We start from the raw sequence: 576,716 nt of genomic DNA on the forward strand, positions 1-576,716 counted from the left end.
CACCCAGCATAGGCATCGTACATAAGAAACAGAATGATCTCCCCCCCCCCACCCCCCACCCCATTTAGCCCCCTTCTCTCCCTTCATTCCATGTCCTTCATTCGAATTTCACATGTCGTTTGGATGTCACCCTATTGTGCCATATGATGTTTTCACCCTACTTTTAAGAGATTAAATTTTTTACTGTGTCCTTGCCTTGTGGTGGTACACTGAATGAATGAATGAATGATCGTTTTAAGGCCATTTTTCCCTGCTATAGCGGGGGTTAGCCTTGCGGGCCCCTGACGATCATGGTTCCCTGTTTGAGGCAATGTTTTTATGGCCGGATGCCCTTCCTGACGCCAACCCTTGGTCACGCTCTTCGATGCGCAGGGATACGTTGTACCTATTCTAAATCTGTGTGGATACCTTGTGGTGGTACACTGGTGTTTATTTATTTGATGTGAACGTTTTATTCATGTATTTTTATTATTTAGAGTTTTGGTGCTTAGTGCTGGAAATACGTTTAACAGTGAGCATCTGCCGTTGTGATGTTTATAATTTTTTAGATCTGCACATTCAAACAAAGCTGGGCAGTCGATGACAGCTGAGATCGATTGCTGCAGAGAACTCTCCCTTGGCATCCACAAGCCAAAATATCCATTTCATTATTATTATTATTTTCAGATGGAGTGATGTGGGTGTTTGAAGAGAGGGTGTAAGGAATGGAGGAGCTGGGTTGGATGACGAATTATCACCATCTCTACGGATGACGTGTCCCTTTATTTCCTTCCACTGACTAAGCCTTGTGTAGGAGCTTAGCCACATTGACCATTTTGAAGTCCTGCAACGCAACGGTCTACACGTGTCCCTGTGCGCCCACATATGATTTAACACATCGCCACACCCCAACACCCCTGCCATGCATTTTGCATGTAGCATCGCAAGGTGTGCATTGTAATCAACATGTAAACCAACTCGTTCACATGTTCAATGTACTTGCAACCATTGATATACATTTGTTGCAAAAAATATTGTCAGGATAGCTTTTAATACCTTAAAAAAAAGTGCTGACGTAATGTATAAAAATGAAACTTGTCTTTAAGGCAGTTGGGAGAGGGTGCCGGTCAAACTCTGTCGACACGGTATGTCACCCAGGGGTTCATCAAGTGCATAACCTGCAGGACCAAAATGATCACAAACACCGAGGATAGCTCATCAATAACGTTCCTTGTGTGCTCGTGTTGCAGCTGTCATAGTCGGCTTGCATTTTGTAAAAAAATAAATATATAAATAGATACTCGCAAGGCATTACTTTGTTGAAATGCAATTTATTTTGAATTTTCTGGTCAATGATTGCATACAGTTTTTATTGTTCCTTTTATAGCTGCTGGCTGTTTTTGTAAGACCTTTTTGGACTTCCTATTGATTTTTGTCTTTTGTGTACATTTTGAGCCTTTTGAAACTCTCCTTCCCCCTTCCCCACCCCCTCCCACGCCCCCTCCCATCCTATTTGTGCTGATCCTTTGGACTCGGAATGATGTCTGGCTTTCGCTGAACTGAACCTTCCTTTTTCATAGTGATTGCAGTTCATTGCATCTTCTCGGTACTCTTATTTTGAGTGTTGCTCTTCCTGGAAACCTTGGTGGGTTGTGAAATGTTTGAATCCCTCTGCTGGGACTTTGCCATGAAAGGTTCTGCGTGGCTGTTGTTATTATTACTCCGAGGCTTCCACACCCCCGCCACCCCACCTCCGACTCCCCCTTCCTTTTCTTTCTTTCTCTCTTCATGCTTAGTTACATCAACCTTGCGTCTTTATTGTCATTGTTTATTTCACAAGAGCCACTACGCCATCGAACGACAACACTTTAGTGTTCCTTTATACCTCTCTCCCCAGTTTATGTCGTGTTTACCTTGATTAGGCAGATGAGAAGCAGGCCTTTCTTTCTGCCCTTCTGTTTTTCAGATGCTGCATTTTAAGTGGCTGTCCTCATGGTGTCCTTGCCTTCCTATTACATCCGGTCACTAAACTTACAGTTGTCTTTCTGGTCAGAATATTCAGAAGGTTTTATTTAATGTTTTGCTACTCATTTCCAAACAGGCACCACCTTCCACCCCTCCTCACCCCCCACCCATCCCTTTCCGGTTGCCTCTGGAAGGACAATCGTCGATAGTCAGATTTCTCAATAGAAAGACCCGAGGCTGTGTTATTAGGTGATTCCTAATACATTGGGCTGGTATTTTCAAGCGTTTACGTTTGTTTAACTTCGTTGTTCGTGGTGAGGCATTTGCGTGTTCCCATCATGAGATATGAAAACATTTTTCAAATAGAATGTGTTTGTTTACTTCTTGCCTTTGGAGAGGGATTTCCTACTAGTGGGGCGGCTTAGCCCAAATATTCAAAAGAATTGTGCATTTTGTGATACAAGCACCAAATTTGGCACAAATGTACATTAATATGTTGCGAACATTTTCAGATATTGGGCCACTTGAAATTCCGTAATTTGTTTTTTTCAAATTTCGTAATTTCAAATTTTTCGGGTGACACCGTCACAATTTCGGTCTTCGAGGCCGGCCGATAGGCAAAGTGTGACCGGAAGGGACAAGGTTCTCCTGACCACGTGGCCCTCGATCTGGGAAGCGAGAGGCGTTCCATTAGTGGACGCGCCCCTCACGCCCGACTTTTGGGCGGCCCCGGCAGGCCGTTTGTTTTGACGTTCCGTGACAGGCCCCGCACCCCCACCTCCGGGCCGCCCGGAAGCTTGTGCTGAGTACATCATACCTGAACAACTCAGTGAGGCAGAACACAGCAGTGCACACCAGGGTGACCCCTTCAGTGCATAAACCAATTAACCTGTCCACTGCAGGGCATATAGAAATGAAGTTATTTTCTGCATATAATAATAATATAAGTTCAGTTCTATATAACAATTTCTGTTATCACCACTACCACTACAACTACCACTACTACAAGCTTTGTCTGGAATTTTGTGGACTAACAGACAAACAGACATACAGACAAGCTGGGATCAAAACATTACCTCCTTCCACCATTGAGTGTAGAGGTAAACATCATGGAAATTATATCATGCCCTAGATTTAATTCATGCTTACCCGTGTATTTGCTTCACTGGTTCACAAGGTCTTTTGCATACATGTAATTCAGACTCTCGTCTTCATTGCTGACCACACAATGTTTGCAACATATTAATGTACATTTGTGCCAAATTTGGTGCTTGTATCACAAAATGCACAATTCTTTTGAATATTTGGGCTAAGCCGCCCCACTATATCGGCCGGCCTCGAAGACCGAAATTGTGACGGTGTCACCCGAAAAATTTGAAATTACGAAATTTGAAAAAATTTGAAAATAAAAAATTACGGAATTTCAAGTGGCCCAATATCTGAAAATGTTCGCAACATATTAATGTACATTTGTGCCAAATTTGGTGCTTGTATCACAAAATGCACAACAGGTTTGCTATGCTGCTACACTATACATCAATGTTTTGTGATTCTCATTTTGTTTTGACTCCTCTATTCTGTTCTTTGTATGAACACAGCAATCTTGTTTGGCACACGGAAAATGCTGTACAAGCTTCTCGTGATGAGATATTTTTCTTTGTGCAAAGATGTATGTATTACTGTGGTCTTGTTTTGTGTTTTTTTTTGTCACGGCAGTTTGTATCTGGACAAGTGGCTGACTGATCTAGGAAAACAGGTGTCACTTTTATTTATATTTAGAAGCTCTTGGATCTATTGCTTCTTGGGATGAATTTTAAGGTGAAAGTAATAGAGGGAAGATGACAAAGATGAGATCATTAATGGAGTTTCACATGCATGCTGGAATCTTGCTAGACTTTGACTGTGATATTTCACTCAAATGGTAGATGAATTTTATTTCCTTATTATGGCAACTCTACACATTAGGGATGCAAAAATTGTGGAATTTTGAACCCTCCCTTCCCATCCATCTTGACACGAGTTGTTGGTCATTTTGGTTGTACTGTATATAAATTACTGTACTTTATTCCATATATCTCTCTCTCTCTCTCTCTCTCTCTCTCTCTCTCTCTCTCTGTCTCTCTCTCTCTCTGTCTCTGTCTCTGTCTCTGTCTCTGTCTCTGTCTATATATGTATATATATATATATATATATATATATATATATATATATATATATATATATATATATATATATATATATACACATACACACATACATACACATACACATACACATACACATACAGTATATATATATGTTGTTGCGGATCTCCCGAAGCCCGTTTCACGTTACAAAGGGGGGATTAAACCTCTTTTTTCCCTTGGGTCTTCGTGTCCACGAGGCCGAATCGCCACTTCCGCAGCAAGCATGAAAAAGGGTATCGGGTCGACGCCGCACGTACCTTTAACCCACGCTGCCACGAAAGTAGGGACCGGACCTCGCACGAGCCACGCATAATCGAGTACGCCCGAGCGGTGTGCGTATCACGTGACTCGTGCCGTTACTTTTATGGAACCAGATTCGAGCGGTTCTATTCGTACCATGCGAGGCCAATTAATGGAAGGGACGGGAACGGTCAAATCAGAGGAAGAACACAATTTATTTACACAATGTACAGGATTCGGATAAAGGAAAGGGGACACAGAGCAGAAGCTTAACAGTTTAACTTATCCCCAGACAAAGGGCCCACTCACGCACACGTGGAGAAGAAGAAGAGACGTTCGCGCGCCAAACGCGCTTTGCCGTCGGTCGCTCCGGGGCAGCTCGCCCGGCGTGGCCCTTTGGCGGTCATGGCACGTATGCAGGAGAAGGCAGGCAGGAGGAGATCGCGCATCTGTGGCCCGGAACGGGTCGTCTTCTCGAACGCGTGATTAATACAGTGCAGGGCACGGGGCACGGGGCAAGTTCGTGTACAATGACGATAACCGGCAATTGTCCAGGGGCTGGGCGATTCTCTCTCTCTCTCTCTCGCACTCCAGCTCAACCCAACTCAACTCAGAACTCCAACTGAACTCAACTGACTCACGATACTCCCCGGCTCTAACTCGACTCCGATCCCGACTCCAACTTAAACTGAGGCGGGGGGCTCGGAGCAGGGTTTTTATGGCCCCGCCCCGGCCTTACTCGAATGTTCCAAGCCCCACCTCTCGTCACCGTGGTAAGCCACTCCCCTCGTGCCCTGATTGGCGGCTTGTTGCTTACCGGCCACTCCCCCTGCAGCGCTTCCCTTCGGCCTTGCCAGACTGGTTGAAGGCCTACCACGTGGCATTTCCAGCCCAAAAAACCGCCCTACTCACGGGCCTGCTCAACGCAAAACTAACACAGGAAAGGACCATGCTTGCATTCACTAAGAAATAACTGAACTATCGCGAGGCTACATGTTGTGGTGCGTCTACCTACGAGGGGGATTATCCTTTATTCCAAAACCACAACAATATATATACATATATGTATATATTGTTACGGCACGGTGGCTCTGGTGTTACCACGAGGGGGTTCCTCGGACCTGCCTCCGGACCAGAGTCCACCGGGCATGGATAATTGGGTCTAACAGGGTCCCCTTGGATTTATGTCGCGTTACCTGTTGGCCACCCAATGACCTTGGCCAAGGACTGTGCCCTCAGCATTCACCCATCTTCCAACTAATATTACTACTACAGCTGAGAAAACCGTGAGTGAATGCTGGCTAAACACAACCAATCTGAAACAGTGGGGCAGAACACTCGGCTATCCACTACGCACACACTGTCGGATCAATGGAAGAAAGGACCCTGACATGTTCACCACAGCAGCTATTGTCAAGCTGTGTTCTGGGGTTTATGCTTGCCATGCTGGGCATGGCTTCCAGGTCAGTACAGTGCGTGCAGTTTTTCCCCATTGGTGCACGTTTGAAGGGCGCGGTTCCCACAATGCAGCTTGTGGAGACTTCCATTGCCACTGAGTGAGCTTTCAACAAATCCCTCGCTCCAACCCCTTGTGCGCCCAGCAGTGAAGGGAAGCCCCCATCCCTCTCCTCGAGTGCAAATGTTCCTCTACACAGTATTTGGCATCCCTGAAAGATCCGGCCTTCATGCTACTTGCATTTGACATGTTTGAAAAAGTGTTCCAGGTGACGAATGTAGTGGTGCAAGAAGGTCAGACAGCTGATCCGAAGGATTATTGCTAATAAGGTTAATTGTTACCAATCGGAGATTCGGTTGCCAGTGCATGTTTGGACAGAGACTAACTATCAACAATGAAAGAGTGATGGGTTGAATGAACAAATGGACTGCAGGTGAGAATGAATCGGTCGTGTGGTTAATCAGAGGGATTGTGAGAGAAGAATAGATGGATTGAAAGCACAAACCTGATGTAGATTTGACATTTGAATCAACTTTGTCAAACCGAATCTGAGAGAGAGATTGCCGGAACGGACGGAGGACCGCGCGTCGAAGCGCCCCAACAATGGTGCCAGTTAATCGCCATGGTGCGCAACAATGGCGCCAGCACACCGAGCCATGCAGCAGGCAGCCAAACGTCCCCCACCCCCCACTCGATCCCAGAGAGAGAGAGAGAGAGAGAGAGAGAGAGAGAGAGAGAAATAAAGAGAAATAAAGAGAAATAAAGAGAAATAAAGAGAAATAAAGAGAAATAAAGAGAGAGAAAAAGAGAATCCCCCTTTTCCCTCGCTGACGTCACCTTCGACCAATCCCGATGCCCCATCACATAGTTCCATGGTTATGACCAATTGTTCCCTTCGGGGCGGAGCCTCACGGCCTGCTTTGATGCCCATTGGCGAAGCTCGTGGTGGAGCCTGCCAGTATGATCTTTCGAGGTGGAGCCTAGTCGTCCTTCGGGAATGTTCGGGGTTTGTCCGCATGACGGTGTTGTGGCTGAATGGAGCACTCGCGGTTCTTGTTGTTGTAATGGCGGCCCTTTTTTGATGAAATAAAACCATAGGGAAAATCACAGGGGCAATTACACACTGGGGAGATTAACCTTATAGACTTACCTAATTAGCATACCTCCACCCCTCGCATGGAGACACGTATACGATTTTATTCCATACAGATTCTCTACTTAGTACATCAAGGCAGGTTTCCTCTTCGTGTCACACGGTCCATGCTAAACTAAACATTCCGAACCTTCCAAAGGGATTTCATCCCTACCCCATAAACGTAACAGTATACATGGATGCGCTCCCCCTGGAGGTACCATGATCCAAAACTAACAGCAATGCATGTTCCCTTCTAAAACCTGATCTTTTCTCACCCTGTTAATCCTTCCCAACCCCACATTTCCAAGTTTCCAGTTTTACCTTGCACTTCTGTGATTGGGAATTACAGCTGTATCCGTCTTGTACATCCCGTGTCCTACCCTAGCAGTCATCTTTCCCTACATCCCTCATTTCTCCCAGTCTCCCTCTATTTTGTCCCTCAACCTCACTGTTGGTGTGAGCATTTGAGGTATATGTTGCAGCTCCTCCATGAGCCTCGACTTTGTTTACAGTAAATAGAAAAAAGAAGCTTTTCACTCGGAGTTCAAAATGAACCATGCACCTCGTTTGATGCAACAGGACCTTCAGAACACATATGGGATCAATTAATATATTGGTTTGTTCATGATGAAATGCGAATGCGAATGGTTCGGTGGATGTGTGGAGTATCGTTGAGAGAGAGGAAGACAAATGATGAATTGCGAAAGATGATGGGAATAGAGCCTGTGATGGATGCTGTGAAGAGAAACAGGTTGAGATGGTTTGGTCATGTGTTGAGGAAGGATGAAAGTGACTGGTTGAGAAGAATGATGGAAATGAATGTAGAAGGAAGTAGAGAACGGGGAAGACCGAGAAAGATTTGGCTAAAGATGGTCGAAGAAGAAATGCGGGCAAGGGGGTTAACAAGGGGAGATGCAGAAAATAGGGCAAAATGGAGAAGATTGTCATGGGACCTGCAAGGCTAACCCCCGCTCTAGCAGGGAAAATGGCCTTAAAATGCCTGTTGTTGCTGTTGTTCATGATGAACAAGTTTCAAATCACAAGGAAGTTATGGCCATTTGAGACAAAAACATTGAGAGTTGTAATTTGTTGACCTCTTATTCTTCACGACTATTGCTTCTCCGTGGCTCAGTAAGTTATCATCAACCGAAAATTATATACCAAGCAGTATCACGGCATTTCAAACAAGTGTAGGCCTTTTGTTTTTTTTCCCCTTTCCAACAACTGCACTGGTAATCAAAGCCACTGAATAAATGATACCCTAACAGAGCTTTGTACACATCCGAACTGAGCTGAACCAATTGCAGAAAAATGTATGTCTTTAACGCTGCTGTGTCCCCGCTCCTGAATATTATGGTTGTTTCTACGTCCTTACTCATTTCTATCGCTACAACTGCCACATCAGTATCCGTAGACATGAGAACAACTGTGGTACACCATGATGTGCAGCATGTGATGCATGCGGCTGTCGACTGCCTCGTGATTACAAAACAGCTCTTGTGCTGGTGTCAAAGTGATAGCACTCCTACCCTCCAGTCACATACATTAAACATCTGTTCAATTATAATTGAACAATATCAATCCATGGCCATGGCTCCAGCCTCTTGCCATGTTTCCCTCTTAAAACTCGAACTACTTTGTGACTTTTTGTAGTCTGTCTCTCCGTCTGTCTCTCCGTCTGTCTCTCTGTCTGTCTATCTGCTCTGTCTGTCTGCTCCTGTGTCCGTCTCTCATTATTTGTACGTTACGCTACCTCTTCCTAAACAGTTGGGCAGAAATTCACCAAACTTGGTAGTTATGATCACCACATGGCAAGAAGGTGCAAGAGCAGTGCCGTTTTTGGCCCAACACCCTGGGTGGTGGGGTCAAATACCAAAAGGTGCAATTACGGGCACATCTTAAAACATTTATAAATGAAACTTTGTATGTGCAATCAATATTGGGGGATGCATTAAATATGTAACGATTTCTTGGATTTGACCCACGGTTCATGCCCCAAGGGGTTTGGACTTAGGGCCACAGGGGTCGAAACAGAAAATGTTTTTTTAACTCAAAATTTGATATGAGGTCATTCCTGGTGGAACTATTTGCCATCTTTCAACTTTGCTTTGGGTGTAAGCATTTGGACTTGCGATGGCGTGCCATCAACTTCGCTCTAGTTATGTTTATTCAGCTTTTGGAAGGTTTTCATCTTCAATATTGGGAGTGTTTCATTGATAAGTCCTGTTCTCTCCTGTTCTGTCAAGACTCTCATTAGCAAATTCCTTCAGGGCAGCCTCACCTTTGACATAAGCCTGCATCAGATCATCAGCAATATAATTTGTGGGCATTCTCCCAGATGCCAGATGACAAAGTTTATCGTCTTCCTGTAATGGATTTACCCAGTTACTGACATGTCTGAACACACTGAACTGCACTTTCATAATTACCTCCACCACTGAAGGTGGGTGGAGGTTATGTTTTCACCCATGTCGGTCTGTCTGAGCAGGATATCTCAAAAGGTTGTGGACGAATTTGGACAAAATTTGGTGTACAGCTTAGGTGTGTGACGAGGCCAAATTGATTAGATGTTGGTGAAGATCCAGATACGGATCTGGATACTATACTTTTTTGGGTGGGAAGTGATTCCTGCTCTACTTTTTTGGGTGGTGTTTTTTTGTTGGGTTGGGTAGAATGAATTGGGTGATGCTACACCACCCTGAAGGCAAAGACACAGTTTAGACCATCTGCTGCAGCTCGAGCAGTATCTGCAGTAATGCCATTTGAAGTGAGGGCTGAGATGGAAGGGGGGATAGGGTTATGCTGTGACACAGACTTGACAAGGTGTCACCTTGACTCGAAGAAAGGCGACTGGTTGGAGAGTTCGACCTTGATGTGTAAGGTTATGCTTTCTGCCTTGCCTCAGGATGGGTATTTTCTAATTGAATATGTTATCTGCAAAATGATTTCTAATTTTCTAATTACAATCAGGCTATTAATGAAAATAATTGGGCCCATGGCACCAGCCTTCAGTGGTAGAGGGGTTATGGAAATATTCATAAACAGAATTTTCTGCTTGGAGGAAATTGGCCAGCCAGCAACGAAGACAACTTTGAATACCACAGGCAGAGAGCTTGACCAGCATATCTGAGTGCCAGACTATTGTCAAAGGCACAGGATGTGTTCTATAGGCGCATCCCTGGCATTCTATTTCTAATTAAGGGCCTCCATTCCTTGTGTGAGGTGAAGCATCAAGTCCAGGGTTGAGAGACCAGGGCAGAAACAAGTGATTCATGATTTGTCAATTGGAGAAAAGCGAAAAATTATTTTGCCAGTGATTATGGAATCTATTTATTTGGCTATTATAGGAAGCAGGCTGACCATTGAGTTCTGGAGTAAAGGTCAATTAACCTACCGTAAATTGAGTATAAAACCACCTTTAGAGGCCATTTTTCCCTGCAAAGCGGGGGTTGGCCTTTTTCGGGAACCGTGGTTGTTGTTGTTTTTTGGTCCCCTTTTTGAAGCAATGTTTTACGGCCGGATGCCCTTCCTGACGCCAACCCTTTTTACCGCCTTTAACGACAAACAGGGAATTACCAGTGAACTGGTACTCAATTAGCCGACGTCGGAAGGATGACAGGCTGAGTCAACCCCCCTGGCGTTAATTCAGCGATTGACCAGGATTCGAACCCAGGATCCTAGGATCCTAAGCCGGCACCCTAGCCGCTAGCCCAACACCAGGCTTCTACCATAAATTGAGTGCTGAATGATTATTACCTGCTCTTCTCTAAAGAAATAGCTTCCCATGGCACCTACCAGATTTACTTGCAATAACAACTTGACTTTTGTTGATAATCAATGGATTTGATTAAGAATATCGTGACGGTTCTGCAAAAACCTCATTCCCCAGGCAATGGTATACAACATACAGGTTCCCGAGTTAGTTATTTCCTTATTAAATGTTGGGGCAGCCCTCCCTTCTGTGTAGTAGGTTTCATGGGGCAATGTGTTGTGTGGGATTAGCTTGAGTTTTCCTCTCTTTATCTTTCTGGCCTGGGCGCTGTCCTCCTTAATTCACAGTGAAAGACGAACGATGGAGCAAAGCAGCGGAAGCCGAGCTCATTTGCATATCACACCAAAAACTCGTTTGAATCGTCGTGCCAATTCCCAACGGTCACCACTACTCTAAGCAACCACATCAACTACCATTAACCACTATCAACATACCAATCTTCTCCACACCACCATACCACAACTACCTTCCTCTACAACAAGAAACAGCAACCCACATTGCACTTTTATAAACCACCACGCTCAATCAACCCCACTCGATTCCGAATGCTTAACCACTATCCCACAGATTCAAGACATTCACCACACAACTGCTGCAAACGCCCTGCCTTTACCTTCAAAAGTGCCAGCAGCAGCTGCATGGTAAGAGGGCGATACTGGCGTTGACGCTTCTTGTACAACCATCTTCACGTCCCTCTGATGGGATCTGCAAAGTTGCACTAACTTACCCACAACTTCCTACAAACAGCCACAACACTTTGCTTGCCAGCCATACCATTTTGGTTCCTAGCACATGTTTACACCACAAACACACAGCAAAATACGTCCGCCCCATGTAAGTGAGGAGCTCAGGGCCGTGGCCAAATTCGCAAATCACTGAGGACAAATACGAGCATTGCAAACTCGCAGCAAGGATGACATCAGAAAGAGGCTCGGCTGGGCCAAAGAGTGCACCGGAACAGGGCCAAATGGGGTAGCACAGGAACCTTGCCCTGAGCAGCCATGCCTGGAAGGGGTGGGGTGTGAACCCAGACCCTCACCTAGCCCTTCCCCTCTCCATACAGATAAAAGGTAGTCATCAGCCAGCGGTTAGTAGGCCTATGGTTCATGGATCCGAGTGTACAAGTCAGTCGGTCTGGGTCTGGTCTACGGTTCACAATTCTGGTTGGTTGCAGTGACATCCTGTTGGGGTTCAACCAAGGAGTCTACAAGTCTGGTGGAGAGCAGAGTTCCAGACAGGGAGGTGGACGAGCTGACGAGGGTGCTGGACCTAAACAGGAGCCTGGAGCAGACGAGCGGATCAGCGATTACCCAGTCCATGACTAAAAGAGCTCACCCAGTTATATTCCCATTTACCCATTCCCTAGTGCAGGGAAGTGAAGGCCACGATGGTCGTCTCACAGTGAGATAGAGGAGGGACCAACCTCGATCTTTCTCTCGCTTTCTCTCTCTCTCGCTTTCTCTCTCTCGCTTTCTCTCTCTCTCGCTCTCGCTCTCACTCTCTGCCCCCCCCCCCCTCTCTCTCTCTCTTTCTCTCTCATAAACTCTGCTGGTGTGATTCTGAATTTTTGCCAATGTATGTTCGTAAGATTTTACACAGTGGGATAACTAGACGGGTTAACTCTGCACTGTCTATTTTGCTTTGTAAATATCGCAGCATACCCGGATTGTTTGTTTCATCCTTTACCACACAAATACTGTCTTTTGCCCTGTACTGCTGTACTACCTTATGAATAAACCCTGATTGTTAAATGGCCCGCATAATTTTCCTCCCTCCCCTATAAATAATTATTTCCGATGTGCCTGTGTATGCCATTTCTCTCATTGGTATAATTAAACCGTGAACAATTAGTCGACCAAATCTCCAAGGGTCCTTGCTACGCCAAAACCACTAGTACGGGCTACGCCATCGGGCTATGGTTATACAAGATGCTTCGGTTCCGACAAATTGACTCTAGTGTATATCTGGTGTGCACTGGTAGTTCCACTCGGCTGCATCTCATTAAAACCTCGTGCACATCGAGGGCGCTAAACCTGGTTATGGAGCCACGTCATCCTCAGGTAAACATTAATTAGACTGAGGACCCTTGGAGATTTGGTCGACTGATTGGCGTTCACGGTTGATTTGCAACCCGCCGGATCACGGAGCTATCTGTGCTCGATGGCCTCTGGTTTGGTAGTCCAGGAGAAACTGAGGCTCGCCCTCTTAGTGGACCCCAAAACCCCGGTCCGTAACCATACGTTTACCCCTGTCCAAAATAGGGTGCGACTTAAGTTTTGAGCATTATCTGTTTGTCAGAACAAAATGACCAAATGCAGTTGGAGGCAAACTTTGATTAGTGTCCGTCAAAAGTTGTAGGGTTCATAGGATGTGTCAAGATCAATGATCATTGCTCAATTGTAAGTGAATGGGATGTTTAATAATGCTGGGCACAGGTCAAAGAATGAAAGGATGATTCAAAGGACAAGGGTTTAAGAACAAATGGGGTTGTCAGTTTGTAAAGGGGCAAAGAGGTCACTAATCATCATAGGGAGGACATGTTCTTGCAAAATCATTCAGGCATGAATGTCAGAACTTGTACAATGAAAGTAATTTCAAATATTTTGAGGCAGTTTTGGACTAAACAATAATTTTGTTTGTATACTCATTTCAAATCTCCAACCATAAAATTAATCCATTAATCAGTTTTGTGGCATTTTTAGGTAATGCGTGTGCAGTAAGAAATATCGTTTTAAAATCAGTATTTTTATTAATATTGTTATAATTATTGATATTACATTAATGAACAGGATTAAATAATTAAATTGATATATGTGGAAAAATTACACGACCAGACCAGGAATCGAACCCACCGGGTTCGTTTCCTAGTCTGGGCATGTAATTTTCCCACATATATCAATTCAATTATTGATATGCATATTAATAGTTAATTAAATGAAAGTTTTGTTGACATCGCCGACGAGACATGTTAGGCATATTGCTGAACCAAACACTTTCCTAATTATTTGTATTTAATGGTAATTGTATGTATTTTTTCCAAGTTTCCAGCCAGCTGTATGAGAGTCAGCCGAGGTTAAGTCACTTGTCACTACTCTATAAAATGATCTTTGTATTTGTAATGCCAATAGTTTGAATCCACAAGTTGTTGCTGTTCCTGTTGTTGTTGTTGTTGCTGCTGGCCCACCAGCTTATCTGCAGTGCATTTTCTCTTTTCAAAATAATTGTCTGAAGTTGTTCAGACAAAATTCAATTGCCAGTTGACATGAAATGGCCCTCAAAAGACTTTTGTATTTGGTGATGTATAAGGGCACTTAAGCAATATAGTTGGGTTATTAATAGTGACTATGAAACTCAAAGAAACATTCAAACATTTTGAGCTCACGAACAGCCATGATCTTTCTTGGGAAAAACACATATCTAATTTTGGCTTCCGAAGTCAGTCGTCAACTGGGAATCCTCCTTCATCCAAAGTCTTTTCTTGGCACATCTGAACTTTTCACTACCTTCAAGGCCTTCATACGCAGCTTGATGGAATACTGCTCTCCTCTCTGGGCTCATGCCTCACACCTTGCTCAGCTTGATGCCGTGGAGACCAAGGCCTTCCAAAATCATTTGAATCCCCCGCCATGAAGCTGAGTCTCTGTGCCCATCACCTTGTCATTACAGGCAGGTCAGTGGTCTCTGTATTATACCACCTTTTTTCTGGTCTTGTACCCTCTGCTCATTCCATGCTTTGTCCGCCATCCCCCTCACTCCCCCCCCCCCCCCCCCCGACTGCCAGGTTTCTGCAGTGTGCATACGGTCTGCCTGCAACACACGCTCTGGTGAAACTCCAGAATCACTGCTCACCTCCACTCATTTGTTCTTCTTATTCCAGACATCTGTTCACCACCATCTCAGGTCATCCCCCATTCACAATTTTTATCTTATCTCGCCCCATTAACCCTCCACAAGCCCACCTCTTTCCAAGTTTTCAGTTTTTAGCTCACCTGGAATGAAGTTCCGGGGAGCTTATGCGATGGCGCGTCATCCGTCAGTCTGTTTGTCAGTCCGTCCATCCGTCCGTCCGTAAACACTTGCAACTTCTTCTCCGAAACCGCTGATGGGATTGTCACCAAACTTGGCACAAATTATATTTATGTTGTGGCTAATGTTTTCATGGCATTAGAAAAATCGGTGTCTAAGGGGGTCTACCAGGGGGCAAAGTGGATCCATGTTTGACCCCTAAAAATAGGAATTTGCTTTCTTCTCTGAAACCACACACACTATTTTGATGAAACTTGACCACAACCTTCATCACCCTTGATTTACCGACCAAAGTTTGTTCACGGCACTAAGAAAATCGAAGTCTGAGGGGGCCAACGGGGGTCAAAGTGGATCCAGGTTTGACCCCCCAAAATAGATATTTGCTTTCTTCTCTGAAACTACACATGCAATTTCCATGAAACTTGACCACAACTTCCATCACCCAGGCTGTACCAAAGTTTGTTCACTGCATTAAGAAATCTGCCTCTTTGGGGGCGTACGGGGGGGGGGGGGGGGGGTTGGGGGGTTGCCTCCCAAAATAGGTATTTACTTTCTTCTCAGAAGCTTCACATGCAATTCTGATTAAACTTAACCACAACCTGCATCACCCGTTATGTACCAAAGTTTGTTCATGGAATTAAAAGAAATCGGCCCCTGAGGGGTCTGCTGGGGGGCGGGGGGTGGGGGGTTCCCCCCAAAATAGGTATTTGCTTTTTTCTCAGAAACGACACACACAATTACAATGAAACTTGACCACAACCTTCACCACCCATGATCTAGGTCTAAGGTCTAAGGTAGTCTATGAGGGAGTGGGGAGGTTGCCCCTCAAAATAGTTTTTTGTTTGTATGTTTGTTTGGTTAAAGTCTTATGATTATTGTAGTATGATTGTACATGCTGCCCTGTCTTCTAGCAACCATTTAAATTGGTTAAAATGCCGTGATACGGTTTAAAATACCTTTCATCAGTGTAGTATACTGCTTTATTCTACCAGGTGAGTATAATGTCAAAATACATGTCAAAAAAGACGTAAAACTGAGGAAGCTTCAGAATACGTAATCGAACTAAGGAATCAATGTGTTTGTAAAACTGTATTCTCGACCAGCAAGCAAGTTTGTACACTGTCTTTTTTTGGGAATGTTTGTGCTCATAGTAGCTTTTTACAACTTGATGATTTCCCATAAAAAATTGGTGCAATGCCCTGGGGCTCATCTGGTAAACCAGGTAACCATTGGTCGGTGTGATGACGCACAAAATATGTAACAGAGAAGAAAGTAAATACCTATTTTGGGTGGCAAACCCACGATTTATTCAATGCTGTGAACAAACTTTGGTACATCACGGATGAAGAAGGTTGTGGTCAAGTTTCATCAAAATTGTGTGTGTAGTTCCTGAGAAGAAAGTAAATACCTGTTTCCGCCCCCTTCCTCCCCTCCCCCACCCACTTCCCAGTACACCTCCGTAGACTGCGATTGTTTTTAATGATGTGAACAAACTTTGGGGCATCACGGATGAAGAAGGTTGTGGACAAGTTTCATCAAAATCGTGTGTGTAGTTTGAGGAAAAGCAAATAACTATTTTGTGGTGGGTCAAACCTGGGACCCCCTTCACCCCCAGTAGACCCCCTTATAACTCAGTTTTTTTTTAAAGCCGTGAACAAACTTGAGTTGCAACATACCAAATATCATTTTAGCCAGGTTTGGTTACAATCCCATCAGCAGTTTTGGAGAAGAAATTCCATAAGCTCCCTGGAACTATGTTCCATGTGAGCTAAAAATGAGCAATCGGTGTCAAAGGAAGTATATATGCCGTTGCATTATCGGAAGAAGATCATTACTGAGAAGGTGGAGATCCTTGTGTTATACTTCCACATTATATGATATTTCCTGTAATATGACTAGTATGTCAATTGATCCCAAATACCTTCAAGACATGCGGCCGAAGAAACCGGGGTTCAAACCCTCGCTTCTCACACACCTTATTGAGTGCTGAGCAGATTTGCACGGTGTGGAAAGCGGCGTTACCTGACGCGATTTACGGACCTGATTCAAGCCAGTTTTTAAAAGCAAGTCTATCAAAAAATCTGAAAAAAAATTCAAGCCATCTTATTGCATGATGAAGAAAATGATTTACCAAAACTTATGAGCCTTGTGTTTTATGCATTCATAACTCATGAAATTTGATTTGTGTGCTACAGCTAACGAGAATTCGAGAGGGAATATACAACTTGTATCCCAACGATGATCCACTAAAATCGGAGCTGCAGAGTGGGAAGTTTACTATTTTGGTGAGTTATTTCCTCGCCCATTACTTCCACCACATTATCAAAACTTGACCATTTAATTTAATTTCTTTCACCAAAATTCTTGTGCAATACTATATTTTGTTGATGGATATATATATATATATATAACTGTAAGAAATAGTAGACACTCCAAAGTACGAGCAGGGCGTCTCATTTGTATTGAATAAATAATCGTTAGATTAAATAAGACGCGGACGTAGCTTCAGGACGTCGATCTTTAATTGTCGACAAGCTTTCGACCAACAAAGGTCTTCTTCTGAGTCTACAAAAACAGCAGGCATGTATATCAGTCAAGTATGTATAGTGATATGTGTGTGAGCTGTGTGATGTGTGTAGAAAATGCATACAGAAGGAAGAGCCACGCCAAAGTTCACTCACCGGCCCCAAGTTCAACGGAAGTGACCGTTTGCGTTACAGTTCCGGTGCACGTGCATATACAAATATAGAGATATACATACATAAACACACAAGCATATATTCATATCCCATTTATATTCATATAATATATTTATATATTTATATAAATGACATATAAAGGTAGAATGAATGAATGAATGAATGAATGAATGAATGATGAATGAATGAATGAATGAATGGGTTACGGTTAACAATTTGATTGGGTTGATGTAGGAACATGCTTTAGTCATCAAAATTTATGCCATGAGGGACTTTTGTCCGAAGTTTGTGTATCCAAAAGGACTCACGTTTCAGAATCGTGGTGTGTGATCGATTTGTGATTGATTCAATGGCAGAGATTTGAATGTCATTTATAGAGTGATCCGGTTGATTAAAGTGTATCGTGTAAGGTAGAGATTTGCCCTGACTGGTGTGGAAGTTATTGATTTCTGACCGGGTGTTATTAAATCGTGTGTAGAGTGTATTTTCAGTTTTTCCAACATATTGTTTGGTGCACTTTTGGCAAGTGATTAGGTATATGACCCATGTAGATTTGCAGTTCATATAGGAGGTGATGGGGAATTTTTGTCCAGTGCTAGAACTACAGAATATGTTTCCTTCTAGTAAATGCTTGTGAATAATACATTTGTTTGCTGTGCATTTATAGAAGCCAGGGATCCTAGTTTCTTTGTTGTGGGGCTGTGGGTGCTTTGCTTTTACCAAGAGGTCCCTGAGTGGCCGACCACGTCGAAATGATGTTAGTGGAGGTTGAGGAAATGTGGTGCCGAGTGTTTCTGATTGATGGAGGAGAGGAAGGGCCTTATTCAGAATACTTGGCAATTGGGATGAGGTAGCAGAGTAGGTGGTTACCAGTGGGACACGGGTAGTTGCAGGTTTGGGTTTGTAAGTCAGAAGGTCTGCTCTCGGTATGTGTTTTGCTCGGGTTATTGCTTCTTTCACAGAGTGAGGGTCATAGTTTCTTGCAATGAAGTGTGTTTCTAATTGGCAGAGAGAAGTTTCTTCTGCCATTTTTGTTGAGCAAATGCGTCTTACTCTGAGTGCTTGACTGTATGGTATGCTTGCAATTGTATGTTTAGGATGAGATGAAGAAGGGAGAAGGTAAGAGTGAGTGTCTGTTGGTTTGGTGTATAGTTCTGTTTCGAGTCTGTTATTTTGAAGCGTGAGTGATGTGTCTAGAAAGTGAACTTCGGACTGTGAGCTGTCGAATGTAAACTTGATGGTCGGATGAATCAAATTTAATTCATTTTGGAATTGTGCGAGACTACGGGGGGATTTTGACCAGATGAACTGGATGTCATCAATATAACGTACCCAGGATTTTTCCAAGATTCCGTGATGAGGTCGTGCATTGATCTTGGCCTCTATCATTCCCATGAAGATGTTAGCGTACGATGTTGCAACAGGGGTACCCATAGCGGTATCTTGAGTTTGAATGTAATGTCGTCCGTTGAATTGGAAATTATTCAGTTTGAGTGTCAGTTCTAATAGGCGCATAAGGTCTTGAGTAGGTGGCATTGGGACTTGTCGTGTATCGAGGGCTTTGCGGCATGCAGACAGGCCTTCTGAATGTGGAATATTAGTGTAGAGGGATGTAACATCTGCTGTGACTAAAATGGTTTGGGAGTTGAAAGGTGAGTATATTCTGTTCAATCCTTGGATGTGGGTCAGAAAACTGGTTGTGTCCTTGAGGTATGAGGAGAGCTTCAACACGAGAGGACGTAAATGACAGTCAACAAATTTTGATATGAGAACAGTTGGACATGTGCAGCCAGATACGATTGGTCTACCTGGATTGTTTACCTTGTGTATTTTAGTTTACCTTCACAATCTCCAAAATAATGAAAAGATAGTCATAAAGCCAGCAGATAAAGGTACTGGCATTGTCATTATGTCGGCTACCGATTACGTTGCAGAAGGTAATCGTCAACTACATAGTGATACTTACAAAGAGCTCCCATCCGACCCTACCCTTTTACATCTTGAAGAGGTTAAAAAGGTAGTAGATTCTATTCGGGTGGATAAAACCATCAAATCTCGCTTGGTTCCGAAAGATCCTCATTGCCCTAACCTTTATTTTCTTCCTAAAATACACAAGGTAAACAATCCAGGTAGACCAATCGTATCTGGCTGCACATGTCCAACTGTTCTCATATCAAAATTTGTTGACTGTCATTTACGTCCTCTCGTGTTGAAGCTCTCCTCATACCTCAAGGACACAACCAGTTTTCTGACCCACATCCAAGGATTGAACAGAATATACTCACCTTTCAACTCCCAAACCATTTTAGTCACAGCAGATGTTACATCCCTCTACACTAATATTCCACATTCAGAAGGCCTGTCTGCATGCCGCAAAGCCCTCGATACACGACAAGTCCCAATGCCACCTTCTCAAGACCTTATGCGCCTATTAGAACTGACACTCAAACTGAATAATTTCCAATTCAACGGACGACATTACATTCAAACTCAAGGTACCGCTATGGGTACCCCTGTTGCACCATCGTACGCTAACATCTTCATGGGAATGATAGAGGCCAAGATCAATGCACAACCTCATCACGGAATCTTGAAAAAATCCTGGGTACGTTATATTGATGACATCCAGTTCATCTGGTCAAAATCCCCCCGTAGTCTCGCACAATTCCAAAATGAATTAAATTTGATTCATCCGACCATCAGGTTTACATTCGACAGCTCACAGTCCGAAGTTCACTTTCTAGACACATCACTCACGCTTCAAAATAACAGACTCGAAACAGAACTATACACCAAACCAACAGACACTCACTCTTACCTTCTCCCTTCTTCATCTCATCCTAAACATACAATTGCAAGCATACCATACAGTCAAGCACTCAGAGTAAGACGCATTTGCTCAACAAAAATGGCAGAAGAAACTTCTCTCTGCCAATTAGAAACACACTTCATTGCAAGAAACTATGACCCTCACTCTGTGAAAGAAGCAATAACCCGAGCAAAACACATACCGAGAGCAGACCTTCTGACTTACAAACCCAAACCTGCAACTAACCATGTCCCACTGGTAACCACCTACTCTGCTACCTCATCCCAATTGCCAAGTATTCTGAATAAGGCCCTTCCTCTCCTCCATCAATCAGAAACACTCGGCACCACATTTCCTCAACCTCCACTAACATCATTTCGACGTGGTCGGACACTCAGGGATCTCTTGGTAAAAGCAAAGCACCCACAGCCCCACAACAAAGAAACTAGGATCCCTGGCTTCTATAAATGCACAGCAAACAAATGTATTATTCACAAGCATTTACTAGAAGGAAACATATTCTGTAGTTCTAGCACTGGACAAAAATTCCCCATCACCTCCTATATGAACTGCAAATCTACATGGGTCATATACCTAATCACTTGCCAAAAGTGCACCAAACAATATGTTGGAAAAACTGAAAATACACTCTACACACGATTTAATAACACCCGGTCAGAAATCAATAACTTCCACACCAGTCAGGGCAAATCTCTACCTTACACGATACACTTTAATCAACCGGATCACTCTATAAATGACATTCAAATCTCTGCCATTGAATCAATCACAAATCGATCACACACCACGATTCTGAAACGTGAGTCCTTTTGGATACACAAACTTCGGACAAAAGTCCCTCATGGCATAAATTTTGATGACTAAAGCATGTTCCTACATCAACCCAATCAAATTGTTAACCGTAACCCATTCATTCATTCATTCATTCATCATTCATTCATTCATTCATTCTACCTTTATATGTCATTTATATAAATATATAAATATATTATATGAATATAAATGGGATATGAATATATGCTTGTGTGTTTATGTATGTATATCTCTATATTTGTATATGCACGTGCACCGGAACTGTAACGCAAACGGTCACTTCCGTTGAACTTGGGGCCGGTGAGTGAACTTTGGCGTGGCTCTTCCTTCTGTATGCATTTTCTACAGACATCACACATCTCACACACATATCACTCTACATACTTGACTGATATACATGCCTGCTGTTTTTGTAGACTCAAAAGAAGACCTTTGTTGGTCGAAAGCTTGTCGACAATTAAAGATCGACGTCCTGAAGCTACGTCCGCGTCTTATTTAATCTAACAATTATATATATATATATGTATATATATATATATAATGTGTCACATGAAAAAGTAAGTACACCCCATGTAAAGTTTTGACTTTTTCAACGTATTTCAACATACAGCTATTTGATCTTCATTTCAACAATATTGATAGATAAAGGTGATATAATAAAACAAATATCATGAAACATTTACATTTTGTAGTCCATTGTATAATTTAAATAAACATAAATGCAAATTTCGCATGTGGAAAAAGTAAGTACACCCTTGGCTCTAATAGGTGGTATTGCCCCCTTTGGCAGAAACAACCTCAAGTAGGCGTTTCTTATAACTGTCTACCAGTCTCTGACATCGACTGGGAGAAATTTTTGCCCACTCCTCCATGCAGAATTCTTTCAGCTGTGTGATGTTTGAGTGGTTTCTTGCATGCACAGCTCGTTTCAAATCCCACCCATCTCGATGGGATTTAGATCCGGGCTTTGACTTGGCCATTCCAGAACCCTCCATTTCTTTCTTTTCAGCCATTCCGTAGTGGATTTACTGGTATGTTTAGGATCATTGTCATGTTGCAAGGTCCACCATCGGTTGAGCTTCAACTTTCCGACAGATGGCCTCACATTATCCTCAAGCACCCTCTGGTACAATGAATAATTCATAGTGGATTCTATGATGGTGAGCTGCCCAGGCCCTGATGCAGCAAAGCTGCCCCAAACCATAATATTTCCACCACCATGCTTTACAGTTGGTATCAGTTTCTTGTGGTCAAATGCTGTCTTTTGTTTTTGCCAAACATGTCTTCTGGTACTGTGGCCAAATAGCTCTATCTTTGACTCATCTGTCCAGAGCACATTGTTCCAGAAGTGCTGGTCTTTGCCTAGGTGTTCATTGGCAAACTTTAGTCTTGCTCTGATGTTTTTTCTGGACAGCAAAGGTTTCCTCCTGGCACACCTCCCATGTAGATCAAATTTGTGCAGCCTCTTTCTAATGGTAGAATCATGCACTTTGACATCAACAGTGGCAAGAGCTACCTGTAGGTCCCGTGATGACATTCTGGGGTTCTTCGAGACTTCTTTCAGCATCTTACGGTCTGCTCTCGGGCTGAACTTGCTGGGTCGGCCTGGCCTGAACAAGTTGGCAGTTGTTTGGAATCTTCTCCACTTGTAGATGATCTTCCGGACAGTCGAATGATTGATTTCAAATTGTTTGGAGATCTTTTTAAATCCCTTCCCAGACTCGTAGGCATCTATAACCTTCTTTCTGAAGGCCTCAGAGAGCTCTTTTGATCTCGGCATGGTGACGCCGCACACTTCAACAACAAAGAGCAAACCAAACGAAATGTCTGAGGTTTAAATAATACAGGTTCCTCCAAGATCCTCTCTAACGATGTTCTCATCATTTGCACCTGAGCTGGTGCACCTGATTCTAATTTTAGGTATTTGAAGTAGTGATAAATGTAGGGGTGTACTTACTTTTTCCACATGCGAAATTTGCATTTATGTTTGTTTAAATTATTCGATGGACTACAAGATGTAAATGTTTCATGATATTTGTTATATTATATCACCTTTATCTATCAATATTGTTGAAATGAAGATCAAATAGCTCTATGTTGAAATATGTTGAAAAAGTCAAAACTTTACATGGGGTGTACTTACTTTTTCACGTGACTGCATATATACGTAGTGTGTTCAAAAAGTATCCGACCTTTATTTTTCGTGCGTAAAAAAAAAGAAGCTCGGGAGGCATTGATTGGTGCACGTATGTAGGCGATCCTAATGCGCACGCGTGAATTTTTTCCCACCTGCAGAAGCTGTCATTCGACGGCAGACCGCCGATGAGTGAGGACATGTAAGTGAGCACCGTCGGATTTTCGTTTTTGACAAAATGACGGAAAAACTTGAACAACGCTACTGCATCAAATTTTGTGTAAAGCTTGGCGATTCCCAAGTGGAAACGATCCGCAAGATTCAACACCGTTCATTCCATTATGAAGGAGGATTTGGGCTTCAGGAGAATCTCAGCGAAGTTCGTACCAAAGCTGCTAACGATTGAGCAGAAGCAACTCCGTTTGGAGATCGCACAGGACATGCTGGAGACTGTGAACAGCGATCCCAGCTTCGTCAACACAGTGATCACTGGCGATGAGTCCTGGGTTTATGGGTACGACCCAGAAACCAAGTTGCAGTTTTGATGCAAGTTTGATGAAACACAAAATTTGATGCAGTGGCGTTGTTCAAGTTTTTCCGTCATTTTGTCAAAAACGAAAATCCGACGGCGCTCACTTACATGTCCTCACTCATCGGCGGTCTGCCGTCGAATGACAGCTTCTGCAGGTGGGAAAAAATTCACGCGTGTGCATTAGGATCGCCTACATACGTGCACCAATCAACGCCTCCCTAGCTTCTTTTTTTTTACGCACGAAAAATAAATGTCGGATACTTTTTGAACACAGTAGTATTGTTGCGGATCTGCCGCCGGCCTTCTTCCCTTACCAAGGGGGGATTAATCCCCTTGTCTTTACTGACCTGGCGTGACGCGGGACCTATTACGTCCCTTCCGGACAGCGCTAAATAGGGTTTCAGGACCAAATTCGCTGTTACCTAAGTACTAGCGCTGCCCTGGAAGCGAGGAAATAAGCCCCGCACGAACCACGTGTGTTGATGATACGCCGAGCGGTTTGCGTACACGTGATCCGCGCTATTATTACTTACTAGACCCAATTGGAGCGATCTTATTCGTACCACGCTTAGCCATTGGAGAAATCACAAAGGCGATCGAATTGGAAAGGAAAGGAAGAACAAAGATGTTTAATTAAGATTGCACGTATTTACAGCCAGGACGAAGAGACACAGGGATGATGTTCTCCAGCGCGTCCAGGGATGGCTCTCGTGCAGCTCTCTCCGGTCCCCGGCACGTCCCGTGGAAATGGAGGCAGGAGAAGGCAGGAGCTCGTAGCGTGTCGCCTGAACAATCGGGTTATCTCGGGGCGCACGGTCGAGGGCGGACTTTGGCGCGACTGGCGGTTATTCACTCGCGGTTATGGCTGTGTTCACTCGCGTGGCCGAAATGCGCTATCTGCGTTACCGGCACGGCTGGCTGCGCCCGCGTACATGTACGGTTCAAAGTTCAACAACGGCGAGTGATGCAAATTTTCTGGCACAGTCCTCTCGCGCCACTGGTGCAAGTCCTCCTTTACAGCGCACTTATCCTCTGCAAGTCCTGCTTGTAAGTCCTCTGCCACTGCCGTGTGCACGCAAGTCCTTTCGAGGGCTTTTCGTATGGGCTTATATAGACCCGCCACGCGAACCTTCTGGAACTCACCAGACTCTCTTCACCACGCCCTCTCATGCCATTCCGCTCGAGCTCTGATTGGCTGGTGGCTCTTACCGTCATCGCCTCTGCCGCTCCCGACCTCAACGCCGCCCCCACCTTTTTAGGCCTACCTCGTGTTACTCGACTAGTGGTCAGCCAAATGGGGCGCGGGATGGATTGCGCCCATAGAGGTAGAATGGAGGTTGGAGCAAAATGAATGTAGGTCCTACTCTCCTGTCTTTACACAACGCAGGTACTAAGAGGGGAAATGGCCTATTCTTACACATACTAAGACATAACTACACTACAAATGGGCCTATATGTTGCTCGTGTGACTAACTATGGGGGGCAAACCTTTAACCTTTAATGACTTCAATGTGCCAATCTCAAAACCACAGCAATATATATATATATATATATATATATATATATATATATATATATATATATATATAAATAAAATAACTTTCACGAACTGTCAGTCCATTGTCATAAGCCTGGTGTTGACTTCGTGGTTAGGGTGCTGGCTTGGGATCCTAGGATCCTGGGTTTGAATCCCGGTCGATCGCTGAATTAATGCCAGGGGGGTTGACTCAGCCTGTCATCCTTCCGAGGTCGGCAAATTGAGTACCAGTTCACTGGTAATTCCCTGTGTGTCACAAGAGGCGACTAACAGGGTTGGCGGCAGGAAGGGCATCCGGCCATAAAACATTGCTTCAAAAAGGGGACAACGGTGCCCGAAAAAGGCCAACCCCCGCCTTGCGGGGAAAAATGGCCTATAAAGGTGGTTGTTTTTTTTGTTTTTGAACTGTCTCCATTGATGTGTTGGATCTGTGAACTTTGGTTTGAATGTACCTGTTTGACTGCCAGAGTGGAAGAGATGCGACGGGAGCAGCTGTGGCCTTATTCACGGCTCGTCTGCACGACCCGAGTGCAGCAACACACACTACAGTGCTGCAGGCTGTGCTGTACCAGTTGGACTGTGCAATTGAGAGGTAAAGTACATGGACAATGTAAATGTGTGCCCAGGCACCAGATATAAAATGGGAAAGAATGCTGAGTTAATGTGACAGGACAAGAGAGTGTCCTTGCAAATGATTATTTTTGTGAGTTCTAGAAAAAAAGACTTGTAGCTTTAAAAAAAAAAAATTATGTTAATTTTTTTGTTGTTGATGTATATCTTTTTATTTATGGAGTGATGAAACTACTTTGGAAAATAAATTTCTGTCCGCCAAAAAACATTGGGCTGGTATGACAGTCTGGAGGTATGCACAGTCCCTTCTGAGCTGCCTTGCCTGGGTTTGAATATCGACACAGTTCTAGTCATCCAGGTGTTTCACATCCAGACAGAGGAATAGATCAAAGTGTGTGCTATCCCTCGGATGGACGTTAAAATGGACGTTGCATCTGCTAGCATTAGTTGGAGACGTTAATGATTGCACGTCGTCCTTCACGAAGAGTAGGCGAGCGATAGCCACAACCCTGAACAAATTCCAAATTCCTGCATGGTGTTGAATGTACTGTGTCAGAGTGGCGATGTGTCTAGCATTGTTACCTAAGCCAAAGAAACTGCTTTGGAAGAACTGACATGGTTCACAGGAATAAGAATAAGAAGAAGCATTCTCTTGCCCTTCACTAGCCCATCCCCTGCACAGTGGGAGATGGTGTTTTGTAATTGTGTGTGTGTGTGTGTGTGTGTGTACGTGCACGCGCGCGCACGATATTTTGTCGTCCATTTGTCATTATCCTTTTAAAAGGGAGAGGAGATTTAAATTTGGCAGAGATGTAGCGTATGTGACAAGGACGAAATGATTAGATTTTGATGAAGATCCGGATTCGGATCTGGCTCGTATAATTTTTCAAGTGATTCTTCACCATTGGGAGATAGGGCCAAACGATACATAGCAGGATATCTCAAAAAGTTGTGGACGGATGATTTTGATTAAATGTGATTCTGTATTGTGATTTTCTGGTCTACTCTGGGATACAAAAAGTAAACTGTTCACCTGGCGGAGGTATGCTCTCCACTGAGTGCCGTTCTAGTTCTCTTCTGTTATTGTGCTTGTGTGCTCCCTCCTCTCTCCCCCTCTTGTCTCTCACTCCCTTTATTACATGTTTTATGTGTCCGTTTATGAATTTTTTTTTTTAATCGATATAGAAAAGTGAGATTTAGTTCCACATTTTTTTCTGAATGGAAATTGTTTTTTGATTCCTCCTTTTTTTCCCTTCTTTTTTCGGGGCCTCCTTGTTATTTCCACCTAGCCGAGAGACGCAACGCAATGGTCTGGTTTTCATCTATGACATGACAGACTCCACGTACCACAACTTCGATTATGAATTGTGTGTCAAGATGTTGAGCTTGCTGAAGGTAAGCCTCTTTGGATTTGTTGGTACTCATAGGAGGATGTTATTGTTAAAGATCTCGTCTTTCTTTTTGTAAAAGAGTACGCCATTGGTGTGTTGGAATCCCATATAATATAGAAATTTCTGCCTTAATAAGCAGAGGCACTTATTATTATTCCTTCGTATGTGGAACAAGGCTGTGGTGTACCATCATTGGCTGAGGGCATGGATGTGCTGCTGATGCAATTCCCTCTGTTGGTTAAGGCAGGAATTTGGAATTTGTTCAGGGTGCTGGTGACAGCTCGCCTACTCTTTGCAATGGACACGATAAGGTCTTTAACATCCACCAACTCATGCCAGCAGACGGGCCACCCATTTCACATCCCTCCTAGGGGGACAGCATACACATTGGTGATTCACCCTGCCTGCGAAACACCCGGATGACAGTTTATAGCTGGGCCTGGATTAAAACCCAGGCTAGACAACTTGGAGGCAAATGTGCATGCATTTAGGCCATCCTCTCAGTCCTTTGCAGGAGCACTGCATCAATACCACAGCCATGCCTCAATAACAATACAATCAGCAGGTTGAATTCGAAATTAAATCTTGCCAATTCGTAATTTTATTGTTGAGCTTGCGCTGAAGGTAAGCCCTGGAGGACACGGGGGGGGGCGGGGGGGGGGGTTGGGGGGGGGAAACATTCGGAGCTTTATTATATTATGCAGAATACAAATGAATATCTTTGTCAAAAGGTCAGCTACACCTAAAATCATAAATTTTCATGCAATTGACCTGAAAGGTTAAGAATTTGCATATCGGGTCACCGGATTGGTTCACCAATCAAAAGCTAGAGGCCGATTTTTCTTTTTTAGATGAAATGGTCAAAGTTTAAGGTTTCATAAAATCGTCAATTTTTTTTTTTTAAATTTTTTTTTTAGCTGTTTTTGTCATGCTTAGCAAATGGAAGAAGAAGAAGAAGAAGAAGAAGACGTCTGAATACAAAGAAGATGTGGACGGGCTTTGCATTTTCAGATGCTTTCTAGTTGGATTTTAGTTGTTTCCAATTTTGATGCTCATGAAGAAACTGGTAAATGCATTGCATCCAAGATAGGACAGGCCTCCAGCAGACCATGATGGTTAGAGACTGACCCACTCTGAGAATTGCTGAGCAGGGAGGTTCCTGTTCACTATTTACCTTCCTCATGTAGTCACAGTTGTGAAGTAGAATCATCCATTTGTTACATGCTGAAGTGGGATTATCAATCTTTTCTGTAATCGATGACAAAGAATGGTTAATTATATATCTAAGTTTCCATTTCTAATGTTGATTTATTTATGATGATTGTTGAGAGAAAAGTTCCAGTGCCCACTGTTTCTGCTGATATGCTGTTTGTGGTTTTATTTTCATGATAAATGTTGTCATCATGGTGAAGCTAACCATGATGAAAAGAATAACTACCCCTCTGCCGACATTAGTTGTTGGACGTTAAATATCCCACAGTGTCCTACGTTTTCCCACAGCCTGGTGTTGGTTTAGCGGTTAGGGTGCCGGCGTGGGATCCTAGGATCCTGGGTTCGAATCCTGGTCGATCGCTGAATTATATTTCTTTTTTTTTATTTTTAAGAAATTTGCAAAACTTTCTAAAATCCTGTTTTCTCTTTGTCGTTATGGGGTATTGAGTGTAGATTGATGAGGGAAAAAATGAATTTAAACGATTTCAGCATTTGCCCTGATGAAGCCCCAACAAGAGCGAAACTAGGTCGGTAACTGTGAGTTTTGCATGTACTTGTGACAGTATCTGAATTTATAATCCATAATGACGCACTGCTAGATGGCTCCCCTGGAGCTTTGCAGGCAAGGCGGATATGCATGGCGATGACGCCATGACGTTCGCTCATTAGGTTGGAGAACCAGATTACAGATACCATATATATATATATATCCACACACACACACACACACACAGTATACATCTTTGTAATTGAGATAAGTGCAGTCAAGCATTTTCTGGGAAGGAGGAGGCATTAGTCATAAATACAAATGGTGAGATGTAAGGAAACTCGCAGCTCTAATCTATCTATAATTCCAGTAATCTCTGTGTGTGTGTCTGTCTGTGTGTTTGTCTGTGACCGCTGTTTCTCGACAACCACGGGTCCGATATACTTTTAACTTGCCAGGTATATTGCTGGGGACCCGAGGATGTGCCTTTTCAAGGTTTCATATTAATCGGACAATTACTTACCGAGCGATGTCCAAAAAACGATTCAACCAATCAGAGAGCAGCGAACTAGCGCGTGTGCCGAACGTGGCGGACACACTCTGCCTCGGATGGCACATTTGAGAGCGTATTCATTTATTTCACGTTTGCAAACTATGTTGGCGCTATGTTGGCGTTAAACGATGTTTTAAAACTAATAAAAACGAATTTGCGATTCATTCGCTTTCCTGCGCGTTTGTGTACGCGATGGCGATTTCTTTACCAAACTCCGGAAGCCGTTCGCTTTGGACCGAACCATTTCATGTAAATAGAGGGGGGGGTTCTGTGGTCGTTGCGAATGGACCAAACCATTCATGTAAATAGAGGGGGGGGATTGTCACTGTACTCGCAAGCCGTTCGCCGTTCGCTTTGGCGTTGCGAATGGACCAAACCATTTCATGTAAATAGAGGGGGGGGATATAATTTTAGATAGATATATAGTACGGGCATATATATAGTACGGGCATGCCCTAGTATAATCCAAAGACAATGAGCAAGAGGGAAAGAGGTGGGCTGAAGGTTAGGAGAGCATGTGGGCTGAGCTGTGCCGGTTAAAGCGGTGTATAATCCTATCACCAGACAATTTTAGCGTCTATTTCTCACCGTCGAGGGCTGGCCACACACCGGTGAATCAACCATTTGGATGATGGCAGAGACGATGAAGGAACTTTGCCTTTTTGTTTCCTTCATGTTGGTTGGATCTGCTGTATGCCGCATGCTGGATACATTTGACTGAGTGTTGGACCTCTTCATGCTGGGCAGGTTGCGTCGTCGTTTCTTTGTTTGTTGTGAATGTTAAGATTGTAAAGTTTGCTGGGCATTTGGAGCTTTGTCTGCATTTCCCTACTGCCTCATTACCGATGCTGATCTAGGTAGCAGCACAAAATTAATTGGATGACCTCTTGTCCTCAGGAACGCTATGCAGGTCATTTAAATAATGTATTCTATAGTCTTGTAGTGATTTAGTAGACTTTGATTAATCTTCTTTCACCCTTTAGCTCTATATGATTCCTTTATCTTTGCAACCTTTGTGTTACACCTTCTTTTGGATCACCTCCTTTCTCATGTTAGTTAGAATCCTCTTTTGATGACTTTTTGTTTCTTCGCCTTCATTTTCTGCTTACTGTAGTTGAAGCCCATCTGTGAATGTCGTGAAACCCCCATGCCTAAAATTAACCGAGACATTTTTTTCCTGGCCTCCTCTTTGAGGCCCTTGCCCTGTGGTGTGTGTGACCAACTGTGCGGATGTATCACTGTTACCCAGCTGACCGGCCACAATCTCTAGGCACACCCTCCCTAGCCATAGAGGCTTTTAAAGCCACACTCAACTGGCACCCCTCAGGGCAGCACACACATGTAACCATCTTCCCCAATTCCATTTGCTTGTTGTCCTTGCTGGATGCTGCTTCTCATTGTATCTCCATTGCAGAAGTGCATATTCTTTCCTGTAATATGGTGTTAGATTCTTGGTGAGTGATTCCTGTGGCTTCTCATTTGTTCAGCTGACTATGATGCAGCTCTAGTTCCCATACGTTTGCTCAAGTTTTGATTGAAACATTCGGTGCTGTGCAATATTTGGGATGCAGGAAGAAGTATATACAGCACATGCTCCAATTTTAGCCACCTACAGTTACTCAGAATTTGACTTGTCACCTTGGGATACCTTTTGTCAGTGAAGCGCTGTGTTCCGTGTGATTTGAATGTCTGTGGTTGTGCACGTTAAGGGATTGTATCATATGACCAAAGTCTCCTGCTTTGAAGGCCTAGTGCTGCCACAGTTTGTTCCTAGCACTAGCAGGCATAGCTCGGTTTCTTTTGTCTAAATGGGGGGGTTTTTTTTCCTGCAGGGCGCCTTCCCAGCTCGGCTTAAACGTGTACTGATCGTGTCCTCCCCGCTGTGGTTCCGAGCTACATTCACCGTCCTGCGCCTATTTGTGCGTGAGAAGCTCAGAGACAGGGTGAGTTGGAAAATCACTATTTTGCTGCGAGTTCTGATTGTAAGCCAGAACGTTGGAGGGGAAGGAAGAGAAAGGAGAACCTTTGCTCCTCCACCTGCATCACTTTAATGTAATGAGGATTTCTAAAGCAGAAGCTTTTACACCCCCAAAGTCTATTTTTAATTTTGCCAAGTTCCTTGTTAATAACTTTTCAACCGAAGTTTCCCAGCTAGTGGCCAAATACGAGCAGTCGGTAATCAAAAATGAGTTTGGACTGGCAGTTTCATACAAAAAATCAATTGCCTTTGCAATTTTGTGTGCTGTATGCTAAAAAGTAGATTGTGTGCCCAACACTTGATATTTAATTTATGTTTGCAGAGATGAAAGCGTGTCTCGTCCATGTACATTTTGCAGACTTGCTTTACTTGTACAGGAATGCCATCTTGGCTAATAGAAACACCAGCTGGTTCTACTAACAACAGGATTAAATGATGGTTTGTTGTACGAAGCCAAAATGCAACAAAAAGGTAGATTGTGTTCATGCAATACATTTGTGGGACAGAATAGTATATATATATTTTTGATTTTTGGAAACCTCCCACATTGTACATCGTATAGGGTGGCATAGTTAAAATACTGCTACCATTGAAAATGTAAATTGTATTCAAATCTATAATCTTGTCAAGGTAAGGATGTGGTTAGGTTTTACGTATATCTCATCGTACAAAAACTACAAAACATTCTTGAATCCTGGTGAGGAATCTGGTTTTAAAACTTTTCTGCTGTCAAGAACAATATCGTACAAACCCCTTTTGTTTGTTTCAAGCTTCCTTTGCCTGCTGTTTCATACAAATATTTTTTTAACTGTATGATGCTGTTTTTGGCAAAGTCTATTTCCATATGCAGCTGTGGGCATTTCTGTGACAGATGGCAGCTGGGTCACAAGGCCTGTTGTTAAGGCAATGGAAGCTAGTTAGTTGATTTTGTGTGTCTGTGTCTGTGTTTGTCTGTCTGTCCTGGTCTGGCATGTTTTTGTGGAGTTCCTCTGGAGCTTTCTGATGTGGATGGAGTGTGATACCCCAAAATTATCATCATGACCTACTGAGTGGATTAGGCTAATTAACTACAAATAATCCAGAAGAATTCCCATGTTTTAAACACACACCATGTCAAGGTGTGTAGGGCAGCTTAATAGGTTTTTCCACAGTATGACATCCTCAGTACAAAATAATTTTAAAAATAATGATAACTTTGTAACAAAGCATATATTAATTTATACGAATAATATTGACAACAATAATAATAGTAGCATCATTTGGCAGTAAACGGACCCACTAGTTTTGCAAACGATGAAGAAGAGAATATTTTTTTGCAAGTGTTGGAGGAAGTGTAATATATTGTGGAGATGTTTCTTTTGCCACTGTCCATTAAGGTATCCACACTGCGCCTGGGTGAACTTTCTCCTCTTGTACCTTGCGATACACTTCCTATTCACCTGGGCGGTTCCCGCCCTCTTGATCACCGAGCGTGGCTTGGAAGGTGCCTCGACTCGCCACGGGCCTCCTCCATGGATGATATCCTCTTTCTGCCGTCGGTTCCAGCTCCTCATACTCGTTTCACTGGAAACGGTCCACCCATAACATCTGTCGCTCTCTCCTCTACTTCATCTTCACCGTCATCACCGCAGCCCACATCCTTACTGTGTGATGGTTCCATCCACAATGGGGAGAGTCGTGGGATTATACCCACCGAGTTGATGGAGCTGCTGATCACGATCCGCCGGCGAGGTCTCCATAAAGAGTATGAGGACATGCAGCGGGAGGCACCTGCAGGGACATTCAACTGCTCAAAGTGAGTTTGTGCTGAAAACAGAACATGGGGCCATTTCTATGTCGTTTGTTGCAACGTGTTATTCTGGTTTGTACAGAGTCAAAGCCAGGCAGCAAATTGATGCAAAGGCATTGTAGGTAGCAAGATGCTGGAAGTAAGTTGTTTCATGTTCTGTGATTGGCCAATACTCTTCTCAAACTCTATGCCAGGGCGATTTTTATTCCCAATGCTGTACTGCCCATTTCCAAGCACAAACTGAACAAGAGCGAAGGCGATGGTGTACCATCGCAAATCCCCATGCTTCCCATCCAAATAAAAGTTTAAAGATGGCAAAAAGTTCCACCAATAATGACCCAATATTGAATTTTGAGTTCAAAAAAAGTTTTCAAGGTTTTGACCTCTGTCACACCCGATGGCATGAACCAGATTCAAATCCCAAAAATATTTTATGCGTCCCCCAATGTTGATTGCATATACAGTGCATTCAGAAAGTATTCAGACCCCTTCACTTTTTTCACATTTTGTTATGTTGCAGCCTGATGCTGAAATCGTTTAAATTCATTTTTTCCCTCATCAATCTACACTCAATACCCCATAATGACAAAGAGAAAACAGGATTTTAGAATGTTTTGCAAATTTATTAAAAAGAAAAAACTGAAATATCACATTGACATAAGTATTCATACCCTTTGCTATGACACTTGAAATTTAGCTCAGGGGCCTCCCATTTCTCTTGATCATCTTTGAGATGTTTCTACACCTTGATTGGAGTCAACCTGTAGTAAATTCAATTGATTGGACATGATTTGGAAAGGCACACACCTGTCTATATAAGGTCTCACAGCTGACAATGCATATCAGAGCAAAAACCAAGCCATGAGGTCGAAGGAACTGCCTGCAGAGCTCAGAGACAGGATTGTATCGAGGCACAGATCTGGGGAAGCCTGCAAAAAAAATTCTGCAACATTGAAGGTTCCCAAGAGCACAGTGGCCTCCATAATTCTTAAATGGAAGACGTTTGGAACAACCAGGACTCTTCCTAGAGCTGGCTGCCCGGCCAAACTGAGCAATCGGGGGAGAAGGCCTTGGTAAGAGAGGTGACCAAGAACCTGATGGTCACTCTGGCTGAGCTCCAGAGATCCTGTGTGGAGATGGGAGAAACTTCCAGAAGGACAACCATCACTGCAACACTCCACCGATCCGGGCTTATGGCAGAGTGGCCATACAGGGGGGAGGGGAGGAGAGGGGGGGAGGGGAGAAGAGGGAGGAGGGGAAGGGGAAGGGGGGGGGGAAAGGGGGAAAGGAAGGGGTAGGGGGGAAAGGGAGGGGTAGGGGAGGGGGAGGGGAGGGGGGAAGGGGAGAGGGTAGGGTGGAGGGGGAAGGGAGGAGGGGGAGGGGAGGGGGGAAGGGGAGAGGGTAGGGTGGAGGGGGAAGGGAGGAGGGGGAAGGGGAGGGGAAGGGGGAGGGGGGAAATGGAGGGGGAGGGGAAGGGGGAGGGTGGAAATGGAGGGGGAGGGGAAGGGGGAGGGGGGAAATGGAGGGGGAGGGGAAGGGGGAGGGTGGAAATGGAGGGGGAGGGGGAGGGAGGGGGAGGAGGGAAGCGGAGGGGAGGGATATAGATGGTTACTGGCAATTGATCACATCCACAAATGATGTAATCCACACAATTTATGTACTTTACATAACGTTAATAGGAATACATGGCCGTGTAGATGGGAAATACAGTTTGTTTGAAATAAATCACAAATATCAGATGAAAGTTTTTAAAATTTAGAACTATTCTCACTCAGAGTTAAACATCACCGCAATATTACGCGGTTGCTTCAACGTTTTCGGTGAATTATATGTCATCATTGTGAGATTTTTGGGGATTTTTTTTTTTAATGAGATTTTTATATTAAAAAAAACGGCAAAAAAGCATCAGAACAGCTGTGAAAAAGCATCAAAACAGCAGTGAACAAGCATCAGAACAGCAGTGAAAAAGCATCAAAACAGCAATGTAAAAGCATCAAAACAGCAGTAAAAAGCATCAAAACAGCAACAATTGTCCGGTGATTTTTCAATCACCGCAGCTAAATGTGTCGGAGTAATTAACTATTTTCCTTTGTGTGGTTTTTTTTATACACATAAATACATAAAATCACATAAAATACACATAAAAATCAGATCAGAATCAGAATCAGAATCGATATTCTCACAATCATCACAACACACCAGACATGTAAAAATTTCGGTTGCTCACCTGGTTGAGGGTGGGTAGAGCCAATGAGGTGGTATACCTGGCTTTGCACCTTGAATGTAGGCATGAATCCTTGCTCAGTGACGACGCGATCTGCTCCAAACGAAGTCATTTGGAACGAAGAGTTGTAATTACGGATTTCCTTCAGGAAGTGTCTGGATTGAGTCGTAGTTGATTGAAGTAGTCCTTTCAAAGGTTCCGGTGGAGATTGGAGAGAAGGCAAAAGGACATTGCCTCCCCTGCAACACATTCCTGGTGTTTCTCCCTTCCGTTTCAAGGCATGGCAAAACTGACAGGTGAACGACATGGAGCCAATATCAACGTTTGAGGAGTAGTCAGTGTTCGGATTGTAACTGAATGCAGCCTTCTCCCATGCAATGGCCGGCTGCCGTCTGCCTGATGGTTGCCAGTTGTTGAGTCGTTTTTGGCGCTGTTCTTCTGTCTCCTGCTGTCTGGCCCTCGCTACACTTTGTTGATTGGCATTTAGACGTGCCTCTGTCTCATCTTCTGTCTCTCGCTGTCTGGCCCTCGCCACACGTTGTTGATTAGCGTTCAGACGTGCCTCTGTCTCATCTTCTGTCTCTCGCTGTCTGGCCCTCGCCAGACGTTGTTGATTGGCGTTTAGACGTGCCTCTGTCTCATCTTCTGTCTCTCGCTGTCTGTCCCTCGCCAGACGTTGTTGATTGGCGTTTAGACGTGCCTCTGTCTCATCTTCTGTCTCTCGCTGTCTGGCCCTCGCCAGACGTTGTTGATTGGCGTTTAGACGTGCCGTTCTCTCATCTTCTGTCTCTTGCTGTCTGAATCTAGAGACACGTTCTTGATTGGCTTGTCGATGGTGAAAAGTATCTTCATCGGTTTCATGGAGTCTCCGATCAGCGATTTTCCTTGCCCAGGAGGTTGAACGCGACAAATTTCTTTTCTTCGGTGCCATTGCCTTTATCACAGTCAGTCTTCCAGTCACTCACTCGTAGACAAATTCAATTTTTTTTCACTTTTACGTTTACACGTGGTAATGAAGATTGCAACTTCTGCAATCAAACAAACGACGCAAACGCAAGATTGCAACTCTGCGTCGTGTCGTGGGCGTGGCCAACGTGGCCTCATGCTCCCAGGTGATTGGCTAACTCAAGCTCGAGCGAGCCATAATGCGCTGCTTTATGGCAAAAAATATGGATCTAAAGATGAAAGAAAAAAAAACCTAGGTGGTGTGAATGGCAATGGTCATTCGATATATTTTCACTTTTACGTTTTGGCTAACTCGCTCGCGAACCTGACGAAGATCCTGAGAGAGGATCGCTACGCTACGCTACGTTATGCTAACGCTACATTAGCTACGCTACGTTACACTACGTTCGCTACATTATGGCTAAAAATATGGATCTAAAGATGAAAGAAAAAAATACCTATGTGGTGTGAATGGCAATGTTCCTCGCTGAAATGTGAAAAAACGCAATCGTTTTTCGCTCTGAATTACGTGCAAACGCGTAACTGTGAGATTATGGCGGCAAGGATGGAACATCACGTGATCAATCAGCGCTCTGCCACCGGCTCAGATTCCGTGTATAATATTCCTCGCTGAAATGCGCTGAGGTAGAAATATGGATCTCGTCAAATATTTTTGGGTAGGCCATGTTCTTCCCAGGCTCAATGGCCATGTCTATGCCAAATATCAAGCACGTGAGCCTCTCCGTTTAGGAGTCTATCGGTAACATTACACACACACACACACACACACACACACACACACACACACACACACACACACACACACACACACACACACACACACACACACAAACTGTGTTTTATATATATAGATTTTACTCCAGGGGGTCCCAGGATTAGCCACCCAAAATTTTGTTGCGATCGGTTCAGCCGTTTTTGCGGGAGCTGGGAACAGACAGACGGACAGATGGACGGACAGACAGACAGACAGACATTTTGTGAATTATATTAAGATTCATATATTAATTAGTTTTTACCTGGTAGTGGAGTCCTGCCCCTAAAATCGTGATGTTCATTCATGATGTCACCTGTGTGATGTAATCGAGGGAAAGGTTTCTCAGCACGCAATGATAACTGCCTGACCAAGAATCTTCTGATAGTCAAAATCATTATTAAAAACTACCAGCAGCAACAAAAATTCCCTCGATGACGTAGCCAGTCACATGAGCAATCAAATCGCCGTTTTTTGGGTGGCGGGGGCCAATCGAGTGATATTTATTCAAAAAAAAGGACGATTAAGTGTTAAGTGAAGCAATATCTATTAATTAAACCAAACATGATTTTCTGTGTCTGTGGCCCTTTAAGTCATCCTCCTCTCACCATCTATTTGTATGTAATAAATAGATTTCCCCTGGCAAGACAAATAAATTTTCTTTTTGATAAAATTTTTTTGTTGACTGCTTTAAGATGTGTGCTTGTGTACTGAGACTTGATTATACAGATAGCTGTTTGCAAACTTTTTGTCTGAGATCATTTTCTTTAATTAATCCTGAATTCATCAGGATCAATTAATCAGGGGCAAAAAATATCTCTCCAATCTACACATTGTCTCGTTTTGTATTCCAGGCTACCGTACAACTTTGCCAAGAACCGTTACACAGACGTGCTGTGTCTCGATCATTCCCGTGTCAGGTTATCCTGCATTGATGATGATGATGTAAGGAACTTATTTGCATATTTTGGCTGTTTTACATTACAATTTCCATGTTCTCTCCAACCCTACACCCCCTCCCCCGCAACCCCACCCCACCACTTCCCCTCCCTATACAAGATTGAGGCTTACAAAAGAAGCCAGGTGACCGAGGATAAATTGTAAAGAACATACAGTGGGGCAGTGCAGCAACAGGTGGGGCCCTACCTAACCTAACTTGTACGAATAACTATATTTTGTAGCACTGAGGTTGCACCATCAAAATAGCAAAAGGGATGATGGCTTTGACAGTAACATAGTCAGAGGGGGAACAGGAGAGTTTGAATGAAAGGTTAGTCATTACCATGTCCAGAAGGGAGGGCCTATCAGTTGCAGAAATCCAACCTGGATCTGGCACGGTGTCTGTTGAAATAACCAGTCTGTCTTGATCGAACAAACGCCAACAGTGCAAAAAGATAAATGGTCTTCGTAGCATCAGGGTGGCACAGAGTTGAAGTTGGGTATAACTCCTGCCTCCTCCTTCCCCCACCCCCACTGTTTAACAAACTTGTTATGCATTCACCCTTTGATTACATCTACACCATTGGAGTTCCTTCCCCACACAAACCCAATTCTTCCCCCCTTCCCTTTTTATTTCTCGTCCAAATAGCATAGTGATTACATCAATGCGAGTTTCATGGATGGATACAAGCAGCAGAATGCCTATATAGCTGCACAAGGTATGACTCTTTTGTTGTGTTTCTGCCTATACTCTAATATTGTAAAGAGAAAATTGTTGATTAAACATCTGGTATTGAAGAAGTATCTTTCAAAACTTTTTTTTCTCATGAGGAAACCTATTCTTTGCATTTGAGCACATTTTATACTTAAATATTGTCTCGTGGACGGTAGGCAACCTCCCATGACAGGATGTAACCACACCGATTAGGCTGAGGCATTGAAGTTAGCTGAACTATCACTGTTTTTTCGCAAGCCAACGTTGAGCAGATATCGCCAGTTTGTGATCCAGCGGGGCCTGTCACTGCGCCGGTTAAAAAGCACGATTACAAATTTCATCTTCCAAGAATCCCAAATGAACCTGAACATTGTGAAATAAAATGGTGGCAACGCGAGGCAAGCTGTTCCTTAAAAAGTAAATAATTTATTGCATAAGACATGGTATGAACACAAATCGCAGTCACAGAAAAACACAAGACATCCACCTATTTCCCTCATAATTGACATGCACGAGTAAAACTTTGCTTAAACTGAAATTCATCTTCACTATAATCGGTGCTTTCATAATCATCTTCAGTATAATCATCTTCATCAATAAAACTACTTTCATAACTATCGTTAGAAGACAAACTCTCACGATCATAACTGTCTTGTGAAGACAAAGTCTCACTACCACTATAATGCAGAGTCTACCATTAGAAAGTCGACCATAAGAAAGAGGCTGCACAAATTTGATCTACATGGGAGGTGTGCCAGGAGGAAACCTTTGCTGTCCAGAAAGAACATCAGGGCAAGACTAAAGTTTGCCAATGAACACCTAGACAAAGACAAGCATTTCTGGAACAATGTGCTCTGGACAGATGAGTCGAAGGTAGAGCTATTTGGCCACAGTACCAGAAGACATGTTTGGCGAAAACCAAAGACAGCATTTGACCACAATAACGTGACACCAACTGTAAAGCATGGTGGTGGAAATATTATGGTTTGGGGCAGCTTTGCTGCATCAGGGCCTGGGCAGCTCACCATCATATAATCCACTATGAATTCTTCATTGTACCAGAGGGTGCTTGAGGATAATGTGAGGCCATCTGTCGGAAAGTTGAAGCTCAATCGAAGGTGGACCTTGCAACATGACAATGACCCTAAACATATCACTAAATCCACCAAGGAATGGCTGAAAAGAAAGAAATGGAGGGTTCTGGAATGGCCAAGTCAAAGCCCGGATCTAAATCCCATCGAGATGTTGTGGGGGGATTTGAAACGAGCTGTGCATGCAAGAAACCCCTCAAACATCGCACAGCTGAAATAATTCTGCATGGTGGAGTGGGCAAAAATTTCTCCCAGTCGATGTCAGAGACTGGTAGACAGTTGTAAGAAATGCCTACTTGAGGTTGTTTCTGCCAAAGGGGGCAATACCACGTATTAGAGCCAAGGGTGTACTTACTTTTTCCACATGCGAAATTTGCATTTGATTATTTAAGTTATACAATGGACTACAAAATGTAAATGTTTCATGATATTTGTTATATTATATCACCTTTATCTATCAATATTGTTGAAATGAAGATCAAATAGCTGTATGTTGAAATATGTTGAAAAATTCAAAACTTTACATGGGGTGTACTTACTTTTTCATGTGACTGTATATATATATATGAGCAGATATATATATATATATATATATATATATATATATATATATATATATATATATATATATATATATATATATATATATATATATATATATATATATATATATACTGTATGTATGTGAGTAACACTTTTGTTTTGTAGTCGTTCTGTTTTTTTTTTCTTTTCTTTTTGCTCATCCTATAGTTGATCAAAGCAGACCTATAGTTGTAAAGTTGTCATCTCAAACAGACTGGTCCTCTTCTTTTACCCTCCTATAAGGTCCCATGCCTCAGACATTTGATGACTTCTGGCGAATGGTGTGGGAACAACATGTTCTAATTGTTGTGATGACAACACGGTGAGTTATCTGCACGTTTGCCATCAATGGTACTCCGTCGTTTCAATTACTTCCCTTCCCTCCCCACCCACCCCCACAACACGAGCCTCGAGCTTAGTTATTGTTGGAGAAATTTGACTAAAATATCAGACAGCAAATGTTTATAGAAATGGTGCTGCAAGTTTGGCATTCCAACAGCAATGTTGATTGATGAATAGATGGACTTGTGATGAAAGGTCGAATTGCATTTGTAAATTGCTATCCATAAGGGACAATATATATATATATGTATATATATATATATATATATATATATATATTGTTACGGACCGCGGATAAGATGTTGTTTGCCGAGCGGATGGCACCGCGGCCGAACAGTTACCCCGACTAACCCGATTCCCGAACGTTGGCCGGATCGCGCCACAGATATTCAATATGGAAAAGACAAAAGCGACACGGATGTGAAGAAGAAGAAGAAGAAGACAAAAATAGGGAATACAAATATAATTTATTTACTATTTACACGCTCAAAGTAACCAAGGAGAAGGAAGGATAATAAAATAATTTACAGAAGAATCAGAGAGACAGTGCAACGCTAGCTTATACAAACTTAATTAACCCAGGGACAAGACACACAGAACAAACTCACGTACACAAAAGGATGGAAAGGCAGGAGGTGGATGGCTGGAGGGAGAGGAAGGTCCAACGGGTCCTGCAGCACGATCGGCGTGTTTCGCAGCCGCCGCTCCTTCGCGGCCCTGCTCAAAACCGCCGTCCAGGCCCCAAGCGGCTCTTGTTGCTGCTGTGGCTGCTGCTCCTGCTGCGGCTGTGTGGACGTCGCGTGCTCTTTTTAGGACTCGTCTCTCTCGTCTTGTCAAAGCTCATCTGGTCCAACCCCTCAACTCAACAACTCTCTTGCACGTCTCCCTGTCCAACCACTCTTTCTCTCTTGGTCCAACCACTCAACTCAACAACTCTCTTGCACGTCTCCCTGTCCAACCACTCTTTCTCTCTTGGTCCAACAACTCCTCGGCTCTTGCGCGCGCGCTTTTTATAGCACCTCCGGCGATCAAGCCGCCGGCCTTCAGGACACGCCCATCGGTGTGCTCACCTCGGCCCTGGTTGGTCGCATGACCCTCTGGCTCCGCCCTTGATGACGACGGGCGGGTACGCCCTTCTTCCCCGACCCAAGCACATGTTCAATGGTGGTTTTGGAGGGGATGTAATTGGCAATTGAGGCTTGGCAATGACGAAAGGGGAAATGGAGGTTTTGGGAATGGGAATGAAGAATGAAGGGAATCTATCTTATTTCACTTGGTGCAATGGAGTGTCATCTTAATGGAAGACAAGGCCTTACCCTAATACACATAATAAAGATATAACTATTGAACAGGGGTATCTATGATTGGCTGACGTGATTGTTTATGACCTAATTATGGGACGCCCTTTGACCTTTATACATAACTGGAGTAAGGAGGGTCCAGAATAAAACAATAATAATAAAAAACACAATAAAAAAAACACAATCCTCATATCCATAACACTGCACCCTCCTCCTCTTAGGCACGTCCCGGGCCTATAACTTTAACTTAGTGTGACACGTAGGTGTAGTTCCCTCTACTTTTAACCTGACCCTGAGTGCGACAGTTTTAAAACATAAATAAATATGTCCCGCTGCTCCATTGCACCCTGCCTAACAGATTCACGCCCACAGCTAACCGAATTGCGGAATGGTCTTCAAACAATACACTGACGGTGGGGAGCATTATTTACAATGGCTCTGCTTTTATTTACAAAACTAACCCAGGACCTGTGATTGTTCTTTTGGGGGGGGAGAGACAGTCTGCTCTGCATCAATGCACCATGAAAGCACCCATAAACGCACTAAAACACCCTCAAGCACCAATCGGTGCACAGTCATTACTGTTCATCAATAAAAAATAACAACAACAACCCCTAACCCTGCAGGTGGTCTCTTGCTCTTCGGCTCCCTCTGCTGGCTATTTGCTATTTTCCTGACGTGGTCATCTTCTTTGCTGGCGGCCTATTTGCACTATTAAAATGCACCCAACGTGTCCATTTTTATTTATTTATGGCCCACAGGGCCGACTAGTGTGGTTCACCTGTGGGGCATCGGTGCCCTGTGGCCAAGGTCCGCCAGCAAGATCTCGGGCCTTCATGGCCGGTTCCAGCATAGGGGCCATGCCCCAACCCATGGGGTCCATAAGTGGTGCTCAGCCACAGACATGTGGTCCATAATGTGGTGCATCGATGCAGACAGCTGTGGTTGCGAGAGGTTCGGGCGCACAATGGCCGACTCACGCACGCTCCCCTCGGCGCCCAGGGGCGCACAGGTCCTCATGTGGGAGACAAAGGGGGGAAAGACAGATGAGCGAGGGGTAAGGTCACAAGGGTACACATCAATAAGGCAATGCAAGGCGAAGTGCGTACGGAGAGCGAAGTGAGAAAGCTCGTCCCTACCGTACGTCACCCCCCCTGTCACCTACACTACCCTTGCCCTTACCCCATATGTACAACAATCTACACATTTACAAATCCGTCGCTACCGTCACATCTTCCCCCTATACCAAATTCGTCTTCACTCCCTCTATCCAAAATTTGCCATCACCCAATTCATCATCAATCCTCATAAGGAGGGAGAGATGGAACAACAGCACAATGTCACACCCACGTCATGATGCGTCTCACAATCCAAACATCTGCACAATAAAAATAATCAAAACAACCTGGCATGGTGTGGAGGTACGTCACCTCAGGTGAGTGGATGCAGATGGTGTGAGGAGATCCTTCATCCTATCTACCTTCTAAATGACTTTAATACACTTTACACTACCCGGGGTCTTTCCCTGCCAAACCATTGGCAATCTTACTCTATGTGGTTTTAAAAACCAATTCCCATTGACCAAACTGTGGTGCTTCTCAATTTGGGGTCTCACTCCCCCGATTCATCTCCCGGTGCCCTTGCACAATTTCAGGACTGGGGCGTGTAGCTCTCCCAGCAGGTCTACCCACCTGCACACCTCCACCACTGTAGTTGCCACCCGAGCTTACCTAGATCCTCACCCTAACCTATCTAACTGGGGAAGGCCCCTCCTGGCTCTGTCACCCCTTGGTGCCCTCTGGCACTGGGCTACCCGGGTCCGTCCTCCGGATCCTCGGGCCCCATCCACAACAACTCTACCGGCTCCCAGGGCCCACCTGCGGCCTCACCTGGCCGACATCCTCACCGTGGTGGAGTGCCCAAACCAACTACACACACTAACAGGCCACACGCCCAGCCATTTCCACAACACTAATGCACCCATCCAAACACCATTCTTTCACCTCGCACCACAGATGCCAATATCCAACCACAATTTACCTGTACCCTCTACCTAACACTTAAACTACCCTCCCCGGGTATCCGTGATGGGGGTCCATCCTTCCCCCATTCACACCTTCGCACCATCCACTCCACTCCATAGTTTCCACCATACTCACTCCACGACCATCCATTCCAATACTCCATCTATCCCACACTCCATGTATTTCACACAACCATTCTCCATTCACCTGCAGTTGCACACCTGTGCAATCATACCTGGTGCCACCTGCACCCTCCTTCCTTCCTGGACCATTTGGTCAGCACAATACACATCACCATCACTCACTCAAACACTGCTCCATACACCTGTTCAGTTGCACACCTGTGCAATCACACCTGTTCACCATACACACGGCATCATCTAATCTACCTTGTGCCCTGCTAACTTAGTGCTCCCCGTCTTCCCTTTAAACTAAGCACATACCACGTCATTATCATCCACTCTAATCTGCCTGCGTCCCCACTACCGGTATCATTGTCACTAACTAATCTTAACGTTACCTATTGTCATCTTCTCTAGATCCCTACACATTATCCAAACCCTCCCGGGCTAGTTTTCACTGCCCACCCCCTAAGTCTAGTGCTCCTTTGCCCCCCGCTGTGAGAGATGGCAGAGTTGCCATCCCATCACATCGGGTATCTCTCACTATAAATTTTGCTCGTCCAAATTCAACAAATCAAAAATTTGCCAATCCTCTGCCATCCTTTGCCAATCATCAAATTTTGTTTTTCTAATTTCGGGGCCAAAACACTATCCTCGTCATCAGTCTACTCACTAGTGCCTCTCGGTGCGCCAATTCGTTTCCAAAGCTCGGCTTCGTACAGCCGAGCAATGAATGCGGGTTCTTTGGTGCCAGCGGCTGGATGCGTCCGGCACTCGGTGCAGGGAAGGAGGTTTACCTGGGCCGAGATCCCACGCACCACCTCGGCACGGAGCCATCCAATGGCCCGATCTCGACCTGCCGGAACGCCTCAACAAAAAGGGGTCGCCATGACGACCCTTCCTATCGGGCTGCCCGTTCCGCCTAGTGGAGCACGGACGCGGCCGTTCCGAGCGAGGCCCAGCGTGGATCGCGTACGGCAGTTCTTTCGAAACCGCCGTGGTTCGGATCCCCGCTGGTCCTCGCGGCACGCGAAACCCGGCACGCACCGAGGGCCCGCTTCGGCTAAACGTCGTTCTAGCCGCTAACCCGGTTACCGTCGATGCTTCACCTGCATGCTCACACGCATACGCTACCCCTTTCATCCTCACCGAGCTCGGTGCTCCAATGCCGCCCGTACACCCCGCGTACTTCGTTATTGCACTCGTTCTTTCGCTCACAGACTTGGTCACACACCTGACCACCGCACACCTTTGTACACACTCGTCGTTCGCACACCTCACCAACACACCTCTTCGCGCCCCCTCCTCGGTCACCTCCTCTGTGACAACCACAGGTGTGCTCTCACTTGCACACCCAACCACGTGCCTCACGACCAATTCCAGTGTGCATTCCCATACGCGTTCTACCAATCCAGGTTTGCATTCTTTCATTCCAGGTGTACATCCTCGCTCACCTGCCACAACCAACTCCCGCTCCGTGTCACTCTCACTACTCTCACCTCCACTCTCGGTCGCACATTCACCCTTACTCTCGACAGCGCACTCTTTCCTCATGCACCCGTCCGTTACACACCTTTCTCGCGCACACTCTCGCGCACACTCTCCCGTTACACCCTCTGTAACACTCACCACAGGCGTGCATTCTCCCTCACTCTTGACCGCACTCTTTCCCCATGCACCTGTCCATTACACACCTTTCTCATGAATCCTCTTGCGCACACTCTCCCGTTACTTCTTCTGTAACACTCACCACAGGTGTGCACTCTCTCGTTACATCCTCTGTAACACTCCCCATCCCGCGCTTCCATGTGCCCCCTCGCACACGCGCTACGACCAACTCACTCTCGACAGCACACTCACTCCTTGGCGCGCACTTTTCCTCACACACCCCAGAGTCGGACATTCTCGCACACCTCCTCTTTCGCACACCGTACCTGTCGCACACTTCACCAACGGCCTCTCACGAACACCCGGGTCCAAAGCAACCCCCAAGCCGACTGAAGCTCCCCTCACATCATATACCTTTCCACATATATCGCCACTCACCTTGGCACCTCGTCTCCGCGCCTCCTTCGCCACCTGCAAACTCTTTATTTGGTTAGCAAGCACACCATCATGATTCGAGCACAGACCTTGTACCAATTCCATTACTTCCTCCTTTATCTCTTTCTCAGTTTCCCTCCGTCTCTTCTTAATTTCACTCACCCCCTCTTCCACCTCCTCTAATTTTTCCTTTACCTCCTTCATTTCCCGGTGCGCCCCCTCTATCTCTTCCTCTAATGCCACCTTAACCGTTTCTATGTGCGTCCTCACCTCTCGGTCCTTCGTCTCCATTACTTCTGTCACCTCTTCCAACTTCTTCGTCAGCCCCTCATGTACCATCTGACATTCCTTCTGTGTCGCTATTAATTCATTTTTAATGTCTTTTTGTGTCGCTTTTAACCCCCCGATTATTGCAGTGTTCTTTTCCACTTGGTCCACGAGTTCCTTTTGTCCCACTGTCAGCTGTTCTACTCCCCTCGTCAGACCCTCTATTCCCCCCTGTAACCTAGCCGTATTATTCCTCACCTCTTTCTCCATACGCTTTTCACCTCGCTTTACCTCCTCGCGTACCCCCGAGACCTCCTCGCTTACACCTCGTCGTATCTCCTCCTTCATCTCCTTAGTAGATGCCATCCTCATCTGTCCCAATTCATCCCTCTGAGCATCCAATTTACCTTCTAACCCGATTTTCACCTCCTCTATCTGGTTCCCCATCCGTTTGATTTCCCGGGCGGATTGCTCCCCTACTTCCCGCAATTTGCCTTCCATCCTATCTTCTAGCCCCCTTCACCCATTTTCCCCCCCTCTATCTGATTCTCCTGGGCAGCCATTCTATTTTCCACCCCCGTTAACCCATTTTTCACCCCTTTTATCCCATTGTCTAACCCCTCAAATTTATTGTCTAACCCCTCACATTTCTTGTCTATCCCCTCACCGGTACCCCTCGCTTCGTCCCTCATTGCCCCCATACTGTTTTCAAACCTCCAATTTGGTCTCCCAATCGCTCAATTTGGCTCCCCATACTCATCTGTACAGCTGCCTGTAGCTGCGCAATGAGGGCCTGCATGTCAATCCCTCCCTCTTGTGCGGCGGGCGCGGCCGCCGTAGCCATGTGCGAGGCGCCATTTTGCGCGCCCGTAACCTCGTGCGCGAGAGCGCCATCTTGCGCGCCTGAAACCTTCTCAACCACCTCATTGCTCTCCTCTATTTCGTCCCTCTGATCCTGGGTTACTCCTAACCCCTCCTAGTTCCCCCACCGGCATCCAATCGCCTTGACTAGCCATGGCGCGATTTCAAAATTCGGGTTTTGTAAAACAAAACAAATTTCGGCAGCTCGTAATTTTGAGCGCGTTAAGCGCGCTTCGGGTCCGATCCCACTCCTGACACCAATTGTTACGGACCGCGGATAAGATGTTGTTTGCCGAGCGGATGGCACCGCGGCCGAACAGTTACCCCGACTAACCCGATTCCCGAACGTTGGTCGGATCGCGCCACAGATATTCAATATGGAAAAGACAAAAGCGACACGGATGTGAAGAAGAAGAAGAAGACAAAGATAGGGAATACGAATATAATTTATTTACTATTTACATGCTCAAAGTAACCAAGGAGAAGGAAGGATAATAAAATAATTTACAGAAGAATCAGAGACACAGTGCAACGCTAGCTTATACAAACTTAATTAACCCAGGGACAAGACACACAGAACAAACTCACGTACACAAAAGGATGGAAAGGCAGGAGGTGGATGGCTGGAGGGAGAGGAAGGTCCAATGGGTCCTGCAGCACGATCGGCGCGTTTCGCAGCCGCCGCTCCTTCGCGGCCCTGCTCAAAACCGCCGTCCAGGCCCCAAGCGGCTGTTGTTGCTGCTGTGGCTGCTGCTCCTGCTGCGGCTGTGTGGACGTCGCGTGCTCTTTTTAGGACTCGTCTCTCTCGTCTTGTCAAAGCTCATCTGGTCCAACCCCTCAACTCAACAACTCTCTTGCACGTCTCCCTGTCCAACCACTCTTTCTCTTTTGGTCCAACAACTCCTCGGCTCTTGCGCGCGCGGTTTTTATAGCGCCTCCGGTGATCAAGCCGCCGGCCTTCAGGACAAGCCCATCGGTGTGCTCACCTCGGCCCTGGTTGGGCGCGCGACCCTCTGGCTCTGCCCTTGATGACGACGGGCGGGTACGCCCTTCTTCCCCGACCCGAGCACATGTTCAATGGTGGTTTTGGAGGGGATGTAATTGGCAATTGAGGCTTGGCAATGACGAAAGGGGAAATGGAGGTTTTGGGAATGGGAATGAAGAATGAAGGGAATCTATCTTATTTCACTTGGTGCAATGGAGTGTCATCTTAATGGAAGACAAGGCCTTACCCTAATACACATAATAAAGATATAACTATTGAACAGGGGTATCTATGATTGGCTGACGTGATTGTTTATGACCTAATTATGGGATGCCCTTTGACCTTTATACATAACTGGAGTAAGGAGGGTCCAGAATAAAACAATAATAATAAAAAACACAATAAAAAAAACACAATCCTCATATCCATAACAATATATATATATATATATATATATATATATATATATATATATATATATATATATATATATAAATATATATATATATATATAATATATATATATATATATATATGTATATATATATATGTATATATATATACAGACTTGGCATTTAATATGGAATATTTTTTTTGTGGGGGTGAACTTACTTTTCAAGTTGACTTAGAACCAAAAATTCATTGGAATTATGTTGAAATAATTCTAGATTTTGTTAATGTGACCTCTAAAAGAAACAAAAACCACATTTGATATTTTGAAGCAAATAAATTGATCCTTGAAAGTGATGTAAACTGATATCGAACTCAATTCACGGACAGTACTGTGTTAAACTTCTGTACGTTTTCCAGAAGTATTTCTTTATTTTGCACTTTAGCCAATTTTTTTTTAAACAAAAGTTAAATTACAACTGGGATTACGGACAGTAAAATTACAGTTCAGTACGTCGTGTAACCCCCACGAGCATTCAGGAGAGCACGTACACATCGAGGCATGCTGTTCACGAGATTTGCCAAGGTTTGGACAGGAATCGCTTGCCATGCAGTGACAATACCCTGGTGCAATTCACGCACAGAGGCAGGCTGCTGATCCAAGTTGTCGATTTGACGCGTTAATTCTGCCCACAAGTTCTCTATCGGATTCATATCCGGGGACATGGCAGGCCACTCCATATGCTCTACACCACGGTCAGCAAGAAAGTGTTGGATCATGCGAGCACAATGAGGCCGTGCATTGTCATCTTGGAAGACAAAGTTTCCTCGAAAGGCTACACGAGCAAATGGAAGCAATGCTTCTTCCAGAATGGCCCTGTACTTGAACTGGTTCAGGTTTCCATTCAGAACAACCAGGTCAGTTTTGCCCCCTGCATGAAAAGCAGCCCAAACGGTCTCCCCACCACCTCCAGCTTGGACTCTTGGCACTATACAATCTTCGTTGTAGGCTTCATGCACTTGGCTGCGCACTCGGACATGGCCATCTTGACGATAGACCAGAAATCTAGACTCGTCACTGAAGGTCACGTGATTCCAGTGTCCTGGCTGCCATTGACTGTGCTCTCTGGCCCACTGCAATCGGCGCTGGCGGTGTTGTCTGGTCAGGTGTGGCTTTCTCAGGGGACGCCTGGCACGATAGCCTGCTTGAACCAGTCGTTGGTTGACTAGCCTTCTGGATACAGGCACATTTGTTAGTTGCTGCCACTCAGCCCTAGGCCTATTAGCTGACTTGGTGCAGCCATTGCGATCTAACCGGTGCAGCTGGCGATCATCCCCCCTTGTGGTTCTGCGGGGACGTCCTGGCCTCGATATTGGAGGAGGGACACCCCTCTGAGCATTTCGTTTCGGGATCTTTGACACCTGACCTTGAGTGATGCCATACTGCCGAGCAATAGCACACTGTTTCATGCTGGAATTTCGTAAAGCCACCACTCCATGACAAACAGCATTGTCGAGTTGACGGACCATCTCCAGAGGAAGCGGCAATAACTTTTGTAGACTTGCATCAGTTGTTTTCCACTAATACAGAACGCAACAACCCTCATATACCCGATTGTGAAGCCAATCGTCAAATGTACCTGTCCGTACATTTTGTCACGCCACCTATGATATAATCCTGTTATTGACTTCTTACTGTGACGGACAATCAGTGACATGGTTCTTTTAACAAAGAAATCACTGAAGCGTAAAAGAAACTCACCAGATTGATATTCTGCGTTCAGAAAGGACACCCAAGTCAAGAAAAAAAAAAAGATTCCATATTAAATGCCAAGTCTGTATATATATACATATATATATAGATATAGATATATATCTCAATAGATAGATATATATATATATATATATATATATATATATATATATATAGATATATATATCTCAATATATATATATATATATATATATATATATATATATACATATATACATATATATATAGATATATATCTCAAATATGACTAGGTGACACCTTTTGCCTTTCGATTAAACTTGGCAGCAGCTGGTAGGTTTCAGCCCACATGTCAGCAATGATAAACTGAATAATCTATGCCTGTAATTGATGTACATTTGGGTGTCATGATTATTACCTCCACCACCGAAGGTCGACGGATGGTTATGCATTCATCCCTGTCTGTATGTCTATTTCTTTGTGAACATGATGTCTCAAAAAGTTGTGGACAGATTCGGCCGAATTTTGGTGGAGACAAGGACGAAATGACGTAAGTACACTCCATGTAAAGTTTGGGTGTATGACAAGGACGAAATGATTAGATTTTGGTGAAGATCCAGATCCGGATCCGATTTATAAAAAAATTTAAAGAATTGATTCTTCAACTTCGAGAGATGGGGCTAAAAACGATACACTGTATAGCACAATATCTCCAATAGTTGTGGAAGGATTCGGGCAAAATTTGGTCGACAGGTTGGGTGTGTCATAAGAAAGAATCGATTCGATTTTGGTGAAGATCTGGATTTGAGTTTTATTTTATTTTTTAAGTGATTCTTCAGCATTGAGAGATGGGGACAAAAACGATATGTAGCATGATACTTCAAAGGGATGTGGACAAGTTATGACAGAACATGGTGATTGAGTTGGTTCAGTGATGAGAACAAGCCAATTAGATTTTGGTTCAGGTTCGGATCCAGATGCGGTCTATCGGTGGGATACAAAATATAAACTGTTCACCCTAGCGGAGGTATGCGCTCTACCGAGTGTTGTTCTGGTTTCGGTACATAGTTGCGTATTTCATTGTCACATTGCTCCATGTACCATCACAGGTTAAAGAGTGATTTTGTTAGTCTGAGCTGCCATTTGTGTGCTCTGACAGTGTTGTGGAACGAGGAAGAGTTAAGTGCGGCCAGTACTGGCCTTTGGATTCCGGTTCCAGCCAAAACTTCGGTCTCTTTCGCATCGAAAACCAGCATATGGAGAAGTTTCCTGACTACAACGTTACGGCACTAGTACTCTACAACAATCGTGTAAGACTCTTTTCCTCCACCCATTTCAAAGGGCAGTCAAAAGGTTTCCCTCCAACCATAAAGCAATGGTCCTTCCCAGCATTGGTACAGATGTTCGTCCTTTTTTATATGTATCTTCCATCCAATGTCACCTGTTTTCCTCATTAGCGGTTAAATAGCCTGATGTCATTGAAATAGGTAAATTTTTTGACGATGAAACCTTTTATTTTAATAAGGGAAGAACTTTTGAAATGCTTGTCATACATATACCCTTGTGTGATTTCCGTGTCCGCAGGCCATGGTTTTCACTTTTGTTGCAATCGTAATTCTTCCCCAGCCCCCGTCTTTCCCCAATGCTTGTCGTTCTTCTCATTAGTGTTTTAAGTATGCCAACATTGGAATCATTATTTTTATGCCTCCGCCAACAAATTCGCCAGAGGCATTATGTTTTCGGGTTGTTCGTCCGTCCGTCCGTGATTTTGTTACTGCGATAACTTGAGAATGGCTGAAGGGATCTTAGTCTTACTTGGTGGAAATATGTATGAGGTAAAGATGAACTGATTCGATTTTGGGGTCACGAGGTCAAAGGCCAATGGTTAGAGGTCACGTTAGGTAAAAATCTTGTTGCGGCGATAACTTGTGAACCAGTGATGGGATTTTTACCAAAGTTGGTACAAATGTGTAGAATGATGCAAGGATGAACTGCTTCGATTTTGGGGCCAAAAGATCAAAGATCAGAGGTTATGTTAAGTTACAATTATTTCGTTACCATGATAACATAAGAACGGCTGAAAGGATCTTAGTCAAACTTGGTACAGGTATGTATATTGAGGTAATGATGAACTGATTAGATTTTGGGGTCACAAGGTCAATGGTCAGATGTCATGTTGGATAAAAATCCTGTTACCACTATAACTTGTGAACCAGTGATTGGATTCTGCCCAAAGTTCATACAAGTATGCTTTATGATGCAAAGATTAACTTTTTTGATTTTGGGGTCAATAGATTAAAGGTCAAAGTCTGTAATAGGTCTAACTTGAGAACGGCTGAAGTTATCAAATTCAAACTTGATACAGGTATGTATCGTGATGTAAAGATTAACTGATTCGATTTTGCGGTCAATAAGTCAAAGGTAAAATGTCATGCCCCATCAAGTAAAAATTCTATTACCAAGCTAACTTGTGAACCAGTCATGGGATTTTCACCAAACTTGGTATAATTATATATTATGATGCAAAGATAAACTGATTCGATGTTGGGGTCAATAGGTCAAAGGTCACGTCAAGTTAAGTTACAATTATTTCGTTGTCGCGATAACTTAAGAACGGCTGAGGGTATCTTAGTCAAACTTGGTGCAGGTATGTATAATAACCTACAGATGAACTGATTCGATTTTGGGGTCGTGAGGTCAAAGGTCAGATGTCATGCTAGATAAAAATCCTGTTACCACTATAACTTGTGATCCAGCGATGGAATTCTGACCAAAGTTGATGCAAGTATGTATAATGATGCAAGGATGAACGTCTTTGATTTTAGGGTCGAGGTCAAAGTCTGCAATAGGTCTATAAATTGAGAACGGCTGAAGGGATCTAATTTAAACTTGGTACAGGTATGTACAATTATGTAAAGATGAAATTATTTGATTTTGGGGTCAATTCATAACTCAATCCTCTCCAGCCAACAGACACCTTTCCAATCCTATTTTTCACCATACTCCTTCAACTTTCTCCTTCGTCCTCTGATCCACTTTCACCGAACCTTCAAAAAAAAAACATTAACGAAGAATTTAATAAGTAGGCCTCTCCTCCCGAACCAACACATTTGCTTATACACTTCCCTGTTCCTTTCTTCTCTGCTCTCCTGGCTGTCAATCTCCTATTCTTCTGTGCCTGCTTCTGAACCTGTGCTGGAATCATTAAACCCCCTTAGGAATCCTTCATGCCATCATTTAGGGAATTTCCCCAGATCGTTTTCACGCTTTAGTTTTAAAATGTTTAAACTTTCCCCTGAAGTGTTGTATTCTGTTGTATATTATAACACACTTTTCTTCTTCTTCTTTAAAAGGTTGCTTTCGATTTGCTCACCAAATCTCTTAATTTCAAATAAAAATTCAATCTCTTGCATTTCCTCCTTCCTACATTCCCTAAACTCACCTGCATTCCACCCTTCCCCCAACGTTTTCAAACGGATCTCTGACTCGAAAATCACAAGTAACTCATTTTGCAATAAATGTTCATTTTCCATCAATCGTCCAATACGTTCGCAAATCCAAAATCACTGGCACGGTCTTCAAGCAGCCATGAATCATCTGGACTGGTCTCCCATCTCTCCTGCCTCTAACATCAACTCATCCAGGGAATTCTTCCAAAGTAAATTGCTCTCTCCAATGCACAGATTTATCCCATCTCGTCTTCAGTTGTCATACCCTTACTCCCATCCATGGTACACGGAATCTTGTGGTGGGGGCTATTGCCCTGAAACAACTTGCCTTCGCCTCCTGGAAGGCAAATTCAACGGAAGGCAATCTCATTTCCTTTCACAAAGCCCGGAACAAGTGTGTGTCCACCCTCAGGAGATCCAGGAAACAATATCTCACCACTCTCAAGACTGAACTCTCAAACCTGTCTCCCTCTTCCAAATCTTGGTGGCATCTGGTCAAATCTGTTTCTGGTGTTTGTTCCCCCTCCATCCCCTCCCTTACCTCAAATGGCTACACAGCTGACTCTGCACGTGAAAAAGCTGAATGCCTCAACTCTGTGTTTGCCTCAAAATCTTGTGTCGCAAACCCATCTCTCTCTGTATACACCGTACCCAGTCATACCCAGCTGCTCCTGGACTATGTGTCCTCTCCTGACAAGGTTGAGAAGTTTCTGTCAATCCTTGACTCTGATTCTGCAACTGGACCAGACGGCATCAGCCCACGGGTCGTAAAATCCTGCTCTGCCGCTCTTTCACACCCTCTCTCTGTTCTCTTCACCCTCTCTTTTACTCAAGATCATCTGCCATCAGCTTGGAAATCAGCCAACATTACCGCTTTACACAAAAAATGTGCAAAAACAGATCCTTGCAACTACAGACCAATCAGCCTGCTCCCAATTATTAGCAAAGTCATGGAATCCATCATTGCTTCGGATATCAAATCCTTCCTCTTATCCAATGGCTTGATCTCTGATCATCAATTTGGTTTCAGACCAGGTCACACTTCTCTGGACATCCTGCTTCTGCTGTCTCAGCAATGGATGGAGGTCCTCAATGTCAAACAGGAAATTAGAGCTGTCTCCCTTGACATATGGCGTGCCTTAGATATGGTCTGGCACCCCGCTCTGCTCATCAAACTCTCCTCCTATGGTATCCATGGAAATCTCCACGCATGGCTTGCGGACTTCCTCTCTGGCCGTAGTCAACGTGTGGCCCTGAATGGGTTTCTGTCATCTCCCCTTCCTGTTCAGGCTGGAGTTCCCCAAGGAAGTGTTCTGGGCCCTGTGCTCTTTCTGGTCTTCATCAATGATCTCTCTGACTCTCTGGAAAATCCTCTCTATCTCTTTGCTGATGACTCCACTCTCTGCCGCTCCGTACCTCATCCCTCAGAACGGCAGTCTTCAACTTCCTCACTCTCTGCAGACCTGGACAAAACCACAGACTGGTCAAACAAGTGGAACATGTCTTTCAATCCTGACAAATCTCACACTCTCACTATGTCTCTCCGAAAAGACCAACTGGACAACCCTCCCATCTACTTTCTCAACAATCCTCTCCAAGAAGTTCTGTCACTCAAGCTTTTGGGTCTCACTATCTGCCATGATCTTTCCTTGGAAAACCACATTTCCAAGCTGGCCTCCAAAGCCAGTCGTCGACTGGGCATCCTCCATCATGCGAAGTCCTTCCTTGGTACACCTGAGCTCCTCACCACATACAAGGCTTTCATCCACAGCTCAATAGAATACTATTCTTCCCTCTGGGCTGGTGCTCCTGCCTCACACCTAGCTCGGCTTCACGCTGTTGATACCAAAGCTTTCAGAATCATTGGAATCTCCCGCGATGAAGCTAACTCCGAGGGCCTTTCACTCACTCACCGCAGGCAGGTTGGTGGTCTTTCTGTCTTCTACCGACTCCTCCCCGGCCTAGCTCCCCCAGCTCTGTCTGTGCTCTGTCCCCCAAATATTCTTACTGGTCGCACAAGATCTGCCAGCAACCCTCTTCTGGTGAAACTGCCAAAATCAAGACTCTCTGCTCACCTTCACTCTTTCATTCCTCTTTTCTCCTGCCTCTGGAACAAACTCCCTCACTCTTCCTGGAAGTCCAACAGTGTCAATGTGTTTTGTACCTCTCCCACCCCCCCCCCCCAACCCCCGTTCCCGTTCCCCCACCCCCAAGCCAAGCCCTCTCCCTTCCACAGATCTCCCGATGTCCCTGTTCTCTACTGTTGTACTTGTGTGCTTACCTCTCTCTCCCCATCTTGTCTCCCGCTCCCTTCATCATATATTTTATGCGTCAGTTTGTTTTTATGTGATTCATGTTAGCTCTTACACGAGCCTCGATCTTGTACACAAAAAAAGAAAAGTGAAAAATAGGGCCAAAGATCAGAGGTCATGTTAAGATACAATTACTTCGTTACCGCGATAACTTAAGAATGACTGAAGGGATCTTAATCAAACTTGGTGCAGGTATGTATAATGAGGTAAAAATGAACTGATTATATTTTGGGGTCACGAGGTCAAAGGCCAATTGTCAGAGGTCATGTTAATTAAAATTTATGTTGCCATGCCAACTTGTGAACAAGTGATGGGATTTTGAGCAAATTTGGTGTACGTATCTTACTATAATTCACCAAATGTTCGTCCGTCTGTCCGCCCGTTCGAAGGTACCGCAAAAACGACTGAACCGATCGCAACGATATTCTGGGTGGGTAATCCTGGGATCTCCTGGAGTAAAATAGGGTATATTGTTTTTCCAATTTCAGCTTTGGCCTCCAGCATTTTCAGGTTTGGACTCCCGCATAACGTTATTTTCCTGGGTGCCGCACAAACGGCTTCACCGATCGCTGCATGGCTGCACCGATCGGACTCGGTGACCTCGGACAAGACCTTTTATAAGGTCATGGGTTGAATCCCTGATTGAGGGAATGCCAACCCCCTTCCCGCCATCACAGTCGTCTCTCCAACTCACAACCCCACAAGATATGTGGAAAGGACGACCCAAAACAAATTATATTCTTTTTGATTCGTATATAAACATCATTAACCCTTTGAGTACGGGATTTTTTTTGATAAAAATACCCCGGTACGGGATTAATTTGGCATTTTGGTACGGGAATGCAACCACGTACTGGCAATCTATTTATAGGTATAGTCGATGACGTGTAGTAACGTCATCCGTACGCAAAACTTTTTCGCGGGTTGCGGCACTGGACGTCATCCGTACTCAAAGGGTTGAATGAATGAATGAATGATCGTTTTAAGGCCATTTTCCCCGCTAGAGCGGGGGTTAGCCTTGCGGGCCCCATGACAATCATGGTTCCCTGTTTGAGGCAATGTTTTTATGGCCGGATGCCCTTCCTGACGCCAACCCTTGGTCACCTCTTACGATGCGCAGGGATACGGTGTACCTATTCTAAGCTGGGGTACACACCTTTCAAAATCAAAGGGTTAAAGGGTTAAAAAGGGTTAAAGGGTTAAAGGTTTTGAACTCAAAGGGTTAAAAGTAAATAATGACCTCGGCCAAAGTTCAAATGACGTGGGTTTAATCTCTACATGAGAGAAATCCACATAGCTATTTGGGTGGTGTATAAGCTAACAGATCGCTGTCTCCATCGATCTTGCCGAGGCCGTAACACCTATCGGCTCAAAATCCTTTTAACTGTTGACTTGGTAGTTTTTACAATGAAGGAAACGTTAACAATGTTGTTAAAAGTTTATTTTGTGATTAATTTGTGATTGGAGTTATGTTGTTTGGAATGCAAAAAGAGATATTGAGTTCAAGTAAATGACGGTATGCCGTGATGGTTTCTACTTTCTAAACGTGAACTTCACGGATCGCCATATGCAGATTCGCCACAGACCCACGATTGATGTTTCTATACGTGAACGTACCCGTTTGTTTGCGAACGGGTAAGTTTTTCATGGAAGTCCTTCACAAACTTGCTGCACGTCTGACGTGCGACTGAGGGTGCTACAGGAATGTGGAATTTATTAGTTTCATGCTTTAGCATTTACCGTATCTGCATTGCCTGTTTGCTTCTGGCCTCCCACCCGTGCGTAGCACAGGTATCTCACTAGTATATATGATGTAAAGATGAACTGATTAGATTATGGCATCAAGAGGTCAAAGGTCAGAGGTCATGTCAGGTAAAAATGTGATAACTTGAAAACAGCTGAAAGGATTTAAATCAAACTTGGTACAAGTGTTATAATAATGTAATAATGTGGGCGGAGGCACATTGGTCGATGTCGTGACGTCGAAGAGTATTGTTCTAGTTCAAATAAATAATGGTGGCATCAGATTCCTCATGCCAGAGAACATATAATAGGACATTTTAATCGTGTTTACCCCTTTTCTCGTTGCAAAGATGTGAATATAAGTTGATTTTTTGCGATTCTGTGGCGACCATCTTGGATTTTCTGACTTTTCTCATTTGCCCCAAGGGTGAAGTCCACACCCACCTGGATATCATGAAGACACATCCTATAGATGAATAAACAATTTTAAAAATTATCCGACAAAAATGGGTTACCTTCTTTGGCTGCCCGACCATATTATCCTTTAATGTGTTGCTATTTCGGTCGATAAGCATTTTTGCCTGAATTTTATTGAACATCCTGGACAAACATAGCGACATCTCTTATAGATTTGAGATCTATACAAAGTTGGCAAGCAGCATATCGATGTTTATAAGGATAGCACAAATAGTTTTGATGCTGCAGCTGCTGCCGAATGCCTCCAAAATAATGTTTTTATTGGCCTTGTTAGGGTTAGGGTTAGCCAGTATCTCGTACCTCTGAAGCTGAAATATAAGAAGTTGTGTTTAAACTTTGGTCAGATGGGGGACCATAATTGGTCAATTTCACAAGGACCGCTCCGTATCTTTGCACAGACGGGAGAGATGCGTGAGGTGGCACACTTTCAGTATGTGAGCTGGCCCGATTTTGGTGTTCCACGCACTGCTGCTGGTGTGCTCGCCTTCTTGGGTCACGTTCGACAAAACCAGGCCGCTGCTGTGGCGGCAATGGGATCGGTGTGGCACGGGCATCCGAAAGGACCACCCATTGTCGTACATTGCAGTGCTGGGATCGGAAGGTCTGGTGAGTCCAGGATATGTAGCCTTTATTACCAGCATACTGTCCCATTTCTCACCGAACACACTACAAAAGGTGTATATACAAGTCGTTGGATATGCCAAAGCCAGATGTCAAGATGCTGGGAATAGCAGAACAAAACATTCGGACTCTAAGGTGTCACTTTCAAAGCCTGAAGAGATTGGTGGTGTACTCTTATGCCCTGTTGGTCTCAATGGGATGGGAAGCCTGGAAGGGTATGGGCTACAAAAGCCTCTATAAGCATGACATAGTTGAGAGGATAGGTGGTATAAGCTTCAAGATCTGCCATACAAAATGGACAGACTACTAATTGACAAAATAGGTTGTCCTGAAGTACACTCTACAGTGACTTCTCATATCTACTTTGAGTCGTCACGAACCATGACCACACCACTTACCCTTCCCATTCCTTTTCAGAAGTGCATAATCTAAGGAATTTTGTGAAGTAACACAAAAAGAAGAATGTTATTTTCAAAAATTATAACCTGTATAATGGGAGTATGCCCATGTTCAGTCCCTTCAGAAAGTATTCACAACCCTTCACTTTGTTCACATTTTGTTGTGTTACAGCCTGAATTTAAAATGGATTAAATTGAGATTTTTTTGTCACTGATCTACACATAATGTGTCACTGATCCCCATAATGTCAAAGTGGAATTTCATTTTAAAGAAATTTTTACAAAATAATTAAAAATGAAATCCAGAAATATCTAATTTACATACCTATTCAAACCCCTGAGTCAGTACTTCATAGAAGCACCTTCGGCAGCAGTTACAGCTTTGTGTCTTCTTGGGGATGTCTGTATAAACTTTTCACATCTGGATTTAAGGAGTTTCTCCCATTTGTCCTTGCAGATTTGTGCAAGCTCTGTCAAGTTAGATGGAGAGCATCAGTGAACAGCAATCTTCAAGTCTTTCCACAGATTCTCAATGGGATTCAAGTCTGGGCTTTGGCTGGACCACTCAAGGACTTTCACATTCTTGTTCTGAAGCCATTTCAGTGTTGCTTTGGCTGTATGCTTGGGGTCATTGTCCTGTTGGAACGTAAATCTTCACTGCAGTCTAAGGTCTTTTTCACTCTGAAGCAGGTTCTCCTCAAGGATTTGCCTGTATTTTGCTCGATTCATTGCTCCCTCTATCCTTACAAGTCTTCCAGTCCCTGCTGCTGAAAAACATCCCCATAGCATGATGCTGCCACCACCATGCTTCACGGTGGGGATGGTGTTAGGTGGGCGATGAACTTTACTCAGTTTTCGCCAGACATAGCGCTTTGCAATCAGGCCAAAGAGTTCCATTTTTGTCTCATCAGATCACAGAATCTTTTGCCTCATGCTCTCAGAGTCTTTCATGTGCCTTTTTGCAAACTCCAGACATGCTGTCATGTGCCTTTTTCTCGGGAGTGGCTTCCATCTGGCCACTTCTTCCATAAAGCCTAGATTTGTGAAGTGCTGTAGAGACTGTTGTCCTTCCGACAGGTTCTCCCATCTCAGCCAAGGAACACTAGTTCTGTCAGAGTGGTCATTGGGTTCTTGGTCACCTCCCTGACCAAGGTCCTTCTTGCCTGATTGGTTAGTCTGGTTGGATGGCCAGCTCGAGGAAGAGTCTGGGTCATTCCATATTTTTCCATTTCCTCATGATGGAGCTCATTGTGCTCTTGGGAACTTTCAACACTCTAGAAATTGTTTTATATCCTTCCCCAAATATATGGCTCCTCACAATTCTATCTCAGAGTTCTACGGACAGTTCCTTGGAATTCATGGTAGAGTTTCTGCTCTGATGTGCACTGTCAACTGGGAGACCTTGTATAGAAAGGTGTGTTTCTTTCTAAGTCATGTCCAAGCAATTGAATTGGCCACAGGTGTACTCCAGTCAAGTTGGTGACACGCAGCTCTCGTCCTCATGGATGGTGTTGCTTGTGTGGAATCAGCTGTGGTACAAGTCTCGTGCTTCCCAAACCCAGGTCCGGGTTATATCCACGTTTCCATTGCACACTGTTGAAGCTTTGTATCATGTATTTGATTCATGCTCTGCATTTCTGGCCACATCGACAACAGTTTGCATCATCTTCGGTCTGTCTGATATCGGGTTCATTCCTGGGAACTGAGGACTGTTGTTGTCAGCACTGTTGTGAGTTCCTTGCATGCTGAGAAGAAGGCATCCACGTTATCACATCTTTGTGATCGAATCTTGCTTTGCCATTTGAAGACAAGACCGCACGTGTCGGTTCCGAGAACATCTGGTCACACCAATTCTCACATCGAGAGAGAAACATTACTGCAGCTTTCGAGTTTTAGCCCATGCTGTATCAGTAGTGTAAGATGGCAGAGGATTCACAGACAAAGGCTTGACGGGCCCACGACATGAACACTCGTGTTGTGGTCCCAAATTGTGGTGTTACAATAAACGTTGCGGTTGTTGATCTTCGTACAAAACTATCGTCCCTAAATTGTTTTCATTTGCTTCTTATCTCCAGGCACATTCTGCACACTGGACATATGTCTGGCACGCCTGGCTGACTGCGGCACAGTGGATATTCACGGTACAGTCCGTGGAATGCGTTCGCAGCGAGCTTTCAGCATCCAAACAGCTGATCAGTATTGCTTCTGCCATACAGCACTACTAGAGCATGCCCAGCAGCAAGGCCTTCTCAGTGCACAGAACTGGAGTCCACCCGACCTTGATTCTGAAAGCGACTGAGAAAATGCAAGCATGGCCAAGCGTCCTTACTTTTGTTCCTGCTTTGTTCATTTTTTTATTTATTTTTTTTAACTTCTTTGGTATATCTTTTCCTAATCAGCTGATGCTGTAACCCTTTCCATACCACATGATGGTGGCACTTCTCTTTCGCGACACTCTAACGATTCATCTTGACAATTTTATGCCCAAATTCAGTTTTCTCCAGATTTTGTTCCTTCATGTTGGTACAACGAACAATTATTTTTTTGCTCTCGTTCTCAATCACTTCCGGTACATTATGTCCATCCGTTCTCATCTTTCTAAATGCCTCCTTGTTTGTAGCCGATTTGTTTTTCTGGAGTTATTGCTGGTAAACTATAATTTTCTTTCAATGACATAACCATCAGAGAATTGTTCTTTCTATTGTTACTTGTAGTATCATCATCATCATCATCATCATCATCCTACTCCACTTGAGTTCACAAACCTGCGTACGCACTTGCTTTATATTTCCGTCAATGCCGTTCTTCCTCTTTTGAGATGTTGCAACTAAAATTCTTCTCATCTTCTGCACTCTTTAGGAAAATTACAAAAACATAACTTATACACTTAGTGCCGCTTTGCCTTTGCATTGACCAGATGTATCGGTCATCACAGTCTGAGAGGTTAACAGGAATTGCAGGCAACTATTATGGAAACCTAATTGTATGAAATTAAGGTTATCGGTTTTTTTTTCGAACGAAACTACAATGCGTTTTCCTCTCTCTGTCTCCACCCTTTTGTTGTTGCCCCTCCCCATGTGGTACCTCTTATTTCACGGATCTCTACCTCCCAATCGACACGGCACCGTACGGTTTCCATCCTCTGCGTAATGGGCTGATCATGTGCACGGTGCAAGTTGTGCAGCAGCTTCATTCGTTTTTTTTCCCCCAACGTAGTTGCGGAGAAACAATTGCAGGCATTTGGGATAGACATGGGTTTGGTGGAGAGATCGAGCACAGTACCTCTATTTCGTTCGCCGGCCACACTTGGCGGTCGATTTGAAATTTGGATAAAAGTTTCAGGTTCTTGGGCCATTGGAAGTGCATAATGCAAATGTTTTGCAGTCGAGTTTGGGGAACGGACAATCCATTATATTAACGCATCTGGATTTGGCGAAAGGAACTTTCTCTTCCTAACGGTTGAACAATAAATTATTTTTGGCATCAAACTTAACTGCTTAATCCATATAATCAGACTTTTATCTATTGCTTGTTATTGTGATAACCCATGGCTCTGCTGATTTACATAACCGTTATTGTATAGGAAAGAATAAGTATAATTAAACTTTTTTTATCTTTGTTATTACACCAGAGCAATTACTGTGGCCTTATACGAGCTGTTTCTAAAGGATCTTGGTTCATACTTGAAGTTTTGAGAATTTTTTTTTTAAATATATGTCTAGTTAGTTCAACGTGTGGATTACACTTTGACCTTTTACCTTACACATGTCTTTTTTATTCTTATTTTGTGGTGTCAGTGTTGCGGTCCAACGCTGTTTAAACTCGTTTCATCGAACAAGACAATTTTACCCTTCGTAGTCATTAACGAGCTTGATGTTGGCAGGCATAGGGGTTGATTCTTTGCACCAGAGGTTTTTGCTGTGACAATTTAAAATATTTAAGTGGTGAACGTTCGAGTTCGTTAATTTTATTTTATTTTTTTCGAACTGACTTCATAGCTGCTTTCATAGGCCAACAATCTATAGGACAAGTTACCCTTTGTGTACCATAAGGTCTTCTGCCTTCTCTACCCCCATCCACAACCATGATCAAAGCCTTTATTGTCGGAAGCATTTGTTTTTATTTTTTTTGAAGGGGGTTGGTTTGGTGTTTGAACGGATGGAGAATTGAAGTCAGTTGTTTACGCTGTATCTTTGGAATCCAAAGGAGCTAATTTTCAAGGCTTAGGAAACAATTTGCCTCAAAATCTAAATTTAAATCTTGCGAATAAAGGCAGCACCTCTTGATGGGCTGGAGGTCTCAGCTTTAACTCGTCAGTAATCCCCTCCAGGTTTCCTTTCTTTTATTTGGCTTCAACTGTTATCATGTATCGTTTTGTGTGCAGCAATTGCCACTGACATGTATCTGGTTTCCATAAGAGTACAAAGTAATTATGGTTGTACCCTCTGAGTACAGGTCATAGGAGACGTCATTATTGTCGAAGATTGTTCACACTTGTCTGAATTTAATCTAATATCAATAACAGACAGTAGAAATAGTCAGGGACCAGTCTCATTGCTCAGTTTGATTGTCACCTTGTTTGAGAAGTGTTCATGATGTTCCAATGAGGAATAATAATCTGCAGCCAAAGTTGGTATATCCGTCAGCAATGGTTTCAACTAGCCTCGCCATCAAGTGAACCCTGTTTAGTGATGTCATGAGAGAGTAACGCCAACCATGGCCATTAAAACAATGACCATTGCAATTTGTTGCGCCTGGCATTCTATGGAATATGACAGAAGAAGAGCTGCACAAAACCTTTGATCATTGTGCCCAATGTAGAGCATCGCCTGGTGTGCTGCAATGAATGGCTATCCTGGGACCTTAAATGGGTGTATCGGGTTTTGTGTAGTGAGCACTCCAGGTAAACTTTATTCAAGTCCAATGGTAAGATCTGTGTAATGTGATGGAAGAACCAAGGATGAATTTGGAAGATGATGCTTCCCATCCGAAACTCGAGAGTGCAGCACGATACTAGAATATGTCGCAAACCCTTGTTGTTGTTGGGCCTGGCACTTAAGAAAAAGTCTTTACAATGAACCACCATTCATACAAGACCCATTACTTGCAATTTGAGCAGCCAAAAGCTCACGTAGTAGGCATCACTATTTTTGAGCATAGTTGAGTAGATGAACAAACCCTACTCCTCCCTCCAAAAAACCCAAGTATCCTCAGCAGGTTGGAGTGAAGACACTCTTGGTTGGTTGGAGCAGGTTGGAGTGAAGTGAAGACATAGGTTTGATGACACTCGGTCTGATTAAACTAGTCTATGCACTTTATGAGGAATGCTGGAGAATCGCACTTCCAACCTATCAAAACTTGTAGTGTATACTGGCACTCTTTGCTATACGAACTCGATGCATTCCATGAAGGAAGTGTGTACAGCGAAAGAGCTTTTCCCATACACAGTTTTATAAATCGAAGATGCGTTCCTGGGAGGCTGATGTTTGGACATCTCACGCAACCAAACCAAACCCAACTAAATAGAAAAAAACAATAGAAAGCATCTGGAAATGCAAATCCCGTCCACATCTGCTTTGTAATTAGACTTCTTCTTCTTCTTCCGTATACGAAACATGGCAAAAACGCCAAAAAAAAAAATACATCAAAATTCGTGATTCTATGCAACCTTGACCTTTGACCTCTTGATCTAAAAACAATCGGCTTCGAACTTTTGATTGGTGAACCAATTCAGTGACCCAATAAGCAAATCTTAAATTTTATGATTTGATGTGATGCTGACCTTTGACCTTTTGTTCTAAAAAAACCAAAAACATTAGCTTCTATCTTTTGATTAGTGAACCAATCAGTGACCCAGTATGCAAATTCTTAAAATTTCTGGTCAATTGGATGAAAGTTGACGATTTTATGTATTGCTGACCTTTGACCTTTTAACCAAATTATTAATTTGTCTTTGACCAATTTAAAACAAACTTTGGTGCATCACGAGTGATGAAGGTTGTGGTCAAGTTTCATTGAAATTGTGTGTGTAGTCTCAGAGAAGAGAGCAAATACCTATTTTTGGGGGGTCAACCTCTCGTGCATCACCTCAGACCCTGATTTATTTAATGTCGTGAACAAAATTGGTACATCACGTGTGATGGAGGTTGTGGTCAAGTTTCATCAAAAACATCAAAAGTTTCGTTGAAATTGTGTGTAGTTTTGGAAAAGAGAAAATAGCTATCTTGGGTGGGTCAAAAAAAACCCCCGGATACACCCATTAATGAGCGCAGATTTCGATGCGGGCAATACACCTTTGTTAGGCACCAGATATGAAGCTTGTCGCCAGGTTTCATCAAAATCCTTTGGTTGGTTCAAGCAATAATGACTGAAGTGTTTACGGGCTCACTCAAAGTCCAGATGAGCTAAAAATATAACAACCCATTTAGTGGATGTTACTTTGCATTGCAATAGTACTGTATTATATTCATACACTTCACTTTACAATGGAATAATCCCCTTATGTTCTCACCGTCGCAGCACATGCGCTGCCCCTTTAGACATGGTGGGTGAGGCGAGTAGAAAATCCGTATCAGCGAAAACACTTGTGTTACAGAGTCCTCTCCAATCTCCTGGTCTCGGTAACCTCCGAACCCCGAGAGGAACCCCGGCAGAAAAATATCTTAAAAGACAGAATCTCGCTCTCCAGTCGATATCCAAAGCGTGTACAGTGGGCAAGGGTGCTCTTCCCGCCAAACGGTACAACGGCGCCCTCCAGAGGCACACCTTCACCGCTCCCTCAGAAAACCGCAACGTAATTGGAGACGAAGCGGTTTCACCCACTCATCCCCGACAGACGGTAGTATGTTGGGGGTGAAGATGACACGAAGCAAACGTTCACAGGTGTCCATAGCACGGGGTTCAAAATGGCCGACGGCTCTGGCTTGAGCCGATGCGACGAGGCAAGGATTCGTCGGAATCTCAGCGCCCCAAATCTGTCTACGCAGATTTCTCCACTCCAGCGAATATTCTTATCGCCGGATGTCCCTTCCAGGAACTCAAAATCCCCTCGCGGCTGTCGGTAAACCTGGCTCGTTCTCGAGCGCTGACGTCACCATCCTCCCCGACTTTGCGTGTGCTGCTTCTTCCTCTTCGCCTCATTGTCTTCTCCTCCGGTTTCCTGTTTCACTTACAGTTATCCTTTTTAACTTTTGATAACCATTTGTGAATAATAAACCTTGTGAAACTAATAATAACGCATAATATCAGAGACACGTCCAGTGAGTGAAAAACACAAAAACGGAAGTTACGAATCCGTAACACTTCCCCCCCTCAAGAAAGAAAGTTTGAACATAGTGAAAACTTTCTTTGTAGGCAAAACTCTTTACACAAACCAAAGTAAGCTCACCCCCAAATCATCAATTCCTGTGAGCAACAACAATCCATAGTTCCCAAAAATAAAGCAACAAAATTTTACACAACCCACAGAGATTTCCAAAGTTAATTCACTCTGGACAAAGCATCAGCAACGACATTGTCCCTGCCCTTTACGTGCTCAATTTCCAAGTTGAACTCCTTCAAAGCCAAACTCCATCTCATCACCCTCTGATGTTTTTTTTTTTTACTTTTAGTTTTTCTTGAATGAAGGTTAAGGGGTTGATCAAATATCCAAAGTCAAGCCAAGCCCATCGATAGCACCTTTTCCCGGGAGGCCGAGCTGAATATCCACTACATGGACGCCTTTAGGAACGTGGAGTTCACGGTTAGTCCGTGTAGGAAAGTTCACTACATGGACGCCTTTAGGAACGGTTAATCCGTGTAGGAATCTTGTCTCGGCTGCTCCGCAGCATTCAGTGCTTCCATTCTTTCTAACTTTCCTAATAATCACGGTTTGACCACTTGTCACTGTAGCCACGTGAATAACGGTCTCCTTCTCGGCCACTACTCTGATAATCCTTCCTTCGGGAGCTGCCGTAACTCCGGGAGCCTCCATAATAATATCGATTGCAGCCACCACCAACACTACTCCTCCATTGTCCTCTTCTGTAGCCCCCACGACACCTATGAAATGTCTTCCCTACTGTTATGGTCCGACCCTCCAAATCCTTGCCATTCCAATTCTTCTCTGCCTCTTTGGCGTCCTTTGTGCTTGCAAACGTGACAAAGCCGAACCCTCTTGACTTTTGCGTTTCCCTGTCTTTTACCAACCGCACTTCCAAAAGCGGTCCATATTTGTTGAAGACAGAGGTCAGAACTTCTTCCTTTGTTTTGAAGTTCAGGCCCCCTACAAATAACTTGCTACCTTTGTCGCCATCCCTAACTGGTGTGGTGGTATTTTCCCTGCTGGGCTTTTTAACAACCATCGGGTTACCATAAACTTGACCACCGGCCAAATCATTCCCGATAACAACAGATACTCCCTCTACAGGAAGAGTGGTTTGTAAACCTATGGTGACCGGTCCTGACACCACATCGGACTCCAACTGGATGGCATGAAGTGGAGCTCTAACACAGTCACCAATCCCCTGTAAACGAACACTATCACCAGTTGCTGTCTCCTCTGACAATGGCAAGATGCCTTCAAGCATTAAAGATTGATGTGCTCCGGTGTCCCTCAATACCCTAACAGGTTTCCGGGTAGTCGGGTCTCCATCCAGTGACACCAACTCCTCTGAAATAAATGGTTGGTAACTCTTTTGATGGCGATTTCTCACATTGGCCATTGCATTCGGAGTCGTACTAGTCGAACTCCGCTCCTGATTTTCCTTTCCCAGAGCATAACAGTTGGACATCAAGTGTCCAGGTTTATGGCAAAAAGCGCAAGTAGGCCCGGAGGAGAACCCCGTGGTCTGCCAAGGCATGGGGGCGGCGGTCTGCCTCGAGCCCCCCGGACGATAGGTCTGTCTTGGAACCGCAGTCTTCTGATTTCTAGAAGGCGTGGTATCAGAGTGGTCCTCATTTTCATCTCGAGGCCGCCTCCCTGAATCTTCGTTCTCCGCACCAGATGTATCATAACTCTCCGTGCGAACTCTAGGTGGGAAGCTAGGTTTATGGAACCTCATCCTGTGTGTTAAGGCATAGTCATCCGCCATGGTTGCTGCCTCATACAACTTTGGTACTTTCCTTTCCTCCAGCTGTACTTTAATGTCCTCGTGGACGCACTGTTGGAATTCCTCCACCAGGATCAATTGTCGCAATAGTTCGAAGTCTTTCCCAACTCCTCTTGAATCACACCACCGATCAAACACGGTTTCTTTCATTCTGGCGAACTCCACATGGGTCTCATTCTCCCTCTTCCTGGCGTTCCGGAATTTTTGCCGGTAAGCTTCAGGGACCAATTAATAGGCCTTTAGAATGGTTTTCTTCACTACCTCATAATCTGCACATTGCTCAATCGGTAAAGCCGAATAAATATCTTGAGCTTTACCCACCAGAACACTTTGTACTAATATGGTCCAGGACTCCGCCGGCCATTTTAGCATTTGAGCCACTTTCTCAAAGTGTAAAAAAAACTTGGCTACCTCCTTTTCATTGAAGGGTGGAACCAGCCTCACATGTCTGCCAACATCCCATGTGTTTTGACTAGTTGTCAAACCAGTCAGCATGGGTGGTACCTCTCCCCCGTTCTCTCATGAACTCCAGCTCCTTGACTTTAATTTCCTGCTGACGCGCCAATTCACGGTCCTTTAACTCCCTTTCAGCTCTTCTCTCCCCTGCTTCGAGTTCTCTTGCAGCTCTCCTTTCCTCTGCTTTTTTGTCTTCTAACCTTTCCTGGCTCTTCAATTGCATCTCTGTTTTTTGGAGCTCCACACTTTCTTGTTCTTCTGGTAACCAATCCAAGGCTCCCTCTCTCCATGTTCCTTGTTCCACCATAGATTCTATCACCACTGTTTGCATCTCTGTTTTCTTCATTTTAGCTCGGACCTCCAAGCTAAAATGTTTGCCCAATATCAAGAGTTCCGATTTTAGTAACGCTCGGAACTGTGCCTCACTCGGGGTCGCTGTAAACCTCTCTGCTTCAAACTCCGTGGTGGCTATCCGTTAACACCTGTTAACCTTCACACAAGAAATTTCCCCCCCAAAAAAAAAAATTTTTTTGGTTTTTTTTGAAAGATTTGGGAATGTTGAACAAATTCCAAAATTGGAAAATTTGGGAATGCTAGGGAATTCTATCCCGGACGATATTTAAGGAATTTTATATCCCGGACGAAGACCCAATTTCGAGCCCACGAGTTTCAATTGGACGAGCCCCCAATTTCTGTTACGGAGTCCTCTACAATCTCCTGGTCTCAGTAACCTCCGAACCCCGAGAGGAACCCTGGCAGAAAAATATCTTACCCTGTGTTGAAAATCAATAGTGAAACCACACCAATGATTATAAATGAACAAACTAGTATAATAAGGCACACACAGGTAATACGGTACAGCAAATGGCCATTAAGAGTGCACTCTATATCTTATATAAAGTCAAGTGACTCACTGCTCTGCTAGCAAATGAACGGACACTCAATGTCTCTATGACTTTTCCCAAGGCGAATGGGATTCGCTCCAGCGGTCGATGGAATGAAATCCGGTCGAAGCCCGAATCTCGCTCTCCAGTCGATATCCGAAGCGTGTACAGTGGGCAAGGGTGCTCTTCCCGCTGAACGGTACAACGGCGCCCTCCAGAGGCGCACCTTCACCGCTCCCTCAGCAAACCGCAACGTAATTGGAGACGAAGCGGTTTCACCCACTCATCCCTGACAGGGTAGTATGTTGGGGGTGAAGATGACACGAAGCAAACGTTCACAGGTGTCCGAAGCACGGGGTTCAAAATGGCCGACGGCTCTGGCTTGAGCCGATGCGACGAGGCAAGGATTCGTCGGAATCTCAGCGCCCCAAATCTGTCTACGCAGATTTCTCCACTCCAGCGAATATTCTTATCGCCGGATGTCCCTTCCAGGAACTCAAAATCCCCTCGCGGCTGTCGGTAAACCTGGCTCGTTCTCGAGCGCTGACGTCACCGTCCTCCCTGACTTTGTGCGCGCTGCTTCTTCCTCTTCACCTCATTGTCTTCTCCTTCGGTTTCCTGTTTCCGGTCGAAGCCCGAATCTCGCTTTTTCGGTCGAAGCCCAAAGCCCGAATCAGTTATCCTTTTTAACTTTTGATAACCGTTCGTGAATAATAAACCTTGTGAAACTAATAATAATGCATAATATCAGAGACACGTCCAGTGGGTGAAAACCACAATAACGGAAGTTACGAATCCGTAACACTTGGCGTATAGTGAAAAGTGTTCGTTACTTCATTCATTGCGAATCAGCGAAAGGTGCATTAACCGGGAGTTCGTATATTGAGGAGTGCCTGTATTAGTGTTAAGGGTCAACGCTGTAATGGGGCAAAATAATCATCGTGTCACTCGAGCTGAAGCATTTTCAATACAAGATTTGGGCTCGTGGAAGAGCAAGATGACAGTGTAAAAGGGCAATGGTGGGGCCACTGTTGGACAAGAAGAGCAAGGGAAAAGAGGTGGGGAGGCATGTGTCTTGGAGTAGCTGGGCAGCACTGATAGAGTTGAGGGAGCTTGACTGTAGAAGAAGAGGTTAAAAAAAAAATGGAGGTCACCAACTTGTCTACGTGGAGAGAAACAAGCCTTGTTCCTTTGCCTTTGTCATGAGAGATATCAATAATGTTGAGAACTTTAGATTCCACAGAATGTAGGAGACAGGTGTGATGCTCGGCCGACTGCCCATAGGGAAGAGCACTACTACATTGAGCTATGAATAAAGGCCTTATGGGATGTGAGTAGTGACTCATGTTTCCCAGTTTTGGCTGACATTGGAGGCCATCTTTGCCATATAATTTCATTACATGGTCAGCCCAGAATGAGTTCTGGCTGATTGTGACAGAACCTCTTGCAATCGCTGACCATGGAAACCCATTGGTGTTTTCATTTGAAGATCCTTGCAGAAAGATCCGGTGTGACTGTTGTGTTTGCCAATATGGAAGGATGCTCCAGGTAGCAGACCAAAATCGAATCGTTCCCAGATCAGCAGAGAGTGACTAAGCTGCCTTGTGTCTGTCAGTGGTATGTGGCACGGTACGACACAATGGCGTCATTTGCACAAAGAAAGTGTTTTCCAGAGTATCACAACGGTTGTTAATGTCAAAGAAGAACAAGAAAGATAAATAAAATATTGCAGACCCTCGCCAGGATGTGTTTTCAGTGGTTTTTAAGGCTTTTGTGTTAAAACAAATATGGCGGCCGAACCACGTGACCGATGACGTCATCATTTTTTTTTTTTTCTCCACTAATTTATCCCTAAATTATGCTGAAGAAATTTCATCTTGATTGGATGAAGTTTTGTTCTTGCCGAATTATGAAGTCATAATGGAGGCACTTATGATAACATCATCATTAACATATGTTATTCCACATGGAGAGTTCTTTACAATGAGCCATGTCTCAATTTTTTCTATTCAGCACTTTCGGAGATGTAGTGGTGCAAAGTTTTTCGGTTTTTCCAAGACGGCGGCCGAACCACGTGACCGATGACGTCATAAAAAATTTCTCCCCCTATTTATGCCTACATGACGCTTAAGAAATTTCATCTTGATCGGATGAAGTTTTGTACTTGTCGAATTATGACATCATAATGGAGGCACCTATGACATCATCATTAACATATTTTATTCCCCATGGGGAGTTCTTTACAATGAGCCATGTCTCAATTTTTTCTATTCAGCACTTTCGGAGATATAGAGGTGCAAAGTTTTTTGGTTTTTCCAAGATGGCGGCCGAACCACGTGATCTATGACGTCATACTTGCCATTAAAAAAATTCTTCAGGTGGAGTTGCACCTATGGTGAAAATTTCCTGTCAATCGGACCAATGGTTGCAGAGAAAATCCTATTTATTCTGTGCGGACAGACATACAGACAGACAGACAAATGGACCACAAGACTTCATAGCCCAAAACGCTTCCACTGGGAGAGGAAAGTAGAGGGTTCCATGGATAGCCATGCATTGCCTACGTGAGTGCAGCAAGTTGTGAAGGAGGTCATGTACGCCGGCTGCGGGCAAAGAGCAGAGGGTACAATGTCAAACTGTCAAATGCTGTCATTCAAAAGGCAGGAGGCAGAAGCAAGAGTCAGAAGAGCAAGGCCAAGCTTGTAAAAAAATGAGAGACTACCAACTTACTGCTAGTGGGAGAGTGACAGTCCTTCAAACTGTACATCTTGCCTTGAGATTGCAATGGTGCGGAAGGCCTTGTTTTATTGGCCAGGCCGTGCAGGGATTGTTGTGTTTGGACACGCGCTAACCCTCCATCCTGGTCTGATCACATTTTTGTAAACCCAGTTTTGCAGTGTATTCAAACATCTTGTCTGAGTGTGAGCGAGGATTTGTTGAGTGTGTGGAGTTGCAGAGGACAATGTGCGAGTCACGTGTTACTCGGCTCTTCTATTCAGCTGGGAGCAGAGGGAGTGAAGGAAAAAGGAAGTGTTTGAGGAGGTGAAAGGAAAAAAAGAGTTATGACAAAAATTTCTGAGAGTGTTATGGAACGCATCAGCAATAGGAAGAAACCAGGGGGGGGGGTAATTTAGCACCCCCCCCCCCCGGGCTATTCCGTGTTAAGGAGATGCGTGGAACATGGAGCTGTCGAGTGTCAATAAAAGCATTCAGAGAAACTAGCATAAGGAAAGTCATGTCGTTGCCGTTCGTATGCAGCACGTGGCTGTGGGTTGGCATCAGTTATCGCAGGGGCACAGCGGTGCCTTTGCAGTGCCCCCTATAGGTTGGAGCTGGATTTGGCCAGGGTGATGCTTTTTTGGCCATTTGGCCAAATTTGGATATTTGGCCATTTGGCCAGGCCAGTGGATTTGGCCAGGGTTATTTTTTTGGCCGTTTGGCCAAATTTGGATATTTGGCCAGACCAGTGGATTTGGCCAGGGTTATTTTTGGCCATTTGGCCACATTTGGATATTTGGCCAGGCCAGTGGATTTTGCCAGGGTGCTTTTTTTGGCCATTTGGCCAAATTTGGATATTTGCCCAGGGTGCTGGTGATACCTCGCCCATTATTCGCGAAGAGCAACAGAACAGAGTAATTAAAGTGATGAAAGTACGGAGCGTGGCTTATACGGATAAGAAGCAAGAGGAACAGAAAGAAATGTTTACATAAAATGCAGAAAATACAATTACCCAGTGCTACCAGCAACAACAAAACGAAAGGACGATACATTTCCCGACTGTATCCTCATGTTTGGTGGTAGATGACGTTCAGAGCAGCACAACGTGCGTTCTCCGCCTTCTTGGATGTGAAAGGCAGCACGAGGGAGGTCGGTGGGCAAGGTGGGAATATAGCGGGATGCTTGGGTATACGACATTGTGAGATGATGTTGTCCCGTTGCTTTTGGTAGGATAGTGGATTTTGTTGTTTTTGGTAAAATAAATAAATAAATAAATAAATAAACTCAGCCCGACCAATGTCCACAGAATTTTTTTTTATTTTAATTATTATAAGCAAGTTGTAATTTCTGTTTGTTAGAAAATGTGGCATTTCTTTTTTGCATTGCACGTGGACCCCGTGAGGATAAGGGACTTTGTCATGTCAGAGCGTTTTGGCATCTCTTTACCCACGTGACGTGAATGATTACCAGAGTGAACCTTTATGGTATTGGTACCTTTAATATTAAAATAAGAAACCCCAACACTCATTTGGAGGAAAAGATGAAGAGTAAGCTCCGCGAAACACCATTTTTCTCGACAGCATATGTTACTGCCAAAGGAAACTGCGCACACACTGAGGTAATGAAGCAGTCGCTCATCGCCTGCTTGCGCATGCGCGTGAGGACTCGAGGACTCAATTTGCCGAGTTGCTCCCTCAATGTGGGATTGTTGCTGCTGGGGGGCACCGGCTTAGCGCGGTGCGAGTGCAGTTTTGGTGTGAGAGGACATTTTGCGACTCCTTAATGCCGTCATTTCATGCGAGCGAGTACTTGTCCAGGTTCCGTTTTACTCTGCTTGGGAATTGTTTGGTGGCTTCACAGGTGGAATCCTCGGTATATTGATGGAGATGTACTGTGAGCGTATCGGACAGGCTCTTGTCATCTGCGTTGTCATCCCAGTGGTTTTTCGGATTTTCTGGGTCCAACCACATGTGGTCACATCCTTTTGTGTATCCAGTGTAACCATGACACGTTTTACCCAAAAGGCAGTTATTTTGGTGTTTGTATTTTTGGTGTTTGTGAGTATTTTCCTGTAATTTTGCTGAAATAGGGATCAGAGCTGTTGCTGGGGTTTGACCAGCAACCGATGAACACACCCGGGTCCGTTTGGTGCTTCGTCTCACTCCCGCAGGTGCATACAAGTATCTGAGAATGAGATTGGCACCGATTCTTATTTCGTTTTGCAAATCCAGACCAGTCTAAGTATTTTCTACCTATAGAGCAAGATTGTGTTGGGTTTTCAGGCGAGGATGTCACTGGTGTGTCACACAATGTCCCTGAATAGCACTTTTTCTTTCTAGTTTCATTGCAGACTGTTTGCGTGTAATCCTTTCCAATGGACCTTTCACCAATGCAAGCCTTTTAACTCTGCCCCCCCTCCCCCCTCTCTGCTATGGCTGTTAACTCCACTTTACTGCTGAACTCTTCTCCTCACTGTTCCCCACTCATCCCTTATCTATGACTCTTCCCCAGAAGTTGCTGTTGTGCTTATTTTTTTATATATTTCCCCCTCTATCAGCATTTAAAAGGAGATGTTGGAGTATTTTATCAGAATGATGCCTGGCTATTTGGCAGCATGTATGGATGGGGTATTGGGCGGGGGTGAGGGGTCGTGTTCTGCAATGTTATCATGCATGTGCAGCTGCATCCCACTCTTCAGAAGTCCAAAGTTCTGGGATGTCTTGCACTACTCGTAGCTAAATGGGAGAAATAGTGCACTTTTTTTTAAAGTGCTCATGAGTACAAGGGTAGGGATGGGATGTTGAGGTCTTGTTCGATTTTTGGTACGATATGCATTCTGTCGCCACGTTCATTTTTCAGCCAAACGACCAATAGCCTTTATGTAACTCGTCAGTCTGATACTTACATTTGATTGCACCAAATTAACTAGAGCCAGTGTCAAAACAAAGCAAAAATGGTCTTTACTCCGGCAGGTTTCAGAAACTGTATATGAAGTGCACATAGGAGGAAAATGGTACTTGTAGGATATAATAGACCGATTTGTTTGTATTTTGGCCAAATCTACTTGTGGACGTTGGCCTAAAGGGTTGTTTAGTGGGGTTGATGCGGTTATGAGCAATTCTGTTGGTTATTGTTAGTTTGTTCTTTTTTAGTTTGTAACAAAAAAGTGCGTTTCCCTGCGATGGAGCACTTTCACAAATAAATCCTACCCAAAGTAATGAGTTTGTCCACAATGTGGGTTTTGTATAAAGTTTGTTCAGAGGGTGCCGTTTGTACTTCCGGTATCTGCACATAACACAGACATGTTATAATTGTGTAAAATAAACTATTTAAAAAGGTGGGCAAACATCTTTTTCCGTGCAAAGCATATTTATTGCTTCGTAACCTAATAAAACATGTATGTCGGCTTTGTGACGTTGCCCTTTTTTTGTATGACTCATTTCTATAATGCTTGATGAAGAAGAAGAAAAGTAAAACTAACTGGGGGACTACTTACGATCAGATGCTGTAATGGTGAGTGCGTCCACTCCGAGTCTGGGAGGTCAACGGTTCAATTCCAACCCCGGCTGAACCAATCCAACTCCTTGTTTTGATACCCGGCATATTAAAAGGATAGAGCATGGACAAAAAGCCATATGTTGGCAACCATTGCACAGACTTGGCCAGCTGCATCATGAAGGGTCTTTGAATGGCTGAATTAGCAGATATATTTGTGTTTTTAAACTAAAAGCACCTACTCCCTACGAAGCTGTCATGGCGTCTTGTTATTATTTGGGTGGTGTATAGGCAACAGACCGCTGCTGCCTCGATTGCTCCCGAAAATAAAATGAACCCGGGTTATGTGTCTGAGGTGAAAACATTCTGTTGATCTGCATCTATTTATATTGTTGTTGTTTTTTTTTCTATTGCTTACGCACATTTTTTTCAAACACGCGCAGTGTTCAAAACCGTTAATGCAAAACTCAAAACCACCAACTCCATTTACAAAAGCTAGTTAGACATGTCAAACTCCAAATGTATGTCCCGTTTTATTGAGCTGTCTTTCAAAAGAACACCAACTTGCATCAAAGCAAAACCCTTTAAATTTTAATGAAACGTCATTCATTTAATAATCCAAACAAGATGAAGTCGTCATCATGACTAAATAACTAAAGCAAACAGGATATCCTTCTGTCGAAACACTTGTAGTATAATGATGGAAAAATAGATTTTACGTTGATGTACTTTGGACAGAAATACAAAGAAAATGAAAATACGGTTCTCTGTGCGGAATACTTGGATATTTGGCTGAACCATCAACCCCACTTCGCTCATGGTTAAACCTCTTCATCACGTGGTCAACTATTGCTGCCCTTATTACCTGGATGGTGGTTGTTTTCACACCTGCCTGTCTGTTTGTTTGTCTGTGAACAAAATATCTCAAAGTTGTGGACGAGTTATGACAAAAGAAGGTGGTTCAGTTGGGTAGGTGACAAGCACAAGCCGATTCGATTTTGGTCCAGGTCCAAATACAGATCCGGCTTTTCATTGGGATACAAAACAAACGGGTCAACCTGGTGGAGGTATGCGCTCTACCGAGTGCGATTCTAGTTTCATTAGAAACAACAGACAGCCTAGATCACTGCATGCTCTTGACCCCCGCCTCCACCTCGACCCTGACAATGCCCATCAATTGTTATTACACGTTATCATGAAACGGCAAGCACCACTCCAAACGCACACAACCACGACCATGACCACCACAACGTCCTCTCTGCTGAACTACCTGCTCCATGTTTTCACATACTGCTGCTCTTGTTCGGCACAATCAGCCTTCAAAACAGTGCTGGGGTAATTATCAATTTACCTTCAACCTGGTTTACACGTAGGTAAAGCAATTAATTGATAATTATCAATAATGAGCCGTGTGCGTTTCTAAAATAAATACGAATTTGGAGTTTTGTTGAATGGACAATAAGATGTGAAATATGCTTTTAACTTAAGGATTGTAATGTTATAAATTGAAAAGGAGACTTAAAATGTCATTTTTGATGTAAACTAATGAAACTGTATTGTCGTGTTCATCAGGATTAAAATCCTCCAAGGAAACAGATAGTCGAACAGCTTACACTCCGAGGCGTTCAGTCAAAAATGACGGTGTTCTTTACATGCGAGGGAAAGTAGAATGACGAACTTACCTTCCCGGGTCCCACCAGACGTCTTCGAACCTGCAATAATCAACGCAAACCGACACGGATTCAAAATGTACAAAAATACCGGCTTTATTGAAGAAATACCGGTAACAAAAGAATGTACGATAAAAATAAGATTCCTAAATGGGATGTCCCCACACACTCGTATACAACACAAATGGAAATATAAAAGAACAAAAGTAAAAATGTGTGTGTGTTTGGGCACTTAGCTCTGAGCGTCTCCTGAACCCCGTAGGCAATTGTCCAGGCCCCGAGCGCGCAAGAGCGCTATAAAATGTTCACGTGGTCATCAAGACTGCTCTCACGCGAGAGCACAACTGCAACTGCACAGCACCAATGTTCCAACGCAAGCGATAGTAGACCTCGACAGTTGCTATCAAAGTCCCGAAGCAGAGAGCTTATCGGCGACCATTCACCTCTGGTCCACAAGCCGAGAGAAAGTGAAGAGAGCTCGTGAACTTTGACCGTTCGTTGTGAAATCCCGAAGCAGAGAGAGCTTATCGGCAACCGTTCACCACCAAATCCCGAAAGCGAGAGAAAGCCAAGAGAGAAAATGTCGGTGACGCCGTTCTTTAAGAAATCCCGAAGCAGAGAGCTTATCGGCGACCGTTCACCACCAAATCCAGAAAGCGAGAGAAAGCCAAGAGAGAAAATGTCAGTGACACCGTTCTTTATGAAATCCCGAAGCAGAGAGAGAAAATGTCGAGAACACTATTTGTTATTTTTTGTTTTTGTTTGTCCCGAAGCAGAGAGAGAAAATGTCGGCCCTCCAACTCCTTTGTACTCGAGGCTCTGACGACATCCGCCGCTGCCCGTGCCTGCTCCTATCAGCCAGTCCCTCTCTTCGTTGCTCAACAAATCTCACTAATCACTGCTCTCTGGGGCGTGGCCTCCCGGCCCTGCCTGCTTGACGTTATCACACATCGGTGGTATCATTGGTGGTTGAATGTCCTGCTTCCGGTTAGTTTTTATTGGTGTCGTTTAATGCACTATTTCCTGGCTTTGTGTGTGTGCATTGTCATAAGGAACAGAGGAAAAATAACAGAGGCCATATACATACAAGGGATTTACCATTAATCCCTAACTAATTAACATAACCCCACCTCTCTCATGGGGGCATTTATACATGCTTACACGACATCCGGTCTAAACGAATTTCCTACTTATGATACATGGGGTTTCTTCTTCATCATCGTAACATACGGAGCATGGTATACTATACAATTATACCTGGACTAAGGTAATCATTGCCTACCCCCCACAAACGTAACAGTATTAATAGTTTTGCAAAACTTGCATGTTTGAGTCATAGTAATATATGGTGTCTTAAGAGTTTTGAAAAACATGCTAATGTTTTCAAAAGATGTGCATAAGCAACAGGAAGATACTGTAAAAGGGTGTGTGTGTGTGTGTGTGTGTGTGTGTGTTGTGTGGTGTGGTGTGGTGTGTGGTGTGCGCACGCGTGTCGGTGTCCATTGTTCTCGGAGATGGCCAAACGGAATTTTCAACATCCCAGTACGAGAAAACTCATGGAAACATTAACCAAGGGCAATCATTAACAATGAGGATGTCATGCTCACGTACGACCTGATAATTCCATCGAGTGTGAACAGAGAAAACAAAGCATTGCGTCCGGACTTTGTACTCAGGATTAAAAAGGAAAAGACAGCATTGTTGATTGAGATATCAGTACTTTGCGATTTTGGCCTAAACAACGCATAAATCAAGAAAATGACCAAATACCAGTAGCTCAAAAATGAGGTCAAAAGATCTTGGAAGCTGAAAAGCATCGAAATTGTACCAGTGATAATTGGAGCAACAGGAATGATAAAGAAAAACCTCACTGAGATTTAAAAAAATCATCCCCGGGAATATTACCACAAGCAAACTACAGTTGGAGGCAATCTGGGGTTCGGTGATGATACTGAAAAGAGCCCTTGGAACAAAACAGTGAGAACAACAAAATTTCACAACTTAGCCCATGAATCGCAATCCTTCACCGAAGCGGGGGTGGATACTTTGACAACTGGGAGGACTCCGTTGCACCTTCTAAAATCTAAATTATGGAGATAACCAACGACACACACACACATATATACATACACAAAAAGCACACACACACACACACGCACACATATACATACACAAATAACACACAATACATACACAATACAATACGGTTTAGGCTTCATGCCTCACCTTCAGGCCGCTTCAGACAAATTAGCCTCGGTTTCTTTTTACAGTTGTATCGTCTTCGTAATAATAATAACGTTAATCTATCTATAATTCCAGTAATCTCTGTGTGTTTGTTTGTTTGTACGTTTGTTTGTCTGTGACCGCTGTTTCTCGACAACCACGGGTCCGATATACTTTAAACTTGCCAGGTATATTGCTGGGGACCCGAGGATGTGCCTTTTCAAGGTTTCATATTAATCGGACAATTACTTACCGAGCTATGTCCAAAAAACGATTCAACCAATCAGAGAGCAGCGAGCTATCGCGTGTGCCGAACGTGGCGGACACACTCTGCCTCGGATGGCACATTTGAGAGCGTATTCATTTATTTCCCGTCGGCAAACTATGTTGGCGCTATGTTGGCGTTAAACGATGTTTTAAAACTAATTAAAACCCCGGGGGGATTGTCACTGTACTCGCAAGCCGTTCGCCGTTCGCTTTGGCGTTGCGAATGGACCAAAACATTTCATGCACCAAACCATTTCATGTAAAGCGTTCGCCGTTCGCTTTGGCGCTGCGAATGGACCAAAACATTTCATGGACCAAACCATTTCATGTAAATAGAGGGGGGGATATAATTTTAGATATAGATATAGTACGGGCATGCCCTAGTAATAATAATATTCAAAGTACACCGCCCCCATGCCAAATAAAAAAATAACACATACAGTAAGCGGCAATTCCGCCGTGAAGCGCTTAAATATAGTATTGGGAAGGAGAAGTGTACATACTGTTGTGGTTTTGGAATAAAGGTTAATTCCCCCTCGTTGGTCGACGCACCACAACATGAAGCCTCGCGATAGTTCAGTTATTTCTTAGTGAATGTAAGCGTAGTCCTTTCCTGTGTTTAGTTTTGCGTTGAATAGGCCAATGAGCTTAGGTGTTCTTTTGGTGCTGAAATGCCACGTGGCATGCCTGAACAAGTCTACCGAGGCCGAAGGGAGGCGCTGCAGGAGTGGCCGGTAAGAACGAGCCGCCAATCAGGGCTCGAGGGGAGTGGCTAAACCACGACGACCAGAGGCGGGGTTTGGAACATTCGAGTGAGACTTTGGGGCGGGGCCATAAAACCCTGCTCCGAACCCCCCCCCCCCACCTCAGACGAGAGTTGAGATGAGTTGAGTCCTCAGTTGGCAGTTGAGATGAGAGCCGGAGAGTATCGTGAGTTTTAATTGCTGAGTTAGTTCCCTGTGAGATGAGTTCAAGCCCCTGTGAGAGTGATTGGAGTTGGGTTGAGCTTGAGCACACACGAGAACGCACCGCCGAACAAGGGCGTTGAATTGCGGTGAACGAGATTGTACACAAACTTTCCCCGTGCCCTGCGCTGTATTAATCGGCGCTCGAGAGGACGACCCGTGCCGGGCCACAGACGCACGACTTCCTCCTGCCTGCCTTCGCCTGCATACGTGCCGCGAACATCGGAGAGCTGCGCCGGAGCGACCGACGGCGAAGCGCGCTTGGCGCGTGAACTTCTTCTCTTCTTTTCCCCGTGTGAGTGAGTGGGGCCTGTCTCTGGGGATAAGTTAACATTGTTAAGTGCCTGCTCTGTGCCCCCTTTCCTTCATTCTGAATCGTTGTACAGTGTAAGTAAATCGTGTTCTAGAACGTGACCGTTCTCGTCCCTTCCATCCATTGGCTTCACATGGTACGAATAGAACCGATCGAATCGGGTTCCATAAAAGTAACAGCACGAGTCACATGATACGCATACCGCTCGGGCGTACTCGATTATGCGTGGCTTGTGCGAGGTTCGGTCCCCGCTTTCGTGGCAGCGTGGGTTAAAGGTACGTGCGAAGTTGTCCCGATACCCTTTTTCATGCTTGCTCCGGAAGTGGCGATTCGGCCTCGCGGACCCGAAGATCCAGGGGGGAAAAAGGGGTTTAACCCCCCCTTTGTAACGGGAACGGGCTTCGGGAGATCCGCAACAATACATTACATGGCCAAAAGTATGTGGATACCCAAACATCACACCCGTATGTGCTCATCGAACATCTCATTCCAAAATCATGGGCATTAATATGGAGATGGTCCCTCCTTTGCTGCTATAACAACCTCCACTCTTCTGGGAAGGCTTTCCACTAGATGTTGGAACATTGCTGCGGGGATTTGCTTCCATTTAGCCACAAGAGCATTAGTGACGTCGGGCACTGATGTTGGGTGATTAGGCTTGGCTCACAGTCGGTGTTCCAATTCATCCCAAAGGTGTTCGATGGGGTTGAGGTCAGGGCTCTGTGCAGACCAGTCAAGTTCTTCCACACCGATCTCGACAAACCATTTCTATATAGACTTCGCTTTGTGCATGGGGACATTGTCATGCTGAAACAGGAAAGGGCCTTCCCTAAACTGTTGCCACAATGTTGGAAGCACACAATCCTCTAATCTAGATTGTCATTGTATGCTGTAGCGTTAAGATTTCTCTTCACTGGAACTAAGGGGCCGAGACCGAACCATGAAAAACAGCCCCAAACCATTATCCCTCCTCCACCAAACTTTACAGTTGACACTATACATTCAGGCAGGTGGCGTTATCCTGGCATCGGCCAAACCCAGATTAGTCCGTCAGACTGCCAGATGGTGAAGCATGATTCATCACTCCAGAGAACGCATTTCCACTGTTCCAGAGTCTAATGGTGGCGAGCTTTACACCACTCCAGCTGACACTTAGCATTGCGCATGGTGATCTTAGGCTTGTGTGCGGCTGCCCGGCCGTGGAAGCCCATTTCAGGAAGCTCCTGACGAACAGTTGTTGTGCTGCCGTTGCTTCTAGAGGGAGTTTGGAACTCGGTAGTGAGTGTTGCAACTGAGGACAGACAATTTTTACGTGCTTTAGCACTCTGCGGTCCCGTTGTATGAGCTTGTGTGGTCTACCACTTTGTGGGTGAGCTGTTGTTGCTCCCAGACGTTTCCACTTCACAATAACAGCACTTACAGTTGACCGGGGCAGCTCTAGCCGGGCCAAAATTTGAAGAACTGACTTGTTGGAAAGGTGGCTTTGTTTGAAAGGCCCTTGTTTGAAAGGTGAACGGCCCATTACGACGGTGCCACGTTGAAAGTCACTGAGCTATTCAGTACGGCCCATTCTGCTGCCAATGTTTGTCTATGGAGATTGCATGGCTGTGTGTTTGATTATATATACGTCCGTAATGGGTGTGGCTGAAATAGCCGAATCCACAAATTATAAGGCCTGTCGCATACTTTTGGCCATGTAGTCTATTTTAAACCAACTTCAATAATTGCTAGGAGATAAGGCAGCATGGAGAATCATACCAATGTGATCATAAGACTTTAAACAAACAAACAAAAAAACTAGATGGTATTCATAGAATACTGTTATGTTTTTGAGCTATGGATGAAATACCTTAATGAAGTTCAGAATGTGTAGATTAGTATGCTCCGAGTGTCGTGAAAAAGAATAACCCACCTTGATGTAAATGAAGTTAGGCCGACTGTCCGGGTAAGAGCGTTTGTGTCTCCACACGGAGGAGTGGAATTGTGTTATTTAGGTAGGGCTTATGGTTAATAATTCCTCTGTGTGCAATTGGCCTGTGATTTTGCCCTTCGTTTTTATATTCATCAAAAGGCCATGCCACGAATGCTCCATTCACCCACAAAACCGGCAGGGCAAGCAAAAACCCCACAGCTGCCCGCTCAGACTAAACCCCGCCCCTCCTACAACAGACATCACGCGAACCTTCTTGATGAAGGACTAGGCTCCGCCTCGATGACGCGTGTAAAAGGAAACCATGCCCCGAGCTTTGTGAGTGGTTGAGGAACGATGGGGTGATTCAATCGCACTCGGCGATTGATGTGACGTCAGGCAGCTCGGGCTGAAAAGGATAAGGACGTTTCCGCCTGAATTGCTCAATTTTTGTTCTGGTTTTGGTCGGGGCGATCTCTCTTGCCTGGTCGCTTGCTCTTCGTGCGGGGTGCGCCTAAGAGACAGTTGGAGCTCGGTGCAGCCGAACGAGAAGGACCAAGAGAGCAGCTCTTGCCTGTTTGCCTCGCACCGGTGGCGGGTGGCTGGCTGTGGACGCGACTTCGCGCCAACTCGTGTTTTCCCGCGCAGGGACGCGGACCTGTGAACCATACCAAACTCTCGAGAACGGCGCTAAGTGGCTGCACAACACTGAACATTTATTTTGCCCTTGTTTCTTATCTGAGTGTGTGGAGGGACCCTCATTTACAACTTTTAGTTTACCTCACCCTCCCTGTTACTTTGCATTATTTAAATAAACCCCGTATTGATTGCATTTCTTTGTCGTTCCTGTCTTGTTTGTTTATTCGTTTGTGGGGAGAGGAATAAACCTCTGTCGCGGCCACCCGTTCAGGTAAGGCCTCGGGTCCTCCCCTGCATGCACCAAAGAGTTAATCCTGCCAGGTTCGGCTTTTACGCCTCGGAGTAAAGCTCGTTTTGTCCATCCGTCACCCTGAGGTGTTCTCTACAGGGTCGACACGACAATACTTAACCCTGCACAGTCAACTTTGTGCGAGCCAACTCTTCTGTTTTTTAAAGGTTGTTTTTTTTGATCCTATATGGCTGCCACACCATGTGAGTAATGACATAAGTTTATAATCTCTAATGTAATTGTTGAGTTGATCATGCTCAATAAATTTCAAACTGATCAGACCAAGCATTGTCCCTGTCAAATTATGACGTCATAATTACGGCACCAATGACGTCTTCGTTGTTAACAATACCTATTCTCTATGCAGAGTTCTTTACAATGAGCCACGTTTCAATTTTTTGCATGGAGCAGTTTCTGAGACATGGAGGTGCAACGTTTTTCATTTTTTGCAAAGATGGCACCTGTACCATGCGACCTATGACGTCATAATTACCATTAAAATATTCTACAAGAGGAGGTGCTTCCATGGTGAAAATTTCGTGCCAATCGGACCAAGAATTGCAGAGAAAAAAAATACTGATCGAATTAAGCGTTATACTTGTTGAATTATGACATCATCATTAACATATCTTATTCCCCATTGGGAATACTTGACAATGAGCCATGTTTCAATTTTTTCCATGGAGCGGTTTTGGATAGAGGTGCAACGTTTTTCAATGTTTCCAAGATGGCGCCTGTACCATGTGACTTATGACGTCATAATTATCATTTAAAAAATTTATACAGGAGGAAGTGCTCCTATAGTACAAATTCCGTGTCCATCGGACTAACAGTTGAAGAAGAGGAAAACCAACATGTCATAATGAAGGCACCGATGACATCATCAACATATCTTATTCCCCATGGGGAGTACTTGACAATGAGCCATGTTTCATTTTTTTTCCATCGAGCAGTTTGTGAGATATAGAGGTGTAACGTTTTTCCAAGATGGCGTCCGTACCACGTGACCTATGACATCATAATTATAAATAGAAAAATATTCAGGGGGAGGCACTCCTATGGTAAAATTTCGTGTCAATCGGACCAAAGGTTGCCAAGAAAATTAATTTTAAATATATAGTCGCACGTACGCACCCAAATGCCTAATCCTGCTTTTCGCTTCGCGCGACGAGCGCAGGGCAAGTACCTATTTTAGAGGGCAGCCCCCCCTTCCTCTCACCCACCCCCAACAACCACAACCCTCCTCCCACACACCCCCAACCCCCTTCCCCACAGCCACTCAGGGTTCAAATTTATAAACTTTGTGTGTTGGGGGGGAGAGGTAACAGTCTATGTGGCCATGGCCTCACGTGGGGATGTTGTGGTCCCGGGGGGGGGGGGGGGGGGGGGGGAGGGTCTAAATTTTTGATGTAAATGTGTACCGTGTAGCACCACCTAGTGGTGGTGGTAGCAGAGGGTATTACAATTTCCTTTTTCACCTGGGCAACACTAAAGTTAAAGCACTCTTCGCATGGGTAAATTAACCAGAGGGAGCTGGGGATATCACATGAGGGAAATATTTCCAGCAACAAGGGACGTGCGGCTGGGGTGAGGGGTGGGAGGTGGAATTGGGGTGACGGGTGGGAGGATGGGTTGGGGTGAGGTGGGTGAGAGCAAGGGGTTGTGGTGAGGTGGGTGGGGGTAACGTTGGGGTGAGTGGTGGGAGATAGAGGGGTTGTGATGAGGGGGGGCGGAGGGGGGGAGGTGAGGTTGGGGTGAAGAGGGATGGTGGATGGGGGGGGGGGGAGTTGGGGTGAGGAGGCGGGGGGGGAGGTTGGGGTGAGGGGGGGATTGGTGCGAGGAGGGGGAGATTGGTGCAAGGAGGGGGGGGGGGAGTGGTGCGAGGGGGAGTTGGGGTGAGGGGTGGTAGGTGTCGTTGGGTAAGGAGGCGGGAGGGGGGGGGGTTGGTGTGAGGACTGAGTGGGAGAGTAGTGATGAACGGGTGGTGGGAGAGCATGTCATTTCTATGAATACCATCTACTTGTACATGTTTTAAAATAACGCTTTTCCTTGCTACGAAACGTCATAATTACCTAAAGAAAAACCAAAAGGTGGTTCCTTGCTACGAAGTCATATCTTCCAGTGTCCTTGAATATTTCGAATAAAATAACTCCAACCCATCATTTTTACACAAGTTGTTATATAATGAGCAATCCTATCACCATTCACCTAAAAAAAAAGCTAAATTACAAGGTCTGCATGGTCAAAAAGTTTACCTTGTTTCTTACCCAGGCTCTGCCCCCAGCACATACCCACCCATCTTGCCTATCCATATTCCATTGCTAGCACATGAGATGCCCACCTTAAAGTCCCTCTACTGGATGAACCACTCATCGATGCAAAACACAAGGGTGATGATTTATAGGTGGGTCTGGAATCAAACCCAGATGACAGTTCAAAGGCTAGTACACTCCACGAGCTATCTTGTCCACCTTTGTATACTTACTCGAGGCTCGTATAAGAGCTACCACATACAACATATAATAAAGGGAGTGGGAGACAAGAAGCAGAGCAACAGTAGGGAACAGGGACATCAGGAGATCTGTGGAAGAGAGAGGGCTGTGGGGCCGGGTACACAGGATAAACAAGATGTACATTACAGGGGATTTCAGGAATGAAAACAGGGAATTTGAAGGAGGTGGGTTTGGGGTGGATTAACGGGGGTAGAAAATATTAAGGTTTTGGATGAGGGAAGATATCAGATGGTCGTGAACAGGTGTTCTGAAGACTTGGAGGGAGGAGTGGAATTGAAGAGATTGAGGGAGTTTGTTCAAGAGGAATGAAAGAGTGAAGGTGAGGAGAGTCTTGATTTTGGTAGTTTCACCAGAAGAGAGTTACTGGCAGACCTTGGGAGGGTTGTCCAGTCGGTCTTTTCGGAGAGACATAGTAAGAGTGTGAGGTTTGTCAGGATTGAAAGACATGTTCCACTTGTTCGACCAGTCTGTGGTTTTGTCCAAGTCTTCAGAGAGTGAGCAGGATGCAGACTGCCGATCTGAGGGATGAGGTATGGAGCGGCAGAGAGTGGAGACATCAGCAAAGAGATAGAGAGGATTTTCCAAAGAGTCGGAGAGATCATTGATGAAGACCAGAAAAAGCACAGGGCCCAGAACACTGCCTTGGGGAACTCCAGCCTGAACAGGAACAGTTCTCCAAGCAGAACAGCAACTTGTTCACTCCCCAAGTTGCAGTGCTGTCTTGACACCACAATGCGTTAGCGACCGAAGTGAGCCCTTCAGGTTGAAACTAGACTCCACATCCGATCCAACGAATACCAATTTAAACCCCTCCATTAAATTTCACAATTTTAAGAACAAGTTCACATGCCAGCTATTCACAGCATTATCCCCCCCTGTAGTACAGCGGATAAGCTCTCATATTTTAACAAATTGTGCATTTTTTGAGAAAAGCATGAAATTTCTAGCATAGTTAGTATATACCATAAGGTTTATTTTCAGATGTGGAGGGAAGTCAGATTTGACCTGAGGACCGTGAGAGGTCAAATCCAAAATGGCCGCCAGTCCACCGGATCTAATGTTCAAACGCACTTATAGGTGTCATTTCCAACTAAATTGGGGATGCCCATTCATTTGGTGATACTTTTGAGATCGCCAGAACTCAAGGACATGCATTTAGGTCACGGTAAAGGTCAAATTACGTTAAATATCTATTTTTATGATACTGCAGTTGGAACTGCTATTGGAAAAAGTTCATTTGAACTTTTAAAACTATTTTTTTCAGGTACAGGGATAGGTACAGAACACCCAAAGACCAGAAATGATGAAAAAAAAAGTGTTTACACTGCAAGGAATGATGCAATTACCTCTGAAAAAATAACTGTAGTTAACCAAGTATGTCCAACAAAGCTTACATTAAATCATGTGCAATGATGAAAATTGGTAATGATCAAAATCTAACAGTCTCCAGAACAGAAGCACAGTGCAGTGCACTCGAATGCAGCTTTGGCACACTTGCAGCGTCCAGTGCACCCTTTCTTGCAGCCACAGTCGATCAATTCATGGCACGATTTTGATGCTTCAGGAAGAGTGGTCCAAAGAGGCTGCCACCCAGTTGTCTCCTTTGTCCAGCCCCAGTCAGTTGGGTCTGGCATCTCTGGATCCATGACCAATGCCTGGTTACAACAGTTGGTCTGGTAGCAAGTGCGCTTGATGTGCTGCTTGAGTGTTGCCTGGGTTGGAGGAATGTTCTCTAGAGTTCTACACTTCTGTGTGAAGAGCTGTTTCCTGGCATCATTCACTTCCGTGCTCTCACTGGTTCTATCGTACATCAGCACCACAAATCACTCCAGCAGTAATATTGAGCCTTCACTGACCTCACTTGGCATGCCTAGGAGTTCATTAAAGCATCATTCACCTCTGGGCATCCCCAGTTTAGTTGGAACTGACACCTATAATGTTTTTCTACACTATTTGGTTCCAAAATTAAGCGCGTTTGAACATTAGACTCGGTGGACTGGTGGCCATTTTGGATTTGACCTCTCACGGTTCTCAGAGGTCAAATCTGACTTCCCTCCACATCTGAAAATAAACCTTATGGTATGCACTAACTATGTTAAAAATTTCATGCTTTTCTCATAAAATGCACAATTTTTGTGTTTATCTGCTGCACTACTGCTCCATAATCAGAAATTCAATGTTTTTTATTTATTTAATTAAAAACTTCAAAAATGATGAGTTGCTCAGGGTGAGCATTAAAGGTCCATCTATTTCCTTTGGTACCAAATGTGGCAGGATTTCACCTTTAGTTCTTTTGTACTCTACTTCCCAAATTTATGTCACTCTCTCCACTCTGTTGGCTTAGCGGTTAGGGTGCCGGCTTGGGATCCTAGGATCCTGGGTTCGAATCCCGGTCGATTGCTGAATTAACGCCAGGGGGGTTGACTCAGCCTGTCATCCTTCCGAGGTCGGCAAATTGAGTACCAGCTTGCTGGGATGAATGATCCCGGTGTGTACCCCGGTTTAGAATAGGTACACCGTATCCCTGCGCATCGTAAGAGGCGACCAAGGGTTGGCGTCAGGAAGGGCATCCAGCCATAAAAACATTGCCTCAAACAGGGAACCATGATCGTCATGGGGCCCGCAAGGCTAACCCCCGCTCTCGTGGGGAAAATGGCCTTAAAAACGATCATTCATTCATATTCATTCTCTCCACTCCCTTACCCTTCTTGCTCAATCCTGTCATCATCATCCTCCCTTCTCTCCATTTACCCCTGAACCTGCTGGGGCGTACATCCTAAACAGATTCTCTTCTGTAAGCAGTGAAATTTTATGATTTTTTTTAAACCGGATTAATTCGTACATTTGTGCTGTAGAACAACATTCAATGAGAAAACGTCTCAATTTCAGAATCCATTGGCCCAATAACTTTTATTCATAATCCAGTGAGTATACAGCAAACCTGCTTTCAAACGATGATGAAAAGGAATGGAAATGGGTCTTTCTTACTTCCATGCCTGTTCAACAGGCAAATGTGTGCCTTTTGCAACGCTGCAAGAAACGTGTGCAGCACATGATCACTAAATACCCCCTTGGTGATCAAGACCGAATGAAGCCCCCCAAAACAAAACCCCTCCACCACTCACAATCCTACCTCTACCTACCGCCCAGGCCCGGTGGTTCGGATTACGACTTCGCAAGCGGCATGCAGCAAGTTACCCTATGTGCATTTTTTTCAGGTTTGGCCACCTGAGATATAACTGTAATGGGAAAACAAAGGAGAGAGAAGGGTAATGAGATTCGAATTGAGGGTTAAAGCAATTTTTCAATTCAGAATCATGTATTTTGCTTCTAAACTAGGGAATGCAAAGCAAGGTGTGTACCTGCACATGTAATCCACAAACTAATGCGGATGGCAAAAGCGATGGGACGGCAGCGCACACACTGCCATTCGCTTACTCTCAAAATACCGATCTGATCTTGTCAAAGAAAGTTGTTTCATGGGAGGTAGAAAGGAATAGATGTTGCATTTGCCTAATGATTCATGTCGTTGCAAACTATGGGCATCCTAACCAGCCCGGAGCTTGTCCAATGAAACAAGTAACATGAACGCAATGCTTTAATCGCGGTGGTGCAGATTCAAAGTTAAGTGGTAGCATAAACAATTCAGTGGTGTACTTGCTGAAATATCGACCCTTCATGCCCTCAGAAAATATACCACCAGCACATTTTTAAAGTGTGATTTTGGCAAAATAGATTAAAATAACATTTCGAAGCCAGATTAGAATTGGACAACAACCACAAAGTCACTGCTCTGTCGCTTATCACCACAAAATGTAAACTCACCAAGTGTTAAAAAAAAGAAAAGATTATTGGTATGTCGGAAACAAAAATGACGTTAAAAAAAATCACAAGGGGAATGCAATAGAATTTAACCGAGAGTTATCACACGTATCACAAAGGTCATGAAATCACGTAAGAGCATACAGGTGTGCGAAGACGGGCAGTGATGCAAAAGCAGCGATGACAGCTACGACTAGCCAGGTAAAACCAGAACCATATACTCCACCCTGCCAGATGCAAGAAAGACGATCAAGTGTAAATGCCTTAATCTACACCAGTCCACATCCATCTCTTATACATCCACACAGGTAATGGGAAAGTTAAAAATTCTTACCAGCAAACATAATCTGTTCAATCTATTTTGATATACAGTAGTATAATATATATATATTTATTTATTTATTTTTTAAGCTGGGAATTGGTTTCTGATCGAGAAAAGAGGGAGTGTGTGCTGACCGAACGGCATCCATTAGCTTATGAATGCTGAAGTGAGTTGATGCACGAGTTCATATTCTGACTCCACAGCTGCACGTGTGAGGTCCACTATGCCGATCATTAGGCTCAAGTGCAGCCTGAGGAAGATCGTGATCGTACCTGCGACGCAAGACTTGGGTGGAAAAAAATAAAACTAAACAAAGAAAGAGAGAAAAGGAGGCCTACGTCACAGTGGAAACAGCTTCTTCCTCATTTTTATCCACAATTTTTTTTTTTAATCCACGGAATAGCCATCAGCATCTTAACCAAGGAGCCAAGATAGCTAAGGAGGAGTGCACCAAGGGCGTGTGAAGAATAACGGGAAGGGGGACACTAAAGGAGGGGGCCGGGGGAGGGTGGGAAGATATGCAAAACATTAGAAATGGAATAGATAAAACTCAAGATCTGTAACAGAAGACATAGAGAAAAAGGATTAAGCAATTAAATGACAGGGTGGTTCAGGGAAGAAGAAGAAGAAATTAAGAAGACTCCTTATGCTGTAATACGTACTCTAAGTAAATAAATTAGACTTTCTTGCAAGATAAAGGGGCAGCTTCTATAGTCTTGTTCTTGTAACCAAGCATTGCAATGTAATTAACAAAAAAATGAAAAAATCCCACAACCAAAAAAGAAGAAAATATTAAAAAATAAATTGAACGCTGTACAGAAACTCCATTTGCCCATGTGACTTGCATTCCCCTCGATGAAGCATTTGAATCGCCACACAACGGAAGGATTTCGAACATAATTGTGAGGTCTTCTCTCGAATATGCAAGAAGCACGAAGTGCTGTCAAAATGCAGGGGTCGAAGGGGAGGTGGGGGAGAGGGGTAAAAGCACTTTTGGCTCGTTGCAAGAAGCTCCGCCAAATGATGATCCCTTGCAATTTTAGGTCGTACTTCCACCAGAGGATGTCTTCGAATATGGCACAAATAGTCACGGCGACAATCAACTGGCGGCCGTGAATACACAAAGCAATCCTTACAAACCCAACGTCCTGCCTGTGGTAAATGCTCCCATGCACCTAATCGGGCGGTGTGTAGCTTCACCACCGTCATTTATGGAAAAGGGCCCATGAGGAAGAAATCCTCGGCACCGGGAGGTAAAAAGTAAAAAGGGCAGCGACAAGTAAAAGCATCGTAAAGGGCGGTGATTGTAGTGAAGCTGGGAGTTCAAGAACCAAGATTATGATTGGTTTTAGAATGGTGAACTGTGGGTTTCAATCAGGACTGCGTTTCTTAAGGGATACGGAAGGGGAAGAGGCGTTTCAACAATAATGAGAAGAAGTCATTCAATTACAGTACCTTCAACTCTAACGTCCAGTGAATGAGGTTCCATCTCATCAACCACTTGATAAACCAATGCGCACCAGTTTCTTCCCATTCATACCTTCCCCCTCCCAGCCCCAAATCTGTCCCAAAACAGAAACAAATATCTTCAGCTCAATCATTCCCCCCACAACCACTCTGCATACATCCTAATCTGAATCACAACCATTTCTCAAAATATCCAGATGTACAAGCATCCTGCCCACCAGTTTCTGTTTTTCCTACGCGCTAGCTACTTGGTGAAGGCCACCATGACAGCCCACAGCATCTCGCAGGCTCCTGACCGTGTGGTCTCCACCTCGGCATCCAAGTCGAGCAAACCACGCAGGCGTTTATTTGCGAGCTCGTACTGCTCGTCGATGAGCGGAGCGAGTGCGTTCTCGAGCACGTCGGAGGCGTGCGCCAGCAAGAGCAAAGCGAGGGTGCGGCGTTCTAGGCGGCTGGCATCGCCGGCCCAGCGGTCCAGCAGCGAGTCTTGCACGCGCCGCACCAAGCGTGGCTTCACGGTGCCGCTGCCGAGCGGATGAGTCGTCATGTCAAACAACAGGAAGTTCTGCTTCTCTGTTGTGAGCACGCCCTTCTCGACAAGACTCTTGGCTAGGCGCTCACGTACATTGCGCAACTGATAATGGAGCTTGAGCGGGTTCCATGTCTCACCTGAGAGATAAAATTGGGGCAAAGTGAATTACTGCAAACAAAGGTGAAAATGGACATCAATGATAAAAGTAGAAAAATAAAATAAAATGCAAAAATGTTTTTGAAATTATAAAAACAAAAAAAGGACAAGTTTGGGAAAAATAGCCAACATACTCATCAAGGACAAGTAATGAGATTCAATAGGACAGGAGGCCCAGAAACAGCAACACCAATACAGAATCATGTCAAAGTGACACCAACAACACTGATATGTCGTCATCATCATCATCATCATCATCATTTTATATGCAGTCTGTGGCTGCTGGTTACATCATTGCTGGAAGTACGGCTGTGCCGCTGATGCAGTGCCCCTGTTACCAGTAAGCTGGTGCTCATTTTGCCGACCTTGCAAGGATGCCAGGCTGAGTCAACCCATCTGCAATGAACTGACTGGAAATTTATAATGCCAAAGCATCCAACGCATCACTATCCCTTCTGACAAAGAGGAAATCAAACCAATAGAAATAGAAGGTCACAAAAACTTAACAGTCATCTTAAACCATGAAATCATGTGTGTGTGGGGAGGGGGCGGGGGGAGGTGGTGAGGGGTGGGGAAAGGTGGTGGGGAGGTAGTACCTCTCGCTGTGTAATTTAAAAAACCTCAGCACTGGGGAAAATGGTGACAAGAATACTGTACAGTGCTGTAAAGGATGGGGACCCTCTCCCACCCAGAGGTGGCGCTATACGATATACATTTACATCGAGAATTTTCATGCTGATCCTTTGTAGCAAGTCTGGATGTGTAATCAGCCAAGAACTGCAGGCAGAGTAGCACGACGTACGCACGCACGTACACACACACACACACACACACACACACACACACACACACACACACACACACACACACACACACACACACACACACACACACACACACACACACACACACACACACACACACACACACACACACATTTAATAGTAAGGATGCCATGGTAACTGCTTTAATGGGTTTCCGTTGCAATAGTGAAAGCAACACTTTTAAGTTTTAATGCTAAGTGAAGTTTATTGCGGGTTTTAATCTGCAGTTTAACTCACTTTGCTTCTGCATTAAAAAAAAATCCTGTTTAGTTTTCCTTATCGTATTTGTCCTCAGGAGCGGATTTGAAAAACAATAAAAACTGGAAAGCATCTGAAAATGCAAAGCCCATCCACTTTGTATTCAGACTTCCTCTTCTATATACCAAAAATGATTTTTAAAAAGCTCGAAAAAATTGACGATTTTAGGCGATCTTGACATTACGACCTAAAAAGCAATATGCTTCAGTGACCCAATATGCAAACCCTGCTCAAATTTCAAGTCATTCGGATGAAAATTGACGATTTTAAGCAAGCTTGACTTTTGACCTTTTGATCTTAAAAAACCAAAAAAACAAAAAAAAACTAGAACGACACTCCGACGTCACGACATCAACCGATATGCCTACGCCCACATTATTACATCATTATACATACCTGTACCAAGTTTGAATTGGATCACTTCAGCCGTTCTCAAGTTATAGACCTATTAGGACCTCTTGTTCCATTGACCATTGACCTTGATTGATCCTTGACCATTGACCTCTTGTCCCAAATTTTAATCAGGTAATCTTTACATCATTATACATACCTGTACCAAGTTTGAATTCGATCACTTCACCCGTTCTCAAGTTATAGACCTATTACAGACTTTGACTTTTGACCTCATGACCCCAAAATCTAATCGGTTCATCTTTACCTCTTTATACATACATGCACCACCAATTTACCTCATAAAATATAAAACACACACACACACACAATCCTGCTGAGTGGGGGATGGTATAGATATAATGTAGAATTTGATGCGTCATTCAATGGATGCGTCAATTTGATGCGTCAAATTGAGTACCAGTTCACTGGTAATTCCCTGTTTGTCATAAAAGGCGACAAAAAGGGTTGGCGGCAGGAAGGGCATCCGGCCGTAAAACATTGCTTCAAAAAGGGGACCGAAAAACAACAACAACCATGGTCCCCGAAAAAGGCCAACCCCCGCTTTGCGGGGGAAAATGGCCTCTAAAGGTGGTTTTTTTTTTTTTTCAATGGATATGCCTCCGCCCATGTTACATGTCAACCCACTGTTATGTTTGATCTCAATTTAAGGTCGCATGAAAAATTAAAGGTCTCTTGACAGAGATCACGAGAGAAAAAAATGACAGACAAGCAGAAGAGAGAACATCAGATGCTTCTAACTCGGGTTATGGTCTGCGAAAAGGTTTTTCAAAGGGTACATGACCTTTGACCTGTTCAATCTAAAACTGAACCAGTTAAACTTTATTACAGTCACAGTTATGCCAAGTTTGGTCAAAATCCCTTCAGCGGTTCACAAGTTATGAGTGTGATGGAAATCTGCTACTTTCAGTTATTAAAGGTCATATTGACCTTTGATCCCCAAATCTTAACATCATAGTATACCTTTCTACCAAGTTTGTTAAAAAAAAAAAAAAAAAAAATCACTTCCGCGGTTCCCAAAACCACACACGGACTGACAGACAACCCAAAAACATAATGCCTCTGGTGCCTTCAGCACCAAAGGTATAAAAATATGCAACAAAAGCATCATCTATCTATAATTCCACTAATCTCTGTCTGTGTGTGTGTGTGTATGCGACCGCTGTTTCTCGACAACTACCGGTCCGATATACTTGAAACTTGCCAGGTATATTGCTGGGGACCCGAGGATGTGCCTTTTCAAGGTTTGAAATTAATCGGACAAGTAGTTACCGAGTTATGGCGATTTAGCCGTTCGCTTTGGCGTTGCGAATGGACCAAACCATTTCATGTAAATAGAGGGGGGGGGGGGGGGGTTCTGTGGTCGTTGCGAATGGACCAAACCATTTCATGTAAATAGAGGGGGGGGGGGGGATTGTCACCGTACTCGCAAGCCGTTCGCCGTTCGCTTTGGCGTTGCGAATGGACCAAACCATTTCATGGACCAAACCATTTCATGTAAATAGAGGGGGGGGGGATTGTCACCGTACTCGCACCCACGTACCCACGTACGGGCATTGCACCCACGTACGGGCATGCCCTAGTCAGTACTAAAGCATGATCTGGAAAGATATTTATATTTCATATCGTCACGTGATGGGGGCACAATTGAACCACGCCCCTATTATATGGGGAAAGCCACACCCGATCAGAGGACCATTTATCATCCTAGATTACTGCAATTATAAATACTAGGGCATGCCCGTACAAAATTATATCCCCCCCCTCTATTTACATGAAATGGTTTGGTCCATTCGTAAAGCCAAAGCGGACGGCTTGCGAGTACGGTGACAATCCCCCCCCTCTATTTACATGAAATGGTTTGGTCCAAAGCGAACGGCTTGCGAGTACGATGACAATCCCCCCCCCCCCCCTCTATTTACATGGAATGGTTTGGTCCAAAGCGAACGGCTTGCGAGTACGGTGACAATCCCCCCCCTCTATTTACATGAAATGGTTTGGTCCAAAGCGAACGGCTTGCGGAGTTTGGTAAAGAAATCGCCATAGCTCGGTAACTACTTGTCCGATTAATTTAAAACCTTGAAAAGGCACATCCTCGGGTCCCCAGCAATATACCTGGCAAGTTTCAAGTATATCGGACCGGTAGTTGTCGAGAAACAGCGGTCGCATACACACACACAGACACACACACACACACACACACACACAGAGATTACTGGAATTATAGATAGATATTATAGAGCAAATAAAATAAACAATTAATTACCGAGGAATTAAAATTAATTAACCAGGACAAAAAAATAAAAAATAAACAAATAGCACGAAAAACAATTTCTCACCTCCACCTCTACTTTAAAGCGCATGGCTATCTGAGGGATCCAGCAGACTCACTCAAGATATACAGTCAAACACGACATTCTCAATGCTCACTTTTGCATCGACAGGAAGTATCCGATGCAAATACATTTTGTTCTTGCTCGTTTTTTCATGTTTATGTCTCAATGTAGTTGAAGACTGGCCTTGTTTTTTGTTTTTGTTCAAATAACTAAAAAATAACTACACAGACCAAAACTGGAATTTCAAGTCTAATTCCATGTTTATGACAAAGTACTGACACTTGTTTATTTTATTTATTGATTTTTTGCCTGAAATATACCCAGCATGCACAAAATAAATGATTTGAAGGGACAATGAAAAAAGGGATAAAGAAAGAACAACCACTGAGGCAAAACAAGCCATGAAGTACCCCTTCCACTCAACTTCACAGAAGTACCCCATCCACTCAACTTCACAGAAGTACCCCATCCACTCAACTTCACAGAAGTACCCCATCCACTCAACTTCACAGAAGTACCCCATCCACTCAACTTCACAGAAGTACCCCATCCACTCAACTTCATTCAATGACGAGCAAACATTTTAAAAGCATCTGCCATTTTTAACATTAGAAATGCCAGCAGGATGGCCGAGATGTGCAATACGCATACTCGCTTCTAAGCTGGCGAGCCTGGGTTTGAATCCCGACCGAGCTATTAACTGCCATCCTGGTGTTTCACGGGAGGGCGATTCATCGATGCGTGTGCAGTCTCTGGACGTTAAACCGGGTACCAAGTCTTCCGGCATTAGTTGGTGGAAGTTAAAGATCCCACGGCGTCCTTCACGAAGAGTAGGCGAGCTATCGCCGGCACCCTGAACAAATTCCAAATTCCTGCCTTAACCTACAGAGAGAGAGCACTGCATGAGCGGCACACCCGTGCCCTTAGCTAATGACGTTATTCCGCAGCCTTGTGCTACATGTGGAAAAAAAAAAAGACAATTAGAAAATTCGTTGTTATTATTGTTACCGATGTGGTCATTGATGTTCAGTCAAATTCCCAAGTTCTCAAAACTATTTTCTTAACAGCCTACTTGTTAAACAACAAAGCTACAGTTTGAAGCAGTCTTTTAAACTCGTTCTTGGAAAAACACGAGACCGACTCAAACATTAATTGGAAGGATTGATCATCTACTCTTTTTATAAATGCGACCATTGCTTCCAAGGTTCACACATGTAGGTAAGACCAACAGCTGGACTACATTGTGGGAAAAAAGAAACGACCGGTACAAGTTAGTTAAAACATCACCCATAATGCACAGCGTATATTGGAGAAGATTGGTGTTTCTGGTGTTAAATGCAAACAGTGGGCATATAATGGGGTGGTTAGGGATAAGCAGGGGTGGGAGGAGTGGGGGGAATCAAATAGCAACTAAATATTAATTAAAATATTAAACAAGTACAGATACATTCAAAGTACACCACCCCCATGCCAAATAATTAAATATCCTACAGCGCAGCATCGCCGGGGCATCTCTGGCGCCCGGCAAAACCGCAGTGCAGCTCATAGAGACTGCGTTGGGAGGGAAAGGTGTACGCTAATTGATTGATTAATTGCATAATTAAAATCAATAAAAGATTATCACAAAATATTTTCTTAATCAATTGGCTAATAGCATCACTAAACCACTCGTGCTTCATCCGAAGATGTATCTTTTAGAAATTCAATTTAAAAAGTCATTAATAAAAAATTAAATAAGAAATGTATTCATCAATGAATAATTAATCGATTAAATGATTAATCAATAAATCAAAAATATTCTTTATAGCCACATCACTTGGTCACTGTCATGTCCAAATATTAGCTTCCCAGCTCAAAAGGTGCCTGAGATATTGCCCAAATGAGAAAGAAAATAAATAAATAATAATCATAAAAAAATTAAATAGTTAATCAATTGGCTAATAGAATACATAAACCACCACAATTTCATCCGAATCTGGGACTTAAAAAAATTAATTAATCAAGTCATTCATCAAATAATTAAATAATTACTCGATTAATTAATTAATCAATAAATCAAAAATACCCTTTACAGCCAGATCACTTGGTCATTGTCATGTCCAAATATTAGCTTCCTAGGTCAAAAGGTGCCTGAGATATTGCCCAGATGAGAAATAAAATAAACAAATAATTAATAATGAAAATAAATAAATAATAATCATAAAAATAAAAAAAATTAATCAATTCACTAACATAACACATAAACCACCACCATTTCAGCAGAATCTGTAACTTAAAAAAAACAAACATTTTAGTCATTAATCGAATCATTAAATAATTAATTGATTAATTGATTAATCAATAAATCAAAAATAGCCTTTGCAGCCAAATCACTTGGTCATTGGCATGTCCAAATATCAGCTTCCTAACTCAAAAGGTGCCTGAGTTAATGGTCAGAAGAGAAAGTAAATGTATAAGTACTTAATTAATCGCTAATAATTAAATAACTCATCAATTAATTGATTAATCAAAAAAACAAAAAATACCGTTTTTGACAAAGGACTTGTTCACTAGAAGAAAAGAAGAACCACCTTTAGAGGCCATTTTTCCCCACAGAGCAGGGGTTGGCCTTTTTGGGGGACCATGGTCCCCTTTTTTGAAGCAATGTTTTACAGCCAGATGCCCTTCCTGCCGCCAACCCTATTAGTCGCCTATTGCGACACACAGGGAATTACCAGTGAACTGGTACTCAATTTGCCGACCTCAGAAGGATGACAGGCTGAGTCAACCCCCCTGGCATTAATTCAGCGATCGACCGGGATTCGAACCCAGGATCCTAGAATCCCAATCCGGCACCCTAACCGCTAAGCCAACACCAGGCTTGTGCCGAAATTTGTGCTCACTAATGTGCCGAAATTTCAGCTTCCTAGCTCAAAGGATGGCTGAGATATCGCCTGGACAAACAAACAAACAAGAAAGAAAACAAGAAAATAACCAGAGTGAAAACTGAGTACTCCCTTTCAGCGTGCGTCATTGCCGAGCCCCCTTCGGTGCCCGGCAATGACGTTATGCAGCGCCTGGAGATGGCATAGGAAAGGTGCGGTGTACAATAACTAAATATTAACTATTAACAAACATTAAATCAAATATATTGGCAGCTGCCACCAGCCCTAGCTTTCTCACCACTCAGCAACTCCACCCAGGTTTGCACTGGCTCCGGTGGTTGCGTCTCCTTAACGTGCTTCAAAGCTTCATCGAGCAGCACATCACCGGTTGGAGCGTCAGACTTGCACACAACCTGCAATCCATCACACATAGGACAAAATGGCGACACCAACTGTTGGTCATTTTGAGAGATTTATAAAAAAACAGGCAACTGATCCAATATCTTACAATCAGTGATAAACGATTGATAAATGTACTCATCAAATTAGATATGGCTGGAAAATACGAATGGCAAAGGCAGCCCACAGATTTTGTGTATTACAAAATAAATGAATAAACATCACTCCAAAATGCCAGCACCTTGCGGGAAAGCAGGTTCTTACGTCGCATCCCACAGGGCTCTAGGGTAATGCGACCGCGCAATGCCAGCTCGACGAGCATGCAGCCACGGAGCCCGGAAGAGATGCAGTCGTTCCAGAAGGAGGTGTAACCCTAAAAAGAACATTTAAAAAAACAAATTGTAAGTCGATAAACATTACGAGGTGTAGAGGGGCCACAAGCTGAACACAATAAAGACGATGTCATTAGAGAGGCCCAGGCAATCACCAATTTTTATTTTAAACAGGAATGACAGAGAAAAAGGTTTGAGAAATTTCTTGCACACCTGCCAGTCAAGAAAACGACTTGTTGGGCAGTCGGTCACCGTCAACAAAGCGTAAATAGAGCTCAGGAAACTTTTCACACCATCTAGGCCATAGACGTGAGCAGACCTTTGCTTTCTTATGCATCGCGCAGCTTTTGTTTGAACGGCACACCGGGGTGTGTGGATTGTCTCCGTGCATTTACATTATGGAATAAATGTCTGTCCCATTAATCAAATATAATGGCTATCCCATTAATCCAATATAATGTCCCAAATAATGGCTGTCCCATTAATCCAATAAAATGTCCCAAATAATGGCTGGCCCATTAATCCAATATAATGTCCCAAATAATGGCTGCCCCAATAATCCAATGTAATGTCCCAAGTAATGGCTGTCCCATTAATCCAATGTAATGTCCCAAATAATGGCTATCGCATTAATCCAATATAATGTCCCAAATAATGGCTGTCCCATTAATCCAATATAATGTCACAAAATAATGGCTATCCCATTAATCCAATGTAATGTCCCAAATAATGGCTGTCTCATTAATCCAATGTAATGTCCCAAATAATGGCTATCCCATTAATCCAATATAATGTCCCAAATAATGGCTGCCCCAATAATCCAATGTAATGTCCCAAGTAATGGCTGTCCCATTAATCCAATATAATGTCCCAAATAATGGCTGTCCCATTAATCCAATATAATGTCCCAAATAATGGCTGCCCCATTAATCCAATGTAATGTCCCAAGTAATGGCTGTCCCATTAATCCAATGTAATGTCCCAAATAATGGCTATCCCATTAATCCAATATAATGTCCCAAATAATGGCTGTCCCATTAATCCAATATAATGTCACAAAATAATGGCTATCCCATTAATCCAATGTAATGTCCCAAATAATGGCTGTCCCATTAATCCAGTGTAATGTCCCAAATAATGGCTGTCCCATTAATCCAATGTAATGTCCCAAATAATGGCTGTCCCATTAACCCAATATAATGTCCCAAATAATGGCAGTCCCATTAATCCAATATAATGTCACAAAATAATGGCTGTCCCATTAATCCAATGTAATGTCCCAAATAATGGCTATCCCATTAATCCAATTTGATGTCCCAAATAATGGCTATCCCATTAATCCAATATAATGTCCCAAATAATGGCTGTCCCATTAATCCAATAAAATGTCCCAAATAATGGCTGGCCCATTAATCCAATATAATGTCCCAAATAATGGCTGTCACATTAATCCAATGTAATGTCCCAAATAATGGCTGTCCGATTAATCCAATGTAATGTCCCAAATAATGGCTGTCCCATTAATCCAATATAATGTCCCAAATAATGGCTGTCCCATTAATCCAATTTCATGTCCCAAATAATGGCTAGGCTGTCACATTAATCCAATATAATGTCCAAAATAATGGCTATCCCATGAATCCAATATAATTTCACAAATAATGGCTGGCCCATTAATCCAATATAATGTCCCAAATAATGGCTGTCACATTAATCCAATGTAATGTCCCGAATAATGGCTGTCCGATTAATCCAATGTAATGTCCCAAATAATGGCTGTCCCATTAATCCAATATGAATGATCGTTTTTAAGGCCATTTTCCCCGCTAGAGTGGGGGTTAGCCTTGCGGGCCCCATGACAATCATGGTTCCCTGTTTGAGGCAATGTTTTTATGGCCGGATGCCCTTCCTGACGCCAACCCTTAGTCGCCTCTTACGATGCGCAGGGATACGGTGTACCTATTCTAAACCGGAGTACACACCGGGATCATTCATCCCAGCAAGCTGGTACTCAATTTGCCGACCTCGGAAGGATGACAGGCTGAGTCAACACCCCTGGCGTTAATTCAGCGATCGACCGGGATTCGAACCCAGGATCCCAAGCCGGCACCCTAACCGCTAATCCAACACCAGGCATCCATGAATCCAATATAATGTCCCAAATAATGGCTGTCCCATTAATCCAATATAATGTCCCAAATAATGGCTGTCCCATTCATCCAATATAATGTCCCAAATAATGGCTGTCACATTAATAATGGCTGTGTGTGTCTGTGTCTGTGCCTGTGTCTGTGCCTGTGTCTGTGCGCGCGTGTGTGCAAGGGGAGGATGCAAGTCGGGGCGAGGGGAGGGGAGGACGCAGGTCGGGGAGAGGGGAGGGGAGGACGCAGGTCGGGGAGAGGGGAGGGGAGGACGCAGGTCGGGGAGAGCGAGGGGACGTCGCGGGTCGGGGAGAAGAGAGGACGTGGGTCGGGGAGAGGGGAGGACGCGGGTCGGGGAGAGGGGAGGACACAGGTGGGGGAGAGGGGAGAAAGCAGGTGGGGGAGAGGGGAGAAAGCAGGTGGGGGAGAGGGGAGAAAGCAGGTGGGGGAGAAGGGAGGACAGGTCGGGGAGAGGGGAGGGGAGGACGCAGGTCGGGGAGAGGGGAGGGGAGGACGCAGGTCGGGGAGAGGGGAGGGGAGGACGCAGGTCGGGGAGAGGGGAGGGGAGGGGAGGACGCAGGTCGGGGAGAGGGGAGGGGAGGACGCAGGTCGGGGAGAGGGGCGGGGAGGACGCAGGTCGGGGAGAGGGGAGGGGAGGACGCAGGTCGGGGAGAGGGGAGGGGAGGACGCAGGTCGGGGAGAGGGGAGGGGAGGACGCAGGTCGGGGAGAGGGGAGGGGAGGACGCAGGTCGGGGAGAGGGGAGTGGAGGACGCAGGTCGGGGAGAGGGGAGGGGAGGACGCAGGTCGGGGAGAGGGGAGGGGAGGACGCAGGTCGGGGAGAGGGGAGGGGAGGACGCAGGTCGGGGAGAGGGGAGGGGAGGACGCAGGTCGGGGAGAGGGGAGGGGAGGACGCAGGTCGGGGAGAGGGGAGGGGAGGCCGCAGGTCGGGGAGAGGGGAGGGGAGGACGCAGGTCGGGGAGAGGGGAGGGGAGGCCGCAGGTCGGGGAGAGGGGAGGGGAGGACGCAGGTCGGGGAGAGGGGAGGGGAGGACGCAGGTCGGGGAGAGCGAGGGGACGTCGCGGGTCGGGGAGAAGAGAGGACGTGGGTCGGGGAGAGGGGAGGACGCGGGTCGGGGAGAGGGGAGGACACAGGTGGGGGAGAGGGGAGAAAGCAGGTGGGGGAGAAGGGAGGACAGGTCGGGGAGAGGGGAGGGGAGGACGCAGGTCGGGGAGAGGGGAGGGGAGGACGCAGGTCGGGGAGAGGGGAGGGGAGGACGCAGGTCGGGGAGAGGGGAGGGGAGGGGAGGACGCAGGTCGGGGAGAGGGGAGGGGAGGACGCAGGTCGGGGAGAGGGGCGGGGAGGACGCAGGTCGGGGAGAGGGGAGGGGAGGACGCAGGTCGGGGAGAGGGGAGGGGAGGACGCAGGTCGGGGAGAGGGGAGGGGAGGATGCAGGTCGGGGAGAGGGGAGGGGAGGACGCAGGTCGGGGAGAGGGGAGGGGAGGACGCAGGTCGGGGAGAGGGGAGTGGAGGACGCAGGTCGGGGAGAGGGGAGGGGAGGACGCAGGTCGGGGAGAGGGGAGGGGAGGACGCAGGTCGGGGAGAGGGGAGGGGAGGACGCAGGTCGGGGAGAGGGGAGGGGAGGACGCAGGTCGGGGAGAGGGGAGGGGAGGACGCAGGTCGGGGAGAGGGGAGGGGAGGCCGCAGGTCGGGGAGAGGGGAGGGGAGGACGCAGGTCGGGGAGAGGGGAGGGGAGGCCGCAGGTCGGGGAGAGGGGAGGGGAGGACGCAGGTCGGGGAGAGGGGAGGGGAGGACGCAGGTCGGGGAGAGGGGAGGGGACGACGCATGGAGGGGAGAGGGGAGGGGAGGATGCGGGTTGGGGAGAGGGGAGGAAGTGGGTTGGGGAGAGGGGAGGAAGTGGGTCAGGGAGAGGGGAGGACGCAGGTCGGGGAGAGGGGAGGCGAGGACGCAGGTCGGGGAGAGGGGAGGGGAGGACGCATGGAGGGGAGAGGGGAGGGGAGGACGCAGGTCGGGGAGAGGGGAGGGGAGGACGCAGGTCGGGGAGAGGGGAGGGGAGGACGCGGGTCGGGGAGAGGGGAGGAGAGGCCGCGGGTTGGGGAGAGGGGAGGATGCGGGGTTGGGGAGAGGGGAGGAAGCGGATCAGGGAGAGGGGAGGAAGCGGATCAGGGAGAGGGGAGGACGCAGGTCGGGGAGAGGGGAGGGGAGGACACAGGTGGGGGAGAGGGGAGAAAGCAGGTGGGGGAGAAGGGAGGACAGGTCGGGGAGAGGGGAGGGGAGGACGCAGGTCGGGGAGAGGGGAGGGGAGGACGCAGGTCGGGAAGAGGGGAGGGGAGGACGCAGGTCGGGGAGAGGGGAGGGGAGGACGCAGGTCAGGGAGAGGGGAGGGGAGGACGCAGGTCAGGGAGAGGGGAGGGGAGGACGCAGGTCGGGGAGAGGGGAGGGGAGGACGCAGGTCGGGGAGAGGGGAGGGGAGGACGCAGGTGGGGGAGAGGGGAGTGGAGGACGCAGGTCGGGGAGAGGGGAGGGGAGGACGCAGGTCGGGGAGAGGGGAGGGGAGGACGCAGGTCGGGGAGAGGGGAGGGGAGGCCGCAGGTCGGGGAGAGGGGAGGGGAGGACGCAGGTCGGGGAGAGGGGAGGGGAGGACGCAGGTCGGGGAGAGGGGAGGGGAGGACGCAGGTCGGGGAGAGGGGAGGGGACGACGCATGGAGGGGAGAGGGGAGGGGACGACGCATGGAGGGGAGAGGGGAGGGGAGGACGCAGGTCGGGGAGAGGGGAGGGGAGGACGCAGGTCGGGGAGAGGGGAGGACGCGGGTCGGGGAGAGGGGAGGAGAGGCCGCGGGTTGGGGAGAGGGGAGGATGCGAGTTGGGGAGAGGGGAGGAAGTCGGTCAGGGAGAGGGGAGGAAGTCGGTCAGGGAGAGGGGAGGAAGTGGGTCAGGGAGAGGGGAGGACGCAGGTCGGGGAGAGGGGAGGACGCATGGAGGGGAGAGGGGAGGGGAGGACGCAGGTCGGGGAGAGGGGAGGGGAGGACGCAGGTCGGGGAGAGGGGAGGACGGAGGTCGGGGAGAGGGGAGGACGGAGGTCGGGGAGAGGGGAGGATACAGGTGTTGACATCGGTACAACACACAAGTATTACAACTATTTTCTCAAATTACGATTCTTGCATCTTTATTACGTCACGGATGCACCGACCAAGGTTCAACCTGTGGTGCACCTGACAGTTTTACCTTCTCCCGCATAAACATAGACATAAGAATAGAAACCCATAGAGAAGAGAAGCACCGACATCACTCAAAGTCAAAGGTTCAAATCGAACGAGTTTACAATTGCAGGTGCAACCCGCGTAGACATTTACACTTAAACCCGAGCTGTCCCGCGGACCAGACTCAGACTCAGCCACGTCACGTACCTCCCGATCTTTGAGGCCGAGCAGTAACACTTCCTCCATGAGCGTTAACCGGGTTTCTTTGGAGTCTTCTCTGTCATCTTCCTCCCCAGGACTGTCTCGCCGCTCGGTGTTTGCCGACTCGACCGTTCGGCGCTGAATCAATGTCGATGTCGAATCGTGCTGGGTAATGCTCATGGTGTCCCACGGTCGGTGTCCCACGGTCTCTGTACCACGTACAACCAACCCCCTATACTTCTCCCCTCCTCCCTCCGGTTCTTTTACCCCTCGTCACACCTCGTTACCAAAGAACACGCACCAAGGAATAACCGAACAACTCTACACTCACGTACACGGTACAGGACTCGATCTTTCGGACAGTTAAACACCTGACCAGCGATAAGGACGCGAATTCCCCTCAAACCCCCGACACACCGCGGCCTGTCTTCGGGGAACACTCGGTCCTCGGAGGAAGGAAAACCGATCGGGCGGACACGACTTTCTGTCGCTGGAACCCCACGTTTCCTTGGAAGAAGACGACAAAGGGCCGAAGATGTATGGAAGTGAATTTACAGCCGCAAATGATGAACGCTGCGGAGATCACTTTACCAACAACATGGCGGCCGCGATGTGGCAGCAACGCCAGGTTGAGTAATCGAGCGTCGAACGCATGGCGATCGATGAAGAAGATTTGGCTGTCGATTACTATTGCCTTAATGCATGAGTAGTCGAGTGTCGAACGCATGGCGATCGATGAAGAAGATTCGGCTGTCGATTACTATTGCCTTAATGCATGAGTAGTCGAGTGTCGAACGCATGTCGATCGATGAAACAGAGGATCGGCTATCGATTACTATTACCTTATTGAATGCACGAATGTGGACGAACCCAGGCACATTGAAGGTGTTTTAGATATTAGATTACAGACTACAGTAGTCGTTCATTTCAAAGCCGTGAACATCTCAATCTCTCAATATCGTAATTAAGAGACAGGTAAAAGGTCATTCAGGCCATTTTGTCCGTCATAAGCAGCTTAGTTTATTCAAACTGCGGAGAAATACATCGTACTTATTCTTCTTCTTCATTGGAAATAACTAGGGCATGCCCGTACTATATCTATATCTAAAATTATATCCCCCCCCTCTATTTACATGAAATGGTTTGGTCCAAAGCGAACGGCTTGCGAGTGGTGACAATCCCCCCCCTCTATTTACATGCAATGGTTTGGTCCAAAGCGAACGGCTTCCGGAGTTTGGTAAAGAAATCGCCATCGCGTGCACAAACGCGCAGGAAAGCGAATGAATCGCAAATTCGTTTTTATTAGTTGTAAAACATAGTTTAACGCCAACATAGTTTGCAAACGTGAAATAAATGAATACGCTCTCAAATGTGCCATCCGAGGCAGAGTGTGCCCGCCACGTTCGGCACACGCGATCGTTCGCTGCTCTCTGATTGGTTGAATCGTTTTTTGGACATAGCTCGGTAAGTAATTGTCCGATTAATATGAAACCTTGAAAAGGCACATCCTCGGGTCCCCAGCAATATACCTGGCAAGTTAAAAGTATATCGGACCCGTGGTTGTCGAGAAACAGCGGTCACAGACAAACGTACAGACGTACAGACAGACAGACAGAGATTACTGGAATTATAGATAGACTAGGGCATTGCCCGTACTATATCTATATCTAAAATTATATCCCCCCCCTCTATTTACATGCAATGGTTTGGTCCAAAGCGAACGGCTTGCGAGTGGTGACAATCCCCCCCCTCTATTTACATGCAATGGTTTGGTCCAAAGCGAACGGCTTCCGGAGTTTGGTAAAGAAATCGCCATCGCGTGCACAAACGCGCAGGAAAGCGAATGAATCGCAAATTCGTTTTTATTAGTTTTAAAACATAGTTTAACGCCAACATAGTTTGCAAACGTGAAATAAATGAATACGCTCTCAAATGTGCCATCCGAGGCAGAGTGTGTCCGCCACGTTCGGCACACGCGCTAGTTCGCTGCTCTCTGATTGGTTGAATCGTTTTTTGGACATAGCTCGGTAAGTAATTGTCCGATTAATATGAAACCTTGAAAAGGCACATCCTCGGGTCCCCAGCAATATACCTGGCAAGTTAAAAGTATATCGGACCCGTGGTTGTCGAGAAACAGCGGTCACAGACAAACAAACGTACAGACGTACAGACAGAGATTACTGGAATTATAGATAGATGTACACTCACTGAGTGATGATGTGGATGGACTCCATTGAACATTGGATGTGATGAGGTCGATCGATAAGCCAGGCCACCCTCACGTTTGTGAATTCCAAAGAGGGAGACATCTGTCCTGATGTATAATTATGTATTTTTTCCTTACACATAGAACGCGAGGAGAGGGCATACATTTATACATTTATTACGTACGCACGGATGTTCAGGAAATGGGGGCTGTGTCTGATGCACACCGAAATGGACCGGAAAGTGCAGAGTCCAAGAGTACTCTGCTAGCGATATTAAATATATAAAAGGCAGTGTGTGTGTATGTGCATGTGTTTGTGTGTGTTATTATGATAGGTAATTAAATATAAATGTTCCTTAGTTGGTGTAGGGAAGTGTTTTAGGCACCCACCAAAAATAGAAAAATATTTTTTGGCCCCCATAAAAGATAATCCAGGTACCCGTGCTTTAGTTAAATAATAACAGAATTAATACGGTAACAACCCCTCCACCTCTATCCCAACCCTCCCCCATCCCAACCCCTCCACTCATCCCAACCCTCCCCATCCCAACCCCTCCACTCATCCCACCCCTCTCCCCATCCCAACCCCTCCACCTTTATCCCAACCCCTCCACTCATCCCAACCCTCCCCCTATCCCAACCCCTCCACCTTTATCCCAACCCCTCCACACATCCCAACCCTCCCCCCATCGCAACCCCTCCACTCATCCCACCCCTCTCCCCATCCCAACCCCTCCACCTTTATCCCAACCCCTCCACTCATCCCAACCCTCCCCATCCCAACCCCTCCACCTCTATCCCAACCCTCCCCCATCCCAACCCCTCCACTCATCCCAACCCTCCCCCATCCCAACCCCTCCACTCATCCCAACCCTCCCCATCCCAACCCCTCCACCTCTATCCCAACCCCTCCACCTCTATCCCAACCCTCCCCCATCCCAACCCCTCCACTCATCCCAACCCTCCCCATCCCAACCCCTCCACCTCTATCCCAACCCTCCCCCATCCCAACCCCTCCACTCATCCCACTCTTCTCCCCATCCCAACCCCTCCACTCATCCCACTCCTCTCCCCATCCCAACCCCTCCACCTCTATCCCAACCCTCCCCCATCCCAACCCCTCCACTCATCCCACTCCTCTCCCCATCCCAACCCCTCCACCTCTACCCCAACCCTCCCCCATCCCAACCCCTCCACTCATCCCAACCCTCCCCATCCCAACCCCTCCACTCATCCCACCCCTCTCCCCATCCCAACCCCTCCACCTTTATCCCAACCCCTCCACTCATCCCAACCCTCCCCCTATCCCAACCCCTCCACCTTTATCCCAACCCCTCCACACATCCCAACCCTCCCCCCATCGCAACCCCTCCACTCATCCCACCCCTCTCCCCATCCCAACCCCTCCACCTTTATCCCAACCCCTCCACTCATCCCAACCCTCCCCCTATCCCAACCCCTCCACCTTTATCCCAACCCCTCCACTCATCCCAACCCTCCCCCCATCGCAACCCCTCCACCTTTATCCCAACTCCTCCACTCATCCCAACCCTCCCCCTATCGCAACCCCTCCACATTTATCCCAACCCCTCCACTCATCCCAACCCTCCCCCTATCGCAACCCCTCCACTCATCCCAACCCTCCCCCTATCCCAACCCCTCCACCTTTATCCCAACCCCTCCACTCATCCCAACCCTCCCCCCATCGCAACCCCTCCACCTTTATCCCAACCCCTCCACTCATCCCAACCCTCCCCCTATCGCAACCCCTCCACCTTTATCCCAACCCCTCCACCTTTATCCCAACCCCTCCACCTTTATCCCAACCCCTCCACCTTTATCCCAACCCCTCCACTCATCCCAACCCTCCCCCCATCGCAACCCCTCCACCTTTATCCCAACCCCTCCACTCATCCCAACCCTCCCCCTATCGCAACCCCTCCACCTTTATCCCAACCCCTCCACCTTTATCCCAACCCCTCCACCTTTATCCCAACCCCTCCACTCATCCCAACCCTCCCCCATCGCAACCCCTCCACCTTTATCCCAACCCCTCCACTCATCCCAACCCTCCCCCTATCGCAACCCCTCCACCTTTATCCCAACCCCTCCACTCATCCCAACCCTCCCCATCCCAACCCCTCCACCTCTATCCCAACCCTCCCCCATCCCAACCCCTCCACTCATCCCACTCTTCTCCCCATCCCAACCCCTCCACTCATCCCACTCCTCTCCCCATCCCAACCCCTCCACCTCTATCCCAACCCTCCCCCATCCCAACCCCTCCACTCATCCCACTCCTCTCCCCATCCCAACCCCTCCACCTCTACCCCAACCCTCCCCCATCCCAACCCCTCCACTCATCCCAACCCTCCCCATCCCAACCCCTCCACTCATCCCACCCCTCTCCCCATCCCAACCCCTCCACCTTTATCCCAACCCCTCCACTCATCCCAACCCTCCCCCTATCCCAACCCCTCCACCTTTATCCCAACCCCTCCACACATCCCAACCCTCCCCCCATCGCAACCCCTCCACTCATCCCACCCCTCTCCCCATCCCAACCCCTCCACCTTTATCCCAACCCCTCCACTCATCCCAACCCTCCCCCTATCCCAACCCCTCCACCTTTATCCCAACCCCTCCACTCATCCCAACCCTCCCCCCATCGCAACCCCTCCACCTTTATCCCAACTCCTCCACTCATCCCAACCCTCCCCCTATCGCAACCCCTCCACATTTATCCCAACCCCTCCACTCATCCCAACCCTCCCCCTATCGCAACCCCTCCACTCATCCCAACCCTCCCCCTATCGCAAACCCTCGACCTTTATCCCAACCCCTCCACTCATCCCAACCCTCCCCCTATCGCAACCCCTCCACCTTTATCCCAACCCCTCCACTCATCCCAACTCCTCCACTCATCCCAACCCTCCCCCCATCCCAACCGCTCCACCTTTATCCCAACCCCTCCACTCATCCCAACCCTCCCCCCATCGCAACCCTCCCCCCATCGCAACCCTTCCACTCATCGCAACCCATCCACATATATCACAACCCTCTGCCCATCCCAACCTATCCACCTCTATCCCAATCCTCTGCCCATCCCAACCTATCCACCTCCATCCCAATCCTCTGCCCATCCCAACTCCTCCACCTCTATCCCAACCCTCTACCCATCCCAACCCTTCCACCCATCCCAACCCCTCCACCTCTATCCCAACCCTCCCCCATCCCAACTGCTCCCCCAATCCCAATCCCAACCCCTCCACCTTTCCCCAAACCCTCCACTCATCCCAACCCTCCCCCCATCCCATCCCCTCCACCTCCATCCCAACCCTCACCCATCCCAACTCCTCCACCTTTTCCCAACCCCTCCACTCATCCCAACCCTTCCACCCATCCCAACCCCTCCACCTCTATTCCAACCGCTTTACATCGCAATCAACACCCAACTACCCAATACCTTTACATCGCAATCACTTCACCAATGTGTATCCGGACTGTCACCACAAAATCTGTTTTCACGAGTTTCAGGATACCCGTCGTTGCATCATTCCATGTCACGTGTCCTGCATTGATCCTCATGATGAAATACTCGTGCATTGCTCTGCCATCGTATTAAAAAACGCGGCATTAAATAAAATCGGGGTCTAAGGAGGTTCACTGGGGGTCAAAGTGGATTCAGGTTTGACCCCCCAAAATAGGTATTTTTTTTGTTTGATTGTTTAAAGTCTTATGATTATGTTAGTATGATTCTACATGCTGCCCTGTCTTCTCGCAACCATTTAAATTGGTTTAAAATACCCTTATTCCGTGCAGTGTACTGTTTATTCTACCAAGTACCAGGTGAGCGCCAGGGGTATTGCTCCTATGTTTTTTATTTTGGATTTAAGAAAAATCGCTCTGTAGTGCCTGAGCCTTTGTAGTTGCATTTCCATGCAAAAAGTAAGCATCGCGCCAAAGCCATTCGGAACTGGACTTGGTGGGGTAATGGTTGGAGCGTCTTTCCCGATTCTGGGAGGATCGGCGGTTCAAACCCCAGGTGTCATGCCAAGGACTTTAAATAAGGTACGTGTTGCTTCCTTGCTTGACACTTGGCATTTAAAAGGACAAGAGCAGAGACAATCCCCATAGGTTGGCATCCATGACGAGGACGAAATTCCTTCTGAGGAAGTGCCCCGCTGAGTGCGGTGAGAAAACCGGCGCCATAGTTGTGACATCTCTGGCACCCAGAGTGCTCCGGAAAGTGACGTCGCTTAGCCCAAGCTCAATGGCTGTTTGTCTCATCTAGCTAACATGTCATGTGCTGTACCTCGTTTATTCGTGTGTGTGTGTGTGTGTGTGTGTGTGTGTGTGTGTGTGTGTGTGTGTGTGTGTGTGTGTGTGTGTGTGTGTGTGTGTGTGTGTGTGTGTGTGTGTGTGTGTGTGTGTGTGTGTGTTGTTACGGATTCGTCACTTCCGTTGTTGTGGTTCTCATCCACTGTAAACATTTTTGGTTGCATGTACTATTATTGTTATCGTTTAAGTGAAATGGAGATCTGTTTTCAAAAGGTAAAATAAATTAATGTTTTAAAAGAAACCGAAAACCGGAAGAAGAGGCAGAAGAAGAAAAGAGGAAAAGGAGGCGGAGCCAGTGAGGTGGACAAGGAGCCGGGCTGCTTTGAGGTTTTGAGCAAACGCTGGCGAACGAGGGTCACGAGTGAACTTTGGGGTTTCCTGGGAAAGGGATTCCTGCGACAGAGTTGTTATCGCTGTGACAGATAAACCTGTGTGACAGGTTTTGCGGTTGATTCCGAAGAGAATCATTGGAATGCCGTTACGTCTCGAGAACGGACCGTTGGCCATTTTACCTCGTGCCTGATTTCGCATCGCTCCAGGCTTTTCACCTCGCTTCAACCATTTCACCGCATCCAGACGTAACCTGGTGTGTGTGTGTGTAACGTGGATTTTGAGTGTGAATTTGCGGTTCGTCGATTGGAAGCCGTAGAACGTCCATACCCGAAGGTGTGATTTCCCAGTCACCTCTTGAGGATACCTTTGCCTATCTTTGGCAGTGTGACTGTCAACCGAACGGGATTCTGGTCTCGATACGATGTAGTTCTGACGATCACTGAAGCGTGGATCGATTTTGGCTTGATGCCGGGATAGAGACATTGGGAATGTTATTTTCGCTCACTTGGAGCACAGTGAGTTATATTGTACGAAGCTGATGGTACCATCATAGGAATGATACATTGGTTGTATAATTGATTAATATTGTTATTGTACTGTTATTCTTGTGTGACCTTAATACAATACTTGTTTGTTGGTAACAATTGGTGTGGTTTCACCATTGATCTTTGACACACAGAATAACACATCTTTCTGCCGTGACTCCTCTCGAGGCTCGGAGGTACACTGTGACCGGGGTTTGGGGAGGAGCACGTAACACTCGTAACAGTGTGTGTGGGTGTGTGTGTGTGTGTGTGTGTGTGTGTGTGTGTGTGTGTGTGTGTGTGTGTGTGTGTATGCACATGCTCCACTACGAGCCTTAGATCCTGTAATTATACCAACAACAACAAAACTAACATATTGAGCAAGTGATTTTGCTCATTTGATCATCATTTTTCAGTTTCCATCCAAGAGAGGATGGTAACTGATATATCATTGTATGGTGATCTAGACAATTATTATATTCGCATGAGAACTTGAAAGAGATAAATAACATGAAACATGTTATTCACACTGAAATACTGTTAGGTGTTATGTGGAAAGAGGGGGTTTCATAGCTAAACTGTGGTATGTCGAGTATGATCCGTGTGTTTCAAGTAGCTGTTAGATTTTATGAAACAGAGACCTGTCAGAGTAAGTCGTCTGTCCCATGTTACGCTGAGAATGCAGTGTATGTAATTTATGGACAGGATAGACATTCATTTTCTTTCAGTGGTGGAGGAGGAGGGAGGGCGGGGGTTGAAGAGTTGTGGTGGTTAGGGTGTTGAGGAGTTGTGATGAGGCATGGGATGAGGAGGGGTTTGAAGGCTTGGAGTGGAGGGTGGGTTGAAGCTTAAGGTTTGGGAGGGAAATGTGGAGGACTTTGGGTTGGGCGATGGAGGTTGAGGACTCGGGGTTTGGGAATAAGCAATTTCTGGGATTAATCAATGTTTTCTTATTAAGCAATTACTGAATGAATTATTATTCAATTACTGAATATTAAGCAACATCGTCCCATCTTTTGCCTTCCCATGCGCGAGCAACCTCCAATCTCGGCTTTATTTGAACAATCGTTGGGACATTATAACTTGTTAAACGGCTAATTCTGAATGCAGTAAATTCAAACAATGCTTCGGTCATTCACAGAGATCTTTAGTACCTCCGGCGCATAACGTTGCATTAGCTGGACCTCTAATGTGAGAATATTACAGAAATATCTATTTAATATCATTCAAGGAATGCTGAATTTCTTCTTGAGGAAATGGAATCTTAATGGTGTACGGTATGAAGTTTTAAACCCCAGTGCTTGATGGGACTTAGCCCCCTTGGACCGTAAAGCTGCCCACTTCTGGCTAGAATAACAGCATCATTCATTTGGGTTCTCCACCTTAGGATTTATTATCCCTGTACGCCCCCGAGACGTATCATCACCAGGCCCCTAGCCCTTAATCTGGTATTGCTGGCTGACATTTTGAATGAGTTATATGGGTTTCAAAGAAGGAGCAGATAAGCTAGCCAATATTGAGTCACATAAATCAAAGCATGACATATGAGAGCATGAACCAAGATCGAGTAGTCCTCTGATTTGGATAATAATGTGTAGATGAAAGTTCAAATAGATTTGCTGATTTTAGCAATGTGTGGAATATGGAAACCCAGGGAGCCAATAATGCTGGACTAACTCCAGCTAGACACCCTGCCCGTCGAACCGACAGTTGACCGGGTTTGGTCAGGCATTTGACCTCTGAGAAGGAGTTGCATCCCTTGTGACACCTTGAATATTGATTTGAACAAGTACAGATACATTCAAAGTACACCGCCCTCATGCCAAATAAATAAATATCGCCCAGCGTGGCATTGCCGGGGTGCCTTCGGCGCCCAGCAATACCGCCGTGCAGCTCATAGAGACTCTATTGGGTGGGAGAGGTGTACAATAAATAATTGATTGATTAATTGCATAATTAAAATCAATAAATAATCATCATAAAATATTTTCTTCAACAATACTAATAGCATAACTAAACCACCAGTGCTTCATCCGAAGCTGTAACTTTTTGAAACTTAATTAAATAAGGCATTAATCGGGAAAAAAATTAATTGATTAATGAATAAATAATTAATCGATTAATTGATTAATCAATAAATCAAAAGTATCATTTATAACTACATCACTTGGTCACTGTTGTGTCCAAATATTAGCTTCCTAGGTCAAAAGGTGCCTGAGATATTGCCCAGTTGAGAAAGAAAATAAATAAATGATTAATAATGAAAATAAATAAATAATAATCATAAAATAATTAAATAATCAATGAATTGGCGAAATAGAATACCTACACCACCACCGTTTCATCCGAATCTGTAACTTAATTTTTTTAATTAAGTCAATACTTAAATAATTAATTGATTAATTGATTAATCAATAAATCAAAAATAGCCTTTACAGCCAAATCACTTGGTCATTGACATGTCCAAATATCAGCTTCCTAGCTCAAAAGGTGCCTGAGATATTGCCCAGAAGAGAAAGGAAATAAATAAGTATTTAATTAATCGATAATAATTAAATAACTAATCAATTAATTGATTAATCGATCAATCAAAAATAGCCTTTACAGCTAAATCACTTGGTCATTGGCATGTCCAAATATCAGCTTCCTAACTCAAAAGGTGCCTGAGATATTGCCCAGAAGAGAAAGAAAATAAATAAATGATTAATAATGAAAATAAATCAATAATAATCATAGATAATTAAATAATTAATCAATTGGTTAATAGAATACATAAGCCACCAGCATTTCATCCGAATCTGTATCTCAAAAAAAAAAAGTAATGAAGTCATTAATCGAATAATTAAATAATTAATCGATTAATTGATTAATCAATAAATCAAAAATAGCCTTTACAGCCAAATGACTTGGTCATCGTTGTGTCCAAATATCAGGTTCCTAACTCAAAAGGTGCCTGAGATAATGCCCAGAAGAGAAAGGAAATATATAAGTACTTAATTAATCGATAAACTTTTGGGTCATCTGGGTTTTTTGGGTCCTTGGGGACTCTTGGTTCTTTTGGGTCCTTGGGGACTTTTGCATCATCAAAGACTTTTTGGGTCCTTGGGGACTTTTGCGTTATCAAGGACTTTTTGGGTCCTTGGGGACTTTTGGGTCTTTTGAGTCATTAAGGACTTTTGGGTCATCTGGGTTTTTTGGGTCCTCAGGGACTCTTGGGTATTTTTGGTTCTTGGGGAGTTTGGGGTCTTTTGGGTCCTCGGGGACTTTTGGGTCATCAAGGCCTTTTTGGGTCCTTGGGGAGTTTTGGGTCATCTGGGTCTTTTGGGTCATCAAGGAATTTTGGGTCATCTGGGTGTTTTGGGTCCTTGGGGGTCTTTTGGGTCCTTGGCGTATTTTGGGTCTCAAGTGTTAAAGGGTCTTCCTAGGTCTAAGGGGTCTCAGCAGTCTAAAGGGTTAAAAGGTACATTTGAATATTACGTAATTAATTAATGGACGTACGTAATAAATAGATATAAAAGTATTCTTCACACACACACACACACACACACACACACACACACACACACACACACACACACACACAACTCATCCATTTATAATATACTAGGGCATGCCCGTACGTGGGTGCAATGCCCGTACGTGGGTACGTGGGTACGTGGGTGCGAGTACGGTGACAATCCCCCCCCCCCTCTATTTACATAAAATGTTTTGGTCCATTCGCAACGCCAAAGCGAACGGCGAACGCTTTACATGAAATGGTTTGGTTCATGAAATGTTTTGGTCCATTCGCAACGCCAAAGCGAACGGCGAACGGCTTGCGAGTACAGTGACAATCCCCCCCCTCTATTTACATGAAATGGTTTTAATTAGTTTTAAAACATAGTTTAACGCCAACATAGCGGCAACATAGTTTGCCAACGTGAAATAAATGAATACGCTCTCAAATGTGCCGTCCGAGGCAGAGTCTGTTCGCCACGTTCGGCACACGTGATAGCTCGCTGCTCTCTGATTGGTTGAATCGTTTTTTGGACATAGCTCGGTAACTACTTGTCCGATTAATATGAAACCTTGAAAAGGCACATCCTCGGGTCCCCAGCAATATACCTGGCAAGTTTAAAGTATATCGGACCCGTGGTTGTCGAGAAACAGCGGTCACAGACATACAAACATACAAACATACAAACATACACACAGAGATTACTGGAATTATAGATAGACTAGGGCATGCCCGTACGTGGGTGCAATGCCCGTACGTGGGTACGTGGGTACGTGGGTGCGAGTACGGTGACAATCCCCCCCCCCCCTCTATTTACATGAAATGGTTTGGTCCATGAAATGGTTTGGTCCATTCGCAACGCCAAAGCGAACGGCGAACGGCTTGCGAGTACGGTGACAATCCCCCCCCTCTATTTACATGAAATGGTTTGGTCCATTCGCAACGACCACAGAACCCCCCCCTCTATTTACATGAAATGGTTTGGTCCATTCGCAACGCCAAAGCGAACGGCGAACGGCTAAATCGCCATAGCTCGGTAACTACTTGTCCGATTAATTTCAAACCTTGAAAAGGCACATCCTCGGGTCCCCAGCAATATACCTGGCAAGTTTAAAGTATATCGGACCGGTAGTTGTCGAGAAACAGCGGTCGCATACAAACATACAAACATACAAACACACACACAGAGATTAGTGGAATTATAGATAGATGAACTGTGCATTTTATGTACACCGTAGCGTTGTCTCTTGTAGCTTAAGTTGAACTTGATGTATCTGAATAAGTATGTACAATTAGAATGTGAGCACCACACAAAACACATCCCAGGAAGGGTCTGCCATCTCTGATTGCTCTTTCTCGTTTCCTGGTTGTGGAATTGCCGGCACTTTTACCGCTTGTGTCCCACAATCGCATGTCATACCCCATCCCTACCTGCAATGTTTCTACCCCCCATTAACCCTACCTCACTCAACCCTCTTCCTTGCTGGTTACTGTGTTTCCTCCTCTGCCATCTTTCGTTGTTGGTTCGTTCCCTCATTGTATACAACCATGATACTACTATCGTTTCATTGTCCTTTGCCCCTTTTATCAACTTGCTTTTTCATGAGCCTCGATTTTTTTTTTTTTTTGGTATGCCTAAAACTAAACCCGTGTGGGGTTTATGAAAGATTATTTTTGAGATGAGGAAGAAAAAAAAAATCAGGTTCCTTTTATCGACAAAGAACGATGGTTAGAGACCAGAAAGGTGTTTTTTAATGAGATAAGGTACAGGTAGTCAATTCTTTGCTCAAGCTATGAATGGAATATGGCCAACATGTCCTGGTCAAAAAGCTTGGACAGTATATATGCATATACGCATTGTGTAGGAACCAAGGGATCCTCAATGTACATACTCAAGGTCTGTGCAGAAAGTAGGACAGGCAGCTTTAACATCCTAAGCAAAGGAATACATGATTACGTGCTGTGCGTCCCTGCTGGAATCGGAAATGGACACGAACCCAGAGAGCACACAAAGATTTTGTGATAGGATGATGAGTCCATTATGAAAGTGTATACAGTACTGTTAAAAAATAATTAAAGATTTGTATAGATAGTAGACAGTACAGTCCTCCAAAGACACTTGCGTTTGGGCCTTCACCGAGCCTCGGACAGCGTCCAACGACAGCAGTGAGTTTGTCCTAATATTCCCAGAGATTTTTTAAAAAAGATTTGTTGAAATTTTTTTTTTTTACCATTCCAATTGCTCTAATTAATCACGGGTACAATTTAGGCACTTTCCAGCTTCCAGAATCTTTTCACTTCATTTTTGAGATCTTGGTATTTCGTCATTTTCTTGATTTCTTCGTTGTTTAGGCCAAAATCGCTGGGGACTGACACCTCAATTAGCAGTCTTTTTTTTTTTTTTTTTCTTTTTTTTAACCTCAGTACTATATCCGGTCCTCAGAAAACTTGGATATGTTTGTTTGTGTGTCCGTGTGTGTGTCCGCATCTATTTTAATTTTCTTTAAAAATGGTTTTCACTGCAACCGCTTGTCCGATCGATGCAAAACTTTAAACATAGGAGGGACTCCCCATGGAGAATATTTTATTGCTAACTGATGTCATAGGTCACATGGTATGGCAGCCATATTGGATTAAAATAAAAATAATTGGATATCATTTTCTCCGAAACCACTTAACCAAAAAAAATTAAACTTGGCATATGCCATCGACTCCCCATGGGCTATATCGGGTGATAACGATGACTTCATCAGTGAAATGGCATTCCAGTTATGATTGGTTGAGCTGAAATATTTTTTTCCTTAAAATCTGAAACGTCATATATCTGATCGATGAGCTGATGCGAGTGAAGAATTAAATTTATGACTTTCATAACCCATGGCAATAAGCGATGTGGCATAATATGTTTGGGTGCATGGATGATATGGGTACGAGGGTCATAATAGCAGCATATTCGGTTAACAATGCCATTTTTGTTCAGAATGAAGTGCAGCGTGAGACTTCTGGGACTTAACTTCATCGGAGCGATGTTCGCTGGGCCATAGTTTTTGACGTTGGTCCAACGTAAGTGCTGACGTTGCTCCGACGTTGGCCCAACGGTGTTGTGTTATCTGGGTTTGCACTCTACGAGCGCCGCTCTAGTTATACATGAAAATACATCAACAAGAAATGCAGTGAGCAGACGAAAGCCAGGCCGATCGATCAAACAAACTGCACATTTGTCACATCCTTCAACCGTACAACAAATTCACCTTCAATGGAGATCCGACATCACGATGTTCACATTGATTCGGACAATAACCTCGCGTTATGAGCACAATTGTGAATTTTACATAGAGGCAAAACGATGCCTCAGAACTAGCAGTATTAAAGGGAAAATGTTTTGCATGTACTGTGTAACCAGCAGTGTCATGGCGTCATACAATTTTGGATGGAGAGATTTCTACTCGAAAGTTATAACAACAGTGTGATTGCAGCAAGTACATGATGGAGGCAGTCATGGACGTGCTTCACTCCATCGGAGAGTTAGCAATGACACGTTAAATATAGGAAGAGGAAGGGAAGAAACTTCTACGTGATGTTCCTGGTTATGGGCACGTGCCTTGATGTGAACAGATAGGCTCGCCTTCCACGCGATAATCCAGATCGTGGGTACTACAAACACACGCACATACATTACAGGATATTTTACTTGAGTCTTGTCCTGTGTACAGAACAAATGTAAATGCCAAATAACCACAATGCATATATAGTGCTTGTTTAAAAGGTTGTTGTAGAAAATAAAATCTACTCGTATTGTACGCATATACAACTAGAACAGAACTCGGTAGAAAAGCATACCTCCGCCAGGCTGAACAGTTTAAGGTTTGTATCCCACTGATAGGCCGGATCTGGATCTCGACCTGAACCAAAATCTAATCGGCTCGTTCTTATCAACTACCCAAGTCATGCACCAAGTTTGGTCATAATCCGTCCACAACTTTTTGAAATATCATGCTTGAGTAACCCTTAACCTGTTACCAGTAACCAGTAACCTGTTATGATTTATGGGAGCGAGACATGGGTAATGAACGTAGAGCAGCAACGAAGGCTGGAAAGGGTGGAAATGCGAATGGTTCGGTGGATGTGCGGAGTATCGTTGAGAGAGAGGAAGACAAATGATGAATTGCGAAAGATGATGGGAATATTGCCTGTGATTGATGCTGTGAAGAGGAACAGGTTGAGATGGTTTGGTCATGTGTTGAGGAAGGATGAAAGTGACTGGTTGAGAAGAGTGATGGAAATGAATGTAGAAGGAAGTAGAGGACGGGGAAGACCGAGAAAGACTTGGCTAAAGATGGTGGAAGAAGAAATGCGGGCAAGGAGGTTAACGAGGAGAGATGCAGAAAATAGGGCAAAATGGAGAAGATTGTCATGGGGACCGCAAGGCTAACCCCCGCTCTAGCAGGGAAAATGGCCTTAAAATGCATGTTGTGTTGTTGTTGTAGTAACCCTAACGCTATCGTTTTAGGCCCTATTTCTCAATTATTGTGAAGAATCACTAATAAAACTAGAACGACACTCAGTAGAGAGCATACCTCCGCCTGGTGAACAGTTTACCTTTTGTATCTCAGAGTAGACCAGAACATCACAATACAGAATCACATTTAATCAAAATCAATCACAGGAATCACCAGGTCCAGTCTTTCATACCCTGATCTACACCTCGTTTTTGCCCATATCACTCAATGGTGAAGAATCACTTAAAAATGATACGAGCTGAATCGGATCCGGATCTTCACAACAATCGAATCGAATCGAATCGTCCTTGTCATACACACAACCTGTCCAACAAGTTTTGTCCAAATCTGTCCATAACATTTTGAGATGTCCCGCTATGTATCGTTTTTGGCCCCATCTCCCAATGGTGACGAATCACTTAAAAATTCTAGTAGCCGGATCCGAATCCGGATCTTCACCAAAGTCGAATCATTTCGTCCTTGTCACATACGCTACACCTCTGCCAAATTTCGTCTGAATCCGTCCACAACTTTTTGAGATATTCTGTTCACAAACGGACAAACGGACAAACAGACAGACTGGGGTGAAAACATAACCTCCATCCACCTTTGGTGGCGGAGGTAATAAAATAAAAATTATCATATCCGGATCGTCACCAACATCGTGTCAATTCATCCTTGTCACAGACCCAACCTGTCCACCATGTTTCGTCCTAATCCTTCCATAGGTTTTTGGGATATCGTGCTGTGCCCTATATCATTTTGGCATTATCTATCAATGGTGAAGAATCACTTCATAAAATTCTCGTGTTCAGATTGGGATCCTGATCTTCACCAAAATCTGATTATTTCGTCCTTGCCACACACAAAAGCTGTCCACCAAGTTTCATCCAAATCAGTCCATATCCTCCTCACAGACAGACAGGCAGATAGTTGTAAAGACATAACGTCCGTCCACTTCCGATGGCGGAGGTAAAATAGATGTACTAAGCTGTATTTTATGTCTGACTCGAGAGTTGTTTAATGTGCTCACTGTGACGTGACGTCACAGGTCCATAAACTGATGTGGGACAAATGCTTACAGAAACTCGTAAGCTGTATTATTGCCTAAGTAATTTTAACTGTTTTAACTAATTTGGGTGCTGGCCCAATGACTGTCAAAGTACCCTGCAGTTAAGGTAATGGAGAATCAATGGAAATTCAACCAGACATCATTAGTAATGTAAACCTGGCATTGGCTTAACGGTTAAGATGGCTGCCTTAAGATCTTAGGGTCCTGAGTTTGAGCCCCTATCTAACTCCAGGTGAGTTGACTCAGTCTACCATCCTTCCGAGGTTGGCAATTGGCATAAATGAGTACCAGCTAGCTGGTAAGGGGGAGCTGTATCAGCGGCACAGCCCAGCCATGTTTCCAGAAAATGATGCAACAAGGAACCAAGGGCTGCATAGAAACAACAACTGGTAACAATGTGAGATTCGTTTGCGAACAACTTTGTAAATGACGAATGAATTTGTTCCTTCACTGCTGCAACCGAGTAGAGGAGTCTCTTATTGTGATGGGGACCTCTCATGGTGTTGTGGTTGTGTGCTTCCCCTTGTCTCCCCATCTTGTCTTCCGCTCCCTCTTTTTGTATGTTTTGTTTGTCTGGTTGATTTGTTTGTGGAATAAATGTTAGCTCTTTCACGAGCCTCGATTCAGTATACAAAAAAAAAAAAAAAATCTAAAAATAATTTTAATGAAGAGTCTCCAAAACTGGTCTTCAAAAAAAAAACTCTTCAAAATAAATAAAATAAGATAGGGCCTACCACAGTACCACCCAGTAGGCCGAAATGTGTTCGCGGATTTGCCTACTCCCCTCTAGGTGGCATTAGGCTGTTTAAGGTCCTTCCCTGCTGCTTTGGCGGGTTGCCCATGGGTCTCGGACAATGGTTGGCAACCCAAATAACAAGAAGAGCATTTTTTTCAAATTCGGTCCAAAACACAATATCTTGAGAGCCGCAATGCACGTAAACACTATTCAATAATTGAATAACAGGCCAAAGACACACACATTGATTTATAATGCAATACATGTTTATCGAGTTGCTATCATTGAAAGGAGCCATTACATTTTCTTTAGTATATTGAGTCAGCTCAACCCATATTTTAGTGCGATTTCTACTGTAGTTTATTTGGAGAGTCGTTCGATGTTTGGACCGTGTGCTGTCGTTTTCATTTTCAAGCAAGACTGTAAACTCGCCTTGTTCAATTGGTTTATCAATGTGCTTTTTATGAAATTCATACTTGCAAAACATATGCTCGCACAGGTAAGTAGATCTGAAGATGGACAGAATGCCAAGTGCGTCTCTTCAGGTTACTGCAGGTGTCCAGTAAGTATTTCCAAACTTCAACACTGTTTGGTCTTGTTTTTTAATGATCATGCCTTTCAGTCCACCTGTGTTGAAATGCCAGGGTAAACAGTCCTGGCCAAAAACATTGGCACCCTTGCACTTTTTTCAAACAATGCACCATTTCTTCCAGAAAATTGTTGAAATTAAAAAAATATTTTGGTATCCACACATGTATTTCTTTTGTTTACATTGGAACAAAATATAAAAAGCTGAAAAAATTACGAAATCTTCGATTATTTCACACAGAAATCCTAAAATGGCCCTGACTATTATTGGCACCTTTTAGAAGTTGTTAGAAATATTTAGATTTCAAGCAGGTGATTCTCCTTTACTTTGGAATTGAACTCACCATAGGTGAGTTGCAGGTGCCTGCAATATAAAAATCACTCATTCAACAAGTTTGAATAGAGAAAGGAGTCATTTTGCTGTTTTGTGTCACTGTGTGTATCGCAATGAGCATGGAGAAAATAAAGAAAACCAGAGAAATGTCTGCGGAGGTCAGAAACAAAATTGTAGCCAAGCATAGACAATGTAAAGGCTACAAGTCCATCTCCAGAGACCTTGATGTTCCTATATCCACCGTACGCAATGTTATCAGGAAGTTTAAGGCCCATGGCACTGTAGCCAACCTCCCTGGACTTGGCCGCAAGAGAAAACTTGATCGAAGCTTGCAGCAAAGGATTGCTCAAATGGTGGAGAAAGCACCTCGATCAACTGCCAAACAGATTCAAGCTGACCTTCAGACACAAGGTACGACAGTTTCATCTTGCACCATCCGTCGTCAACTCGATGAAAGGGGGTTCTATGGTCGGAGCCCACTGCTGAGAGAGAGATATATAAGAAAGCTCGACTGGAGTTTCCCAAAACACACCTGAACAAGCCAAAATCGTTCTGCGAAAATGTGCTGTGGACAGATGAGGCCTAATTAGAGCTTTTTGGTAGAGCACATCATCTCCATGATTAAAGAAAACAAAATGAAGCCTCAAAGAAAAGAACACCTTCCCTACCGTCAAACATGGAGGAGGTTCAATGATGATTTGGGGTTGCTGTGCTGCCTCTAACACTGGCTACCTTTAATGTATGCATGGTGTCATGAAATCAGGAGATTACCATGGCATTTTGGAGCACAATGTTCAACCCAGTGTCAAAAGCTGGGTCCCCGTACATACACACACAAAAATACACACACATACACACACAAAAATACACACACATACACACACAGACATACATACACACAGACACACACACATACATACACACAGACACACACATACATACACACAGACACACACATACATACACAGATGTATACATACACAGACACACACACACACACATACATACAAACACAGACACATACACAGTCACACACATACATACACACAGATACACACACACATACATACACACAGATACACACACATACATACACACAGATACACACACATACATACACTCAGATACACACACATATATACATACACACAGATACACATACACACAGATACACACACACACATATACATACATACACACAGATACACATACACACAGATACACACACGTACATATACACAGATACACCCACATACATACACACAGATACACACACACATACATACACACAGATACACATACATATATATATACATACACACAGATACACATACACACACACATACATACACACAGATACACACACATACATACACACAGATACACACACATACATACATGTATACACATATATACACATATGTATATATGTGTACACATATACACATATACATATATACACACACATATTAGGGCTGGTGCTCCTGCCTCACACCTAGCTTGTCTTCACGCTGTTGAAACCAAAGCATTCAGAATCATTGGAATCTCCCGCGATGAAGCTAACTCCAAGGGCCTCTCACTCAATCACCGCAGGCAGGTTGGTGGTCTTTCCGTCTTCTACCGACTCCTCTCTGGCCTTGCCCCCCCAGCTCTCTCTGGGCTCTGTCCCGCAAATATTCCTACAGGTCTCACAAGATCTGCCTGCAACCCTTTTATGGTTAAACTGCCAAAATCAAGACTCTCTGCTCACCTTCACTCCTTCATTCCTCTTTTCTCCCGCCTCTGGAACAAACTCCCTCACTCTCTTCAATCCCACTCCACCCTCCAGGTCTTTAAAACAGCTGTTCACCACCATCTCTTATCCTCCCCCATCCAAAACGTTGATCTTTTCTACCCCCGCTAATTTCACCCCAATTCCACTTTTTTGAAATACCAACTTCTGTCCTGGAAGTCCTTGGTGTCCTTGTGTTTTATACTGCTCCCACCCCCTCCCCCCCCTTCCCACGCCTCCTCCCCCCCCTTCCCACGCCTCCTCCCCCCCAAGCCCTCTCCCTTCCACACATCTCCCTGCTCTCAAATGTTGTGTTTGTGTGCTTCCCCTTATCTCCCCATCTTGTCTTCCGCTCCCTCTTTTTATATATTTTGTTTGTCTGGTTGATTTGTTTGTGAAGTAAATGTTAGCTCTTTCACGAGCCTCGATTCAGTATCCAAAAAAAAAAAAAAAAATACATACACAGTGACACAGATACACATACGCACAGATACACACACACACACACATACATACACACAGATACACACACACACACACACACACACACACACACACACACACACACACACACACACACACACACACACACACACACACACACACATACATACACACAGATACACACACACACACACACACATACATACACACAGATACACACACACACATACATACACACAGATACACACACATATATATATATATATACATACACACAGATACACATACACACAGATACACACACACATTTGCCGTTTTTTGAACTACTGTGAGAATCACATTCCAAATCCTTTTTGAATGTCCCTCATAACTGGCAAGTTATAAAGCTTCCATATCGAAATCCTTGTATTGTTGCGCTGTCGGCAGTCTATGATACGAAAACCAATCCTCCTATCGGCACAATTGCCACAACAAAATAGGCAAAAATTCACCATTTTAACTCCTATTTTAACAAATGTAAATACAATGATACTGTGGCGGACACAAAAGCCCACTGGCGTGGTGACATCATTCCACGCACCAAGTGGGCGGTGGCCACGTCCGAGGGGTAGGCGTGGCCTCATGATATACACCGGGCGCCCAGCCCGGAGCGGTACAGTGTTACAGTGTAGTCTTACAATAAAGACGTTTATATGTTACCGCTTGTCCGCTTCCTCCTTGCTCACAAGCAGCGCGCGTAACGCCGCGCTTTACTGGTGACCCTCGACGTTGGATCTGCCGTAGCGATCCTTCCGAACACGACGCCATTGCAATGGCCAACGACAAGTCAATGGCGATTAAACTTCCCGAATTTTGGGAGGCCCAGGCCGAGGTCTGGTTCGTTCAAGCCGAAGCCCAATTTCAGCTTCGGCGCCTCACCAACGACGACCTGCGCTACTGCCATGTCGTCGCCTCCCTCGGGCCCGGCACGGCCGCTCGAGTTGTGTCCGTCCTTCGCCACCCACCGGACGGCCACAAGTACGAGGCACTCAAGCGGCTACTCCTAGCCACGTTCAGCCTCACGGACGACGCACGGGCTGACCGCCTCCTGGATCTCCCCGAGCTCGGTGAGACGTGCCCGTCGGTCCGAATGGACCATATGCTGTCACTGTTGGGCGACGAAGCCCCCGGTTCGCTATTCCGGGCGCTTTTCCGTCGCCAACTTCCAGCGCAGGTTCGCCTCGCGTTGGCCGGGACCGGGCTAACGGAACCCCGAGCATTGGCGGCCGAGGCGGACAAGTACTTCGCCGCTTCGGACACGCGGGCGAGCGTTGGCGTGGCCGTCACGGCCTTCGACGCTGCTGTTCCACAGCATCATCTTCTACAGCACGCTGAGTTTCAGCAGCATGCTGATACGCACCTCGTGAACGCCGCCACGCCCCGCCCACCGCCGCGGCGAAAACCGCCACCGCGGGGAAACCCGTCGACTCCACCGGCCTGGCGGAGCCAGCCGCGCTCCTCCAGCTCCACCACCTGGTGCTGGTTCCACGCCAAGTTCGGCCACGAAGCTCGGCGGTGTCATCCGCCGTGCTCCTTCAACGGGTCGGGAAACGCCCGGGCCGGCGCTCAATTGTGGCGATGAGCGCCGGCCGTTCGAGCAGCCTGCTGTTCATAACGGACACCTTCTCCGGGCGCCGTTACCTGTGCGACACGGGAGCACAGGTGAGTGTCATTCCCGCCGGCACGTCAGACAAGCACGCCGCGGGTGGGGGCCCCGCGCTGCTTGCCGCGAACGGGACGCCCATCCGTACGTACGGAAAACGCTGCCTCTCTCTGCGGTTTGGAGGGCAGGTTTTCCGATGGACGTTCGTCACCGCCGACGTGCCCATGGCACTGCTTGGCGCGGACTTCCTGTGCGCTAATGGGCTCCTGGTCGACGTCAAGCGCAGACGGCTTGTCCAGGCCGAGACGTTCAGCTCGCTCGCATGTGCGTTGCCCAGCTCAACGAGCGGCTTGCCAAGCGGCTTGCCGAACGATTCGGTTCCGGCCACGTTGGTCTGTACGCTTCCGGCAGCGGACGCATTCACCCGCCTCCTCGCCGGCTTCCCGGCCCTCACGCGGCCAACCTTCTCGACGGGGGCCGTCAAGCACGGGGTGGCCCATCACATCCCCACCGTCGGGCCACCGGTCTACGCCCGGGCACGCCGCCTCGAGCCGACGAAGCTGGCGGTGGCAAAAGCGGAGTTCGCTACCCTGGAGCGACTCGGCATCGTTCGGCGCTCAGAGAGCGCTTGGGCGTCGCCGCTGCACATCGTGCCGAAGCCCGGCGGGGGATGGCGACCGTGCGGGGACTATCGCCGTCTCAATGACGCCACGACTCCCGACCGCTACCCCATCCCCCACATTCAGGACTTTTCCGCCCGTTTGGCGGGCAGGTCCTTCTTCTCGAAGGTGGACCTCATACGCGGCTACCATCAGGTCCCCGTCAGGCCGGAGGACGTCCCGAAGACGGCGGTCATCACGCCATTCGGACTCTTCGAGTTCCTGCGCATGCCCTTCGGTCTGAAGAATGCGGCTCAGGCGTTCCAGCGACTGATGGACAGCGTCCTGCGCGACTTGGATTTTGTCTACGTCTACCTGGACGATATCCTCGTCGCCAGCGCGTCCCGCGAAGAGCACCTACGCCACCTCCGCACGCTCTTCGAACGCCTGGGCCAGCATGGCCTGATTGTGAACCCCGCAAAGTGCCGGTTCGGCGCCGCCACAATCGATTTTCTGGGGCACCGTGTCACCAGGCACGGAGCCGTCCCCCTGCCGGCCAAGGTGGAGGCGGTGAAGGGGTTTCCGCGCCCCCGCACGATCAGAGGGCTGCAGGAGTTCCTGGGCATGGTGAACTTTTACCATCGGTTCCTGCCCCGTATCGCCCAGCTCCTGCGCCCCCTGCACGAAGCTCTCCGAGGTAAGCCGGGCAAAGGCGACGTTACCTGGACCGAGCAGATGGACACGGCGTTCACGGGCGCGAAGCTCGCCTTGGCTAACGCCACCATGCTCGCGCACCCGGCGCCCGATGCACCGATCGCCCTCACCACCGATGCCGCGGACTACGCGGTGGGCGCGGTGCACGAGCAATGGGTACGTGGAGCTTGGCAACCGCTGGCGTTCTTTAGCCGGCAGCTTCGCCCGCCCGAACGCCGTTACAGTACCTTCGACCGCGAGTTGCTCGGACTTCACTTGGCGGTCAGGCACTTCCGCCATCTGCTCGAGGGCCGGGCGTTCACTGCCTTCGTCGACCACAAGCCGCTGATCTTCGCGATGGGCAAGGTCACCGAACCGTGGTCGGCCCGGCAGCAGCGTCACCTCTCGGCCGTGTCCGAGTACACGACGGACATCCAGCACGTCGCGGGGAAGGACAACCCGGTGGCGGATTGCCTTTCCCGGGCCGTCGCCCACGCAGTCCACCTCGGCATCGACTATGCCCGGATGGCAGCGGACCAGGCCGCTGACCCCGACGTCCAGGCCTTGCGGACTGCCGTCACGGGCCTCCGCGTCACCGAGGTGCCGTTCGACGGCGTGGGTGCGGCCCTCTTGTGCGACGTCTCCCTCGGGCGTCCTCGCCCCATTGTGCCCGCGGGCTGGCAGCGCCAGGTGTTTGACGCCATCCACGGCCTGTCCCACCCGGGCGCGAGGGCCTCCCAAAGGCTGATCGCCGACAAGTTCGTCTGGCATGGCCTCCGGAAGGCCGTCCGCGGCTGGGCCAGGACATGCCTCGCGTGCCAGCGCGCCAAGGTGCACCGGCACACCCAGGCCCCGTTGGCCCCGTTCACGGTGCCGGAACGCCGGTTTGACCACGTCCACGTGGACCTGGTGGGACCTCTGCCCCCCTCGCGGGGTTTCACCCACGTCCTCACCATGGTGGACCGCACCACCCGGTGGCCGGAGGCCGTGCCCTTGGCGTCGACAACGGCGGCCGATGTCGCACAGGCTTTCATCGCCACCTGGGTCGCCCGGTTCGGCGCCCCCTCAGACATCTCATCCGACCGCGGCCCCCAGTTCACCTCGGAGCTCTGGGGGGCGGTTGCGCAGGGGCTCGGGGTCCGGCTGCACCGAACCACGGCCTACCACCCCCAGGCTAACGGCCTGTGTGAGCGATTTCACCGCTCATTGAAGGCCGCGCTCCGGGCCACCCACCCTGGGTCGACAGGCTCCCCTGGGTCCTGCTGGGCCTCCGGACGGCGCCCAAGGAGGACCTGCGCGCATCCGCGGCGGAGTTGGTCTTCGGGCAACCGCTGCGGGTGCCGGGCGAGTTCCTCCCCGACTCCACGGCACCATGGTCCGCGGCACAGCAGCGCTCCGCTCTGCAAGAGACCGCCCAGAGGTTCGCCCCGGTGCCAACGGCATGCCACGGGCACCCACCGACGCACGTCGCCCCGGAGCTTCGCACGGCGGAGTACGTCTTCGTCCGCCACGATGCCCATCGGACACCACTGCGGCCCCCGTACGACGGGCCTTTCCGCGTGCTGGAGACCGGGGCGAAGCACTTCACCCTGGACATCGGCGGTACTCCTGACCGCGTTTCGGTAGACCGCCTCAAGCCGGCCCACCTCGATGTGGACCATCCACCGCCAGTGGCCCGACCCCCACGTCGGGGCCGCCCTCCTGCGGGCGGACCCCCGGCACCGCCCAGCCCCGCCGCCACGCCGCCCCCCGGTCCTGCACCCATCCCAGGAGCAGCCAGGGGCATCCCACCTGGCATCCCTGCACCCCGGACGCCGCCGATCGCCAGGGGGCGCTTCGGCCGGGTCATTCGTCTGCCCCGCAAACTGGCCCTCCAGGTGCGCGGGAATTCTGGGGGGGCGTGTGTGGCGGACACAAAAGCCCACTGGCGTGGTGACATCATTCCACGCACCAAGTGGGCGGTGGCCACGTCCGAGGGGTAGGCGTGGCCTCATGATATACACCGGGCACCCAGCCCGGAGCGGTACAGTGTTACAGTGTAGTCTTACAATAAAGACGTTTATATGTTACCGCTTGTCCGCTTCCTCCTTGCTCACAAGCAGCGCGCGTAACGCCGCGCTTTAATACAATCTACGTGTAAATGTTTCATTTTGTTTGCTTGTAATTCAAGATGGCGGACAGCAAATGTGGTGACGTCGCATGCACATTCACCCTCGACTGAAGGGGAAGTTATCAAAACACCATGTCGTTTGTTATTTAGATACAAGTCGTTCATTATGGGATTCTCGCTTACGTGCCAGTGAGGATCAAGGCGTCGCTAGCTTTTTAGAATGGGGGGTTCAAATTCTAAACGGAGGCTGCACAACAGGTTGAAGGGGTAATATTGTTGACAAGATGGCGGAAATAATCGCGTAATGGAGAGCAGACTATGCTTGAAACACAATATGTAAGTCTTGCTCGCATAATTCGCTGTTAATCGGATGTATTTCCCTATTAATCACTGCCAAAGTTCTCAAATATTATTATTTTAAACTTTCACAACATTCACAAGGATTTTTCTGAAAATTCATTTACAATGAGAAAAAAGGAGATTTTATCGATCAGGCTTGGGCACCACACATAACTCTTTAAAGGACCGCATGCAGCTCCAGAGCCGCACATAACTCCTTAAAGGGCCACATGCAGCTCCAGAGCCACACATAACTCCTTAAAGGGCTGCATGCGGCTCCGGAGCTGCACATAACTCCAGGCCGCCTGCAGCTCCAGAGCCGCACATAACTCCTTTGAAGGGCCACATGTGGCTCCGGAGCTGCACATAACTCCTTAAAGGGCCGCATGCAGCTTCTGAGCAGCACAAAACTCCTTAAAGGGCCACATGCGGCTCTGGAGCTGCACATAACTCCAGGCCGCGTGCAGCTCCGGAGCCGCACATAACTCCTTAAAGGGCTGCATGCATCTCCGGAGCCGCACATAACTCCTTAAAGAACTGCATGTGGTTCTGGAGCTGCACATAACTCCTTAAAGGGCCGCATGCGGCTCCGGAGCCACACATGACTCCTTAAAAGGCCGCATGTGGCTCCGGAGCTGCACATGACTTCTTAAAGGGCCGCATGCAACTCCGGAGCTGCACATAATTCCTCAAAGGGCCGCATGCGGTTCTGGAGCCACACAACTCCTTAAAAGGCCGCATGCAGCTCTGGAGCCACACATAACTCCTCAAAGGGCCGCATGCGACTCCGGAGCCGCACATAACTCCTTAAAGGGCCGCAATCAGCTCCAGAGCCGCACATAACTCCTTGAAGGGCCGCATGCGGCTCCGGACCGGCAGGTTGCCGACCACCAGCCTTGGCAGTGCTTGAATGCTGGATTTATGGTTTTGTATGCAGTATGCACAAAACTACATCTACATTATTTTCCATCCATCATAAAACCCTCCTACCCTCCATTCCAGATTGGGATGGATGTTCTCCATCTAGGGCACCTTTTTCAGAAGCAGCCCCAGTAGTTCTTTGGGTAGCAGCAGTGGCTGCTTGAAACGTTGTAGCGTTTTTGAATAATCTTTGCCGAGGACCACGGCTTTTTGTTCAGGAGCAGATTTTTTCCCCATGATATGACCTAAGGAAAGAGGACATGCATGGAAGTGAAAGTTGTCGTTATAATATATGACATTACAAGATGAGTGTAGAATGTTATATTTAAGCACACGAATTTTAACATTCATTCATCGAGTAAAAAGGTGTAAAAAAAATTTGTAAAAAATGATTGACCACCTAAGATTTGGAAATGTTGCATGTTTACGCAAATCGATATTTTAACAAAAGTGACCAAAGGGACAACAAAGGGTTAAACATGTATGGGATTGTTTGTTATCATCATCATAATAAAATATGCAATTTGGTGTCTGCCTGTCTATCTGACCACAATACATTCGGTCATTACGTATCCAATCTCAACCAAACTTGACAGGACTAAGGCTTTCTTAAGCCAGCATCTTCAGCCATTTAAACTGAAGTTAAACTATGGAACGATGGAGGTTGTAGCGACTTAATTTGCCCCCTCCCCAAGGGGGTTTTTCATCTTGGGTGAAATCCGTGTGAAGGTGTATGTATATCCGTGTTAAGATAGCTAACCATGGCATTTTTCCAAAGCAGCGTCTAATAACAAAAGTAACAAGAAAGAGCAGAGATCGCAAACCCTCGCCAGGATGTATTTTCAGTGGTTTTTAAAACTTTTGTGTCACAACAAATATGGCGGCCGAACTACGTGACCGATGACGTCATCATTATTATTTTTTCTAAACTAATTTATTTCTAGATTATGCTCAAGAAACTTCATCTGGATCGGATGAAGTTTTGTACTTGTCGAATTATGACGTCATAATGGAGGCACCTATGACATCATCATTAACATATTTTATTCCCCATGGAGAGTTCTTTACAATGAGCCATGTCTCAATTTTTTTCTATTCAGCGCTTTCGGAGATATGGAGGTGCAAATTTTTTCGGTTTTTCTAAGATGTCGGCCGAATCACGTGACCTATGACGTCATAATTATCATTCGAACATTCTACAGGTGGAGTTGCACCTATGGTGAAAATTTTCTGTCAATCGGACCAACGATTGCAGAGAAAATCATATTTATTCTGTGCGGACAAACAAACAAACAGACAAACAGACAAACAGACAGACAAACGGACAGACAAACGGACTCAAATGCAATACCCTCTCCTCAGGCGAGGGTAACTAGAATGGTAATCGGTGGAGAGCATAACTACGTCAGATTGAACAGTTTATGTTTTGTATCCCACTAATAGGCCAGATCTGGATTCGGACCTGAACCAAAATCGAATCGGCTTGTTCTTGTCACCTAACCGACTCATCCACCTAGTTTTGTCATAACGCGTCCATAACTTTTTGAAACATCATGCTCTATATCGGTTTTGGCCCAATCTCTCAACAGTGAAGAATTACTTAAATATTTTATGAAATTCTATTACCCAGATCCGTATTCGAATGTTCACTAGAATCGAATCGATTTGTCCTTGTCGCCCACACGACCTGTCCACCAGGTTTCGTCCGAATCCGTCCATAACATTTTAAAATATTGTTTGAAATATCGTGCCAACGAGATGGAAGATGAGACAGGTCAAATGATCGGGTGAAAAGGTCAGAGAGAGGTTGTTGGCAGCAGAGTAGATTTTTAGGACACGTGAGCTGATGCCGTCTGGTCCTGTAGCAAAGCCAGAGTTGAGGTTTGACAGAAGGTTCTCCACCTTCTCAAATGCAAAACACAGAGTCCAGGAGCCATTGGCTATGACAGGGAACAGTAAGTGCAGAGAGTGAGGTGTTGGGGACACAAAATTCGGAAGCAAACACAGAGTAAGGCATTCAGCCTCCTCACGAGCGGAGTCGGCTGTGGTGCCATTTGAAGAGAGGGAAGGGTTGGAAGGCCTTGGATGTTTGAGGTCCATAAAGTGAGGAACGGGTGGAGGCATTGGGAGAGTGCAGGACAGGTAGGAGGCTTGGAGGGTGAGGGATGGTGGGGAGGAGGCTGGAGGGGAAGATGGGATGGGCAGAACAGTGTGGGGTGATGGGAAGGGGTGGGATGGGGGAATATTGTAGAGAGCAGCACGGGGAAGAAGATGGGAGGGGGCTGGATGAGAAGCAAGCTGAGAGCAAAGGACAAGAGAGAATCCAAGAGGGGGAATGACGAGGTGGATCTGAGAGGGGGATAATATTGAGGGGTTGGGTTTGAGAAAAAGCTTTGAGGAGTGGGGTGAGGGGAGGTTGGAGAGGGTGGTGTGAGGAGGGAAGCTAAGAGCGGGTGGTGTGAGGGCGAAGCTAAGAGAGGGTGCTGTGAGGACGAAGCTAGGAGAGGGTGCTGTGAGGACGAAGCTAAGAGAGGGTGGTGTGAGGACGAAGCTAAGAGAGGGTGGTGTGAGGACGAAGCTAAGAGAGGGTGGTTTGAGGAGGGAAGCTAGGAGAGGGTGCTGTGAGGACGAAGCTAAGAGAGGGTGGTGTGAGGGCGAAGCTAAGAGAGGGTGGTGTGAGGGCGAAGCTAAGAGAGGGTGGTGTGAGGGCGAAGCTAAGAGAGGGTGGTGTGAGGGAGAAGCTAAGAGAGGGTGGTTTGAGGAGGGAAGCTAGGAGAGGATGCTGTGAGGGCGAAGCTAAGAGAGGATGGTTTGAGGAGGGAAGCTAGGAGAGGATTTTGTGAGGGCGAAGGTAAAAGAGGGTGGTGTGAGGGCGAAGCTAAGAGAGGATGGTGTGAGGGCGAAGCTAAGAGAGGATGGTGTGAGGGCGAAGGTAAAAGAGGGTGGTGTGAGAAGGGAAGCTAGGAGAGGATGGTGTGAGGGGGGAAGCTAGGAGAGGGTGCTGTAAGAGCGAAGCTAAGAGAGGATGGTTTGAGGGGGGAAGCTAGGAGAGGGTGATGTGAGGGGGGAAGCTAGGAGAGGGTGCTGTAAGAGCGAAGCTAAGAGAGGATGGTTTGAGGGGGGAAGCTAGGAGAGGATGGTGTGAGGGGGGAAGCTAGGAGAGGGTGCTGTAAGAGCGAAGCTAAGAGAGGATGGTTTGAGGGGGGAAGCTAGGAGAGGGTGGTGTGAGTGGGGAAGCTAGGAGAGGGTGCTGTAAGAGCGAAGCTAAGAGAGGATGGTTTGAGGGGGGAAGCTAGGAGAGGGTGGTGTGAGGTGGGACAAGTGTATTAGGGATGGGGTTGGAAGGATGCTGGCTTGTAGAAGATGTGGGATAGGGTACTGACAAGGAGGGGTTTGACACCATAATAGGAAGTGAAGCGGATTTGATTGTTGTGTGCAGACAACCTCTGCAAAATGGACTTCTCTAAGACATGCATATTTAACATTTTGAGTTAAAGATCATGGGATGGGTGAAATATCTCTTTTAAAGTTTGTACCCTGGGGCTTTCATCCCAACATGAATTCCATCGTGACGGAATCACCATGTGCACTCTAATTTTGAACATATAAGGTAATTATCTTGAATGCTAAGAAGAGCAGAGAGAATTCAATTTTATGTATTGAACCAGAACTGTCACATGGCTACAGACGAGTACTACTCTCAGTGAGGCAGACCAGGTAATGCGACGGAATCACACGTGGGTGACGATTTTCATGGAATTCATCCCAAGTGTATTATATATCCATCCATTATGGCTTTGGTGGAAGTTCTCCATTTGTTGGTGACCACTTACTTCTTTATTGCCTGTTTGACTTGTTCTTCTCTTCGTTTTGTTTCTTAGTCTGTGAATGTTTTCTGTTTGGTTATTGTTGCATTCATTGAGTTTAGTGTCCATTTTGGTTCTTTTCACTAGTTTTTCTTCTTTTTTTTCAATTAACTTGTTCTGGGGTTATTTTTCTCCTGTCTTTAGCTACTTGTCGCCTGGCTTTATTTGTTACCCGGCAGTTCGCTTTGCTGACGGATTTAATCAAAAGACAACATGTTGTACTTCACAAACATTCTAATCTATTCACTCTATCATTTGCCCGATGCCATCTTCCATCTTGGAAGTCAGCTGACATCACCTTCATCCACCATCCTTGCTGCTTGTACATGGTGTGAGGGAAAATCACATCCGCTACACTGTGAAGCTCAGTGTTGGATGCTTTGGCTTTGAACCTCCACTTAAATTAGTAAAATGGAACATTTTTAAAATTTCGAATTATTCTCACGCTGATTTCAACATCACTGTAATGTATAATATTTACAAGATGTTTTAACTTTTTTATATGTAAGACTAGCCGAAAGCACCCGGCGTTGCCCGGGTTATTTTTGAATGAATTTACTACTATAATTCAGCTTTTACTCGTGGCCGTAGAAGATTGACTACTATAATTCAGCTCAGCTTTTAATTGCGAAATGGGCCCAGCCTGGCCGAAGCGGCCTCGACCAGCCTCGCCACCTAGCCTATAACCTTCCCGGGGCCCATCCCGACATTTTCTGTTCTTTTGAATGAATTTACTACCATAATTCAGCTTTTACTCACGGCCGTACAAGATTGACTACTATAATTCAGCTCAGCTTTTAATTGTGAAATGGGCCCAGCCCGGCCGAAGCGGCCTCGACCGGCCTCCCCACCGAGCCTATAACCTTCCCAGGGCCCGGCCCGACATTTTCGGTTCTTTTTGAATGAATTTACTACTATAATTCAGGTTTTACTCGCGGCCGTAGAAGATTGACTACTATAATTCAGCTCAGCTTTTAATTGCGAAATGGGCCCGGCCCGGCCGAGGTGGGCCTCGACCGGTCTCGCCACCTAGCCTATAACCTTCCCGGGGCCTGTCCCGACATTTTTTGTATTAGAGGTTTCCTCCTATCTTTCACCGTTCCGGAGATTAGCGCGTGCAGACAAACAAACAAAAACGTTCTTTTATAATATAGAGAGAAGAGAGAAGAGAGGAGAAGATGATTTGTAATACCGACTACCACCGGGTGGCGCTATACGATACACATTTACTTAGAGAGTATTTGGGTCTTACACCGACACTGAGCCCCCTTCCCCAGATATGCTACCCAGACAGAAACCATTCAAACCATACTTGGGTTTCCCTTCGGCAACCTAATTTACATCAACAATTTGGACAGTGGGGTTAAGAATTTGCCTTATAAATTTGCAAATGCCACAATGTTTAGAGGTAAGGTGGATAGCAGAGAGGGTGGTGATGAGATTCAGGAAAGTTGAGATACTTTAATAGATTGGGCAATAGCACATGTCCTTGAACATAAAGTAATGTAAGGTGATAGGGATGGGTAAGAATAATGAATATAGGGAAATCTTGGAGCGTGTGGCACAGGAGAAGCATCTGCACGTGGTTATTGACATCTGCACAAGCGGTTAGCAGACATCCCCGTGCCAAACAGCTATTGGTACGGGAAAGCAAACAAGATTTTAAGTTGTATTCGTAGGGGGATTAAATTATAAGATACAGCAGGTTGTTTTAACACTGTATAGGAATTTGGTGAGGCATCATCTGCAACATTGTGGACAACAAAGGACAACCATCACTGCAACACTCCACCGATCTGGGCTTTATGGCAGAGTGGCCAGACGGAAGCCTCTCCTCAGTGAAAGACACATGAAAGCCCACTTGGAGTTTGCAAAAAAGCATCTGCAGGACTCTCAGACTGTGAGAAGCAAGATTCTGTGGGCTTTCATGTGTCTTTCAGTGAGGAGAGGCTTCCGTCTGGCCACTCTGCCATAAAGCCCAGATCGGTGGAATGTTGCAGTGATGGTTGTCCTTCTGGAAGTTTCTCCCATCTCCACACAGGATCTCTGGAGCTCAGGCAGAGTGACCATCGGGTTCTTGGTCACCTCTCTTACCAAGGCCCTTCTCCCCCGATTGCTCAGTTTGGCCGGGCGGCCAGCTCTCGGAAGAGTCCTTGGTTGTTCCAAACTTCTTCCATTTAAGAATTATGGAGGCCTCTGTGCTCTTGGGAAGCTTCAATGCAGCAGAATTTTTTTTTGTAGGCTTCCCCAGATCTGTGCCTCGACACAATCCTGTCTCTGAGCTCTGCAGGCAGTTCCTTCGACCTCATGGCTTGGTTTTTGCTCTGATATGCATTGTCAGCTGTGAGACCTTATATAGACAGGTGTGTGCCTTTCCAAACCATGTCCAATCAATTGAATTTACCACAGGTGGGCTCCAATCAAGGTGTAGAAACATCTCAAAGATGATCAAGAGAAATTGGAGGCACCTGAGCTAAATTTCAAGTATCATAGCAAAGGGTATGAATACTTATGTCAATGTGATATTTCAGTTTTTTATTTTTAGTAAATTTGCAAAACTTTCTAAAATCCTGTTTTCTCTTTGTCATTATGGGGTATTGAGTGGAGATTGATGAGGGAAAAAAGGAATTTAAATGATTTCAGCATAAGGCTGCAACATAACAAAATGTGAAAAAAGTGAAGGGGGTCTGAATACTTTCTGAATGCACTGTATTAAGTTCTGAATCAAAAACAAATGTTCTGTAATATTAACAGTGAAATAAAGAATTGTGAAGACGAAATACTTTTGTCAATTCCAACTTATTTTTAGAGAAAATTGTGAGTTATTTGAAAAAGGTGCAAGGGTGCCAATATTTTTGGCTCGGATTGTAGGAGATGACTACTGTGTGTGAGGTGAGGTGGAGTTGAAAGAGGGAGGAGGGGGGAGAGTGGTTGTGGAGGGGGAGGGCTGGGTGTTAAGTGGAGGTAATGGGAGGAATTTGACAGCGATGTTTTAGATAATTAAGGGTGTGGACAATATCGATGCAGTGGAGTTTGTTTTGGCAGAGTGGACAGTGATAGGACCAGAGGCCATAGCTTGTGGGTAGCAAGGCAAAGAAGATGTGATTTAGGACATTATGGCAAGGAGTCTTTCAGTCTGGCAGTGGTTAATTCATGGAATGCTGTACCAGGAAAAGGAGTGGCAGCAGAGGGAGTGGATAGTATTAAATGAGATTTGGATAGGTACCTAGATGCATTGGAGATAGAAGGATGTGTGGATATTGGCATGTGTCGGTCGCGAACGATACATGGGGTTGGTTAGTGCATGCATGATGGTCCAAATGGCCTCCTCCCATGCCAAATTTCCTTGTGTGTGAATATATGAATATATACCGGTACATTTTCACTTTTAGAGTACGAGTACACCCGTTCCCTACAGAAGCAGGAGGAAGGGTCATTCCTCTCGGGGAAAAGAGGGGGGAAGGGGTATATAGATTACTGTACATCTATGGTCGGACCTCAATAACATCTGGGGTGTGTTTATTTACCAAGTTTCTTGTGGAGAGCTCGCCAACTGGTTTAAGCATTCGAGCAAGCACTCCATTCAAAATCGCTTATGAGGAACGGCTGGCTCGGCAAGCACAAGATAGCTCTTTGGTAAATGAATATTCCCCGAATTTTCTCCCGTTCAGTTTTGTGTTAAACACAAGTAGCGACTGTTTCAAAAGGCTGCCACGAAAAACGCCACTTTAGCAGCAGAAAGGGTCATGTTATTAACCCTTGTGAGGTATATAGATTACAGTAGATCTTCACTCAGTTCTATAGGATCTTCTTCACTAAAATTTGCCTCACAGATGTCAGATTCCTCCAAATTTCTTTCAGTTTAGTGTTAAACAGCATTGGTGACTGTTTCAAAAGGTAATCATATGTGTTTGTGGTTTATAATATTTTTACTTCTGGTAGGGGGGTGATGATGATGTCGAGTCTCCTCGGGCAATGAAACGCCACATGAACTCCCATGAAAACGCCATGATAAGGTATTTCCATTAACACATTATCACACACATTATCATACATTTCCATTATCACATTAACACGGTGTTTGTTCAAGGAGGAAACACTCCCTTGGGGAGGTGGGACATTATTAGTGTTAATATTTTTTTTGTAATAACATTAATATTGTTGCGCCTCTCCCGAAGCCCGTCGACGTACAGAGGGGGGGTTGAACCCCTTTTCCCCCTCGGGTCTTCGTGTCCACAAAGCCGAGTCGCCACTCCCGCAGCGAGCGTGGAAAAGGGTATCGGGTCGACTCCACACGTACCTTTGGTACCCACGCTGCCACGAAAACGGGGACCAGACCTTGCACAAGCCACGCTAATCAAGTACGCCGAGCGTTTTGCGTATCACGTGACTCGTGCCCTTACTTTTATTGAACCTGATTCGAGCGGTTTTATTCGTGCGATGCTAGGCCAATAGATGGAACTGACGGGGACGATCAAATAGAAGGAAGAACAGGTTTATTTATAATGTTCAAGGCGAGAGACACAGAGCAGGCTTAATCAACCTTAACTTAATCCCAGACAAAGGGCCCACTCACTCACGCGGGAAAAGGAGGAAGAACAGGTTCGCGCGCCAGACGCGCCTTGACGCCGGTCGCTCCCGGACAGCTTGCCCGGCGTGGCCCTCTGGTGTTCACGGCACGTGTGCTGGGAGCGCAGGCAAGGAGATCGCACGTCTGTGGGCCGGAATGGGTCGTCTTCAACACAGCGCGATTAATACAGGCAGCAGCAGAGCGCAGGGCACAGGGAGGAGTTCGTGTACAGAGGGCTATAACAAGCAACTCAATCCACTCGTGGCTACAATGTCTCTTTTGATCTCTGACTCAAACACCACGACTTTTAGGGCGCACTCCCCTTTTACCACCATGTCTCTCCCAGCTCTGTCTGACACTCCGACTCTCACAGCTCTCTCTCGCTCTGACCCTGACTCACAACGCTCTCTGATACTCCGACTGAGGCGGGGGGCCCGGGGCAGGGTTTTATGGCCCCGCCTCAGAGTCTTACCCGAATGTTCCAAGCCCCTCTTCTCGTTGCCGTTGTGAGCCACTCCCCTCGAGCTCCGATTGGCTGCTCGCTGCTTACCGGCCACTCCCCCTGCAGCTCCTCCCTTCGGCCTTGCCAGACTTGTTCCAGGCCGAGCACATAGCATTCCAGCCCAAAGAACACCTAACTCACTGGCCTGCTCAACACAAAGGACCACAGGAAAGGAGACTACGCTTACATTTAAAAAGAAATAACTGAACTACAGCGAGGCTACATGTTGTGGTGCAACTACCTATGAGGGGGGGGGGGGGGCATCCTTTATTCACAAAACCGCAACACTACACCCCTCTCTCACCAGACTCGTCCCGAGTCGACCCCAACAAAGGAACGACTGGTAGAGCCTGGCATGCAAACTTAATCATTACTTTTAAATGTGACACATTGGTGCAATCCCTCTAGCATTTACTCTGACCTATGTGTGCGACATTTTTAACACTAGATATGTCCCCCCTATTGCGTTGAGCAGCTACTCTAACAGATTCACACCCACAACTACCCGAGTATTTCCGGAATTTCAAACTAAACACATAGCCGGTGGGTACATTCTTATATTTACAAGCACAGAACTTACTTTATTTACAATTCTATGACCCAGGACCTGTACTTTAGGAAGGAATTGGAGGGGAAAGAAACAAAACACTCATATGGCACTTGCTGCTTGCATCTTGCATCTTGCTTCTTCTGTGTGCGGCTAACAAAACCGGCTGGCCCTGACCGGCATACAGGCCATTTGAAGCATCAGGGCCATCTCTGCTTACACATCTTCTTCATACCTGGCACACGATAGTAAATAATGCTTTTTATTGGCCAGCAGGGCCACTCTCACATGGTCCAACTGAGTGGCATCAGTGCCACTCAAACAAGTGGTCCGAAGGTGCAAGATGATTTTGCAGCAAGATGCTGCACAGCAGAGGTGCAAGGCCACAAGGCTTGTTGTCCAAGAGAGAGAGAGAGAGAGAGAGAGATAGGAGTACTGCACTTGCAGTAACCTGCGAGTAATAGGTTTGAGTAAGGTTGGGTTACTGGGAGTAGAAAAGATTATAAGAAGAAATGGGACATGACATTCGATGGTGCATAGCTTACTTTTGAAGCCCTGGAGGGAAGAATGCAATTGACCAATCTCTGCAATGCAGCTCTGTAAATGGTAGTAAAGAGTGGAGGCTTGGGAGGGTCGGAGGGCAGTGAGTGAGACTGGTGGAGAGGGGAGGGTCACAGGTCAGAGAGGAGCGAGTGGTACCGGTGGAGAAAGAAAACACAAAATGCCGCCGACCTGTGTGCGATGTAAGGAAGATGTCAATAAAGTTGATCTTTAGATTCCACAAATCCAGCAAAGACAGATGTGATGCTGGAGTCCCAGCCCATAGAGGAGAGCAGTACGCTGTTGAGCTCCGGACGAAGGCCTTGCAGCCTGTAAGTCGTTATGTTTTTTCAAGTGCAGTACTTTTTGGGAGTAATTCTGATTTTTTTTTACGCCTCCATTGACGAAGTTGCCAGAGGCATTATGTTTTCGGGTTGTTCATCCGGCTGTCCTTGCATCCGTCAGATAGGTTTTCGTTACCGCAATAACTTAAGAACGACTGAAGGGATCTAAGTCAAAATTGGTACAAGTATGTATAAAGATGGAAAGAGGAAGTGATTAGATTATGGGGTCAAGAGGGCAAAGGTCAAAGGGCAGAGGACTGTACTGCGCTAACTTGTGAACCAGTGATGGGATTTTGACCAAACTTGCGATAAGCATATATTATGATGCAAAGATGAAATGATTAGATTTTGGCATCAAAGGTCACAGGTCAGAGGTCATGTCAGATAAATATGCGATACTTGAGAACAGCTGAAGGGATTTAAATCAAAGTTTGTACAAATATGTATAATGATGTAATAACTTGAGCAGAGGCATATCGGGAAAGAGTGACATTCTAGTTTTTGAATACTTCATGTTGCACAAGTCTCTATGGGTTCTGGTTCTTCTTGACATCCTCATACAGCATGTCTTAGCTCATCAAAGTTCCGTCCCTGTTTGTATGCAAATTGTTCTTTGAGGATGTCATCATCATCCGTCCAGGCTTTATTCTGTCGAAGCTAGTAATACTCCTTCCTTGGGGGTCCATACATGGAGGATGACACAACTTATTTATCCTGTCTGTAATTGGTCTCGGGTTTATTCTCTGGTCTGTGGTCCTTTTCTGGGCTCCTTATCAATGGTGGGTCAAAGATTGAGATTCTGACCTTTGGACAGAAAGTTCCTTTATTCCTGAAAGTTGCTTGACACCTGAAAGTTCTCTAATCCCCACCATATTGACCCATCGTGTGAGGATAAACGTTAAAGAGAGAAACTTGACTTTGTGCTCTCACATCTTTGGTCTTATGCTGCAACAGAGCATCTGCAATCACAGTCTATGTTACCACAGTACCCCTCCTTCTGGTGGAAGCCTCTGCATTTGACTCAACATTTGATGTTGGCTCAAATTGGCACATTATTTTGGCACAGTCCCTCCAGAAACAAATACCTTGACCTTTTGGACCCAATTGTTAGGATATGCATTCGTTATGCCACCCTGGGGCTGATGGTCAACTTTGTCTGTGCCAGAATGGATATTTTGTGAGAGCTTCATGCTTTGAGGTATTCTGCTGCTCAGTCAGGTGCTTTAAATCCACCATCAAGACAAATTTGACGCTCGTACTCGTTCTTAATAGGATGAGTTAAATAAAACTGAGTTCAAAAGCTGCTTGCGTAGCTCCCTGGTTGTAGAGTGCATGGGTATGTCCAAACATGGGTTGGTGATATCCTCTTTTTTGTTTGTATACATAGTCAAGGTTTGTGGAAGAGCTAGTACTAATACCCTGAATTGATTAGGAAGCAACATGATAAAAGGAACAGTAGATAGAGGGGGGGGGGGGGGGGGGGGGGAAACTCCAATGGCAGAGTTAAAGGCCAAGATAGAGGCAGACTTGGACAAACAATGGGTGTGGGGAGGAATGGGGGGCATGAGAGGATGCATGGGGTGGACAAGATGGATGCACATGGAAACTCTCAGGAGGGACAACTGGAAATTTGGAAGGAGGAGAGATTGGGTGGGGTGGGTGGTGGGTGAAGGGGTTAACGAGGGTAGAAAAGACGATGGTTTTGCATTTGGGGACGATCTGAGATGGTGGTGAACATTTGTCTTGAAGACCTTGAGCGGAGAATGAGATTGAAGAGGATGTGGAAGTTGGTTCCACTGGTTGGGGAAAAGATGAACAAATGAGAGGATGTGAGCAGTGATCTTGGATCTAGATAATTTCACCAGAAGGAGGTTGATGGTGGACCGTGTGTGTGGTGCAGAATCCTTGAGAGAACAAAGCACGGAAAGAGCAGAGGGTGCAAGAGCAGAAAGGAGGTGGAAGAAGACAGAGACCACCCACCTGCCTGCGATGGGAAAGTGATAGACTCATCGACTCAGCTTCAGCACGGGAGATTCCAATGATCTTGAAGGCCTTGGTTTCCATGGCGTCAAGCTGAGCAAGATGTCAGATAGGGGAGCCATCCCAGAGGGGAGAGCATTACTCCATCAAACTGTGGATGAAGGCCTTGTAGGTGAATTGGAGTTCAAGTGTGCAAGGAAGGACTTTGGATGACGGAGGATAATACGTGCACAAAAACTTCGACTTGATCATATCACCACCTCTAATATTTTATACCAGCTTGTGCTCTAACAGTGATTTTGGATTACATTCTGTTGTTGATTACTGTTTTGACATAATTCTTTCTCTCAAAATATTCTTGACATTTCACAGATTGTCTGGCAGTAGTTAGGACAATTTTTCAGCTCATTGACAGCAAGATTGTGGTTGTATCTCTCACAGCTCACCTATAGAATATCAGAAACTGCTGACACCAGGAATATGACTTCTAATCCAGGTAAATCCTCAATCAAGTATCCCTCTGAAAGGATAAACCAGGATACTCATATTTACTTTGTGTATTGTCGCATCAGAGGGTCCGCTAACTCAGGCCGTCTGAGTTGGAGGTCTAATACCTCCGCGAATGGCCAAACAATATTGCACAGTTTTTTTTAAATCTACCTGTGGAACTAATTTCCACATTCTCTTTAATCTCATTTTTCCCTCCAAGTCTTCCAGCCAGGTGTTCACCACCATCTCAGATCCCAGTTAACCACCATCCCCCATTCAAAACCATTATTATTTTCCACCTCACACCCCCTCCCTCTCAAGAAGTCCAATTACTTCCAAATTTCCATTTTTTTTTTCCTGCGAGTGTGCTTCTGCATCCATCTTTTCCACCCTGTGCGTCCTCCCCTAACCCTCATTTCTCCCCATATCCCTCATTCTCCAAGTTTCCCCATATTTTGTCCTTCAACCCTGTTGTTGGTGTTTCCTCCTCTCCTGTATCACAACGCTCCTTGGATAGACGTTAAGTTGAGGGCCCTATCTGGCATTCTCTGGTGCATGTTAAAATCCCACGATGAGTTTTGCCAAGATTCCGTGAATTATTGCCACACCTGAGGCAAATTTCAAATTCCTCTCACCTTCAGTTGAGCGTCGGGCATGGCCAGCCAGTTAGGGGTAGTCGTAAGAGTTGGGCTTCAGCTAATAACGGACTACTTGGTCGAGGCATATCTGTGAATAGAACCCTTGGCCTTCGCCAATTTGTTTGTTGTTTACCTTGTTTAATGTTCAAGGAATTAGTTGATAAGTGTAAGAAAATGAAGGGAAAATATAAGAAAATAATATTGAAGGCCCAGAAACTTAAGCCTACCAGTAACAGCATATCCTCCCTTCTGGACCTGAAAATGACAAAATTTCTAGCCAATGTGTCTCATTCCTCCTCCGTTCCTCTTGCCTCCTCTGACCATGTTCTTGTTGAAAGGCCATATCTCTCTAGATATTGTTGAGAGTGATGTCAATGCTGGAGTATCTGGCTGGTTATATAGGCCAACTGGCAGGGACTGCAATCTCTCTGACTCTCTGATGGACCACACTCTTCACAAAACAGCTTCCTGAGCAAGGAACTTGAATACCTGTGGTATCCTGGAATTTGGATAGTTGGAGCAGGAATTTGGATTTGTCTATGGTGCCGACGATAGCTCGTCTACTCTTCAGGAAGGACACCATGAGGTCTTTAACGTCCACCAACAACTTTAACGTCCACCGACAGACGGGACGCCAAGCTTAACGTCCATCTGAGGGAGGGCACACTGGGTCAGGATTCAAACCCAGGCTAGACAGCTTAGAGGCGAGTGTGCGTACTCTTAGTCCACCTTTCCAGCCCCGGGGACTCCAATCTACTCTCACAAAAGGACTGGCCTTACATCTTCACTGCATTGAGTATTTTATTCCATCTGGAAATATTTTCACAAAGCCCTCTCTCTTTCAAGAATCGGTTGTCCCATGCCACTTATGGGTATCGTATCCATCCTCTTGGCCCTGGAACACTGAATCTTGTGGTGAGACTGTTGCAGTGAAGCAGATTGCTTTCACAACATGGGAATGTTAACCCAATTGAGAAAATTTTAGGTAATTCTGCAACGCTCGTACCAAGTGTTGGTCCATTCGTGAGCAAGCCAGAAAACATCATCTTGCAAATTTCAAAGCTGAGATCTCCCAACCATTCTCATTCGTCAAAGTCCTGGTGATGTTTGTCAAGCTCCTCTTTGGTGTGTGTGCTCCTCTTGAAACCCTTCCTCACCTCAAACGGTGCAGACATTGGTCGAGACAGGACAGAATGTCTGGTGGCATCCTCAAATGATATCATCGCTGCTGTTTATTCAAACATCGCTGCTGTTTTTCCTTTAACCAAACAGACTGATCTCGACCCATCATTTTGGATTCTTTCTTAGTCACTCAACTTTGGATATGCTGTAGTTTCTCTCTCAACAATGTTTGTCGTCCATAAGTCGCAAACAAAGATTGGCCCATCCACTTCGACTTATCTTGGGCATTCGACACAGTCTTGCAACTTGCTGTGCTCACCAAGCTTGCTGCGGGTGGCCTTGATAACTGGCTTTCTGACTTCCTCTACTTGTGCAGTTAATACGTCACTATCAATGGAATCCTTTCCCCGACCCACACAATGGAGGCGGAAGTGCGACGACGCAGTATCATGGGCCCAGTATTGTACCTTACATGCATAAATGACTTCATGAATACTCCATAAAAAGTCCTCTTCCTCTAAGTAGTTGACTCCCCACATTTTGCCTTGTACTAGCCCTCCCCAACTACATACTGGTTTGAAAAATAGAACATGGCTTTTCACTTTAGAAAATGACATATTATCACCCATTTGCTCTGGAGGGGTCGCCAAATGAACCGACCTATCTATTTCCATGGGTGAAATTGACAGGATGTTGACTGGGGTATGCCAACTGCCATGGGATGCAAGAATCTGACGTTTCAGACCATCCACTCGTATTTTGCTTCGGGCGCGCGTGCATTGCTCGTCCCACAGGATTACATTTTGTATCCATCTGAGAATGAATGACATCAATGTTTCCATTGTGCTGTTCCTCTAATGGAGGCGCATGCTCCCTGGATCCCTTGCTCGTCACACCCTAATCTGTATTTTGGTATTCCTATTAAAAGTCATCAACAGCAGACTTTGGAATTGAATGTAAACATTGTTTTTACGACTTATTTTGATTCGGCAAAATTAACAAATTGTATTCATTAATTTTTTTGGTAAACAACAAGTGTGGCGGAGATAGTCCAATGTCTGTAAAACAGTTGTCCCAAAAGTATTTACATTTTGCCTGTGTCCCGCCATTTTTTGCCCACTTTGTATGTTAAGGATGCTGGACCAGCCACACCCCATGATTTCACTGCATGCAATTCCAATTCTCCCAAAAACAAACCAACCAATCGAAAGTAAAGATGTTTTGGAAATCGAAAGAGTTGGATATCCAGTAGAAGTTGAATATTACCGATGGATTTGATATACAAGAGCTCCTTCCATGTCTAAAAACCATCACATTCTAAATTTTCTTCAATTCTATACATTTCTCTGGTCTTCTCTGCAAACATGTCCCCCTTATGCATTCCCTTGTGAACATTTCCCCGGATCTCGACGAATCTCTTACCGACCGTCCACTGCAGCACCTCCTGACCGCGTGCTTTGTTTGGTGAACGTGGCAAAGGTGGTGGTTGAGCTGGATTTTGGGAAGAGCTCGTGTTGAGCAGGACGAGAAAAGGTACAAGGAAGAGCAGAAACAGAGCAGACGTCGGGCACGCTCCGGGCCGTGATCCCCACATTCCGGCACAATGTCAAGGCTCCGCAGCAATGGCTTACCACCGGGATTGGTCATCTTTTATAGGCGGTATCATTCCAACCTTCCATTCTCCACGCCTATCATGCTCTTTCCCTTGAACCCACCCAGACTCAGAAAATTTACTCAATTCCTCACCCCTGCAGTTCCCTGTCCATGTCTCCACGGCTGGTACGTCGCTTCTATCCATCTTTTCCACTGTGAACGTGAAGTACCGGACTGAACATCATTCATCCGGCTGAACATTCCCATTACATTTTCCCCACTTGTTTTAGTGCAACTCACTTTTGATCACGGTTCTATTGAAACCGTAAATTTTCTAGAAGATGGAGGCTATCTGCAGGAAATATGAGCTCCATACAGGCGTAAGCTTCAGTTCATTTTGTGAGATATTTGGGTTTTTGAAGTCGCCGTCCCCAAACTGACCTTAGAAAACCTTAACAGGGAGAGTTGGAACTACAGGAATATTCCGTATAACCACTTTCATGTTTTTAAGGAAAATATCATTCATTCATTCGTTCATGGAAAACACCAGGCCCTCACTCTTGGTGTTGCTTTAACGGTTAAAATGGCTGGATTAAGATCTTCTGGTCTTGAGTGTCAGCCCTGTTGTGCCAATAAATACACCAGGTGGGTTGACTCAGCCTGTTATCCTTCCGAGGTTTGGGAAATGAGCACCGGCTTACTGGAAACAAGGGGGCACTGCATCAGCCGCGCTCCAAGAAATGATGCAACCAGCAGGCACAGGATGCATACGAATATTTATCACCAGGCTTGGTTGCATCTCCTCTGTGAGCATGGTAAACTGCTGATTCAGTGTCCCTTGTGAGTTGGTTGCATATCCTCTGTGAGCATGGTAAACTGCTGATTCAGTGTCCCTTGTGAGTTGGTTGCATATCCTCTGTGAGCATGGTAAACTGCTGATTCAGTGTCCCTTGTGAGTTGGTTGCATATCCTCTGTGAGCATGGTAAACTGCTGATTCAGTGTCCCTTGTGAGTTGGTTGCATCTCCTCTGTGAGCATGGTAAACTGCTGATTCAGTGTTCCCTTGTTAGTTGGTTGTATCTCCTCTGTGAGCATGGTAAACTGCTGATTCAGTGTCCCTTGTGGGTTGGTTGCATATCCTCTGTGAGCATGGTAAACTGCAGATTCAGTGTCCCTTGTGAGTTGGTTGCATCTCCTCTGTGAGCATGGTAAACTGTTCATTCAGTGTCCCTTGTGGGTTGGTTGCATATCCTCTGTGAGCATGGTAAACTGCTGATTCAGTGTCCCTTGTGAGTTGGTTGCATCTCCTCTGTGAGCATGGTAAACTGTTCATTCAGTGTCCCTTGTGAGTTGGTTGCATCTCATCTGTGAGCATGGTAAACTGCTGATTCAGTGTCTTGTGAGTTGGTTGCATCTCATCTGTGAGCATGGTAAACTGCTGATTCAGTGTCCCTTGTGAGTTGGTTGCATCTCATCTGTGAGCATGGTAAACTGCTGATTCAGTGTCCCTTGTGGGTTGGTTGCATCTCCTCTGTGAGCATGGTAAAGTGCTGATTCAGTGTCCCTTGTGAGTTTGTTGCATCTCATCTGTGAGCATGGTAAACTGCTGATTCAGTGTCCCTTGTGAGTTGGTTACATCTCCTCTGTGAGCATGGTAAACTGCTGATTCAGTGTCCCTTGTGAGTTGGTTGCATCTCCTCTGTGAGCACTGAGCATGGTAAACTGCTGATTCAGTGTCCCTTGTGGGTTGGTTGCATCTCCTCTGTGAGCATGGTAAACTGCTGATTCAGTGTGTCTTGTGAGTTGGTTGCATCTCCTCTGTGAGCATGGTAAAGTGCTGATTCAGTGTCCCTTGTGAGTTTGTTGCATCTCCTCAGTAAGCATGGTAAACTGCTGATTCAGTGTCCCTTGTGGGATGGTTGCATCTCCTCTGTGAGCATGGTAAAGTGCTGATTCAGTGCCCCTTGTGAGTTGGTTGCATCTCCTCTGTGAGCATGGTAAACTGCTGATTCAGTGTGTCTTGTGAGTTGGTTGCATCTCCTCTGTGAGCATGGTAAAGTGCTGATTCAGTGTCCCTTGTGAGTTTTTTGCATCTCCTCTGTAAGCATGGTAAACTGCTGATTCAGTGTCCCTTGTGAGTTGGTTACATCTCCTCTGTGAGCATGGTAAACTGCTGATTCAGTGTCCCTTGTGAGTTGGTTGCATCTCCTCTGTGAGCATGGTAAAGTGCTGATTCAGTGTCCCTTTTGAGTTGGTTACATCTCCTCTGTGAGCATGGTAAACTGCTGATTCAGTGTCCCTTGTGAGTTGGTTGCATCTCCTCTGTGAGCATGGTAAACTGCTGATTCAGTGTCCCTTGTGAGTTGGTTGCATCTCCTCTGTGAGCATGGTGAACTTCTGATTCAGTGTCCCTTGTGAGTTGGTTGCATCTCCTCTGTGAGCATGGTAAACTGCTGAATCAGTGTCCCTTGTGAGTTGGTTGCATCTCCTCTGTGAGCATGGTAAAGTGCTGATTCAGTGTCCCTTTTGAGTTGGTTACATCTCCTCTGTGAGCATGGTAAACTGCTGATTCAGTGTCCCTTGTGAGTTGGTTGCATCTCCTCTGTGAGCATGGTAAACTGCTGATTCAGTGTCCCTTGTGAGTTGGTTGCATCTCCTCTGTGAGCATGGTGAACTTCTGATTCAGTGTCCCTTGTGAGTTGGTTGCATCTCCTCTGTGAGCATGGTAAACTGCTGAATCAGTGTCCCTTGTGAGTTGGTTGCATCTTCTCTGTGGGCATGGTAAATTGCTGATTCAGTGTCCCTTGTGAGTTGGTTGCATCTCCTCTGTGAGCATGGTGAACTTCTGATTCATTGTCCCTTGTGAGTTGGTTGCATCTCCTCTGTGAGCATCGGAAACTGCTGATTCAGTGTCCCTTGTGGGTTGGATGCATCTCCTCTGTGAGCATGGTAAACTGCTGAATCAGTGTCCCTTGTGAGTTGGTTGCATCTCCTCTGTGGGCATGGTAAACTGCTGATTCAGTGTCCCTTGTGAGTTGGTTGCATCTCCTCTGTGAGCATGGTAAACTGCTGAATCAGTGTCCCTTGTGAGTTGGTTGCATCTCCTCTGTGGGCATGGTAAACTGCTGAATCAGTGTCCCTTGTGAGTTGGTTGCATATCCTCTGTGAGCATGGTAAAGTGCTGATTCAGTGTCCCTTGTGGGTTGGTTGCATCTCCTCTGTGAGCATGGTAAACTGCTTATTCAGTGTCCCTTGTGAGTTGGTTGCATCTCCTCTGTGGGCATGGTAAATTGCTGATTCAGTGTCCCTTGTGAGTTGGTTGCATCTCCTCTGTGAGCATGGTGAACTTCTGATTCATTGTCCCTTGTGAGTTGGTTGCATCTCCTCTGTGAGCATCGGAACTGCTGATTCAGTGTCCCTTGTGAGTTGGTTGCATCTCTGAGCATGGTAAACTGCTGATTCATTGTCCCTTGTGAGTTGGTTGCATCTCCTCTGTGAGCATGGTAAACTGCTGATTCAGTGTCCCTTGTGAATTGGTTGCATCTCCTCTGTGAGCATGGTAAACTGCTGATTCAGTGTCCCTTGTGAGTTGGTTGCATCTCCTCTGTGAGCATGGTAAACTGCTGATTCAGTGTCCCTTGTGAATTGGTTGCATCTGCTCTGTGAGCATGGTAAACTGCTGATTCAGTGTCCCTTGTGAGTTGGTTGCATCTACTCTGTGAGCATGGTAAACTGCTGATTCAGTGTCCCTTGTGGGTTGGTTGCATCTCCTCTGTGAACATTGTTAACTGCTGATTCAGTGTCCCTTGTGAGTTGGTTGCATCTCCTCTGTGAGCATGGTAAACTGCTGATTCAGTGTCCCTTGTGAGTTGGTTGCATCTCCTATGTGAGCATGGTAAACTGCTGATTCAGTGTCCCTTGTGGGTTGGTTGCATCTCCTCTGTGAGCATGGTAAACTGCTGACTCAGTGTCCCTTGTGAGTTGGTTGCATCTCCTCTGTGAGCATGGTAAACTGCTGATTCAGTGTCCCTTGTGAGTTGGTTGCATCTCCTCTGTGAGCATGGTAAACTGCTGATTCAGTGTCCCTTGTGAGTTGGTTGCATCTCCTCTGTGAGCATGGTAAACTGCTGATTCAGTGTCCCTTGTGAGTTGGTTGCATCTCCTCTGTGAGCATGGTAAACTGCTGATTCAGTGTCCCTTGTGGGTTGGTTGCATCTCCTCTGTGAGCATGGTTAACTGCTGATTCAGTGTCCCTTGTGAGTTGGTTGCATCTACTCTGTGAGCATGGTAAACTGCTGATTCAGTGTCCCTTGTGAGTTGGTTGCATCTCCTCTGTGAGCATGGTAAACTGCTTATTCAGTGTCCCTTGTGGGTTGGTTGCATCTCCTCTGTGAGCATGGTAAACTGCTGATTCAGTGTCCCTTGTGGGTTGGTTGCATATCCTCTGTGAGCATGGTAAACTGCTGATTCAGTGTCCCTTGTGGGTTGGTTGCATCTCCTCTGTGAGCATGGTAAACTGCTGATTCAGTGTCCCTTGTGGGTTGGTTGCATATCCTCTGTGAGCATGGTAAACTGCTGATTCAGTGTCCCTTGTGGGTTGGTTGCATCTCCTCTGTGAGCATGGTAAACTGCTGATTCAGTGTCCCTTGTGGGTTGGTTGCATCTCCTCTGTGAGCATGGTAAACTGCTGATTCAGTGTCCCTTGTGGGTTGGTTGCATCTCCTCTGTGAGCATGGTAAACTGCTGATTCAGTGTCCCTTGTGGGTTGGTTGCATCTCCTCTGTGAGCATGGTAAACTGCTGATTCAGTGTCCCTTGTGGGTTGGTTGCATATCCTCTGTGAGCATGGTAAACTGCTGATTCAGTGTCCCTTGTGGGTTGGTTGCATCTCCTCTGTGAGCATGGTAAACTGCTGATTCAGTGTCCCTTGTGGGTTGGTTGCATCTCCTCTGTGAGCATGGTAAACTGCTGAATCAGTGTCCCTTGTGGGTTTGTGCAGGAGCTTTGCCAGCGTCTTGGCCACAATCAATAGCCTTACGTACTCATTGCGAAAGAGACAGAGTTGCCAACTCCACCGCTTTAGGCGGTAGTTTCCGCTTTTTCCAGATCACAACAGCTCTGTTCGCTTCGCTCCATGGCACCACAAATCCTACCAATCGTACCGCTTTCTCTTCGCTCAATGTTGGCAACTATAGAGAGAGACAGTGTAATCTTTAATTTTCTGAGAAACCACTGATGGCAGACTTGATGTCCTTCTAGCTTATACTTCTATCTGAGCGATGGTGCATTCATTGATGGTCAACACACAATGCCTGCAAAACACCACGATGACAGTCGATAGTCAGACCGGTCATCAAATCCACACGAGGCATCTGTACCATTTGAACTATCCTCCCAGTGCATAATTTACCCTGTACATTATGTAGGCCTGTGTCCATTATGTAGGCCTGTGTACATTATGTAGGCCTGCGTACATTATGTAGGCCTGTGTACATTATGTAGGCCTGCGTACATTATGTAGGCCTGTGTACATTATGTAGGCCTGTGTACATTATGTAGGCCTGTGTACATTATGTAGGCCTGCGTACATTATGTAGGCCTGCGTACATTATGTAGGCCTGCGTACATTATGTAGGCTTGCGTACATTATGTAGGCCTGCGTACATTATGTAGGCCTGCGTACATTATGTAGGTTTGTGTACATTATGTAGGCCTGCGTACATTATGTAGGCCTGCGTACATTATGTAGGCCTGCGTACATTATGTAGGCCTGCGTACATTATGTAGGCCTGTGTACATTATGTAGGCCTGTATACATTATGTAGACTTGTGTACATTATGTAGGCCTATGCTATGTGCAAGAGGAAGAGGTATTACATTGTCAGTTCATTCTGTGGTTTTATCAGGCCATGCATTGGACGATTCAGCACGGCTCGGCAAAAGACCGAGATGCTTGTGCAAAGAAGTCAATATTTAATTTTCTCAATTATAATAATCGTTCAACTTTTGTGCAATGAATATATGATTAACTAGAGAGTTCACAGAACACATTACTCCACCAAGTCCTGAGAAACAAGGACATGGTTGGAGTCTGAGAGCAGCGAAAAGATTGGTCTTGATGACGTATAAATGCCGTAATATTTTGTCCAAGTACTGCTAAACAGAAGGGTATTGAAAGTGTCAAAAAGACGAGTTGTGTTCTACAGAGTGGCGACAAAGTCCCGATGCACGCAGTTAGAATTTAGTTAGAATTTTTATCTGTATGCTCCCTACCATTCTCCACACAAATCGGAATTTTTCTTCATGTTCTTCTGGACATCTTCTTCCATGTTGAGGGTTGGAGGTCATAAAAGCAGCCCCTGACAGCTGTTTTGAGGTCTTCAACTGTTGTTAGGCAGAGATGAGAAATTTCCTCTTTCACAATGCCCCAAAGCGAGTTGTGACATGTTGTTAAGTATGGACTTCGAGGAGGCCATACTATCTCAGATCCACGTCCAATCCATCAGCCACTGAATTTGTCGTCGAGATATTCTCCAACTGCGAGAGCATAATGTGCTGGTACACCATCTTGTTGCAGGATAGCAGGTGCCTTGAGACCTCTCTCACGTAGTTGTGAAACAAATCACGTCTGAAGCATGTTCAAATAAGCAGTGTGATTGACACTTGTATCAGAAAAATATGGCCCTATCAAGTGATCTTCTGAAATTGCTGCTCACATCATGACATGAAAAGGATGCTGGTCAATTTCCTCATAAAAATAAGGATTTTCTTTGCACCAAAAATAAACATTCCTGGATCGATTTCTGAGGTAAATATCACACTCATCCTAAAAAAATACGCTTCATTTGATTTAATGGTGGAAAATCGCTGCAAAAGAGCCTTGCAAGCGACCCCACGAGTGGCCAAATCAGTCTCTATCCAGGCTCATTAACACATCCAGGCTTAAATGGCTTCAATCCCAGATCTTTTTTCATTATTTTTTGGACTGTTGAGCATGGAATGCCTAACTCAGATCTTTTTGTCAAGATGATTTCATGGGTGATCTCGAGCAGGACGCTTCAATAATGCCCGCATGGTGTCAAGGACACTCATTATTGAAAAAGCGTTCTCCCATGCCCGCATCGTGTCGTGCGTCGCAGTTGGCTTATCGAACCTCTACGAAAATCTCTTATGTCTTCAAAACTTGCTCCTCCTCGCGCGCGCGTGGTCGTGAACCCAAACACAAGTAATCAGTCTCTCTTCTATCGTGTACTCACTGGTGAAGCTGTACCTGGAAAACAAATAAAACTAGAACTGCACTCAGTAGAGAGCATACCTCCGCCTGGTTGGCCATATCACTCAATGGTGAAGAATCACTTTAAAAATTCTACTATCTGAATCCGGAACCGGATTTTCACTAAAATTAAATGGAATCGTCCTTGTCAGACACCCAACCGGTCCACCAAGATTCGTCCAAATCCGTCCACAACTTTTTGAGATATCCTGAGATATTTTGAGATATTTGAGATATCCTTTTTGAGATTTTGAGATTTGAGATATCGTTTTTGGCCCTATCTCCCAATGGTGAAGAATCACTTAAAAATTCTACTAGCCGGATCCGAATCCGGATCTTCACCAAAATCTAATCATTTCATACTTGTCACATATGCTACATCACTGCCAAATTTCTTTGAAATCCGTCCACAACCTTTTGAGATATTTTGTTCACAAACAAACAGACAAACGGACAGATGGGGTGAAAACATCCACCTTTGGTTGCGGAGGGAACACATAAGTAACAGAGGACACTCTATTATGCATATGGACTTTGTGGCCAGTCTCTACAGTGTTCAAGTACGGTACATAATTCAGTTGAAATAACATAAACTTTTAAAGGCTGTAGAAAAATAAAATTTTGGGAAGTTTACCACCGTTGATGCAGCATCTTTTACACCACCTAATCTAACACGTTACATTACCTCTTCGTGCCAGTTGTTTGTATCTTTTATGACATCCTTAAAAATTAACTTTCCTGTTTGGAATAATTTTCAATTTGCTTTGACTGCCAGGCATTCAGACAGAGTAAAAAAATCGCACCTGTGTCTCGAGAAAGTGGTTCAGTTTGGCATTTTTTATATGAAATAGTTAAAGCCTAGGAATGAACAAAACCCTTTAGAATCACCCTTTATAATTCCCCTTTCTAATTACCCTTTAGAATTACCCTTTATAATTACCCTTTAGAATTACCCTTCAGAATGATGCTTTAGAATTAACCTTTAGAATTACCCTTTATAATTACCCTTTATTATTACCATGTAGAATTGCACTTTATAATTAACCTTGGGAATTAACCTTTAGAATTACCTTTTAGATTTACCCCTTATAATTACCCTTTAGAATTACCTTTTAGAATCACTCTTCAGAATGATGCTTTAGAATTACCCTTTATAATTACCCTTTTACAATTATGCTTTGGAATCCCCTTTTAGAACCCATTATAATCACCCTTTAGAATTACTGTTTAGAATTACCTCTTATAACCCATTATAATTACCCTCTAGAATTACTCTTTAGAATTACGCTTTAGAACCCTTTAGAATTAAACACGGTGGGTTAGAAAGGTTCTTCTTCTTCATTTTTGAAGGACAGACAGACATAGACAAATATTGAAGTGGCTTCACCGTTTAAAAATGATATCACTCTTCTCTGCATGTGCGATCGGGACAAATTCAGAGTTAAATGTCAGGTTCGTTTTCTGCTTCATGTTCCGATTCGTGTTCAAAATCACTTTGTTCTTCGATCATAAACTGACGTTTGTGGATGGATGGACGGACAGACATCCAGACAGACATAAGTGAACCAATTGCTTAACCCCGCTTTTTGCTTCGCATGTGTGGGTAATAATTATACATGCCATTCCTACATGCGTGTGCGTGCATGTGGTGATAAAAAAAAAAAAAAATTGCTTTTGAAAAATATTCGCAGCCAAAATCTTTCATTGTAGTGGTAGCCTATCCAAAAACTCCCCAATGATGTCCATGTGTGAAGTCAGTGGGGGGAGAATGTGATAGAAAAGGACAAACATCCATGCTGAGTTTTGGTGATGCAGGACCATCCTTCTTGCTTGGGCCAGTGGATGTACAATTTGACTTCCCACCGTGTTTATGGGCAGGTAGGATGGCCTGGATGTCCGCACACTCACCTCTAAGCTGTGTAGCCGAGGTTTGAATTCCGACGCAGCTATAAACAGTCAACAATGGCCAAATTACAAATTCCTGCCCTGACTTTCTCAGTCGGAGTAGGGATCCGAACAGGATTGTATCCGGTTAACTGCTTTGGTAACAACACTCTGCAGAGTTCATAGTACATGATGACGACGATTATACTCGTATATGCATTAGTAATAAAAAGTCCGTCAAAAATGACGGTTTGGAACAGTATTCGATGGTACAGCCTCGTGAGCGTGCCAAAGTCTGAAGCCTCGGCCTTATACGTCCAGTCCAGGTGTGCTTATATCTTCTTTATTTATTATACGTCATGCAATGTAAATGAACACTCGTTTTACTGTCTGTGCGAGTTGCACATCACGTGCTGTGAATTTCACCTCCTTGCGCCTTGTATTTATTGTTATTTAAAAAAACGCTTCTGTACACCACCGTAGAGGCTCGGTTTGCAAGCCACCGTCTACAGTTCCAATGTAAGAGACGTAATTACTCTTCTTTTGGAAAACGTTTTTCGAGTTTGTTTTATCCTCAAAAATAGACCAAAGTGAACACACATTTTTTGTGTTAACAGATTGGCCTGTAAAACCCGACTCAAACCTTCAAAACATGAAGAGGGACAGACATCTGTAGAAACACAGGAACTGACATTGCGTTTTATATGCAATTGAATATCCCTTGAGTGACGTGGCATTGTCACGTGGCATTACCCGAACCAACCTCTCAGTGACCATCCGGCACAACTCTGACCTACAAACGAAACATGACTAATTCTATCCGTGCCGTCCCTGTATGTAAGCTTATTGAAAATGTTTCCAAGGCAAAAAGGGAAAACATTGAAATAATCGTAAAGATGAACAGATATGTGTCATGATGGACAAGCCCGCCGAGCGCTGCATCCCCCGGGAAAGCGGCTGCCAGATCGCGCCGATCCGTGGACACAAAGTGGACGTCATTGGTCTGATGTCCGATCGTTGTCTCCACCGGCTATGGACGCCAAATTGAGGAAATTGCTTCTGGATTTCCAGCGGCTTGATCTCTTATCTGTGGCATCGATGTCTCATCTGGAACTCGAAACACACGCACAGAGTCTCGCACATTCCGGTGAGTGCCGCGTCAATCAGCCATGAATGATTTGAGGCAGTCCGTGAGCCGTGCATGGTAAACAAGTGCCCTTCTCTCTCGGTGATTACCATATGTTACGGTGAAAAGACTGATACCTAGCTGATGTACTAACATGGAAAAGAAGGCAAAGGAATTGGCTGGAAACTGTATTGTTTTTCATTTGATGCATTTGGTATATTATATATATACATATATATATATATATATATATATATATATATATATATATATATATATATATATATATATATATATATATATATTGTTGCGGATATGGGATTTACATCCATCCATATCCGCTTGTAAATATTCCCCTCTTTCCTCAATACTCCCCAACTCTCCCCAATCCCTCAATCCCTAGTCCCACTTTCTGTAACCAACACTCTGGAGACCCGACCTCCCCCTATTTCCCCCCATTAAATGTCGCATCCAGGTCCACCGCATCTCACGTAGACAACTATAGGACATCTTGCTAGTTATTCTTAGTCTATGTCAGTTAAGGATTCGTTTCCATTAATTCTGACCCTTCGTTGCACCAGAATGTGATTGTATGGCACCGTTAGGAAGTTTAGGACCTCCCAATACCTCCCCGTAGCTCTTCCTCACGGTTCAGCAACAACAACAACAACAACAACAGCAACGGCGGTGGCGTGCACAGGGAGTGCGCGTCCTCACTCCGGCTTGGTTGGTAGGGGGTGTTGGGAGGGCATGAGGCCTTCCCAACGAGCCGCCATCGAACATGTGCTCGACGGGGTTACCAAATAGGGGCTCCCTGTCAGCTCCTCGTCAAGGGCGGAGCCCGGTAACCCCCGCACCCAATGGAAGCGGCGGACCGGCCCCAGGGGGGCGGAGCCAACCAGCCGAGGGCGCGTCACTCCCCGCTGAGCATGCGCAGGAAGAGGGAGGTGACGTCAGATGCGCGCGGAGCTTGGAGCAAGCAAGACGTACCCTCCGAGCGCTGTGAGGCCTCCCCGCATCTCTGGACTGGACTGTGCTTTATCCTGTCCCCGAGCCAAGGTGCACCTTGTGCTATCGACTACCTGTCCCTTCCTGCCATCAATCCCTGTGTAAGTCAGCCTTGTTCCGTTTGTCTGTGATCTGTCTGGGCTAAGATAAGATTGTATCTAAGTGCCTATCTCTTCTGTGTCTTTACCTCACTACCGTGTAATCTACCCCCTTTTCTCCACCACTGTAATTATACCCTCCTCCGGAGGTCTTGAGAACTGTACCCCTTGCGTCGTTTCATCTATCCCAGTCGTTGTGTCCTTTCCATCATTGATTTAGCATAGCGCGATTTGGTCAACGTCTGGGTGGAATCGGGGTCTAGTCGGGGAATAACTGTTCGGTCGCGGTCATACCAACCGCTCGGTCAAAAATAACATCCAAACCGCGTCCGTAACAATATATATATATAAACAGTCGTGGCCAAAAATATTGGCACCCTTGCACCTTTTTCAAATAACTCACAATTTTCTCTAAAAATAAGTTTGAATTGACGAAAGTATGTGGTCTCCACAATTCTTTATTTCACTGTTAATATTACAGAACCTTCGTTTTTGATTCAGAACTTAATATATCCTTTTAAATCAGAAAATAAAAAGAAATGGTATTGACAAAATTATTGACACCCGAGACTTAATATTTCGTAGCACAGACTTTGGACAAAATAACTGCAGTCAAGAGCTTCCTATAGCCATGATTGAGCTTCCTCCACCTCTCTGCTGGCAGTTTGGCCCACTCTTCTTGTGCAAACTGCTCCAGTTCTCCCAGATTTGAAGGGTGCCTTCTCCCAACTGGTGTTTTCAGATCTCCCCACAGGTGTTCAATGGGATTTCGATCTGGACTCATTGCTGGCCACTTCAGAACAGTCCAGCGTTTTGTCTTAAACCATTCCTGGGTGCTTTTTGAAGTGTGTTTGGGGTCATTGTCCTGCTGCAAAACCCATTGGGTTGAACATTGCACTCCAAAATGCCTTGGTAATCTCCTGATTTCATGATGCCATGCACACATTCAAGGCACCCAATGCCAGAGGCAGCATAGCAACCCCAAAACATCACTGAACCTCCTCCATGTTTGACTGTAGGGAAGGTGTTCTTTTCTTTGAAGGCTTCATTTTGTTTTCTGTAAACATAGAGATGATGTGCTTTACAAAAAAGCTCTAATTTGGTCTCATCTGTCCACAGGACATTCTCCCAGAAGGATTTTGGCTTGTTCAGGTTTATTTTAGCAAACTTCAGTCGCTTTTTTAGCAGTGGGGTCCTCCTTGGTCTCCTACCATAGAACCCCCTTTCATTGAGTTGGCGACGAATGGTGCAGGTTGAAACTGCCGTACCTTGTGTCTGAAAGTGAGCTTGAATCTGTCTGGCAGTTGATCAAGGTGCTTTCTCCACCATTCGAACAATCCTTCGCTGCATTCTTCGATCATGTTTTCTCTTGCGGCCACATCCAGGGAGGTTGGCTACAGTGCCATCCATGGGACTTAAACTTCCTGATAACATTGCGTATGGTGGACACAGGAACATCAAGGTCTCTGGAGATGGACTTGTAGCCTTGAGATTGTCCATGCTTGGCTACAATCTTGTGTGTGATCTCCTCGGACAATTCTCTGGTTTTCATTATTTTCTCCATGCTCATTGCGGTACACACAGTGACACAAAACAGCAGAATGACTCCTTTTTTCTGCTCAAACTGGTTGAAAGACTGCTTTTTAAATATTGTATGCACCTGCAACTCACCACAGGTGGGTTCAATTCCAAAGTAAAGGAGAATCACCTGCTTGAAATCTAATTATTACTAACAACTTCTAAAAGGTGCCAATGATATTGTCTGGGCCATTTTAGGATTTCTGTTTGGATGGATTTCGGTTTGGGGATGCCGCCAGCGCATTAATGAACACCAGAAGGCCTTTGAGTGTAATCACCCAGAAAGATCTGCTATAGCCAAGCATGGAATAAGGGTGGGCCATGTTCCTCTATGGTACAATGCGAATGTGCTGGTGCCATCCCCAAACCGTGCCAGGAGGCGAATACTGGAGGCATGGCACACTGGCCAAACGAGGGCACTGTTGACAGAGGAGCCTGTGGCGTTACCACAGGCATATGGACCTCTCATGCATAAATACACCAGAGGGATACCGATGCTGGGAGGAGGACAAGGACAAAGTGGGACATAACAGACACAGGCAACAAGGATAACAAAACACAATACACCGCTCAACCACGCACAAAACACTTGCAACACAAGCCGATCACGGGTCAATGGTCACGAGGTCTCGCAACTCAGCTTTGTGATTGGTTGATAGAATAGGCCCACGCCTTCCCCCAGGTATATCTGGGAGGAGGTAAACAAGGGAATTTCTCTTGATAAAGGCTAGTGGAGGCCCAGCGCATGCTGCATTGCTTGCCCCAACGGTGAGGTTTTAAGACAAAGCTATAGGTTGGAGAACGATAAAATGGATGTAGTTTGTGTGTGTATATATATATTCAGTGGAACCTTGACTTACGAGTTTAATTCGTTCTGTGACCGAGCTCGTAACTCAAATTGCTCGTTTCTCAAATCAAATTTCCCCATTAAAATGCATTGAAATGCTATTAATCCGTTCCAGCCCGCCAAAAAACCACACCAATTTTTTTTGTTACGTGTTTTTAAATAAGAAAAATGTACTTTATAAATAACAAATAATGTATAAACAAGCACGACCTCGTATATACTGTACATAATAAAAGACAATGTAAAGAAATAAACTGGTTTTATTAAGTGTATTTACCTTGAAGATCAGACGAAGATGCTGGCGGAGGTGGAGGGGATAACTTTTGCCTTTTTCGCCACACTTTCCTCGCTTTCACTTGCAGGGCGTTTCAAGAAAAACCTGTCCAACGAGGTTTGTTTCTTCCTCCCTTTCAAAATGTTTCGAAAATGAGTGAGGCAAGTGTCGTTACACAGCGCCAACGCACGACCTGTTGCAACTTTTTCAGGGTGTTTCTTTTCAATAAACTCTGAAATTTTCTCCCACATTCCCAACATTTCCTTAATCTCACTTGTAGCGATAACCACCTCCGCCTCTGGCTCCTCCGCGTTAATTTCCTGCAAAACCTCCGTCTTGCTAAGTTAAGACGCCCATGGTTAAAACTAAGAAATTTTCCAAAATAACCAAAATGCGAAAACAAAAATGCAGCGCTATACGGCAGAGATACTGTACTTGCACGGCAAGATAACCACGTGACCAGAACCCACCTGGTGGCGTAAACTCAAAATAACCAACATGCGAAAACAAAAATGCAGCGCTATACGGCAGAGATACTGTACTTGCACGGCAAGATAACCACGTGACCAGAACCCACCTGGTGGCGTAAACTCAAAATAACCAACATGCGAAAACAAAAATGCAGCGCTATACGACAGAGATACTGTACTTGCACGGCAAGATAACCACGTGACCAGAACCCACCTGGTGGCGTAAACTCAAAATAACCAACATGCGAAAACAAAAATGCAGCGCTATACGACAGAGATACTGTACTTGCACGGCAAGATAACCACGTGACCAGAACCCACCTGGTGGCGTAAACTCAAAATAACCAACATGCGAAAACAAAAATGCAGCGCTATACGACAGAGATACTGTACTTGCACGGCAAGATAACCACGTGACCAGAACCCACCTGGTGGCGTAAACTCAAAATAACCAACATGCGAAAACAAAAATGCAGCGCTATACGACAGAGATACTGTACTTGCACGGCAAGATAACCACGTGACCGGGTGGCGAAAGCTCGTTGGTGCACTCGTAAGTCAAGGTTCCACTGTATATATATATATATATATATATATATATATATATATATATATATATATATATATTGTTACGGACACGGTTTTTGGATGTTATTTTACCGAGCGGTGGTGTATTTAACCGCGTCCGAACAGTTACTCCCCGATTAGAACCCGATTCCAACCGAACGTTGACTAATCGCGCTACAGATATTCAATTGGGAAACCTCTAAAGCGACCGAAAGAGAAGAAGAGAGAAGAAAGACAGAGTTTGGAGGAAGAACAGATTTATTATACACACACAAGCAATATTTTAGAGCGACCAATATTATTTACAGCAATAGATGGAAAAGAGCAGGCACACAGTGCATTGTTAACTTATTCTATTTCATTTACTTAATCCCCAAGACAAACGAGTAGGACAGGACGTTCACACTCACACGGTGGATATTGCAGGCAGGTAATGGCTCGAGGTTGATTGCTTGAGAGGAAGGCAAGGTCGGAGGCAGCAGCTTTCAACCCCTCGCGGTTTTGGCGGGAAAACCTCCGTCGCGTATCCGCGGCCGTCACGCGCTGGCTCGGCACACCTGCTCCTCTTCCTGGGGTGGAGCCGTCTCCCTCCGTTCAGCGCGTCTCTCCAACGACAGGGGATATTGCAGGCAGGTAGGTAGGGCTTGCGGTGGATTGCGCTCCTCTTCCAGGTCATCCCCCAGCGTATCTCTCAAGGCCTCTCCTTCAAGCAGTTCCTTACATTCGCTTTTATCACCTCCGGCGGAATTAAGCCGCCGGCTCCGAGGGCACGCCTACCGGGTCACTCACCGCGGTGTTGATTGGCCGTTAGGGCCGGTTCACTCCTGCCCTCTTCTGACGAGGTGGAGACACGCCTTTCTTCTCCAACCTTACCTCGTGGCCAATGGTGGTTGAAGAGAAAAACCGACCAAAATGCGGAAGGCAAATGGAAGGGAGGTTTTGGGGAAATTGGAAGGGCCTACGCTTATTTTGTTTGATACAATGCAAAGTCAATCTAGTGGAAAACACATACTTAGCCTACATGGAATAAGGAAATACACTATTTAAAAGATATATCGTGACCTGCGTGTATGTTCTATGAAATTAATTAGGAGGACGGCTGCGACCATTATTTACATTACCAGGATGTTACCATACCAAAACCATACTCTTCACATCCGTTACCCTTCCTCCAAAATTGTTACACTCCTCAAAACCCGTTACACTTCTCAAAATCGTTACACTGCACCCTCCTTTCTTCAGGCACGTCCTCGGGCCTACTAGACTTAACTGAGTGTGACATGTAGGTGTAATTCCCTCTACAATTAACCTGACCCTGAGTGTGACAATTTTAAAACACAAATAAGTATGTCCCCCTATTGCATTGCATCCTGTCTAACAGACTCAAGCCCACAGCTAACCGAATTACGGAATTATTCTGAAACTATACATTTACGGTGGGGAGCATTATTTACAATGACGTGATTTCTTATTTACAACGCAACCCAGGACCTGTGTGTTTTTTTTTTTTTTTAGGGAACAAGAGAAAGAAATTCCTGTTGGGAGGGAGGAGACAGCACGCATTGCATCGATGCACCAGTACCAATACCACCAAAGCACCCAAAAGCACCCAAACACCACAAAGCACCCAAAAGCACCATCCGGTGCGGTCACCATGGTTCATAATAAACACAACAAAACAACTGGTGGTGGTCTTCTCTTTCTCTGCTGGGCCGATGTTCTTCCCGACGTCTTCAGGCTTCATGCGGCCTAGTTGGACATAATAAAAAGCACAACTTGTGTCCATTTTTATTTAGGGCCTCAGGGGCCAACTAAGGGTGGTCCACCTCTTTGGCATAGGTGCCACCTTACCGAGGTCCGCAAGCAAGATTCCCTGGCCACTATGGCCGGTTTCCAACAGAGGTGCCCTGCCCCAGAACCTGGGGTCCATCAAGTGGTACTTGGCCGCAGAACAGCGGTCCATAAAGTGGTACATCAACGCAATGCATGCTGGTTCTGGGAATCTCGGGCGCACAATGGCCACCTCACGCACGCTCCCATCGGCACCCAATGGCGCACAGGTCATGTGGGAGACAAAAGAAAGACAATTGAGCGAGGGGTAAGGTCACAAGGGTACACGTCAATAAGGCAATGCAAGGTGAAATGCGTACGGAGGCCGAAGTGAGAAAGCTCGTCCCTACCGTACGTCACCCCCCTGTCACCTACCCTACCCTTGTTCCCACCCCATATGTACAAAAATCTACACATTTACAAATTCGTCACTACTGTCACGTCTTCCCCATATTTCCCCTATACCAAATTCGTCTCCACAATCCCTTTACTTCAAAATTTGCCATCACCAAATTCATCATCAATCCTCATAAGGAGGCAGAGATGGAACATCAAAGCACAATGTCACACCCACGTCATGATGCGTCTCACAATCCAAACATTTGCATCATAAAAAATAATCAAAACATGGCATGGTGTGGAGTACCTGTCACCTCAGGTGAGTGGATGCAGATGGTGCGAGGAGATCCTTCATCCTAACTATCCTCTAAATGACTTTAACACACTTTACACTACCCGGGGTCTTTCCCTGCCAATCCATTGGCCAACTTACACTATGGGTTCTAATAACCAATTCCCATTGGCCAAACTGTGGTGCTCCTCAATTTTGGGGTCTCACTCCCCCGATTCATCTCCCGGTGCTCTAGCACAATTTCTGGGCTGCGACGTGTACCTCTCCCAACAGGTCTACCCACCTGCACACCTCCACCACTGTAGTTGCCACCCGAGCTTACCTGCTCCTCTCCCTAACCTAACTAACTGGGGAAGACCCCTCTTGGATCTGTCACCCCACTGGTGCCCTCTGGCACTGGGCTACCCGGGTCCGTCCTCCGGATCCTCGGGCCCCATCCACAACAACTACTACCGGCTCCCAGAGCCCACCTGCGGCCTCACCTGGCCGACATCCTCACAGTGGTGGAGTGCCCAAACCAACTACACACACTAACAGGCTACACGCCCAGCCATTTCCACAACACTAATGCACCCATCCAAAGACCATTCTTCCACTCGCACCACAGATGCCAATATCCAACCACAATTTACCTATACCCTCTACCTAACACTTACACTACCCGCCCCGGGTATCCGTGATGGGGGTCCACTCTTCCCCCATTCACACCTTCGCACCATCCACTCCACTCCACAATTTCCACCATTCTCACTCCACGACCATCCATTCCACTACTCCATACCATTTATTCCATACACCTGTCTTTCATTCACCTGTCGTTGCACACCTGTGCAATCATACCTGGTGCCACCTGCACCCTCCTTTCTTCCTGGACCATTTGGTCAGCACAACACGCAATCACCACTACTCCCTCATACACTGCTCCACACACCTGTTCAGTTGCACACCTGTGCAATCACACCTGTTCCATTCTCACCTGTTCAATCCTCACACACACGGCATCATCTCAGCTAACTACTCCCCTCTGAAACTTGCGCTTCCCAGTCGTCCCTTTAAACTATTGCGCTCCCTCGTCATTATCATCCATACTAATCTACCTGCGTCCCCACTACAGGTATCAGTCACTAACTAAACTTAACGTTACCTAATGTCAATCTCTTCTAGATCCCTATCATTATCCAAGCCCTCCCTGGCTCGGTTGTCATAGCCACCCCATAAGCTATTGCTCCTTTGCCCCCACCTGTGAGGGATGGTGGATTTGCCATCCCACCACATCGGGGGTCTCTCACTACCAATTTCGCTCGTCCAAATCCAACAATTCAAAAATTTTCCATTTACCGCCAATTCTATTCACTTTTCTAAATTTCGTTTTAAATCACTATCACTATCACCATCACCCGTCTACTTATTACATCCTCTCGGTGCGCCAATTCACATCTACAGCCCGGCTTCGTACAGCCGAGCACTGAACGCGGATTCTTTTGTGCTGGCGGCTGGATGCGTCCCGCATTCGGGGCCGGGGCGGGGGCTTACCCGGGCCGAGATCCCACGCATCACCTCGGCGTGGAGCCATCCAATGTCCCGATCTCGACCTGCCGGCACGTCTCAACAAAACGTGGTCGCCATAGCGACCCTTCCTATCCAGCCGCCCGCTCCGCCTAGTGGAGCCCGGCCGCGGCCGTTCAAAGCGAGGCCCAGCGTGGATCGCGCACGGCGGTTCTTTCGAAACCGCCGTGGTTCGGATCCCCGCTGGTTCTCGCGGCACGCGAAGCCCGGCACGCACCGAGGGCCCTAGTCGGCTATAAGTCGTTCTAACCTTTAACCCAGTTATCGTCGACGCTTCACCTGGATTCCTACAAGCATACGCTACCCCTTTCTTGCTCATACATGCAGCTGTTCCCATTCTCCTCGTACCTTTCCTGACACACCTCGGTACACCCATTCCACTCACAGCCTTGGTCACACACCTGACCACCGAACACTTTGGCACACATTCGTTGCTCGCACACCTCACCAATACACCGCTTCGCGCCCCCTCCTCGGTCACCTCCTCTGTGACAATCACAGGTGTGCCCTCATTCGCACACCCAACCACGTGCCTCACCACCAACTCCAGCGTGCATTCCCACTCACGCTCTACCATTCCAGGTGTGCATCCTTCCATCCCAGGTGTACATCCTCGCTCCCCTGTCACAACCAACTCACTCTCCTTGTCACTCTCAATACTCTCACCTACATTCTTGACAGCGCACTCGCCCTTACTTTCGACGGCACACTCTTTCCTCATGCACCCGTCCGTTACACACCTTTCTCGCGCACACCCTCCCGTTACATCCTCTGTAACACTCACCACAGGCGTACACTTCCTCGTTACATCCTCTGTAACACTCACCACAGGTGTACACTCTCTCGTTACTTCCTCCGTAACACTCACCACAGGTGTACACTCTTTCGTTACTTCCTCCGTAACACTCACCACAGGTGTACACTCTTTCGTTACTTCCTCCGTAACACTCACCACACCGCGCTTCCATGTACCCCCTCGCACACGCGCTCCGACCGGCTCACTCCTGACGGCACACTCACTCCTCGGCGTGCACTTTTTCCTCACACACCCCATGGTCGGACATTCTCGCACACCTCTTTTTTCGCACACCTGACCTGTCACACACTTCACCAACGGCCTTTCACGAACACCCGGATCCAAACCAATCCCCAAGCCGACTGAAGCTTTCCTCACATCATATACATTGCCACTCACCTCCGTACTTCGTCTCCGCCCCTCCTTTGCCACCTGCAAACTCTTTATTTGGTTAGTGAGCATCACATCATGATTTGAACACAGACCTTGTACATAATCCATTTCTCCCTGCAATTCCCGGGCTACCTCCGTCATCTCTTCAATTTTAATTATTCCCGCTACTGCTTTTTCTTTATTAACCTCGGCGACCGCTGGCTTTTCTAAACCCCGTGTCGCGATTTCTACCCCCGTCATTGTACCCGTGCTTTCCTCCGCTTCGCTCAACCAGCGCTTTTCGACCCGCTTTACCTCGTCGTGCACCGATGTGCCTCTCCCGCCTCCCATGCCATCTACGAACTCCCCCATTTTTTTTATGCTGTCGTTTATTTGCTCCCGATATCCCTCCGGGTTGTCCTTTGCTTCCCTCCTCATTTTTTTCATGTCGATTCCCTGGGTAGCCATCATTGCATCCAATCCCCTACTGTCGCCCTTCATAGATGCCATGAAATGCGTCATAAATAGGCAAAAGTCCATTGGCACTGCGGGCTCGACTGCCGCGACTAAATTTGGTGCCGCAACAACCATGTGCGCGAGGACGCCATCTTGTGCACCTGACACCCCCTCAACCGCCTCCTCATTGCTCTCCTCCTCCCTTTCTTCCACATACATTTCCCCTGGTTCCTGGGTTACCCCTAACCCGTCTATCTCCCCCACCGACATCCGATCGCCTTGATTGTCCATGGCGCGATCTCAAAATTCGGGTTTTATAAAACAACACAATTTCGGCAGCTCGTAATTTTGACCAAAAATTTTTTTTAAAATTTGGGCCTAACAAATTTAGTCCCAGGTTCGAATCCAACTCCTCGACACCAATTGTTACGGACACGGTTTTTGGATGTTATTTTACCGAGCGGTGGTGTATTTAACCGCGTCCGAACAGTTACTCCCCGATTAGAACCCGATTCCAACCGAACGTTGACTAATCGCGCTACAGATATTCAATTGGGAAACCTCTAAAGCGACCGAAAGAGAAGAAGAGAGAAGAAAGACAGAGTTTGGAGGAAGAACAGATTTATTATACACACACAAGCAATATTTTAGAGCGACCAATATTATTTACAGCAATAGATGGAAAAGAGCAGGCACACAGTGCATTGTTAACTTATTCTATTTCATTTACTTAATCCCCAAGACAAACGAGTAGGACAGGACGTTCACACTCACACGGTGGATATTGCAGGCAGGTAATGGCTCGAGGTTGATTGCTTGAGAGGAAGGCAAGGTCGGAGGCAGCAGCTTTCAACCCCTCGCGGTTTTGGCGGGAAAACCTCCGTCGCGTATCCGCGGCCGTCACGCGCTGGCTCGGCACACCTGCTCCTCTTCCTGGGGTGGAGCCGTCTCCCTCCGTTCAGCGCGTCTCTCCAACGACAGGGGATATTGCAGGCAGGTAGGTAGGGCTTGCGGTGGATTGCGCTCCTCTTCCAGGTCATCCCCCAGCGTATCTCTCAAGGCCTCTCCTTCAAGCAGTTCCTTACATTCGCTTTTATCACCTCCGGCGGAATTAAGCCGCCGGCTCCGAGGGCACGCCTACCGGGTCACTCACCGCGGTGTTGATTGGCCGTTAGGGCCGGTTCACTCCTGCCCTCTTCTGACGAGGTGGAGACACGCCTTTCTTCTCCAACCTTACCTCGTGGCCAATGGTGGTTGAAGAGAAAAACCGACCAAAATGCGGAAGGCAAATGGAAGGGAGGTTTTGGGGAAATTGGAAGGGCCTACGCTTATTTTGTTTGATACAATGCAAAGTCAATCTAGTGGAAAACACATACTTAGCCTACATGGAATAAGGAAATACACTATTTAAAAGATATATCGTGACCTGCGTGTATGTTCTATGAAATTAATTAGGAGGACGGCTGCGACCATTATTTACATTACCAGGATGTTACCATACCAAAACCATACTCTTCACATCCGTTACCCTTCCTCCAAAATTGTTACACTCCTCAAAACCCGTTACACTTCTCAAAATCGTTACAATATATATATATATATATATATATATATATTGTTGCGGATCTTCGAAGCCCATTCCCGTTACAAAGGGGAGATGAAGCCCCTTTTTCTCTCTGGGTCTTCGAAACCGCGAGACCGAGTCGCCACTTCCAGGCAAACGTGGAAAAGGGCTTCGGGACAATTTCACACGTACCTTGAGTACCCATGCCGCAGCAGAAGCGGGGATCGAGTCTTGCACGAACCACGCGTAATTGCGTATGCCTGAGCGGATGGCGTACCACGTGACTCGTGCTGTTATCCTCCTATAGAACCCGACTAGAGCGATCTAATTCGTACCATGCCAGACCAATGATGGAAGAGACAAAACGGTCGAATCAGAAGAAATAACATTTATTTACACTATTTACAGGAATTTGAAGGGACACAGGGCAGAACTTAAACAGTCTTATACTTATACCCAGACAATGGGCCCACTTACACACACAGGGAGATGGAGGAAGAATGTTCACGTGCCGAACGCGGCTGCTTCGGTCGCTCCAGGAACAGCTCACCCGGCGTGGCCCTCTGGCAGTCACAGCACGTATCCCGGCGAAGGCAGGCAGGAGGGAAAATCCTCGCGGCGCGTAACAGGCAAAGGCAGGCAGGAGGAAATATCGCCCATCTGTGGCCCGGCGCGGGTCTCTCTTTACAGCACGCGATTAATACTGTGCAGGGCACGGGGAGCAGGGCAAGTTCGTGTACAACGGAGTTATTCAGTTCGTACGATATGACTCGACACAACGCAATCTCACGCGCGTTCTCAACTCCGAACTCCAACTGCACTCCAACTGATCTCAAAACCCCGAACTGACTCAACTCTCACCTTCTCTCATCTCAACCGAGTTGGGGGGCTCTGAGCAGGGTTATATAGCCCCGCCCCAGCCAGACTCGAATGTTTCAAACCCCGCATTTTGCCGCAGTGGTAAGTCACTCCCCTCGAGCCCTGATTGGCAGCTCGCGCTTACCGATGGCTCCTCCTCCGCCTTCCTTCGGCCTTGGTCGACTTGTTCAGGCCTGCAGCGTGGTATATCGGCGCCAATGCCAACCCAAAGCACCATAAGGACACCTAATTTTCATTATCCTACTCAACGCAAAACTAACACAGGAAAGGACTATGCTTACATTTACAAAGAAATAACTGAGCTTAAGTGAGGCTACATGTTGTAGTGTAACTAACTAGGAGGGGAAATTAACCTTTATTACAAAACTGCAACAATATATATATATATATATATTGTTGCGGGTTCGGGGTTCGGCACTCCCGTTACCATGGGGCGGGGGTTAATCCCCTTGTCTTTTAAGCTGGCCGTCCCCCGATCCTGGAAACTATAGCGCTCCTCTGCGGTCGAGACTGGCCGTGGCCAGGGTGATTGGTCAATGGAGGTCCCAAATACCTGAGTACCAATCTCTCAGCAAAGCAGGGAGATAATTCCCGCTCGGACCACGGACAAGATGGAATTTGCTGAGCGGTTAGCAATCCGAAGCCCGAGCCATTAACAAAAGGACTAACCCGATCCTGAGCGGTTGGCCAAATCGTGCCGCGGGTACCCAATGGACAGAAAAGACTAAGACGATCGAATGAAAGAAGAAACCAAAGTGTAAAGGAAGAACACAGGAATTTATTAACAACAATAATTAAAGAGGAAACGAAAGGAAGAATGTACAAGGGAAGAAGAAGAAGCAGAACACAGTGCAGTCTTAAACAGTCTTAATTATCACGCCCCAGGACGACACAAACAGACTTACACGTAGGGGTAATGATGGCAGGGAAGGAAGGTCCAAGCAGATGGACAGCGTGGGCCCTGGCTCCGATCCACGCTCCACCCCGGTTCACGCTCCGGTTCCAATCCACGCTCCAGTTCCACGGCGAAACCCGGCAGGCAGCGCTGTTTGTGTCTTGTTGGAACGCGAGCGGACCTTATTTGTCAGGGTTCATATATCGGGGAAGGTATTCGGCTTTCTCCCTCTCTCTCTCAACATGCATGAAGGGCTGAAGTTCAACAGAAGTCCCCGGGGAAGCTTTACGCGCAGCTCCAGCCAGAAGTCCGTGGCGAGAAGCAGTCCAACAAGTAGTCCGTCAAAGGGCTCTGCGTGGGCGCTTATATCGTGCGCTTTGAGATCAAGCCGCGTATCCTCGCTCTCCACGCACCGGTGAGCTCACCTCAGCATTGGTTGGTTCGCGAGGGCTCACCGGCTCTGCTCCTAACAGGGCCACGCCTCGTTCTGAGCACTCCGCCCCCTTCTTCTCTGGCTTGACCGCGTGCGTAATGGCGTTTGGAGCTAGGCAGCGAACGCTGCTGGCAAGCAAAGGCGCGTAACCACAATTTGGAGAGAGTCAAGCCGCAAAATGAATGGGATTGAAGGACCTATCTTATATAATTAATGCAACGCAGATTCAAACTATTGGAAACAGAGCCTTACCTAAAACACATACTAATGAAATAACTCGAGTTCCTATGGTGCCCTACGTGTTGTATATGGACTAATTAGGGTGCGACCTTTAACCTTTAGAAGATGGGAATATTTACAGGGAATTATTTACCATGGATTATTATTTACAAGTGCCGGTTCTAAAAACCGTAACAATATATATATATATATATATATTGCTGCGGTTTTGAGATTGGCACATTGAGGTCATTAAAGGTTAAAGGTTTGCCCCCCATAGTTAGTCACACGAGCAACATAAAGGCCCATTTGTAGTATAGTTATGTCTTAGTATGTGTAAGAACAGGCCATTTCCCCTCTTAGTGCCTGCGTTGTGTAAAGACAGGAAAATAGGCTTTACTTGCCACCGATTTCCCAGCCACCCTAGCCTCGATCCAGTTTGTTAAGAATTGGCTGCCCACTAGTCGAGTAACACGAGGTAGGCCTGAGGAGGAGCTCGGGGTGGGGGCGGCGTTGAGATCGGAGCGGCAGAGGCGATGGCGGTAAGAGCCACCAGCCAATCAGGGCTCTAGCGGCATGGCGTGAGAGGGCATGGTGAGGAATGTCTGGTGAGTTCGAGAAGGTTCGCGGGGCGTGCCTATATAACGCGCTGCGCAAAGCCCTCGAAAGGACTTGCCAATTGTTACGGTATCGGGCGACGGCACTCCCCTTACCGAGGGGGGGGGGGGGGGGGGTTAATCCCTTCGTCTTTTCAAGCTGGCCGTCTCCATTCCTGGACCCACCCCGCTCCTCTGTGGGATAGGATTGGCCAAGGTGATTGGTCAAGGGATTCCCAGACACCTCCGCCAACCCCTCCACAAAGCAGGTGGATGGCCCCACTCCAATCCCGGACAAGATGGTATTTTGCTGAGCGGCTTAGCAGTCCGGAATCCGAGCCGTTAGCAATAGACTAAACCCGATTGCAAAGCGGTTCGGCCAAAATTGCGCCACAGGTACTCAATGGGGAAAACACGAAGGTGATCGGACGAGAATGAAAGCCAAAGTAGTACGGAGAAACAGGTATTTATTACTAATTATTTACACAACCCAAAGAAGAGAAACGAACGTAATTTACAGAAAAAGACAGTGCAATTCTTAAACAGGCTTACTTATACCCAGGGACAAACAAACAGGACAAACGCACGTACACTAATGGGGGTTCTCAGGCAGGAATGGCGGGAAGGATGAGAAGGGCAGACGGTCCAAAGAGCAGGCAGCAGGGAGGTCCGGGGATCACGGCACGACATCGAGGTCCGCGTGCACGCACTTGTTCTTGTTCAGCCACGAAAAACCCGGTCGTCAGTGCTGGTTGGTATCGCGAGCAGGGCGTGCCGATTCTCATTCGCCGCAGGACGTTTGCGCCAAGCAAATGAATGAACGATCCTCTCAACTTGTGCTCCTTGCTCATGCGTCTCTCTCCCTCTCCCTCTCGTAACTTGCTCAAGCGCCTCCCTCCACAGAACTCGTCGCTTTCCTCCTCTCTCTCTCCCAATTCCTCCCTGGGGTCCTGGGTTGCCTCCAAACCCTCTTCTTCTACCCCCACCAGCATCCGATCACCTTGATCATCCATGGCACGATTTAATTTGGATGTTAAATAAGAAATTTCGGCGGCTCGTAATTTTGAGTGCGTTAAGCACACTTCGGGTCAAATCCCACTCCCGGACACCAATTGTTACGGAATCGGGCGACGGCACTCCCCTTACCGAGGGGGGTGGGGGGGATACCAGTGGCGTGATAGGACTTAAGGGGGTTTGCTCGTTGTGAAATGACTCGCACACCAAGACTCGCAGAGGAGAGAGAAAGGATTCGGACTCGCAAGATAAGCGCGTTGTTTGGAGAACTTGCGGAGGATACGCGCGTTGTTTAAGGACTTGCGCAGAGAGAGAGAAGAAGAGGCATTGAACTGTGCCAAGTACGTGGGTCGTGGGCGCAGCCAGACGCGCTGGTAACACTTATTGCGCTTTCCAGCCATGCGAGTAAGCGCGGCTATAGCCACAAGTGAATAACCGCCAGCCGCGTCGAAGTCCGCTCCCTACCAATTTGCCCCATGATAACTCGCTCCGTTTAGACGACACGTGGAGAGCTCATACCTTCACCTACTCCAAAGGACGTGCCGGGGACCGGAGAGAGAGCTGCATGGAAGCCATCCCTGGACGCGCTGGTGAACATCAACCCGCTCATCAGCAACCCCCGTGTGAGTGTGTGTGTGAGACGGGCCCATGTCCTTGGGTATTAAGTAAGACTGTATAAGGCTGCTCTGTGTCCCCTTTTTCTTGAATCATTGTGTATAGTGTAAATAAACCTGTTCTTCCTTTCCAATTCGATCGCCTTTGTGATTTCGCCATTGACTAAGCGTGGTACGAATGAAAATCGCTTGAATCGGGTTCCACCATCATAATAGCGCGAATCACGTGTACGCAACCGCTTGGCGTCTCACCAACACACATGGTTCGTGCGGGGCTTATTGCCTCGCTTCCAGGGCAGCACGAGTATTTAGGTAATAGCGAATTTGGTCCTAATACCCTATTTCGTGCTGTCCGGAAGGGATGTCATAGGTCTCGGGTCCCGCCAGGTCAGTCAAAGACAAGGGGACTAATCCCCCCCTTGGTAAGGGGAGAAGGCCGGCGGCAGATCCGCAACAATTGGTGTCAGGAGTTGGGATAGGACCCGAAGTGCGCTTAACGCACTCCAAATTACGAGCGGCCGAAATTTAATTATTAACATCTAAATTAAATTCGTGCCATGGCTAGCCAAAGCGGTCGAATGCCGGTGGGGGTAGAAGATGAGGTATTTGAGGAAGAGGAATAAATGACCCAGGACCGAGAGGGACAGTTGGTAATGGAGGAAGCCGAAGAGGGAGCGGCAGCAGAGGTAGCGGGCGAAGAAAATGGCGGCGCCTCACACGTGGCGGCGGAAGCCGAGCCCGCGGCGCCAATGAATATGGACCTATTTATGGCACAAATGTGGGCTTATATGATAAAGTCAGATCATAAGATGGATGCTCAAAGTAACCAATTGAAGGAAATGGGGGGCCAATTGAAGGAAATGGGGGACAAATCCACCCGGGAATTGGAGGAGGCGAAAAATGAATTGGGAATTAAAATGGGTGGCCAATTGAAAGAAATGGGGGGCCAATTGAAGGAAATGGGGGACAAATAAACCAGGGACATAAAAAAATGGGTGATCAATTGGAAGAGGTGAAAAAGGGGCTGGGGAGCAAAATGGACACCCGAAAGAACGAATTGAAAAAAATGAGGGTGGCGCCGAAAAAGGAAATAAAAGAGGCAGGGAAGGACATAAGACGCAAGTTGAGCGAAGAGGTCGCAAAGGGACGCGACGAGGTAACGCGATGTGAGGAACGCGTGGAAAGCGAGCTTGGGCAGAACGCAGCCAAGTTGACCGAGGGGGTAGAAATCACGACTCGGGGTATGGGGAAGCCGACGGCCGCCCAATTGGAAAAAGAAATTTTATTGGCGCCAGCGATCGTCGAGCTAGATAAAGAAAATGAAATGTGTATAGTTGAAATTGGGGTTGAAGAGACGGGAGAAAAAGTAAATGTATCGTGGGAGGAAGAAATGGAATATGTGCAAAGTCCGTGTTCACATTGTGATGCCGTGCTTGCTAATCCCAATAAAGGTTTGCAGGTGCTGGCGAGGAGGGTCCTTAAGGTGAGTAGGAGCATGTATGGCATGAAAATGTTTGGCACGAAAACATTTTTGGCGCGCTTGGGATCGCGACGCAACGTAACCCGGCGCTCGTGGAAGGTCCGTGGTGCGATGTGTGAAAGCGAATGGCGCGCGAAGCGTGAGTGTATAATGGAGTGTATGTGGGAAGAGTGTGAAACCGAGTGTGAAACAGAGTGTGCGATGGCCGAGTGTGCGAAAATGCACACGGGAGCGTGTTGTAGGGAGTGTGCGGGAGTGCACACCAGAGCACGTGATTGGGTGTGCAACAGGAGAGTGCACACCCATGGGTAAGTGTGCGCTGATTGGGTGTGTACCGGGAGAGTGCACACCCATGGTTGTTACCGAGTGTGTAACAGAGTGCGTGAGTAGTATGAGTGCACCAGGGTGTGCATGAGAGTGTGTGATAATGGAGTGTGCGAATGGCGTGAGTGCGCCTGAGTGGTGTGCAACTGAGTGTGCAAGGAAAGAGAATGCACGAGAGCGTGCGGTAACCAAATGCAGGGAGTGTATGGGGTTGCCTCGGTGTGCGAGAGAGGAGTGGGTCGCGTGTGGGTGTGAGAATGCGACTTAGGCATCGACCCATACCGGGGGGTTAGCGCGTAGTGCGACGGATAACTGACGCGAGCCCTCGGTGCGTGGTGTGCTTGGCGTGCAGTGGGGATCGGCGGGGATCGTTGCCTCTGTGGCGTGCACGATTCGTGCCGGGCCCCGCCCTGTATGGTTGGTGCTGCGCCTTGGCAGGAAAGGCGATCGGCACGGTTCGAGGGGTGTGGGGTGGGGGGTAGGAGAGGTCGGAGCTTCGCCCCCTGGCGGGCGCAGTGCTCCGACCATGGGAGGCTGGGCCATCGTGCCGGAGACCGAAAGGCTCCGCGCAGGGATGGCGCCTGGAACCTTGGCCCAACAAAACCTCCTACCCTGAATCGAAAATGCCGGACGGACCCAACCAACAGGAGACCAACCACCCGCATGCATTGCTCGGCTTTTCGAAGCCGAGCTGTGACGAAAATGTATTGCCACACGGAGAGGCTCATAGTTAGTGGACGAATAGCCATAACGTTGGCGAATGGTAGCTTTACCATTCATTTGGGGCACATGAGCAGTAGATTATGGGGTGGCAGTGTAAGCTAGCCGAGGGTGGGCTAGGTTAATTGTTAGGGACTTAGTAAATGACAGTAGAGGACATGAGAGTTAAGTAGCGACATTGGTACAGGTAGAGGGGACGTAGAGAGATTAGTTGGATGAAAATGACGAGGGAAGTGCTTAGTGTAAGGGAAGACGGGAAAGCATGAGTATTAGGGGGAGAAGTAGTTAGTTAGATGATGCTGTGTGTGTGTAGTAGTGTGGAGAAATTCTGTGTGTGGATGAGCTTGAGCAAATGAGGAATTGAATGGGAATCACTGTGTGTGTGGAGCTTGAGATTGAGGCGCAAATGAGGAATTGGTCGGGGATAACCGGAGGTTCAGGGGAGGACAACCATGAGTGGTGTATTGAGGAAAAGTGGAATTGTGTTGAGTGAATTGACTTGCATGGTGTGCAAGTGGGAAAAAGGAATGTGAGCACAAGAGGTGTGCAAGAGAACTTGGTGTGGAATAAATGGTGTGGAATGAGTGGTGTGGAATGCTTGGTGGGAGTAAATGGTGTGGAATGCATGGTGCGAAGGAGTGAATGGGGGGAGAAGGACCCCTTCACGAATACCCGGGGAGGGTAGTTTAAAGTCAGGTAGAGGGCTTAGGTAAATTGTTTGGATATTGACACCTATGGTGCAGGAAGTAGCCAGAAGTGCTTGGATGGGTGCATGAGTCAGTGAATGGCTGGGCGTGTGGGCTTTGTTGGTGCGTATGGTTATTGGGGCACTCCGCCACTGGTAGTCTGTCGGCCAGGTGAGGCCGCAGGTAGGCTCTGGGAGTCAGTCAGAGTAGTGTTCAGTGGGGCCCGAGGATCCAAGAGAAGGACCCGTGTAGCCCAATGCCAGAGAGGGCATCAGAGGGGTGAGAGAGCCAGGAGGGGCCTTCCCCGATTTAGGGTAGTCGCAAGGAGCCAGGTAACCTCGGGTGGCGACTTCAGTGGCGGAGGTTCGCAGGTAGGTAGACCTGCTAGTGGAGCCACACGACCCAGCCCCAAAATTGTGCAAAGGCACAGTAGAAAAAATTGGGGAGTGAGACCCAAATTCGTAGGGCACCACAGGGTGGGGCAATGGGAATTGGTTTTTAGAACCACATAGTGTAACTGTGGCCAATTGAATTGGCAGGGCAAGACCCCGGGTAGTGTAACTGAGTTAATGTTATTAGTGTATCGTTAGGATGAGGAATCTCTTCGCACCATCCACATCCAGTCATCCACTCACCAAGGAGATGGAACTCCACACCGGGTTTTGTAAACTGATGAGTAAGTGAGACGCATCATGACGTGGAAGTGTGACATTGTGTGTAATTCCATCTCTTCCTTCTTGGGAGGGATTGGAAGACGAATTTGGTTTAGAGGGGGATATGGGAGACAGGACATAGTGACGGATTTGTAAATTGTAAATACAGGGAAGGGCAAGGGTAGTGTAGGCTGACATGGGGGGGGGGGGGGGGTACGAACGGTTAGGGACGAGCTTGCTCTGCTCGCTCTCCCGCGCCCCTCATGTTGCATTGCCTCGTATTGATGTGTACCATTGCGTCCTTTCCTTTGCTAACTGTGCTTTGTCTCTCCTCCCCTCCCATGGGCCCATTTTGGAGGGGAAGTGTGCAGGAACACTGAACTGTGCAGCTGCAACTGGCTACACCTGTGCGGCACCCCTGCTGCATTTTGCTGCACCACAATACACCTTATGGACCACACGTTCTGTGGCCTTGCCTTTTTGCTGAGCAATTTGCTGCAAACTTACCTTGCACCTGCGGAGCACTGGTTTTAAGTGGCGTCGATGTCACGCAGTCGGACCACATGAGATTGGCCCTGCTGGCAATAAAAACTGACACGGTTTGTACATTGTATTCTGGTGTGCCAGGAAAGAAGACCTTTACGTTTTTTATTATTGCACACCGAAGATGAAGCAGGAAGCAAGAAGGTGCAGCCAAGCAGCAAATATGACATTTGAAATGTGACCTTTTTGTGAAATGTGTATTGGTGTATTGGTGCATTGTTTTTTTCTCCCCTCCAAACTTCGTTCAAAAAGAACAGGTCCTGGGTTATAGAAATGTAAATAATTAGGTTGTGGTTGTAAATAAGATGCTACCCACCGGCTTTGTGTTTAGTTTCAAAACAATTCCGCAATTCGGTTAGTTGTGGGTGTGAGTCGGTTAGAGTTAGTCACACAACGCAGTAGGTGGGACATATCTAGTGTTGTAAAACTGTCACATACAGGGAGTTAGATTAAGTGTTAGAGGGGAACCACATCTAAATGTCACACGTAATTTAAAAACTAGTCCCAAACCTTTCTCAAAACCGGTCGTTCTCACTTGTGTGGGTTCGACTCGGGGGCGAGTCTGGCAAGGGAGGGGGGCAGTGCTGCAGTTTTGAGATTGGCACATTGAGGTCATTAAAGGTTAAAGGTTTGCCCCCCATAGTTAGTCACACGAGCAACATAAAGGCCCATTTGTAGTATAGTTATGTCTTAGTATGTGTAAGAATAGGCCATTTCCCCTCTTAGTGCCTGCGTTGTGTAAAGACAGGAAAATAGGCTATACTTGCCACCGATTTCCCAGCCACCCTAGCCTCGATCCAGTTTGTTAAGCATTGGCTGCCCACTAGTCGAGTAACATGAGGTAGGCCCGAGAAGGAGGAGCTCGGGGTGGGGGCGGCATTGAGATCGGAGAGGCAGAGGCGATGATGGTAAGAGCCACCAGCCAATCAGGGCTCTAGCGGCATGGCGTGAGAGGGCGTGGTGAGGCGCGTCTGGTGAGTTCGAGAAGGTTCGCGGGGCGTGCCTATATAACAAGCTGCGCAAAGTCCTCGAAAGGACTTGACTTGCACCAGTGGCGCGATAAGACTTGAGGGGGTTTGCTCGTTGTGAAAGGACTCGCACGCCAGGACTCGCAGAGGAGAGAGAAAGGATTCGGACTCGCAAGATAAGCGCGTTGTTTGGCGAACTTGCGGAGGATACGCGTGTTGTTTAAGGACTTGCGCAGAGAGAGAGAAGAAGAGGCGTTTAACTGTGCCAAGTACGCGGGCGCAGCCAGATGCACCGGTAACGCTTATTGCGCTTTCCAGCCACGCGAGTAAGCGCGGCTATAGCCGCAAGTGAATAACCGCCAGCCGCGTCGAAGTCCGCTCCCTACCAATTCGCCCCGTGATAATTCGCTCCGTTTAGACGACACGCGGAGAGCTCCTGCCTTCACCTACTCCAAGGGACGTGCCGGGGACCGGAGAGAGAGCTGCACGGAAGCCATCCCTGGACGCGCTGGTGAACATCAACCCACTCATCAGCAACCCCCGTGTGAGTGTGTGTGTGAGACCGGCCCGTGTCCTTGGGTATTAAGTAAGACTGTATAAGGCTGCTCGGTGTCCCCTTTTTCTTGAATCATTGTGTATAGTGTAAATAAACCTGTTCTTCCTTTCCAATTTGATCGCCTTTGTGATTTCGCCATTGACTAAGCGTGGTACGAATGAAAATCGCTTGAATCGGGTTCCACCATCATAATAGCGTGAATCACGTGTACGCAACCGCTCGGCATCTCAACAACACACGTGGTTCGTGTGGGGCTTATTTCCTCGCTTACAGGGCAGCGTGAGTATTTAGGTAATAGCGAATTTGGTCCTAATACCCTATTTCGTGCTGTCCGGAAGGGACGTCATAGGTCCCGGGTCCCGCCAGGCCAGTCAAAGACGAGGGGACTAATCCCCCCCTTGGTAAGAGGAGAAGGCCAGCGGCAGGTCCGCAACAATGTGTATATATATATATATATATATATATATATATATATATATATATATATATATGTTTTCAGGTGGTAAACTACAGGGCGAGTTATAAGTCTCAAGACACGGTTTTAGCTGCTTGTACCGGTACAAGATTTGCTTGTACCATGTATTTATTGCTTTCTTTTTTTCAGATAATACAAAATACATTAAACCAAGATTGCAGACACCAGTGCAATTACAGTGGAAGAAGGCTGGTAGCAGTGGTGTGGTACCACGAGAGGAGAAACACAAACAAGACGACAAAACAGGGGCAAGAAGACTGAGGAGCGTTTTGGAAAACCTGCACCGTCAAAATCAAATCTTCATTTTTGGGGAGAAAGGAATTTCAGACTGGAAGTGTACTCGATAACAAGAGCAGCGGACGACCAAAAATTCATGATTTTGTAATTCAAAACATTAAAACATCCGTTCTCCGATCTCTGGAAAAATCATTACAAAAACGTTCTGCAGAGTTGGGTGTTTCGTATTCGTCATTATGTCGCTCAATGAAAGATCTTCACATGAAAGCATGCAAAGTATAAACCAACTGTCATTGTGAATTGTCATATGCAGATCATGAAAAGAGGTCGACAGCTCGTGACAGATTGCTGCAGCACTCCGATTCAATCCCTAAAACATCAAAGGTTAAGCTTAGTAATGAGTGTGACGTTTACCTCAGTCAATTGCCACGCAATGTTTACTTTTTGGAGTGATGCAAATCCATATTATGTTGAAGAAGTGCAAGAACATCCACTATATTGTCGCGCGATTGCCCCTTGGTTAAGGCCAGAGGATCGCGGATGGACTCGAGCTTTAATGGAGGCGTTTATCCAATCGATGGCGGATCATACACGAGACGGAATGAACAATGCCACTTACCTTCACGATCCGATGTCTTCAACCTGAGGGAAATAATTCAAACCGAAACGAATGTGAAATGTACAGGGGAAAATAATGAAAGGATTTATTTAATAAATATCGGGACAGGGAAACGCGATGATAAAACTAAACCCCCTATTGAGCGCTCTTACACACACACTTTGAATAAACACGATGGGAGAACGAATCAAAGGAACCATTGTTTGCGCGTCCGTGCTTATCTGTCTGGATGTGCAGCGTCCGTCGTCCAACGTGGCTCCAGTTGGCGCGAAGAAAGACCTCGATGCACCCGCAATTGCTCGCTGCTCGGCCCACGTCCGCCGGTGCGCGGCAGGCCTCGCATCCCCGTGCGAAGCGAGCGAGCGGGCGTGCAACCTGCCTCCGCAGCCGTGCGATGTCCTCCTTGGGTTTGGCACGGCCCTCCGATGCACCCAACGTTCGTGGCGAGCGAGTTGCAGATGACGGGACCAAACGAGCAGGGCGAGGGCGGAAGGAAGGTCTGGGAAGGCAGAAGCCAAAGCGAGAAGAAAGGTCGAGACGGAGGTCCGGGCAGGATGGATCCAGGGACGAGAAGGGAAAATGTTGGCACACACACGTTCATCACCAAAGTCCAGACCGAAGTGACAAAATGTCCGCCGCTCTAAGTCTCTTGTTCGGCATGCTCTGACGTCAGCCGGGCATCTTCTCGAATCTTCCGATATACTCCCACCAGTCGTGCGACCCGCCCACCAAACCCTCGGTGTCCATTCATCGCGTGGTGGGCGTGGCCCCAGCCTGCCTTGTACGATGTTCCATCGCCATGGTGGCGTACCGCGCAGCCGCTTGGGATTTATTCTTCCAGTCAGTCTTATTGTGGCGGAGGGGAATTAATTCATGTGGTGCACTAATTGGCCTATCTAATGTATAAGAGTGCATTCCCATAAGGGACACCGGGATGTTCACAGAGGGAACGACACACAATGGAGTTAGCATATTCCCTAATTCTAGTTACCAAGCCCCGCCCCCTCATGGCGGGAACACAGATACGCAGCTTACTCCGACATTCGGGCTACAGGTCCTCTACTTATTTACATTGAGGTGGTTCTAGCTACCCATGACAGACGAAGCATGCTACCTACACAGATCTACCTAGATCTAGATATTCCCTTACCCAAAAATTCATAACAATATGTTATGGTTTGGGCAGCGTTATCTGCCCAGCACCTCATTGGTCCATACTTGCTTGATGCGTCGGTCAACCAGCAGTCATATCTGCATATGTTGGAGGATGACCTCACACCTGAACTTGAACAACGTGGACTAGCCAATGAGATTTATTTCCAGCAGGATGGGGCACGAAATTTGCGAAATCAAAATTTTTCCCAAACGTTGGATTCACAGGTCTTAGCCAACACTTCTGTGGCCACCGCTCAGTCGTGACCTGACCGCTTGTGACAATGCTCTGTGAGGTTACCTGTACATCAAAACGAAGGTTGCAGAACATCGCATGGCATCTGTTGATGAACTGAAACACGTTCAGGAAGCATTTGGCACCACAACACGTGGTATTTTGTGTCAGTTTTCACACCACACGTGGAAAAAATTATCTTTTGCTGTGACAACAGCGGACATCATACAGATGCATTCGATGTCTAAGGAGGTATGTATTATAATTATTATTGTATTACTGTAATATGTTATGACAGATTAGCCATTGGATTAATAAATAAATTATTTTATGATTATTATTTGCAAAATCGAAGGTTTTTCAAGTATATTGGTTGGTTGCGTTTGTGGTTCTGTCTGTCTGTCTGTCTGTCTGTCTGTCTGTCACCGGCCTACAGGTCACAATTCTAAACCGATCGTCACGAAACTTCACCAAGTTGTACAGGTCGTCCCAATTGAGAAGCCTATTGTTTTGGGGGTCAAAAGGTCAAGAGGTCAACATAGGCCAAAGGTCACCAACTTTGCCAAATTTCTAAAATCCTCAATTTTCATCCGATTGACTTGAAATTTGAAGAGGACTTGCATATCTGTTCATTGAATTCAACCACCAAGTATTTTTGAGGTCAACATAGGCCAAATTTCTAAAATCCTCAATTTTCATCCAATTGACTTGAAATTTGAAGAGGACTTGCATATATGGTCACTGAATTCAACCACCAGCCATTTTTGAGGTAAACATAGGCCCAAAGGTCAACATAGGCCAAGTTTTTAAAATCCTCAATTTTCATCCGATTTACTTGAAAATTGAGCAGCATTTGCACATTGTCACTAAATAGGGAAACTAACTATTTTTGAGGTCAAAGGTCAACTCAAGGTCAACCTTCCAAAATCATTTTTTTATCTGAAAAATCGTCACTTTTAAAAATCGTCACAACACAGGACGCCACTATTGACCCGAGCTTTGATCAAGATTGTCAATTTTAATCTTGCTGAAATGGACAATTTGCTGTATCAATGGAATTTTTTTTCTTGGGGGGTGGGGGGGGGCGGATTTTGCAAGTATCATGCTCTGCATGACGTCTTCTTGTTTATTTCTTTCTTTTCATTATCAATCACTTACTTATTTTCTTTCTCATCTGGACTATATCTCAGGCACCTTTTGAGTTAGGAAGCTGATATATTCAGACACAACAATGACCAAGTGATTTGGCTGTAAAATGTATTTTTGATTTATTGATTAATCAATTAATTTTTATTAAATGATTAATCGATTAAAGAAATTAATTATTTTACGATTATTATTTATTTACTTTAATTACGCCATTAATCAATCAATTATTGTACCCCTCTCCCTCCCAATACCGCCTCTATGTGTTGCACGGGGGCATCGGAGCATCACCGGTTGCCACGGTCGCCCCGGCGATGCCACGCGCTGGAGGATATGTTATTATTTATTTGGCATGGGGGCGGTGTACTTTGAATGTATCTGTACTTGTTATTACTTCTGTTGTTATATTATTGTGTATTACTGTTATTACTGTAATATGTGGTTACTCCTGGGGCTTATGGTTCACCCTGTACATGGAACATTGTTTAAACTGGATAGTGTGGACGTTATCTAAGTTGGTAATCAGGATTTTCTTATAAACTATGCCACAGCTTCCACAGCCACTACTTGTCCTGGTAGATTGTTCCACATACTAACCACTTTATGCATAGTATTACATTTGTCATCTTTCCTTATCGTCATCCTTTAAACTTGTCGCATTCATCGATTACTGTATTCCAAACAGCTCGCTCAGCTCAGACCTAAAAGCTTCTCCTCGTTAAAGGAGACATTTTAAAGTGGTAATGAAGAATCGTTGGACCCATAATAATTCAGACTAAACTCTAATAACAAAGTGAGGGATCATAAGAATCAACCACAATGAGCAGCCTAACATCACATGCTGGAGTTGCTCTTCATTGCAGGAGATGGCATGAACTCCTGGGTGCATGAATTGGTTTTGCAGTGCAGAAACAGCAACCACTGAAATATCAAGTTATATAACCTGCTGTCAAGGGATCAAGGGAGAGAAGACCAGTTGCCACCCACAGCTTAAGCAGGATTTTTTTTGAATTTGTTCAGGATGCATTGTTAACTTGGCTACTCTTTGTGAAAGACACCAAGGGATCTTTAACATACACCAACAAACGGTGCTGGCAGATGGGTCTTCTGGCTGAACATGCACCTCCGAGCGACGGCACAAACACATACATTGATGCATCTCCGAGCCTACAAAACGGTAGGGTAAAAGTTTAAAGCTGGGCTGAGATTCAAACCCAGGTTAGATATCACAGAGGTGAGTGTGTGTACTTGTAAGAGTAAAGGCTATCCTAGTAGCCCAATAATAACCTTGAGAGAGGAGGTTAACAGTGTTTGAATTAAACTAGTCACCTGGTGTAGCAAATGCTCATGAAGGCCAATAAACGTAGCATAAAGAACCAGAGCACTACTCGGAAGGATTGATCGATACAGGTTGGTAAAACAAAGTTGTACCTGAGATAGTATTGCCACTTATCACATATCCCAAGGGAAAGTGAAGGCAACAAACTTCGGCCATATGTTTTAAAAAAGTTGAAACAATTAAGCACGGTAATGTTTTTTGGATCAGTTTATAAATAATTTGTTTTTTTTTGTGTACCTGTTAATACCTTAACCGAGATGGTTGATATTTTTTCCAGGTCTGAAGACAGCTGTTCACCACCGTCTCAGATCGTCCCCCATCCAAAACCATGATCTTTTCTACCCTTGTTACCCACCCCCGTGTCACCCCACCACCATCCCAATCCCTCCTCCTTCCAAATTTCCAGTTTTTCCCTCCAGAGAGTTTCCTCTGTATCCATCTTGTCCACCCCATGCATCCTCTCCTGCCCCCCATTCCTCCCTGTCTTGGTCTTCGGCTCTGCTGTTGGTGTCTTCCCCCCTCTCTACTGTTCCTTTTGTCCTGATCCGTTCAGTGTACTAGTTCTAGCTTTTCCACAGACCTCAAGTATGTATACAAAAAAACAACTACAACATAATTTAGTTTGAGTATAAAATGATTAAATTAAATTTCGAGTTTGATCATCTTAGCGTTCTTTTTGGCGTTCAGCTGCCGTTCAAATAATCAGCTAGAGAAAGTATCGTCCCTATTCTCATGTAGCAAACCGTCATTTGTGAAACATGTGATGAAATCGTCATCCAAGTTATGACACTGATGTTGTTCACCTCATGGCCGCTACGCGACCCTTTCGCGGTTCCTATATATATCAGCGCGGACAGGAGATGTAGATCCATCACCGCAATGTAACTCTAGAGCTCCTCTGGGCTTCCATAGAAAGGTAACGATTCTGCTATATGTATCATAAGCTCTTTTATAGTCATACCACCTGTCCGCACCTGTATTCACCTGTATGTAATATTAATACAATGTTTATTGGTTTCTCTCTAGATGCTGTTGAGAACGAATTTCGATTAAACCTACCTTATGGGTTGATGTTGTATCTTGATTCCACAACACTTAATCGAAATTCCTCTCCTGACATCGCTCCTGCAATGCTCGCCTCGGAGAAGAATGCCCAGCGGAGGACCCGTCGAGCTGGCGCCAGCTACAGAGCTCCGACTACTCTCGCCACCGGTCTGCCTCAAAAGGGCCGGGTGCGATGGGGACCTCGCAAGCCTTTTGCGGGACCGCGTCGTCAAAACGCAAACTGCTCTCCTGAGGCCCGAAAGCCGGAGCAGGCATGACGGACTCCGGCACGGCGCCTGCTGAAGGAGGCCACTGGGAAATGACCTGGGCCGCAACCCTGTCGGAACAACGGACCCGCTTGGAGCCGAAGGTACGAATCTCGCCTCGGTTGCTCGAAACGCTAACGGCTCCGTCCGAGAGAATCATCCTAGATTTGCGTGCCTCGGCCCGAGATGAGCTTCCCACGCGAGTGATCATGACTCCCATGTCGGCCATGCCTCCACACGGCCGGCACACTCCGACCACTCGCTACTCGGTGGCCCATCTCCTCCGCGTGAATCGCGCACTGCCGCGCGAATCGCGCACTGCTCGTCGGAATCACGCCTTCACGACCGGCTCACTCCGACCACTCGCTACTCGGTGGCCCATCTCCTCCGAGCGAATCGCGCACTGCTCGTCGGAATCACGCCGTCACGACCGGCTCACTCCGACCACTCGTTACTCGGTGGAATCACCTCCTCCACGCGAATCGTCGTGCACTGCACCCATCGCGTGCTAATACTCTGGGCGGCCCACGATTCCATTCTGATTCCGATCACCTCCTCGCCACGAAGCCGCACGTTGCTCCCTTCGCGGGCCCTACTCGGCGAGGCCGGCGATTCCTATCGCTGCTCGCCGGAATCACCTCCTACGCACGAATCGTGCGCGCTGCACCCATCGCGGGCCCTCTCTGCGTCGCCGGCGATTCCTATCGCTGCTCGTCGGAACCCCTCTTACGCGCGAATCACGCGCCGCACCGTCGCTGGATGGAATCCCTACTATGCACGACGCGCCAGTTGCGCGCGCCGCATCTTCGCTGGATGGACCCCTTTGCATGCGATTCCTCTCGCAGGCCCTACTCTGTGAGGCCGGCGATTCTGATCGCGGCCGTCGAAATCCCACCTACATGTGGCTACTCCACGGGGCCGGCGAACTCCGCTGCCCGGAATCGCCTCAATGGAGGCTCGCTTGGGCCCATGCGAGGACTCGTCGCAGCACGGATGAGTTTCTATGGACGTCGAGCGGGACCTTCATAGCCTTTCACGACACTCGGGCTTATGCTTATGATGGTTGATCGTATACCTGGCTACCATGTGTATTCTATAAGTTGATCGTTCTTCTTCGTCCTTTGTTTTACCTGATTTGTTGTTCCCGATCTTCAAACGGCGTATTCGTTAAACACCTGCGACCATTGTACACCGACTGCTTTCATTCCTTTTTCACACCCCGCGTTTCACCCAATTTATTTAATTTGATAAACTGTTGGATTGAGTTAATGTGGTGTTGGTGTAGAGCAGGCTTGACGGACCAAATGGCCTCCTCTTCATCCTTCATGCTCAATGCACCTCACATGAGATGCTACTTCAGGGCGTTATATGTATTCGATCCTCTGACCCGAACACGAGACGCTACTTCGGGGAGTGATATGGATTCGCTCCTTAGACCCGACAGCAAAACAAACGAGACGCTACTTCAGGTCGTGCAGTCTATCGCTGCCAAGCATGCTCGCCATCTCGACTTGGCGTGCTCGCCCCTCGACTCGTCGGGCTCACCCACACTGGATCAACAGGCCGAGCTCAACTTTCGGTTTCCCTCGTACGCGGTGCGCCCTAGATATTACTTTCACCGTCGGCCGGGTTGTTTCGGAGTGCTACTTTACTCCGTCTGGGGATACCGCTCAGCTAGAACTTGCCGTCAAACCCGCCCGACCTAATTGATGACGTCATCGACTATATCATGCGTTCGCTTTACAGCGTCATTCACGCGTTCGCTTTACAGCGTCATTAACGTAATTGCGTGCTTCCCGCGATCTCATCGGGGATTCGTTTACCTTTCCATGTACCTTGGTAACTACGCACCAAATGTCCTTTACGTAAACGACGTAAACAACGTAACGCGGCGCTACCTCAGGGTCGCGCACCAGCGCCGTTTAGGGAGTACACGGTGACCTCGTGAAATGGTGACATTGAGCGTCGCGCCCGACTCCCTTGTCACCTGCGCATGTAACGGGGGCACCGTACTGCCTGCTCGCCCTTGACTCTGGGCTCGTTGTTATCGGACAGAGCTCTTGGCTCGTACATTTCGAGACTGCGAGACGCCTCGTCTGATTCCATTTTCCCTCTGCCCCAGACTGACTGTGACTCAGCCTGACCCAGAATGTGAAGGTCGTCTGTCTTCGGTATGCAGCGCGCTGCAGCAACCTCGGTGGGGGGGGGGGGGGGGGGGGGGAATCGGGAGCCTTAACAGATGTTTCGTCTACCTCGATAATCTTGCGGTTTGTGGATATGTCCAAGGGATATGACCATGATGCTAATCTGCAGCGCTTCCTTGAGGTCGCGCTGGTATGTCCAAGGGATATGACCATGATGCTAATCTGCCGCGTTCCTCACTTAACTATGCACGAGGTTACGTGCACATACTCCCTACGCACGATGGATAGATTTTCTGGGGTACACCGTGACCCATGGCTCTGTCGCTCCGGGTAAGGAGCGTCTGCGACCTTTTCTCGACATGGCCCCTGCGACCTTTTCTCGACATGGCCCCTCCCTGTGATCGGGCCACCTTGCCCCTTGTGGGGGCCCGGGAGGTTATTGTTGCTCGCCCGGGTGCCGTCCGGTATAGCGACTCCCACCTCGCCCCTTGTGGGGGGGGGGCCCAGGATGGCGTCCATGGATGCCTTTGTGTCTTTGAGCGAGTCTTTGAGTCCATGGATGGTCGATCCGAGCCATTCCATGAAGGTGTTGAATGGATGGATTGGTCGGACATCCATGGATGGACAGTCCATCCGGGGCGATGGCTGTCTTTGGGTCTCTGTGCCATTGCGTCCGTGGATGGTCGATCCATCCGCGGTCCGGCTGGAACCCGTGCCATGCAACGATGGCGTTAAATGGATGGATCGGTCGGACATCCGGGGATGGCCAATCCATCCGGGACATCTAGCATGACAATCATCTCGACATCTAGACCATCCATCCGGGACGACGCTGGGACAAACATGGTTTGTCCAGCCGGGACTCTCTCGGTCTGCCGATCTTCTCCGATCCTCCGCGCGCGCTGTACAGCTGGACAAGCTTGCCATATGCATCCCGGAGGTCCTGCGCGCTTCGCTGGAGAGGCGCGTTTCGGTCGTTTTGTGCGTCGTCGTAATCAGCCATGCCGGACGTCCAGGCAGCCTTCAGAGGCCGCTCGTGTCTCGTGCGATCGCTGCCAATGGTGGATTCGCGTGCCGCAACATGAGCTTGTAATGCGTATGTACCCTTGGGAGCCAAGGCAGGTACAGACCTACTGTAATGGTCTTACTGTAGTGGCCTCCTGTCATGTAATCTTACTTACTGTTATGGCTTACTGGTTTACACATCTTCCACATCGACACATCTGCCTGAAATGCGTTGCATTGCGACGGATGGACAGTCGCTCTTCGTCAAGGCACACCTTATGTAATGTGTTGCATATCGCAAAGGTACACCTTATCCATCTAGCTACTGTGCCGACTACCTCACTGTTCAACGAGGTACAACTTATCTAATCAGACTACCCCACTGGAAGACTACTGCTACCCACGGGCTCATCGTCTTCTCCCTGGGATGAACACTGCTTGCTCGGTTCGATATCTTCTTGATTGGGACTTCCTCCTCGATACATCTATAGCTGGGGATTGATTGCTAACCAGGCTAACAGGCTGAAATGCAGTAACCCTGCCATCGGGATTGATGGCCCCTTGGACGTTCGACCGGCAGTGACATCTTTCCAATGTATTTCGTTCTTTGCATTCCTATGTATCCCTCTGTATGTGTCTGCTGTTCTTCCCCGCCTAGTTAGGATCTAAGCGCGGGGAGAATGTGATGAAATCGTCATCCAAGTTATGACACTGATGTTGTTCACCTCATGGCCGCTACGCGACCCTTTCGCGGTTCCTATATATATCAGCGCGGACAGGAGATGTAGATCCATCACCGCAATGTAACTCTAGAGCTCCTCTGGGCTTCCATAGAAAGGTAACGATTCTGCTATATGTATCATAAGCTCTTTTATAGTCATACCACCTGTCCGCACCTGTATTCACCTGTATGTAATATTAATACAATGTTTATTGGTTTCTCTCTAGATGCTGTTGAGAACGAATTTCGATTAAACCTACCTTATGGGTTGATGTTGTATCTTGATTCCACAACAAAACATATCAGCCATGACGTTACAATTGAAGCTCAAGTCGGTATTTAAATAATATACCATCATACTCAGAGGACCAACTAAGTATTGGTACAAACATCATTTATTCCCAAATTCAGTTGCTTGTGCTGCAACCCGAGCAAGTCTGTTTTCTCATCTTAATGCAATATTGCTTTTCATTCATTCATGATGCTGTTCCAAACTACCTACTTGTCACATCAGTACCAATCTCTCATGCCTTTACATCTCAACTGTCTCGTCTCTCGTTTTGTTCATGTCGGCTGAAACTTCGTTTAAATGTCATGATAAATTTGATAATTACAAATCTGCTAAAGGTGAGTGCAAGGCCTTGTTACAACAATGCAGCATAATAAGTACTTTCCCCCTCTCTACCAAAACAAGGTTCATTATAGAGGTTAAAATGATAGGTGGGTAACGTATTTGCTATTACGACTTCCTCCAAATAAGTTGCATCTCTTTCACAATAACATGTGAAAAGATCGTTTCAAAAACAATAAGTTTCATCGAAATTGGTATTGGAGGAATCAACTCCAAACGACATTTCTGAAACAAAGTTACACCACACAAAAATACGCGAATTCTCCAGATGTATGGATGAACCTTGTGGAATCAAAAACGGCTCGGCCAATCTCCACCACATTTTGCATACGTTCTTGGGTTAGGCCTAGTCAGGACATGGGAAAAAAATAAATCCGCCCATGCCCCTCACAAAAAGTCACAAATGCACAAGTAAGCAAATCGAATTAGAGTTGAATCAAACGACTTTGGCTTTTGCATTTAAACAAATCATTTACGGGAAAAACAGGACTGCAACATCGAGCTCCTTCCAAAAACATTTGGTGTACATTGAACTGGCATGACTCGGTACATTATAAAATGACTCGGTACTTTGTTTCTTTTTACCATGAGACTCTCGCATAATACACTTCCGGTACGCAATATAAATCCCACCATATCTGATCACCCTTTCCACGTACACAAACCGTTTAAGATAAGTCGTTGCATAATAGCAGACTATTACATGCTGCCTGGTAATGAGGGTCGAGGGGAAAAAATGGGAAGAGAGGAAAAAACCAAAAAGGAAATAAATCGAAATAAAACAAAAATTTTGAGTAAGAGTGAAAATATTAAAGGGAAATTGCCGATAAATCACGAGCCATAAGCAGACGCCTTTTCAGGAGCCATGCGTGAGATATTGTGTCACTTCCTACTTTAGTCAACAGATGTAAAGGATGTGGGTATAATCTGAGGGGAGTCGTCTATGGAGCTCGGCGAAGCCCCGGCGTAGTCAGGGTCGGGAGTCCGGCGAAGCTCCGGCGTAGTCAGGGTCGGGAGTCCGGCGAAGCCCCGGTGTAGTCAGGGTCGGGAGCCCGAACAGCAAAACAGCGGTGGACGGCAGAACCCTCTTTGGCGCAGCATTGATGGATATTGTCCTTCACCTGTGTCTCATGGTCGCAAAATATTATCAATGCATTGATCCACTAGGGGTAGATGGGGAGAAGAGAAGAGAACATGTTATGAAAGATTGAATAAGAAAAGTCATTTTTATTGAAGCAACTTAAAGCCCAGTCTTTATTATATGCTTTGCCAGGAAGAAAACCCAAATCCACACTCTGTCAACCTAACCTTTCTTCATGTATGATGGCTGGGGACATTGACATTCAGCTTCATGAAAGCCCCACTACTACTCCCCAATATGCCCTCTCCACCCCTTCTTCCTAGTCTAATATGTACAAGACAATAATTGATATTAGATATGTTAATACTGAAATGTCTTTTGTTGTGGAAACGATTCTTAAGGATTAAGGAATCCTTCGTATAACGGTTCTTAAGTACTGTATTTAGATAGTTAATGGTATGGTACTCCATGAATAGATATGCGTTGTGAATGTAATAGATAGTGTCCGCCCCTCATGTTTCTTTTTCAGACCCATATTCCCATCTCGTTCCGTGTGTTCTTTCTTTTTTTTTGTATCCCCGTAGGCACGAGAACTCCTCTCGGGTCAAGCGAGTCGCAACCTGCCTCAAACCGGTTCCCGGGATAGCATTTCGTTTTGGGGAAAGATCTTTCACAGCATGGTTACGCCTCTTGATAATGCCACCAATCCGATCACAGCATAGTTCCGCCCATAGGCAGCCAATCGGCCGGCAGCACTCATGAAAATATACGGATCAGAACAAGTACACACCAACACAGGACGCCATCAATTGGGCTGAGGTGCCTATGCAAACTTGCGGACCCAGGAGAAGAGGAGGGTCTGGTATGGACATGGAGGAGAGCAACATGACAGCCTTTCCATCTTGGTGCACTGGGGGACATGGTGTAAACTTCATGGCTGTTGGTAGCATCAAACCAAAGAACAGAGTGCCCCTGGGTACCATCCACCACAGAGCCGCAACCTTTGTGACATGCCGGGCTCTCCAGACCCTGTCACACTAGGTCAGTGGAGGCGTCTGCTCATTACCACAATTGTCTCCATATCTCTGAGTAAATGCGGGCCTCAGCTATCTCGCTAAGTTGACTGCACACACATGATCCATTCCGTGGTCGCGAGTGTCATGTAGCAGCAATTTGGGGAATCTTTGCTGCTTGCATATATGTGCAATGTTATTTTCCAATTCATGTATAAACCTGACTTCATCTCCAGATCATCCTGCTTGCTCACCTCTCACGTGATTGCCACGGCAAGGCACTCGTCCAGTGCAGGACTTCAAACCACACGGTAACACCATATTCGGACGCGGGATCCGATGGCAAGTCTCTGTGGCGGGGGACTTATGAGGTCGCTCAGTGACTCACTGGATTCAGACCTGGGCAACCGGGTCAGACCAAGTGACCTTACAATATTTTGGAAATGTTAATTTATATGGCAACAACTCGGCTATGAGAATCAAACTTGTCCACCCCATGCCTGCATTTTTAGGATCCTGTTTTTGTCTGTTGTATCATGATCTGTTTACTATACTAGCTCTTCCACAAGCCTAGACTATGTATACAAAAAAATAATATGAACATCAGCCATAAACGTACGTAATTTTTCACAAACAAGTCCTGTCTAGAAAATTGTAACTTCTGTTAATTAAATAATTTGCAAAATGTGAATGCGTCTCTTGCTACAATCACAAGTCCCACGTGTCTTTTCGTATACTCTCGTATTTACCGGTTTGGGTGATATGGTACATTGCACAAGGTGTAGCAGTACTCCCCACCTCCTTCTTCTTCCTCCTCTCTCTCAACTTACCTCAAATTTCATCTAATCCACCCTTCAACATCTTAAAATCTCCAAGAAACCACATAATAGTTTCTCCCATTTCTACACCTGCTGACTTCATGACCTCTTTCATCTGCAACTCCTTTAACTCCCTGCTGTGGTACATCCATGCACTCTTGTCCTGTTTACCATTTGTCCCACTGTTTGCTGAACCTTTACTCTCTGTTTTGCTCTTTTTCCACGAGCCTCCTCGTCCTCCTTCTCATCCTCCTCAATTTATAAGGGATGAGGTCCAATGGTACCAAGCTTCTGCCCTGCATTGATCACGATACTCCTCCACTTCCCTCTGTCCTCAGCCAACTCTCTCCACTCTCCAACCACCCCCACCTTACTGATGTGAGCCTCAATACATGTATTAAAATGAAAAAAGGGGGAAAAAAAAAAGAAGTATATAAAAAAAAACTTCTTTGGAAACCCTGTTAACGAATGTGTTACACACCCACGGATAATTGGCTCCCATTTGTAAGGACTAATTGCCTCGGTGCGTTTATCAGCTGTTTTTCAAGTTTGCTTGGCGATTATACTGCTCATCACTTTCTACAACAACTGCTGACTTTTAACAAATCAGAATGCCAAACAGGTGAGAGTCAGAATGGCCATTCCACAGTTACAGACAACAAAACATAGTAATCAAACCTGGCAATTCAATTTGTTTGCAAAATGTTGCCTGTTACAGCCTCGGATTAATTTCACTTCATCCTACCATGGGGAAATCTGTCAGAAAACAAAGTAAAGAGTGCAAAGTGTTAGCAGCTATGAAAATAAACATTCCATGAGGTTGGATTCTTGATCGTAATTCCAAGCAATCATTTATATGATGTGTTCAATTAACTAAGTTGTTCATTGACATTCGTCCAAAGCAGCAGCATGTCGAATGCATGGACAGGGGTTCATCACAATTCCAACAATAATACAGCAAGTCCTCGTTTATCGCAAAGGTTCCATTCCCGAAAACGCTTGTGATGTGCGAAATTGCGATATGTGAAACATATTTTCCCATAAGAAACCATGTAATAGGAGAGGATTGTGGGGGCGCGGGGGGCAGAGGTTCGTTCCTGGCTGGGAATTTTGGGAGAACTTGCAGATTGTATGTAAGTACCAAAAAATAAATCACTTCATCACCCTCTTCCTGGGTTTGTGGTGACTGTTGGTGGAACAGTGCGGCTGGTGCTAAGAGAATGCATGGATGGTGAGATGAACGGCTTTTTTCTTCTTGGCTGCACGCAGTTCCTTGTAACAACGAAGGGCATCACTGACAGCGCGACTAAAATTGGTGCTCCTTTCAAGATTGATCCTCGTTTACAAATCATATGTCCAACGAACTCGAAACTCGGTTGCAGTGGTCACTTTCATTGGTAATTAAGGAAAGACCCGGTTAGGGTTAATTGGTTGCGGAATTAAATGCCACACATCAACACCGTGCCACATGTCTCCGGCTTCGCTCGGCCTAATTCGAGACGAGGCATGTGGTGCTAATTAGTATAGCGCTTGGCCGATTAAGTGGCCTCAACCACACGGACAATTGGACACGTAATACGATTGGGGGTCTTCAACTCGGTTGACCATTATGGTCGCATTGAGGTGATTTGGCGGACTCGTACTCTGGAACAACTGGAATGAATCGCGCAACTACAACAATAGTCATGCCAGACGCTCTCTATTAACACGGGCAGTCTGCTTCGGGATCTTTCATCCCACGGATGGCCGAACGGTTTCGAATTACAAATGCATTCAATTATTATACTCTTTAATTTAAAACTTAGAATTAATGTTTAAAAATAAAAAAATACAATTTTTTGTTTGTTTTTAATTCCCCAAGGTCGTCCAAATTAACCAAAATTGATGTCACAGGCACAGGAGGCAGATGGACGGAAGACATTGTCTTAAACTTTTAAAAGGTTTATTTATAATGAATATGGAGAAAAATATGGATGAGGAGAGCAGTTCGGAACAAACCATGCGGATCAACAGACACAGAGGGAGAAGGGAATATTCAAACTTGTATACAAGGATGACAAATAAATAAAACCTAATCTGCACTGGGTGCAACAGATCACACGTGTACAAACACTAAAAATGCAAGCGAGGACTTTACTTTGGCACAATGTGTAGGGTGGAAGGCAATCATGCAGCTTGTTATGGAAGCCAGTGACAAAATGAGCCAGCAACAAAGTGAGCCAATGTGGAAGTGAGCCCAAAGATGAGAAAAGCCAGCCATGATTAGGACCTCGGGGTGTGCACTCTGACCCAGCCCTCATGACACACTGTCTTTTCCACATGAATCATCCTGGTCTGCCCTTTCTCTTGCCCGCCTTCCCCTTTATCCTTCTGGCCTCTTCACACTCTAGTCCTTTTCTGACCCTCTGGGTGGAGTCCTCTTCCATGTCTTCCTGCCCATGGGGCAGCCCCAATAAAAATAAATCCATTGCCTGCTTCCGGGCCCTACAGCGCATTACGCTGCTGTGCCTGGCACACACTGGCCAGACAGATCATAATGGCCTTCATTAAGTGGGTGACAAGTGTACCTTTTTGTGATGGGAAGTTCTCACCTGACCCCACCCATGTTCAAGAGGAGTTTAGGCATACAATATTACCCTGACTATCCTGTCTATAAATTGCACATGCTGCCTCGATGTCACATGTAACAAAATGACTTACTCTGACAGGTCCCTGTTACATGGCAATATAACCGACTCGAATCACACGGACCATACTACAATTACCACAGTCTAACTCCAGATCCCTCCTCCCCACCTTCCACGTAACAATAAATTTTGAGTTATAAATATATTGTTGTCGCTTAAGGAAATAATAAATAAATAAAAAGCACTGCCATGTTTGAGTATTTTGAGTTGCTTGTTTGTAGAACTTTTTGAATGGCCCTCGTGACGTCACATATTTGACGTTCACATCTTAAAATATGACTGTTCCTGGCAGAGAAAAGAGTTTGTGAATGGTAAGTTGCAATTTAATTTAGACCTCAGACTTGTATTGGAGTAGATGGAAGCTATCTTGGACAGATCACAAATAAAGTACGCGTGTTGAACCGTGCGGCGCATATGCTGTTTGGCTGAGGGACGAGGGGTGGTCGAACTTCGCTGTTTTCCTCATGCCGAGAAAAAATGGATTAGTTAGAACTTTGGTATATGAGGGTTCGACTCTCATACACCATAGTTAGTTACAGTTCTAATTACAGTAGTCTGCATAGAACAACTATGGTAAGGGGATGCTATTTTTTCCTGGGTGTGCTGTAATATTGTTTATGCTATTTGCTTTATCTATAGTTCGTAATGCTAACATCACTTCTTCAGACGTATGCTGTGTTCCAGCGCATTCATCCCAATTTGATTGTTATGCTCTCGTACTGTTTATTATTAGTCCCCTACCGGTGTACACCGGAGGGGACTATAGGTTTGCACGCCGTCCCTCCGTCAGTCCGTCAGTCCGTCAGTCAGTCAGTCCGTCAGTCCGTCAGTCCGTCAGTCCGTCCGTCACGCAAAGAACAGTTTTCCGGACTTATTTTCTAAACGCTTTTTTGCTAATGATTTCAAACTTGGCACATGGTTTCCTCATGATAAGTTACAGATCAAGTTCGAACTTCACGACGTTTCGATCATTTTTGACAAAGTTATGGCACTTTGAACTTTGGTAATTCTGATAATTCTGAGGATCCTTAACTCAGTGCCATTTTAAGTTTTAATTTCCTTTAAAAACCAATTTCTCTGCAACAATAGGACCGATTCAGATCAAATTTTCACCATAGGAGGGACTCGGTGTGTAGAATATTTTAATGGAAATTATGACGTCACAGGTCACGTGGTTCGGCCGCCATATTGTTTTTCGTGAAAACACGAAAACCCCTTTTTCTCTGCAACGGCTGAACAGATCGAGGCCAAACTTTGCAGGCAGAATCGCATACCCATGACGAACAAAAAAGTCAACGGGCATGACGTCATGCGTCACATGGTTTCAGAGTTATAACGTTTTAAAGCATGAACCTTTAAAACCGAGCTCCTCCCTCATTTGTGATCCAATCAAGGGGAAACTTCACAGATCTGTTCTGCATATCAGTCTACTAAAATGACCTTTTGGAATTTGCGATAGGGCACGTGGTTTGGCAGATATCGTTAATTAAACGAAAATATTTTTTTTTTAAATGGATATCTTGTATATTCTAGAGTTCTCCTCAAGCCGCACCGCGCGCCATCAGCCTCGTCTCGCGAACGTCAACAGCGCGACACAGCGCGCGCTTTCCGGAGGGGCGGAGCCAAGCCGAGCAACATATATATACACATCGATCATTGATCGTGAACCGGAAAATATAATAAATTACTGATATTTAGCGACTCGAAAGGTTCTTTATCAACAACTACTAAAATGTCCTTTTGGAATTTGCGATAGGGCACGTGGTTTGGCAGGTATCGTTAATTAAACGAAAAAAAAAAAAAAAAATGGATATCTCTTGAATCGCCAGTACCTCAGACCGTGAGTTGGTAATAATTTATATAATTCACACAGTGCAATACGTGCAGCCTGCTGCACGGAGCGACCTTGCAGGCTTGTCAACGAGGTGAGGCGTGCCACACATGTGTCTCAGCATACCTCAGATCAAGTTCGAAAACCAGCATCAACCGTGCATAAATTTGCATATTCGATCATTTTTGACAAAGTTATGGCACTTTGTTTATTCTAGAGTTCTCCTCAAGCCGCAACGCGCGCCCTCAGCCTCGTCTCGCGAACGTCAAAAGCGCGACACAGCGCGCTCTTTCAGGAGGGGCGGAGCCAAGCCGAGCAACATATATATACACATCGATCATTGATCTTGAAAAACAACGTATTTTCTCGTGCTTCTGCTGACCTGTCTGCGAGGTGTATAAATCGAAGTCCCGAGTGCGAATCACAGGTGAGCCCGTCCTGAGGTCATTAGTGACTGGGAACGATTCAGAACCTGTCGGTAAATAACCCTTGGTAATTTCCCCAACAGTTTTCTGGACTATAATTTGGAGTGCGGTAAGTCAAAGCTGTTAATATTCCTTGTGTACAATATGCTGTAATCGTGGACTGTTCTTTAAAATGCTTTCCTAGAATAAGCATCAAGTCAAAAACGTTTTCACTGAATTTTGTTTCCATTGACACAATTCTTCATATCAGGCAAGAATACATTGAATTCACATAGTTTACCAATAAATCAACAATACATCTAGGGAGGTTGGAGTGTCACTTTACCATATGCTTCTGTGCGTATAATCTGCGTGAATACTTCTTTAAATATGTATCTGATACTCTGCCCTCTTAGCAGTATACACAGTACGCGTCAGAAGTAACCTAGCTTCCACGGTCCGCGGATAACCTGGTCAGGATAACCCGGTCAGGATAACCCGGTCAGGATAACCTGGTCAGGATAACCCGGTCTCGCATCATCCGCGCCCACATTTAACCGTGCATAAATTTGCATATTTAATGAGGTTCGTCTGTCACACTTTGGTTTCGTGCGATAACTCCACCAAACATTGGCTGATTTCAACAAAATTTTGTACACACGTGTGTCTCAGCATAACTCAGATCAAGTTTGAAAACCAGCATCAACCGTGCATAAATTTGCATATTTAATTAGATCCGTCTGTTCGTCTGTCACAGTTTGGTTTCCGTACGATAACTGCACCAAACATTGGCTGATTTCAACAAAATTTTGTACACACGTGTCTCAGCATAACGCAGATCAAGTTTGAAAACCAGTATCAACCGTGCATAAATTTGCATATTCGATCATTTTTGACAAAGTTATGGCACTTTGAACTTTGGTAGGGGACGTATTGCAGCGCAATACTCAGAATGCTTGTTCTCTTCGCTTCTCTCACTTAAAAACGAACTAATCAATCATTCTTTCTACATATATGCTTAATGCTTATGCTTTGTTACTGTTCAGGAAAGTGAAAATTTATAAACTACCGGTAATTCAATTTGAGACAAAAACATTGTAATCCAATAATGATTTAGCTATTCCATTCCATTTAATGTTTTTAAAATAGTGATGCTATAATTGAAAAATATTGCATGGTATTGTTCCAAAGGCTGCATAAGTTATAATGGACACATAATGCATTAATTCACTGGAACGGCACTCGGTAGAGCACATACCTCTACCAGGCTGAACAGTTTACGTTTTGTATCCCACTGATAGACCAGATCTGGATCCAGACCTGAACCAAAATTTAATCAGCTTGTTTCGGTCACCTACCCAACTAATCTATCACCTTTCATCCGAATCCATCCACAACTTTTTGACATATCATGCTAAATATAGTTTTTGGCCCAATCTCCAAAAGTTTATCATATCCGAATGTGGGTCTTCACCAAAATGTAATCATTTTGTCCTCGTCACACACCCCACCTGTCCACCAAATTTCGGCCAAATCTGGTCACAACGTTTTTGAGATATCCTGTTCACAAGCAAACAAACAAACAACCAAACAAACAGAGACAGACAACGTTGAAAACACAACCTCCGCCCACCTTTGGTGGCGGAGGTAAAAATACAGTACGAGTAAATACCCATATCCTCTGGAAACCCAGAATGTATGAAAATGTTTGTGGAGATTGGCACAGCCATTCAGGCGAAAATCCGAAGTTGGAGGGTTTGGAAGAGAGGGGGTTGTGCAGAGTATTCAAAGTCTGCTCCCTGCTCTGGAGGCCATCTTAGATATATGCTCGGCTCAGGAAAGGTTATAGCAGATTGTTAGTCCACAGAGTTCCAAAGGCTGCACCCCTGCAAGAGATTGATTGCAAAAAATGAACTATGAGGTGAACCACATTTTCTTTCTGTAGAGACCAGGTGCGTAGGCCTTTGAAGCATTTGGGGACATACATTTGGAAGTAAGTGTGTGGGACTTCCAGGTGATCTTCCAGCTTAATGTTTTCTTCAAATCAGCGATCACGAATAGGACTGCAACCTGCCTCTCATTGCTGCGAGAGATTTTTCGAGCAAAGAATTGTCATATGCAAAGTGATACACAATGTTTTCCAAAGAGGTGATCAGTCATTGATGCCAACCAGGAACAGGCCTGGTCCCAGGACTTTGCCATGAAGAACTCCAGTCTCTACGGAAAGGGTCGTTTCCTAAATAAATTAAATACATTTGATTTGGGTAGGTCCAATGTGAGAGAAATGTTTCAAACCTCTGGCACTCAGACACCATTCCAGGTTGAAGGTCAATCAGATCTTTGCCTCATGAGATCTTGATTACAACTGAGTTTCAATATGCGCTGCACATCTTTATAAAGCACATGATGTTTAGCAGTGTGCGAAAAAAAATTAAAAATACCTGCCCATTTGTGAGGGTTCATTTCAACTTTGGGTGTGCTATCCTAACACTTTTGGTAACATAGTGCACAACCACAAGTGATGGCAAGTACTCTCACAAAGTGAAGGTATTATCATTTAGAGTTCCTGCTATGGATCCCTCCGCAGCCATTCTTACAGCATCTGTTGCACAGTTCAGCCGTTGCGATTCATCTTGAGAGCAACATCCAGAAAATGCAGCATTCAAGGAGCGCAGCATCTCCACTTTGCGACGGAGAAACCCAAACGCGGAGTTGGGAAGCACAAATCCACGGTCCAATGGGGGGCGGTCCGTATTGCAAATGGCTGCAATATTCATCTCATTCGGCTTCCCGGGTGGGAAGGGAGGCTGGACTGTCATGAGGAAGAGGGAAACGTTCACTTTTAATGCTTTTTACAACATCCTGCTACTGCAATGTATTTTTTCAACCAAAAGTCACTCTGCTCTTTTCTAAGCTCCGAAGGATTGGGTGCCGTATCATTTCCCAAACTTCTTCCATTATTGAGGAATGTTATGAGGAGGGATGGAAAGGAAGATCTGACAATTAGAAAAATATGTGGCATAGTCAGGCAGAATAATATGTAATTATTTTGTTCGGAGCATATAGTTGTCTCCTTTAGGGGGCATTTTTAAAATGCAGATAAAACTTAAAAATCAACATCTCCGGTTTTAATGAAGTTTGGACGTGGGTCGTGTACAAAACCTATTTATTATTGCACATCTACAAGCATACAAATGTAGGGTTTGGAGCACATCAGAAAATCTTCTGCAATGTAACTGGTATTCAACAAAGGAAAGCAAAGTAGATGAGAAACAAAGTAAAAAATAAAGATGGAAGAAAAGAAAAGGCAATGAAAACCAAACGAAACAAAATGAAGTAAAAGGATCAAGATAAACAAGAAAATGAAGAGGGACTAGAACGGCATTCTTCGACGTCACAACGTCGACTGATTTGCCTCCGCCCACATTATTACATCATTATAATACTTGTATCAAGTTTGATTTAAATCCCTTCAGCTGTTCAAAAGTTCACATTTTTACCTGACATGACCTCTGACCTTTAGCCTTTGACCTCAGGACCCCCAAAATCTAATCAGTTAATCTTTAAATCGTTATACATATCTGTACCAAGTTTGAATTAGAATCCTTTTAGCTATTCTCAAGTTATAGACCTATTAGAAACTTTGACCTTTAACCTTTGACGTCTTGAGCCCAAAATCGAATCAGTTAAACTTTACATCATTATACATACCTGTACCAAGTTTGAATTAGATCACTTCAGCCGTTCTCAAATTTTAGATGTATTATAGATTTGACCTTTGACCCCAAAATCTAATAAGTTAATGTTTAAATCATTATACCTATCTGCACTAAGTTTGAATTGGATCACTTCAGCCGTTCTCAAGTTATAGACCGATTACAGTTTTGACCTTTGACCACAAAATCTAATCACTTATTCTTTACATCATTATACATACCTGTACTAAATTTGAATTAGATCACTTCAGCCGTTCTCAAGTTATATACCTATTACAGACTTTGACCTTTTTACCTCTTGACCCCAAAATCGAATCAGTTAATCTTTACATCATTCTACATAAGTGTACAAAATTGTCAGAATCCCATCACTAGTTCACAATTTATCGCGGTAACAGTATTTTTACCTAACATGACCTCTGACTTTTGGCCTTTGACCTCAAAATCGAATCAGTTCATCTTTACCTCATTATACATACTTGCATCAAGTTTGACTAGGATCACTTTAGCCATCTCAAGTAATCGCAGTAATGAAAAAACTATCATGGACGGACGGACGGACAACCCAAAAACATAATGCCTCCGGCGACTTTGTCGCCGGAGGCATAAAAAGCGGGAAACTAGGGATTCCTCGAGCACATTCTTGGGGAAAATGCCAGGGGCATAGAAAAGGCCACTTCATATGGTATGTGCCATGTGGTAAATTATAGAAAACAAGGGACATTCAAAAAATCTCGTGTGCATGCTGGACTACCCTGGTGTTCTTAGGAGGAACCAAGGAATGAAAGAAAAGTTAATATAAGGGGGCGCCCTACATCTGGCAAATAAAATACATTTACTTCTTCGTGCAAGTGTATGAATCAAATTGGTGCCGCTTTATATGAACTTTTCTAGAGCATTACTTGGTTCCTCCTAAGAACACAAGGGTAGACCAACATACACACAAGATTTTTTGAATGTCCCTTCTTTTTCTGAATGATTTTCAATTTTGTCTGACTGCCGGGCAGGCAGAGAGACAACCAATTATTACGATTGGAACAAATCCAGGGCCAACGTAATGCTAAACTACAGGTTTGTTTTCTGATTTGTGGTCCGATTAGTGTTCAAAATATAACATTCAATTGAAAATAAAATTTTCCTTGATCATAAAATGCCGTTTGTGGACAGACAAAGAGAGTGAACCAATTGCTTAATAATAATAATAATACATTTATTTTATATAGCGCTTTTCAAGAAGCCCAAAGACGCTTTGACAGAGTACAAAAAACAAGTGCAAAAAGACAAAAATCAATAGGTAAATAATCAAAGCAAAAGGAAGGAGAAGGAGAAGAGATAGTCAGGGGTTAAATGCTGTGGGTTAAATGTTGAATGCAGTGTTGAACAGGTGGGTTTTGAGTGATGTTTTGAATGTGGTGAGTGAGGAGGAGTCTCTGATGGTGTGAGGTAGTGAGTTCCAGAGGGTGGGAGCAGCGATGGAGAAGGCCCTGTCCCCCCAGGATCTGAATTTGGTCCGGATGGGGGGGGGGGGGGGGGGGAGGGGGGGTCAGGAGGTTGGTACCAGCAGAGCGGAGGTTGCGGGCGGGAGTGTGTCTGGAGAGGAGGTCACCCAGGTAGGATGGGGCCAGGTTATGGAGGGCTTTGTAAGTCAAGAGGAGGATTTTGTACTGGATTCTCTGGGGGATGGGGAGCCAGTGAAGCTTGTAAAGGACGGGGGTGATGTGGTCACGGGTCCGGGAATGGGTGAGTAGACGGGCAGCGGAGTTCTGAATGTATTGGAGTTTATTGGTGATTATTGAGGGTGAACCATAGAGGAGGCTGTTGCAGTAGTCCAGACGGGAGGTGATGAAGGCGTGGATGAGGGTTTCTGCAGCCGTGGAGGAGAGGGATGGACGGAGACGGGCGATGTTTTTCAGGTGAAAGAAGGCCGTCTTTGTGATGTGTTTAGTGTATTTGTCGAAGGAGAGGGTTTGGTCAAAGATGATGCCAAGATTCCGGATGTGAGGGGAGGTGGATACTGGGAAACCGTCGATGCTTAACCAAGCTTTTTGCTTCACGCATGCAGGGTAATAAATAATAATCATAAACTCAGTATATTCACCTTTTATGGTGCGGGGTTCGAGGCCGCACGATTCGGAATCAGGTTTCAATGCACTGGGCTTCTCGTTCATTTGGAGCTGCTCCAATAACCATTTTGGCACCGAGGGTTTCACCGGCTTCTGCACTGCAAAGCCGAGATTTCAACGAAAGAGGCAGCAAATATGTGGTTTAAAGATTTTCCTTAAGTAGAAAGATTACAGATAACTTCGGTTCATCAAACAGCAATTTCCTTTTTAGTGATCTGAGGCTCATACATAAATCATTTGCAGTACAAAAGCATTAGTAGATATGAGTGTACTTGTACAATGGCGAAACACATTTGGCATACAGGATTCCAACTTGGATTCCCTAATGAGCTAAATGGGAACGCTAACAGGCCAACTCATAAACAAAAAAAAGAAAGAAAAAGACAACTGTCAGTTTACTCTCTCTCTCATCGCACCACTGATGATGTATTTTCAGGGAGATGTATGAACTAATCCACTGTCTTTGCAACAGCGGCAGTAAGCTGGCTTTCATATTTATCTCAACAGCCGAGGAGTACAGCACTATACTATATCAGTAAGCTGATATAGTGTTGTACAGCACATGACTTTGCCAATGAATAGTCTTCAGCTCTCGAGCACTTGAACGGAAAAGTTGGGTTGCTGCGCTGGACATCAGCAAAGCCTTTCACATAGTCTGGTACAAAGGGATCCGAGTGAAGCTCCCAATGTATTCAGCTTCAGCTCATGTCCTGCTTTTCCAGCTTCCTCACTGGGAGATCCATCTCGACCTATGTTGATGGTGCCCTCTCTGACCACCCTCCCTCCTCTCTCACCCCTCCCCCATGAATACTGATGTCCCCATCAAGGTTCTGTCATCTCAACATGCCTCCTTTTCATCAGTGACCTCCTCACAGATACTATAAACCCCATACATTTATTTTCTGACGAGACCACCCTTCACTCCACCAGTTATAAATCCCAATTCACCTCCTTCCAGTCCCTTGCTGCCAATTGCTTCTCAACTGTTGTCTCCATCAGTCGTGATCTCAATCTTATCCTCCAACAAGGCTCCGCCAATCTTGTCTCGTTCCATCAATCCAAGACTCAAACCCCCATAGCCAGAAAGATAAACACAACCACCCCTCCTCTTCTCTTCTCATCTCGAGCAGTCCTCCTCTATTATGCTCGCTGCCACAATCTCCAGAAATTTGTCCCAATAGACCTACATCATCATTCGGTATCACCAAATCTGCCTCCACAAAACTTGGTTTCCTCTTTGGAGCTCACAAATACGTCCAACTCAACAGCTTTTCACCCTTGATAATCCCACGCAGAGTGGTGATGGAATACTGCTTCCATTTCTGGGGCAACCCTCCTCCATCGGTCATTGAGATTCTGGATCGTGTCCAAGCCACGGATGTCTGACTGATAAATGATCCTATTTTGTTGAGCCATCTCCAACCGTTGGCCTATTGCCAGGCAGTCTCTTCCCTATGCCTCTTCTCCTATCAGTTAGTGTTTTGTCAAACTATTTGTTTATCTCCCTCCGTTTCACTCTGGTCATAACACCCGTCCAGCTTCTACTCGTCACTTTTTATATGTTGTTCTACCTTTCCTCCATACCAATTGTCATGTGCCCTCCTCCTTCTTCTCCCCCTCCTCTGCACTGCCTCTCTGCAACAACCTCTCCAGCCTTGTATTTTTGACTTCTATCAACTTGCAACAGTTCAAATCACAAATCAATACAGGACTTTCAAAATGACGTATTTCCGCTCGGCTTTTTAGCGTGCATGCACAGAAACCCTTAGTAACGAAGTAAATTGGAGTAGCCTCGACATCTTTCATGCCTCACAATGCGGATTATAGAATGAAGCGACTTAAATGAATTAATAAACTTTAAAAGAAGCCAAAAGTACTTGAAAGCATACCTGCAAGAAAGGGGGTGCCTCAGCACAACAAAAGTTCGATAAATGCCTGATCAACTCGTCCAAAGAGTTTATATCTTGCAGTCTGTATTGAAAAACCTCAGAGTGATGTGCGTCCATGAAAGGCTGAAGATGGTATGTTCTAACCAAACCTTTGTGCTTCTTAATGGGGTCGCATGATTCCCCTCGGTTAAGACCGGGAAATCATGAATGGCAATTTGAGCGTTAATTAAGGCGTTATTCAAAAGTGGATTTCACTCTTTATGCGCGGGAGGAAGAAAGGGAAGAAGAAGAAGTGGCAGCTTTTACCTGTCGGTCCCGCGCGCAGTCTTCAACTCTGCAAATTAATAAACTCAACAAACACGATTTAATGTACCAAAATAAACACGGCTTTATTGCCGGACCCCGAGAACAATGAATGCGACTGTTACTAAACCCCCTAATGAGCGCTCCTTCACACAAACTTAGAACACGGACAAATGGGGAGATAATAAAAGAAACACGTCGGGTGTGGTGTTTGTGCTGGCTTAGCTCTGTCTGGCTGCAGTGTCAGGGATCGTCAGGGATCGTCAGGCTCCGAGCGCAGTCGCCCGACACGGCTCCAGTTGGCTGGAACAAGGCCCCGACGCATCCCCGTTCACTAGGCCTTGACGAGGCCTCTCACACCCTCGTTCACACGCTGCTAGACCCGCATACGCTGCAAAGCGGCAAGCCTCGCTCCTGCTTCTCCATGCTGCAGTGGCAAGTCGCGCTGGTACGCCCATCGCTCACACTGAGAACCAACTATTCGTGCTCACGCAACCATCTCTCCACCAAAGTCCAAAGGTAAGACAATCCAGCGGAACGTAAGGGAAGTCTAGGGCAGGTAGAAGGTCCAAGCGCCAGCGAGCAGTCCAAACCGAAAGAACAAAAGGGGGGCGTCGATGCTGACAGAGCCAAAATGCGACCGCTCATTTTGGGATCCAGAACGAGAAAGGTCGAGAGGGGACGTCGATGCTGACTGAGCCAAAATGCGACCGCTCGCTATGTTGTCCAGAATCAGAAGGGTCAAAATGCCGGCTCGCGAGCCGTTCCATCCTCGCCATCTCACGTCACCGGCCCTCCCTTGACCACTCCTTCGCAAGGAGGGTGTGGCATCAGCCTGCCTGAGCAATGTTTGTCTTCAAGTCGGGTTAATGCGTGGGCACTTCCTGTCTGTTCTTCAGGTCAGTTTTATTGTTATTGTGGCCAGGGGGATTTAAGTAGTGTTTGTGTGATGTAACGAATGGGCCTAACTAATGTCGATGGTGCATTGCCATACGGGACAAATGGAATGATCACAGGTTTGACACACCGGGGAATTAGCATAATCCCTATTCTATCTAACACAACGATCATCCTTGTATGATCACAAAGATACACTTAATCTGAACAAACCGCCTAAACAGAACTTATTACGTGGGGTTCCCGAGCACAACAGCCGGAGCATAATACCTTTGCAGATCTACCTGAATCTATATACATCACTACCCCAACATTCATAACAATACCGATGGGAAGGTCATATCTGGGGCTTGTCGATGCACAGGGTGAACTTAAAATGATCTCCAAAAGGACTGTCTGGCAAACCCCCCATCCACTTTCTTAACAATCCTCTTGAGGAAGTTCAATCATTCAAAATCCTGTGTCCCACCATCAATCAGCATGATCTTTCTTTGGAAAATCACATTTCAACATTGGCCTTCAAAGCCAGGCCGACTGTGCATCCTCTGTCATACAAAGTCCTTCCTTGGTAGACCTGAACTCCTATCCACCTGCAAGGCCTTTATCTCCAGCTTGATGGAGTACTGCTCTACCCTCTGGGCTGGCGCCCCTGCCTCACATCTTACTCAGCTTGACGCCCGTGATAACGCTGAATCTATGGGTCTATCAAATTACCATCGGACAGGTCGGTGGTCTCTCTGTATTTGACTGTCTCCTTTCTGGTTTTCACTCTCTGTTCTTCCTGTGCTTTGTCTTCTCCCTCCTCCCCAATGCAGCTACTGCAAGGCACACACGGTCTGCCATCAACCCCCTTCTGATGAGATTACCAAAATTCAAGATCATTCTCATCTCCACTCATTCGTTACTCTTCTTTCCCACCTGTGGAATCACTTTCACACTTTCTTCCTTCTCATTCTTCCTTCCAGGTCTTCAAGACAGTTGTTCACCATCTCAGATCGTCCCCAAACCAAACCCATGATTTTTCCTCTTCCCTCGTTAACCCCACCTTTACCCACACTCTTCCTTCCTCCATCCAATTTTTCAGTTTACCCTCCTGAGAGTTTCTTTCTGTATCCATTTGGTCAACCCCATGCATCCTCTTCCCCCCCCCCCCCACCCCCACCCCCATATCCATTGGTTGTCCAAGTCTGCCTCTATCTTGTCCTTCAACTATTTTTTTTATTGCCGTGAACAAACTTGGTACATCACGGGCGATGAAGGCTGTGTTCCAGTTTCATCGGAATTGTGTGTGTAGTTTCAGAGGAAAAGCAAATACCTATTTTGAGGGGCAGGGGAGGGGGGTCATGTCTGGATCCACTTTGACCCAGATTTCTTTCATGCCGTGAACAAACTTTAGTTGCAACATGCCAAATATCATTTGTGCCAAGTATGCTCACAATCCCATAAGCACTACGTTCTACATTCCAGGTGAGCTAAAACGTTCAAGGTGAGCTAAAAAGTTCCAGGTGAGAACTACGTTCCAGGTGAGCTAAAAAAGAAAAGAATATACAGAAGAGAAGAAGAAGAAGAAAAGGACTGCGTCATGACCCCACATCAATTGAAGCTATCAATTTATTTACCCTTTCCTCGAATTCACTTAATCCAACAACATCCATATCTGGTGCAATTAACTCACGTCTCCCATTTGATCTTTCGGCAAACAATTTCGCTTGGATACCGGCACACAATGGCCTAATTGAGATACACCACGTCGTCCTTCACGTCACCACCTAAATGCAGACAAGACAGCCGGCTTTCCGTCCCTATTTGAAGTGTGGCGTGCTCCGAGATGCAGCACTCCTTAATTAATGTCAGTTTTACTCAGACTCGATCACACACAGGTGCAAATGAAGTCAGCCGTGGGGTGAAGGGGGGAGCAAGCTCCCAAACGAGCCTTACCCCTCCATCATGAGCCGAACATGAAAATACAAACTAGAAGGGCAGTCAGTAGAGAGCATACCTCCACCTGGTTGGCCATATCACTCAATGGTGAAGAATCACTTAAAAATTCTACGATCTGGATCCGGATCTTCACCAAAATTGAATCGAATCATCCTCGTCAGACACACAACCTGTCGAACAAGTTTCGTCCAGATCCGTCCACAACGTTTTGAGATATCCCACAATGTGTCGTTTTTGGCCCTATCTCCCAATGGTGAAGAATCACTTAAAAATCAAATAACCCTCATATCCGAATCCACATTCAGATCTTCACCAAAATCGAATATATTTGTCCTTGTCAGACAGACAACCGGTCCACCATGTTACGTCCAAATCCGTCCACAGCTTTTTGAGATGTCCCGCTATTTATCGTTTTTGGCCCTATCTCCCAATGGTGAAAAATCACTTAAAACATTCTAGTAGCCGGATCCGAATCCTCACCTTCACCAAAATCTAATCATTTCGTCCTTGTCACATACGCTACATCTCTGCCAAATTTCGTCCGAATCCGTCCACAACTTTTTGAGATATTTTGTTCACAAATGGACAGGGGTGAAAACAACCTCCATCGTCCTTTGGTGACGGAGGCAACCAAGCTTGACGGGAGTTTTCTTGTGTTAAAAATCCGGTTTAAACACCATTGGTGCCATCACGATCACGTGGCCATTACTCGCAGATGATCAGGAACCGGGCCATACCTGCGACTCAGGTATTTAGCCTTATGGTACACACAGGTGTTGTTTACATCATTCCCTAAACGTGGCAATCGGTGGACCACTATATTAAACGACAGGATCACGCCAATTACAGCGAAAGGACCAAGTGGGCACGGAGCTCTCCGAACATGGACATCACCCACCAATGTCGTCTTGGGCATGAACGCAGAGAAGACCCACGAGTATCAAGGCAGCAGCGATCGCCATCTCGGCTCGATCGACACGATCTTTGGGTGTTTTCGGGTGTGGACGCGGCTATGTGGCGCTGGCCACGCCCACCCACACAATCCTCATCGACACCTCCCTTCCCCACTGGCTGAACGAGGATTCCAGTCATAAAATGGGCGTGGTCATAATAAAGGTCATTGCTTGGCAACGAGTCTTCTCAAAACAGGTTAATGTACCTGTACTGTAATGTACACTATACAGGACGAAAGAAAGGAGGAGAAAACGATGAGGGATACATATAATAGGCGGTGTAATGCAGGTGCGCTCGGCGGTGTAATGCAGGTGCGCACGGCGGTGTAATGCAGGTGCGCTCGGCGATGTAATTGTAATGCAGGTGCGCTAGATTTTAGTTCACATTCGAATCCAGATCTGACCTATCAGTGGGATACAAAACCATGTCTGTTCGACCTGGCGGAGGTGTGCTCTCTGCCGAGTGTCGTTCTAGTTTTTGATCTTCTGACTCCTGTCCAATTAAATGCCATTCAATCCGTCCTTGACTGGTACATCAGCTAGTGCAAATACAGGTAATGCTCACCTCCAGGCTCCAGTTTACATACCTGGAAACGCCTATGAACAATGTAATTGTTTTTATCTTTTGATTTACGGGCCGTAGATACAAGATACCTGCATGACGTTTAATGGCGGTGTGGTTGACAGAATGGCCGAGTAAGTCTAAGCTGTCTCGTCTGGGTTCTAAATTCGAATCCCGACCCAGATATAAACTGTCATCTCGGTGTTTCACAAACGGTGATTATATCAATGTGTGCGGTCTCTCGGATAGACGTTAAAAGAGCCTCGACATGAATTGGGAAACTCAGAGATCTCACGGTGAGTTATCGCCGGCACAATGGACAAACGACAAACACCTGCTCTCACTACTGCAGCGACAGGGAGGGCAAACCAGGCAGTACAACACGGGGAGGACAAACCAGGCAGTACAACACGGGGAGGACAAACCAGGCAGTACAACACGGGGAGGACAAACCAGGCAGTACAACACGGGGAGGACAAACCAGGCAGTACAACACGGGGAGGGCAAACCAGGCAGTACAACACGGGGAGGGCAAACCAGGCAGTACAACACGGGGAGGACAAACCAGGCAGTACAACACGGGGAGGACAAACCAGGCAGTATAACACGGGGAGGGCAAACCAGGCAGTACAACACGGGAAGGACAAACCAGGCAGTACAACACGGGGAGGACAAACCAGGCAGTATAACACGGGGAGGGCAAACCAGGCAGTACAACACGGGAAGGACAAACCAGGCAGTACAACACGGGGAGGACAAACCAGGCAGTACAACACGGGGAGGACAAACCAGGCAGTACAACACGGGGAGGACAAACCAGGCAGTACAACACGGGGAGGGCAAACCAGGCAGTACAACACGGGGAGGGCAAACCAGGCAGTATAACACGGGGAGGGCAAACCAGGCAGTATAACACGGGGAGGACAAACCAGGCAGTACAACACGGGGAGGGCAAACCAGGCAGTATAACACGGGGAGGGCAAACCAGGCAGTACAACACGGGAAGGACAAACCAGGCAGTACAACACGGGGAGGACAAACCAGGCAGTACAACACAGGGAGGACAAACCAGGCAGTACAACACGGGGAGGACAAACCAGGCAGTACAACACGGGGAGGACAAACCAGGCAGTACAACACGGGGAGGACAAACCAGGCAGTACAACACGGGGAGGACAAACCAGGCAGTACAACACGGGGAGGACAAACCGGGCAGTACAACACGGGGAGGACAAACCGGGCAGTACAACACGGGGAGGACAAACCAGGCAGTACAACACGGGGAGGACAAACCAGGCAGTACAACACGGGGAGGGCAAACCAGGCAGTACAACACGGGGAGGGCAAACCAGGCAGTACAACACGGGGATGGCAAACCAGGCAGTATAACACGGGGAGGGCAAACCAGGCAGTATAACACGGGGATGGCAAACCAGGCAGTATAACACGGGGAGGGCAAACCAGGCAGTATAACACGGGGAGGGCAAACCAGGCAGTATAACACGGGGAGGACAAACCAGGCAGTATACACGGGGAGGGCAAACCAGGCAGTATAACACAGGGATGGCAAACCAGGCAGTATAACACGGGGATGGCAAACCAGGCAGTACAACACGGGGAGGGCAAACCAGGCAGTACAACACGGGGATGGCAAACCAGGCAGTACAACACGGGGATGGCAAACCAGGCAGTACAACACGGGGAGGACAAACCAGGCAGTACAACACGGGGAGGGCAAACCAGGCAGTATAACACGGGGATGGCAAACCAGGCAGTATAACACGGGGATGGCAAACCAGGCAGTATAACACGGGGATGGCAAACCAGGCAGTATAACACGGGGATGGCAAACCAGGCAGTACAACACGGGGAGGGCAAACCAGGCAGTATAACACGGGGATGGCAAACCAGGCAGTATAACACGGGGATGGCAAACCAGGCAGTACAACACGGGGATGGCAAACCAGGCAGTGTAACACGGGGAGGGCAAACCAGGCAGTACAACACGGGGATGGCAAACCAGGCAGTACAACACGGGGATGGCAAACCAGGCAGTACAACACGGGGAGGACAAACCAGGCAGTATAACACAGGGATGGCAAACCAGGCAGTATAACACGGGGATGGCCAACCAGGCAGTACAACACGGTGAGGGCAAACCAGGCAGTATAACACGGGGATGGCAAACCAGGCAGTATAACATGGGGATGGCAAACCAGGCAGTATAACACAGGGATGGCAAACCAGGCAGTATAACACAGGGAGGGCAAACCAGACAGTATAACACAGGGATGGTGGGTGGAGCAGCCCTTTGCTGACCCTTTATTCGATCTTGCTGCAGGTACAATACTGCAGCCTCAAACTGACGGGTTTTGCTGCCTGAAAATATGCTCACGGCCTTGCGAGCAGAAGAAAGTACATACATTACAGATAACAAAGGGCAGAACAGTAAAAAAAAACAAAAAACAAGGCCATGAGGGATGGTAATTTTAGCCACACACGAGGGTAACTTGGACTCTCCATCTATTACATGAGACGCATATCTAATATCACATTTAATTACTTTACACTTATTCTAAAACAAGTGTTAAAGAAATAACTAAGCATTTAGTTAACCTCTTGGAGTCATTCACCCAACGACACAGAGTCTCAATAAATTGAAGTTCCCGTGAAGGGATTTTTTTTTTTTTTTTTTTTTTTTTTTTTGTATACAATATCGAGGCTCGTGAAAGAGCGAACATTAATCACATGAACACACAGAAAGACAAACCGACACATAAAACATATAACATAGGGAGCGGTAGACAAGATGGGGAGAGAGGGGGAAGGACACAAACACAACATTTGAGAGCAGGGACCGAGAGACATGGAGACATCGAGAGATCTGAGAGAGGGCGAGGGCTTTGGGGGGGGGGGGGGGGGGGCGTGGGAAGGGGGCAGTGGGAGAGGTATAAAACATATGGACACTGCCAGGACTTCCAGGAAAGAAGTTGGAATTTCAAACAAGGTGGATCTGGGGTGAATTAGCGGGGGTAGAAAAGATCAAGGTTTTGGATGGGGGAAGATAAGAGATGGTGGTGAACAGCTGTTTTAAAGACCTGGAGGGAGGAGTGGGATTGAAGGGAGTGAGGGAGTTTGTTCCAGAGGCGGGAGAAAAGAGGAATGAAAGAGTGAAGGTGAGCGGAGAGCCGAGATTTCGGCAGTTTAACCATCAGAGGGTTGCTGGCAGATCTTGTGCGACCTGTAGGAATATTTGGGGGACAGAGCACAGAGAGAGCTGGGGGTGCAAGGCCGGAGAGGAGTCGGTAGAAGACAGAAAGACCACCTACCTGCCTGCGGTGAGATATTAGCTCACTGTGTAATTACCCTGTGCTCGAAAAGCGAAAAGTGGGGTTAAGCATTCATTTGCGTAGTGTGCTGTGTCTGCATTTTAAAAATTCATTTTCTCCGCAGGCGTAGGTCCGATTGACATGAAATTTTCACCATGGGAGGGCCTCCTCCCCTAGAATATTTTAAAACGTTACACCTCTATATCTCTGAAACCACTCCATGGAAAAAATTGAGACCTGGCCACTCTGCCATAAAGCCCAGATCGGTGGAGTGTTGCAGTGATGGTTGTCCTTCTGGAAGTTTCTCCCATCTGCACACAGGATCTCTGGAGCTCAGCCAGTGACCATCGGGTTCTTGGTGACCTCTATTACCAAGGCCCTTCTCCCCCGATTGCTCAGTTTGGCCGGGCGGCCAGCTCCAGGAAGAGTCCTGGTTGTTCCAAACTTTTTCCATTTAAGAATTATGGAGGCCACTGTGCTCTTGGCAACCTTCAATGCAGCAGAATATTTTTTGTAGGCTTCCCCAGATCTGTGCCTCGACACAATCCTGTCTGAGCTCTGCAGGCAGTTCCTTCGACCTCATGGCTTGGTTTTTGCTCTGATATGCATTGTCAGCTGTGAGACCTTATATAGACAGGTGTGTGTGCCTTTCCAAATCATGTCCAATCAATTGAATTTAGCACAGGTGGACTCAAATCAAGGTGTAGAAACATCTCAAAGATGATCAAGAGAAATGGGAGGCACCTGAGCTAAATTTCAAGTGTCATAGCAAAGGGTATGAATACTTATATCGATGTGATATTTCAGTTTTTTCTTTTTAATAAATTTGCAAAACTGTCTAAAATCCTGTTTTGTCTTTGTCATTATGGGGTATTGAGTGAAGATTGATGAGGGAAAAAATGAATTTAAACGATTTCAGCATAAGGCCATAACATAACAAAATGTGAAAAAAGTGAAGGGGTCTGAATACTTTCTGAATGCACTGTAGATCGACAGTACGTGGTTGCATTCCCGTACCAAAATGCCAAATTAATCCCGTACCGGGGGTATTTTTATAAAAAAAAAAATCCCGTACTCAAAGGGTTAATGGAGTCTGGCTCCCCTCTGTACTGGCTCCCGTACCTCACATCTTCCTCAGGTCGACAGTGTGGAAACCAAGGCCTTCAATATTATTGGAATACCCCATGATGAAGCTGAGTCTATTATGGTCCTATCACTTCACCATCACAGACAGATAAGTGGTCTCTATCTTCTACCACTTCCTCTCTGGTCTTGCACCTTCTCCTCTTTCCCCAGATCCACTTTTTTTTGAAATACCAACTTCTTTCTTTTCTGGAAGTTCTAGCAGTGTCCCTGTGTTTTATACCTCTCCCACCCCCACACCCCCACCGCACCCACCTTCCTTCCTTCCCATGCCTCCTCCCCCCAAGCCCTCTCCCTCCAACAGATCTTCCGTTGTCCCTGTTCTCTGCTGTTGTACTTGTGTGCTTCCCTCTCTCTCCCCATCTTGTCTCCCGCTCCCTTTATTGTATGTTTTGTTTGTCCGTTTTTTTCTTTTGTGATTGATATTAGCTCTTACATGAGCTTCGATCTTGTATTCAAAAAAAGGAAGAAAAAAAATAAATAAATAAAAGAAGCTCTTCCACAACCTTCAACTATCAAAAAAGGAAGAAGAAAAAAAGGTGTTCATTAAATATCCAATAATAAATCAATAAAGCTACAAATTATGGCAATGTTTCTGACATAATGGGGAGCATAGATGATACGGGTATATGGGCCATAATAGTAACATGTTCAGTTAACGATGGTATGTTTGTTCAGAATGAGCACGCGAGACAAGACTATGTGTTATACGAATACTAGTTATGAATTTTGGGGTAGAGTGATATATAGATCAGGTAGATCTGTGTACGTATCATGCTCTGACTGTCGTGAAGAAGAACAACAATTTCGATGCACATAAGTAGAGGACCCGTTTAGCCCGGATGTCGGATTAAGCTCGTATATTTGTGGTCATACAAGGATGGCCTTGTGTTAACTAGAGCAGGGATTATGTTAATTCCCCGGTTCGTGAGACCTTGTGATTTATCCTTCGTCCCGTATGGCAACGCACTTGACACGTAGAGCAGGGAAGGCCCATTAGCACCACGCATATTAATTAAACCCCCCCCCCACAATAAAACTCACCAGAAGTGCAGGCAGGAAGCGCACACATGGCTATAAAACATCGCACAGGCAGGCCGGGAGCCACACCCAGGAGGACTCGTTATCGGGCAGGAGTCGACCAATGAAAGGCCAGAGTAAGGAAGGACTTGTGATTGGCCAGGGGCGAAGCAAGAAGCAGCTTGCTGATTGGTAGAAGGAAGCGACGGACTGATTGGCCGATGGCATGAGGAGGAGAGCGCGAAGTGCTCGGCCAATGGTGAAGGACTGACATGGGAAGAACATTCTAGAGGTTGAGAGGCGATGGACTGATTGGACAGGAGGATCGATGACGTCAGACCACGGGTGATAAAATAACTCGCTGGCCGACATTTTCTTCTTCCTCGTGCGACGCTCTTCACTCCTCCTCTAGGTACCTTCCTGACGCTGTCCTCTGCCCTCGGCTCATGTTCCTCGTTCCGGCCCTCACGAGAAACGATACCAGGACAGCGGGCTCCAGGCAGCAATCGAAGACGCCACCGGGGGATGTGCAGAGTTTTGCAGGCGGACACGACTCGCGACTTGCCACTGCGGCGTGACGAGCCCTGGTGTGAACGCTGCAGCGCGAACGGGCGCAGCGAGGCCTAGTTCCTGCCAACGCGCGCGTTTTGGCACGCGCACGCTGGCCGGACCCATTCGCAGACCCTGGCGAGACCCTCAAGCTGATCAGAGCTAAGTGCATGATAAAATCACACCTCTTTATTTTCATTCCCGTTCTGCCATCCCCTTGTCTGTGTCTGGTTCTGTGCGTAGGAGCGCTCATTAGGGGGTTTTAGTAACCGGCGCATTTTCTTGTCGCGGCATCCGTTGTAAATAAATCCTTTCGTTATTTTCCCTGTATATAATAAATCCGTTTTGCGTGCGAGTTCATTTCCTGCAGGATCGGAGCTGCCACGTGGGACCGACAAGTAAAAGCTTTCAGCTTCTTCTTCTTTTCTCTTCCTCCCACGTTTGTATAGCGAGTCCGCATTTGATAGTCGCCTCAGAGTTAAAGCTCGCTTTCGCTATTCGTGATTTCCCGGTCTTAACCAAGGGGAAGTCACGCGACACTACTAATTAACCACATGGAACCCCAATTCCCCACACTTGTTCTTGTCCCACTGTGGCCTTGTGTTTGAAAGTCCTGTCGTCTGGGATTTGAATGTGAATGAACTGTGGAGAAAAAAAAATGCAACCAACTGCATTCAAAGCAACCCAAATTATTTACAGGATGGAGTCATTTTCTTCCAAACAGAGGGCCTCTGCACCAGTGGGACATCACATCTTTGCTGCAGAAGTGGGATTGCGAGGTACTTCCATACCCTCCTTTTTACCTGACTTGTCACCCTTCAATCGATTATTTCCTATATCCGAAGATGAAGGAATCATTGTGAGGATATTGGTGCAAGACTGCAGACAGACCCCCTCCTGGTTAGGCTTCCAAAATTCAGGTCAACTGCACACCTCAACTCTTCTATTCCTCACTTCTCCCATCTAAGGAACAACCTTCCAGAGGACATTCTTTTCCACTCTGCCATCAATGGCTTGAAACCAAGCAGTGCACAGTCACCTCCGATACTCACCCATGATCTTTATTAACCCCATAAATCCTTCCTAATCCACTTTGTGGGATCTGAGTATTAGCAATTACCAGGCTATACTATATCTTGCTTGCCAACTCCTGGGGAAAGGGGAATGAACTTGTGTGAAACAGCTGAAACGGTTTTCATTACTACAACGTATTTAACGGCACCAATTATTGTCAGGCTGGCAGGATAGCCTGGGTTTGAATTTTGGCAAGATACAAATTATCATCCTGGTGTTTCACAGGCAAGGTGAGGCATCAGTGTGTGCCATTCCTCGGATATGCGTCAAAATGGGCGTCCCGTCGGCTGCTAGTACATGGTGGACGTTAAAGATCCCACAGAGTCCTTCGAAAAGAGTCGGCGAGCTATTGCCAGCATCGTTGCCAAATTCGAAATTCCTGCACACTCGGTTGAGTATCCCGCATTGTAGTGGTGTATCCATGAATACAACCCGAATCAAGAAACTCTTCCGACTGAACCAAGGGGTGTTTATTTGTTATTTCCAGAAAATACAGTACCCTGCATGAATGGCTGAACAGAATATAGAGCATGGTAAAAGGAATCATCCCCACCCCTTCTTGTGGAGTTGGGTGGGAAATGTTTTTTTATGCACAAGCCATCTGGCCAGGCCTAAAGGGGGTGGGATGTTGTAAGTTAGCCAGGGTACCAGGCATAAATCACCTACTCTCTGTGAGACACCATGGGGATCTTTGTTCGCCAACCTCCTGCTTCACATCTTTCCAAAAGTCAGCATACACAATGCATTACGCTGCATATGAAACACCAGTGACTGTTGCAAGTTGGATGACACAAACAGACTATACAGAGGATTTCAGCCCTAACCTTCAAACCTTCCACGATGCTGCCCACATGGGATTGAAGATCTCGTGGCAGAAAACCAATGTGCAGAATCTCAGAGTTAAGCACCAGAACCCCCCATTGGGGTCGAACACTGCAGGGAGAATGAAGTTAATCTACTTAGACTGCAAGCAGAATTCAAATGGTCAGAGCAAACCAGTCGTCCTTAGAGGTTGCATGTTGGGGCGTGGTACAGTCCTGGAGATCCAATGGAGTATCCCAGGTAAAGGTGTGACCATGATTACGATGGTCACCAACTGCCCCACTCGGTCTGATCCGATTGAAAGAATGGCCTACTTGAGCAAGATTTCGTTCTTGGTTTCTCCAGTGCAATGTATCAAAATGCTGGGTGTCAGGCAACAACAGGTGTGGGCATCGGGAAGCATCTACCATGGCATGCTCAGATTCTCAGCTCGGCCATTTTTGGTAATAGCACATCTTCAAACAAATCCCATCACACTTTTCATTCACAAACTTGGCTTTGGGTGGTTGCAGCTCAGCTATAAACCGTCATCCTGGTATTTCGCAGGCAATGTGTGTGATGTCCCTCGGATGGATGTTAAACCAGGCTTCTTGTCGGCCGGCATTAGTTGGTGGATGCTAAAGATCCCTGGATGGTGTCCTTCGCAAAGAGAAGGTGAGTCATCGCCAGCACCCTGAACATATTTCAAATTGCTGCCCTGAGTGACTGCTGGGAAGGCATCTTCATGCAGCATCTGCATTCCAGCTCTAATGCTATGACAAACTTCCAAACATGAGGAACTAAAACTATACCGATAGCTAAACAAAAGAACATTGATAGGTTCTAAGTGTAGAAAGTTGTTTATTTTATAATTGTTGTTGCTTGTGATGCTGCTACATATTTTGAAAATACGAATCTTCTTCGCCGGCCACATATATTTCCACGTTATTGTGGGATTGGCCAAGGAAGGTTGGCCGAAGTCTTTCACAAACCAGCTGGCCAAGCCTGATGTTCGACTTAGGTTAGGACAGGAATTTGTAATTTGTTCATGGTGCTGGCCATAGCTTGCCTACTCTTCACGAAGGACACCGTGGGATCTTTAACGTCCAGAAACTAATGCTGGCAGAAGGGTCGCCTGTTTAACGTCCATCCGAGGGATGGCACACACGATGAATCACCCTGCCTGTGAAACACCAGAATGACCGTTTATAGCTGGACCGAGATATTTGAAAATAGGAATACAAAGGCCGAGTATTAGTAAACACCTTTGGCTATTCCACACTTATTACAAAGGAAACCATACAATATTGATGCTGAAAAAGTAAGTATTCAGAAATCTCAAAAGGATGTTTTCAGGACTGGAGTTCAATTAACATAACTTAACTAAGCCATCTTAGACCTTTTTTATTATTACTATTTTTCACTGACTGCATAAGGTGACTCTTACTGAAGATTGCTCCTCACTCTCGCCAATCCACACTGGGCAAGGATGGCAAGCATACCAAACACTCCTGATCACGAGTTGAGGGAGGACTTCTTCCTGCAGACTGGTTTAGGTGTTCTATGGTTTTTTTATGCAGAACCTAATAAAGATTCTATTTTTTGGTTAAGCTCAGTCACCTGCCAAATAATGCAAAGAAAGAACAAGTACAATTTAAATTTGCAACTTTAAACAAAAAGATGGAATTTGGAACACAGAAATGCTTAGTGGTGTACAGTAATGTCATACAGGCGAGTAACGGGGAATTTACTATTTTGCAGCAGCAGAAGAGCTGAAACTGGGGGAAAAAAAAATGGTCAGAAGACGATGTAAAAACTGGAATGTGTTACATTATATTTGGTTCTCCAATCAAAGTATAGACTTCATGATAGTGGGATGGCAAGTTGAAATCACATGAACGGTCATGATTTGTCCTTCATTTCCCATTGTGTCCTTGTGATTAAATATAAAGTATAAAAATGTCTCCTTATACATCTGTCAAATATATACATGCTCCTCCATGAGCCTTAGGTCAATGTATGAAACTGCTATCATACTTTAGTATTGACTATCTGCAGGGAATCCCTGCTCCTCCCTAAACAGCTAAACAATCCATATACAAACACCTACACATATACGAGTATAATGATACATGTTAAAGGGCTAATAAAATTCAAACCCCGCAAGCTGCTCAAATAATGCAAGAAAAGACTGACCACTCACATGTTGATGTGGACCAAGCACATGGAAAGTAGACGAGTGCGTTCCAAGTTTTTTATTGCCTGCCAAAGAGAATTTTCCATTTGTGCAAAAGGCCAGAACCATGTCGGTATTCCACTTTGGCCAGTGGATTTTTGGCTGCCTCTTCAGCAAAAAGCATGTAGAACTGGTTTGAAACGGCTTTGCTGGGTTCATAAAAATAATTAAAAACAAAAAGACCTGCCTGGAACCTGGCCGAAGTAAATGATGGGTGCAGAGCAGCGCTGTAAACAGGAAATCCACACTAACACACATTGCTCCAAAACCCAGTCTCTATTTTCTTTTGCTCCCATGTGGTTTGACAAATGTCGGTTTGGGGTGACAAATCAGGGGATGGGGTTAGCAGTTTCTATGCTCAGAAAGAGAGAGAAAAAAGAAAACTGCCATCGCAGAGTAATTAAATTATTATAGGGCAGCATGACGGCAAGAAAGCAAGAATCATGGAAAATAATTAACAGTCACAAACAGACTGACATGACAAGAGAACAAAGCAGTACTCTCAGCAAAGTAAAAATGCCTCTTGCACAACAACTGTTAAATATCACTGGGTATCTGATAAAGAAACTCGATTTTCTTTTTAACAATAGCCCCTCCTAGATGACAAGTTATTACTTGGAGCTTGTCCAGAGAACGCGTTGTGAGAATAGCACGAGAATGAAATTAAAGCTTGCATTTTGCTTCATTGATAAACACAGATTAGGATTAGCTTATCCAATTCCTCAACAGGACATTCATTGGTGCAAAGATTTCCTGGACAGATGCAGGCACTTTAACCGAAGTGGCCCTTTAGACTATGACAGTAGCATGACAAACTGAGAATGCATGTTCTTCCAAATGGATCTGAAAATATGCCTCTTAAGAATAGAGGCTGGTAAATGCACGGTAAAAAGTTTAGTACTATAAAGCTTTACTGAGCTCAGAGCATCCATCACTCCACCAAGCTCCAGCTCACGTGGCTCCATGACGAATAAAGGGCAGGGGCATGGCTGTGTGTGTTTCTCTGCATCTCCCCTTTCCAACCTCCCACTCCCTGTCTCTTTCTCTCCGCACACGTATGCCAAATCATTCTCTGTGGATAAGTACGAAGAGTCCCAAACAAGCAAGAAGAGCGTACTGCAAACACAGGGGACAAGATCAACAGTCAAAATGCAACCATGACGGGCAGACACGTAGACATTCATTGCAAGTCCAAATTCCATTTGCATGGTCAGGATAAATGAAGGAAACCGGTCATGGACAGTGTAAAGGTTTACAGAAGGTGAGCATTACGTTAATTTCCTCTCCCAGTTTGAATAAGTCAGAAAACAATTTTGGAACATTTCCTTGTAAACGCACTCTTTCTGGAAAAAGAGAAGCTCTAACATTGTCTCACTGTAAAGCGAGTTTCTTACGTTCATTTAACCTAATTGGCTAACCACTCCAACTCTACTGAACGATGAGCTATAACAACAAAAATTGAACAAAGATTGCATTACTTCACGTTGCAGATTACACACAATTACAACTTACCTTGAATTTTGGGTAATCATTCATTAAAATGGTCACCATGCCGATGTAAGGTACAAACCTGCAATTCAGGAGTGAAAAGTGGGAGGGAAATATTGAAAAGTTACAATTATAGCATTACGTTGGTGAAATAAAGCTATGGAGCTGAAATGTTACAGGGAAGCCTCAATCTACATCTGCAAAATGTATGCTTTTCACATCAGAAAAATAAAATTTTGGAAATGAGCTTTATTCTACTTTGAGAAACTTTTACAACTCCCTCTTCCTCCAATTCATAGCAGTCAAACAATCCACCAAATGGATAAAACTGGATTTCTCAAGAAGCACTTTATAAATGCCAGTTGGAACAGGCCAATAAAGACAAGAAGAGCAGAATGCAGGCCTCATCATGTTAGCATTACTGTTGTCCACAAAGTATTAGTGCTATTTTAGACAACCAAGAGACAAAGCTGTTTCAACATGTTTTGGAAAGGTCTAGACAAGGTCGTTTTCTCTTTGTTTGCACGTCCACCTGCCCTCAAATGGAAGGGGAATACAGCACAATATTTGCAGTGTAAATAATCGATGGAATGTAATGATCTTTGACTCCTTTTGACCAAGAGTTTGTCTTTTTGGACTGTTCTTACTTTTAGATGAGAAAAACGTCGATGAAGATGAGGCTCAGATTATTATATAGCAAGATAGCATTTCCATCCATGGTAAAAGCTGAACCTTTGAGACCAGCAGTAGAATGTACAGGTCTGGATAGTAAGGGGCCAGGTTGGCGAGGATGTGTAAACCACAAATGACCAGTATTGATCACCCTTCAAATTTTCAAATAAGCTACAAGGATATCCTTGTACAGGTGAATATCAGGCAACTAACTACATACAGGCTTTTCTACATTTCCTGCTTTTGTATTGTTCGATTCCAAATTAATGGATATGCAGTGCCCTCAAAGTATTCACACCCCTTGACATTTTTCACATTTTGTTGTGTTACAGCATGAATTTCAAATGGATTGAGATTTCTTGCCACTGATCTACACATAATAACCCATAATGTAAAAGTGGAATTTTTCTTTTTCGAAAATTTTGAAGAATAATTAACAACTGAAAAGCTGAAATGTCTGGAGTCAATAAGTATTCAACCCCTTTGCTATAAAACTCCACATTGAGCTAAGGTGCATCCAATTTCCTTTGATCATTCTCGAGGTCTACAACTGATTGGAGTCCACCTGTGGCCAATTCAATTGAATGGACACGATTTAGAAAAACACACCTTTCAATGTAACGTCCTACAGTTGACAGTGCATGTCAGCGCACAAACTCTACCATGAAGTCCAAGGAAATGTCCAAAGAACTCCCAGATATAATTGTGAGGAGGCACAGATCTGGGTAAGGGAATAAAACAATTTATAGTGTTGAAAGTTCCCAAGAGCACAGTGAGCTCAATCATTACGAAATAGAAAGATTAATGGAACTGCCCAGACTCTTCCTAGAGCTGGTCGTCCAACCAAATTGAGCAACAAGGCAAGAAGGACATTGGTCAGGGAAATAACCAATAACCCAATGACCACTCTGACAGAACTACAGAGTTCCTTGGCTGAGATGGGAGAACATGCAGGAAGGACAGCAGTCTCTGCAGCAAGTCAAAAATCTAGGCATTATGAGAGAGTGGCCAGATGGAAGCCACTCCTGAGAAAAATGCACATGACAGCACACCTGGAGTTTGCAAGAAGGCATGTGAAAGCCTCAGAGAATGAAGCAAAATATTCTGTGGTCTGATGATAAAAATTGAACTCTTTGGCCTGAATGGAAAGCGCTACATCTGGCAGAAACAGAACACAGCTCATCACCTGTCCAACACAATCCCTACCGTGAAGTATGGTGGTGGAAGCATTATACTATGGGGATGCTTTTCAGCAGCAGAGACTGGGAGATTGGTACGGATAGGGGGAACAATGAATGGAGCTAAATACCGGCAAATATTTGAGGAAACCCTGCTTCAGACTGCAAAAGGCCTTAGACGACGGCGAAGATTTACATTTCAACAGGACAATGACCCCAATCATACAGCCAAAGCAACATTGCAATGGCTTCACAACAAGAATGTGAAGAGTCCTTTAGTGGCCCAGCTAAAGCCCAGCCGTGAATTCCATTGAGAATCTGTGGAAAGACTTGAAGGTTGCTGTTCACTGATGCTCCCCATCCAACTTGACAGAGCTTGAGCAAATATGCAAGGGAGAATGGGAGAAACTCCCCAAATCCAGATGTGCAAAGCTGATACGGACATACCCAATAAGACTCGAAGTTTTAATCGCTGCCATAGGTGCTTCTACCAAGTTTTGACTTAGGGGGTTGAATATTTTTAATTAAATATTTCTGTATTTCATTTTTAATTACTTTGTAAAATTTTCTTAAAAAAAAAAAAATCCACTTTGACATTACAGGGCACATTACGTGTTCATCAGTGACAAAATAAATCTCAATTTTATACATTTTAAATTCAGATTGCAACATAAAATGTGAAAAAGTCAAGGGGTGTATATACAGTCATGTGAAAAAGTAAGTACACCCTGTGTAAAGTTTTGACTTTTTCAACATATTTCAACATACAGCTATTTGATCTTCATTTCAACAATATTGATAGATAAAGGTGATATAATATAACAAATATCATGAAACATTTACATTTTGTAGTCCATTGTATAATTTAAATAAACATAAATGCAAATTTCGCATGTGGAAAAAGTAAGTACACCCCTAAATTTATCACTACTTCAAATACATAAAATTAGAATCAGGTGCACCAGCTCAGGTGCAAATGATGATAACATCGTTAGAGAGGATCTTGGAGGAACCTGTCTTATTTAAACCTCAGACATTTAGTTTGGTTTGCTCTTTGTTGTTGAAGTGTGTGGCGTCACCATGCCAAGATCAAAAGAGCTATCTGAGGCCTTCGGAAAGAAGGTTATAGATGCCTACGAGTCTGGGAAGGGATTTAAAAAGATCTCCAAACAATTTGAAATCAATAATTCGACTGTCCGGAAGATCACCTACAAGTGGAGAAGATTCCAAACAACTGGCAACTTGTTCAGGCCGGGCCGCCCCAGCAAGTTCAGCTCGAGAGCAGACGGCAAGATGCTGAAAGAAGTCTCTAAGAACCCCAGAATGTCATCACGGTACCTACAGGTAGCTGTGGCCACTGTTGATGTCAAAGTGCATGAGTCTACCATTAGAAAGAGGCTGCACAAATTTGATCTACATGGGAGGTGTGCCAGGAGGAAACCTTTGCTGTCCAGAAAGAACATCAGGGCAAGACTAAAGTTTGCCAATGAACACCTAGGCAAAGACCAGCACCTCTGGAACAATGTGCTCTGAACAGATGAGTCCAAAGGTAGAGCTATTTGGCCACAGTACCAGAAGGCATGTTTGGCAAAAACCAAAGACAGCATTTGACCACAAGAAGCTGATACCAACTGTAAAGCATGGTGGTGGAAATATTATGGTTTGGGGCAGCTTTGCTGCATCAGGGCCTGGGCAGCTCGCCATCATAGAATCCATGATGAATTCTTCATTGTACCAGAGGGTGCTTGAGGATAATGTGAGGCCATCTGTCGGAAAGTTGAAGCTCAACCGAAGGTGGACCTTGCAACATGACAATGCCCTAAACATACCAGTAAATCCACCAAGGAATGGCTGAAAATAAAGAAATGGAGGGTTCTGGAATGGGCAAGTCAAAGCCCGGATCTAAATCCCATCGAGATGTTGTGGGGGGATTTGAAACGAGCTGTGCATGCAAGAAACCCCTCAAACATTGCACAGCTGAAATAATTATGCATGGAGGAGAGGGCAAAAATTTCTCCCAGGCGATGTCAGAGACTGGTAGACAGTTATAAGAAACGCCTACTTGAGGTTGTTTCTGCCAAAGGGAGCAATACCACCTATTAGAGCCAAGGGTGTACTTACTTTTCATTGGTCATTGGTCATTCCTTATCAAATGTTTCATTGGAGTGCTTGTTTGAGTGCTTAAGTCACTTACCAAGCTGCTTGGTAATGGCTGCCTTCTTCTCTGAGCCCCCAAGGTTAATCGTGACAAAACTTTAAAGGATCACAATTTTTACCACTATGCACCTTAATCGGGGTTTTACAACAGTCATTTTCCACAATTCATAACTTATAAACACACTAGTCTCACAGGGAAAGGACGTGAGTCCAGAGTGAGGAGTAGAATGGCAGGAGTCAGACAAAGGGGTGGGAAGAGGCATGGGAAGGGGTGATGTGGGACTTCTGTGAGTCTAGAGGGAGGGGGAAGGCAGAGGCAGGGGAACGTGTGGGATGAGGGAGGGTAAGGGCATGGGGTACAAATCCTGAGGGAGGGAGTGGGAGGAGGGAAGTGAAGGAGAAGGAGTCTGGAAGAAGGGGGAATGGGTGGGAGTCTATATATACATATGGGTGGGTGGACTTCCGCTTCCGGTCCGGTATGAAGAGGACGCAGGCGTCACATGCTCGCCGCTTCTTCGACCGGGCCACTGTCAGTTGCTTGCTTTTTTGGTGGTCGAGCGGATTTTTTTGGCCATTGAGTCTGCCCTCTGCACAGCCCCGGCTCTGCTCCCTGCTTCGCCTGCCGGGCTCCTTCGCCTGCTCGCTGTTTCCTCGGGCACGCTCTCGTGGGTTGTGACCATCGCAGCGGTTTGGTGGCGGTTTCCCACCGTGATCTAGATTTGTAGCGGCGGCGGTCGATTGCCGCTGCATTTGCCGCTTTGCTGTGATCAACCTTGGCCTCGTGATCGTCTCTTTGCTCGTGCCTGCCCTCTGCTTGGTCCCGGCTCTGCTCCTGGCTTCACCTACCTGGCTCCTTCGTTTCCTCGGGCCCGCTCCTGTGGGTTGGGACCATTGTTTCACCTCCTCAACCTTGGCCTCGTCTAGTCTCTCCGCTCCTGCCGGGCATGGCTCTGCGGTACTCCGCCGCAAGGCTCCTTCTGCTCAATACCCGCTCCACCCCATGCATCTCTGCCATCAAATCAAATGGACTCCTCCGACGACCCAGGTACATTCACCGTGGCTCCGGTCGTAAGTTTGTATATTTGCAATCAGGTCACTCCATCCCCGTCCTCTGGTCGGCTCAGCGCACTCCCACTCATCGTCCCAGCGCACCTGGTCACAGCAACGCACACGATCGCACCTCCTGCCTACGAACCCTGGCTAAATCACCTGAATTCATCCCTGCTGTTCAAAACAACATCAAGCTCACCCTGTTCAACACCCGGTCCCTCAACAACAAATGCCTCATCCTGAACGAATACATCCTGGATAACAAACTGGACTTTCTCTGTCTCACCAAAACCTGGCAACAACCTCTGGACTACAACACACTCAACCTCACCACACCCAATGGATATTCCTACGTCAATGAACCACGCTCGGGGGGCCGAGGTTGTGGAATTGCCGTTATCCACCGTCAAGACATCAGGACCAGCCTCATCCCCATCGCCTCATCCTCATCATTTGAACACCTGGCTTTTAAACTCTCTGGTCGCACGCAGTCAGTCATGGCTGTCGTCTACCGCCCTCCCAAACCACACCCATCATTCCTGTCTGACTTCTCCTACTTTCTGACCCAGCTATGTTCCCTCTCCCCCTCAATCCTCCTCCTTGGTGATTTCAATATCCACATGGACTCCACTGACTTCACAATAACCACTGACTTCACTGATTTACTCACCTGCTTTAACCTCACTCAACATGTCAACTTTCCTACCCATATCCGTGGTCACATTTTGGACCTTGTCTGCTCCACTGGATTAAATTTGCACCATCTCTCTGGCTCTGACCTCACCCTCTCTGACCACTTAGCTATCACTATGACCATCAACATCCCCACCCCAACACCAAGACATTATCGCACTATCACCTTCCGTCAGCTAAACGCTCTTTCACCGACCTCATTCTCATCCACCCTCTCTGAAAAAATGTCCACTTCTCCCTTCGTTGACCTCCACACCCCTTCCGACCTCACTGACTACAAAACCACACTCTCTCCTCCTGCCTTGACCAGCTTGCACCTGTAAAAACCAAAACAGTTTCTTTCACACATTCTGCTCCCTGGTTTACCCCCGAACTCCACCTGATGAAAACTCGTGGTCGCCAACTTGAAAGACTCCGCAATAAAACAGGCCTCACAGTTCACTACCAAGCGTACAAGGACCACCTACAACACTACAAAGATGCCCTCTCCCGCGCCTGCTCCGCCTACTACTCTCAAATTATCCACTCTGGCTCCGGAAACCCAAAAGCACTCTTCTCGACAATAAACAAACTCCTCCGCCCCCTGAACACCACCACCCAGTCATTCCAAGTAGACAACTGCATCTCCTTCCTCTCTTTCTTCCAACACAAAATTGACAACATCTACAACAGCTTGACCACCGCCACACCCGCTCCCCCTCCAACCACCTGCCCCCCCCCTTGTCCTGCCATCCCCTGTCTTGGTTCTCCCCAATCTCCCCTACTGACCTCTCTGAACTCCTCATAGGAATGAAAACTGCCACCTGCACTCTTGACCCCATCCCCTCCAGCTTTGTCAAGGCCTCCCTCCCTGCTCTCTCTCCATTTATCATTGCAACAATAAACTCCTTCCTGTCTACAGGCATCATCCCACCTTCCCTCAAAATTGCTGCTGTTACCCCCATTCTAGAAAAACCTGGTCTAAACCCTGACACCCTAAACAACTTCAGACCCATCTCCAACCTACCCTTTCTGTCAAAAGTTTTGGAAAGCGCTGTAGCCACTCAACTCAAACATCACCTCTCTGCCAATAACCTGTATGAAACATTCCAATCCGGGTTCCGCTCCAACCACAGTACTGAAACTGCTCTCCTCAAAATCACCAACGACCTTCTCCTCTCCTCCGACGCTGGCAACCTCAACATTCTCGTCCTCCTCGACCTCAGCGCTGCCTTTGACACCATCGATCACACCATCCTCCTCAGCCGACTTGAATCCACCTTTAACGTTACCGGCACTGCCCTCTCTTGGATTAAATCATACCTCTCTGACAGACGCCAGTTCATCTCCATCAATAACTGCAAATCCCCCACTGCTCCCCTCCCCCAAGGTGTCCCACAAGGTGTCCCCCAAGGTGTCCCCAAAGGTTCAGTTCTTGGCCCCCTCCTCTTCATCCTTTACCTGTCCCCCCTCGGTCACTTGATCCGCCGTCATGGTCTCCAATTCCACTGCTTCGCCGATGACATCCAGCTTTTCATCTCCACCAAGTCCGTCTACACCGACACCCACTCTATCCTGACAAACTGCATCACTGAAATAAAATCCTGGCTTCAAATCAACTTCCTCAAGCTTAACTGTGATAATTCTGAAATAATCATCATTGGCCTAAAAACGCTCACAAAATCCACCCATAACTTCGCCCTCAACATCGACGGTATCCCAGTATCCACCTCCCCTCACATCCGGAATCTTGGCGTCATCTTTGACCAAACCCTCTCCTTCGACAAATACACTAAACAGATCACAAAGTCAGCCTTCTTTCACCTGAAAAACATTGCCCGTCTCCGCTCATCCCTCTCCTCCACGGCTGCAGAAACCCTCATCCACGCCTTCATCACCTCCCATCTGGACTACTGCAATAGCCTCCTCTATGGTTCACCCTCAAAAATCACCAATAAACTCCAATACATTCAGAACTCCGCTGCCCGTCTACTCACCCATTCCCGGACCCGTGACCACATCACCCCCGTCCTTTACAAGCTTCACTGGCTCCCCATCCCCCAGAGAATCCAGTACAAAATCCTCCTCTTGACATACAAAGCCCTCCATAACCTGGCCCCATCCTACCTGGCTGACCTCATCTCCAGACACACTCCCACAAGCAACCTCCGCTCTGCTGGTACCAACCTCCTGACCCCCTCCATCCGGACCAAATTCAGATCCTGGGGGGACAGGGCCTTCTCCATCGCTGCTCCCACCCTCTGGAACTCACTACCTCACACCATCAGAGACTCCTCCTCACTCACCACATTCAAAACATCACGAAAGACCCACCTGTTCAACACTGCATTCAACATTCAACCCACAGCATTTAACCCCTGACTATCTCTTCTCCTTCTCCCTCCTTTTGCTTTAAATATTTCCCTATTGATTCTTGTCTTTTTGCAATTGCGGTTTCCATGTATTGTTATGCATTATGTTTTCCACTCTGTCAAAGCGCCTTTGGGCTACTTGAAAAGCGCTATACAAAATAAATGAATTATTATAATATATATATATATATATATATATATATATATATATATATATATATATATATATATATATATATATATATATATATATATATATATATACACACACTGTATATACATACATACATACATATATATTTGTTTTTTTTAACGTATATATGAGAAATGATTTGGGAGGCATTTTCCCCCTCTTCATTCACTTAGAAATTTATGTAGAGAAAAAAATTCCTTTTCGCTGATATTCCACTTTGAAACGAACCAATCCAAGCAACCAGACACATTTACATCTAAACCTCTATCTTGTATATTATGATCAAACCAGTTAACTGACTAATTTAACAATCATGTGGATCACCCACCAGGCTCCATTCTTCACTCGAGTAGGATACTGACAGACCAAAATAATGTGCAACTTTGGCAATTAAAATTTACTGAGCTTGTACATATGAGCAAAAACGAAATTTTTCACTTGTTGGCTGCCTATTCCTGCACATACCCCCGCGCTCTGCCAACCACATCCTTCTGCTCCAGCCAGTTCTGCCCAGGCTTGTACAGGCCACGGTCATCCACAGAGTTGTTGTCACCTTTGGTCAAAAACTTCACCATCCCAGTCTCTCTATAGGAGGGGACGCGGGATTGGCGGGGGGGGGGGGGGGGTGTGGGGGGTGAAGTGGTGAAGCAAAGTGCAAGCAAAGTATTATTTTCACAACAGGGGGCACAGCAACCAACATGAAACATAATGGTGTAATGGCACTTAAGCAAGTCGAATATATAAACAAATACAAATGAAAGAAAAGGAAAAACCTAGTGTGGTGTTCGGATCTTTTTACTTTTCGTGTATCTTGATGACTCGATGAACAATAGGGATTTCACGACCTTCCACCTTGAACACGACAATTTCACCGACTCGCACTGGCTCATCATGGTAATTTGTGAGGAAGAGCAAGTCTCCTCGATGAAATGCAGGCTCCATGCTACCACTGAGCAAAAGTTTAAAAAACAATAAAAAGTGACAGAAAAGAAAACAGAACAGCAGTGAAAGTAAAAATGACAGTGTGAGCTTGCGCATATTGTATTGGACTGAAGAGGGCAAGACAAGTCTCACTCAACTTATTGTGTTAACAAGATGGAGGGGAGTGGGACCCAAATATACAAAAAGGGGGGGCAAAAATGAACAAGGAAAACAAACAAATAAAAAAATTAAAAACACCCGCATTAATAACAAACCTCAAGACAACTACGATGGGACTCTCACTTCCAGTGAAGACCATGAGGCCTTTCCATATCATCAATGCTGATGATACGATCATCCCAAAGTTTAAAACTTGGTAGTAGAGCTGGAGAAGGGGCACAAAAATACATGGTATCATGAGATTGGGGTTCAGATAAAAGTTTGGTGTATTTTGTGTCTTGAGGGTGATAAGGAGCATCTTTTAGGCTTTTGGGTGATGGATGGTGGGGGAAGAAGGAAGGAGGGAAAGACACCAAGTTACCTATTAAATGAATATACAACCCTTTCCTTTGATGAAGTTGAAAGGGAATGTGAGCGCAGTACCTCTTTGAGGCAGTGAGCGCAGTACCTTTTTAGCCCCTTACGTAAAGTGGCTGTATGCCTTGTCTGGGGCGATAGCCGTTATAAAAAATAAAAAATAAAAAAAAAAAAAAAATATTATATATATATATATATAATATATATACTGAAACGCAAAAGAAACTTACCACCTTTGAAACCTTTAAATATCAACAATAACACTGCGTGTAGTAAATGTGTGAACTTATTTGTGGACAATAGTGTCCTCGCTGTCAGACAAAACGGTCACGGATGGTCACTTGAACCTTCAATGGTCACTTCATAGCACAGCTGTTGAACAGCCGTTTTGACTGTCAGTGATTAGCCAAGGGGTACGGGATGATTTTAATGAGCTGCACGTGATGTCTTGATATTGGCTTTAAAAAGGCCAGTGCAAAATGGGCATTTTGACCGAAAAATTTGACCATTTTGACCAACTTCAAAAAGACCGAAAACACAAAAGAAACTTACCACCTTTGAAACCTTTAAATATCAACAATAACACTGCGTATAGTAAATGTGTGAACATATTTGTGGACAATAGTGTCCTCACTGTCAGACAAAACGGTCACGGATAGTCACTTGAACCTTCAATGGTCACTTCATAGCACAGCTGTTGAACAGCCATTTTGACTGTCAGTGATTAGCCAAGGGGTACGGGATGATTTTAATGAGCTGCACGTGATGTCTTGATATTGGCTTTAAAAAGGCCAGTGCAAAATGGGCATTTTGGCCGAAAAATTTGACCATTTTGACCATTTTGACCAACTTCAAAAAGACCGAAAACGCAAAAGAAATTTACCACTTGTTTGAAATGTAATAAAATTGTAACAGTTCAAAATAAAACAAACCAACAATTGCTAATTGAAACATTGGCATTTTATTGATGACATGTCAAGTTTTTGACCAAGATACACCATCTCATCAGTTTGTTCTACAGTACAGAACAGCACAGGGTGCAATGTCAGTCCCCTTTCAATAGCGTGTATGGCCACCATTGTTTTGGATACAGGCAGTGCATCGTCGGCGTATACTGCCTACCAGTCTTTGGATGGATTGCTGCTGGATTCTGTCCCACTCAGTCCTCATGTCTGAAGCAGCTCTGCCCGTGTCCTGGCCCTGCCAACTACGCGTCTCCCAAGCTCATCCCACAGGTGTTCTATGGGATTCAGGTCAGGGGAGAGCGCAGGCCACTGCATGGTGTTGATGTTCTCGCCTTGGAGAAATGCAGTGGTAAAGCGAGCAGCATGGGGACGAGCGTTGTCATGCTGAAAGGTTCTCAGTTCTGGGTGGTCTAGCAGGAATGGCAGCAGATGAGGTCGCAGGATGTTATCCACATACCGCTGGGCGTTAAGATTCCCATCCACAACCACCAGTGGCGTCCTGTACCGGCCTGATATGGCTGCCCACACCATCACACTTGGGCCACCCCACCTGTTGGCTTGACGCACGCAACAATCGGCATATCGCTCGCCAGTTCTTCTCCAGACACACTCACGCCCATCAGGACTGTCCACACAGAACCTTGACTCATCGCTGAAAGCGACCTCGTTCCACTGCGCCAAGGTCCACCGCTGATGCTGCTGGCACCATCTCTGACGGTTGCGGCGATGGGCAACCGTCATCACGGGGCCTCTGTATGGTCTTCTGGCAGACCATAGTCATGCAGTCGTCTTCGTGCAGTATCATTGGAGATCCGTGGGTTTGCACGCCCCGGAGTTTCTGCCGCAGTGCGGGATGCTGGACGGAATCGATCCCGCAGGTGACTTCAGACCATCTGCCTGTCCTGCCTTGCAGTGGTGACTCTTGGCCTCCCTGATCGAGGTCTGTCATCTGCAGAGTTGTGGAGGGTGTCTCTGTCCACCAGGGCCGATATCGTCTGGTGTGAACAGCCAAGGCGACGTGCCACCTCACGGTAGCTCAGTCCACCTTGCAGCATGCCCAGGGCACGCTGCCGTTGATCCCTTGACAATCGTGGCATGTTGATTGAAATGCCCATTTTGCACTGGCCTTTTTAAAGCCAATATCAAGACATCACGTGCAGCTCATTAAAATCATCCCGTACCCCTTGGCTAATCACCGACAGTCAAAACGGCTGTTCAACAGCTGTGCTATGAAGTGACCATTGAAGGTTCAAGTGACCATCCGTGACCGTTTTGTCTGACAGTGAGGACACTATTGTCCACAAATAAGTTCACACATTTACTACACGCAGTGTTATTGTTGATATTTAAAGGTTTCAAAGGTGGTAAGTTTCTTTTGCGTTTCAGTATATATATATATATATATATATATATATATATATATATATATATATATATACATATACATATATATATATATATATATATATATACATATACATATATATATATACATATACACATATACATATATATATATACATATACGTATATATATATATACACAAAGAATTAAGTTAAGCACCCCCCCCGTTTTTTTACAACCTCGCACATTACAAGTTTGTTGTCGTCAAAACAGTGTAATATACCCATGATATTGCTATATTTTCTGGAGAAGTGATATTATGGTCACATAAAAACATAACAATCATGCCGTTTTCAATATTTTATTCTGAATAATTTAAGGTGAAATTTTTTGGGAATTTTAGGCATATTTTCACCTCAATTTAAGTATGGAGCTATAGGTCCATCACGGACAGTGTGGATGACGTTTATGTTTTCTAACGTACAGTCATTGTTCTGAGAAGACCTCTAGCGATCTTTGCGTCAATAACGTGTGTAGGACCCACGTGATCGGATCACTGACTCAACCAATCACTTTTTTTCACTTTGATCACTCAATTTCATCAATGGATAATTGCTAATGTCATACCAATCATTATTTGATCTCACATACCTTAGAATATATGCCAATGTATACATATACACAAAGAATATATATTAGGGGGTGCTTACCTTAATTCGTTGTGTAGGGGTGCTTAACTTAATTCTTTGTGTATATATATACATATATATATATATACATATATATATATATATATATACATATATATATATACATATACATATATATATATATATATACATATACATATATATATATACATATATATATATACATATACATATATATATATATATATACATATATATATATACATATACATATATACATATACATACATATATAAACATATACATATACATATATACATATACATACATATATATATATGTATATATATATATATATATATATATATGTATATATATATATATATATATATATATATATATATATATATATATATATATATATATATATATATATACAGTCACGTGAAAAAATAAGTACACCCCATGTAAAGTTTTGACTTTTTCAACATATTTCAACATACAGCTATTTGATCTTCATTTCAACAATATTGATAGATAAGGGTGATATAATGTAACAAATATCATGAAACATTTACATTTTGGAGGCCATTGCATGATTTAAATAAACATAAATGCAAATTTCGCATGTGGAAAAAGTAAGTACACCCTTGGCTCTAATAGGTGGTATTGCCCCCTTTGGCAGAGACAACCTCAAGTAGGCGTTTCTTATAACTGTCTACCAGTCTCTGACATCGACTGGGAGAAATTTTTGCCCACTCCTCTGTGCAGAATTATTTCAGCTGTGCGGTTTGAGGGGTTTCTTCCATGCACAACCCGTTTCAAATCCCCCCACAACATCTCGATGGGATTTAGATCCAGGCTTTGACTTGCCCATTCCAGAACCCTCCATTTCTTTATTTTCAGCCATTCCTTGGTGGATTTACTGGTATGTTTAGGGGCATTGTGATGTTGCAAGGTCCACCTTCGGTTGAGTTTCAACGTTCCGACAGATGGCCTCACATTGTCCTCAAGCACCCTCTGGTACAATGAAGAATTCATAGTGGATTCGATGATGGTGAGCTGCCCAGGCCCTGATGCAGTAAAGCTGCCCCAAACCATAATATTTCCACCACCATGCTTTACAGTTGGTATCAGGTTAAAATAAAATAAATAACCACCTTTAGAGGCCATTTTTCCCCGCAAGCGGGGGTTGGCCTTTTTCGGGGACCGTGGTCGTTGTTGTTTTTTGGTCCCCTTTTTGAAGCAATGTTTTACGGCCGGATGCCCTTCCTGACGCCAACCCTTTTTGTCGCCTTTTTACGACAAACAGGGAATTACCAGTGAACTGGTACTCAATTTGCCGACCTCGGAAGGATGACAGGCCGAGTCAACCCCCTGGCGTTAATTCAGCGATTGACCGGGATTCGAACCCAGGATCCTAGGATCCTAAGCCCTCACCCTAGCCACTTGCCCAACACAAGGAAGTTGGTATCAGGTTCTTGTGGTCAAATGCTGTCTTTGGTTTTCGCCAAACATGTCTTCTGGTACTGTGGCCAAATAGCTCTACCTTTGACTCATCTGTCCAGAGCACATTGGTCCAGAAGTGCTGGTCTTTGCCTCGGTGTTCATTGGCAAACTTTAGTCTTGCCCTGATGTTCTTTCTGGACAGCAAAGATTTCCTCCTGGCACACCTCCCATGTAGATCAAATTTGTGCAGCCTCTTTCTAATGGTAGACTCGTGCACTTTGACATCAACAGTGGCAAGAGCTACCTGTATGTCCCGTGATGACATTCTGGGGTTCTTAGAGACTTCTTTCAGCATCTTGCGGTCTGCTCTCGGGCTGAACTTGCTGGGGCAGCCTGGCCTGAACAAGATGGCAGTTGTTTGGAATCTTCTCCACTTGTAGATGATCTTCCGGACAGTCGAATAATTGATTTCAAATTGTTTGGAAATCTTTTCAAATCCTTTCCCAGACTCGTAGGCATCTATAACCTTCTTTCTGAAGGCCTCAGAGAGCTCTTTTGATCTAGGCATGGTGATGCCGCACACTTCAACAACAAAGAGCAAACCAAACTAAATGTCTGAGGTTTAAACAAGCATTCTGAGTATTGCGCTGCAATACATGTCCCCTAGCAAAGTTCAAAGTGCCATAACTTTGTCAAAAATGATCAAATATGCAAATTTATGCATGGTTGATGCTGGTTTTCAAACTTGATCTGAGGTATGCTGAGACACGTGTCACGCCTCGCCTCGTTGGTAAGCCCGCAATGTCGCTCCGTGGAGTGGCCTGCACGTATTGTACTGTGTGAATTATATAAATTATTACCAACTCACGGTCTGAGGTACTAGCGATTCAAGAGATATCCATTTTTTAAACATTTCCGTTTAATTAACGATATCTGCCAAACCACGTGCCCTATCGCAAATTCCAAAAGGACATTTTAGTAGACTGACATGCTGAACAGATTTGTGAAGTTTCCCCTCGATTGGATCAAAAATGAGGGAGGGGCTCGGTTTTAAAGGTTCATGCTTTAAAATGTCATAACTCTGAAACCATCAGTAATTTATTATATTTTCCGGTTCACGTTCAATGATCGATGTGTATATATATATATTGTTACGGATCTCAATGTCGGCCTTTTCCCCTTACCAAGGGGGGTTGATCCCCTTGCCTGTCACTGACCGACGTGAGTCCTCAAAGTTACAACGTCCTTCCCGGACCGACGGTAGGTAGGGTTTGTTAGGCCTCGGGGTTCGCTACTTACCTAATTACTACCGCCAGCCGGGAACGAGGGAATATCTTCTGCTCGAACCACGGTTTTAGATGGACTAGTTGCCGAGCGGTTTTAGCAACCCGAAGTTCGAGCCATTAACAATTACTAACCCGATTATGAGCGTTGGCCAAAATCGTGCCACAGGTGTTCAATCAGGTAAAAAGGCAAAGACGATCGGGCGAGAATGAAGAAGCCAAAGGTAGGAAAGAACAGATATTTATTAACTACTATACAAAAACCAATCAAAGAAGAAGAAAACGAAAGTAATGTACAGTGAAGATAGAAGACACAGTGCAAGTCTTAAAACAAGCTTACTTAAACCCCAGGGACAAGACAAACAAGACAAACTCACGTACACGAATGGGGAATTGAAGGTAGGATTGGCTGGAGGGAGAAGAAGGGTCCGTGCAGGCTGGCAGGCTGGAGGTGAGCGGCCGCCGACTCCCCCGCACTCTGGTTCACGCACAGGTTTGCTCGCAACAGCGCGTCAGGGCTTCTCGCGGCTGGTTGAAGTGGGGCTGGTTGAAGCAGCGCCTCTCTCAGGCCTCGTACGTCCTCCGAAGCTCTCGTGACTTGCGCAACACTCACAGCACTCGCAGAACTTGTTCACACGCCTCCCGCCACAGAACTCTTTTGTCCAGCGCACCTCCCTCAAAAACTCTCTCTGTGGGGGCTTCTTGCAACGGGTTATATATGGCCACACCTTGGAACCTTCGCGAACCTACTCGATGTTTCTCACCACGCCCTCTCAAGCCACACCCACTGAGCCTTGGTTGGTCGGCAAGGGCTGGCTGATTCCACCTTTGATGACGAGGTGCGGGCCACGCCTGTAATGTAGCTCCTCCCCCCTTCTTCTCCGAGATGACCTCGTGTTCAATGGAGGCGAATGCTGCTGGCAATGTAGGCAAACGCTGCTGGCAGTGAAGTTTTGGGGCAATTGAAAAGGGGATCTATCATATTTGATTTGGTGCAACGTAAGATCGACTAGTGGGAACATGGCGTTATAATGGAACACATAATAATGAAATAACTATTGAGGGATCCTATGGTTGGCTACGTGGTGCGATGGACTAACTAATGTGTGATTATTTCATTTAACAGCCAATTAAGGGGAAATGTACACAGGGGTTATTTATAAGGGAATTTAATACTAAATTTCATGTGAAGGTTCTAAAAAACTGCAACAATACGTTGCTCGGCTTGGCTCCGTCCCTCCCGAAAGCGCACGCTGTGTCGTGCTGTTGACGTTCGCGAGACGAGGCTGAGAACGTGCAGTGCGGCTTGAGAACTCGAGAATAAACAAGATATCTTTAAAAAAAAAAAAAAAAAATCGTTTAATTAACGATATCTGCCAAACCACGTGCCCTATCGCAAATTCCAAAAGGACATTTTAGTGCTGAACAGATCTGTGAAGTTTCCCCTCGATTGGATCAAAAATGAGGGAGGAGCTCGGTTTTAAAGGTTCATGCTTAAAAACGTCATAACTCTGAAACCATGTGACGCATGACGTCATGCTCATTGACTTTTTTTGTTTGTCATGGGTATGCGTTTCTGCCTGCAAAGTTTGGTCTTGATCTGTTCAGCCGTTGCAGAGAAAAAGGAGTTTTCGTGTTTTCACGAAAACCAATATGGCGGCCGAACCACGTGACCTATGACGTCATAATTACCATTAAAATATTCTACAGACCGAGTCCATCATATGGTGAAAATTTGATCTCAATCGGTCCTATTATTGCAGAGAAATTGGTTTTTAAAGGAAATTAAAACTTAAAATGGCACTGAGTTAAGGATCATCAGAATTATCAGAATTACCAAAGTTCAAAGTGCCACAACTTTGTTAAAAATGATCGAAACGTCGTGAAGTTCGAACTTGACCTGTACCTTATCATGAGGAACCCATGTGCGAAGTTTGAAATCATTAGCATTAAGCGTTTAGAAAAAAAGTCTGGAAAACTGTTCTTTGCGTGACGGACTGACGGACGGAGGGACGGCGTGCAAACCTATAGTCCCCTCCGGTGTACACCGGTAGGAGACTAATAAGACAGGTTCCTCCAAGATCCTCTCTGTCGATGTTATAATCATTTGCACCTGAGCTGGTGCACCTGATTCTAATTTTAGGTATTTGAAGTAGTGATAAATGTCGGGGTGTACTTACTTTTTCCACATGCGAAATTTGCATTTATGTTTATTTAAATTATACAATGGACTACAAAATGTAAATGTTTCATGATATTTGTTATATTATATCACCTTTATCTATCAATATTGTTGAAATGAAGATCAAATAGCTGTATGTTGAAATATGTTGAAAAAGTCAAAACTTTACATGGGGTGTACTTACTTTTTCACGTGACTGTATATATACTGAAACGCAAAAGAAACTTACCACTTGTTTGAAATGTAATAAAATTGTAACAGTTCAAAATAAAACAAACCAACAATTGCTAATTGAAACATTGCCATTTTATTGATGACATGTCACGTTTTTGACCAAGATACACCATCTCATCAGTTTGTTCTACAGTACAGAAGAGCACAGGGTGCAATGTCAGTCCCCTTTCAATAGCGTGTGTGGCCACCATTGTTTTGGATACAGGCAGTGCATCGTCGGCGTATACTGCCTACCAGTCTTTGGATGGATTGCTGCTGGATTCTGTCCCACTCAGTCCTCAATGTCTGAAGCAGCTCTGCCCGTGTCCTGGCCCTGCCAACTACGCGTCTCCCAAGCTCATCCCACAGGTGCTCTATGGGATTCAGGTCAGGGGAGAGTGCAGGCCACTGCATGGTGTTGATGTTCTCGCCTTGGAGAAATGCAGTGGTAAAGCGAGCAGCATGGGGACGAGCGTTGTCATGCTGAAAGGTTCTCAGTTCTGGGTGGTCTAGCAGGAATGGCAGCAGATGAGGTCGCAGGATGTTATCCACATACCGCTGGGCGTTAGGATTCCCATCCACAACCACCAGTGGCGTCCTGTACCGGCCTGATATGGCGGCCGACACCATCACACTTGGGCCACCCCACCTGTTGGCTTGACGCACACAACAATCGGCATATCGCTCAGCAGTTCTTCTCCAGACACGCTCACGCCCATCAGGACTGTCCACACAGAACCTTGACTCATCGCTGAAAGCGACCTCGTTCCACTGCGCCAAGGTCCACCGCTGATGCTGCTGGCACCATCTCTGTCGATTGCGGCGATGGGCAGCCGTCATCACAGGGCCTCTGTATGGTCTTCTGGCAGTCAGACCATAGTCATGCAGTCGTCTTCGTGCAGTATCATTGGAGATCCGTGGGTTTGCACGCCCCGGAGTTTCTGCCGCAGTGCGGGATGCTGGACGGAATCGATCCCGCAGATGACTTCGGACCATCTGCCTGTCCTGCCTTGCAGTGGTGACTCTTGGCCTCCCCGATCGAGGTCTGTCATCTGCAGAGTTGTGGAGGGTGTCTCTGTCCACCAGGGCCGATATCGTCTGGTGTGAACAGCCAAGGCGACATGCCACCTCACGGTAGCTCAGTCCGCCTTGCAGCATGCCCAGGGCACGCTGCCGTTGATCCCTTGACAATCGTGGCATGTTGATTGAAATGCCCATTTTGCACTGGCCTTTTTAAAGCCAATATCAAGACATCACGTGCAGCTCATTAAAATCATCCCGTACCCCTTGGCTAATCACTGACAGTCAAAACGGCTGTTCAACAGCTGTGCTATGAAGTGACCATTGAAGGTTCAAGTGACCATCCGTGACCGTTTTGTCTGACAGTGAGGACACTATTGTCCACAAATAAGTTCACACATTTACTGCATGCAGTGTTATTGTTGATATTTAAAGGTTTCAAAGGTGGTAAGTTTCTTTTGCGTTTCAGTATATATATACCACGAAAACCCATCATGCAGGCATAAACCATCCCCACCCACCCATGGACCCCCCTCATTGTTGGTATTTTTTGTTTAAGGAAGACGATTGGCTTACAGAGACAAGTGCAAACCCTGGGCCAACCAAAGAGGCTATTTCATGGTAATTAAAAATGAACTTTTATTTTGGATCTAAAATAAAATGAAATTATAACACAAGGACTGTGATGGCAGGATGTTTAAAATAATGCAATTTAAACTCAACGTCTATCTTCATAAATTGATGCATAATGCCACATCATCCTTCAAGCTTAAACTCAGAGCAGGCAACTACATCTGGGATCAAGACGCACTTAGGGGACCATGCAATAACAAAGCAAAACACTGCGGTTCGTTTTTGATAAATAAAAAAAACCATGACACTCGTGGCAGAAGAGCGAGCTAACCCTTTGGAATTGTTCACAGTATTTGTGTTTGCAAGCATTTTAAATGAAACTAATTGTGCACATTAATGTTCTTAGACTTTAAAATTTTTCCCTTATGAATCACTAATCTCCATGAAACGATCCACCCTTTTCCCATTGAAACAATGCCCCGACATTCGCTAATTTGCGGCAGTTTTCAAGAACATATCCCCAGCGAATGTCGGGGTTTTACTGTACAATAAAACCCCGACATTCGCGATTCATACTATGTGACCTGCTTACTACATTTGTGGCCCTGTGCTTCACATATTTGTGTTTTTTCTCGAGCGCAAAAACACCCCCCACCGGCTGCGTGCAGAACAGTTCTAAAAGCATCTTCCATAAAAGCAGCTGCATTCACACATAAACCATCCCCACAAATTTTAACCAAAAATTGCCGAGAGATATTTTTAGTTCTTATTTTAGAAGTTATGTGTACTGACACTTTAAAGAAGTTTATTTGAAATGTTTAATTTTTTTTAAATGTCATTTTATAATGCTGTAATGAAAAGAGTAATTTCGGTTTTCGCCAGAGAAATGGGTGTAATGTAATGCCCTTATACACCACCCAGAAGACATTTTTTCCAAGGACTTTTCCATTTGAGCTGTATTGTTTATACGGTGGTCACAATAAAATATTTCATTCTTTAGACGTAGTCACAATAAAAAGTTGTAATTCTTTGGTACTCTGCCCCTGAGGAGAGTGGCAGAGCTTCGTTTACGTGTTGCCACTTACACATGGTAACATTCACGTTGCGTTTGGAACTGCCATTTCCAAAATGAATCAAAGAATGAGGGAACAGAACGAGACGGCAAATGAACATCAACACAGACTTGCACGGCAAGCAGCAAGAACAAGATTTAGGCGGAGAGATGGAGATTGAAAGACTTGTTCTGACCGTCTCTTTTGCCACCGTGCGGCATCTAATGCTTGTTCAAGTTCTTGGGTTTCTAGATTTTCAAACGTTTCCATTGAAAGAAGAATATGACGATGTAGTGTGCGGATATACATAGAAACACCCCTGGGACCCGAATCAATAACAGTCACTAATGCATAGACGGAAATCTTGCGCAATTGTGGCGCCACTTTATTAATAAACACTAAACATGATAAATATGTATTATCAAAGAATACTGGAATTTTTACTTTTTTAATACATCATCGAGGCTCGTGGAAGAGCAAGAACACAGACCAGACAATGGTGTTCACAGGAGCAACAAAAGTCGACACAAAAAATAGAATTTTAACCCAAAAGGATTGCTACTGGTGTCCCTCGGCGGTGTAAAATAAAATCAGACATACAATAATTACCTTTAAGACTGAAAAAATGATTTTTGGAGCCAGTCCACCTCATGTCCCATGGAGCCCATTGTTTAATTATATCGGGTTGGGGGATAAATCGCCCTTTCCGAAACTTGTTCCGATTTCTCTCCAGATTTCGACACAATTATCTAGGCCGGGAGTTCAGACTGTCAAATATTGAATTAGATTTTGAATACAAGCTTTTAATGGGCCTATGGCGGGCCTATGCAATACATTATTAAATTTTGCCAGGAGTCAATGACATTGCACCTAGCCTCACACAGCCAATCAGCCTAAACTGCGAACAGATGAACGGACAGCAATCTCTGTCTTAGATACATAGATTGTTTGTTTTGTTCTGGGGCCACAAGATAAATTATACTCCATTTTTGCATACATTGCTAAAAGTAAACTGTGTGTGTGTGTGTGTGTGTGTGTGTGTGTGTGTGTGTGTGTGTGTGTGTGTGTGTGTGTGTGTGTGTGTGTGTGTGTGTGTGTGTGTGTATATATATATATACACATGGCAGATGCTAAAATATACTAACAGTAAATGTTACAAACCCGACACCTCTCATCCACAGATATTTCTCGTAAGTCCGATTTGCATTCAGGAACAGAACAATTATGATTAACCATTTTAAATAACCACTCTATCATCTAAATGCTGAAAGTTATGATTAAAAGTTGACATGAATCAGATTTTGCGCTCGCAATGGCAGGTTAAAAGTGCCCGGCGAGGAGAACCAAATCAGTGTAAACACAAACAAAAACACACACACACACACACACACACACACACACACACACACACACACACACACACACACACACACACACACACACACACACACACACACACACACACACACACACACACACACACACACACACACACACACACACACAATTAACTTTGTGCTTGAATCATCCAGCCTTATAAACCATTACACATCAGACTAAAACTTAAAACAAATTCAGAGTACTGCAGAGCATACTCGAATCTGTGCACACAGCTCACAATATCAATGGCCTGATTAGATGTGACACGACCTGCTTCCAGGCAAAACATAAATAACCGTGGTATTTATTGCAGATCCAGACCATGTTTCAGAATGATAGGTCATATCTGTCTATTTGGACATTGCAAAACGTAAGTACATGCCAAAAGCAATGACAATAACAGGGAATAAATAAATAAATAAGTAAACCTTTGGGCTGTCCGTATCGATAGCACAGATAACAGTAAGACCATGAAGGGAGGGGTCGGGGACAAATGTCAAATGTTGCCCGAGAGGCAATTGGAATGTGTTTTTCGACATTTCAACCCAACCTTGAAGATATTTGGAGAAGATTAACCATAAAAAAACAAATAAAACATCATAATGCCCAGTAGCATGGAAATGTAGTAAAGGTTTATCGTTTATGTCAATAAAAAGTGGCAGCTTAAGACAATCATCTCATGGGAAGTTATCTTGCATCACAAATAGATGGTTTATGTGTACAGTGTTTTCGCCACACAAGCAATAACAGCAGGACTTCCTGAAATCATAATATGCTTTTCATACACTGTCTGCTTTCATGCATGAAAAAAACTGGATTAAAAGCTGTTTATGCAAATAAGTGTGAAATCAATAAACAAACAAATAATTAAATAAACAAGCAGGAAAACTGCTTTGCAATACACGTTTCCTACCGGTCCCAATGAATGTTATTATTCCAAGCAAAAAGGGCACAACTCCGTGAAAAATTGGCGGAACACCCTGAAACTCAAACTTGTTCTGTAAGTTGTCATAATAAAGCCATGTACCAGATTTCAGTTGACTATGTTAAAAGGTATGGGTTTGTTAAAGGGAGTTTGAGCCCCTGGCGTTCCGTTAAATAACACTAAGTGGGTTGACTCAGCCTGTCATCTTTCCGAGGTTGGCAAAACGAGTACCAGCTTACTGGTAATAGGGGGGCACTGCATCAGCAGCACAGCCGCACACCCAGAAAGATGATGCAACCAGCTGTCACAGGCAGCATATAAAACAACAACCATTATGAGGACTCAACAACACAAAATTGTATAAACTGTTTTCAGACCACTTAAAATGTGTTTTAACACAAAAAACAAAAAAAACAAAAAACAACCAATTTCAACCAAACAAAACAAAAAAATTGGAACGTGGATTCACGAATGTGGATTCAATCAACAAAAATTTCTTGCAATTCACCACCAATACGTAAAAGCAAAGAACCTTTACAGCACGAAATAGAAAACCAGAACATAAAATTCCGATTTTTAAAGCAATAAATACACCAAGGGCTGCAGGATAGCTGAGAGGTACTGTACAATTGCCTCAGAGCCCTCCAGCCCAGTTTCCCATCGCGACCCAAGTATAAACCTTCGTCCTGGTAGTTCGCAGGGCAATTCATTTGTGTGTATACTCATGCCTCGGATGGACATTTTAAACTGGATGTCCCGTCTGTTCGTAGTCAGATCCTGACATTCACAGATTTGCTATACGTGGACCCCACATATTCACAGTTGATAATTTGTGCAACCTGCTTCGTCATTCGCGGCCCTGTAATTCGCGCATTCGTGGTTTTTCATGGGCGTATTCACGGTTTTTCTGACCTGCTTCGACACAGGGTCGCAAGGTAGTGCCTTTTGGTGTGGCACTTTGATTATGGTCTTTATATCAATGACATAAACATATATATATATACTGGATGTCCCAAGCATTTGCGACCCTGTGCTTCACACACTCGCAGTATTTCTTGGGAATAGTTGTGTTTTTTCACAGGATTTTTTATTTTTCCTTATGAATCATGAACCGCAGGGTACCGATCCCCCCCCCTTTTCCCATTGAAACAATGCCCCGACGTTCACAACATCTTCCAGGAATGTATCCCCCAGCGAATGTTGGGGTCCACCAGTGTATGTCAAAGATCTCATGGTGTCCTTTGTGAAGAGTAGGTGAGGAGGTCCTTCGCCAATTCCTGCACACTCGGTCAAGTATACTGCCTTGGAAAGGTGACCCATCCGGCATTGCAAGGCTGAGCCAAGAAACTGCTTTGGTAGCGGATGCGCTGTATGGAGCATGGTACATGATGATTTTCCATACATCAAGGCTTGCACCAAATTGCCAACATAAATAAAATTAATCGATTTATCAGGATTCCTATCAGGATATCAGCTGCCATGTTTGTATCAGGAGAGTCAATGAAACTAAACAAAGAGAATGTAACGAAATGCGATTCAATTTTCTTGTTGTTAAGCAGTTTCTTCGCAAGGGTTATACTGGGTGGTTTGTCATTACCTTCGCGGCAGAAGTTAGGGCAATAATTTGTAATTTGTTCAGGGTGCCGGCGATAGCTCGCCTACTCTTCACGAAGATCCGGCGATAGCTCTGGGATCTTTAATGCCCGCCAACTAATACTGGCAGACAGGACGCGCCCAGTTTACTATCCATCCCAGGTATGGCACACACAGATGCCTTGCCCTGCCTGCGAAACACAAGGATGCCAGTTTAATCAAACGGGAGAACAAATACAGCATTGGAGTCATCAGAAGGAACACAAATTATAAGTAAAGAGCAAACAGTGAGGAATCCGAATATCAGAAGAAGGAACACAAATAAGTAAAGAGCAAACAGTGAGGAATCCGAATATCAGAAGAAGGAACCCGAATAAGTAAAGAGCAAACATGGAGGAATCCGAATATCAGAAGAAGGAACCTGAATAAGTAAAGAGCAAACATGGAGGAATCCGAATATCAGAAGAAGGAACCCGAATAAGTAAAGAGCAAACATGGAGGAATCCGAATATCAGAAGAAGGAACCTGAATAAGTAAAGAGCAAACATGGAGGAATCCGAATATCAGAAGAAGGAACCCGAATAAGTAAAGAGCAAACATGGAGGAATCCGAATATCAGAAGAAGGAACCCAAATAAGTAAAGAACAAACATGGAGGAATCCGAATATCAGAAGAAGGAACCCGAATAAGTAAAGAGCAAACATGGAGGAATCCGAATATCAGAAGAAGGAACCCAAATAAGTAAAGAGCAAACATGGAAGAATCCGAATATCAGAAGAAGGAACCCGAATAAGTAAAGAGCAAACATTGAGGAATCCGAATATCAGAAGAAGGAACCCGAATAAGTAAAGAGCAAACATGGAGGAATCCGAATATCAGAAGAAGGAACCCAAATAAGTAAAGAGCAAACAGTGAGGAATCCGAATATCAGAAGAAGGAACCCGAATAAGTAAAGAGCAAACATGGAGGAATCCGAATATCAGAAGAAGGAACCCAAATAAGTAAAGAGCAAACATGGAGGAATCCGAATATCAGAAGAAGGAACCCGAATAAGTAAAGAGCAAACATGGAGGAATCCGAATATCAGAAGAAGGAACCCAAATAAGTAAAGAGCAAACAGTGAGGAATCCGAATATCAGAAGAAGGAACCCGAATAAGTAAAGAGAAAACATGGAGGAATCCGAATATCAGAAGAAGGAACCCGAATAAGTAAAGAGCAAACATGGAGGAATCCAAATATCAGAAGAAGGAACCCGAATAAGTAAAGTAGGATATTCAAACCCAGACGAGACAGCTTAGAGGTGAGTGTGCATACCACAAGGCTATCTCGCCCAGTGTGTATGTATATTGTATTGTTGCGGATATGAGGATTGCATTTTTTTGATTGTGTGTATTGTTGTGGTAAATTGTTGTGTAACCTTGGTTGAATATGGCCCCTCCTGCCTCCAGAGTTGTGTAAAGGTAAAAAGGGCGTCCCGGTAGTTATTCCATGAAACACCACATTGCAGGACCCGATAAAACCCTTGTTCAGTAGCTTATATCTTATTATGTGTTTTAGAGTAAGGCCTTGTCTTCCATTAGAATAATACTCCATTGCACCGAATCAATTAAGAATAGCTCCCCTTCAATACTTCCATTTCCCAGCCAAACTCTCCATCTGCGGGTAAAGCAGTTCACAAGCGTGGGGTGCACGCCCTCTCATTTCGCTGCTATAGTGAATATGTGCTCCGTGCTCTGTTTGAACAGGAGGGGCGGGGTCGCCCGGGAGAGGCAAGCCCAGGGCGCGCCACGAAGGGCGGGGCTGTTCAGCCCCATGCCCAAATAAGGAAACAAGCCCAATGGCTCGCCACGAGGGGCGTGCCGTCGGCGCCATGCCCAAATAAGGAGACAAGCCCGTGGGATTACCATACAAGGTCACGAAACAGAGCACGGGGGAGGAGGGCGGTACCGAAACCGAAGGGGGCGTGTCAGTCCCGCGCTGGAGAGAAGTGAGAGGAAGGGAATACGAGCTGAGCTGCGTGGAGAGGTACACGAAAAAGAAAGGGTCCAAGAGAAAGCAGAGGAACTTTTACGAACGAGTTGCAAAGAGATACGGCAGATGAGTCCAGCCCCGTTTCAACCAGCCGCGTGAAGCCCTGACGGGGCAGCGAGTGACCCTGCTGGCATGCGCTGTAAAGCTGAATACCAGGAGCTGCCGGCGTGCGCTGTAAAGCGGAATACAAGGAGCTGCCGGCTCCCCGCTTCCCGCCCGGAGTGGACCTGCTCGCTGTGCCCTGTGATCCCACCTGCTCATCCTTTCCAGCCATTCCTGCCTGCAAGTTCCCCATTTGCGTACGTGAGTTTGTTTTGTTCGTGCTGTCCTGGGTAGTAACTAAGTCTGTATAAGCTAGTAATTTTCACTGTGTTACCTGCTTTTTCATGTCCGCTGTAAATACCCGTGACTGCTCTTTTTGCTTATGTGTGTGGAAATAATAAACCCCATTACTCTTCTGTACGTCTTCTTCTTCCTCTTTGCATTCGTCGTCTTAGTCTTTTCCCCATTGAATATCTGTGGCGCGATACGGCCAACGTCTGAGTGAATCGGGTTTAGTCGGGGAACAACTGTTCGGTCGCGGAGCCTTCGCTCGGCAAACAACATCCTTAACCGCGTACCGTAACAGTATATACAATTATATAAAAGAACAGGATCGTAACAATTAATGTACTTGTGTGGGAAAATTACGCGCCCGGACTTGGGATCGAAACCAGGTCCTCTGAGTGAACACAAACACACACACGATCAAAAACACACACACGATCAAAAACACACACACGATCAAAAACACACACACGATCAAAAACACACACACGATCAAAAACACACACACGATCAAAAACACACACACGATCAAAAACACACACACGATCAAAAACACACACACGATCAAAAACACACACACGATCAAAAACACACACACACGATCAAAAACACACACACGATCAAAAACACACACACGATCAAAAACACACACACGATCAAAAACACACACACGATCAAAAACACACACACGATCAAAAACACACACACACACACACACACACACACACACACACACACACACACACACACACACACACACACACACACACACACACACACACACACACACACACACACACACACACACACACACACACACACACACACACACACACACACGTTCCACCAGGCTGTTGTAAGGGAATTAGTTTCAAATTGAGTATGGAACATTTAAGGAGTTTGACAGGAATGTCTTGACAGCATAATGGCAGGTACCCATGGACATTCCATGTTATGTAAAATGTGACCGAGTCCTCAACCCCTTTCTTCTTCAAGTCTGCATCCCTCCCCACACTTCAAACTCCAAATTCATCCCCTTCTCTTTCCAGATTGAGGACTTTAAGAAGAAATGGGTCGAGGACTTGCAGTCACATTTCACATGACATGAAATTTCCACGGGTCCCTGCCATTATTCTGTCAAAAGACATTTCCATCAAACTCCTGAAATATTCCACACTATTGAAAACAAAATTTCCCTCAACAGCCCTGTGGAAACAGGTTATATGCTTGTATGTTTTTTCTGTATATATGTATACGTCATCGATATAAAGACCATAATCAAAGTGCCACACCAAAAGGCAGTACCTATGAACTATAAACTGTGGAACACATGGTTAACACTGACGTGTGTGTATACACACACACACACACACACACACACACACACACACACACACACACACACACACACACACACACACACACACACACACACACACACACACACACACACACACACACACACACACACACACACACACACACACACACACACACACACACACACACACACGAAAAGTAGCTGCAAGAGAGTTAGCCACAATCCCTTCATTACATTTGCTCCATATCTCTACCTTAGTCATGCTTGAAGGTGATGAAAACCGCTCTTTCATGTCCAAATAATGGAACATCTGAAGCTGCCTGCAACTTCAGGAAACCAGCCGAATGTTTGCTCTAATCAAGAGCCTAGGATGCACGACTCAAGCAGGAAAAACTGCGTCGCTCCAAGCCCAAACACCAAAGGCAACGTGGCAATAATTGGCATCAATTGGAAGCGGGGGTGGGGGAGGGGGAAGTAGGGAATTGGAAACATGAATACCCTTGGTACAACCTGAGCCACATGTGTTGCAAGTATGATCAAGATCAAAGTTCATAAGGAATGAGTCAAAGTGTCCCCCAAACCCAGAAAAGGTAAACCAAAGGACCTATAATGTTTTCACCCAGGGCCTTTCACTCTCCCAGTTGAAATCTAATGTTTAGATATCTACTTATTTATGAATTTCAGCATGCGGTTTTCACAAGCTCCCTTTCATGAACATTGATGAATTTAATAAAAATAAAACCTTCAAAGTACGATGTTTAAGAAACCTTGTAAACATTGCCAAGGAGAGTGTTCGCTTCACGGAGAGAGAGAGAGTGTTCGCTTCACGGAGAGAGAGAGAGTGTTCGCTTCACGGAGAGAGAGAGAGTGTTCGCTTCACGGAGAGAGAGAGAGTGTTCGCTTCACGGAGAGAGAGAGAGTGTTCGCTTCACGGAGAGAGAGAGAGTGTTCGCTTCACGGAGAGAGAGAGAGTGTTCGCTTCACGGAGAGAGAGAGAGTGTTCGCTTCACGGAGAGAGAGAGAGTGAGAGAGTGAGAGAGTGAGAGAGTGAGAGAGTGAGAGAGTGAGAGAGTGAGAGAGTGAGAGAGAGAGAGAGAGAGAGAGAGAGAGAGAGAGAGAGAGTGAGAGAGTGAGAGAGTGAGAGAGTGAGAGAGTGAGAGAGTGAGAGAGTGAGAGAGTGAGAGAGTGAGAGAGTGAGAGAGTGAGAGAGTGAGAGAGTGAGAGAGTGAGAGAGTGAGAGAGTGAGAGAGTGAGAGAGTGAGAGAGTGAGAGAGTGAGAGAGAGAGAGAGAGAGAGAGAGAGAGAGAGAGAGAGAGAGAGAGAGAGAGAGAGAGTGAGAGAGTGAGAGAGTGAGAGAGTGAGAGAGTGAGAGAGTGAGAGAGTGAGAGAGTGAGAGAGTGAGAGAGTGAGAGAGTGAGAGAGTGAGAGAGTGAGAGAGTGAGAGAGTGAGAGAGTGAGAGAGTGAGAGAGTGAGAGAGTGAGAGAGTGAGAGAGTGAGAGAGTGAGAGAGTGAGAGAGTGAGAGAGAGAGAGAGAGAGAGAGAGAGAGAGAGAGAGAGAGAGAGAGAGAGAGAGAGAGAGAGAGAGAGAGAGAGAGCAGAACAATTGTGGGAGGGGATGGGGTGGATTTCAGGATTTAGGGAGGGAGGGAATTTGTAAAATCAAACTAACAATTATGATAAAGATACGATTGTGCATATGATATTATATATCCCACCTGAAGTTTATTTGAGAGTGAACGTTTTAAAGGGATCTTCCAAAACGAAGACATAAGACGACAAGCAGTGCATGCGCGGTATCCCCATATACTTTGCCATAAAAAGAAAGTAAAATTATGGGCAATTACTCATCACCAGGGAAGCATCTCGAGGTTGGAGAAATGCGCACAACTGTGCCCGAACCTATGCAGGTTACCCGAGTGTTTACCTTGCAAAGCCCTCCCCCAATCCACCCTCTCACCCTAAGAAAGTAAAAAGTTCAAATCCCATGTTCTTTGTTTATGCAATTGCAATATACGTTTCATGCAAATGGTGCATGAGCAATTCCCCAAAGAAAAGTCAGTGAAAAATAAAATGAAAATACAACAGCACTCGGTAGAGAGCACATCTCCGCCAGGCAGAACAGTTTACGTTTTGTGCTCCACTGATAGGCTGAATCTACATTTGGACCTTAACTAAAATCCAATTGGCTTGTTCTCATCACCGAACCAACTCAACCACCCAGTTTTGTCATAATCTGTCCAGAACCTTTTGAGATATCATTCTACAAATCGTTTTTGCCCCCATCTCTCAATGGTGACGATTCACTTTTAAAATTCTAGTACTGTATCTGGATCAGATCTTCAACAATATCAAATCAATACGTCCTTGCCACACACCCAACCTGTCTACCAAGTTTCATCCAAATCCATCCATAAAATTTCAAGGTGTCCTGCTCACAGACAAACACACAGACAGTAGTATAAACATAACGTCAACTCACCTTCGATGGCAGAGGGAATACACAACACCACAAACAGACAAAAACAGCTAAAGTATCACCTAAAAAGAGAGTTTAAGGCTTGTGACAGAAATAAAGGTTCAACAATTCGGGTTACCTAGAACATAACTTGTGTTGATCACTGAAGGAGAAGAGCTTTGCAAAAAAAAAAAAAAAAAATCTGAGTACGGTACTTTGTCATGTAAAGATACAATTGTGCTTTTTAGTTCAATTTTTTTTTTAATCTCTGCTTTCACTTCACAAAAAAACAAAAATGCTTTGGTGCTTCCACCTGCTGGATCCTCAAGACATTTTCCGACGGACCTAATCTGTTGTAGTGAACAAGTAAAAGTTGAGCTGCTCTTCCTGCTACAATGTCTCTCCTCTGGTTTGACATTTTTATGCTGAAGACACTTTCTTTTTTGTATATCAAGTCAATGCTCATACAAGAGCTAACATATAATAAAGGGAGCGGGAGACAAGAGGGGTAAGAGAGAGGGCTGGGGCAGGGTACACGGGATAAACAAGATGGACAACTATAGGGACCTTCAGGAAAGAAAACAGGGAATTTGAAGGAACTGGGTTTGGGGTAGATTAACGGGGGTAGAAAATATCATGGTTTTTGGATGGGGAAGATATGAGATGGTGGTGGACAGTTGTTGTGAAGACCTGGAGGTAAGAGTGAGATTGAAGAGAGTGTGGGAGTTTGTTCCAGAGGTGGGACAAAAGAGGATGAAGGAGTGAAGGTGAGCAGAGAGTCATGATTTTGCCAGTTTCACCAGAAGAGGGTTGCTGGCTGATCTTGTGCGTCCTGCAGAAATATTTGGGGGACAGAGCACAGACGGAGCAGGGGTGCAAAGAGTCAGGAGAAGATAGAAAGACCGCCAACCTGCCTGCGGTGAGAGAAAGGCCCTCAGATTCAGCTTCATCGCGGGAGATTCCAATGAGTATAAAAGCCTTGGTTTCTACAGCGTGACGCTGAGCTAGGTGTGATGCGGGAACACCAGCCCAGAGAGGAGAGCAGTATTCCATCAAGCTGCGAATGAAAGCTTTGTAAGTGGTGAGAAGCTGAGTAGTGCCAAGAAAGGACTTCACACGACGGAGGATGCCTAGTCGGTGACTGGCTTTGGAGGCAGCTTCGCAATATGGCTTTCCCAGGAAAGATCATGGCAGATAGTGTGACCTAAAAGCTTGATTGACAGAACTTCTTCGAGAGGATTGTTGATAAAGTAGATGGGAGGGTTTTCCAGACAGTATTTTCAGAGACTGTGAGATTTGTCAGGATTGAAGGACATGTTCTACTTGTTTGACCAGTTTGTGATTTTATCCAGGTCTGCAGAGAGTGAAGAGGCTGCTGCCTGCCGATATGAGGGTTGAGATATGGAGCGGCAGAGAGTGGAGTCATCAGGAAAAAGATAGACGATTTTCCAGAGATCGGAGAGATCATTAATGAAGACCAGAAAAAGCACAGGGCCCAGAACACTGCCTTGGGAAACTCCAGCCTGAACAGGAAGAGGAGATGAGAGAATTCCATTGAGAGCCACACATTGACTGCGACATGCATGGAGATTTCCATGGATACCATAACAGGAGAGTTTGGTGAGGTGGGCGGGATGCCAGATTGCATCGGAGGTATGAGATATGTGAAGGGAGACGGCTCTAATTTTCTGTCTGGTGTTGATGACCTCCTTCCATTGTTGAGACAGCAGAAGCAGCATGTCCAGAGCAGAGTGGTCTGGTCTGAATTCAAATTGATGATCACTTTTAGTTATACATCAAAACAAGCTTTGCTAGTTCCTCAGCCAAATTAATAATCTCGACCATTTCAGTTCACCACGTATGCCTGGAGGTCATTTCCTGCTCAGCTTCCTTTGATATGCTCACAAGAAGAAGCAAGGAACTGAACAATGACAAGAAGGGGTCGTCGAGCATTGGATTCCAGTTTTAATTTCAAGAGTATGTTGAGACATCTGTACAAGGGGTCAAAAAATATAGGTGCTTCTGTACTATCTTAGCCTCTCTGAACAAATTATTCGATACAAACGGCCTCTCTGAATAACAAGGTATGATCATATCACTAATCTACCAACAAGGTCGCTGTGACCAATGAAGTACTTTTTTATATACATGATCGAGGCTCATAGAATAGCTAGAGCAGAATGGAAGAAAACAAAATGAAGAGGGTGACACACCAACAGCAGAGTACAAGTGAGAGTGAGATCAAGGGAAGGGAGAGAAGGATACTTCGGTGTGAATAAGCTGCACACTAGCGGAATGAAACACAGGAAGAAGCGGAAGGGGAAGGTGGTAATGAAACAGAAAAGGAACAAATAAACGAACCGACAAGAAACGAAAAAAGGTGAGAGAAGCGGGGTGAGGGGAACCCAATAACCTGGAAGAAAGGAGTGCTTGAGAATGGGGTCGTTTAGGGTAGAAGAGATCACGAGTTTGGACGAATAGGAAGCCCATCTCGATGTATTTAAGGATGAAAACTGTGAGCTTAAGGGTTGTTTATGTGTTCTTCACACAGGGGGGAGGGGGGGGGAGGGTTAAGACATGCTAATTAACTCTAGGGTTTAAAATTAATCTCCCCAGTATGTGATTGCCTCCTGTGATTTCCGCTATGTTCTTACAATTATAACAAGCCGGCCATAAAATCCCACGTCGTTAACCAACAACTGCCGGCATAAATGCTGACAGAAACCTGAACATTCCCGATCGGGATAAACCCCGCCCCACCACCGCCGACAGGATCCGAACATTATGATCGACAAATAAACCCCACCCCTCCAAGGAATCGTAATATACAATTAACCCTGCCCCACCAACCAACTAAGGGAAAAGGCCCCGCCGAGTCGAGGCGGAGAATCAGTGGACGGTCAAGAAGGCTGTGAGCCCCCGCCCCCGAAGTGCATGATTGGTCGGGGTAACATGATCGAGAGACTTCGAGAACGGAGGAGGAAGAATCTCTCTCTCTCTTGTGCTGGCTTCGTGGCGGGCGGTCGCTCGTGTCGTGTGCTTGTGGGGAGAACTGTTCGGAGCTCAGAGAACCTTGCGGCGTTGGAGCCAGGGGTGTTGTTTGACGGTGGTGTTTTTGGGGGAGCTGGAGCCACATCACGTTTTCGGAGGGAGTGGAGAGCGAAGCAGGATCGGCCGCACAAATTGCCTCACGTTCATGGCGCAGTGAAGAGGTAATGTGCGCCATCTTGTGTGTTTCCCATGCGGGCGGCTTCGGCCACCTTGTGCTGCCGACACCACATTCAACAATCTCGTTGAGCAAGCTGAGTGGCTGGCCGATATAAAAAGAACAATTTTATTTTCATTATCTTTTGCGTGTGGACTGTGGAGGTACCTCGATTAGGCTTTAGTTTCCCTCACCATTCATTTTATTGCCGTGCTTCAAGTGATTAAATTCATTATTGTGCATTTAACTTGTTGTGTTGTTTATTCGTTGTGTGGGTTTCGGGGATAAAACCCGTGAGCTCCATGCAGGTAAGCACTTTGGTTCTGTCCCGCACGCATGCCAAAAAGTGCCGCCAATTTTCGGATTGATCGTCTCAGAGTAAAAACCGTTACGGCCTTCCATCATCCAGCGGTGTTAATCGCTGGTGACAGGTCAATATAATGCACAGCAGAATCAGGAAACCGGCCATGGCCCGATGGCCTACTTTGAAAAGGACCATGGGTTTCTTCAACAGCACGGAATGGAGACACTGTCGTTTATTATACGAGTAGCATATCAGGCCTTGGGATTACATGAACTTGGGCACATTACGCACAAGCGTAGTGACCGAGGATGAGGGACAAGTAGAGAGGGATCCCTCTTACAAACATTTCCACTCAAAATTCTTTTTTTTGGCAACAAGGACAGTTTTTTTTTTTTTTTACATATTAGTTACCAGTGCAATCAATTTGGGGATGTTAATTGGGCACATCTATTTTGGGCACTGTGTTAGTCACTGTAGCCAGCATGTAATCAAAAGGCTGACATGCACAGACAGTCTCTGGCAAACCATGATCAGAGTTCTTCCAATAGCGGAGTAAAGACAAGGAAGAATTGGAAGGGCTATTGCAAGCTTCTGGAAACTTTGCAAGTCTCAGGAAAATGACCATGTCGGATTGTCAGCTCATTAATGACCATCAGGGTGATGCAATCTGCCTGTTGAGTTTGGTCTTGTCCACATATTGCACACAGATATACAGACAGATAGACAAACAGAAGAGAACCAATTGGTTAACTCCACCTTTTGCTTCGCATGCGTGGAGTAATAAAATGGTACCCATGAAAAAAAGAGCACTGCCCAAAAACTCCATTAATTGAATTGGACACGTCATGTAACAGGCAGGCATCAGAGATAAGCAAGGAAAGCACCGAATCATTTTTTATTTTCTTTGTTTAAGTCATATTTTTCTTTGTTTAACTATACACTTCTTTAAAAAGCCAATGGTTCTTACAAATGCTGGATGAGTGTCGACTGTAGAGGAACACAGCAGCAATGATAAGGTGGGTCTCAATCCTGTGCTTCAGCCACCCAACTATGGATGTGTTTGAATGGCAAACACGTGATAAACTTTGGCTTTAGCAAAAAAAAATTGGTTAAAGTTTTTTTTCTTTTCCATACCATTATGTACCCTGGTGTTGGGCTAGCCTGGTGTTGGGCTAGCGGCTAGGGTGCCAGCTTATGATCCAAGGATCCTGGGTTCGAATCCCGGTCGATCGCTGAATTAATGCCAGGGGGGTTGACTCAGCCTGTCATCCTTCCGAGGTCGGCTAATTGAGTACCAGTTCACTGGTAATTCCCTGCTTGTCGTAAAAAGGCAACAAAAAGGGTTGGCGGCAGGAAGGGCATCCGGCCGTAAAACATTGCTTCAAAAAGGGGACAAAAAACAACAACAACCACGGTCCCCGAAAAAGGCCAACCCCCGCTTTGCGGGGAAAAATGGCCTCTAAAGGTGGTTTTTTATTTATGGACCAATTGTAGATGGCGCAGGCATCGTTTCGCGGAGAAGGTCGATCGATTTGCGTCAGGAGGGGAGGGAGAAATGGTAAGGATTTTCTGTCGGAAATATCGATCGAGTTGGCAGGAATTTGGAAAGGTGTTCGAGGGTGCCGGCGATAGCTCGCCTCCTCTCCCCGAAGGACTTCTTGGGATATTTAACGTTCAGCAACTAAAACTGGTTAAAAAAAAAATCCTGTTTATCATCGCCGCCCGCCCCATAAAAGTCGTCTGCCCCTAAAAAAAAATTTTGCTCGCGAAGTCAGTAAAATCCGTTCCCGCTCAGTGGAACAGGTTCGAATTTTGTATGTGCTCGCGTACTGTCTGAGCCAAGTTACATGTGCTCCAACTTCGCCGATCTGCAGGAGACCAATGAGGCAAACGTCTTCAATATTGTCTATGCCAAAGCCAATCTCACATGCAACGATGCGACAGAGAAGCCATACTACACGACTGGCTATGAAGATGTGTGCTATTTGTGTGGCTGTGTTGAGGAGCCGAGTACCACAGATGAGTCATATCCTATATGCAGTACCTGCAGTAAGAGTCGTACTGCCGAGAAGAGGCCCACTCGGAAGTTCAAGAAGTAGTTGGTATTTTGAAGGAGAAGCCAAATATCATCGGCAAACGGGAGGGCCTTACGTGATAATTATTGCTGTGGATTTATAGTCAAAAATTAAACGAGCGCTACACTACATGTAGTGGTAGGTGATGATAGATACATGAATAAACGGCAACCAACATTCTCTTGGTGTTGAACTCTACTCAACATGTATGAGTGCTATAATAGCAGTAGCTGCTGATTGATAGGTGTATAAACGCGAATGTGGAACTCTAGTCAGTAGCTGCTGATAGATACATCTATGAGTGCTATAATAGCAGTAGCTGCTGATAGATAGATACATCTATGAGTGCTATAATAGCAGTAGCTGCTGATATATAGATACATCTATGAGTGCTATAATAGCAGTAGCTGCTGATAGATAGATACATCTATGAGTGCTATAATAGCAGTAGCTGCTGATATATAGATACATCTATGAGTGCTATAATAGCAGTAGCTGCTGATAGATAGATACATCGATGAGTGCTATAATAGCAGTAGCTGCTCAGATACATCGATGAGTGCTATAATAGCAGTAGCTGCTGATAGATAGATACATCGATGAGTGCTATAATAGCAGTAGCTGCTCATAGATAGATACATCGATGAGTGCTATCATAGCAGTAGCTACTGATAGATAGATACATCGATGAGTGCTATAATAGCAGTAGCTGCTGATAGATAGATACATCGATGAGTGCTATAATAGCAGTAGCTGCTGATAGATATATACATCGATGAGTGCTATAATAGCAGTAGCTGCTGATAGATAGATACATCGATGAGTGCTATAATAGCAGTAGCTGCTGATAGATAGATACATCGATGAGTGCTATAATAGCAGTAGCTGCTGATAGATAGATACATCGATGAGTGCTATAATAGCAGTAGCTGCTGATAGATAGATCGATGAGTGCTATAATAGCAGTAGCTGCTGATAGATAGATAGATACATCGATGAGTGCTATAATAGCAGTAGCTGCTGATAGATAGATAGATACATCGATGAGTGCTATAATAGCAGTAGCTGCTGATAGATAGATAGATACATCGATGAGTGCTATAATAGCAGTAGCTGCTGATAGATAGATACATCGATGAGTGCTATAATAGCAGTAGCTGCTGATAGATAGATACATCTATGAGTGCTATAATAGCAGGAGCTGCTCATAGATAGATACATCTATGAGTGCTATAATAGCAGGAGCTGCTCATAGATAGATACATCTATGAGTGCTATAATAGCAGGAGCTGCTCATAGATAGATACATCTATGAGTGCTATAATAGCAGGAGCTGCTGATAGATAGATACATCTATGAGTGCTATAATAGCAGGAGCTGCTCATAGATAGATACATCTATGAGTGCTATAATAGCAGGAGCTGCTGATAGATAGATACATCTATGAGTGCTATAATAGCAGTAGCTGCTGATAGATAGATACATCTATGAGTGCTATAATAGCAGGAGCTGCTGATAGATAGATACATCTACGAGTGCTATAATAGCAGGAGCTGCTCATAGATAGATACATCGATGAGTGCTATAATAGCAGTAGCTGCTCATAGATAGATACATTGATGAGTGCTATAATAGCAGTAGCTGCTGATAGATAGATACATCTATGAGTGCTATAATAGCAGTAGCTGCTGATAGATAGATACATCTATGAGTGCTATAATAGCAGTAGCTGCTCATAGATAGATACATCGATGAGTGCTATAATAGCAGTAGCTGCTGATAGATAGATACATCGATGAGTGCTATAATAGCAGTAGCTGCTGATATATAGATACATCTATGAGTGCTATCATAGCAGTAGCTGCTGATAGATAGATACATCTATGAGTGCTATAATAGCAGTAGCTGCTGATAGATAGATACATCTATGAGTGCTATAATAGCAGGAGCTGCTGATAGATAGATACATCTATGAGTGCTATAATAGCAGGAGCTGCTCATAGATAGATACATCGATGAGTGCTATAATAGCAGTAGCTGCTCATAGATAGATACATTGATGAGTGCTATAATAGCAGTAGCTGCTGATAGATAGATACATCTATGAGTGCTATAATAGCAGTAGCTGCTGATAGATAGATACATCTATGAGTGCTATAATAGCAGTAGCTGCTCATAGATAGATACATCGATGAGTGCTATAATAGCAGTAGCTGCTGATAGATAGATACATCTATGAGTGCTATAATAGCAGTAGCTGCTGATAGATAGATACATCGATGAGTGCTATAATAGCAGTAGCTGCTGATAGATAGATAGATACATCGATGAGTGCTATAATAGCAGTAGCTGCTGATAGATAGATACATCTATGAGTGCTATAATAGCAGTAGCTGCTGATAGATAGATACATCTATGAGTGCTATAATAGCAGTAGCTGCTCATAGATAGATACATCGATGAGTGCTATAATAGCAGTAGCTGCTGATAGATAGATACATCGATGAGTGCTATAATAGCAGTAGCTGCTGATAGATAGATACATCTATGAGTGCTATAATAGCAGTAGCTGCTGATAGATAGATACATCGATGAGTGCTATAATAGCAGTAGCTGCTGATAGATAGATAGATACATCGATGAGTGCTATAATAGCAGTAGCTGCTGATAGATAGATACATCGATGAGTGCTATAATAGCAGGAGCTGCTCATAGATAGATACATCTATGAGTGCTATAATAGCAGTAGCTGCTGATAGATAGATACATCGATGAGTGCTATAATAGCAGTAGCTGCTGATAGATAGATACATCAATGAGTGCTATAATAGCAGTAGCTGCTCATAGATAGATACATCGATGAGTGCTATAATAGCAGTAGCTGCTGATAGATAGATACATCGATGAGTGCTACAATAGCAGTAGCTGCTGATAGATAGATACATCGATGAATGCTATAATAGCAGTAGCTGCTGATAGATAGATACATCGATGAGTGCTATAATAGCAGTAGCTGCTCATAGATAGATACATCGATGAGTGCTATAATAGCAGTAGCTGCTGATAGATAGATACATCGATGAGTGCTATAATAGCAGTAGCTGCTGATAGATAGATACATCAATGAGTGCTATAATAGCAGTAGCTGCTCATAGATAGATACATCGATGAGTGCTATAATAGCAGTAGCTGCTGATAGATAGATACATCGATGAGTGCTACAATAGCAGTAGCTGCTGATAGATAGATACATCGATGAATGCTATAATAGCAGTAGCTGCTGATAGATAGATACATCGATGAGTGCTATAATAGCAGTAGCTGCTCATAGATAGATACATCGATGAGTGCTATAATAGCAGTAGCTGCTGATAGATAGATACATCGATGAGTGCTACAATAGCAGTAGCTGCTGATAGATAGATACATCGATGAATGCTATAATAGCAGTAGCTGCTGATAGATAGATACATCGATGAGTGCTATAATAGCAGTAGCTGCTCATAGATAGATACATCGATGAGTGCTATAATAGCAGTAGCTGCTGATAGATAGATACATCGATGAGTGCTATAATAGCAGTAGCTGCTCATAGATAGATACATCGATGAGTGCTATAATAGCAGTAGCTGCTGATAGATAGATACATCGATGAGTGCTATAATAGCAGTAGCTGCTGATATATAGATACATCTATGAGTGCTATCATAGCAGTAGCTGCTGATAGATAGATACATCTATGAGTGCTATAATAGCAGTAGCTGCTGATAGATAGATACATCTATGAGTGCTATAATAGCAGGAGCTGCTGATAGATACATCTATGAGTGCTATAATAGCAGGAGCTGCTCATAGATAGATACATCGATGAGTGCTATAATAGCAGTAGCTGCTCATAGATAGATACATTGATGAGTGCTATAATAGCAGTAGCTGCTGATAGATAGATACATCTATGAGTGCTATAATAGCAGTAGCTGCTGATAGATAGATACATCTATGAGTGCTATAATAGCAGTAGCTGCTGATAGATAGATACATCGATGAGTGCTATAATAGCAGTAGCTGCTCATAGATAGATACATCTATGAGTGCTATAATAGCAGTAGCTGCTCATAGATAGATACATGTATGAGTGCTATAATAGCAGTAGCTGCTGATAGATAGATACATCGATGAGTGCTATAATAGCAGTAGCTGCTGATAGATAGATGTATAAACGCGAATCAGACATTCTTTTGATGTGGTTTATGTCCTCTTCCATGTCTGCCAAACTGCTCAATATGCATGTACCGGTACCATGAAGTGATATTTCGTGGCGAGGAATTCTAGTCAAATATGTATGAATGTGATGGCAATAGCTGCTGATAGATACATGTATGGCAACCGGACATTATTCTTAAAAGCCGAAGTTTTGGTCTACCATTGTTATATGTATCAGCAAATATTAAAAGTAAACAGAACTCAATGCGACATAGGTTTCTTTATTTGAATCGTATCCGTGCGTACTTACGAAGGTTTACTAGTTTAGAAATCATAACATGATTCATCATGTATGTCCGATCAAGTGTATTTAAGAAAAAAAACATATTGTGCGTTGAATAATCCATTAAAATTTCACTCTGAAAAAAAACAACAACAAAAAAACCCCCTCCCTACCCACGTTTTTGAAAAAAAGTGATAAACAGGAAAAAAAATTTAACCAGCCTAATGTTGGCAGACGGGACGCCCAGGTTAACGTCCATCGGAGGGACGGTGTACACTGTGATACCTTCGACCGACAGTTTGTAGTTGTGTTGGGATTCAAACCGAGATTTGACAGCTCCAAGCTTCCACCGCAGGTTTTTACTCCACAAATTCAAAATGTATATTATTTAAACAGGACACAACCCCCACCCGTACCCCTGGTATTCCCCCAAAATGCCGTCTAATCGCTCTGCACGAGGTACACGTGGCACATCTCCTCAACCTCGCCGACAAACCGCAACACGGATCTGTATATTAAGCGCCACGTGACAGTACAGGAGGAATTGAACATTAAAACGAGCAGCATCTGACTGATGTATAAACTGCCGTTAACAACCTCGTATTGCGGTCCGCAATTAATGACCAAGCGAAGATGGCCGCCCTCGCAGGGTCCCTTGGATTCGTGGTTGAATTGAGCCCTTTCTACTGTGTTTACACTCGTCCCTCACCTGACGCTTGTTCATCCGGCGGACATCGTCGAGCAGATCGAAGCTCAACATCGCGGATTGTCACGGTGGTGGAACTAGCCCACCAACTCCGGCTAGGCCGCACGAAGACCCCGCAAGGCTGTCCAGCACATTGCCTACCGGATATATAATGTACAATATAACAACAACAACAACAACAACAATAACAACCGTCAATGCATTATTGTTGTTTTCTGGGAAAATGGTAGAAGCAAGAAGACAAGTTTAAAATGGCGTTGGATAGATACTTTGGATACGTTGGGAATGGTTTATGTGATCTGTAGTTGTGCATGCTGTAGACGTCGTTTCTTTTTCGCAATATTACATCATTAAATGTATTCTTCTTCTTATTATTATTTTGCGTTTAAATGTCGTTTTCAGAGCCGCTAGGCTCTATATACTCTCTATACATATATATATATCTGAAAATCATAGAAAAAAACATGGATGGCCCGATCTCCATCAAATTTTGCATACCTGTTGGTAGGACCCCCTGATCGCTGACTGATTAGATGATCGCGCGCGTGGGGTGAAGCCATTTTACGCCATCTTGAAGCTCCCATAAAAACATGCATTGCATTCCAGATCGTGGGCCGACATGCAAAACGTTGTCTAGTTTTTCGCTTTTGTGACCCACCTCTGGTATCTACCTGAATTTTTGCCTGAACGAAGTTTAATTTTTACTTACTGAAGGAAGTTTAGTTTAAGTTTAATTCAACAAAAGTTTTCAGCGACTTCATATTTGCCACTACAGCGTTATTAAGATCGAGTATTCTAGTTGGGGATCCTGCCGTTTTTGACTCGTACCACTGACCCTGTCTAGAATCTCATTCCAGAAGGCTGAATACACACACACACACACACACACACACACACACACACACACACACATATATATATATATATACGTATATATATTGTTGCGGATATGGGATTTGGCCTCCATCCATATCCGCTTGTAAATATTCCCCTATTTCCCCAATACTTCCCAACTATCCCCAATCCCCCATTCCCTAGTCCCATTTTCTGTAAACAACACTCTGTAGAACCGACCTTCCCCTATTTCCCCCATTAAATGTCGCACCCAGGTTCACCGCATCTCACGTAGACAACTATAGGACATCTTGCTAGTTATTCTTAGTCTATGTCAGTTAAGGACTCGTTTCCATTAATTCTGACTCTTCGTTGCACCAGAATGTGATTGTATGGCACCGTTAGAAAGTTTAGGACCTCCCAATACCTCCCCGCAGCTCTTCCTCATGGTACAACAACAACAACAACAACAACAGCGGCGGCGGCGCGGGGAGTGTGCGTCCTCACTCCGGCTTGGTTAGCCGCCATTGAACATGTGCTCCGACGGGGTTACCACGCAGGGGCTCGCTGTCAGCTCCTCGTCAAGGGCGGAGCCCGGTAACCCCCCGCACCCAATGGAGGCGGCGGACCGATTCCATCTGGGGCGGAGCTAACGAGCCGAGGGCGTGTCACTCCCCGCTGGACATGCGCAGGAAGAGGGAGGTGACGTGAGATGCGCCCCCAGCTTGGAGAGAGAAGTCGCCACCTCCGAGCGCTGAAATACCTCCCCGCATCTCTGGACCGGACCGTGCTGTATCCTGTCCCTGAGCCAAGGTGCACCTTGAGCTATCGACTGCCTGTCCTTCCCCGCCATCAATCCCTGTGTAAGTCAGTCTTGTCCCGTTTGTCTGTGGTCTGTCGGGGATAGATAAGACTGTGTCTAAGTGCCCATCTTGCTGTGCTTTATCTCTTACCGTGTAATCTACCCGTTTCTGCATCACCAATCATATCCTCCTCCGGAGGTCTTGAGAACTGTACCCCTTGTGTCGTTGCATTAATCCCAGCCGTTGTGTCCTTTCCTTCATTGATTTAGCATAGCGCGATTTGGCCAACGTTCGAGTGGAATCGGGCGGGATAGGGTTCTAATCGGGGAGTACCTGTGCGGACGTGGTAATACCAAACCGCTCGGTAAACTAACATCTAAAACCGCGTCTGTAACAATTGGTGTCGAGGAGTGACATCGGACCCGAAGCGCTCAAAGCGCTCAAAATTACAAGTGACCGAAATTTGATTGTGTTTTACAAAAATAAAAACCCGAATTTTGAAAGTCGCGCTATGGCAGATCAAGACGGCTGGGTTCCGGTAGAGGAGAGTGAGGCAGGGTCGATCCAGGACCAAATTGAGGGACAAGAGGAGAGCGAAGCAGTGAGGGTGGCAGGTTCGCAAAATAGCGTCCTCGCGCACGAGGTTACGGTCGCGCAAAATGGCGCCTTGCACATGGCCACGGCGACCGCGCCCGCGACCGTAGTAGCGCCACCGGTGGATTTGAACCTTTTTTATGCAAATGAAGGCCCTTATGGACAGGAATAGCGAAGAAATGGAAAGCAGAATGATGGGGGTAATGGGGAACCGGATGGATGCTCAGAGTGAGCAAATGAGGGCTGATAGTGAGCGATTGGGGGGCGGAATGGGGGGCAAAATGGGAGAAATGGGGGAACGGTTAGAACAAAGGATGGGGGCCCAGATCGGAGGGTTAGGGAGTAGAATAGAGGGATTAGACAATAGATTAGGGGAAATACAGGAGGGGTTAATGGGGGTAGAAAACAGAATGGCCGTTCAGGAGAATCAAATGGAAGGGATGAAAAAGGGGTTAGAGGGGTTAGAAAACAGTATGGAAGGCAAATTGAGGGACATGAGGGACCAAGCGGAAAGGGAAGTTAAACAAATGGGGCAGCAGATAGAGGGGGTCAGAATGGGGGTAGAAACTAGATTGGATGCTCACAGGGAGGAAATGGAGCAGATGAGGGTGGCATCTGGGCAGGAGATGCAAGTGATGGGAGAAGAGATCAGAAGAGGTGTGAGTGAGGAGGTCGGAGGAGTGCGCGAGGAGGTGAGGCACTGTAAGGAGCACATGGAGAAGGAGGTGAGAAAGGGGACTGTAAAGTTACAAGGTGGTATAGAGGAGTTGACGCTGGGAGTAGAACAGCTGACGGAGGGACAACAAGGACTAACGGAGCAGGTTCAAAGGAACACTGCGGTATTAGGAGGGTTAAAAGCGACACAGAAAGAACTGAAAGATGACTTGATAGCGACGAAGAGGGAATGTCAGATGGTACGTGAGGGACTGACAACGAGGTTGGACGAGGTGACAGAGGTAATGGAGACGAAGGACCGGCAGGTGAGGACGCACATGGAAACGGTCAAGGTAGCCTTGGAGGACGAGCTTGAGGAGACGTACCGGGAAATAAAAGAGGTGAAGCAGAAATTAGAAGAAGTGGAAGAAGGGGTGAGCGAAATTAAGAAGCGACGGAGAGGGGATAAGAAAGAGATAAAAGAGGAGATAAAAGAATTGGTCCAAAGTCTGTGTTCGGATCGTGATGATGTGCTCATTAACCGGATGAGGGATTCGCAGGTGATGGAGGAGAAGCGAAGAGGAAGAGGACCCGGTGTAAGTGGTGACCAATATGGTCGTGCGTATGATGCGCCAGGTGATTTAATGAGCTTGGGGGTCGAGATGGACCCGGGTGTTCGTGAGAGGCCGTTGGTGAAGTGTGCGACAGGTCTGGTGTGCGAAAAAGGAGGTGTGCGAGAAAGTCCGACTCTGGGGTGTGTGAGGAAAAAGTGCACGCCGAGGAGTGAGTGTGCCGTCAAGAGTGAGTTGGTCGAAGCGCGTGTGCGAGGGAGCACATGGAAGCGCGTAGTGAGGAGTGTTACAGAGGATGTAACGGGAGAGTGTGCGCGAGAAAGGTGTGTAACGGACAGGTGCATGGGGAAAGAGTGCGCTGTCAAAAGTAAGGAAGAGTGTACACCTGTGGTGAGTGTTACAGAGAGTGTAACGGGAGAGTGTGCGCGAGAAAGGTGTGTAACGGACGGGTGCATGAGGAAAGAGTGTGCTGTCGAGAGTAAGGGTGAGTGCGCTGTCAAGAGTGGAGGTGAGAGTAGTAAGAGTGACACGGAGCGTGAGTTGGTTGTGACAGGTGAGAAAGGATGTACACCTGGAATGGAAGGATGCACACCTGGAATGGTAGAGCGTGTGTGGGAATGCACGCTGGAATTGGTCGTGAGGCACGTAGTTGGGTGTGCGAGTGAGGGCACACCTGTGATTGTCACAGAGGAGGTGACCGAGGAAGGGGCGCAAAGAGGTGTGTTGGTGAGGTGTGCGACCAACGAATGTGTGCCAAAGTGTTCGGTGGTCAGGTGTGTGACCAAGGCTGGGAGTGGAATGAGTGTACTTGGGTGTGTTAGAGAAGGTACGACGAGGAGCATGGAAACGGCTGGATGTATGAGCACGAAAGGGGTAGCGTATGCTTGTAAGCATCCAGGTGAGGCATCGACGGTAACCGGGTTAGAGGTTAGGTCGACTTTTAGCCGAAGCGGGCCCTCGGTGCGTGCCGGGCTTCGCGTGCCGCGAGAACCAGCGGGGATCCGAGCCACGGCGGGTTCGAAAGGACCGCCGTGCGCGATCCATGCTGGGCCTCGCGTGGAACGGCCACGTCCGGGCTCCACTAGGCGGAGCGGGCAGCCCGATAGGAAGGGTCGTCATGGCGACCACTTTCTATTGAGACGTGCCGGCAGGTCGAGATCGGGACATTGGATGGCTCCACGCCGAGGTGGTGCGTGGGATCTCGGGCCGGGTAAGCCCCCGTCCCTGCCCCGAATGCGGGACGTATCCAGCCGCTGGCACCAAACAACCCGCATTCATTGCTCGGCTTTACGATGCCGGGCTTTGGACAGGAATTGGCGCACCGAGAGGCATTAGTGAGTAGACTGTGTGATGAGGTTAGTGTTTTGGACCCAAAATTAGAAGAAAAAAAACAAAATTTGATGATTGGCAAAGGATTGGCAGTAATGATTGGCAGATGATGAGTAGTGATTGGCAAAATTTTGATTTGGTGAAATTTGATGTGCAAAATTGGTAGTGGGAGATGCCCGATGTGGTGGGATGGCAACTCTGTCATCCCTCACAAACGTGGGGCAAATGCGCTATAGTTTATGGGGTGTATGGCAGTGAAAACTAGCCCGGGTGGGTTAGGATATGGTGTGTAGGGATCTAGCGAAGATGACATTAGGTGACGTTAAGGTTAGTTAGTGACAAGGATACCTGTAGTGGGGACGCAGGTAGATTAGTGTGGATGATAATGACGAGGGAGCGCAATAGTTTAAAGGGACGACTGGGAAGCGCAAGTTTCAGAGGGGAGTAGTTAGATGAGATGATGCCGTGTGTGTGAGGATTGAACAGGTGTGATTGCACAGGTGTGCAACTGAACAGGTGTGTGGAGCAGTGTATGAGTAGTGAGTGTTGTGGATCAGCGCGAATGCGCTTGGGGAGAGAAGGGTGCAGGTGGCACCAGGTGTGAGAGCACAGGTGTGCAAGTACAGGTGTGTGGAATACATGGAGTAAGTGGTACGGAGTGGTGTGCATGGTGCGAAGGTGTGAATGGGGGAAGAGTGGACCCCCATCACGGATACCCGGGGCGGGTAGAGTAAGTGTTAGGTAGAGGGTACAGGTAAATTGTGGTTGGATATTGGCATCTGTGGTGCGGGTGAAAGAATGGTCTTTGGATGGGTGCATTAGTGTTGTGGAAATGGCTGGGCGTGTAGCCTGTTAGTGTGTGTAGTTGGTTTGGGCACTCCACCACTGTGAGGATATCGGCCAGGTGAGGCCGCAGGTGGGCTCTGGGAGCCGTTAGTGTCAGTGGGTGCCTGAGGATCCCGGGTGTGGATCGGGCAGCCCGTGCCAGAGAGGGCACTGAGGGGGTGAGAGTGCGAGAGGGCCTTCCCCAGTTAGTTAGGTTAGGGTGAGGAGCAGGTAAGCTCGGGTGGCAACTATAGTGGTGGAGGTGTGCAGGTGGGTAGACCTGCTGGGAGAGCTACACGTCACAGCCCAGAAATTGTGCAAGGGCACCGGGAGATGAATCGGGGGAGTGGGACCACAAATTGAGAGGCACCACAGTTTGGCCAATGGGAATTGGTTTTTAGAACCCATAGTGTAAGTTGGCCAATGGATTGGCAGGGAAAGACCCCGGGTAATGTAAAGTTGTTAAAGTCATTTAGGAAATAGTTAGGATTGATGAACCTGTCGCACCATACGCAGCCACTTACCTGAGGTAATGATGATGACTCCACACCTGTGTTCCTTTGTTCTGTGTTGCAGGAAATAAGAATTGCTGTTGGATTTGTGAGACGCATCACGACGTGGATGAGACATTGGGGTGATTCCATCTCTCCCTCCTCAGGAGGGACTGATGATGAATTGGTGATGGCAAATTTTGATGTTGAGTTGGAGATGGCAAATTTTGATGAGAGTTGGAAATGGCAAATTTGATTGGTTAGGAGGGAGAGAAGACGAATTTGGTTTATGGGAGGAACGGGGAAGACAGTAGGGACGTTTGTTGATGTGTAAAGTAGATGTTTATGGGTAGTGTTGTGTTTTGTGGATACAGTAAGGGGTAAGGGAGGGGCAATGTAGGTTACCTGGTGGGGGGGGGGGGGGCGTACGGTAGGAACGTACCTGTCTCACCTGGTTCCCATGTGCCCCCAGTGTGCATTACCTTGTATTGCGTGCACTTTTGCGCCCTTACCACCTTACTCACTTGCTTCTTTTTGTCTCCCACCTCTGAGGATCTGGCTTTGGGGCAGAGAGAGAGGAGAGAGAGGTGCTGGCTCTGCAGTTGTGGGCCTGCACTTTCGCTGCTTGCTGCCTGGATCGATACACCATATGGACCGCAATTTTGTGGCCGCCCACCATGGACCGCAGTTCTTTTGCGGGCAAGCACCACCCGTTGATGGACCTATGGGTCAACGTGGCACCTATGCCATACAGGTGAACCACTTATAGTTGGCCCCCCTGACGGCCACAATTTAGAAATGGACGCCGTTGGCGCCTTTCTTTATTTTTGAAAGAAGCCAGAAGGCCAAGTGCTCCATGAAGGCAAGACCAGCGGCAGAACATTGGCCGGCTGCGACACCACCGGTGATTATTGAACACTTTATTGGTGCACCGGATGGTGCTGACTGTACATGATGGGGTGGTGCTTTTGGTGCTTGGATGGGGTGCTCTGCACATTATTAAAGGCCGTAGGGACACAGAGCACTCGTGGGTTGGTGTATCGATGCTGGCATGCGTGCTCTCTCTATGCATAACATCTGCATGTGTTCCTCAAAGAACAGGTCCTGGATCGTAGTGTAAATATCAGTGTAGTCTTGTATAAATTATGCTCCCTACCAGCTGTATGTTTAGTTTGAGGATTCTTTCCGCGATTCGGTTATCCTGTGGGTGTGGTTCTGTGAGGAGAAGGGTGCAACGTCGCAGGGGGACATATTTACTCATTTGTGAACATCTGTAAAACTGTCGCACTCAGGGTTGAGTTAATAGTAGAGGGAACTACATCTGAGTGCCACACTAACGTAGGTAAAAATTTATCGGGTCGCGACGCCCCGAGGTAGAGAAGGGTGCAATGTTGCGGATATGGGATTTGGCCTCCATCCATATCCGCTTGTAAATATTCCCCTATTTCCCCAATACTTCCCAACTATCCCCAATCCCCCATTCCCTAGTCCCATTTTCTGTCAACAACACTCTGTAGAACCGACCTTCCCCTATTTCCCCCATTAAATGTCGCACCCAGGTTCACCGCATCTCACGTAGACAACTATAGGACATCTTGCTAGTTATTCTTAGTCTATGTCAGTTAAGGACTCGTTTCCATTAATTCTGACTCTTCGTTGCACCAGAATGTGATTGTATGGCACCGTTAGAAAGTTTAGGACCTCCCAATACCTCCCCGCAGCTCTTCCTCATGGTACAACAACAACAACAACAACAACAGCGGCGGCGGCGCGGGGAGTGTGCGTCCTCACTCCGGCTTGGTTAGCCGCCATTGAACATGTGCTCCGACGGGGTTACCACGCAGGGGCTCGCTGTCAGCTCCTCGTCAAGGGCGGAGCCCGGTAACCCCCCGCACCCAATGGAGGCGGCGGACCGATTCCATCTGGGGCGGAGCTAACGAGCCGAGGGCGTGTCACTCCCCGCTGGACATGCGCAGGAAGAGGGAGGTGACGTGAGATGCGCCCCCAGCTTGGAGAGAGAAGTCGCCACCTCCGAGCACTGAAATACCTCCCCGCATCTCTGGACCGGACCGTGCTGTATCCTGTCCCTGAGCCAAGGTGCACCTTGAGCTATCGACTGCCTGTCCTTCCCCGCCATCAATCCCTGTGTAAGTCAGTCTTGTCCCGTTTGTCTGTGGTCTGTCGGGGATAGATAAGACTGTGTCTAAGTGCCCATCTTGCTGTGCTTTACCTCTTACCGTGTAATCTATCCGTTTCTGCATCACCAATTATATCCTCCTCCGGAGGTCTTGAGAACTGTACCCCTTGTGTCGTTGCATTAATCCCAGCCGTTGTGTCCTTTCCTTCATTGATTTAGCATAGCGCGATTTGGCCAACGTTCGAGTGGAATCGGGTGGGATAGGGTTCTAATCGGGGAGTACCTGTGCGGACGCGGTAATACCAAACCGCTCGGTAAACTAACATCTAAAACCGCGTCTGTAACAATATATATATATATATATATATATATATATATATATATATATATATATATATATATATATATATACATACACACACACAGACACACACACACGTTACCAGCTTAAGCATGCGCTCATATGAGCCATTTACTTCGTGACGTAGGGGTGAACGGGGCACCTTGAACAGGTATTTTCAACATTTGAGCATTTCAACACCTGAAATGGCAAATAAATCAAACTTAAGTTAAATTCTGGCAGAGGCAACATTTTACCATCACAGTAAATTTTGATTAAAAAAAAAAGAATCCGAAGTGGTTCAACGTGCCCCGTGTGCGGAGTATCTTGAACCCCACAAGGGGGTAGGTTGAACCATGCCCTGGGATCGCCAATGAAGTAAATAAAAAGACAATAATTTAAGGTAATTACAAGCTTTTAATGAACTCTAAAGAGTGTAACATTTTGAAATGTGACATATCTTTGACTCCAAACTCATTATTGTCACCTGTCATGGTGCATCAATCCGTCATGGTGTATCAAGATGGCTGAGCAAGAGGTGCAAAGATTGTCACCATCCAAACCTTCTTTAATACGCATGTCGCAAGATTGATTATATGCTTCTTGACAGTTATACTTGTGAATATCTACACGTATTTTAGCTTTAACACAGCAAAACAACACATATTACACAAGAAACCTTATTCGTGCAAAAAAGTCCTGTTTTCTTAATAGAAGCGTTATTGACACAGCGCTGAAAGTTTCTTGTGTAATATGTGTTGTTTTGCTGTGTAAAAGCTAAAATACGTTTTTTGTGTAAATGCCAAATACATCTTGTTTCTGCAGTAAAAATAGTGATGACATGGCCGGTGAGGGGGGATGGAATGTGTGCTACAGAGTCTTGTGGGTGGCATTTGTTTTTATATTGTGGTTATGTGTTTTTATGTGGTCGTGGAGAATGGAAACTGAAAATGAGTGGTGATTATTGTGTTGGAAATGGAAATATGTGTTCGTTAAATGTGAATGGGATTTCACATGAAGCAGGCCATGGCAACTCTTGCAACACCTTTTGAACCATCTCTGGAAATGTGTTGAGAATTGAATGGCAGCGGGGGAGGAAATGTGTTTTGGGATCTGGTGGGTGGCGAAGGCGTGTGTGTGCCCGCAGGTACAGATCAAGCTCTGAGGAGCGATGCCTGCGGCCCCCCTCTGCCGCAATTACCCCTGGCAGCCAGTGGTATCTGGAAATTGGAGCTCGTCGGTGGAGGGTCTGTTTGGGCGCCCTGGGGTAAGAGAGGCTCCCGGCGACCCGTGTAGCTGCGCTGAAGCAGGAGGCCACGGAGCCAGGTGCGTGGAGACCCCCACCGGCGGGGTAACGGCAGAAAGGGCTGTTTGACTGTCACAGGGCCAAGAGGTAAAGGGGGGGGGGGGGGGCAATTAATTTGTAAGTCAAGTGACTTGTTTTTGGACTGCGGGCACCACAGCCTGAAGCACCCCACCATCTTGATTGTGCGGTACCTGCCCGCTGCCTAGTAGATATGAACGCACACACGAATATGACATCTATGCCATGGTCCTGCAGGTCGGGGGGGGGGGGGGGGCGGGGTGAAATAAGTGCTTGGTAATGATTTTGTGTTTAAGGATTTTTGAAATGTGTATGAGTGGAAATACACATGAAAGCCCGCTTGGAGTTTCCAAAAAAAAACCTAAAGGACTCTCAGACTGTGAGAAACACGTTTCTGTGGGCTTTCATGTGTCTTTCAGTGAGGAGAGGCTTCCGTCTGGCCACTCTGCCATAAAGACCAGATCGGTGGAGTGTTGCAGTGATGGTTGTCCTTCTGGAAGTTTCTTCCATCTCCACACAGGATCTCTGGAGCTCAGCCAGAGTGACCATCGGGTTCTTGGTCACCTCCCTTACCAAGGCCCTTCTCCCCCGATTGCTCAGTTTGGTCGGGGGCCAGCTCCAGAAAGAGTCCTGGTTGTTCCAAACTTCTTCCATTTAAGAATTATGGAGGCCACTGTTCTCTTGGGAACCTTCAATGCAGCAGAATTTTTTTTGTATCCTTCCCCAGATCTGTGCCTCGACACAATCCTGTCTCTGGGATCTGCAGGCAGTTCCTTTGACCTCATGGCTTTGTTTTTGCTCTGATATGCATTGTCAGCTGTGAGACCTTATATAGACAGGTGTGTTCCTTTCCAAATCATGTCCAATCAATTGAATTTACCACAGGTGGACTCCAATCAAGGTGTAGAAACATCTCAAAGATGATCTCAAAGATGATCAAGAGAAATGGGAGGCACCTGAGCTAAATTTCAAGTGTCATAGCAAAGGGTCTGAATACTTATGTAAATGTGATATTTCAGTTTTTTATTTTTAATAAATTTGCAAAACTTTCTAAAATCCTGTTTTCTCTTTGCCATTATGGGGTATTGGGTGTAGATTGACGAGGGAAAAAATGAATTTAAACGAATTCAGCATAAGGCTGCGACATAACAATGTGTTTGTTAGGGTCTGAATGTGTTTGTTTCACATAACAAAATGTGAAAAAGTGAAGGGGTCTGAATACTTTCTGAATGCACTGTACATCTTGTTTCTGCACTAAAAATAGTGACTTGCAACAAACAACGTGCACAACACAATTTTGTGCCAAAAATGCTTCTATTAAGCAAATGATATTGTTTTTTTGCACGGATAAGGTTTCTTGTGTATTATGTGTTGTTTTGCCGTGTACGAGCTAAATACACACTGTAATGAAATTGTACCTAAGTTGAACCCAGGTGTTATGCTCACTCCAACCACTGAGAGGCGTCTATAAGAACTCGGACGGCCATCGCTCCGGATCATTCCTGTGACATATAATCTGTGTGACAGCGTAGACTCGAATGGTGCGTATATTTAGATGATCCATTGATCCAGGCTTGCTTGCACTGATTGTCAATTGCTGGACTTCTCCTTGATTATATAATCCTGATATATTGCATGATTGTATTTTTACAGGTGTTGCCAGAGATCGAATTTGAATTAAACCTATCATTGGGACAATGTTGTGGATTTGACTTTTTACAACACACACTATTGGGTGAAATACACACTATTCTGCCCAAGACCAGTGCCTTGCAACAAAAAACGTGCACAACACGATTTTGTGTAAAAAAAAAACGCTTCTATTAAGAAAACGAGACTTTTTTGCACCAATAAGGTTTTTTGTGTACTATGTGTTGTTTTGCTGTGTACAAGCAAAATACACACTATTTTATGAAACGCACATGTTTCTGCACAAGAACAGTGATTTTCAATAGAAAACGTGCACAAGCAACACTTCTATTAAGCAAATATGACTATTTTTGCATGATTAAGGTTCCAAGTGTAATGTGTGTTGGCTGTGTTCAATCAAATACGCACTATTTGATGAAACATACGTTTCTGCACTACACATCATGTAAACTAGAACGGGCACTCGGTAGAGCGCATACCTTCGCCGCAGCTATGGTAAAAATACGATTTTGACCTTTTCGTGACCTTGACCTTGACCTTTGACCCGATTGCTCCCAAAATCTAATCAAATGTGTCCCGTATAATAACCAATCATCCCACCAAATTTCATGCAATTCGGTTGAATACTTTTTGAGTTATGCGAATAACATACACACACACACACAGACATACAAATAAATACACAGCGATCAAAACATAACCTTCCGCTTTTGCGAAGGTAAAAATGATTTGTAACAAAAAGCCTGTGCATCAAGTTTTGTGTCCCAAACGTTTCTTTTAATCCCGCTGCTGACCACCACCTCGTGGTCTTTCCCATCTCCACTTGTGAACTTTACTGCACCTGCTGAGAGCCTCTTACCACCCTTTTCCTGCAATTCCTCTCTTTGAGCCGTGGTTCATCATTTTGTTGTTTCACTGTTTTCCCTTTGGCCCATTTTTATGTTAAATTGCTCCCGGTTGTTTTGCTTTTCCTCAAGTCTTGATGCCAGTGTAAAGTTTTTAAAAAAAGAATTGATCACAAACTTCACCACCACTTGGTATACTTTGTGGTTGACATATTTGGCTTGATCAGCTGGAAATCAGCTGGTTACTTTCTTTGTATCTTTAAATAGCTTATTTGCAAATATTAAGATTGCTACTGTCTCCAAATGAGCCGGTCATTATCAATATTGGTTCAATGTTCTATGGAAAGCTACTGCTCTGAAAAACCTCCCAGAGTTGCCTTGATGTTCCCAATGCCTCAGTTGTCACCAACACAATTATAATGTTGCACTGTCAACAATGACCTTGCTTAGTTGACAAGTTATTTATACTGTTCTTCTTTGTCAGTTTGACATAACGCTGTTTCTGAAATCCTCATAAGCAGTGACAATCATCCATTGTCATTGCGGATGACACAATGCAAAAGATAGCTCTTACCTCTCGGCACATCTCGCAGAGCTCACAAAGCGGTGTACCAGTCGTTATGTTTCAAGATCAGGGAAAGAGACGTGGGTGAGTCAAAACTCGTTTGTGACCTTTTGGCTGCATTGGGTAAACGGCACTGTTTGAAAAGTTATGAAATAATATCTTATTGTGCTACACGGTTGCATTTCCTGGTTAAATAGGTAAGGGCGAAGTATCCCTAGTGATAAAGAATTATTTAGTTTAGCTTTTTTGGTTTCACCCTTTCCTTCCTAACGACTCAAGCTGAATTTCTGAAGCCTTATTTGGATTTTTAAATTAATGTGCTGTGGATAAAACAAAAGCATTACAGGCCAAATGGCCAAATCCTTGTGTCTAAATTTCTTCGTATTTCTGTACAATTATGTATCACAGTAAAATACAATGGATGCATTTTTCTAAACTAATAATATGTACATAATAGACCTCAGATAAATATTTTTTTGAAATGGAAATCGCCCCAAACAACGCATAAAGCCACTCTAGCTAGGTAAGGTGCTAAGCGAAGGTTAGAAAAATATAAGGATAAGGGAAAACAAAATAAATAAATAAAGAAAAACTAACTAGAAAACATCCAAGACACAGGAAGTAGCAGAAGTCAGGTAAAATGTGATTAAACCTCAAACATGTAGGAAGTAGGATTTGACATTCCTCTTGAAGCTGAGTAGATCATAGAATAATGGGAAGCACATTACAGGTCGTAAATTCCACCGCAAGACAGCACGAGGGATAAAACTATCTGCATAGCCTTTCATTCTGCACTTTGGATCAGCTATAGTGTATGGGTATGCAGAAATTCCAAACCGAGTCTTGCGTCCAAACACTCGTACGGGAGGAACCAAGTTAGAAAGTTCAACAGAACATTTGCCATGAAAATATCTGTAGAACAAACCAAGAGTGGCAACTGACCTATGGTGAGAGAGCTGTTGAAGAGTTGAACCCATCGCCGCACCAACCAGGTTGACTATGCGTTTCTGGAGCCTATCAAGTAAAGATAAGTGGCAGGCCGATGCTCCAGCCCAAATATGGCAATAGTACTCCATGAGGGAACGTATAGTTCTCTTATGCAGGTACAAAACAGCATCAAGAGGTAAATACCTGTGCACTCGGTAAAGACAACCAACTCGCTTGGAAGCACTCTTAGCGATACCAGAAATGTACTGATCCCAACGGAGGTTAGAAGAGATGTCCAGACCAAGAAGCAGAAGTTCAGATGATTCTGTTAAGGTTGAAGACCCCATGTGCACAGAAGAGAAATACCTGTTTCTAGAGCGAGATATGGACAACAATTTAGTTTTCTTTGCATTGAATGTTACCAGCTCGTCATTCCCCCACTTCAACACATTCTCTAAATCAATGTCCAGTGAAACTCCAACCTCATTACGAGTGGCGTTGAGTGAATCAGCAGATGTGCAGTAAAGTGAGGAGTCATCAGCATACTTGACTAGCTGAGACAAAACATTATCAGGAAGATCATTGATATAAACAAGGAACAGAGAGAGCTGTTATATGCTAAAAGATAAAAGTAGATAACAAAATAAAGATCCTTCAAGGTTGAAATTGTCTAAAAAGGACAATGTCGAAAATAGGTTTAATCAATGTCATTCACTGATTATTTATGTCCAGCCACAGAATTGAATATATCCTAGCAGGTAATGTAACTGCAAACTACATACAATCATAATGCATGAAATCCTTAGTTTCTTCAACCTTACAGCAATGCTTCATCTTTCACTTAATTGACATTTTTTGCCATTCAGTGACATTTGATGGTCTCTTAATTCATGTAACCGAGCTGTAACTACTAATCACACGTTCAGGCTGTGAGGAATGCTGGTAGAAAGATTTATTGTACACCGCTCCTTTCCTATTCCATCTCCAGGTGCTGCATGACGTCATTGCCGGGCACCGAAAGGGGCCCGGCAATGACGCACGCTGAAAGGGAGTATTCAGTTTTCACTCCGGTTGTTTGTTTGTTTTCCTGTTCGTTTGTCCGGGCGATATCTCAGCCATCCTTTGAGCTGGGAAGCTGAAATTTCGGCACAATAGTGAGCAAGTACTTTGGCAAAAACAGTATTTTTTGTTTTTTGATTAATCAATTAATTGTACTTGTTAATTTTGATTGTACAATTAATTGATTAATAACTTAATTATTATCCATTAAGTACTTATTGATTTCCTTTCTCATCTGGGCAATATCTCAGGCACCTTTTGAGCTAAGAAGCTGATTTTTGGACATGACAATGGCCAAGTGATTAGGCTAAAAAGGGTATTTTTGATTTATTGATTAAACAATTGATCAATTAATTGTTTAATTATTCCATTAATGACTTCATAAAAAAATTTAAGTTACAGATTCGGATGAAACAGTGATGGTTTAGCTATTCTATTAGCCAACTGATTAATAATTTTATTATTTTACCATTATTATTAATTTATTTTCATTACTAATTACTTATTTATAATTTCCTTTATCATCTGGGCAATATATCAGGCACCTTTTGAGCTAGGAAGCTGATATATGGACACGACAGTGACCAAGGGATGTGGCTATAAATGATATTTTTGATTTATTGATGAATCTTTTTATCGTTTATTATGTATTGATTAATCAATTAATTTTATTTTTGATTTATGAATTTTTTCATTAATTTTCAAAAAGTTACAGCTTTGGATGAAACATTGTTGGTCGAGGTATGCTATGAGCCAATTGATTAAGAAATTATTTTACGATTATTGTTTATTGATTTTAATTACGTAATTAATCAATAAATTATTGTACACCTCTCCCTCCCAATACCATCTCTATGTGCTGCACGGCTGTATTGCCGGGCGCTGAAGGTACGCTGGTGGCAATACTATGCTGGAGGATATTAATTTTTTGGCATGGGGATGGTGTACTTTGAATGTATCTGTACTTGTACAATACTTATTTAGCACATCACTTTGTGCTTCCTTGAAGACTTCTGGCAGTGGTCTATGCCCTTGACCGAGAGGGTCTTTAATATATCTAAGGGGTCTGAAAGGGGTCGAAAAGGGGTCTAAAGGGTTGAAGGAGTCTAAATGATTGAAGATCTGAAGCGGTCTCAAGGGAAAATAAAGTGTCTAGAAAGGGTTTATATTGATCGAAAGGTCTGAAAGGTACATTCCAATAGCACATAATTAATAGACGTAATTAATAGATTATGTCACGGTGAAATAATATGTAATTACCTTGTGCTCGCGCAGCGAAAAGCAGGGTTAGGCATTGGGGTAGGCATTCGGTTACGTACATGTGCCAAATGTGTGCCGTACGTGCGTGTCTGCATTTTAAAAATTCATTTTCTCGGCAACCGTTGGTCCGATTGACATGATATTGTACCGTAGGAGCGCCTCTGCCTGTAGATTTTTTGCTGATAATTATGACGTCATAGATCACGTGGTACGAACGCCATCTTTGAAAAACGTTACACCTCTATATCTCCCAAACCGCTTAATGGAAATATTGAAACATGGCTCATTGTCAAGTACACCCCATGGGGAAGAAGATATGTTAATGATGACGTCATAGGTGCCTCCATTATGACGTCATAATTCGACAAGTACAATGCTTGATCTGATCAGTATGAAAAAAAAACATTTCCTCTGTAACTGTTAGTCCGATGAACACTAAATTTTCAGAATATGTGCGGCTCCTCCTGTAGAATTTTTCAATGATAATTATGACGTCATAGGTCACGTGGTACAGACGCCATCTTGGGGAAAAAATCGAAAAAAGTTGCACCTCTATATCTCCGAAACCGTTCCATGGAAAAAATTGAAACATGGCGCATTGTCAAGTACTCCCCTTTGGGAATAAGATATGTTAATGATGATAAGATATGTGCATAGATCACTGCTTTCGTTATGACGTCATAATTCGACAAGTACAACACTTATCCAATTATTTTGAATTTTTTGTCTCAGCAACTGTTGGTCTGATAGGCACGAATTTTCACCACAGGAGCGCCTCCTCCAGTAGAATATTGTAATGCTAACCATGACGTCATAGGTCATGTGGTATGGGCGCCATCTTGGAAAAACCGAAAAAAGTTTCACCTCTATATGATCCACCACGCGGTATATGTGACACAAATAATTTTCCTATCACGCGAACCCGGGTTACACTCCCCCTAAAATAGATTAATTAATTATGTAAAATGATAAAAAATCACGGGGCAACCCGGGTTACCGCGTGGTGGATCATATCTCCAAAACCGCTGCATAGAAAAAATTGAAACATGGCTCATTGTAAAGAACTCCACATGGGGAATAGGTTTTGTTAATGATGACTTCATTGTTGCCATAATTATGACGTCATAATTCGATGGACAATGCTTAGTCTGATCAGGATGAAATGTATCGAGCGTGATCTATGCAACAATTATATTAGAGAATATAAATTCATGATGTCATCGCTCACGTGGTCTGGCAGCCATATTGGATCAAAGAAAAAAAAATGTTCAAAAACAGAAGAGTTGGCTCGCAACAAGTTGACTGCGCAGGGTAAGTATTCTATGAATACCATCTAGTTGATAGATGTAATCACGGTGCAAGTCAGTTCAAACAATACTTAATTAATGAATGTACGCACATCGGTTGACCGAGGCTTCACATGCCCCTCTCCTCCCCCAAGACCGATTTTCGGTTTTATATTGATATGAAGTCGATCGGATGAAAATTGCCAGTGTATGTGACCTTGACCTTTGACCTATTGACCTCAGACAATACGATTCTAGCTTGTGACTACGTCTACCAGGTGGTTAGATTTCATGAAGATCAGAGTAAAATTGCAACCTGCTGGCGATTGACATACAGACAGGCAGACAAACAAACAGACAGACAGAATAACAGACCATACCAACCAATATACTTGTCGATTCTGTAAGTAATAAAGATACAACACAGGCAAAATGAGCTTCTTCCTTTGTCAGTGTATTTTAAATGCCAGTACAAATCAGGAGATGAGAATGACATCATAAAAGAGAATGATTATTATTTTAAGAACAACATCGCTTTATTTCAAATTTGAGAAATATAACTTTAAAACAATTAGAACACTTCACATCATATGTAAGTTTAAAGCAATGAAAACACATCACATTGGTTAGGAATAAAGATTACTATAACATGCAATGAAAGTCAGAAATGTTTGAGTTCAACGGTATTTGGCATAAAGTCAAATGATTCCACCACTCTGATATTATCAGCGTTTTGTCACAAAACAGGAAGTGCCGATGTTCCCTAAAGCTCTACATTCGGCCTCAGTTTTCCCAAAACCTTGTAAAAGTCCTTCTTTGGTATATTTTTGTTTGTCTGGCAGAAACAACTTTGTTAGTTTTGCGGCTTCCAAGGAAATTAAATTTTAAAAAATCTGAAAAGATAATTAGTTTGCAATTTGTACCTTGTGATTAATATTTGTATGTACCGTACTCTATAAATAAGTCAAGAAGAAACAGGGTGTTTATAAATCCTTGTGCAACTGAAAACTTTAATAACTTTGGATGTACACGTGATAGATAGAAGAAGAAGCAACAAGCCAGTTATAAATGGCATATGAAAGCATAATTCATAACGTTTTTAAATACGCTTCAAAATTCCAATTCCAATTACTAGGATTCAAAATAACCACCATATTTCATTCAATCGGATCTTCCAACTTGTTACATTCTTCAGCTACTGCTGAGTGATTTCATGATTACCCTCGCCAGAGGAGAGGGTATTGCATTTGAGTCCGTTTGTCTGTCTGTCTGTTTGTCTGTTTGTCCGCACAGAATAAATATGATTTTCTCTGCAACCGATTGACAACTGGTCCGATTGACAGGAAATTTTCACCAAAGGTTTCGCATTCCTTTAGAATTTTTAGTGATAATTATGACGTCATAGGTCACGTGGTATGGGCGCCATCTTGGAAAAGCTAAAAAAAATTGCACCTCCATATCTCGGAAAGTGCTGCATAGAAAAAAATTGAGACATGGCTCATTGTAAATAACTCTCGATGGGGAATAACATGTGTTAATGATGTTGTCATAGGTGGCCTCTGTTGTGACATCATAATTCGACAAGTACAAAACTTCATCCGATCAAGATGAATTTTCTTGAGCATCATCGAGAGATAAATTGGTGGAGAAAAAGATCGACAAGATCGAAAAGATCGAAAAAGATCATAATTCGACAAGTACAAAACTTCATCCGATCAAGATGAATTTTCTTGAGCATCATCTAGAGATAAATTGGTGGAGAAAAAGAAATTGATGACGTCATCGGTCATGTGGTTCGGCCGCCATATTTGTTTTAACACAAAAGCCTTAAAAACCACTAAGAACACCTCCTGGCGAAGGTCTGCAATTTCTGATTGCTCTTTCTTGTTATAATTTGTGACCTGAGAATGAACATCATCCAAAGAATGTAGTTTTTATAAGTAAACAACAGTTTTAACATAGAGATGGCCAAGCAATTGGTCCATGACTGCCAAATCCACTTGTCTGGGAAGAGGTCATTCAAGAACTGCCACAACTACACAAGCAGAGTGACAGAGAGCACCATTTTGGTGAAAGAGGTGCTTTCTGAAGGATTTAATCATCCTAGTTCAGGAACAAATAAATTCTGCGACGTTACAAAGTAACGTTTGCCATTGACTGTTGCTATACAACTTTATGAATCACACTTTCATATGGCGTTTAGTATTTGCCTGTGCATACTTTGTTGGATGTTCATGAGAACATTCAAATAAAACATCAACACTGTACACAAAAGACACCAATACCCACAACATTGTCTACCAAGAAGTCCTGACATAAATACATCATGGAAAAGAATGCCTTATAGTCCGCTTCTTTTCCAGAAGGCTTCAATCTGTCTTCATACACCTTCATTGAAGGCATCACACTGTATATGATGTGTTCGTTGACCATTTGCTGACATCAGTTGTCATATCAGTTTGCTGACATCAGTACAAGTTGGGTCACCCAATCGAGATCAGGATGGGGTTATTTCAACTGCAGTAAAGCATCAACTCCAACTTATAACTGGCCATGTGTGAGGCAGATATTGTGATGTACACTGGATGAATGTTCAGACACAGTCCAAGCTTCACCCCTCTGTCGGCCGAGACGGTGATGTGACACCACCTAAGCCAACGTTAGATGAGGGGCTGGCATGAGCCACATTAAATACGACACTCACTCTCTGAAAGCGCAGTTATTTCATATTTTTACATACATTTTATAGTCTAGAAAGTTTTTATTGTAAGGATGACTTTCCGCATGTGAAAGGAATGTGGCACAATTTTTTTTGGGGGAATTCACCGATGAAATATATTGTTGCGGATCGCGGACAGATGTTATATTGACCGAGCGGTGGTGTATTACCGCGTCCGAACAGTTACTCCCCGATTAGAACCCGATCCCGCCCGATTCCACTCGAACGTTGACCAAATCGCGCTATGCTAAATCAATGAAGGAAAGGACACAACGGCTGGGATAAATGAAACGACACAAGGGGTACAGTTCTCAAGACCTCCGGAGGAGGATATAATTGGTGATGCAGAAAAGGGGTAGATTACAGGGTAAGAGGTAAAGCACAGAAAAGATGGGCACTTAGACACAGTCTTATCTATCCCCGACAGACCACAGACAAACGGGACAAGACTGACTTACACGGGGATTGATGGCAGGGAAGGACAGGCAGTCGATAGCACAAGGTGCACCTTGGCTCAGGGGCAGAATCAAACGCGGTCCGGTCCAGAGATGCGGGGAGGTATTGCAGCGCTCGGAGGTGGCGTCTTCTCTCTCCAAGCTGAGGGCGCATCTGACGTCACCTCCCTCTTCCTGCGCATGCTCAGCGGGGAGTGACACGCCCTCGGCTCGTTGGCTCCGCCCCAGATGGAATCGGTCCGCCGCTTCTATTGGGTGCGGGGGGTTACCGGGCTCCGCCCTTGACGAGGAGCTGGCAGCGAGCCCCTGCGTGGTAACCCCGTCGGAGCACATGTTCAATGGCGGCTAACCAAGCCGGAGTGAGGACGCACACTCCCCGCGCCGCCGCCGCTGTTGTTGTTGTTGTTGTTGTACCATGAGGAAGAGCTGCGGGGAGGTATTGGGAGGTCCTAAACTTTCTAACGGTGCCATACAATCACATTCTGGTGCAACGAAGAGTCAGAATTAATGGAAACGAGTCCTTAACTGACATAGACTAAGAATAACTAGCAAGATGTCCTATAGTTGTCTACGTGAGATGCGGTGGACCTGGATGCGACATTTAATGGGGGAAATAGGGGAAGGTCGGGTCTACAGAGTGTTGTTTACAGAAAATGGGACTAGGGAATGGGGGATTGGGGATAGTTGGGAAGTATTGGGGAAATAGGGGAATATTTACAAGCGGATATGGATGGAGGCCAATCTCATATCCGCAACATTGCACCCTTCTCTACCTCGGGGCGTCCCGACCCGATAAATTTTTACTTACTTTAGTGTGGCACTCAGATGTAGTTCCCTCTACTATTAACTCAACCCTGAGTGCGACAGTTTTACAGATGTTCACAAATGAGTAAATATGTCCCCCTGCGACGTTGCACCCTTCTCCTCACAGAAACACACCCACAGGATAACCGAATCGCGGAAAGAATCCTCAAACTAAACATACAGCCGGTAGGGAGCATTATTTACACAAGACTGATATTTACACTACGATCCAGGACCTGTTCTTTGAGGAACACATGCAGATGTTATGCATAGAGAGAGCACGCATGCCAGCATCGATACACCAACCCACGAGTGCCCTGTGGCCCTACGGCCTTTAATAATATGCAGAGCACCCCATCCAAGCACCAAAAGCACCACCCCATACATACAGTCAGCACCATCCGGTGCACCAATAAAGTGTTCATAGTCACCGGTGGTGTCGCAGCCGGCCGATGTTCTGCCGCTGGTCTTGCCTTCTTGAAGCACTTGGCCTTCTGGCTTCTTTAAAAATAAAGAAAGGCGCCAACCGCGTCCATTTCTAAATTGTGGCCGTCAGGGGGGCCAACTATAAGTGGTTCACCTGTATGGCATAGGTGCCACGTTGACCCAGAGGTCCATCAATGGGTGGTGCTTGCCCGCAAAAGAACTGCGGTCCATGGTGGGCGGCCACAAAAATTGCGGTCCATATGGTGTATCGATCCAGGCAGCAAGCAGCGAAAGTACAGGCCCACAACTGCAGAGCCAGCACCTCTCTCTCCTCTCTCTCTGCCCCAAAGCCAGATCCTCGGAGGTGGGAGACAAAAGAAAACAAGTGAGTAAGGTGGTAAGGGCGCAAAAGTGCATGCAATGTAAGGTAATGCACACTGGGGGCACATGGGAACCAGGTGAGACAGGTACGTTCCTACCGTATGCCCCCCCCCCCACCAGGTAACTACATTGCCCCTCCCTTACCCCTTACTGTACCCACAAAACACAACACTACCCATAAACATCTACTTTACACATCAACAAACGTCCCTACTGTCTTCCCCGTTCCTCCCATAAACCAAATTCGTCTTCTCTCCCTCCTAACCAATCAAATTTGCCATTTCCAACTCGACATCAAAATTTGCCATCACCAATTCATCATCAGTCCCTCCTAAGGAGGGAGAGATGGAATCACCCCAATGTCTCATCCACGTCGTGATGCGTCTCACAAATCCACACAGCAATTCTCCTTTCCTGCACACAGAACAAAGAAACACAGGTGTGGAGTCATCATCATCACCTCAGGTAAGTGGCTGCGTATGGTGCGACAGGTTCATCAATCCTAACTATTTCCTAAATGACTTTAACAACTTTACATTACCCAGGGTCTTTCCCTGCCAATCCATTGGCCAACTTACACTATGGGTTCTAAAAACCAATTCCCATTGACCAAACTGTGGTGCTTCTCAATTTGGGGTCCCACTCCCCCGATTCATCTCCCGGTGCCCTCGCACAATTTCTGGGCTGCGACGTGTAGCTCTCCCAGCAGGTCTACTCACCTGCACACCTCCACCACTGTAGTTGCCACCCGAGCTTACCTAGCTCCTCACCCTAACCTAACTAACTGGGGACAGCCCCTCCTGGCTCTGTCACCCCTTGGTGCCCTCTGGCACTGGGCTACCCGGGTCCATCCTCCGGATCCTCGGGCCCCATCCACAACAACTACTACCGGCTCCCAGAGCCCACCTGCGGCCTCACCTGGCCGACATCCTCACAGTGGTGGAGTGCCCAAACCAACTACACACACTAACAGGCTACACGCCCAGCCATTTCCACAACACTAATGCACCCATCCAAATACCATTCTGTCACCCGCACCACAGATGCCAATATCCAACCACAATTTACCTATACCCTCTACCTAACACTTACACTACCCGCCCCGGGTACTCGTGAAAGGGGTCCACTCTTCCCCCATCCACACCTTCGCACCATGCACACCACTCCGTACCACTTACTCCAACTCTCTCCACACCACTCATTCCAATACTCCCTGTATTCCACACACCTGTACTTGCACACCTGTGCTCTCATACTTGGTGCCGCCTGCACCCTTCACTCCCCCAAGCGCATTCGCGCTGATCCACAACACTCACTACTCATACACTGCTCCACACACCTGTCCAGTTCTCACACAGCATCATCTCATCTAACTACTCCCCTCTGAAACTTGCGCTTCCCAGTCGTCCCTTTAAACTATTGCGCTCCCTCGTCATTATCAAACACTAAGCTACTACGTCCCCACTACAGGTATCAGTCACTATCTAAACCTTAACGTTACCTAATGTCATTCTCTAGATCCCTAACAATATAACCTAACCCACCCGGGCTAGTTTTCACTGCCATACACCGACTGCCATACACCATACACCGACTACCGAGTGACTGTATTTGCATATTTGATGGTAAAATGGACTACCGAGTGACTGTATTTGCATATTTGATGGTAAAATGGACAGGTCCTTCTCCATCGCTGCTCCCACCCTCTGGAACTCACTACCTCGCACCATCAGAGACTCCTCCTCACTCACCACATTCAAAACATCACTAAAGACCCACCTGTTCAACACTGCATTCAACATTCAACCCACAGCATTTAACCCCTGACTGTCTCTTCTCCTTCTCCCTCATTTTGCTTTAAATATTTCCCTATTGATTCTTGTCTTTTTGCAATTGTTGTTTTCATGTATTGTTATGCATTATGTTTGCCACTCTGTCAAAGCGCCTTTGGGCTTCTGGAAAAGCGCTATACAAAATAAATGAATTATTATTATTAATTATTATACACCCCATAATCTATAGCGCATTTGCCCCCCCTCTGTGAGGGATGACCGAGTTGCCATCCCACCACATCGGGCATCTCCCACTACCAATTTTGCACATCAAATTTCAACAAATCAAAAATTTGCCAATCACTACCCATCATCTGCCAATCATTATTGCCAATCCTTTGCCAATCATCAAATTTTGTTTTTCTAATTTCGGGGCCAAAACACTATCCTCGTCATTACAGTCTACTTACTAATGCCTCTCGGTGCGCCAATTCACTTCTAACGCTCGGCTTCGTACAGCCAAGCCATGAATGCGGGTTGTTTGGTGCCAGCGGCTGGATACGTCCCGCATTCGGTGCAGGGAAGGAGGTTTACCCGGGCCGAGGTCCCACGCACCATCTCGGCACGGAGCCATCCCATGGCCCGATCTCGACCTGCCGGAATGCCTCAACAAAAGTGGTCGCCATGACGACCCTTCCTATCGGGCTGCCCGCTCCGCTTAATGGAGCACGGACGCGGCCGTTCAAAGCGCGGCCTGGCGTGGATCGCGTACGGCGGTTCTTTCGAAACCGCCGTGGTTCGGATCCCCGCTGGTCCTCGCGGCACGCGAAGCTGCCCGACGCGCACCGAGGGCCTGATTCGGCTATAAGTCGCTCTAACCGCTAACCCGGTTACCGTTGATGCTTCACCTGCATGCTTACATGCATACGCTACCCCTTTCTTGCTCATACATCCAGCCGTTTCCATGCTCCTCGTCGTACCTTCTCTAACACACCCAGGTACCCTCATTCCACTCCCAGCCTTGGTCACACACCTGACCACCGAACACTTTGGCACACATTCGTTGGTCGCACACCTCACCAACACACCTCTTCGCGCCCCTTCCTCGGTCACCTCCTCTGTGACAATCACAGGTGTGCTTTCACTCGCACACCCAACCACGTGCCTCACGACCAACTCGAGTGTGCATTCCCACACACGCTCTACCATTCCAGGTGTGCTTCCTTTCTCACCTGTCACAACCAACTCACGCTCCGTGTCACTCTTACTACTCTCACCTCCACTCTTGACAGCGCACTCACCCTTACTCTCGACAGCGCACTCTTTCCTCATGCACCCGTCCATTACACACCTTTCTCACGCACACTCTTGCGCACACTCTCCCGTCACACCCTCTGTAACACTCACCACAGGCGTGCATCCTCCCTTTACACCCTCCGTAACACTCCTCACTACGCTCTTCCATGTGCTCCCTCGCACACGCGCTACGACCGACTCACTCTCGACAGCACACTCACTGGTCGGCGCGCACTTTTTCCTCACACACCCCATGGTCGGACATTCTCGCACACCTCGTTTTTCACACACCAGACCTGTCGCACACTTCACCAACGGCCTCTCACGAACACCCGGGTCCATCTCGACCCCCAAGCTCATTAAATCACCTGGCGCATCATACGCACGACCATATTGGTCACCACTTACACCGGGTCCTCTTTCTCTTCGCTTCTCCTCCATCACCTGCGAATCCCTCATCCGGTTAATGAGCACATCATCACGATCCGAACACAGACTTTGGACCAATTCTTTTACTTCCTCCTTTATCTCCTTCTTATCCTCTCTCCGTCGCTTCTTAATTTCGCTCACCCCTTCTTCCACTTCTTCTAATTTCTGCTTCACCTCCTTCATCTCCTCGTGCGCCCCCTTAAGTTCTTCCTCTAACTCCACCTTATTTTTTTCTATGTGCTCCCGCACCTCCCGCTCTTTAACCTCCATCACCTCTACCACCTTGTTCATTTTCCTCGTCAGGTCCTCATGTACCGTCTGACACTGTTTTTTAATTACCCCTACATCCTTTTTCATCTCCTTCTGTGTCGATTTTAAACCCTCTATTACCGCTGTGTTCTTCTTTACCTGGTCCCCCAACTCCTTTTGTCCCACTGTCAGTTGTTCTACTCCCAGCGTCAACTCCTCTATACCACCCTGCAATTTTACAGTCCCCTTTCTCACCTCCTTCTCCATGCGCTCCTTACAGTGCCTCACCTCCTCGCGCACTCCTCCGACCTCCTCACTCACACCTCTTCTGATCTCTTCTCCCATCACTTGCATCTCCTGCCCAGATGCCACCCTCATCTGCTCCATTTCCTCCCTGTGAGCATCCAATTTAGTTTCTACCCCCATTCTGACCCCCTCTATCTGCTGCCCCATTTTTTAACTTCCCTTTCCGCTTGGTCCCTCATGTCCCTCAATTTGCCTTCCATACTGTTTTCTAACCCCTCTAACCCCTTTTGCATCCCTTCCATTTGATTCTCTTGAGCGGCCATTCTGTTTTCTACCCCCATTAACCCATTCTTTACCTCTTTTATCCCATTGTCTAACCCCTCACCGGTACCCCTCGCTTCGTCCCTCATTACCCCCATTTGGCCCTCCAATCGCTCACCCTGAGCATCCATCCGGTTCCCCATTACCCCCATTCGGTTTCCCATTACCCCCAATTGCTCACTCTGCAGTTTGAGGGACGCCTGCATTTGCGCCATAAATTGCTCCATGAGGGCCTGCATTTGGGCCATCCCTCCCACTTGTGCAGCGGGTGCAGCCGCCGTAGCTATGTGTGAGGCGCCATTTTGCGCGCCCGCAACCTCGTGCGCGAGGACGCCATTTTGCGAACCTGCCGCCCTCACTGCTTCGCTCTCCTCATGTCCCTCATGTCCCTCAATTTGGTCCTGGATCGACCCTGCCTCACTCTCCTCTACCGGAACCCAGCCGTCTTGATCCGCCATAGCGCGACTTTCAAAATTCGGGTTTTTTTTTTTTTTGTAAAACAAAATCAAATTTCCCGTTAATAATTTCGAGCGCGTGAAGCGCGCTTCGGGTCCGATCTCACTCCTCGACACCAAATGTTGCGGATCGCGGACAGATGTTATATTGACCGAGCGGTGGTGTATTACCGCGTCCGAACAGTTACTCCCCGATTAGAACCCGATCCCGCCCGATTCCACTCGAACGTTGACCAAATCGCGCTATGCTAAATCAATGAAGGAAAGGACACAACGGCTGGGATAAATGAAACGACACAAGGGGTACAGTTCTCAAGACCTCCGGAGGAGGATATAATTGGTGATGCAGAAAAGGGGTAGATTACAGGGTAAGAGGTAAAGCACAGAAAAGATGGGCACTTAGACACAGTCTTATCTATCCCCGACAGACCACAGACAAACGGGACAAGACTGACTTACACGGGGATTGATGGCAGGGAAGGACAGGCAGTCGATAGCACAAGGTGCACCTTGGCTCAGGGGCAGAATCAAACGCGGTCCGGTCCAGAGATGCGGGGAGGTATTGCAGCGCTCGGAGGTGGCGTCTTCTCTCTCCAAGCTGAGGGCACATCTGACGTCACCTCCCTCTTCCTGCGCATGCTCAGCGGGGAGTGACACGCCCTCGGCTCGTTGGCTCCGCCCCAGATGGAATCGGTCCGCCGCTTCTATTGGGTGCGGGGGGTTACCGGGCTCCGCCCTTGACGAGGAGCTGACAGCGAGCCCCTGCGTGGTAACCCCGTCGGAGCACATGTTCAATGGCGGCTAACCAAGCCGGAGTGAGGACGCACACTCCCCGCGCCGCCGCCGCTGTTGTTGTTGTTGTTGTTGTACCAGGAGGAAGAGCTGCGGGGAGGTATTGGGAGGTCCTAAACTTTCTAACGGTGCCATACAATCACATTCTGGTGCAAAGAAGAGTCAGAATTAATGGAAACGAGTCCCTAACTGACATAGACTAAGAATAACTAGCAAGATGTCCTATAGTTGTCTACGTGAGATGCGGTGGACCTGGATGCGACATTTAATGGGGGAAATAGGGGAAGGTCGGGTCTACAGAGTGTTATTTACAGAAAATGGGACTAGGGAATGGGGGATTGGGGATAGTTGGGAAGTATTGGGGAAATAGGGGAATATTTACAAGCGGATATGGATGGAGGCCAATCTCATATCCGCAACAATATATATACAGTCACTTGAAAAAGTAAGTACACCCCATGTAAAGTTTTGACTTTTTCAACATATTTCAACATACAGCTATTTGATCTTCATTTCAACAATATTGATAGATAAAGGTGATATAACATAACAAATATCATGAAACATTTACATTTTGTAGTCCATTGTATAATTTAAATAAACATAAATGCAAATTTCGCATGTGGAAAAAGTAAGTACACCCCTACGGCCTACATTTATCACTACTTCAAATACCTAAAATTAGAATCAGGTGCACCAGCTCAGGTGCAAATGATTAGAACATCGTTAGAGAATATCTTGGAGGAACCTGTCTTATTTAAACCTCAGACATTTAGTTTGGTTTGCTCTTTGTTGTTGAAGTGTGCGGCGTCACCATGCCGAGATCAAAAGAGCTCTCTGAGGCCTTCAGAAAGAAGGTTATAGATGCCTACGAGTCTGGGAAGGGATTTAAAAAGATCTCCAAACAATTTGAAATCAATCATTTGACTGTCCGGAAGATCATCTGCAAGTGGAGAAGTTTCCAAACAACTGCCAACTTGTTCAGGCCAGGCCGCCCCAGCAAGTGCAGCCCAAGAGCAGACCGCAAGATGCTGAAAGAAGTCTCGAAGAACCCCAGAATGTCAACACGGGACCGACAGGTAGCTCTTGCCACTGTTGATGTCAAAGTGCACGAGTCTACCATGAGAAAAAGGGTGCACCAATTTGATCTGCATGGGAGGTGTGCCAGGAGGAAACCTTTGCTGTCCAGAAAGAACATCAGGGCAAGACTAAAGTTTGCCAATGAACACCTAGGCAAAGACCAGCACTTCTGGAACAATGCGTTCTGGACAGATGAGTCAAAGGTAGAGCTATTTGGCCACAGTCCCAGAAGACATGTTTGGCGAAAACCAAAGACAGCATTTGACCACAAGAACCTGATACCAACTGTAAAGCATGGTGGTGGAAATATTATGGTTTGGGGCAGCTTTGCTGCATCGGGGCCTGGGCAGCTCACCATCATAGAATCCGCTATGAATTCTTCATTGTACCAGAGGGTGCTTGAGAATAATGTGAGGCCATCTGTCGGAAAGTTGAAGCTCAACCGAAAGTGGACCTTGCAACATGACAATGACCCTAAGCATACCAGTAAATTCACCAAGGACTGGCTGAAAAGAAAGAAATGGAGGGTTCTGGAATGGCCAAGTCAAAGCCCGGATCTAAATCCCATCGAGATGTTGTGGGGGGATTTGAAACGAGCTGTGCATGCAAGAAACCCCTCAAACTTCGCACAGCTGAAAGAATTCTGCAGGGAGGAGTGGACAAAAATTTCTCAGAGTCGATATCAGAAACTGGTAGACAGTTTTAAGAAATGCCTACTTGAGGTTGTTTCTGCCAAAGGGGGCAATACCACCTAATAGAGCCAAGGGTGTACTTACTTTTTCCACATGCGAAATTTGCATTTATGTTTATTTAAATTATACAATGGACTACAAAATGTAAATGTTTCATGATATTTGTTATATTATATCACCTTTATCTATCAATATTGTTGAAATGAAGATCAAATAGCTGTATGTTGAAATATGTTGAAAAAGTCAAAACTTTACATGGGGTGTACTTACTTTTTCACGTGACTGTATATACACACACACGATGGCCAGTCCAGAAATAACCTTAAAATAGCGATATCAATTCGAGAATGTAATGTGTGTAGTTGTAGACGACATATGTCATCTCAATGGGTAAGAGTCGTGTTTTTCCTGTTTTAGATCTGGCAACATTGAGCGTATGACATCAGTGGAGCATTTCCAACATGGCGGCTCCCTTAGAAGCATGCACCAGGGAGAAGCAATGTTCTGTCATCCGTTTCTTGGAAAGTGAGGGTGTGAATCCCAGTAAAATCCATTGCAGAATGAAGATGCAATGTGGTGACGCATGTTTATCGCTGCAGCAGGTGTACGACTGGGACTGGAAGTTTAAAAGTGGAGTGTCCAGTGTGGCAGACGCTGCTCGTTCGGGTCGGCCTCACACAGCCGACACACTAGAAATGGTTGCAGGAGTTGAGCGCATGCTAAGGGAAAACCGCCGCATTACGTTGGATGAAGTGGTCTCCGAATTGAACATTAGCCATGGTTCAGCACACCACATCATTCACAACAGGCTGGGGTTCCGTAAAGTGTCTGCAAGGTGGGTGCCTCAAGCCTCATGCCTCAACAACTCACACCCGAAATGAAAGAACGGCGAGTGGACGCATGTGAAGAACTTCTGCGACGTTATGAAACAGAAGGCAACGCTTTCTTACAGCGCATAGTGACTTGGGATGAAAACAGAGTCCACTACTTTCAGCCAGAAACGAAGAGGGGAAGGAAAGAGTGGCGCCATTAATCTTCACCGAAGCCCAAAAATTCTGCACACAACCGTCCGCTGGAAAAGTGATCCTGACGCTCTTCTGGGATAGTAGAGGCCCACTTGTGGAGAATTACATGCCCAGAGGGACCACAGTCACCAGTGCATCATACTGCGACCTCCTTAAAAATCATCTGAAACCAGCAATCAGATCAAAACGTCGTGGACTACTCACTACCGGTGTTTTGCTGCAGCATGACAATGCTCGGCCCCATACTGTCAGTGCTACGAGGATCGATACAATCGAGGACGTGCATTTTGAGTGTCTTCCTCATCCACCCTACTCGCCAGAACTCACCCCTTCAGATTACCACATCTTTTGGCCAATGAAAGAGGTGCTTGGTGGAACCATTTTCCGATCTGACGAAGAGGTCCAAGAGGCGGTGCACGAATAGCTACACAAGCAGCCAAAAGATTTCTTTTTCTAGACCAATCTAGAGGAATCCAGGTCATTGGAAAAATGTATTGAACGCAATGGAGATTATGTTGAAAAATAAGTTGTTACACACGTGCATGCAATAAACAAGTTGTGAAAAATATTTTATGGTTACGTATTGACTGCCCCTCGTATCTATCTATCTATCTATCTATCTATATATATATATATATATATATATATATATATTCTTTTTTTCTCTTTTTTTTTCACGGGCAGAGCCTCTGGATAACTCCGTGATGATGGTGTGTCTACAAGACCACGGATGCAATCTGTAACTCTCAGCTCTGGCCAGATCTTCCTGCGCTAGGTCGTTTTACCATACCGGCGAGTTACACGAGGTAAATGAGGACCATCCCGGTGGTTACATAACGGTCCTTAGTTATTCGGATGAGCGAAACCAAGGTTTCGCACCTGGGATAACTGCACCTGGGATTTAACTTCGATAACAAATCCAAACTGGTCAAACTCCTCAGCTTGTGTCGCCATCCAAACAGACAGAATAAGTCAAGATACGGTTTCTTAAAGAAATGGCCTTTATTGCCTCTAACAACAATGCAAGTACAGTCAAACCTGTATAGAAAGACTGCTCAAGAGAGACGGAAAAAGTGGCCTTTATAGACAGGTGGTCTTTCTGTTCAGGGTTGTGGCCGCCATCTTGGCCACCATTTTTTTGCAGTCGAGCGATGATGTTCAGCACAAGTACCCAAATGTATACAGTAAACAAATCTGCCTTTGTGACCTTTGTTACCTCCTCGACCGAAGGTGGACGGAGGTTCTATGTTTTCACCCCTGTCTGTCTGTCTTTCTATTAACAGGATATCTCAAAAAGTTGTGGATGGATTCAGACGAAATTTGGCGGAGAGGATGTGTGTGTGTAACAAGAACGAATTGCTTATATTTTGGTGAAGCTGCAGATCTGGATTCGATAATTTTTAAAGTGATTTCTCACGATTGAGTGTATGGATAAAAAAGAAATATAACACAAATAAAAAATCTCCAAAATTTATGGACTGATTTGGACGAAACTTGGTGGACAGGTTGTGTGTATAACAAGGCTAATTGATTCGATTTTAGTGAAGATTCAGATGTGGATATGAGGAGTTTTTCAATTTTATTTGAGTCTTCACCATTGAGAGATATGGCCAACAAGCGTTAGGCTGAGGTCCCCCGTCGGTGAAGTGATTGATGTGAGTTGACAAAGTGGAAGACGCAAGGTGGCCATCTTGGATTTTGACGTGGCGACCCAATTTTCAATAGCGTTCTTCCTTATGCGTAGATACACCCACACACCAGATTAGAAGTGAGTAGTTCGTTTATTTTTCAAGATATTCCGCTCACAAGGTTCAACGCACGCACGCACGCACACACGCACGCACGGACGCACACACGGACGGAGGGGAAAACCATAGTCCTCCTTTCGCTCCGCGGTGCGACGGGGGACAAAAACGATATATAGCAGGATATCTCAAAAAGTTAAGGATGGATTTGGACGAAACTTGGTGGATGAGTTGGGTATGTGACAAGAAAAAGCCAATGAGATTTTGGTTCAGATCTGGATCCAGATCTGGCCTATCAGTGAGCTACAAAACATAAACTGTTCAGCCTGGTGGAGGTGTGTGCTCTACCCAGTGCAGCTGTAGTTTGAGTCTGTGTTTCGTGCTATGAACAAATGTGAGTTGTTTGAACCATAATCACTCAGGTGCTGCAGTCCTTCGAACCGTCTTCACTCTTTGGTGCATATTGATTGTAATTTTAACTATTGTAACACTAATATTACCTGGGGAACTGCTTGTGCCCCCCAAGACCTGAAACCATGGGTGAGGAGGGTGTAACATATCCATCCTTGGCACATATGACCCATTAATGTTTTACCACATGTACATATGAGAACAAAACAAAATTATTATTTATTATAAAATTTTATAAAACAAAATTATAAAATAACGATGACGTCTATTTACTCAATTACTTACGCGAAGGTTTTTACACTGTAGAGGACAAAACGCGTACATCGGTATATACACGTGTGATGTGAATGGAAAGTCAACAACGGTGAGAAGAATGAAAGAGCCTTGCGTCGACTCGGGTTTGGCATTTGCTCGCGTGACACCACCCAATGTGCGTCAAATTACGGGTCGTGAACCGAGGGGATCGGTCCGGAAACAGGTGCTTCAGAGGCACCCATCAACCCCCCACCTCGCACGCACCTACGTCCATGCTCACCTTGTTCCGTGCTGACTCATTCGCCTTTGGCTAATTGTGTTAATAAGGTGCATGCGCTGCTGCTTGATGGCGCAAAATGACCAACAGGATAGTCTTTAAGAGGAAAAAAGGGGCTTTCACTCCATTAATTTCCTGGAACAGGGCCTTGTTTGGGTACAATTCCCCAGATACCACGCTTGAGCTGATCAGCTGATACCAGCAACATCATCTGCTCGGTGAGTTTGAACAGCACAGTTAACTTTACGCAATATTAATCATTACGTGGATGATAATGATTTTGATACAATGATAGGGATATACTATATATATATATATATATAATATACATATAAATATATATATATATTTATTTATTTATATATACAAAATACATAATATGCAAAATTCAAAAAAAAATATATATATATTCTGTACATATATATAATACAATATGACACAATGGATGTTTTTAAACAAACTATCTTTTGCCAACAGTGGAGAACACTTAATCACCCACAAGTTTTATTCTTAAATTTTGTATAGGTGATTGTTTCTGTCCATTTATCATCCACTTTATGTATAATTTTTTTTCTTTCGTTCTTTCATTTTTACATCCTCTTGGTGTTGTTCATGTCTGAACCTGCAAGATGTGAAAGGTTTCCATGAATACGACTAAATTACACTACTAAATATAAGTTCACTTACAAAGAACTTCAACAAAAGAGGCCATTGGATCAATAAAGCCAGTGAAATGGTTGCCAGCATATGGTTGTTTGTGCTAAATCCTTTTTAAATGCTGAGTATGAAGCAAGGAAGCAGCGTGTACCGATTTTAAAGTCTTTGGTTTGACTCGGTTGGGGTTGTTACCACGAACCTCTCAGACTTAGAGTGGACACTCTAACCATTACTCTACTATGACAGATCATCCAACGCAGAGATTCTCAACCTTGTGGTCCACGGAGATCATATACCAACCTGAGAAAGCAAGTTATTCGTTTCCCTCACGAGTGTTCTTAAAATTTACCTCACGAGTGTTCGTAAAATTTACCTCACGAGTGTTCATAAAATTTACCTCACGAGTGTTCGTAAAATTTACCTCACGAAAAAAAGTTATATTAATGTTATTGTATTAAATTGTGAATGGAATGATGCTGTTTATAATGAAAATATAGAAATTGAGTTTAAAGGCGAATTAGGAAATAACGTGGGGGTTTCCACCTGTGACATTCGAGGATTCGGTATTTGCAGTTTCGCCATTGACTGTACTGGCATGACTCGGTGCGCTCCGCGTGCCTCACCACACGTCATTTCAAAGGGATAGGCATCTTTGACCATTTCGGTGTCTTTTGGGCCTTTTGTGTCTTCATGGTGTTTTGGGTCTTCAGGGCCATTTGGGTCTTTTGGATACTCTGGCTCTTTAAGAGTATTTTTGTTCTTCGGAGTATTTAAGGGTATTTTAGGTCTAAACTAAATGGTCTTTAAGGGTCTTTGGGGTCTTCAGGGTGTTTTGGGTCTTGTGGGTCTACAGGGTCTTTTGGGTCTTCAGGGTGTTTTGGGTCTTCAGGGCCATTTGGGTCTTCAGGGTCTTTTGGATACTCTGGGTCTTTAAGAGTCTTTGGGGTATTTTGGTTCTTCTGAGTATTTAAGGGTATTTTAGGTCTAAACTAAATGGTCTTTAAGGGTCTTTGGGGTCTTCAGGGTGTTTTGGGTCTCCAGGGTCTTTTGGGTCTTCAGGGTGTTTTGAGTCTTCAGAGTGTTTTGGGTCTTCAGGGTGTTTTGGGTCTTCGGGGTATTTTGGGTCTTCTAGGTCTTTGGCACCATTTGGGTCTTCAGGGTCTTTTGGATTCTCTGGGCCTTTGAGGGTATTTTGGGTCTTTGGGGTGTTTTGGGTCTTCGGCTCTTTGGGGTCTTCAGGGTCCTTTGGGTCTTCAGGGTGTTTTGAGTCTTGGGGGTGTTTTGGGTCTTCGGCGTTTTTGGGGTCTTCCGGGTCTTTTGGGTCTTCAGGGTGTTTTGGGTCTTCAGGGTGTTTTGGGTCTTCAGGGTGTTTTGGATCTTCGGGGTTTTTTGGTTTTTGTGGTCTTTTGGGTCTTCAGGGTCATTTGGGTATATTGGGTCTTTGGGGTATTTTGGGTCTTCCGGGTCTTTTGGGTCTTCAGGGTGTTTTGGGTCTTGGGGGTGTTTTGGGTCTTCGGGGTGTTTTGGGTCTTCGGGGTGTTTTGGGTCTTCGGGGTGTTTTGGGTCTTCGGGGTGTTTTGGGTCTTCAGGATGTTTTGGGTCTTCTGGGTGTTTTGGGTCTTCAGGGTGTTTTGGGTCATCGGATGTTTTGGGTCTTCAGATGTTTTGGATCTTTGGGGTGTTTTGGGTCATCGGGGTGTTTTGGGTCTTCGGGATCTTTGGGGTCTTTTGGGTTTTTGGGTATTCAGGGTCTTTTTGAACCTCAGGGCCTTGAATGGTATTTTGGGTCTTTGGGGGTCTTCAGGGTATTTTGGGTCTTCAGGGGTCTCGGTGGTCTGAAGGGTCTTGGTGGGATTAAAGGGTCGTCAAAGGTCTGAGGGGTCTCAGCAGTCTTAACGTAATTAAGAGGGTTAATTAAGAAGGTGTTAATTTTATTTGAAGAAGAAGAAGAAGACGTTTTCATCTCATATAAACATAACGACATAGCGACATAACCATATACGTTTGCTTTATTATAATAAAGATTTGGTTGATTGAAGGTGTTTCCGGAACGGAGAACATCTCGGGCGTCTCGTCTTCACACGAAAAGGCTAGCTGCTGTTTTTTTACTTTTGCTGTATTTTATTTCGGCAAACATGCACCGTTTCCTGAAAAGAAAAACCGATGATGGTGGGAAGACCTCAGGAGTTGCTAAAAAGGCTCTTCTCAGAGAGCCTCCTCAGCGTCGACGAGTCTGGCATTTCACTCAGGCCAACTGGCACGGTCTTCAAGCAGCCATCAATCTGGACTGGTCTCACATCTCTACCGCCTCTGACATCAACTCATCCTGGGAATTCTTCCAAAGTAAATTGCTCTCTCTCATGCACAGATTTATCCCATCTCGTCTTCAGTTGTCATACCGTTCCTCCCGTCCATGGTACACGGAATCTTGTGGTGAGGCTATTGCCCAGAAACGACTTGCTTTCGTCTCCTGGAAAGCAAATCCAACGGAAGGAAATCTCATTTCCTTTCACAAAGCCCGAAACAAGTGTGTGTCCACCCTCAGGAGAGCCAGGAAACAATATCTCTCCGTTCTCAGGACAGAACTCTCTTATCTGTCTCCCTCTTCCAAATCCTGGTGGCGTCTGGTCAAATCTGTTTCTGGTGTTTGTTCCCCCTCCATCCCCTTCCTCACCTCAAACGGCCACATGGCTGACTCCGCACGTGAAAAAGCTGAATGCCTCAACTCTGTGTTTGCCTCTAAACCTTGTGTCCCAAACCCATCCCTCTCTGTACCCACCGTACCCAGTCGTACCCAGCTGCTCCTGGACTCTGTGTCCTTTCCTCCTGACAAGGTGGAAAAGTTTCTGTCAACCCTCGACTCTGATTGTGCAACTGGACCTGACGGCATCAGCCCACAGGTCCGAAAATCCTGGTCTTCCACTCTTTCACTCCCTCTCTCTGTTCTCTTCACCCTCACTTTTGCTCAAGGTCATCTGCCATCTGCTTGGAAATCTGCCAACATCACCGCTTTGCACAAAAAAGGTGCAAAAACAGATCCCAGCAACTACAGACCAATCAGCCTTCTCCCAATTATCAGCAGTCATGGAATCCATCATTGCTTCAGATATGAAATCTTTCCTCTTCTCCAATGGCTTGATCTCTGATCATCAATTTGGTTTCAGACCTGGTCACTCTACTCTGGACATGCTGCTTCTGCATTCTCAACAATGGATGGAGGTCCTCAATGCCAAACAGGAAATTAGAGCTGTCTCCCTTGACATATCACGTACCTTCGATACGGTCTGGCACCCCGCTCTGCTCACCAAACTCTCCTCTTTTGGTATCCATGGAAATCTCCACACATGGCTGGCGGACTTCCTCTCTAGTCGTAGTCAACGTGTGGCCCTGAATGGGTTTCTCTCATCTCCTCTTCCTGTTCAGGCTGGAGTTCCCCAAGGCAGTGTTCTGGGCCCTGTGCTTTTTCTGGTCTTCATCAATGATCTCTCTGACTCTCTTGAAAATCCTCTCTATCTCTTTGCTGATGACTCTACTCTCTGTCACTCCATTCTTCATCCCTCAGATCGGCAGTCTGCAGCCTCCTCACTCTCTGCAGACCTGGGCAAAATCACAGACTGGGCAAACAAGTGGACCATGTCTTTCAATCCTGACAAATCTCACACTCTTACGATGTCTCTCCGAAAAGACCGACTGGACAACCCTCCCATCCACTTTCTGATAATCCTCTCCAAGAAGTTCTGTCACTCAAGCTTTTGGGTCTCACTTTGTGCCATGATCTTTCCTGGGAAAACCACATTTCAAATCTGGCCTCCAAAGCCAGTCGCCGACTGGGCATCCCTGAATGGGCATCCCTGGGCATCCCATCCCCTGGGCACTTCATGCGAAGTCCTTCGTTGGCACACCTGAGCTCCTCACCACATACAAGGCTTTCATCCACAGCTCAATGGAGTACTGTTCTCCCCTCTGGGCTGGAGCTCCTGCCTCACACCTAGCTCGTCTTCACGCTGTTGAAACCAAAGCATTCAGAATCATTGGAATCTCCCACAATGAAGCTAACTCCAAGGGCCTCTCACTCACTCACCGCAGGCAGGTTGGTGGTCTTTCCGTCTTCTACCGACTCCTCTCTGGCCTTGCTCCCCAGCTCTCTCTGGGCTCTGTCCCGCAAATATTCCTACAGGTCTCACAAGATCTGCCTGCAACCCTCTTATGGTTAAACTGCCAAAATCAAGACTCTCTGCTCACCTTCACTCCTTCATTCCTCTTTTCTCCCGCCTCTGGAACAAACTCCCTCACTCTCTTCAATCCCACTCCACCCTCCAGGTCTTTAAAACAGCTGTTCACCACCATCTCTTATCTTTCCCCATCCAAAACCTTGATCTTTTCTACCCCCGCTAATTTCACCCCAATTCCACTTTTTTGAAATACCAACTTCTGTCCTGGAAGTCCTTGGTGTCCTTGTGTTTTATACTTCTCCCACCCTCCCCCCCCCCCTTCCCACGCCTCCTCCCCCCAAGCCCTCTCCCTCCCACACATCTCCCTGCTCTCAAATGTTGTGTGCTCTCAAGTGTTTGTGTGCTTCCCCTTCTCTTGTCATCCGCTCCCTCTTTTTATATATTTTGTTTGTCTGGTTGATTTGTTTGTGAAGTAAATGTCAGCTCTTTCACGAGCCTCGATTCAGTATACGAAAAAAAAAAAAAAAAAAAAAAGGCAGTGAAATACATAGTCAGAAAATACGACCCTGAATAGGCAAGTTTGGATTTACAATGACAGGGGATTCAGTCAGAGTGGGCAATCAAGTTCCTGTTGCCTTTCACCACCACATACCGAGCCAGCATGTCCACCTGGGACCCATATGGGTCCTATGTGGGCTAACGTGTGGGTCCCAAGTGTGTCGCACACATTGGCCGCAGCTGGATTCGTCCATCGGCTCCACCACCATGGCCCAGCTGGGCTAGACCACGTGGGCAGGGCAGGGCCTTTTTGTGGGCTATCCCATGTGGGCTGGGCATGTGCTTTTTGTGGGCTAGCCCACATTGGCTGGACATGGGATTTGCATGGGTTATACATGGATTTTTTTCCTGGGCCTCAGGTGAATGTAAATGGGGTGTAAATCAATCCTGCATTAGCTACAACATCACATCTGCTTTACTGTCAGTAGAAATATACAATGTGAGTGTATTTTTAGAGAGGCTTTTGCTTGAAGTTATGTTAAAGAACATCCGAACTTGGATCTGTTAAAACAAGCTAATAATGGTAAATACTATAATAATTCAATGGTGTTCCTGTGGCATTTGAAATGTCTTGGAACATATTGTTGTGGTATTTCTGATTCAAGAATACCAAGGGTGTGAACCTCTGAAAGTTTGCCGAAGATGAGATCCGTTCACCCATCCCTGATAGAAATGGTGACCGACACACACACACACACACACACACACACACACACACACACACACACCTCTCGTATAGCTTTACAAAAATCAAACTTTCAACCTTCTACATTGAACCACCATCCAAAGTACCATAAAATTGATGATTCAAGTATTTATCGATCTACATAAGGGTCTACAAGATGGCCGCTGATTGGAACCTTCAATGTTTCTTCAAACGGAATGATTCACTTAAGACAACAACAAACTTATGTTTAAAAACTGTTGTTGAACTGGTCTCAATAACACGTTGGCTGCCAGCTGCTGCTGTTGGAGATGCTTACGTGCATCTACTTAAACCAGGAACAATTAGCAGAGTTAATCGCCGATGGAAATAACACTGTAGTGCCGTTTTCAAAGCGAGCCGTAAACCCAGACATCTCTTGATCCGATTTGGCGCCCACCGTAAATCTCGCGAGATTATGCCAGGAAAAGGTGAGATTACAGGAAGACTTGACGTCACTCCGTACGGATTATCATTAACCTCACCCCGCTCACGAACGACAGAAGTAAATTCTCGTGCATGTTAACTTATGTAGACACACCTGCACGTATTGCTTAATTTGTTTTCATTGTTCTTATAAAAACAGCTTCCACAGTTAAAATAACAGCAGGCATTCGATTTGAATATGATTCTGAAGAAATACAATATACAGAAGATATATATATATAGCTGCCATTTTAAAAAAACTTCTGAAAATAACATTGGCTTGGCCCACCTGGGACCCACATAGGGCCCACCCAGTTCAAAGCCCCTCAAAGCCCAAGTCCAGTTCAGCCCACCTAACCGATGAAAACCCATGTGGGCCCCAGCTGGGCATGCTGGATGGGTACCTGTGTGATTCAGGGTTTTCACTTGTGACTGGCACAAAAACAAAGACGAGGAATAAACTGAAAGCAACTTTGAATGCTACTTTGTGAGTCAGACTCTCACCCATCCCATCTCGGCAGCACCCTGCGTTTTTTAAAGTTGTTATCATTATTTCTTATGTGGGCCCTGACATTCTTGACATATACTCAAGTAGACCTGGAGGTGCAATAGGTTGAGAACTCCTGAGTTCTAACAGAGATACTAAACTAATACTACTTCTTTAATGGCCCCAATTATTCCCACCTTTTTGTGGGGTTTTGCAGGGACGTTTTTGGCTCATTGCTTTCAAGAACCAGTTGGCCAGCCTTGACGTTTGAGTGAAGGTGGCAGATTTTGCAATGTGGTGATAATTATATATATATATATACAGTCTCATGAAAAAGTAAGTACACCCCATGTAAAGTTTTGACTTTTTCAACATATTTCAACATACAGCTATTTGATCTTCATTTCAACAATATTGATAGATAAAAGTGATATAATATAACAAATATCATGAAACATTTACATTTTGTAGTCAATTGTATAATTTAAATAAACATAAATGCAAATTTTGCATGTGGAAAAAGTAAGTACACCCCTACATTTATCACTACTTCAAATACTTAAAATTAGAATCAGGTGCACCAGCTCAGGTGCAAATGATTAGAACATCGTTGGAGAGGATCTTGGAGGAACCTGTCTTATTTAAACCTCAGACATTTAGTTTGGTTTGCTCTTTGTTGTTGAAGTGTGCGGCGTCACCATGCCTAGATCAAAAGACCTCTCTGATGCCTTCAGAAAGAAGGTTATAGATGCCTACGAGTCTGGGAAGGGATTTAAAAAGATCTCCAAACAATTTGAAATCAATCATTCGACTGTCCGGAAGATCATCTACAAGTGGAGAAGATTCCAAACAACTGCCAACTTGTTCAGGCCAGGCCGCCCCAGCAAGTTCAGCCCGAGAGCAGACCGCAAGATGCTGAAAGAAGTCTCTAAGAACCCCAGAATGTCATCACGGAACCTACAGGTAGATCTTGCCACTGTTGATGTCAAAGTGCACGAGTCTACCATTAGAAAGAGGCTGCACAAATTTGATCTACATGGGAGGTGTGCCAGGAGGAAACCTTTGCTGTCCAGAAAGCACATCAGGGCAAGACTAAATTTTGCCAATAAACACCGAGGCAAAGACCAGCACTTCTGGAACAATGTGCTCTGGACAGATGAGTCAAAGGTAGAGCTATTTGGCCACAGTACCAGAAGACATGTTTGGCGAAAACCAAAGACAGCATTTGACCACAAGAACTTGATACCAACTGTAAAGCATGGTGGTGGAAATATTATGGTTTGGGGCAGCTTTGCTGCATCAGGGCCTGGGTAGCTCACCATCATCGAATCCACTATGAATTCTTCATTGTACCAGAGGGTGCTTGAGGATAATGTGAGGCCATCTGTCGGAGAGTTGAAGTTCAACCGAAGGTGGACCTTGCAACCTGACAATGACCCTAAACATACCAGTAATTCCACCAAGGAATGGCTGAAAAGAAAGAAATGGAGGGTTCTGGAATGGCCAAGTCAAAGCCCGGATCTAAATCCCATCGAGATGTTGTGGGGGGATTTGAAACGAGCTGTGCATGCAAGAAACCACTCAAACATCGCACAGCTGAAAGAATTCTGCATAGAGGAGTGGGCAAAAATTTCTCCCAGTCGATGTCAGAGACTGGTCGACAGTTATAAGAAACGCCTACTTGAGGTTGTCTCTGCCAAAGGGGGCAATACCACCCATTAGAGCCAAGGGTGTACTTACTTTTTCCACATGCGAAATTTGCATTTATGTTTATTTAAATTATACAATGTACTACAAAATGTAAATGTTTCATGATATTTGTTATATTATATCTCCTTTATCTATCAATATTGAAATGAAGATCAAATAGCTGTATGTTGAAATATGTTGAAAAAGTCAAAACTTTACATGGGGTGTACTTACTTTTTCACGTGACTGTATATATATATATATATATATAGATATAATTATATATACAGGGTGTTTATAAAGCCTGTATCTATTTCAGTGAAATAACGGTTTTTATTGATTTTAATTAAAGAACCCCATTAAGATGAATGTGCAAGAACGTGTGATGGTGGTAAATATATTTTGATTTTGAAGTACCATATCCTTTACAGAGCATTGTTGCTGCCGAAGCAGTTCCTTGGCAAGGGTTATACTGTGTGCATGTATGTAAAGGGCCTTCCATAAGTATTGGAACAGTGAGGTCAAATTTGTTATTGTTGCTATATACTCAAGAAATTTGGATTTGAGACCAAAAATGACTATGAGGCAAGAGTACAGGACGTCAGCTTTTATCTCATTATTTCTATGCATTTATATTTTACCATTGTAGAAATATAGCATTTTTTATGTTCAATAGCACGTAACAAGAGCACTTCTAACCCCCATTTTAGGTAAGCATAAGCATTGGAACAAATGACTGACAGGTGTTTCTTGTTGCTCAGGTATTTCTTGTTGTATTGATCATTCACACATAAAATAACTGTAAATGTTTAATCTTGGTTTTAGCCTTTGCTTTTGCCTGGGAATCTGCCTTTGGGGTCAGGAGGTATAAACCAACATGAAGACGAGATAAGTGGCCATGAAAGAAAAGCAAGTAAGTTGGAAGCTAAAAGAACAGATGAAGTCAATTAGAACCAAAGCACAAAAATTGGGCAAAGCAAATACACCAATTTGGAATATCTTGAAAAAGAAAGAAACCATTAGAGTTGTGGCAGTTATCACACTTTATGTCTATAATCCTCAGAGGTCACGAGCCTTGTCTTGGTTTCAAAAGCGTGTCTTTAATTCACGTAAAAACTGAAAAAGAAAAATACAGCCATTCAGTACATGCCGTTAATAATGGCGGCATAACGAACTTGCTATACGATTTACACAAATCTACTATGATACATTTGCATCCACACAATACAATAATTTACCTGAAGTTAATTCAAGAGGTTCAACAATAAATTGAGATTCAGCTTACCTCTATCCAAGGGTCAGGTATTAAAGAGAAAACATCGAAAATGGAGCCGATCAGTTATTTCGCTCGTCGCGGGCAAAACAGTGTGGCGGGAAGAAGGCGGAAGTGCAAGAATACGGAAGTATACGGAAGTACGGCGCCCAACCACCACAGGAAGTCAAAACAAAACTTGCATAAACAACAGCTACAAGTGTACTTAGCAATAGACAACGGCCAGTTTGGCCAAGGAAAACAACTGCAGTTGATCAGAGCTGTGAAGAAAAACCGAAAACAACTGTTGTGATATCACCAACAACCTCCAGTGCATAGGGGTGTCAAGCTTCAAATTCAACCATTTGCATAAGTCTTCGGCAGCAGAATTACGACACAGAAAGATGGAAGCTTCCAATCAGCCCTAAAAATAGAAAGCCCAAATTAGAATTTGCCAAGAAGTACAGACGTGAGCCAGTGAGTTCTGGAAGAAAGTTTTATGCACAGAAGAGACCAAGATAAACCTTTACCAAAGCGATGGAAAGGTGAAAGTGTGGAGAAAGGAAGGAACTGCATATGATCCAAAGCATACCACCTCATTTGTAAAGCATGGTGGATGTCGTGCCATGGCTTGGGCTTGCATGGCTGCCTCTGGAACTGGCTCACTCATCTTTATTACTTCTGCCAACAAAGGTGGATGGAGGTAATGTTTTCACCCCTGTCTGTTTGTCTGTCTGTCTGTTTGTTTGTCTGTTTGTGAATAGGGTATCTCAAAAGGTTGTGGATAGATTCGGACAAAACTTGGTGGACAGGTTGGTTGTGTGACTATTGATTCAATTTTGGTGAAGATTCGAATCCGGATCCAGAACAGATAATTTTTAAAGTGATTTTTCACCATTGAGAGACAGGGCTAAAACGATAAACATTCGTGGCTTAAAATATTGGCACTCTTGAAATTTTTTCAAATAATGCACCATTTCTTCCAGAAAATTGTTAAAATTATAAAATATTTTGGTATCCCCAAATGTATTTCTTTCGTTTTCAGTTGATCAAAAAAAAAAACACCTGAAAAATTTACTATATCTTAGCTTATTCCACAAAGAAATCCTAAAATGGCCCGGACAATATTATTGGCACCTTTTAGAAGTTGTTAAAAAATAATTAGATTTCAAACAGGTGATTCTCCTTTCCTTTACAATTGAACTCGCCTGTAGTGAGTTGCAGGTGCCTGCAATATAAAAATCATCCATTCAACCAGTTTGAATAGAGAAAAGGAGTCATTCTGATGTTTTGTCTCACTGTGTGTACCTCAATGACCATGGAGAAAATAAAGAAAACCAGAGAATTGTCAGAGGAGGTCAGACACAAGATTGTAGCCAAGCATGGCCAATCTCAAGGCTACAGGTCCATCTGCAGAGACCTTGATGTTCCTGTGTCCACCGTACGCAATGTTATCAGGAAGGTTAAGGTAAGGCCCATGGCACTGTAGCCACCCTTTGTGGACGTGGCCGCAAGAGAAAACCTGATCAAAAATTGCAGTGAAGGATTGTTCGAATGGTGGAGAAAGCACCTCAATGAACTGCCAAACAGATTCAATCTGACCTTCAAACACAAGGTACGACAGTTTCAACTCACACCATCCGTCGCCAACTCAATGAAAGCAGGTTCCATGGTAGGAGACCCAGGAGGACCCCCCTGTTAAGAAAGCCTGACTGGAGTTTTCCAAAACATTACTGAACAAGCCAAAATCCTTCTGGGAGAATGTTCTGTGGACAGATGAGACCAAATTAGAGCTTTTTGGTAAGAGAGAAGAGTTGTTTGGATCGAAGTTAGAGAAGGGGAGAGGTCGGAGCAAGAGGGAGGGGAGAAGGGAAATGAGAGGCATCTCTGGCAGACAGAAAAGGAGGAAAGAGGTGGGGGTGAATTTTCACCATATTTGCTTCCATAATAAAAAATTTATAGTCTCTTGCAGCACGGTAAAGGCGTAGCTGTGACATCTACCTTCAAAGGCCAAAATGTAACCATGCAGCTGGGCAGAATTGCAAACCCGCTCCATCTAAAAACATGACGTTATGTTTGACTATAAAGGCAGACATATGTTGATCGACAGTATGTTTGTATCTTCTGTGCATTGACTGCGTGTAATTATGTCTTCAGTAAAGTGTGATGGTGCATAACTCACAAGTAGTGATAAGCAGCACTTTATGGTTAGTGAGATGTCATTGGACCAAATTATACTATAGCACCATTAAGGCTTTAACCACGAGGGCAATTGATAAACGGCATTGGATGACACAGAGAAAAACGAACCAGACCAGCAACATGGACGACGTAGCAGAAAATGAGAGCACAATGTAAGTACTTTCGTTCATTGTATCTAAAAACTTCGCCTCGTTTGAATAAGTTCGCTTGTCTTGGTATTTCATAACCTGATACCTGCCCAGGAATGGTCCATCAGGCAAGGCCAATCTTCCATTGTGATCTTTCTTTTCACCACTTACAGAGTAAGCGATCACAGTTCTTTTGGCACGAATATTACCACTCATCTGACCCTTGGCATCTGAGTCCAAGACAATTTATCCATATATACATATATACACTACCGGTCAAAAGTTTTAGAACATCTCAATTTTTCCAGTTTTTATTGAAATTTACGCAGTTTAATGTCCAGTGAATAACCGGAAATGGTACAAAGGTAAGCAGTGAACTGCTCGAGATTAAAAAAAAAAGTTTAGGTGAGCAAAAACAGGAAAATAATGTAAATTGCACAGTTATATTGTAAAAAAAAAGGCCTTCTTCAGGGAACAAGTAATGGGTTAACAACTTAAAGCTGTTCTGCAGCAATGCAAGTAAATTAAGCCTTGAAAGTTGATGCAAAATATTCCTACAGATGTCCCAACCACTGCTGATTACTTGATTACAAACCCCCTGTCTGTATAAAAGCAGTATTGGAACAGACTGTTATCACACCCTCTGAAGCATTATTTGGACAATATTGCCCTGCAGGAAGTCGTATATTGGAAACTGGAGGAAACTCTGACAGGAAGAGGTCTGGCAGACCCAAAGCCACAACAGAATCAGAAGACAAGTTTCTGAGAGTCAACAGCTTGCGTGATAGGCGGCTCACAGGACAACAGCTTCAAGCACAGCTTAACACTGGTCGAAGTAAGTAAGTCTCAGTTTCAACTGTGAAGAGACTTCGAGCTGCAGGTTTGACAGGTTGAGTGGCAGTAAGAAAGCCATTAGTCCAGTTCACTATGTTCAGAGCTTGGCTGTCGTTCAGTTTTTTTTGGAGATTTTCAAACCTATATATTTTTGGAAGCTACAGAGCCGAACCAACAAAAAAAACAATTGTTTCCATTTTCTCGGAAGTATATATGGCGGCCATCTTGGATTTTGAAAAATGACCTTCCGCAAAGGCAATTTTCTCAATATTTCAGCTTCTAAACCACCCAGGGTCTTCATTTGAACGGCTAAACATACATTTTCAGGGGTGGAGAATACAATAGTACCAGTTGTAATGTGGTAAATCACTTCTGGGGGCCATTATGCCTTTGTCAAGCTCTTTTCCGCTGCATTTAATGGAATTAATGTGTACAACACATAAACACACACTCGCCCTGCACTGCCCTCTCTCCACCTCACCCCCAGGAATACCTTTGGCTACGGCTTCCCCTTCGCTCCCACCTATTGTCCATATGTGTGTTGTACCGTCCACCAAACAGTGATGACTCCATCTACATCTCGCTGTCTGAGAATATGGACCAACTTCTATCTACCCATCCCAACTCTCTCTTCCTCATATGTGGTGATTTCAACTGTCACCATGCCAGTTGGCTGGGTGTGGGTACCTCTCTCACCAGCCATGGCTCTTCAGCAAAGGACTTCTGTGACTCACTGGGACTGACACAATCTGTCAATTTCCCGACCCGGATTTCAGTCAACGGAGCATCTTCTCTTCTGGACTTGGTTATGACTAACTTCCCTGAAAATGTCTGCTGCTCTTCTTCTGCTCCAATCGGCTCATCTGATCATGTGCTTGTTAAAGTGGACATCTCTCTGACCATTCACAGAGAGCCTCCTCAGCGTCGACGAGTCTGGCATTTCACTCAGGCCAACTGGCACGGTCTTCAAGCAGCCATCAATCATCTGGACTGGTCTCCCATCTCTACCGCTTCTGACATCAACTCATCCTGGGAATTCTTCCAAAGTAAATTGCTCTCTCTCATGCACAGATTTATCCCATCTCGTCTTCAGTTGTCATACCCTTCCTCCCGTCCATGGTACACGGAATCTTGTGGTGAGGCTATTGCCCAGAAACAACTTGCTTTCGTCTCCTGGAAAGCAAATCCAACGGAAGGAAATCTCATTTCCTTTCACAAAGCCCGAAACAAGTGTGTGTCCACAGTCAGGAGAGCCAGGAAACAATATCTCTCCGTTCTCAGGACCGAACTCTCTTATCTGTCTCCCTCTTCCAAATCCTGGTGGCGTCTGGTCAAATCTGTTTCTGGTGTTTGTTCCCCTCCATCCCCTCCCTCACCTCAAATGGCCACACGGCTCACTCCGCATGTGAAAAAGCTGAATGCCTCAACTCTGTGTTTGCCTCTAAATCTTGTGTCCCAAACCCATCCCTCTCTGCACCCACCGTACCCAGTCGTACCCAGCTGCTCTTGGACTCTGTGTCCTTTCCTCCTGACAAGGTGGAAAAGTTTCTGTCAACCCTCGACTCGGATTCTGCAACTGGACCTGACGGCATCAGCCCACGGGTCCTAAAATCCTGTTCTTCCGCTCTTTCACTCCCTCTCTCTGTTCTCTTCACCCTCTCTTTTGCTCAAGGTCATCTTCCATCTGCTTGGAAATCTGCCAACATCACCGCTTTGCACAAAAAAGGTGCAAAAACATATCCCAGCAACTACAGACCAATCAGCCTTCTCCCAATTATCAGCAAAGTCATGGAATCCATCATTGCTTCAGATATGAAATCTTTCCTCTTCTCCAATGGCTTGATCTCTGATCATCAATTTGGTTTCAGACCTGGACACTCTACTCTGGACATGCTCCTTCTGCTTTCTCAACAATGGATGGAGGTCCTCAATGCCAAACAGGAAATTAGAGCAGTCTCCCTTGACATATCACATGCCTTCGATACGGTCTGGCACCCCGCTCTGCTCACCAAACTCTCCTCTATTGGTATCCATGGAAATCTCCACGCATGGCTGGCAGACGTCCTCTCTAGTCGTAGTCAACGTGTGGCCCTGAATGGGTTTCTCTCATCTCCTCTTCCTGTTCAGGCTGGAGTTCCACAAGGCAGTGTTCTGGGGCCTGTGCTTTTTCTGGTCTTCATCAATGATCTCTCTGACTCTCTTGAAAATCCTCTGTATCTCTTTGCTGATGACTCTAGTCTCTGTCGCTCCATTCTTCATCCCTCAGATCGGCAGTCTGCAGCCTCCTCACTCTCTGCAGACCTGGACAAAATCACAGACTGGGCAAACAAGTGGAACATGTCTTTCAATCCTGACAAATCTCACACTCTTACGATGTCTCTCCGAAAAGACCGACTGGACAACCCTCCCATCCACTTTCTGAATAATCCTCTCCAAGAAGTTCTGTCACTCAAGCTTTTGGGTCTCACTATCTGCCATGATCTTTCCTGGGAAAACCACATTTCAAATCTGGCCTCCAAAGCCAGTCGCCGACTGGGCATCCTCCGTCGTGCGAAGTCCTTCCTTGGCACACCTGAGCTCCTCACCACATACAAGGCTTTCATCCGCAGCTCAATGTAATACTGCTCTCCCTTCTGGGCTGGTGCTCCTGCCTCACACCTAGCTCGTCTTCACGCTGTTGAAACCAAAGCATTCAGAATCATTGGAATCTCCCGCGATGAAGCTAACTCCAAGGGCCTCTCACTCACTCACCGCAGGCAGGTTGGTGGTCTTTCCGTCTTCTACCGACTCCTCTCTGGCCTTGCCCCCCCAGCTCTCTCTGGGCTCTGTCCCGCAAATATTCCTACAGGTCGCACAGGATCTGCCTGCAACCCTCTTATGGTCAAACTGCCAAAATCAAGACTCTCTGCTCACCTTCACTCCTTCATTCCTCTTTTCTCCCGCCTCTGGAACAAACTCCCTCACTCTCTTCAATCCCACTCCACCCTCCAGGTCTTTAAAACAGCTGTTCACCACCATCTCTTATCTGCCCCCATCCAAAACCTTGATCTTTTCTACTCCCGCTAATTTCACCCCAATTCCACTTTTTTGAAATACCAACTTCTGTCCTGGAAGTCCTTGGTGTCCTTGTGTTTTATACTTCTCCCTCCCCCCCCCCCCCACCCTTCCCATGCCTCCTCCCCCCAAGCCCTCTCCCTTCCACACATCTTCCTGCTCTCAAATGTTGTGTTTGTGTGCTTCCCCTTCTCTCCCCATCTTGTCTTCCGCTCCCTCTTTTTATATATTTTGTTTGTCTGGTTGATTTGTTTGTGAAGTAAATGTTAGCTCTTTCACGAGCCTCGATTCAGTATACAAAAAAAACAAAAAAAAACAAAAAAAAAGCACATACTGACATGTGTCAATATGTGAACTGTGTCAATACTGTGATGGTGGTGGCTGTGTTTATAGGTGGTGGTTTCATTTGCTGTATTTGCAGATTCCAGTCGGTATATATCATGAGTGAGATACCTAGCCTTTGTCAAGGGACGCATCAAACCCAGGAATCCACGAACTGGAAGCTGTGTGTGCTGTGCCAATCTGATGATGCGAAGAAAGGGTCACTTGTACAACAACCCAGAATCGACTCCTATCAAAATCTGTTGGCAACTGTTGAACAGAGATCCAGTTTGTTTGATGGCAACTATGTAAAAGTTCAAAATCGACTGCAAGACTGCACGAAAGAACAACTCTCCATAGAGAATGCTATATGGCACCGGACTTGCTACTCCAATGCAACTAACAAGGACCAGATACAGTGTGCCAGAGAACGCAGAGAAAACGCAGAGAAAAACAAAATGTACATGTCTGCAAACGTGAAAACCACTGTGAAACTTTGAGACAGTACTGTAGATCTGATGGAGACCAAGGATCTGTATGGACGGCTTATGGTCCTTGCCAGATCAAGCAGAGACATTGATCAGAAACACGCCATTGGAAACTATGAATTCACTCTGACACCACGGGCACTGTTTGCCCCAGATGGCACAATGCTGCAATGCAAGGACAAGTCAAAGTTGATTCACCAACTCGAGAAGTTGGGAACAGCTGAAACATCCCAAGAAGATCAGCAACAGATCCAATTTGCAAGCCTCCAGTCGAAAGATGCAATGGATACAGAAACCATCAACTCAACATCTAACGAAGGTACCAATTCCAGTCGGAAAGTTGCTCTTGTGGATGGTATGGTGCTTGTGCAGAAGCTGATAAAGAAACCTGCCACAGTAGTGACGATGAAAGATCTCAGTGGATTGTTCAATGAGAGGCTGGTGTGTCTAACGAGAGACTGTGATGAAATCATTCTCGTGTTTGATACCTACAGGGCTGATTCTCTGAAGACTACAACAAGGGAGAAAAGGAGACAGGGAAAGGACCCAGTCCAGTATCAAGTCAAAGATGACACAAACATCAATCATATTCCAATGAGCCGTTTCCTTTCTCATGACAAAACAAAGGCTGATCTCACCGAGTATCTTGCAGGAAAAACCATTGAATACAACAAGGACTCTTCCAAGCTGATAATTACATCTGCTGCAGGACATACTAAGAGCAACAGGGAACTGTTATTTAAGGATAACAACCACGAAGAAGCGGACACCCTGCTGATCCAACAGGCGGTGATGGCAACACATCGAAACTCATCTGATGCAGAGTTAGTGGTGTTCTCTCCAGACACCGATGTACTAGTGCTGGTAATAGCAAACTATGACCTCCTGCTAAGAAACACAAGTGTTTCGATGGTTTCTGGAGTTGTTCAAGTACAGCCTATATGGACAGCTTTAGGTGCCAAAAGAGCAAAGGCTTTGCCTGCCTTCCATGCATTCACAGGGGCAGACAACACATGGAGCTTCTCTCGAATAGGCAAGACAACCTGGGTGCAGGTCTTCATGAAAGCAGGTGAAGATGCCGTCAAGGCTCTGCAGATGCTTACATAGGCCACTGAAGTGACTGAAGAGATGGTGTCCACATTAGCTGAATTCGTGTGTGCTGCATACTCACCAAAAGGCATCCAGATAAAGAGCATCCCTGAGCTGCGATGGCATCTTTTCTGTAAGCACATGGCTGAAAGTCAGAAACTTCCTCCTACCCTTGGCGCTCTTAAGCAGCACATCCTGAGGGCACATGTCCAGGCCAGAGTATGGGGTCAGGCAAGCGTCGCTCAGCAGAAGATCCTGGATCCACTTGAGAATGGCTTCTACAAGGACACCGAAGGTCAAGTGAAGCCAATGACAACGGTGGTCCTCCCAGCCCCCAAGGCTATAATTGAGATGGTCAGATGTCAGTGCAGAGGAAACTGTTCTTCTTCCAGATGCTCTTGCAGATCAAAGGACTTATCATGTACAGATCTCTGTTTGTGCAGCACAGAGTGCCAAAATGATGAATATTCTCGGGATATTACATTGAATAACGAGATTGATGATGCTGATTGATTACACAGTCCAACATTGGGTTCTGTTATGCTATAATAACAAGTGATCGCGTGTGTCAAGATATAAACCTGATCATCTCTCCTTTAAGACCATTTTAGATGTAATTATCCTCAGGGCACATATTCTGGGTAGTGTATGGGATCAGGCAAGCATCGCAGGAGATCCTGGATCCATTTCATAATGGCTTCTACCAGGACACCGATGGTCCAGTAAATCGGACATCAAGGTCATCTTCGGGATGGCCAGTGCAGAGGAGATTGTTCCTCTTCCAGATGTTCGTGGGAAATAAAATTACTTAATCTGTACAGATCTCTGTTTGTGCCCCACAAAGTGCCAGAATGATCAAGATTCTCAGAACATTAGTACAGTAATTGGCGAGAGTGATGATAAAGATGATGCTATATCATCTTTATCGGATGAAATTTTGTACTTGTCGAATTATGACGTCATAATGGAGGCACCAATGACATCATCATGAACATATTTTATTCCCCATGGAGAGTTCTTTACAAAGAGCCATGTCTCAATTTTTTATATTCAGCACTTTCGGAGATATCGAGGTGCAAAGTGTTTCCAAGATGGCGGCCAAACCACGTGACCGATGACATCATCATTATTTGTTTTCTAAACTAATTTATTCCTAGATTATGCTCAAGAAATTTCATCCTGATCGGATGAAGTTTTGTACTTGTCGAATTATGACGTCATAATGGAGGCACCAATGACATCATCATTAACATATTTTATTCTCCATGGAGAGTTCTTTACAATGAGCCATGTCTAAATTTTTTCCTATTCAGCACTTTCGGAGATATAGAGGTGCAAAGTTTTTCTGTTTTTCCAAGATGGCGGCCGAACCACGTGACTGATGACGTCATCATTATTTTTTTCCCTCCACCAGTTTATGCCGTCATGTCGCTGAAGAAATTGAATCTTGATTGGATGAAGTTTTGTACTTGACGAATTATCAAATTATGACGTCATAATGGAGGCCTTGGGCCGAGAGAGTTAAAAATTGGGCACAGTATATTCCAGGGCAAGACAAATATGTGTGTAAAGTTTGGCGATTCTACGTGCAACGGTGTAGACATAGTACTGCGAACAAAGAGACAGACAGACAGACAGATGAAAAATCGGTCAGAGACCGAGGACTTGCCGGAATGCACCTTTTTATCGGCCATTTTGGACAAATATGGCGGCCGAACCACGTGACCGATGACGTCATCATTATTTGTTTTCTAAACTAATTTATTCCTTGATGATGCTGAAGAAATTTCATCTTGATCGGATGAAGTTTTGTACTTGTCGAATTATGACATCATAATGGAGGCACCTATGACATCATCATTAACATATTTTATTCCCCATGGAGAGTTCTTTACAATGAGCCATGTCTCAATTTTTTCTATTCAGCACTTTCGGAGATATAGAGGTGCAAATTTTTTCGGTTTTTCCAAGATGGCGGCCGAACCACGTGACCAATGACGTCATCAATTGGGCACAGTCTATTCCAGGGCAAGACAAATATGTGTGTAAAGTTTGGCGATTCTACATGCAACGGTGTAGACGTAGTACTGCCAACAAACAGACAAACAGACAGACAGACAGTCAAACAAACCAACCGATCAACATACTTGCCGGAATCTTTTCCGGCAAGTAACAAACAAACAAACCAACCGATCAACATACTTGCCGGAATCTTTTCCGGCAAGTAACAAACCAAACGATCAACATACTTGCCGGAATCTTTTCCGGCAAGTAACAAACCAAACGATCAACATACTTGCCGGAATCTTTTCCGGCAAGTAACAGACAAACAGACAAACCAACCGATCAACATACTTGCCGGAATCTTTTCCGGCAAGTAAGAAACGGACTCAAATGCAATACCCTCTCCTCTGGCGAGGGTAACAATCATTGCAGGCCCTCACCAGTACTTGTTTTGTGTGATGTATATTGTGTGGCAAATAAATGGAAGGATGTACTCAATAAAGGGTCATTAATTGCAAATGAAAGGACTAAATGGTCTAGCTGTAAAGATCAAAGGTCAGAAAAGTTGTCCAGGTGTAAAGGTCTGAAAAGGACTACATTGATCTAAAGGGTCAAAATGGTTTGAAGTGTCTAAATGGTTTTTTTTTTCTCTTTCTTTTTGTATACTGAATCGAGGCTCGTAAAAGAGCTAACATTTATTTCACAAACAAATCAACCAGACAAAGAAAATATACAAAATATACAAAATATATATCTTAAAAGGTTGAAGGGGTCTAAAGGGTGTTGAAAAACAAGACCCGTTTCCGGTCTTGCTGGCGAGGGTTCGTTTATTCTCAGCTCTCCACGCTATCCATCGAAATCGAAGTTAAGTAATTGTTCCCATTTGTATTTTCGTTATAACTGTATTTATTTTATGGTGTATATATTGTCTCCCGACGAAGATTTTCGGTGCAAATCTTTCATACCTGTATTGAAAATCGTGTTCATTCGTGTCGTGTCTTGAGGCCTTGTACAGTGTACACTGTACAGCCTTGAGGCCTTGTTTTTCTCTCAGCAGTCCGTCGTTTGTGATCCAATAACTTTCGTTCTCTGTTTTCCCAGTCTTTTCACCCCATAGCGTACTTCCTTATGTAAATCTCAACTAAAAAAAAACAAAAAAAAAACATTTCCTTCTCTGTTCTCATTCATTTATTCATTCTTATTCGTTCATTCGTTCTTCGACCACGTGTTTCTCCCCCATTTCCCCAGATAGATTGTCAAATTTCAACTCGTTATTTTATCGTCCATGCGTTATTGTTTGATTATAGTTAGTTTTGGTTTGAATTTCCTGTAACTCGTCATTAATTAATTAATCGTGTTCTGCTCCTCGTGTGCGGCCTTGTAGTTGTACCCCCGTCGGTGTTTGTTAACTTAAGCGTGTTCTGCTTGGCTCTTAGTTTTTTCCCTTCTACCCCGAACATAATACTCTGTCTCACGTTCTAAATCCCCACCCTGCACCCCCCCAAAAAAACAACAAAAAAAAACAACATTTTTTTCCCTTTCTCCACGTGTACTGTTGTCTCATCCTGTATTTTCTGTCCTGGTGTGCTGTTTGCCCCGCCCCCATTATCTCCTTGCCATCCACAGTTTGCCCTGTTCACGTGACTCGTGGTGGTCTCTCTCGGCTCTCCCCCCGTTGGTATTTTGTGCATATAAGATTGTTCACGGTTCTGTTTAAATATTATTTAAATATGTTTAACCTTTCCCCTTCAGTGTTTTACTCAGTGGTATTTTACAACACGCTGTTTTTCTTCCTATTTAAAAGGCTTTTCTCAATTTCCTCTCCAACTAATTCTACTTCAAAAAAAAGAAATTCAATATCTTATACGTCTCCCTCACTACATGGTCTAAATTCACATTCATTCCATCCCTCCTCCATCGTTCTGAATCGGATTGCTAACTTGAAAATCACAACAAACCCAATTTGTTTTCAATGTTCGTCTTTCATTAATCATCCACTTTCTAAACTCCCCTCTTGCCCCTCCCATCCAAATCCCCCCCCCCTTGCACCTACACTCCTAAACTCCCCCCTTGCCCCTCCACTCCTGAACTCCCCCCTTGCCCTTCTCCTCCTAAACTCCCCCCTTGCCCCTCCGCTCCAAATCCCCCCCCTTGCCCCTCCACTCCTGAACTCCCCCCTTGCCCTTCCCCTCCTAAACTCCCCCCTTTCCCCTCCCCTCCAAATCCCCCCCTCGCCCCTACACTCCTAAACTCCCCCCTTGCCCCTCCACTTCTAAACCTCCCCCTTGCCCCTTCCCTCCTAAACTCCCCCCTTGCCCCTCCCCTCCTAAACTCCCCCCTCACTCCTCCAATTCAAAACTCCCCCCAACCCCTCCCATTCAAATCTCCCCCCATACCATTCCTTTCCAATTCTCCCTCCTCCCCCCTCCTCCTCAAAGCTGCCTCCTCCCCACTTCGTCTCCCTTCTATCTCATACCTCCACCCCCCCGAACCTTTTACTTTCCTCTGCCCCCACTCAAACAACCCCTCACTGTGCCTCATCCCTTCACCATCAAACCTTTCATCCTCCTCATCCTTCCCTTTCTTGGAACTCTTCTGCAATCTCTGACACACTATCAACTGCTCTCCCTACCTCCCCCTCTCATCCTTCATCTTACCCTACTCCTCCCTTCCCCTGTCCTGTACCCAATGCTCCCCCTCTCTCTTCATTAACGGTATGGACCTCAAACATCCGGGGCCTTCGCTCAAACCTGACTGATCTCTCCATACAGGTTGCTTCTGACAATCCAGACTTGATCTGCTTAACAGAGACTTTCCTCCTTCAAGATGTCTCTGATTCCTTAATATCTCTTCCTGGTTACTCCCTCCTCCGGTATGATAGACCTGAGCCTCGGCCTGGTGGTGGGGTGGCTATCTTTATCAAAAACTCTCTTCCTCACTCTCCTTGCACTGCCCTCTCTCCTCCTCACCCCCAGGAGTACCTCTGGCTACGGCTTCCTCTCCGCTCCCACCTTTTGTTCATATGTGTTCTGTACCGTCCCCCAAACAGTGATGACTCCATCTACATTTCACTGTCTGACAACATGGACCAACTTCTATCCACTCATCCCAACTCTCTCTTCCTCATATGTGGTGACTTCAACTGTCATCATGCCACCTGGTTGGGTGTGGGTTCCTCTCTCACCAGTCATGGCACCTCAGCAAAGGACTTCTGTGACTCACTGGGATTGACACAATCTGTCAATTTCCTGACCCGGATCTCAGCCAATGGAGTATCTTCTCTTCTAGACTTGGTTATGACAAACTTCCCTGCTAATGTCTGCTGCTCTTCTTCTGCTCCAATCGGTTCTTCTGATCATGTGCTTGTCAAAGTGGACAACTCTCTGGCCATTCTCAGAGAGCCTCCTCAGCGTCGACGAGTCTGGCATTTCACTCAGGCCGACTGGGACGGTTTTCAAGCAGCCATCAATCGTCTGGATTGGTCTCCCATCTCCACTGCCTCTGACATCAATTCTTCCTGGGAATTCTTCCAAAGCAAACTGATCTCTCTCATGCACAGATTTATCCCATCTCGCCTTCAGTTGTCTTACCCTTCCTCCCGTCCATGGTACACTGAATCTTGTGGTGAGGCAGTTGCCCTGAAACAACTTGCCTTTGCCTCTTGGAAGGCTAATCCAACTGAAGGCAATCTCAGTTCCTTCCACCAAGCTCGGAACAAGTGTGTGTCTACCCTCAGGAGTGCCAGGAAGCACTATCTCTCCTCACTCAAGAATGAACTCTTAAACCTGTCTCCTTCCTCCAAATCCTGGTGGCGTCTGGTCAAATCCGTTTCTGGTGTTTGTTCCCCCCCCATCCCCTCCCTTACCTCAAATGGCCACACAGTTGACATCGCACGTGACAAAGCCGAATGCCTCAACTCTGTGTTTGCCTCAAAATCCTTAGTCCCAAACCCATCTCTCTCTGTTCCCACCTTTCCCAGTCGTACCCAGCTGCTCGTGGACTCTGTGTCCTTTCCTCCTGACAAGGTGGAAAAGTTTCTGTCAACCCTCGACTCGGATTCTGCAACTGGACCTGACGGCATCAGCCCACGGGTCCTAAAATCCTGCTCTGCCGCTCTATCTCACCCTCCCTCTGTTCTTTTCACCCTATATTTTGCTCAAGGTCATCTGCCAGCATCCTGAAAATCAGCAAACATTACCGCTTTACACAAAAAAGGTGCAAAAACAGATCCTTGCAACTACAGACCAATCAGCCTGCTCCCAATTATCAGCAAAGTCATGGAATCCATCATTGCTTCGGATATGAAATCTTTCCTCTTCTCCAATGGCTTGATCTCTCATCATCAATTTGGTTTCAGACCAGGTCACTCTACTCTGGACATGCTGCTTCTGCTGTCTCAACAATGGATGGAGGTCCTCAATGCCAAACAGGAAATCAGAGCTGTCTCCCTTGACATATCACGTGCCTTCGATACGGTCTGGCACCCAGCTCTGCTCACCAAACTCTCCTCCTATGGTATCCATGGAAATCTCCATGCATGGCTTGCGGACTTCCTCTCTGGTCGTCGTCAACGTGTGGCCCTGAATGGATTTCTCTCATCTCCCCTTCCTGTTCAGGCTGGAGTTCCCCAAGGCAGTGTGCTGGGCCCTGTGCTTTTTCTGGTCTTTATCAATGATCTCTCCGACTCTCTGGAAAATCCTCTCTATCTCTTTGCTGATGACTCCACTCTCTGCCGCTCCATTCCTCTTCCCGCAGATCGGCAGTCTGCAGCCTCCTCACTCTCTAAAGACCTGGACAAAATCACAGACTGGTCAAACAAGTGGAACATGTCTTTCAATCCTGACAAATCTCACACTCTTACTATGTCTCTCCGAAAAGATCGACTGGACAACCCTCCCTTCTACTTTCTCAACAATCCTCTCCAAGAAGTTCTGTCGCTCAAGCTTTTGGGTCTCACTATCTGCCATGATCTTTCTTTGGAAAACCACATTTCCAAGCTGGCCTCCAAAGCCAGTCGCCGACTGGGCATCCTCCGTCGTGCGAAGTCCTTCCTAGGCACACCTGAGCTCCTCACCACATACAAGGCTTTCATCCGCAGCTCAATGGAATACTGTTCTCCCCTATGGGCTGGTGCTCCTGCCTCACACCTGGCTCGGCTTCACGCTGTTGAATCCAAAGCTTTCAGAATCATTGGAATCTCCCACGATGAAGCTATCTCTGAGGGCCTTTCACTCACTCACCGCAGGCAGGTCGGTGGTCTTTCTGTCTTCTACCGACTCCTCTCCGGCCTTGCTCCCCCAGCTCTCTCTGTGCTCTGTCCCCCAAATATTCCTACAGGTCGCACAAGATCTGACAGCCACCCTCTGATGGTTAAACTGCCAAAATCTCGGCTCTCTGCTCACCTTCACTCTTTCATTCCTCTTTTCTCCCGCCTCTGGAACAAACTCCCACACTCACTTCAATCACACTCCTCCCTCCAGGTCTTTAAAACAGCTGTTCACCACCATCTCTTATCTTCCCCCATCCAAAACCTTGATCTTTTCTACCCCCACTAATTCACCACAGATCCACCTTGTTTGAAATTCCAACTTCTTTCCTGGAAGTCCTGGCAGTGTCCATATGTTTTATACCTCTCCCACCCCCCCCCCCCCCCTTCCCATGCCTCTCTCCCAAAGCACTCTCCCTCCCACAGTTCTCTTGATGTCTCCATGTCTCTCGGTCCCTGCTCTCAAATGTTGTGTTTGTGTCCTTCCCCCTCTCTCTAACGCTCCCGATGTTATTTGTTTTATGTGTCTGTTTGTCTTTCTGTGTGATTAATGTTCGCTCTTTCACGAGCCTCGATCTTGTATACAAAAAAAAAAAAAAAAAAATTTTTTTTTGGGGTCTAAAAGGGTCAGAATTGTCTAAAGGGCCTTAAAAGGGTCGAAAGGTCAAAGGGGTCTAAAGGGTATTGAAAGGTCTGAAAGGTATGAAGGTCTAAAAGCCTAACGGTCTAAAAGGGTCAAAAGGGTATCAAGGATTTGAATTGTCTTAAGGGTTCTAAAGGGTCTAACAGGATATATAGGGTATTGGGGTTCTAAAGGGACTTTGGGGTCCACGGGTTCTAAAGGGCCTAATGTGGTATATAGGGTCTTATGGCGCTTTCCGTACCGTACTGTAACCAAAATCCGTTTTTTCGTTTTTCCATTGCCAAGCGAACCGTACCGTACCTAAGTACCCGTGCTAAATTTGGTTCCTGCTATGGATATGTACCAAGCGAGCCGAACCCGGACCTATGGGTGGAGCTGGCAATACTGCAGACCGTTGATTGGTCAATCACAATCGTCACATAACCGTCACACTATGTTCAGATCCACTATTTTGTAATACCACAATTCCAGAGAGAAGATAGCGAAAGCATAAGTGATAAGAATCATAAAAAATACATGAAAAACCTGGAGAGTTCAGTTTGGCCTGCTGCGGAGGTGCAAGCCCTCATCAGTGTTTCTGGCGTCTTTCAGCTTCTTCTCAAACACGTCCTCTCTCTTTTTGCATTTCGCTAAAAAAAACTCATGTTCAGATAAAACCAAAACCCGACGAAGAAGTAAAACACAGCTTCAAGTTCCTCCATAGTTGCGGAGCTGTTTGCAGTTTAGTGTCGCATGAGAAATGAATGACGTCATCACAGCGGTCCGTTTTTTTTTCGTCACTTCAGATAACTCCGCCTATTTTCACGGTTCTGTTGCGCGATGGAAAAACGACACAGGGATTACCGTACCGTACCGAACCGTACTGTACAGTGCCGTACCGTACCGTTCTGTGCAATGGAAAAGCGCCATTAGAGTTCTGAGGGGGTCTATAGGGTATTAAGGGTTACAAAGTCTTCAGGTTCTATTCACTGATAGGGAAACAATACACCTAGATGTATTGATGAATGGTAGCTGGACATTAAACATTGATGTAGTGACTGGTATGGAGACACACCTGGTGCATTGACTCATAGGTCCACAATAAACATCTCTCTGTTGATTAGTAGGTCCACAATGAACATCTCTCTGTTGACTAGTAAGTCCACAATAAACATCTCTCTGTTGATTAGTAGGTCCACAATAAACATCTCTCTGTTGATTAGTAAGTCCACAATAAACATCTCTCTGTTGATTAGTAGGTCCACAATAAACATCTCTCTGTTGATTAGTAGGTCCACAATAAACATCTCTCTGTTGATTAGTAGGTCCACAATAAACATCTCTCTGTTGATTAGTAAGTCCACAATAAACATCTCTCTGTTGATTAGTAGGTCCACAACAAACATCTCTCTGTTGATTAGTAGGTCCACAATAAACATCTCTCTGTTGATTAGTAGGTCCACAATAAACATCTCTCTGTTGATTAGTAGGTCCACAATAAACATCTCTCTATTGATTAGTAGGTCCACAATAAACATCTCTCTATTGATTAGTAGGTCCACAATAAACATCTCTCTGTTGATTAGTAAGTCCACAATAAACATCTCTCTGTTGATTAGTAAGTCCACAATAAACATCTCTCTATTGATTAGTAGGTCCACAATAAACATCTCTCTGTTGATTAGTAGGTCCACAATAAACATCTCTCTGTTGATTAGTAGGTCCACAATAAACATCTCGCTGTTGATTAGTAGGTCCACAATAAACATCTCTCTGTTGATTAGTAGGTCCACAATAAACATCTCTCTGTTGATTAGTAAGTACACAATAAACGTTGATATATTTAGTAGTAAGGAAACGATAATCATTGTTGCATTAACTTGTCGGTAGATAAATAAGTTCATTGATCTTCATATAAGCATTGTATTTGTTGTACGCAAATTTGTATATAATGGCATTTGATGTTCTGATAAAAAATTGATGAACAGCGACAAACATTTTTTTTTTAACAAACAGCGGAGTTCTGGAAATGGAAGAATCATGCGAACAGCCAGACACCCTAGCAAAGGACCAATATATCTCGACAGATATAAAGAAGAAGAAGCCTCCATTAGCAAGGTAAATTAACTTGACTCATGACAAATTAAAGAAAACAAATTGTGATTTTATCTATTATAAAATGAAACGATCTCATGTACACTCCAAGCAAAAAAAACAATATGCATTCTTATCCTCATAAGCCAGGTGTAAGGAAGTCAGCAATTTGAGATTTAATATAGTAGTGTCAAATGTTTATGCAGCTGGTTGTTTAAACTCATGTGGAATTTATACCGGAAGGGAATTATTACACAAAAGAAGAGAAAAATATTATTAAACCTTCCCGCTTAATGTCGGGCCATAATGGTGAAAGCTGGGCAAATGGTAGACTCGAAATATTGATCCAAGGTGTTTGTATGTAATGCATAAGTCAAAACCCAAGTTTATAGAAATTCAGTGAAACTTAAAAAAATAATCAAGGAATTAAAGTATTGTTACGTTTATGGGGGGTAGGGAATGGAATACCTTAGGCCAGGTAGGGTTGTATAGGTAGGGTGCTCCGACTGTCGTGAAGAAGAAGAAACCTGTAACTTAAGTAAGCTTCGTGTGTTCGGATTAGGTTGCCATACGGATGGTGGCTCTTGTGCTATGTAGCTTAGGGGTTAAGGGTAAATTCCCTGTGTGTAAATTGCCTCTGTGGTTTTTCCGTTGTTCCTTATGACACACACCACACCAGCCATGCACTCTGCACCTAAATTAATAACACAAAATAAAAGCCACCAGGATTCAGACATTGAACACTGCCGCTGGCACCGCCAGACAAGTCATCGCATCACCAAGCAGGCAGGGCCGTGGGGCCCCGCCCCGAGGGGTGATGATTGTCAGGGTGATGGACTGCTACGATGGACTCTTTGATTGGAGCGCACGCAGACGTCATCAGATGACGTTTGAGGCCGGGGAACAAAAAGGCGAAGCGGCTGCCTTTTACTCTCTTGCGTTGGGACATTCTGTGCGGGCAGACATTTTTTTCTCTCTCTCCGGGATGAGCCTGGTGTTGGCTTAGCGGTTAGGGTGCCGGCTTGGGATCCTAGGATCCTGGGTTCAAATCCCGGTCGATCGCTGAATTAACGCCAGGGGGGTTGACTCAGCCTGTCATCCTTCCGAGGTCGGCAAATTGAGTACCAGCTTGCTGGGATGAATGATCCCGGTGTGTACCCCAGTTTAGAATAGGTACACCATATCCCTGCGCATCGTAAGAGCGTGATCAAGGGTTGGCGTCAGGAAGGGCATCCGGCCATAAAAACATTGCCTCAAACAGGGAACCATGATTGTCATGGGGCCCGCAAGGCTAACCCCCGCTCTAGTGGGGAAAATGGCCTTAAAACGATCATTCATTCATTAATTCATTCCGGGATGGCCTTCATAGCGTGCAGTCACACCGTTGCTCTGTCTTTGTGTCTCAAGTATAAAGCGAACAGTCACATTTTCTTTCTCTTGGTACTGGCTGCGTGGTGGGCGGTCACAGTTTGTGCTCCTCTTCTCTTCCTTGCTCTTGGTCCTGACATTGGCGTCCTGTCACAGCTTGTGGATTCTGATGCTCTTGGTTTTTTGGCTTCGTGGCAGCTGTGTGCTGTGCCGAGTTAGCCGGAGAGACTGTGGTGCTTTGTGGAGCGGACGACGAGAGTGGAGTTTGGGCCTGCTCGCTTCACGTTCGGCAGCGGCGGGGAACGGACTGCGCGCCAAGGCCTGCTTTCCCGTGCATGGACTCGGGGACCCGTTCAAGGGCCAATGGGGTTTGAGGGCTGCTCAAAGCTGAGTACACACAAACGTACACACACACCTTTTATTACTTTCATTTATTTCATCCCCTTGTGTTGTATACGAGTCCGTCTGGAGGGTCCCTCGATTAGGAATTTAGTTTACCGTACCGTTTTGTATCCTGGCATTACTTTTATTAAACCCATTAATTGTTGAATTTGAAATCCTTGTCCTGTCCGGTTTATTTGTTTGTGGTTCGGAAAACCCGCTTCGCGTCCGACCGTGCAGGTAAGCTTTGCTGCCCTCCACTACACCCTCGAGAGTATAAAATAACACCACCATATTTGGACTGAACGCCTTGGAGTGTAAAGCTCGATCGGCCATTCGTCACCTTGGGGATATTAATCCTCAGGAACATGACAACTGGTGTCAGGAGTTTGGGATTCGAACCCAGCGGACACTCTTGTCCGGGGGTTGCAACCCAGTCCGGGGGTTGCGGGTTCGACACCTGCTGAGGGCGAAATTGCGCTCAGCTTTCGGAATCAAAATTTTTAACGATTGTCTTTCTCTCGTCGAGGGGGAGGTAATCGTAGTACCAAGGTGTCAATTTTTTTTTCGTTGATTGGTATCGGGAAGAGTGCAAGACAGTGCATTGCTAAATTTAAATTTTATTTTTGTCTGAGGTAAATTACACGCGAGCGGGAAAACCCCTTGGCCAGCGCGTAGGCGGACGTGAGTGAGATGGCCGAGTGGATGGAGGGTCCCTAAGAACTTGGAAGCGCGGGTTAGTGGGGTATGAAAATTCCCCCATTCCTGAGCGATCGAGCCATGGAACGATTCCGATGGGTTTCCAGGCCATGTACAATTTGTTAAAGGGAATGAAAGGAACAATTGGCTGAAAAAATGAAGAGACAAATTAATGGATTTTTTTTTTTTTTTTTTTTTTTTGTATACTGAATCGAGGCTCGTGAAAGAGCTAACATTTACTTCACAAACAAATCAACCAGACAAACAAAATATATAAAAAGAGGGAGTGGAAAAGAAGATGGGGAGAGAAGGGGAAGCACACAAACACAACATTTGAGAGCAGGGAGATGTGTGGAAGGGAGAGGGCTTGGGGGGAGGAGGCGTGGGAAGGGGGAGGGAGAAGAATAAAACACAAGGACACCAAGGACTTCCAGGACAGAAGTTGGTATTTCAAAAAAGTGGAATTGGGGTGAAATTAGCGGGGGTAGAAAAGATCAAGGTTTTGGATGGGGGAAGATAAGAGATGGTGGTGAACAGCTGTTTTAAAGACCTGGAGGGTGGAGTGGGATTGAAGAGAGTGAGGGAGTTTGTTCCAGAGGCGGGAGAAAAGAGGAATGAAGGAGTGAAGGTGAGCAGAGAGTCTTGATTTTGGCAGTTTGACCATAAGAGGGTTGCAGGCAGATCTTGTGCGACCTGTAGGAATATTTGTGGGACAGAGCCCAGAGAGAGCTGGGGGGGGGCAAGGCCAGAGAGGAGTCGGTAGAAGACGGAAAGACCACCAACCTCCCTGCGGTGAGTGAGTGAGAGGCCCTTGGAGTTAGCTTCATCGCGGGAGATTCCAATGATTCTGAACGCTTTGGTTTCAACAGCGTGAAGACGAGCTAGGTGTGAGGCAGGAGCACCAGCCCAGAGGGGAGAGCAGTATTCCATTGAGCTGCAGATGAAAGCCTTGTATGTGGTGAGGAGCTCAGGTGTGCCAAGGAAGGACTTCGCACGACGGAGGATGCCCAGTCGGCGACTGGCTTTGGAGGCCAGATTTGAAATGTGATTGGAATACAAAATAGTTACCAAAAGGAATAAAATGGAGGGAATGAATGAACGATTGGAAAACCAGATTGAGGGAATGATATTACAAATGAATAACAACAGTGAACAAATGAAGGGAATAAGTGAACGGTTGGAGGGAAAAAATGAGGGAATAAGTGAGCAATTGAATGAACAAATGAAAGGGGAATTGAAGGGAATGAGTGAGCAAATGGATGCTCAAACCAACAAAATTGATGATAGATGGACGAGTGAATTAAAGGAAGAACAAAATAATGGAATTGGGGCACAGAAGATGGCATGTTTAGAGGTACATAGGGAAAACTAAAATTTTAATGGGGAATGTTTGGCTGGAAATGACCTGGAAGGTTGTCGGGCGTGTGTGGATGCCAGAATGCACCATCAGGGGGAGGAATTGGAAATTGGGCAGCACCAGGGCGGTAATTTGGAGCAAGAGGTAAAAAATATTGGAGGTCCGTGTAATGGAACCTGACCGGGTGGTGATAGATAAAGACCTGTTGGAGCCAGAATTGATTGGGGATGATGAGATGAATGATGACACGGGAGCGGCTGGAGACCTGGGGCAATACCATCGAGGGAGAGATTTGCCCGTGTCCAACAGAGTCTGGGAGATGAGATGAGGTGAGTCGGTCCGCTGAATATCCCCAGGATGGGATTAAGGTGACCAAGGGGACCCTCACCACGAACAATAATTGGGCACCAGAGGCTCCGAAACTGGATACCCAGCAGGGGAGGGGGGGGGGGGGGTGCTTTGGCCCTGAGCTGGACTCGGACATGGAGGAGTCGGGAGATAGAGCCTTGGAAAAACTGGTACCCATAGTGAATTTGGAACAGCTGCAGGGAGGGGCAGAAAAACCCGAAGAAGTGATTGTAACCTGCAGCTGTGGCTGTGCACACAAAGTCAAAATTTTCAAAAGTAAACTTACAATGAAATTTAAATTTAAATGGGAATTCAATTTGGAGCAGCCGTGGTGGGAATTGGTCCCCGGGCTACGAAATTCGGACCAGGAGAGGTCATTGGGGTCAGTCTCGTGGGAAATTGCCCCACTTGGAAATTGGGGTGTGCCAGCCAACTGGGGGGCTGTGCTGGAAAAATTTGGACGTGGGGTCCGACCATGGGTGTCGTGGTATGAACCCCTCGGAGTGTAAAGCTCGATCGGCCATTCATCACCTTGGGGATCGTAATCCCCGGGAACACAACAGTATTTTCTTTAACAAATGAGTAATTGTGCTGAAACAAAAATGTCTCTTCCTGGAAGGACAGTTACCAGAGAAACAACTTCTTTAATAAGACGTCTTATTGGAAGAAAAATAACTATGGGATGTAACAATCCAAACATATTGTCCAATGGGAGGCATGGGGAAAGAGGGAGGGGGAGGGAGAGGAGGGGAAGGGGAGGTGAAGGGGGAAGGGGGGAAAGGGGAGGAGGTTGAGTGAGGGGGGGAAGGGGAGGGGAGGGGGGGGGGAAGGGGAGGGGAGGGGAGGGGAAGTGAAGGGGAGCATGGGGGAAGGGAAGAGGGGGGGAGGCAGGAGAGGAAGGGGGTTCATTTATATGCTGGTGGGTGAATGTGGCGTTCATCCCGTTTCTTTGTTAAGTGTGATGCAGAACAGGAGGAAGAAGAAGCCATACTAACAACTTCGTATACTTCCGGAATTGTTTGATTTATCTGTGTTCAAATGTCTGGTGATTGTTTTGTATTTATTTATGCGAATGTGCACTTGTATATAACTGTCATTAATTTTAAAAAGCTTAGGAACTATCGAGCGATTCTTTTTTTTTTCTTAACTCCAAAAAAACGATCTTTAATTTTTCACATTTTTTTTTTTGGCCTAAAACACTCCCAGGCACTCACTGATGAACCTCTGAAAGTTTGAGGAAGATCGACACAGACAGACAGACAGACAACTCTTACATAGTAGATATATATATATATATATATATATATATATATATATATATATATATATATATATATATATATATATATATATATATATATATATATATATATATTTGAGAAAAAGACGCACTAAAAACAGAGATATTTTGGACAACGTTAGCTCAGTCGTTGCATCACAAGGCAATATAACATAATAAAATGATATGTATATGATAAATCATTATACAGACTTGGCATTTAATATGGAATATTTTTTTTCTTCTTGAATTGGGTTTACTTTCTTAACTCAGTATATCAATCTGGTGAGTTTCTTTTACACTTTGGTGATTTATTTGTTGAAAGAACCATGTCACTGATTGTCTGTTGCAGCAAGAAGTCAACAACAGGATTATATCACAGGTGGCGTGGCAAAATGTACGGACAGGTGCATTTGACGATTGGCTTCACAGTCGGGTATACAAGGGTTGTTGCGTTCTGTATTAGTGGAAAACAACTGCTGCACGTCTCCAAAAGTTATTGCCGCTTCCTCTGGAGATGGTCCGTCAACTCGACAATGTTGTTTGTCATGGAGTGGTGGCTTTACGAAATTACGGCATGAAAGAGCGTGCTATTGCTCGGCAGTATGGCATCACTCAAGGTCAGGTGTCAAAGATCCTGAAACGAAATACTCAGAGGGGTGTCCCTCTTCCAATACTGAGGCCAGGACGTCCCCTCAGAACCACAAGGAGGGATGATTGCCAGCTGCACCGGTTAGTCCGCAATGGCCGTACCAAGTCAGCTAATCGGCTTAGGGCTGAGTGGCAGCAACTGACAAATGTGCCTGTATCCAGAAGGCTAGTCAACCAACGACTGGTTCAAGCAGGCTATCGTGCCAGGTGTCCCCTGAGAAAGCCACGCCTGACCAGACAACACCGCCAGCACCGATTGCAGTGGGCCAGAGAGCACCGCCAATGGCAGCCAGGACACTGGAATCATGTGATCTTCAGTGACGAGTCTAGATTTCTGGTCTATCGTCAAGATGGCCGTGTCCGAGTGCGCAGACATGTGCATGAAGCCTACAACAAAGATTGTATAGTGCCAAGAGTCCAAACTGGAGGTGGTGGGGTGACCGTTTGGGCTGCTTTTAATGCAGGGGGAAAAACTGACCTGGTTGTTCTGAATGGAAACCTGAACCAGTTCAAGTACAGGGCCATTCTGGAAGAAACATTGCTTCGATTTGCTTGTGCAGCCTTTCGAGGAAACTTTGTCTTCCAAGATGACAATGCACGGCTTCATCGTACTCGCATGATCCAACACTTTCTTGCTGACCATGGTGTACAGCATATGGAGTGGCCTGCCAAGTCCCCGGATATGAATCTGATAGAGAACTTGTGGGCAGAATTAACGCATCAAAACGACCACTTGGACCAGCAGCCGACCTCTGTGCGTGAATTGCAGCAGGCTATTGTCACTGCATGGCAAGCGATTCCTGTCCAAACCTTGGCAAATCTCGTGAACAGCATGCCTCAACGTGTACGTGCTCTCCTGAATGCTCGTGGGGGTTACACGAAGCACTGAGCTGTAATTTTACTGTCCGTAATTCCAGTCGTAATTTAACTTTTGTTTTTGTTAAAATATTTTTTGACTAATGTGCAAAATAAAGAGATACTTCTGGAAAACGCAGAGAAGTTTAACACAGTACTGTCCATGAATTGAGTTCGATATCAGTTTACATCACTTTCAAGGATCAATTTATTTGTTTCGAAATGTCAAATGTGGTTTTTGTTTCTTTTAAAGGTCACATTAACAAAATGTAGAATAATTTCAACATCTATCTATAATTCCATTAATCTCTGTGTGTATGTGTGTATGTGTGTTTGTATGTGTGTATGTATGTGTGTATGTGTGTATGTTTGTCTGTGACCGCTGTTTCTCGACAACTACCGGTCCGATATACTTGAAACTTGCCAGGTATATTGCTGGGGACCCGAGGATGTGCCTTTTCAAGGTTTGAAATTAATCGGACAAGTACTTACCGAGCTATGGCGATTTAGCCGTTCGCCGTTCGCTTTGGCGTTGCGAATGGACCAAACCATTGCATGTAAATAGAGGGGGGGGTTCTGTGGTCGTTGCGAATGGACCAAACCATTCATGTAAATAGAGGGGGGGGGGGGGGTTCTGTGGTCGTTACTGCCACGTGGTTTCAAAGTTTTTTTTTGTTGTTGTTGTTTGCACGCATGTTTTTTTGCACCCACGTACGGGCACGCCCTAGGATGTTTACACACACACACCCCTACACAAATTTTTTTTTTTTTGGCAAGGAACGGGCACCCACGTACGGGCACGTCCTAGCTTATATATAGTACGGGCATGCCCTAGTCTATCTATAATTCCAGTAATCTCTGTGTGTATGTATGTCTGTATGTTTGTCTGTGACCGCTGTTTCTCGACAACCACGGGTCCGATATACTTTAAACTTGCCAGGTATATTGCTGGGGACCCGAGGATGTGCCTTTTCAAGGTTTCATATTAATCGGACAAGTAGTTACCGAGCTATGGCGATTTCTTTACCAAACTCCGCAAGCCGTTCGCTTTGGACCAAACCATTTCATGTAAATAGAGGGGGGGGATTGTCACCGTACTCGCAAGCCGTTCGCTTTGGACCAAACCATTTCATGTAAATAGAGGGGGGGGATTGTCACCGTACTCGCAAGCCGTTCGCTTTGGCTTTGCGAATGGACCAAACCATTTCATGTAAATAGAGGGGGGGGGATATAATTTTAGATATATATATAGAACGGGCATGCCCTAGTAATTCCAATGAACGTTTGGTTCCAAGACATCTTGAAAAGTAAGTTCACCCCCACAAAAAAAAAAAGCCATATTAAATGCCAAGTCTGTATATATATATATATATATATATATATATATATATATATATATATATATATATATATATATATATATGTATATATATATATATATATATATATATATATATATATATGTGTGTATATACTGTATATGTATATATATATATATGATATATATGATGACATATATGACAATATAGGCAATATGATATATGCCGTGTCGACTAATCAAGTTGCATCCCTCGGCATGGTCTTTTTGTCTGAATTTCACTGTTAATCAGCCCTCGGAACGCAAGGCAATCTTGGAGAGTCAACATTGCATATAATTTTACCCAAGTACTCCGAAACTGAAGGTTTTTGGAAGTGCACACAAGGGGATTTTGTGTTCTACAGTGTTCAAGTATATAATTCAAATTGAAATAAAATTAAGATTTTAAAGGCTGGAGAAAATAATAAACTTTTTTCCGATATTTACCGCAGTGATGCACAGCCTTTTGAATGAAATGAATGAATGAATGATCGTTTTAAGGCCATTTTCCCGCTAGAGCAGGGGTTAGCCTTGCGGGCCCTATGACAATCATGGTTCCCTGTTTGAGGCAATGTTTTTTTATGGCCGGATGCCCTTCCTGACGCCAGCCCTTGGTCACGCTCTTACAATGCGCAGGGATACGGTGTGCCTATTCTAGGTTGGGGTGCACACCGTGATCATTCATCCCAGCAAGCTGGTACTCAATTTGTCGACCTCGGAAGGATGACAGGCTGAGTCAACCCCCCTGGCGTTAATTCAGCGATCGACCGGGGTTCGAGCCCAGGATCCTAGGATCCCAAGCCAGCACCCTAACCGCTAAGCCAACACCAGGCTCTGCCTTTTACACTACTTTATTTAACATATGTTAAATTAGTTCTTCGTGCTTGTTGTTCGCATCCTTTATGATATCTCTGAAAACAGTAGGTTTCCTGTTTGGAAAAAAATTTCATTTTTGTTTGACTGTCAGACAAACTGCACAATTAACTAAGATGATGATTCATAAGATTAATTTTATGATTAATTTTCATAAGAGACAAACAAATTGCTGTGCACATGCACGCTCGGGACGATATGTCATACAATTAGCCAAGTTCAGAGCCAAAGTACTGCTAAACTGCAGGTTCATGTTTGATTCATGTTCCGGTTAATGTTCCACAGTGTTCAAAATATAAAATTCAATTGAAATGAAGTAGTTCCTCGACCATATAAATAAACTGATAGAAAGAGTGAACGAATTGCTTAACCCTCTAATCGCTTAATGCACGCAAAGTAATAAGGTTTTGTGCATTCTTATTGCATCGACTTCACAAAATGGACAGTCTGGGGATGTAAACTTAGTTAATTTAAATAAAAACATTTATTTATTTGCATCACATAACAATGAAATTAATTTTCTTCATTTTAATTATCACATGCACTTTTTGAGTTCAGTTAAACTTTTGGATCAGAGAATTCATTTGTAAACTAATGGGCATTGTTTTCAATGTGACAGATCCAAGACGTACCATGCAACATTGTCGAAAAACAATGACATCAAGAAGAGCAAATCTCTATCTTTACTTCAGGTAAGTAAAAGCACAAACAATTGCTCTTAAGTCATTGCATCATGATTTTTAGGTTTCATCCAGTACTTTATTTCTGATGCATCTATCTATAATTCCAGTAATCTCTGTGTGTGTGTGTGTGTGTGTGTGTCTGTGTGTCTGTGTGTGTGTGTGTTTGTCTGTGACCGCTGTTTCTCGACAACCACGGGTCCGATATACTTGAAACTTGCCAGGTATATTGCTGGGGACCTGAGGATGTGCCTTTTCAAGGTTTCATATTAATCGGAGAAGTAGTTACCGAGCTATGGCGATTTAGCCGTTCGCCGTTCGCTTTGGCTTTGCGAATGGACCAAACCATTCATGTAAATAGAGGGGGGGGTTCTGTGGTCGTTCGCTTTGGCTTTGCGAATGGACCAAACCATTTCATGTAAATAGAGGGGGGGGGGGGGTTCTGTGGTCGTTACTGCCACGCGGTTTGGAATGTTTTTCCGAACGGGCACCCACGTACGGGCACGTCCTAGCTTTGGAAATTTTTTTTTTTTTTTTTTTTTTGGCAAGGAACGGGCACCCACGTACGGGCACGTCCTAGTCTATCTATAATTCCAGCAATCTCTGTGTGTGTGTGTGTGTGTGTGTGTGTGTGTGTGTCTGTGTGTGTGTGTGTTTGTCTGTGACCGCTGTTTCTCGACAACTACCGGTCCGATATACTTGAAACTTGCCAGGTATATTGCTGGGGACCCGAGGATGTGCCTTTTCAAGGTTTGAAATTAATCGGACAAGTAGTTACCGAGCTATCAGCTATGGCGATTTAGCCGTTCGCCGTTCGCTTTGGCGTTGCGAATGGGCCAAACCATTTCATGTAAATAGAGGGGGGGGGGGTTCTGTGGTCGTTGCGAATGGACCAAACCATTTCATGTAAATAGAGGGGGGGGATTGTCACCGTACTCGCAAGCCGTTCGCCGTTCGCTTTGGCGTTGCGAATGGACCAAACCATTTCATGTAAATAGAGGGGGGGGATATAATTTTAGATATATATATAGTACGGGCATATATATAGTACGGGCATGCCCTAGTATTTAAAATTGCACCTTTGAGAAATAAACCAGGCTATCCAGGGCCTACTTTAATTAAGTGCATCGAGGTAATCTTTCAAGGTCAGCACACCATTCGTGGTAATGGCAGTTATCAACAAAATGATTGGGGCTGAAACTGAACTTTGCTCAGTGGGAGTTGAACAGGATTCTAAATAGGAACTTGAACTTTGAATACACTTTATCTCAGAACAAGTATCATGTCGGAGAGCCTAATTTGCTTCTCAACTTAGCATGGATTAACTACTTGTGTATCTCTCTGTCTCTCCCTTTCTTTCTCTGGAGAAACTTCAGAGAAGAGAGACACAAAAAGGCCAAGGGAGACGACTCCACAGGTTAGGGATGATTCCATAGGGAAAAATATGGGGACAAACGAGAGGAGGATTGAGAAGCTTGGACTTGTTAACCTTGGGAGGGAACAAATTAATGGAACATTTGTGATATACTGCAGTTAGGGAAAGGAGATGAGTAAGGGGTGAAGGGTGAAACTCCAGATGATACTGGTCCACAAGCACACCAAATTGTAGTGAAAGGGTATAAGGTTATATGTCTCGGCCCTCTTTATAGCATGAGCTATAATTTATATATATATATACAGTCACGTGAAAAAGTAAGTACACCTCATGTTACGTTTTGACTTTTTCAACATATTTCAACATACAGCCATTTGATCTTCATCTATCTATAATTCCATTAATCTCTGTGTGTATGTGTGTATGTGTGTATGTGTGTATGTGTGTATGTGTGTATGTGTGTATGTTTGTCTGTGACCGCTGTTTCTCGACAACCACGGGTCCGATATACTTGAAACTTGCCAGGTATATTGCTGGGGACCCGAGGATGTGCCTTTTCAAGGTTTCATATTAATCGGACAAGTACTTACCGAGCTATGGCGATTTAGCCGTTCGCCGTTCGCTTTGGCATTGCGAATGGACCAAACCATTCCATGTAAATAGAGGGGGGGGGGGGGGGGGGGGGTTCTGTGGTCGTTGCGAATGGACCAAACCATTTCATGTAAATAGAGGGGGGGGGATTGTCACTGTACTCGCAAGCCGTTCGCCGTTCGCTTTGGCGTTGCGAATGGACCAAAACATTTCATGAACCAAACCATTTCATGTAAATAGAGGGGGGGGGGGGGGATTGTCACCGTACTCGCACCCACGTACCCACGTACCCACGTACGGGCATTGCACCCACGTACGGGCATGCCCTAGTCTATCTATAATTCCATTAATCTCTGTGTGTATGTGTGTATGTGTGTTTGTATGTGTGTATGTATGTGTGTATGTGTGTATGTTTGTCTGTGACCGCTGTTTCTCGACAACTACCGGTCCGATATACTTGAAACTTGCCAGGTATATTGCTGGGGACCCGAGGATGTGCCTTTTCAAGGTTTGAAATTAATCGGACAAGTACTTACCGAGCTATGGCGATTTAGCCGTTCGCCGTTCGCTTTGGCGTTGCGAATGGACCAAACCATTGCATGTAAATAGAGGGGGGGGGGGGGGTTCTGTGGTCGTTGCGAATGGACCAAACCATTCATGTAAATAGAGGGGGGGGGGGGGGTTCTGTGGTCGTTACTGCCACGTGGTTTCAAAGTTTTTTTTTGTTGTTGTTGTTTGCACGCATGTTTTTTTGCACCCACGTACGGGCACGCCCTAGGATGTTTACACACACACACCCCTACACAAATTTTTTTTTTTTTGGCAAGGAACGGGCACCCACGTACGGGCACGTCCTAGCTTATATATAGTACGGGCATGCCCTAGTTTCAACAATATTGATAGATAAAGGTGATATAATATAACAAATGTCATGAAACATTTACATTTAGTAGTCCATTGTGTTACGCATTCGGCCCTTCCGTGGGTGTGGTTGTCATCCACTTATAACCTTGCTGGTGATGTAGTATTATTCTTATCGGGGTTGGAAAGGAAACGGTGGTTATTATTGTTTAAAGGAAATTGTTATTGTGGTGAAAAGGTTAAAAAGCGCTCCTGGTAAAAATGTGGCCGGAAATCGGATTGTGAGCCGGAAGACGGGGGGAGCGAAGAGGAAGAGGCGTGGAGAGAAGTAAAAAGATGATCTTGGTTGAAGCTCCATACCGAGCGGTCGAGCGTACAGTGCGAGTGAACTTTGAGTCCTTGAAAGGAAGTTCGTGCGATAGGTGATATCCCCGGAGTGCTGTGGAGCCTGCGTAGTCGGGTATCTGCATTGAGGTTCCGGAGTATCCTTGTCTCGAAGCCCCGGCTCGAGTGAAAGCCGTCCGCCATTTCGCCATGCGTGCTGCCTTCAGTGAAGGAGGTTTTTGTCGCGTCGGCCGGGCATTATTCCCCGGTGGGTTGCCGGGGACGGCTGTGCCAGAAAGTGGCTTTTGGAGGATTATAAGGAGAATCGCTGATTGAACCGCAAACGTGTACATCTGAGCGCGTCTTTGGGAGGTTTTCCATTCCACCGCTATTTTGCTGGGTGTTGGACCACGTGACCTCTGGGTTGCTTCGATCGTCCATGCCTCAATTGATTTTGATCGAACATTGATCCAACGATCGCTGGAGCGAATCGACTTCGCCTTGGAGGGGTACAGAGACATTGGGGGAGTGCCGTGAGTTTGGGTTAAAGGACTAGATAAGGTGGTACCATCTTAAGATAGTGATTGTAGGGTGAAGTGCTATTATTATTTGTGTCGTGATTCCGGTGTGATTTATAATATATTATTGTTTGTCCATAACCCTTGGTGTGGTTTCATTATTGATTTGATTGTTTCATTTGATGGTTTCATTGAGGGTTTCATTATTGATTGATTTCAACCAAGGATAACATATCTTTCTGCCGGGGACCCTCTCGGGGTTCGGAGGTTTATCAAGACCAGGGGATAGGGGAGGACCCCGTAACAATTGTATAATTTAAATAAACATAAATGCAAATTTCGCATGTGGAAAAAGTAAGTACACCCTTGGCTCTAATAGGTGGTATTGCCCCCTTTGGCAGAAACAACCTCAAGTAGGCGTTTCTTATAACTGTCTACCAGTCTCTGACATCGACTGGGAGAAATTTTTGCCCACTCCTCCATGCAGAATTCTTTCAGCTGTGAGATGTTTGAGGGGTTTCTTGCATTCACAGCTCGTTTCAAATCCCCCCACAACATCTCGATGGGATTTAGATCCGGGCTTTGACTTGGCCATTCCAGAACCCTCCATTTCTTTCTTTTCATCCATTCCTTGGTGGATTTACTGGTATGTTTAGGGTCATTGTCATGTTGCAAGGTCCACCTTCGGTTGAGCTTCAACTTTCCGACAGATGGCCTCACATTATCCTCAAGCACCCTCTGGTACAATGAAGAATTCATTGTGGATTCTATGATGATGAGCTGCCCAGGCCCTGATGCAGCAAAGCTTCCCCAAACCATAATATTTCCACCACCATGCTTGCCAGTTGGTATCAGGTTCTTGTGGTCAAATGCTGTCTTTGGTTTTCGCCAAATATGTCTTCTGGTACTGTGGCCAAATAGCTCTACCTTTGACTCATCTGTCCAGAGCACATTGTTCCAGAAGTGCTGGTCTTTGCCTAGATGTTCATTGGCAAACTTTAGTCTTGCCCTGATGTTCTTTCTGGACAGCAAAGGTTTCCTCCTGGCACACCTCCCATGTAGATCAAATTTGTGCAGCCTCTTTCTCATGGTAGACTCGTGCACTTTGACATCAACAGTGGCAAGAGCTACCTGTAGGTCCCGTGATGACATTCTGGGGTTCTTAGAGACTTCTTTCAGCATCTTGCGGTCTGCTCTCGGGCTGAACTTGCTGGTGCGGCCTGGCCTGAAGAAGTTGGCAGTTGTTTGGAATCTTCTCCCCTTGTAGATGATCTTCCGGACAGTCGAATGATTGATTTCAAATTGTTTGTAGATCTTTTTAAATCCCTTCCCAGAGTCGTAGGCATCTATAACCTTCTTTCTGAAGGCCTCAGAGAGCTCTTTTGATCTAGGCATGGTGATGCCACACACTTCAACAACAAAGAGCAAACCAAACGAAATGTCTGAGGTTTAAATAAGACAGGTTCCTCCAAGATCCTCTCTAACGATGTTCTCATCATTTGCACCTGAGCTGGTGCACCTGATTCTAATTTTAGGTATTTGAAGTAGTGATAAATGTCGGGGTGTACTTACTTTTTCCACATGCGAAATTTGCATTTATGTTTATTTAAATTATACAATGGACTACAAAATGTAAATGTTTCATGATATTTGTTATATTATGTCACTTTTATCTATCAATATTGTTGAAATGAAGATCAAATAGCTGTATGTTGAAATATGTTGAAAAAGTCAAAACTTTACATGGGGTATACTTACTTTTTCACGTGACTGTATATATACTGTATATATATATATATATATATATATATATATATATATATATATAATTATCGCAATAATAATTAGTAGTATAGTAATATAATTATAGCATAATATATATAATTACATATATATATATATAGTTATATATATGTATATATATGTAAAATTATAGCATGAGCCTCCATCCTAACTGGAAGTGCAAGGTTGAAAGCTGGCGCTCCGGCTCATCGGAGAGAACAATACCATAATACACTGCACATAAATATTTGATATTGTGAGAATTTTAGTGATTCAAATGATGACAGTTGAGTGGTTCAACATTGTTCAAGGAAGGTTATGTAACAAAGCTATTTTTCTGGAATGACAAGAGTACGGATGTCACACTTCGTTTAAATGTCATGTTCTGGGTTCAGGTTGCAGGTTGTTAAACAAAAATGAGCGAGACTAGGTACTGCAATATTCAAGGGTCTCTGTGTAGCAATGGTGCTGTTCTACGTTGGCAGACAAGGTACACCATGGAGGAATATGTTTGGAAAAATGTGTGGTTGATGTTTGGGAAACTAGCCCTTTGTCGGAGCAAACCACTCTTATGGTGAGAGTTAGCTTTTTATTCAGTGAAGGATAATGTGGATCTGCATCAGTCGACAAGATAAACGATGGATTTATATGTCACCTTCAAAAATTGTGGTTGATTAGCTGAGAGAAATCAAACCATTTTTGTGGTTACATAACCAGCGTATGATGATTGTTTTTAACACAGAATTGGGTAGAAGAACTTGCATCGGAAAACTTTTAACTCTCACGGTTTATTGACATTCACAATAGCTGAAAGTTATACGTTCCACAAGGGTAGTTTGTCCAAATCTTCCAATATAATAGATCTCTTTCCACAATTAAGATACCCCTCCCTCCCGCCCCCAAAATGTTTAATTGCTGCAGTATTACCAAAACAATGCAAGATTCGTTGGAATGTTTTTCTAATTACTTTAAGGAAGGTGTTACTTTTGTGTCTTCACCTTCATTTTTTTTCCTTAGCTTGGCCTGCTGGAGAAATAATTACACATGGGACTTTGAGGATAAGCAGCATATCTATTATTTAGAGTTTGTTTAATTTTCTTTCTTGGCGGGAGGCCGCCCGTTCAGGTAAGGCCTCGGGTCCTCCCCCGCGTGCGCCAAAGAGATAATCTCGCCAGGTCCGGCTTATACGCCTCGGAGTAAAGCTCGTTTTGGCCATCCATCACCCTGAGGTGTTCACTACAGGGTCGACATGACAAGCACGAATATCTCTCTCTCTCTGTGAGTTTGTTCCTTATACATGGCCACATCTTTAAAGCTACAATCTCCATACTCGTGGTACAGATACAACGTTGTGCGTGCATTAATACGGGCCATGTGGTCATGGCCTCAGAGGCCTTTTTGAGGCCAAAAGTTGAGGCCAACGTGACCAATATAGCAATTCTTTGAAAACAGGACGACCAATTGGTCTCAAATTGAAAAGGCTGGATTTTTTTTGTGCAAGGCTTTTTAAAGTCCATGAAATAATTTAAATCCATAGATTAACTTAAACTTTTCCTATCACTGGTGACGGTTACTTTTGCTAACCTCAATAATCATGTAATGTGTATACATTTGCTCAGAGTTGGAATGAAAGCTTCGTCTCCAAATCTAACAGATTTCCCAAGATTTATATTTACTAGACTCAGTGGTGTAATGGTTAGACAGACTGGGAGGAAGATTGGCGGTGCAAATAAGCATCGCTTCCAGCCTCTACATCCAAGTTGGTAAACCCTGGCCGAATCACACCAAATATTTTAAAAAGAGTACGTGCTACTTCCTTGATGGAGCCTCAGCAGTTATAAAGCATAGAGCACAGACAAACAACCATTATGGAGGATTGATGGGCCGACTGGCCTCCTCCTACTGTGAAAAAGTTATTTGCAAGAAAACTTGTGTTGTTATTGTCACATCAATGGAGTCGCTGCTTCCTGGCACACTGAAGCAATGTGTTTTGCCAATGGCAGAATCAAATAAAACCACAAGTAGCAGAACAGCAGAAAAAGCAGGAAACAGTTTCTTCACATAAGAAGGCGGGAATTAGGGTGACACGTATTCTTAAGAAACATCACTGGTTTATTAAATGACCCACAATACAACACAACTGGAGAATCCTGGGATGACGGATAGAGTGAAGCAAATGAAAGAAGATAAATAAACAAAGACACTTAATCAGTAATCCAAAATACACTTGATACAGATGCATTAAAACATATGGAGTCACACGCACTCATCCACTCACACACAAAGGAGAGAAACCAGGCAAGGTCTTGAAAGATATGGGTGGGCTTGTCTCCAGAACGAAGCCTTAGAAAAGACGGTAGGGAGGCACAGGTCAGCCATGCGGCAGCCGCGAAAGTGAGCTCACTGCACACCACTTACCATGGAAATACCACTGACCCCGCAAGTTCCCAGCTCAAACCAACTCAACTCACCCAACGGCCGAGTCACCTGATTTCTGAGTGAGAGAGAGAGAGAGAGAGAGAGAGAGAGAGAGAGAGAGAGAGAGAGAGAGAGAGAGGCTTGACTTTTGTGTGCTTTTATTATAAAAGTATCGAAACACACACGGGAAACACCACAAATTTTTACAAGAGAAGAAAGTTGTACAAGCAAAAAGATGTATATACATATATATGTGGACATTGAGCATAAATAAAATTAACAAAAACAAACTCAACACCTCATCTGTAAAAAAAATCGTCGTTCACACTGCCGAAACTTATCCGGGCCGACACTATTCCTTTAAAGCAAAAGAGCACATTTTCATCTCTGCCACTCAATTTGATCTTCCTAGTTTTATAAATTGCAAGTTTAGCAATCCCGCACAGAAAATTCAAGAAAGGGAACGCTGTCTTGCTCTTGGTGCTCGTTTCAATGCCATATACAAAAATTGGAACAGAAAAAACAAACTTAAATTTATAAAATAACTGTTGGAGGAAACAAAAAAGGGGTACCAATCTCCTACATTCCACAAAAGCATGGGTCACATTTTCAGCCTCTTCACAAAAAGGACAAACATTCTGTACAGAGGGATCAAACTTATGAAGTAAGTATTGGGTGACCAGGGCCTGATGAACTAATCTCCAATTTAAGTCTCCGGTTCGACATAAAGTTGGAGACCTATACATCTCTTTCCACACTGGAGATAGGAACGAACAAGCCAGAAAGATCTCCTCCCACCGATTTTTTAAAAGGTTTTGCGAAACCCGGTATAAGCACCTCTTGGAATATCCCATAAATAACTTTTTTCCCCATCACATGAAACACACCACAACCATCTGAATTTGAGAAGACACACTGTTGTTTTTTTGAGGTGATTTGGAGCTCGGGGAAATAGAGACGAGAGTCCACCACTTCATCTGCCCCAGTCCACCCGATATTTAATTCCCTGAAAGTTTTAATCACAACTCTCAAAACTTTGTCCACCATTCTCGATGAACAAACCCCCACTTTTGATGTGAGAGAGCCGGTGGGTAACCATCCATTTAGGGAAGGCTTCATCAGGTCTCGCACTCTGCTTATTCCATTACTGGTGAAGCAATGCATAAATGACCTGGAGGTTGAAATTTCGGGGAATAAAGGATTCAGAACCAATGGCTCATGCATATATTTTTTGGCATCGTAGGACACCTCTAATCGTTGTATTCCAAGGACTTGCCAGGCATTCAAAAGGCTCTGATGAAACTCGGGGAGCAGAGTCGTGTTGACATGCTGCAGGTCCATGAGGAAGAGCTCTCGGTCATACTTCAACCCATCTGCTTCCTGCAGCCAAGCATTTGTGAGAGGCCGTCACGGGACACACTCACCATACAATAAACGCTTTATCGTCAACATGCGTAAAGCCATTATCCGACTCGGAACATGTATCAAGCTTTGGCCACCTGCATTTCGGGGTCTGCACACCACGTCTGGTCCAAGCCAATGGTGGCCTCCCCAGAAAAACTGAGTTAGAACCCTCTGAATGCCTGTGACCAAGTATCTAGGAGGTTGGAGGGGGATAACTTTATGCCAAATAAATGGAACCACCAGGTTATTTATTATTGTCACCCTTGCCTTAAGCGATAGAAGGTGGTGCAACCATTTCCATCTAGCTAGTTTCTGCTTAATTCTTTCCAAGAAACCCTCCCAATTTTTTTGTTCATATGCTTGGACTCCTAGAAATAACCCTAACTATTTAAACCCCTCTTTATTCCACTGCATTCCTCCTGGTAACACAGGCAGAGCTGAGGAAGGTGGACTGGGGCCCACCCATAAGGCAACACTTTTGTTCCAATTTACTTTTGCCGTGGAAGTGAGCTCAAACTGGGACAGACATCGAGAGACCTCACTCACATCATTTTGGCTGGAAACAGCAACACAAATGTCATCCACATAAGCTGGTGACCATTTTGTAGTTTTTTGTTAAGGAGACTCCTTCCACTGAGTTGCGGAGCAAAGCTAGTAAAGGTTCGACCGAGAGACTGTAGAGCATACCTGAAAGCGGGCAGCCCTGACGGATGCCTTGCTGAAAGGGAAAAGGGCGACATAAGCTGTTGTTTACCTTCAACAGACAGGATGCATTTTCATACAACAACTTAACATAGGAAACAAAATTTTGTCCAAAACCAGTTCTCCTTAGTACAGCAAACAAAAAAGAATGGGCAACACCGTCAAAAGCTTTTTCTTGATCTAAAAGAACCAAACCAAAACCATGACCGAGTCTTGGTCATCAGTCTCGGTCAAGTACGACCGAGACTGATCAAGTCTCTCACCAAAAAAATGTTATCGTAAATAGAACGTTCGGGAACACAATAAGACTGATCAATATCAATCAAAAGGGGGATGACTTCCTTTAGACGTAAGTCGAGATGTCGAGCGCCTTCGACAATATTTTATAATCCGTATTTAGGAGTGACACAGGCTGCCAATTTGTGACGTCTTGCAAGTTTCCTTTTTTAGGAAGGAGACACAAAACTGACCTCCGGCAACTTAATGGCAATTCACCTTGTTCAAGGCTATCATGAAAGATGTCAAGTAGAGTAGGGCCTAGAATGTCCGAAAAGGCTTTGTAAAATTCAACTGGGAGGCCGACAAGTCCAGGGGCTTTCCCATCCTGGATTCCTTTAAGAGCAGCAGTAAGTTCTCCGAGAGAGATGCCAGGCTCCAGTTGTTGTTGCTGGTCTTCAGACAGAGATGGGGGCAGTTCAAACATCCCGTTTCTGTTTTCCTGGTTCATCGTTCTCAAGGCAAACAGCTTTGAATAAAAGTTTCGTAATTCATTCTTGATGTCACTTTGAGAAGACAGAAGCGCACCGGCAGAAGAGCGCAAAGCGTGAATTTGTTGGAGCTTGGCTGTCTTTTCCAAATTGAAAAAGTCTTTGTTTGGTTTGTCAAGTTGGATATTGTCCATTCGCAGTTGGACGAAAGCTCCAGATGCACGCTCTTTCACCATTTCAGCCAGTAGTGTTCTTTTCTCTGACAACTGCTGGACATTTTCGTTGGGCATTCCAGATTTCTGCTCACAATAAAGTATGTCCTTTTTAAGGCAGATATCACACCGAGTGTGTTACATGTATTATAACGGCAGTATTGCTGGCAAAAACACTTAATTTGGGATTATGTGCAATCCCACCATTGCCTTAAATTTAGGTAGGAAAACTTTTGCATTTCACATTCCTTCCATACCATTCTGAATGCTTCTTTGAAATGCTCACTTTGTAAAAGTTTGACATTGAAAGTCCAATATGCACTTCTACAAATGTGATGATGTAGACTACGGATTTTTATGTTAAGAAAATAGGCCTTTTATGTTTTGAAAAGCGGGAATTTTTTTTTTTAATGTGAAAAAATCCCGAAATATTTTTTTCCCCCGTTTTATTCATTTTTTATTATTACCAAGTTTTTCAAAAATCAGTCAAAAAAAGAACAAAAAATGGTAAGCTTTTTCCTGCACAACATTAAGCACTCTGGGGGTAGTAAACAGGTAAAAAATGACATTCAGGTACCTTTATTGCAACCGCATTGTTTGATAAGTAGAGGACTAGAAGAAATTGACAAGACCCTTTTAGGAACGGTTAAAGTAGGTGTTTGAAATCATTATCTTGGTAATGTTCTCCTTGGTGAGGCGGTATCGGCGGTCGGTGAGGACGTTTCTGTAGACGGAGAAGGACCTTTCCACGTCGACGCTGACGATGGGGCAGTACCTCAAGAGGGGGATGTCAGCAAGCTTGACTCCAGCCGGCACACCAACCTCAGATCCGTGCTGATCTCCATCCAGGATCAAAGCCACTGTCCTCAGCACACCAATGTCGGGATTGCGCTGCAGCACCGCCTTGAACTTGGTGAGCAGGATCTCCTTATGGCAGCCTCGGATCTTTTCGAGCTCCTCCTTGGCCTGATCAAGGAGCTGGAAGGCCTTGGCCAGCTCCATGCCGGCCTCCTCCAGCTGCTAAAGGATCTTCGGGATGAACGACACGTGGGCATTTAAGAAGACCAAACTGAGCTTGATGTCCGCCTTTCCGAACAGGTCCTTGGCACTCCGGATTGCCATCGCGTCGTCATCGTTCAGCTGGTCCACAATGTCCTTGACGGCCTCGAAGTGCTCGGCGTAAAACACCGTGGCGTCGATCCACGTCCCCCACCGAGTCAGAATGGGCTCCGGGGGGAGAGAAAGATTGGGCTGCTGCTCCTTCCAAAAGACAACACGCGATGGGGCTTTGACGAACACCTTCTTCGTCGTGGCAATCAGGTCGTTGACGTCCTTGAACATTTCTCGGACTGTCTCGCAGACATGGTACAGCCGCCTCACTGCTGTACACGCTGGGGACGCAACGCACGCAAGTGGACGCAACGTTTTGTTTTTGAGATCGATCGCAGTTAAAAATTTCGATCGCAGTTACAAATTTCGATCGCAGTTTAAAATTTCGAAAAATTCCCTAATTTTTTTTAGCGTTGCCAGACATTTTCGACCAAAAAGGGCATTTTATTTTATTTTTCCCGAAAAAGGGCGAAATTCTTTTTTTCTCCGAAAAATAGCAAAATAATTTTTTTGCGCGCAAAAAAGCCGTTTTATGTGAAAAAATATTTTTTTTTTTTTCACATAAAAATCCGATGTGCAGCTGATGAGGTAAGCCACATGCAACAACGACCATGTGATGATCAGAAAAACCAGATGGCCTTATATAAGAATTCTTGACAAGATTTACCTTATCACAGTTAACATAAATTCTATCCAAACGAGCCATTGTCAAAAGATTTATTGTGGCACAAACCCACGTGTACTGCCGGATGTTAGGGTTCTGTACCCGCCACACATCCACAAGTTGAAATTTTTTAACGAGCTGTGCCAAAGGCCTTGCACTCGGTGGATGAGGCTCAGGAGTGTTTCTATCAAGTTGTGGGTTGAGGGTACAGTTGTAGACTCCCCCCAGACAAACCAACATAGACAAGTCAATAGTGCTTAAAAACCTGCTAACTTGTGAAGAAAAGCACTTCTTGCAGAGTTAGCACTAGGGCAGTATACATTAGTCGTGCAAATCTTTTGGTTACCACTGACAAACTCCACAGATAGTAAATGGCCCTTGCAAATTTCCCCACATCTGATCTCCAACAGCTGGAGTCTGGGATGCAACACTACTGCCACACCAGCCTTGGCATCAACGAAAGCACTGGAGAAAAAGTGACAACCTTTAAAGATTTTACGTCACTAACCTCAGAAGACTGATTTGCATGCATCTCTTGTAACATCAGCACATCATTTTTTTCATTCTGAAAAATTTGAAACACCTGGAGGCGACGCACACAACTGCGACCACCGTTGATGTTTAAGGATGCTACTTTTATCTCCATTCTGTTAACTATTCATGAAGTTCCTTACCCGCTCGAGTTACACATTTTCTTAGCCTCTGGAATTGAGGTTCTGACATGTTAACCTGATAGGGTTCACGAATCATGTTCTTTGCAGTCAAAATAAAATCATGCAGATTCGGAAAGCAGTCTTTGATTTTTACATTTCTTTTCCTGAATGTTTCATTAAGGAACTTAATAACATTTTCTTGAGAAACCATGGTGATGGTGTTGTCATCACCCGCCTCACTCTCTTGAGCACTTAAAGCACGAAAGAGTGGAGTAGAAGAGGTATCATCAGAATCAAGTGCTTCATCTTGATCTGCACCTTTTTTTTTCTTTTTTTTTGTATACAGAATCGAGGCTCGTGAAAGAGCTAACATTTATCACACAAACAAATCAAACAGCCAAACAAAATATATAAAAAGAGGGAGCGGTAGACAAGATGGGGAGAGAAGGGGAAGCACACAAACACAACATTTGAGAGCAGGGACATCAGGACATGTGTGAGAGGGAGAGTGCTTGGGGGGTGGAGGCATGGGAAGGGGGGGGGGGGGGGGGGTGTGAGAAGTATAAAACACAAGGACACCAAGGACTTCCAGGAAAGAAGTTGGTATTTAAAAAAAGTGGATTTGAGGTGAAATTAGCGGGGGTAGAAAAGATCAAGGTTTTGGATGGGGGAAGATAAGAGATGGTGGTGAACAGCTGTTTTAAAGACCTGGAGGGAGGAGTGGGATTGAAGAGAGTGAGGAAGTTTGTTCCAGAGGCGGGAGGAAAGAGGAATGAAAGAGTGAAGGTGAGCAGAGAGTCTTGATTTTGGAAATTTAACCAGAAGAGGGTTGCAGGCAGATCTTGTGCGACCTGCAGGAATATTTGCGGGACAGAGCCCAGAGAGAGCTGGGGGGGGGGGGGGGTGTGGGGGGGAAAGACAGAGAGGAGTCGGTAGAAAACAGAAAGACCACCAACCTGCCTGCGGTGAGTGAGTGAAAGGTCCTCGGAGTTAGCTTCATCGCGGGAGATTCCAATGATTCTGAACGCTTTGGTTTAAACAGCGTGAAGACGAGCTAGGTGTGAGGCAGGAGCCCCAGCCCAGAGGGGAGAGCAGTATTCCATTGAGCTGCGGATGAAAGCCTTGTATGTGGTGAGGAGCTCAGTTGTGCCAAGGAAGGACGTCGCACGACGGAGGATGCCCAGTCGGCGACTGGATTTGGAGGCCAGATTTGAAATGTGGTTTTCCCAGGAAAGATCATGGCAGATAGTGAGACCCAAAAGCTTGAGTGACAGAACTTCTTGGAGAGGATTATTCAGAAAGTGGATGGGAGGGTTGTCCAGTCGGTCTTTTCGGAGAGACATCGTAAGAGTGTGAGATTTGTCAGGATTGAAAGACATGTTCCACTTGGTTGCCCAGTCTGTGATTTTGTCCAGGTCTGCAGAGAGTGAGGAGGCTGCAGACTGCCGATCTGAGGGATGAGGAATGGAGCGACAGAGAGTTGAGTCATCAGCAAAGAGATAGAGAGGATTTTCAAGAGAGTCAGAGAGATCATTGATGAAGACCAGAATAAGCACAGGGCCCAGAACACTGCCTTGGGGAACCCCAGCCTGACAGGAAGAGGAGATGAGAGAAACCCATTCATGTCCACACGTTGACTATGACTAGAGAGGAAGTCCGCCAGCCATGCGTGGAGATTTCCATGGATACCAAAGGAGGAGGGTTTGGTGAGCAGAGCGGGGTGCCAGACCGTATCGAAGGCACGTGATATGTCGAGGGAGACAGCTCTAATTTCCTGTTTGGCATTGAGGACCTCTATCCATTGTTGAGAAAGCAGAATCAGCATGTCCAGAGTAGAGTGAGCTGGTCTGAAACCAAATTGATGATCAGAGATCAAGCCATTTGAGAAGAGGAAAGATTTCATATCCGAAGCAGTGATGGATTCCATGACTTTGCTGATAATTGGGAGAAGGCTGATTGGTCTGTAGTTGCTAGGATTTGTTTTTGCACCTTTTTGTGCAAAGCGGTGATGTTGGCTGATTTCCAAGCAGATGGCAGATGACCTTGAGCAAAAAAGAGGGTGAAGAGAACAGAGAGAGGGAGTGAAAGAGCGGAAGAACAGGATTTTAGGACCCGTGGGCTGATGCCGTCAGGTCCAGTTGCAGAATCAGAGTCGAGGGTTGACAGAATCTTTTCCACCTTGTCAGGAGGAAAGGACACAGAGTCCAGGAGCAGCTTGGTATGACTGGGTACAGTGGGTACAGAGATGGATGGGTTTGGGACACAAGATTTAGAGGCAAACATAGAGTTGAGGCATTCAGCTTTTTCACGTGCGGAGTCAGCTGTGTAGTGTGTAGCTGTTTGAGGTGAGGGAGGGGATGGAGGGGGAACAAACACCAGAAACAGATTTGACCAGATGCCACCAGGATTTGGAAGAGGGAGACAGATAAGAGAGTTCAGTCTTGAGAATGGAGAGATATTGTTTCCTGGCTCTCCTGAGGGTGGACACACACTTGTTTCGGGCTTTGTGAAAGGAAATGAGATTTCCTTCCATTGGATTTGCTTTCCAGGAGAGGAAGGCCAGTTGTTTCTGGGCAACAGCCTCACCACAAGATTCCGTGTACCATGGATGGGAGGAAGGGTATGACAACTGAAGATGAGATGGGATAAATCTGTGCATGAGAGAGAGCAATTTACTTTGGAAGAATTCCCAGGATGAGTTGATGTCAGAGGCGGTAGAGATGGGCGACCAGTCCAGATGATTGATGGCTGCTTGAAGACCGTGCCCGTTGGCCTGAGTGAAATGCCAGACTCGTCGACGCTGAGGGGGCTCTCTGAGAATGGTCATAGAGATGTCCACTTTAACAAGCACATGATCAGATTAGCCGATTGGAGCAGAAGAAGAGCAGCAGACATTTTCAGGGAAGTTAGTCATAACCAAGTCCAGAAGAGGAGATGCTCCGTTGACAGAGATACGGGTCGGGAAATTGACAGATTTTGTCAGCCCCAGTGAGTCGCAGAAGTCCTTTGCTGAAGAGCCATGGCTGGTGAGAGGGGTACCCACACCCAGCCAACTGGCATGGTGACAATTGAAATCACCACATATGAGGAAGAGAGAGTTGGGATGGGTTGATAGAAGTTGGTCCATATTATCAGACAGCGAGATGTAGATGGAGTCATCACTGTTTGGTGGACGGTACAACACACTTATGAACAAAAGGTGGGAGCGAAGGGGAAGCCGTAGCCAGAGGTATTCCTGGGGGTGAGGTGGAGAGAGGGCAGTGCAGGGTGATTGAGGAAGAGAGTTTTTTTTTTATAAAGATAGCAACCCCACCTCCAGGACGAGGCTCAGGTCTATCATACCGGGGGAGGGAGTAACCTGGGAGAGATACCAAGGAATCAGAGACATCATGAAGGAGGAAAGTTTCTGTTAAGCAGATCACGTCTGGTTTGTCAGAAGCAACCTGTATGGAGAGATCAGTCAAGTTTGAGCGAAGGCCCCGGATGTTTGAGGTCCATACCGTTAATGAAGAGGAAGGGGGAGCATCGGATACAGAACGGGGGGGGGGGGGGGTTGGGGGTAAGATGTGGAAGAGGAGGAAGAGGTAGGGAGAGCTGTTGAAGGTGTGTCAGAGATTTCAGAATAGCTTGGAGAAAGGGAAGGATGGGGCGGACAAAAGGATGGTGATTGGGTGAGGCACAGTGAGGTGTTATTTGAGGAGGAGGAAGAGCGAGGCAGAAGGTTGGGGGAGATGAAGGTGAAAGTTGGAAGGGGGAAGAAGCGGGGAGGACGCTTTGAGGAGGAGGGGTGAGAGGGGAGTCTAGGAGGGGAGGGGCGAGGGAGAGTCTAGGAGAGGAGGGGTGTGGGGGGAGTTTAGGAGGGAAGGAGCAAGGGGGGAGATTTGAAAGGGATGGGTGATGGGAAGGATTTGGAGGGGAGGGGCAAGGGGGAAGATTTGAAAGGGATGGGTGATGGGGAAGATTTGGAGGGGAGGGGCAAGGGGGAAGATTTGAAAGAGATGGGTGATGGGGAAGATTTAGAGGGGAGGGGCAAGTGTGTAGATTTGGAGGGGAGGGGTGATGGGGAAGTTTTGGAGGGGAGGGGTGATGGGGAAGTTTTGGAGGGGAGGGGTGATGGGGAAGTTTTCGAGGGGAGGGGTGATAGGGAAGATTTGGAGGGGAGGGGTGAGATTGGATTTTAGAAAGTGTACGATTAATGGAAAACGAACATTGATTGCAAAATGAGTTTCTTGTGACCTTCGAGTCAAAAATACGTTTGAGGACGCTGGAGGAGGGGTGGAGTGCAGGAGAGTTTCGGGAATGTAGAAAAGAGGAACTGTAAGAGATGAATTTTTTTTTTGGAATGAATAGATTTGGTGAGCAAGTCGAAAGCATCCTTTTATAGAAGAAGAAAAAGGTGTTATAATATATGACAGAATACAGTACTTCATGGGAAAGTTTAAACATTTTTAAATTGAGCAGTGAAAACTATCTGGGGAAATGGAAAATGGAAATGGGGGTGAAACACGTGATCGAAGAACGAACGAACAAATAAGAACAACGAATAAACGAATAAGAACAACGAATAAGATCAGAGAAGGAAATTTTTTTGTGTTTGTTTTTTGAGTTGAGATTTTAAACAAGGAAGTATGGGGTGAAAGACTGGGACAAAAAAAGAGAACGAAAGTAATTGCAGCACAATTGATGGACCGCTGAGAGAAAAACAAAGCCTCAAGGTAGGACACGGTAGCCTACTCGGCCTCAAAAGACGCGACACGAATTAACCGACGATTTTGTATACAGGTATGAAAAATTAACACCGGGAATCTTACTAAGGACACACTGTAGGTACACACACCGAAAGATAAATACAGTTTCGACAAAAACACAATTGTGAAAAATTACTTAACTTCGAAAGCGTGAGCGCATGGACAGCTTCGAAAAGACGTGACCTCACCGACCTTACTTACCGACCTTTAATTGCCTTTTCCTTCTATTTGTTGAACACTTAGTTTTGGAAACAGTAATTCTACAGGGTCAAGGACCTCCGCGCTCTTTGCAGACCCTTCCAAATTTACCATATCCCCTGTGGCTATAAGTATGTCCCTCACCTCATCATCCCTTTCATTTTTATCTGTCAGGGAAGGGTTAACATTATCCTCACAGTCGCAAGGACTTTCCCCTTTATCTATTTTTTCCTCACTAGCAGATCCAGCTGCTAACTCGTCTGAGCGAGTTTGGTTATCAGGACAAGGACTTACCACATCCTGAGAGGATCGACTATTTTCCGGGTCATACTCAATCTCGGCAAGTGGTGCAAGCAAATCTTCCTCACGTACACACACTTCCGGTACCATTTCCGTTACCACCAAGGAGTTTCCAGTGTAGGCCTCACCCTGGAGGTCTTGCGAGCCTGACACGATCTGAATCTTATTTTGTTTTTCTTTGGAATCACAGGATTCATCACTTGAACGCTTCTGACCTTTTTTCCTGGTGTCCGCTATGGATACTTCCATGTTATCGTCCGCACTGTCGTGTACAGTGGACGAAATGGGAGAGGGTTCAACCACTTTCATTCCCACCTGAAGTGGAGGGGTGGGGTTAGTCGCCTCACGTTCTAAATCTATCACTTCCCCTCCGGTCGGGGTGGTCGGGTCTGGCGCTTCGCTTACCGCAGTAGGTGGGGTGGGTGGGTTACCCACTCGATCCACCTCCTCCCCGTCAGTGTGCGGTGAAGAGGAGTCGCTCCTCACCAATCCTCTGCTTTCCTGCGGTGTAACCGCATTGGGGCAGGCACTCCTCACATGCCCGTAAGCCCCACACCCGAAACACGTCATAGCCTCTGAGGACCGTCCTCCTCCGTCCTCCAAGTCTCAACTTAGGAGATGACCAGTTTTAATGAACAGCACAGCAAGTCACATCACTCGGCCTCGTATCTCACATCCGGACTAGCAGCCCCCACCCTCCTTCGCACAGGCCATGCCCTCAGCTCACATATTCATATGACATCCCCCTTTCTCCAAAAATAAATAAATAATAATAATAGACAAGTTCATACAGAGCATCAAATGGACTGGAAACATAAGGAGAGAGGGAAACAAAACAAAAAAGAAAATCACAGTATTACCAGGTGAATTGCAATGCAGTTCGGGATGGTTATCCACCCACATATTTACCTTAGCTAGACCACTAGGAATCAAATATCCAGCCTGACAGGCTGTCTGACCGTGCGACCAGATCGAGTTTGGGATGCTGGTGGTGTGGTAGGCGCTTGGGTATGTGGAGATGATGGTGGCTCCTCGTCAGCACCCAGTTGTCCCTTGGCAATGGCATGGTCAACATCGGTATCGTCAAGGGAATTCTGGAACATCTTGGGCTCCGGCCGCCTTGGCTGGATCTGTTGAGTGTGTTGGATGTGGCGGCGATTCCGCCTCAGGATGTTTCCTGTTTCCATGACGACTTCGTACGACCTTGACCCTGAGCGGGTGGTGGACACAATTGCTGGTTTCCAAGTGTGGGACCACCCAGCCTACTCGAGAACCCGAACTCGTTGGCCCGGTTGAAGTGGCCCAAGATCGGGGCCAGCCTGGCAGTCAAAGTATTCTTTTTGGGATGCTTGCTGACGTTCAAGTGCCTCTAGGGTTGCGTCCCGATTTGGTGCTACGTTTGGAACCTTGGTAGGCAGGTTGGATTTCATTTTCCTCTGATTCAGTAGCTCAGCAGGTGATGCGAGGTGGCTGTCAATGGGCGTGGTCCTCAAAATGAGGAGGGCCATGTGTGGGTCAGCACCAGAGAGCTTTGTTTTGTGTAGTGTGTTCTTTATGGTTTGCACTTTGCGTTCTATGAAGCCGTTTGATTGCGGGTAGTGTGGGTTTGAAGTATGTAGGTTGAAGCTCCAGTCCTCAGCAAATTTTTTAAAAGCGCGGCTGCTAAAATGGCCTCCATTGTCGCTCATGAGAGTCTCTGGAATGCCCTGCTCTGAAAATACCAGCCGGAGAATACCAATTACGTCGTTATTTGTTGCCCCTGTTGGAAGTTTTCGAACAATGGGAAACCTGGAGTACACATCTGCGAGCAGGAGGTAGTCATGCCCATACAGGTGGAATAAGTCTGCAGCCAGTGTTTGCCATGGCCTGGTCGGGATCTCGTGTGGGATCATTGGTTCCTGGGACTGCCGACACTGCTGGGTCTGGCAGATGTGGCAGGAGCCAATCCAGTTTTCAATGTCCTCGTTCACCTTGGGCCAGAACACGCAAATGCGTGCCCTGAGCTGGGTTTTGAGGATACCGAGGTGGCCCTCATGTAGCTTCCTGAGGGTTTCATGTTGTAAACTGGCAGGGATAAGGAGCCGCCCCCCCCCCCCCCCTTCCACATGACACCATCTTCAACACTCAGCTCATCGCGATAATTCCAGTATGGCCTCAGTTCCCTGGGCAGATCATGGCGCCTTTCCGGCCATCCAGTCACGATGACTCTCCTGAGCGTGGTTAGGAGGGCATCCGCATTTGTGGCTTGCTGCACTTGTTGCGTCTTCTGGTGGCTGAATTGGAGGTGCTCCACTTTCACGTCAAGCTGGATAGTTGGCGCTTGCGTTGGTGTCAGCAAGCGAGACAGTCCATCGGCGAGGAGCATGTCTTTGCCAGCTTTGTACTTGATGCGTGTGTCATACCCCTGAAGCCGCAGTAGCATCCGTTGCAGTCGGGATGGGGCAGCAGTGAGGTTTTTCAAGCTGATCATTTCCAGGGGCTTGTGGTCACTCTCGACAATGAAGGGCCGACCGTATAGGTAAGTGTGGAAGCGTTCCCACCCGAACACGACAGCCAGCATCTCACGCTCAATGTTGGCATACCGTTGCTCCACCTCGGAAAGGCTCTTTGACGCAAAGGCGATGGGCTTGTTATCTTGCATTAGGCAAGCCCCAAGGTCTTTTGTGGAGGCATCGACCTGTAGTATTGTGGATTTGTGTGGGTCAACGTAGGTTTGGCAGGTCTCCTGGCAGATGGCAACCTTGACCTTTTGGAAAGCCTGGCTGTGGCTGGCTGTCCATTCTAGTTGCTCTGATTTCACCAGTTCCCGAAGGGGGGCTGTTAGGTCAGACAGCTTTGGTATAAAGGGGCCCATGTACGTAATGATACTAAGTGCCTTGCGAAGTTCACAGAGGTTTTTCGGGTCCGGTAAGCTCTGGATTGCGTCAACTTTTCCTGGGTCTGGGTGGGCACCTTGTTGGTCAAAGATGAGACCAAAAAAATGAATCTGTGGCTTTTTGATGCTGCACTTGTCGCTGTTGAACTGCAGGCCGAATCTGGCAGCTGTTTTCAAGAGGTGGTGCAGGTTTCGGTCATGTTCTTGCTCCGTTTTGCCGTAGATGGCAACATCATCAGCAATGCCGATGACACCTGGGCATTGCTCAAGAAGTTGGTCCATCTTGGCTTGGAACACGTCCTGGGACATCACCAGTCCAAACGGCATTCGCCGGAAGCAGTAACGGCCATATGGCGAGTTGAAGGTCGTGAGCAACTGGGAGGGAGGATCGAGCTTGATTGACCAGTACCCATTTTTGGCATCCAGCTTGGAGAAAACCATTGAGCCTGCAAACTTGTGCGTCAGCTCTTCAAGCGTGGGAGTACGGTGGTGGCACCTCTTGATGGCACGGTTCAAGTCCTTCGGGTCTAGGCAGAGCCTAAGTTTGCCGTTTGCTTTCCGCACGTAGGTGAGGCTACTGACACAGTCCGTAGGCTCGTCGACCTTCCGTATGATGCCCTGTCTCAGCATTATGTCCAGTTCTGACCTTACTTCGTCTATCATCTGGATGGGGCATCGACGTGGTGCGTGTATTACAGGGGGCACATTGGGGTCTACCACGATGCGATACTGGCCTGGGAAGTTTCCAATTTTGTCAAATTGGTCTGGATACGTGCTCAACAGGTCGTCCAATGTGTTAACTGGCTTGTCACCCGTGCAGTTCTCCTTCACCGAGCAGTGCAGGGTGAGGAGTTCAAGGTACCTACAGGTGGGCAGACTGAGGATTGCGGGGCAAGCGGCCTTGACTAGGAAGAACTCTGCATCGACCCATTGGGTATTCCTTTTCTTGCAGGGGAGGACAAGGGTGCCAAATTGCCGAATTTGCGAGCCATTGTTGGCCATTAGTATTGTCTGGGGTTTCTCCTGAATACGACCAGGTAGCGGCAGCCCAGTGGAGTCGACATCCAGGAGGAGACACAGACAGACACAGACAGACAGACACAGACAGACACAGACAGAGACAGACAGAGACAGACACAGACAGACACAGACACAGACAGAGACAGACACAGACAGACACAGACAGAGACACAGACAGAGACAGACAGAGACAGACACAGACAGACACAGACAGAGACACAGACAGAGACAGACACAGACAGACACAGACACAGACAGACACAGACAGAGACAGACACAGACAGACACAGACACAGACACAGACAGAGACACAGACACAGACACAGACAGAGACACAGACACAGACAGACACACAGACAGAGGAGGAGGAGGGGGGAGGGGGAGGAAGGGGGAGGGGAAGGGGGAGGGGGGGGGCAGGAAGGTGATTCAGGAAGGTGATTCAGAGGAAAGAGTGGCCATTTTGGAGGAGGGCTCATGACGGAGTGCTTTTTCGGGGGTTGTAGAGTTTCCAGCTGCAATCTCTCCACCTAAAGGGTATGCCGGATCAACCCCCCTGCAGCCGCCTCTCTAGTTGAAGGGTGATGTTGATCGAACTCTTGCTGCCGTACCTCTCCTGCACTGGGGCCTACCACTGGGCCTGCCCTGGGGCCTACTGTTGGGCCTGCCTTGGGGCCTACTCATGGACTTGCCTACTCCTACCCTCTCGTGCTGGGCCTGCACTGGGGCCTACCACTGGGCCTGCTCTGGGGCCTACTGCTGGGCCTGCCGTGGGGCCTACTCTTGGACCTGCCTACTCTTGGATCTGCCTACTCTTGGACCTGCCTACTCTTGGACCTGCCTACTCTTGGACCTGCCTACTCTTGGACCTGCCTACTCTTGGACCTGCCTACTCTTGGACTGGCCTACTCTGGTTTTTCACTCTCTTCTCCCTTCTTTGTTTCATGTGTAGGAAGAGATTTTTCGTGTGATAATCCATAAATAAAGACCGTGTGATTGAAGGCTTGGCTTGGTGTGCTTCAGGCCATAACACAGTGAAATACGAGAAGAAAGGTGAGACACAAAGATCATTATGCCAAATTAAGAGGATATTGTATGTTTTCATACAACTGCTGTGATAAGGAAGGACACACCTCTAAGCTGTCTAGGAAGGACACACCTCTAAGCTGTCTAGTCTAGCCTGGGTTTGAATCCTGATCCAGCTTTTAACTGTCATCTAAGTGTTTCACAGGCAGGTGATTCATCCTTGTGTGTCCTTGTCCCTTGAATGGACGTTAAACTGGACGGCATGTCTGCCGGGATTAGTTGGTGGACAATAAAGATCCCACTGTGTCCTTCGTGAAGAGTAGGCGAGCCATCGCCAGCACCCTGCCAAATTAAAATTTCCTGCTGTAACTATTGCTGGAAAAGCAATTGCAAACCACCCAGTATAACCCTTACCAAGAAACTGCTTTGGCAGCACCACGTCCCTGCAAGAGACTATGTCAGAAGAATGGAGAGATTGGCCTACCAATGAATAAATAAGAAAGACATTCTGCAGAGCACGATACTTGCACAATCCAGCCCCCCTCCAAAAAAGAGTTGCCATGGACACAACAAATTGTCCATTTCATTGATTTAAATTGATGCTCTTAATAAAACTAAGTTCAATCGGATAAGAATTGATTATTTTTCAGATGAAAATTGATGATTTTAGAAGTTTGACCTGAAGTTGACCTTTGACCTTAATAATAGCTAGTCTTCCAATTCAGTGATGCACGATAATAATAATAATAATACATTTATTTTATATAGCGCTTTTCAAGAAGCCCAAAGACGCTTTGACAGAGTACAAAAAACAAGTGCAAAAAGACAAAAAAAACCCAGAGGGTGGGAGCAGCGATGGAGAAGGCCCTGTCCCCCCAGGATTTGAATTTGGTCCGCATGGGGGGGGGGGGGGGGGGTAATTCTCAAGATGAAAATGCTGTTTAATTCTCAAGCCAATTGGATGAAAATTGATGATTTTAGAAGTTTGACCTTAAGTTGACCTTTGACCTTAATAATAGTTAGTCTCCCAATTCAGTGATGCACTATGCAAATGCTGTTTAATTCTCAAGCCAATTGGATGAAAATTGATGATTTTAGAAGTTTGACCTTAAGTTGACCTTTGATCTTAATAATACTTAGTCTCCCAATTCAGTGATGCACTATGCAAATGCTGTTTAATTCTCAAGCCAATTGGATGAAAATTGATGATTTTAGAAGTTTGACCTTAAGTTGACCTTTGACCTTAATAATAGTTAGTCTCCCAATTCAGTGATGCACTATGCAAATGCTGTTTAATTCTCAAGCCAATTGGATGAAAATTGATGATTTTAGAAGTTTGACCTTAAGTTGACCTTTGACCTTAATAATACTTAGTCTCCCAATTCAGTGATGCACTATGCAAATGCTGTTTAATTCTTAAGCCAATTGGATAAAAATTGATGATTGTTAGAAATTTGACATTGAGTTGACCTTTGACCTTTGACCTCAAAATCAATAGGCTTCTTCCTTGTGACAAACCCTACCGGTTTCAAATTGTGACCTGTCGGTGATTGACAGACCAACAGACAGACAAACAGACAGAATAACGCACAAAACCAATCAATATACTTGAAATATCTTCGATTTTGCAAGTAACAACTCGTGAGCTATTCGCGTAGTTTGTACTCGGAAATGTATTGTTATTTTGGACTGAAAATTACAATCCATCCAAAGTTAAAGTATCATGTTGTAGCGGCTGCCGCTGGGGTTACACAATCGCCTTGCACCTATCAAGGACGCGGAGCGATCACCAGGCCGGGCTCGTCCAGGACGCCCGGGCAGGCCCGCGCTCGACTTGCCAGGCCTCGGTCGGGACGCCCGGGCAGGCTCGCCCTCAACTTGCCAGGCCGCAGCCGGGACGCGGGGCCACGCCCCCTGGCGCCAGGCCTGGGCAAACCCCCTGGCGGAATAGATATATATTGCTGACCGTAAAACGTTTTTCCCAGAGTGCCTGAGTGTTTGATTCGAATAAAGCAGCTCAGATGAATTCAAGCTTTTTGTCGCGTCCATTCTTTCGATCGACGTGGGAGCCACAGCTCCTTCATTGGTGACCTACCGACATGGACACGGCAGTCGCCCTTAAACTGCCTACCTTCTGGGAGGCTCACGCGGCGGTTTGGTTCGCACAAGCGGAGTCCCTGTTCGCCCTGCGGGGCATCACGGCGGACGACACCCGCTTCCACCACGTGGTCGCTGCGCTCGGGTCGGCCACCGCAGCCCGCGCCCTGAGCCTCCTCGAGAGCCCGCCAGCCGCTGACAAATACGGCGCGATTAAGAAGCTTCTCCTCGATGCTTTCGCCCTCCCAGCGGCGGAACGCGCACGGCGCCTGCTCGATTTGCCTGAGCTCGGCGACACGCGCCCTTCCGAGCGAATGGACTACATGCTTTCGCTGCTCGGCGAGCACTCTCCGGCATTCCTGTTCCGGGAGCTGTTCCTCCGTCAGCTGCCTAACCCGGTACGCCTCGCCCTGGCAAGCACGACGATCACAGATCCCCGGGCCCTTGCCAGAGAAGCCGACAAAATCTCCGCCGCGGGACAGCGCATCGCAGCGGCGACATGGGACCCGCCGCCGCCTGATGCACCATCCATGGCGCCCGAGCACCCGGCGCGTTCGACGGCCGAACTGCCGACGCAATTGGCGGCCGCTATACCGAGCCGACCACGTCCAGCACGACGTCCGAAGCCTCCACCCGACCAAGCGTGGTGTTCCTATCATGCCAGGTTCGGACAGAAGGCCCGGACATGCCGACCCCCGTGCACCTTCGGCGGGTCGGGAAACGGCCAGGCCGGCGTTCATTACCTGCCATGAGCGCCGGCCACAGTCACACGGGCAACTTACTGTTCATCACGGATAAAGCGTCCGGACGGCGCTTCCTGTGCGACACCGGCGCCCAACTGAGCGTCATGCCCGCCTCTGACCAGGACAGGCGATCCGCGGTTTGCGGCCCCTCCTTGGTTGCGGCCAACGGATCGACTATCCGCACCTTCGGCCCGCGCAACGTCACCCTCTGCTTCGGCGGCCAACGCTTTGCTTGGACGTTTGTAACCGCCAACGTGCCCATGGCTCTGCTAGGCGCCGACTTCCTCTGCGCACACGGACTGCTGGTGGACGTCCAACGGCGTCGTTTAATCAACGCTGAAACCTTCAGCTCCCTGGTATGCACATTGAGCAGCTCCGCGCCGACCGAGCTGGCATGCACCGTCCCGGCGGCGAACGAGTTTGCTCGCCTGCTCGCGGAGTTCCCGGCCCTCACGCGGCCGACGTTTTCGGCCGTCGCAGTACGGCATGGGATCGAGCACCACATACCAACCACGGGCCCGCCGGTCTACGCCAGGGCCCGCCGCCTCGACCCAGCCAAGCTTGCCGTTGCGAAGGCCGAATTCGACGCGTTGGAGCACCTCGGCATCGTGCGGCGCTCCGATAGCGCGTGGGCCTCGCCACTGCACATCGTGCCAAAGCCGGGGGGTGGATGGCGCCCGTGTGGCGACTACCGCCGTCTTAATGACGCTACAACACCCGACAGGTACCCGATCCCGCATATCCAAGACTTCTCCGCCCGTCTGGCGGGACGGGTCATTTTTTCGAAAATTGATCTCATACGGGGATATCACCAGGTACCTGTCAGGGCGGCCGACGTCCCTAAAACGGCAGTCATCACGCCGTTCGGCTTATTCGAGTTCTTGCGGATGCCGTTTGGTCTCAAGAACGCGGCTCAGGCGTTCCAGCGCTTGATGGACGGCGTGCTGCGTGACCTGCCGTTCCTTTTCGTTTACCTGGACGACATCCTCGTCGCCAGCACGTCCCGGGCCGAGCACCTCCTCCACCTCCGAACACTGTTCGGGCGCCTCAGCGAGCACGGCCTCATCGTCAACCCGGCCAAATGCCACTTCGGCACGACGGCCGTTGATTTTTTGGGCCACCACATCACCAAGAACGGGGCTGTGCCGCTGCCAACCAAGGTCGAGGCCATCACCACTTTCCCGCGTCCCCGCACCATAAAGGCCCTGCAGGAATTCCTGGGAATGGTGAATTTTTATCACCGCTTCGTGCCCCGCGCTGCTCAACTCATGCGGCCCCTCTACGAAGCCCTCCGGGGCAAGCCGGCCAAGCACGACGTCGCCTGGTCCGCAGCAATGGATGCGGCCTTCCAAAGCTCAAAGCGGGCCCTCGCCGACGCAACACTGCTCGCTCACCCGGTGCTCAACGCTCCCATCGCCCTCACCACGGATGCCTCCGACTACGCGGTGGGCGCCGTACATGAGCAATGGGTGAACGGGGTTTGGCAGCCACTCGCTTTTTTCAGCCGGCAGCTCCGGCCGAACGAGCTCAAATACAGCACGTTTGACCGGGAGCTCCTCGGTCTACACCTGGCCGTCCGCCATTTCCGCCACCTCCTGGAGGGCCGACCTTTCACGGCGTTCGTCGACCACAAGCCGTTGGTTTACGCCATGGCCAAGGTCACGGAGCCATGGTCGGCCCGCCAACAGCGCCACCTCTCCGCCGTGTCGGAGTTTACCACGGACATCCGGCACGTCGCCGGCAAAAACAACGCCGTGGCCGACTGTCTTTCCCGGGCCAGCGCGAACGCGGTCCACCTGGGCGTGGATTTTGCGCTTATGGCGGCGGACCAAACCACCGACACCACGGTGCAAGCCCTCCGGGCGGCGGACACGGGCCTCCGCCTGGCCGACATCCCCTGCGCGGACACTGTCCTGCTCTGCGACGTCTCCCAAGGCCGGCCTCGCCCCATCGTGCCCGTCACCTGGCAACGCCGCATCTTCGCCTCCCTCCACGGCCTTTCCCACCCGGGCCGGAAAGCTTCCCAGAAGCTGGTGTCGGCGCGTTTCGTCTGGCACGGCCTTCGTCGGGACGTCCGCGATTGGACCAGCGCCTGCACCGCCTGCCAACGGGCCAAGGTCCACCGACACACCCAGGCCCCGCTGGCACCTTTCACCGTGCCCGAACGACGTTTCGACCACGTCAACGTGGATCTGGTGGGCCCCCTTCCCCCATCACGAGGGTTCACACACCTGCTCACCATGGTGGACAGGACCACCAGGTGGCCGGAGGCCGTTCCCCTCGTCTCCACCACCACCGCCGACGTGGCGCAGGCCTTCATCGCCACCTGGGTCGCCCGCTTCGGCGCACCGGCGGACATCTCGTCAGACCGCGGACCACAGTTCACCTCCGAGCTGTGGGGCGCGGTCGCCCGCAACCTGGGGGTCAAGCTCCACCGTACTACGGCCTACCACCCCCAAGCAAACGGGTTGTGCGAGCGATTCCACCGCTCCATGAAGGCCGCGCTCATGGCCGGCCTTCAAGACGGCGGTTGGGCCGACCGGCTGCCGTGGGTCCTTTTGGGCCTTCGCACGGCCCCCAAGGAGGACCTCCAGGCATCCACCGCCGAGCTGGTCTATGGCCAGGTGCTACGCGTCCCGGGCGAATTCGTGCCCGACGCTACCAGCCCCTGGTCCGCAGCTCGCCAGCGCTCGGACCTCCAGGAGGCCGCCCGACGGTTTGCCCCCGTGCCGACATCCCACCACGGTGACCCCCAGTCCTACGTCCCCCCAGCACTCCGCACCGCGGAGTATGTTTTTGTGCGTCACGACGCACATCGGCGGCCACTCCAGCCGCCGTACGACGGGCCCTTCCGGGTGCTGCGACGGGACGACAAGTCGTTCGTCATCGACATCGGCGGCAGGTCGGACCGGATTGCAGTGGACCGCCTCAAGCCGGCGCACGTGGACGTCGACCACCCACCACGGGTGGCCCTCCCGCCGCGGCGAGGCCGCCCCCCGTCCACGGTGCCCCCCACTCGACCGCCCACCACCTCACCGGACCCCCTCCCACGACCCGCCAGGGGTCGCTTCGGCCGGGTCATCAGGACCCCCCTCAAGTTGACCCTGCCGGTGCAAGTCGATTCTGGGGGGACGTGTGTAGCGGCTGCCGCTGGGGTTACACAATCGCCTTGCACCTATCAAGGACGCGGAGCGATCACCAGGCCGGGCTCGTCCAGGACGCCCGGGCAGGCCCGCGCTCGACTTGCCAGGCCTCGGTCGGGACGCCCGGGCAGGCTCGCCCTCAACTTGCCAGGCCGCAGCCGGGACGCGGGGCCACGCCCCCTGGCGCCAGGCCTGGGCAAACCCCCTGGCGGAATAGATATATATTGCTGACCGTAAAACGTTTTTCCCAGAGTGCCTGAGTGTTTGATTCGAATAAAGCAGCTCAGATGAATTCAAGCTTTTTGTCGCGTCCATTCTTTCGATCGACGTGGGAGCCACAGCTCCTTCAATGTCCGTTTTAATAATACACCCCGCCCCCCCCCCACCCCTTTGACCAAATGTGAACCAAAGCACTTATGAATCCGAACCACAAGAATGATCAGAAAATGTAAACTAACAACATGCTCTCATTTTTTTCAGCTGCCAAATAAACACAGCGGACAATTCCATAAGATTTTCAAAGAAATTTCTGAAGAGGAAGAACCCCAAGAGAGTGAGTCCATCTTGATCAATCGTCATGTAATGCACACACATGTGGCATGATGCTCTTGGTGAGTCGCTCACCGAGCCTCCCGTGTGCTCATCGTGTGTCCACAGCTTTCGTGTGTGCTCTGCAGCGAGATCTCATTTTTCAAGGCCGGATTTACATTTGCCCAAATCAAATTTGCTTTTACAGCAGCTTCTTCGGCAAGGACATAAAAGTGAGTCGGATTACCTACAGGTCACCAGTCGGCATGATATTCAAGCCAAAAGGTGTCCCTAAGATCAATTTGACCTCCAGGTGACACCATCGGCTGGCATATCCTCAGCTTAAAATGTGTTTTGCTGGGAAATTCATTAACAAGCTATTGTCACATCAAAGTAACATTGATGAGTAAAACACGTCATGAACGATAAGTCACTTAAAACAAAATTTTTTTTCCTCAGTTGATCATCCCGGTGACATCGGTCTTGGCAATCAAGAAACGGAGGAGCGCCTTACTAGTGCCAAATGCTCTGTCTATCAAGACTGTCACTGAAAAGGTAAGACTTCAATATCATTTACCTAAACATGCACAGATATGAGAAAGGATGGCGGTGTGTGGGGGAAATGGGGAAGTGGTGGAGGGAGCATCCCCCTATTAATTTCCAATTGGTCACTGGCTTTGACACCGATACAAATTTTTATAACGGATCCCTCGGCATCAAAAGGCTACATATATCGAACAAACTGTTTCAAATGGAGAACCTCGTCGCCATTAGAGCATTTAAATTGCATCAGATGTTCCAATTGCATCAGATAATATTCCTACAGGTCTCACAAGATCTGCCAGCAACCCTCTTATGGTTAAACTGCCAAAATCAAGACTCTCTATTCACCTTCACTCTTTCATTCCCCTTTTCTCCCGCCTCTGGAACAAACTCCCCCACTCCCTTCAATCCCACTCCTCCCTCCAGGTCTTTAAAACAGCTGTTCACCACCATCTCTTATCTTCCCCCATCCAAAACCTTGATCTTTTCTACCCCCGTTAATTCACCCCAGATCCACTTTTTTGAAATACCGACTTCTTTCCTGGAAGTCCTAGCAGTGTCCATGTGTTTTTGTTTTTTTTACCTCCCCCCCCCCCCCCCCCTTCTGGTGCCTTCTCCACCCAAGCCCTCTCCCTCCCACAGATCTCCCGATGTCCCTGCTCTCCATCTTGTCTCCCACTCCCTTTATCATATGTTTTATGTGTCAGTTTTTGTGATCAATGTTAGCTCTTACACGAGCCTCGATCTTGTATCCAAAAAGGAAAAATTTTTTGCTGCTACCAGCTTGCCAGCTTGATGACAGACGATGACATTTGCATTTTTCCCCTCTCCATGCATCCCTACCCCGTTTAGAATCCCGTGCGTGCACTGGCAACTTGCTCGTAGCATAAACACATGGGATCAAACATTTGTAAAAACAAGACCGATAGTCTAACAATGCCATAGCCGGGCTTGTTTGATACTTTAGTTGAAGAGGATAGTATGACCTGGGTGTGAATACCAGTCAGCAGTTTGCAAATAATGTATTTATTTTTTTTGACTTCAGGCATGGACAGCCAGTTCGTGAATGACTTGGGTAAAAAACGGCGAATGGCAAACGATGAACCAATAAATTCCACATTCCTGTGCCACCTTCAATTGAACGTCTGAATGTTGCTATATCTAGTTAATGGTGAAACTGCAAATGGCGAATCTGCGAATGTCACGGATGGAGACCCTTATGTCATTTCCTCATTCTGCTTTAAACTCAATATCTCTATATTTTTATTCCAATCAGCATCATTACAATTACAAATTAATACTATCGTATTAGCATTTCATAATATTGTTGCGGATTCGGGGGTCGGCGCTCCCCTTACCAAGGGGGGGGGGGGGGGGGGGTTAATCCCCTTGTCTTTTAAGCTGGCCGTCCCCCAATCCTGGAAATTATAACGCTCCTTTCCGGTCGAGATTGGCCAGGGTGATTGGTCAATGGAGTCCCAAACACCTGAGTGCCAATTCGACCACAAAGCAGGGAGATAACTCCTGCTCGGACCGCGGACAAGATGGAAATTGCCGAGCTGTTTAGCAATCCGAAGCCCGAGCCATTAACAAAAGACTAACCGGATCCTGAGCGGTTCCGAAATCGTGCCACAGGTACTCAATGGAGAGAAAGAACGAAGACGATCAAATGGAGAGGAAAGCAAAGTAAAGGAAGAACAAATATGATTTATTAATTATGTACAAAAACCCAAGAAGAGGAAACGAAAGGGAAGGAATATACAAGAAGAAGAAGAAGCAGGACACAGGGAAACCTTACCTATACAGTCTTACTTAACCCCAGGACAAACAAACAGACTTACACGGGAGGGTAGTGGTAGGAGGAGAAGGGTCCAAGCAGATGGTAGGGCGCTGAGGTCCGGCTCCGGTCCAGGCTGAAGAATGGGAGGCAGCTTGCGTGTCGCCGGCGCGCGATCGGGCCTTACATATGGCGGAGGAGTAGTCCTTCGCAAGTCCGTATGCGCAGTTCTCTGCTCGTGACCTCCTTACTCAGCTTCTCAGGTGTTCAGCGCCGCTTAATGATTCCTCGCGCATCTGGTACAAACGAGCTCAACAACCGGCAACAATAGGGGTGTTATGAAAGTCAAATCCACAACATTGTCCCAATAGTAGGTTTAATGACAATTCGATCTCTGGCAACATCCTGTAAAAATACGGTCATGCAATATATCAGGATTATATAATCAAGGAGAAGTTCAGCAATTATCAATCAGTGCAAGCAAGCCTAGTTCATCTACATATACGCACCATTCGAGTCTACGTGTCACAGATTAAATGTCACAGGAATGATCCGGAGCGATGGCCGTCCGAGTTCTTATAGATGCCTCTCAGTGGTTGGAGAGAGCATAACACCTGGGTTCAACTTCGATACAATTTCATTACATTCTCCCCGCCGTTAAAACTACACTTTCGCTAAGGCAGGAATCAAGCACGCAGCAGCAATAGTAGGGCAGCGATTGTCCGTCCATGTCAGTCAGTCCACCCGTAGCGATCGGGGCAACAAATTTCCCTTCCAGCACGGGTCCGGAAACTACCGGGTACTACATCCCCAAGTCCGGAGTCCCCTGCGTCGGAGTAGCTGCCTAAGTCAGGTGACGAAGGTGGCACCACAGCCTTCAGGTTGGGGTGTATTTGGCGGCGAGATGCCGGCAGATGCTCCATAGGCGGAGCAACGGGAGAGTCCATAGACTCGTAAATTGGTTCGTCGATTTCCCCGCAAGGGGCCAGGTGGCGTACGGAGACAGTTGACTTGCGTGCATCAGACATCAACACACGAGCATGCTCGGGATTAGCTTGGAGTACTTGCACCTTATCCACTAGTGGATCATACTTACTCATGCGAACCGCATGTTTGAGGTAAGCCGGCCCCGGCTCTGCAAGCCAACTAGGTAAAGATTGGATACTACCCGAACTCCTCGGGTGATGAAACATCCGTTCGTGGGGAGTTTGGTTGGTTGCCGTACACAGTAAAGTCCTGATCGAGTTCAGTGCCGCAGGTAACGACCAAGCCCATTTATTTAGGCCTCGGCCGAGGGACTTAAGGCTTAACATGGCGGCTCCATATAATACCATTGAAGCATTCGACCTGTCCATTCGCCTGCGGTCTATAAGGAGTGGCATAGCTAGAAGCGATATTATGCTGGAGTAAGAAGTTCCTCACCTCCTGGGACAGGAACACCGCACCTCGATCGGTATGCACGTATGCCGGATTCCCAAACATAGAAAACAAGTTCTGCAGGCACCGGATAACCGTGGCGGCTGTCATATCTATGCACGTGACAGCGAAAGGGAATCTCGAGAACTCATCAACGATAGTGAGCAGATAACGAGAGTTACTCGATGCCGGTGACGCCGGCAGTGGCCCTTTGAAGTCCATCGCCAATCTCTCCCACGGCCTAGTTGCTCGGACCAGTGTTCCCATCGAAGGGTTGTAAAAACGTGGTTTGAGTTCAGCACATACAGAACAATTGCGACAGATCTGGCAAATGTCTTCAACAGAGTAGGGCAAGTTACGACTACGCACAAAATGAGCGAAACGCGTCACCCCGGGATGGCACAAAGTGTCGTGCAAAGCGCGCAGATCCTCCAAAGATATGAGGCCCGCACACGTCGCCGGCCGCGATAAGGCGTCGGCAACCAGGTTATCCCTCCCAGGGCGATATTTGATTGTGTAGCAGAAATCAGCGAGTTCGATTCGCCAGCGAGTGATTTTCTCATTCTTAATGCGTTGAGAATGCTGGGTGTCATACATAAACGCAATGCTCTGCTGGTCCGTGATAATTTGGAAGCATCGTCCGAGCAAGTAGGGACGCCAACGCCGAATCGACTTGATGATGGCATACGCCTCCTTTTTGACAGACGAATGTCTCCGCTCAGCGGAGGAGAGAGTTCACGAAAAGAAGGCCACAGGGCGCCCCCCTTGGGAGAGAGTTGCAGCTATCGCATGATCCGATGCATCACTTTCCAAAACAAAAGATTTATTTTCGTCAATCGTCGCCACAGCGGCGCCAGCGATGTCAGACCTAAGGCTATGGAAAGCGGCCTTGGCAGCAAGGCTCATGGGGAACGCTTCGCAGTCCACAAGTGGGCGGAGCTTCGTGGATAAATTTTGTACCCACTTAGAATAATGAGCGAACAGCCCGAGAACACGCTTCAACGAAGCACGATCGCAGGGCGGGGCCATGTCGAGCAAGGGTCGCAGATGCTCCTTATCCGGAGCAACAGAGCCGTGGGTCACGGTGTACCCCAGAAGATCTATCGTGCGAGTGGAGTAACGACATTTAGCCTCATTCATAGTTAAGCGATACCTCTGCGCGACCTCGAGGAAGCTCTTCAGATTAGCATCATGATGTTCCTGGTCATACCCGCAAACCGTGAGATTGTCCAGATATACAAAGACATCGGTCAAGTTCTCCTTAGCGATGAGGTCGTCCATAGCCCTCTGAAAACAAGTGACCCCGTTCGTGACCCCAAAAGGTAGCCGGATGAACTGGTATAACCTTTGACCCGATTCAAACACTGTATAGATGCAATCGGCCTCGGAGATGGGGATTTGATGATACGCACTATGCAGATCGAGAGTGCTATAGACCGAATACTGGGCCACCTAGCAAACCAGGGAGTCCATTCCCGGAAGGGGGTAGGCGTCCAGCTGTGTAAACCGATTAATCGTCTGTGAATAGTCGATTACCATGCGTTTGCGATGCACTTCGCTTCATACCACCAGAACTTGGGCCCGCCATGGCGACCGACTAGGTGCTATGATACCTTCCTTTAATAGCTGGGCCGTTTCTTCCGCAATGAATTGCGCGTCAGCTCGTGAGTAGCGTCGCGATTTAACCGCTACAGGTGTACAGTCTGTGGTCATATTGGGGAACAGCGACAGCGGCTCAATTTCCATCCCTGCAAGAGCACACACAGCAAGCGTATCAGTGCCACCAAATTCCATTTCCAAACGTCCATGTCGCTTGAGAAAATCATGTCCTAGCAAAACTACTGCACATAATGCGGGTAAGACCATTAGATGCACATCCGGAAACATTCGTCCCTTAATCACAAGCTTCAGTCGACATTCCCCTTTTGTGCTGAGCCATAGCCCCTGAGAGGCCATAAAGATTCGGCGTCTTGTCCCAAGAATCGGCCATCTATGTTTTTGCACAAGTCGAAAATCCACATAACTATCCGTGGAACCTGTGTCGATCAAAGCATTAGCAAAAATTCCTTCAATCATGAGTGGGATGATCGCACGAGCTAGGCCAGGTGGGCCTGTAGTTATCGAGTCATCTAGTCGAGGCGCTTGTGCCTCGCGTGTGGATCCAACGCCAGCTAAAGTCTTTCGTGCCGTTGAAGTCATTTGTAGGCCAGTCGTGCCGCCTCCAGAGGGCACACGTGCCACGCGTGAAGATCCCAGCTTTCGTGCCGTTGCAGTAGCTTGTAGTTCATACGTGCAGCCTCCGGAGGGTGCTCGTGCCACGCGCGGAGTTTCAAAGCCAACATTAGCTGTTCGGTTGGCCGATCCAGGAAGTTGGCAGGGTGTCGGAAGAATGCCGGCCAAGGACGGTCGCACCGCGTACTGTCGTGTTTGCGCCACTTGTTTAGTCGGCGCGGTGAGTCTCACCAAGGTCGAGCTCTCAGCTTGGGGCCCACGGGAAGGGGCGATCCCCATCAAAGTCGGGCGAGGCGCGCCGCGCACCGCTCGGTCCGCTGGCTCGGCGATAAGCACATTCATCGTCGAGCGGGCTCGTTTGCCCCGCGACGATCGGCAAACTTTTGCAAAATGATCCGGCTTTGAGCACAAATGACATGTCGCATTTTTAGCTGGGCAAACCGACCTGAGATGATTCCAATTCCCACAGTAATAGCATGTAGCGTTACTTCCGGGCTTGGGTCCAGCTGCTGCGGCTGCCGTCAAGCCCGGATCGGGATCCTCGGGAGTGGCCGGGGTCTCCGATTCCGGCGGAGGTGCCGAGGCCGCATCCACGACCTCGGCGGTAGCTCTCTCCGGTTGAGTTTGTCGAGATGTCCCCGCAATGACGTATGGATGTTCATATGCGTCGGATTGTTCCCGTGCTTGGGTATACACGCGAGATAGCCGGAGTGCTTCGGCGAGTGTCAAATCGGCTTCTTCAAGAAGTCTCTGTCTGACGACTGGGGACCAAGTCCTGCAACGAAAGAATCGCGAACAAGGTCATCACAGACTTGTTCATGAGTACGTACCTCCGGGGCACTCTCGTTCAGTGGACGTCGGAGGTCTTGAGCAAAGTGATCTAAAGTCTCCCTGGGCTGTTGTCGTCGTATTGCAAGCAAATGACGGGAATAGACCGCACTTCGTTGTTGTATGTAAATACGCTTCAGCTCTGCCACGGCTGCATCGAACGTCTCACATTGTTCGATTGCCCTGTACACATTATGGTGTACCTTTGATTGCAGTGCTTCTAGTTTCGTTTCATCGGTGATGGCTTCCTGAGCCTTGAATTGGTTATTCAAAATTTTCAGCCAATGTGTCAATTCTGCGGCTGCGTCCACTGCTTGAGGGTCTGCTCCGAAGATCGGCACCTGAATCATTTTGTGACTCGTCATGTCGCTCTCGTTCGTGGCACGTTCAAGACGAAGAGATGAATTGTCATTAATTGTTATAAAAGTCAAATCCACAACATTGTCCCAATAGTAGGTTTAATGACAATTCGATCTCTGGCAACATCATGTAAAAATACGATCATGCAATATATCAGGATTATATAATCAAGGAGAAGTTCAGCAATTAGCAATCAGTGCAAGCAAGCCTAGTTTATCGACATATACGCACCATTCGAGTCTACGTGTCACAGATTAAATGTCACAGGAATGATCCGGAGCGATGGCCGTCCGAGTTATTATAGACGCCTCTCAGTGGTTGGAGAGAGCATAACACCTGGGTTCAACTTAGGTACAATTTCATTACAAGGGGTCTAGAGGGCCTCTGCCTATTGCAGCAATGCGAGCACCCCCACGTCTCTCTCTTCTGCGTGCCCTCTCTCTCTTCGCTCTCTTAGCACCTCCTGCTCTCAGCACTTCTCTCTCTCTCTCAGCACTTCTCTCCCGCTCAGTACTTCTCTCCCTCTCAGCACTTCTCTGTGTAAAGGCGCCGCGCTTGCGCTTATATAGTGCGCTTTGAAATCAAGCTGCATACTCTCGCACTCCGCCCACCGGTGAGCTCACCTCAGCCCTGGTTGGTTAGCGAGGGCTCACCGGCTCCGCCCCTAACAGGGCCACGCCTCATTCTGGGCACTCCGCCCCCTTCTTCTCCAAGCTTGACCGCGTGCATAATGGTGGCGCTAAGGCAGCGAACGCTGCTGGCAAGGCGCGTACCACAATTTGGAGAGAGTCAAGCCGCAAAATGAATGGAATTGAAAAGGACCTATCTTATTTAATTAATGCAACGCAGATTCAACTATTGGGAACACAGCCTTACCTAAACACAGACTAAGGAAATAACTAAAGTCCTATGGTGTCCTACGTGTTGCTTGTGGACTAACTATGGGTGCGACCTTATTAAATGAAGAGAATTATTTACAAGAATTATTTACAAGTATTTACAAGTGAGGGGTTCTCAAAACCGCAACACTACACCCTCCTTTCCTCCAGGCACGCCTCGTGCCGACAAAACTTTAACTTAATGTGACACTCAGGTGTAGTAACCCTCTACTTTTAACCTCACCCTGAGTGCGACAGTTTTAACAATTAAGTATGTCCCGCCTGCTGCATTGCATTCTACCTAACAGACTTATGCCCACAGACTAATCGAATTGCGGAATGGTCTTCAGAACTACACATTTAGCCAGTGGGGAGCATTATTTACAAACACACTACTATTTTGATTATTTACAAAACTGCAACCCAGGACCTGTCTTTTGGGAAACAAAAGCAGAACTTTTGAGAAGAGGAAACTCATTGCCACACTGCACTGCACTGATACACCATACCACAAGCACCCACATGCATCAATCATAAAAATGCACCAAAAGCACCATAAAGCACCATCACCAAAAAATGCACAAATCACACATTTTAAAATAATAAGCAATGATGATGGGAGGTCTTCTCTGCTGGGCCGCTGGTTCTGGTTGATCTTGATCTTCATGATTGATGCCTATTTATAAGAAGAGTGCACCGATTGTGTCCGCTCTTTATTTATGGCCAGCAGGCCCAACTCCGGTGGTCCACCTGCATGGCATGGATGCCACTTTGAGAACAGTGGTCCGCAACCAGATACCGCTGGCCACAGTGGCCAGTCCCCAGCAGAGGTGCCAGGCCCCAAAACGTGGGGTCCATATGTGGTGCTATGCCACAGAACGTGTGGTCCATAAGTGTTGTACCAGTGCAGGCCGGAGGCAGCGGAGGTGCGGGCACACAACTGCAGTCACCTGCGCACCCCCCCCCCGGGCCCAAAAAAACAAGTCCATGAGTGGGGGAAGGAGGACAAGCAAGCAGCGGGGCAAGGCCGCAAGAGTACACGTTAATACCAGGCAATGCAAGGTGAGGTGCGCAGGAGAGCGAGTCAAGAAAGCTCGTCCCTAACGTACGTTCCCCCTCCCACCCCCCCCCCCCCCCGTCACCTAACCTACCCTTGCCCCTACCCCGTATTTACACAGTCTTCACATTTACAAATTCCGTCTCTACGTTTTATCCCCCATATGTCCCCATGTCCCCTAATGCTAAATTCGTCACCAATCCATGGAATACAAACAATGTCACCCCCACGTCGAGATGCGTCTTTCATTCCCAAACATTTGCAAAACATGGTGTGGAGTTATTATTACCCAGGTGAGTGGATGCGGATGGTGCGAAGAGATTTTCTCCTAACTACCTTCTAAATTACGTTAACACACTTTACCTCTTCCCGGGGTCTTACCCTGCCAAACCATTGGCCACCTTTACTCTATGTGGTTCTAAAAACCAATTCCCATTGAACATACTGTGGCGCTCACCAATTTGGGGTCTCACTCCCCCAATTCTTTCCCCCTGTGCCCTCGCACAATTTTGGGGCTGGGTCGTGTGGCTCACCAGCAGGTCCGCTCACCTGTACACCTCCGCCACTGTACGTCGCCACCCGAGCTTACCTGCTCCTCACCCTAACCTACCTGGGGAAGGCCCTCTGGCTCCCTTACCCCACTACCGCCCTCTCTGGCGTCGGGCTACCCGGGTCCTCCTCTGGATCCTCGGGCCCCATTGGACAACTCACTAACTGGCTCCCAGAACCTACCTGCGGCCTCACCTGGCCGACAGACTAACAGTGGCGGAGTGCCCAACCAATCATTCTCACTAACAGGCCACACGCCCAGCCATTTCACTCCACTAATGCACCCATCCAAGCAGTACTCTGCTACTTTCACACCACAGATGTCAATATCCAACCAAATTTGCATACTCCCTCTACCTAATTTTAATCTACCCTCCCCGGTACTCGTGAGGGGGTCCATCCTTCCCCCATCCACTCCTTCGCACCATACACTCCACTCCACGTATTCCACACTACTCACTCCACACCATCCATTCCATACTATTTATTCCATGCCATCTATTCCACACAACCATTCTCCATACACCTGTACTTCTCCACTTGCACACCTTGCAAGTCTATCCACTCAACGCAATGCCATTCATCATGCTCACCACAAATACTCTCGTTCAATTCCTCATTTCATCACTCTCACTGCAAACACATAGCATCATCTAATCTAACTACTGCCCTTCTATTACTCATGCTTCCCAGTCATCCCTTACACTATGCACATCCCACGTCGTTATAATCCATCTAATCTACCTATGTCCCCACTACAGGTATAATGTCGCTACTTAAATCTACAGTTACCTATGGTCATTTCCTAGATCCCTAATCAATCCTAATCCTAACCCTCCCAGGCTAGTTTGTACAGCCAAAACCCCATAAACTATAGCTCATGTGCCCAAAGCATACGATGCGAGGGATGGTAGATCTACCATCCCTCTACACCATATACCATTTGCCATCCTATCGCCATTAGTCCACTGTACTTGAGCCTCTCGGTACGTCATTACATTGTCAAAGCTCGGCTTCGCAAAGCCGAGCAATGAATTTGGGTGGTTTGTCTCCTACAGGTTGGGTCCGTCCGGCATTCGGATTCAGGGGAGGAGGTTTTGTCGGGCCAAGACTCCAGGCACCATCTCGGCACAAGGCCTTGCGCTCCCAAGCGCAATGGCCCAGCCTTGCCCGGCCGGAGCGCCGCCACCACAAGGGGCACTGCTCCGACCCCTCCTACCTCCCCTCGAACCAGGCCGCCTGCTTTGCCTGGCAAAGCGCGGCATCGACCATGCAGGGCGGAGCCCGGCGCGGATCACGCACGGCGGTTCTTGAGAAACCGCCACGGCTACGACGTCCGCCGTTCCCCGCAGCACACAAAGAGCACCACGCCCCGAGCGCTCGCGTCGGCTAAACGTTAGCCTGAACGCTAACCTGGTTAACGTCGATGCTCGGATTGCATTCTCACACCACGCGTTCCGTTTCCTACTCACACAACCAGGCGTCTCCATGCACTCCATGCATTCCGTCACCGCACTCTCTCTCCGTGCACACCACCCATGCACACTCACACACTCCGTTACACACCTCTCTCACGCACCTTCTTGCGCACACTCTCCCGGTACATACTCTGTACCACTCGTGGGGGGTGCACTCTTGCACACACCCACTCAGCGCACACCTACCCATGGGTGTGCAATCCCCTGTCGCACACCTACCCACGGGTGTGCAATCCCCTGTCGCACACCCAATCACATGCTCTACAACCAACTCAGGTGTGCATTCTCGCACACTCGCCACAACCAACTCACTCTCCGTGTCACAATCACTCCCACTATCACACTCTGTCGTGCATTCATTCTCACTTTCGCTCTCTATATCACACTCGCGCTCCGGCGCCATTCGCACATGTGCGCCATTTCCACTCACACAGCGCACCACGGACCTCCCACAAACGCCCGCGGTACGCTGGGATCCCAAGCGCGTGAAAATTCTTTTCGCGCCAAACACGCTCCTGCAAAATCTCTTTGCACCATATATCGCCCGGCTCACCTTTGGGATCCTCCTCTCCACACGCACCTGCAAATCTTTATAAGGATTAGCAAGTACGGCATTAGGATGCGAATACAGACTTTGGGCATATTCCATTCCTTCCTCCCGCGAGTGCTTTTCTAAGTCTGCGGTCTCTCCAATTTCCACTATTTGTTCGATTATTTCTTTTTCTTTAATTTCTTTTTCCTTGTTAAGCCCGACGACCACTGGCGCTAATAAAAGCTAATTTTCTACTTTGGCGGTCGCCGGCTTCTCTATACCCCGGGTCGCAATTTCTACACCCGTCCACATGTCTGCGCTTTGCTCCACCTCGCTCAACCCGCGCTCCCCGAGTCGCGCTACCTCATCGCGTACAAATGCGACCTCCTCGCTCAACCTGCGGTTAACCTCCCTCTCACATTCCCTTGTTTCATATCTGGCTTGCCCCCTCGCCAGTCCCTCATTTACTCCCCGGGCTTGGCCATTTATGTCCTCCAATTGGTCCCCTACTTTGCCCTCTAATCCTACCAATTTGACTTCTAGGCCCCCAATTTGGCTTCCCAATTGCTCCCCCATTCTATTTTCCATTCCCTCACTATTAGCCCTCATCTCTCCCATTTCTTTCCTTAATCCCCCAATTTGGCTTCCCAATTTATTCATTTCCCTGCTGGATTTGTCCCCTTCACGCCTTGCTTTGTCCCTCTGCAGGTTGATGGACGCCTGTATTTGCGCCATAAATTGCGCCTTGAGGGCTTGCATGTCGCCCACCCCCATTAGCGCAGCGGGTGCGGCCCCTGCCGCCATGTGCGAGGCGCCGCCATTTTGTGTACCTGCAACCCCGTCTACTGCACCTTCATTACCTTCCTCCTCCATCTCTCCCACTTCTTCCCTAAGGTCCTGGGTTGACCCTAACTCCTCCTCTATCTCCTCATTTCCCCCCACCGGCATTCGATCACCTTGGGTATCCATGGCACGACTCAATTTGGATCTTAAATAAAATTTTTGGCCACTCGTAATTTTGACCAAATTTTTCAGATGATATAAAAATTTGGTTCGGGTCCAATTCCACTCCCCGACATCGGCGCTCCCCTTACCATGGGGGGGGGGGGGGGGGGGTTAATCCCCTTGTCTTTTAAGCTGGCCGTCCCCCAATCCTGGAAATTATAACGCTCCTTTCCGGTCGAGATTGGCCAGGGTGATTGGTCAATGGAGTCCTAAACACGTGAGTGCCAATCCGACCGCAAAGCAGGGAGATAACTCCCGCTCGGACCGCGGACAAGATGGAAATTGCCGAGCGGTTTAGCAATCCGAAGCCCGAGCCATTAACAAAAGACTAACCCGATCCTGAGCGGTTCTGAAATCGTGCCACAGGTACTCAATGGAGAGAAAGGACAAAGACGATTGAATGGAGAGGAAACCAAAGTAAAGGAAGAACAAATATGATTTATTAATTATGTACAAAAACCCAAGAAGAGGAAACGAAAGGGAAAGATTATACAAGAAGAAGAAGAAGAAGCAAGACACAGGGAAACCTTACCTATACAGTCTTACTTAACCCCAGGACGAACAAACAGACTTACACGGGAGGGTAGTGGTAGGAGGAGAAGGGTCCAAGCAGATGGTAAGGCATTGAGGTCCGGCTCCGGGCCAGGCTGAAGAATGGGAGGCAGCTTGCGTGTCGCCGGCGCGCGATCGGACCTGACATATGGCGGGGGGGGGGGGGGGGGGGTAGTCCTTCGCAAGTCCGTATGCGCAGTTCTCTGCTCGTGACCCCCTTACTCAGCTTCTCAGGTGTTCAGCGCCGCTTAATGATTCCTCGCGCATCTGGTACAAACGAGCTCAACAACTGGCAACAATAGGGGTCTAGAGGGCCTCAGCCTATTGCAGCAATGCGACACCCCCACGTCTCTCTCTTCTGCGTGCCCTCTCTCTCTTAGCACCTCCTCCTCTCAGCACTTCTCTCTCTCTCAGCACTTCTCTCCCTCTCAGCACTGCTCTGCGTCAAGGCGCCGCGCTTGTGCTTGTATAGTGCGCTTTGAAATCAAGCCGCGTACTCTCGCACTCTGCACTCCGCCCACCATTATTTAATTAATGCAACGCAGATTCAACTATTGGGAACACAGCCTTATCTAAACACAGACTGAGGAAATAACTAAGGCCCTATGGTGTCCTACGTGTTGCTTGTGGACTAACTATGGGTGCGACCTTATTAAATGAAGAGAATTATTTTCAAGAATTATTTACAAGTATTTACAAGTGAGGGGTTCTCAAAACCGCAACAATATAATGTTAAATCAGGATTGTATTGAGATATCAAAACAGCGAACCACCATCATCTGTTCACTTCCAGATTCGGGAGCAAAGTCCGTGTTGATCGCATTTCAAAGTCATAATTGTATTGAGGAATTTCTGAAACCTCCTACCTACCTTACATTCCCCAGAAGGTTATTATGTTTCCTTTTAGTAAAATATGCAACTGTAATGGTTACAAAACATTTCCCCTCTGTCATGTGACCAGATCCTCAGCTCTGATTGGTGGACGGTTGTGAGGGACATACATACTTACAGACAGACAAACGCTGTTCTCGACGGAATTGCCCTACGGGCTATACGCTGTAAAAATCAAGCTGCACACATTGATAAAAGTCCAATGAAAACTGGCATTAAAAACAAATAAATATCCATTCATTAGAGGGAAATATGCTATTGTGCTAATTGGGGCCAAGATGAAAAAATATAACACACATTACCCACAACACCACATAAAGAAGAGAATTGGGAAAAATGAATATAATGAATTGAACTGCAAGTTTAAAACATCAATTCCAATCATCAAGCTTGATGGAGTTCAAGTTCAAGTTTATTTCCACCGTCATTAACAAAATACAATATGAGTAATTAAAACAAAACTAGAACGGCACTCAGTAGAGAGCATACCTCCGCCTAGTTGGCCATATCACTCAATGGTGAAGAATCACTGAAAAAATTATACGAGCCGGATGCGGATCCGGATCCGGATCTTCACCAAAATTGAATAGATTCTTCTTTGTCACACACACAACCTGTCCAACAAGTTTCGTCCAAATCCATCCATAACTTTTTGAGATATCACGCTATGTATCGTTTTTGGCTCTATCTCCCCATGGTGAAGAATCACTTAAAAATTAAATAATTCTCATATCCGAATCCATATTCCGATCTTCACCAAAATCGAATCGAATCGTCCTTGTCAGACACCCACCCGGTCCACCAAGTTTCGTCCAAATCCGTCAACAACTTTTTGAGATATCCTGCTATGTATCGTTTTTGGCCCTATCCGAATCACTTAAAAAATTATAGTAGGCGGATCCGAATCCGGATCTTTACCAAAGTCGAATCATTTCATCGTTGTCACAAAGGCTACATCTCTGCCAAATTTTGTCCGAATCCGTCCACAACTTTTTGAGATATTTTGTTCACAAACGGACAGACAGACAGACAAACGGACAGACATGCAGGGGCGAAAACATAACCTCCATACATACACCTTTGGTGGCGGAGGTAATGAACATGAAGTGATGTGGCGGAGTCTATGTTAAAGGACAAGCTTGTATTATAGACACCCATTTCATACATACATGTATTACATACACTTGCACTTATTTGAACAACACAGATTTAGAGTTAAAGCAGAAGGAACACAGGAAACACATGACACCATTTTGCCTGCTCCATCTTTGCACACCGAGGACACTCATATTCTCGATCCTTGGCATCACGTTGCCTTGATTGTTTAACTTCGTGCACAGACAAAGCAAACGCAAACGGATCGCCGATTTCAACGCCGGAAGCACGTTTGTTTTGATGTTTATTGCTTTATGATACGCCATTGAAATTACATCTTGAAGAATATACTGTTGCGGATATGAGGACTGTATATTTTTTTTTGATTGTGCGAATTATTATTATTGTTTATTCTGCGCCTCCTGCCTCCGGAGCTGTGTAAAGGTCAAAAGGGCATCCCATAATTAGTCCATAAAGCATCCACACCACAGCCAATCATAGAATACCCCTGTTCAATAGTTATATCTTATTATGTGTTTTAGGGTAAGGCTGTGTCTCCCATTAATTGAAATACTCCATTGCACCAGTGAAAAGAGATAGATTCCCTTCATTCCCACTCCCAACACTTCCATTCCCCCCTTTTCGTCAATTGCAATTCGCATTGCCAACTGCATGTTGGGCGGTTTTCCCTTCATCCGCCATTGACCACGAGGCAGGGTTGGGGAAGAAAGGCGGGTCCCCACCTCGTCATAAAGGGGTGAGTGAGTCAGCCCCACTCAACCAACCACGAACAAGGGGTTGGACTTGGAGAGGGTGTGGAGAGAAACATCGAGGAGGTTCGCGAAGGTTGAGGGGCGGGGCCTATATAACCCGCAGGCAGGGCGTGTCCAAGGCAGATGAGCTTTTACAGGCAGACGAGAGGGAGCCCAAGCCGTTGAGATGAGAGGAGGTCCAAGGCAGATGAGCTGAGAAGAGAGAGGGTCCAAGAAAGAGCTGAGTTGTGAGGTCCAACAAGCAGAGATCATTCAAGGAAGCACCAAGCCTGCTATTCGTCACCTTGCTCGCGAGCAGCAGCGTCTACAGCAGCAGCAGCAACAACGCTCACCAACCGCTTAGGGACCTGGACGGCAGTTCGGAGCAGGGCCGCAAAGGAACGGCGGCTGCCCAACGTGCGGATCGTGCTGCCGGACCCAGTGGACTTTCCTCTCCTTCCAGCCAATTCCTGTCATCATTCCCCGTGTGAGTCGTCTTCGTTTGTTCTGTCCTGGGTAGGTAATTAAGTCTGTATAAGCTAAAGATTGCACTGTGTCACCTGCGTCTTATGTGTTGTAAATAAACGTGACTGCTTTCTTTTTGCTTCCTACTTATATGTGTAAATAATAAATCCAATTACTCTTCTGTACGTCTTCTCGTCTTATTCCTTTTCCTCTTTGCATTCGGTCGTTTTAGAGTTTTCCAGATTGGGCAGCTGCGGTGCGATACGGCCAAAGTTTGGGTGGAATCGGGTTCTAGTCGGGGAATAACTGTTCGGTCGCGGTCATACCAACCGCTCGGTCAAAATAACATCTTGTCCCCGACCCGCAACAATTGGTGTCGAGGAGTGGGATACGAGGCCCGAAGCGCGCTTAACGCGCTCAAAATTACAAAGTGCTGGAAATTTGTGTTGTTGTAAAGGAAAACCCGAATTTTGAAATCGCGCCATGGCTGGTCAAGGCGATCGGATGCCGGTGGGTGAGCTAGAGGAGGGGTTAGGAGTAACCCAGGATCAAATGGAGGGGAGCAATGAGGAGGCGGTTGAGGGAGTATCAGACGCACAAAATGGCGGCCTCGCGCACATGGTTATTGTGGCGCCAAATTTAGCCGCGCCCGTGACCTAGAGTCCCTGTATAAAGAGAGTTGCGCCATGCGCTGACCCGAGATTTCTGGTCACGTGATTTCGTGGCGCCATTTTGTGTCTAACTTCACCATGCATGAACGTCAGCTTGGTACGGGAATGTTGTTTATTGCCAAACAAAATGACTGGTTGTTCTGCTTTTGGTTGTTCAAACCAATCTGGGAAATATAAGATGTATAGATTTCCAAGTGATAAAGTCAGAAGACAAATTTGGGACATTTTTGGGAAATTAAACAAGTTATGGTGAATACGACGTCTTATCTGTGCTTTTCCATATCTGTTCGACTAGACGAACCGTGCACACTGCAGGTATTTTTAAAAGTTTTTTCTCTGTTTAATTACGGCTTGGCGCAGTCGAAAATTAAGTATTAATTAAGTCGCCAGCTATGAAACATTAATCGATCAGGCAATATCCATCAGAGTTCTGGGCAAGGGTGTAGTAATAAATGAACGTTTCAATCTTACTAGATGCCGATGACGTTTTCTTTATGTCAGAGACAGAAGCTGACTTGCAGCTTGTTAAATCATTACAATGGAAATTGAATATAAATGTCGATAAAACTAAAGTTGTACACTATAGAAATATGGCAATACCACGTACAGAATTTGTTTTAAGTGTGTTAGACTATATGTCGGCTGGAAGTCCTACACCGGAATTGCTCTCGGCACCCTTTAAAAAATATTGGATATGCCCACACTCCTTTCTAAAAGTTATTAAAATTCAGAGAACGACAGCATTGGTTTGTCTTACTTATAATGTTAGCTCTTATATGCAGTGTTGGCTTGTAATATGCATTGCCATACCACTTTTAATATCACCACACAGCTCTTTTTCACGGCAATAGCTGAGTTTTTGACAAAACAAATATCACCTGTATGTAATAATAAGACTAAATATGTGTAGTAAATTTTTTTTTAGCAGGTTTAGAATATATCACCCCATATCGCGAATGTACATGTATATCTAATCCGACACACTTAGACACAAAATGGCGTCCAAATTTGAGTTGACACAACTCTCTATATACAGGGACTCTACCATGACCGTAGCAGCACCGCCGATGGATTGGGGCCTATTTATGGAACAAATAAAGGCGCTCATGGTCCAGACAAGTGAAGACCTGAGGAATGACTTGGGAAACCAATTGGGAGCAATGAGGGCTGATAGTGAGCGATTAGAGGGCCAAATGGGGGGCAATGAGGGACGAAGCGAGGGGTACCGGTGAGGGGTTAGACAAGAAATTTGGGAAGTTAGACAATAATTTTGAGGGGTTAGACAACGGGATAAAAGAGGTGAAAAATGGGTTAATGGGGTTAGAAAATAGGATGGAGGACAAATTGCGGGAAATAGGGGAACAATCTGCCCGGGAAATCAAACGAATGGGGAACCAGATAGAGGAGGTGCAAATCGGGTTAGAAAGTAAACTGGATGCTCAGAGGGATGAATTGGGACAGATGAGGGTGGCATCTACAAAAGAGATGGAGGAGATGAAAGAGGGGATACGACGAGGTGTAAGTGAGGAGGTTTCGGGGCTACGCGAGGAGGTAAAGCGAGGTGAGAAGCGTATGGAGAAAGAGGTGAGGAATAATACGGCTAGGTTACAGGGGGGCATAGAGGGTCTGACGAAGGGAGTAGAACAGCTGACAGTGGGACAAAAGGAACTCGTGGACCAAGTGGAAAAGAACACTGCAATCATCGGGGGTTTAAAAGCGACACAAAAGGACATTAAGAACGAATTAATAGCGACACAAAAGGAATGTCAGATGGTACATGAGGGGTTGACGAAGAAGTTGGAGGAGGTGACAGAAGTAATGGAGACGAAGGACCGAGAGGTGAGGATGCACATAGAAACGGTTAAAGTGGCGTTAGAGGAAGAGATAGAGGGGGCGCACAGGGAGATGAAGGAAGTAAAGGAAAAATTAGAGGAGGTGGAAGAAGGGGTGAGTGAAATTAAGAAGAGACGGAGGGAAACTAAGAGGGAGATAAAGGAGGAAGTCATGGAATATGTACAAGGTCTGTGTTCAAATCATGATGGGGTGCTCATCAACCAAATAAAAAGTTTGCAGGTGGCAGAGGAGGTGCGACGACGAGGTACGGAGGTGAGTGGCAATGTATATGATGTGAGGGGAGATTCAGTCGGCTTGGGGATTGGGTTGAATCCGGGTGTTCGTGAAAGGCCGTTGGTGAAGTGTGCGACAGGTCAGGTGTGCGAAAAAAGAGGTGTGCGAGAATGTCCGACCATGGGGTGTGTGAGGAAAAAGTGCGCGCCGACCAGTGAGTGTGCTGTCGAGAGTGAGTCGGTCGTAGCGCGTGTGCGAGGGGGTACATGGAAGCGCGGTGTGGTAAGTGTTACGGAGGAAGTAACGAAAGAGTGTGCGCAAGAGGATGCGCGAGAAAGGGGTGTAACGGACAGGTGCATGGGGAAAGAGTGCGCTGTCAAGAGTAAGGGGGAATGCACGCCTGTGGTGAGTGTTACAGAGGGCGTAACGGGAGAGTGTGCGCAAGAGCGTGCGCGAGAAAGGTGTGTAACGGACAGGTGCATGAGGAAAGAGTGCGCTGTCGAGAGTAAGGGTGAGTGCGCGACCGAGAGTGGAGGTGAAAGTAGTGAGTGACACGGAGCGTGAGTTGGTTGTGACAGGTGAGCGAGGATGTACACCTGGAATGGAAGGAAGCACACCTGGAATGGTAGAGCGTGTGTGGGAATGCACACTTGAGTTGGTTGTGAGGCACGTGGTTGGGTGTGCGAGTGAGAGCCACCTGTAATTGTCACAGAGGAGGTGACCGAGGAAGGGGCGCGAAGAGGTGTGTTGGTGAGGTGTGCGAGCGACGAATGTGTGCCAAGGTGTTCGGTGGTCAGGTGTGTGACCAAGTCTGTGAGCGGAATGAGTGTACCGAGGTGTGTAAGGAAAGGTACGAGGAGCATGGGAACAGCTGGAGGTATGAGCAAGAAAGGGGTAGCGTATGCGTGTAAGCATGCAGGTGAGGCATCGACGGTAACCGGGTTAGCGGTTAGAGCGACTTTTAGCCGAATCGGGCCCTCGGTGCGTGCCGGGCTTCGCGTGCCGCGAGAACCAGCGGGGATCCGAGCCACGGCGGGTTCGAAAGGACCGCCGTAAGCGATCCACGCTGGGCCTCGCTTGGAACGGCCGCGTCCGTGCTCCACTAGGCGGAGCGGGCAGCTCGATAGGAAGGGTCGTCATGGCGACCACTTTTTATTGAGACGTTCCGGCAGGTCGAGATCGGGCAATTGGATGGCTCCGCGCCGAGGTGGTGCGTGGGATCTCGGCACGGGTAAGCCCCCGTCCCTGCACCGAGTGCCGGACGCATCCAGCCGCCGGCACCAAAGAACCCGCGTTCATTGCTCGGCTGTACGAAGCCGGGCTGTGGAAGTGAATTGGCGCACCGAGAGGATCTAATAAGTAGACGGGTGATGAGGATAGTGTTTTGGCCCCGAAATTAGAAAAAAAGCAAAATTTGATGATGGTACAGTGATTGGCAAAATTTTTGATTGGCTGAAATTTGGTGTGCCAAATAGATAGTAGGACCTCCCCGATGTGGTGGGATGGCAACTCTGTCATCCCTCACAGATGGGGGGGGGGGGGGGGGGCAAAGGAGCACTAGATTATGGGGTGTATGGCAGTGAAAACTAGCCCGGGTGGGTTAGGATATTGTGTGTAGGGCCCTAGAAGATGACATTAGGCAACGTTAAGATTAGTTAGTGACAAGGATACCTGTAGTGGGGACGCAGGTAGATTAGTGTGGATTATAATGACGTGGGAGCGCAATAGTTTAAAGGGGCGACTGGGAAGCGCAAGTTTCAGAGGGGAGTAGTTAGATGAGATGATGCCGTGTGGTTGACGATTGAACAGGTGTGATTGCACAGGTGTGCAACTGAACAGGTGTGTGGAGCAGTGTATGAGTGAGTGACGGTGATTGTGTATTGTGCTGACCCAATGGTCCAGGAAGAGGAGGAGGGTGCAGGTGGCACCAGGTGTGAGTGCACAGGTGTGCAACAACAGGTATGGAGAATGGTAGTGTGGAATAAATGGAGTATTGGAATGGATGGTCGTGGAGTGAGCATGGTGGAAACAATGGAGTGGAGTGGATGGTGCGAAGGTGTGAATGGGGGAAGAGTGGACCCCCATCACGAATACCCGGGGCGGGTAGTGTAAGTGTTAGGTAGAGGGTATAGGTAAATTGTGGTTGGATATTGGCATCTGTGGTGCGGGTGGAAGAATGGTGATTGGATGGGTGCATTAGTGTTGTGGAAATGGCTGGGCGTGTAGCCTGTTAGTGTGTGTAGTTGGTTTGGGCACTCCACCACTGTGAGGATGTCGGCCAGGTGAGGCCGCAGGTGGGCTCTGGGAGCCGGTAGTAGTTGTTGTGGATGGGGCCCGAGCATCCGGAGGACGGACCCGGGTAGCCCAGTGCCAGAGGGCACCGAGTGGGGTGACAGAGCCAGGAGGGGCCTTCCCCAGTTAGTTAGGTTAGGGTGAGGAGCTAGGTAAGCTCGGGTGGCAACTGCAGTGGTGGAGGTGTGCAGGTGGGTAGACCTGCTGGGAGAGCTACACGTCGCAGCCCAGAAATTGTGCGAGGGCACCGGGAGATGAATCGGGGGAGTGAGACCCCAAATTGAGAAGCACCACAGTTTGGTCAATGGGAATTGGTTTTTAGAACCCATAGTGTAAGTTGGCCAATGGATTGGCAGGGAGAGACCCCGGGTAGTGTAAAGTGTGTTAAGGTCATTTAGAGGATAGTTAGGATTGGAGTCTCCTCGCACCATCTGCATCCACTCACCTGAGGTGACAGGTACTCCACACCATGCCATGTTTTGATTATTTTTTACTGTGCAAATGTTTGGATTGTGAGACACATCATGACGTGGGTGTGACATTGTGCTTTGTTGTTCCATCTCTTCCTCCTTATGAGGATTGATGATGAATTGGGTGATGGCAAATTTTGGTTAGAGGGATTGTGGTGACGAATTTGGTATTGGAGAAATATGGGGAGACGAGACATTAGCGACGAATTTGTAAATGTGTAGATTTTGTACATATGGGGTAAGGGCAAGGGTAGTGTAGGTGACAGGGGGGTGACGTACGGTAGGGACGAGCTTTCTCACTTCGCTCTCCGTACGCATTTCGCCTTGCATTGCCTTATTGACGTGTACCCTTGTGACCTTACCCCTCGCTCATTTCTCTTGTCCCCCTTTTGTCTCGCACATGACCTGTGCGCCATTGGGCGCCGAGGGGAGCGTGCGTGAGTCGGCCATTGTGCGCCCGGAACTCTCAGAACCAGCTGTCTGCATCGATGCACCACATTATGGACCACATGTCTGTGGCCGAGCACCACTTATGGACCCCATGGGTTGGGGCATGGCCCCTCTGCTGGAACCAGCCATGAGGGCCCGAAATCTTGCTGGCGGACCTTGGCCACAGGGCACCGATGCCCCACAGGTGAACCACACGTAGTCGGCCCTGTGGGCCATAAATAAAGAAAATAAAAATGGACACATTGGGTGCAAGTTTTAATACAAATAGGCCGCCAGTAAGCAAAGCAAAGGAATGACAACAACTGGAAGAAATGATAATAGCCAGCAGAGGGAGCCGAAGAGCAAGAGATCACCTGCAGGGTTAGGGGTTGTTTGGTTATTTTTATTATTGAACACTGATGAACTGTGGTGACTGCACCGATTGGTGCTTGGGGGTGTATTGGTGCGTTTTTGGGTGCTTTCATGGTGCATTGATGCAGAGCAGACTGTCTCCCCCCCAGAAAGAACAATCACAGGTCCTGGGTTAGTCTTGTAAATAAAAATAGCGTCATTGTAAATAATACTCCCCACCGTCAGTGTGTAGTTTGAAGACCATTCCGCAATTCGGTTAACTGTGGGCGTAAGTCTGTTAGGCAGGGTGCAATGGAGCAGCGGGACACATTTATTTATGTTTTAAAACTGTCGCACTCAGGGTCAGGTTAAAAGTAGAGGGAACTACACCTACGTGTCACACTAAATAAAAGTTGTAGGCCCGGGACGTGCCTAAGAGGAGGAGGGTGCAGTGTTGCGGATATAAGGACTGTATTTTTTTTATTGTGTGTTTTATTATTATTATTATTGTTTATTCTGCGCCTCCTGCCTCCGGAGCTGTGTAAAGGTCAAAAGGGCATCCCATAATTAGTCCATAAAGCATCCACACCACAGCCAATCATAGAATACCCCTGTTCAATAGTTATATCTTATTATGTGTTTTAGGGTAAGGCTGTGTCTCCCATTAATTGAAATACTCCATTGCACCAGTGAAAAGAGATAGATTCCCTTCATTCCCACTCCCAACACTTCCATTCCCCCCTTTTCGTCAATTGCAATTCGCATTGCCAACTGCATGTTGGGCGGTTTTCCCTTCATCCGCCATTGACCACGAGGCAGGGTTGGGGAAGAAAGGCGGGTCCCCACCTCGTCATAGAGGGGAGGAGTGAGTCAGCCCCACTCAACCAACCACGAACAAGGGGTTGGACTTGGAGAGGGTGTGGAGAGAAACATCGAGGAGGTTCGTGAAGGTTGAGGGGCGGGGCCTATATAACCCGCAGGCAGGGCGTGTCCAAGGCAGATGAGCTTTTACAGGCAGACGAGAGGGAGCCCAAGCCGTTGAGACGAGAGGAGGTCCAAGGCAGATGAGCTGAGAAGAGAGAGGGTCCAAGAAAGAGCTGAGTTGTGAGGTCCAACAAGCAGAGATCATTCAAGGAAGCACCAAGCCTGCTATTCGTCACCTTGCTCGCGAGCAGCAGCGTCTACAGCAGCAGCAGCAACAATGCTCGCCAACCGCTTAGGGACCTGGACGGCAGTTTGGAGCAGGGCCGCGAAGGAACGGCGGCTGCCCAACGTGCGGATCGTGCTGCCGGACCCAGTGGACTTTCCTCTCCTTCCAGCCAATTCCTGTCATCATTCCCCGTGTGAGTCGTCTTCGTTTGTTCTGTCCTGGGTAGGTAATTAAGTCTGTATAAGCTAAAGATTGCACTGTGTCACCTGCGTCTTATGTGTTGTAAATAAACGTGACTGCTTTCTTTTTGCTTCCTACTTATATGTGTAAATAATAAATCCAATTACTCTTCTGTACGTCTTCTCGTCTTATTCCTTTTCCTCTTTGCATTCGGTCGTTTTAGAGTTTTCCAGATTGGGCAGCTGCGGTGCGATACGGCCAAAGTTTGGGTGGAATCGGGTTCTAGTCGGGGAATAACTGTTCGGTCGCGGTCATACCAACCGCTCGGTCAAAATAACATCTTGTCCGCGACCCGCAACAATACAATCCATATTTACTCCCGCCAGGGAGTAATGCATTCGATCGTGTCCGTGTGTGCGTGTGTGTGTCCGTGTGTGTTTGTGAACAACATATCTGGAAAAGTTCTGAACGGATTTGGATGAAAGTTGGTGGGATGATTGCCCTTGGGATAAGGAAGAATTGATTAGTTTTTGGTGAAGCTCAGGATATTATTCCGGATCCAGGAATTTTTTGAAGGATTGTTTACCATTGGAAGATAGGGCTTTTTTAAACATTATCTTCTATATATTCTATATTTAACATTGTGATATGAAAATAGTTTTCATATTTGTTCTAAATGTAGTTTAAACTCGTGGTTATGTGTTAGAGCGGTGTATTTTGTTAGCAGCGTCGTCTTCAAGGTTCTTTTTTTTCTTTCTAATAAAGACATATTCTGTCATTTTAAAACCACCAAAGTGTGTATTAGGTTTCCCCGTTTCATAAAATGTATCGTTTGATACGTATAATGCTTTAAAACAGTTTTTTTTTTTTAACCTCAGAAGAGATATCAACATTTACCTCAGCGAATGTCAATCGCGGTGTCAGTATTTGATGAACTTATAAAGACTTAGGTGAGTTATAAGTGTGACCAGCATGTGCACGGGATTCTTCCCAGAAGAATGAGTGGTCGCATAATAGCTTGTACGACTTAAAATGAGTGAGTGTAGCGGTTACCGCTGGATGCACACAATCGCCTTGCACCGGCCAGAACACGGCCAGATGCGCCTCTCCCGGGCATGCCCGGACTCACTGTTCCCGGGCACGCCCGAACCTCCCGGGCACGCCCGGTCTCGTCTTTCCCGGGCATGCCCGCTCTCGCCTTTCCAGGGCTCGCCCAGAGCGTCCGGGCATGCCCGCTATCGCCTTTTCAGGGCTCGCCCAGAGCGTCCGGGCATGCCCGCTATCGCCTTTCCAGGGCTCGTCCAGAGCGCCCGGGCACGCCCAGCCTCGACTTGCCAGGCCGCAGCCAAACACGCCCGGGCAGGTCCAGACTCGCCTTTCCAAGGCTCGCCCTTGACACCCGGGCATGCCCGGTATAGCTTTTGCCGGGCAAACTTCCCGACATAAATGTGTATATATATTGCTGCCCGATAAACGGGCTTGTCAGAATACCTGAGCTGTTTTGTTTCAATAAAGCAACTCGGACGAATTCCGTCTTTGGTCGCGTCAATTCTTTCGACTCGCGTTGGAGCGCAGTTCCTTCACGAGTTTTGTTTTGATGTTTGGGCCAGTTTTACATGTTGTATGTTGTATCTAAACAAGAATGTATCAATTGAATGCATGTTTATGAGCAACAACGATGAACAATCAATCTGCAAGACAAAGAAAGCGATGGTAGATATTAGAATAAGATAATAGATACAGAATATGCAAATAACAATGCGCAGTATTACACAAGATGAGAACGCAATAGAGAACAGCACCATACAAGAGTTGTCTATCTCCCTTTCCCAAAAACGTTCAATTGTGACACAGAATAGAACGAAAACTGGAGACCGAGAAAAAAGATCACCTGAGTTTATAATTGATATTCTTCTGAATTGAATCGGGCTGGTGGTTTGATAATTCGCTTTGGGCGGCCCGTCACCACCCGATCAATCGTCGGAGTCCTCTGAGGGCAGTTCGTAATTTCCTTGTCCATTGTGGGAGTCTCCGGTGGGTGGTTCACTATCGCCCTGTCCGACGCCGGAGTCCCCTCCAGCTGGTCCATCATCACCCGAACCGTCAAGGGGGCAGAAATAGGCAGTGACTGTGGAGGTGTGGCGGTGGTCTGCACATGTGGTTGGTTAGCGACTCTCACGGGTGGTGTCATCGCGGTGGTGGAGCGGAATGTCTGTGATGGTAAGCCCGGCGCAATGACATGTTGGGGTTCACCCTTCTGGGGAGTGGTAACAGGATTGAGACAGACTCTTGGAGCGGCGATGGGTTGGGTACCAGACATTAATAGTAAGGGCATTTTATGAGATATTTCACAAATCTGTTAACTAAATTGTTACCAAAAAATTTCTTCACCAATATGTTTGTAAAGGTGTGTAATAACATGTGTTAAAATGTTGAAGTTCAACTCCCGTGGGAAACCCAGAAAAAATAGCTGTTGAATTCGGGTACCGAAAAATTATTTTCGATAATTTTTTTTTTTTCATCGGCCCTTAAGTAACTTATGAGGGGTCAAATAAGGGTTTTTCATGATTCTGAGTTGATTGTTAACATTTATATTTTCACTTTTACATTTACACACAAAGTAGCTTTTATTTCACATACATATATAATACTCAAGAGTTATTTCTCATTCACAATGTCAGAAGTTTCAACAGTCATTGTCTATGTCTTCTTCAGACTCAACAACATCATGACTGCAGTTTCTGCATGTAATGCCATTACAGACTCCACAGGCCGAGATGCACGTGACCCCATTCTTCTTGCAGCTGCATCGCCGGTTGCTGCAATCTCCATGACAATTACAGCTCGTGAACTGCAATAGCTCCTCAGGAGCCGTGGGGTCCAGTGTTGGAACTGGCTCATACCGATGCACACCTATTGTCCATCCATAGTCACTGGTGTTGGATGGATTTTTGGATGGTGTTGAGGTCATTAGGGTCTCCTTCAATAACTGGGAGGAACTCGATCTGTGTGCTCTGCTTTGCATCATTAGCATGGATTCTCTTCATCCAGCCATTCCAGTTGGAGTGTGGGAACTCAGGTTCGTTGGCTTTGATCACCCACCCCGCTGCCCAGAGTGTGTCACCTGGAGTGAGGAGTGGCTGATCATGAGCCAGGGAGGAGGAAAGCTCAGCGAGGGGGAGAAACATGATCGCGTTCGTTCCTATCTGTTTCCTGTTCGTAAATGGAATAATCTTTACTTCAGTTCCTCTCAGGATCTTAGCTTTGTCGAGTGCCTTCAACTTCACCCGGGGGAAAGCTGCTGTTGTCTGTGGATCTGGCAAAGGTGGTGCCGGAGAGGTGACTTCGATCCAACCCATTGAGTGAAAGGGAGTGTTTCCATGAATAGAGACAATGTTTAAATCTATATTGTCTCCAACAAACTGAGTGACTGCATTGTTTGTTTCCCCAACCTCCATAAAGACCACCTGATCATTACTTGACAATTCACTTTCACTGGCTGGCACTTTGGCTGTCATCACTGATTGATCCTCAAGCGCAGCATCAACCGCAACCTCATCATTGATCTGTTCATCGGTTTCCTCCACAATGGTGTCAAGAGTGCCAGAAGTATCTGGAACATCATCTCCACTCCTACTATTAAGGAAGCAGTATTTGTAGTTTTGTGTCTCCATGTAAGACTCAGTGTATCCCAGCCGGTGGAACTTGTTGAGCATCCATTTTGACCCAAATCTATGATCAAGTTGTATGGCAAGCCCCATTTGGTGTGGCAATACTCCAGACCGAGGTCGACAGGCCTTAATAAAATTCTGCCCCCAAACGGCAACTCTTTCGTCTGTCTTGACAATCGGTCTCAAGAACATCTGAAGGCTTGCAGGAACAACTGTCAGCTGACTATCGATGTCAGTCATACTGTGTGTGGTGGGGTATGACTTTGGACCTAAATCAATCAAGGCAATATCATTGGATATGAACTTGAGTGCTGTCTTTATGATCTGAGTCTTCTCATCTCCATGGTCAAGATTAGCATGATGCCCTCGCAGAATATTGTCGGTGCCATCTTTGAGACAGAGTACATCTGCCCTTCTTTCCTGTGTTGTGAAATACAAGGTGTCTTCGTATTTCTCTAGAAGTTTTATCTTTAGCCAATGCTTTGAATAAGAAAGGCTCTTCTCTGGTGACTGATCAAACTCCTGCAGCTTTTTATGGGCTTGGTCCATGTTCATTACCCCATGCTCTAATTCTGAGTCTAACCATTCGCAGAATTCAATAAAAACTGCCTCTCGCTCCTCATCAATACTCCTCTGTCCTCTCTTCCTTTTTCCTTCCTCATCAGTCTTGGACAAACTGTCACCTCTCGCAAACATAAGTTTGCATCGCAAATGGTACAGTGTTTCTTCTGCTACCAAGTCGTTGATCCCTTCCAGGCGTCCAGTGACTTCAGTGCCCCAGTCATCCCCGCGACTCCGTGCTGTCTTCAGCAAGCTTGCCTTCAGTGTATCTGCAGTCAAATTATCTGGCACTCTGTATTTCTTTCTAGCTTGTGCTGGATTATTTTTGTAGAGCTGGGCTGGTTGGTTGCAAAGAATGCATACATCCTTATACAGGAGGTCAACTGACTGTGATCTTCTAGAACTGCAGCCAGTTGATGAACTGAACTCACAAGTAGTTCGTCTTCTCTTCAACTTTGATGACTCTTTCTCTGCCTTTGATGCTTGAGCTGACTTCTTGGTGGTTGCAACAAAGTTGTTGTACAGATCATTTTTACACTTCTGGTGGTACCTCAGTTTTCCTTCCTTTTGAGCCTCCTTCATACGTTCCACAACAGTAACATTTTCGACAGTTTCTGCTTGTTTCAATAAAGTTGAGTATCCCTTTGGAGTTGCCTGTATGAGCCTTTCAGCTGGTGTATCCGAGCGTGCACAGATGAAGCAATTGAGCACAGGTGGAGTAACGTCTTCATCCATATTGCTAGACTCCATGTCCTGCAAAGTAGAAAATGAGATATATTTAGAAATTATTTTTCCACAAAGGAGTGTCTGTGGTGAAATATAAATGTTAACAATCAACTCAGAATCATGAAAAACCCTTATTTGACCCCTCATAAGTTACTTAAGGGCCGATTAAAAAAAATAAAAATTCTCGAAAATAATTTTTCGGTACCCGAATTCAACAGCTATTTTTCTGGGTTTCCCACGGGAGTTGACCTTCAACATTTTAACACATGTTATTACACACCTTTACAAACATATTGGTGAAGAAATTTTTTGGTAACAATTTAGTTAACAGATTTTCATATGTTTCCCTTACTATAAGTATTTCGATACGATTGGCATAACACTTGGCATAACGCTTGGCAGCATGCCACTTTTGCCAGTCGTAGTGGGAGTTGTCATGCTGAAAGGCGTAAAACGTCGCAGGAACTTACGATTCCGGAGAGTGATTCTTCCGGAGCCATCCACCTTGACAACGTATTGATCGAATTGTTTTACCTCAATCACGGTTCCGGTCCGGTCCCATTTTCGTGGTTCCAGGCCGGTCTGGTACTGGATCCGGACATGGTCCCCAACGGCCAGTGGAGGTAGTTTTGTCGTGTGTTCAGAGAGTCTTTCGATCTCCCTGGCATGCCCAATGCGCAAAGCTTCCTCACGATTGTTGCGTGTTTCCAGCCAGGTGTCCGATGGCAAGTATCTGCCTGGGATGATGGGTATGAAGTCCTTGACTGGCCTCTTGAAGATGATCATGGCTGGAGACAACCTGGTGTCCTGATCCGGTGCATTCCGGTACTGGAGTATTGCACGTTGGAACCGATCAGTGTCTAGTTCACCATTGGAACCAGTGTTAACGGTGATCATTCTTTTCGATGTTTTGACTGCGATCTCGGCACGACAGTTGCTGTGTGGGAAGGCAGTGGATGACAATCGATGGTTAACGCCCCACCGACGCAAGAAGTTTCGGGTGTCATGTGCCGTGAATTCTGGCCCACCGTCAGATGCCAATTCGTCGGGGATACCATAAGTGGCGAAGTTCGACCGCAGACATTTCACTTGGCCTTGTGCCCCGCCAGTTGTTAGCTGAATGATTGGCCAATTAGAGTAACGATCAACGGTGACCAAATAACTCCGACCCTTGTGATGAAAGTAATCTGAACAAACGTACTGGAAAGGGTAGGCAGGTTCAGCTGAGGCTGTAGGTGGAGCGCTTGGTTGCGATGGGGCCATCCGATTGCAGTGTGAGCAGCGATTGAGCATCTCATGAATCTGGGGAGTGATTCCAGGCCAAAAGATCGAGCCGCTGGCCCGGGTGGTCATAGCCGTGACTCCTTGGTGAGCAGCATGAAGATTTTCAAGGACAAGCTTCCGTAGCTTCGGTGGGATGATAATTATCCTCCCCTTGTAGACCACTATGCCATCAATAGTGTAGAGGTGTTCACGGAAGGGAAAGTATTCCAAAATGGACACAGGGAAATCGTCCCGACTGACAGGTAGACCCTGCTCAATAGAATTGAGTAACTGCAGCATCTGAGTGTCACTTGCTGTTTCATCCCGAACATCGTCCCAAGTGTTCGTCCCAAGGGTTCATAAACCGCACAGAATCGAGCGTCTTGATGGCTGCCATAGAAATAGCCATTTCCATGCCAGTGTCGTCATCTGTGGTCCACAGCCCAGTCAAGGTGTGCTGTCGTAGTGTAGTCGATGTGGCCACATCCATAATGGAGGAAATGTCATCCACCAGTGGCAGTCGTTCCGATGGTCTGGCACCCGACGGATGTCGTGAAATCGCATCTCGTACGCAGTGTCGTTTTCCCGGGATGTGGATAATTCGGAAACGATATGCTAGAGTCCTTTCTTTCAAGTTGGCAAGCCGCGTGTTATGGATGTCCTCTAATCGTCTGTCGCCAAGAAGCTTGATTAAGGGCTTGTGATCGATGGCAATAATCAGGTTCTTGCATCCCAACACAAAATACTTTACTTTTTCCAGGCTGTCCGCCACTGCTAGAGCTTCACCCTCTATCGGAGCATAGCGCGACTCCGCTGCATGGGTGAAGCGGCCTCCAGCAAGGGTGATTTTCCAGCCATCGGGGCAGCACTGTGGGGTTTCACCAGGGCATCTGCAGTGTTTTTGGAGGAGCCAGAAGCCAATCCCATCCTTCGACCAGTCAGTTGCGAGACATGTTGTCCGTTCCTTGTCAAAGATCCGGACCCCATTTGCGACTTCAGATATGATGAGTTGATTGTTCATAAACAAGAATGTATCAATTGAATGCAGGTTTATTAGCAACAACGATGAACAATCAATCTGCAAGACAAAGAAAGCGATGGTAGATATTAGAATAAGATAATAGATACAGAATATGCAAATAACAATGCGCAGTATTACACAAGATGAGAACGCAATAGAGAACAGCACCATACAAGAGTTGTCTAGTATCCCTAAGGAATGAAACGAACGTTTGCCTGGCTTACAATTTTATTTGAAGTCACACATGCCTCAAAATACACTCACTTATATAGAATTGAACGCTGAATCCGAAAATGTAAGTGAAATTGCCTTGTTTAAAAAAAAATTATCTTCTATATCTTCTAAATATATATCTGTGCAGTGTCTGTCTTGTGTTGTCTTGTCTTGTGTTGTCACTGAACTACTCCCTCAAACTTTTGTGAAATCGTATTATTCCAACTTGACCCACGGCGGGAGTATGCGCTCTACTGAGTGGCGTTCTAGTTTATCACCTGCTTTATTTTATAAGCTGCATTTAATACGCGTATATGTTTTGAGAGAAACGAACCATGGTAAATGCAGCCAATACACCATCAATATCCAGGTTCAAGGTGCGACTTACCTACTGCGCATGCGCAGCAGTTATCGCGATTGTTAATTTCCATTATCGGTATTGAGATAGGAAATCTAAAGCACGATTATCACCCAGCACTAATAGGGAGCTATACAATCAAAATGTTGTTGCATTTAGAAACCAATCAAAGTTCGAGTTCAGCCTGGATCCAGCTGTTTGATTATCTATTGAAATATTTCATGTTTTGCAGCACAATTTCATCTCTTTCCTGACCCGAGACTCGGCATACAAGGCACTGCTGTCAGTCTGCCAACTGGAAGAGGTGAGAGATAAGGCCTATGAACAAGATATATTGTGCACTATTTCCACAAGTGAATAATGCTGTGATTTGGCAGTTACCATGACAAAAGAAGCGTCATTCTCCATTTTACAATAATCACTGGCTAACTTAATTCAAGTAACCTCGATAACGAATACATCACAATAAAGCAATGACTGGATTGTCATGAGGAATCACACCATAAGTCCTTCAGGTCAGATGTTCACGCTTTGAGCAAGTCAAGGCACTGCTCAAGGCAAGCTGAGTGGTATCACAGTCAAATGCAATATACTGTATGAGCAGTCAAAGGGTCTCAAGTACAATTTTATGTGAAAACTCGTTATTCAATTGTACTGGGACATCGGAGCTTCCCATCACCACATGTACACCCCGCCCTACTCTTCCACAGGTTGGAGGTGAAACCAGTCTGTTGACTCCCTTGTCTCCACCAGCACCATTTGATGCATCCTCTGTAAGTACAAATCTGACATTATCTTCAGCAACCCCTTTCCTTAATTCTTGAATGTACAGGGTGCATCATAAATCATGTTACTCCCTAGGAAATATTGCATGCATGCTTATTTGTAGGAAACATATATATATATATTATATACAAGGCACTTTTTTTCTTTTTTTTTCTTCTTTTTTTTTGTATACAAGATCGAGGCTCGTGAAAGAGCGAACATTAATCACACAGAAAGACACACCGACACATAAAACAAATAACATCGGGAGCGGTAGACAAGATGGGGAGAGAGGGGGAAGGACACAAACACAACATTTGAGAGCAGGGACCGAGAGACATGGAGACATCGAGAGATCTGTGGGAGGGAGAGGGCTTTGGGGGAGGGGCATGGGAAGGGGGGGGGGGGGTGGGAGAGGTATAAAACATATGGACACTGCCAGGACTTCCAGGAAAGAAGTTGGAAATTTCAAACAAGGTGGATCTGGGGTGAATTAGTGGGGGTAGAAAAGATCAAGGTTTTGGATGGGGGAAGATAAGAGATGGTGGTGAACAGCTGTTTTAAAGACCTGGAGGGAGGAGTGGGATTGAAGGGAGTGTGGGAGTTTGTTCCAGAGGCGGGAGAAAAGAGGAATGAAAGAGTGAAGGTGAGCAGAGAGCCGAGATTTCGGCAGTTTACCCATCAGAGGGTTGCTGGCAGATCTTGTGCGACCTGTAGGAATATTTGGGGGACAGAGCACAGAGAGAGCTGGGGGAGCAAGGCCGGAGAGGAGTCGGTAGAAGACAGAAAGACCACCTACCTGCCTGCGGTGAGTGAGTAAAAGGCCCTCAGAGATAGCTTCATCGCGGGAGATTCCAATGATTCTGAAAGCTTTGCTTTCAACAGCGTGAAGCCGAGCTAGGTGTGAGGCAGGAGCACCAGCCCATAGGGTAGAACAGTATTCCATTGATCTGCGGATGAAAGCCTTGTATGTGGTGAGGAGCTCAGGTGTGCCTAGGAAGGACTTCGCACGACGGAGGATGCCCAGTCGGCGACTGGCTTTGGAGGCCAGCTTGGAAATGTGGTTTTCCCAAGAAAGATCATGGCAGATAGTGAGACCCAAAATCTTGAGCGACAGAACTTCTTGGAGAGGATTGTTGAGAAAGTAGATGGGACGGTTGTCCAGTCGATCTTTTCAGAGAGACATAGTAAGAGTGTGAGATTTGTCAGGATTGAAAGACATGTTCCACTTGTTTGACCAGTCTGTGATTTTGTCCAGGTCTTCAGAGAGTGAGGAGGCTGCAGACTGCCGATCTGAGGGAAGAGGAATGGAGCGGCAGAGAGTGGAGTCATCAGCAAAGAGATAGAGAGGATTTTTCAGAGAGTCGGAGAGATCATTGATAAAGACCAGAAAAAGCACAGGGCCCAGCACACTGCCTTGGGGAACTCCAGCCTGAACAGGAAGGGGAGATGAGAGAAATCCATTCAGGGCCACACGTTGACTATGACCAGAGAGGAAGTCCGCAAGCCATGCATGGAGATTTCCATGGATACCATAGGAGGAGAGTTTGGTGAGCAAAGCTAGGTGCCAGACCGTATCGAAGGCACGTGATATGTCAAGGGAGACAGGTCTGATTTCCTGTTTGGCATTGAGGACCTCCATCCATTGTTGAGACAGCAGAAGCAGCATGTCCAGAGTAGAGTGACCTGGTCTGAAACCAAATTGATGATCAGAGATCAAGCCAATGGAGAAGAGGAAAGATTTCATATCCGAAGCAATGATGGATTCCATGACTTTGCTGATAATTGGGAGTAGGCTGATTGGTCTGCAGTTGCAAGGATCTTTTTTTTGCACCTTTTTTGTGTAAAGCGGTAATGTTTGCTGATTTCCAGGATGCTGGCAGATGACCTTGAGCAAAAGATAGGGTGAAAAGAACATGGAGAGGGTGAGATAGAGTAGCAGAGCAGGATTTTAGGACCCGTGGGCTGATGCCGTCTGGTCCAGTTGCAGAATCGGAGTCGAGGTTTGACAAAAACTCCTCCACCTTGTCAGGAGAGAAGGACACAGAGTCCAGTAGCAGTTGGGTTCGACTGGGAAAGGTGGGAACAGAGAGAGATGGGTTTGGGACTAAAGATTTTGAGGCAAACGCAGAGTTGAGGCATTCGGCTTTGTCACGTGCGATGTCAATTGTGTGGCCATTTGAGGTAAGGGAGGGGATGGAGGGGGAACAAACACCAGAAACGGAGTTGACCAGACGCCACCAGGATTTGGAGGAAGGAGACAGGTTTGAGAGTTCATTCTTGAGTGAGGAGAGATAGTGCTTCCTGGCACTCCTGAGGGTAGACACACACTTGTTCCGAGCTTGGTGGAAGGAACTGAGATTGCCTTCAGTTGGATTGGCCTTCCAAGAGGCAATGGCAAGTTGTTTCAGGGCAACTGCCTCACCACAAGATTCAGTGTACCATGGACGGGAGGAAGGGTAAGACAACTGAAGACGAGACTGCTGTCAGTCTGCCAACTGGACGCATACACACAAATATATTGTTGCGGATCTGTCGCCGGCCTTCTCCCCTTACCAAGGGGGGATTAATCCCCTTGTCTTTACTGACCTGGCGCGACCCGAGACCTATTATGTCCCTTCCGGACAGCGCTAAATAGGGTTTCGGGACCAAATTCGCTGTTACCTAAGTACTAGCGCTGCCCTGGAAGCGAGGGAATAAGCCTCGCACGAACCACGTGTGATGGTGATACGCCGAGCGGTTTGCGTACACGTGATCCGCGCTATTTATAATTACTAGACCCGATTGGAGCGATCTTATTCCTACCACACTTAGTCAATGGAGAAATCACAAAGGCGATCGAATTGGAAAGGAAAGGAAGAACAAATATGTTTAATTATGATTGCACATATTTACAGCTCAGGACGAAGAGACACAGGGAAATCCTCAAACAGTCTTACTCTTAATACCCCAGGACAAACGGGCCCGTCTCACACACACACTCACATGGGGATTGCTGATGGGCAGGATGATGTTCACCAGCGCCGCGGTGGTCATACAGGATCGGCTCCGTCTCACTCTCCACGGTCCCCGGCATGTCCCACGAAGATGAAGGTAGGCGAAAGCAGGACCGCGTATCGTGTCGCTTGAACAAAGCGGGTAATCTCGGGGCGAACGGTAGAGGGCTGACTGTGCGCAGCTGGCGGTTACTCAGCCGCGTTCACTCGCTTTGGCCAAACCGCGTAGTTATCAACGCCCTGTCTGCACCCACGTATCCCACGTAACAAGGTTCATTCAGCGCGGGTGATTCCCATCAAGCGCGTCTCCTTCCTCCGTACTCGGAAGTCACTTCAGCGCACCTCTCCCATAACCCTGGTACTGCAACTGACGAGCGCCTCTTCCTTCTCATAACTCGACTCCACCACTCGAGCGCCTGCCTCTTCCTTCTCATAACTGAGGTGGGGGCTTCACGCAAAGGGTTTTATTGCCACGTCCTTAGAACCCTCTGGAACTCACCGGACGCTCTTCACCACGCCCGATCACGCCATTCCGCTCGAGCTCTGATTGGCTGGTTCATTCTTACCGTCCCCACTGCCGCGCCGAGCTCAACCCTCCTTCACCTTTCGAGGCCCTGCCTCGTGTTAACTTGACTATGGGACAGCCAAATGGGATGCGGGATGGATTGCGCCCATAGAGGTAGAATGGAGGTTGGACGCAAAATGAATGTAGGGCCTATTATCCTGTCTTTACACAATGCAGGTACTAAGAGAGGAAATTGCCTAGTCTTACACATACTAAGACATAACTATACTACAAATGGGCCTATATGTTGCTCGTGTGACTAACTATGGGGGGCAAACCTTTAACATTTATTGACTTCAATGCGCCAATCTCAAAACCGCAGCAATATATATTGTCGCGCGCAACCGCCAAAAGTAATATCAGGCGTTCGCGGATGCCGATCACGAAGGCCTTATCCCCTGAGGCGGAAACTCAATGGCGGACTCTGAAACCAAAGCTACCCAAGCACGCGGGATGGAGGGGAGCGGCGAGAGCCCTGCAGCCTTATCTAGTAAATTAATCACCCGGAAAACTGCATTCAGGTATATGTACAAAAAAAATGCAAGGGTTTATTAAATGAAGGCAGGGACAGGAAAAGCACGTGCCGGTAAATCTAATGCCTAAATCGGGATCTCGCACACCAGACCTCAAACACGAACAGGGGGATGAAATATGAAGGAAACACGTTCGTTATGTTATTGTGAATGCGGAGCTCGGTCTTATCTGGTCTTTGTCGTTGGCTTTGGCCGCCGTCCAACACGCGGCTCCTTTCGTCCCACGGCACGCCTCGCTCCAAGTTCCAAAGCACCGAGCACCGAGCACCACGCACCAAGCACCGATCACCACGAGGTCGACCCTCGTACACGGTCAACAAGCCATCTCGGATCTCACCGGGACGGCCAACTCAGGCCATGAATCTTCCAGGAATCTGCCGGGAATCTGCTAGGAATCTCACTGGAATCTGCGAGCCAACGCAACCAGGGATCTCACGAAACTGCCAGGGCCAGGAATCTCACTAGTGCGCAACTGCTCAACTCGTGCGTAACTCACTCGGGATCTCTGAATGACTCTCCGAATGTAACTGCTCAACTCGGGATCCAACTCACAACTCTCCGAAATGGCGTTAGGCGCTCGTTAATATCTCCTGGCTCGTGACGTCAGCCTTGGCGCGCTGCCAACCAATCAGAGCCTCGTAACTTCCCACCCTCTGTCAACCCGCTTCGCGCCTCCCGCGTCCATTCGCGCCAAAGGAGCACAGCCCTCCTGGGCGTGGTACTCAAGGTGGATAGGCCTCTTGGAGGTGTAAATGGCGGCGGCCATTATCGGAGGTGTCCTGGCCTGGTTTCTTCCTAAGTCATGTAAGGGGGGAGGGCGTTATTTAGTGTTGTAGTAAACGTCCTAACTAATGCCTAAGTGGTGTGCAGTGCCAAAAGGGACAAAGGTTTGGCTAGCCAGGTGAGGACACAGAGGGGGCGCGACTCTTTAATCCCTACACTACTTAACACACGAACCTCCTGGTGGATTCACAAGTATACTCCTGACCCGACAAAATGCCTACACATGAACTTATTACAGGTAGTTTTCCTTACCGCGACACACGAAGCATGTTACCTATTCTGCTCTATTCTGCTCTACATATCACTACCCGCCAGACATAACAATATATATATATATACACAAAGAATTAAGTTAAGCACCCCCCCCGTTTTTTTACAACCTCGCACATTACAAGTTTGTTGTCGTCAAAACAGTGTAATATACCCATGATATTGCTATATTTTCTGGAGAAGTGATATTATGGTCACATAAAAACATAACAATCATGCCGTTTTCAATATTTTATTCTGAATAATTTAAGGTGAAATTTTTTGGGAATTTTAGGCATATATTCACCTCAATTTAAGTATGGAGCTATAGGTCCATCACGGACAGTGTGGATGACGTTTATGTTTTCTAACGTACAGTCATTGTTCTGAGAAGACCTCTAGCGATCTTTGCGTCAATAACGTGTGTAGGACCCACGTGATCGGATCACTGACTCAACCAATCACTTTTTTTCACTTTGATCACTCAATTTCATCAATGGATAATTGCTAATGTCATACCAATCATTATTTGATCTCACATACCTTAGAATATATGCCAATGTATACATATACGCAAAGAATATATATTAGGGGGTGCTTACCTTAATTCATTGTGTAGGGGTGCTTAACTTAATTCTTTGTATATATATATATATATATATATATATATATATATATATATATATATATATATATATATATATATAATTATATACATATATACACAAATATATATACTTATACTGTATACACAAATATATATATATATATATATATATATATATTTATACATATATACATATACACAAATATACATATATATATACATATATACACAAATAAACATATATATATACATATATACACAAATAAACACATATATATACATATATACACAAATATATATATATATAAATAAATATATACATACTAGCAGAAAGCACCCGGCGTTGCCCGGGTTCGTTTTGAATGAATTTACTACTATAATTCAGCTTTTACCCGTGGCCGTAGAAGATTGACTACTATAATTCAGCTCAGCTTTTAACTGCGAAATGGGCCCAGCCCGGCCGAAGCGGCCTCGACCGGCCTCGCCACCTAGCCTATAACCTTCCCGGAGCCCGTCCCGACAATTTTGTTTCAGAGGTTTCCTCCTATCTTTCACCGTTCAGGAGATTAGCGCGTGCAGACAAAGAAAAAACAAAAACTTTATTTTATATATATAGACTAGCTGAATGCACCCGCCGTTGCCCGGGTTCTTTTTGAATGAATTTAATCTTCTGTACATCGGTCTGACGCGAGCCCAGTATCAGTTCGTGCTCAACGATTCCTTGTTCTGTCGGACCCCGCGAGAGAGAATTTTGAAATCATGTGTTGCAATCAGTCAGATATTCCTATTAAGTGCATAAGTTGTACTTCAAGAGAATTTTGAAAGAAGAAGAAGATGTATTGCGAAATGGGCCCAGCCCGGCCGAAGCGGCCTTGACCAGCCTCGCCACTGAGCCTATAACCTTCCTGGGGCCCGTCCCGACATTTTTGGTTTCAGAGGTTTCCTCCTATCTTTCACCGTTCAGGAGATTAGCGTGTGCAGACAAACAAACAAACAAACAAAAACTTTATTTTATATATATATAGATAGAAGAAGATATACACATATATATATATATATATACACACAAACACAGATTAAAGGAATCACACCAATCACACCTAGCATATAAAAATATATAATGCGCCAAGTGGCCTTTACAAACAACTTTTGAGTGGAAATTTGGCACCATTGTCATTGTGTGGGGCCAGAATGTGGAGCATTCGTTAAACACAAACTTCTGCCTTTTACAACAGCAGAACAGGTGATTCATCACAAATATGACAATATCCATGCAGGGTCTACAAATCTGCATTCATTCATCTTAGTTTTAAGTTTTGTGGTGTTGTAGGCTTGGACAGGAAGCATCTTTGGAGCACAACACAGACGGGGGTTTAAGCTGACTGTCCTGTCTAGGTTGAAGTATGAAGCTTCCTAGCATAAAGGCATCCTTTTTTAATGAGCCACACCTGCCAACTTATAAAGTTTCCAATGTAGCTGAACCGTTGCACCTGTGCTGTCCATTCTTTCATTTTATCTTTTAAATTATCCTCTTCAAATATTATGTTTTTGGCTGCAAGAAGAGTAATAATCGTTAATTGTGTCATTACAAAGCCACATCAACTTTCCTTCAACTTCAGTAACATTCGGGTCAATTTTACGTTTCAGGGTTCGAGCCACTCGGGAAGTAGTAACAACTCGGTTTGTGACGAACCAGGTAAAACTGCACACTGCAACACAGTTCCTTCAAACATAGTCGTATGTCATTGGCAGACGAATTACTTGGCAAAAGGTTTTCAGGATTAATAGATCCACAATTATTTTTCAGTGACAGAATGGACTTGGTGAAAATATTTCGAAGCAGCATACTTGTGCAATGATTAAAAATTTACATTTAAACTTTTAATCTTCTTTGGATTAAAGGTTGGTGTTGTCTATTCAAATGTTCTAGAAATGGAATCTTAATATAATGGAGCTAATGCATATATCGCCATATGTACAGCCACGTGAAAAAGTAAGTACACCCCATGTAAAGTTTTGACTTTTTCAACATATTTCAACATACAGCTATTTGATCTTCATTTCAACAATATTGAAAGATAAAGGTGATATCATATAACAAATATCATGAAACATTTACATTTTGTAGTCCATTGTATAATTTAAATAAACATAAATGCAAATTTTGCATGTGGAAAAAGTAAGTCCACCCTTGGCTCTCATAGGTGGTATTGCCCCCTTTGGCAGAAACAACCTCAAGTCGGCGTTTCTTATAACTGTCTACCAGTCTCTGACATCGACTGGGAGAAATTCTTGCCCACTCCTCCATGCACAATTATTTCAGCTGTGCGATGTTTGAGGGGTTTCTTGCATGCACAGCTCGTTTCAAATCCCCCCCACAACATCTCGATGGAATTTAGATCCAGGCTTTGACTTGTCCATTCCAGAACCCTCCATTTCTTTCTTTTCAGCCATTCCTTGGAGGATTTACTGGTATGTTTAGGGTCATTGTCATGTTGCAAGGTCCACCTTCAGTTGAGCTTCAACCTCCCGACAGATGGCCTCACATTATCCTCAAGCACCCTCTGGTACAATGAGGAATTCATAGTGGATTCTATGATGGTGAGCTGCCCAGGCCCTGATGCAGCAAAGCTGCCCCAAACCATAATATTTCCACCACCATGCTTTACAGTTGATATCAGGTTCTTGTGGTCAAATGCTGTCTTTGGTTTTTGCCAAACATGTCTTCCGGTACTGTGCCCAAATAGCTCTACCTTTGACTCATCTGTCCAGAGCACATTGTTCCAGAAGTGCTGGTCTTTGCCGCAGTGTTCATTGGCAAACTTTAGTCTTGCCCTGATGTTCTTTCTGGACAGCAAAGGTTTACACCTGGCACACCTCCCATGTAGATCAAATTTGTGCAGCCTCTTTCTTATGGTAAACTCGTGCACTTTGACATCAACAGTGGCAAGAGCTACCTGTAGGTCCCGTGATGGCATTCTGGGGTTCTTAGAGACTTCTTTCAGCATCTTGCGGTCTGCTCTCGTGCTGAATTTGCTGGGGCGGCCTGGCCTGAACAAGTTGGCAGTTGTTTGGAATCTTCTCCACTTGTCGATGATCTTCCGGACAGTCGAATGATTGATATCAAATTGTTTGGAGATCTTTTTAAATCCCTCCCCAGACTCGTAGGCATCTATAACCTTCTTTCTGAAGGCCTCAGAGAGCTCTTTTGATCTAGGCATGGTGAAGCCGCACACTTCAACAACAAAGAGCAAACCACACTAAATGTCTGAGGTTTAAATAAGACAGGTTCCTCCAAGATCCTCTCCAACGATGTTCTAATCATTTGCACCTGAACTGGTGCACCTGATTCTAATTTTAGGTATTTGAAGTAGTGATAAATGTCGGGGTGTACTTACTTTTTCCACATGCGAAATTTGCATTTATGTTCATTTAAATTATACAATGGACTACAAAATGTAAATGTTTCATGATATTTGTTATATTTTATCACCTTTATCTATCAATATTGTTGAAATGAAGATCAAATAGCTGTATGTTGAAATATGTTGAAAAAGTCAAAACTTTACATGGGGTGTACTTACTTTTTCACGTGACTGTATATGTATACAGAGCCCTCCATACATATTGGAAGAGTGAAGTCAAATTTGTTATTATTGCTATATGCTGAAGAAATTTAGATTTGAAATCAAAAGATGAACATGAGGCAAGAGTACAGAAGATCAGCTTTTATTTATTGGTATGTCTATGCATATATGTTTTACCATTGCAAAAAACATCACTCTTTATGTTCAGTCCCCCAGTTTAGGTAAGCATAAGTGTTGGAATCGATTAACTTAAAGTAAATCAAAGTAGTATGTGATTGTGACCCAGCGACATCACCAAACTCTTGGTATCTCCCTTTGAGATTCTTTTCCAAGCCTTTAAAGCAGCCATTTTCAGTTGTTGTTTGTTTTGGGGGGTTTCTGACTTTAGTCTCCTCTTCAGTAAGTGAAATGCATGCTCCATTGGATTTAAATCAGGAGATTGACTTGGCCAGTCTGAAACCTTCCATTTTTTTTCCCTCTAATGAACTCTTTGGTTGCGTTGGCAGTGTGTTTTGGGTCACTGTCTTCCTCCATGGTGAAGTGCCGTCCAATGAGTTTGGAGGAATTTTATTGTACATAGGCAGACAAAATGATTCTGTACACTTCCGATTTCATTCTGCTGCTGCCATCATTAGTTACATCATCAACTAGATGGTATTCATAGAATACTTACCCTGCGCAGTCAACTTGTTGCGAGCCAACTCTTCTGTTTTTGAACATTTTTTTTCTTTGATCCAGACACGCTCACGTGGTCTGGCATGGCTGCCAGACCACGTGAGCGATGACATCATCAATTTATATTCTCTAATACAATTGTTGCATAGATCACGCTCAATGCATTTCAAACTGATCAGACTAAGCGTTGTCCCTGTCGAATTATGACGTCATAATTATGGCACCAATCAAGTCATCGTTAACAACACCTATTCCCCATATGGAGTTATTTACAATGAGCCATGTTTCAATTTTTTCCATGCAGTGGTTTTGGAGATATAGAGGTGCAACATTTTTCGGTTTTTCCAAGATGGCGCCTGTACCACATGACCTATGACGTCATGATTATCATTAAAATATTCTACAGGAGGAGGTGCTCCTATGGTGAAAATTTTGTGCCCATCAGACCAACAGTTGCTGAGAAAAAAAAATTCACAATGATCGGATACATGTTGTACTTGTCGAATTATGACGTCATAACGAAGGCACAGATGACATCATCATTAACATATCTTATTCCCCAAGGTGAGTACTTGACAATGAGCCATGTTTCAATATTTTTCCATGGAGTGGTTTTGGAGATATGGAGGTGCAAGGTTTTCCGATTTTTTTTTTCCAAGATGGCGTCTGTACCACGTGACCTATGACGTTATAATTATCATTAAATAATTCTACAGGAGGAGCCGCTCATATTCTGAAAATTTAGTGTCCATCGGACTAACAGTTGCAGAGGAATTGTTGTTTTATTCATACTGATCAGATCAAGCGTTGTACTTGTCGAATTATGATGGCATAATTAAGGCACCGATGACATCACCATCAACATATCTTATTCCCCATGGTGAGTACTTGACAATGAGCCATGCTTCAATTTTTTTCCATTGAGTGGTTTGGGAGATAGAGAGGTGTAAATTTTTTCCAAGATGGCGACCGTACCACGTGACATATGACGTCATAATTATGAATAAAAAAATTATACAGGCGGAGGCGCTTCGATGGTAAAATTTCGTGTCAATCGGAACAACGGTTGCCGAGAAAATGAATTTTTAAAATGCAGACACGTACGGCACAAGGCGCACGTTCGGCACATGGCATACGTACGGCACACAGCACACGTACGGCACATGGCACACGTGCGGCACACTGTACATGTACTTACCTGAATGCTTAGCCCCACTTTTCGCTTCGCGAGCACAGTGTAATAAATAAACAACGGGGGTGATATTGTGATCGGTCCCGTCCATCCAACTGTCTGTCAGTGACGCTATCTTCTCCTAAACAGTTGTGCAGATATTCATCAAACTTGGTAGTTATGATCGCCACATGGCAAGAAGGTAGGAGAGTATTATCATTTTGGCCCCGCCCCCTTGGGCGGGATCATAAGGAGAAATACTGCCGAGATCCAGCCAATGTGGGGTTCATGGTGCTGAGAACCAGTCAATGTGGAGTTCATGGTGCCGAGAACCACTCAATGTGGGGTTAATGGTGCTGAGAACCAGTCAATGTGGGGTTAATGGTGCCGAGAACCAGTCAATGTGGGGTTCATGGTGCCGAGAACCAGTCAATGTTGGGTTCATGGTGCTGAGAACCGGTCAATGTGGGGTTCATGGTGCCGAGAACCAGTCAATGTGGGGTTCATGGTGCTGAGAACCAGTCAATGTTGGGTTCATGGTGCTGAGAACCAGTCAATGTGGGGTTCATGGTGCTGAGAACCAGTCAATGTGGGGTTCATGGTGCTGAGAACCAGTCAATATGGGGTTCATGGTGCTGAGAACCAGTCAATGTTGGGTTCATGGTGCTGAGAACCGGTCAATGTGGGGTTCATGGTGCCGAGAACCAGCCAATGTGGGGTTCATGGTGCTGAGAACCGGTCAATGTTGGGTTCATGGTGCTGAGAACCAGTCAATGTTGGGTTCATGGTGCTGAGAACCAGTCAATGTTGTGTTCATGGTGCTGAGAACCAGTCAATGTGGGGTTCATGGTGCTGAGAACCAGTCAATGTTGGGTTCATGGTGCTGAGAACCGGTCAATGTGGGGTTCATGGTGCCGAGAACCAGCCAATGTGGGGTTCATGGAGCCGAGAACCAGCCAATGTGGGGTTCATGGTGCCGAGAACCAGTCAATGTGGGGTTCATGGAGCTGAGAACCAGTCAATGTGGGGTTCATGGTGCTGAAAACCAGTCAATGTGGGGTTCATGGTGCCGAGAACCACTCAATGTGGGGTTCATGTGCCGAGAACCAGTCAATGTGGGGTCAATGGAGATGAGAACCAGTCAATGTGGGGTTCATGGTGCTGAGAACCAGTCAATGTGGGGTTCATGGTGCTTAGAACCAGTCAATGTGGGGTTCATGGTGCTGAGAACCACGTCAACAATATCCCAGCGTTTTTTCCCCATAATTAGAAGCCTGGTGTTGGCTTAGCGGTTATGGTACCAGTTTGGGATCCCTGGGATCCTGGGTTTCAATCCCGGTCGATCGTTGACATAACGCCAGGGGGGTTGACTCAGCCTACCATCCTTCCAATGTCGGTAAATTGAGTACCAGCTCACTGGTAATTCCCTGTGTGTCGCAAGAGGCAACTAACAGGGTTGGCGGCAGGAAGGGCATCCGGCCATAAAACATTGCTTCAAAAAGGGGACCATGGTGCCCAGATAAAAAGGCTGACCCCCGCTCTGCGGGGAAAAAAGATGGCATCTAAAGGCGGTTCTTTTATTTATTTATTTTCAAAATTCGTTCTCGAAGGCTCGTGGAAGATTTGTTGCACACACAAATCATACACTCAGATGCAGAAGGAGACAGCAGACAATACAGAACTTGATATCAGAGAAGCAAGGCTGTTAAACATGGGAAAATTTACTTTCTGGAACACACTGGTGGGTGGCGGCACCATCTCGAACTAGTAGCAGAGTTTTTCCCCTCTACACTCAGCGAGGCACCTTTTCAGGAGAAATCTCCCTCCCCAAGGGGACTGGACATGCTCTCTCCACCAGATGTGGAGAGTCGAGCAAGAAAGCAGCATGTACCATTGTGATAGTCTTCGATATGACTCGGCTTTGGTTGGAATTGAACCACCGCCCTCTGAGATTCAAAGTGGATGCACATTGAAAGTTAAGAGTATGTGGTCTGTATTGTCCTGTGGGGGATCTTTCACATCTTGTTCCTTTGTTGTCGAATATAGTTGCGAGTGTATAAGTTAATTTACTTTGCTGTACTTTCTTTAATGGGAGGATGTCCGAGAGATATGCACACACACTCTCCTCTGAGTCAAATAGTTTGGGTTTGAATTTAGATTGTGACTGTATACGTGGACACGGGAAAAAACATAGAAATTTTAGCAAAAAATCTGTAAACCTGTACAGTTTATTTGCTAATCCATACTATAGAAGGAGCCGGTCTCTAAATCCAGTCTCCATCCATCGTTCGTTCAGGGTGGAACTTATGCCACCAGCCTATCAGATATGTTCCCTCTGGCGCTGGTTGAAAAGAGGCCACCATGTTGTTTATAGATGTTTTTTCATACACGTAGTCACGTATTGTTGCTGTTTCATGTTTATAGATACGTATTGGTGGCTGCATTCACTAACCGTTACTATTGTTACTTTGACCTGAATCAAAAATCCATGCCTTTAAATAGAGACTGAAGGAAATATGAAACAAGAGCAAAAATACATTAAAATGTCATGTAGCCCCCGCCGTGGTTTTAGTAATTTTGCTTTACAGAGTTAAAGGCTGTCAGTCGGCCATCTTTGGTCGGCTGAAAAAACAAAATCTTCTGCATATGTATACTCATAACTCATATATTGTCTTTGCACCAAGTTTGAAGAAAATCGGTCTGAGCCTGTCCGAGAAATGGATGGGGACACGATTAAGTAACAAAATGGCCACTAGTCGGCCATCTTGGATCTGATCTCGAAAGAAAATGACGTGCGTTTGTAAGCCATAATTCATTATCTGTGTGCCAAGTTTGAACAACATCGGCAAATGCATGTCCGAGAAATGGTTGAGGACGTGTTTAACATCGGGGTTTTTTTTACAACTAAAATGGCCGCCAGTTGGCCATATTTGATCGCATCATTAAACAAAATGTGTATGCCGTCATGTGTTGTCTTTTTGCCAAGTATGAAGAAAATCGGTCCATATATCCCCGAGATTTGGTCTCATACGGTCGCACGGACGAGACCAAATCCATAAGCCCCCATTTTGGACTAAGTCCAATGGGGACTCATAAACAGCCGTACAGCATGGCGGGCAGAAATATAAGTGCTGTATCTTACTATAATTCACCAAATGTCTGTCTGTCCGTCCGTTCACAGGTACCGAAAAACGGCTGAGCCGATCGCAACGATATTTTGGGTAGGTAATCCTGGGACCCCCTGGAGTAAAATAGGCTATATTGTTTTTACAATTTCAGCTTTGGCCTCCAGCATTTCCAGGTTTGGACTCCCGCATAACGTTATTTTCCTGGGTACCACACAAACGGCTGCACCGATCGCTGCATGGCTGCACCAATCGGACTCGGTGACCTCGGACAAAGACCTTTTATAAGGACACGGGTTGAATCCCTGCTTGAGAGAATGCCAACCCCTTCCCCGCCATCACAGTCGTCTCTCCAACTCACAATCACACGAGATATGCGGAAAGGACGACCTAAAACCAATTATCTTCTTTTTGATTCGTATATAAACATCATTAAAAGTAAATAATGACCTCGGTCAAAGTTCAAACGACGTGGGTTTAATCCCTACATGAGAGAATTCCACATGGCTATTTGGGCGGTGTATAAGCTTACAGATCGCTGTCTCCATCGATCTTGCCAAGGCCGTAAAACCTTTCAGCTCAAAATCTTTTGAACTGTTGACTTGGTAGTTTTTACAATGAAGGGAACACGTATTGGGAGTACATACGACATAGCGATTGTGAATGTGACAGCTCTGAGGCGTCTTTCGCTTCACATCGAATTATTCATTACATTCATTCATTCATTCATTTAATGATCATAACGCCCATTCTTACGCTCATTAAATGTTCATTAAACATTAAACGTTCATGAAACGATTACGAAAATAAAAACGAAAAACATTACGCAATTATGTCCACGCCATCACATCAAACACTACCGTGAACACAAACATTGTCACAACATCGTCACAATGAAAACATCGTCACAAATGTTACGTTACGTAATTCAAACCGTGAACACATCGAATATTGGAGAGCCCATTGCCCAAATTTGAAACACGATGGAAAAATATTTACCGATATGAACAGTGATGTGGCTTTTATTGAAATTCTACAAATACTGTTTAGATTTTGATGACTAGCAACGGTACCCGCCCTATGGGTGGGGCTTCAATTGGGAGGCCCAAATGAAAAGGCAAAATATCAGAAATTGAAGATTTTTTTTATTTTAAACGATTCATATAAACATCCGTTGAATCATATCACATGCAAATCATCAAAATCAAAACAGTATCTTTAGAATTTCAATAAAACCCACATCACTGTTCATATCGGTAAATATTGTTGCGGTTTTGAGTTTTGGTAACAGTTTGTATTATAAAGGTTAAATTTCCCCCTCATAGTTAGTCACACAAGCAACATGTAGCCTCGCGATAGTGTAGTTATCTCTTAGTATTTGTGAGCTTAGTCCTTTTCCTATGTTAGTTCTGCGTTGAGTAGAGTAAGGAGAATAGGTCCTACTCCTACTTCTATTGACTGTCCCGCCTCCCTAGCCTCATGCCTCTTTGTACTGCCTTTGGTTCATTTTGGCACGAATTAACACGAGGCAGGCCTAGGAGGGTCGGGGCGGGACCGAGTGAGGGCGGCAGAGGAGCTGACGGTAAGCACGAGCCGCCAATCAGGGCTCAGAGGGTGTGGCGGCAGCACTGCGTCACAGGGCGTGGTTGGAAGGTTCGAGACGGTTCGAGAAGGTTCGGGGCGTATCAATATAAGTGGTTGCGCAAAGCCAAGTTGAAGGGACTCGTTGACGAGCAGGACTGAGCACCAACAGTTGAGAGTTGAGTTCCAGCAGTGCGGTGAGTTACAGAAGAGGTGAGAAGTTGAAGGAGCGCGGTGAGCCGAAGAGGACTTTGAGAGATACGCGAGTGGCGAGAGACGCGCATGAACCAGGATACGAGCTAATATAAAGCAGCGCTCGGTTGAGCTTGAAGCCGAGCCGTGTACAGTGCATCGAGTTACGCGAGTGATAACGGCTGTGTAACCGAGAGCCGCACTGAGAGACGCGTATTTTCCTTCTTACCTCATCGGCTGCCTTTTGTTTGGGAGATGCACTACGAAGACCCTTCCACCGCCTGCTTGCCATATTCGCGGGACGTGCTGGGACCGTGGAGAGCCGGACGGGGCTGTTCCTGGACGACCACGTCGACGCGTTTGGCTGGAACATCAACCTGCCTGCAATCCCCTGTGTGAGTGTGATGGGCCCGAGTCTGGGTGTTAAGGATAAGACTGATTAAGTGCTGCTCTGTGTCTCTGCGTACCACTCATTGTACATACGTGTGGGAATAATAATTAAACCTGTGTTCTTCCTTTTCCATTCGATCGTTCTCGTGATTTCCTCATTGACTAAGCGTGGTACGAATAAAACCGCTCGAATCGGGTTCCACTACTAATAACTGCATGGACCACGTGGTACTCAATCCGCTCGGTGTACCCAAATCACACGTGGCTCATGTGAGGCTTGCTTCCCCGCTTCCATGGTGGCGCAGGGATTTAGGTCCGAGTGAGACTTGGTCCCGAAACCCTACCTTGCATTTGTCCAGAGAGGCGTTTCAAGTCTCTCGGTTCCGCCAAGCCCAGAAAGAACAAGGGGATTAATCCCCCCTTGGTAAGAGGGGCGGCGGAGAACCGTAACAATATTATTCCATCATGTTTCAAATCGTGATCGATACACTATGATCGTGATGATCGTGATCGTGAATCGTGATCGATAATCATGTTCACAATCGCTATGTCGTATGTACTCCCGATACGTGTACCAAATTCCCGATACGTGTAACTGTACCAAATCAACAGTTCAAAGGATTTTGAGCGGATAGCTGTTACGGCCTTGGCAAGATCGATGGAGACAGCGATCTGTTAGCGATCAATGGAGACATGTTGCTTTCCCGGGTGCGGCACAAACGGCTGCACCGATCGCGCAGCACCCGGGAAAGCAACATCCTACTATAATTCACCAAATGTCCGTCCGTCTGTCTGTCTGTCTGTTCGAAGGTACCGTAAAAACTGCTGAACCGATTGCAAAGATATTTTGGGTGGATAATCCTGGGATCTCCAGGAGTAAAATAGGCTATTTAGTTTTCCCAATTTCAGCTTTAGTCTCCAGCATTCTCAGGTTTGGACTCCCGCATAACATTCGTGTTCGCATAACGTTCATTGTTCTCATTGTGACGAAGCACGGACTCGATCGGACTCGGTGACCTTGGATAAAGTCCTTTTATAAGGACACGGGTTGAATCCCTGCTTGAGAGAATTCCATCCCCCTCCCCGCCATCACGGCCGTTTCTCCAAATCACAATCCCACGAAATGCGGAAAGGACGACCCAAAACCAATTATCTTCTTTTCGATTCGTATATATACATAATTAAAAGTAAATAATGACCTCGGCGAAAGTTCAAACATAGGACAGTTTATATAGGACACGGGTAGTTTATAAGGGCACGGATATCCATGGATAGTTTATAAGGACATGGGTTTAATCTCTAAATGAGAGAATTCCACATAGCTATTTGGGCGGTGAATACGCTAACAGATCGCTGTCTCCATCGATCTTGCCAAGGCCGTAACAGCTATCGGCTCGAAATCCTTTTAACTGTTGATTTGGTACTTTTTACAATGAAGGAAACATAAACAATGTTGTTAAAAGTTTATTTCGTGATTAATTTGTGATTGGAGATATGTTGTTTGGAATGAAAAAAGAGATATCGAGTTCAAGTGAATGACGACATGCCGTGATGGTTTCTGCTTTCTGAACGTGAACTTCGTGGATCGCCATAAGCAGATTCGCCACGGACCCACGATCGATGTTTCTATGCGTGAACGTACCCGTTTGTTTGCGAACGGGTACGTTTTTCATGGAAGTCATTCACGAACTTCCTGTCCATGTCTGATGTCCATGATGTACGACTTAATGTCCATGATGTGCGACTGAAGGTGCTACAGGAATGTGGAATTTATTGGTTTCATGCTTTAGCATTCGCCGTATCTGCATTGACTGTTTGCTTCTGCCCCCGTGCGTAGCACGGGTATCTCTCTAGTCGTAACAATGAGAACAATAAACGTTATGCAAACGCGAATGTTATGCGGGAGTCCAAACCTGAGAATGCTGGAGACCAAAGCTGAAATTGGGAAAACGAAATAGCCTATTTTACTCCTGGGGATCCCAGGATTACTCACCCAAAATATATTTGCGATCGGTTCAGCAGTTTTTACGGTACGTTCGAACAGACAGACAGACAGACTGACATTTGTTGAATTATAGTAAAGATTTGCGTGCGATATGATTTAATGGATGTTTAAAAAAATCGTTTAAAATAAAAAAGCCTTCAATTTCTGATATTTTGCCTTTTCATTTGGGCCTCCCAATTGAAGCCCCGCCCATAGGACGTGTACCGTTGCTCGTAAAAATAATCACACATCTGCTGTGCGACTTTTTAAAATTGTTATTGCCTCCACCCCCAAAGGTGGATGGAGGTTATGTTTTCACCCCTGTCTGTCTGTCCGTTTGTCTGTCCGTTTGTGAAGAAAATATCTCAAAAAGTTGTAGACGGATTTGGACGAAAATTGTTGGACAGGTTATGTGTGTGACAAGGAAGAATCAATTCAATTTTGGTGCAGATTCGGATTTGGTGAATAATTTTTTAAGTGATTCTTCACCATTGAGTGATATGGCCAATCAGGTGGAGGTACGCTCTCTACTGAGTTGTTCTAGGTTCTGCAGTTTCCATCGTAATCGATAGCTTGGTTTATAGATTAAGGAGTTGGAACGGCTCTGCCAGCTGCAACCCTCCCACAGGTCTGCATAAGTGTTCCATAACTCAACTAGAACGGGCACTCGGTAGAGCGCATACCTTCGCCGCAGCTACTTTTGTTGCCAAAATAAAAGACTACAAGATCTGTGTAGCAAAGCATTTTGGCATTAGTTTCATACAAATTGGACACAAATTGACCGCGCTATGGTAAAAAGACGATTTTGACCTTTTCATGACCTTGACCTTGACCTTTGACCCGATCGATTCCAAAATCTAATCAAATGGTTCCCGGATAATAACCTATCATCCCACCAAATTTCATGCGAATCGGTTGAATACATTTTGAGTTATGCGAATAACATACACACACACACACACACACAGACATACAAATAAATACACAGCGATCAAAACATAACCTTCCGCTTTTGCGAAGGTAAAAAACATAACCTTCCGCTTTTGCGAAGGTAATAAGCTTGTAAAGCGCTCGCCAAGTAGCTCCTCTGATTTTAAACACCCAAGCAAGCACTCCAAAGAAACGGTTTATAAGGAACGGTTGGCTTGGCAAGTACCAAGCTTATTGCTGATGGCAAATACATGATGTTCCAAAACTTGGTTGTTGTTAAGGGCGCGTAGACTGCCTGGAAACGGCAAAGCCACGCCCCTCGCTGACTGCGTTGAAATCGTTAAGCCACGCCCCTCGCTCAGTTGTGTTCGTAATGAGTCGAAATCGATGAAATGGTGAAAGTTATAAACGTCCAATTAAATTAATTGCTTAACTGTGAGTTGTGTCGTCCTTTAAAAGAAGCAAATATTATTTGTAAACAGAGGTGGTTTGATCGAGAGGAAGGAACGAGGTCAGAATACCTTCGAAGTGTTAAATGGCTGATTTGAGTTGTGGTTTCAACAACTTTTGAGGCTGTTTGAAGATGATTAAAGGAAAGTTATTCCAATATTTCCTTTTGGAGAATTACTCAGATAAATCCGCAATGAGCGAAACTAGAGTGAGCTCGATGTGACGCTGAATGGAGGGATGGAGACGGTACAGAGAGGGAAAGAAAGCACAAATGTTGGGATGGATCAGAAGTGCATGTCCTCTACGAGGTCCGCCTCTCCGGTATATAAAGCAGGCAATTCCATCACTTGATTCGGGCAGTGAACGGTCACGACCTCGTTGTCTCTTGTTGGCCTGTTTGTTTTCCATGTGAGGTTGTGAACGGTCCGCCCCCTCTCAGGCTCATGTAGTAGTAGAGACCTGGGAGTATAGCCAGGATTTCCCTCATCCTTCCCATGGGCCTTACCTCTCCCCCTCCCTCCCCTCCTCTTCCCCCCCCCCCAAACATTCATAAAAATGAAACCTCATGGAGGTGCTAAGAATCTTGTCACCATGAACCCCACATTGACGTGGTTCTCGGCTCCATGAACCCCACATTGACGTGGTTCTCGTCACCATGAACCCCACATTGGTGTGGTTCTCAGCACCATGAACCCCACATTGGCGTGGTTCTCAGCACCATGAACCCCACATTGAGGTGGTTCTCAGCAGCATGAACCCCACATTGACGTGGTTCTCAGCACCATGAACCCCACATTGGCGTGGTTCTCAGCACCATGAACCCCACATTGGCGTGGTTCTCAGCACCATGAACCCCACATTGACGTGGTTCTCGTCACCATGAACCCCACATTGACGTGGTTCTCAGCACCATGAACCCCACATTGGCGTGGTTCTCAGCACCATGAACCCCACATTGGCGTGGTTCTCAGCACCATGAACCCCACATTGACTGAGAACCACGTCAATGTGGGGTTCATGGCGACGAGAACCAGTCAATGTGGGGTTCATGGTGACGAGATTCTTAGCACCTCCATGAGGTTTCATTTTTATGAATGTTTGGGGGGGGCAAGAGGAGGGGAGGAGGGGGGAGAGGTAAGGCCCATGGGAAGGATGAAGGAAATCCTGTCTATACTCCCAGGTCTCCACTACTACACGAGCCTGAGAGGGGGCAGACCGTTCACAACCTCACATGGAAAACAAACAGGCCAACAAGAGACAACGAGGTCGTGACCGTTCACTGCCCGAATCAAGTGATGGAATTGCTTGCTTTATATACCGGAGAGGCGGACCTCGTAGAGGACATGCACTTCTGATCCATCCCAACATTTGTGCTTTCTTTCCCTCTCTGTACCGTCTCCATCCCTCCGTTCAGCGTCACATCGAGCTCACTCTAGTTTCGCTCATTGCGGATTTATCTGAGTAATTCTCCAAAAGGAAATATTGGAATAACTTTCCTTTAATCATCTTCAAACAGCCTCAAAAGTTGTTGAAACCACAACTCAAATCAGCCATTTAACACTTCGAAGGTATTCTGACCTCGTTCCTTCCTCTCGATCAAACCACCTCTGTTTACAAATAATATTTGCTTCTTTTAAAGGACGACACAACTCACAGTTAAGCAATTAATTTAATTGGACGTTTATAACTTTCACTATTTCATCGATTTCGACTCATTACGAACACAACTGAGCGAGGGGCGTGGCTTAACGATTTCAACGCAGTCAGCGAGGGGCGTGGCTTTGCCGTTTCCAGGCAGTCTACGCGTCCTTAACAACAACCAAGTTTTGGAACATCATGTATTTGCCATCAGCAATAAGCTTGGTATCGCTTGCCAAGCCAACCGTTCCTTATAAACCGTTTCTTTCGAGTGCTTGATTGAGTGTTTAAAATGAGGGGAGCCACTTGGCGAGCGCTTTACAAGCTTACTGAGTTGTGGAACACTTCTGCAGACCTGTGGGAGGGTCGCAGCTCGCAGAGCGTTTCCAAATCCTTAATCTATAAATTACTGTCGATTACGATGGAAACTGCAGAAACTAGAACGGCACGCAGAAGAGAGCATACCTCCACCTGGTTGGCCACATCACTCGATGGTGAAGAATCACTTAAAAAATTATACTAGCCGGATCCGGATCCAGATCTTCACCAAAATCGAATCGATTCTTCCTTGCCACACACACACAACTTGTCCAACAGGTTTTGTCCAAATCCATCCATAACTTTTTGAGATATCCTGCTATGCATCGTTTTTGGCCCGATCTCCCAATGGTGAAGAATCACTTAAAAAAATTAAATAATTCTCATATCCGAATCCACACTCAGATCTTCACCAAAATCGAATCGATTAGTCCTTGTCAGACACCCAACCGGTCCACCCAGATTTGTCCAAATCCATCCATAACTTTTTAAGATATCCTGCTATGCATCGTTTTTGGCCCAATCTCCCAATGGTGAAGAATCACTTTCAAAATTCTAGTAGCCGGATCCGAATCCGGATCTTCACCAAAATCGAATCATTTCGTCCTTGTCGCATGCGCTACATCTCTGCCAAATTTCGTCCGAATCCGTCCATAACTTTTTTTTTTTCGATATTTTGTTCATAGACAAACGGACAGAGAAACAGATAGGGGTGAAAACATAACCTCCGCCCACCTTTGGTGGCGCAGGTAAAAATGTTCTCATCTCTCAAACGAATGCACACTGAACGGAAATGGCATGATTCACATCTGTAAACTGCCATTTACGAGGGCAGGTGGTGGCACCTGTCATGGCCACAGTTGTGCTCTCCAGTTTCAAAAACCATGAATGCGTGGAATGAATTACCTGCTGCATGGCACCTCCTCCCTCCCCTATTAATATCCCATATTTTTATTGGGGTTAATGTCGTGAGAAAAAGGACACTCGGCCATCACTGAAAGCATTCATCTTTGTTGCCGTTTATATCTGTAGAGAAAACTGTTACATTTATACATTTGGTGGAAATTGGTAATACTTCGATTAAGGCCGATTACGCCATGTATGTTCATGTAGGTGGGGAATTCTTACCTGTTTTAAGGTGTGTTGAGGGAAAGGGGACTTCAGCACTGGAGCTCGCCAGGCGTGGAAGAGGGAGTGGGGTTTGTCTGATTTAGAGAGAGCTAAAGGTAAATGCATCCTGTCTATTTTCCCCTCTGTGGAACCAAACTGCTGAATCGTGCAGTATAGGGTGACACGGAGCACACCCTCTCACACCTACAGAGGGACATAAACTCCTCCTCTGCTGTCCACAACGGAAACACTCATGGACCCTCAGGGCAGGAATTCCTAAGGCCTGATTGCTAGATCCACTCGGGGCGGAAACTTGTGGGGACCCTCAGGGTGGGGATTCCAGAGGGCCTAGGACTGTGATTGGTGGAATCACTGGGGTCTCATTGGTGCAACTCCTGGCGGCAGAGACCATTGTGCTCTGTGATTGGTGAGCTTCGGAAGGCTGAGACTTGTGACACAATGGGGTTGGGTGTAAAACCCTGGCCCCAACAGTAAACATGCTGAGTCTCTATCTCGATTAGTCCTCTGTCTAATTGAGTCTGATGCTCTCTTGGACCAGCTCACAATCTCAAGCTTGGATCCACTAGCGCCCTGACCACCACTCCACTTCCAGCCACTGGCTCACTCTGACTCTGGCCCACACTCTGACCCGATGGGCCCACACTCTGACCCGATGGGCTCACACTCTGACTCTCACTCTTCCCTTGGTGATGACGCAGCATTGTGCATGTTCTGAAGAGCACAAAGCTGGAGCTTGTCAGCTTCATGCTCTTCAGTTTGTGCCTTTCCCTCTATCTTGCCTAGTTCTTGTTGTGTGTGTGTGTGTGTGTGTGTGTGTGTGTGTGTGTGTGTGTGTGTGTGTGTGTGTGTGTGTGTGTGTGTGTATGTAGCCGAAGGGGAAAATAACGCGGTTGTCTTGTGTTTTTTGTGTGTGTGTGTGTGTGTGTGTGTGTGTGTGTGTGTGTGTGTGTATATATGGAGCTGAAGGGGAAAATAAGGCGGTTGTCTTGTGTTTTTGTGTGTGTGTGTGTGTGTGTATTGTGTGTGTTTGTGTCTGTGTATTATGTGTGTGTCTGTGTATTATGTGTGTGTGTGTGTGTGTGGAGCTGAGGGTGAAAATAAGACGGTTGTCTTGTGTTTTTGTGTGTGTGTGTGCGTGTGTGGTGTGTGTGTGTGGTTTGTGTGTGTGTGTGTTATGTATGTTTGTGTGTGTGTGTGTGTGTGTGTGCGTTTTGTGTGTGTGTGTGTATGTGTGTCTGTGTGATATGTGTGTGTGTGTGTGTGTGTGTGTGTCTGTGTGTTATGTGTGTTATTGTGTGTGTGTGTGTGTGTGTGTGTGTGTGTGTGTGTGTGTGTATGTATGTGTGTGTATGTATGTGTGTGCGCGCATTTTGTGTGTGTGTGTGTGTGTATGTGTGTTATGTGTGTGTGTGTATGTGTGTGTGTGTGTGTGTCTGTGTGGTGTGTGTGTGTGTGTGTGTGTATGTGTGCGCGCGTTTTTTTTGTGTGTGTGTGTGTGTGTCTGTGTGGTGTGTGTGTGTGTGTATGTGGAGCCGAAGGGTAAAATAAGGCGGTTGTCTTGTGTTTTTGTGTTCGGTATTCGTGTTTACCATATCTTGCACAGGTAATCTATATACGTATATATAAAACACAGTTTGTGTGTGCGTGTGTGTGTGTGTATGTAATGTTACCGATAGACTCCTAAACGGAGAGGCTCACGTACTTGATATTTGGCACAGACATGGCCATTGAGCCTGGGACGAACATGGCTGACCTAAAAATTTATTTCATAATATGCTTTTACCATATTTTTATCTCAGCGCGAAATATTATGACCGGAATCTGACCGGTCGCAGAGCAGCGCGCCGATTCGCTCAGAGCGATCACGTGATGTTCCCTGCCGCCATTAACTCAGTTACGTGTTAGCACGTATTTCAGAGCGAAAAGCAATTGCCTTTTTTCACATTTAAGCGACGAACATTGCCATTCACACCACATAGGTTTTTTTCCCTTTCATCTTTAGATAGATTCATATTTTTTGCCATAACGTAGCGCATTATGGCTCTCTCGAGCTCGAGTTAGCCAATCACCTGGGAGCATGAGGCCACGTTGGCCACGCCCACGACATGACGCAGAGTTGCAATCGATCGCTCAGAGCGATCACGTGATGTTCCTTGCCGCGCGACTATCTATATATATCACTCAGATCCCTCACAATCGACCACCACCACCTCCTCCTCCTGCAATACTAAATATCACTTAGATCCCTCACAATCGACCACCACCCCCTCCTACAATACTAAATATCACCCAGATCCCTTGGAATCGACCACCACCTCCTCCTCCTGCAATACTAAATATCAATCAGATCCCTCACAATCGACCACCACCACCTCCTACAATACTAAATATCACTCAGATCCCTCACAATCGACCACCACCCCCTCCTACAATACTAAATATCACTCAGATCCCTCACAATCGACCACCACCCCCTCCTACAATACTAAATATCACCCAGATCCCTTGGAATCGACCACCACCCCCTCCTACAATACTAAATATCACCCAGATCCCTTGGAATCGACCACCACCCCCTCCTACAATACTAAATATCACCCAGATCCCTTGGAATCGACCACCACCTCCTCCTGCAATACTAAATATCACCCAGATCCCTTGGAATCGACCACCACCTCCTCCTACAATACTATATATCACTCAGATCCCTTGGAATCGACCACCACCTCCTCCTACAATACTATATATCACTCAGATCCCTTGGAATCGACCACCACCTCCTCCTGCAATACTAAATATCACCCAGATCCCTTGGAATCGACCACCACCCCCTCCTACAATACTAAAGATCACCCAGATCCCTTGGAATCGACCACCACCTCCTCCTACAATACTATATATCACTCAGATCCCTTGGAATCGACCACCACCTCCTCCTGCAATACTAAATATCACCCAGATCCCTTGGAATCGACCACCACCCCCTCCTACAATACTATATATCACTCAGATCCCTTGGAATCGACCACCACCTCCTCCTACAATACTATATATCACTCAGATCCCTTGGAATCGACCACCACCTCCTCCTGCAATACTAAATATCACCCAGATCCCTTGGAATCGACCACCACCCCCTCCTACAATACTAAATATCACCCAGATCCCTTGGAATCGACCACCACCTCCTCCTACAATACTATATATCACTCAGATCCCTTGGAATCGACCACCACCTCCTCCTGCAATACTAAATATCACCCAGATCCCTTGGAATCGACCACCACCCCCTCCTACAATACTATATATCACTCAGATCCCTTGGAATCGACCACCACCTCCTCCTACAATACTATATATCTATCTATAATTCCAGTAATCTCTGTGTGTGTGTCTGTCTGTGTGTTTGTCTGTGACCGCTGTTTCTCGACAACCACGGGTCCGATATACTTGAAACTTGCCAGGTATATTGCTGGGGACCCGAGGATGTGCCTTTTCAAGGTTTCATATTAATCGGACAATTACTTACCGAGATATGTCCAAAAAACGCTTCAACCAATCAGAGAGCAGCGAGCTATCACGTGTGCCGAACGTGGCGATCAGACTCTGCCTCGGACGGCACATTTGACAGCGTATTCATTTATTTCACGTTGGAAAACTATGTTGCCGTTAAACTATGTTTTAAAACGAATTCAAACTGCGATTAAATTAAAACGATTCATCCTAACTGCGATTTGCGAACTTCCGGACAGTGACGACTGTCCGGCAGCACGCTTTCCGGCATCCAATCACAGAACGCTTTGTTGCGTAGGCGTGGCCGATGTGAGACGAGCGGAGCTGAGCGCGTTACGAGCTGACCGCCATTACGGTACGTAATTCGATTTCTTATGCGCATTATTTCTCCCAATTCATTCATCTCCCAATTTCTCCCAATTCAATTCGTATCACTAATAAAAACGAATTTGCGATTCATTCGCTTTCCTGCGCGTTTGTGCACGCGATGGCGATTGCTTTACCAAACTCCGGAAGCCGTTCGCTTTGGACCAAACCATTGCATGAGGGGGGGGTTCTGTGGTCGTTGCGAATGGACCAAACCATTCATGTAAATAGAGGGGGGGGATTGTCACTGTACTCGCAAGCCGTTCGCCGTTCGCTTTGGCGTTGCGAATGAACCAAACCATTTCATGTAAATAGAGGGGGGGGGGATATAATTTTAGATAGATATATAGTACGGGCATATATATAGTACGGGCATGCCCTAGTATATAAAACACAGTTTGTGTGTGTGTGTGTGTGTGTGTGTGTGTGTGTGTGTGTGTGTGTGTGTGTGTGTGTGTGTGTGTGTGTGTGTAATGTTACTGATAGACTCCTAAACGGAGAGGCTTACGTGCTTGATATTTGGCATAGACATGGCCATTGAGCCTGGGACGAACATGGCCGAACTCAAAATATTTCACGATCCATATTTTTTATTCATATTTACCTCAGCGCATTTCAGCGCACGGAATCAACGGAATCAGGGTAGGTGGGCGCTGATTCGCTCAGAGCGATCACGTGATGACGCTATGAACGCTATGACGCTATGAAAAAAAAATCGCTATGACGCTATGAAACGCTATGAACGCGATGACGCTATGAACGATATGACGCTATGACGCTATGACACTATGACGCTATGACGCTATGAAACGCTATGAAGCTATGAACGATATGACGCTATGGAAAAAAAATCGCTATGACGCTATGAAACGCTATGAACGCGATGACGCTATGAACACTATGAACGATATGACGCTATGACGCTATGAAGCTATGACCGCTATGAACGATATGACGCTATGAAAAAAAAAATCGCTATGACGCTATGAAACGCTATGAACGCGATGACGCTATGAACGCTATGAACGATATGACGCTATGACGCTATGAAGCTATGACCGCTATGAACGATATGACGCTATGAAAAAAAAAATCGCTATGACGCTATGAAACGCTATGAACGCTATGACGCCATGACGCTATGAAAAAAAAAATCGCTCGCTTTACCAAGGGGCTCCCTCTCCCCCCGTTCCCCTCCCCTCCCCTTCCCCCTCCCTTCCCCCGCCCGGCAATGCCGGGTACTTCTGCTAGTATATATATAAAGCAGTAAAGTATGTTTGTTTGTTTGTCCTCTTATAACTCGAGAACTACTCATTGCAGAGAAAAACCAAAGGCATATTCGGAATGAGTACGTGTTACGTGGTCCTCCCGGTGACTACCTGGTCTCGGTGACCCCCGGACCGTGAGAGGAACTCCGCCAGAAAGATCTATGATTTATACGCTTTCGTAACGCAATCAATATGAATTCCAGTCAATAAGAAACCCCACACCAAGGATCCGGAGTAATCAATAATATATTCCCCCAAGGAATCCACAACCATCAACAATCAACAATCAATATTACAAAGATGGCCATCTTACATATGTGTCCCCCCCTTTCCCCACTCACGACCATTTGGGTCACTGTCCCTCACAATGTCTCTCTTCTCCGCACACGGGCGGTTGAACGAACCCCGGGCGGACGTGCTCCAAACGTGCACGTCTCGTACCGGGGACAGCTGCTGCAGCGCACACCTCCTTGCCAAGCAACGGGGCAAAACCAAGCGCGGCTTGCAACGCGCACGAGGCCCAAGGTGCGACCCGTACGCGTCCTTGTAGACGGTGAGGCGAACTGTGCCGGACGCTTGGTTCCGTGCACGAACCCACGGCGACTTGACGTGTAAATGGGTAATTACCCCGCCCAGATAACTCCCCTCGCCAGACGGGCTTTCAAACGCAGCGTTCCCCACGCTGCTCAATATCGATACCGCTCCCGTCGGAGCTCGGCGAGGAAGAGGAAGAAGATCGCCGCTTCTCCCGGACCTCGTGTCTTTTCTTCTTCCGTTTCCGGTCTCCTTTTCCCCAGAAGGGCTCCTGACCCTTTAATCACAACAACCTTTAATCGACTACACATTAATAAGCAAAGACCTGAATAGTAATTCACATAAATCCATAACACTCCCCCCCTTCAAGAAAGAAAGTTTGAACCCAGCGAAAACTTTCTTTGCCGGCCAACTTGGATAAACAAACCAGATAACTCACACCCCCAAATCATCAGTTCCCCCCGGGCACAATTATCACTTAAAAATAAAGCAACAAAATTTCACCAAAACCCCTAGATTAATTCACTCTGGACCAAGCGTCAACCACTTCTAGTTTCTCTTGAATGACGGTTAAGAGGTGGGGACCAAAGCCCCAAAGTTAAACCTCTCGATAGCACTTTTTCGGGAGGCCCAGCTGAGTATTCCCTACATGGACGCCTTAAGGAATGTGGAGTTCACGGTTAGTCCGGGGAGGAAAGTTCATTACATGGACGCCTTTAAGAACGTAGAGTTCACGGTTAGTCCGTGCAGGAAAGTTCACTACCTGGACGCCTTTAAGAATGTGGCGTTCACGGTTAGTCCGTGTAGGAGCCCCGGCTCGGCGGCTCCACCGTATATAGTGCTTCAACTTCTCCAGACTCCTACCAGTTACGGTGGGACCCCTTGTCCCAGCCGTTACCTGACTGGCGGTCTCCTTCTCGGCCAGTGCTCTGACATTCATTCTTTCGGGAGGTGCCGTAACTCTGGGAGCCTCCATAGTAATATCGGCTGCTGCCAACCCCAAAACTACCGCCAAGTTGTCCTCTTCTGTAGACCTCTCGACGCCTACGAAATGCCTTCCCTACTGTTATGGTCCGACCCTCCAAATCCTTACCATTCCAATTCTTCTCTGCCTCTCTGGCGTCTCTTGTGCTTGCAAACATGACAAAGCCGAACCCTCTTGACCGTTGCGTTTCCCTGTCTTTTACCACCCGCACTTCCACCAGCGGCCCATATCTGTTGAAGACAGAGGTCAGAACTTCTTCCTCTGTGTTGAAGTTCAGTCCCCCTACAAATAACTTGGAACTTTTATCGCCATCCCGAGCTGGGGTGGTGTTATTTCCCCTGCGGGGCTCTTTATCCACCCTCGGGTTACCATAAATTTGCCCCCCGGCCACATCATTCCCGATAATCACAGATACTCCCTCTACAGGAAGCATGGCTTGTAAACCGACGGTGACCGGTCCTGACACCAAATCGGCTTCCAAATGGATGACATGAAGTGGGGCACTAACACAGCCACCGATCCCTTGTAACCGAACACTATCACCAGTTGCGGTACTCTTTGACAATGGCAAAATGCCTTCAAGCATTAAGGATTGATGGGCTCCTGTGTCCCTCAAAACCCTAACCGGTCTTGGGTTAGTCAAGTCTCCCTTGAGTGAGACCAACCCCTCATAAATAAATGGTTGGTAACTCTTCTGTGGGCGATTTCTTACGCTTGTCATCGCATTCGGAGTGGTAATAGTCGGACTCCGCTCTGGGTTTTCCCTTTTCATGAGGTAACAACTGGACATCAAGTGTCCAGGTTTCTTGCAAAAAGCGCAAGTAGGCCCGGAGGAAAAACTCGTGGTCTGCCTCGGCCCCCCCGAAAAATAAGTTTGTCTTGGGCCCGTAGCCCCCTGATTTCGAACCGTTCGGGTATCAGCGTTGTCCCCATAATCATCTCGAGGCCGCCGCCATGTATTGTCGTTCTCCGCACCTGCTGTTCCACACCTCCCCTGCGGAGATCTAGGCGAGGAGTTAGGTTCGTGGACCCCTATCCGGTGTGTTAAGGCATAATCATCTGCCATGGTGGCTGCGTCCCACAACTTCGGTACTTTCTTTTCCTGCAGGTACACTTTGATGTCCTCGTGGACACACTGTTGAAATTCCTCCACCAGCATCAGGTCACGCAATGCTTCGAAGTCATTCCCGACTCCTTTTGACTCACACCACCGATCAAACATGTTTTCTTTCACTCTAGCAAACTCCACATGGGTCTCACTCTCCCTCTTCCTGGCATTCCTGAATTTTTGCCGGTAAGCTTCCGGAACCAACTCATAGGCTTTGAGGATATGCTTCTTCAATACCTCATAATCTGCACATTGGTCCATTGGTAACGCCGAATAAATCTCTTGAGCTTTACCCACCAGCACACTTTGCACTAGTATGGTCCAGGCCTCCTCCGGCCAGTTTAACTGTCGAGCCACTTTCTCAAAGTGTGGAAAAAATTGAGTGACTTCCTTTTCACTGAAGGGTGGAACCAGCCTCACATGTCTGCCCACCTCCTAGGTGTTCTGGCTAGGTGTCGACCCCGTCAGCAAGGGTGGTACCTCTCCCCGTTCTCTCATTAAATCCAGCTCCTTGAATTTAATTTCTTGCTGAAGCGCCAGATCACGTTCCTTCAACTCCCTTTCGGCTTTTCTCTCCTCTGCTTCGAGTTCCCTGGCAGCTCTCCTCTCCTCTGCTTTTCTCCCTTCTAACCTTTCCTGGAGTTCTCGTTCCACTCTCCTTTCCTCTGCTTGTTTCTCTTCTCTCCTCTCTTCTGCTTTCCTTTCTTCTTCTGCTCTTTCCTTTCTGCTTTCCTTTCTTCTTCTGCTCTTTCCTTTTCTGCTTTCCTTTCTTCTTCTGCTCTTTCCTTTTCTGCTTTCCTTTCTTCTTCTTTTAACCTTTCCTGGAGTTCTCGTTCCACTCTCCTTTCCTCTGCTTGTTTCTCTTCTCTCCTCTCTTCTGCTTTCCTTTCCTCTTCTGCTCTTTCCTTTTCTGCTTTCCTTTCTTCTTCTTTGATCCGTTCCTGGCTCCGTAATTGCAACTCCAGTTTCCGGAGCTCAACGTCTTCTGGTTCTTCGGGTAGCCACTCCCAGGCTAACTCGTCCCATGTTCCTAATCCCACCATAGACTGTATCACCGTGGTCTGCAACTCTGCCTTCCTCAAATTAGTTCGGACCTCCAAGTTAAAATGTTTGGCCAATTTCAAGAGGTCCGCTTTTAGTAACGCTCGGAACTGTGCCTCACTAGGTGTTACCGCAAAGTTTTGTGCAACAAACGCCATGGTGACTATCGTTAACACCTGTTAAGCTTCACCCAAGAAATTTCCAACCAAGAAAAGCAACAGTATTACTATTATTGCCATTGGTTTTTTTTTTGGTTTTTTTGTTGTTGTTGTTGTTGTTTTGTCGACAGAGCAAAACAATTTTAGGAACGTTGGCAAAGTTCCCACTCTTGGGAATTCTTTCCCGGACTAAAATTTAGAAAATTTTATAGATCCCGGACGTAGACCCAATTGCGAATCCGCAAATTATAATTTGGACGAGCCCCCAATTCTGTTACGTGGTCCTCCCGGTGACTACCTGGTCTCGGTGACCCCCGGACCGTGAGAGGAACTCCGCCAGAAAGATCTATGATTTATACGCTTTCGTAACGCAATCAATATGAATTCGTCAATAAGAAACCCCACACCAAGGATTCGGAGTAATCAATAATATATTCCCCCAAGGAATCCACAACCATCAACAATCAACAATCAATATTACAAAGATGGCCATCTTACATATGTGTCCCCCCCTTTCCCCACTCACGACCATTTGGGTCACTGTCCCTCACAATGTCTCTCTTCTCCGCACACGGGTGGTTGAACGAACCCCGGGCGGACGTGCTCCAAACGTGCACGTCTCGTACCGGGGACAGCTGCTGCAGCGCACACCTCCTTGCCAAGCAACGGGGCAAAACCAAGCGCAGCTTGCAACGCGCGCGAGGCCCAAGGTGCGACCCGTACGCGTCCTTGTAGACAGTGAGGCGAACTGTGCCGGACGCTTGGTTCCGTGCACGAACCCACGGCGACTTGACGTGTAAATGGGTAATTACCCCGCCTAGGTAACTCCCCTCGCCAGACGGGCTTTCAAACGCAGCGTTCCCCACGCTGCTCAATATCGATACCGCTCCCGTCGGAGCTCGGCGAGGAAGAGGAAGAAGATCGCCGCTTCTCCCGGACCTCGTGTCTTTTCTTCTTCCGTTTCCGGTCTCCTTTTCCCCAGAAGGGCTCCTGACCCTTTAATCACAACAACCTTTAATCGACTACACATTAATAAGCAAAGACCTGAATAGTAATTCACATAAATCCGTAACAGTACGTCTCAGAGCAACTACAGCACACCTTAAATTTAAAAAAACTTCGGGTTTTAAAATTAGCGTATTAGCGCAGAAACGCTAGCAGAAGAGGGAGGGAATCGAAGGGAGGGAGCGCAGCGCTCCCTCTAGCGCTTCGCAGCGCCAGCGCTTCTGTTAGCGTAATTAGCGTATTTCGGAACGTTAATTTTTCAACTTCATTATTCGGAATCAGTACGTCCCAGAGAAACTTCGTAATGTTAATTTTTCAACTTCATCCGATTGACATGGGACCAACGGCATGTGACAGAGAGTGAAACATATGCTACATTTATTTGACGACAATGAGTTCCGACTTCCGGGTTCGTGCCGCCAACCCTGTTAGGCACCTCTTGCGGCACACAGGGAATTACCAGTGAACTGGTACTCAATTTGCCGACCTCGGTAGGATGACAGGCTGAGTCAACCCCCCTGGTGTTAAGGGGGAGGAGGAGGGGAGGGGGAAGAGGAGGGGAGGGGGGAGGGGGATGGGGGGAGGGGGGGGAGGGGGAGGTGAAGGGGGGAGGGGTCCTTCTTCCCCCGGGCACCCCCACACCCTCCCCTCCCCCCTTCCCCTCCCCCCCTCCCCCCAGTTCCCCTCCCCTCCTCTTCCCCCTCCCCTCCTCCTCCCCCCCCCCTTCCCCCTCCCCCTCCCCACTCCCCCCCGTTCCCCTCCCCTCCCCTCCTCTTCCCCTTCCCCTCCTCTCCCGCCCGGCAATGCCGGGTACTTCTGCTAGTTTATTTATATTTTAAGCATCGACTTGTCTCGTATTACCACCATTTTGTCACGCCAACAATCAGATTCATTGGGGATTCGAGAAGGGGTAAATTAATTGAAATCCTGTTATTTTGACTGTTATGGTAAAAAAAATTCACCATACCACAGGCTGCTCAGCATCAGCTTGGGGGAAAAGTCTCAACGGGCTCAGCGTGTGTTGGTAACTGCTCAGGTGTGGTTGCATTCTGTTGGGAAGAACTTAACTGATCTTCCTTTTCTCCAAAAGTAAAACCATTGGAAACTGATAGTTTTGAACGATTATTTCCTTTCTTACTCTGCGGTCTCGAAGCAAAAAATGGGGTTAAGTAATTGGTGTTGTACGTATGTGTACAGTACATACGCATGTCATACGTGTGTGTCTGGATTTTATAACTTCATTTTCTCAGCAACCGTTGTTCCAATTGAGACGACATTTTCACCATAGCATGTGTCTACTCATGGACAATTTTTTAGTGATAATTATGACAAAATAGGTCACGTGATACTGGCACCATGTTGTTTAAATTCCTTTATTCATTTTATCGGCAACTGTTGGTGCGATTGACACAACATTTTCATGATAGTATGTGTCTACTCATGTAAAAAATGTAGTGATAATTATGACGTCATAGGTCACATGGGACGAGCGCCATCTTGGAAAAACCAAAAAATTTGGACCTCTATATCTCTGAAACCGCTACATGGAAAAATTCTAAATATGGCTCACTGGAAAGAACTCCAAATGAGGATTAAGTGTTGTTAATGATGATGTCATTGGTGCCTTATTATGATGTCATAATCAGACAAGTACAACACTTAGTTCGATGAGTTTGAAATTTATTGAGCATGACTACGCAAAAATTATATTGGAGAATAAAATTTATGATGTAATCAGTCACGTGGTCTGGCAGCCATATTGGATGAAAATCCCTTAAAAACAGAAGAGTTGGCTGGCACCAAGTTGACTGTGTGTGGAAAGTATTCTATGAATACTACCTAGTTTTTTTGTATTAATGACCGTTTACAAAACTTAAACAAATATCTTTTTTTTTCTTTTCAATATGAATAATATAGGCATTGATGGTTCAACACAGTGCTCGACCACAATAAAATTAACACTCCTGGCTGTAAACAAGCTACTTTAACAATCTGTGCCATCAACACAATCAAATGGGTGATGTACAGTCACGTGAAAAAGTAAGTACACCCCATGTAAAGTTTTGACTTTTTCAACATATTTCAACATACAGCTATTTGATCTTCATTTCAACAATATTGAGAGATAAAGGTGATATAATATAACAAATATCATGAAACATTTACATTTGATAGTTCATTGTATAATTTAAATAATCATAAATGCAAATTTCGCATGTGGAAAAAGTAAGTACACCCTTGGCTCTAATAGGTGGTATTGCCCCCTTTGGCAGAAACAACCTCAAGTAGGCGTTTCTTATAACTATCTACCAGTCTCTGACATCGACTGGGAGAAATTCTTGCCCACTCCTCTGTGCAGAATTCTTTCAGCTGTGCGATGTTTGAGCGGTTTCTTGCATGCACAGCTCGTTTCAAATCCCCCCACAACATCTCGATGGGATTTAGATCCGGGCTTTGACTTGGCCATTCCAGAACCCTCCATTTCTTTCTTTTCAGCCATTCCTTGGTGGATTTACTGGTGTGTTTAGGGTCATTGTCATGTTGCAAGGTCCACCTTCGGTTGAGCTTCAACTTTCCGACAGATGGCCTCACATTATCCTCAAGCACCCTCTGGTACAATGAAGAATTCATCGTGGATTCTATGATGGTGAGCTGCCCAGGCCCTGATGCAGTAAAGCTGCCCCAAACCATAATATTTCCACCACCATGCTTAACAGTTGGTATCAGGTTCTTGTGGTCAAATGCTGTCTTTGGTTTTCGCCAAACATGTCTTCTGGTACTGTGGCCAAATATCTCTACCTTTGACTCATCTGTCCAGAGCACATTGTTCCAGAAGTGCTGGTCTTGGCCTAGGTGTTCATTGGCAAACTTTAGTCTTGCCCTGAAGTTCTTTCTGGACAGCAAAGGTTTCCTCCTAGCACACCTCCCATGCAGATCAAATTTGTGCAGCCTCTTTCATATGGTAGACTCGTGCACTTTGACATCAACAGTGGCAAGAGCTACCAGTAGGTCGCGTGATGACATTCTGGGGTTCTTAGAGACTTCTTTCAGCATCTTGCGGTCTGCTCTAGGGCTGAACTTGCTGGGGCGGCCTGGCCGGAACAAGTTGGCAGTTGTTTGGAATCTTCTCCACTTGTAGATGATCTTCTGGACAGTCGAATGATTGATTTCAAATTGTTTGGAGATCTTTTTAAATCTCTTGCCAGACTCGTAGGCATCTATAACCTTCTTTCTGAAGGCCTCAGAGAGCTCTTTTGATCTCGGCATGGTGATGCCACACACTTCAACAACAAAGAGCAAACCAAACTAAATGTCTGAGGTTTAAATAAGACAGGTTCCTCCAAGATCCTCTCTAACAATGTTCTAATCATTTGCACTTGAGCTGGTGCACCTGATTCTAATTTTAGGTATTTTAAGTAATGATAAATGTAGGGGTGTACTTACTTTTTCCACATACGAAATTTGCATTTATGTTTATTTAAATTATACCATGGACTACAAAATGTAAATGATTCATGATATTTGTTATATTATATCACCTTTATCTATCAATATTGTTGAAATGAAGATCAAATAGCTGTATGGTGAAATATGTTGAAAAAGTCAAAACTTTACATGGGGTGTACTTACTTTTTCATGTGACTGTATATATCTATATACATATATATATATACAGACAGTATATATACAGTGCATTCAGAAAGTATTCAGACCCCTTCACTTTTTTTGCATTTTATGTTGCAGCCTTATGCTGAAATCGTTTAAATTCATTTTTTCCCTCATCAATCCACACTCAATACCCCCATAATGACACAGAGGAAACAGGATTGTGGAAAGTTTTGCAAATTTATTAAAAAGAAAAAACTGAAATATCACATTGACATAAGTATTCAGACCTTTTGCTGTGACACTTGAAATTTAGCTCAGGTGCCTCCCATTTCTCTTGATCATCGATGAGATGTTTCTACACCTTGATTGGAGTCCACCTGTGGTAAATTCAATTGATTGGACATGATTTTGAAAGGCACACACCTGTCTATTTAAGGTCTCACAGCTGACAATGCATATCAGAGCAAAAACCAAGCCATGAGGTCGAAGGAACTGTCTGCAGAGATCAGAGACAGGATTGTGTCGAGGCACAGATCTGGGGAAGCCTACAAAAAAAATTCTGCTGCATTGAAGGTTCCCAAGAGCAGAGTGGCCTCCATAATTCTTAAATGGAAGAAGTTTGGAACAACCAGGACTCTTCCTAGAGCTGGTCGCCCGGCCAAACTGAGCAATCGGGGGAGAAGGGCCTTGGTAAGAGAGGTGACCAAGAACCCGATGGTCACTGGCTGAGCTCCAGAGATCCTGTGTGGAGATGGGGGAAACTTCCAGGAGGACAACCATCACTGCAACACTCCATCGATCTGGGCTTTATGGCAGAGTGGCCAGACCGGCTTAGTGCCGTGAAAAACTTCGGTGCATCATGGGTGATGAAGGTTGTGGTCAATTTCATCCAAATTGTGTGTATTTCAGAGGAAAAAGCAAATTCCTATTTTAGGGGTGTCAAACCTGGATCCACTTTGACTACCGGTAGACCCCTTAGACCCCGATTTTTAAAATAATGCCGTGAACAAACTTGAGTTGCAACATACCAAATATCATTGTGCCAATTTTGTTCACAATCCCTTCAGCGATTTCGTAGAAGAAGTTGCAAGTGTTTACGGACTGAGGTCAATGAGCCATCGCATAACCTCCCCAGAACTAGGTTGCAGGTGAGCTAAAAATCGTGGCCTGAGGTGGTCTATGGTGGTGTTGCCTCCCCAAAATTGGTCTTTGCTTTCTTCTCAGAAACCATACACACCATTTCAATGAAACTTGACCACAACCTTCATCACCCGTGATGTACCAAAGTTTCTTGAAGCCTTTCGAAAAATCAGGGTCTATGTGGGTCTACGGAGTGGGGGCATGGGGAGGGGAGGTTGCCCCCTCAATTTTTTCTCTCGTTTGTTTAAAGTCTTATAATTACATTAGTATGATTCTACATGCTGCTTTGTCTTTTAGCGACCATTAAAATTGGTTTAAAATACCATAATACTGTTTAAAATACTGTTATGTTTGTGGGGGTAGGGATACCTTAGTCCAGGAAGGGTGTATCGATTAGTGTGCTCCGACCATCGTGAAGGAGAAAAAACCTCGATATATCATAAGTAGGGAATTTGTTTAGACCGGATGTCGGGTAAGCTTGTATGTTCGTCCCCATCAGAGGGGTGGGGCTTGTTAATTAGCAAGGGATTATGGGTCATTGATTCGGTCTGTAATTGCCTCTGTAATTTATTCCTCTGTTCCTTATGACACCGCACTAGACACCTAGCCAGAGATCACCCATTAAACACACTAATTAAAAAACCAACCGGAAACCAGCAATGAAGCATTACAGTGGATAACACCGACTTGGTGAGCACACATGACAGGCAGGGCCATTAGCCACGCTCACAGGAGCAGTGATTGGCTGGGATTTGATTGGCACAGAGAACTGGTAAGAAGGGACTAGGGGATAGGTGATGCAGGCACGGATGACTTCAGAGCCGCGCGTACAAAATTCTTGGAATGGCGGACATTTTTCCTTCTCAGTTTGGGTCTGGTGGTGGATTGTCGTGTGCCGACAGCTTCTCATTTCTTCTTGTTCTGGACTTTGTTAGCGAACGGTCGCATTTTGGCTCTCTAAACATTGACGTTCTCTCGCCCTTCTCGTTTTGGAACCGGTGGTGAACAGTCGCAATTTGCACTCTTGCGCAAAGAGTATTCATCGCAAACGGCCGTGTTCAGAGATCTTACTAGTGGTCGTGAGGAGGACATCTTGGTAGTGGTCGTGAGGAGAAAGAGCCGCGGACAGAGAGCTGCGGTTTCCCATGCAGGGACGACAAAATAAGCGTGGCTGGAAGAGGGAACTGTGCACGGAGGCCTGGTTTTTCCCACCCACGCGCTGCGTGCCAACGAATGTGCGTTTCCTGCCAAGGCCGAAGACGATCTTTGACGATTCCTGACGAGATACACGAGCCAATTTGAGATAAGTGCTACAAAATAACACATATTTCGTTTCAGTTATTTTATCCTTTGTTTGTATTCGAGTCTATATGTGGGAGCGCTCCAATTAGGAATTTAGTTTATCGTGCTTTTTCTTTGTTACCGGCATTTCTTTCATTAAACCTGTTTATTTTTGTACATTTTACTGTCGTGTTGTTTGAGTTAATTTATTCAGGTGTGAAGACTGCCAGTGGGATCCGTAAAGGTAAGCGCTTACGGCTTCTCCCCCACTCCCTCCCCACGCGTATAACGAATACCGTCATATTGAATTGAACGCCTCGGAATGTAAGCTCGTTTGGTCATCTGTGGCACCCTGCGGTGTTCACCACGGGGTAGTCACATGACGATACCTTTATTCGGTGTGGTATACTGCTTTATTCTACCAGGTGAGCGCCCAGGGTTATTGCCCCTATTTTCTGTCATCTGTAGTTGTTTTCTTTGGCTGACCTGGGCATTGTTTATTGCTGAGTACATTCGTGGTTTCTTTCTTTTTCAAGATATTCAAAATTTTTGTATTTGCTACACCCAATTGTTGTTCAGAAGTTCAAATTATTCTATTCTTTGAGCTTCCAAATTGCTTACTTTTATTTCATTGACAGTTCTCTGGTCTTCATGTTGGTTTATGCCTACTGACTCCAAAGGCAGATTCCCAGGCAAAAGCAAAGGCTAAAAGCAAGACTAGATATCCATAATTATTTTACTGTGAACAATCAATGCACCAAGAAACACCTGTCAGTCATTTTTTCCAATACTTATGCTTACCTAAAATGGGGGTTGGAAGTGCTCCTGCTAAGTGCTATTGAACATAAAAAGTGCTATTATTCTACAATGGTAAACATATATGCATATACATACTAATAAAGGTGCTATTACAAAGTATTGACTCATGGGGTTGAATACTTATGTAAATTTGATATTTCTGTATTTCATTTTTAATTATTTGATAAAATTGTCTGAAAACATTTCCAGTTTGACACTATGGAGTATTATGTGTATTACAGTGGCAAAAAGAAAAAAATCACAATTCAATCCATTTTAAATTGAGGCTGTAACACAACAATGTGTGAAAAAGTCAAGGGATGTGAATACTTTCTGATGGCACTGTATTTATATTCACTCCTAGTGTTGACTCAAAGTGCGATCAAAGACCCGATCATCCTGGAGATTAACTCCCCAGACACTGTCCTCTTGTTCATTGCCTTGAATCTCCCTCAATATAATTAGACATGACACGTGACTGACGTCATTTCATTTGAATGTTGCTGTAGATGCGCCGTCTGCCAGGGTCAAACATGAAACGAAGAAAAAAGAAAACTTAACAGACATTCCACTTGGTCCCCCTTTAAGCGGTGAGTGCTTTGTCATTACGGCCATCTTGTTAATCTATAACAAGACTGATAAATTGCTTTCTTTGCATTGCAAGCAAGGAAGGAAAACAATCATTCCATTAATTTTGTGTCCTCCACCCCACTTTTTCTCACTGCAGAATACATACAGGGGATTCGAGAAAACACTTGGAAGGTGCTTCGACTTCAGACTATATGTGATAACCACCCAATCATCAGTATCATCCTCATATGCATCCTGATGTAAGCATGAACACTTCCTTCAAACTGTATTTCATGCTTCCTTGCTAATTAGTCCCCTACCCAGGGGGACCATAGGTTTGCTCTGCATCTCTGTCCGTCCATCCTTCCCACCTGTGGTTTTCTGTACTTTCTTTCTATTCCCTCTAACATATTCAACTGAAACTTGGTGCATGGCTTTATTATGAAAAGCTATAAAACAGTGTGAGTTTCGGTGCGTTTCACCAAATATTCACGGAGTTGTGTCCTTTTTGCTTAGAACAAGAACATTCATTGCAATTGTTCGGGGACAATGTATTGCAAAGCAATTCTCCCTTTTGTTTGTTTTCCTCCAGGTGCAGGCCGATGCGTCAATAGTTCATTACATTAGCACCAATGGGTTGTTTTAGGTTTGTGCAGGACATGTCTAACACCGCAATAGCACTAAATTAGTGCAGGTCACGTCTAACACCGTCATAATATGTATTAACATGTTGGCAGTCATGTCTAACACTTCAATCATATTAAATTGCTCCAGGACATGTCAAACATGCATACTTTTTCCAGCATAAGGTTTGTGACACTGGGATGGTAGTTTGATTTAAATACAGGACAACATACCTTGAAGTGGGCACCTTGGGGCAACCATAAACTTTCTTTCACCCTGGGGCAACCATGGTTTGTCCTAACTAGATAAATAGTATGAAAACAATAATGTTGTTTGTATACACATATACCGAGCTGTCATATTAGAGCAACGTGCAGGTGACCAGAGCCTCACCTTAACAATGGCAAGTTAATCTTGTTTTTCTTTTTGTAGAACCATGGCCCTTCTAGTTTCCTCCTTGTACTTGGCAGTGAAGATAGCTTCACTGGAAGCACAGATAAGCATTCTGAACGATGCCAATGGAATACAGCAGATCCGGGGGTAAGTTTCTTCAAAATATAGACGTGTGATAAATGATAATTGTGAGAAAGGAATGACGATACAATATTGGTGTATCAAGTTAGATCGTCATTGGGAATCAGGAAAATGATGTGAAAATGAAAAGTGGAAATGGTTGGGGAATAAGATCGTCTACATCCAGCACATTTCTACCAATGTAGAAGAGTAATGTGGGGCATGATGTCCCCCCAACCCATCCCCAAACAATCTTTCCGGTCTTGGTTATACAGTGCATGCCCTTTATATAAATATTTTGGAACAGTGACGTCAAATTTGTTATTATTGATATGTACTCAAGAAATTTAGATTTAAGCTCAAACGATGAATATGACGCAATAGTACAGAAGGTCAACTTTTATTTACTGGTATTCCTATTTGAATACCGTGTATGCTTTACCACGGTGGAACAATAGCACTTTTTATGATCAGTCCCCCAATTTTAGGTAATTTCCCATTTTAGGCTCTCACCAGACTGTGATATGCAAATTAATTTGTGGAGAGTGCTACTGTCACCGTGGCAAATCTTTGAGTGGGAAGTCGCATATTAACACACACACACACACACACACACACCTCACCCATCCCTTCAGGAACAGGTGGGGCTAAAACAAAACCCTCCGACAATCATGAGTTCATGAAAACCTCCGAAGAAAAGTCTTCCAAGCAAAATTTGTACTGCCATACCTGACACTCGATGAACTTGGTAACGGTGAGCTTGACCACATGGCATTATGTTCCACACCAACACCCAGTCTATTTGCTTGGAGACAATATAACTCACCACATATGAGGACGAGAGAGTTGGAATGAGTGGTTAAAAGTTTGTCTATGTCATCTGAGAGAGATGTAGATGGAGTTGTCACTGTTCGGAGGACAGTACAACATACAGACAAACATGAGGTGGGAGCGGAGGGAAAGTCACAGCCAGAGGTACTCCTGCGGTTTGGTAGGTGTAAGAGCAGAACACGGAGATTGAGAAATTGAGTTCCTGATGTACAGTGCAACTCCATCATCAGGACAGGGTTCAGATCGATCAATTCAAAGCATACATTAGCAAAGGAGAGACACGAAGGAGTCAGGGATGTCCTGTGGGAGGAAGGATTCTGTTAAACAGATGATGTCAAGATTATTGGCAGTGGCCTGGATTGAGAGATCTGTTAGGTTTGAGTGGTGACTTGAGATGCTCGAGGTCCACACAGTACGGGACAGGGGGGGGTGGGGGTGAAGGAGATGCTGATAGGATGTGGGGATGTGGAAAGGGTGCGGGGCAGGAGGAAGCAGGGAGGGTGTGTGGAGGGAGTGAACCTGGGAGGGGGAGGGGCAGGAGTGAACCTGGGAGGCGGAGTAGCAGAGGAGGCAGAGAGGAGGCAGGATGAGGTTGAAGCTGAGAACGGGCAGGACGAGCAGTGTCATGGAGGGGTTTGACACCATGAATGGACGTGAAAGGGGAATTATTGTCCAGTGCACACAACCTCAGCAGATTGGATGCCTCAGGATTCCCAGACTGGATAACATGTGACAGACTTCATGGGTGGGGTGGTTGTGAGAATGTTTTTGGTTGAAGACATGGAAGAAAATTCGGATGTCAGCGAAAGAAGAGGCGAGATGAACGAAGCATTTAGGATGAAGGGATTTTTGGAAATAAGCCGTCAAAGAGAAAAGGAAGAGATTTTGATAAAGAAGAAGAATGAATGGGTCGTTCCTGATGGAGTACAAGCAGAGTAGGACATTTTAAAACACATTTTGGAAGTGTTTTGTTTTGTCAATGTTATGAAGAGTTTTAAAGGAAAATAAATGTTTTTTTCATTGAAGATTCAGTTTGCAGATATTGAAAAAAGAAGGGATAGGGAAATGAGTAACAGATGTTGTTAACAGATGTTCAGATGTTGTTGTTGCTGTTGGTTATTGGGGGGGGGGGGGGGGGGGGGTTCTGAGTGAAGAATGAGAGATATATTTTGTTTGTATTTTTGAGGGAGGAGGGGAAATGGATTGAGCTGAGGGATTATGTCACAATAACTGGGATAAAAGGAGCGAAGTCGAGGTACAAAACAGAGGGATTACAGCACATCAGACTATCACCAGTCGGCCTGACTTAACCTGGGACATGGATTAAATGATACATCACAGCAGGATACGGTTTGGGACAGAAAAATTAACGAAAAACACAAACAGCAAAACAGAAATAAAAAATAAAACAGTAAAACCGAATGTATCTGGTTTGGGGAACTTAGCTTAGATGAACTGGGAGGAGCGAGAGCCGATAAAGTCGTCTACGTGCTCCGAACCCCGAACCGCAACATTGCCCTCTAAAACATACGTTTCAAAAGGCTCAATGATATTTGAATGGCTGAAGGTAACTTCACCGATAAATAGAGTGGTGGAGAAGAGGTGGACATGGGACACATGAATGAAGAGGGAGTGGCAGTGAGATTGGTATATATTGAGGTTCTTCGTAAATTCAAGGCATGGTGGATGGAAAGAGTGGTTTCGGATTGGGACAAGAAATCCATTCCACAGCGGAATAACAAAGTAGGTGAAAAAAAAACGAACAAAACAAACTTGTCAATGAATGTGAACTTGCAGTGCATGTTGGGATGAAGAATCTTCATACCACCTATTAAAAGCGAAACTTAATTGATTAAATGAACAGATCACGCCAAAGAAACATTGCGACATGAAGTTGATGTAAAATTCCATATGTAAAAAGTACTCAACAAATGCAGAAAAACTCCTTTTACATTATTCTATTAATGATTCAGCCTGACTGAGTGGCGTGCTGATGAGGAGGGGAGTGCCGTTGAAGCTGAAGGGAAAGGTGTATGCTGCATGTGTGAGAAGTGTTATGACTTATGGGAGCGAGACATGGGTAATGAACGTAGAGCAGCAACGAAGGCTGGAAAGGGTGGAAATGCGAATGGTTCGGTGGATGTGCGGAGTATCGTTGAGAGAGAGGAAGACAAATGATGAATTGCGAAAGATGATGGGAATTGAGCCTGTGATTGATGCTGTGAAGAGGAACAGGTTGAGATGGTTTGGTCATGTGTTGAGGAAGGATGAAAGTGACTGGTTGAGAAGAGTGATGGAAATGAATGTAGAAGGAAGTAGAGGAAGGGGAAGACCGAGAAAGACTTGGCTAAAGATGGTGGAAGAAGAAATGCGAGCAAGGGGGTTAACAAGGAGAGATGCAGAAAATAGGGCAAAATGGAGAAGGATAATCCCCGCTCCAGCAGGGAAAATGGCCTTAAAATGCCTGTTGTTGTTGTTGTTGTTGTTGATTCAGCTGACTCGTCGAAAATAAATAAATAATGAAAACAAAGTTCAAAGCCAGGTGGACTATGGAGTCGCTGCACTGCGTAATTAATTTGCACATCGGAGTGTTGAATACAATTTAAATAGAAATGTCAAATTTTTTAAATAAAGTTACCAATTTTGTAATGTCATGATGCACAACATTCATTTCGAAGGCATGTGGTTCTTACTAGTGTAAAACTTCACTTACAGACAAACCAAGGTAAACTCTGACTTCATCGGGGAACTTTCGATTAACCTGGCCAGTTTGGAGAGTGTAAGTGAACAGATGAAAATAAACTTACTGTGTACCCTTATTGTTTTATTTATTTATTCTGTACCGCCACCCCCCCCCCCCTCACCAGTAAATAAAATAATTAGTGTTTGTGGATTTCTGCACTGTGTTATAATATCTAAAACAATTATTCATATCTTTCCAGGTACGAAAGAGTTTGAAGGTGCTTCTTGCAGAAACTACCAAAGTGCCGTAGTCTCCCGAAAAGACTGGGTAATGCTTCTGCTGGCCGGAGGCACAATAAATTGAAAAAAACTGTAAATAACCCCTCTTGGGATTTATTGTGAGAAATATTACGAGTTTATAAATGTTTCTTAATATATTTTACATGAGCACTTTTAAAATCCCATTTCTGTTCAAAGAAAATGGTGTTGAAGCAGGTAATGTTATGTGGTAAAGCAATGCAGTTGAAGTTATCAAGTCTCCTCGAACCGAATGCAATAAGATAGAGCTTTTAACAATAGACTCGGGGGTACATGTCTCTCAATCTTTCATCTAAAGTGGGTGCTGTGTTAAAGTAGGTCGCTCGGCAGCACAAAATAACATTTTATCTGCGTGTAGACACACACACACACAGACAGACACATAAACACACACAGACAGACACATAAACACACACATACAGACAGACACATAAACACACACATACAGACAGACACACATAGACACAGACATACAGAGACATAAACACACACATACAGACACACACACAAACACACACAAACAGACAGACAGACACACATAGACAGATACACATGCATAGACATACACACACATACATACAGACACCACACACAGGCAGACAGATACACATAGACACACACACACACACACACAGACACACACAAACACACATACAGACAGACACCACACACAGGCAGACAGACACACATAGACACACACACATACAAACACAGACAGACAGACAGACAGACAGACAGACACACACACACACACACACACACACACACACACACACACACACACACACACACACACACACACACACACACACACACACACACACACACACAAACACACACACACACCTCTCCCATTCATTCAGGAATGGTGAGGCTAAAAACAAAACCCTCAGACAATCATGAGTTCATGAAAACGTCCCAAGAATAGTCTTACAAGCAAAATTTGTACTGCCACACCTAACACCCAATGAACCTGGTATAGGGCAGCTTGACCCCATGGGCATAAACTTCAATGGCTGACATGCTCGTCGAATGGCCACTGGTGAAAGATAACCAGCAAAAGCTTTTATCCGGGTGCATAACGGCATGTTATGAAAAACGACACACAAAGGAGGGCAGGTAGCAACAGAGCGGACGGAGTTCATTCGTGAAATAAATTCACATTTGCTCACAAAATGATGTATTTTAATTATGAGAAACACGAAGGTATTTGTCGTTGTAAGACTGCTTCATGGTTTGTTAAACTCAGCTCAATGCATGCAAAGGGAAAATTTCATGTTGATTGCATCATTATACAAAATAACATACTTGTACTTCCTGACAAATACAAATAGTCTGTTTGTTGAGGAGTTTATCAGAAAACCTTGCAAGGTTGGTCCTTGTACAAACTTCATGTTTAAGCACTGTATCGTGAACCTATTGGATATTGGAGAATGTTTGTTTTGTTTTTATGGGAATTGTGCTCCTGAAATATTTACTTTACAATATGGAAAGTCTGTGCATGCTTTATTTATTGCAAGTTATTATATGTTGCCTAATTAGGAAAATAAAAATTTGATAAATAACACAGTGGACCAAAATAGAATATCTGCCAACCTTCTCTTGAGAGTAGCCTGGTGGTTGGTTCAGTGGGTAAGGCCTTGTTCGATTGTCTTTTTGGTGTTTGTTCTATCCGCACAACTGCTCAGAGTGAGGGGGTTCAACTCCTTTTATCCCTACACTATGCTACCAGAATATCTTTCATAGGAAAGGTTTAAGTTTTAGCACCTAACTCCTCGTTTTTTAAAAATTAGAATTCAGGAGGTGGGCGCACCCCAAGACAAAAAAGAAGCTTATATTAGTTGTTGATACCTTCAGGTTTCGACTATGTTTGAGGTCTTTTATACAGGCAATGAGGAAGTTATGAACGAGTATTAAACGTCATATTTGTAAAACAGGCAAGTGCTGAGAAAATGTATTAATAATAATAACTATTTAAACTTGTTTTTCTTAATTATAGCCACTAATGCTTCTTTCCTTCAAGTTTTTCCTTGCTATTACCATCTACCTCTTCCTCGCCCTTCCCTTATCCCCACGACTCTCTCTTCTTCGCCTTCCCATATACATCTTCAATAAACTTCCAAACTCAGAAAATGACAGGAGACAAATTATCTCACGTGATTCTTTGTTCAACAAATGGTATGATGTCATGCTGCTTTGTTAACTCAACTGGACTATGTCCAGCTGAGTTTTTCTCGACACCCAGTGTCCGTCGTCCGTCCGTCCGTCCGTCTGTCGTCTGTAAACAATTAGACGTCTACGCTCTAAAAGTCACAAATATTGATTAAATTTGATGAAACTTGTTATGCAGCATCTTTAAGACATAAACTAGTTTGGGATTGCATTTGGGCGTTGCACGCCCAAAAATGGGCGTGCCATGGCGGCCATATTGAAAATCAATTTTTGTCATATATTTTTAGCACATATAAACGATATAGTTTGTGGTTCTATTATGCATATTCTAACCATATTGATATAGACCAGTTGAGTTCAGGTTCCCTGGAACCTCTCTAGTTTAGTTTGAGGACAATGGAAGCACACTATTTGACCTCTCAATGTGATCAACAATATTGTTTGATTATCAATTTAATCCAGCAAACAATTATTGCTTTCATGATTTGTAAACTGATTTTACCCCATCATTAAAATATGGAAATTCGACATCGTGTATTGATGAATGTATTTTATAAGGACAAGAAAATGTGAAAAGACCAACGCCATGCTTCAGCCCAGACCATTCAGGTGCATATACAGTCGTGGCCAAAAATATTGGCACCTTTTTTTCAAAATTCAAATAAAAATAACTTTTTTCAAATAACTTACAATTTTCTCGAAAAATAAGTTGAAATTGACAAAGTATGTGGTCTCCACAATTCTTTATTTCACTGTTAATATTACACAACCTTTGTTTTTGATTCAGAACTTAATATATCCTTTTAAATCAGAAAATAAAAAGAAATGGCATTGACAAAATTATTGACACATGACACTTAATATTTGGTAGCACAGAGTTTGGACAAAATAACTGCAGTCAAACGCTTCCTTTCGCCATGAATGAGCTTCCTCCACCTCTCTACTGGCAGTTTGGCCCACTTTTCTTGTGCAAACTGCTCCAGTTCTCACAGATTTGAAGGGTACCTTCTCCCAACTGCTGTTTTCAGATCTCCCCACAGGTGTCCAATGGGATTTAGATCTCGACTCATTGCTGGCCACTTCAGAACAGTCCAGCATTTTGTCTTGAACCATTCCTGGGTGCTTTTTGAAGTTTGATTGGGGTCATTTTCCTGCTGCAAGATCCATGACCTTCGAAGGAGACCCAGCTTTCTGACACTGGGTTGAACATTGCCCTCCCAAATGCCTTGGTAATCTCCTGATTTCATGATGCCATACAAGGCACCCAGTGGCAGAGGCAGCACAGCACCCCCAAAACATCACTGAACCTTCTCCATGTTTGACTGGAGGGAAGGTGTTCTTTTCTTTGAAGGCTTCATTTTGTTTCAGCCTTTTAAGGCTTAGTAGTGGTGTCCTCCTGGGTCTCCTACCATAAAACCCCCTTTTATAGAGCTGACAACTGATGGTGCAAGTTGAAACTGACATACCTTGTGTCTGAAGGTCAGCCTGAATATGTTTGGCAGTTGATCGAGGTGCTTTCTTCACCATTTTAACAATCCTTCGCTGCAATCTTCGATCAAGTTTTCTCTTGCTGCTACGTCCAGGGAGGTTGGCAACGGTCCCATGGGCCTTAAACTTCCTGATAACATAGCGTACGGTGGACACAGGAACATCAAAGTCTCTGGAGATGGACTTGTAGCCTTGACATTGTCCATGCTTGGCGACAATCTTGTGTCTGACCTTCAGACAATTTTCTGGTTTTCTTTATTTTCTCCATGGTCATTGAGGTACACACAGTGAGACAAAACATCAGAATGACTCCTTTTCTCTATTCAAACTGGTTGAATGAGTGATTTTTATATTGCAGGTACCTGCAACTCACCACAGGTGAGCTCAATTTCAAAGTAAAGGAGAATCACCTGCTTCAAATCTAATTATTTCTAACAACTTCTAAAAGGTGGCAATAAAATTGTCCGGGCCATTTTAGGATTTCTGTGTGGAATAAGCTCCGGTTTCGTAATTTTTTTCAGCTTTTTTTGTTTTGTTCTACTGCAAACCAAAGAAATACATGTGTGGATACCTAAATATTTTTTATTTCAACAATTTTCTGGAAGAAATGGTGCATTATTTGAAACAAGTGCAAGGGTGCCAATATTTTTGGCCACGACTCTACCATCCCATTCATTACCATCGACGACACTCCACTTAAAGTTGTGGATAAATCTGCTACCTTGAAAGCGTCCTCTCAAAATCAACCTCTCAAGAAGCGTCACATCAAGACTCGGTGAAGCATGTTTGTCGTTTGGAAGATTGACATCGCTTTTGGCATGAACGTGGCATTCTGGACACCAAGATCAGTGTCTGTCTTATCGATACTCATGTTAATAACGTTTTTACACACACACACACACACACACACACACACACACACACACACACACACACACACACACACACACACACACACACACACACACACACACGGCTGGCAGGATTGGCTGGAGGTAGGAACACTCGCCTCAAAGCTGTCTAGCCTGGGTTCGAATGTGGGCCCAAATATAAACTGCCATCCTGGTGTTTCACAGGTGGGGTATTTCATAAATTTGTGCCATTCTGCCGATGTAATAAGGCCTTGATGAAGTTGCCGCGCAAGTCAATTATCGTGGGTCATCTTAGAGCAAACAAGACAAAATCACTAGCAGTTTGCATAGGCCAGGGATTACCAGTGACGTGAGCACATTCTGCAGGTCATGCAACATCTGCCAGGTGACGATTCCCAAGGGGATGGTCTCCAAACTACGACAGGGAACCATGCCTTTGATAGGGGAGCCATTTTGCAGAGTCACCGTGGAACTGATTGGACCATTGTCCAGGTATCCGACAAGGGCAACAGTTACATCTTGACCGTCGTGGACTACTCCACGAGGCAGCAGCATTCCCCAAGATCAAGACGGAGAGAGTCGCGGAAGCGCTGCTGGAGGTCTTCTTCACTGCTATGTGAATAGAAAGTATGCAGGGTTGAAATTTTTTTTTGACCTTGACCTAAGGAGAAACACACATAAAACATGTAATAAAGGGAGCGGAAGACAAGAGGGGGAGCTGAGTACGTGACCGTTCAAATGTGCTAATCATTCAAAAACCGGAAATAGTACAAACACAACCTATACATCGATTCAAAGGTAAGTTTACGACTCATCTAACGACATAACTCTCAAGGGTGAAAAAATAGTTCGTCCAAAAAAGGTTTTTTAGCCGCGGCGCAGACGCTGCTAATAGAGTGCCCTCTGCTGTTGTTGTTGTTCTTCTTGTTCTTCTTCTTCTTGTTCTTCTTGTTCTTGCAGAGAAGACAAAACCTCAAAGCTCCACCCATTCTGGGAACCATAGCTCCACCCATTTTGGGAGAGGCTTCATATAAACAAATATCCACCATTTTATTAACTCGCATAGCTTTGAGGCCTGTTTTGTAGGCCCGTGGTGTCTTCCTCTCTCAGACAGTTTTATTTCAAATCAAATTCGATATATCATTTCATTTTTCACAGTCGCTAACATAGTTTTAGACTCGGTTGAAAAAAAACGGGAAGAAAATCCGATGAAAGTTGCCCTTTATAGAACGAAATGAATTCTCAAAGGCCTGTAACTTCAAGTCCATTGAGATATATATTTTTTAAATCGCGGCATGGTCAGTCATACACCGCCCGAAATAACAGACAGGAAAATGCCGAGATATATATATATACACAAAGAATTAAGTTAAGCACCCCTACACAACGAATTAAGGTAAGCACCCCCTAATATATATTCTTTGTGTATATGTATACATTGGCATATATTCTAAGGTATGTGAGATCAAATAATGATTGGTATGACATTAGCAATTATCCATTGATGAAAGTGAGTGATCAAAGTGAAAAAAAGTGATTGGTTGAGTCAGTGATCCGATCACGTGGGTCCTACACACGTTATTGACGCAAAGATCGCTAGAGGTCTTCTCAGAACAATGACTGTACGTTAGAAAACATACACGTCATCCACACTGTCCGTGATGGACCTATAGCTCCATACTTAAATTGAGGTGAAAATATGCCTAAAATTCCCAAAAAATTTCACCTTAAATTATTCAGAATAAAATATTGAAAACGGCATGATTGTTATGTTTTTATGTGTCCATAATATCACTTCTCCAGAAAATATAGCAATATCATGGGTATATTACACTGTTTTGACGACAACAAACTTGTAATGTGCGAGGTTGTAAAAAAACGGGGGGGGTGCTTAACTTAATTCTTTGTGTATATATATTGTTTAAATCACGGCATGGTCAGTCATACACCGCCCAAAATAACAGACGGGAAAATGCCGATATATTAAAAATTCGTCCATTTGATGACAATCGTCACGATGAAATATTTAATTTATACGTCGTCACAATAATGTGGAGAGAGGAGCATAGCTTCGTTCACGTGTAGCCACATACGGGAAATTGCCGAGATATATTTTTTTTACATCGCGGCATGGTCAGTCATACACCGCCTGAAATAACAGATGGGAAAATGCCGAGATATATTAAAAATTTGTCCATTTGATGACAATCGTCACGATGAAATATTTAATTTATACGTCGTCACAATAATGTGGAGAGAGGAGCATAGCTTCGTTCACGTGTCGCCACACACGGGAAATTGCCGAGATATATATTTTTTAAAATCGCGGCATGGTCAGTCATACACCGCCTGAAATAACAGACGGGAAAATGCCGAGATATATTAAAAATTCGTCGCCACACACGGGAAATTGCCGATATATTTTCACTTTGCACAAAAATAACATCAAGTAATCGAATCAAAAGGAATGTCCTGTGCCTATAACATCGACATTATAGGCACAGCTGCATCTAGGCATTGTGTAACATCGACGCGGCTTTTGTTTTAATTATGGGTGGAGCTATGGTTCCCAGAATGGGTGGAGCTTTTTGTACTTGTTTTTTTTTTGTATACTGAATCGAGGCTCGTGAAAGAGCTAACATTTACTTCACAAACAAATCAACCAGACAAACAAAATATATAAAAAGAGGGAGCGGAAGACAAGATGGGGAGAGAAGGGGAAGCACACAAACACAACATTTGAGAGCAGGGAGATGTGTGGGAGGGAGAGGGCTTGGGGGGAGGAGGTGTGGGACGGGGGTGGGAGAAGTATAAAACACAAGGACACCAAGGACTTCCAGTTCAGAAGTTGATATTTCAAAAAAGTGGAATTGGGGTGAAATTAGCGGGGGTAGAAAAGATCAAGGTTTTGGATGGGGGAAGATAAGAGATGGTGGTGAACAGCTGTTTTAAAGACCTGGAGGGTGGAGTGGGATTGAAGAGAGTGAGGGAGTTTGTTCCAGAGGCGGGAGAAAAGAGGAATGAAGGAGTGAAGGTGAGCAGAGAGTCTTGATTTTGGCAGTTTAACCATAAGAGGGTTGCAGGCAGATCTTGTGCGACTTGGAGGAATATTTGCGGGACAGAGCCCAGAGAGAGCTGGGGGGGGGGGGGGGGCAAGGCCAGAGAGGAGTCGGTAGAAGACGGAAAGACCACCAACCTGCCTGCGGTGAGTGAGTGAGAGGCCCTTGGAGTTAGCTTCATCGCGGGAGATTCCAATGATTCTGAACGCTTTGGTTTCAACAGCGTGAAGACGAGCTAGGTGTGAGGCAGGAGCACCAGCCCAGAGGGGATAGCAGTATTCCATTGAGCTGCGGATGAAAGCCTTGTATGTGGTGAGGAGCACAGGTGTGCCAAGGAAGGACTTTGCACGATGGAGGATGCCCAGTCGGTGACTGGCTTTGGAGGCCAGATTTGAAATGTGGTTTTCCCAGGAAAGATCATGGCAGATAGTGAGACCCAAAAGCTTGAGTGACAGAACTTCTTGGAGAGGATTATTCAGAAAGTAGATGGGAGGGTTGTCCAGTCGGTGTTTTCGGAGAGACATCGTAAGAGTGTGAGATTTGTCAGGATTGAAAGACATGTTCCACTTGTTTGCCCAGTCTGTGATTTTGTCCAGTGGACATTAACTAAGGTTACCACTTAGCGGACATTACCAAGTATGCACCTCCAAATATACACCATCATATGGTTTAAAACAAGCGATTTTCTTCCGTTTTCTTGTATAGTTGTTGAGAGCGCTCCAATTGTCTGACAACAAAACACATTTTGAATATTTAATTAAGTTGTGATGGACAATTGGTGCGTTTTTAGCTAATGCTGTTATAAGTTCCTTTCTTTTCTACCCCTGTTAATTCACCCCAGATCCAATTTTTTGAAACACCGACTTCTTTCCTGGAAGTCCTAGCAGTGTCCATGTGTTTTATACCTCTCCCACCCCCCCCACCCCCCACCTCTCTTCCCATGCCTCATCCCCCCAAGCCATCTCCCTCCCACACATCTCCCTGCTCTCAAATGTTGTCGTTGTGTGCGTCCCTCTCTCTCCCCATCTTGTCTCCCGCTCCCTTTATTACATGTTTTGTGTGTCCGTTTTTTTTTGCGATTAATGTTAGCTCTTACACGAGGCTCGATGCTGTATACAAAAAAAAAAAGTTCCTTTAAGTTGTCGTTGGAAAATTACAAGTCATACAGATTAAACAAATACATTCAATGAAAGCCAGAGCAGCCACACATTCAATGATACATTACAAGTCAAAAGGGCGAAAAAAAACGAGATTTGGAGTCATTATGGCACACGTGGGGCATCATCATAAACTGGGGTAGATCCATATTTTTCAACTAGCGAGGTACCTGTGCTACACACGGGTGGGAGGCCAAAAGGCCAAAAAGCGAGGTACCCCCATGCCATGCAGCGCCGACCCATGAAGGAAAACCGAGCTGAGCCCACAGGCCCAATGGCAAGACACAGAGCCCATCACGCCGAACCACTGCATCTCACCACGGGTCGAACCGAGTCCACAGGCACAAACACGAACCCGGCCAGATCTGGCGAACCACAGCACCTCAAGGCAGGCTCAGCTGTGTCCACAGGCACAAATATGAAACCCCGCCTGATGCGCCAAACCACTACACCTCGCTGAGTGTCGAGTCGTGTCCACAGGCACAAAGACAAAACCCGGCTGAACCACTGCACCTCACCACAGGTATTTAAAAGCATTAAATTTAAAAGCATGGTATTTCAAAAGTTGTGGACAGGTTATGAAAAATTTGGTGGATGAGTTGGGTCGGTGTGAAAAAAACAAGCCGATTAGATTTTGGTTCAGGTCCGGATACAGATCCGGCCTATCAGTGGGACACAAAATGTAACCTGTTCAGCCTGGCAGAGGTTAACTTAACAGACACAAAAGTTAACGTTAACAGAGCTCTCCCGAGTGCCGCTCGAGGACTTCAACTTATTTTTCTCAATTGTAGCTGCAAATGCTTCTTTCCTGAAACTTTTCCCTTGCTATCATCATCTGTCTCCTCCTCTACCCCTCCCCCATACCTCCAAAAAGACAGGAAACAAATGATCTCATATGGTTCTCTTTATTCAACAAATGGTGTCGCGTGATTCTCTTTATTGAACAAATGGTGTCGCGTGATTCTCTTTATTGAACAAATGGTGTCGCGTGATTCTCTTTATTGAACAAATGGTGTCGCGTGATTCTCTTTATTGAACAAATGGTATGATGTCTTGCTGCTTTGTTTAGTTTGAGCACACTGTTTGACCTCTCAATGTGATCAATAATACTGATTGGTTCTCAATTTAATCCAGCAAGCAATTATTGCTTTCATGATTTGTAAACTGATTTTATCCCATCATTAAAATAGGGAAATTCGACCTTGTGTATTGATGAATGTATTTTCTAAGCACTAGAAAATGTGTAAAGGTGCCATCTATTTAAGACGTACCCATGAGGAAGGAGATGAATGGAGAGGATAAATTGAGTGAAAGAAAGAGAAGGGTTGCTGGTGGAGGAATTAAAGGAATGTAAGGAAGTGTGTGAGGAGTGCAGAGAGAATGTTTACACAAGTTTGGATGGTGATGGGAGTAAAGAGAAGGAAGGGAAGAAGGATGTGATAAATAGATGGCACCACAGACTTTATGTTAAAACGAATTATTGAGCACGTAAAATTAAAAGAGAAACAATCAGTGATCCTTGTAGACAAGACATATGGTACAAAGATGAGCTTCACTTCCCACTCACTCAAACTTGATCCCTTGGGCCAAAGGAAGCTCTTTGGTGTAGTTTATCGTGCTGCAAAGACATAATATGCAGATGTAACAGTAACTATAGGTCCTGTATACGGTTTGCTTAAACAGAACATACCTTTTGACTTTCAATACATTTCAGAATGCTTCAATGTGCTCTACATGCACTTTTAATGTGAAATTATTTTGGATGTGCACAAAGCTGGTGCGGTTTTGCTTTATCGTTATTCGAAAACCTCTTGCATTCCCCACAGGCTTTGGTTTTGTTGACATGAAATATAAGAATTACTCTCTGTTCCACAATCTTGTTACCTCCCTTGCCGCCATCTTGATTTTCGTCTGGACACTGATGACTCATTGGCTTTAAGCATGCTATTCCATGAGATCTCAGAATGAGAGCAAAGATGAGCCCCATTGGGGATGAAAGAATAGCTCAGCTGGTTGCGTATTCACCTCCGATATGTCTAGTTCTGGAGCAGTTCTTATTTGGAGTTTAAGCTGAATAGAATTGTCATGTTGGTGCAATGCCGAGTGGGTGCTGCATCCCAGAGTAGGAAGGGAAGTGGCTATCTCACCAACCACAAAATATTTTTAATGAGGAATTTAAAACTGTGGTTCTACCATTTTAATTTTGGATTCACTCAATTATGCACCCTGTGGCTGCTGGTTTGCTTGGTCACGGCTGGGAGAATGGCCGTACTGCTGATGTAGTGCCACCTGCTGGTTAGGACTGGATTTGTTCATGATGCTAGCGAATACACACCTACTCTTGGTGGAGGACATGGTGGGATCTTTAACGTTCACCAACTAATGCCAGCAGACGAGCCACCCGTTTAGCATCCCTCCAAGGGATGGCACACACATCGAGTCACCCTGCCTGTGAAACACCAGGATGGCAGTTTATAGCTGGCTCGATATTCAAACTCATGCACGACAGCTTAGAGGTGAGATCGTGTACCTCCAGGTTATCCTGCCAGGCCTTAATTTAGGATGTGGATGTTGAAGATCTCACGGTATTTCTCAAAGAGTAGGCCATTGTGCACGACAATCCTAGCTATCTCCCAAAAGTTAATTACGCAAGTATTTACGCTCGACAAGTTGATAGTAATAACTAGCCGAAACCCGTGGAACATCCACGGAAGGGAGGATGTGGTGTATGGATAGAGTGTACCATTATGGATGACATAGGGGATTTGCTTGTCCGAGTAAGAGTTAGGAAGGAAGATGAGAATGAAGAGTGCGTATATGAACAACGATCGCCGACACCAGCACAAATGCATGCTCTGGATTGTCCACTCAGTGGACGGCTTGCTTTCGCCTTCGCCTGTCCAATCAGCGGACGGCTTGCTTCGCCTTCGCCCAGCAGATGCCAATACGATGGCGTCGTAAGATGGCGTCGTATCGGCAGTTAATCGGATGCTTTTGGACCCCAACGTCGGCTAATTCAGATTTTTCGAGTATGGCTTTACGTGATAAACAAAGAGCGCGGTTCGTAGATCGTAAATCCATTAGTGCCGTGGGCATCGGGTCACTGGGTGCGGCGTAAAAGGGATAACAAAGTCGAGTCCTTACGCTATTATTATATAGATTGGGTTAGCACATAAATTCCTAGATGGAATACAAGTACATGGTGATTTAGTTAGCAAGTATGTTCATGGGGTGTGGATACAACAATGGCACGATGGAACCAATGGCCTCCTGTGTATAAATTTCCTTTAATTTTCCCATAAATCTTCCTTTCCTCAATTTTAATTTTCCTAACTCACTCCTTGCTCGACATCCCTGCCACCCTCACCCCGCCACCTTCCTCTTCACCCCCTTCCCACCATCTTGTGCGCACAATACTCACCATGTCGATCTGTGCATGTACTGCTTCCAGGCGTCGCTGCCAGACTCACGGCCGCCACCAGTGTGCTTCTCACCACCTGTCGCGCCAAAATTGCCACATAATCAGCAAATCCATGTCAAACATACTCCGAATGCAGTAGATGTGAAAGCCTTATTCAGCTCTGCTTTGAACTGAGGAAACCATAAATTACTGCAATTATTCCCATCATTCAAAGTGTTAGTATGGCAGATCGGTGCAGGAATTGTGCCTTTGATGATACAAGCATGGCATTTGGCACACAGTCAGAGTATGTCCTCAGAAAGATATTTGGCTATCGGGCCATCGCAGATTTGTCCTTTTTCGAAAAATGGCCGCCATTGTTGTCACAGGACAAATCTGCGATGGTCCTATAGCCAAATATCTTCCTTGGGGCATACTCTAACTGTGTGCCAACTCTCGTGCTTGTATCATCAAAGGCACAATTCTCCCAAATAATTCACCTATCTGCTGTACTATGTCTATCATTGTCACTTCCATACAGCTCTCAACCTTTGTTTCTTTTCATTCAATTTCTGTTGTTCATCCTCTTGTTTATTCTTCTATGACCATGTTCTATCAGATAATGATAACCAATGTGATGTTGCCAGGTTAACGGCGACAAACTGAACCACTCTTACATAAACCTCTTTGCATGTTTCCAGTCTTTCCTTCCACTTTTGTGATTGAGAGTTTGTACCTGTATCCACTTTGTTCACCCCGTGTCCTCATCTTGCTGTCATTCATCCACACGTCCCTTCTTTCTATAAAGCCTCCTTGTATTTTGCCTCAACACCGCTGGAAGGATTGTGTGTTCTCTCTCTTTGGTTTTGGTCCGTTACATCCCGATACATTCTGCATGGTCGGCTTGTCAGCGACTAAACCGACACATCTCACTGTCTTTGCTAGTGGGGGTGGGTGGAGAGGGAGAGGATAGGGAGGGTGGGGAGAGGGGTTGGGGGGGGGGGGGGTGACTGTGACACCTTGCCAGGGCAGAAAACTACACCTGACAAAGGGCGGATAAGTGGCTGTTGGTGGATGAGTGGTCGTTGGCGGATGAGCCAACAGCTGTCCAGTAAGGAGATGGTATCACCTAAAAACACCCATCCAGATTGGACTGGTTTGAGTCGTACCAAAGACTTTAAATATGATACGTCGTGGTGTTTGCTTGCTTAACATTCAGCATTTAAAAGGATAGAGCATGGACAATTCCCATCGGTTGGCATCCATGGAGAGGAGGACATTCCTCCTGAGGAAATGAACGCTGAGCGTGGTGAGAAAAGCGGCACCATTGTTTGACGTTGCTGGTACCCAGAGTATCCCAGGAAGTGATAACACACGTTAGCTTCAGGGCAATCATGATAATATGAGATATGTTTCAAGGCTACAACAAATCAGGGAGACATCACCACTCCATCAAAGGATGCTCAACTGAAAGTGGTAGGAATTTAGAATCTGGTCATGATGACAATGATAGATCCCCTACTCTTTGAGAAAGACACTAAGAGATCTTGAACATCAAAACAACGACCAGTGCTGGGAGATGGGTCCTCAAGCTTAACATCTTTCTGATGGAGATTACACACATTGATGCATCATCCTATATGCAAAACTCCAATTTATAACTTCCCAGATCAGGCAACATATTGTTGAGATTCAAACCCAGATCAGGCAACATAAAGTCGAATGTTCATACTTCTGAACTTTCTTGCTATTCCATAGAATGAATGGTAAAGCATTTTTATTCACTGATCCCTTTTTTAAATAGAGCAGCAAATCAGTAATGGATCCAAAAAGCAAGTCAGAGTCAACAAGTTGCACATAAATATGAGCACCTCTCCATGATTTCCTCCAGCAATACTTTCTCAATCACAAAGTTTCACATTCACTGTAACAGAGCATTAAGGTTACAGACTGCACAACTTATGAAAGAAAACAACAAGGAGCTGATACTCCAGGTCCCCTGCATTTTGGGTGGTATGAGAAATAGAGCTGTGTGATATGAAAGCTAAATTTTGAACGGAAATATTGCATACCCAAGCCAAGTTACCAATCTGGTTGTCATGGCAACATAATTCAGCTAAACTAATCAGGTTGAGATAATGCCTTTCGGAATAGATATCTGCCATATGAAAGCTAAATATTCACCATTTTTTGAAATATCGCATACACCAAAGTGGATGGACAGATGATTGGTCGAACGGAGCTCATTGGGTTATTTCTGCGAAATAACCTCAGAGTGGATCCCGGACTCCAGCCGTACGTACGTATGCCCATCAACATTTGACTAAAACATCTCACAATCTACCCGACCGATATGGACCAAATGTGGTACGATGCATCAAAACAGTAAGGTCTCATGGGGTTGTGCTCCCTATCTGGATCCACCTTATATAAGAGGCTAAAAAGGTGGGGGTTTTGCCTCAAATAAATGTAATTTAATTTAAAATATTCTCAGAAACCGTGAGGAAATATCCATCAGTCCCCCAAGGAACTATTTATTCTAATGCCCCCTATCTCCAACCTTGTTGGAGGGGCAGGGAACAAGAAATGATGTTACACATAGTTCAGGTACAAATGACCGGAGTATCATGCGGACACATCATCTGCATAACATTCAATTTCTCCACTTCAATATTCAGTACTGCCACAGTGGTTGAAAGAGAACAGAAATATGGTCCAAGTAGCTTTGCATTTGGAACATCACAATCTATATCTACCTCATGGACTCATGGTGTCTTCAGTACAGATTGTTACGGATTCGTCACTTCCGGTGTTGTGGTTTTCATCCACTTGAAACATTTCTGGTTCTATGTATTATTATTATTATTGTTTGAGGGAAATAGCCATTATTATTGTCAAAAGGTAAAAAGGTTAATGTTAAATGAAACAGGAAACCGGATCGGGAACAGGAAGACGAGGAAGAGGAGAGAAAAAAGAAGGCGGGGCAAAAAAGTCGGACAAGGAGCTGGTCGCTTCAAGCTTCGGAACGAGCGTTGTCGAACGAAAGTCACGAGTGAACTTTGAGTTTCCTTGAAAGGAATTCCTGCGATAGGTGTTATCGCTGGGATTGATAAACCTGTGTGGTCAGGTTTGGCGTTGGGATTCTGAAGAATCATCGCCGGGTCGTTGCCACTCAAGTACGAGCCGTCGGCCATTTTGACACTCGCGCTTTGCTCATCGCAAAAGGTCTTTGCTTCGCTTCAGCTTTTTTCACCATTCAGACGTCTATCTGGGATGTGTGTGTGCAACGCGGAGTTTGAGAATTAATTTGCGGTTCGCCGACGGTGAACCGTGAACGTTCATACCTGGAGGGCGCCTTTGGATTTCCCATTCCTCTGTGAGTTTGCCTTACGCGGTTTTGGACCACGTGACTCTTTGTGCCGCTTCGGCCGCCTACGCCTCTGTGCTGTTTTGGCGGAGTGACTGGGCCCGTCATCTGAACGGGTTTCGGGTTTCGATTCGATATCGCTCTGACGCTCGCTGGAGGGGATCACCTTTGAGCCATAGAGACATTGGGGAATGTTCTTTTTTCACTCACTTGGAGCACAGTGAGTTATCTTATCCTAGCTGATGGTACGGTACCATCATAAGATGTGTTGATTGTACTTTTGATTGCTATTATTATTGTACCGTTATTCTTGTGTGATTTTTAATATAATATTTATTTGTTGATAACCATTGGTGTGGTTTCCCTATTGATTTCTGACACAGAATAACATATTTGTCTGCCGTGGCGGCTCCTCTCGGGGCTCGGAGGTACACCGTGACCAGGGGGTCGGGGAGGAGCACGTAACAAGATAAAGACTTTCATCTGCAGATGAGGCCTCAAAGATGACCTGCAGGAGGGACATGCTGCTGCAGATATTTCAACAATGATAGATTTGTTGCTTCAGCTTGAGTTGATACACATTTAATTTTGGTGATGGTGTTTTTGGTGTTCATGTTACTTATATAGGTCATGTTTCAGGCTCTGTTGTGAGCCATTGGTTCATGTTATGTGTTGGGGTACAAGAGTCTCCACTCAGTGTTTTTTTGGACTTTGTTGAGTTAGTTAGGATAGGAATGTGGAATGTGGTAAGGGTAACCAGTGACCCAATGGGATATTTAATGCATAACAGTAATCGATGCTAGTAGACAACTGAGGGATGGTGCAATTTTTGATGCAATGCCCTGTCTGCAAAGCACCATTCAGACTATTTTATAGTTCGGTTGAGAATAAAACTCAGACTGAACTGGTCAACTGCAAGTGTGCTGTCACTGCACCATCCTGTTGGACTTTTCAATAGGGATATTGAATCTGGAAGTCATGACATTTTATTGGTATAACTAGTTAATTATAAGTTCTGAAGAATAATGGATACAATGTGCCCCAATGGCATTATTCTGCTTCCATATAGGATCAGTGGCAGAGTTAACCGTAAACTTTAAATCGTATAAAGCACGGAGTAAACAGAGGCCAATTGTTTCTCTACCACCCTCCTTACAACTATTTATGCAGGGTAACGGGCCTATTGTCAAGCTGTACTCGCAACCATTGTCCTTGCATTGCCAGAGAAGTAAGTTAATATTTCATAGCTTGAGAAATGGAAAGAATTTTTAAAAATATTTATCACAAAGGTGAAAATCTCAAAACAGGCAGTTGGGATTGAGATGACAATGTTTTCCTCTGATGGACTCACCAAAAGCTCCACCAATCTCTGCACCACTCGTTGGGATGTTCACGTTGACAATCCCACAGTCAGAGCCTTTTGGTCTGAAATATGAAGAGTAGAAAGAAAATCCATGGAACCGAAATATGCATCAGTTAAAATTACTCATCTTCATTTACATTCCTGAACTATGGCTAAAGCCAGGTTTTGCTGATCTCCCAAGAGGTCTAAAGGAAGGATTGCTTCCAGCCTAACTTCCACTATCTCTAAATCGTACTATTCTATAATGGCTGTCTTACCAAAATAACAATCATGTCAGAGTGTTTCTTTTAAATACTAGAACTAGGCTTATGGAAGAGCAAGATGGCAGAAGGTAAAGAGACAATGGGGCCATACGGATGGACACAAGCATGAGAAAATTGAACAGGAAAAGAGGAGGGTAGGAAACAGTAACCTGCAAGTAAGAGGGTTGGGTTAGGTATATATCTACAATAATAAATAGAGCAGGTGTAGCTATATATAGAGCTTGTAGGAAAAATTATAATATTGTCCTGTTAACACCGACGGGTGACGAATATCAGAAACGGTCCTTAATTTCCGATGCGCGTAGCTGAAACTGGCGGTTGGTCCGTCGTGCACAGTGGAAGGAACCAAAGTGCTTACCTGCACAAAGCACATGGGTTGATTCCCAAAACCCATGAACAAAGAAACACAACACAACAAATAAAAAATGCCACAACAATTATTTAATGAAAGTAATGCACGGAATAAAAAGTGAATGCTGAGGTAAACCTATAATTATAATCGAGGTACCCTCCACACGCAGACTCAAAAACAGACGAGGGAAAGATAAAACAAAACAAAGCTGAGTGCCCTTTATGCCGGCACTCAGCTTTGGTCTCGACGAGGATTCTTGGGAACTTGGTCGTCGTAAGAATTTGGAGCCACTGCGCGGGGTCGCTCTGCACTGCGCCACAAACGTGAGGTAATTCATGCGGGCGGTCCTTTTTTCTCTCTCCACTCTGTCCGAAGCGCCAAGAGCCCCACCAACCGCCGCCAACACCTCCTCCTCATGATTACAATTGCCAACACCGCTCTCTCTCAGCTCCAGGTCCACACACACCAAATGGCGCCGCCTTCCAACAAAATGTGAGCTTTTTGTTCGACCAGCACAAAACCAAGAGAGAGAGAGAGAGTCTCAGCGATTCCTCTTTTTCTCCTCCTCGAACCTCCCGTGACATCACCCTGACCAATCGCAGAGTTCCACTGAATCGCCCCATGGTCGGGCTCGAGCAATGACGAACTTTGGGGCGTGGCCATTTTCCTTACTGGTTTGGTGGGTGGGGTTAATTGTCGATTGAGAATGTTCGGCTTCTGTTGGCATAATGTTATTGTTGCTTAATGGCAGGTTGTTGTTGTTGTAACAAGCGTGAGTTTTATTGGATGTTTTTATGGCCGGCCTGGTTTTAAATTGTAAAAACATCAGAAAAGGTCACGGGGGCAATCACACACTGGGAGAAACTAGCCTGAGACCCTAACTACTGAACAAAACACCACCCCCTATTTAGTGACACATAAACACCTTAAGCTCCAGTTTCCCTACATAACACATCGAGATACGTCCTACTCATCCACGGTCCATGCTACACCTATACAATCCTATTTGTACTACGGTATTTCTTCCTCTACCCCCACAAATGTAACAATATTATAGAGCTTGTAGTAAAAATTAAAATAACATCGAGCTTGTAGCATGAATTATAATATTATAGAGCTTGTCGCATGAATTATAATAATATAGAGCTTGTAGCAAAAATATAACATTATAGAGCTTGTAGCAAATATTATAATAACATAGAGCTTGTAGAAAAAATTATAATAATATAGAGCTTGGAGCAAAAATTATAATAATATAGAGCTTGGAGCAAAAATATAACATTATAGAGCTTGTCGCAAAAATTATAATAATATAGAGCTTATAGCAAAAATTATAGTAATATAGAGCTTGGAGCAAAAATATAACATTGTAGAGCTTGTAGAATGAATAAATATGAATGATCGTTTTAAGGCCATTTTCCCCGCTAGAGCGGGGTTAGCCTTGAGGGCCCCATGACAATCATGGTTCCCTGTTTGAGGCAATGTTTTTATGGCCGGATGCCATTCCTGACACCAACCCTTAGTCGCCTCTTACGATGCGCAGGGATACGGTGTACCTATTCTAAACCGGTGTATACACCAGGATCATTCATCCCAGCAAGCTGGTACTCAATTTTCCGACCTCGGAAGGATGAGAGGCTGAGTCAACCCCCCTGGCGTTAATTCAGCGATCGACCGGGATTCGAACCCAGGATCCTAGGATCCCAAGCCGGCACCCTAACCGCTAAGCCAACACCAGGCTATTATAGAGCTTGTAGCAAAAATTATAATAATATAGAGCTTATAGCAAAAATTATAATAATATAGAGCTTATAGCAAAAATTATAGTAATATAGAGCTTCGAGCAAAAATATAACATTGTAGAGCTTGTAGAATGAATGAATATGAATGATCGTTTTAAGGCCATTTTCCCCGCTAGAGCGGGGGTTGGCCTTGAGGGCCCCATGACAATCATGGTTCCCTGTTTGAGGCAATGTTTTTATGGCCGGATGCCCTTCCTGACGCCAACCCTTAGTCGCCTCTTACTATGCGCAGGGATACGGTGTACCTATTCTAAGCCGGGGTACACACCAGGATCATTCATCCCAGCAAGCTGGTACTCAATTTGCCGACCTCGGAAGGATGACAGGCTGAGTCAACCCCCCTGGCATTAATTCAGCGATCGACCGGGATTCGAACCCAGGATCCTAGGATCCCAAGCCGGCACCCTAACCGTTAAGCCAACACCAGGCTATTATCGAGCTTGTAGCAAAAATTATAATAATATAGAGCTTATAGCAAAAATTATAGTAATATAGAGCTTGGAGGAAAAATTATAATAATATAGAGCTTGTCACAAAAATTATAATATAGAGCTTGTAGCAAAAATTATAATAATAGAGCTTATAGCAAAAACTTACAATAATATCGAGCTTGGAGGAAAAATTATAATAATATAGAGCTTGTAGTGAAAATTATAATATAGAGCTTGTAGCAAAAATTATAATAATAATAAAGAGCTTCACTCTTTACCCTCACCCCAGCTTATAGCAAAAACTACAATAATATAGAGCTTGGAGGAAAAATTATAATAATATAGAGCTTGTAGAAAAAAATTCGGTTTCAGAAAAAAACTGTCGAATAAAAATATTTTACACCATGTTATTGCTACGTTTGTAGGGGGTAGGCAATACCTTAGTCCAGGTAGAATTGCATAGGCAGTGTGCTCCGACTGTCATGAAGAAGAATAAACCCTCATGTATCTTAAGTGGGGATCCGGTAGATCGTATGCCGTGGAAGAGCGTATCTTTGTTTCCATCATGAGGAGTGAGATATGTTAATTAGCTAGGGATTAATGGTAAATCTCCTGTATGTGATGGCCTCTGTTATTTTTCCTCTGTTCCTTATGACACCTGCAGCACACACACCTAGTCAGGAAATCGCGCATTAACCACACTAAATAAAAAGCGACCGGAAACCAGGCATCGAACACTACCGCTGGTGCCGCAGCCACTACATCACCACCTTCCTCAATCAGGCACACCAGTGGGGCCATGCCCCGAAGAGCAGTGATTGGTCCAGGATTGAGTGGCACAAAGACTGCTAAGATGGCACTCGCTGATAGGAGCGGACATGGAGAGGTCGTAGGATGACGTCATAGCCTTGGGCATAAAAGAACGCTCTGCCAACATTTTCTCCTCTTGGCTGTTCCTCGCTCTTGGGTTTCCCTCACTCTCTGGCCTGGCTTTGTCCTGGCTTTGTTGGTGAACGGGCCCCGAAAAGCTCTCTGCTTCGGGATTCCATAGCGAACTCTTGGCCTATTCTCTTCTTCGTCTTCTCGTGGCTGGCTCTGATCTTCTGGCTTTGGCGGTGAACGGTCACGATTTTATGTCTCGCTCTACTTCGGGAGTTCACGGCGAGTGATCGGAGTTTGTGGCGCTCTTGCGCTGGGGGACGTGGGTGCTGGTGTGGAACAGATGGCGAGTGGATGAGCGCGGCCTGCTCGCTTTGCGATCGGCGGCTGGAAGAGCGAGCTGTGCGCCAAGGTCGTTCCCGCGCACAGACTTCACACCAAATAGCGTATTTTTGCGTGCAAGGACGCTGGGCCCGGGACGATTCCTGACGAGGGTCAAGAGCCGATTAGAGCTGAGTGCCACACAAACACATATTTATTTTCACAGTTATATTTCCCTTTGTCTGTATTCGGGAATGTGAGGGGGAGCTCCAAAGCAACCAGCAATGACTACACTTATCGTGCATTCTTTGTTACCGGCATTTTCTTTAACAAAGCCGGTATTTTTGTACATTTTAATCCTGTGTCGGTTTGAGTTAATTATCCAGGTGTGAAGAAGTCGGGTGGAAGCTGTCCAGGTAAGTTCGTCATCCTCCTTTCCCTTGCGTGTAAAGAATACCGTCATTTTTGGATTGAACGCCTTGGAGTAAAGCTTGTTTGGTCATCCGTGTCGCCCTGCGGTGTTCACTACAGGGTAGTCACACGACATTATTTAACACGTTACATTTGTCATTTATGTCCTTTATGACATTCTTAAAAACAGTAAGTTTCCGGTTTGGAATTATTTTCAATTTTGTTTCACTGCCAGACAGGCAGACAGATGAGAAAACATTATCTCACTCCTCTCTGCGCATGTGCAATCAGGACAAATTCAGAGCAAAAGTACTACTAAACTACAGGTTAGTTTTCCAATTCATGTTCAAAACATAATATCAATTGAAATAAAGTTCTTTCTCGATCATAAACTGGCGTTTGTAGACAGATAGGAGTAAACCAATTGCTTAACCCCACTTTTCGCTTCACGTGAGGAGGCATAGAGAAACTCATACCCCAGCCATTTGAAAATCCTTCCAAGATCTTTGGTGAAGAGGCTGCTGGAAAGGCCCTGCTTTGCTTCATTATTCCAGCTGATGGCCTCTTCAAAATTCTGTGACAAACACCAAATATAATAATTTTTATTGGAATCTTGCAAATTATTGGAATCTCCCATGATGAAGCCAAGTCTATGGTCCTATCACTTTCTCATCTTAGACAGATCGGATCGGTCTGTCTTCTACCGCCTGCTTTATCATCTTACACCCTCTGCTCTATCCGTGCTTTGTTCACCCAGGTATCTGCAGGGTGCAAGTGGTCCACCATCAACCCCCTTCTTGTGAAACTCCCAAAATTCAGAAACTCCCTCCCCTCGCTCTCCACCCCCCCCCCTCCCGGCGGGGCGAATCCCAGGCCCAACTCCTTCTAAATGTCCACTTTTTCTTTCCTGAGAGTTTGCTTCTGTATCCATCTTGTCCACCACTTGCATCCTCCCCTACCCCTCATCCCTCCCCACATCCATTATTTTTCCAAGTCTCCCTCTATTTAGTCCTTCAACCCTACTATTGGTGTTTCCTCCACCTCTTTCTATTGTTACTTTTGTTATGTTATGTCTTGATCCTTTCAGTGTTCCAGCTGCTCTTTCACGAGCATTGACTCTGTATATATTTTAAAAAAACTTAAAATGTTTTGGGCCATGGGGGACACCATAGCCTGCCGTGAGGGTGACTGCACAGCCTATGAATGAATGGCCCCACTTACCTTGAATTTGAGGACATACAAGATGGGGACAAATGTCTCTGTCAGCACCATGGGAGCGTTGTGTTGCATTCCCGTGATTATTGTGGGTTCCACATAATTTCCAGGTCGGTCAATCACCTGAAAGTACATCAGGTTTTACCCAACTATCTCTTTTAACACCCACATATAAAGTACCTAATTAAAAGCTATGCAACCATAATGCAAGTACCCGATTATTCATAACTGGTGATCAATATGAATTACTAATGCTTCACACAGGAAATCATTACAGCAAATAAGGTTTAAAAAAGTACCATTTATAAATAAATAATTGGTGATTCTCAGTCCAAAGTTATTGATCGTTCAACTTCTTCAAATGTGAATTTATCTCACCTCAAGTTATCCAACTGCAACGCAACGTTTTACATACAAATACTGCAACGTTTTAACTACATACAAATCATAATTGACATGCGGCTTTCCATCGTTAACATATAGTGCCATGGTCAGCTTTTTGCAACATCGAAGCAAACAGATGTCGTGGATTTTTTCAGCTCCAAGATTCTGCTTTTAACACTCGCTAATCATGGAAACCTTACTTTCCCTCCATAGACAACTTTTCCGCCTTGTTGCTGCGCTTGTTCCACGGCTGTCTTGTATGTCTCCATGGCTTGCTTTGTATGCAATGGTCCATACAGCGTATTTGCTGCAAGTTATGGAAAGAAAATGATAGGGTTTGGGTGGCAGCTCTCCCCTCATTGAAAGTTGTGGAATTATAAATAACTAATCAGAGAGATGCATGATGCACAACAGCTTGCATTTTGATTTTGTTAAATTACCATGAATGACAAAGTTTGTCAAAAGCGCTGATAACAAAGACAACAATGCCATTCAAGTATACAGCAACCGTTAAATATTCAAAATTGAGGTTGTGCAAAAAAATGGCTCGTCATGAAAATTGATTTCAGACAGTGGAGCACACAATCATACCACTGTAAACAAGGTGTTTTACTTCCTTAATATAGTTTACTTATGGATTTCTTAACTCGGGTAATCATTTACCACGTGCTGTCCAGGTCCGTGTTGTAGCTTAGTAGCTAAACAATATTGACAAAGTGCCACACAGAGTAGCTTAATGGGTTCCAAACAAGCATGGGTTCCTGCAATAGGCAAGGCAAACAGATGTCTTGACATGAAAAAGTTGAAATATAACTTTTCAAAAGTTCGCACTGCTTACGCGATCTTGTAGCGGCTGCCGCTGGGTTTTCACAATCGCCTTGCACCTATCAAGGACGCGGAGCGATCACCATGCCGGGCTCGTCCAGGACGCCCGGGCAGGCCCGCGCTCAACTTGCCAGGCCTCGGTCGGGACGCCCGGGCATGCCCCCTGGCGCCGGGCCTGGGCAAACCCCCTGGGTTAATCGATATATATTGCTGCCCGATAAACGGGTTTTCAGAGTGCCTGAGTGTTTGATTTCATTAAAGCAACTCGGATGAATTCTAGCTTTTTGTCGCGTCCATTCTTCCGATCGACGTGGGAGCCCCAGCTCCTTCATTGGTGACCTATCGACATGGACACGGCAGTCGCCCTTAAACTGCCTACCTTCTGGGAGGCTCACGCGGCGGTTTGGTTCGCGCAGGCGGAGTCCCTGTTCGCCCTGCGAGGCGTCACGGCCGACGACACCCGCTTCCACCATGTGGTAGCTGCGCTCGGGTCGGCTACCGCAGCCCGCGCCCTGAGCCTCCTCGAAAGCCCGCCAGCCGCTGACAAATACGGCGCGATTAAGAAGCTGCTCCTCGATGCTTTCGCCCTCCCATCGGCGGAACGCGCACGGCGCCTGCTCGAACTGCCTGAGCTCGGCGACACGCGCCCTTCCGAGCGAATGGATTACATGCTTTCACTGCTCGGCGAGCACTCTCCGGCATTCCTGTTCCGGGAGCTGTTCCTCCGTCAGCTGCCTAACCCGGTACGCCTCGCCCTGGCAAGCACGACGATCACAGATCCCCGGGCCCTTGCCAGAGAAGCCGACAAGATCTCCGCCGCAGGACAGCGCATCGCAGCGGCGACATGGGACCCACCGCCGTCCGACGCAACACCCATGGCGCCCGAGCACCCGGCACGGTCGACAGCCGAACTGCCGACGCAATTGGCGGCCGCTCTACCGAGCCGACCACCTCCAGCACGACGACCGAGGCCTCCACCTGACCAAGCGTGGTGTTACTATCATGCCGGGTTCGGACAGAAGGCCCGGACATGCCGACCCCCGTGCACCTTCGGCAGGCCGGGAAACGGCCGGGCCGGCGTTCATTACCAGCCATGAGCGCCGGCCACACGGGCAACTTACTGTTCATCACGGATAAAGCGTCCGGACGGCGCTTCCTGTGCGACACCGGCGCCCAACTGAGCGTCATACCCGCCTCTGACCAGGACAGGCAATCCGCGGTTTGCGGTCCCTCCTTGGTTGCGGCCAACGGATCGACTATCCGCACCTTCGGCCCGCGCAACGTCACCCTCTGCTTCGGCGGCCAACGCTTTGCTTGGACGTATGTAACCGCCAACGTGCCCATGGCTCTGCTAGGCGCCGACTTCCTCTGCGCACACGGACTGCTGGTGGACGTCCAACGGCGTCGTTTAATCAACGCTGAAACCTTCAGCTCCCTGGTATGCACATTGAGCAGCTCCGCGCCGACCGAGCTGGCATGCACCGTCCCGGCGGCGAACGAGTTTGCTCGCCTGCTCACGGAGTTCCCGGCCCTCACGCGGCCGATGTTTTCGGCCGTCGCAGTACGGCATGGGATCGAGCACCACATACCAACCACGGGCCCGCCGGTCTACGCCAGGGCCCGCCGCCTCGACCCAGCCAAGCTCGCCGTAGCGAAGGCCGAATTCGACGCGTTGGAGCACCTCGGCATCGTGCGGCGCTCCGATAGCGCGTGGGCCTCGCCACTGCACATCGTGCCAAAGCCGGGGGGTGGATGGCGCCCGTGTGGCGACTACCGCCGTCTCAATGATGCTACCACCCCCGACAGGTACCCGATCCCGCATATCCAAGACTTCTCCGCCCGTCTGGCGGGACGGGTCATTTTTTCGAAAATTGATCTCATACGGGGATATCACCAGGTACCTGTCAGGGCGGCCGACGTCCCTAAAACGGCAGTCATCACGCCGTTCGGCTTATTCGAATTCTTGCGGATGCCGTTTGGTCTCAAGAACGCGGCTCAGGCGTTCCAGCGCTTGATGGACGGCGTGCTGCGTGACCTGCCGTTCCTTTTCGTTTACCTGGACGACATCCTCGTCGCCAGCACGTCCCGGGCCGAGCACCTCCTCCACCTCCGAACACTGTTCGGGCGCCTCAGCGAGCACGGCCTCATCGTCAACCCGGCCAAATGCCACTTCGGCACGACGGCCGTTGATTTTTTGGGCCACCACATCACCAAGAACGGGGCCGTGCCGCTGCCAACCAAGGTCGAGGCCATCACCACGTTCCCGCGTCCCCGCACCATAAAGGCCCTGCAGGAATTCCTGGGAATGGTGAATTTTTATCACCGCTTCGTGCCCCGCGCTGCTCAACTCATGCGGCCCCTCTACGAAGCCCTCCGGGGCAAGCCGGCCAAGCACGACATCGCCTGGTCCGCAGCAATGGATGCGGCCTTCCAACGCTCAAAGCGGGCCCTCGCCGACGCAACACTGCTCGCTCACCCGGTGCTCAACGCTCCCATCGCCCTCACCACGGATGCCTCCGACTACGCGGTGGGCGCCGTACATGAGCAATGGGTGAACGGGGTTTGGCAGCCACTCGCTTTTTTCAGCCGGCAGCTCCGGCCGAACGAGCTCAAATACAGCACGTTTGACCGGGAGCTCCTCGGTCTACACCTGGCCGTCCGCCATTTCCGCCACCTCCTGGAGGGCCGACCTTTCACGGCGTTCGTCGACCACAAGCCGTTGGTTTACGCCATGGCCAAGGTCACGGAGCCATGGTCAGCCCGCCAACAGCGCCACCTCTCCGCCGTGTCGGAGTTTACCACGGACATCCGGCACGTCGCCGGCAAAAACAACGCCGTGGCCGACTGTCTTTCCCGGGCCAGCGCGAACGCGGTCCACCTGGGCGTGGATTTTGCGCTTATGGCGGCGGACCAAACCACCGACACCACGGTGCAAGCCCTCCGGGCGGCGGACACGGGCCTCCGCCTGGCCGACATCCCCTGCGCGGACACTGTCCTGCTCTGCGACGTCTCCCAAGGCCAGCCTCGCCCCATCGTGCCCGTCACCTGGCAACGCCGCATCTTCGCCTCCCTCCACGGCCTTTCCCACCCGGGCCGGAAAGCTTCCCAGAAGCTGGTGTCGGCGCGTTTCGTCTGGCACGGCCTTCGTCGGGACGTCCGCGATTGGACCAGCACCTGCACGGCCTGCCAACGGGCCAAGGTCCACTGACACACCCAGGCCCCGCTGGCACCTTTCACCGTGCCCGAACGACGTTTCGACCACGTCAACGTGGATCTGGTGGGCCCCCTCCCCCCGTCACGGGGGTTCACACACCTGCTCACCATGGTGGACAGGACCACCAGGTGGCCGGAGGCCGTTCCCCTCGTCTCCACCACCACCGCCGACGTGGCGCAGGCTTTCATCGCCACCTGGGTCGCCCGCTTCGGCGCACCGGCGGACATCTCGTCAGACCGCGGACCACAGTTCACCTCCGAGCTGTGGGGCGCGGTCGCCCGCAACCTGGGGGTCAAGCTCCACCGTACTACGGCCTACCACCCCCAAGCAAACGGGTTGTGCGAGCGATTCCACCGCTCCATGAAGGCCGCGCTCATGGCCGGCCTTCAAGACGGCGGTTGGGCCGACCGGCTGCCGTGGGTCCTTTTGGGCCTTCGCACGGCCCCCAAGGAGGACCTCCAGGCATCCACCGCCGAGCTTGTCTATGGCCAGGTGCTACGCGTCCCGGGCGAATTCGTGCCCGACGCTACCAGTCCCTGGTCCGCAGCTCACCAGCGCTCGGACCTCCAGGAGGCCGCCCGACGGTTTGCCCCCGTGCCAACATCCCACCACGGTGACCCCCAGTCCTACGTCCCCCCAGCACTCCGCACAGCGGAGTATGTTTTTGTGCGTCACGACGCACATCGGTGGCCACTCCAGCCGCCGTACGACGGGCCCTTCCGGGTGCTGCGACGGGACGACAAGTCGTTCGTCATCGACATCGGCGGCAGGTCGGACCGGATTGCAGTGGACCGCCTCAAGCCGGCGCACGTGGACGTCGACCACCCACCACGGGTGGCCCTTCCGCCGCGGCGAGGCCGCCCCCCGTCCACGGTGCCCCCCACTCGACCGCCCACCACCTCACCGGACCCCCTCCCACGACCCGCCAGGGGTCGCTTCGGCCGGGTCATCAGGACCCCCCTCAAATTGACCCTGCCGGTGCAAGTCGATTCTGGGGGGACGTGTGTAGCGGCTGCCGCTGGGTTTTCACAATCGCCTTGCACCTATCAAGGACGCGGAGCGATCACCATGCCGGGCTCGTCCAGGACGCCCGGGCAGGCCCGCGCTCAACTTGCCAGGCCTCGGTCGGGACGCCCGGGCATGCCCGGGCATGCCCGGGCAGGCTCGCCCTCAACTTGCCAGGCCGCAGCCAGGACGCTGGGCCACGCCCCCTGGCGCCGGGCCTGGGCAAACCACCTGGGTTAATCGATATATATTGCTGCCCGATAAACGGGTTTTCAGAGTGCCTGAGTGTTTGATTTCATTAAAGCAACTCGGATGAATTCTAGCTTTTTGTCGCGTCCATTCTTCCGATCGACGTGGGAGCCCCAGCTCCTTCAATCTGTCCATTCGGACAGAACAAATCACAAACCAGAATTGCTCCAGCGTACTGTATCTCTTTGAATTTTAAAACTTCGATACAACTTATACGGTACAGCAAAAGGAGGTCGATGGGGATGATCTTTGACTTTTTTCGTATACAGCACATAATTTGCTGGGGCGAAGCAGTGCTGCTGATGCAGTGCCCCTTGTAAGTTAGAGCAGTAATTTGTATTATATTAATGGTGCTGGCTATAGCTCGCTGATACTTTGCAAAGGACACCATGGGATCTTATAGTCCACCAACTAATGCTGGCAGATGGGACACCCAGTTTAATGTCCATCCGAGGGATGGCACACACATCGATGCCTCACTCTGCCTGTGAAAGACCAGGATGACAATTTATAGCTGGGTCGGGATTCAAATCCAGGAATGAAAGTTGTGTATATCTCTAGGCTATACTGCTAGAACTTTGGGGGTGATATCATGGCATTATAGACCAAAGCGTAAATTTCAGCACTTGCTTCCCCACATTGTCACAGGTGCTGAATCGTCATATTTCATGAGGCACACGGGTTCGCACTTACGTTCCAAAGGATCTCCGATGCGGACTTGTTTGTAAGCCTTCAAAAGCCGCTCCACCACGGTGTCATGGATGCTCTCGTGCAGCATCTCCACATACAATGTTTGGAGTTAGTGCAAGCTTGGATGTAATGTTCAAAAACGTTTTGCTATGACAAATACATACAAATATTTCACATGGAAGTAAAATTGGGTACCATAAGAATTCTGCACTAATACCATGTGCATAAACACTCATCATCAGACACTATTTGACAATAAGTAACCTACCAAGCGCCGTGTACTCGTGCATCGCTGGCCAGCTGTTCCAACTGCAGCGAACAATACTGATGGAACAAGCATGTCCAGGTCGGCATCGTCCATTGCTGCAAAAACCAAAATAAAGAACGGCAATGCAAAACGATTGTAGCACACAAAAAACATGCAATGATGAACCGATACAGGTTAACGTGGTTATCAATTCAGAACTACTAATACTTGTGCATCACTTTCCGATTAATCCGATTTCCATGGGAACCGAAATATGTAGCATCCAAAACTCTTCATGAAAGACACTGTGGGATCTAATGACCACCAACTCATGGTGGAATTTGATGGGCCCTCCGGTTCAATATCCTTCCGATGGACGGCACACACATTAATAACCTGCTGTGCATGTGAATCACCAGGATGAGAGTTTATAGCTGGGCCAAGATTCATACTTACACTAGACAGCTCAGACGTGAGTGTGTATACCTCTGGCTACACTGCTAGCCAATAACAGCAAAATAAAATAGAGGCCTAAATTAGTGGTAATTTAAAATAAAAGGTCAAAACTAGAAAGCATCTGAAAATGCAAAGCCCGTCTGCTTGTCCGTTTATATCCAGATGTCCTTTTCTTCTTCTGTATGCTCAAAATAACGAAAACAGTTAAAAAAAACACTAAATGAAAATTGACGATTTTATGCAACATTGACCTTTGACCTTAAAAAAAAAAAAGAACAAGCAACCCCTACCTTTTGATTAGTGAACCAATTCAGTGACCCAATATGCAGATTCTTTAAATTTCATGTCAATCGGGTAAAAATTGGTGATTTTACGCAACCTTGACCTTTGACCTTTTGATCTAAAAAAAACAATCGGCTTGTAGCTTTTGATTGGTGAACCAATTCAGTGACCCAATATGCAAATTCTTAAAAATTCAGGTAAATTGTATGAAAATTGACGATTTTATGTGATGCTGACCTTTGCCCTTTTGACCAAATTGTTCATTTGCCTTCTCCCTATTTTCATAATAAAGCTTTGCTGAAAATGTGATGACAAAACTCAAATGGTCAATTGTTTAAAATTTAAATTTCAGGTAAATTGGACGAAAAGTGATGATTTTAGGTGATGCTGACCTTTGGACAAGATTATTAATTTGCCATCTCCATATTATAATGATAAGGCTTTGGTGAAAATTTGATGAAAATATCTCAAATGGTAAAAACGTTACGAGACACACACACACACACACACACACACACACACACACACACACACACACACACACACACACACACACACACACACACACACACACACACACACACACACACACACACACACACACACACACACACACACACCCCCGTCTCCTTCTGCAAAGGGGACGGGCTAATAATGTAGACATGTGGGGCTGCATGAAAATGCAAAAAGTAAAAGAATAAAAATGCTTTAATTCTCACAGCACGTGCTCAGGTATGATGCCTCCTTCAATTGTTTACAATCATCCTAAACAATAATACCGGAAACTTTATGATCGAACGTCGTCATCAAACTATTGAACACGTTCATCCTACCTATAATGGCATTGTTTCCTCCAAGTTCTAAGAGCACACGACCTGTATGAAAAAATGATTGTAACAAGGAAATTATAAGCAAAATAAAAATATGTTCTACAGTATATTATGCATGTAGAAAACAAATGCTACGGCTTACATTTGAGGTTACCAAGTTCATTAACATCAATTTCAAAGCTTTACTGATTAGATATGATGGTGTCGTTTGAATGTCGACATAATAAAGTGACCAAATATTCCTCACCAAAGCGCTCCTTCACCGTCACGGCAACCTGCTTTCCAACGGCCGTGCTGCCCGTGAACGACAACAGCTCCAGGCGCTCATCACGTGCCATGGCTGCCCTGTCCCAAATAAATTACATGTGTAAGCGATCTCAAGCAACTTAGTCTCATGTGATGTCAAAAGGTGGTAAGGAAGCAAGCTCTTCTTCTCACCCGATATCAGAACCACCACAGGTAAGGGAACATATTGCGCCAGGTAGTTTGTTTGATTGAAATACTTCCGAAAGAATTCTGCATAAACATGGCCATGGCACAACCGCAGGTAAGCAGTAGTAACTTATGATCGCAATTCTTTGTTACCTTAAGCTAAGCCATCCTTCTTCAATGACTTTGGCTTACCTGGTTACTGCTACACTTGTCAGTGGTGTCGTAGGTGCACCTTTCCTGTAGAATAAAAGTATTAACAAAAAGGATTTGTATTGTTTCAGTTCGATTTGAATTCCAGAAACAGAGATGTAAAGATTAGAGAAGTGAATAAGACGTCATGACTGAAAGGATGGAGGAACTCAGCAGCATAATGATTAGAGTATCTGCTCTGAGTCTGGGAGGTTGGTGGTTCAAGATCCAGTCGAGTCATACCAAATACTTTGAAAATGGTGCGTGCTCCTTTCTTACTGGATGTTGAGCATTTACAAAGGATAAAAAATGGTCTATTGCCTTCTCCTGCATTGAAGTACCATGAAAGGTAACTCGTATTTTTATGAAAAAGGAAAGGAGAAGTATGAGAACATAACAGAGGACAAAGAGAGGACAAAGAGAGGAAGATGAGGGAAGAAAGAATTAAAACTAGAGCGGCACTTAGTAGAGCGCATACCTATGCGAGGCTGAACAGTTTATGTTTTGTATCCTACTGAACCGTCTTTAGAGGCCATTTTCCCCGCAGAGCAGGTGTTGGCCTTTTTCGGGCCCCATGGCCGCCCTTTTTGAAGCAATGTTTTACGGCCGGATGCCCTTCCTGCCGCCAACCCTGTTAGTCGCCTCTTGCGACACACAGGGAATTACCAGTGAACTGGTACTCAATTTGCCAACCTCGGAAGGTTGACAGGCTGAGTCAACCCCCATGGCGTTAATGCAGCGATCGACCGGGATTCGAACCCAGGATCCTAGGATCCCAAGCCGGCACCGAAACCGCTAAGCTAACACCAGGCAAAATCTACGTTTTGTATCCTACTGATAGGCCAAATCTGGATCCAGACCTTCACCAAATCAACTCAGTTCGTTCTCATCACACACCCACCCTGTCCACTAAGCTTCGTTGGAATAAGTCAATAACTTTTTGAGATATCGTGCCATATATTATTTTTGGCCCTATCTCCCAATGGTTGCAGTTGTTTTGTATGCAGCCTGTGGCTGCTGGTTGCATCATCTCTAGAAGCATGGCTGTGCTGATGATGCAGTGCTCTTGTTACCAGTAAGCTGGTACTTATTTTGCCAACCTCGGAAAGATGTCAGGCCGAGTCAACCAACATGGTGTTATTTCAACAGCACCACAAGAGCTAAAACTCAAGAACCTAAGATCTCAAGCCAGCTACCTTAGCCGTGAAGCCAACACTAGGGTTCTTCTCTCAATGGTGAAGAATCACTTTAAAACAAGTATCTGGATAGTCACCAAAATCGAATCAATTCGTCCTTGATTGCACTTGATCTTAATTTGCATTCTTGATCGAAACACTCAACCTGTCCACCAAGTTTCCTCAGAATTCGCAAAGAACTGTTTGAGATATTCTCTGCTCACATACAGCCAGACAAACAGGGGAGAAAACAAGAGAAAGAAGTCAGAAAAAATTACGTCACAAGTAAGTGAAGAAGAAATGACAAAGAGGAAGAGCAATAAGAGAATGAGGAAATTGGGGAGTGAGAGGTCAGGGAGGATGGGGTCAAGGAATAATTAAATTGAAGTTGAAGGCAAGAAAATGCATACCACAGGCAACAATTTCCACAAACAAGGGCAATTGCAGTGTTCCAGCCAGAAACCGCCACAGGGAAGTTAAAAGCAGTGATGATTCCGACAAGTCCCAGTGGGTTCCACATCTCCACGAGAGCATGTCCAGCACCTAATGAAGGGGCATCACCATGAATGACTTGAGGATGAACGAGTAAGGAAAACATATCAATAAAACAAATTTTTTTTAATTTGAGGACTTTAAATTTGAGCTTTATTTGAGGACTTTAAAGATTGCTTTAAATTTGAGGACGGATTTTGGTTTTGAACATGGTAGCTCATGATGGCGATTATAAAGCCAACTAGAAAGGCAGTCAGTATAGAGCATACCTCCACCAAGCTAACTGTTTACGTTTTGTATCCCACTGATAGGCCGGAGCTGGATCCAGACCTGAAACAAAATCTAATCGGCGTGTTCTTGTCACCTACCCAACTCAGCCACCAAGTTTTGTCATAAAGAGCCCACAACTTTTTGAAATATCATGCTATATATTGATTTTGGCCCTATCACTCAATGGTGAAGAATCACTTAAAACAATTTAAGAAGTCTAATATCCGGATCCACATTTGGATCTTCACCAAAATCTACGTAATTGATTCGTCCTCGTCACACACCCAACCTGTCCACCAAGTTTTGCCCGAATCCGTTCATAATGTTTTGAGATATCGTGCTCTATATTGGTTTTTGACCCTATCTCTCAATGGTGAATAATAATCGGCATAGTTTGACTTCTCTATTTGGGGGGCAAGGGCTTAATATTAATAATGGGTAGCTAGGTATGACTTCCAAAATTACCGTTTGTTAGTGTAGTTACAGTGTACGTGAAATCACAAATACAGTTTACGTTCATTATTGTTACTCACATTTAAATACGGGATTTTTAATGTTGATTGTAAACTACTGAAAAAAATTAAGGTGGGGGCATTGCCCCCTGCCCCCCCCCCAAACTGAAGAAGAATGAAGAATCGCTTTAAAAATTCTCAGATCCAGATCTGAATCCTCAACAAAATGTAATCATTTCGTCCTTGTCCCATATCCAACCTCTCCCAAATTTGTCCAAATCCATCCACAACTTTTAGAGATATCCTGTTCACAAACACAGACGGACAGACAAACAGACAGGGGTGAAAACATAACCTCCATCCACCTTTGGTGGCGGAGGTAATAAATTGATACTTTGATTTGATAAAAGTGTAAGCAAACACATGGCGTGCCACTGGCAATGATGCAGTGCACAGACTGTGCTTCGTACGTTCCGAAGGTAGCATGGGACCACCAAACATGCGGGAGAGGCCAACCGCATAGTCACAGATGTCGATGTACTCTTGGACCTCACCAAGACCTTCCACTGCAATCTTACCCATCTCCAGAGACACCTAGCGATGAATAACAAGTATTTACTTTTGGAATGTGCATTAGGTTATGACGTCATTATTAGAATACTGACAATTTGCATCGATTTATCCAAATTTAATTTATTCAGCAAAACATCCGTACTGTACCATTTGCCCAATAACATTGTAATAAACCGATTGTTTGCACCTGCTGAGGTCACGGTCGTTTTCACCAGCACTTTGGAAAATTTGGCAAAATCCGTGAAAAAAAAAAATCGTACAAACCAGTTTTCCTAAAAGTGTGCTCTTCTTCCTCAGGGCATCTCCTATTTGACGCACGATTTCCCCCCTTTTCGGTGCAGGAAGCTAGGAGAACACATTCATTAATTAAGCTTGTGTTGCAAAACAAAAACAAACTAAGTATTAAAATCCCTATCAGAATGAAAATCTGCCAGTGTTCAACTTACGTCAGCCCACACGTGCCAGGCCTCTTTTGCTGCCTTCACAGTTTCCTCGTAATCTTCCAAAGAAGCCTAATCAGATAAACACCACAAAGGGGTCAATTCAAACAATCTGAGCTCTTTATCAAGTCTCAAGCTCATCCACCTTCGATCACCCTAATGGACTCACTTCTGTCTTGCGTAGATTAATGGAAAATATTGTCAGTGTGCATTTGGCATCTTATTTTGAGAGAAAAGTCTTGCTGAAAACAATACTCAGAGTGGATTTATACAAGTTGTGCGGTAAGTGAGGAAGCAGCACGTACCGTTTTGAAAGTATTTGGCATGACTAGGCCACAGGCCAGCCTTTGAACCACCTACTTCCCAGACTCAGAGTGGGCACTCCAACCATTATACCACCGGATCTAGTAAAACTTGGTGGTGTAATGACATGTAACCACTGATTATATTGTTACTTTGACCAATGATATCATTGAAACAATAAGCAATGATGAACCATTGCTTGGAGTTTTTTTCTGAGAGATTTAAAAGGCTTATGGATGTGTTTTGGCAAGAATGTCCTTTATTTAACCCTTTGAGTACGGGATTTTTTTTTGATAAAAATACCCCCGGTACGGGATTAATTCGGCATTTTGGTACGGGAATGCAACCACGTACTGACGATCTATTTATAGGTATAGTCGATGACGTGTAGTAACGTCATCCGTACACAAAACATTTTCGCGGGTTGCGGCACTGGACGCCATCCGTGCTCAAAGGGTTAAGGTACACCAATTTGGGATTAAAGTCAACATGTTCTGGTGAATCCAAGATTTTTATTTATTCCACAGAACATTTCAGGTGAGAGTTAACCAAACCTTGTTTTCCCAGTTTCAAATTCACAATGGTATCCGACTATCTCTATATAGAAATATAAGCATGAATGTCTGTCTCTCTTTGTCTCTCTCTGAGTCTGCTCCTTCTGCATGGCCACATCATTAAAACTACAAACTCCATACTCAGGGTACAGACACAACTTTGTGTGAGAATTAACATGGGCTATGTGGCAGTGGCTTGAGGCCGTAAATTGAGGCCAAAGTGGCCAAAACAGCAATTCTTGGCAAACGAGATGACCAATTTGTCTGAAATTGAAAAGGCCATATTTTTTTAATGCAACACAATTAACCTTTTTAAAGTCCATGAAATCATTTCAATTGATGGGTTAATTGAATCTATCCCATCACTGGGGACAGGTATTTTTGCTTACTTTCCCTGTCGCTGAGGATGGGTATTTTTGCTAGTATTATCTGTATGTGTATTATCTGTATGTGTATTATTTGTATAAGGTTATTATCTGTATGTGTATTATCTGTATGTCTGTATGTGTATTATCTGTATAAGGTTATTATCTGTATGTGTATGCCTGAAAATCATAGAAAAAAAGAAAACATAGCTGGACAGACCACCAAATTACGTATACATTTTGGTAGTACCCAGGGTCAGGTCATGGGCACAATCCCTCACCCCCCCCAGCCCACTACCCACCCATCCACCCCCCCCTCCCCACCCTGCGAGGGGGAGGGGGTGGGGAGACGACATGATTTTCGCCTGTACACATGTTGCAGTGTAAGTGGCTTACTGACACCTGCTGCATACAAGGGGGATTATTAGCCAGGGACAAAGTATATACAGTGCCTTCAGAAAGTATGCACACCCCTTGACTTTTACACATTTTGTTGTGTTGCAACTTCTATTTAAAATGGGTCAAACTGTATTTTTTGTAGAATTTTTTACAAATTAATTAAAGGTGAAATACAGAAATATCTAATTTATATAAAAGTATTCAAGCCCCTGAGTCAATACTTTGTAGAAGCGCCTTTGGCAGCGATTACAGCGTCAAGTATCATTGGGTATGTCTGTGTCATTTTTGCACATCTGTATTTGGGGTTTCTCCTATTCTTCCTTGCAGATTTGCTCAAGCTCTGTCAAGTTAGATGGGGAGCATCAGTGAACATAAATCTTGAAGTCTTTCCACAGATTCTCAAAGGGATTGAGATCTTGGCTTTGACTGGGACACAAAAGGACTTTCACATTCTTGTTCTGAAGTCATTCCAGTGTTGCTTTGCCTGCATGCTTGGCATCATTGGCCTGTTGGAACATACATCTTTGCCACAGACTAAGGTCGTTTGCACTCCGAAGCAGGTTCCTCTCAAGGATTTGCCTGTCTTTGGCTCCATTAATTGTTCCCTCTATCCTTACAAGTCTCCCAGTCCCTGCCACTGAAAGGCATCTCCACAGCATGATGCTGCCACAACCATGCTTCACAGTAGGGATGATGTTAGATGGGCGATGAGCTGTGCTTAGTTTCCGCCAGACGTAGTGCTTTGCATTCAGGCAAAAAGAGTTCAATTTTCGTCTCATCAGTCCACATAATCTTTTGCCTCATGTTCTCAGAGTCTTTCATGTGCCTTTTGCAAACTCCAGGTGTGCTGTCATTTGCCTTTTTCTCAGGAGCAGCTTCTATCTGGCCAATCTCCCATAAAGCCTAGATTTGTGAAGTGCTGCAGAGACTGTTATCCTTCTGGCAGGTTCTCCCATCTCAGCCAAGGAACTCTATGTCTGTCAGAGTGGTCATTGGGTACTTCGTCACCTCCCTCACCAAAGTCCCTCATGCCCGGTTGCTCAGTTTGTTTGGATGGCCAGCTCTAGGAAGAGTCTAGGTAGTTCCATATCCTTTCCATTCCCTAATGTTGGAGCCCACTGTGCTCTTGGCAACTTTAAACACTCTATAAATTGTTTAATACCCTTTCCCAGATCTATGCCTCCTCACAATTCTACCTCTGAGTTCTACGGACAGTTCTTTGGACTTCATGGTAGAGTTTCTGCTCTGACATGCACTGTCAACTGTGGGACCGTGTATAGAAAGGTGCGTTTCTTTCTAAATCATGTACAGTCAATTGAAATGGCCATAGGTGGATTCCAATCAAGTTGTAAAGACATCTCAAGGATACTCAGGGAAATTTGATGCACCTGAGCTCAATTTGGAGTGTTATAGCAAAGGGGTTGAATACTTTCATTTCAGCTTTTTATTTCTAATTTAGTTGTAATAATTTATAATAAAAATGTTTTTTTAAATCCACTTTGACATAAGGGGTATTATGTGTAGATTGGTGACAAAAAAAACCTCTCAATTTGATCCATTTTAAATACAGGCTGTAACACAACAAAATATGAAAAAGTTAAGGGGTGTGAATACTTTCTGCAGGCACTGTAGTTGCCCAACTCCACCACTCCCTATCCTCCCCAATTCACCTTCACCCTATGCTGCTGAAGGGAGCAGGTGTTTCTAGTTCCTCAAAATAGTGGTATAAGCCCAACACTTTTCAAAATAGAAATAATTACCAACAAAGGCCTCTACTATATAGATGGAAGACTCTACTTTAATCTACAGATTTGTGTCAGAAATGTAAAATACATGATTACCAAACTTCAAACTTATAGGGATAATGTATATCACCACTCGGTTGTTCTTGCAACAGGGTTGCAACAACCCTGGTTATTAAAACTGAGTTCGTATCCATTTCCCATGTGATGTGGTGGAATAAAGGTGCCTCCAGCAATCACCGTAAACAATTACATGGATCACTGCAACTGTAGGAGTGTTTCCCACCTGCTGCACTCTTGCAATGGGCTCATTGCTGGCTGGGGAGTAAGATGTCACAACCTGGTGGAAAAAGAGAGAAGAAAATAAACAAATAAATAAAGAGTAAAATATGTTAGGGTATCACACTATTCTTTTGCTTGTCTGTTTTCATTTCCTTTGATTATTGGTCATTTGTATGCAGCCTGTGGCTGCTTGGCTGCATCATTTTCTGTGGGCACAATTGTGCAGCCACTGTTACTAGTCGGCTGGTGCTCATTTTACTGACCTCAGAGGGATGACAGGCTGAGTCAGCCCACCTGGTGTTAATTCAATGACATGATAGATGCCTCAAGACCCTAAGATCTCAAGCCAACCATCTTTACCGTTAAGCCAACACCAGGCTTCTCTGATTATTGAATTTAATCGACAATGGAATGTGCTGTTGTGTACATATTGGTGGGTGTTTGTTGTTTCCTTTCAGGGACCACCCACATTTTGGTTTCATATCAGGGAGATGTTAAAATTTTTGAAAGCCTTTTTACTAAAAAGAAAAAATGCTTTTTACTAAAACCAAAATCGATTTTAGGTCAAGAAAAAGAGAAATCCAACAGTAAAAATAAATTTGCCAATTCTGGCTTTGACTTCGGAACTTGAGCATCAGCATTTCTGATTTGACCCATCCCTACCATAAAGCCTGTCGGCCATGACCGTGGCCTTTCCAAATATTGTCATTATATGGGCGTGAGAACACGATTTGTATGGAAATGGTTTAAGCTGACGTCAGCCCGAAGAACGAATCATGACCTTTTCTGGGTAAATTGGTCAGTTGGGTAAATTTAAGGTGTAATACCTGGGTAAATTTAAGAAAGCTTGCTTCTAATTGGTGGAGAAAAGCCGATGACTGACAGAAAAGCATTTCTGGCCTACGAAACAGTAAATCCAGAACTTTATGGATTAATAGTGACAATTGCGCATTCCATATTATTATAACAATGAGAAACTAGAACAACACTCTTCGACGTCAGGACGTCGACTGATATGCCCACATTATTAAATAATGATAATACTTGTAACAAGTTTGATTTAAATCCATTCAGCTGTGCCCAAGTCAGCACATTTTTACCTGTCATGACCTCTGACCTTTGACCTTTGACCCCAAAATCTAATCAGTTAATTTTACATCATTATACATACCTGTACCAAGTTTGAATTGGATCTCTTCAGCTGTTCTCAACTTATAGACCTATTACAGATTCGCCGGGATTGGAACCACCGCCCTCTTTGACTCAGAGCGGACCCTCAACCACAAAACCACAGCCAGGTTGAAGTTTTCAAACTTTTAATCGACCCGCTTCCTTTTCATATGTTGCGGGCGATGTCATTACTTCCCGCAGTAACTTACCGGAAAAATAGCAATTAGACGTAACTTTTTAAACGGTGCATATTAATGTTATTAAACATGATAGCACTGTTTACTATGTCTATAGTTTTTAAAAGAATAATTTCACTGTTGTTTTACAATCACCGTGTTATAAAAACGTTTACTGTATGCACGTGTGTATAAAGTCAAATAAAATATGGGGGCAATTAAACATTATTTCATTAACTTCGTACCTGGCCGCGTCCGCCCCACTTGCCGTTATACACCCCCTTGTTGTCAACTCCGAGTCCGAGATCTTGCAGCCATGAGAAAGTGGGCTGTTCGGCAAGCAGGGACGAGGCCATGGCGCTGAGTGCTCGGTTAGTCGGTGGGAACGCTGGGACACGTAGTAGTGTGGAGAGGCGGAACATGGCACAGCCGGAAAGAGCGACGAGGACAGGCAGAGGGGGACAGGTACCAGATTATAACTAGGGGACCCAACAGGGGGAGCGGGGGCTTCATGGGGTTATGCAATCATGCAGTGCTTGCTGATATATTTAAGAGCTGTTGTAGTTGTAGTTGTTGTTTTATACCTAGCATTTGCGTTCTTGATGTCACGCATTCACAAAAATAAAGCAAAACTACCGTACAGAGAATAAAATAATTAACTGACGAATTAATTCAAACACTTCAATAATAATTGATACTAAAAGCAAATACTTATTCAACTAGATGGCATTCGTAGAATACTTACCCTGCACAGTCAACATGTTGCGAGCCAACTCTTCTGTTTTTGAACTTTTTTTTTTCCTTTGATCCAATATGGCTGCCAGACCACGTGAGCGATGACATCATAAATTTATATTCTCTAATATAATTATTGCATAGATCACGCTCATTACATTTCAAACTGATCAGACTAAGCGTTGTCCCTGTCGAATTATGACGTTGTGGCGGACACGAAAGCTCACTGGCATGAGGGCATCATTCCAGCACCAAGTGGGTCGCGGCCATGCCCGAGGGGTAGGCGTGGCCGCGGGATATACACCGGGCGCGCAGCCCGGAGCGCTCCAGTGCGGATGAGTGAGCAATGAATAAAGACCTCGATGATAACCAAAGCGTTGTGGCCTACCTTTGTTCAACGTGTGTGCTCCCGCACCACATTGGTGACCTCCGACTGGTTCAACCGTAGTTGAACCCCCGAACGCGCAATGGCCATCAACGCGATCGAGCTGCCGGAGTTCTGGGAAGCGCAGGCCGACCCCTGGTTTCTTCAAGCCGAGGCCCAATTCCAGCTCCGGGGCGTCACGGCGGATGACACGAGGAGGTACGTCTACGTGGTCGCTGCCCTTGGCTCCGGCACGGCCGCACGCGTCGTGTCCTTCCTCCGGCACCCGCCGGACGAGGGCAAGTACGCGGCGCTCAAGCAGCTGCTCCTTGATACGTTTGGCCTCTCAGAGGCCGACCGCGCCGACCGTCTTTTGGACCTTCCCGCCCTCGGCGACACACGCCCGTCCGCCCGCATGGATTACATGCTGGCTCTGCTTGGCGACGGCCGCGCGGATTTCCTGTTCCGTGCTCTCTTCCTCCGCGCGCTGCCTGTACAGGTGCGGCTCGCGTTGGCCGGGTCGACCATTACGGAACCGCGGGCCCTGGCCAGGGAGGCGGACAAGTACTTCGCAGCCCACGACGCGCGGCCGGCATATAGCACGGCCGTCGTGGGTCCCGGCGCCGTGCACGGCGCGGGTGGTTCGGATCCTTCCGAGCACGGTGTAGGTTTGGCGGATCACCGCGTGGCATGGCGTTCGGATCCTTCCGAATACGGCGTAGGATTGGCGGATCGCCGCGTGGCATGGCGTTCGGATCCTCCCGAATACGGCGTAGGTTTGACGGATCCGTGCGTGGCCGCCGCCACGCCCCGCCCACCACCGTCGTTACAACCGGTGCGGCGACCACCACCGGGCCAGACCTGGTGCCATTTCCATGCCAGGTTCGGCCACAAGGCCAGGTCCTGTCGCCCGCCTTGTACTTTTGGCAGGTTGGGAAACGACCAGGCCGGCGCTCGCTTCCTGCCATGAGCATCGGCCATACTGGCAGCCTGTTGTTCATCACGGACACCTTACCTGGGCGCCGTTACCTGTGCGACACGGGAGCGCAGGTGAGTGTCGTTCCCGCCGGTACGTCCGACAAGCAGTCCGCGGGCCGGGGCCCCGCGCTGCTTGCCGCAAACGGTACGTCCATTCGCACGTACGGAAAACGCTGCCTTTCTCTGCGGTTCGGAGGGCAGGTTTTCCGATGGTCGTTCGTCACTGCCGACGTGCCTATGGCACTACTCGGCGCGGACTTCCTGTGTGCCAATGGTCTACTGGTGGACATCAAGCACAGAAGGCTTGTCCAGGCTGAGATGCTCAGCTCGCTCGCTTGCGCACTGCCCGCCTCGTTGAGCAGCTCCCGGAGCGGCTCGCCGAGCGGCTTGCTGAGCGGTTCGGTTCCGGCCAGGTTCATCTGTACACTTCCGGCGGCGAACGAATTCACCCGCCTCCTCGCGGGTTTCCCGGCCCTCACGCGGCCCACCTTCTCGGCGGGGGCCGTCAAGCACGGGGTGGAACAACACATCCCCACCGCCGGGCCACCGGTCTACGCCCGGGCACGCCGCCTCGAGCCGACGAAGCTCGCCGTAGCTAAAGCGGAGTTCGCTACGCTGGAGCGGCTCGGCATTGTGCGGCGCTCCGAGAGTGCTTGGGCGTCGCCGCTTCACATCGTGCCAAAGCCTGGCGGGGGATGGCGACCATGCGGGGACTACCGGCGCCTCAACGACGCCACCACCCCCGACCGCTACCCCGTCCCCCACATCCAGGTCTTCTCCGCCCGGTTGGCGGGCATGTCCTTCTTTTCGAAGGTGGACCTCATACGCGGCTACCATCAGGTCCCCGTCAGGCCGGAGGACATCCCAAAGACGGCGGTCATCACGCCGTTCGGCCTTTTCGAATTTCTTCGGATGCCCTTCGGTTTGAAGAATGCGGCTCAGGCATTCCAGTGCCTAATAGACAGCGTCTTGCGCGACTTGGATTTCGTCTACGTGTACCTGGATGACATCCTCGTCGCCAGCGCGTCCCGCGAAGAGCACCTACACCATCTCCGTACGCTCTTCGAACGTCTAGGCCAGCATGGCCTCATCGTGAACCCCGCCAAGTGCCGGTTCGGCGTCGCCGACATCGACATTTTGGGGCTCCGCGTCTCCAGGCACGGGGCCGTCCCCCTACCGGCCAAGGTGGAGGCGGTGAAGGGGTTTCCGCACCCCCGCACGATCAAGGGGCTCCAGGAGTTCCTGGGCATGGCAAACTTTTACCATCGGTTCCTGCCCCGCATGGCCCAGCTCCTGCGCTCCTTGCAAGAGGCCCTCCGGGGCAAGCCGGGCAAAGATGACGTTACCCGGACCGAGCAGATGGACGCGGCGTTCGCGGGCGCGAAGTTCGCCTTGGCTAACGCCACCTTGCTCGCGCACCCGGGGCCCGATGCACCGATCACCCTCACCACCGACGCCTCGGACTACGCGGTGGGCGCGGTGCACGAGCAATAGGTGCGTGGTGCCTGGCAACCGTTGGAGTTTTTCAGCCGGCAGCTTCGCCCGCCCGAACGCCGCTATAGTACCTTCGACCGCGAGTTGCTCGGGCTTCACCTGGCGGTCAGGCACTTCCGCCATCTGCTCGAGGGCCGTGCGTTCACGGCCTTCGTCGACCACAAGCCACTGGTTTTCGCGATGGGCAAGGTCGCCGGGCCATGGTCGGCCCGGCAGCAGCGTCACCTCTTGGCCGTGTCCGAGTACACGACGGACATCCGGCACGTCACGGGGAAGGACAACCCGGTGGCGGATTGCCTTTCCCGGTCCGTCGCCCACGCAGTCCACCTTGGCATCGACTATGCCCGGATGGCGGCGGACCAGGCCGCCGACCCCGGCGTCCAGGCCTTGCGGACCGCCGTCACGGGCCTCCGCGTCACCGAGGTGCCGTTCGACGGCGCGGCCCTCTTGTGAGACGTCTCCCTCGGGCGGCCTCGCCCCATTGTGCCCGCGGGCTGGCAGTGCCAGGTTTTTGACGCCATCCACGGCCTGTCCCACCCGGGCACGAAGGCCTCCCAGAGGTTGGTCGCCGACAAGTTTGTCTGGCATGGCCTCCGGAAGGCCGTCCGCGGCTGGACCAGGACGTGCCTCGCATGCCAGCGCGCGAAGGTTCACCGGCACACCCAGGCCCCATTGGCCCCGTATACGGTGCCGGCACGTAGGTTCGACCACGTGCACGTGGACCTGGTGGGACCTCTGCCCCCCTCGCGGGGCTTCACCCACGTCCTCACCATGGTGGACCGCACCACCCGGTGGCCGGAGGCCGTGCCTTTGGCGGCAACGACGGCGACGGACATCGCGCAGGCGTTCATCGCCACCGAGGTCGCCCGGTTCGGCGCCCCCTCGGACATCTCGTCCGACCGCGGCCCCCAGTTCACCTCGGAGCTCTGGGGGGCGGTTGCGTGGGGGCTCGGGGTCCAGCTGCACCGAACCACGGCCTACCACCCCCAGGCCAACGGCCTGTGCGAGCGGTTCCACTGCTCATTGAAGGCCGCGCTCCGGGCCACTCTCCGCTACGGCGGCTGGGTCGACAGGCTCCCCTGGATCCTGCTGGGCCTCTGGACGGCGCCCAAAGACGACCTGCACGCATCCGCTGCCGAGTTGGTCTTCGGACAGCCGCTGCGGGTGCCGGGTGAGTTCCTCCCCGACCCCACGGCACCATGGTCCGCGGTGCAGGAGCGCTCCGCGCTGCAGGAGACCGCCCGGAGGTTCACCCCGGTGCTGACGGCGCACCACGGGCACCCGCCTACACACATCGCCCCGGAGATTCGCACCGCGGAGTACATCTTTGTCCGGCACAACGCCCACCGGACACCACTGCGGCCCCCATACGACGGGCCTTTCCGCGTGCTGGAGACCGGGGTGAAACATTTCACCTTGGACATCGGCGGCACTCCCGACCGCGTCTCGGTGGATCGCCTCAAGCCGGCCCACCTCAATGTGGACCACCCACCGCCGGTGGGTCGGCCCCCGGCACCGCCCAGGCCCGCCGGCACGCCGCCCCCGGTCCTGCACCCATCCCTGGTGCAACCAGAGGCATCCCTGCACCCCGGATGCCGCCAGTCGCCGGAGGGCGCTTCGGCCGGGTCATCCGGTTGCCCCGCAAACTGGCCCTCCAGGTGCGCGGGAATTCTGGGGGGGCGCGTGTGGCGGACACGAAAGCTCACTGGCGTGAGGGCATCATTCCACGCACCAAGTGGGCGGCGGCCACGCCCAAGGGGTAGGCGTGGCCGTGGGATATACACCGGGCGCGCAGCCCGGAGCGCTCCAGTGCGGATGAGTGAGCAATGAATAAAGAGCTCGATGATAACCAAAGCGTTGTGGCCTACCTTTGTTCAACGTGTGTGCTCCCGCACCACAACGTCATAATTACGGCACCAATGACGTCATATTTAACAACATCTATTCATCTATTCCCCATTCTTCCCAGTGAGCTAGCACTCATTTTGTTGACCTCAGAAGACTTATTCTTACCAGTGAGCTGGCACTCATTTTGTTGACCTCAGAAGGCTCATTCTTACCAGTGAGCTCACACTCATTTTGTTGACCTCAGAAGGCTTATTCTTACCAGTGAGCTGGCATTCATTTTGTTGACCTCAGAAGGCTCATTCTTCCCAGTGAGCTAGCACTCATTTTGTTGACCTCAGAAGGCTTATTCTTACCAGTGAGCTGGCACTCATTTTGTTGAACTCAGAAGGCTCATTCTTCCCTGTGAGCTGGCACTCATTTTGTTGACCTCAGAAGGCTCATTCTTCCCAGTGAGCTGGCACTCATTTTGTTGAACTAAGAAGGCTCATTCTTCTCAGTGAGCTGGCACTCATTTTGTTGAACTCAGAAGCCTCATTCTTCCCATTGAGCTGGCACTCATTTTGTTGAACTCAGAAGGCTCATTCTTCCCATTGAGCTGGCACTCATTTTGTTGAACTCAGAAGGCTCATTCTTCCCAGTGAGCTGGCACTCATTTTGTTGAACTCAGAAGGCTCATTCTTCCCAGTGAGGTCACACTCATTTTGTTGATCTCAGAAGGCTCATTCCTCCCAGTGAGCTCACACTCATTTTGTTGATCTCAGAAGGCTCATTCCTCCCAGTGAGCTCACACTCATTTTGTTGATCTCAGAAGGCTCATTCTTCCCAGTGGCTAGCACTCATTTTGTTGAACTCAGAAGCCTCATTCTTCCCAGTGAGCTGGCACTCATTTTGTTGAACTCAGAAGGCTCATTCTTCCCAGTGAGCTGGCACTCATTTTGTTGAACTCAGAAGCCTCATTCTTCCCAGCAAGCTGGCACTCATTTTGTTGAACTCAGAAGGCTCATTCTTCCCAGTGAGCTCGCACTCATTTTGTTGACCTCAGAAGGCTCATTCTTCCCAGTGAGCTCGCACTCATTATGTTGATCTCAGAAGGCTCATTCTTCCCAGTGAGCTCACACTCATTTTGTTGACCCCAGAAGGCTTATTCTTCCCAGTGAGCTGGCACTCATTTTGTTGATCTCAGAAGGCTCATTCATCCCAGGGAGCTGGCACTCATTTTATTGAACTCAGAAGGCTCATTCTTAACAGTGAGCTGGCACTTATTTTGTTGATCTCAGAAGGCTCATTCTTCCCAGGGAGCTCACACTCATTTTGTTGAACTTAGAAGGCTCATCTCTTTCAGTGAGCTGGCACTCATTTTGTTGAACTCAGAAGGCTCATTCTTACCAGTGAGCTGGCACTCATTTTGTTGAACTCAGAAGGCTTATTCTTCCCAGTGAGCTCACACTCATTTTGTTGATCTCAGAAGGCTCATTCTTCCCAGTGAGCTCACACTCATTTTGTTGATCTCAGAAGGCTCATTCTTCCCAGTGAGCTCACACTCATTTTGTTGAACTCAGAAGGCTCATTCTTACCAGTGAGCTCACACTCATTTTGTTGATCTCAGAAGGCTCATTCTTCCCTGTGAGCTGGCACTCATTTTGTTGATCTCAGAAGGCTTATTCTTCCCATTGAGCTCACACTCATTTTGTTGAACTCAGAAGGCTTATTCTTCCCTGTGAGCTGGCACTCATTTTGTTGAACTCAGAAGGCTTATTCTTCCAAGTGAGCTAGCACTCATTTTGTTGAACTCAGAAGGCTCATTCTTCCCAGTGAGCTGGCACTCATTTTGTTGAACTCAGAAGGCTTATTCTTCCCAGTGAGCTGGTACTCATTTTGTTGAACTCAGAAGGCTCATTCTTCCCAGTGAGCTCGCACTCATTTTGTTGAACTCAGAAGGCTTATTCTTCCCAGTGAGCTAGCACTCATTTTGTTGACCTCAGAAGGCTTATTCTTCCCAGTGAGCTGGTACTCATTTTGTTGAACTCAGAAGGCTCATTCTTAGCAGTGAGCTGGCACTCATTTTGTTGAACTCAGAAGGCTCATTCTTCCCAGTGAGCTCACACTCATTTTGTTGAACTCAGAAGGCTCATTCTTCCCAGTGAGCTCACACTCATTTTGTTGAACTCAGAAGGCTCATTCTTCCCAGTGAGCTCGCACTCATTTTGTTGACCTCAGAAGGCTCATTCTTCCCAGTGAGCTCACACTCATTTTGTTGAACTCAGAAGGCTTATTCTTCCCAGTGAGCTGGTACTCATTTTGTTGAACTCAGAAGGCTCATTCCTCCCAATGAGCTCACACTCTTTTTGTTGAACTCAGAAGGCTCATTCTTACCAGTGAGCTGGCACTCATTTTGTTGACCTCAGAAGCCTCATTCTTACCAGTGAGCTGGCACTCATTTTGTTGACCTCAGAAGGCTTATTCTTCCCAGTGAGCTGGTACTCATTTTGTTGACTTCAGAAGGCTTATTCTTCCCAGTGAGTTCACACCCATTTTGTTGAACCTAGAAGGCTTATTCCTTTCAGTGAGCTCACACTCATTTTGTTGAACTTAGAAGGCTTATTCCTTTCAGTGAGTTCACACTCATTTTGTTGACCTCAGAAGGCTCATTCTTCCCAGTGAGTTCACACTCATTTTGTTGAACTTAGAAGGCTTATTCCTTTCAGTGAGTTCACACTCATTTTGTTGAACTTAGAAGGCTTATTCCTTTCAGTGAGTTCACACTCATTTTGTTGAACTTAGAAGGCTCATTCCTTTCAGTGAGCTCACACTCATTTTGTTGAACTTAGAAGGCTCATTCCTTTCAGTGAGCTGGCAGTAGTGTATATATGTTGCTTCTGGGACACTCTCATTTTCCCATTGACTTACATGTTAATTTTCCTCTTAACCTCATTGCCCATTAACACCTCTATTTCTCCCACCCTAATCTTTATGAACCTTTTGTCTCTAGTACCTATCCTTAATGTTGTTCATTAGACCACTCAAACACTACAAATATTTGTTTTCCCTTATAGACCTATAATCCTTCTTCTACATATCATCTGGCAGATTATCTTTGACCCACTCAAACATCGACCCATTCACTTACATGTTAATTTTCCTCTCACCTCTTTACGAACCTTTTAGCCTTTTGACACCTATCCTTAATGTTGTGCATTAGACCACTCAAACAATGATTCCCCCTTGGTCTTATGGTACTCTTACTATCAATGATCCCGAGTAGACCACTCAAACATTGATCCTACAAATATTTGTTTATGCGTGGGAAATAATTTAATTCTCTTGCCACTCTCTTCACCATCTAATATATTAACAAAGTATATGTTTGAGTTTGGTTCTTTATCAAGATATTTTAACTGAGGTAAAATAAAATGATAAACCTCCCTCAATGTCCTTGTCTGAGTGCCTCCAGTGCCACACACTTTTTGGTAGGCTCTGCCCACTTTTTGTTAAGCTCCGCCCACTTTTTGGTAAGCCCCGCCCATTTTTTGTTAAACCATGCCCGCCTTTTACTAAGCCACGCCCACTTTGCTAAGCTCCGCCCACTTCTGCTAAGCCCCCACCCACTTTGCTAAGTCCCACCCACTTTATAAACTCTTCAGCATTGTATCATTTCCAGGTAATACATTACATCATTTTCAGGGAATTTCCATCACATCATTTCCAGTTAAGACACGCCCAGGTTTGCCCAGGGAATTTCCACAGGAAATGACACACCCAGTCCTTCTTATAAAAGGCACCGACCACACAGGCTTTTTCAAACACGCTTTCTGCTTCACTTGAGAATGGACTACTATGCCGAAATGGAATGGGATAACTTTGCTATTCCTTGGAGTCCTACTACCTGTGTAGTACTCAACCTTCAGATTGATGAACTGGACTCGAACCTCTTATCAATGGAGGTAAGTTTGTTTATTTATTTATTTATTTATTTAATTAATTATTTTTTTAATTATTTATTTAAATTTTTTTTTTTTTTTTAGATGAGACTCGTGTAAGAGTTAACAAAGTTTATTTTAATATTCATAGAGCTTGATTTATACAAATAAAAATATTGTATTAAATTAATACATTGTTATTTTCTTTCACAGGAAATTGTATCTGAGATACGAAATGAAAATTCTGCTTTTAACACAACTTGGGATGAAGTTATTTTTTTGTTTGAAGACATTTTGAACAACCAAGACCCCCAGAACGAGTTCTACCTTGATGACCCAGCCAAAGAGTTATACCTTGGAGATCCACAAAATCCTGAAAAAGAGTTTTACCATGATGATACTTGTTGTGAGTTATCAAAACAAAACCCACTAAACAAGTTCTACCTTGATGAGCCAGAATACAAGTCATACATTGGAGACCCACAAATTTCTGAAAATTGGGAAAGGGGAGTTCTCCCTGATGGTCCGCAGTTATACTATGTGAGACACATCACAGAAACCCTAAAAAATTGGGCAAGGAGAGTTCTCCCTGATGGTCCGCAGTTATACTATGTGAGACACATCATAGAAACCCTAAAAAATTGGGAAACGGGAATTCTCCCTGATGGTCCGCAGTTATACTATGTGAGACACATCACAGAAACCCTAAAAAATTGGGCAAGGAGAGTTCTCCCTGATGGTCCGCAGTTATACTATGTGAGACACATCATAGAAACCCCAAAAAATTGGGAAAGGGAAGTTTTCCCTGATGGTCCGCAGTTATACTATGTGAGACTTATCACGGAAACCCCCAATATTTCTGAAAATTGTGGTTCTACCTTGGAGACTTGGAAAGATGGTTATATTTTTGGAGACTCGGAATGGGGGTTTTGTTTTGATGACTCGGAATGTGATACCTATCTTGGAGGCTCAACAGGAATGTGGTTATACCTTGGGAACTTGGAAAGTTGGTTTTATTTTGGAGACTCTACCTGTAGGGTCCATCTTGGAGACTCTTTGCATTCTAAAGCAATGAACAATGTTCTTTGTTTAATGACGCTTGATTTAAGCAATATCAAGAAAGTTCGAGGAAGAAAATGCTGGAAAATTCTTTCTTCCCATTTCTACTTCTTCAAACTTGAAAGCCTTGAAAGACAGAATTGGAAGAAGAGGAAAAAAAATAAATGAAATACGTATTTAAAAAAGAAAAAAAAGAAGATTATGTTAGGGTTAGGGTGGGATTTTGAATGTGAGGGTTAGGGATGGGGTTGGGTTAGGGATGGGGTTGGGTTAGGGTGGGATTTTGAATGTGAGGGTTAGCGTTGGGGTTGGGTTAGGGATGGGGTTGGGTTAGGGTTGGGATTTTGAATGTGAGGGTTAGGGATGGGTTGGGTTAGGGATGGGGTTGGGGATGGGGTTGGGTTAGGGATGGGGTTGGGTTGGGTTAGGGATGGGGTTGGGTTAGGGATGGGGTTGGGTTAGGGATGGGGTTGGGTTAGGGATGGGGTTGGGTTAGGGATGGGGTTGGGTTAGGGATGGGGTTGGGTTAGGGATGGGGATGGGGTTGGTTTAGGGTTTGTATATTATTATGACTCACTCACACATACACACACACACAAAAGTTAAGCCCCAACTGAAAAGTTGAGCGATTCTGTGTTTGGGGTTCACAGATCTCAAGAACGTATCCCCATTGTACACACAAAAGTTAAGCGTTAAATTTAAGCGTTAAATTTAAGCGTCACAGATTTAAAAACGTATCCCCATTATACACACACAAAAGTTAAGCCCCAACTGAAAAGTTGTGGGATTCTGTGTTTGGGGTTCACAGATTTAAAAACGTATCCCCATTATACACACACAAAAGTTAAGCCCCAACTAAGAAGTTGTGGTATTCTGTGTTTGGGGTTCACAGATTTAAAAACGTATCCCCATTATACACACACAAAAGTTAAGCCCCAACTAAAAAGTTGTGGGATTCTGTGTTTGGGGTTCACAGATTTAAAAACGTATCCCCATTACATTTTATTTATTTATTTATTATTTTCAAGGGTATTATCTGCTTACTTGTGTTTTTTGTAATTCTTGCGAGTAAAATGAACCCAAGATTTCTTCTCCATTTAAATCATATAATTTGTAGGTCCAAGGGACTGTATCCATTACATCAATGATTTTAAATAATTCACGAGTCCATTTTTGTGTTTAACCTTTCTCAAAATGACTTTTCCATTTGTATATTCTTACAATATCACCAACTTTAAACTTGGGTTTTCTCAAATTAATCTCCTTTTCATATTCTAATTTTGTAAATGTTTCCGATGGTTTTGATTTTGTTGATGAATGAACTGTATTATTGTAATTATCTACAATATCCTGAATTAAAAACACACGATTTTGAGAACCGAGTTGTGTGAATTTTTTATATAGTTTCTCTTTCAAAGTACGATTAAAACGCTCAATAACAACTGCTTTTCCTTCATTAAAGGTGCTGTATAATTTAATACCCTCCCCCTTAAGAAATTTCATAAATATTTTGTTATAGAACTCTGTTCCCTCATCAGTCCATAACTTCTTTGGTTTCCTTTTATTCCTATCAAATATTAGCTTAAAGGCTAACATTAAAGTATTACCTCTCTTGTTTTTCAAAGGAACAACCCGGGCAAATCTACTCCTCAAATCAATAATGGTTAAAGCATACCTGTATCCCTTATCATTATTTAGTTCGATTAAATCAGCGGACCATATGTGGTCGGTGTATTTAGAATAAACTTTCCTTCTTTTAAACTTTGTGATTATAGGTTTATGTAATTCATTAGCCAAAAGATCCTCAGTCTTGATAACATCATTGGAGTTTAATAGTTTTTTGGGGAATAACCAAGACCAAGTTTCAATTTAGCACTTATCATTTTTTTCACAATAAACCTATCAACTTTCTCTCTCAATGTAGGATTTCGTATCAAGGACAAATTATACAACATTTCTCTGTCTGCTTCATGTTTTTCATCCAATGTAGTGGTATTCCCATAAGCAATATCATGCTTCATACACACTTCATCAACCCTATTTATCGGCTTGGACCAAGGTTTAGGATTGTCAGCCTCATCTAATCTTTTATCCAGGTTTGTTCCAGGACCACAGAAAGAATATCCAGGTAGATGTAGTTCCCCAGGAATTCCAGTTGTTGTAAATTTACTTCCTGACAGAAACTTTTGTATGTCTCCTCCACTTTTAGGAGAGATGAATTGGCACTTTTTAGAGCCACACACTTCACATATTCCTTTTTGATAAACTCTATTATTTTTAGCTTTAACATGAGATATTTTTAGATTTGGTTTTCTTTTTACATTTGAGACAATAACTCATATTTATTTATCAGAAAAATTCCGACAGAGTATCAAAACCTTTTTGGTTTTCAACATATACATTTCTATCTTAATTTTTAAAACATAAAGAATCCTTAGGAATGCCTTCACTCTCTCCTCCATTTATTTACAAATAAAAACGAACTAAAGTCAATAACACCAACATCATCAACTATATGACCTTTGTCTTCTTCATGTAAATCTCCTCGCTGAACTCATCTCAACCATTTTTAAAATCATTATCTTAGTAAGAGTTGTTAATTCTTTATTTTCCTCTTCGGTGCGTTGAGATTGATTTATTTGCTGTAATACACTCAATCTTTTACGAATCTCACTGATTTCCATCGTTTTATATTTTTCCTCCCTCTCTCTTTGCTCCCTTGCCTCCCTCTCCTCCTTCTCCTTTTTCTCCCTCTCCTCCTTCTCCTTTTTCTCTCTTTCCTCCTTCTCCCTTTTCTCCCTCTCCTCCTTCTCCTTTTTCTCCCTCTCCTCCTCCTTTTTCTCCCTCTCCTCCTTCTCCTTTTTCTCTCTTTCCTCCTTCTCCCTTTTCTCTCTTTCCTCCTTCTCCCTTTTCTCCCTCTCCTCCTCCTTTTTCTCCCTTTCCTCCTTCTCCTTTTTCTCCCTTTCCTCCTTCTCCTTTTTCTCCCTTTCCTCCTCCTTTTTCTCTCTTTCCTCCTTGTCTTCTTCAACTCCTTCCTCATCCCTTGCTACCCTTGAGTTTGAGCCCCAAAGAATATTGTTGCGGATATGGGACTTGGCCTCAATATCCGCTTGTAAATACTCCCCTCTTTCCCCAATACTCCCCAACTATCCCCAATCCCCCATTCCCTAGTCCCATTGTCTGTAAACAACACTCTGTAGAACCGACCTTCCCCTTTTTCCCCCATTAAATGTCGTGCCCAGGTCCACCGCATCTCACGTAGACAACTTTCGGACATCTTGCTAGTTATTCTTAATCTATGTCAGTTAAGGACTCGTTTCCATTAATTCTGACTCTTCGTTGCACCAGAATGTGATTATATGGCACCAGTAGTGAGTTTAGGACCTTCCCATACCTCCTCCCATCTTCTTCCCCAAACAACAACTACAACAACTACAACAACGGCGCGGCGCGGGGGGAGTGTGCGTCCTCACACCGGCTCGGTTAGCCGCCATTGACCATGCGCTCCGACGGGGTTACCACGAAGGGGCTCCCTGTCAGCTCCTCGTCAAGGGCGGAGCCTGGTAACCCCCCCGCACCCAATAACAAGGGCGGACCGATTCCATCTGGGGCGGAGCTAACGAGCCGAGGGCGTGTCACTCCCCGCCGGATATACGCGACGACTAACCGGATGTGAGGTGAGATGCGCCTGAACTACGGAGAGCAAAGGACGCCACCCCCAGCGCGACGATACCTCCCCGCATCTATTGGACCGGACCGGGTCGATTTGTCCCTGAGCCAAGAGTGCACCTTGAGCCATCGACCAACCCGCCTTTCCTTGCCATCAATCCCCGTGTGAGTCAGTTTTTGTCCTGTTTATCTGTCGTCTGTCAGGGAATAAGATAAGTGTGTCTAAGTGCCTGTCTTTCTATGCTGTCCCTCTTGTAGTTGTAATCTGACCTTCCGCCCTAATATAACCTCCTCCGGAGGTCTTGAGAACTGAACCCTTGGTGTCGTGTCATTTTAATCCAGCCGTTGTGTCTTTTCCATCATTGATTTAGCATAGCGCGATTTAGTCAACGTTCGAGTATAATCGGGTAACTTGTGCGGACACGGCGGCCATTCCGCTCGGCCCACCATAACATCAAAGTCGTGTCTGTAACAATTGGTGTCGAGGAGTGAGATTGGACCCGGAGCGCGTTTACGCGCTCGAAATTATAAAGGCGAAATTTGAATTTGTTTTACGAAAATAAAAACCCGAATTTTGAAAGTCGCGCTATGGCGGATCAAGACAGCTGGGTTCCGGTAGAGGAGAGTGAGGCAGGGTCGGTCCAGGACCAAATAGAGGGACGCGAGGAGAGCGAAGCAGCGAGGGTAGCAGACGCACAAATTAGCGTCGTTGCGCCCGACATGGCGGGCGCGCGAAATGGCGCCTCGCACATGGCCACGGCGCCCACGCCCGCGACCGTGGCAGCGCCCCTGGTGGATTCGAACCTTTTCCTCCTGCAAATGGGGGCCCTTATGGAGAGGCTAGAAGCAAAAATGGGGGTAATGGGAAACCAAATGGGGGTAATGGGGAACCGGATAGAGGCTCAGAGTGAGCAAATGGGGGTAATGAGGGACGAAGCGAGGGGTACCGGTGAGGGGTTAGACAATAATTTTAAGGGTTTAGACAAGAAATTTGGGAAGTTAGACGACAAATTTGAGGGGTTAGACAACGGGATAAAAGAAGTGAAAAATGGGTTAGAGGGGTTAGAAAACAGGATGGAAGGCAAATTGAGGGACATGAGGGACCAAGCGGAAAGGGAAGTTAACCAAATGGGGCAGCAGATAGAGGGGGTCAGAATGGGGGTAGAAACCAAACTGGATGCCCACAGGGAGGAACTGGAGCAGATGAGGGTGGCATCTAGGCAGGAGATGCAAGTGATGGGAGAGGAGATCAGAAGAGGAGTGAGTGAGGAGGTCGGAGGAGTGCGCGAGGAGGTGAGGCACTGTAAGGAGCACATGGAGAAGGAGGTGAGAAAGGGGACTGTAAAGTTACAAGGGGGCATAGAGGACCTGACGCAGGAAGTAGAACAACTGACAGAGGGACAAAAAGAACTAACGGACCAGGTAAAGAAGAACACAGCGGTAATAGGAGGGTTAAAAGCGACACAAAATGACCTAAAAAATGACTTGGTAGCGACGAAGAGGGAATGTCAGATGGTACGTGAGGGACTGACAACGAGGTTGGACGAGGTGATAGAGGTAATGGAGACGAAGGACCGGCAGGTGAGGACGCACATGGAAACGGTCAAGGTAGCCTTGGAGGACGAGCTTGAGGAGACGTACCGGGGAATAAAAGAGGTGAAGCAGAAATTAGAAGAAGTGGAAGAAGGGATGAGCGAAATTAAGAAGCGACGGAGAGGGGATAAGAAGGAGATAAAGGAGGAAGTAAAAGAATTGGTTCAAAGTCTGTGTTCAAATCGTGATGATGTGCTCATTAACCGGATGAGGGATTCGCAGGTGATGGAGGAGAAGCGAAGAGGAAGAGGACCCGGTGTAAGTGGTGACCAATATGGTCGTGCGTATGATGCGCCAGGGGATTTAAGAAGCTTGGGGGTCGAGATGGACCCGGGTGTTCGTGAGAGGCCGTTGGTGAAGTGTGCGACAGGTCTGGTGCGCGAAAGAGGAGGTGTGCGAGAAAGTCCGACTCTGGGGTGTGTGAGGAAAAAGTGCGTGCCAAGGAGTGAGGGTGCTGGCGAGAGTGAGTCGGTCGTAGCGCGTGTGCGAGGGAGCACATGGAAGCGCGGTGTGGTAAGTGTTACAGAGGGTGTGACGGGAGAGTGTGCGCGAGAAAGGTGTGTGACGGACAGGTGCATGGGGAAAGAGTGCGCTGTCAAAGGCAAGGAAGAATGCACGCCTGTGGTGAGTGTTACAGAGGGTGTAACGGGAGAGTGTGCGCGAGAAAGGTGTGTAACGGGAGAGTGTGCGCGAGAAAGGTGTGTAACGGACGGGTGCATGAGGAAAGAGTGCGCTGTCAAGAGTAAGGGTGAGTGCGCTGTCAAGAATGGAGGTGAGAGTAGTGAGAGTGACAAGGAGCATGAGTTGGTTGTGACAGGTGAGAAAGGATGCACACCTGGAATGGTAGAGCGTGAGTGGGAATGCACGCTGGAGTTGGTGGTGAGGCACGTGGTTGGGTGTGCGAATGAGAGCACACCTGTGATTGTCACAGAGGAGGTGACCGAGGAGGGGGCGCGAAGAGGTGTGTTGGTGAGGTGTGCTACCAACGAATGTGTGCCAAAGTGTTCGGTGGTCAGGTGTGTGACCAAGGCTGTGCGTGGAATGAGTGTACCGAGGTGTGTAAGGGAAGGTACGAGGAGCATGGGAACGGCTGGATGTGTGAGCAAGGAACGGGCTGCGGGGTGTAAGCATGCAGGTGAGGCATCGAAGGTAACCAGGTTAGAGGTTAGGTCGACTTTTAGCCGAAGCGGGCCCTCGGTGCGTGCCGGGCTTCGCGTGCCGCGAGAACCAGCGGGGATCCGAGCCACGGCGGGTTCGAAAGGACCGCCGTGCGCGATCCACGCTGGGCCTCGCTTTGAACGGCCGCGTCCGTGCTCCACTAGGCGGAGCGGGCGGCTGGATAGGAAGGGTCGTCATGGCGACCACTTTTTGTTGAGGCATTCCGGCAGGTCGAGATCGAGCCATGGGATGGCTCCATGCCGAGATGGTGCGTGGGGTCTCGGGCCGGGTAAGCCCCCGTCCCTGCACCGAGTGCCGGACGCATCCAGCCGCTGGCACAGAACAACCCGCATTCATGGCTTGGCTTTACGAAGCCGGGCTTTGGACAAGAATTGGCGCACCGAGAGGCATTAGTGAGTAGACTGGGTGATGAGGTTAGTGTTTTGGACCCAAAATTAGAGAAAAACAAAATTTGATGATTGGCAAGGGATTGGCAGTAGTGATTGGCAGATGATGGGTAGTGATTGGCAAATTTTTGATTTGTTGCAATTTGATGTGCAAAATTGGTAGTGAGCGATGGGCCCGGTGGGTAAGGGGGGCATCCCTGCCACCCTTCCCATAGATGGGGCAAATGCGCAATAGCTTACGGGGTGTATGGCAGTGAAAACTAGCCCGGGTGGGTTAGGTTATTAGTAGGGATCTAGCGAAGATGACAGTAGGTAACGTTAAGTTTAGTTAGTGACTGATACCTGTAGTGGGGACGCAGGTAGATTAGTGTGGATGATAATGACGTGGGAGCGCAATAGTTTAAAGGGACGACTGGGAAGCGCAAGTTTCAGAGGGGAGTAGTTAGAGGAGATGATGCTGTGTGAGAGCTGGACAGGTGTGTGGAGCAGTGTGGAGCAGTGTATGAGTAGTGAGTGTGTGGATCAGCGCGAATGCGCTTGGGGAGAGAAGGGTGCAGGTGGCACCAGGTGTGAGAGCACAGGTGTGCAAGTACAGGTGTGTGGAGAGAGTTGGAGTAAGTGGTACGGAGTGGTGTGCATGGTGCGAAGGTGTGGATGGGGGAAGAGTGGACCCCTTTCACGAGTACCCGGGGCGGGTAGTGTAAGTGTTAGGTAGAGGGTATAGGTAAATTGTGGTTGGATATTGGCATTTGTGGTGCGGTTGCAGAATGGTATTGTGGATGGGTGCATTAGTGTTGTGGAAATGGCTGGGCGTGTAGCCTGTTAGTGTGTGTAGTTGGTTGGGCACTCCACCACTGTGAGGATGTCGGCCAGGTGAGGCCGCAGGTGGGCTCTGGGAGCCGGTAGTTGTGAGTGGGTGCCTGAGGATCCCGGGTGTGGATCGGGCAGCCCAGTGCCAGAGAGGGCACCGAGTGGGGAGAGCGCCAGAGGGCCTTCCCCAGGTAGTTAGGTTAGGGTAAGGAGCAGGTAAGCTCGGAGGCAACTGCAGTGGTGGAGGTGTGCAGGTGGGTAGACCCGCTGGGAGAGGTACACGCCACAGCCCAGAAATTGTGCGAGGGCACCGGGAGATGAATCGGGGGAGTGAGACCCCAAATTGGAAAGCACCACAGTTTGGCCAATGGGAATTGGTTTTTAGAACCCATAGTGTAAGAGGGCCAATGGATTGGCAGGGAAAGACCCCGGGTAATGTAAAGTTGTTAAAGTCATTTAGGAAATAGTTAGGATTGATGAACCTGTCGCACCATACGCAGCCACTTACCTGAGGTGATGATGATGACTCCACACCTGTGTTTTCTTTGTTTTGTGTTGCAGGAAGTAAGGACTGCTGTTGGATTTGTGAGACGCATCACGACGTGGATGAGACATTGGGGTGATTCCATCTCTCCCTCCCTAGGAGGGACTGATGATGAATTGGTGATAGCAAATTATGATGTTGAGTTGGAGATGGCAAATTTTGATGAAAGTTGAAAATGGCAAATTTGATTGGTTAGGAGGGAGAGAAGACGAATTTGGTTTATGGGAGGAACGGGGAAGACAGTAGGGATGTTTGTTGATTTGTAAAGTAGATGTTTATGGGTAGTGTTGTGTTTTGTGGATACAGTAAGGGGTAAGGGAGGGGCCATGTAGGTTACCTGGTGGGGGGGGGGGGGGGCGTACGGTAGGAACGTACCTGTCTCACCTGGTTCCCATGTGCCCCCAGTGTGCATCATCTTATGTTGCGTGCACTTTTGCGCCCTTACCACCTTACTCACTTGTTTTCTTCTTTTGTCTCCCACCTCCGAGGATCTGGTTTTGGGGCAGAGAGAGAGGAGAGAGAGGTGCTGGCTCCGCAGTTGTGGGCCTGCACTTTCGCTGCTTGCTGCCTGGATCGATACACCATATGGACCGCAATGTTTGTGGCCGCCCACCATGGACCGCAGTCCTTTTGCGGCCAAGCACCACCCGTGGATGGACCTATGGGTCAACGTGGCACCTATGCCATACAGGTGAACCACTTATAGTTGGCCCCCTGACGGCCACAATAAAGAAATGGACGCGGTTGGCGCCTTTCTTTATTTTTAAAGAAGCCAGAAGGCCAAGTGCACCACACGAAGGCAAGACCAGCGGCAGAACATCGGCCGGCTGCGACACCACCGGTGATTTATAGACACTTTATTGGTGCACCGGATGGTGCTGACTGTGTGATGGGGTGGTGCTTTTGGTGCTGGGAAGGGGTGCTCTGCACATTATTAAAGGCCGTAGGCCACAGAGCACTCGTGGGTTGGTGTATCGATGCTGGCATGCGTGCTCTCTCTATGCATAACATCTGCATGTGTTCCTCCAAAAACAGGTCCTGGATCGTGGTGTAAATAGCAGCGTAGTCTTGTAAATAATGCTCCCTACCGGCTGTATGTTTAGTTTGCGAATTCTTTCCGCAATTCGGTTATCCTGTGGGCGTGTTTCTGTGAGGAGAAGGGTGCAACGTCGCAGGGGGACATATTTACTCATTTGTGAATATTTGTAAAACTGTCGCACTCAGGGTAGAGTTAATAGTAGAGGGAACTACATCTGAGTGCCACACTAAAGTAGGTAAAAATTTATCGGGTCGGGTCGCCCCGAGGGTAGAGAAGGGTGCAATGTTGCGGATATGGGACTTGGCCTCAATATCCGCTTGTAAATACTCCCCTATTTCCCCAATACTCCCCAACTATCCCCAATCCCCCATTCCCTAGTCCCATTGTCTGTAAACAACACTCTGTAGAACCGACCTTCCCCTTTTTCCCCCATTAAATGTCGTGCCCAGGTCCACCGCATCTCACGTAGACAACTTTCGGACATCTTGCTAGTTATTCTTAATCTATGTCAGTTAAGGACTCGTTTCCATTAATTCTGACTCTTCGTTGCACCAGAATGTGATTATATGGCACCAGTAGTGAGTTTAGGACCTTCCCATACCTCCTCCCATCTTCTTCCCCAAACAACAACTACAACAACTACAACAACGGCGCGGCGCGGGGGGAGTGTGCGTCCTCACACCGGCTCGGTTAGCCGCCATTGACCATGCACTCCGACGGGGTTACCACGAAGGGGCTCCCTGTCAGCTCCTCGTCAAGGGCGGAGCCTGGTAACCCCCCCGCACCCAATAACAAGGGCGGACCGATTCCATCTGGGGCGGAGCTAACGAGCCGAGGGCGTGTCACTCCCCGCCGGATATACGCGACGACTAACCGGATGTGAGGTGAGATGCGCCTGAACTACGGAGAGCAAAGGACGCCACCCCCAGCGCGACGATACCTCCCCGCATCTATTGGACCGGACCGGGTCGATTTGTCCCTGAGCCAAGAGTGCACCTTGAGCCATCGACCAACCCGCCTTTCCTTGCCATCAATCCCCGTGTGAGTCAGTTTTTGTCCTGTTTATCTGTCGTCTGTCAGGGAATAAGATAAGTGTGTCTAAGTGCCTGTCTTTCTATGCTGTCCCTCTTGTAGTTGTAATCTGACCTTCCGCCCTAATATAACCTCCTCCGGAGGTCTTGAGAACTGAACCCTTGGTGTCGTGTCATTTTAATCCAGCCGTTGTGTCTTTTCCATCATTGATTTAGCATAGCGCGATTTAGTCAACGTTCGAGTATAATCGGGTAACTTGTGCGGACACGGCGGCCATTCCGCTCGGCCCACCATAACATCAAAGTCGTGTCTGTAACAATTGGTGTCGAGGAGTGAGATTGGACCCGGAGCGCGTTTACGCGCTCGAAATTATAAAGGCGAAATTTGAATTTGTTTTACGAAAATAAAAACCCGAATTTTGAAAGTCGCGCTATGGCGGATCAAGACAGCTGGGTTCCGGTAGAGGAGAGTGAGGCAGGGTCGGTCCAGGACCAAATAGAGGGACGCGAGGAGAGCGAAGCAGCGAGGGTAGCAGACGCACAAATTAGCGTCGTTGCGCCCGACATGGCGGGCGCGCGAAATGGCGCCTCGCACATGGCCACGGCGCCCACGCCCGCGACCGTGGCAGCGCCCCTGGTGGATTCGAACCTTTTCCTCCTGCAAATGGGGGCCCTTATGGAGAGGCTAGAAGCAAAAATGGGGGTAATGGGAAACCAAATGGGGGTAATGGGGAACCGGATAGAGGCTCAGAGTGAGCAAATGGGGGTAATGAGGGACGAAGCGAGGGGTACCGGTGAGGGGTTAGACAATAATTTTAAGGGTTTAGACAAGAAATTTGGGAAGTTAGACGACAAATTTGAGGGGTTAGACAACGGGATAAAAGAAGTGAAAAATGGGTTAGAGGGGTTAGAAAACAGGATGGAAGGCAAATTGAGGGACATGAGGGACCAAGCGGAAAGGGAAGTTAACCAAATGGGGCAGCAGATAGAGGGGGTCAGAATGGGGGTAGAAACCAAACTGGATGCCCACAGGGAGGAACTGGAGCAGATGAGGGTGGCATCTAGGCAGGAGATGCAAGTGATGGGAGAGGAGATCAGAAGAGGAGTGAGTGAGGAGGTCGGAGGAGTGCGCGAGGAGGTGAGGCACTGTAAGGAGCACATGGAGAAGGAGGTGAGAAAGGGGACTGTAAAGTTACAAGGGGGCATAGAGGACCTGACGCAGGAAGTAGAACAACTGACAGAGGGACAAAAAGAACTAACGGACCAGGTAAAGAAGAACACAGCGGTAATAGGAGGGTTAAAAGCGACACAAAATGACCTAAAAAATGACTTGGTAGCGACGAAGAGGGAATGTCAGATGGTACGTGAGGGACTGACAACGAGGTTGGACGAGGTGATAGAGGTAATGGAGACGAAGGACCGGCAGGTGAGGACGAACATGGAAACGGTCAAGGTAGCCTTGGAGGACGAGCTTGAGGAGACGTACCGGGGAATAAAAGAGGTGAAGCAGAAATTAGAAGAAGTGGAAGAAGGGATGAGCGAAATTAAGAAGCGACGGAGAGGGGATAAGAAGGAGATAAAGGAGGAAGTAAAAGAATTGGTCCAAAGTCTGTGTTCAAATCGTGATGATGTGCTCATTAACCAGATGAGGGATTCGCAGGTGATGGAGGAGAAGCGAAGAGGAAGAGGACCCGGTGTAAGTGGTGACCAATATGGTCGTGCGTATGATGCGCCAGGGATTTAAGAAGCTTGGGGGTCGAGATGGACCCGGGTGTTCGTGAGAGGCCGTTGGTGAAGTGTGCAACAGGTCTGGTGCGCGAAAGAGGAGGTGTGCGAGAAAGTCCGACTCTGGGGTGTGTGAGGAAAAAGTGCGTGCCAAGGAGTGAGGGTGCTGGCGAGAGTGAGTCGGTCGTAGCGCGTGTGCGAGGGAGCACATGGAAGCGCGGTGTGGTAAGTGTTACAGAGGGTGTGACGGGAGAGTGTGCGCGAGAAAGGTGTGTGACGGACAGGTGCATGGGGAAAGAGTGCGCTGTCAAAGGCAAGGAAGAATGCACGCCTGTGGTGAGTGTTACAGAGGGTGTAACGGGAGAGTGTGCGCGAGAAAGGTGTGTAACGGGAGAGTGTGCGCGAGAAAGGTGTGTAACGGACGGGTGCATGAGGAAAGAGTGCGCTGTCAAGAGTAAGGGTGAGTGCGCTGTCAAGAATGGAGGTGAGAGTAGTGAGAGTGACAAGGAGCATGAGTTGGTTGTGACAGGTGAGAAAGGATGCACACCTGGAATGGTAGAGCGTGAGTGGGAATGCACGCTGGAGTTGGTGGTGAGGCACGTGGTTGGGTGTGCGAATGAGAGCACACCTGTGATTGTCACAGAGGAGGTGACCGAGGAGGGGGCGCGAAGAGGTGTGTTGGTGAGGTGTGCTACCAACGAATGTGTGCCAAAGTGTTCGGTGGTCAGGTGTGTGACCAAGGCTGTGCGTGGAATGAGTGTACCGAGGTGTGTAAGGGAAGGTACGAGGAGCATGGGAACGGCTGGATGTGTGAGCAAGGAACGGGCTGCGGGGTGTAAGCATGCAGGTGAGGCATCGAAGGTAACCAGGTTAGAGGTTAGGTCGACTTTTAGCCGAAGCGGGCCCTCGGTGCGTGCCGGGCTTCGCGTGCCGCGAGAACCAGCGGGGATCCGAGCCACGGCGGGTTCGAAAGGACCGCCGTGCGCGATCCACGCTGGGCCTCGCTTTGAACGGCCGCGTCCGTGCTCCACTAGGCGGAGCGGGCGGCTGGATAGGAAGGGTCGTCATGGCGACCACTTTTTGTTGAGGCATTCCGGCAGGTCGAGATCGAGCCATGGGATGGCTCCATGCCGAGATGGTGCGTGGGGTCTCGGGCCGGGTAAGCCCCCGTCCCTGCACCGAGTGCCGGACGCATCCAGCCGCTGGCACAGAACAACCCGCATTCATGGCTTGGCTTTACGAAGCCGGGCTTTGGACAAGAATTGGCGCACCGAGAGGCATTAGTGAGTAGACTGGGTGATGAGGTTAGTGTTTTGGACCCAAAATTAGAGAAAAACAAAATTTGATGATTGGCAAGGGATTGGCAGTAGTGATTGGCAGATGATGGGTAGTGATTGGCAAATTTTTGATTTGTTGCAATTTGATGTGCAAAATTGGTAGTGAGCGATGGGCCCGGTGGGTAAGGGGGGCATCCCTGCCACCCTTCCCATAGATGGGGCAAATGCGCAATAGCTTACGGGGTGTATGGCAGTGAAAACTAGCCCGGGTGGGTTAGGTTATTAGTAGGGATCTAGCGAAGATGACAGTAGGTAACGTTAAGTTTAGTTAGTGACTGATACCTGTAGTGGGGACGCAGGTAGATTAGTGTGGATGATAATGACGTGGGAGCGCAATAGTTTAAAGGGACGACTGGGAAGCGCAAGTTTCAGAGGGGAGTAGTTAGAGGAGATGATGCTGTGTGAGAGCTGGACAGGTGTGTGGAGCAGTGTGGAGCAGTGTATGAGTAGTGAGTGTGTGGATCAGCGCGAATGCGCTTGGGGAGAGAAGGGTGCAGGTGGCACCAGGTGTGAGAGCACAGGTGTGCAAGTACAGGTGTGTGGAGAGAGTTGGAGTAAGTGGTACGGAGTGGTGTGCATGGTGCGAAGGTGTGGATGGGGGAAGAGTGGACCCCTTTCACGAGTACCCGGGGCGGGTAGTGTAAGTGTTAGGTAGAGGGTATAGGTAAATTGTGGTTGGATATTGGCATTTGTGGTGCGGTTGCAGAATGGTATTGTGGATGGGTGCATTAGTGTTGTGGAAATGGCTGGGCGTGTAGCCTGTTAGTGTGTGTAGTTGGTTGGGCACTCCACCACTGTGAGGATGTCGGCCAGGTGAGGCCGCAGGTGGGCTCTGGGAGCCGGTAGTTGTGAGTGGGTGCCTGAGGATCCCGGGTGTGGATCGGGCAGCCCAGTGCCAGAGAGGGCACCGAGTGGGGAGAGCGCCAGAGGGCCTTCCCCAGGTAGTTAGGTTAGGGTAAGGAGCAGGTAAGCTCGGAGGCAACTGCAGTGGTGGAGGTGTGCAGGTGGGTAGACCCGCTGGGAGAGGTACACGCCACAGCCCAGAAATTGTGCGAGGGCACCGGGAGATGAATCGGGGGAGTGAGACCCCAAATTGGAAAGCACCACAGTTTGGCCAATGGGAATTGGTTTTTAGAACCCATAGTGTAAGAGGGCCAATGGATTGGCAGGGAAAGACCCCGGGTAATGTAAAGTTGTTAAAGTCATTTAGGAAATAGTTAGGATTGATGAACCTGTCGCACCATACGCAGCCACTTACCTGAGGTGATGATGATGACTCCACACCTGTGTTTTCTTTGTTTTGTGTTGCAGGAAGTAAGGACTGCTGTTGGATTTGTGAGACGCATCACGACGTGGATGAGACATTGGGGTGATTCCATCTCTCCCTCCCTAGGAGGGACTGATGATGAATTGGTGATAGCAAATTATGATGTTGAGTTGGAGATGGCAAATTTTGATGAAAGTTGAAAATGGCAAATTTGATTGGTTAGGAGGGAGAGAAGACGAATTTGGTTTATGGGAGGAACGGGGAAGACAGTAGGGATGTTTGTTGATTTGTAAAGTAGATGTTTATGGGTAGTGTTGTGTTTTGTGGATACAGTAAGGGGTAAGGGAGGGGCCATGTAGGTTACCTGGTGGGGGGGGGGGGGGGGGGGGGGCGTACGGTAGGAACGTACCTGTCTCACCTGGTTCCCATGTGCCCCCAGTGTGCATCATCTTATGTTGCGTGCACTTTTGCGCCCTTACCACCTTACTCACTTGTTTTCTTCTTTTGTCTCCCACCTCCGAGGATCTGGTTTTGGGGCAGAGAGAGAGGAGAGAGAGGTGCTGGCTCCGCAGTTGTGGGCCTGCACTTTCGCTGCTTGCTGCCTGGATCGATACACCATATGGACCGCAATGTTTGTGGCCGCCCACCATGGACCGCAGTCCTTTTGCGGCCAAGCACCACCCGTGGATGGACCTATGGGTCAACGTGGCACCTATGCCATACAGGTGAACCACTTATAGTTGGCCCCCTGACGGCCACAATAAAGAAATGGACGCGGTTGGCGCCTTTCTTTATTTTTAAAGAAGCCAGAAGGCCAAGTGCACCACACGAAGGCAAGACCAGCGGCAGAACATCGGCCGGCTGCGACACCACCGGTGATTTATAGACACTTTATTGGTGCACCGGATGGTGCTGACTGTGTGATGGGGTGGTGCTTTTGGTGCTGGGAAGGGGTGCTCTGCACATTATTAAAGGCCGTAGGCCACAGAGCACTCGTGGGTTGGTGTATCGATGCTGGCATGCGTGCTCTCTCTATGCATAACATCTGCATGTGTTCCTCCAAAAACAGGTCCTGGATCGTGGTGTAAATAGCAGCGTAGTCTTGTAAATAATGCTCCCTACCGGCTGTATGTTTAGTTTGCGAATTCTTTCCGCAATTCGGTTATCCTGTGGGCGTGTTTCTGTGAGGAGAAGGGTGCAACGTCGCAGGGGGACATATTTACTCATTTGTGAATATTTGTAAAACTGTCGCACTCAGGGTAGAGTTAATAGTAGAGGGAACTACATCTGAGTGCCACACTAAAGTAGGTAAAAATTTATCGGGTCGGGACGCCCCGAGGGTAGAGAAGGGTGCAATGTTGCGGATATGGGACTTGGCCTCAATATCCGCTTGTAAATACTCCCCTATTTCCCCAATACTCCCCAACTATCCCCAATCCCCCATTCCCTAGTCCCATTGTCTGTAAACAACACTCTGTAGAACCGACCTTCCCCTTTTTCCCCCATTAAATGTCGTGCCCAGGTCCACCGCATCTCACGTAGACAACTTTCGGACATCTTGCTAGTTATTCTTAATCTATGTCAGTTAAGGACTCGTTTCCATTAATTCTGACTCTTCGTTGCACCAGAATGTGATTATATGGCACCAGTAGTGAGTTTAGGACCTTCCCATACCTCCTCCCATCTTCTTCCCCAAACAACAACTACAACAACTACAACAACGGCGCGGCGCGGGGTGAGTGTGCGTCCTCACACCGGCTCGGTTAGCCGCCATTGACCATGCGCTCCGACGGGGTTACCACGAAGGGGCTCCCTGTCAGCTCCTCATCAAGGGCGGAGCCTGGTAACCCCCCCGCACCCAATAACAAGGGCGGACCGATTCCATCTGGGGCGGAGCTAACGAGCCGAGGGCGTGTCACTCCCCGCCGGATATACGCGACGACTAACCGGATGTGAGGTGAGATGCGCCTGAACTACGGAGAGCAAAGGACGCCACCCCCAGCGCGACGATACCTCCCCGCATCTATTGGACCGGACCGGGTCGATTTGTCCCTGAGCCAAGAGTGCACCTTGAGCCATCGACCAACCCGCCTTTCCTTGCCATCAATCCCCGTGTGAGTCAGTTTTTGTCCTGTTTATCTGTCGTCTGTCAGGGAATAAGATAAGTGTGTCTAAGTGCCTGTCTTTCTATGCTGTCCCTCTTGTAGTTGTAATCTGACCTTCCGCCCTAATATAACCTCCTCCAGAGGTCTTGAGAACTGAACCCTTGGTGTCGTGTCATTTTAATCCAGCCGTTGTGTCTTTTCCATCATTGATTTAGCATAGCGCGATTTAGTCAACGTTCGAGTATAATCGGGTAACTTGTGCGGACACGGCGGCCATTCCGCTCGGCCCACCCTAACATCAAAGTCGTGTCTGTAACAATATTATACATATACTCATCTGGATTTTGAGATATTCTTGTATCTATAATTATTTTTCTCATAATAGGATACCAATAAGATTTGTTGATGATTTCTAAAAGAGTTTTATATTTCATAACTTTGAGAAGTTCATTTTTATTTAATATTTTAAACAAGTCTCTATTTGTGGGTTTAACAATATCAGTATAAGGCCAGTTTTTAATGACAAAATTCCCATGTATATGCTCCACATCATAAGGTATGTAATACCGAGCACCCTTTTCTTGTAGGTATCCTTGAATACAAAAATTATAATTCTCTTGTAGTCTTCTTCCTGCCATTTATGTATCAGAAATATATGTGAGATTAATATTATGACAGGTTCATCCCCATCTTCCCACCCCATCTTCCCACTACCAAATCGGTTTGTATTCCTCGGCTTTCTATCCTTATCTCATTACCTTCCTTCTTTGTCATGCTAACCATCGCTATACTATCATATATTTTTCTTTTCTTAAAACCATGTATTTGTTGTTTATTAATTGTACTTCCACATAAATCCTTATCCTCACCAAGCGGATAATATTCTTCTTTACGAGACTGATTAAAATCATGTAGGTCTTCTATGTTTATTGAAAAAGACAAATTATACCCTAAATCAGGCATATCATACCCCCATTTATTAATTCGCATATTAACTATATGTCCTTCTTTATAAAATTCAATTGTAAGCAGGTAGTTAAATTCAATGAGGAAAGGTGTATGGTCAGTATAACCAGGTGTTGTGGTTGTAAATTTTACTTGTTTAACAAAACGTGCTGTTTTCTTTAAAAATATATATTGTGATAAATCACTAAATCTAATTAAGTCATTCGCATCTGTAGGGTTTGGATAATTGATTAATTTATAAGTATTCTTCATATTAATATTTTTACTTATACTATATTTTTGTCGTTCAGCCTGTGCTTTTGTATAATAATTTGATAAATCAATATCCTGAGAGGATTCTCCAAAGATAGAACCATCTTTTCCAACATAAGCCATTTATATTAGATTAAAAATGATATCATAAAAATTTTCATTATTGTTGAGTTGAAATAATACATATAAACATAATTGACCACAACTTTAGAATTAATTTCTTGAACTTGAAATGTTTGATAAACACCATTCCATAAGAATTGTATTACTTCAACAGGCGGTGGCATACCATAACTATCAAAATATTATTTATCCTGACTATTATGAATACAAACCCAATGAGAACCATTCTGTGTGTCTAAATTCATAATAATATTCTTTGTATATGTATTAATTCATCTCTCATACAAATAACCACATTATCAATTTTTAGTGTTTTACAATACTTAGCTAGTTCTATATTTGACGTTGTATTCTTTCCAAATTGTTCAAACCATTTATCCATTTATTTATGAGAAAGATACAATCCATTACCCCGTTTAGTTAGTTTAACACCCGCTTGAGCGATAGAGGAAAGCATATCTCCAACCAACAATCTAGCTTTATCAGGTAGACTTTCAAGTTTTTGAGTAAAATCTACAATTACACCACTTCCACTAATTTGTTTCTCCAACTCCTTGTTATGTCTTTACAATTCTTTTTGAGCTTTTAGTTGTGCCTTCCTTTCGTTAGCAGTTTTTACAGCTGCTGAAATACCACCAGTCAATGCTCCCGCCACACTTAAACCAGCAAATAAAGGAATTAGAAACGGGAGAAATCCTCCCTCTTGTATTGAATATTTCTTTAACATAGGTTTTGTCATTTTAATTTTAAGTGATCCAGCATCATTTAGTGTTTTTACCTGCTCTCTTGTGAGTAAAACATCAATTCTTACTGCTCCTTTTCTTTGAATTGTATTAACATTAATAATACAAGGCTTTTGATTTTGAATACAAGATGTTAATTTATTAAGATTGATTTGATTAACATATACCGGTTCTTTCCGACTCATTTATTTATGAGAAAAAACCTATGTGATATTAATCATAACACCATTATCTGTATTAATCTGTAATTCTGTTTCCTCCAAAAGCAAACAAAAAGCATCAACTTCTTCATTCTCTCCTCTTTCAATGTATAGAGAAGTATCCACTCTATTAGACTTTATTGTTTCCTTTTGAGAACTCAGGTCAATTGCGTAGATTGTATAAAGTTTTTGAAACGCAACCATATCCAAAATAGGATCATTATTACCGTTGCTTTCACACACCTTTTGGTAAGACTTGTAGTCTTCCGCATAATCATTTTTTTCCCAATCAATTTCCAATCTATCTCGCGGATAAAATGTACCATCAAGAGAAACCCGAAGTTGTTTCACCTTAGCATTATCACTCAGCGCATTATTCTTATCAGTACCTTCATCTCCATCTGGTTTCTTAAAAATGAGCCATAGGTATCGTGGCTTTCCTTGAAGAACACCTAAATTCCAAGTGTAGGTAGTGTGTTCCAGTTTAACATGTTGACATCTTCTTTTAAGGTATGATACATTTAGTGGTTTCTTTGAGTTAAGTCTTCTATTTAACATCTCTTCCGTTTTAAGATTAGGAGTATATTCACTAATATACCAACACAAATCATTAATAACAAATTTATTCTTATCACCAAAAGCATTTTGAGCCCCAAAAAGCAATCTATTTACATTATCATTCCTTTGTAGTTGAAATCTAATTTTAAGCCCATACAAAACTTTATCATAATCACAAAATCCAAATATACCTTTAAGAGGTACTGCTACGGTAAAACTATTCTCTGCTTTTGTATCATCATTATACATTGACTTCCTTTGACTATAACCAGGGTCAGCATTTGTTCCCGTTGACATATCAGGAATAAAACCTTCAACAGCTCCCTTACCCATTCTATCACTAAACGAATATAGTGTAGATTTCATCATTTCAGATGTAGCAGAGACATAATCAACCGCTTCAACCTCTTGTGTTCCAATATACAGGCGGACACTATCAAACATTTTCCAGAAGAAATCATTTACGAGTGTAGCATTAGTATTATTCGCAGCCTTAGTGAATTTAAATTTACACAGCAAGAAACTATCAGCTATATTCAAGTAAGTTTGTTGATTATTTATTTCAAAACTTTTTGTTCCATTTGAATTCCAGTCTGTTCCTGTTATAGCATTTACCTTGAAATAGTCTTCCTTTTTAGTGGAGTTTGAAATGATAATCGTATCATCCAAATCATAGATACTATCAATCGCTTCCATACTTGTATTTATATAGCATTAAAATTATTGAAACCCTGACCCAAGTATTTTAATGATTTTTTGTCGTTCTTGTGAAGATAGTTGAGTTTTACCTTTTTTTATTTCTTTGATTGCTTGTAATTTATGAGACTCCTTTTGAGCATCTTTTATACTCTTTATAGCACCTGCAACTGAGCCCACGGCAGAAGCAGTTGAACCAATTAGGTCTTTATGTTTAAGAATGGTTGAACCAATACCCATTAGAGTATCAATTATCCCATCTCCTTTATTTCTAAATTGATGTCCCACACCCCGTTGTCTCTTTGGTTTATAGTATCCTCTACCAAGAAACATACCTTCACCCTTATAGTACGGTGAAAGGAACATCCCATCCCCTGTAATTACTTTATATTTTCCCAACTCGTGTTTTCTCACAATAACCATTATTTATTTATTGAAAAACTTCACGTAGGTGAATTCTGATGGATATAATTTCTTCATTAAAGGAGATCATACGATTATCTTGATCGGTTATCCTAAAATTTACTCTGGATATGGTTTTTCCTGACACAGGTAAATAGACAAGATTTTTTGGTTCCATATTAAATTTATAACCAATCGGGGTTGAGTATGCGCTGAATGAAAATATTGTATTTGTTCTTATTCCATCGTTATAAGCACCATCAATCAAATCACAATGAATTAATACTGAATTTATACCGGAGGATATTTGAATGACATTATCACTGTAAAACGTTCCGTTAGTTTCAATCTTTTTTGAAGAGAAACCCAATAGCTCTCTAAACGATTTTTCAATCGTGAAATCAACTTAATAATTATTTTTAAGTTTAATAGTTGATTTTGAAGTGTGTTTTTGAATATCTATTACAATATTTTTTGGTTCATCACCTTTTTGCTTTCATAAGGCGAGAGACTTCAGAAGATATTTGAGAAATCTCGTAAGCTCCGGGTGAAACTGTTATAGTTTTGTACCCACTTCCTGGATTATAACTAAACTTGTTGTTTTTCTCTGTGATATAAAAAAGTGTATTGTAAGTCTCCATTGACAACAAAGAAGCCTCATATTCTTTTGTGGGGTCAAGTTGTAGTGGGTAAGGGAATGAAGCTGTGTAATCACTCGTTGTGAAATTAAAACTAAGATTTGTGCTTCTCATCTTATTTAATATCTAATAAAATATCTTTGTATTGACATTTATTAATTATTTTCATATTCATCAACTGATCTAAAATGGCGGCTGCTTCATTAAAACAATTGTTATTTCCAGCCTTCTTACTACCTAACAACAATAATAACCTATTAACTAATTGTGATGGGTCATTTGGAAGAAAGCTAACACCCGAACCAAGCTTACTTAAAGCATCAATAATATGTTTCTCCTTCTCATTCTTCTTACTTTTACCGGCAACAGAAACTCCATAATCAAGTGAGTTTAGTAAATCAATATATACCCTATCTTCCGCATTTTCCATATCGAGTGGTTCATCAAAATATTTTGAACCGCTGAATCCGGAATTTGTTCGAAGAAACATTAATCTTGGAGTTAATTCAACATTTGGTTGAGCAGAACTTAAGAACACCAATTTATCATTAAATATCAATAACTTTTCTTTCACAAGATGGAACTGTGCTGGTTCTTCTGTTGGAATGAGACCTGCTCTGGTTTTTGAACCCGCCGAATATTCATTGTTTTGAAGAGCTTCCACAACATAATTAGGTGGTTGATTTACCTCCTCAAGTTTCCGAAATAATCCTTCATCAACAACAACAACAACAACAACATGCATTTTAAAGGCCATTTTCCCTGCTAGAGCGGGGGTTAGCCTTGCGGTCCCCATGACAATCTTCTCCATTTTGCCCTATTTTCTGCATCTCTCCTTGTTAACCCCCTTGCCCGCATTTCTTCTTCCACCATCTTTAGCCAAGTCTTTCTCGGTCTTCCCCGTCTTCTACTTCCTTCTACATTCATTTCCATCACTCTTCTCAACCAGTCACTTTCATCCTTCCTCAACACATGACCAAACCATCTCAACCTGTTCCTCTTCACAGCATCAATCACAGGCTCTATTCCCATCATCTTTCGCAATTCATCATTTGTCTTCCTCTCTCTCAACGATACTCCGCACATCCGTCGAACCATTCGCATTTCCACCCTTTCCAACCTTCGTTGCTGCTCTACGTTCATTACCCATGTCTCGCTCCCATAAATCATAACACTTCTCACACATGCAGCATACACCTTTCCCTTCAGCTTCAACGACACTCCCCTCATCATCAGCACACCACTCAATTCCCGAAACGTCTTCCATGCACATCTCACTCGAGCAACCGTTGCCGAGTCTGATCCACCTTCTCCATTCAGCATGTCTCCGAGGTAGCAAAATGTTTTCACACCTTCCAGCTTCACACCGTCTCCAAGATCCAACTCAACATTTCCTCCATCTGCAGCTCCCTCTGTGCACACCTTACATTTGAATGTAGCTGCCACACTGGTTAATGACCCTCTCAGACCACTACATTTTTGATGAACCCACTCAGCGCACATTGTACACTGAACGGAGTTCACTCCGACACCCTTCCTACACACAGCACAGGGCCACTTCCCAGTTCTTTCCACCTCACCACATGCTTTACCACTTGCCATCACCTTCGTCTTTCCGATATTCACCTTCAGACCGTTTGTCTCCATACATTCCTTCCACGTGTTCATCTTTTCCTTCAGTCCATCCATACTTTCCGCAATCAACACCAGATCATCTGCATACAACAACTCCCACGGTAAACCCTCCTTTACGTTCTGAGCCAGCAAATAGTACAAATAGTAGTGGACTTAGTACCGACCCCTGATGCACTCCCACCTTCACCTCAAACTCACCGCTGTTCCCGTCCTTCGTCCTTACAGCTGTGCACGCTCTTTTGTACATTGCCATCACTACTCTGATCAACCATTCCTCCACTCCTAACTTCCTCAATGCCCATGTCAATACTTTGCGTGGAACCCGATCGAATGCTTTCTCCAGATCAACAAACCCAAGAAACAACTTCTTCCTCTTCTCCATGTACTTCTCCTGCAACTGCCTTACAATGAAAAGCGCGTCTGTCGTTCCTCTTCCTGGCATAAATCCAAACTGCATTTCGTCGATCTTCACTTTTTTCCTTATCCTCCTCTCCAACACCCTTTCCAATACCTTCATTCCATGCTCCAATAACTTTATCGCTCGGTACGAGCCACACTCCAGAGGGTCACCTTTCCCCTTGTATAGAGGGACGAGGGTACTCAGTTCCCAATCCACTGGAATGCGGCCTTCTTTCACCACCAGATTACAGATCTCTGTCATTCTCTTCACACCCCAACTTCCTGCTGCCTTCAACATATCTCCCACAACTCCCGTCGGCCCTCCCGCTTTTCTACCCTTCATTGCTTTTATATCTTCCTCAACTTCCTTCTCAGTTATCTTCTCTGCCGGTCCTAAAACTGGGTTACTCTCAAATCCTTCATCATCATATTCTAATTCTCCAAGTTCTTTCTCTGTCATTTGACTAAAATCTTTGAGCATTTGAAGTTTTTTCGGAGTAAATTCTACCGTGGGAACTGAAGGTGAAATCGTTTGTTGAGTTTTTAAAAGTGGTTTAAAAATTTTCTCTTGTTTTCTTTCAAAGGCTTCTTCACCAGTTAGTTTCTGTCTCCGTTTCTTCTTTATCTCTTCCTGTTGCTTTACAACTTTTGAAAGCAACTCTTGATGTTCTTTAAACTTTCTTGCTCTTTCTTCGGTATTCATCTTCTGTATTTATTTATTGAAAAATATCATTTAATGAATTGTAAAGGTCAATGGGAAAATTTTCCTTTTCTTCGTCATTATAGTAAATGTGTTGAAATAAAAGCTTTTCTTTAAATATTTCATCAAATTCTTTATTGGTATTAATACGAGTTGTTATTTCTTCTTCACTAATACTTGTATCTCTGCTTTTCATACGTTTGCGTTGAGTCTCCTCATCGATATCAAAACCGAATGATAAAATCTTAACTCCATCACCACACAAATGTTTAATAATTTGTCTCATTCCTTCAGGATTAGTTTCTAAAATCCCAAGACCATTAGATTTTACTTTATTTAACTCACTCTTACAATGTGAATATTTTGTAGAACCAAGAGAGACCTCCTCAAATATTTGACCTTCGTTCCTCAATCGCATATGTTCCTCCATTGAAATGTAGTAATAATCTTTCCCTTCTATTTCTCCTGGTCACATTGCTCTGGTTGTAGTACCTACAAAACGAATCATAGGGTGTTTTTAAAAAAAACTTACAATCTTTTCATTTTTACAATTCAAGAGTTTAGATTTATGAAAGTTCTTTCCTGAAGCAGATTTACCCACAAGATTAATAATAGTTGTCATTTATGTGTGTAAAATATCAGTTAGTATCTCATCTTGTTTCACAACAATATATTTATATTTTCCAATCGTGTGTTTCATATAATTTTCAAATTCTTTTTTACTACATAATGTAGAGCAATTATCTCCAAAAATTATTTACATCTATTGAATTTAACTTAAATAAAATAAAAGTATTAGCATTGTTTCTTATTGAGCGACGAGGGAGTTGAAAATATGACTGACTAAGATAAATACAATTACAAGAAGAATGTCTCCCTCTTGTATAGTAGCTATCCATTACTGTTTGGTTTCTCTCATTAACACAATCATCAAAGATAACGAGGTTCTTTTTTGATTTATCTAAATCTTGAGGTGAAGGTATATCATCTGTATTATCACTGAGAATACAAGTTATGGGTTTTGATTTTGATTTCTGTGTATCACAAAATAGTTGTATTATATCCTCAATGTTGTAATCATTTAGTTTGTTTTGAAGTTTAAATAAACCGATAATGTCTTCCTTTTTAAGACCCGCATTAAAACCTTGTGATAGTAGTTGATACTCGGGTTGAAAACTTGACTTCGTAAAAATTATTAAATTATCATAATCTAAAAAGTTGGGGGTAAGGAGCATCTTTAAAAGCAAACAGGTTTTTCCACATCCGCTTGATCCGACTATTAGACATCTTAATGAATTTGGAAGATTTTTATGTTTGTTAAATTTTATCTTGTTTTCCCAAACGGGTAAAAAATCATTCATTTATATATTTGGAAAACAAGTCATCTAACTTTTTTTGAGCTATTTTAGAAACTCTATATTTTATCCTGAGTTCAGGTTTAATTTCAAAATAATTCATTATTTTATTTATATAGTATCTTGTATTAACATTTCCATTAAAATTATTTTGAATAATAAATATCATTAAACCCTTATACATTTCCTCAATACAAAGAGTCTCTTCCCTTGAAAGAAATGGTGTATTATCATCACTAGGGCATGCCCGTACTATATCTATATCTAAAATTATATCCCCCCCTCTATTTACATGAAATGGTTTGGTTCATGAAACGTTTTGGTCCATTCGCAACGCCAAAGCGAACGGCGAACGCTTTACATGAAATGGTTTGGTGCATGAAATGTTTTGGTCCATTCGCAACGCCAAAGCGAACGGCGAACGGCTTGCGAGTACAGTGACAATCCCCCCGGGGTTTTTATTAGTTTTAAAACGGAGCTTGGCAACCGCTGGCGTTCTTTAGCCGGCAGCTTCGCCCGCCCGAACGCCGTTACAGTACCTTCGACCGCGAGTTGTTCGGACTTCACTTGGCGGTCAGGCACTTCCGCCATCTGCTCGTGCGAGTACAGTGACAATCCCCCCGGGGTTTTTATTAGTTTTAAAACATAGTTTAACGCCAACATAGCGCCAACATAGTTTGCAAACGTGAAATAAATGAATACGCTCTCAAATGTGCCATCCGAGGCAGAGTGTGTCCGCCACGTTCGGCACACGCGATAGTTCGCTGCTCTCTGATTGGTTGAATCGTTTTTTGGACATAGCTCGGTAAGTAATTGTCCGATTAATATGAAACCTTGAAAAGGCACATCCTCGGGTCCCCAGCAATATACCTGGCAAGTTAAAAGTATATCGGACCCGTGGTTGTCGAGAAACAGCGGTCACAGACAAACAGACGTACAGACGTACAGACGTACAGACGTACAAACGTACAAACGTACAGAGATTACTGGAATTATAGATAGATAATACTTAACATTCATCTCTCTTATTAATCTTGTAAAGTAATTCATTTTTGGTTCTAATTTAAAAGAGTTATATATTTTTTTATTTTTTTTATTATCATTAATTAGAAGATAATCACAGAAAATACATTGTTTATATGAACCCTCATTATTAAGGCCTATTCTATCACAAGCCGGACAATTCTCTAATTTATCATATGGAGAGTCTGGAAATTCTAAATATCCTTCTATCATATTTATATAGTAAATTTTTACTTAAACTAAACGCAAGTTTATTAGCTAATAAATACAATGTTTCAAAGCACAAAAGACAAATTTCAATCAATCTCTACTTCGGTGGAAGATATAGAAAAATATGTCAAAGATGTTAAATTGAACAAAGATAAATATGGAAATTTTTGGGTAAAACCAGTTATGGAAAAGAACATGAGCCCCTCTATTTCATTTAAAGGAAGAGCTCTAACTATACCTGGAAAGACATCCATTAAAGTAAATCTAACAAAAGTTTCTCCTCTACTCTTGGCAATTTATTCAAAGCTTGAAAAAGTGATCGATCGTGATACTTTGAAAAAGAATGATAAGACCATTAATAATTCTAGAGGAGACATTTGTATTTTCTTTAATAATCCAAAGGGTGTAGATCTAAGTAAAATGAATGATGTTAATATTTCTGGTGAAATGTCATTTCGTTCTATGATAGTTAGAGATTATTTAAAGATAACTCTTGATATTAAAAATGTAGAGATTGAATCTGTTCATGAAAGAAAGTATATAGATATTGATGGGAATATTTTTCCTGCTAATTAAATATGAGTCAATACAGCAGTGAAGATTTTACTATTTCTTTGAACTCGGACGATAGTGTTGATAGTATTTCATTGAACTCAGACGATGGTGATGATAGTATTTCATTGAACTCAGATGATAGTTATGATGCTAATAGTTTGTGCTCAAATGATAGTTATGAGAGTAGCTTTATTGATGACTCTGAGTATGATTCTGAGTATTCATGTGATAGTTATGACTCAGATGATTCTGAGTGAAAAAGTGTTAAGTTTAAGTATAGTTTCATCTATCTATAATTCCAGCAATCTCTGTGTGTATGTTTGTATGTTTGTATGTTTGTATGTTTGTATGTTTGTATGTTTGTATGTATGTTTGTCTGTGACCGCTGTTTCTCGACAACTACCGGTCCGATATACTTGAAACTTGCCAGGTATATTGCTGGGGACCCGAGGATGTGCCTTTTCAAGGTTTGAAATTAATCGGACAAGCAGTTACCGAGCTATGTCCAAAAAACGATTCAACCAATCAGAGAGCAGCGAGCTATCACGTGTGCCGAACGTGGCGAACAGACTCTGCCTCGGACGGCACATTTGAGAGCGTATTCATTTATTTCACGTTTGCAAACTATGTTGGCGCTATGTTGGCGTTAAACTATGTTTTAAAACTAATAAAAACTAATTTGCGATTCATCGTAACTGCGATATACGACCTTCCGGAGCTCCCGTGAGAGTGTGCGCCATTACGGATAGTAATTCAATTAAAAACATAAAAACATTGTCCCAATTCAGTCAGAGCGAAGGGCGTTGTTTTAAGCGAAGAGCGTTTTATTTTTCCCCTTAAATTCAGTCGCCGGACGGTGAAAGCTTTTTTTGGGGGGCAGCTACTGGCAGCGACGTACGGCCAATCACAGGACACGTTGTTGTGTCGACGTGCCGTGTTGTTTTCCCTCGCGGTTTGGAATGTTTTTCCTTTTCATTTCTTTTCTCTTCCTTACGGAAGTACTGGCATTTCCTTAAATTTGCGATTCTTTCGCTTTCCTGCGCGTTTGGGCACGCTATGGCGATTTCTTTACCAAACTCCGAAGCCGTTCGCTTTGGACCAAACCATTTCATGTAAATAGAGGGGGGGGGGATTGTCACCGTACTCGCAAGCCGTTCGCTTTGGACCAAACCATTTCATGTAAATAGAGGGGGGGGATATAATTTTAGATATAGATATAGTACGGGCATGCTCTAGTATATAAAAAGCCTGTAAAAAGGCACTTTCTTCTATAAGTGTTTTACTTTAAGCACAGTTTCATCTTTTAAAAAGCCTCTAAAAAGGTGTTTTACTTTAAGTATAATTTTGCTATATAAATATGATCAAAGCAACGTATTGCGACGTTTGTGAACAAGAATACAAACAATACAAAAGACACCTTAAAACTAACAAACACACATTTAATCTACTTCACCTACTATCTCCTATTCAGAAGGAAACAAAACACTGTTCTTCCTGTAATAAAAATATCCTCAAGAAAGGCTTCGAAATACATCTTAAAACAAATCAACATTTATCAAATTTTATCACAACTAAAAACTCTGATGGTGCATTCAAAGGACATATTAAAATAAGTCTTTAACTTCAAACCTCCTGAACCAGAGTCTATAGTTGATGCTGTAGAAAGAGTTAAACCTGCTGTTCAAACGTTGATTGAAAAAACACTAAAAGAAATGAAACCACTAAAATTTTATATGGGAGTAAAATTAGAAATGACAAAGGACGAAGGAGTTATAGATACATCATACATGAGAACTGAGCCACACTTTATATCTTCATATCAGGATTTTGAAACATCAGGAGTCTATGATGAACTTATTAAACAAGAGCAAGATGTGGATAATTCAATCGTTAGGAAGTGGATTCAATATAGGAAAAATTATTTACATAGACATTCATATTCTTAAATCAGATCCTCTAAAAGCTTCTTCTTACATTGATTTACCCAGTGTTATCAAAAATAGAAAAGCAGTTATCAATATCAAAAATAAAGACAATAAATGTTTTCTCTGGTCTATTCTAGCACACTTACATCCTCCACATTTTCATGATGAAAGAGTATCTCATTATAAAAAATATGAGAATACATTAAATACGAAAGATCTAAAGTTTCCGATGACTTTAAATGATATTCCTAAATTTGAAAAGTTGAATAATTTATCAGTTAATGTTTATGGTCTAACAGAAACAAACAACATTCAGGTTTTAAAGCTTTCTGACAATTGTAAACAAACTCATATTAATCTTCTATATTTTAATTCAGACGAAAATTCACATTATACATACATCAAAGATATTACAAAATTAATAAAACCACACAAATAAAATATATATTTGTATGCGTTGTCTTAACTTCTTCCATACACAAGAAAGATTAGATAAACATTCAAATTATTGTGGTGAACATAAATCAACAGTAATCAACATGCCTAAAAAAGGCTCAAAGATCACATTCAAAGATGAAAAGAAAACAATAAAACATCCATTTGTTATATATGCTGATTTTGAAAGTATGTTAGAAAAAATTGATACTGCTTCTCCAGATCCAAAAGAATCATACACAAATAAATATCAAAAACATACTCCTTGTGGTTTTTGTTATTATATCAAATCATCAGTTGGTGATGAATATAACAAGTTAGAGGTGTATAGAGGCTCAAATACCCCAGAGGAGTTTGTGAAACGACTAGAAAAAGACTGTGTCGGATTAACCAAGATAATGAGAGAAACCAATAAACCAATGTCCTTAACAAGTAAAGAAAAAAGAGAATTTAGACAGCCAAAGGTTGCCTGTCATATTTGTGAGAAGAAAATTGGTAAAGGTCTAAAGGTTAGAGACCATTGTCATCTCACTGGTAAATATAGAGGTCTGGCTCATCAAAGTTGTAATATTCATTATCAACTCCCCTCTTTCATTCCTGTTTTTCTTCATAACAACGCTCATTATGATACACATCTATTTATCAAGGAACTCTCAAAGACTTCTGGAAGTATCTCAGCAATTCCAAACACGGATCAGAAATACATTTCATTCACAAAAACAATTCACACATCTCCTATTACTCATATCAGATTTCTTGATACATTTAAATTCATGGCAAGTCCATTGGCTAACTTGGTTCAAAATCTAAAAGAGTTTCCATGTCTTTCAGAGTATTTTTTAGATAAAGATTTTCTAACACAAAAGGGAATTTACCCCTATGACTATATGGACTCATTTGAGAGATTCAATGAAACACAACTTCCTTCAAAAGAAAATTTCTATAACAAATTTAACAAGTCATATATCTGATAAAGATTATGTACACGCACAAAATGTTTGGGAAAAATATAACATCAAGAATCTTGGCGAGTATCACGATTTGTATCTCAAAACGGATGTGCTTTTATTGGCCGATGTATTTGAAGCCTTTAGATCTGTTTGTCGCACTGGATATGGATTGGATCCTGCTCACTACTACACAGCACCTGGATTGGCCTGGAGTGCGATGTTGAAAATGACAAAACAAGATTTGGATTTGATAACCGATGTTAATATGCTTTTGATGATTGAAAAGGCAAAGAGAGGAGGAATTTCACAAGTCTGTTCAAAGAGATATGCTAAAGCAAATAACAAGTACATTCCAAATTATGATCCATCGGTAGAGAGCTCCTACTTGATGTATTATGATGCGAACAACCTGTATGGCTGGGCAATGTCTCAGGCTCTTCCTTATGGAAAACTTAGATGGGTAAAGGAAAAAGATTACAAAAAGGTTTTACAAGATGTATGTATCTCTACACAAAAAGAATTGGATGATTCAAAGGTTGGTTATTATTTTGAGGTCGATTTGAAATATCCAGAGGAACTTCATAACCTACACAAAGATCTCCCATTTGCTTGTGAAAAGAAAGTCCAAAGAAGGAGTGGTTAAGTGATTATCAACAATCATTTAATATAGGTGAATCAACAGAAAAATTACTTACTACATTATATAACAAGAAAAATTATGTTCTACACCAAAGAAATTTGCGACAATATTTATCAAAAGGTCTAAGAGTAGAGAAGATCCATGGGGTTCTAAAGTTCAATCAAAGTCATTGGCTAAAGGAGTACATTGATTTTAATACACAAAGAAGAACAGAGTCAAAAACAGATTTTGAGAAAGACTTTTATAAATTGATGAATAATGCGGTCTTTGGTAAGACCATGGAAAATGTGAGGAAAAGACAAAATATCAGACTATCAACATCTTGGAAACAAGCATCAAAATTAATTAATAGACCGAGTTTTACTAGAGCTGAGGTCTTTACTGAGAACTTTTGTGCGATCCATTTGATTAAAGAGAGTATTGAAATGGACAAACCTATTTATATTGGAACATCAATTCTTGATTTATCAAAGTCATTAATGTATGATTACTTTTATAATAACTTGAGGAAGAAATATCAAAATGATGTTAATATACTTTATATGGATACAGATAGTTTTATTTTGCAAATTAATACTGATGATGTTTATTCAGACATGAAAAAGGACATTAATATCTATGACACTAGTAATTACAGTCCAGAGAGTGAGTTGTTCTCTTCTAAAAATAAAAAGGTGATTGGAAAGTTTAAGGATGAATTAGGAGGAAATGTCATGAGTGAATTTGTGGGATTGAGGTCTAAGGCTTATGCTTATAAATACATTGTGAATAACGTTGAAAAGACTGATAAGAAGTTAAAAGGTGTAAAGAAAAATGTTATTGAAGAAACAATAAACTTTAAGGATTATTATAACTGTTTAACAACAAAGAAAGAAGAGTTTAGAAAGATTAATGGAATAAGAAGTTATAAGCATAAATTATATTCAGAAGAGGTGAATAAGAAAGCATTGGGGGCTTTTGATGATAAGAGGTTTATTTTAGAAAATGGAATTGATAGTCTCCTTTATGGTTATATAAGTATATAAGTGATAAGTTAAAAAGGGGGGTTAGGGATTTTAATGGGCTACCGCCGCCTTTTTACTATTATATAAATGATAGAACCAAGTATCAACCAGACTTAAGAGTGGAGGTGTAATCAACCTTGGTATATAAATGGTAAACATAACGAATGTGAAAAATATCAAATAGGTATAATTGAAAAGGCAACTGGTAAAAAAGTTCACAAAACAAATAAGAGAATTAATTTAAATACTGGTGAGTTGGGTAAAAAAGATGGAAATATTTTTGAGTGGACGGAAAACTTTGATGGTTGTCAGGAAAATATATACTTTAATTTAAAAATGGTGTGTGGGAGAGGAGGAGGTCAAACAAGAACATTGAGGGAGGTTTACCATTTTATCTTAGCTCAGTTAAAATATCTTGAAAAATAACCAAACTCAAACCTCTTCTTTAATAATATATTAGATGGTGAAGGAAGTTGGAGGAGAATTAAATTATTTCCTACGCATAAACAAATATTTGTAGGATCGATGTTTGAGTGGTCTACTCGGGATCATTGATAGTAAGAGTACCATAAGACCAAGGGGGAATCATTGTTTGAGTGGTCTAATGCACAACATTAAGGATAGGTGTCAAAAGGCTAAAAGGTTCGCAAAGAGGTGAGAGGAAAATTAACATGTAAGTGAATGGGTCGATGTTTGAGTGGGTCAAAGATAATCTGCCAGATGATATGTTGAAGAAGGATTATAGGTCTATAAGGGAAAACAAATATTTGTAGTGTTTGAGTGGTCTAATGAACAACATTAAGGATTGGTACTATAGACAAAAGGTTCATAAAGATTAGGGTGGGAGAAATAGAGGTGTTAATTGGCAATGAGGTTAAGAGGAAAATTAACATGTAAGTCAATGGGAAAATGAGAGTGTCCCAGAAGCAACATATATACACTACTGCTGGCACTCATTTTGTTGACCTCAGAAGGCTCATTCCTTTCAGTGAGCTGGTACTCATTTTGTTGAACTCAGAAGGCTTATTCTTCCCAGTGAGTTCACACTCATTTTGTTGAACTTAGAAGGCTCATTCCTTTCAGTGAGCTCACACTCATTTTGTTGACCTCAGAAGGCTCATTCTTACCAGTGAGCTCACACTCATTTTGTTGAACTTAGAAGGCTTATTCTTCCCAGTGAGCTGGTACTCATTTTGTTGACCTCAGAAGGCTTATTCTTCCCAGTGAGCTGGTACTCATTTTGTTGAACTCAGAAGGCTCATTCTTCCCAGTGAGCTGGCACTCATTTTGTTGAACTCAGAAGGCTCATTCTTCCCAGTGAGTTCACACTCATTTTGTTGAACTCAGAAGGCTCATTCTTACCCATGAGCTGGCACTCATTTTGTTGACCTCAGAAGGCTCATTCTTCCCAGTGAGTTCACACTCATTTTGTTGAACTTAGAAGGCTCATTCCTTTCAGTGAGCTGGCACTCATTTTGTTGACCTCAGAAGGCTCATTCTTACCAGTGAGCTCACACTCATTTTGTTGAACTCAGAAGGCTTATTCTTCCCTGTGAGCTGGCACTCATTTTGTTGAACTCAGAAGGCTCATTGCTCCCAGTGAGCTGGCACTCATTTTGTTGAACTCAGAAGGCTCATTCTTACCCATGAGCTGGCACTCATTTTGTTGACCTCAGAAGGCTCATTCTTCCCAGTGAGCTCACACTCATTTTGTTGAACTCAGAAGGCTCATTCTTCCCAGTGAGCTGGCACTCATTTTGTTGACCTCAGAAGGCTCATTCATCGCAGTGAGCTCACACTCATTTTGTTGAACTCAGAAGGCTTATTCTTCCCAGTGAGCTGGTACTCATTTTGTTGAACTCAGAAGGCTCATTCTTCCCAGTGAGCTCACACTCATTTTGTTGAACTCAGAAAGCTCATTCTTACCAGTGAGCTGGCACTCATTTTGTTGACCTCAGAAGGCTTATTCTTCCCAGTGAGCTCACACTCATTTTGTTGAACTCAGAAGGCTCATTCTTACCAGTGAGCTGGCACTCATTTTGTTGACCTCAGAAGGCTCATTCTTCCCAGTGAGCTGGCACTCATTTTGTTGACCTCAGAAGGCTCATTCTTCCCAGTGAGCTGGCACTCATTTTGTTGAACTCAGAAGGCTTATTCTTCCCAGTGAGCTGGTACTCATTTTGTTGAACTCAGGAGGCTCATTCTTCCCAGTGAGCTCACACTCATTTTGTTGAACTCAGAAGGCTTATTCTTCCCAGTGAGCTGGTACTCATTTTGTTGAACTCAGAAGGCTCATTCTTACCAATGAGCTCACACTCATTTTGTTGATCTCCAAAGCCTCATTCTTCCCAGTGAGCTGGCACTCATTTTGTTGAACTCAGAAGGCTCATTCTTCCCAGTGAGCTCACACTCATTTTGTTGAACTCAGAAGGCTCATTCTTCCCAGTGAGCTGGCACTCATTTTGTTGACCTCAGAAGGCTCATTCTTACCAGTGAGCTGGTACTCATTTTGTTGAACTCAGAAGGCTCATTCTTACCAGTGAGCTCACACTCATTTTGTTGAACTCAGAAGGCTCATTCTTACCAGTGAGCTGGTACTCATTTTGTTGACCTCAGAAGGCTCATTCTTACCAGTGAGCTCACACTCATTTTGTTGAACTCAGAAGGCTCATTCTTCCCAGTGAGCTCGCACTCATTTTGTTGAACTCAGAAGGCTCATTCTTCCCAGTGAGCTGGCACTCATTTTGTTGAACTCAGAAGGCTCATTCTTACCAGTGAGCTCGCACTCATTTTGTTGAACTCAGAAGGCTCATTCTTCCCAGTGAGCTGGCACTCATTTTGTTGATCTCCAAAGCCTCATTCTTCCCAGTGAGCTGGCATTCATTTTGTTGACCTCAGAAGGCTCATTCTTCCCATGAGCTGACACTCATTTTGTTGAACTCAGAAGTCTCATTCTTCCCAGTGAGCTGGCACTCATTTTGTTGACCTCAGAAGGCTCATTCTTACCAGTGAGCTGGTACTCATTTTGTTGAACTCAGAAGGCTCATTCTTACCAGTGAGCTCACACTCATTTTGTTGAACTCAGGAGGCTCATTCTTACCAGTGAGCTGGTACTCATTTTGTTGACCTCAGAAGGCTCATTCTTACCAGTGAGCTCACACTCATTTTGTTGAACTCAGAAGGCTCATTCTTCCCAGTGAGCTGGTACTCATTTTTTTGACCTCAGAAGGCTCATTCTTACCAGTGAGCTGGTACTCATTTTGTTGACCTCAGAAGGCTTATTCTTACCAGTGAGCTGGTACTCATTTTGTTGACCTCAGAAGGCTTATTCTTACCAGTGAGCTCACACTCATTTTGTTGACCTCAGAAGGCTTATTCTTACCAGTGAGCTGGTACTCATTTTGTTGAACTCAGAAGGCTCATTCTTACCAGTGAGCTCACACTCATTTTGTTGACCTCAGAAGGCTTATTCTTACCAGTGAGCTGGCACTCATTTTGTTGACCTCAGAAGGCTCATTCTTACCAGTGAGCTGGCACTCATTTTGTTGAACTCAGAAGGCTCATTCTTACCAGTGAGCTCACACTCATTTTGTTGAACTCAGAAGGCTCATTCTTACCAGTGAGCTCACACTCAATTTGTTGAACTCAGAAGCCTCAATCTTACCAGTGAGCTCACACTCATTTTGTTGAACTCAGAAGGCTCATTCTTACCAGTGAGCTGGTACTCATTTTGTTGACCTCAGAAGGCTCATTCTTACCAGTGAGCTCACACTCATTTTGTTGAACTCAGAAGGCTCATTCTTACCAGTGAGCTGGTACTCATTTTGTTGACCTCAGAATGCTCATTCTTACCAGTGAGCTGGCACTCATTTTGTTGACCTCAGAAGGCTCATTCTTACCAGTGAGCACTCATTTTGTTGACCTCAGAAGGCTCATTCTTACCAGTGAGCTGGTACTCATTTTGTTGACCTCAGAAGGCTCATTCTTACCAGTGAGCTGGTACTCATTTTGTTGACCTCAGAAGGCTCATTCTTACCAGTGAGCTCACACTCATTTTGTTGAACTCAGAAGGCTCATTCTTACCAGTGAGCTGGTACTCATTTTGTTGACCTCAGAATGCTCATTCTTACCAGTGAGCTGGCACTCATTTTGTTGACCTCAGAAGGCTCATTCTTACCAGTGAGCACTCATTTTGTTGACCTCAGAAGGCTCATTCTTACCAGTGAGCTGGTACTCATTTTGTTGACCTCAGAAGGCTCATTCTTACCAGTGAGCTGGTACTCATTTTGTTGACCTCAGAATGCTCATTCTTACCAGTGAGCTGGCACTCATTTTGTTGACCTCAGAAGGCTCATTCTTACCAGTGAGCTGGTACTCATTTTGTTGACCTCAGAATGCTCATTCTTACCAGTGAGCTGGTACTCATTTTGTTGACCTCAGAATGCTCATTCTTACCAGTGAGCTGGTACTCATTTTGTTGACCTCAGAAGGCTCATTCTTACCAGTGAGCTGGTACTCATTTTGTTGACCTCAGAATGCTCATTCTTACCAGTGAGCTGGCACTCATTTTGTTGAACTCAGAAGGCTCATTCTTACCAGTGAGCTAGCACTCATTTTGTTGACCTCAGAAGGCTCATTCTTACCAGTGAGCTGGTACTCATTTTGTTGACCTCAGAATGCTCATTCTTACCAGTTAGCTGGCACTCATTTTGTTGACCTCAGAAGGCTCATTCTTACCAGTGAGCTGGCACTCATTTTGTTGACCTCAGAAGGCTCATTCTTACCAGTGAGCTGGTACTCATTTTGTTGACCTCAGAAGGCTCATTCTTCCCAGTGAGCTGGCATTCATTTTGTTGACCTCAGAAGGCTCATTCTTCCCAGTGAGCTGGCACTCATTTTGTTGACCTCAGAAGGCTCATTCTTACCAGTGAGCTGGTACTCATTTTGTTGACCTCAGAAGGCTCATTCTTACCAGTGAGCTGGTACTCATTTTGTTGACCTCAGAATGCTCATTCTTACCAGTGAGCTGGTACTCATTTTGTTGACCTCAGAAGGCTTATTCTTCCCAGTGAGCTGGTACTCATTTTGTTGAACTCAGAAGCCTCATTCTTACCAGTGAGCTGGTACTCATTTTGTTGACCTCAGAAGGCTCATTCTTACCAGTGAGCTGGTACTCATTTTGTTGACCTCAGAAGGCTCATTCTTCCCAGTGAGCTCGCACTCATTTTGTTGACCTCAGAAGGCTCATTCTTCCCAGTGAGCTGGCACTCATTTTGTTGACCTCAGAAGGCTCATTCTTCCCAGTGAGCTGGCATTCATTTTGTTGACCTCAGAATGCTCATTCTTACCAGTGAGCTGGCACTCATTTTGTTGACCTCAGAAGGCTCATTCTTCCCAGTGAGCTGGCACTCATTTTGTTGACCTCAGAAGGCTCATTCTTACCAGTGAGCTGGTACTCATTTTGTTGACCTCAGAAGGCTCATTCTTCCCAGTGAGCTGGCACTCATTTTGTTGACCTCAGAAGGCTCATTCTTCCCAGTGAGCTCACACTCATTTTGTTGACCTCAGAATGCTCATTCTTACCAGTGAGCTGGCACTCATTTTGTTGACCTCAGAAGGCTCATTCTTCCCAGTGAGCTGGCACTCATTTTGTTGACCTCAGAAGGCTCATTCTTCCCAGTGAGCTGGTACTCATTTTGTTGACCTCAGAAGGCTCATTCTTCCCAGTGAGCTGGCACTCATTTTGTTGACCTCAGAATGCTCATTCTTACCAGTGAGCTGGCACTCATTTTGTTGACCTCAGAAGGCTCATTCTTCCCAGTGAGCTGGCACTGATTTTGTTGACCTCAGAAGGCTCATTCTTCCCAGTGAGCTGGTACTCATTTTGTTGACCTCAGAAGGCTCATTCTTCCCAGTGAGCTGGCACTCATTTTGTTGACCTCAGAATGCTCATTCTTACCAGTGAGCTGGTACTCATTTTGTTGAACTCAGGAGGCTCATTCTTACCAGTGAGCTGGTACTCATTTTGTTGACCTCAGAAGGCTCATTCTTCCCAGTGAGTTCACACTCATTTTGTTGAACTTAGAAGGCTCATTGTTAACTATAGTGGTGTAAAAGACGCGGCATCAATGATGGTAAACTTCTAAATTTATTTTTTCTATGGCCTTTAAAGTCTATTTTATTTCAATTTATTTATGCACTTGAACACTGTAGAGTAGGGTGTTTCAATTTTCCGAAGTTGCTATTTTCGTGTCACTTTTCTCGTCCCCTTGGTTCTATTCATCTAAGTGACCCGTATGCCAAATTTTTGACAAATTGAATAATATTTAGAGGTTGCACACTCATAGTCTGCACTGCTTATATTCATTGCATTGCACACACATTGCACACACACTGCATTGCACACACTGCTTATATTCATTGCATTGCACACACATTGCACACACACTGCATTGCACACACACTGCATTGCACACACTGCTTGTATTCATTTCATTGTGTTATGTTCAATGTTTTGCAATTCTTTCGATGTCCTATTAATTTTTATTTTGCAACTAAATCTTCTTCTTTTTCTTAAATGAACTGGAGTAAAATTTCAAAAGTGTGCAGACTGTGCAACCTCTAAATATTACCTGATCTTTCTCAAAATTGGCAGACAACCTTTGCATAGGCATGAGCAAAGTCAACAAAAATGTCATATTTTAATTTTAAACCTATAAATATAATATGAAACACCCTACTGTAGAACACAAATCGCCTTTGGCACTTTCAAAACCCTTCCGTTTAGCAGTACTTGGTCAAAATATCGCGCCATTTTACACCATCTCAACCAATCAAATTTGCCACACAGGCTCTCAGCGTTACAGAATATGAACATTCAGACAAAATGGTAGCTAGTAGGAAATATACAGGGTGAGTCAAAAGTCTGGAAATGTAGGAGAATGCAAGAAAAAAGAAAAAAAAAACAGGAGAATGCACTCACTGCAACAGAAACAGAAAATTGCACCTGTGTCTGAAGGAAGTGGATCCGTTTTGGCATTTTAAATATGAAATAGCCAAAGCCAACAAACGAACCAAACCCTTTAGAATTACCCTTTAGAATTACCCTTAAGAATTACCCTTAAGAATTACCCTTTAGAATTACCCTTAAGAATTACCCTTTAGAATTACCCTTCAGAATTACCCTTAAGAATTACCCTTTAGAATTACCCTTCAGAATTACCCTTTAGAATTACCCTTTAGAATTACCCTTAAGAATTACCCTTTAGAATTACCCTTTAGAATTACCCTTAAGAATTACCTTTAGAATTACCCTTTAGAATTACCCTTCAGAATTACCCTTTAGAATTACCCTTTAGAATTACCCTTTGGAATTACCCTTAAGAATTACCCTTTAGAATTACCCTTTAGAATTACCCTTCAGAATTACCCTTTAGAATTACCCTTTAGAATTACCCTTAAGAATTACCCTTTAGAATTACCCTTTGGAATTACCCTTAAGAATTACCCTTTAGAATTACCCTTAAGAATTACCCTTTAGAATTACCCTTTGGAATTACCCTTAAGAATTACCCTTTAGAATTACCCTTTGGAATTACCCTTAAGAATTACCCTTTAGAATTACCCTTTGGAATTACCCTTAAGAATTATCCTTTAGAATTACCCTTCAGAATTACCCTTTAGAATTACCCTTTAGAATTACCCTTTAGAATTACCCTTAAGAATTACCCTTTAGAATTACCCTTAAGAATTACCCTTTAGAATTACCCTTCAGAATTACCCTTAAGAATTACCCTTTAGAATTACCCTTCAGAATTACCCTTTAGAATTACCCTTTAGAATTACCCTTAAGAATTACCCTTTAGAATTACCCTTTGGAATTACCCTTAAGAATTACCCTTTAGAATTACCCTTTAGAATTACCCTTCAGAATTACCCTTTAGAATTACCCTTTAGAATTACCCTTAAGAATTACCCTTTAGAATTACCCTTTGGAATTACCCTTAAGAATTACCCTTTAGAATTACCCTTTGGAATTACCCTTAAGAATTACCCTTTAGAATTACCCTTTGGAATTACCCTTAAGAATTATCCTTTAGAATTACCCTTCAGAATTACCCTTTAGAATTACCCTTTAGAATTACCCTTAAGAATTACCCTTTAGAATTACCCTTTGGAATTACCCTTAAGAATTACCCTTTTGCATTACCCTTCGGAATTATCCTTTAGAATCAGTTTATCCGCTTTAGAAGCGGCTTCACCGTTTCAAAAATGTAACATTAGTCCTGTTTCCGAACCTTTGACTCATCCTGTCGATTGGTCTGGGAAACGTAAAGCAAACCAGGCGGAACAGTTTTTTTCCCCCAATGATAGGCCGGATATGGATTGTCGTCAGGGCCTTAGGGATATTTTGAGGCCGTTTGGTTCAAATTCTTCCAAAAGCACCAAGATGTTGCCCATGCCATACTCTTTCGATTTTTGACCGGCGCCAAGACTGGCGCCCCCACCCCCCCCCGGGGGCCCCATATTGGCGAAATACTAAATGGCCGCCACCCGGATTAGAGGAAAATCAGTTAAATAACCAAAATGGTTGGAATCATGTATGATACCACTTTTCAGGGGTTTTCGAGGTCGAGGAATCCAATTATGATGTTATTTTGATGATTCGAGGTCAAGGTCAACCCTCAAGGTCATCTTAAAGGTCATTTTTGAGTCAAGCATGTCGGTTTTTGAGTTTTTTGTCAAGATTTACGCGAGCTTCTCCATTTTATGTTTCTGGGTTGGGTACTCGAACTCTGACCTTATTTTTGACAATTAGAGGAAATATTTACATGTCTATTTCCTAATTTTCAGGCATATGCAGTTCATCAGTCTAATTACAAAGGTACGGATTTTGATGTTTTATGAACTGTATGCCATATCCTTGTGTTTAATTTTTGTGCGATCATGATCCGGGTTCATGTATACATGATTGTATACATGTCATAAATATGACGTCATAGGTCATGTGACCTGGCGGCCATATTGGATTTTATGAAAACCTTTAAAATGGATCCCTGCCTTCATTTTTCGATCGATTCATTTTGAACTTTGACCACTTATAGTACGCCATGTGATTGGATGCATATCCTAATTATGACGTCATAGGTCAGGTGACATGGCGGGATGGACTGGTATGGTCCCCGGATCATACCGCCCTTGGCGCCTGTCAAAAATCGAAAGAGTATGGCATGGGCAACATCTGCACCAAATTTGATGCTTTTGGAAGAATTTGAACCAAAATATCCCTTAGGGCCCTGACTATTGGGACCTGAACCAAAATCGAATCAGCTTGTTCTTGTCACCTAACCAACTCATTCACCAAGTTTTGTCATAAGTCATCCATCACTATTTTAAAATATGTTATATATCGCTTTTCGTCCAATCTCTCAATGGTGAAGAATCACTTAAAAATTAAATAATTATCGTGTCCAAATCCACATTCAGATCTCCACCAAAATCGAATAGATTCGTCCTTGCCACACCCACAACCTGTCCACCAAGTTTAATTCGAATCCGTCCATAACCTTTTGAGATATCCTGCTATGTATCGGTTTTGGCCCAATCTCCCAATGGTGAAGAATCACTTATTAAATAAAATAATTCACGTATGAATGAATGAATGAATGATCGTTTTAAGGCCATTTTCCCCGCTAGAGCGGGGGTTAGCCTTGCGGGTCCCATGACAATCATGGTTCCCTGTTTGAGGCAATGTTTTTATGGCCGGATGCCCTTCCTGGCGCCAACCCTTGGTCGTCTCTTACGATGTGCAGGGATACGGTGTACCTATTCTAAACCGGGGTACACACCGGGATCATTCATCCCAGCAAGCTGGTACTCAATTTGCCGACCTCGGAAGGATGACAGGCTGAGTCAACCCCCCTGGTGTTAATTTAGCGATCGACCGGGATTCGAACCCAAGATCCTAGGATCCCAAGCCAGCACCATAACCGCTCAGCCAACACCAGGCTAATTAAATAATTCACGTATCCGAATCCATATTCAGATCTTCACCAAAATCGAATCGATTATTCTTTGCCACACACACAACTGGTTCACCAAGTTTCGTTAAAATCCATCCACAACTTTTTTGAGATATCCTTCTATATTGTGTCGTGGCCAAAAATATTGGCACCCTTGCACTTTTTTCAAATAACTCACAATTTTCTCTAAAAATCAGTTGAAATTGACAAAAGTATTTGGTCTCCACAATTCTTTATTTCACTGTTAATATTACAGAACCTTTGTTTTTGATTCAGAACTTAATATATCCTTTTAAATAAGAAAATAAAAAGAAATGGCATTGACAAAATTATTGACACCCCAGACTTAATATCTGGTAGCACAGCCTTTTGACAAAATAACTGCAGTCAAGCACTTCCTATAGCCATGGATGAGCTTCCTACACCTCTCTACTGGCAGTTTGGCCCACTCTTCTTGTGCAAACTGCTCCAGTTCTCCCAGATTTGAAGGGTGCCTTCTCCCAACTGCTGTTTTCAGATCTCCCAACAGGTGTTCAATGGGATTTATATCTGGACTCATTGCTGGCCACTTCACAACAGTCCAACGTTTTGTCTTGAACCATTCCTAGGTGCTTTTGAAGTGTTTTTGGGGTCATTTTCCTGCTGCAAGACCCATGACCTTCGACGAAGACCCAGCTTTCTGACACTTGGTTGAACATTGTGATCCAAAATGCCTTGGTAATCTCCTGATTTCATTATGCCATGCACACATTCAAGGTACCCAGTGCCAGAGGCAGCACAGCAACCCCAAAACATCACTGAACACCCTCCATGTTTGACTGTAGGGAAGGTGTTCTTTTCTTTGAAGGCTTCATTTTGTTTTCTGTAAACATAGAGATGATGTGCTTTACCAAAAAGCTCTAATTTGGTCTCATCTGTCCACAAGACATTCTCCCAGAAGGATTTTGACTTGTTAATGTGTGTTTTGGCAAACTCCAGTCAGGCTTTCTTATGTCTCTCTCTCAGCAGTGGGGTCCTTCTGGGTCTCTGAACCATAGAACCCCCTTTCATTGAGTTGGCGACGGATGGTGCTAGTTGAAACTGTCATACCTTGTGTTGGAAGGTGAGCTTGAAACTGTTTGGCAGTTGATCAAGGTGCTTTCTCCACCATTTGAACAACCCTTCGTGTAGCTGTTGTTTAAGCAAGTATTATTATGACTTCCTGTAATGGCTGGGTGCTGTATTTGCATTCTTGCATTTCCGTCTTCTTCCTGCCACACTGTTTTGCCCGCGACGATTGAAAGAACTGATTGGCTCCATTTTCGATGTTTTCTCTTTTATACCCGACCCTTGGATAGAGGTAAGCTGAATCTCAATTTATTGTTGAACCTCTTGAAGTAACTTTAGGCAAATTATTGTATTGTGTGGATGCAAATGTATCGTAGTAGGTTTTGTGTAAATCATATAGCAAGTTCGTTATGTCGCCATTATTAACGGCATGTACTGAATGGCTGTATTTTTCCTTTTCAGTTTTTACGTGAATTAAAGACACGCTTTTGAAACCAAGACAAGTCTCGTGACCTCTGAGGATTATAGACATAAAGTGTGATAACCGCCACACTTCGCTGCCAGCTTTGATCAAGTTTTCTCTTTCGGCCACGTTCAGGGAGGTTGGCTGCAGTGCCATGGGCCTTAAACTTCCTGATAACATTGCATACAGTGGACACAGGAATATCAACGTCTCTGGAGATGGACTTTTAGCCTTGAGATTGTCCATGCTTGGCTTAAATCTTGTGTCTGACCTCCTCAGACAATTCTCTGGTTTTCTTTCTTTTATCCATGCTCATTGCTGAAAACACAGTGACACAAAACAGCAGAATGACTCCTTTTCTCTATTCAAACTGGTTGAATGAGTGATTTTTAGCTCACCTGGAATGAAGTTCAGGGGAGCTTATGCGATGGCGTGTCGGCAGTCCGTCCGTCCGCAAACACTTTTCATTTCTTCTCCGAAACCGCTTATGGGATTGCGACCAAATTTGGCACAAATTATATTTGTTGTGTTGTGACGAAAGTTTGTTCACTGCATTAAAAAAAATTGGTGTCTAAGGGGGTCTACCGGGGGGTCAAAGTGGATCCAGGTTTGACCCCCCCAAAATAGATATTTGCTTTCTTCTCTGAAACTACACACACGATTTCGATGAAACTTCACCACAACCTTCATCACCCATGATGTACCAACGTTTGTTCACGGCATTAACAAATATCTGCCCCTTTGGGGGTCTATGGGAGGTTTGCCCCCCAAATCGGCGTTTGGTTTCTTCTCAGAAACTACACATGCAATTCCGATGAAACTTCACCACAACCTTAATCACCCGTGTTGTACCAAAGTTTGTTCAAGGCATTGACACTGTTTATTCTTTCTACCAGGTGAGCGCCAGGGGTATTGCCCCTATGTTTATATTGCACGCACCTGTAACTCACCACAGGTGAGTTCAAGTCCAAAGTAAAGGAGAATCACCTGCTTGAAATCCAATTATTTCTAACAACTTCTAAAAGGTTCCAATAATATTGTCCGGGCCATTTTAGGATTTCTGTGTGGAATAAGCTAAGATTTTGTAATTTTTTCAGCTTTTTTTGTTTTGTTCCACTCCAAGCCAAAGAAATACATATGTGGATACCAAAAGATTTTTTTATTTCAACAATTTTCTGGAAGAAATGGTGCATTCTTTGAAAAAAGTGCAAGGGTGACAATATTTTTGGCCATGACTGTATCGTTTTTGGCCCAATCTCCCAATGGTGAATAATCACTTTAAAAATTCTAGTAGCCGGATTCGAATCCGGATCTTCACCAAAATGTAATCATTTCATCCTTGTCACATGCGTTACCTCTCTGCCAAATCTCGCCGAATCCGTCCACTACTTTTTGAGATATCTTGTTCACAGACAGACAAACAAACAGACAGGGAGGGGTGAAAACATAACCTCCATCAATCTTCGGTGGTGGAGGTAATTAAAAGTCACTTACCATGTCCTTTTTCTCAAAACCGCGAGGGGTAAGGTGTTCTATGAACTCTAATTCGTAGTTACCCTCACCATTGGAAAGGGTTTTGCATTTGGGTCTGTTTTTTGTTTGTCTGTCTGTTTGTCCACACATCATTTTCCCACGTAAACTACAACTTTTGCACATTATCTTTTTCCACTGAGCACCTCTATAAAGGATGTACACTTAGAATACGAGTCCATCTATAAAGTATTGTTACGGAATCGGGGTTCGTCACAAGGGGAGACTCCTCTGGTTCCTCCCAATCTCCGATCCTGTAGGCCGGTGTGGCACAGACAACTCCATGGCCCGCCTGGTTGAAACCAACAACGGACGTCAATCAGATGACTAGGCCTCATCGGGCCATCTGTTTGACCGCACAGTGAGCGTGTCAATGTGGACCACAATTTTTTACATGTTATCTTTTTTCAACGGAGTACCTCCAGAAAGTATGTACAATTAGAATGTGAGTACGTCTCTAAAATAATACTATAAAACCACTAAATACCACACAAAACAAGTCCTGGCTAAGTTCTGCAATCTTTGATTGCTCTTTCTAGTTACGAGTAGCAATGGTTTAGCTCATTTTCAAGGAAATAAATGATGAGGTCTCCAATCATAAGCAAATGTAGGTGTTGTAAACACCATCTCAATCCAGTTTGATCATCAACAGTGTTGAAGGAAATCCAGATCGATCTGGCACTTTGCAGACGAGGGAAAGACAGCTGGACATTTCCTTGATGTGGAAATAGAGGATTGGGTGGAATGTGTATGACCAAGAAAAATAATAATTAAATTTTCAGTCTATTTAGGAGGCAGTACGGTGACTGGTTTATAACATGTTCAAACTGGTAATGTTCTGATATTAAATATCCCACATTGTGAATCACAATTCCAGCCTTCATGCAGGACAAAGGCAAAGTTGTGTCTTGATAAGTATGCTATTCATGGACTGAAGGGTACAGTGTGGGTTTCGGTGGCATCTGGTTCTTCTTTATTTTAAACACGTTAAATATTGTCTCTATGTTGTGTTGTCAAAGAAGCACAGGAAATGGCCATTCGGCCCATCTTGCCGGTGCTACGTTCTGCCTGTCTCACCTGGGTAAGCAACTTTGATTTGATTGTTTTGTCTGATGTTTCATTACATATTGCATGGCATTGTGAAGGATAATTAGTAAACTTCGATTATGAGAAGGTTACATGTTTTAATTGAAATTGGTCGATTTGATGTTGTTGGTGCAAGAGCACCTCTCACCATGCTGAGCTATCTTGATGGCACACAGATGTATGCTGCTGGTAGAGTATCTGGTGACCATTCACGCCCCCATGTGAGCCTATAAGGTTGCAATCTATATCTGGCATGCAAGTTTACACAACCATGCCCTTCCCTCTATCAACGAGTACATTGCGCTGCATCCCTTAACTAAATTCCATACACCCAGCATAAGTATTTTTTTTTTTCTGGATATGATGATGAGTTTATTTCCAGGAAATAACAGATTATTGGCTATAAGGATAGATATAATCGTACTTTTAGCTTTTAATAAATAAATAGGTTTATAACCGCTATTATTTTGAGGTTAGGGTGCTGGCTTGGGATCCTGGGTTTGAATCCTGGTCGATCGCTGAATTAATGCCATGGGGTTGACTCAGCCTGTCATCCTTCCGATGTCGGCGAATTGAGTACCAGTTCACTGGTAATTCCCTGTGTGTCGCAAGAGGCGACTAACAGGGTTGGCGGCAGGAAGGGCATCGGGCCATAAAATATTCCTTCAAAAAGGGGACCACGGTTTCCGAAAAAGGCCAACCCCTGCTCTGTGGGGGAAAAATGGCCTCTAAAGGTGGTTCTAACCGCTATTACTTTAACAGCCACAATTACTCCCACCTTATCGTTTGTGGTTAGCCGTGGAAAGTTTTTGGCCTAAGTCTTTCACGAAGTGGCTGGCCAGGCCTGATGTGCAGCTAAAGGTGATAGGAATTAGTAATTTGTTTAGAGTTCCAGCAATAACACCTACTCTCCGTGAAGGACACCGTGGGATATGTGTATGGTCTCACTATCAACCATTTCCAAGCTGGCCTCCAAAGCCAGTCGCTGACTGGGCATCCTCCGTCGTGCGAAGTCCTTCCTTGGCACACCTGCGCTCCTCACCACATACAAGGCTTTCATCCGCAGCTCAATGGAATACTGTTCCCCCCTCTGGGCTGGTGCTCCTACCTCACACTTAGCTCGGCTTCACGCGGTTGAAACCAAAGCTTTCAGAATCATTGGAATCTCCCACGATGAAACTAACTCCGACGGCATTTCACTCACTCACCGCAGGCAGGTTGATGGTCTTTCTGTCTTCTACCGACTCCTCTCCGGCCTTTCTCCCCCTACCGGACGCACAATATCTGACAGCAACCCTCTTACGGTGAAATTGCCAAAATCAAGACTCTCTGCTCACCTTCACTCTTTCATTCCTCTTTTTTCTCGCCTCTGGAACACACTCCCTCACTCTCTTCCATCCCTCACCTCCCTCCAGGTCTTCAAAACAGCTGGTCACCACCATCTCTTATCCAAACCAATTTAAACGAATATGAACCCCCATCCAAAACCTTGATCTTTAATACCTCTGTCAAAACACCCCAAAATCCACCTCTTTCAATCCCCAACTTCATTACTGAAATTCCTACTACTACTGTTAATTTTTCTCTTATACCGAGTACCCCTCTTCCCCCCCCCCCCCCCAGCCCTTTCCCTCCCACAGATCTACCGACGTCCCTGTTCTCCACTGTTATTGTGCTTGTGTGCTTCCCTCTCTCTCCTCCTCTTGTCTCTCGCTCCCTTTATTATATGTTTTATGTGTCCGTGCATGTTTTCGTGTCTAATGTGTGAGCTCTTACATGAGCCTCGATTCTGTATACAAAAAAAACGTAAATTAAAAAAAAAAAAAAAATCACAACTCGTCAAAAAAATAAAGGAAAATAATAATAATCATCAGAGACAGATAATAAATATTGTTGCGGATCTCGAGCCCGTCGACGTACCGAGGCGGGTTAAACCCTTTTCCCTCTTGGGCCTTCAAGTCCACGAGGCCGCGACCCACTTTACACTCGTGGGGTGGATTGCGGAGCAATTCCAGCTGCCACCCCCGTAGCGAGCGTGCGGAAGGGTATCGGGTCGAATCCCCACGTACCTTCGATACACACCCCGCCACGAGAACGGGGACTGGACCTTGCATGAGTCACGTTGGTCTGATACGCCCGAGCGGTTTGCGTGTCACGTGACTCGTGCCGTTAATTCTTTTTGAACCCGATCGAGCGGTTTTATTCGTACAGTGCGAAGCCAATGGTGGAAAATGACGTGAACAGCCAAATGGAAGGAAGAACACAGGTTTATTATACAATTTACAATGATCAGGGTAAAGAGACACAGAGCAGATACTTAATCGGTCTTATCTTAAACCCCAGACAAGGGCCCACTCACTCACGCGGGGAAAGGAAGGAACGAAAAGTACGCGCTCCAAACTCGTCCTTGGCGCCGTTCGCTCTGGTCAGCTTGCCGGGCGTGTCCCTCGAGGTGTTCGCGGCACGTGTGCAGGGAGCTCAGGCAAGGAGATCGTTGGCGTCTGTGGCCCCGGGAGAGACCGTCCTCGCAAGCGCTATTAATAGGCAGCAGAGCACAGGGCACAGGGAGAGTTCGTGCTTTCTCTTTCGACACACCTCTCTACGACCGAGGGAGTGACGGAGGAGTTCGTTCGGGGGCGGCGAGCAAGAGAGACCGTTCACAGAGAGCGATTGGGGGGCCAGGGGCATGGTCTTATAGCCCCTCCCAGAGTCCCACCAGAATATTCCAAGCCCCTCCCCTGGCTGCCGTTGTTAGCCACTCCCCTTGAGCGTTCAGTGGCTGCCTGCCGCTTACCGGCCACTCCCCTGCAGCTCCTCCCTTGGGCCTTCTAGACTTGTTCCAGGCCCTAGCACATGGCATTCTAGCCCAATTGAGGCCTACACTTACTACTTCTTACTCCTTACTTACTACTCCAACACATACTAACACAGGAAAGGAGACTATGCTTACATTTAATAAGAAATAACTAAACGAAGTGAGGCTACATGTTGTAGTGCAACTAAATAAGAGGGGGGGGGGGGGGGGTTATCTTTATTCTCACAACCGCAACAATATGTTAAAATAAGAAATACCGTACCGCATTTGTGCAATCCTCAAGTTTCGATATTTAAAAGAGCTGAGTTTCTCTGTCACGCTTTATTCCAAAGGGTTTCTGCTGCTGTGGGATAATAAAAAATGGTTCCATTCAACAACAACAACAACATGCATTTTAAAGGCCATTTTCCCTGCTAGAGCGGGGGTTAGCCTTGCGGTCCCCATGACAATCTTCTCCATTTTGCCCTATTTTCTGCATCTCTCCTTGTTAACCCCCTTGCCCGCATTTCTTCTTCCACCATCTTTAGCCAAGTCTTTCTCGGTCTTCCCCGTCTTCTACTTCCTTCTACATTCATTTCCATCACTCTTCTCAACCAGTCACTTTCATCCTTCCTCAACACATGACCAAACCATCTCAACCTGTTCCTCTTCACAGCATAAATCACAGGCTCTATTCCCATCATCTTTCGCAATTCATCATTTGTCTTCCTCTCTCTCAACGATACTCCGCACATCCGTCGAACCATTCGCATTTCCACCCTTTCCAACCTTCGTTGCTGCTCTACGTTCATTACCCATGTCTCGCTCCCATAAATCATAACACTTCTCACCATCTTTAGTTCCGTTCCGTTCGAAGGATAATAATTGATTTAATTAAAAAGCCTCTTTCCGATTTTGAAAAAGAAGCGCTCATGGTTTCTTCACGCAGCGGTTCCAACGGAAACTTTTATTATTCTACCAAAGTAGAAACCCTTTAGAAGGACATGGAAGGGGCAAACAAAATTATAGACAGCAATATTTCTCAAAGAAATAACAGTACATCCCAGGTGGAAAATCCCATAGAAACTAGACCAGTAGGAAATTTCTAAGGCTGTCCTGTTATTGCTTCGTTATCTTTTGGAAATCACGGTTTCTATTGGTTTATACAGGAACCAGTAGAGTTTCCAGTAGAAACCTAACCAGATTCAGTTGAAACCAATAGAAACCATTAGATGCAACTGGTCTGAAACTCATGGAAACCAATAGGAACCTTTAAGTTCAACTGGTCCTGTAGAAACCATTAGAGTTAACTGGTCTGAAAACCCATAGACCAAGCAAAATACTTCAATCATATTTTGTTATAAACAAATGCAAAACACAGTTCAGTTCACCAGAGCAATGGTGCGGTTCACGAGAGGACCTGCTTTAACCCTAGGATGCATTCGGGGGTCTTTTTGGGCCGGCATAATTTTGTTTTTGCGATAACTTCGTTATAAAAATATTTACACCCATGATCTTTCATATATGCTTCAAATAAAGGGTAATAATATTCCTGTGTGTGTGTTTTGGTTTTTTTTATTTTCAGGGTCGGGGAAAATGTATTTTTAAAATGTTACCCCCATTAATGCATTCGTGGGTCTTTTTGGACCCAGGCCAAACATGATTTTTGTTTCGCTATAACTTTGTTATATTAACTTATATTTGCATGACCTTTCATATATGCTTTCAATAAAGGGTAGTGCATGCCCTGTGTGTTTTTTTCCATTCAGGATTGGGGGAAAATTTATTTATTAAAATTTTATCCCATCAGATTGCCTTGGGGCATGATTTCGTTTTTGCGATAACTTTCTTATAAAAACGTTTTTACCCATGATCTTTCATACATGCTTTGAATAAAGGGTAATACATATTTATTTGTGAGTGTTTTGGTTTTTTATCCTCAGGGTTGGGGAGAATGTATTTTTTTAATTGTACCACCATGCATGCATCATGGGTCTTTTTGGACCCGGGCCAAGCATGATTTTTGTTTCGCTATAACTTTGTTATAAAAACGTTTTTACCCATGATCTTTCATGTTTGCATCGAATGAAGGGTAATAAATACATGTTCCTGTATGTGTGTTTTGGGTTGTTTTTTTTCTTTCAGGATCAGGGGAATTTATTTTTTAAGTTTTACCCCCATGAATGCATTCGTGGGTATTTTTGGACATGAATTGTACCACCGTTTGACATTGTGTATAACAGGTTGTGATAACACAGGTCACAACCTAACAGGAAGTGGTGACAAGTTAGCCTGCCATTTTGCAGTCCTTGTCATTCTCTTGCAATCCTTGTTTGTGAGCCTTGAAAAACATTGCCTGTAAGTATAAAAATATAGTCTAACCTAACCGTTCATCTTGTTATATCCATCGGAATTTTGCACATATGGTTTGCACAATTGAAACATTGTTCGTGTGCTGAATTTATATTACCAGCTCAGTCGGCCTAGTCTGCTATTGAGCGTCATAGGGCACTGGTTGACACAATTGTGTTATGTGGCATCACTGTGGATGAGCAACTGGTACCATTCAGAGGCCGTTGTAAATTTATCCAATATATGCCGAGCAAACCGGCAAAATATGGCATCAAGATATTTTGGGCTTGTGATGCAAAGACCTCGTATGCTGTGGATGGCATGGCATACACAAGTAGACAGCCTGGGTTCCACTTGCTCGGACACTGCTGGAGAAACGTCTGACGCTTGTGGGAACACTTAAGAAAAATAAGGCCGATATCCCTGTTGTTGAAAACCAATCAGGTCCACACAACTTTAGTCCAACGGGTTGGTTTAATTGCATTTAGATCATAACATCATCCTGTAAAGTAGAAAATACAATAAGTATACGATGTGACATCACATGGGTCCATTCATATCATTCAATGCAAGCAAGCTGGATATTCTATGCAGGCGTACCGTTAGCGAGTCTACCAGATGTAACGTGTCACAGGAGAAGTCTCGGAGCACCGTTCGCAGCAGCGGGTCTTATAGTCACGCCCCTAGCGGTGTCAACGAGCAGCGAGCATCACCCCGGGTTCAGTACGAATACGATTTCACTACATTCTCCCCCCGTCAGAATTATACGGCAGTGCGGCTAGAAGCGAGTGAGCGTCAGCACGAACAGGGTGGAACATCAGTCGACCCAACCGTATCGGGCCGGGCGGCGAATTTCTCTGCCAGCACGCGTCCGAAATTCCCCGGGTACGGCATCACGTATCCCTGTGTCCCCGGCGTCGGAGGCGCCAACAGGGTCGGGTGACGAAGGGGGTAACTCCAAGTCGTCGGGCCCAGGTAGTCTCGGCGAGGGGAGGGTCGGTAGACTTTCGGCGATGGGAGCGTCGGGAGAGGCCATAGTCTCATAGATGGGTTCGATCGGTTCGTCCGATTCCCTACTTAGGTCGGCGACCCCGCAAGGGGCAAGGTGACGGACGGAGACAGTAGTCTCACGGCCATCAGTCGTCATCACACGAGCATGCTCAGGATTAGCCTGGAGAATCTGCACTTTGTCCACTAGGGGGTCGTACTTGCTCGCGCGAACCGCCCGTTTAAGGTAGGCCGGCCCGGGCCCAGCGAGCCAACTGGGCAAAGACCGTATACACCCCGAGCTCCTGGGGTGGTGGAAAAGTCGCTCGTGGGGAGTTTGGTTGGTTGCCGTACTCAGGAGAGCCCTGATCGAGTTCAACGCCGCAGGTAGCGACCAAGCCCATTTATCGAGGACCCGGCCGAGGGTCCGGAGGTTGAGCATGACGGCCCTCCAGATAATCCCGTTGAAGCGTTCGATCTGCCCATTAGCCTGGGGTCTGTACGGCGTGGTGTAACTAGAAGCAATGTTATTTTGGAGCAGATAGCCGCGCACCTCCTGAGACAAGAAGACCGCACCCCGGTCGGTATGGACATAGGCCGGGTAACCGAACATTGAGAACAAGTTCTGTAAGCATCGCATCACCGTGGCAGCAGTCATGTCCGCGCACGTATAAGCAAAGGGGAATCGCGAGTACTCATCAACGATAGTGAGCAGATAGCGAGAGCCGCTCGACACCGGCAATGGGCCCTTGAAATCCATCGCCAAGCGTTCCCACGGGCGTGTAGCCTTCACCAGAGTCCCCATGGGAGGGTTATAGAAACGCGGTTTGATTTCCGCGCAGATAGCGCAGTCGCGACAGATACGGCGGATATCGTCAATCGAGTATGGGAGATTCCCACACCGCACAAAATGAGCGAAACGCGTTACGCCGGGATGGCCCGCAGTGGCATGCAGCACCCGTAGGCCCTCCAAAGAGGTGATACCGGCACATGTAGCCGGTCGTGATAAGGCATCGGCGGCCAGGTTATCCTTCCCCGGGCGATATTTGATGGTGTAACAGAAGTCGGCGAGTTCGATACGCCAGCGAGTGATTTTCTCGTTCTTAATGCGCTGGGCGTGTAAGGTGTCGTACATGAACGCAACGCTTTGCTGGTCCGTGATGATTTGGAAGCTCCGCCCGAGTAAGTACGGGCGCCATCGCCGAATAGACTCGACGATCGCATACGCTTCCTTTTCAACGGACGAGTGTCTCCGCTCAGCGGTGGTAAGAGTCCGTGAAAAGAAAGCCACGGGACGCCCCCCTTGGGAGAGGGTCGCCGCGATGGCCTGATCCGAGGCGTCACTTTCGAGGACGAACAAGCCGCTCTCGTCGATTGTCGCCACGGCGGCTCGGGCGATGTCGGCCTTAAGGCCTTCAAAGGCCGCCAATGCGGCCGGACTCAGGGGGAAGGTGTCGCAGGCCACGAGGGGGCGAAGTTTCGCGGAGAAACTTTGCACCCATTTGGAGTAATGGGCGAACAGCCCAAGGTCGCGCTTCAGGGACGCCCGATCGCAGGGAGGGGCCATGTCGAGCAAAGGTCGCAGACGCTCCTTATCCGGAGCGACAGAGCCATGGGTCACGGTGTACCCCAGAAGATCTATCGTGCGTAGGGAGTATTGGCACTTATCCTCGTTCATAGTTAAGTGATACCGCTGCGCGACCTCAAGGAAGCGCTTCAGATTAGCATCATGGTGCCCTTGGTCATATCCACAAACCGTAAGATTATCGAGGTAGACGAAAACATCGGTTAAGTGCTCCCGCGCAACGAGGTCATCCATGGCCCTCTGGAAACAAGAGACCCCGTTCGTTACCCCAAAAGGCAATCGCGTAAATTGGTACAACCACTGCCCCGACTCAAATGCGGTATAGATACGATCCGCCCTAGAGATAGGGATCTGGTGGTACGCACTACGGAGATCGAGAGTGCTATAGACCGAATACTGGGACACCTGTTGCACTAGCGCGTCCATCCCCGGAAGGGGGTAGGCATCCAGCTGTGTAAAGCGGTTAATCGTTTGGGAATAGTCGATTACCATGCGTCTGCGATGGGCCTCGCTGCGCACCACCAAGACCTGGGCGCGCCACGGCGACCTACTAGGTTCTATGATGCCGTCTTTCAAGAGCTGAGCCGTTTCGTCCGCAATGAATTGCATGTCTGCGCGAGAGTAGCGCCGTGCTTTCACCGCGACAGGGGTGCAGTCGGAGGTTAGATTGGGGAACAGCGAAAGCGGCTGGACGTCCATTTGCGCGAGGGCGCACACCGCAAGCGCGTCGTCCGCCCCCACAACAAGCGTGTCAGGCCCACCAAACTCCATTACCAGACGTCCATGCAGCTTAAGAAAATCGTGTCCTAACAGAATATCAGCACATAATGCGGATAAAACCATAAGGTGTACATCAGGGAAAACCCGTCCCTTTAGCACGAGTTTCAATCGGCATTCCCCCTTCGTGCTGAGTTGAAGCCCCTGGGAAGCCATGAAGATCTGTCTCGTAGACCTCCAGATCCGCCATCCATGCCTGAGCACAAGTCGCTGGTCGATAAAACTATCCGTAGATCCTGTATCCACCAAGGCCCGAACACAATGGCCTTCGACCATGAGGGGAATAAGGGCTTGAGCCAGGCCAGACGAGGCTGCTGGGAGCGGGACTGAGCCCCCCGAATGGGTCGGACCAGCCTCGCGGGTGGATCCTACGCCAGCAGCAGTTTTGCGGTCGTGGCCGGAGTCTGCGTTGACCATGGGGAATCCATTAACGCCATCAGAGGGCTTTCCCAAGCATTCCGGTGTTTCGCGATTCAAAATCTGACAATTCTGACGGGAAAAGGCCTCCGTAGTATTTGAAATCGCCTTTTGACACTTTTGGCAGAAAAAGGCCTCCGTAGTATTCGAAATCGCCTTTTGACACTTTTGGCAGCAGAGGCAGAAAAAGGCCTCCGTAGTATTCGAAATCGCCGTTTGACACTTTTGGCAGCAAAAGGCCTCCGTAGTATTTGAAATCGCCTTTGTCGGGGTGTGGGCCGCCGTTAGCTCGTGGACGACTCGAGGAGAACGTTCCGCTGGGGCTTGGCGAGGCTTCAAAGCCCCTTGCGTGGCCCGGAGTTTGGTCAAGGACACGTACTTCGTGCCCGATGGAGGATGAGACGGTGGTGGCTGTCCGGTGATGCCCGCCAAGGACGTCTGAGCGCCCAGGGGCCCGCAGAGAGGGGCCCTCCCCTTCGAAGTCGGGTAAGGCGCCGGGTGTCGGGCTCGGCTCGCGGGCTCCGCAATGAGCCCATTCAAGGTCGCCGCACCCGCGCGACCGCGACCGCGCGAGTCAATGAGCCGCGAGCCGCGTGCCGTTTTCCTGCACACTTTCGCGTAATGTCCCTTTTGCGAGCACAATTGGCATATAGCGTCTCGTGCCGGACACACGACCCGGGCATGACGTGGCCCCCCACAGAAAAAGCATGCGGCCCCGCGTAAGGCCTTGGGTCTGGTCGTAACGGCAGCCGTCAGGGCTGGGTCTTCCTCCGGAGCATCCCGGAGTTCAGCGAGCAGATCCGCGTCCTCGGCGGTAGCACTCTCTGGCCGGGCGTGTAGTGTGGTGCCCGCCAAGAGGCGCGTGCGATCATAGGTGTTCGATTGCATCCGCGCTTCAGTGTATACCGTCCCTTGCTCGAGTGCCGTAGCGAAGGTCAGGTCGGTCTTCTCTAAGAGCTTGAGCCTTAGTTCCTGGGAGGAGACTCCTGCAATGAAGGCATCTAAAAGACGATCATCCTGAGCCTGCGCGGGAGTCCGTGGCTCCCTGACGCTGTCCAGCAAGAGCTGCCGGAGCTCCTGGGCGTAGTGGTCCATCGCCTCGTTGGGTTGCTGACGTCACGTTTGCAGCAAATATCGTGCATACACCAGGCTTTTTTCCTTTATGTACAGCCGTTTGAGCTCCGCGATGGAGAGGTCATACGTCGCGCATTGTGCGATCGAGTTGTACACCCGGTAGTCGATTTTTGAATGGAGTGTTGCTAGCTTCGCGGCAGCCGTCGGCGCGGTCTCAGGCTCATCAAAAAGATTCTCCAATGTTCTGAGCCAGTGCTTCAGTTGCAAGCCACCATCCGGGGCTTGCGGGTCGGCGCAGAATACGGACACCGTCAGCGTCTTGTTGCCAGCCATGTCGGTAGATCTTAAATGCAATTAAGTGTTGTGGAAAACCAATCAGGTCCACACAACTTTAGTCCAACGGGTTGGTTTAATTGCATTTAGATCATAACATCATCCTGTAAAGTAGAAAATACAATAAGTATACGATGTGACATCACATGGGTCCATTCATATCATTCAATGCAAGCAAGCTGGATATTCTATGCAGGCGTACCGTTAGCGAGTCTACCAGATGTAACGTGTCACAGGAGAAGTCTCGGAGCACCGTTCGCAGCAGCGGGTCTTATAGTCACGCCCCTAGCGGTGTCAACGAGCAGCGAGCATCACCCCGGGTTCAGTACGAATACGATTTCACTACAATCCCTGCACTGATGGCAGTCAGAAAGGACAGAGCGCGTCACAGCAGCGAATTTGGATTCACTGAAAATCTAACTACGTAAGTAAGTATGGTGAGCTATGTGCCAAGACCCAACAAAGCCGTAATTTTGCTCAGCACACTACACCATGACAAGGCGATAATGGAAGGAACGAGCAGGAAAAAAAAAAGCCTGAAATAATCGGCGACTATAACAGCACCAAAGGCGGCGTGGATACCATGGATCAAATGGTTCGCACATATTCATGCAAACGACAAACCAGGAGGTGGCCCATGGCACTGTGGTATAACGTCCTGGATGTTGCCTGCCTGAATGCGTTTCTGCTATTTTCATCACAACATCCAGAATTCCATCCAAAGGTATCCATCAAACGCCGCTTGTTCCTGAAAGAACTTGTCATGGAAATGGTAATGCCTCATATAGAAAACAGGCTGAATAACAACCCTTCACCTCCAAGCAGCGTCAAATATTTCATGGAGATTTTTGGCATTTTGTGCCCAACAGCCGAGACGTCTACCGGTGGTGCCAAAAAAAGGAAAATGTGCACTTACTGTCCAAAACAGGAGGACAGAAAAATCTCCACGACATGCCAAAAATGCTCACAGCATGTGTGCAAGGGGCACAGCCTGCTTTTGTGCAACAAAATGCCATCAATAAGAATGTCATGCCATCACTAAGATGTCATCACTAAGAAATAATAAATTTACTGTTGAAAATGTTTTGTATTGATTTTTTTGAAAATGCATGTCTTGGAAATACGTCTGTGTTTTTGGGAGTTTTAATTTTTACCTACCCCACCACCCTATAAGCTAGGATGCTGAAATTTCGGCACAACAGTGAGCAAGTGCTTTGACAAAAACGGTATTTTTTGTTTCTTGATTAATCAATTAATTGATAATTTATTTAATTACTAGCTGAATGCACCCAGAGTTGCGCGGGTGCTTTTTGAATGAATTTAATCTTCTGTACATAGGTCTGACACGAGTCCAGTATCAGTTAGTGCTCAACGATTCCTTGTCCTTTCTTTTGTCGGGCCCCGCGAGAGAGAATTTTGAAAGCATGTGTTGCAATCAGTTAGATATTCATATTAAGTGCATACGTTGTACTTCAAGAGAATTTTGAAAGAAGAAGAAGATTTATTGCGAAATGGGCCCAGCCCGGCCGAGGCGGCCTCGACCAGCCGAGCCACCTAGCCTATAACCTTTCCGGGGCCCGTCCCGACATTTTTTGTTTCTGAGGTTTCCTCCTTACTTTCACCGTTTAGGAGATTAGCGCGTGCAGACAAACAAACAAACAAAAACTTTCTTTTATATATAGAAAGATAGAAGATAGATTATCGTGTAGCGGCTACCGCTGGGTATACACAATCGCCTTGCACCTACCGAGGACGCGGAGCGATCACCATGCCGGGCTCGCCCAGGACGCCCGGGCACGCCCAGCCTCGCCTTTCCAGGGCTCGTCCAGGACGCCCGGGCATGCCCGCTCTCGACTTGCCAGGCCTCGTCCAGGACGCCCGGGCATGTCCAGACAGACTCGCCTTTCCAGGGTTCGCCCAGAACGCCCGGGCATGCCCGCTCTCGACTTGCCAGGCCTCGTCCAGGACGCCCGGGGCATGTCCAGACTCGCCTTTCCAGGGTTCGCCCAGGACGCCCGGGCACGCCCAGTCTCGCCTTTCCCGTGCAAACGCTCCGGGATAATGTGTATATATATTGCTGCCCGATAAACGGGCTTTTCAGAGTACCCGAGTTGATTTGACACAATAAAGAAACTCGGACGAATTCCAGCTTTTTGTCGCGTCCATTCTTCCGATTTACGTTGGAGCACAGCTCCTACATTGGTGACCCGACATGGACACGGCAGTTACCCTCTAACTGCCTACCTTCTGGGAGGCTCACGCGGCGGTTTGGTTCGCCTAGGCGGACTCCCTGTTCGCCCTGCGAGGCATCACGGCCGACGACACCCGCTTCCACCATGTGGTAGCAGCACTCGGCTCAGCCAACGCGGCCCGCGCCCTGAGCCTCCTCGAGAGCCCGCCAGCCGCTGACAAATACGACTCGATTAAAAAGCTCCTCCTCGACGCTTTCGCCCTCTCATCAGCGGAACGCGCACGGCGCCTGCTCGACCTGCCCGAGCTCGGCGACACACGCCTGTCTGAGCGAATGGACTACATGCTTTCGCTGCTCGGCGAGCACTCTCCGGCATTCCTGTTCCGGGAGCTGTTCCTCCGTCAGCTGCCTAGCCCGGTACGCCTCGCCCTCGCAAGCACGACGATCACGGATCCCCGCGTCCTCGCCAGGGAAGCCGACAAGATCTCCGCGGCAGGCCAACGCATTGGAGCAGCGACCTGGAGCCCACCGCCGTCCGAAGCAACGCCCGTGGCGCCCGAGCACCCGGCACGGTCGACGACCGAACTGCCGACGCAATTGGTGGCCGCTACGCCGCGCCGACCACCTCCAGCACGACGACCGGGGCCTCCACCTGACCAGGCGTGGTGTTATTATCATGCTAGGTTCGGACAGAAGGCCCGGACATGCCAACCCCCGTGCACCTTCGGCAAGCCAGGAAACGGCCAGGCCGGCGTTCATTACCAGCCATGAGCGCCGGCCACACGGGCAACTTACTTTTCATCATGGACAAAGCGTCCGGACAGCACTTCCTGTGTGACACCGGCGCCCAACTGAGCATCATACCCGCCTCCGATCAGGACAGGCAGTCCGCGGTTTGCGGCCCCTCCTTGGTTGCGGCCAACGGATCAGCCATCCGCACCTTCGGCCCACGCAACGTCACCCTCTGCTTCGGCGGCCAACGCTTTAATTGGACTTTTGTAACCGCAAGCGTGCCCATGGCTCTGCTAGGCGCCGACTTCCTCTGCGCACACGGACTGCTGGTGGACGTCCAACGGCGTCGCCTCATCAACGCCGAGACCTTCAGCTCCCTGGCATGCACATTGAGCAGCTCCGCTCCGACCGAGCTGGCATGCGCCCTCCCGGCGGCGAACGAGTTTGCTCGCCTGCTCACGGAGTTCCCGGCCCTCACGCGGCCGACGTTTTCGGCCGTCGCAGTACGACATGGGATCGAGCACCACATACCAACCACGGGCCCACCGGTCTACGCCAGAGCCCGCCGCCTCGACCCAGCCAAGCTCGCCGTGGCCAAAGCCGAGTTCGACGCTTTGGAACACCTCGGCATCGTGCGGCGCTCCGATAGCGCGTGGGCTTCGCCACTACACATTGTCCCAAAACCAGGGGGCGGCTGGCACCCATGTGGCGACTACCGCCGCCTTAACGACGCTACCACCCCCGACAGGCATCCGATCCCGCACATCCAAGACTTCTCCGCCCGTTTGGCAGGACGGGTCATTTTTTCGAAGATCGATTTAATAGGGGATACCACCAGGTACCTGTCAGGGCGGCCGACGTCCCAAAAACGGCCGTCATCACGCCGTTCGGCTTATTCGAATTACTGCGAATGCCATTTGGCCTCAAGAACGCGGCTCAGGCGTTCCAGCGCTTGATGGACGGCGTGCTGCGCGACCTGCCATTCCTCTTCGTTTACCTCGACGACATCCTTGTCGCTAGCACGTCCCGGGCCGAGCACCTCCTCCACCTCCGAACACTGTTCGGGCGCCTCAGCGAGCACGGCCTCATCGTCAACCCGGCCAAATGCCACTTCGGCACGACGGCCATTGATTTTTTGGGCCACCACATCACCAAGAACGGGGCCGTGCCGCTGCCAACCAAGGTTGAGGCCATCACCACGTTTCCCCGTCCCCGCTCCATAAAGGCCCTGCAGGAATTCCTGGGAATGTTGAATTTCTATCACCGCTTCATGCCCCGCGCTGCTCAACTCATGCGGCCCCTCTACGAAGCCCTCCGGAGCAAGCCGGCCAAGCACGACGTCGTCTGGTCCGCAGCAATGGACGCGGCCTTTAAAAGCTCAAAGCGGGCCCTCGCCGACGCAACACTGCTCGCTCACCCGGTGCTCAACGCTCCCATCGCCCTCACCACGGATGCCTCCGACTACGCGGTGGGCGCCGTACATGAGCAATGGGTGAACGGGGTTTGGCAGCCACTCGCTTTTTTCAGCCGGCAACTCCGGCCGAACAGCTCAAATATAGCACGTTTGACCATGAGCTCCTCAGTCTACACCTGGCCGTTCGCCATTTCCGCCACCTCCTGGAGGGCCGACACTTCACGGCGTTCGTCGACCACAAGCCGTTGGTTTACGCAATGGCCAAGGTCACGGAGCCGTGGTCGGCCCGCCAACAGCGCCACCTCTCCGCCGTGTCGGAGTTTACCACGGACATCCGGCACGTCGCCGGCAAAGACAACGCCGTGGCCGACTGTCTTTCTCGGGCCAGCGCGAACGCGGTCCACCTTGGCGTGGACTTCGCGCTTATGGCTGCGGACCAAACCACCGACACCATGGTGCAAGCCCTCCGGGCGGCGGACACGGGCCTCCGCCTGGCCGACATCCCCTTCGCGGACACTGTCCTGCTCTGCGACGTCTCCCAAGGCCAGCCTCGCCCCATCGTGCCCGTTACCTGGCAACGCCGCATCTTCGCCTCCCTCCACGGCCTTTCCCACCCGGGCCGGAAAGCTTCCCAGAAGCTGGTGTCGGCGCGATTCGTCTGGCACGGCCTTCGACGGGGCGTCCGCGATTGGACCAGCACCTGCACAGCCTGCCAACAGGCCAAGGTCCACCGACACACCCAGGCCCCGCTAGCACCTTTCACCGTGCCCGAACGACGTTTCGACCACGTCAACGTGGACCTGGTGGGCCCCCTCCCCCCATCACGGGGTTTCACACACCTGCTCACCATGGTGGACAGGACCACCAGGTGGCCGGAGGCCGTTCCCCTCGTCTCCACCACCACCGCCGACGTGGCGCAGGCTTTCATCGCCACCTGGGTCGCCCGCTTCGGCGCACCGGCGGACATCTCGTCGGACCGCGGACCGCAGTTCACCTCCGAGCTGTGGGGTGCAGTCGCCCGCAACCTGGGGGTCAAGCTCCACCGTACTATGGCCTACCACCCCCAAGCCAACGGGTTGTGCGAGCGATTCCACCGCTCCATGAAGGCCGCGCTCATGGCCGGCCTTCAGGACAGCGGTTGGGCCGACCGGCTGCCGTGGGTCCTTTTGGGCCTCCGCACGGCCCCCAAGGAGGACCTCCGGTCGTCCACCGCCGAGCTTGTCTACGGCCAGGCGCTACGTGTCCCGGGCGAATTCGTGCCCGACGCTACCAGTCCCTGGTCCGTAGCTCACCAGCGCTCGGACCTCCAGGAGAACGCCCGACGGTTTGCCCCCATGCCAACGTCCCACCACGGTGACCCCCAGTCCTACGTCCGCCCCAGCGCTTCGCACAGCGGAGTACGTTTTTGTGCGTCATGACGCACATCGGGGGCCACTCCGGCCGCCGTACGACGGGCCCTTCCGGGTCCTGCGACAGGACGACAAGTCGTTCGTCATCGACATCGGCGGCAGGTCGGACCGGATTGCGGTGGACCGCCTCAAGCCGGTGCACTTGGACATCGACCAACCGCCACGGTTGGCCCTTCCGCCGCGGCGAGGCCGCCCCCCGTCTACGGTGCCCCCCACTCGACCGCCCACCACCACACCGGACCCCCCCCCCCACGACCCGCCAGAGGTCGCTTCGGCCGGGTCATCAGGACCCCCCTTAAATTGACCCTGCCGGTGCAAGTCGATTCTGGGGGGACGTGTGTAGCGGCTACCGCTGGGTATACACAATCGCCTTGCACCTACCGAGGACACGGAGCGATCACCATGCCGGGCTCGCCCAGGACGCCCGGGCACGCCCAGCCTCGCCTTTCCAGGGCTCGTCCAGGACGCCCGGGCATGCCCGCTCTCGACTTGCCAGGCCTCGTCCAGGACGCCCGGGCATGTCCAGACTCGCCTTTCCAGGGTTCGCCCAGAACGCCCGGGCACGCCCAGCCTCGCCTTTCCAGGGCTCGTCCAGGACGCCCGGGCATGCCCGCTCTCGACTTTCCAGGCCTCGTCCAGGACGCCCGGGCATGTCCAGACTCGCCTTTCCAGGGTTCGCCCAGGACGCCCGGGCACGCCCAGTCTCGCCTTTCCCGGGCAAACGCTCCGGGATAATGTGTATATATATTGCTGCCCGATAAACGGGCTTTTCAGAGTACCCGAGTTGATTTGACACAATAAAGAAACTCGGACGAATTCCAGCTTTTTGTCGCATCCATTCTTCCGATTTACGTTGGAGCACAGCTTCTACAATCGATTAATTAAGTACTTATTTATTTTCTTTCTCATCTCAGGCGTTATCTCAGGCGCCTTTTGAGTTAGGAAGCTGATATTTGGGCATGCCAACTACCAAGTGATTTGGCTGTAAAGGATATTTTGATTTATTGATTAAACAATTAATCGATTAATTATGTAATTATTCAATTAATAATGAAAAAGAAAAATTTCGATTAATGGCTTATTTAATTAATTTTCAAAAAGTTACAGCTTCGGATGAATCACTGGTGGTTTAGGTATGCTATTAGCCAATTGATTAAGAAAATATTTTGTGATCATTATTTATTGATTTTAATTATGCAATTAATCAATCAATTATTGTAAACCTCTGCCACCCAATACAGTCTCGATGAGCTGCGTGGCGCCATTTCCGCTCCCGGCAATGCCGCGCGGGAGGATATTTAATTTTCTGGCATGGGGCGGTGTACATTGAATGTATCTGTGCTTGTTTTTCTTTTTTCAATTCCCTTTTTTTCGGGCATAATAATAACATGATCGCATTAGGCAGTGTATAGGCAGACTTAACTGCTATGCCCATATTTTCATACGCGGGTTTCTCATTCCGATGTTTGACTTGCCTAAAGTGAACCTTTAAATCGAATTCGAAAGTGGAAAGAATGTAAAATTTCTTCGACAACTATGAGGTGTCGTTGAAAATCCTCGTTGTTGTTTCGCGCCGTACTTCCGGCTTGTGAAGCCATGGACATGGATGCGGAGCTGCTTGGCGATTTGGAAGAGGGAGAGGTTTCTGATTCTGATTGTGATTCTGCTACAGAGACGGACACGGCGCTTGTGCCCGTGAGTGCTCCAATACATATACCATGTTATGTGTCGCTATCAAGTGGAATTAGTTGGTGGTTCTCATTGCAGGTTGTGGAAGTTCAATCAATGGAGAATGTTTCATTCGTCTCCCCTTCCAGGATCGTGCGTCGATGGGCTTGACGCCCCCTCAGGTATCGCCACCTGCCCAGAGCCTCGCGGCCTCGCGTTACCGTAGCGTGGTGGCGAGTTACTCGAGCGGTGAGGGGAGTAGCGGTGACTCGGATGAGGATGATCATGAGAATCTGTGGAAGAAGAGGAGACTCGAAGTCCTGGGAAAGCCTCATGCACCGAGCCCTGCAGTTCCCGCGGTGTGGCCTTCAAATGTCACTTCAAAATCAAAGAAAATTAACAACATCTGGGGTGGTGTTTTACAAGTACGTACAATGGTTGTAATTGTCTGGTGAAAATTCTGTTGCTGGTTCATGAACTCCTCATCAATTGATAGTTCTCACCCTTAATGTTAATTGAATGTCTGCTTAAGCTTGTGGATCCTTTAAAAGAAAACGTCTTAAGCTCCTATGCATCGTACTCTGTGTACAGAAAGGGGGTTCATAAAATCATGACAACACGATTTGACGCTTCTTTTTTTGTGGGAGAAGGAAGGGTGGGGCAAGCCGAGGTAAGAGTGGGGGTGGGGCAAGCCGAGGTAAGAGTGGGGGTGGTGCAAGCGGAGGTTAGAGGGAGGGGTGATGCAAGCAGAGGTGAGAGGGAGGGGTGATGCAAGCAGAGGTGAGAGGGAGGGGTGATGCAAGCAGAGGTGAGGGAGGGGTGATGCAAGTGGAGGTGAGAGGGAGGAGTGATGCAAGCAGAGGTGAGAGGGAGGGGTGATGCAAGTGGAGGTGAGAGGGAGGTGTGATGCAAGCAGAGGTGAGAGGGAGGTGTGATGCAAGCAAAGGTGAGGGAGGTGTGATGCAAGCAGAGGTGTGAGGGAGGTGTGATGCAAGCAGAGGTGAGAGGGAGGGGTGATGCAAGCAGAGGTGAGAGGGAGGGGTGATGCAAGGAGAGGTGAGAGGGAGGAGTGATGCAAGCAGAGGTGAGAGGGAGGGTGATGCAAGCGGAGGTGAGAGGGAGGGGTGATGCAAGCGGAGGTGAGAGGGAGGGGTGATGCAAGCAGAGGTGAGAGGGAGGGGTGATGCAAGTGGAGGTGAGAGGGAGGTGTGATGCAAGCGGAGGTGAGAGGGAGGTGTGATGCAAGCGGAGGTGAGAGGGAGGTGTGATGCAAGCGGAGGTGAGAGGGAGGTGTGATGCAAGCGGGGGTGAGAGGGAGGTGTGATGCAAGCGGAGGTGAGAGGGAGGTGTGATGCAAGCGGAGGTGAGAGGGAGGTGCAAGCAGAGATGTGGGCAGGGAATGGGCAGTCCTTACGTAGTAAATGTGTGCTGTGTACAGAGCCAGTATATTTCACTTCGGACTGCATTTTTATGGGCAGAAAAGGTCAGGGTGGTTGAGCAAGACGGTAAGGCGTGATATTCATTCAGGATAAGCAGAGGGAGTTTATTTAACAATGAGACGGGAGTCGGATTTGGATCAGGATATGTGGAAACAGAGGCTAGTTGAGAAAATAGCTAGGCAAGCCAAAAGACAATACAAGAACGATATAAACAAAAATATTAAACAGTATAATCAGCCTTTTAACCCCAGAAGGGGTAAAGTTCAGGTTAAGGCAAGTGTGGGCCCATTGAGGAAAACTCGGGAGAGTGCATGCCTCCACCAGACTGAATAATTCACATTTTTATGTCCCACTGATAGGCCGGATCTGTATCCGGATCTTCTCCAAAATCTAATAATTTTGTCCTTTTCACACACCCAACCTTTCCACCAAGTTTCGTCCAAATCTGTCCATAACTTATTAAAATATCATGCTATACATCGTTTCCCCCCTATCTCATGGTGAAAAATCTCTGGATCTGGATCCAGATTTTCACCACAATCCAAGCAATTCGTCCCTGTCACACACGCAACCTTTCCACCAAGTTTCGTCCGAATTCGTCCATAACCTTTTGAGATATGCTGCTCAGACAGACAGACAAACACAGGTGAAAACATATCCTCCATCCACGTTTGGTGGTGGAGGTAATTAGTTCGTGATGAACTTGAGATGGCAGGCTTAAATGTATTTATCATCCGTATTTACACAATATATGTAGAAGATGCAAAAGGGCTTTCTTGCTACAGGTATAATTGGAGGAAGTATAGAAACGGGTCGGAGACCCGAAAGAAGATAGAGCTCCAGGATTAGATGATAATGTCACATGATTACCCTTGGTGAACGCCTTAGGGTAGCACGGATGACCAAACGGGCTGTTACTCCGAGGCGTTCAGTTCAAATGGCGGAGAATACGAGTGGGGAAACAAGAGGGAGGGGGAGAAACCAGAGCGCTTACCTTCACGGATCCCACCGGCAGTCCTCAAACCTGCAATAAATCAACTCAAACCAAGACGAATTTAAAATGTACAAGAAAATGCCGGCTTTATTAAGAAATGCCGGCAACAAAATAAAACGCAGTCAAATAACAATAAATTCCTAAATTGGAGCACTCTCAAACAGACCTGAACACAGACAAAGGATATAAAATAACTGCAAATAAATAGCGTCTGTGTGCACTTAACTCTGATTGCTGGTGGGGTCTCGTCAGGGGTCATCAAAATCGTCTCCGTGCCTTGGCGGGAACCGCTCGTTCGTTAGCGGGAATCGCTCATTCGTTGGCGGGAATCGCTCATTCGTTGGCGGGAGCCCAGGCCTTGGCTGTGTGTCGCACTGTAGCGAGCCAGCAGCGCTCGTACACCTGTCCCTCTTGCTTGGAAAGCCGCGGATCTTCCTCCTCATGACCACCAGCAAGATCTCCAAACACGGCCGTTCACGATCGCTCCCTTGAGCCCGAGAGAGGAATGCCACCGCTCGTACGAGGTTCAGGTGAGAAAAAGCGCAAGAGGGAATTCGGTCAGAGTGAGGAGCCAAGGAGAAGAGCGAGAAATGTCCGCTGGCGCGACAAGCCAAGTAGAAGCCAAAAATGTCTGCTAGCGCGAAAAGCCAAGTAGAAGATCAAAAATGTCCTACCGAGTCGAGCGAGTCGCTCCCTACCAGTCCTTCCCTGCTCTTATCAGCAAGTCACATCTTACCCCGGCCTTGTGCCAATCAAAACCCCCACCAATCACTGCCCTTCTGGGCGTGGCCTTCGGCCCACCCGTCCTGTGCTCTTCCAATGTCAATGTTATCAGCGGCAGCGCTCAATGTCCTGGCTTCCGGTAGGTTTTTGATTAGGGCGTTTAAATGTGGGATTCTGGCGAAGTGTCTATGGTGTGGTGCCAAAAGGGATGTAGGAAATAAATTACAGAGGTAACGACATACAAGGGATAAATTACCCATAATCCCTGAACTAATTAACATACCCCACTCCTCGTAATGGGGACGAAGATACACCTTACACGACATCTGGGCTAATACAAATTCGCTAGTTATGGTACATGGGGGTTCTTTTTCTTCATTGTGACATACAGAGCACGCTAATTTATGCACTCTACCTGGTTGATGGTATCCCTACCCCCTACAAACGTAACAATATTCATCCAAGAGTATTTAAAGAGTTGGCGGGAGAGATTTAATCTTGATTTTATTACTTGCAAAATCAAAGATTTTTCAAGTATATTGGTTGGTCTTGTGCATTATTCTGTCTGTCTGTCTGTCTGTCTTTGTCTGTATGTCAGTTGCCCACCGGTCACAATTTTGAACCGATCTACACAAAACTTCACTAAACGGGAGAGTTGGTCATAAGCAAGAAGCCTATTGTTTTTGGTGTCAAAAGATCAATAGGTCAACATAGGTCACCAACTTTGTGAAATTTCTAAAATCCTCAATTTTCATCCAATTGACTTGGAATTTTAAGAGGATTTGCATATCTGGTTACTGAATTCAACCACCAAGTATTTTTGAGGTCATCATAGGCTAACAACTTATTTTAGGGATTTCGCAAGTATCATGTTATGCACGACATGTTTCTTGTTTGTTTGTCTGTATGTCAGTCGCCTACAGGTCACAATTTTCAACCGATATTCACGAAACATCAACAAGTTGTAGAGGTCGTCACAATTGAGAAGCCTATTGATGTTGAGGTCAAATGTCAAAGGTGATCTGGAGGTCAAATTTCTAAAATCGCCATTTTAAATCAGATTTACTTGAAAATTGAACAGCATTTGTATATTGATTCACTAAATTGGGAAGCAAACTATTTTGAGGTCAAAGGTCAACCCAAGGTCAAATTTCCAAAATCATCAATTTTCATCTGAAAAACGGTAAATTTTCATCCGATTGACTTTAAAATTTAACATTTGCATAATGCCTCACTGAATTGGGAAACCAACCTTTTTCTTTTTTTTTGTGTACAAGATCGAGGCTCGTGAAAGAGCGAACATTAATCACACAAAAAGTCAAACCGACACATAAAACATATAATAAGGGGAGCGGTAGACAAGATGGGGAGAGAGGGGGAAGGACACAAACACAACATTTGAGAGCAGGGACATCGAGAGATCTGTGGGAGGGAGAGGGCTTGGGGGGAGGTGGGAGAGGTATAAAACATATTGACACTGCAAGGACTTCCAGGAAAGAAGTTGGAATTTCCAAAAAGTGGATCTGGGGTGAATTAGCGAGGGGAGAAAAGATCAAGGTTTTGGATGGGGAAAGATAAGAGATGGTGGTGAACAGCTATTTTAAAGACCTGGAGGGAGTAGTGGGATTGAAGGGAGTGAGGGAGTTTGTTCCAGAGGTGGGAGAAAAGAGGAATGAAAGAGTGAAGGTGAGCAGAGAGCCTAGATTTTTGGCAGTTTAATCATAAGAGGGTTGCTGGCAGATCTTGTGTGACCTGTAGGAATATATGGGGGACAGAGCACAGAGAGAGCTGGGGGAGCAAGGCCGGAGAGGAGTCGGTAGAAGACAGAAAGACCACCAACCTGCCTGCGGTGAGTGAGTGAAAGGCCATCGGAGTTAGCTTCATCGCGGGAGATTCCAATGATTCTGAAAGCTTTGGTTTCAACAGCGTGAAGCTGAGCTGGGTGTGAGGCAGGAGCACTGGCCCAGAGGGGAGAACAGTATTCCATTGAGCTGCGGATGAAAGCCTTGTATGTGGTGAGGAGCTCAGGTGTGCCAAGGAAGGACTTCGCACGATGGAGGATGCCCAATCAGTGACTGGCTTTGGAGGCCAGCTTGGAAATGTGGTTTTCCTAGGAAAGATCATGGCAGATAATGAGACCCAAAAGCTTGAGCGACAGAACTTCTTGGAGAGGATTGTTGAGAAAGTAGATGGGAGGGTTGTCCAGTCGGTCTTTTCGGAGAGACATAGTAAGAGTGTGAGATTTGTCAGGATTGAAAGACATGTTCCACTTGTTTGACCAGTCTGTGATTTTGTCCAGGTCTGCAGAGAGTGAGGAGGCTGCAGACTGCTGATCTGAGGGATGAGGAATGGAGTGGCAGAGAGTTGAGTCATCAGCAAAGAGATGGAGAGGATTTTCCAGAGAGTTGCAGAGATCATTGATGAAGACCAGAAAAAGCACAGGGCCCAGAACACTGCCTTGGGGAACTCCAGCCTGAACAGGAAGGGGAGATGAGAGAAATCCATTCAGGGCCACACGTTGGCTGCGACCAGAGAGGAAGTCCACAATCCATGCATGGAGATTTCCATGGATACCATAGGAGGAGAGTTTGGTGAGCAGAGCAGGGTGCCAGACTGCATCGAAGGCACGTGATATGTCAAGGGAGACGGCTTTGATTTCCTGTTTGGCATTGAGGACCTCCATCCATTGTTGAGACAGCCGAAGCAGCATGTCCAGAGTAGAATGACCTTGTCTGAATCCAAATTGATGATTGGAGATCAAGCCATTGGAGAAGAGGAAGGATTTGATATCCGAAGCTTGATGGATTCCATGACTTTGCTGATACTTCGGAAGCAGGCTGATTGGTCTGTCGTTGCAAGGATCTGTTTTTGCACCTTTTTTGTGTAAAGCGGTAATGTTTGCTGATTTCCAAGATGCTGGCAGATGACCTTGAGCAAAAGAGAGGGTGAAAAGAACAGAGTGAGGGTGAGATAGAGTGGCAGAGCAGGATTTTAGGACCCGTGGGCTGATGCCGTCTGGTCCAGAATTATTTTTGAGGTCAAAGGTCAACTTGAGGTCAAGCTTCCAAAATCATCAATTTTAATCTGGAAAATCATCAATTTTTATCCAATTGACTTGAAAATTTAACAGCATTTGCATAGTGCCTCACTGAATTGGGAAACAAACGATTTTTAAGGTCAAAAGGTCAACTCTAGGTCAAACTTCTAAGATCATTTTTCATCTAAAATCATCACTTTTCATCCTATTGATCAAGATCGTCAATTTTGATCTTGATGAAATGGACAATTTGCTGGATCAATTGCAACATTTTTTCTTGGTGGGGGGGGGGGGGGGGGGTGGGTGGATTTTGCAAGTATCGTGCTCTGCATGACATCTTCCTGTTTTTTTTATTAATCCTCTTCATTCCCTATGTGGCATAAGGCTAAAATTATCTCCCTCCACTTTGTCCTTTCTTGTGCAAAATGTCCCTGCTCCAGGTAAGATCCATTTTATTGAGCTCTGTCAACACGGTCCTACGCCAATTGGTATTTGGCCTTCTAGGTTTTTTGGCCTATGGAGGTCTTCTAAATGAGAAAGTGATGTTCAGTGAATGCGTCAGGGCTCCTTCTGATGTGATTTTTCTCATGACCCAACCATGGTGCCAAAAAAATGGAATGGGAGAGATAATGCACCCTTACCTAACTCTAGATTCCACAGGGAACCACTCAGAGATGGCATTGTCTAGGATGACGCGACATTCAAAGTGCTCATAAAACTTTCTAATTGGTGTGAATTTGGGAGGAATTCCATATACTCGTAGGATCTTCCATAATGTATCCTGATGCAAACTATCAAATGCCTTTTTGAAATCGATGAAGTTAATGAACAGAGGGGTATTCCATTCTAGATACTGTTTGATGATGTTACACAGTGCAACGGTCTGATCAATACAACTTCTTCCCTTCCTAAAGCCGGCTTGTTCTTGTCTCAGCTTAATGTCTATGACTGCCTCAATCCTTATAAGAAGAATTTTACAGAATACCTTGGGAGGGATAGATAACATGGTAATCTCACGCCAATTGTCACAGTTTCGAGGATCACCTTTTTAAAGTAGTTTGACAATGAGGCCTTTGGTTTAAGCATGATGCTAGACAATATATTTTAACAGCTCATTGGAGTCTGGACAGCTACCGGTGGATCGGAGAGTTGCAAATGCAAAGCCGTTTCTCAAGTGATTCTTCACCATTGAGTAATAGGTCTAAAACTGGTATATAGCAGAATACTCAAAAAGTGATGGACGACTTATGACAAAACTTGGTGAATTAGTTGGTTCGGCGACAAGAACAAGCTGATTCAATTTTGGGTCGGCTCCGGATCCAGATCTGTGGATCCAAAACGTAAACTGTACAGCCTGGCGGAGGTATGCTCTCTATTGAGTACCATTGTAGTTCACTGTGATGAATCGGATGACGGAAAGCCAGTTGCTGGCGTGATGCACATAACTGTCTGAAAGGGGCGGTCCCTGCGGAGATGGGCGGTTTTGATATGTAACCAGCTATGAGAGTGGGAGACTGCCATAGACTGCCATATTTGCTGTTATGACTTGCTGAGCGCTAGGTAAGAGTTATTAATTTGCTGCTTAGTAGTTTGCCTCATTTTAAATGTATTGGGATGCTTTTTTTTGTATCATGTAGACTAATGTTATGATCTTGTGTTATGTATAGATACACCAGGTCGATTGCAATAAAGCCTCCTTTCCTGCGAGGTCTCTGGCTCCACTTTCACAACAATTTATTGCAATCTTCCTTGAGACGACCTCCGAAGGATGGAGAAGCTTATTCGCTTGGAACGCTTCTCCGCAGATCCGAACTCCCCGGACTCCGCTGATCAGTTGAATCACTGGCTCAATTCTCTATGACCTTTTACGGAACTGGTCCCGGACATTACGGAGGCGCCAAAACTCGATGTATTATCCAGCAACGTCTCTCATATCATCGATAGATACATCACTCGTTGCACGACGTACGACGAAGCTGTGGCTACCTTGAAAGCCCTCTACATCAAACCGCACAGCACAGTGTATGCTCTCCATTTACTAGCAACGCGCAGGCAGGACAGCTCGGAGTCCATGCATCAGTACGGCCAGGCTTTACGACAGCTGGCTCAGGATTGCGCGATTCAGGACTGTACGGCTCTGCAGTACACCGATGATCTGATCCGTGACGCCTTTATTACGGGTCTGCAATCTTCTGCCATCCGACAACGTCTGCTCGAGAAAGAGACACTGGATTTCCAAACGGCCTTCGACCAAGCTCGGGTTCTACAGTCGGCTCAGGCCATATCCGACTCTTATGGTTGACCCTTCACAGCTGCGAGTGCTACTGCTCACGACACAACACGTACGCACAATCGCGGCGACCCGGAAGCTGACATCGGGCGAGCGCTTGCTCTCTCGCGCATTACGAGACGAGAGCTCAGATGAGGAAGTGAACGAGCCCCGTATGGCTGCCGTGACCTTGCCCGCTGGTCAGACCTGCAAATGCTTTTTTTGCGGCAATCTCCGCCATCCCCGCACAAGTTGCCCCGCTAGGGAATCGGTGTGCCATAATTGCGGGAAGCGAGGGCATTTTGCCAAAGTCTGTCGCACGCCCAACACCAAGTGAGCGACGCTCGCGGGAGCGCGCTTGTTGACGGGAACCTGAAGAGCTCTGAGCGGCCTTACTCGTGCCCTGGTGCCAGTCGAAATCAACGGCCAATCGGTGGAAGCTTTGATCGACACTGGGAGCGATCGGAGCTACCTCAGCCCTCGTCTCGTGGAGCGATTCGGGTGGACTTCAGCCGCCTCGACTCAGCGCGTGTACATGGCCTCGGGGGCCATATGGCAGTGAGCGCACGGAGTGTGTGTGGTTGAGCTCGTTGCTAACGATGTTACTTACTGTAATGTTAAGTTCCTTGTGCTCCCTAACCTCTGCTCCGACATCCTCCTGGGTCACGACTTTTTGAATCGGCACAAACGCTTAGAGATGCAGTTCGGCGGCACTCACACTCTATCCGTGGGCACCGAGCCGGGCCCGGTTTGCGCCCTCACCGAGATAGCTGTTGACCCGCCTCGACTATTCCCGAGCTTAACTGCTAATTGTCATCCGGTTGCCGTGAAATCTAGAAGGTATTCCCAGCCGGATGTTATCTTTATAGCCGCTGAAACTAAACTCCTTTTGCACGAAGGCATTATCGAACCCAGCCGTTCACCTTGGCGCGCACAAGTTCCAGTCGTCGACAGCCCAAACCATTGTAAAGGCATGGTCGTAGACTACTCCCGAACTATTAACCGATTCACTCAACTCGATGCATATCCTTTACCCAAAATGGAGGATATGGTTCGGGCGGTATCTAAGTATAGAGTATTCAGCACTCTCAACTTCAAAAGTGCGTATCATCAGATTCTGCCGACCGACCCTATACGGCCTTCGAGTCCGGCCAGTGGTTGTATCAATTCCGTAGAATTCCGTTCGTTACCAACACTGGATTTGGACAAAACTGACGCACAACTTGACCGTAATGCGCACAACACGTAATGCGCACAACTTAACCTGGACAAAAATCCAGTGTCTCTTTCTCGAGTTACGAACGGAGTGCCTTGCTTCCAGAGAGCTATAGACGAGATTTTGGCAAAGGAACAAGTGAAAGATGTATTAGTGTACGTTGATAATGTGAGCATTTGCGGTTGGAATCGAAAGGATCACGACTCAAACTTGCATCGGTTTTTAGAAGTGGCTCGTAAATACCGACTGCCCTTCAATGAATCGAAATGTAGCTATTCTGTGGGAACCATAAATCTGTTGGGGTGCACAGTGTCCGGAGGGGAGATAAGGCCTGATCCGGCACGCCTCCAAGCCCGACTCGACCTTGCCCCTCCCGTTGACCGTGCGACTTTAAGAAGCACAATGGGACTATTCGCTCATTCCAGCATGTGGGTCCCACACTTCTCAGAGAAGATAAGACCCCTTGTGGAATCAAAACATTCCCGCTACCCTTGGCAACGCTGACGGCATTTCAACAACTAAAAGGAGACATTGCCAGCTAGGTCGTAACTTCAATCGACGAGACAATTCCTTTCGTGGTCGAAACAGATGCGTCCGATTGTGCAATCGCAGCGACATTGAGTCATGATGGCCGACCGGTGGCATTCTTCTCAAGAACACTGACTGATAGCGAGCGACGTCACTCCTCTATAGAAAAAGAGGCATACGCCGTGGTCGAATCGATCCGCAGGTTGAGACGCCTCCTTCTCGGACAGTGCTTCACAGTCATAACTGATCAACAGTCCGTCTCATTCATGTATGATGGTAAACATTCTGAAAAGATAAAGAACAAGAAGATTGTTCGGTGGCGCATAGAACTGGCTGACTATTGCTTTGAAATTAAGTACAGGCCGGGTATGTACAACCATGCGGCTGATGCACTGTCTCGGCCCGTCTGCGCGGGATTGACCGTTGGCGACCTGCAGAATATCCACGCGGCGCTCTGTCACCCTGGCGTGACGCGCATGGTCCAGTTTGTTAGGAGTAAGAACCTACCCTTCTCCGTGGATGAGATACGTCAGTTATGCAAGACCTGCAGGGTTTGCGCGGAACTTAAACCAAGTTTTTACCAGCCGGCGGTGGGTACCCTCAAACACGCCGGTAGACAATGGGAGTGCCTGAATGTCGACTTCAAGGGGCCTCTGCCCGGTAATCGGTACATGCTGACAATAGTAGACGAGTACTCACAATTCCCGTTCTTATTTCCATGCACTGACACATCTTGCCTGACAGTGTTCCGCTGCTTTCGGCAGCTGTTCCTGATGTTCGAGTATCCGGCTTTCATACACAGTGACCGTGGGACTGATTTTATGTCTCGGGAGCGAAAGCAATTTGTCCTTGAGTGTGGTATCGCCTCCAGCCATACCACTGCCTATAACCCCCGAGGGAACGGGAAAAATCGAAATATACAACGGTGTTATCTGGAGGGCTGTCACGATGGCCTTGCGTACCTGCGGCTTAGCCCCGACCATGTGGGAGCGGGTGCTTCCTGAAGCACTGCATGCGATCCGCTCCCTGCTGTGCACCTCCACTAATGCCACTCCTCATGAGAGACTTCCGGTACCAACGTCGCGGTTCTTGCGCTCATCCATTTCCCTCGTGGCTAGCTGAGCCTGGACCTGCACTGCTAAAACGCATGGTTCGTCAAAGCAAATATGAACCGCTTGCTGACCGGGTAGATATACTTGAAGCGAATCCGCAATGCGCACGTTCGATTGCCCGACGGCTGATAAACCACTGTACCGCTTCGGCTTCTAGCACCTTGTGGTGAGATGGACGAAACAGAAGCTGACTCGACTACCCCCGTCCAGGCCGACTCAAGCCTAGCCGAGGCTACTGGGGGTGACACTGCCTTGCAGTACGGAATCATGTCTCCTTTTCCTCAGGCCGTGGACTCGCCAGGTCCTGATAGATCGCCGGGTGACGGAGAGTGGTCTATGCATAGCACCGGGGGCTATGGAGATGATGGCGTGTACCGCATGCGCGGTGGCTGGCTGTGTCAACCTCCGACTTGTTTCGGTTTTGATTATTCCTATTTGCGGTATTCTTAACCCTTGGATGCAGTGATTGGGCCTCGGAGGCCCACAAGGTTTTTTTGTTGCAAAAACGATACTGGACAATTTTTTTTTTTTTTTTTTTGAATGAGCCTCATTTTCACCGACTTTCACGTTGTTACACAAAATTCAGTGACATAAAAAAAAAACTTCATCCAGGATCGTGGGAAAATCTTCATTCTTCACTTATAACCCGAAAATCCGACACGAATGCAGGCCTGGGGCCTTTGAGGCCCCGCATAAATGTAGTTGTACTACTATGTTATATCATTAATTTCTTGATATGAGCCTCATTATATGCTCCTATAACCTGGTTACAAATAATTCAGTGACAAAAATATGAAAATTAAAAAACTTTACACAAATACATTCGTGGGGCCTCCGAGGCCCAATGGCTGCGTTTATGTAGGATTTGTGACGCCTGCATCTGAGAGTTAAGAGAGGGAGAATGTGATGAATTGGACGAAGGAAAGCCAGTTGCTGGCGTGATACACAAAACTGTCTGGCAGGGGCGGTCCCTGCAGAGATGGGCGGTTTTGATATGTTACCAGCTGTGAGAGTGGGAGACTGTCATATTTGCTGCTATGACTTGCTGAGAGTTAGGTAAGAGTTATTGATTTGCTGCTTAGTAGTTTGCCTCATTTTAAATGTATTGAGATGCTTTGCTTGTATCATGTAGACTAATGTTGTGATCATTATGTATAGATGCACCAGGTCGATTGCAATAAAGGCACCTTTCCTGCGAGGTCTCTGGCTCTACTTTCACAACATGTTACACAACATGTTAATATGATGTTATTAGCGTGGCTCGGTTCGCTACGCTCGTTTCACCACACATTGTCGCCGCAGAGACACGGGCTTGTTTTAACTGACGATAATGACCTGACTGAATTTAAGTTGCTGTATTGTCATGATTTACACCACTCATAACACAAACATTTCTTTTGTACAAATTTATTTGTAATATTGGTGATATTATTTATTTGTAATTTATTTGTAATCAAAAAAGGTCCAAGTGGTGTGAAGCTCGAAATGGTCAAGGTCCAAGTGGTCTAAATGGTGTTAAAGTCTAGGGTCGAAAGGGACTACAACAACAACAACATGCATTTTAAAGGCCATTTTCCCTGCTAGAGCGGGGGTTAGCCTTGCGGTCTCCATGACAATCTTCTCCATTTTGCCCTATTTTCTGCATCTCTCCTTGTTAACCCCCTTGCCCGCATTTCTTCTTACACCATCTTTAGCCAAGTCTTTCTCGGTCTTCCCCGTCCTCTACTTCCTTCTACATTAATTTCCATCACTCTTCTCAACCAGTCACTTTCATCCTTCCTCAACACATGACCAAACCATCTCAACCTGTTCCTCTTCACAGCATCAATCACAGGCAATATTCCCATCATCTTTCGCAATTCATCATTTGTCTTCCTCTCTCTCAACGATACTCCACACATCCATCGAACCATTCGCATTTCCACCCTTTCCTGCCTTCGTTGCTGCTCTACGTTCATTACCCATGTCTCGCTCCCATAAATCATAACACTTCTCACACATGCAGCATACACCTTTCCCTTCAGCTTCAGCGACACTCTCCTCCTCATCAGCACGCCACTCAGTTCCCGAAACTTCTTCCATGCACATCTCACTCAAGCAACCGTTGCCGAGTCTGATCCACCTTCTCCAATCAGCATGTCTCCGAGGTAGCAAAATGTTTTCACACCTTCCAGCTTCACGCCGTCTCCAAGATCCAACTCAACATTTCCTCCATCTGCAGCTCCCTCTGTGCACACCTTACATTTGAATGTAGCTGCCACACTGGTAAATGACACTCTCAGGCCAACTACATTTTTGATGAACCCACTCAGCGCACATTGTACATTGAATGGAGTTCACTCCGACACCCTTCCTGCACACAGCACACGGCCACTTCCCAGTTCTTTCCACCTCACCACATGCTCTCTACCACTTGCCATCACCTTCGTCTTTCCGATATTCACCTTCAGACCTTTTGTCTCCATACATTCCTTCCACTTGTTCATCTTTTCCTTCAGTCCATCCATACTTTCCGCAATCAACACCAGATCATCTGCATACAACAACTCCCACGGTAAACCCTCCTTTACGTTCTGAGCCAGCACCTCCATCACAGCTACAAATAGTAGTGGACTTAGTACCGACCCCTGATGCACTCCCACCTTCACCTCAAACTCACCACTGTTCCCGTCCTTCATCCTTACAGCTGTGCGCGCTCTTTTGTACATTGCCATCACTACTCTGATCAACCATTCCTCCACTCCTCACTTCCTCAATGCCCATGTCAATACTTTGCGTGGAACCCTATCGAATGCTTTCTCCAGATCAACAAACCCCAAAAACAACTTCCTCCTCTTCTCCATGTACTTCTCCTGCAACTGCCTCACAATGAAAAGCGCATCTGTCGTTCCTCTTCCTGGCATAAATCCAAACTGCATTTCGTCGATCTTCACTTTCTTCCTTATCCTTCTCTCCAACACCCTTTCCAATACCTTCATTCCATGCTCCAATAACTTTATCGCTCGGTACGAGCCACACTCCAGAGGGTGACCTTTCCCCTTGTATAGAGGGACGAGGGTACTCGGTTCCCAATCCACTGGAATGCGGCCTTCTTTCACCACCAGATTACAGATCTCTGTCATTCTCTTCACACCCCAACTTCCTGCTGCCTTGAACATATCTCCCACAACTCCCGTCGGCCCTCCCGCTTTTCCACTCTTCATTGCTTTTATCGCTTCCTCAATTTCCTTCTCAGTTATCTTCTCTGCCAGTCCTAAAACTGGGTTACTCTCTATGTTGCCATCCCATTCATTCTCTGTATTCAACAGCATTTCCATATATCTTTTCCATCTTCCTTTAATTCCATCTGGGTCGACAACGATTTGTCCCACTTCATCCTTCAAGCAACTCACCCCCATCACATCACACCTCTCTTTCGCTATGTGCTTTGCAATCCTGAATACTGCTTTCTGACCCTCTTCCGAATCCAAGCGTTCTCCGAACATTTTCCTACATGCCCCCTGCGCCTTTGCTACCTCTTTCTTTGCAGCCTTCCTGGCTGCCTTATAAATTTCATGCTCTGCTGTTTCTGCTCCCGTACCCTTCGCCTTCTGCCACTCCTTGAACTTCTTCCTCTTCTCGTCAATACTCTTTCCAACTTCATCATCCCACCACCATGTTTCCGAGTGCCTCGGTGGTCCTTTTGTCCATCCACAAACCTCACCAACGGCTCCCAACAGACTAGCTTTCATTGACATCCAACCACTTTCAAGCTCAACCACATCATCCACTACCCTACTCAGCCTCTCTTTTAATGCCTCCCTTACTGTCACCTCTTTCAACCTCCACACCTTCATTCTTGGTTGGTACTTCACCCGCCGCGCTCTCCTCGCACCTTTCACCCTTATGTCGCAGACAACCAAGTGGTGCTGTGAAACAGCCTCCTCCCCCGGGATCACCTTTGTGTCCCGGAGGTGCCCCCTATCTCGCCTACGCACCATCAGGTAGTCAACGGTTGTCGTCGACCCACCTGACGTGTACGTAACAAGCTTATTATCCTCTTTCAGGAACTGAGTATTACAAATCAACAAATCGGCTCCATCAGCAAACTCCAAAATCCTTTCACCTTCTCCATTTCTCACACCATATCCGTAACCCCCATGAACTCCCTCAAAACCATCCATACTCCTTCCCACATGTCCATTCAGGTCTCCTCCCACCACAACAACTTCCTCATCTTTCACGTTTTCCATCAGCTTCTCTATCGCACACCAGAACTTGTCCTTCTCTTCATTGCTTCGACCAACCTGCGGAGCATATCCCGAGATGACGTTCACCAAGAGCTTTCCAATCATCATTTTCACCATCATCAACCTATCACTCACTCTAGTCACACTCACCACACTGTCTACAAACTCCTCAGAAAACAGGACACCAACACCATTCACGGCCTCCGGGCACCCTTGCCACACAAACTTGTATTTCTGTCCCTGCCTACCCTTCACCATTCTCACACCACTTCCCTTCCATCTCGTCTCTTGCACACAACATATGTCCACTCTTCTTCTGAGCAATACTTCCACCACTTCTCATGATCTCCCTGTCATTGTCCCTACATTCCATGTCCCAAACCTCAGAAACCGATCTCCACTTCGGGCTGCACCCTGCCCATATGTAGTTGTAATTGTCATGGTTCTCTTTTTTGAACTGAAGGGACTGAAGGAGTGTAAAGGTTTAAAGGGTATAAAAGGTTGGAAGGGTGAAGGGATCTATAGATGTCTAAAGTATTGAAAGGAAAGGCTCTTAAAAGTAAAAAAAGGTAGTCTTAAGGATCTTGGCGGGGGGGGGGGGGGGGGGGGAGGGGAGTCTTCATGATATTGGGGTATTTTGGGTCTTCAGGGTATTTTGGGTGTTTGGGGTCTTTTGAGTCTTTTGGGTCTTCGGGCTCTTCAGGTTATTTTGGGTCCTCTGGAGCTTTTGAGTCTTTAAGGGTCTTTGTGGTGTTAAGGGTAAGGGTCTTGGGGGACTTAAAGGGTCTTCAAAGGTCTAAGGGATGTCAGCAGTCTAAAGGGTCAAAAGGTATATTCAGACAGTGTGGAATTAATAGACGTATTGTTACGGATTCGTCACTTCCGTTGTTGTGGTTTTCATCCACTGGAAACATTTTTGATTCCATGTGTATTATTATTGTTGTCGCTTAAGGGAAATAGACATTTGTATTTTCAAAAGGTAAAAAAGTTAATGTTTTAAATGAAACCGGAACCCGACGATGACGAAGAAAAAGAGGAAGAGGAGGAAAAGAAGGCGGAGCGAGTGAGTCGGAGAAGAAGCCTAGCTGCTTCGAGGTCTGGAGCACACGTTGATGAACGGAGGTCACTAGCGAACTTCCGGTTTCCCGGGAAAGGGATTCTTGCGACAGAGTTGTTATCGCTGTGACAGATCAACCTGTGTGTCAGGTTTTAGCGGTTGATTCCGAGGAGAATCATCGTCGGGCCGTTACGCGTCGAACGGGCCATCGGCCATTTTGACCCGTGCGCTTTGCGCGTAGCGCAAAGTTTTTTTCGCTTAGCTTCAACCATTTTCACTCCATCCAGACGTTTATCTGGTGTGTGTGTGTGTGTGTGTGTGTGTAACGTGGATTTTGAAGGTAAATCTGCTGTTCGCTGGTTTGGAGCCGTGAAACGTCCATACCCGGGGGTGGAATTTCTCAGTCGCCTGGAGGGCGCCTTTGGATTTCCCCGTCGCCTTGAGGGCACCTTTGCGCAGCTTTGGCCGCGTGACTGTGACTGTCATCCGAACGGTATTCTGGTCTCGATTGGACATCGTTCTGACGATCGCTGGAGCGGATCGACTTGGGCTTGATGCCGGAATAGAGACATTGGGGAATGTTCTTCTTTTCGCTCACTTGGAGCACAGTGAGTTATATTGTACGAACCTGATGGTACCATCATAGGAAATATATATTGGTTGTACAATTGATTA

General features: G+C 45.8%; 8 protein-coding genes across 10 annotated transcripts in view; 3 read left to right on the plus strand and 5 right to left on the minus strand.

Annotated features, from left to right (window-relative positions):
- The window catches only part of PTPN9 (protein tyrosine phosphatase non-receptor type 9), a 134,471-nt gene extending 58,294 nt beyond the window's left edge, over positions 1-76,177 (plus strand). The window contains exons 3-13 of the mRNA XM_068107988.2: positions 16,955-17,044; positions 25,772-25,896; positions 27,164-27,269; positions 31,350-31,460; positions 32,872-33,290; positions 38,080-38,170; positions 38,814-38,883; positions 40,796-40,874; positions 51,779-51,929; positions 58,999-59,206; positions 61,695-76,177. Coding sequence (XP_067964089.1) covers positions 16,955-17,044; positions 25,772-25,896; positions 27,164-27,269; positions 31,350-31,460; positions 32,872-33,290; positions 38,080-38,170; positions 38,814-38,883; positions 40,796-40,874; positions 51,779-51,929; positions 58,999-59,206; positions 61,695-61,918 — 1,674 coding nt within the window. The 3' untranslated portion in view covers positions 61,919-76,177. The remainder of the gene's footprint in view (positions 1-16,954; positions 17,045-25,771; positions 25,897-27,163; positions 27,270-31,349; positions 31,461-32,871; positions 33,291-38,079; positions 38,171-38,813; positions 38,884-40,795; positions 40,875-51,778; positions 51,930-58,998; positions 59,207-61,694) is intronic.
- A 15,355-nt stretch (positions 76,178-91,532) lies between these two features.
- On the minus strand, positions 91,533-106,969 carry LOC137421692 (Golgi phosphoprotein 3). Its single transcript, XM_078773423.1, has 4 exons — positions 106,340-106,969; positions 100,682-100,813; positions 100,340-100,454; positions 91,533-93,329 (listed from the first exon to the last, which is right to left on the minus strand). Exons 1-4 carry the CDS (start codon positions 106,511-106,513, stop codon positions 92,905-92,907), a joined length of 846 nt encoding a protein of 281 aa, XP_078629549.1. The 5' UTR covers positions 106,514-106,969; the 3' UTR covers positions 91,533-92,904.
- Positions 106,970-118,957: 11,988 nt separating this feature from the next.
- Positions 118,958-149,433, minus strand: LOC144891052 (uncharacterized). The gene is made up of 3 exons (XM_078773424.1): positions 149,002-149,433; positions 133,093-133,226; positions 118,958-120,887 (listed from the first exon to the last, which is right to left on the minus strand). Exons 1-3 carry the CDS (start codon positions 149,171-149,173, stop codon positions 120,804-120,806), a joined length of 390 nt encoding a protein of 129 aa, XP_078629550.1. The 5' UTR covers positions 149,174-149,433; the 3' UTR covers positions 118,958-120,803.
- A 43,418-nt stretch (positions 149,434-192,851) lies between these two features.
- Positions 192,852-213,001, minus strand: ECM1 (extracellular matrix protein 1). Its single transcript, XM_068107985.2, has 4 exons — positions 212,707-213,001; positions 206,754-206,876; positions 203,537-203,751; positions 192,852-194,268 (listed from the first exon to the last, which is right to left on the minus strand). Exons 1-4 carry the CDS (start codon positions 212,768-212,770, stop codon positions 194,110-194,112), a joined length of 561 nt encoding a protein of 186 aa, XP_067964086.1. The 5' UTR covers positions 212,771-213,001; the 3' UTR covers positions 192,852-194,109.
- Positions 213,002-223,445: 10,444 nt separating this feature from the next.
- On the minus strand, positions 223,446-266,535 carry LOC137421689 (signal peptidase complex catalytic subunit SEC11A). The gene is made up of 6 exons (XM_068107984.2): positions 266,261-266,535; positions 234,454-234,563; positions 234,057-234,206; positions 233,723-233,842; positions 224,988-225,045; positions 223,446-224,591 (listed from the first exon to the last, which is right to left on the minus strand). Exons 1-6 carry the CDS (start codon positions 266,309-266,311, stop codon positions 224,541-224,543), a joined length of 540 nt encoding a protein of 179 aa, XP_067964085.1. The 5' UTR covers positions 266,312-266,535; the 3' UTR covers positions 223,446-224,540.
- Positions 266,536-299,671: 33,136 nt separating this feature from the next.
- On the plus strand, positions 299,672-461,744 carry LOC137422356 (uncharacterized). Of its 3 annotated transcripts, XR_013622685.1 has the most exons (14): positions 311,797-311,880; positions 327,551-327,652; positions 337,416-337,488; positions 367,425-367,497; positions 367,602-367,705; positions 367,932-368,027; positions 399,538-399,609; positions 400,016-400,078; positions 407,451-407,499; positions 440,291-440,371; positions 440,509-440,611; positions 441,408-441,515; positions 445,262-445,329; positions 461,218-461,744. XR_013622685.1 is itself a non-coding variant. In XM_078773426.1 (13 exons), exons 2-13 carry the CDS (start codon positions 327,564-327,566, stop codon positions 445,275-445,277), a joined length of 927 nt encoding a protein of 308 aa, XP_078629552.1. In that variant the 5' UTR covers positions 299,672-299,800; positions 327,551-327,563; the 3' UTR covers positions 445,278-445,411. The 3 variants fall into 3 exon arrangements, 2 of the variants coding, with proteins under 2 accessions (XP_078629552.1, XP_067965207.2); XM_078773426.1 differs by lacking the exons at positions 311,797-311,880; positions 461,218-461,744 and adding an exon at positions 299,672-299,800 and having other exon boundaries at positions 445,262-445,411; XM_068109106.2 differs by lacking the exon at positions 461,218-461,744 and having other exon boundaries at positions 311,807-311,880; positions 445,262-445,531.
- Positions 454,957-485,629, minus strand: ALDH7A1 (aldehyde dehydrogenase 7 family member A1). Its single transcript, XM_068107982.2, has 18 exons — positions 485,313-485,629; positions 483,726-483,779; positions 480,083-480,148; positions 479,901-479,981; positions 479,534-479,657; positions 478,260-478,392; positions 476,678-476,722; positions 476,492-476,569; positions 476,301-476,398; positions 476,057-476,098; positions 474,507-474,601; positions 474,242-474,326; positions 468,456-468,562; positions 467,878-467,994; positions 467,133-467,230; positions 462,186-462,259; positions 457,489-457,564; positions 454,957-455,685 (listed from the first exon to the last, which is right to left on the minus strand). Exons 1-18 carry the CDS (start codon positions 485,487-485,489, stop codon positions 455,631-455,633), a joined length of 1,605 nt encoding a protein of 534 aa, XP_067964083.1. The 5' UTR covers positions 485,490-485,629; the 3' UTR covers positions 454,957-455,630.
- A 73,481-nt stretch (positions 485,630-559,110) lies between these two features.
- PHAX (phosphorylated adaptor for RNA export) overlaps positions 559,111-576,716 on the plus strand; it is a 76,154-nt gene continuing 58,548 nt past the window's right edge. The window contains exons 1-2 of the mRNA XM_068107983.2: positions 559,111-559,464; positions 559,587-559,862. Of these exons, the coding sequence (XP_067964084.2) occupies positions 559,366-559,464; positions 559,587-559,862 (375 nt within the window). The 5' untranslated portion in view covers positions 559,111-559,365. The remainder of the gene's footprint in view (positions 559,465-559,586; positions 559,863-576,716) is intronic.

Source organism: Myxine glutinosa, chromosome 2, assembly GCF_964187855.1.
Source record: "Myxine glutinosa chromosome 2, kmMyxGlut1.1, whole genome shotgun sequence".
In the NCBI taxonomy this organism is placed as follows: Eukaryota; Metazoa; Chordata; class Myxini; order Myxiniformes; family Myxinidae; genus Myxine; species Myxine glutinosa.

Coding starts and splice junctions, on each gene's coding strand:
- LOC137421692 (XM_078773423.1), bottom strand. CDS start 106,513: ATGAGCATTACCCAGCACGATTCGACATCGACATTGATTCAGCGCCGA. Junction 100,455..100,681: donor AGAACCTGCTTTCCCGCAAG/GTGCTGGCATTT, acceptor GATGGATTGCAG/GTTGTGTGCAAGTCTGACGC. Junction 93,330..100,339: donor CTGGGTGGAGTTGCTGAGTG/GTGAGAAAGCTA, acceptor TTTATCTCTCAG/GTGAGACATGGAACCCGCTC.
- LOC144891052 (XM_078773424.1), bottom strand. CDS start 149,173: ATGTGGGGATCACGGCCCGGAGCGTGCCCGACGTCTGCTCTGTTTCTG. Junction 133,227..149,001: donor GGTGCTGCAGTGGACGGTCG/GTAAGAGATTCG, acceptor CTCTTTCCTTAG/GTCATATCATGGGGAAAAAA. Junction 120,888..133,092: donor TGGGGCTGCTTCTGAAAAAG/GTGCCCTAGATG, acceptor GTGTGTTTGTAG/TACCCACGATCTGGATTATC.
- ECM1 (XM_068107985.2), bottom strand. CDS start 212,770: ATGGCGATCGCTGCTGCCTTGATACTCGTGGGTCTTCTCTGCGTTCAT. Junction 206,877..212,706: donor TCATGCCCAAGACGACATTG/GTGGGTGATGTC, acceptor TCGGCTTTGCAG/TGCAGAAGCCGGTGAAACCC. Junction 203,752..206,753: donor CGAACCCCGCACCATAAAAG/GTGAATATACTG, acceptor TCCTCATGACAG/TCCAGCCTCCCTTCCCACCC.
- LOC137421689 (XM_068107984.2), bottom strand. CDS start 266,311: ATGTTGAGCTTCGATCTGCTCGACGATGTCCGCCGGATGAACAAGCGT. Junction 234,564..266,260: donor GCCGGATGAACAAGCGTCAG/GTGAGGGACGAG, acceptor CCCCTTCTCCAG/CTCTACTACCAAGTTTTAAA. Junction 225,046..233,722: donor GTGGTTGGCAGAGCGCGGGG/GTATGTGCAGGA, acceptor CCTGAATTGCAG/GTTTGTACCTTACATCGGCA.
- LOC137422356 (XM_068109106.2), top strand. CDS start 311,816: ATGACACAGAGAAAAACGAACCAGACCAGCAACATGGACGACGTAGCA. Junction 367,498..367,601: donor AGAGGAAGAACCCCAAGAGA/GTGAGTCCATCT, acceptor GTGTGTCCACAG/CTTTCGTGTGTGCTCTGCAG. Junction 440,612..441,407: donor ATCCTCATATGCATCCTGAT/GTAAGCATGAAC, acceptor TTCTTTTTGTAG/AACCATGGCCCTTCTAGTTT.
- ALDH7A1 (XM_068107982.2), bottom strand. CDS start 485,489: ATGTTCCGCCTCTCCACACTACTACGTGTCCCAGCGTTCCCACCGACT. Junction 476,399..476,491: donor TGTGGTGGTTCTGATATCGG/GTGAGAAGAAGA, acceptor TATTTGGGACAG/GGCAGCCATGGCACGTGATG. Junction 474,602..476,056: donor AGGAAACAATGCCATTATAG/GTAGGATGAACG, acceptor TGGTTTTTGCAG/CAATGGACGATGCCGACCTG.